This window comes from Uloborus diversus, chromosome 3 (assembly GCF_026930045.1).
Source record: "Uloborus diversus isolate 005 chromosome 3, Udiv.v.3.1, whole genome shotgun sequence".
Taxonomy (NCBI): domain Eukaryota; kingdom Metazoa; phylum Arthropoda; class Arachnida; order Araneae; family Uloboridae; genus Uloborus; species Uloborus diversus.
In genome coordinates this window covers 208,974,157-209,412,692 of record NC_072733.1, presented here as the reverse complement: position 1 = coordinate 209,412,692, position 438,536 = coordinate 208,974,157, and the positions used below count along the sequence as shown (strand labels likewise).

General features: G+C 35.8%; 5 protein-coding genes across 7 annotated transcripts; 3 read left to right on the top strand and 2 right to left on the bottom strand.

Moving 5' to 3' along the window:
* The first annotated feature begins 125,407 nt into the window (after positions 1 to 125,407).
* On the top strand, positions 125,408 to 128,638 carry LOC129219153 (uncharacterized). The gene has a single exon (XM_054853473.1). The coding sequence runs from the start codon at positions 125,408 to 125,410 to the stop codon at positions 128,636 to 128,638; it is 3,231 nt and encodes a 1,076-aa protein (XP_054709448.1).
* Positions 128,639 to 129,212: 574 nt separating this feature from the next.
* LOC129219152 (uncharacterized) lies at positions 129,213 to 130,511 on the top strand. The gene has a single exon (XM_054853472.1). It carries the CDS (start codon positions 129,213 to 129,215, stop codon positions 130,509 to 130,511), a length of 1,299 nt encoding a protein of 432 aa, XP_054709447.1.
* A 487-nt stretch (positions 130,512 to 130,998) lies between these two features.
* Positions 130,999 to 175,829, top strand: LOC129218550 (probable tRNA (uracil-O(2)-)-methyltransferase). The gene is made up of 12 exons (XM_054852854.1): positions 130,999 to 131,222; positions 137,739 to 138,130; positions 142,996 to 143,098; positions 146,754 to 146,970; positions 149,514 to 149,582; positions 150,725 to 150,832; positions 153,532 to 153,603; positions 157,897 to 158,003; positions 158,102 to 158,285; positions 163,497 to 163,839; positions 167,398 to 167,514; positions 175,623 to 175,829. The coding sequence occupies exons 1-12, from the start codon at positions 131,218 to 131,220 to the stop codon at positions 175,805 to 175,807; spliced, it is 1,902 nt and encodes a 633-aa protein (XP_054708829.1). The 5' UTR covers positions 130,999 to 131,217; the 3' UTR covers positions 175,808 to 175,829.
* Positions 175,830 to 177,185: 1,356 nt separating this feature from the next.
* On the bottom strand, positions 177,186 to 177,746 carry LOC129219151 (uncharacterized protein K02A2.6-like). The gene has a single exon (XM_054853471.1). It carries the CDS (start codon positions 177,744 to 177,746, stop codon positions 177,186 to 177,188), a length of 561 nt encoding a protein of 186 aa, XP_054709446.1.
* Positions 177,747 to 186,712: 8,966 nt separating this feature from the next.
* Positions 186,713 to 422,476, bottom strand: LOC129218549 (Kv channel-interacting protein 1-like). 3 transcript variants are annotated; one of them, XM_054852851.1, is made up of 8 exons: positions 422,359 to 422,476; positions 352,918 to 352,998; positions 342,320 to 342,397; positions 215,434 to 215,558; positions 207,079 to 207,222; positions 197,019 to 197,231; positions 191,825 to 191,887; positions 186,713 to 187,272 (listed from the first exon to the last, which is right to left on the bottom strand). In XM_054852851.1, exons 1-8 carry the CDS (start codon positions 422,459 to 422,461, stop codon positions 187,225 to 187,227), a joined length of 855 nt encoding a protein of 284 aa, XP_054708826.1. In that variant the 5' UTR covers positions 422,462 to 422,476; the 3' UTR covers positions 186,713 to 187,224. The 3 variants fall into 3 exon arrangements, with proteins under 3 accessions (XP_054708826.1, XP_054708828.1, XP_054708827.1); XM_054852853.1 differs by lacking the exon at positions 342,320 to 342,397 and having other exon boundaries at positions 186,715 to 187,272; XM_054852852.1 differs by lacking the exons at positions 342,320 to 342,397; positions 352,918 to 352,998; positions 422,359 to 422,476 and adding exons at positions 226,255 to 226,389; positions 243,400 to 243,481 and having other exon boundaries at positions 186,718 to 187,272.
* Positions 422,477 to 438,536: the final 16,060 nt, after the last annotated feature.

Sequence of the window (438,536 nt, the reverse complement as noted above, 5' to 3'; positions counted from 1 at the left end):
GAGCTGCCGGACACTCAGTACAGTTTACGGGTGGGTACCCAACGGTCAGTTGAGCTTACTGGCTGGTCACTTGAGCTGCCGGACTGTCAGTACAGCTTACGGGTGGGTACCCAACGGTCAATTGAGCTTACTGGCCATTCAAATGAGCTGCCGGACAGTCAGTACAGCTTACGGGTGGGTACCCAATGGTCAGTTGAGCTCACTGGCCGGTCACCTGAGCTGCCTTACAGTCAGTACAGCTTACTGGTGGGTACCCAACCATCAGTTGAGCTTACTGGCCGGTCACCTGAGCTGCCCGACAGTCAGTACAGCTTACGGGTGGTTACCCAATGGTCAGTTGAGCTCACTGTCCGGTCACCTGAGCTGCCGGACAGTCAGTACATCTTACGGTTAGGTACCCAACCGTCAGTTGAACTTACTGGCCGGTCACCTGAGCTGCCCGACAGTCAGTACGGCTTACGGGTGGGTACCCAATGGTCAGTTGAGCTTTCTGGCCAGTCACCTGAGCTGTCAGACAGTCAGTACAGCTTACGGGTGGGTACCCAACCGTCAGTTGAGCTTACTGGCCGGTCACCTGAGCTGCCGGACAGTCAAGACAGCTTACGGGTGGGTATCCAATGGTCAGTTGAGCTTACTGGCCGGTCACCTGAGCTGCCCGACAGTCAGTACAGCTTACGGGTGGGTACCCAACGGTCTGTTGAGCTTACTGGCCGTTCTCCTGAGCTGCCGGACAGTCAGTACAGCTTACGGGTGGGTACCCAACGGTCAGTTGAGCTTACTGACCGGTCACCTGAGCTTACTGGCCAGTCACCTGAGCTGCCGGACAGTCAGTACAGCTTACGGGTGGGTACGCAACGGTCAGTTGAGCTTACTGGCCAGTCACCTGAGCTGCCGGACTGTCAGTACAGCTTACGGGTGGGTACCCAACGGTCAGTTCAGCTTACTGGCCGTTCACCTGAGCTGCCGGACAGTCAGTACAGCTTACTGGTGGGTACCCAACCATCAGTTGAGCTTACTTGCCGGGTCACCTGAGCTGCCCGACAGGTCAGTACAGCTTACGGGTGGGTACCCAACGGTCAGTTGAGCTTACTGGCCAGTCACCTGAGCTGCCGGACAGTCAGTACAGCTCACGGGGTGGGTACCCAACGGTCAGTTGAGCTTACTGACCGGTCACCTGAGCTGCCGGACACTCAGTACAGTTTACGGGTGGGTACCCAACGGTTAGTTGAGCTTACTGGCTGGTCACCTGAGCTGCCGGACTGTAAGTACAGCTTACGGGGTGGGTACCCAACGGTCAATTGAGCTTACTGGCCATTCACATGAGCTGCTGGACAGTCAGTACAGCTTACGGGTGGGTACCCAATGGTCAGTTGAGCTCACTGGCCGGTCACCTGAGCTGCCTTACAGTCAGTACAGCTTACTGGTGGGTACCCAACCATCATTTGAGCTTACTGGCCGGTCACCTGAGCTGCCGGACAGTCCGTACAGCTTACGGGTGGGTACCCACTGGTCAGTTGAGCTTACTGGCCGGTCACCTGAGCTGCCCGACAGTCTGTGCAGCTTACGGGTGGGTACCCACTGGTCAGTTGTGCTTACTGGCCGTTCATCAGAGCTGCCCTGACAGTCAGTACAGCTTACGGGGTGGGTACCCAACGGTCAGTTGAGCTTACTGGCTGGTCACCTTAGCTGCCCGACAGTCAGTACAGCTTACGGGTGTGTACCCAACGGTCAGTTGAGCTTACTGGCCGGTCACCTGAGCTGCCAGGACACTCAGTACAGCTTACGGGTGGGTACCCAACGGTCAGTTGAGCTTACTGGCCAGTCACCTGAGCTGTCAGACAGTCAGTACAGCTTATGGGTGGGTACCCAACCGTCAGTTGAGCTTACTGGCCGGTCCACCTGAGCTGCCGGACAGTCAGTACAGCTTACGGGGTGGATACCCAACGGTCAGTTGAGCTTACTGGCTGGTCACCTGAGCTGCCCCGGTCACTGCAGCTTACGGGGTGGGTACCCACTGGTCAGTTGAGCTTACTGGCCGTTCACCTGAGCTGCCGGACAGTCAGTACAGCTTACGGGGTGGGTACCCAACGGTCAGTTGAGCTTACTGGCCGGTCCCCTTAGCTGCCCGACAGTCAGTATAGCTTACGGGTGTGTACCCAACGGTCAGTTGAGCTCACTGGCCGGTCACCTGAGCAGGACGACAGTCAGTACAGCTTATGGGTGGGTACCCAACGGTCAGTTGAGCTTACTGGCCGGTCACCTGAGCTGCCCGACAGTCAGTACAACTTAGGGGTGGGTACCCAACGGACAGTTGAGCTTACTGGCCGGTCACCTGAGCTGCCCGACAGTCAGTGCAGCTTACGGGTGGGTACCCAACGGTCAGTTGAGCTTACTGGCCGTTCACCTGAGCTGCCGGACAGTCAGTACAGCTTACGGGTGGGTACCCAACGGTCAGTTGAGCTTACTGGCGGGTCACCTGAGCTGCCCGACAGTCAGTACAGCTTACGGGTGGGTACCCAACGGTCAGTTGAGCTTACTGGCGGGTCACCTGAGCTGCCCAACAGTCAGTACAGCTTATGGGTGGGTACCCAATGGTCATTTGAGCTCACCGTCCGGTCACCTGAGCTGCCGGACAGTCAGTACAGCTTATGGTTGGGTACCCAACTGTCAGTTGAGCTTACTGGCCGGTCACCTGAGCTGCCCGACAGTCAGTACATCTTACGGTTAGGTACCCAACCGTCAGTTGAACTTACTGGCCGGTCACCTGAGCTGCCCGACAGTCAGTACGGCTTACGGGTGGGTACCCAACGGTCAGTTGAGCTAACTGGCCGGTCACCTGAGCTGCCAGACAGTCAGTACAGCTTACGGGAGGGTACCCAACCGTCAGTTGAGCTTACTGGCCGGTCACCTGAGCTGCCGGACAGTCAGTACAGCTCACGGGTGGGTAACCAACGGTCAGTTGAGCTTACTGACCGGTCACCTGAGCTGCCGGACACTCAGTACAGTTTACGGGTAGGTACCCAACGGTCAGTTGAGCTTACTGGCCGGTCACCTGAGCTGCCGGACTGTCAGTACAGCTTACGGGTGGGTACCCAACGGTTATCTGAGCTTACTGGCCATTCACATGAGCTGCCGGACAGTCAGTACAGCTTACGGGTGGGTACACAATGGTCAGTTGAGCTCACTGGCCGGTCACCTGAGCTGCCTTACAGTCAGTACAGCTTACTGGTGGGTACCCAACCATCATTTGAGCTTACTGGCCGGTCACCTGAGCTGCCGGACAGTCCGTACAGCTTACGGGTGGGTACCCACTGGTCAGTTGAGCTTACTGGCCGGTCGCCTGAGCTCCCGACAGTCGGTCCAGCTTACGGGTGGGTACCCAACGGTCAGTTGAGCTTACTGGCCGGTCACCTGAGCTGCCCGACAGTCTGTGCAGCTTACGGGTGGGTACCCACTGGTCAGTTGTGATTACTGGCCGTTCATCAGAGCTGCCTGACAGTCAGTACAGCTTACGGGTGGGTACCCAACGGTCAGTTGAGCTTACTGGCTGGTCACCTTAGCTGCCCGACAGTCAGTACAGCTTACGGGTGTGTACCCAACGGTCAGTTGAGCTCACTGGCTGGTCACCTGAGCAGGCCGACAGTCAGTACAACTTATGGGTGGGTACCCAACGGTCAGTTGAGCTTACTGGCCGGTCACCTGAGCTGCCGGACAGTCAGTACAGCTTACAGGTGTGTACCCAACGGTCAGTTGAGCTTACTGGCCGGTCACCTGAGCTGCCCGACAGTCAGTACAGCTTAGGGGTGGGTACCCAACGGACAGTTGAGCTTACTGGCGGGTCACCTGAGCTGCCCAACAGTCAGTACAGCTTACGGGTGGGTACCCAATGGTCATTTGAGCTCACCGTCCGGTCACCTGAGCTGCCGGACAGTCAGTACAGCTTACGGTTGGGTACCCAACCGTCAGTTGAGCTTACTGGCTGGTCACCTGAGCTGCCCGACAGTCAGTACGGCTTACGGGTTGGTACCCAATGGTCAGTTGAGCTTACTGGCCGTACACCTGAGCTGCCGGACAGTCAGTACAGCTTACGGGTGTGTACCCAACCGTCAGTTGAGCTTACTGGCCGGTCACCTGAGCTGCCGGACAGTCATTACAGCTTACGGGTATGTGACCAACTGTCAGTTGAGCTTACTGGCCGGTCACATGAGCTGCTGGACAGTCGGTACAGCTTACGGGTGGGTACCCAACGGTCAGTTGAGCTTACTGGCCGGTCACCTGAGCTGCCCGACAGTCAGTGCAGCTTACTGGTGGGTACCCAACCATCATTTGAGCTTACTGGCCGGTCACCTGAGCTGCCGGACAGTCCGTACAGCTTACGGGTGGGTACCCACTGGTCAGTTGAGCTTACTGGCCGGTCACCTGAGCTCCCGACAGTCGGTCCAGCTTACGGGTGGGTACCCAACGGTCAGTTGAGCTTACTGGCCGGTCACCTGAGCTGCCCGACAGTCTGTGCAGCTTACGGGTGGGTACCCACTGGTCAGTTGTGCTTACTGGCCGTTCATCAGAGCTGCCTGACAGTCAGTACAGCTTACGGGTGGGTACCCAACGGTCAGTTGAGCTTACTGGCTGGTCACCTTAGCTGCCCGACAGTCAGTACAGCTTACGGGTGTGTACCCAACGGTCAGTTGAGCTCACTGGCCGGTCACCTGAGCAGGCCGACAGTCAGTACAGCTTATGGGTGGGTACCCAACGGTCAGTTGAGCTTACTGGCCGGTCACCTGAGCTGCCGGACAGTCAGTACAGCTTACAGGTTTGTACCCAACGGTCAGTTGAGCTTACTGGCCGGTCACCTGAGCTTCCCGACAGTCAGTACAGCTTAGGGGTGGGTACCCAACGGACAGTTGAGCTTACTGGCCGGTCACCTGAGCTGCCCGACAGTCAGTGCAGCTTACGGGTGGGTACCCAACGGTCAGTTGAGCTTACTGGCCGTTCACCTGAGCTGCCGGACAGTCAGTACAGCTTACGGGTGGGTACCCAACGGTCAGTTGAGCTTACTGGTGGGTCACCTGAGCTGCCCGACAGTCAGTACAGCTTACGGGTGGGTACCCAACGATCAGTTGAGCTTACTGGCGGGTCACCTGAGCTGCCCAACAGTCAGTACAGCTTACGGGTGGGTACCCAATGGTCATTTGAGCTCACCGTCCGGTCACCTGAGCTGCCGGACAGTCAGTACAGCTTACGGTTGGGTACCCAACTGTCAGTTGAGCTTACTGGCTGGTCACCTGAGCTGCCCGACAGTCAGTACGGCTTACGGGTTGGTACCCAATGGTCAGTTGAGCTTACTGGCCGTACACCTGAGCTGCCGGACAGTCAGTACAGCTTACGGGTGTGTACCCAACCGTCAGTTGAGCTTACTGGCCGGTCACCTGAGCTGCCGGACAGTCAGTACAGCTTACGGGTATGTGACCAACTGTCAGTTGAGCTTACTGGCCGGTCACATGAGCTGCTGGACAGTCAGTGCAGCTTACGGGTGGGTACCCAACGGTCAGTTGAGCTTACTGGCCGTTCACCTGAGCTGCAGGACAGTCAGTACAGCTTACGGGTGGGTACCCAACGGTCAGTTGAGCTTACTGGTGGGTCACCTGAGCTGCCCGACAGTCAGTACAGCTTACGGGTGGGTACCCAACGGTCAGTTGAGCTTACTGGCCGGTCCCCTTAGCTGCCCGACAGTCAGTATAGCTTACGGGTGTGTACCCAACGGTCAGTTGAGCTCACTGGCCGGTCACCTGAGCAGGCCGACAGTCAGTACAGCTTATGGGTGGGTACCCAACGGTCAGTTGAGCTTACTGGCCGGTCACCTGAGCTGCCGGACAGTCAGTACAGCTTATGTTTGGGTACCCAACCGTCAGTTGAGCTTACTGGCCGGTCACCTGAGCTGCCCGACAGTCAGTACATCTTACGGTTAGGTACGCAACTGTCAGTTGAACTTACTGGACGGTCACCTGAGCTGCCCGACAGTCAGTACAGCTTACGGGTGGGTACCCACTGGTCAGTTGAGCTTACTGGCCGGTCACCTGAGCTCCCGACAGTCGGTCCAGCTTACGGGTGGGTACCCAACGGTCAGTTGAGCTTACTGGCCGGTCACCTGAGCTGCCCGACAGTCTGTGCAGCTTACGGGTGGGTACCCACTGGTCAGTTGTGCTTACTGGCCGTTCATCAGAGCTGCCTGACAGTCAGTACAGCTTACGGGTGGGTACCCAACGGTCAGTTGAGCTTACTGGCTGGTCACCTTAGCTGCCCGACAGTCAGTACAGCTTACGGGTGTGTACCCAACGGTCAGTTGAGCTCACTGGCCGGTCACCTGAGCAGGCCGACAGTCAGTACAGCTTAAGGGTGGGTACCCAACGGTCAGTTGAGCTTACTGGCCGGTCACCTGAGCTGCCGGACAGTCAGTACAGCTTACAGGTTTGTACCCAACGGTCAGTTGAGCTTACTGGCCGGTCACCTGAGCTTCCCGACAGTCAGTACAGCTTAGGGGTGGGTACCCAACGGACAGTTGAGCTTACTGGCCGGTCACCTGAGCTGCCCGACAGTCAGTGCAGCTTACGGGTGGGTACCCAACCGTCAGTTGAGCTTACTGGCCGGTCACCTGAGCTGCCGGACAGTCAGTACAGCTTACGGGTATGTGACCAACTGTCAGTTGAGCTTACTGGCCGGTCACATGAGCTGCTGGACAGTCAGTGCAGCTTACGGGTGGGTACCCAACGGTCAGTTGAGCTTACTGGCCGTTCACCTGAGCTGCCGGACAGTCAGAACAGCTTACGGGTGGGTACCCAACGGTCAGTTGAGCTTACTGGTAGGTCACCTGAGCTGCCCGACAGTCAGTACAGCTTACGGGTGGGTACCCAACGGTCAGTTGAGCTTACTGGCCGGTCCCCTTAGCTGCCCGACAGTCAGTATAGCTTACGGGTGTGTACCCAACGGTCAGTTGAGCTCACTGGCCGGTCACCTGAGCAGGCCGACAGTCAGTACAGCTTATGGGTGGGTACCCAACGGTCAGTTGAGCTTACTGGCCGGTCACCTGAGCTGCCGGACAGTCAGTACAGCTTATGTTTGGGTACCCAACCGTCAGTTGAGCTTACTGGCCGGTCACCTGAGCTGCCCGACAGTCAGTACATCTTACGGTTAGTTACGCAACTGTCAGTTGAACTTACTGGACGGTCACCTGAGCTGCCCGACAGTCAGTACAGCTTACGGGTGGGTACCCACTGGTCAGTTGAGCTTACTGGCCGGTCACCTGAGCTCCCGACAGTCGGTCCAGCTTACGGGTGGGTACCCAACGGTCAGTTGAGCTTACTGGCCGGTCACCTGAGCTGCCCGACAGTCTGTGCAGCTTACGGGTGGGTACCCACTGGTCAGTTGTGCTTACTGGCCGTTCATCAGAGCTGCCTGACAGTCAGTACAGCTTACGGGTGGGTACCCAACGGTCAGTTGAGCTTACTGGCTGGTCACCTTAGCTGCCCGACAGTCAGTACAGCTTACGGGTGTGTACCCAACGGTCAGTTGAGCTCACTGGCCGGTCACCTGAGCAGGCCGACAGTCAGTACAGCTTATGGGTGGGTACCCAACGGTCAGTTGAGCTTACTGGCCGGTCACCTGAGCTGCCGGACAGTCAGTACAGCTTACAGGTTTGTACCCAACGGTCAGTTGAGCTTACTGGCCGGTCACCTGAGCTTCCCGACAGTCAGTACAGCTTAGGGGTGGGTACCCAACGGACAGTTGAGCTTACTGGCCGGTCACCTGAGCTGCCCGACAGTCAGTGCAGCTTACGGGTGGGTACCCAACGGTCAGTTGAGCTTACTGGCCGTTCACCTGAGCTGCCGGACAGTCAGTACAGCTTACGGGTGGGTACCCAACGGTCAGTTGAGCTTACTGGTGGGTCACCTGAGCTGCCCGACAGTCAGTACAGCTTACGGGTGGGTACCCAACGATCAGTTGAGCTTACTGGCGGGTCACCTGAGCTGCCCAACAGTCAGTACAGCTTACGGGTGGGTACCCAATGGTCATTTGAGCTCACCGTCCGGTCACCTGAGCTGCCGGACAGTCAGTACAGCTTACGGTTGGGTACCCAACTGTCAGTTGAGCTTACTGGCTGGTCACCTGAGCTGCCCGACAGTCAGTACGGCTTACGGGTTGGTACCCAATGGTCAGTTGAGCTTACTGGCCGTACACCTGAGCTGCCGGACAGTCAGTACAGCTTACGGGTGTGTACCCAACCGTCAGTTGAGCTTACTGGCCGGTCACCTGAGCTGCCGGACAGTCAGTACAGCTTACGGGTATGTGACCAACTGTCAGTTGAGCTTACTGGCCGGTCACATGAGCTGCTGGACAGTCAGTGCAGCTTACGGGTGGGTACCCAACGGTCAGTTGAGCTTACTGGCCGTTCACCTGAGCTGCCGGACAGTCAGTACAGCTTACGGGTGGGTACCCAACGGTCAGTTGAGCTTACTGGTGGGTCACCTGAGCTGCCCGACAGTCAGTACAGCTTACGGGTGGGTACCCAACGGTCAGTTGAGCTTACTGGCCGGTCCCCTTAGCTGCCCGACAGTCAGTATAGCTTACGGGTGTGTACCCAACGGTCAGTTGAGCTCACTGGCCGGTCACCTGAGCAGGCCGACAGTCAGTACAGCTTATGGGTGGGTACCCAACGGTCAGTTGAGCTTACTGGCCGGTCACCTGAGCTGCCGGACAGTCAGTACAGCTTTTGTTTGGGTACCCAACCGTCAGTTGAGCTTACTGGCCGGTCACCTGAGCTGCCCGACAGTCAGTACATCTTACGGTTAGGTACGCAACTGTCAGTTGAACTTACTGGACGGTCACCTGAGCTGCCCGACAGTCAGTACGGCTTACGGGTGGGTACCCAACGGTCAGTTGAGCTAACTTGCCGGTCACCTGAGCTGCCGGACAGTCAGTACAGCTTACGGGAGGGTACCCAACCGTCAGTTGAGCTTACTGGCCGGTCACCTGAGCTGCCGGACAGTCAGTACAGCTCACGGGTGGGTACCCAACGGTCAGTTGAGCTTACTGACCGGTCACCTGAGCTGCCGGACACTCAGTACAGTTTACGGGTGGGTACCCAACGGTCAGTTGAGCTTACTGGCCGGTCACCTGAGCTGCCGGACTGTCAGTACAGCTTACGGGTGGGTACCCAACGGTCAATTGAGCTTACTGGCCATTCACATGAGCTGCCGGACAGTCAGTACAGCTTAGGGGTGGGTACCCAATGGTCAGTTGAGCTCACTGGCCGGTCACCTGAGCTGCCTTACAGTCAGTACAGCTTTTTGGTGGGTACCCAACCATCATTTGAGCTTACTGGCCGGTCACCTGAGCTGCCGGACAGTCCGTACAGCTTACGGGTGGGTACCCACTGGTCAGTTGAGCTTACTGGCCGGTCACCTGAGCTCCCGACAGTCGGTCCAGCTTACGGGTGGGTACCCAACGGTCAGTTGAGCTTACTGGCCGGTCACCTGAGCTGCCCGACAGTCTGTGCAGCTTACGGGTGGGTACCCACTGGTCAGTTGTGCTTACTGGCCGTTTATCAGAGCTGCTTGACAGTCAGTACAGCTTACGGGTGGGTACCCAACGGTCAGTTGAGCTTACTGGCTGGTCACCTTAGCTGCCCGACAGTCAGTACAGCTTACGGGTGTGTACCCAACGGTCAGTTGAGCTTACTGGCCGGTCACCTGAGCTGCCAGACACTCAGTACAGCTTACGGGTGGGTACCCAACGGTCAGTTGAGCTTACTGGCCAGTCACCTGAGCTGCCGGACTGTCAGTACAGCTTACTGGTGGGTACCCAATGGTCAGTGGAGCTTACTGGCCGGTCACCTGAGCTGCCAGACAGTCAGTACAGCTTAAGGGTGGGTACCCAACGGTCAGTTGAGCTTACTGGCCAGTCACCTGAGCTGTCAGACAGTCAGTACAGCTTATGGGTGGGTACCCAACCGTCAGTTGAGCTTACTGGCCGGTCACCTGAGCTGCCGGACAGTCAGTACAGCTTACGGGTGGATACCCAACGGTCAGTTGAGCTTACTGGCTGGTCACCTGAGCTGCCCCGGTCACTGCAGCTTACGGGTGGGTACCCACTGGTCAGTTGAGCTTACTGGCCGTTCACCTGAGCTGCCGGACAGTCAGTACAGCTTACGGGTGGGTACCCAACGGTCAGTTGAGCTTACTGGCCGGTCCCCTTAGCTGCCCGACAGTCAGTATAGCTTACGGGTGTGTACCCAACGGTCAGTTGAGCTCACTGGCTGGTCACCTGAGCAGGACGACAGTCAGTACAGCTTATGGGTGGGTACCCAACGGTCAGTTGAGCTTACTGGCCGGTCACCTGAGCTGCCCGACAGTCAGTACAACTTAGGGGTGGGTACCCAACGGACAGTTGAGCTTACTGGCCGGTCACCTGAGCTGCCCGACAGTCAGTGCAGCTTACGGGTGGGTACCCAACGGTCAGTTGAGCTTACTGGCCGTTCACCTGAGCTGCCGGACAGTCAGTACAGCTTACGGGTGGGTACCCAACGGTCAGTTGAGCTTACTGGCGGGTCACCTGAGCTGCCCGACAGTCAGTACAGCTTACAGGTGGGTACCCAACGGTCAGTTGAGCTTACTGGCGGGTCACCTGAGCTGCCCAACAGTCAGTACAGCTTATGGGTGGGTACCCAATGGTCATTTGAGCTCACCGTCCGGTCACCTGAGCTGCCGGACAGTCAGTACAGCTTATGGTTGGGTACCCAACCGTCAGTTGAGCTTACTGGCCGGTCACCTGAGCTGCCCGACAGTCAGTACATCTTACGGTTAGGTACCCAACCGTCAGTTGAACTTACTGGCCGGTCACCTGAGCTGCCCGACAGTCAGTACGGCTTACGGGTGGGTACCCAACGGTCAGTTGAGCTAACTGGCCGGTCACCTGAGCTGCCGGACAGTCAGTACAGCTTACGGGAGGGTACCCAACCGTCAGTTGAGCTTACTGGCCGGTCACCTGAGCTGCCGGACAGTCAGTACAGCTCACGGGTGGGTAACCAACGGTCAGTTGAGCTTACTGACCGGTCACCTGAGCTGCCGGACACTCAGTACAGTTTACGGGTGGGTACCCAACGGTCAGTTGAGCTTACTGGCCGGTCACCTGAGCTGCCGGACTGTCAGTACAGCTTACGGGTGGGTACCCAACGGTCAATTGAGCTTACTGGCCATTCACATGAGCTGCCGGACAGTCAGTACAGCTTACGGGTGGGTACCCAATGGTCAGTTGAGCTCACTGGCCGGTCACCTGAGCTGCCTTACAGTCAGTACAGCTTACTGGTGGGTACCCAACCATCATTTGAGCTTACTGGCCGGTCACCTGAGCTGCCGGACAGTCCGTACAGCTTACGGGTGGGTACCCACTGGTCAGTTGAGCTTACTGGCCGGTCGCCTGAGCTCCCGACAGTCGGTCCAGGTTACGGGTGGGTACCCAACGGTCAGTTGAGCTTACTGGCCGGTCACCTGAGCTGCCCGACAGTCTGTGCAGCTTACGGGTGGGTACCCACTGGTCAGTTGTGCTTACTGGCCGTTCATCAGAGCTGCCTGACAGTCAGTACAGCTTACGGGTGGGTACCCAACGGTCAGTTGAGCTTACTGGCTGGTCACCTTAGCTGCCCGACAGTCAGTACAGCTTACGGGTGTGTACCCAACGGTCAGTTGAGCTCACTGGCTGGTCACCTGAGCAGGCCGACAGTCAGTACAACTTATGGGTGGGTACCCAACGGTCAGTTGAGCTTACTGGCCGGTCACCTGAGCTGCCGGACAGTCAGTACAGCTTACAGGTGTGTACCCAACGGTCAGTTGAGCTTACTGGCCGGTCACCTGAGCTGTCCGACAGTCAGTACAGCTTAGGGGTGGGTACCCAACGGACAGTTGAGCTCACCGTCCGGTCACCTGAGCTGCCGGACAGTCAGTAGAGCTTACGGGTGGGTACCCAACGGTCAGTTGAGCTTACTGGTGGGTCACCTGAGCTGCCCGACAGTCAGTACAGCTTACGGGTGGGTACCCAACGATCAGTTGAGCTTACTGGCGGGTCACCTGAGCTGCCCAACAGTCAGTACAGCTTACGGGTGGGTACCCAATGGTCATTTGAGCTCACCGTCCGGTCAATTGAGCTGCCGGACAGTCAGTACAGCTTACGGTTGGGTACCCAACCGTCAGTTGAGCTTACTGGCTGGTCACCTGAGCTGCCCGACAGTCAGTACGGCTTACGGGTTGGTACCCAATGGTCAGTTGAGCTTACTGGCCGTACACCTGAGCTGCCGGACAGTCAGTACAGCTTACGGGTGTGTACCCAACCGTCAGTTGAGCTTACTGGCCGGTCACCTGAGCTGCCGGACAGTCATTACAGCTTACGGGTATGTGACCAACTGTCAGTTGAGCTTACTGGCCGGTCACATGAGCTGCTGGACAGTCGGTACAGCTTACGGGTGGGTACCCAACGGTCAGTTGAGCTTACTGGCCGGTCACCTGAGCTGCCCGACAGTCAGTGCAGCTTACTGGTGGGTACCCAACCATCATTTGAGCTTACTGGCCGGTCACCTGAGCTGCCGGACAGTCCGTACAGCTTACGGGTGGGTACCCACTGGTCAGTTGAGCTTACTGGCCGGTCACCTGAGCTCCCGACAGTCGGTCCAGCTTACGGGTGGGTACCCAACGGTCAGTTGAGCTTACTGGCCGGTCACCTGAGCTGCCCGACAGTCTGTGCAGCTTACGGGTGGGTACCCACTGGTCAGTTGTGCTTACTGGCCGTTCATCAGAGCTGCCTGACAGTCAGTACAGCTTACGGGTGGGTACCCAACGGTCAGTTGAGCTTACTGGCTGGTCACCTTAGCTGCCCGACAGTCAGTACAGCTTACGGGTGTGTACCCAACGGTCAGTTGAGCTCACTGGTCGGTCACCTGAGCAGGCCGACAGTCAGTACAGCTTATGGGTGGGTACCCAACGGTCAGTTGAGCTTACTGGCCGGTCACCTGAGCTGCCGGACAGTCAGTACAGCTTACAGGTTTGTACCCAACGGTCAGTTGAGCTTACTGGCCGGTCACCTGAGCTTCCCGACAGTCAGTACAGCTTAGGGGTGGGTACCCAACGGACAGTTGAGCTTACTGGCCGGTCACCTGAGCTGCCCGACAGTCAGTGCAGCTTACGGGTGGGTACCCAACGGTCAGTTGAGCTTACTGGCCGTTCACCTGAGCTGCCGGACAGTCAGTACAGCTTACGGGTGGGTACCCAACGATCAGTTGAGCTTACTGGCGGGTCACCTGAGCTGCCCAACAGTCAGTACAGCTTACGGGTGGGTACCCAATGGTCATTTGAGCTCACCGTCCGGTCACCTGAGCTGCCGGACAGTCAGTACAGCTTACGGTTGGGTACCCAACTGTCAGTTGAGCTTACTGGCTGGTCACCTGAGCTGCCCGACAGTCAGTACGGCTTACGGGTTGGTACCCAATGGTCAGTTGAGCTTACTGGCCGTACACCTGAGCTGCCGGACAGTCAGTACAGCTTACGGGTGTGTACCCAACCGTCAGTTGAGCTTACTGGCCGGTCACCTGAGCTGCCGGACAGTCAGTACAGCTTACGGGTATGTGACCAACTGTCAGTTGAGCTTACTGGCCGGTCACATGAGCTGCTGGACAGTCGGTACAGCTTACGGGTGGGTACCCAACGGTCAGTTGAGCTTACTGGCCGGTCACCTGAGCTGCCCGACAGTCGGTGCAGCTTACGGGTGGGTACCCAACGGTCAGTTGAGCTTACTGGCCGGTCACCTGAGCTGCCGGACACTCAGTACAGCTTACGGGTGGGTACCCAACGGTCAGTTGAGCTTACTGGCCAGTCACCTGAGCTGCCGGACTGTCAGTACAGCTTACTGGTGGGTACCCAATGGTCAGTGGAGCTTACTGGCCGGTCACCTGAGCTGCCAGACAGTCAGTACAGCTTAAGGGTGGGTACCCAACGGTCAGTTGAGCTTACTGGTGGGTCACCTGAGCTGCCCGACAGTCAGTACAGCTTACGGGTGGGTACCCAACGATCAGTTGAGCTTACTGGCGGGTCACCTGAGCTGCCCAACAGTCAGTACAGCTTACGGGTGGGTACCCAATGGTCATTTGAGCTCACCGTCCGGTCACCTGAGCTGCCGGACAGTCAGTACAGCTTACGGTTGGGTACCCAACTGTCAGTTGAGCTTACTGGCTGGTCACCTGAGCTGCCCGACAGTCAGTACGGCTTACGGGTTGGTACCCAATGGTCAGTTGAGCTTACTGGCCGTACACCTGAGCTGCCGGACAGTCAGTACAGCTTACGGGTGTGTACCCAACCGTCAGTTGAGCTTACTGGCCGGTCACCTGAGCTGCCGGACAGTCAGTACAGCTTACGGGTATGTGACCAACTGTCAGTTGAGCTTACTGGCCGGTCACATGAGCTGCTGGACAGTCGGTACAGCTTACGGGTGGGTACCCAACGGTCAGTTGAGCTTACTGGCCGGTCACCTGAGCTGCCCGACAGTCGGTGCAGCTTACGGGTGGGTACCCAACGGTCAGTTAAGCTTACTGGCCGGTCACCTGAGCTGCCGGACACTCAGTACAGCTTACGGGTGGGTACCCAACGGTCAGTTGAGCTTACTGGCCAGTCACCTGAGCTGCTGGACTGTCAGTACAGCTTACTGGTGGGTACCCAATGGTCAGTGGAGCTTACTGGCCGGTCACCTGAGCTGCCAGACAGTCAGTACAGCTTAAGGGTGGGTACCCAACGGTCAGTTGAGCTTACTGGCCAGTCACCTGAGCTGTCAGACAGTCAGTACAGCTTATGGGTGGGTACCCAACCGTCAGTTGAGCTTACTGGCCGGTCACCTGAGCTGCCGGACAGTCAGTACAGCTTACGGGTGGGTACCCCACGGTCAGTTGAGCTCACTGGCTGGTCACCTGAGCTGCCCGACAGTCAGTACAGCTTACGGGTGGGTACCCAGCGGTCAGTTGAGGTTACTGGCCGGTCACCTGAGCTGCCCGACAGTCAGTACAGCTTACGAGTGGTTACCCAACGGTCAGTTGAGCTTACTGGCCGGTCACCTGAGCTGCCCGACAGTCAGTGCAGCTTAGGGGTGGGTACCCACTGGTCAGTTGAGCTTACCGTCCGGTCACCTGAGCTGCCGGACAGTCAGTACAGCTTACGGTTGGGTACCCAACTGTCAGTTGAGCTTACTGGCTGGTCACCTGAGCTGCCCGACAGTCAGTACGGCTTACGGGTTGGTACCCAATGGTCAGTTGAGCTTACTGGCCGTACACCTGAGCTGCCGGACAGTCAGTACAGCTTACGGGTGTGTACCCAACCGTCAGTTGAGCTTACTGGCCGGTCACCTGAGCTGCCGGACAGTCAGTACAGCTTACGGGTATGTGACCAACTGTCAGTTGAGCTTACTGGCCGGTCACATGAGCTGCTGGACAGTCGGTACAGCTTACGGGTGGGTACCCAACGGTCAGTTGAGCTTACTGGCCGGTCACCTGAGCTGCCCGACAGTCGGTGCAGCTTACGGGTGGGTACCCAACGGTCAGTTGAGCTTACTGGCCGGTCACCTGAGCTGCCGGACACTCAGTACAGCTTACGGGTGGGTACCCAACGGTCAGTTGAGCTTACTGGCCAGTCACCTGAGCTGCCGGACAGTCAGTACAGCTTACGGGTGGGTACCCAATGGTCAGTGGAGCTTACTGGCCGGTCACCTGAGCTGCTGGACAGTCGGTACAGATTACGGGTGGGTACCCAACGGTCAGTTGAGCTTACTGGCCAGTCACCTGAGCTGCCCGACAGTCAGTGCAGCTTACGGGTGGGTACCCAACCGTCAGTTGAGCTTACTGGCCGTTCACCTGAGCTGCCGGACAGTCAGTACAGCTTACGGGTGGGTACCCAACGGTCAGTTGAGCTTACTGGCGGGTCACCTCAGCTGCCCGACAGTCAGTACAGCTTACGGGTGGGTACCCAACGGTCAGTTGAATTTACTGGCGGGTCACCTGAGCTGCCCAACAGTCAGTACAGCTTACGGGTGGGTACCCAACGCTCAGTTGAGCTCACTGTCCGGTCACCTGAGCTGCCGGAAAGTCAGTACAGCTTACGGTTGGGTACCCAACTGTCAGTTGAGCTTACTGGCTGGTCACCTGAGCTGCCCGACAGTCAGTACGGCTTACGGGTTGGTACCCAATGGTCAGTTGAGCTTACTGGCCGTACACCTGAGCTGCCGGACAGTCAGTACAGCTTACGGGTGTGTACCCAACCGTCAGTTGAGCTTACTGGCCGGTCACCTGAGCTGCCGGACAGTCAGTACAGCTTACGGGTATGTGACCAACTGTCAGTTGAGCTTACTGGCCGGTCACATGAGCTGCTGGACAGTCGGTACAGCTTACGGGTGGGTACCCAACGGTCAGTTGAGCTTACTGGCCGGTCACCTGAGCTGCCCGACAGTCAGTGCAGCTTACGGGTGGGTACCCAACGGTCAGTTGAGCTTACTGGCCGGTCACCTGAGCTGCCGGACACTCAGTACAGCTTACGGGTGGGTACCCAACGGTCAGTTGAGCTTACTGGCCAGTCACCTGAGCTGCCGGACTGTCAGTACAGCTTACTGGTGGGTACCCAATGGTCAGTGGAGCTTACTGGCCGGTCACCTGAGCTGCCAGACAGTCAGTACAGCTTAAGGGTGGGTACCCAACGGTCAGTTGAGCTTACTGGCCAGTCACCTGAGCTGTCAGACAGTCAGTACAGCTTATGGGTGGGTACCCAACCGTCAGTTGAGCTTACTGGCCGGTCACCTGAGCTGCCGGACAGTCAGTACAGCTTACGGGTGGGTACCCCACGGTCAGTTGAGCTCACTGGCTGGTCACCTGAGCTGCCCGACAGTCAGTACAGCTTACGGGTGGGTACCCAGCGGTCAGTTGAGGTTACTGGCCGGTCACCTGAGCTGCCCGACAGTCAGTACAGCTTACGAGTGGTTACCCAACGGTCAGTTGAGCTTACTGGCCGGTCACCTGAGCTGCCCGACAGTCAGTGCAGCTTAGGGGTGGGTACCCACTGGTCAGTTGAGCTTACTGGCCGTTCACCCGAGCTGCCGGACAGTCAGTACAGCTTACGGGTGGGTACCCAATGGTCAGTGGAGCTTACTGGCCGGTCACCTGAGCTGCCAGACAATCAGTACAGCTTAAGGGTGGGTACCCAACGGTCAGTTGAGCTTACTGGCCAGTCACCTGAGCTGTCAGACAGTCAGTACAGCTTATGGGTGGGTTCCCAACCGTCAGTTGAGCTTACTGGCCGGTCATCTGAGCTGCCGGACAGTCAGTACAGCTTACGGGTGGATACCCAACGGTCAGTTGAGCTTACTGGCCGGTCACATGAGCTGCCCGACAGTCAGTACAGCTTACGGGTGGGTACCCAACGGTCAGTTAATCTTACTGGCCAGTCACCTGAGCTGCTGGACAGTCGGTACAGATTACGGGTGGGTACCCAACGGTCAGTTGAGCTTACTGGCCAGTCACCTGAGCTGCCCGACAGTCAGTGCAGCTTACGGGTGGGTACCCAACCGTCAGTTGAGCTTACTGGCCGTTCACCTGAGCTGCCGGACAGTCAGTACAGCTTACGGGTGGGTACCCAACGGTCAGTTGAGCTTACTGGCGGGTCACCTCAGCTGCCCGACAGTCAGTACAGCTTACGGGTGGGTACCCAACGGTCAGTTGAATTTACTGGCGGGTCACCTGAGCTGCCCAACAGTCAGTACAGCTTACGGGTGGGTACCCAACGCTCAGTTGAGCTCACTGTCCGGTCACCTGAGCTGCCGGAAAGTCAGTACAGCTTACGGTTGGGTACCCAACCGTCAGTTGAGCTTACTGGCCGGTCACCTGAGCTGCCCGACAGTCAGTACGGCTTACGGGTTGGTACCCAATGGTCAGTTGAGCTTACTGGCCGTACACCTGAGCTGCCGGACAGTCAGTACAGCTTACGGGTGTGTACCCAACCGTCAGTTGAGCATACTGGCCGGTCACCTGAGCTGCCAGACAGTCAGTACAGCTTATGGGTGGGTACCCAACGGTCAGTTGAGCTTACTGGCCGGTCACCTGAGCTGCCGGACAGTCAATACAGCTTACGGGTGGGTACCCAACCGTCAGTTGAGCTTACTGGCCGGTCACCTTAGCTGCCGGACAGTCCGTACAGCTTACGGGAGGGTACCCAACTGTCAGTTGAGCTTACTGGCCGGTCACATGAGCTGCTCTACAGTCGGTACAGCTTACGGGTGGGTACCCAGCGGTCAGTTAATCTTACTGGCCAGTCACCTGAGCTACCGGACAGTCGGTACAGATTACGGGTGGGTACCCAACTGTCAGTTGAGCTTACTGGCAGGTCACCTGAGCTGCCCGACAGTCAGTACAGCTTACGGGTGGGTACCCAATGGTCAGTTGAGCTTACTGGCGGGTCACCTGAGCTGCCCAACAGTCAGTACAGTTTACCGGTGGGTACCCAACGCTCAGTTGAGCTGACTGTCCGGTCACCTGAGCTGCCGGACAGTCAGTGCAGCTTACGGTTGGGTACCCAACCGTCAGTTGAGCTTACTGGCCGGTCACCTGAGCTGCCCGACAGTCAGTACGGCTTACGGGTTGGTACCCAATGGTCAGTTGAGCTTACTGGCCGTACACCTGAGCTGCCGGACAGTCAGTACAGCTTACGGGTGTGTACCCAACCGTCAGTTGAGCATACTGGCCGGTGACCTGAGCTGTCAGACATTCAGTACAGCTTATGGGTGGGTACCCAACGGTCAGTTGAGCTTACTGGCCGGTCACCTGAGCTGCCGGACAGTCAGTACAGCCTACGGGTGGTTACCCAACCGTCAGTTGAGCTTACTGGCCGGTCACCTGAGCTGCCGGACAGTTAGTACAGCTTACGGGAGGGTACCCAACTGTCAGTTGAGCTTACTGGCCGGTCACATGAGCTGCTGGACAGTCGGTACAGCTTACGGGTGGGTACACAACGGTCAGTTGAGCTTACTGGCCGGTCACCTTAGCTGCCCGACAGTCAGTGCAGCTTACGGGTGGGTACCCAACGGTCAGTGGAGCTTACTGGCCGGTCACCTGAGCTGCCGGACACTCAGTACAGCTTACGGGTGGGTACCCCATGGTCAGTTGAGCTCACTGGCTGGTCACCTGAGCTGCGCGACAGTCAGTACAGCTTACGGGTGGGTACCCAGCGGTCAGTTGAGGTTACTGGCCGGTCACCTGAGCTGCCCGACAGTCAGTACAGCTTACGAGTGGGTACCCAACGGTCAGTTGAGCTTACTGGCCGGTCACCTGAGCTGCCCGACAGTCAGTGCAGCTTAGGGGTGGGTACCCACTGGTCAGTTGAGCTTACTGGCCGTTCACCTGAGCTGCCGGACAGTCAGTACTGCTTACGGGTGGGTACCCAACGGTCAGTTGAGCTTACTGGCTGGTCACCTTAGCTGCCCGACAGTCAGTACAGCTTACGGGTGTGTACCCAACGGTCAGTTGAGCTCACTGGCCGGTCACCTGAGCAGGAAGACAGTCAGTACAGCTTATGGGTGGATACCCAACGGTCAGTTGAGCTTACTGGCCGGTCACCTGAGCTGCCGGACAGTCAGTACAGCTTACGGGTGGATACCCAACGGTCAGTTGAGCTTACTGGCCGGTCACCTGAGCTGCCCGACAGTCAGTACAGCTTAGGGGTGGGTACCCAACGGACAGTTGAGCTTACTGGCCGGTCACCTGAGTGTCCCGACAGTCAGTACAGCTTACGGGTGGGTACCCAACGGTCAGTTAATCTTACTGGCCAGTCACCTGAGCTGCCGGACAGTCGGTACAGATTACAGGTGGGTACCCAACGATCAGTTGAGCTTACTGGCCGGTCACCTGAGCTGCCCTACAGTCAGTGCAGCTTACGGGTGGGTACCCAATGGTCAGTTGAGCTTACTGGCCGTTCACCTGAGCTGCCGGACAGTCAGTACAGCTTACGGGTGGGTACCCAACGGTCAGTTGAGCTTACTGGCGGGTCACCTGAGCTGCCCGACAGTCAGTACAGCTTACGGGTGGGTACCCAATGGTCAGTTGAGCTTACTGGCGGGTCACCTGAGCTGCCCAACAGTCAGTACAGCTTACGGGTGGGTACCCAATGGTCAGTTGAGCTCACTGTCCAGTCACCTGAGCTCCCGGACAGTCAGTACAGCTTACGGTTGGGTACCCAACTGTCAGTTGAGCTTACTGGCCGGTCACCTGAGCTGCCCGACAGTCAGTACGGCTTACGGGTTGGTACCCAATGGTCAGTTGAGCTTACTGGCTGTACACCTGAGCTGCCAGACAGTCAGTACAGCTTACGGGTGTGTACCCAACCATCAGTTGAGCATACTGGCCGGTCACCTGAGCTGTCAGACAGTCAGTACAGCTTACAGGTGGGTACCCAACCGTCAGTTGAGCTTACTGGCCGGTCACCTGAGCTGCCGGACACTCAGTACAGCTTACGGGTGGGTACCCAACGGTCAGTTGAGCTTACTGGCCAGTCACCTGAGCTGCCGGACTGTCAGTACAGCTTACTGGTGGGTACACAATGGTCAGTGGAGCTTACTGGCCGGTCACCTGAGCTGCCAGACAGTCAGTACAGCTTAAGGGTGGGTACCCAATGGTCAGTTGAGCTTACTGGCCAGTCACCTGAGCTGTCAGACAGTCAGTACAGCTTACGGGTAGGTACCCAACCGTCAGTTGAGCTTACTGGCCGGTCACCTGAGCTGCCGGACAGTCAGTACAGCTTACGGGTGGATACCCAACGGTCAGTTGAGCTTACTGGCTGGTCACCTGAGCTGCCAGACAGTCAGTACAACTTACGGGTGGGTACCCCACGGTCAGTTGAGCTCACTGGCCGGTCACCTGAGCTGCCCGACAGTCAGTACAGCTTACGGGTGGGTACCCAGCGGTCAGTTGAGGTTACTGGCCGGTCACCTGAGCTGCCCGACAGTCAGTACAGCTTACGAGTGGGTACCCAACGGTCAGTTGAGCTTACTGGCCGGTCACCTGAGCTGCCCGACAGTCAGTACAGCTTACGGGTGGGTACCCAACGGTCAGTTGAGCTTACTGGCCGGTCACCTGAGCTGCCGGACAGTCAGTACAGCTTACGGGTGGGTACCCAACGGTCAGTTGAGCTTACTGGCCGGTCACCTGAGCTGCCGGACAGTCAGTACAGCTCACGGGTGGGTACCCAACGGTCATTTGAGCTTATTGGCCGTTCACCTGAGCTGCCGGACAGTCAGTACAGCTGCAGGGTGGATACCCAACCGTCAGTTGAGCTTACTGGCCGGTCACCCGAGCTGCCGGACAGTCAGTACAGCATACGGGTGGGTACCCAACGGTCAGTTGAGCTTACTGGCCAGTCACCTGAGCTGTCAGACAGTCAGTACAGCTTATGGGTGGGTACCCAACCGTCAGTTGAGCTTACTGGCCGGTCACCTGAGCTGCCGGACAGTCAGTACAGCTTACGGGTGGGTACCCCACGGTCAGTTGAGCTCACTGGCTGGTCACCTGAGCTGCCCGACAGTCAGTACAGCTTACGGGTGGGTACCCAACTGTCAGTTGAGCTTACTGGCCGGTCACCTGAGCTGCCCGACAGTCAGTACGGCTTACGGGTTGGTACCCAATGGTCAGTTGAGCTTACTGGCTGTACACCTGAGCTGCCAGACAGTCAGTACAGCTTACGGGTGTGTACCCAACCATCAGTTGAGCATACTGGCCGGTCACCTGAGCTGTCAGACAGTCAGTACAGCTTACAGGTGGGTACCCAACCGTCAGTTGAGCTTACTGGCCGGTCACCTGAGCTGCCGGACACTCAGTACAGCTTACGGGTGGGTACCCAACGGTCAGTTGAGCTTACTGGCCAGTCACCTGAGCTGTCAGACAGTCAGTACAGCTTATGGGTGGGTTCCCAACCGTCAGTTGAGCTTACTGGCCGGTCATCTGAGCTGCCGGACAGTCAGTACAGCTTACGGGTGGATACCCAACGGTCAGTTGAGCTTACTGGCCGGTCACATGAGCTGCCCGACAGTCAGTACAGCTTACGGGTGGGTACCCAACGGTCAGTTAATCTTACTGGCCAGTCACCTGAGCTGCTGGACAGTCGGTACAGATTACGGGTGGGTACCCAACGGTCAGTTGAGCTTACTGGCCAGTCACCTGAGCTGCCCGACAGTCAGTGCAGCTTACGGGTGGGTACCCAACCGTCAGTTGAGCTTACTGGCCATTCACCTGAGCTGCCGGACAGTCAGTACAGCTTACGGGTGGGTACCCAACGGTCAGTTGAGCTTACTGGCGGGTCACCTCAGCTGCCCGACAGTCAGTACAGCTTACGGGTGGGTACCCAACGGTCAGTTGAATTTACTGGCGGGTCACCTGAGCTGCCCAACAGTCAGTACAGCTTACGGGTGGGTACCCAACGCTCAGTTGAGCTCACTGTCTGGTCACCTGAGCTGCCGGAAAGTCAGTACAGCTTACGGTTGGGTACCCAACCGTCAGTTGAGCTTACTGGCCGGTCACCTGAGCTGCCCGACAGTCAGTACGGCTTACGGGTTGGTACCCAATGGTCAGTTGAGCTTACTGGCCGTACACCTGAGCTGCCGGACAGGCAGTACAGCTTACGGGTGTGTACCCAACCGTCAGTTGAGCATACTGGCCGGTCACATGAGCTGCCAGACAGTCAGTACAGCTTATGGGTGGGTACCCAACGGTCAGTTGAGCTTACTGGCCGGTCACATGAGCTGCTCTACAGTCGGTACAGCTTACGGGTGGGTACCCAACGGTCAGTTGAGCTTAATGGCCGGTCACCTTAGCTGCCCGACAGTCAGTGCAGCTTACGGGTGGGTACCCAACTGTCAGTTGAGCTTACTGGCCGGTCACCTGAGCTGCCGGACAGTCAGTACAGCTTACGGGTGGATACCCAACGGTCAGTTGAGCTTACTGGCTGGTCACCTGAGCTGCCGGACAGTCAGTACAGCTTACGGGTGGGTACCCCACTGGTCAGTTGAGCTTACTGGCCGTTCACCTGAGCTGCCGGACAGTCAGTACTGCTTACGGGTGGGTACCCAACGGTCAGTTGAGCTTACTGGCTGGTCACCTTAGCTGCCCGACAGTCAGTACAGCTTACGGGTGTGTACCCAACGGTCAGTTGAGCTCACTGGCCGGTCACCTGAGCAGGAAGACAGTCAGTACAGCTTATGGGTGGATACCCAACGGTCAGTTGAGCTTACTGGCCGGTCACCTGAGCTGCCGGACAGTCAGTACAGCTTACGGGTGGATACCCAACGGTCAGTTGAGCTTACTGGCCGGTCACCTGAGCTGCCCGACAGTCAGTACAGCTTAGGGGTGGGTACCCAACGGACAGTTGAGCTTACTGGCCGGTCACCTGAGTGTCCCGACAGTCAGTACAGCTTACGGGTGGGTACCCAACGGTCAGTTAATCTTACTGGCCAGTCACCTGAGCTGCCGGACAGTCGGTACAGATTACAGGTGGGTACCCAACGATCAGTTGAGCTTACTGGCCGGTCACCTGAGCTGCCCTACAGTCAGTGCAGCTTACGGGTGGGTACCCAATGGTCAGTTGAGCTTACTGGCCGTTCACCTGAGCTGCCGGACAGTCAGTACAGCTTACGGGTGGGTACCCAACAGTCAGTTGAGCTTACTGGCGGGTCACCTGAGCTGCCCGACAGTCAGTACAGCTTACGGGTGGGTACCCAATGGTCAGTTGAGCTTACTGGCGGGTCACCTGAGCTGCCCAACAGTCAGTACAGCTTACGGGTGGGTACCCAATGGTCAGTTGAGCTCACTGTCCAGTCACCTGAGCTCCCGGACAGTCAGTACAGCTTACGGTTGGGTACCCAACCGTCAGTTGAGCTTACTGGCCGGTCACCTGAGCTGCCCGACAGTCAGTACGGCTTACGGGTTGGTACCCAATGGTCAGTTGAGCTTACTGGCTGTACACCTGAGCTGCCAGACAGTCAGTACAGCTTACGGGTGTGTACCCAACCATCAGTTGAGCATACTGGCCGGTCACCTGAGCTGTCAGACAGTCAGTACAGCTTACAGGTGGGTACCCAACCGTCAGTTGAGCTTACTGGCCGGTCACCTGAGCTGCCGGACACTCAGTACAGCTTACGGGTGGGTACCCAACGGTCAGTTGAGCTTACTGGCCAGTCACCTGAGCTGCCGGACTGTCAGTACAGCTTGCTGGTGGGTACACAATGGTCAGTGGAGCTTACTGGCCGGTCACCTGAGCTGCCAGACAGTCAGTACAGCTTAAGGGTGGGTACCCAATGGTCAGTTGAGCTTACTGGCCAGTCACCTGAGCTGTCAGACAGTCAGTACAGCTTACGGGTAGGTACCCAACCGTCAGTTGAGCTTACTGGCCGGTCACCTGAGCTGCCGGACAGTCAGTACAGCTTACGGGTGGATACCCAACGGTCAGTTGAGCTTACTGGCTGGTCACCTGAGCTGCCAGACAGTCAGTACAACTTACGGGTGGGTACCCCACGGTCAGTTGAGCTCACTGGCCGGTCACCTGAGCTGCCCGACAGTCAGTACAGCTTACGGGTGGGTACCCAGCGGTCAGTTGAGGTTACTGGCCGGTCACCTGAGCTGCCCGACAGTCAGTACAGCTTACGAGTGGGTACCCAACGGTCAGTTGAGCTTACTGGCCGGTCACCTGAGCTGCCCGACAGTCAGTACAGCTTACGGGTGGGTACCCAACGGTCAGTTGAGCTTACTGGCCGGTCACCTGAGCTGCCGGACAGTCAGTACAGCTTACGGGTGGGTACCCAACGGTCAGTTGAGCTTACTGGCCGGTCACCTGAGCTGCCGGACAGTCAGTACAGCTCACGGGTGGGTACGCAACGGTCATTTGAGCTTATTGGCCGTTCACCTGAGCTGCCGGACAGTCAGTACAGCTGCAGGGTGGATACCCAACCGTCAGTTGAGCTTACTGGCCGGTCACCCGAGCTGCCGGACAGTCAGTACAGCATACGGGTGGGTACCCAACGGTCAGTTGAGCTTACTGGCCAGTCACCTGAGCTGTCAGACAGTCAGTACAGCTTATGGGTGGGTACCCAACCGTCAGTTGAGCTTACTGGCCGGTCACCTGAGCTGCCGGACAGTCAGTACAGCTTACGGGTGGGTACCCCACGGTCAGTTGAGCTCACTGGCTGGTCACCTGAGCTGCCCGACAGTCAGTACAGCTTACGGGTGGGTACCCAGCGGTCAGTTGAGGTTACTGGCCGGTCACCTGAGCTGCCCGACAGTCAGTACAGCTTACGAGTGGTTACCCAACGGTCAGTTGAGCTTACTGGCCGGTCACCTGAGCTGCCCGACAGTCAGTGCAGCTTAGGGGTGGGTACCCACTGGTCAGTTGAGCTTACTGGCCGTTCACCCGAGCTGCCGGACAGTCAGTACAGCTTACGGGTGGGTACCCAATGGTCAGTGGAGCTTACTGGCCGGTCACCTGAGCTGCCAGACAATCAGTACAGCTTAAGGGTGGGTACCCAACGGTCAGTTGAGCTTACTGGCCAGTCACCTGAGCTGTCAGACAGTCAGTACAGCTTATGGGTGGGTTCCCAACCGTCAGTTGAGCTTACTGGCCGGTCATCTGAGCTGCCGGACAGTCAGTACAGCTTACGGGTGGATACCCAACGGTCAGTTGAGCTTACTGGCCGGTCACATGAGCTGCCCGACAGTCAGTACAGCTTACGGGTGGGTACCCAACGGTCAGTTAATCTTACTGGCCAGTCACCTGAGCTGCTGGACAGTCGGTACAGATTATGGGTGGGTACCCAACGGTCAGTTGAGCTTACTGGCCAGTCACCTGAGCTGCCCGACAGTCAGTGCAGCTTACGGGTGGGTACCCAACCGTCAGTTGAGCTTACTGGCCGTTCACCTGAGCTGCCGGACAGTCAGTACAGCTTACGGGTGGGTACCCAACGGTCAGTTGAGCTTACTGGCGGGTCACCTCAGCTGCCCGACAGTCAGTACAGCTTACGGGTGGGTACCCAACGGTCAGTTGAATTTACTGGCGGGTCACCTGAGCTGCCCAACAGTCAGTACAGCTTACGGGTGGGTACCCAACGCTCAGTTGAGCTCACTGTCTGGTCACCTGAGCTGCCGGAAAGTCAGTACAGCTTACGGTTGGGTACCCAACCGTCAGTTGAGCTTACTGGCCGGTCACCTGAGCTGCCCGACAGTCAGTACGGCTTACGGGTTGGTACCCAATGGTCAGTTGAGCTTACTGGCCGTACACCTGAGCTGCCGGACAGGCAGTACAGCTTACGGGTGTGTACCCAACCGTCAGTTGAGCATACTGGCCGGTCACCTGAGCTGCCAGACAGTCAGTACAGCTTATGGGTGGGTACCCAACGGTCAGTTGAGCTTACTGGCCGGTCACATGAGCTGCTCTACAGTCGGTACAGCTTACGGGTGGGTACCCAACGGTCAGTTGAGCTTAATGGCCGGTCACCTTAGCTGCCCGACAGTCAGTGCAGCTTACGGGTGGGTACCCAACTGTCAGTTGAGCTTACTGGCCGGTCACCTGAGCTGCCGGACAGTCAGTACAGCTTACGGGTGGATACCCAACGGTCAGTTGAGCTTACTGGCTGGTCACCTGAGCTGCCGGACAGTCAGTACAGCTTACGGGTGGGTACCCCACGGTCAGTTGAGCTCACTGGCCGGTCACCTGAGCTGCCCGACAGTCAGTTCAGCTTACGGGTGGGTACCCAACGGTCAGTTGAGCTTACTGGCCGGTCACCTGAGCTGTCGGACAGTCAGTACAGCTTACGGGTGGGTACCCAACGGTCAGTTGAGCTTACTGGCCAGTCACCCTAGCTGTCGGACAGTCAGTACAGCTTACGGGTGGGTACCCAACCGTCAGTTGAGCTTACTGGCCGGTCACCTGAGCTGCCGGACAGTCGGTACAGTTTACGGGTGGGTACCCAACGGTCAGTTGAGCTTACTGGCCGTTCACCTGAGCTGCCGGACAGTCAGTACAGCTTAGGGGTGTGTACCCAATGGTCAGTTGAGCTTACTGGCCGGTCACCTGAGCTGCTGGACACTCAGTACAGCTTACGGGTGGGTACCCAACGGTCAGTTGATCTTACTGGCTGTACACCTGAGCTGCCGGACAGTCAGTACAGCGTACGGGTGGGTACCCAACGGTCAGTTGAGCTTACTGGCCGGTCACCTGAGCAGGCCGACAGTCAGTACAGCTTATGGGTGGGTACCCAACGGTCAGTTGAGCTTACTTGCTGGTCACCTGAGCTGCCGGACAGTCAGTACAGCTTACGGGTGGGTACCCAACGGTCAGTTGAGCTTACTGGCCGGTCACCTGAGCTGCCCGACAGTCAGTACAGCTTAGGGGTGGGTACCCAACGGACAGTTGAGCTTACTGGCCGGTCACCTGAGTGTCCCGACAGTCAGTACAGCTTACGGGTGGGTACCCAACGGTCAGTTAATCTTACTGGCCAGTCACCTGGGCTGACGGACAGTTTGTACAGATTACAGGTGGGTACCCAACGATCAGTTGAGCTTACTGGCCGGTCACCTGAGCTGCCCGACAGTCAGTGCAGCTTACAGGTGGGTACCCAATGGTCAGTTCAGCTTACTGGCCGTTCACCTGAGCTGCCGGACAGTCAGTACAGCTTACGGGTGGGTACCCAACGGTCAGTTGAGCTTACTGGCGGGTCACCTGAGCTGCCCGACAGTCAGTACAGCTTACGGGTGGGTACCCAATGGTCAGTTGAGCTTACTGGCGGGTCACCTGAGCTGCCCGACAGTCAGTACAGCTTACAGGTGGGTACCCAATGGTCAGTTGAGCTCACTGTCCGGTCACCTGAGCTGCCGGACAGTCAGTACAGCTTACGGTTGGGTACCCAACCGTCAGTTGAGCTTACTGGCCGGTCACCTGAGCAGCCCGACAGTCAGTACGGCTTACGGGTTGGTACCCAATGGTCAGTTGAGATTACTGGCCGTACACCTGAGCTGCCGGACAGTCAGTACAGCTTACGGGTGTGTACCCAACCATCAGTTGAGCATACTGGCCGGTCACCTGAGCTGCCAGACAGTCAGTACAGCTTATGGGTGGGTACCCAATGGTCCTTTGAGCTTACTGGCCGGTCACCTGAGCTGCCGGACAGTCAGTACAGCTTACAGGTGGGTACCCAACCGTCAGTTGAGCTTACTGGCCGGTCACCTGAGCTGCCGGACAGTTAGTACAGCTTACGGGAGGGTACCCAACTGTCAGTTGAGCTTATTGGCCGGTCACATGAGCTGCTGGACAGTCGGTACAGCTTACGGGTGGGTACCCAACGGTCAGTTGAGCTTACTGGCCGGTCACCTGAGCTGCCCGACAGTCAGTGCAGCTTACGGGTGGGTACCCAACGGTCAGTTGAGCTTACTGGCCAGTCACCTGAGCTGCCGGACACTCAGTACAGCTTACGGGTGGGTACCCAACGGTCAGTTGAGCTTACTGGCCAGTCACCTGAGCTGCCGGACTGTCAGTACAGCTTACTGGTTGGTACACAATGGTCAGTGGAGCTTACTGGCCGGTCACCTGAGCTGCCAGACAGTCAGTACAGCTTAAGGGTGGGTACCCAACGGTCAGTTGAGCTTACTGGCCAGTCACCTGAGCTGTCAGACAGTCAGTACAGCTTACGGGTGGGTACCCAACCGTCAGTTGAGCTTACTGGCCGGTCACCTGAGCTGCCGGACAGTCAGTACAGCTTACGGGTGGATACCCAACGGTCAGTTGAGCTTACTGGCTGGTCACCTGAGCTGCCAGACAGTCAGTACAGCTTACGGGTGAGTACCCCACGGTCAGTTGAGCTCACTGGCCGGTCACCTGAGCTGCCCGACAGTCAGTACAGCTTACGGCTGGGTACACAACGGACAGTTGAGCTTACTGGCCGGTCACCTGAGTGTCCCGACAGTCAGTACAGCTTACTGGTGGGTACCCAACGGTCAGTTAATCTTACTGGCCAGTCACGTGAGCTGCCGGACAGACGGTACAGATTACGGGTGGGTACCCAACGATCAGTTGAGCTTACTGGCCGGTCAACTGAGCTGCCCGACCGTCAGTGCAGCTTACGGGTGGGTACCCAATGGTCAGTTGAGCTTACTGGCCGTTCACCTGAGCTGCCGGACAGTCACTACAGCTTACGGGTGGGTACCCAATGGTGAGTTGAGCTTACTGGCGGGTCACCTGAGCTGCCCAACAGTCAGTACAGCTTACGGGTGGGTACCCAATGTTCAGTTGAGCTCACTGTCCGGTCACCTGAGCTGCCGGACAGTCAGTACAACTTACGGTTGGGTACCCAACCGTCAGTTGAGCTTACTGGCCGGTCACCTGAGCTGCCCGACAGTCAGTACGGCTTACGGGTTGGTACCCAATGGTCAGTTGAGCTTACTGGCCGTACACCTGAGCTGCCGGACAGTCAGTACAGCTTACGGGTGTGTACCCAACCGTCAGTTGAGCATACTGGCCGGTCACCTGAGCTGCCAGACAGTCAGTACAGCTTATGGGTGGGTACCCAACGGTCAGTTGAGCTTACTGGCCGGTCACGTGAGCTGCCGGACAGTCAGTACAGCTTACAGGTGGGTACCCAACCGTCAGTTGAGCTTACTAGCCGGTCACCTGAGCTGCCGTACAGTTAGTACAGCTTACGGGAGGGTACCCAACTGTCAGTTGAGCTTACTGGCCGGTCACATGAGCTGCTGGACAGTCGGTACAGCTTACGGGTGGGTACCCAACGGTCAGTTGAGCTTACTGGCCGGTCACCTGAGCTGCCCGACAGTCAGTACAGCTTACGGGTGGGTACCCAGCGGTCAGTTGAGGTTACTGGCCGTTCACTGAGCTGCCGGACAGTCAGTACAGCTTACGGGTGGGTACCCAACGGACAGTTGAGCTTACTGGTCGGTCACCTGAGTGTCCCGACAGTCAGTACAGCTTACGGGTGGGTACCCAACGGTCAGTTAATCTTACTGGCCAGTCACCTGAGCTGCCGGACAGTCGGTACAGATTACGGGTGTTTACCCAACGATCAGTTGAGCTTACTGGCCGGTCACCTGAGGTGCCCGACAGTCAGTGCGCGCTCTGTCGGCCTGAAGTTCTTCGTTCCCTCCCCCGCTCTCTTACGACGGCGAGACCGCCTTAGCGTATTGGCCGTGGGCAGGAGTCCTTGAACTGACTCTCCGCCGCGCGGTAGCGGTCTGTTGTTTCGCCGTCGAGTGGAGGAAAGGATGGGTGAGATCGCGCCCCCGTATCGGGCGCATCCGAAACCCGCTTTGTAATTAAAAATCTTTTGAGCTTGACTCTACTCTGACTCTGTGAAGAGACATGAGAGGTGTAGTATAAGTGGGAGATCGCTCCGCGGTCGGCAGTGAAATACCACTACTTTCACGTGTTTTTACTGTCTCGGTGAAGCGGAGAGCGGTTTTAAGAAACCACGTTTCTGGCTCCAAGTAATACAGTTTGCCTCTCGGGACGATCCGCTTCGAGGACAGTGTCAGGCGGGGACATCTGTCAAAAGGTAACGCAGGTGTCCTAAGGTGAGCTTAGCGAGGACAGAAACCTCGCGTGGAGTAAAAGGGCAAAAGATGACTTAAACTTGATTTTCAGTACGAATGCAGGCTGTGAAAGCGGGGTCTATCGATCCTTTTGATTTTAAGAGTTTTATGCAAGAGGTGTCAGAAAAGTTACTACAGGGATAACTGGCTTGTGGCAGCCAAACTTTCATGGCGAAGTTGCTTTTCGATCCTTCGATGTCGGCTCTTTCTATCACTGCGAAGCAGAATTCGCCAAGCAATGGATTGTTTACCCACTAACAGGGAACGTGAGCTGGGTTTAGACCGTCGTGAGACAGGTTAGTTTTGCCCTACTGATGACCGTCGTTGCGATAGTAATCATGCTCAGTACAAGAATAGCTGAAGGTTCGGACACTTGGTACATGTGCTTGGTCGAGCGACCAATGGTGCGGAATTACCATCCGTGGGATTATGACTAAACGCCTCTAAGTCAGATTTTCGTCTAGTTACTGCAACTGATACTGTTCGTGCCTTGAGCGTCGGAGAACAAAGATGGTCAAGGCGTACATCTGGACCCGAGCGGGCCAGACTACTTCTTTGTTGAAGTAAGTCTCTTCGAGATGGAACACCCCTGGGACCATCGAGACTGTGTGGTCCCCGTTCCGTAATGCATACCTTCCATATCTAACGCGAGGGCAACAAATTCTCTGTAGACGCCCTAGGTGCGTAAGGGTGTCGTACGTAGTAGAGCAGATACCACACTGCCGTCTATTGAGACTCATCCTCTGACTGGGATATTTGTGTCTGCTCCGCAGTCCGAACGCTTCCCTGCTGAATTTCTCCCCTCTTCTCTGCCTCCAGCAGAGGAGAGGGAATTTTTTTTATTTCTCGACAGAGAGGTTCCCGTGTTCTGAACATCGGGAAAGGTTCTTTTTTTTTAATATCTAAGAGGTTTCAGTGTTCTGCACTTTTACAGCAGCCGACACATTTCTCTTTTTTTATTTAAAATAAATATCGGAGAGGTTTCCGTGTTTTGCACTTTTACAGCAACCAACAGATTTCGCTCTTTTTTTAGTAACCATCTTAGAGGTTTCCGTGTTCTGCACTTTGAAAACAACAGACAGATTTTTCTCTTTTCTTTTTAAAATAACTATCGGAGAGGTTTCCGTGTTCTGCACTTTGACAGCAACGGACAGATTTCGCTCCTATTTTATAACTATCGGAGAGGTTTCCGTGTTCTGCACTGCGACAGTAACCGACAGATTTCGCTCTTTTTTTATAACTAACGGAGAGTTCAAGCTTGTCACCGCGTGTTGAATCTATATACTTTTCTCCGCACACACCCCACCACTTAGCTGTAAGCTTCAGGTTTCGCACCAGCAGTACCCGCACGGCGATGCCCGTGCTAAGAAGTTAAAGGAAATCCGTTGAACAAAAAAAAAAAAAAAAAAAATCCCCCCCCACACACACACATTTTTCTAATGTGAAATGATCATTTTTCTTCAACTAAATTTCGTATACACCTTTTAAAAAGACCATTAAAGTCTCTTTTTGATTTATAACTATTCGGAAAAATACATAAGTTTATTTAAGCTAGGTTGGAATTTCAGTTAGACTGTGTTAAAAACGTAATAATAATTGAACTAGAGTATCAAAGTGTTTTCATTGTTTAAAGTGTATTTTGTTCGTTTATTGGTCAAGATTTGAGGGTTAGCCTCCAAGGTTCCATAAAAAGATCAAGTACAAAAATCGAGCAACTTAAAAAAAAAAAAAAAAAAAAAACGACAAAATAAAATGTTTGGAAATTTGAAATACATTCGCGGAAACTCGCAAGGCAGAGCGGAACCACAAGTATTAATAAATCTATATTAGAAATAAACTATCAATTAAATATCAAAAAGTATCAGTATATAAAAAAACATGAAAGTTAGATACTATTAAGTCCGAAAACACGTGGAAAAACGAATAAGTCCGAAAACACATGGAAAACGAATAAGTCCTAACACACATGGAAAAACGACTAAGTCTGAAAACAAATTCAAAAAGTCCGAAAACACATGTAAAAACGAATAAGTCCGAAAAAACATGGAAAAACGACAAAGTCCAATGTATGGAAATGTGAAAACACACGCGGAAACTCGCGAGGCAGAGTGGAACCACAAGTATTAATAAATCGATATTAGGAATAAACTATCAATTAAAAATCAAAAACTATCAGTATATAAAAAAAACATGAAAATTAGATACGACTAAGTCTGAAAACACATGGAGAAACTACTAAGTCCGAAAACACATGGAAAAACGATTAAGTCCGAAAATGGAAAAACGACAAAATCCGAAAACACATGGAAAAACGAAAATGGAAAAAAGGTAAAATCCGAAAACACATGAAAAACCAAAGTCCGAAAACACATGAAAAAACGAAAAATTCCGAAAACACATGGAAAAACGTTACAAAGTTCGAAAACACATGAAAAAAGGAATAAGTCCGAAAAAACATGGAAAAACGACAAAGTCCTAAATGGAAACACGACAAAGTCCGAGAATGGAAAAACCAAAAATTCTGAAAACACACGGAAAAACGACTAAGTCCGAAAACATATGGAAAAACGAAAATGGAAAAAAGACAAAATCCCAAAACATATGAAAAAACGACAAAGTCCGACTAACACACATGGAAAAACGACACATGGAAACAAATGGAAAAACGAAAAATTCCGAAAACACATGGAAAAACGTTACAAAATCCGAAAACACATGAAAAAACGAATAAGTCCGAAAAAACATGGAAAAACGCCAAAGTCCGAAAATGGAAAAACGACAAAGTCCGAAAACACATGAAAAAACGACAAAGTCTGAAAATGAAAAAACGACAAAGTCCGAAAACACATGAAAAAACGACTAAGTCCGAAAACAAAAGAAAAAACGTTACAAAGTCCGACGACGACTATAAACGACAAAGTCCAATGTATGGAAATATGAAAACACACGCGGAAACTCGCGAGGCAGAGTGGATCCACGATCGCCTACTGTTGACAAATGTGCCTCGACGAGAGAAAAACAGTCGCCCGTTTTCACCGAACCGTCGATGAGCGTGAGGGGGAACCCAACACAATTTCAATGAGATTCGCAGTTAATGTGGGCAGTGTCTGCTCGGAAGATTAGTTGACGAAGCATAGTTATGCGCTGGTTTATCAGCGCGTCGGCCGAAATCGACTAATCAGAGAGCGAGACGGTATTTCGCGGTGATCACGGTAGTATTCCGGTGCTTCGCCGCGTGTCTCCTGTCGACGACCACCCGGTGGGTTTGAGCGCCGGGATTCCCCACTGTTCAGTACTGCTTATCTGCTTGTGGCTCGGCGTTATGACCCCGTAGCTGCGCATGCAGAACCGTAGTTATGGAAGCGGATTTTCTGCGACTTCGTCCGAACGTGATTCCTCGATGATCCTCCCCCGTTTACCACGGGAGGTCGAGGTGCGCGCTCTGTCGGCCTGAAGTTCTTCGTTCCCTCCCCCGCTCTCTTACGACGGCGAGACCGCCTTAGCGTATTGGCCGTGGGCAGGAGTCCTTGAACTGACTCTCCGCCGCGCGGTAGCGGTCTGTTGTTTCGCCGTCGAGTGGAGGAAAGGATGGGTGAAATCGCGCCCCCGTATCGGGCGCTTCCGAAACCCGCTTTGTAATTAAAATCTTTTGAGCTTGACTCTACTCTGACTCTGTGAAGAGACATGAGAGGTGTAGTATAAGTGGGAGATCGCTCCGCGGTCGGCAGTGAAATACCACTACTTTCACGTGTTTTTACTGACTCGGTGAAGCGGAGAGCGGTTTTAAGAAACCACGTTTCTGGTTCCAAGTCCTACAGTTTGCCTCTCGGGACGATCCGCTTCGAGGACAGTGTCAGGCGGGGACATCTGTCAAAAGGTAACGCAGGTGTCCTAAGGTGAGCTTAGCGAGGACAGAAACCTCGCGTGGAGTAAAAGGGCAAAAGATGACTTAAACTTGATTTTCAGTACGAATGCAGGCTGTGAAAGCGGGGTCTATCGATCCTTTTGATTTTCAGAGTTTTATGCAAGAGGTGTCAGAAAAGTTACCACAGGGATAACTGGCTTGTGGCAGCCAAACTTTCATGGCGAAGTTGCTTTTCGATCCTTCGATGTCGGCTCTTTCTATCACTGCGAAGCAGAATTCGCCAAGCAATGGATTGTTTACCCACTAACAGGGAACGTGAGCTGGGTTTAGACCGTCGTGAGACAGGTTAGTTTTGCCCTACTGATGACCGTCGTTGCGATAGTAATCATGCTCAATGCAAGAATAGCCGAAGGTTCGGACACTTGGTACATGTGCTTGGTCGAGCGACCAATGGTGCGGAATTACCATCCGTGGGATTATGACTAAACGCCTCTAAGTCAGATTTTCGTCTAGTTACTGCAACGATACTGTTCGTGCCTTGAGCGTCGGAGAACAAAGATGGTCAAGGCGTACATCTGGACCCGAGCGGGCCAGACTACTTCTTTGTTGAAGTCTCTTCGAGATGGAACACCCCTGGGACCATCGAGACTGTGTGGTCCCCGTTCCGTAATGCATACCTTCCATATCTAACGCGAGGGCAACAAGTTCTCTGTAGACGCCCTAGGTGCGTAAGGGTGTCGTACGTAGTAGAGCAGATACCACACTGCCGTCTATTGAGACTCATCCTCTGACTGGGATATTTGTGTCTGCTCCGCAGACCGAACGCTTCCCTGCTGAATTTCTCCCCTCTTCTCTGCCTCCAGCAGAGGAGAGGGATTTTTTTTTATTTCTCGACAGAGAGGTTCCCGTGTTCTGGACATCGGGAAAGGTTCTTTTTTTTAACTGTCAAAGCGGTTTCCGTGTTCTGCACTTTTACAGCAGCCGACACATTTCTCTTTTTTTATTTAAAATAAATATCGGAGAGGTTTCCGTGTTCTGCACTTTTACAGCAACCAACAGATTTCGCTCTTTTTTTAGTAACCATCTTAGAGGTTTCCGTGTTCTGCACTTTGAAAACAACAGACAGATTTTTCTCTTTTCTTTTTAACCGACGAAAAAACGGAGGAGGTTCTCAATTCGACACGTATATATTTTTTTTTTTTTTTTTAATGTATGACCACGCATAACTTTTTACAGAACAGTCTGATTTTGATAATTCTTTTTTTATTGGAAAGGGTATACCCCGAAGGTGGTCCCATAAAAATTTTGAAAAAAAAATCTTACCCTAAGGGTGGGAAAAGGGGGTTGATTTGTTGTTCACTCACAGATTTTTAATGTATGACCACACATAACTTTTCACAAAATAGTCCGATTTTGATAATTCTTTTTTTATTGGAAAGGTTATACCCTGAAGTTGGTCTCATATAAATTTGAAGAAAAAATTCCTAACCTAAGGGTGGGAAAAGGGGGAGATTTGTTGTTCATTCACAAATTTTTTTATATATGACCACACATAACTTTTTACAGAATAGTCCGATTTAGAATATTCTTTTTTTTATTGGAAAGGGTATAGCCTGAAGTTGTTCCTATATAAATTTGAGGGAAAAAATCCTACCCTAAGGGTGGGGAAAGGGGGGCGATTAGTAGTTCACTCTAAGATTTTTTGATGCTGAATTGGGTATAACAAAAAAAAAACTCACGATGAATGAGATGCAGACTTGTATGTCTCTCGTGTGTACTGTCTTGAGCAGGTAAACGACAGTATCTGCAGAAATGAGTTTTCGAGATATTTGAAGAATTGTGCGCTGGATTCAGTACTATCAACTGGGAAATGTTGGAATTATATTTCTTTTAGCGGAAACCAAATAAGTTAGTTCGTACAACAAAGCTAACGTGCAAACAATGATGACAAAATGCAAAAAAAAAAAAAAAAAGATAAAATTGCAGTTATAGCCCTTTACCTGCACACGGCAGTGTAGACCTCTCAATCTCTGGTACTTGTGATTAGGGTTAGTTTTCAGTGCCAGTCGTCAAACATTTATATTCAGGATTTGTATGAAAAAATAGGGCGAAGTTTAGTGATGGTGACATACTATTTTTAACCGACGAAAAAACGGAGGAGGTTCTCAAGTCAACACGTATATATATTTTTTTTAATGTATGACCACACATAACGTTTTACAGAATAGTCCGATTTTGGATATTCTGTTTTTATTAGAAAGGGTATAGCCTGAAGTAATTCCCCTATAAGTTTGAGGGAAAAATTTCTACCCTAAGGGGGGGGTAGAGGGGGTGATTAGTTGTTCACTCCAAGATTTTTTGATTCTTAGTTGGGTATTACAAAAAAAAAAAAAGCTCACAATGAATGAGCTTCAGACCTGTATGTCTCTCGTGTGTACTGCCGTGGGCAGGTAAGCGGCAGTATCTGCAGAAATGAGTTTTCGAGATATTTGAAGAAATGTGTGTTGGATTCAGTAGTATTAACAATAAGGAAATGTTGGAGTTATATATTTTTTTCAGCGGAAACCAAATAAGTTAGTTTGTACAACAAAGCTAACGTACAATAGATGACAAAATCCAAAAAAAAAAAGAAAGAAAAAAAAAAAAAAGAAATGAAAAAAAAAAAAAATGCAGTTACTGCCTTTGACCTGCCCACGGCAGTGTAGACCTCTCAATCTCTGGTATTTGTAATTAGGATTAGTTTTTTAACCGACGAAAAAACGGAGGAGGTTCTCAAGTCGAACCGTATATATAAGTTTTTTTTTTTTCATGTATGACCAGGCATTACTTTTCACAGGTTCGTCCGATTTTGATAGTTCTTTTTTCATTGGAAAGAATTTTCCCAGAAGTTGTTCCCATATAAATTTGGAAAAAAATTTCTTATCCTAAAGGATGGAAAACAGGGGTGAGTTATTGTTCACTCAAAGGTTTTTTACTTTTTTTGTGTAAGACGACGCATAACTTTTACAGAATAGTCTGATTTCGATAGTTGTTTTTTTATTGGAAAGAGTATACCTAGAATTTGGTCCCATGTAAATTTGGAAAAATTCCTTATCTAAAGGTGAGATATTAGGAGTGATTTATTGTTCGCTCACAGATTTTTTATTACTGAGTTGTGTATTACAAAAAAAAAAAAAAAAACAACTCACGATGAATGAGCTTTAGATTTGTCAGTCTCTTGATTTAGAGCTCTCAGTCTCTGCATTTCTGCTAAAGCTCGTTCATCGTGAGGTTTGTGTAGTAACTTATTTGGCTCTAGATCAGATAAAGCAATACCCTCAAGTGTTTTTACTCTACTCAGTGCCACATATGCCTGTCCTTTAGCAAACACTTTCTTTCCGAGGTCTATTACAGCTTTATCAAGGGTCGTACCTTGCAATTTGTGTACCGTGACGGCCCAGCATAGAATTATTGGCAACATCCTGTGCTCAATGTCACCATAACCTTTCGTTCCTTGAAAAGTTGCAACCACTGGAGGTATGGCGACACAACCATCGCTATCTTTTAGTCTGCTTCCTATGCTTTCATCGTCAAACTTAACTAATATGCAGTCCGGTAATTCTCCTTCCTCTAGTTGATCCCTACGTATTGATGGCCATTTTATTTTTTTTTAAATACCCATTGCACCATTGACGAGGCCGTCAGATACTGATATGTTACGTCTCAACATCACACGAGATTCGGCAGCAAGTTTTACCTCTGATAAAAGTCCACCACAATTGTTCACATCTTTCGGGACAACATTATCTGGAGGTTTCTTTCCATAGGTAGCAATTTCACGAGACTCATCTATGGAACGGATTGTATAGACACGACGTCCTCAATTTCATTTGAAAGTCGCTCTCTTATCAGATCTAAACGATGAGCGCGTTGCTCTTCACTCTCATTTGAAAGTCGCTCTATTATATCTAAACGACGAGCGTGTTGCTCTTCACTCTCATTTGAAAGTCGCTCTCTTATATCTAAACGACGAGCGCGCTGCTTATCACCTTCTTGCAATAAACTATCGTTATTGTAGCTTCTCATTCTCGACAATCTTTCCTCGCGCTGACCTAAACTCTCCTGTGAACGTGTTAATGTAATTCTCTTTCTGTTTGTTTCCAACCTTTTTTCTTTCTCATTAATAGATTCTTCTAAACATCTTTTCCTCATCTGAGCAGCATTTTTTGTAGGCCTACCCATGTTAGTATATAAAGCCTGCTTTTTTAAAATTATTTATGTAACACAACAGATAATTGTTAAAATACGATTATATATATATATATATATATATATATATATATATATATATATATATATATATATATATATATATATATATATATATATATATATATATATATATATATATATATATATATATATATATATATATATATATATATATATATGTTCATAGCTAAAGTAAGGTAGGTAGCTATTTTAAAAGTAATCAAAAATATAAGCATACAGATTATAGCCACATTAGTAGCTTATAGCCACAAAAAATTATAAAATAAAAACTTTTTAACAAAAAAATTGAACCGCCGAAAAAACTGAAAAGCAAAAAATAATAAACCATTTTAATTAAACCTTAATAACTAAGTTCTTAAACTGATGTAAGTATACCTAAGTATATATTTTTGTAATAATTCAGAGTTTTTAATTAACCTTAATAACTCAGTTCTTAAATTAATGTAAGTATACCTAAGTAGTTTTGAGTCGGTGCCAAACAATAAATAAACAAAGATCCCTAAATTACCTAAATTTAAAGAAATAACCAAATAAAATTAGCAATGTAATGTGAAATGTCCGGCGATAAACATAAATGTTTCAAAAAATGCTCCCTCCACACGCCATCATTAAATCATGAATACTAGTAGATCGTATACAACGAAAAGTACCTCTCGTTGGAGCTTTGATACCTTTGGGACCTCGCACGAGAGAGGCAAACAACCAGTGAGAAAAATCTTCAGGATCATGTATGCAATTAACGGCTACAGTTGTTATGCCATACTTACGCTGAATAATACTATGACCCACAAAACCATTTATTTGAGCTTTTAACAAGATGAGAAATCCTTCTTCAGTATGATGAACAATGATATAAACATTTTGACTGTTGTATATGAGGCAAAAGCTCAGTAGCAGCCAAATACTCGACACGTGCTTCTTCGAGACCACTCGACGACGTTCGGGTTTAACTTCGTGAACGCTCGGCATTTTCCGGCGAAGGGGCGTGTCGCCATACGCCACCGCTGCGCCTCACGCTTTACAAAAATAATTAATTTGCTTGTTTGGCACCGACTCAAAACTACTTAGGTATACTTACATTAATTTAAGAACTGAGTTATTAAGGTTAATTAAAAACTCTGAATTATTACAAAAATATATACTTAGGTATACTTACATCAGTTTAAGAACTTAGTTATTAAGGTTTAATTAAAATGGTTTATTATTTTTTGCTTTTCAGTTTTTTCGGCGGTTCAATTTTTTTGTTAAAAAGTTTTTATTAAAATAACTATCGGAGAGGTTTCCGTGTTCTGCACTTTGACAGCAACGGACAGATTTCGCTCCTATTTTATAACTATCGGAGAGGTTTCCGTGTTCTGCACTGCGACAGTAACCGACAGATTTTGCTCTTTTTTTATAACTATCGGAGAGTTCAAGCTTGTCCCCGCGTGTTGAATCTATATACTTTTCTCCGCACACACCCCACCACTTAGCTGTAAGCTTCAGGTTTCGCACCAGCAGTACCCGCACGGCGATGCCCGTGCTAAGAAGTTAAAGGAAATCCGTTGAACAAAAAAAAAAAATCCCCCCCCCCCACACACATTTTTCTAATGTGAAATGATCATTTTTCTTCAACTAAATTTCGTATACACCTTTTAAAAAGACCATTAAAGTCTCTTTTTGATTTATAACTATTCGGAAAAATACATAAGTTTATTTAAGCTAGGTTGGAATTTCAGTTAGGCTGTGTTAAAAACGTAATAATAATTGAACTAGAGTATCAAAGTGTTTTCTTTGTTTAAAGTGTATTTTGTTCGTCTATTGGTCAAGATTTGAGGGTTAGCCTCCAAGGTTCCATAAAAAGATCAAGTACAAAAATCGAGCAACTTAAAAAAAAAAAAAAAAAAAAAAAAAACGACAAAATCCAATGTTTGGAAATTTGAAATACATACGCGGAAACTCGCAAAGCAGAGCAGAACCACAAGTATTAATAAATCGATATTAGAAATAAACTATCAATTAAATATCAAAAAGTATCAGTATATAAAAAAAACATGAAAGTTAGATACTATTAAGTCCGAAAACACGTGGAAAAACGAATAAGTCCGAAAACACATGGAAAAAGGAATTAGTCCGAAAAAACATGGGAAAACGATAAAGTCCGAAATGGAAAAACGACAAAGTCTGAAAATGGAAAAACGAAAAATTCTGAAAACACACGGAAAAACGACTAAGTCCGAAAACACATGAAAAACGAATAAGTCCTAACACACATGGAAAAACGACTAAGTCTGAAAACAAATTCAAAAAGTCCGAAAACACATGTAAAAACGAATAAGTCCGAAAAAACATGGAAAAACGACAAAGTCCAATGTATGGAAATGTGAAAACACACGCGGAAACTCGCGAGGCAGAGTGGAACCACAAGTATTAATAAATCGATATTAGGAATAAACTATCAATTAAATATCAAAAACTATCAGTATGTAAAAAAAACATGAAAATTAGATACGACTAAGTCCGAAAACACATGGAAAAACGATAAAGTCCGAAAATGGAAAAACGACAAAATAAGAAAACACATGGAAAAACGAAAATGGAAAAAAGGTAAAATCCGAAAACACATGAAAAACCAAAGTCCGAAAACACATGAAACGAGCTGATGTGTGAATCACATGACTTCCTTTTACTCCAATTTCATGTCATTTTCCCATTATTGGTAATTTTAATGTGATTTAATAGTTTACTCTGTAAATATTTCCTACAGTGGCCAAATTGAAACCAGCTTTAAAACTTAAAAAAAATCGCCAAATTTGTCACCAAGTTAGCGACAAAACTTGGTGATCAAAATACTGGCGATATATCGCCAAGTGTTCGCCAAATTATAACACCACTTGAGTTTACATCAAAATTATCAATGATTTCCCCCAAAAGGGGGCAAAAGACCCCCTTAAGAACATCTGAATGCAACCAAAAGGGGAGGTGCACAACTAGATCCCACTAGGAGTCTACGTACGAAATTTCAACTTTCTAGGACATACCGTTCTTGAGTTATGCGACATACATACGCACATACACACATCCGCACATACGTACATACGCACATACATACATACGTACGTACAGACGTCACGAAAAAATTCGTTGTAACTAACTCGGGAATCGTCAAAATGAATATTTCGGGTGTCTATACGTTCTTAGGCACTTATCCATGTGGTCGATTTGAAAAAAAAAAAAAACTCAACATTCATTCGGGGGTGAGCAAAATGGAAATTAAGGTTGATTTTTGAGTGAAAATTCTTTCGGGAAAATAATACTTAAGTAAAAAAAAAAAAGTAAGAAAAAAGAAATCGTTTGTTTTTCCCCTGTTGCCAAAAAATAATTTTGAAAATGAATTACTGTACTTTCAAAAATAAATAAAAATAATGTGATTCAATGATTAACTCTCTAAATATTTCCATCGGTGGCCAAGTTAATACCAAGTTATTTAAAAAAAAAAAAATCGTCGCCAAGTTGGCGAAAAAACTTGGCGACCAAAAGCTTGGCGATACGTCACCAAGTGTTTACCAAATTATAACACCACTTAAGTTTGCATTGATATTAACAATGATTTCCCCCCAAAAAGGTGCAAAAGACCCCCTTAGGAACATCCGAAAGCAACCAAAAGGGGAGGTGCACAACTAGACCCCACTACGAGTCTATGTACCAAATTTCAACTTTCTAGGACATACCATTTTTGAGTTATGCGAGATACATACGCACATACGCACATACGCACATACATACAGACGTCACGAGAAAAGTCGTTGTAATTACCTCGGTGATGGTCAAAATGGATATTTCGCGTGTCTATACATTCTTAGGCACTTTTCCGCATGTGGTCGAATCGAAAAAAAAACTCAACATTCATTTGGGGGTGAGCAAAATGGAAATTAAGGGCGATTTTTGAGTGAAAATTTTTTTGCGAATACAACACTTCCTTTTTTGTAAAAGGAAGTAAAAACGACAAAGTCCGAAAACACATGGAAAAACGAAAAATTCCGAAAATATATAAACGACAAAGTCCAATGTATGGAAATATGAAAACACACGCGGAAACTCGCGAGGCAGAGTGAAACCACGATCGCCTACTGTTGACAAATGTGCCTCGACGAGAGAAAAACAGTCGCCCGTTTTCACCGAACCGTCGATGAGCGTGAGGGGGAACCCAACACAATTTCAATGAGATTCGCAGTTAATGTGGGCAGTGTCTGCTCGGAAGATTAGATGACGAAGCATAGTTATGCGCTGGTTTATCAGCGCGTCGGCCGAAATCGACTAATCAGAGAGCGAGACGGTATTTCGCGGTGATCACGGTAGTATTCCGGTGCTTCGCCGCGTGTCTCCTGTCGACGACCACCCGGTGGGTTTGAGCGCCGGGATTCCCCACTGTTCAGTACTGCTTATCTGCTTGTGGCTCGGCGTTATGACCCCGTAGCTGCGCATGCAGAACCGTAGTTATGGAAGCGGATTTTCTGCGACTTCGTCCGAACGTGATTCCTCGATGATCCTCCCCCGTTTACCACGGGAGGTCGAGGTGCGCGCTCTGTCGGCCTGAAGTTCTTCGTTCCCGGTCTGTTGTTTCGCCGTCGAGTGGAGGAAAGGATGGGTGAGATCGCGCCCCCGTATCGGGCGCATCCGAAACCCGCTTTGTAATTAAAAATCTTTTGAGCTTGACTCTACTCTGACTCTGTGAAGAGACATGAGAGGTGTAGTATAAGTGGGAGATCGCTCCGCGGTCGGCAGTGAAATACCACTACTTTCACGTGTTTTTACTGACTCGGTGAAGCGGAGAGCGGTTTTAAGAAACCACGTTTCTGGCTCCAAGTCCTACAGTTTGCCTCTCGGGACGATCCGCTTCGAGGACAGTGTCAGGCGGGGACATCTGTCAAAAGGTAACGCAGGTGTCCTAAGCTGAGCTTAGCGAGGACAGAAACCTCGCGTGGAGTAAAAGGGCAAAAGATGACTTAAACTTGATTTTCAGTACGAATGCAGGCTGTGAAAGCGGGGTCTATCGATCCTTTTGATTTTAAGAGTTTTATGCAAGAAGTGTCAGTAAAGTTACCACAGGGATAACTGGCTTGTGGCAGCCAAACTCTCATAGCGAAGTTGCTTTTCGATCCTTCGATGTCGGCTCTTTCTATCACTGCGAAGCAGAATTCGCCAAGCAATGGATTGTTTACCCACTAACAGGGAACGTGAGCTGGGTTTAGACCGTCGTGAGACAGGTTAGTTTTGCCCTACTGATGACCGTCGTTGCGATAGTAATCATGCTCAGTACAAGTATAGCCGAAGGTTCGGACACTTGGTATATGTGCTTGGTCGAGCGACCAATGGTGCGGAATTACCATCCGTGGGATTATGACTAAACGCCTCTAAGTCAGATTTTCGTCTAGTTACTGCAACGATACTGTTCGTGCCTTGAGCGTCGGAGAACAAAGATGGTCAAGGCGTACATCTGGACCCGAGCGGGCCAGACTACTTCTTTGTTGAAGTCTCTTCGAGATGGAACACCCCTGGGACCATCGAGACTGTGTGGTCCCCGTTCCGTAATGCATACCTTCCATATCTAACGCGAGGGCAACAAATTCTCTGTAGACGCCCTAGGTGCGTAAGGGTGTCGTACGTAGTAGAGCAGATACCACACTGCCGTCTATTGAGACTCATCCTCTGACTGGGATATTTGTGTCTGCTCCGCAGACCGAACGCTTCCCTGCTGAATTTCTCCCCTCTTCTCTGCCTCCAGCAGAGGAGAGGGAATTTTTTTTATTTCTCGACAGAGAGGTTCCCGTGTTCTGAACATCGGGAAAGGTTCTTTTTTTTAATATCTAAGAGGTTTCCGTGTTCTGCACTTTTACAGCAGCCGACACATTTCTCTTTTTTTATTTAAAATAAATATCGGAGAGGTTTCCGTGTTCTGCTCTTTTACAGCAACCAACAGATTTCGCTCTTTTTTTAGTAACCATCTTAGAGGTTTCCGTGTTCTGCACTTTGAAAACAACCGACAGATTTTTCTCTTTTCTTTTTAAAATAACTATCGGAGAGGTTTCCGTGTTCTGCATTTTGACAGCAACGGACAGATTTCGCTCCTATTTTATAACTATCGGAGAGGTTTCCGTGTTCTGCACTGCGACAGTAACCGACATATTTCGTTCTTTTTTTATAACTATCGGAGAGTTCAAGCTTGTCACCGCGTGTTGAATCTATATACTTTTCTCCGCACACACCCCAATACTTAGCTGTAAGCTTCAGGTTTCGCACCAGCAGTACCCGCACGGCGATGCCCGGGCTAAGAAGTTAAAGGAAATCCGTTGAACAAAAAAAAAAAAAAAAAATCCCCCCCCCCCCCCCACACACATTTTTCTAATGTGAAATGATCATTTTTCTTCAACTAAATTTCGTATACACCTTTTAAAAAGACCCTTAAAGTCTCTTTCTGATTTATAACTATTCGGAAAAATACATAAGTTTTTTTTAAGCTAGGTTGGAATTTCAGTTAGGCTGTGTTAAAAACGTAATAATAATTGAACTAGAGTATTAAAGTGTTTTCATTGTTTAAAGTGTATTTTGTTCGTTTATTGGTCAAGATTTGAGGGTTAGCCTCCAAGGTTCCATAAAAAGATCAAGTACAAAAATCGAGCAACTTCAAAAAAAAAAAAAAAAACAAACGACAAAATCCAGTGTTTGGAAATTTGAAATACATACGCGGAAACTCGCAAAGCAGAGCGGAACCACAAGTATTAATAAATCGATATTAGAAATAAACTATCAGTTAAATATCAAAAAGTATCAGTACATTAAAAAAACATGAAAATTAGACACTACTAAGTCCGAAAACACGTGGAAAAACGAATAAGTCCGAAAACACATGGAAAAAGGAATTAGTCCGAAAAAACATGGGAAAACGATAAAGTCCGAAATGGAAAAACGACAAAGTCTGAAAATGGAAAAACGAAAAATTCTGAAAACACACGGAAAAACGACTAAGTCCGAAAACACATGAAAAACGAATAAGTCCTAACACACATGGAAAAACGACTAAGTCAGAAAACAAATGGAAAAAGTCCGAAAACACATGTAAAAACGAATAAGTCCGAAAAAACATGGAAAAACGACAAAGTCCAATGTATGGAAATGTGAAAACACACGCGGAAACTCGCGAGGCAGAGTGGAACCACAAGTATTAATAAATCGATATTAGGAATAAACTATCAATTAAATATCAAAAACTATCGGTATATAAAAAAAACATGAAAATTAGATACGACTAAGTCCGAAAACACATGGAAAAACTACTAAGTCCGAAAACACATGGAAAAACGACTAAGTTTGAAAACACATGGAAAAACTACTAACAAGGAGAGGTTACGGTCTCGGAAATTCAGATCGGGATGAGATTTGGCATATTAGTAGCATCCCTTAAGGGTACTCTCAGGGTAAAGTAATAAAGCGCACTAGCCATAAAATTCCGAGAAAACAGCCTTTAAAGATTTACGCGCAACTTATTAACTAGTAGAGATTGTTCGTAAACAAGCGCCCGGTGGTCATGTGGGCAGCGCGCTGGGGTTCCATGCGGTCAATCCGGGTTCAAATCCACTGCGAGTTTTTTCATTTTTGTTCATTTATAAAGTGACTATTACCGCTTTTTGCAGTTTGCAAAAGTCTATTTACTATTCTCACAAACAAGTGATTACACATTTTTAGATATTATAAACTTTGACGAAGTAAATGATTTTTGCAATAAAAACATAATCAGTTTCTTTGTGGATGAGTAAGAATGTTGTTTTATTGCATATCAGCAGGTAGTCAAATTTTAAAAAAACCTAACCGTACTTATCGAGCAATGGTTTTGCTCCTTGATTCTGTTATTTGTAAATTTATCGTCTGCTGTATTTTTCATTGAATATTCAACTCTTTATTTTCCATCTATTATTGTTTGCAATGTTCATATTTGTTTTCATCATTAAATTTATTTATCGTCTGTACTGTATATTAGACTGGAACATTCTATACCGTGAAAAAGGATTTCAGTTTTTAAAATATTGTGAATCGAAATGGTCGGTTATTGAAGTAATCCTGAAACAAATAAAATCTGTTGGCAAAATGGATCAAAATTCATTGCACAAGGAATTGTTGAAGCAGAGATTAAAAGATGCGGTCGTTTATTACGAGAGCTTGCTTACTGAAAACCATTTGATTGCAGCAGAATCATCAAGTTCAATTTCTCATGAAGCAGTGTTAATGGGCGAAGAAATTTATGAACGTACTATGGATATGCTGGTTGAAAAAATATTTGTAACTGATGACGAACTTGCTCATGAAAATGAAAACTGTGAGGAGGAACCTTTTGAGCAAGTCGAAATTCAAAGCTCATCAGCTGAATACGAACCAAAAGAGAAAAAAAGAAGAGAGGTAGAGCATCTTCCTTTGGATTACAAAATTAAAGTTGTGAACATAGCAACGGCTTACCCCTCATGGAATCTACAAACCTTACAAAAAAAAGGTTAAAAAAAATGAATATTTATCGCAATGGGAGAAAGAAATAAAAAATGGAGGAAATCTATTAGATCAATACGATGTAATCAATTCTTGCACATATGATCGTTTTCTAGAAGCTCGAGAGAATTATCAACAAGTTACTACTCGGAACTTGCAACAGTGGGCTTTAGTAGCAGCACGACAGTTTACAGATTTTGAATTTAAAACATCTGACAGTTGTGTAAAAAAATTTCAAAAGGAAGCATGCCATTCGTCAGCGAAAAGTCACAAAATTTGTTTCAAAAAGAGCAACTGCGACGATCGAAGAAACTTTGGCTTCTGCAGACACTTTTGTAATCCAGACGTTAAAGTTGATACCGAATTTCAAAAACGATTATGTTATCAATGCTGACCAAACTGGTAAGTAATTAAAAACTTATTTTACAATCTTCAGACCAAGGGCGGATCCAGCTTCTGGTTTAGGAGGAGGTCATTTTCGGAAAGGGAGGGGTAAAAGGGTAATTTTTGTGCGAAATGGGAATTTTTTTTTCAAAATATGTCCCAAAAATGCAATTTTATTCTATATTTGGTCATTTAAAAGATGGGTCATGACCCCCCCCCCCCACAACCCTCTCTCTGGATCCGCGCCTGATTTTGACAAAATATTTTAATTCCCATTTCCTTTTTCCAGGATGTCAGTATCAATCGGCGTACAACAGGACTTTGGCTCGAAAGGGAAGTAAAACTATTTTCGTCAAAAGGCACGACATGAATAGAGTAATGCATTCATATACAGCTCAATATTCTTTTACCCTGTCTGGAAAAGTTCTGCCCTTTGTATTTGTTTTTTTACAAAAAGCAACTGGTATTTTTGGCCAATTGATAAATACTAACAAAAATATAAAAATGTCATAATAACATCTTCGAAATCAGGAAAGGTAACGACAAGACTATACATCGAATTTTTAAACCGTTTGCTTGAAGTTTTATGTGGGAAAGGAAGAATTTCTATTGATTATCGACTCTTCGGGAGGACAAACAAAACCTGAACTATACGACCAAATTTTCCAGGATGATGAAAAATCTCCAACTTTTCAGTTAAAGGGATTCCACCAAAATGTACTCCACTTGTTCAACCTTGCGACGTCTATTTTTATAGACAGGTAAAGAATTTAATAAAAAATATACATAATTGCGCGTTTCTCGTTGAAAATAATAGAGAAATAAATGCCCGTGAAGACTGCATAAAAATACAATCAATTGTCCATCAACTGTCATCGGAAATTTTTGATAAAATGATTCGATATACCTGGTATACTTCTAAACATTCTGACAAAAGAGAAATTTTCCTGAATGTAAATGAAGTATGTTTTCCAACGACTCTTTCACAAAAAAGTTGATCCTGTAAGCAATCTTCCTTTATAAATTGTGCGAGATATCAAAACAGTTTTTGTTTTCCATGTTTTTATGATAAATATCATTCTGGTGTATGTATATAAATAACAACTATATTGTTAAAAATCATCTATAAATTAAGCTCCACAGTAATTTTGTAGCCGTTGTAATTCAAATTTTAACTTGTATCGATTTAATTTATCTCCATTTTCTCTATTCAAGTGCTTTACGTGTTTAAAAATTTCGCATTATCTTCAATTCAAATTGTACAAAGCTGTAACAGTTACTTTATAAATGAACAAAAAAAAAAAAACACTCGCAGTGGATTTGAACCCAGATCGACAGCATGGAAGCCCAGCGCGCTGCCCACATGACTGCCGGGCGCTTGTTTACGGACAATCTCTACTAGTTAATCAGTTGCGCGTAAATCTTTAAAGGCTGTTTTCTCGGAATTTTATGGCTAGTGCGCTTTATTACTTTACCCTGAGAGTACCCTTAAGGGATACTACTAATCTGCCAAATCTCATCCCGATCTGAATTTCCGAGACCGTAACCTCTCCTTGTAAGTCCGAAAACACAGGGAAAGACTACTAAGTCCGAAAATTTAAAAACAACAAGTCCAAAAACACATGGGAAAACGACAGATTACGAAAACACATGGAAAAACGACTAAGTTCGAAAACACATGGAAAAACGTTACAAAGTTCGAAAACACATGAAAAAACGAATAAGTCCGAAAAAACATGGAAAAACGACAAAGTCCGAAATGGAAATAAAACAAAGTCCGAGAATCAAAAAACCAAAAATTCTGAAAACACACGGAAAAACGACTAAGTCCGAAAACATATGGAAAAACGAAAATGGAAAAAAGACAAAATCCCAAAACATATGGAAAAACGACAAAGTCCGACTAACACACATGGAAAAACCACTAAGTCTGGAAACAAATGGAAAAACGAAAAATTCCGAAAACACATGGAAAAACGTTACAAAATCCGAAAACACATGAAAAAACGAATAAGTCCGAAAAAACATGAAAAAACGCCAAAGTCTGAAAATGGAAAAACGACAAAGTCTGAAAACAAATGAAAAAACGCTAAAGTACGAAAACACATGGAAAAAACGACAAAGTCCGAAAATGAAAAGATGACTAAGTCCGAAAACACATGAAAAAACGACAAAGTCTGAAAATGGAAAAGCGACAAAGTCCGAAAACACATGAAAAAACGACTAAGTCCGAAAACAAAAGGAAAAACGTTACAAAGTCCGAAAACACATGAAAAAACGAAAAAGTCCGAAAATATATAAACGACAAAGTCCAATGTATGGAAATATGAAAACACACGCGGAAACTCGCGAGGCAGAGTGAAACCACGATCGCCTACTGTTGACAAATGTGCCTCGACGAGAGAAAAACAGTCGCCCGTTTTCACCACGTCGATGAGCGTGAGAGGGAACCCAACACAATTTCAATGAGATTCGCAGTTAATGTGGGCAGTGTCTGCTCGGAAAATTAGTTGACGAAGTATAGTTATGCGCTGGTTTATCAGCGCGTCGGACGAAATCGACTAATCAGAGAGCGAAACGGTATTTCGCGGTGATCAGGGTAGTATTCCGGTGCTTCGCCGCGTGTCTCCTGTCGACGACCACCCGGTGGGTTTGAGCGCCGGGATTCCCCACTGTTCCGGTGCTTCGCCGCGTGTCTCCTGTCGACGACCACCCGGTGGGTTTGAGCGCCGGGATTCCCCACTGTTCAGTACTGCTTTTCTGCTTGTGGCTCGGCGTTATGACCCCGTAGCTGCGCATGCAGAACCGTAGTTATGGAAGCGGATTTTCTGCCACTTCGTCCGAACGTGATTCCTCGATGATCCTCCCCCGTTTACCACGGGAGGTCGAGGTGCGCGCTCTGTCGGCCTGAAGTTCTTCGTTCCCTCCCCCGCTCTCTTACGACGGCGAGACCGCCTTAGCGTATTGGCCGTGGGCAGGAGTCCTTGAACTGACTCTCCGCCGCGCAGTAGCGGTCTGTTGTTTCGCCGTCGAGTGGAGGAAAGGATGGGTGAGATCGCGCCCCCGTATCGGGCGCATCCGAAACCCGCTTTGTAATTAAAAGTCTTTTGAGCTTGACTCTACTCTGACTCTGTGAAGAGACATGAGAGGTGTAGTATAAGTGGGAGATCGCTCCGCGGACGGCAGTGAAATACCACTACTTTCACGTGTTTTTACTGACTCGGTGAAGCGGAGAGCGGTTTTAAGAAACCACGTTTCTGGCTCCAAGTCCTACAGTTTGCCTCTCGGGACGATCCGCTTCGAGGACAGTGTCAGGTGGGGACATCTGTCAAAAGGTAACGCAGGTGTCCTAAGGTGAGCTTAGCGAGGACAGAAACCTCGCGTGGAGTAAAAGGGCAAAAGATGACTTAAACTTGATTTTCAGTACGAATGCAGGCTGTGAAAGCGGGGTCTATCGATCCTTTTGATTTTAAGAGTTTTATGCAAGAGGTGTCAGAAAAGTTACCACAGGGATAACTGGCTTGTGGCAGCCAAACTTTCATAGCGAAGTTGCTTTTCGATCCTTCGATGTCGGCTCTTTCTATCACTGCGAAGCAGAATTCGCCAAGCAATGGATTGTTTACCCACTAACAGGGAACGTGAGCTGGGTTTAGACCGTCGTGAGACAGGTTAGTTTTGCCCTACTGATGACCGTCGTTGCGATAGTAATCATGCTCAGTACAAGTATAGCCGAAGGTTCGGACACTTGGTATATGTGCTTGGTCGAGCGACCAATGGTGCGGAATTACCATCCGTGGGATTATGACTAAACGCCTCTAAGTCACATTTTCGTCTAGTTACTGCAACGATACTGTTCGTGCCTTGAGCGTCGGAGAACAAAGATGGTCAAGGCGTACATCTGGACCCGAGCGGGCCAGACTACTTCTTTGTTGAAGTCTCTTCGAGATGGAACACCCCTTGGACCATCGAGACTGTGTGGTCCCCGTTCCGTAATGCATACCTTCCATATCTAACGCGAGGGCAACAAATTCTCTGTAGACGCCCTAGGTGCGTAAGGGTGTCGTACGTAGTAGAGCAGATACCACACTGCCGTCTATTGAGACTCATCCTCTGACTGGGATATTTGTGTCTGCTCCGCAGACCGAACGCTTCCCTGCTGAATTTCTCCCCTCTTCTCTGCCTCCAGCAGAGGAGAGGGAATTTTTTTTATTTCTCGACAGAGAGGTTCCCGTGTTCTGAACATCGGGAAAGGTTCTTTTTTTTTTAATATCTAAGAGGTTTCCGTGTTCTGCACTTTTACAGCAGCCGACACATTTCTCTTTTTTTATTTAAAATAAATATCGGAGAGGTTTCCGTGTTCTGCTCTTTTACAGCAACCAACAGATTTCGCTCTTTTTTTTAGTAACCATCTTAGAGGTTTCCGTGTTCTGCACTTTGAAAACAACCGACAGATTTTTCTCTTTTCTTTTTAAAATAACTATCGGAGAGGTTTCCGTGTTCTGCATTTTGACAGCAACGGACAGATTTCGCTCCTATTTTATAACTATCGGAGAGGTTTCCGTGTTCTGCACTGCGACAGTAACCGACAGATTTCGTTCTTTTTTTATAACTATCGGAGAGTTCAAGCTTGTCACCGCGTGTTGAATCTATATACTTTTCTCCGCACACACCCCAATACTTAGCTGTAAGCTTCAGGTTTCGCACCAGCAGTACCCGCACGGCGATGCCCGTGCTAAGAAGTTAAAGGAAATCCGTTGAAAAAAAAAAAAAAAAAAATCCTCCCCCCCACACATTTTTCTAATGTGAAATGATCATTTTTCTTCAACTAAATTTCGTATACACCTTTTAAAAAGACCCTTAAAGTCTCTTTCTGATTTATAACTATTCGGAAAAATACATAAGTTTTTTTTAAGCTAGGTTGGAATTTCAGTTAGGCTGTGTTAAAAACGTAATAATAATTGAACTAGAGTATCAAAGTGTTTTCATTGTTTAAAGTGTATTTTGTTCGTTTACTGGTCAAGATTTGAGGGTTAGCCTCCAAGGTTCCATAAAAAGATCAAGTACAAAAATCGAGCAACTTCAAAAAAAAAAAAAAAAAACGACAAAATCCAGTGTTTGGAAATTTGAAATACATACGCGGAAACTCGCAAAGCAGAGCGGAACCACAAGTATTAATAAATCGATATTAGAAATAAACTATCAATTAAATATCAAAAAGTATCAGTACATTAAAAAAACATGAAAATTAGACACTACTAAGTCCGAAAACACGTGGAAAAACGAATAAGTCCGAAAACACATGGAAAAAGGAATTAGTCCGAAAAAACATGGGAAAACGATAAAGTCCGAAATGGAAAAACGACAAAGTCTGAAAATGGAAAAACGAAAAATTCTGAAAACACACGGAAAAACGACTAAGTCCGAAAACACATGAAAAACGAATAAGTCCTAACACACATGGAAAAACGACTAAGTCAGAAAACAAATGGAAAAAGTCCGAAAACACATGTAAAAACGAATAAGTCCGAAAAAACATGGAAAAACGACAAAGTCCAATGTATGGAAATGTGAAAACACACGCGGAAACTCGCGAGGCAGAGTGGAACCACAAGTATTAATAAATCGATATTAGGAATAAACTATCAATTAAATATCAAAAACTATCGGTATATAAAAAAAACATGAAAATTAGATACGACTAAGTCCGAAAACACATGGAAAAACTACTAAGTCCGAAAACACATGGAAAGACTACTAAGTCCGAAAATTTAAAAACAACAAGTCCAAAAACACATGGGAAAACGACAGATTACGAAAACACATGGAAAAACGTTACAAAGTTCGAAAACACATGAAAAAACGAATAAGTCCGAAAAAACATGGAAAAACGACAAAGTCCGAAATGGAAACACGACAAAGTCCGAGAATCAAAAAACCAAAAATACTGAAAACACACGGAAAAACGACTAAGTCCGAAAACATACGGAAAAACGAAAATGGAAAAAAGACAAAATCCCAAAACATATGGAAAAACGACAAAGTCCGACTAACACACATGGAAAAACGACTAAGTCTGGAAACAAATGGAAAAACGAAAAATTCCGAAAACACATGGAAAAACGTTACAAAATCCGAAAACACATGAAAAAACGAATAAGTCCGAAAAAACATGGAAAAACGCCAAAGTCCGAAAATGGAAAAACGACAAAGTCTGAAAACAAATGGAAAAACGCTAAAGTCCGAAAACACATGAAAAAACGACAAAGTCTGAAAATGAAAAAACGACAAAGTCCGAAAACACATGAAAAAACGACTAAGTCCGAAAACAAAAGGAAAAACGTAACAAAGTCCGAAAACACATGAAAAAACGAAAAAGTCCGAAAATATATAAACGACAAAGTCCAATGTATGGAAATATGAAAACACACGCGGAAACTCGCGAGGCAGAGTGGAACCACGATCGCCTACTGTTGACAAATGTGCCTCGACGAGAGAAAAACAGTCGCCCGTTTTCACCGAACCGTCGATGAGCGTGAGGGGGAACCCAACACAATTTCAATGAGATTCGCAGTTAATGTGGGCAGTGTCTGCTCGGAACATTAGTTGACGAAGCATCGTTATGCGCTGGTTTATCAGCGCGTCGGCCGAAATCGACTAATCAGAGAGCGAGACGGTATTTCGCGGTGATCACGGTAGTATTCCGGTGCTTCGCCGCGTGTCTCCTGTCGACGACCACCCGGTGAGTTTGAGCGCCGGGATTCCCCACTGTTCAGTACTGCTTATCTGCTTGTGGCTCGGCGTTATGACCCCGTAGCTGCGCATGCAGAACCGTAGTTATGGAAGCGGATTTTCTGCGACTTCGTCCGAACGTGATTCCTCGATGATCCTCCCCCGTTTACCACGCGAGGTCGAGGTGCGCGCTCTGTCGGCCTGAAGTTCTTCGTTCCCTCCCCCGCTCTCTTACGACGGCGAGACCGCCTTAGCGTATTGGCCGTGGGCAGGAGTCCTTGAACTGACTCTCCGCCGCGCGGTAGCGGTCTGTTGTTTCGCCGTCGAGTGGAGGAAAGGATGGGTGAGATCGCGCCCCCGTATCGGGCGCATCCGAAACCCGCTTTGTAATTAAAAATCTTTTGAGCTTGACTCTACTCTGACTCTGTGAAGAGACATGAGAGGTGTAGTATAAGTGGGAGATCGCTCCGCGGTCGGCAGTGAAATACCACTACTTTCACGTGTTTTTACTGACTCGGTGAAGCGGAGAGCGGTTTTAAGAAACCACGTTTCTGGCTCCAAGTCCTACAGTTTGCCTCTCGGGACGATCCGCTTCGAGGACAGTGTCAGGCGGGGACATCTGTCAAAAGGTAACGCAGGTGTCCTAAGGTGAGCTTAGCGAGGACAGAAACCTCGCGTGGAGTAAAAGGGCAAAAGATGACTTAAACTTGATTTTCAGTACGAATGCAGGCTGTGAAAGCGGGGTCTATCGATCCTTTTGATTTTAAGTGTTTTATGCAAGAGGTGTCAGAAAAGTTACCACAGGGATAACTGGCTTGTGGCAGCCAAACTTTCATAGCGAAGTTGCTTTTCGATCCTTCGATGTCGGCTCTTTCTATCACTGCGAAGCAGAATTCGCCAAGCAATGGAATGTTTACCCACTAACAGGGAACGTGAGCTGGGTTTAGACCGTCGTGAGACAGGTTAGTTTTGCCCTACTGATGACCGTCGTTGCGATAGTAATCATGCTCAGTACAAGTATAGCCGAAGGTTCGGACACTTGGTATATGTGCTTGGTCGAGCGACCAATGGTGCGGAATTACCATCCGTGGGATTATGACTAAACGCCTCTAAGTCAGATTTTCGTCTAGTTACTGCAACGATACTGTTCGTGCCTTGAGCGTCGGAGAACAAAGATGGTCAAGGCGTACATCTGGACCCGAGCAGGCCAGACTACTTCTTTGTTGAAGTCTCTTCGAGATGGAACACCCCTGGGACCATCGAGACTGTGTGGTCCCCGTTCCGTAATGCATACCTTCCATATCTAACGCGAGGGCAACAAATTCTCTGTAGACGCCCTAGGTGCGTAAGGGTGTCGTACGTAGTAGAGCAGATACCACACTGCCGTCTATTGAGACTCATCCTCTGACTGGGATATTTGTGTCTGCTCCGCAGACCGAACGCTTCCCTGCTGAATTTCTCCCCTCTTCTCTGCCTCCAGCAGAGGAGAGGGAATTTTTTTTATTTCTCGACAGAGAGGTTCCCGTGTTCTGAACATCGGGAAAGGTTCTTTTTTTTTAATATCTAAGAGGTTTCCGTGTTCTGCACTTTTACAGCAGCCGACACATTTCTCTTTTTTTTATTTAAAATAAATATCGGAGAGGTTTCCGTGTTCTGCTCTTTTACAGCAACCAACAGATTTCGCTCTTTTTTTAGTAACCATCTTAGAGGTTTCCGTGTTCTGCACTTTGAAAACAACCGACAGATTTTTCTCTTTTCTTTTTAAAATAACTATCGGAGAGGTTTCCGTGTTCTGCATTTTGACAGCAACGGACAGATTTCGCTCCTATTTTATAACTATCGGAGAGGTTTCCGTGTTCTGCACTGCGACAGTAACCGACAGATTTCGTTCTTTTTTTATAACTATCGGAGAGTTCAAGCTTGTCACCGCGTGTTGAATCTATATACTTTTCTCCGCACACACCCCAATACTTAGCTGTAAGCTTCAGGTTTCGCACCAGCAGTACCCGCACGGCGATGCCCGTGCTAAGAAGTTAAAGGAAATCCGTTGAACAAAAAAAAAAAAAAATCCCCCCCCCCCCACACACATTTTTCTAATGTGAAATGATCATTTTTCTTCAACTAAATTTCGTATACACCTTTTAAAAAGACCCTTAAAGTCTCTTTCTGATTTATAACTATTCGGAAAAATACATAAGTTTTTTTTAAGCTAGGTTGGAATTTCAGTTAGGCTGTGTTAAAAACGTAATAATAATTGAACTAGAGTATCAAAGTGTTTTCATTGTTTAAAGTGTATTTTGATTTTGTTCGTTTATTGGTCAAGATTTGAGGGTTAGCCTCCAAGGTTCCATAAAAAGATCAAGTACAAAAATCGAGCAACTTCAAAAAAAAAAAAAAAAAAAAAAACGACAAAATCCAGTGTTTGGAAATTTGAAATACATACGCGGAAACTCGCAAAGCAGAGCGGAACCACAAGTATTAATAAATCGATATTAGAAATAAACTATCAATTAAATATCAAAAAGTATCAGTATATTAAAAAAACATGAAAATTAGACACTACTAAGTCCGAAAACACGTGGAAAAACGAATAAGTCCGAAAACACATGGAAAAAGGAATTAGTCCGAAAAAACATGGGAAAACGATAAAGTCCGAAATGGAAAAACGACAAAGTCTGAAAATGGAAAAACGAAAAATTCTGAAAACACACGGAAAAACGACTAAGTCCGAAAACACATGAAAAACGAATAAGTCCTAACACACATGGAAAAACGACTAAGTCAGAAAACAAATGGAAAAAGTCCGAAAACACATGTAAAAACGAATAAGTCCGAAAAAACATGGAAAAACGACAAAGTCCAATGTATGGAAATGTGAAAACACACGCGGAAACTCGCGAGGCAGAGTGGAACCACAAGTATTAATAAATCGATATTAGGAATAAACTATCAATTAAATATCAAAAACTATCGGTATATAAAAAAAACATGAAAATTAGATACGACTAAGTCCGAAAACACATGGAAAAACTACTAAGTCCGAAAACACATGGAAAAACGACTAAGTTTGAAAACACATGGAAAAACTACTAAGTCCGAAAACACAGGGAAAGACTACTAAGTCCGAAAATTTAAAAACAACAAGTCCAAAAACACATGGGAAAACGACAGATTACGAAAACACATGGAAAAACGACTAAGTTCGAAAACACATGGAAAAACGTTACAAAGTTCGAAAACACATGAAAAAACGAATAAGTCCGAAAAAACATGGAAAAACGACAAAGTCCGAAATGGAAATACGACAAAGTCCGAGAATCAAAAAACCAAAAATTCTGAAAACACACGGAAAAACGACTAAGTCCGAAAACATATGGAAAAACAAAAATGGAAAAAAGACAAAATCCCAAAACATATGGAAAAACGACAAAGTCCGACTAACACACATGGAAAAACCACTAAGTCTGGAAACAAATGGAAAAACGAAAAATTCCGAAAACACATGGAAAAACGTTACAAAATCCGAAAACACATGAAAAAACGAATAAGTCCGAAAAAACATGAAAAAACGCCAAAGTCTGAAAATGGAAACACGACAAAGTCTGAAAACAAATGAAAAAACGCTAAAGTCCGAAAACACATGAAAAAACGACAAAGTCTGAAAATGGAAAAGCGACAAAGTCCGAAAACACATGAAAAAACGACTAAGTCCGAAAACAAAAGGAAAAACGTTACAAAGTCCGAAAACACATGAAAAAACGAAAAAGTCCGAAAATATATAAACGACAAAGTCCAATGTATGGAAATATGAAAACACACGCGGAAACTCGCGAGGCAGAGTGAAACCACGATCGCCTACTGTTGACAAATGTGCCTCGACGAGAGAAAAACAGTCGCCCGTTTTCACCACGTCGATGAGCGTGAGAGGGAACCCAACACAATTTCAATGAGATTCGCAGTTAATGTGGGCAGTGTCTGCTCGGAAAATTAGTTGACGAAGTATAGTTATGCGCTGGTTTATCAGCGCGTCGGCCGAAATCGACTAATCAGAGAGCGAGACGGTATTTCGCGGTGATCAGGGTAGTATTCCGGTGCTTCGCCGCGTGTCTCCTGTTATAAAATTTGATTATGTAGCTTTATCGGTGGTTCCAAAAATCAACACTAATTTAAAAACTAACTTTTATTTAAAACTTAAAAGAGAATGAAGATAACGAGGCAGTGCTCGTTCTTGCCAGTATTATGAGGGCTGGCGGCTCCCTTCAACTGATGTAACATAACATCACACAACATAAGCTTAACATAACATAACATAACATAAGCCAAAAGATACAAGACAACTTGCTTAAATAGGTGAGGAACACGCCCTCTTACGGCAAATCGCAACACTCCCCACCTAAACTCTACTTAGAGTTTATAAACTTACCATATAGGACATCTAATGTTTTCATCTACATAAATGATAAACATAACATTTCTTCTAGGACTACCTTGTCAAAATATAAACAACAATTATTAACACAATACAGTTTTAAATACATTTAAACAAAAAATTTTAATATACTTACTAAAATTTTCAAATTTTGTGCACAAACTTAACAGTCTATTTGCTCAAGTGAGCTCTAAGTTATAAATTAGTTGAATAGGTCTTCTGATAATTCCTGTCTTAGTTTTGATCGAACAAGAACGCACTTTGTTATCCCTGCCATGAAAAATTTCAGTAATTTTCCCTAAAGACCACATATTTCTTGGGTAACGATCATCTTCGATTAAAACAACATCATTAGGCTAAAATTCCTTTTTTTTTGAAGTTTGCTGACACACATGAGCAGATCTTAACATTAATAGATAATTTTTTCGCCAGCGATTCCAAAAATGATTTAACACATTTTGCTGATGTTTAAATTTTGTAACTGTGGATTTTCTAGATCCTAATAAATCATCCTTTGAAATTCTCGTTGGAGGGAGGGATAACAATCGCTTACCTACTAAAAAATGTGCAGGAGTGAGGGGAGAGGGTTGTGAGGGATCATCATATACGTAAGTAATGGGTCGAGAATTAATTATTGCTTCAATCTCAATAAACACCGTTTCAAGTTCATTGAGAGAGAGCGATGAGCGGCCAACAATTTTTCTTAAGCTTGTTTTAATTGTTCTTACCATTCTCTCCCAGAATCCTCCCCACCATGCACCTCTTTCTACAATATATTTCCAATTTATATTGTAATGTGAAAATAAATCTTGAACAGAAGGATGACCAATGCATTTAAATACTTTTTTCAACTCAATATCTGCTCGTTTAAATGACTTTGCATTGTCAGAATAAATTGTATTACACAGTCCTCGTCGAGATATAAACCGCCGGAAGGCCAGTAAAAATGATTCAGTGTTCATGGAAGGTACCAGTTCTAAGTGGATCGCGCGAGTAACTGCACACGTAAATAAAAGCAAATAATGTTTTTCATTATTTTCTCTGCAATAAAAGGGTCCTGCGTAATCGAGTCCAGTTACTGCAAAGGGTGGTGACTCAATTATTCTATCTGCAGGGAGTGGAGCTACAACCTGAGCCCCTGGACGCGCGTTGAATCTTTTACAAATCAAACACTTGTGAAGAACCGTTTTAACTCTTTGTCGTGCTTTAATGATCCAGAACTTTTCACGGAGATGCGTTAGTGTGGCATCTACTCCAGAATGAAATACTCTTTCGTGTGCATCCATTATTAAAAGTTCCACGTATTTGCACTTTGATGGCAATATTAATGGGTGCTTTGCTGATTCTTGACAATCTGCGAACTGTATTCGCCCTTTTAAACGCAGAAGACCATTCTCATCAATTTCAGGATGCAACAAATATAGGCTGGAATTTTTGTCGATATTCTTTCCATCGGATAGGGTTTCAATTTCCTTTTTGAAGTGTTCCATTTGCGTGGTTTTACTCCAAAATATTTCTGCAGTCATAATTTCTTCTGCTGCAATTGGTCCACACAACTTCTCAGATTTTGGTTTGCAGTTATTGATGAATCTCATTATCCATGCGGTAATACGATACACTTTCTTCAAAGTGCCGAATTCATCTAAATCAAATAGTGAACTATCAGATTGCTTGGGTTCACTATTAGCGGAAATTTGTAGGACGTTTCGCGATTTTCTGCTTTCAATGGACATTTCTCCCTCGTTGAACTTTGCTATTTTCTTTGGCCATAACTCTTCGGATTCGGTAAGCCAACTAGGTCCATTTCGCCACAGTAGACTAGAAGCCATTGTTTCAGCTTGTTCTCCTCTTGTTAACATATCTGCTGGATTATTTCTTGAATCGCAGTAGAAAAACTGATTTGGACTGCAAATTGCCTGAATTTCTGCTACGCGATTGCTAACAAAGGGCTTCCACTCATTTGGAGATCTTCTTAGCCAGTGTAGTACAATTGTTGAATCGCTCCAACAATACAGATTTTCGGTTAAGTTCGGAAAAATGCCTTTTAAATATTTCGCTAATCGAGCACCTATAAGAGCTCCCATTAGCTCACATCTTGGCAAAGATAAAGTTTTCAAAGGTGCAACTCTACCCTTGGCCATTATGAAGGAAGTTTTAATCTCCCCGTAACTATTAGAGTATCTAAAATAAGCAACCGCTCCAAACGCTCTAGGAGAGGCGTCGCAAAAAATGTGAATGCTCAGTTTCGTGTAATCAGACTCACTGAAGAATTTCCTTGGGAAAGTCAGATTTTTTAAGAAGTCAAGTTCTGAGCACCAATTATTCCACCTTCCTTTTAAAGCACTAGGAAGACTTTCATCCCAGTTTAGACCTAACAGCCAAATATCTTGTAACAATATCTTCATCCGCACAGTAAAAGGTTGAAGAAATCCCACTGGATCGAATATTTTAGCTACAGTTCTTAAAACTGTCCTTTTTGTGTCGTTTAGTTTGCTTTTCACAGATTCAATTACAGCAGTTAGCTCTAAATTGATAGAATCATTAATGGGATTCCAATTCATGCCTAAAAATTTTGATTTTTTACTCAAATTTTCGTCCTGTTTAATATTATCCCTGAGCCACAAAGCATTAAGTTCATTTGAATTCGATTTCAATTTTCTCAAATTCATTCCCGCGTCACGGAAAATATTTACTGCATCTACAGACAATTTGTATGCATCTTCCACCGTTTTAGCACCATAAAACAAATCATCTACATAAATTGATGAATTAAGCATTTCAAATACATCAGGGTTTTTAATTTTATATTTTTTAATATGATATTTAATAGTAGCGGCTAGTATAAATGGGCTAATACTGGTACCGAACGGCGTGCGGCACATACGCAAAATTTTGAACTGTTCGTTTGATTCCCCAAACCAGAGAAATCTCAAAAAATCCCGATATTGTTTAGCTATCCCAATCATCAAAAACGCCTTTTCTAGGTCTCTACTAAATGCTATTTCATGCTCCCGAAACCTAAGAATAATATCAAGAACGGACGGATTCAAGTTAGGACCAATTTCTAAACATTCATTTAAGGATTTACAATTTTCAGATTTAGAAGATGCATCAAATACGATACGAACATTCGTCGTTTCGCTATTACGAATGACTGCTCTGTGGGGCATGTAATAATCTTTATCTTTGATTTCATTAGCGCATTTCTCAACTATATTTTCGTTTAACTGCTGTTCTATTATTTCCTTATACTTCGCTAATATTTCTGGAGTTTTATCCAGTTTTTGTTTTAAAGTTTCAAAGCGTCTTTTAGTTACCTCAAAATTATTTTCGAGACCGTCAGTTGTGGTTTTCCAAAGTAATTTACATTCGTATCTCCCGTCTACAAATCGCAAATCTGTTTCGAAGCGATGAATTAAATCTTCATCTTTTTTGGAATATTTACTAGATTCTTCAATTATACCCATAGAATCCAATTCCCAAAATATTCTTAAATCATTTAAAACAATTGCATTTCCTACCGATACATTTGAATGCTTCGAAAAGTTGGGTTGCTTAAACGTATTTCTGTCTAAACCCACTAAAAACCACCCAAATATAGAGTTAACGGCCTGAAGATCTCTATTTATGCGTTTTCTCGCTGTCAACACTACATCCCAAAATTTGTCGGCCCCAATTAATACCCCCAAATGTCGTAAATCGGAGACATTATCTACAATATCGGCCGGCTTTAGTCCCAAGCACTGCATTTTTTCGAGTGAGCGTAAACTTGGACCCGTCACAGGACATGAGGAAATTGTGTCGGTTACCAAACATTCTAATCTTATTTTGTTTTTCAACTCCCTGTCGCAAAGTTCAATTATTACCACAGGATAATTTTTAACGATGGGTTTTTCCGCTCCGAATGCGAAAACGGATAGTTTCTCAGTGCGTATGGGTTTTAAATTCAAAGATTTAACCAAAGTGTCTTTTATGAAAGAACGTTCACTACCTTGGTCCAAAATTGCACGCGTAGTTTTCGAGTCTGATTCTGTACAAATTACTACAGTACACGTTTGTAGCAATACATTTTTCGCGCTCAAAGCATTACTACAGTTCTGAGAAACAAAAGCGTTTGCATTTACGTTAGGAACTACAGATTCATTATTTTCCGAAGTTTTAAGTTGCTCTAAAGATTTACTTGAGTTAGAACGTTCGTCACTATTTCTGAAACAAATCGATTCATGATGATTTTTCCCATTACATTTGAAACAAACACTTTTATCATTACAAACCCTACTCAAATGAAATTTCTTAAAACATTTAAAACATCTGTTATTCGTTTTAAGCTGTTTTATTTTTTCCGTTGCACGAATGTTACACTTGTAGGAACTATGCGCATTTTGGCAGAAGATGCATACTTGATTTACGGAAGTATTCAATGCACTGGCTGTAGCAATATCTCTATCGTACTTTTTACTAACATTCTTTTGATTACTATAACCTCTAGAAATTGTCGAAGCTTTATTTTCATTACATGCTGCTAAAGTAATTTCCCGACATTCCACTTCTTTCTTTAAAAATGAAATGAATTCAGAAATTTCAATATCACCGTCCTCTCTCTGCCTATTAAATTGCAGTATTAAATCATGAGGTAGCTTTTTTTGCAAAATAGGCATTAATAAGAGTCCGAAGGATTTAGATTCTACATTCATTGCCTCTAAATTTCTAAAAGCGATTTCAATTTCGTCATGAATTCTCCGTAGCGCTTGAACATTGGAAGAGCTCTTAACCTCTTCTAAGTTAATTATTTTGTTCATAAAAGAGTTAATTATGATATCTCTTTTGCCAAATCTATTTTTTAGCATTTCTTTACAATTATCATAGTTTTCGCTTGAAAGATCGAATCCAGACACAACATTAGCTGCCTGACCGATTAAAAGGGCTTTTAAATACGCGAATTTTTCGACTTCTGAAATTGTTTCATTTTTGTCTATTGTGCTTTCAAAGCTGTTCCAAAAACTTTGCCAATGCTTTGGATCTCCTGAGAACTTTTCTATAACTAGCTTAGGTAATTTAACTGAACCTTGTCTAGAGTTTTCATTAATTCTAGCACTTGTACTTTGGCTGCTTGAAGAACTTAAATTTCGACTGCCTTTATTTTTATCTTCTAAATAACGCAATATTCTTTTAGAAAACTTTAGGCATTTAGCTTCGTATTCATCATTTAAAGTTACTTCTTTCTCTATTTGTTCGAGTTCAATAAATTCTAACATTTCGCTATCAAGCGCTGTCAATCCGTTAGACCTTGCAATTAAAAGTTCATAATCGTCGCGTAATTCTGCTTCATCAATTTCACCTACATGTTTTAACTTTTTCTCAATTTGATTGACTAATTGAGTAGTTAACCTTCGCAAAACAGTTCTCTTTGCTGTAAGTTTTTGAAACTTATCGCTTTCCAATTCTTGGATTGAAGTCATTTTTTAAAACTTATTTTCGTACAATTGAAACTTGAGATAAACTGAATAATGAAGTTTATGAGCCTACCTTAGTTTCTGTCGAAGCTTTAATTCACTGTACATTCTCTTTTACTCAAATTCATAGCAGCTCCATTCGTGGCCGTAATGCACCATATAAAATTTGATTATGTAGCTTTATCGGTGGTTCCAAAAATCAACACTAATTTAAAAACTAACTTTTATTTAAAACTTAAAAGAGAATGAAGATAACGAGGCAGTGCTCGTTCTTGCCAGTATTATGAGGGCTGGCGGCTCCCTTCAACTGATGTAACATAACATCACACAACATAAGCTTAACATAACATAACATAACATAAGCCAAAAGATACAAGACAACTTGCTTAAATAGGTGAGGAACACGCCCTCTTACGGCAAATCGCAACACCTGTCGACGACCACCCGGTGGGTTTGAGCGCCGGGATTCCCCACTGTTCAGTACTGCTTTTCTGCTTGTGGCTCGGCGTTATGACCCCGTAGCTGCGCATGCAGAACCGTAGTTATGGAAGCGGATTTTCTGCCACTTCGTCCGAACGTGATTCCTCGATGATCCTCCCCCGTTTACCACGGGAGGTCGAGGTGCGCGCTCTGTCGGCCTGAAGTTCTTCGTTCCCTCCCCCGCTCTCTTACGACGGCGAGACCGCCTTAGCGTATTGGCCGTGGGCAGGAGTCCTTGAACTGACTCTCCGCCGCGCAGTAGCGGTCTGTTGTTTCGCCGTCGAGTGGAGGAAAGGATGGGTGAGATCGCGCCCCCGTATCGGGCGCATCCGAAACCCGCTTTGTAATTAAAAGTCTTTTGAGCTTGACTCTACTCTGACTCTGTGAAGAGACATGAGAGGTGTAGTATAAGTGGGAGATCGCTCCGCGGACGGCAGTGAAATACCACTACTTTCACGTGTTTTTACTGACTCGGTGAAGCGGAGAGCGGTTTTAAGAAACCACGTTTCTGGCTCCAAGTCCTACAGTTTGCCTCTCGGGACGATCCGCTTCGAGGACAGTGTCAGGTGGGGACATCTGTCAAAAGGTAACGCAGGTGTCCTAAGGTGAGCTTAGCGAGGACAGAAACCTCGCGTGGAGTAAAAGGGCAAAAGATGACTTAAACTTGATTTTCAGTACGAATGCAGGCTGTGAAAGCGGGGTCTATCGATCCTTTTGATTTTAAGAGTTTTATGCAAGAGGTGTCAGAAAAGTTACCACAGGGATAACTGGCTTGTGGCAGCCAAACTTTCATAGCGAAGTTGCTTTTCGATCCTTCGATGTCGGCTCTTTCTATCACTGCGAAGCAGAATTCGCCAAGCAATGGATTGTTTACCCACTAACAGGGAACGTGAGCTGGGTTTAGACCGTCGTGAGACAGGTTAGTTTTGCCCTACTGATGACCGTCGTTGCGATAGTAATCATGCTCAGTACAAGTATAGCCGAAGGTTCGGACACTTGGTATATGTGCTTGGTCGAGCGACCAATGGTGCGGAATTACCATCCGTGGGATTATGACTAAACGCCTCTAAGTCAGATTTTTGTCTAGTTACTGCAACGATACTGTTCGTGCCTTGAGCGTCGGAGAACAAAGATGGTCAAGGCGTACATCTGGACCCGAGCGGGCCAGACTACTTCTTTGTTGAAGTCTCTTCGAGATGGAACACCCCTGGGACCATCGAGACTGTGTGGTCCCCGTTCCGTAATGCATACCTTCCATATCTAACGCGAGGGCAACAAATTCTCTGTAGACGCCCTAGGTGCGTAAGGGTGTCGTACGTAGTAGAGCAGATACCACACTGCCGTCTATTGAGACTCATCCTCTGACTGGGATATTTGTGTCTGCTCCGCAGACCGAACGCTTCCCTGCTGAATTTCTCCCCTCTTCTCTGCCTCCAACAGAGGAGAGGGAATTTTTTTTATTTCTCGACAGAGAGGTTCCCGTGTTCTGAACATCGGGAAAGGTTCTTTTTTTTTAATATCTAAGAGGTTTCCGTGTTCTGCACTTTTACAGCAGCCGACACATTTCTCTTTTTTTATTTAAAATAAATATCGGAGAGGTTTCCGTGTTCTGCTCTTTTACAGCAACCAACAGATTTCGCTCTTTTTTTAGTAACCATCTTAGAGGTTTCCGTGTTCTGCACTTTGAAAACAACCGACAGATTTTTCTCTTTTCTTTTTAAAATAACTATCGGAGAGGTTTCCGTGTTCTGCATTTTGACAGCAACGGACAGATTTCGCTCCTATTTTATAACTATCGGAGAGGTTTCCGTGTTCTGCACTGCGACAGTAACCGACAGATTTCGTTCTTTTTTTATAACTATCGGAGAGTTCAAGCTTGTCACCGCGTGTTGAATCTATATACTTTTCTCCGCACACACCCCAATACTTAGCTGTAAGCTTCAGGTTTCGCACCAGCAGTACCCGCACGGCGATGCCCGTGCTAAGAAGTTAAAGGAAATCCGTTGAACAAAAAAAAAAAAAAAAAAAAAAAAATCCCCCCCCCACACATTTTTCTAATGTGAAATGATCATTTTTCTTCAACTAAATTTCGTATACACCTTTTAAAAAGACCCTTAAAGTCTCTTTCTGATTTATAACTATTCGGAAAAATACATAAGTTTTTTTTAAGCTAGGTTGGAATTTCAGTTAGGCTGTGTTAAAAACGTAATAATAATTGAACTAGAGTATCAAAGTGTTTTCATTGTTTAAAGTGTATTTTGTTCGTTTATTGGTCAAGATTTGAGGGTTAGCCTCCAAGGTTCCATAAAAAGATCAAGTACAAAAATCGAGCAACTTCAAAAAAAAAAAAAAAAAACGACAAAATCCAGTGTTTGGAAATTTGAAATACATACGCGGAAACTCGCAAAGCAGAGCGGAACCACAAGTATTAATAAATCGATATTAGAAATAAACTATCAATTAAATATCAAAAAGTATCAGTATATTAAAAAAACATGAAAATTAGACACTACTAAGTCCGAAAACACGTGGAAAAACGAATAAGTCCGAAAACACATGGAAAAAGGAATTAGTCCGAATAAACATGGGAAAACGATAAAGTCCGAAATGGAAAAACGACAAAGTCTGAAAATGGAAAAACGAAAAATTCTGAAAACACACGGAAAAACGACTAAGTCCGAAAACACATGAAAAACGAATAAGTCCTAACACACATGGAAAAACGACTAAGTCAGAAAACAAATGGAAAAAGTCCGAAAACACATGTAAAAACGAATAAGTCCGAAAAAACATGGAAAAACGACAAAGTCCAATGTATGGAAATGTGAAAACACACGCGGAAACTCGCGAGGCAGAGTGGAACCACAAGTATTAATAAATCGATATTAGGAATAAACTATCAATTAAATATCAAAAACTATCCTTATATATTATTTCTGTAGCCTGTTTTTGGTTTCTACGCCAGATTTCCTTCAATTCTTGATCGATTTCTTTGATTTACGGCTAATTTTATAGCTTATGGTGCTGGCTACTGACGAAAAATGGACCCAAGGTCTAAAAATTGTTTCTTTTAGCCGAAAAACCGGTTTTAAAGAACCGGAATAAGGTTTTCGGTCAAACTTATAACTTTAATTTGCGCTATGACCGACAGAGCTGAGTAGCTTAATCGGCAGAGCGTTCTCTTCGTAACCAGGAGATTACGTGTTCGGGCCCACGTCCGGACAATCTGCAACAAAAAACATTAGACAAATATCGCGCATTACATGAACACTGAATTAAATGAATAACAACTATGAGGGAATAGAATAAATGAGAAGGAAATGCTCCTTGCTGATATGAAAACATTCAGTGATTTTGTGCTAAATTACTTCGAAATTGCACGTGTTTTTTTTTTCTGAAGCTTTGGCTCTGGAAAGAAAATTAAAGCATAATGTAAGCGAAAATATAAGTAACAGGTTTAAGATTTCAGACTACAATAGAATTGTTTTTTGTTCAGAAAAAAAAAATAATAAATCGTATATTGAAATATATATTCTTCTAATGAGTTTTTGACTCTTTGTACAAATAAATAAAATACTACCTCAATTTGAAGGGTAAAATATATATTTTTTCTTCTTTTTGCTAAAAAACAAATAGCTTATCACATTTTTACTACATTCGAAAAGCTACGCTTAAAAAAGAGCATAGTTCAATTTATTTTGTATTTTAACCGTGCTGTTAATGATGAACACGTGCTGCCATCTAAGTTATAACGGTTTAAGCAGCCTGCGATAACAAATTGTAAAAATTTTCAAAAATAAAAACATTTTTCTTCAATATCTTATCTTATATATTAATCCCCTCTCATTTTAAAACTTATCAGGCTGGCCAATGACGAAAAAAAGACTTACGGTCGAAAATTCAAGTTTTCGAAATCGCCTCTTGCTGTTTCAAATTTGTGTGTGTTCATATTTTAATAAAGCTTAACCGCACTGGACTTAGTTGTTCGGTTTAATTGATAAGTTTTTTTCGGTAGAGCGTTCGGCTATAAACTATCTGAACTTCGGGCAAGCTTTGGCTGTCCGACATAATATCAAATTTATATTAGTATTACGCATTACATGTGCTCATAACATACACACCTAATAAAATAAATGCAGTGGGAATGCTACTTGGTGTTTCGACTCCTTTTTTTCTCCTACAGTTATCATTCGGATAAGTTGACTGTTAATCGAACTGTGTTCTTTCACTACATCCAGACCACTCAACATAATGTAAGCATAAAAAAGTATTAGATTTACCTAAAGAAATCCTTTTTGTGCAGAAAAACATTTTTATTGTATGCTAAAATGTAGATGTTTCTAATAGCAGTGTTCGACCTTTTGTACAAATGAAAAAATACTACTCCCGATTAAAACTACGAGTTTCACTCAGTAAACCTTTAATTTTTTATTCGCGCGAATACGATATAAAGCATTAAAAGTATTATCAACTTCATTAGCAAGAAATTATTTTCTACTCCTCTGCTTTATGCTGAAAAAAAATACATTTTGTCTACGTTCGAAAAATTACACTTAATAATGGACTTAGTTCAACTGGTTTTGGTTTTGAATTTTAAGTGTTCGATTAAAAGAGAAACATGTGAGGGCATTTAAGCCGTAACGGTTAAAGCAACCTTCTATGTGAAATAGTTCAATATTCAAAGATAAAAACATTTATTTTCAATCAAATTTATTACTTCTCTAGAATGTTTTTTTCAATCGCTACGTGAGATCTTCGTCATTCTTTAATCAAATTCCATGCTTTGCGAATAATTTTAAATCGTATCATGCCAGTTAATGACAAAACACAGATGCATGATCTTATTATTATTATTATTTTTTTTTTTTTGGCAAAAAGCTTTTTTGCTGTTTTTTACAACGCATTCCTTCAATGAATAGCTTTCGAAAAGGAAGGCGCAATTGCTAGGTTTGTTGGGGTGTCGGGCTGTTAGTTAGAATGGCGCCAATTCGAATACGTGCCAATAAATATCTCTTTAATGTTTCTTTTTTTCCCGTCAGATGCTGACATGTGCAGGACTGTATTTGCCACAACCTGTTTTTTCACATGCACAATTATTGCTTTTTCACGAGTCACCACTCAGCCACACTTTTAATGACATTTATGTTTGCATTGAAAATATGTACGATTAAAAGGGGAGCTATGATCAAATTATCACAACGTTATATTTAACGAGGTTTTGTTACTGATGTCTTTAAATTACATGCCTTCTCTTCTGCGCTTACCTTTTTTTCGGTTCTTCTTCATAATGTTCTTCCTTTGAAATTCTTAAAGAGCGAAATGCCTCATGAAACGATTTGAAGCACAGTGCGGAGTTCCGCACGGGTCAACTAGTCGGTATATAAAAAAAAACATGAAAATTAGATACGACTAAGTCCGAAAACACATGGAAAAACTACTAAGTCCGAAAACACATGGAAAAACGACTAAGTTTGAAAACACATGGAAAAACTACTAAGTCCGAAAACACAGGGAAAGACTACTAAGTCCGAAAATTTAAAAACAACAAGTCCAAAAACACATGGGAAAACGACAGATTACGAAAACACATGGAAAAACGACTAAGTTCGAAAACACATGGAAAAACGTTACAAAGTTCGAAAACACATGAAAAAACGAATAAGTCCGAAAAAACATGGAAAAACGACAAAGTCCGAAATGGAAATACGACAAAGTCCGAGAATCAAAAAACCAAAAATTCTGAAAACACACGGAAAAACGACTAAGTCCGAAAACATATGGAAAAACGAAAATGGAAAAAAGACAAAATCCCAAAACATATGGAAAAACGACAAAGTCTGACTAACACACATGGAAAAACCACTAAGTCTGGAAACAAATGGAAAAACGAAAAATTCCGAAAACACATGGAAAAACGTTACAAAATCCGAAAACACATGAAAAAACGAATAAGTCCGAAAAAACATGAAAAAACGCCAAAGTCTGAAAATGGAAAAACGACAAAGTCTGAAAACAAATGAAAAAACGCTAAAGTACGAAAACACATGGAAAAAACGACAAAGTCCGAAAATGAAAAGATGACTAAGTCCGAAAACACATGAAAAAACGACAAAGTCTGAAAATGGAAAAGCGACAAAGTCCGAAAACACATGAAAAAACGACTAAGTCCGAAAACAAAAGGAAAAACGTTACAAAGTCCGAAAACACATGAAAAAACGAAAAAGTCCGAAAATATATAAACGACAAAGTCCAATGTATGGAAATATGAAAACACACGCGGAAACTCGCGAGGCAGAGTGAAACCACGATCGCCTACTGTTGACAAATGTGCCTCGACGAGAGAAAAACAGTCGCCCGTTTTCACCACGTCGATGAGCGTGAGAGGGAACCCAACACAATTTCAATGAGATTCGCAGTTAATGTGGGCAGTGTCTGCTCGGAAAATTAGTTGACGAAGTATAGTTATGCGCTGGTTTATCAGCGCGTCGGACGAAATCGACTAATCAGAGAGCGAGACGGTATTTCGCGGTGATCAGGGTAGTATTCCGGTGCTTCGCCGCGTGTCTCCTGTCGACGATCACCCGGTGGGTTTGAGCGCCGGGATTCCCCACTGTTCAGTACTGCTTTTCTGCTTGTGGCTCGGCGTTATGACCCCGTAGCTGCGCATGCAGAACCGTAGTTATGGAAGCGGATTTTCTGCCACTTCGTCCGAACGTGATTCCTCGATGATCCTCCCCCGTTTACCACGGGAGGTCGAGGTGCGCGCTCTGTCGGCCTGAAGTTCTTCGTTCCCTCCCCCGCTCTCTTACGACGGCGAGACCGCCTTAGCGTATTGGCCGTGGGCAGGAGTCCTTGAACTGACTCTCCGCCGCGCAGTAGCGGTCTGTTGTTTCGCCGTCGAGTGGAGGAAAGGATGGGTGAGATCGCGCCCCCGTATCGGGCGCATCCGAAACCCGCTTTGTAATTAAAAGTCTTTTGAGCTTGACTCTACTCTGACTCTGTGAAGAGACATGAGAGGTGTAGTATAAGTGGGAGATCGCTCCGCGGACGGCAGTGAAATACCACTACTTTCACGTGTTTTTACTGACTCGGTGAAGCGGAGAGCGGTTTTAAGAAACCACGTTTCTGGCTCCAAGTCCTACAGTTTGCCTCTCGGGACGATCCGCTTCGAGGACAGTGTCAGGTGGGGACATCTGTCAAAAGGTAACGCAGGTGTCCTAAGGTGAGCTTAGCGAGGACAGAAACCTCGCGTGGAGTAAAAGGGCAAAAGATGACTTAAACTTGATTTTCAGTACGAATGCAGGCTGTGAAAGCGGGGTCTATCGATCCTTTTGATTTTAAGAGTTTTATGCAAGAGGTGTCAGAAAAGTTACCACAGGGATAACTGGCTTGTGGCAGCCAAACTTTCATAGCGAAGTTGCTTTTCGATCCTTCGATGTCGGCTCTTTCTATCACTGCGAAGCAGAATTCGCCAAGCAATGGATTGTTTACCCACTAACAGGGAACGTGAGCTGGGTTTAGACCGTCGTGAGACAGGTTAGTTTTGCCCTACTGATGACCGTCGTTGCGATAGTAATCATGCTCAGTACAAGTATAGCCGAAGGTTCGGACACTTGGTATATGTGCTTGGTCGAGCGACCAATGGTGCGGAATTACCATCCGTGGGATTATGACTAAACGCCTCTAAGTCAGATTTTCGTCTAGTTACTGCAACGATACTGTTCGTGCCTTGAGCGTCGGAGAACAAAGATGGTCAAGGCGTACATCTGGACCCGAGCGGGCCAGACTACTTCTTTGTTGAAGTCTCTTCGAGATGGAACACCCCTGGGACCATCGAGACTGTGTGGTCCCCGTTCCGTAATGCATACCTTCCATATCTAACGCGAGGGCAACAAATTCTCTGTAGACGCCCTAGGTGCGTAAGGGTGTCGTACGTAGTAGAGCAGATACCACACTGCCGTCTATTGAGACTCATCCTCTGACTGGGATATTTGTGTCTGCTCCGCAGACCGAACGCTTCCCTGCTGAATTTCTCCCCTCTTCTCTGCCTCCAGCAGAGGAGAGAGATTTTTTTTATTTCTCGACAGAGAGGTTCCCGTGTTCTGAACATCGGGAAAGGTTCTTTTTTTTAACTGTCAAAGCGGTTTCCGTGTTCTGCACTTTTACAGCAACCAACAGATTTCGCTTTTTTTTTAATATCTAAGAGGTTTCCGTGTTCTGCACTTTTACAGCAGCCGACACATTTCTCTTTTTTATTTAAAATAAATATCGGAGAGGTTTCCGTGTTCTGCACTTTTACAGCAACCAACAGATTTCGCTCTTTTTTTAATAACTATCTAAGAGGTTTCCGTGTTCTGCAGTTTTACTGCAACCGATAGATTTCTCTTTTTTTATTTAAAATAAATATCGGTGAGGTTTCCGTGTTCTGCTCTTTTACAGCAACCAACAGATTTCGTTCTTTTTTAAGTAACCATCTTAGAGGTTTCCGTGTTCTGCACTTTGAAACAACCGACAGATTTTTCTCTTTTCTTTTTAAAATAACTATCGGAGAGGTTTCCGTGTTCTGCACTTTGACAGCAACGGACAGATTTCGCTCCTATTTTATAACTATCGGAGAGGTTTCCGTGTTCTGCACTGCGACAGTAACCGACAGATTTCGTTCTTTTTTTATAAATATCGGAGTGTTCAAGCTTGTCACCGCAAGTTGAATCTATATACTTTTCTCCGCACACACCCCAATACTTAGCTGTAAGCTTCAGGTTTCGCACCAGCAGTACCCGCACGGCAATGCCCGTGCTAAGAAGTTAAAGGAAATCCGTTGAACAAAAAAAGAAAAAAAAGAAAAAAAAATCCCCCCCCCACACATTTTTCTAATGTGAAATGATCATTTTTCTTCAACTAAATTTCGTATACACCTTTTAAAAAGACCATTAAAGTCTCTTTTTGATTTATAACTATTCGGAAAAATACATAAGTTTTTTTAAGCTAGGTTTGAATTTCAGTTAGGCTGTGTTAAAAACGTAATAATAATTGAACTAGAGTATCAAAGTGTTTTCATTGTTTAAAGTGTATTTTGTTCGTTTATTGGTCAAGATTTGAGGGTTAGCTTCCAAGGCTCCATAAAAAGATCAAGTACAAAAATCGAGCAACTTCAAAAAAAAAAAAAACGACAAAATCCAATTTTTTTGAAATTTGAAATACATACGCGGAAACTCGCAAAGCAGAGCGGAACCACAAGTATTAATAAACCGATAATAGAAATAAACTATCAATTAAATATCAAAAAGTATCAGTATATAAAACAACATGAAAATTAGATACTACTAAGTCCGAAAACACATGGAAAAACGACTAAGTTTGAAAACACATGGAAAAACTACTAAGTCCGAAAACACAGGGAAAGACTACTAAGTCCGAAAATTTAAAAACAACAGGTCCAAAAACACATGGGAAAACGACAGATTACGAAAACACATGGAAAAACGACTAAGTTCGAAAACACAAGGAAAAACCACAAAGTCCGAAAACACATGAAAAAACGACTAAGTCCGAAAACACACGGAAAAACGACGAAGTCCGAAAACACAGGGAAAGACTACTAAATCCGAAAATTTAAAAACAACAAGTCCAAAAACACATGGGAAAACGACATTACGAAAACACATGGAAAAACGACTAAGTCCGAAAACACATGAAAAAAACGACTAAGTCCGAAAACACATGGAAAAACGTCAAAGTTCGAAAATGGAGAAACGACAAAGTCCGAAAACACATGGAAAAACGACTAAGACCGAAAACACATGGAAAAACGACTAAGTCCGAAAACACATGGGAAAACGTCAAAGTCCGAAAACACATGAAAAAACGACAAAGTACGAAAACACATGGAAAAATGACGAAGTCCGAAAACACATGGAAAACGACTAAGTTCGAAAACTCTTGGAAAAACGACTAAGTCCGAAAACTCTTGGAAAAACGACTAAGTCCGAAAATGGAAAAACGTCTAAGTCCGAAAACACATGGGAAAACGTCAAAGTCCGAAAATGGAAAAACGACAAAGTCCGAAAACACATGAAAAGACTACTAAGTTCGAAACTGGAGAAACGACAAAGTCCGAAAACACACGGAAAAACGACTAAGTGCGAAAACACATGGGAAAACGTCAAAGTCCGAAAATGGAAAAACGACAATGTCCGAAAACACATGAAAAAACGACAAAGTACGAAAACATATGGAAAACGACTAAGTCCGAAAATGGAAAATCGACAAAGTCCGAAAACACATGAAAAAACGACAAAGTCCGAAAAAAAACATGAAAAAACGACTAAGTCCGAAATGTCGGAAATAATTCAAACTCCGACGAACGGAAAATCGAACAGATCCGCAGAAAGTTTGACGGCATGAACCGAAATGCGATCGCCGCTTCTTTCCGAAAACACTTCCACCGTCGGAAGACGGCTGCTAAGTGTAGCCGAATCACCGTCGAGTCCGGGGAAAAACGTGTGACTAACTGAACGGGAATTGCTATATATGTGTGGGAGTTGTGCGGTTGAGTGGGTTGAGCTCGAGCAGCGGGCGTTCATCGCGCACGCCCAGTCTTGTTGCAAACGCACCAGACGCGGCTCGTATTGCACTATGAAGACGGTCCGGTATTTATCCGGAATGTTCATGGTGGGACCTGTATTGTCCCGTGACGCCGGTAGTATTCCAGATGTTGCGGTGGTCCCCTCGTTTCCCGACGGTGGTGTGACGTCCTTTTGTTTTGAGCTCAGAAAGGTCGAGGGGTGGAAGTTACACAATTCCAATGAGTTTATCACTTATGGTGGGAAGTGTGCATGTCGTGAAAAATGTGGTAATCAGTGGTCTGTGAGGGTATTTTGCGTTGATTACGTTATTATTCCGAAACTTCGCCTCGGTACTTCGGAACGACCACAGGGTGGGTTGGAGTGACGGGATTTGCTGTAGTTTAACACTGCTTATGTGCAGGAATTGCCAGTAGACGATCTAAGTGCGTTAGGGTGTCGTACGTAGTAAGGGCAGCTACCATGTGACGATCTATCAAGAAACATCCTCTGACTGAGAGATTTTGTTTCGGCAATCCTTTTCCTCCATGTTCAGTAGAGGAGAGGGGTCAGTGATAGGGGGTAAGAGTACGAGGCAGAAGGCAGAAGGCAGAAGGCAGAAGGCAGAAGGCAGCATATAGCCATTTTAAATTTAAAAAAATTTCAAAACTCCCGCCTAAAGGGAAACTGCAGTCTCTGGGGATGAGATAAGGCATATTAATCGTATCCATTTTCGCTTTTTTCCGTAAATCTAGATCACTAAGTGGACTTATTTTTACATATTTTTGCACGTGAAGTGGCAACGATTAAGAAAATATAACCATATTTCAGTTTAAAAAATTTTTCGAATTTCCCGCCTTTTTACATTGTAGATATTTTATTTTTTTTCGGGCAAACTAAATTTCTTAGAGGGTTGCTTTTGAAATATTTTTTTACGCAATGCGGCAAGGATTAAGAATATATAGCCATTTTAAATTTAAAAAAATTTCAAAATTCCCGCCTAAAGGGAAACTGCAGTCTCTGGGGATGAGATAAGGCATATTAATCGTATCCATTTTCGCTTTTTTCCGTAAATCTAGATGACTAAGTGGACTTAGCCCAATGGTCGGTTGAAATTAGTGGACGGGCAGTTGAGCCAAAAATGGTCTGTTGAGCTTAGTGGGCGGGCAGTTGAGCCAATCAATGGTCGGTTGAGCTTAGTGGGCGGTCAGTGGAGCCAATCAATGGTCGGTTGAGCTTAGTGGGCGGACAGTTGAGCATAACAATGGTCGGTTGAGCTTAGTGGGCGGTCAGTTGAGCAAATCAATGGTCGATTGAGCTTAGTGGGCGGTCAGTTGTGCCAATCAATGGTCGGTTGAGCTTAGTGGGCGGTCAGTTCAGTCAATGAAAGGTCGGTTGAGCTTAGTGGGCGGGCAGTTGAGCCAGTCAATGGTCGGTTGAGCTTAGAGGGCGGGCAGTTGAGCCAATCAATGGTCGGTTGAGCTTAGTGGGCGGGCAGTTGAGCCAGTCAATGGTCGAATGAGCTTAGTGGACGGGCAGTTGAGTCAATCAATGGTCGGTTGAGCTTAGTGGGCGGTCAGTTGAGTCAATCAATGGTCGGTTGAGCTTAGTGGGCGGGCAGTTGAGCCAATCCAAGGTCGGTTGAGCTTAGTGGGCGGGCAGTTGAGACAATCATTGGACGGTTGAGCTTAGTGGGCGAGCAGTTGAGCCAATCAATGGTCGGTTGAGCTTAGTGAGCGGTCAGTTGAGCCAGGCAGAGGCAGAAGGCAGAAGGCAGAAGGCAGAAGGCAGAAGGCAGCATATAGCCATTTTAAATTTAAAAAAATTTCAAAACTCCCGCCTAAAGGGAAACTGCAGTCTCTGGGGATGAGATAAGGCATATTAATCGTATCCATTTTCGCTTTTTTCCGTAAATCTAGATGACTAAGTGGACTTAGCCCAATGGTCGGTTGAAATTAGTGGGCGGGCAGTTGAGCCAATCAAAAGTCGGTTGGCTTAGTGAACGGTCAGTTGAGCCAATCAATGGTCGGTTGAGCTTAGTGGGCGGACAGTTGAGCATAACAATGGTCGGTTGAGCTTAGTGGGCGGTCAGTTGAGCAAATCAATGGTCGATTGAGCTTAGTGGGCGGTCAGTTGTGCCAATCAATGGTCGGTTGAGCTTAGTGGGCGGTCAGTTCAGTCAATGAAAGGTCGGTTGAGCTTAGTGGGCGGGCAGTTGAGCCAGTCAATGGTCGGTTGAGCTTAGAGGGCGGGCAGTTGAGCCAATCAATGGTCGGTTGAGCTTAGTGGGCGGGCAGTTGAGCCAGTCAATGGTCGAATGAGCTTAGTGGACGGGCAGTTGAGTCAATCAATGGTCGGTTGAGCTTAGTGGGCGGTCAGTTGAGTCAATCAATGGTCGGTTGAGCTTAGTGGGCGGGCAGTTGAGCCAATCCAAGGTCGGTTGAGCTTAGTGGGCGGGCAGTTGAGACAATCATTGGACGGTTGAGCTTAGTGGGCGAGCAGTTGAGCCAATCAATGGTCGGTTGAGCTTAGTGAGCGGTCAGTTGAGCCAGGCAGAGGCAGAAGGCAGAAGGCAGAAGGCAGAAGGCAGAAGGCAGCATATAGCCATTTTAAATTTAAAAAAATTTCAAAACTCCCGCCTAAAGGGAAACTGCAGTCTCTGGGGATGAGATAAGGCATATTAATCGTATCCATTTTCGCTTTTTTCCGTAAATCTAGATGACTAAGTGGACTTAGCCCAATGGTCGGTTGAAATTAGTGGGCGGGCAGTTGAGCCAATCAAAAGTCGGTTGGCTTAGTGAACGGTCAGTTGAGCCAATCAATGGGCGGTTGAGATTAGTGGGCGGTCAGATGAGCCAATCAATGGTCGGTTGAGCTTCGTGGGCGGTCAGTTGAGCCAATCAATGGTCGGTTGAGCTTCGTGGGCGGTCAGTTGAGCCAATCAATGGTCGGTTGATTTTAGTGGGCGGTCAGTTGAGCCAATGAAAGGTCGGTTGAGCTTAGTGGGCGGTCAGTTGAGTCAATCAATGGTCGGTTGAGCTTAGTGGGCGGTCAGTTGAGTCAATCAATGGTCGGTTGAGCTTAGTGGGCGGGCAGTTGAGCCAATCCAAGGTCGGTTGAGCTTAGTGGGCGGTCAGTTGAGTCAATCAATGGTCGGTTGAGCTTAGTGGGCGGGTAGTTGAGCCAATCAATGGTCGGTTGAGCTTAGTGGACGGGCAGTTGAGCCAAAAATGGTCTGTTGAGCTTAGTGGGCGGGCAGTTGAGCCAATCAATGGTCGGTTGAGCTTAGTGGGCGGTCAGTGGAGCCAATCAATGGTCGGTTGAGCTTAGTGGGCGGACAGTTGAGCATAACAATGGTCGGTTGAGCTTAGTGGGCGGTCAGTTGAGCAAATCAATGGTCGATTGAGCTTAGTGGGCGGTCAGTTGTGCCAATCAATGGTCGGTTGAGCTTAGTGGGCGGTCAGTTCAGTCAATGAAAGGTCGGTTGAGCTTAGTGGGCGGGCAGTTGAGCCAGTCAATGGTCGGTTGAGCTTAGAGGGCGGGCAGTTGAGCCAATCAATGGTCGGTTGAGCTTAGTGGGCGGGCAGTTGAGCCAGTCAATGGTCGAATGAGCTTAGTGGACGGGCAGTTGAGTCAATCAATGGTCGGTTGAGCTTAGTGGGCGGTCAGTTGAGTCAATCAATGGTCGGTTGAGCTTAGTGGGCGGGCAGTTGAGCCAATCCAAGGTCGGTTGAGCTTAGTGGGCGGGCAGTTGAGACAATCATTGGACGGTTGAGCTTAGTGGGCGAGCAGTTGAGCCAATCAATGGTCGGTTGAGCTTAGTGAGCGGTCAGTTGAGCCAATCAATGTTCGGTTGAGCTTAGTGGGCGGGCAGTTGAGCCAATCCAACGTCGGTTGAGCTTAGTGGGCGAGCAGTTGAGCCACTCAATGGTCGGTTGAGCTTAGTGGGCGGGCAGTTGAGCCAATCAATGGTCGGTTGAGCTTAGTGGGCGGTCAGTGGAGCCAATCAATGGTCGGTGGAGCTAAGTGGGCGGGCATTTGAACATAACAATGGTCGGTTGAGCTTAGTGGGCGGTCAGTTGTGCCAATCAATGGTCGCTTGAGCTTTGTGGGCGGTCAGTTCAGCCAATGAAAGGTCGGTTGAGCTTAGTGGGCGGGCAGTTGAGCCAATCAAAAGTCGGTTGGCTTAGTGAACGGTCAGTTGAGCCAATCAATGGGCGGTTGAGATTAGTGGGCGGTCAGATAAGCCAATAAATGGTCGGTTGAGCTTAGTGGGCGGTCAGTTGAGCCAATCAATGGTCGGTTGAGCTTCGTGGGCGGTCAGTTGAGCCAATCAATGGTCGGTTGATTTTAGTGGGCGGTCAGTTGAGCCAATGAAAGGTCGGTTGAGCTTAGTGGACGGTCAGTTGAGCCAATCAATGGTCGGTTGAGCTTCGTGGACGGGCAGTTGAGCAAAGCAATGGTCGGTTGAAATTAGTGGGCGGGCAGTTAAGCCAATCAATGGTCGGTTGAGCTTAGTGGGCGGTCAGTTGAGTCAATCAATGGTCGGTTGAGCTTAGTGGGCGGGCAGTTGAGCCAATCCAAGGTCGGTTGAGCTTAGTGGGCGGGCAGTTGAGACAATCATTGGACGGTTGAGCTTAGTGGGCGAGCAGTTGAGCCAATCAATGGTCGGTTGAGCTTAGTGAGCGGTCAGTTGAGCCAATCAATGTTCGGTTGAGCTTAGTGGGCGGGCAGTTGAGCCAATCCAACGTCGGTTGAGCTTAGTGGGCGGGTAGTTGAGCCAATCAATGGTCGGTTGAGCTTAGTGGGCGGGCAGTTTAGCCAATCAATGGTCGGTTGAGCTTAGTGGACGGGCAGTTGAGCCAAAAATGGTCTGTTGAGCTTAGTGGGCGGGCAGTTGAGCCAATCAATGGTCGGTTGAGCTTAGTGGGCGGTCAGTGGAGCCAATCAATGGTCGGTTGAGCTTAGTGGGCGGACAGTTGAGCATAACAATGGTCGGTTGAGCTTAGTGGGCGGTCAGTTGAGCAAATCAATGGTCGATTGAGCTTAGTGGGCGGTCAGTTGTGCCAATCAATGGTCGGTTGAGCTTAGTGGGCGGTCAGTTCAGTCAATGAAAGGTCGGTTGAGCTTAGTGGGCGGGCAGTTGAGCCAGTCAATGGTCGGTTGAGCTTAGAGGGCGGGCAGTTGAGCCAATCAATGGTCGGTTGAGCTTAGTGGGCGGGCAGTTGAGCCAGTCAATGGTCGAATGAGCTTAGTGGACGGGCAGTTGAGTCAATCAATGGTCGGTTGAGCTTAGTGGGCGGTCAGTTGAGTCAATCAATGGTCGGTTGAGCTTAGTGGGCGGGCAGTTGAGCCAATCCAAGGTCGGTTGAGCTTAGTGGGCGGGCAGTTGAGACAATCATTGGACGGTTGAGCTTAGTGGGCGAGCAGTTGAGCCAATCAATGGTCGGTTGAGCTTAGTGAGCGGTCAGTTGAGCCAATCAATGTTCGGTTGAGCTTAGTGGGCGGGCAGTTGAGCCAATCCAACGTCGGTTGAGCTTAGTGGGCGGGTAGTTGAGCCAATCAATGGTCGGTTGAGCTTAGTGGGCGGGCAGTTTAGCCAATCAATGGTCGGTTGAGCTTAGTGGGCGGGCAGTTGAGCCAAAAATGGTCTGTTGAGCTTAGTGGGCGGGCAGTTGAGCCAATCAATGGTCGGTTGAGCTTAGTGGGCGGTCAGTGGAGCCAATCAATGGTCGGTTGAGCTTAGTGGGCGGACAGTTGAGCATAACAATGGTCGGTTGAGCTTAGTGGGCGGTCAGTTGAGCAAATCAATGGTCGATTGAGCTTAGTGGGCGGTCAGTTGTGCCAATCAATGGTCGGGTGAGCTTAGTGGGCGATCAGTTCAGTCAATGAAAGGTCGGTTGAGCTTAGTGGGTGGGCAGTTGAGCCAATCAATGGTCGGTTGAGCTTAGAGGGCGGGCAGTTGAGCCAATCAATGGTCGGTTGAGCTTAGTGGGCGGGCAGTTGAGCCAGTCAATGGTCGAATGAGCTTAGTGGGCGGGCAGTTGAGCCAGTCAATTGTCGGTTGAGCTTAGTGGGCGGGCAGTTGAGCCAATCAGTGGTTGGTTGATCTTAGTGGGCAGGCAGTTGAGCCAATCAATGGTCGGTTGAGCTTAGTGGGCGGGCAGTTGAGCCAATCAATGGTCGCTTGAGATTAGTGGGCGGGCAGTTGAGCCAATAAATGGTCGGTTGAGCTTAGTGGGCGGTCAGTGGAGCCAATCAATGGTCGGTTGAGCTTAGTGGGAGGGCAGTTGAACATAACAATGGTCGGTTGAGCTTAGTGGGCTGTCAGTTGAGCCAATCAATGTTCGGTTGAACTTAGTGGGCCGGTAGTTGAATCAATCAATGGTCAGTTGAGCTTCGTGGGCAGTCAGTTGAGCCAATCAAAGGTCGGTTGAGCTTAGTGGGCGATCAGTTGAGCAAATCAAAGGTCGGTTGAGCTTAGTGGGCGTGCAGTTGAGTCAATCAATATTTTTTTGACTTTAATTGGCGGGCAGTTGAGCCAATCAATGTTAGGTTGAGCTTAATGGGCGGGCAGTTGAGCCAATCAATGGTCGGTTGAGCTTAGTGGGCGTCCAGTTGAGCCAATCAATGGTCGGTTGAGCTTAGTGGGCGGGTAGTTGAGCCAACCAAAGGTCGGCTGAGCTTAGTGGGCGGACATTGGATCCAATCAATGGTCGGTTGAGCTTAGTGGGCGGGTAGTTAAGCCAATCAGTTGTCGGTTGAGCTTAGTGGGCGGTCAGTGGAGCCAATCAATGGTCGGTTGAGCTTAGTGGGCGGGCAGTTGAGCCAACCAAAGGTCGGCTGAGCTTAGTGGGCGGTCATTGGATCCAATCAATGGTCGGTTGAGCTTAGTGGGCGGGTAGTTGAGCGAATCAGTTGTCGGTTGAGCTTAGTGGGCGGTCAGTGGAGCCAATCAATGGTCGGTTGAGCTTAGTGGGCGGGCAGTTGAGCATAACAATGGTCGGTTGAGCTTAGTGGGCGGTCAGTTGAGCAAATCAATGGTCGGTTGAGCTTAGTGGGCGGTCAGTCGTGACAATCAATGGTCGGTTGAGCTTAGTGGGTGGTCAGTTCAGCCAATCAAAGGTCGGTTGAGATTAATGGGCGGGCAGTTGAGCCAATCAAAAGTCGGTTGGCTTAGTGAGCGGTGAGTTGAGCCAATCAATGGTCAGTTGAGCTTAGTGGGCGGTCAGTTGAGCCAATCAATGGTCGGTTGATTGGGCGGTTAGTGGGCGGTCAGTTGAGCCAATGAAAGGTCGGTTGAGCTTAGTGAACGGTCAGTTGAGCCAATCAATGGTCGGTTGAGCTTCGTGGACGGGCAGTTGAGCCAATCAATGGTCGGATTGAGTTTAGTGGGCGGTCAGTTGAGCCAATCAATGGTCGGTTGAGCTTCGAGGACGGGCAGTTGAGCCAATCAATGGCCGATTGAGCTTAGTGGCGGGCGGGCAGTTAAGCCAATCAATGGTCGGTTGAGCTTAGTGGGCGGTCAGTTGAGTCAATCAATGGTCGGTTGAGCTTAGTGTGCGGGCAGCTGAGCCAATCCAAGGTCGGTTGAGCTTAGTGGGCGGGCAGTTGAGTCGATCAATGGTCGGTTGAGCTTAGTGGGCGGGCAGTTGAGCCAATCAATGGTCGGTTGAGCTTAGTGGGCGGGCAGTTGAGCCAATCAATGATCTGTTGAGCTTAATGGGCGGGCTGTTGAGCCAATCAATGGTCGATTGAGCTCAGTGGGCGGGCAGTTGAGCCAATCAATGGTCGGTTGAGCTTAGTGGGCGGGCAGTTGAGCCAATCAATTGTCGGTTGAGCTTAGTGGCCGGGCAGTTGAGCCAATCAATGGTTGGTTGAGCTTAGTGGGCGGGCAGTTGAGCCAGTCAATTGTCGTTGAGCTTAGTGGGCGGGCAGTTGAGCCAATCAATGGTCGGTTGATCTTAGTGCGCAGGCAGTTGATCCAATCAAAGGTCGGTTGAGCTTAGTGGGCGGGTAGTTGAGTCAATCAATGGTTTTTTGACTTTAGTGGGCGGGCAGTTGAGCCGATCAATGTTTGGTTGAGCTTAGTGGGCGGGCAGTTGAGCCAATCAATGGTCGATTGAGCTTAGTGGGCGTCCAGTTGAGCCAATCAATGGTCGGTTGAGCTTAGTGGGCGGGCAGTTGAGCCAATCAATGGTCTCTTGAGCTTAGTGGGCGGGCTGTTGAGTCAATCAGTGGTCGGTTGAGCTTAGTGGGCGGTCGGTTGAGTCAATCAATGGTCGGTTGAGCTTAGTGGGCGGGCAGTTGAGCCAATCCAAGGTCGGTTGAGCTTAGTGGGCGGGCAGTTGAGACAATCATTGGACGGTTGAGCTTAGTGGGCGAGCAGTTGAGCCAATCAATGGTCGGTTGAGCTTAGTGGGCGGGCAGTTGAGCCAATCCAACGTCGGTTGAGCTTAGTGGGTGGGTAGTTGAGCCAATCAATGGTCGGTTGAGCTTAGTGGGCGGGCAGTTTAGCCAATCAATGGTCGGTTGAGCTTAGTGGGCGGGCAGTTGAGCCAAAAATGGTCTGTTGAGCTTAGTTGGCGGGCAGTTGAGCCAATCAATGGTCGGTTGAGCTTAGTGGGCGGTCAGTGGAGCCAATCAATGGTCGGTTGGGCTTAGTGGGCGGACAGTTGAGCATAACAATGGTCGGTTGAGCTTAGTGGGCGGTCAGTTGAGCAAATCAATGGTCGGTTGAGCTTAGTGGGCGGTCAGTTGTGCCAATCAATGGTCGGGTGAGCTTAGTGGGCGGTCAGTTCAGTCAATGAAAGGTCGGTTGAGCTTAGTGGGCGGGCAGTTGAGCCAATCAATGGTCGGTTGAGCTTAGAGGACGGGCAGTTGAGCCAATCAATGGTCGGTTGAGCTTAGTGGGCGGGCAGTTGAGCCAGTCAATGGTCGAATGAGCTTAGTGGGCGGGCAGTTGAGCCAGTCAATGGTCGGTTGAACTTAGTGGGCAGGCAGTTGAGCCAATCAATGGTCGGTTGAGCTTAGTGGGCGGGCAGTTGAGCCAATCAATGGTCGCTTGAGATTAGTGGGCGGGCAGTTGAGCCAATCAATGGTCGGTTGAGCTTAGTGGGCGGTCAGTGGAGCCAATCAATGGTCGGTTGAGCTTAGTGGGAGGGCAGTTGAACATAACAATGGTCGGTTGAGCTTAGTGGGCGGTCAGTTGAGCCAATCAATGGTCGGTTGAGCTTAGTGGGCCGGTAGTTGAATCAATCAATGGTCAGTTGAGCTTCGTGGGCAGTCAGTTGAGCCAATCAAAGGTCGGTTGAGCTTAGTGGGCGTGCAGTTGAGTCAATCAATATTTTTTTGACTTTAATTGGCGGGCAGTTGAGCCAATCAATGTTAGGTTGAGCTTAATGGGCGGGCAGTTGAGCCGATCAATGGTCGGTTGAGCTTAGTGGGCGTCCAGTTCAGCCAATCAATGGTCGGTTGAGCTTAGTGGGCGGGCAGTTGAGCCAACCAAAGGTCGGCTGAGCTTAGTGGGCGGTTATTGGATCCAATCAATGGTCGGTTGAGCTTAGTGGGCGGGTAGTTGAGCCAATCAGTTGTCGGTTGAGCTTAGTGGGCGGTCAGTGGAGCCAATCAATGGTCGGTTGAGCTTAGTGGGCGGGCAGTTGAGCCAACCAAAGGTCGGCTGAGCTTAGTGGGCGGTCATTGGATCCAATCAATGGTCGGTTGAGCTTAGTGGGCGGGTAGTTGAGCCAATCAGTTGTCGGTTGAGCTTAGTGGGCGGTCAGTGGAGCCAATCAATGGTCGGTTGAGCTTAGTGGACGGGCAGTTGAGCATAACAATGGTCGGTTGAGCTTAGTGGGCGGTCAGTTGAGCAAATCAATGGTCGGTTGAGCTTAGTGGGCGGTCAGTCGTGACAATCAATGGTCGGTTGAGCTTAGTGGGTGGTCAGTTCAGCCAATCAAAGGTCGGTTGAGCTTAATGGGCGGGCAGTTGAGCCAATCAAAAGTCGGTTGGCTTAGTGAGCGGTGAGTTGAGCCAATCAATGGTCAGTTGAGCTTAGTGGGCGGTTAGATGAGCCAATCAATGGTCGGATGAGTTTAGTGGGCGGTCAGTTGTGCCAATCAATGGTCGGTTGAGCTTAGTGGGCGGTCAGTTGAGCCAATCAATGGTCGGTTGATTTTAGTGGGCGGTCAGTTGAGCCAATGAAAGGTCGGTTGAGCTTAGTGAACGGTCAGTTGAGCCAATCAATGGTCGGTTGAGCTTCGTGGACGGGCAGTTGAGCCCAATGGTCGGTTGAAATTAGTGGGCGGGCAGTTAAGCCAATCAATGGTCGGTTGAGCTTAGTGGGCGGTCAGTTGAGTCAATCAACGGTCGGATGAGCTTAGTGGGCGGGCAGTTGAGCCAATCCAAGGTCGGTTGAGCTTAGTGGGCGGGCAGTTGAGCTAATCAATGGTCGGTTGAGCTTAGTGAGCGTTCAGTTGAGCCAATCAATGTTCGGTTGAGCTTAGATGGGCGGGCATTTGAGCCAATCAATGGTCGGCTAAGCTTAGATGGGCGGACATTTGAGCCTATCAGTGGTCGGTTGAGCTTAGTGGGCGGGCAGTTGAGTCAATCAATGGTCCGTTGAGCTTAGTGGGCGGTCAGTTGAGTCAATCAATGGTTTGTTGACCTTAGTGGGCGGGCAGTTGATCCAATCAATGGTCGGGTGAGCTTAGTGGGCGGTCAATGGAGCCAATCAATGGTCGGTGTAGCTCAGTGAGCGGGCAGTTGAGCCAATCAGTGGTCGGTTGTGCTTAGTGGGCGGTCAGTATAGCCAATCAATGGTCGGTTGAGCTTAGTGGGCGGTCAGTTCAACCAATCAAATGTCGGTTGAGTTTAGTGGGCGGGCAGTTGAGCCAATCAAAAGTCGGTTGGCTTAGTGGGCGGTCAGTTGAGCCAATCAATGGTCGGTTGAGCTTCGTGGACGGGCAGTTGAGCCAATCAATGGTCGGTTGAAATTAGTGGGCGGGCAGTTAAGTCAATCAATGGTCGGTTGAGATTAGTGGGCGGGCCGTTGAGCCAATCAATGGTCGGTTGAGCTTAGTGGGCGGGCCGTTGAGCCAATCAATGGTCGGTTGAGCTTAATGGTCGGGTAGTTGAGATAATGAATGGTCGGTTGAGCTTAATGGGCGGTCAGTTGAGCCAATCAATAGCCGGTTGAGCTTAGTGGGCGTCCACTTGAGCCAATCAAGAGTCGGTTGAGCTTTGTGGGCGGGCAGTTGAGCCAATCAATGGTCTGTTGAACTTATTGGGCGGGCTGTTGAGCCAATCAATGGTCGGTTGAGTTTAGTGGGCGGGCAGTTGAGCCAATCAAAAGTCGGTTGGTTTAGTGGGCGGTCAGTTGAGCCAATCAATGGTCGGTTGAGCTTAGTGGGCGGGCAGTTGTGCCAATCCAAGTTCGGTTGAGCTTAGTGGTCGGGCAGTTGAGCCAATCAATGGACGGTTGAGCTTAGTGGGCGCGCAGTTGAGCCAATGAATGGTCGGTTGAGCTTAGTGAGCGGTCAGTTAAGCCAATCAATATTCGGTTGAGCTTAGATGGGTGGGCATTTGAGCCAATCAATGGTCGTTTGAGCTTAGATGGGCAGGCATTTGAGCCTATCAGTGGTCGGTTGAGCTTAGTGGGCGGGCAGTTGAGTCAATCAATGGTCGGTTGAGCTTAGTGGGCGGGCAGTTGAGCCAATCCAAGGTCGGTTGAGCTAAGTGGGCATGCAATTGATCCAATCCATGGTCGGTTGATCTTAGTGGGCGGGCAGTTGAGTCAATCAATGGTCGGTTGAGCTTAGTGGGCGAGCAGTTGAGCCAATCAATGGTCGGTTGAGCTTAGTGGTCGGGTAGTTGAGATAATGAATGGTCGGTTGAGCTTAATGGGCGGTCAGTTGAGCCAATCAATAGTCGGTTGAGCTTAGTGGGCGTCCACTTGAGCCAATCGAGAGTCGGTTGAGCTTAGTGGACGGGCAGTTGAGCCAATCAATGGTCTGTTGAGCTTAATGGGCGGGCTGTTGAGCCAATCAATGGTCGGTTGAGCTTAGTGGGCGGGCAGTTGAGCCAATCAATGGTCGGTTGAGCTTAGTGGGCGGGCAGTTGAGCCAATCAATGGTCGGTTGAGCTTAGTGGGCGGGCAGTTGAGCCAGTCAATGGTCGGTTGAGCATCGTGGGCGGGCAGTTGAGCCAATCAATGGTCGGTTGATCGTAGTGGGCAGGCAGTTGAGCCAATCAATGGTCGGTTGGGCTTAGTGGGCGGGCAGTTGAGCCAATCAATGGTCGGTTGAGCTTAGTGGGCGGGCAGTTGAGCCAATCAATGGTCGGTTGAGCTTAGTGGTCGGGCTGCTGAGCCAATCAATGGTCGGTTGAGCTTAGTGGGCGGGTAGTTGTGCCAATCAATGGTCAGTTGAAATTAGTGGACGGGCGGTTAAGCCAATCAATGGTCAGTTGAGCTTAGTGGGCGATCAGTTGAGTCAATCAATGGTCCGTTGAGCTTAGTGGGCGGTCAGTTGAGTCAATCAATGGTTTGTTGACCTTAGTGGGCGGGCAGTTGATCCAATCAATGGTCGGGTGAGCTTAGTGGGCGGACAGTTGAGCCAACCAATGGTCGGTGGAGCTTAGTGGGTGTTCTTCCAATTCACTCAGAAAATCTCATAAATCAATAATTCTAAACTTCATTAATTCCAAAACGTATTTAAACAAAGGAAGATATTTTATTGAATATAACATAATACAGTTCTCCGCCGACGTAGGGCGAGAAAAAAACTATTCAACTACTACGTTGTTATTCACAAACTCCCACCTGTTCCGTTACAATTCTTCGCTGTTGCCATATATAAAAAGAAATATAAACCGCAGACGATAAACAGAAAAACTATTAAGCCGAACATTGCACGTAAAAGGAAGAAGCCGTAACATACTCCCACCCATCAAGAAACTATTCTTGATGTGTTGGAAGTTTGCACAATTTTACAATTGGCCGTTTAAAACTACCTTTTGCAGTTTTTAAAGTAACAACCCTTACCACACCATCCTTACCTGAATGGGTAGCAATTATTTTACCCAAAGGCCAAATAGAAGGAGGAACATTATCCTCTCTTATGAGGACTATATCCCCTACAACAAAATTAATGCCTTTAGTTTTCCATTTTTTTTTATTTTGGAGTGAACTCAAATAGTCCACACGCCATCTTTTCCAAAATCCAAGTTTCATTTTTTGAACAATATCCCATCCAGAGCGTAGTGACAACTTACTTTCCTGTACATACTCAGGAGGAGAAGAAATTACTTCACCTATCAAGAAATGGGAGGGTGTTAACATGCTCAACTGGCTCAAATCACTATCATCAAGTGCAATGAGAGGACGAGAATTAAGTAAAGCCTCGATTTGAGTCAGAAGAGTGGTTAGTTCTTCAAACGTTAAATTTGTATTCCCGATAACCCGTTTCATATGAAATTTTACTGATTTAACGCCTGCCTCCCATAATCCACCAAAGTGAGGACTTAGTGGCGGTATCATATGCCATTCAATATTCATTTGGGACAAGAAATAACTTATTTTTTCATCTTTATTAATAGAGGACACAAAGTTATATATAGTTGACAACTGTTTTTTAGCCCCGACAAAGGTAGTACCATTATCAGAATGGATGTGCTTTGGAGCTCCTCTTCGAGAACAAAATCTGCGCAAAGCAGCAATAAAAGTTTCAGATGTCATATCACTAACTAACTCTAAATGTAGAGCCTTGGTGGCAAAACAAACAAATAGCGCTATGTAACCTTTAGTAGTTTTGGCACCCCTACCTCTATGCTTCGAAATACTAACTGGGCCAGCATAATCTACCCCACACACTGAAAACGGTTTAGTAAGAGTAACTCTATCTACAGGAAGATTACCCATTATTTGTTTTGAAACAGAAAATCTATATCTACAACAAATAACGCAGTTATGAATACATTTTTTGATAATTTTTCTAGCACCTATAATCCAATACTGTTGGCGCAAAATACCTAGTAATAAAGTAGTACCAGCATGAAAATGTAACATATGAAATTGTTTAACTAATAATGAACTAATTTTATGCTGAGCTGGTAAAATAATTGGGTGTTTAGCACAAAAAGGCAGCTGCGAATTTTGCAACCTTCCTCCCACCCTAATCAAGCCATCTTTATCAATAAATGGGCATAAACTCAGCAATGAACTTTTACATGGTAGAGACTTGTCATTCTTGATGCAATTAGCTTCATCGCTAAAGTACGCAGATTGAATATAAGAAATTACCACTTTACCTGCCTGCTTTCTTACAGATGTAGTCAGTGGCAATGGCTTATCATTGCTCAAAATACCTGGTTTTCGCTTACGATTTCCCACTCTGCAATTTGAGATAAACCTAAAACAAAATGCTAATATATCAATAATTTTAGAAAATGAAGAAAATTTCTGAAATAAGTTATCAATGATACTACAATTAACAGAAGTATTGAAACTAAATTTAAAGTTCTTTTTCTCTTTCAAGACAGTTTCTGAATTTTCAGCTCTATGTAGTTGTTTAGGCCAGCTTTCTTCAGTTAATTTTAGCCACGATGGTCCTTTCCACCAAATTATGCAATCCGGAAGATATTTAGGAGCTAATCCTCTGGACGCAATGTCTGCCGGATTTTCCTTCGTTAAGACGAACGACCAACTTTTAACTGGTACTAAGTCTAAAATTTCAGAAGTTCTGTTAGAAACATAAGGTTTCCAATTACGAGGAGGAGACGACAGCCAGGTTAAAACGACTTGAGAATCTGTCCATGCATGGAATGAGATATCACAGTCTGAAAATATGCTCTTTGTCGAGGAATACAATCTTTCTAGTAACAGAGCACCATTTAATTCAAGTCTGGGAATTGAAACAGACTTCAGTGGAGCAACCTTGCTTTTAGATGTCAAAATAATTACTTCTGACTCCTCATCAGAACGAGGCTGCACTGCATAGATGACAGCAGCATAAGCACATTCTGAGGCGTCACAAAAACCATGAAGAATAATGTTCTTATTAGTTGTTTGAATCCATCTCGGAATGCGAATGTAGCACACTTGCTCAAAGTTCCTTTGAAAAGCTTCCCATTTGGTAGCAAGTTCTTGAGGCAGAGGACTATCCCAGTCCAATTTCAAAAGCCATAACTGCTGATAAAATATTTTGATAGAAATAGTGCATGGTGATAAAAACCCAAGAGGATCAGATAACTTAGCTGATTGCGATAAAAATGTTCGTTTTGTAATATTACCTTCAAATTTGAAATTAACTTTAAAAACAAAGCAGTCGTTTAAGGAGTCCCACGTGAGACCTAAAGCTTTAGAGCACTTATCTGGATGAATCTCTAAATTTTGAACTTCTTTGGGTGAAGTAGGCAAAGAATCAGACAGTACTTGTGGAGAATTAGAACGCCATTTTCTCAAATGAAATCCTCTAGCTTCCAAAACTTCAGAAAGTGTTTTGATTGTTGCAATAGCTTCTTCGTTCGAATTTGAACCTGACATTAAGTCATCAATGTAGAAAGAATTCTTAATTATAGATGATACAGTAGGATCTTCGTTTTCAATGTCTAAACCAATTTGATGCAACACTCGCGTCGCTAAAAATGGTGCTGCCGAAGTACCATAGGTAAGAGTACATAATCGAAATTCATTAATTGGAGAACTCTCCGACTCCCTCCAAACAATTCTCTGTAGATCTTGATCCGCAAAATCAACAAGAATTTGCCGATACATCTGTTGAATATCTGCTGAAAATGCTACTCTATTCATACGAAACCTCATGAGAATAGCAAATAAATCTGGTTGCACTGTTTGACCAACAGCCAAGATAGAATTCAAGGAATGTGAATCAGGTGGCTTACATGAACCATCGAAAACAACTCTGAGTTTTGTAGAAACACTATCATTCTTGATAACAGCATGATGAGGAAGAAAGTATGTATCAGAGTTTATAAAGTCAGGGCTTGTTTCAGCACGTGTCATGTGTCCCAATTTTTCATAATCAATCATAAAACTTTTACATTCATCTTCAAACTCTTTATCAGTTTTGAATTTTCTTTCCATTTCAAGTAATCTCGATGCAGCTAGTTTCTTAGAGTTTCTTAACTCTCTGGCGGTTTGACATACGAGCGGAATTTCACCTGGAAAAGGTCACCTTGGGAACAAGGCTATCTGCTCGAAATGGTCAATACTTTTTATCTTGAAATTCCCTCCCCCTTTCGGAAGGAGATAAAAAGCACTTAATCCCTTTTGAGCAGGACGTGCTGTCAAAGCTCAACCCCTTTCTTTTCAACGCGTGTCGCAGGGAAGAGTGGAACTCCTCCACACATGCTGCCAAGGTCCGTCCCGCCCATTTCTCCCTTCAACACGTGTAGCAAACGAGTTGAATTCCTTTCAGCCAGTCGTGTTTTACTAATCACAACTTTCTGTAACATTTATGAAGTAATAATCTAGATTTTAAATCTCTGGAATTGCTATCTCCTACTACTGCTCTAAATTACTATTCACATATTTTATTATTGAATTTAACTACTTATATTCAACATTTATAAAACAATATTTCGAACAAGTTATTTCAATATGAAATAGCTAAATGCATTTAGTTATGATTGTAATGTTTTGTATAACCTGAAATGATACGTAATAATAAAAAGCAATAAAGGAATTCCCTCCCCCCTTCCGCGCAACAGCAATTCGTTGTTTTTCTTTTAACGCTGGGGGAAAAAAGCACTGCAAATTTATACATCTATGCATACTTTTTACATACTATGTTTGTATATGTATATTTTTTTCTTTATTTGTGCATTTTTATGTTTCGAATCTCGCCATATTTAAGACTAAGTGATCGTAATAGCGGTATACCTAGACTTGCCTTATTTCCGAAATGTTCAACCCCCCCCCCCCCCCCCCCCCCACCGTGGGTATTTCAAAAGGTACACACCCCGGCTGGTTTTCAGAGTGTTTTAGAAGGTAGTTTATTCTCAATGCTATGGATAAATGATTACTAATTATCAGCCTAAACCAGGAATAATAAATGATACATGACGCAAGCAGATACATTTAAACAATTTATTTTGTAAACGTTAATCTTTTGAAGTTACTTCAGCAAGAAATGAGGAATTGAATTTTGAACAATATTTACTTGTTTATTGCATTGGCTAGGACTTTTTTAGAAAGTCTTTTTTGTTTTAAATCTTTTTGTAAAATTCCTTACAAGCAAATCCGATAGTAATTTTATAGCTCATAAATTACAAATCTGTACCTCAGAGCTAAACTAACGTGATTCACATACGCTACTTTACAGGAGAGAAAAAAATATGTCATGTGAGTGCAATTTTCGAAAATATGTAAAATATCCGATATTTTCAATCAACGCAAACTAATGTCTTCAAAATAGTAAATGCATCCTCAAATCACTCTTTATTTATTATTATAATGTGCAGACTTAAAATTAAGGTTTCTTTAATTATTCATATCTAATATTCCATTTTACATTTTAGTCAATTTTAATAGAGTTAATATAGCGTTAGCTGTTCTACTCATTTATCTTCTGTTAGCTACTTTTACACAGTTATATGATTCAGAAAAAAACAATATGCAACAGTCAGGGGCACAGTCATAAGACATTTTCTTTTGTTCCAACCAATGGTTAACATTTAATTAGGTACTTTTAATATGCATTAAAATTGTTACATTACTAATAATTTTATGAATAAAAAAAATACATTATTTTGTTATATTAATGTGTATTAATAATACATCATAAAACTAAAGTGCATAACTTTTTAGGTATTTTTAATAATAAATGAGCTATATTACTATGATTAATATAATTTTTATACTGAAAATACCGTAGTTGGAAAAATAAATATCAAAAATATCAAAATATCATGATATTTTCAGAACAAATATCGGATATATATCGGCGAACCCTAGCAGTAATAAACAGAAAATTCAAATTTTTGGACTTACGTCAGTCTGGCTACGAGGTACAGAAATGAAAAATTTATTATTTTAAATAATCCTTCACGGTTAATTATTTTTATATTTTTTTGGTCATCTGTAATGAAACTTATATTTTACCGAGACGTGAAGTAAACTGGCCGGGACACTGGATTTTTGAATGAAAATCGGGACTGTCTAGGATCCCGTTTGAAAATCGGAAAACAAATACTAAATCCAACATTCACTGAATTATGGCGTATTTAACAAAGCTATTATTAAAGAAACACTGACAATCACATGGGATCTAGTATGGGGCGCCTCGATGAGAGGCTCAGAAGGACAGTGTAACCTCCCCAAAAAATTCTCATTTGAAAAATGTGAAAACACTATTGCAACATTGAGATTCTTCTTTCAAATTTTAAAAATTGTTTTTAATGATGCATAATGTTGCTTCTCATTAGATGTTATGTAAGTATGATATAATGTGCATGCTCATGTTTATCATTTGGAAAAAGTAGAACTTCATTCGAAAATTTGAGAATCCACCTCTCCCCCCCCCCCCCCTCTCATTTTATTTCGGAGTGCCCCTGCTAGTAGTTAAGACCTAAGTGACCGAACTAGGTATCAAATCAAAGTTATGAAAACACAATTAAAGCAAAAAATAGTAAACAACGAAATACTTTTAAATTATAGTGGTAAAAAAAAAGTCGCAGCAAAAAAGTTGTTAAAATAATTTTACGAATTTTCATCCCCGTAAAAGGTTTATTAATTAGTATGAAGCATGAATTATGATTTTTCTATAAAAATCAAGGTTTTATAATTATTTTTGCTTAAGTTGTTCCAAGGAATTGAAAGATCATATGACTTGTATCAAGCAATCGCACAGATTAAATAGTGATTTGAGATAAATATCAGGCTTTGGGCAAATTGAGGTCAATGAAAATTCTGGATTTGTCGCTTAATAAAGTACAAATAGTTAAGCTCTGAAAAAACGGTTTAAACCTTTATTTATTTTTCTCTATTTATTATTATTCCTTTTTTTACATAAAAGAATAGTTATAAATTCTCACTTAACCATTTCCCCATTTCCATCTTCCTACAAAATACTGTAGATCTTAAGCAACTCCATAGAAATTTCCTTTACTAAGAGTCAGGTCCCATTCTTCTGAATTTCTTCCCCCTCTCAATGAAAAAAATTCCGAGGCTCTTTATTTTTTATTGAAAAGAAAAAGCTACAAACGATTCAATTTTTGATTTTTTTTTTTTTTTTTTTTGAAAACTATTCATTTTCATATACTTTTCCATTTTTAATAACAATAAAAAAATATTATTGTTCTTTGCTAACAACTGAAGTTTTTTTTTTTTTTTTTGTATAAATGTTAACACAATAGCTGCCTGGTGTTGTGCAAAATTTTTGCTCTTACTATATATTGTTTATTTAGTTTTTTTTTTACTTATACAGAATTGAAATTGTATGCTAAGAGATAAATGTTTGTTTGTCTTTGTGATTAAAATAATTATAAGCTGAAGTATTAGACAGAATCGGTGAATTTAAAATGTTTCTGATATTAATAATTGAAATTTGCGACCAAAACCCAAGGCCAATCAGTTAGAGTAAATAAATTTGAAAAAATATCCATTTTTTTATATTTTTTATAATGTGTTTTGAGTACAACATCTGCCTAAATGTGCGTAAAACGCGACGTAAGTGCACATAAAAGTTGAAAATTGAACTTTTACGTGTACTCTTTGGTTTTTTTTACAGCATTGTGATTTTATAACAGTTAAAGTTCCTAAATTATATGTTAGTAGCGAATAAAGCCGTAGCTATAAATTTATTTCCAAAAGGATACTTAGTTTGTTTTCGTTCAATTTGAAATCTCACGGCTTTTATTTATTAATTTATTTGAAATGTAATTGAATGTCATTGTCGTCGATTAAATTATGTTGCATCCATTTACAGCACAATCATTAATTAAATGTAAATTTTAAGCTTAGAAGAAAGAGAAGTGGATATTTCATTCTTGGAATCAAGTTTTGCTTTTAGCAGATGCTTACAATAGCAAGGAGATTTGCTTAGAAATCTTTGCGTTGATAAGAAGGATGCACTGAACCTTGAAACCCCAACCTGATGAAAGGGTATTGTTTGCATGTGTGAATACAGAAGGTGGGCCCCTGCGCTCCGGGGTGCTGCTCTCAGGAGAGGGGAAAGGAAACGCAGGATTCTACGCCTTGGACCGTTTGACAACGAAAATTTAGTGTCAGAAAAATACGTGTAAAACGCTAGCGACGTGATCTTGCTACGGCGTGATAAGACGTGCAAAACCGCCGGTAGGTTAACAATGATTTATCTTTGTAAATTGGCAACTTGACAACAAATCGACCCTGATCATTAATTTTAAAGGTAGTCTGAAAATGAGTTTCACAAAATTCCTCTTCTTCGGATAGCAGTCTCTTTTTCACGGGTAATTCTTCAGTTTGCCAAAATTTCTGAAGAATTGCATCTATATTTGTGTTTTCTTCGACATTAATAAAATGCGAATGAGCAATGGGAGACGAAATGTCACTACGAAGAATTCTTCCAGCAATAACCCATCCAAACATCGTATTTTGGGCAATGGGTTCATTCTTCGAACCAACAATTTTACCATTTCGCATTATCGTGAAAAAACAGTCGGAACCCAAAATAATGTCAATTGGTCGCGGACGCATGAATTCTTTGTCCGCAAGATTACTGATAGCTTTAATATAACCTAAGTCCTTTAAATCCAAAAATTCAAATGGTAACTGAGCAGTTAATTTATTCAAAATATATGCTTTAACTTCGATGCGCTCATTAGAAAATTTCGACCCAATGTCAAGCATTACGGAGCCTCGAGTTTGACCAGCGGACACTTCAGCGATCTCAGTCAAAGAAATTCTATCATTTTTTCTTCTTAATCGTAACACATTCATTAAATTCTCACTGATGAATGAGCACTCAGATCCTGAATCCAGCAAAGCCCTGAAAGTGTAAGATTTTCCAGAACTATCTTGAATTACAACTTGAGCAGTAGGAAGAAAAGAAACACTTCTAGTATTATTTACAGAAGTACTGGAAATAACACCCCGATTTACGTTGTTAGAGTCAAGTTCACAATCAGGTGAAAAACTCTCTCGTGGATTGTCATTTTCTTCTACGGTAGTTTGAAATCTTTTTTTCTCAACTAAATATTCAGAAACACTAGCAGTATTCCCCTTAATATTTTCATGCAATAATGTATTGTGCTTTGCTTGACACAGCCTACACTTTAAATGTGAATTCGGACAGTCTTTTACCCTGTGCAAATTTAAGCACAAATAACACAATTGGTTTCGTTTTACAAAATTCTTTCTCCCAGTAAAATCCATGCTTTTAAATTTCACGCATTTAAACAAGGGATGCACTCCATGACACTTAATGCATTTTTTAGTAATTCTGACATCTGAGCGATTTTTTATACCAACATTATTTTTCATTGGTTCTACTTTTTTTAACTCGTTGTTCATTATTAACTCAAGAGATGAACACCTTGTTTTCAAGAAATCAAAAAATGATTTCAAAGAAGGAAAGTCTACGTTAGCAGTCTCAGAAGACCAAAGCCTTCTACTTTCTGTATCAAGTTTTTGAAGCATTAAATAAATTAACCAAGGATCTCTACTTGATGCTTTCTCACCAAGAGCTTTCAATCCTCTAATAATTTCATCACTTGTATCCATAAAGTTCTTTAAATTTGTATCATTCGCCTGTGAGATACCTTTCTGTTCTAAAAATGTTCCTATCAAAGACTGTACAATTTTCTTCTTTTTATCATACCTATCCAATAGCTTTTCCCATGCTTCCAAATATGAAGCGTTAGATAAGGGAATATGCTTAATTAAAGACGCTGGCTCATCGGTGAGCAACCCTTTCAAATATTGAAATTTTTGTACATTAGATAATGAATCTTGATTATGAACTGTTACAAGGTAAAGATCTTTAAAATTTATCCAATCATTAAAATTGCCAGAGAAAGGCGTAATATTTAGCTTTGGCAATCGGAAATTACTTAAATTTGTCTCCGCATTTTGCGTTACAGTAGGACCACCACCATTAATTTGTACTTCTCTTATCTGAGACGGAACATGAAAGCTTTCTATTTTATTTTGATACTGAGCTTTTAATCTAAAATAATTTTCCTCAAATTCTGCTATTTCAGAATCTTTATCATCTAATAATACATCAAGTTTTTCAAATTCCGTAAATAAAGTATCTAACCTTTGAATACGTATCAAAACTTCATTTTTCGTATTTATATCATTAAATGTATTCTCAAGTTTTGTTACAGAAGCTTTAATTCTTCCTCTAGAAGCTATAATTTGAGTTCTATCTGCCCCTTCCATGATACTAAATCGAAAGTAATCGAATTAAAGTCCAAATTCTTAATTCAAATAAATTTATACATCTCGCATAAACCAATATCAAATCAGCATCAGTTCCAAAAAATTAAGAGTAATCCTCAATAAGAACTCATCAAAATATTAACCGTAAAATATTCTACAAATCAAATTAATACTTCAAATAATAATATTTTCATGAAACTTCGGAAAATGATCTTATGCAATAAATACAAGTAAATAAAATATCAGCTGTAAATCTTTTCAAGACGTCCAATTATCTTCTTAACAGATTTTATAAATAGAATAAAGAATTTTAGAATAAAGCACTTATCTTAGTATAAAGCACTTATCTCGCCGGGTGCCTCCAATATTTTATGTTCTTCCAATTCACTCAGAAAATCTCATAAATCAATAATTCTAAACTTCATTAATTCCAAAACGTATTTAAACAAAGGAAGATATTTTATTGAATATAACATAATACAGTTCTCCGCCGACGTAGGGCGAGAAAAAAACCATTCAACTACTACGTTGTTATTCACAAACTCCCACCTGTTCCGTTACAATTCTTCGCTGTTGCCATACATAAAAAGAAATATAAACCGCAGACGATAAACAGAAAAACTATTAAGCCGAACATTGCACGTAAAAGGAAGAAGCCGTAACAGTGGGCGACCAGTTGAGCCAATCAATGGCCGGTTCAGCTTAGTGGGCGGTCAGTTGAGCCAATCAATGGTAGGTTGAGCTTACTGGGCGGGCCGTTGAGCCAATCAATGGTCGGTTCAGCTTAGTGGGCGGTCAGTTGAGCCAATCAATGGTCGGTTGAGCTTAGTGGGCGGGCAGTTGAGCATAACAATGGTCGGTTGAGCTTAGTGGGCGGTCAGTTGAGCCAATCAATGGTCGGTTGGGCTTAGATGGGCGGGCATTTGAGCCTATTAGTGGTCGGTTGAGCTTAGTGGGCGGGCAGTTGAGTCAATCAATGGTCCATTGAGCTTAGTGGGCGGGCTGTTAAGTCAATCAATGGTCGGTTGAGCTTAGTGGTCGGGTAGTTGAGATAATGAATGGTCAGTTGAGCTTAGTGGGCGGGCAGTTCAGCCAATCAAAGGTCGGTTGAGTTTAGTGGGCGGGCAGTTGAGCCAATCAAAAAGTCGGTTGGCTTAGTGGACGGTCAGTTGAGCCAATCAATGGTCGGTTGAGCTTAGTGGGCGGGCAGTTGAGCCAATCCAAGGTCGGTTGAGCTTAGTGGGCGGGCAGTTGAGCCAATCAATGGACGGTTGAGCTTAGTGGGCGGGCAGTTGAGCCAATCAACGGTCGGTTGAGCTTAGTGAGCGGTCAGTTAAGATAATCAATGTTCGGTTGAGCTTAGATGGGTGGGCATTTGAGCCAATCAATGGTCGGTTGAGCTTAGATGGGCGGGCATTTAAATGTATCATTGATCGGTTGAGCTTAGGGGGCGGTCAGTTGAGCCAACCAATAGTCGGTTGAGCTTAATGGGCGGTCAGTCGAGCCAATCAATGGTCGGTTGAGCTTAGATGGGCGGGCATTTAAATGTATCATTGATCGGTTGAGCTTAGGGGGCGGTCAGTTGAGCCAACCAATAGTCGGTTGAGCTTAATGGGCGGTCAGTCGAGCCAATCAATGGTCGGTTGAGCTTAGTGGGCGGGCAGTTGAGCCAATCCAAGGTCGGTTGAGCTTAGTGGGCGGTCAGTTGAGCCAATCAATGGTCGGTTGAGTTTAGTGGGCGGTCAATTTAGTCAATCAATGGTCGGTTGAACTTAGTGGGCGGGTAGTTGAGTCAATCAATGGTCGGTTGAGCATAGTGGGCGGGTAGTTGAGCTTCGTGGGCGGGCTGTTGAGACAATCAATGGTCGGTTGAGCTTAGTGGGCGGGTAGTTGAGCCTATCAATGGTCGGTTGAGCTTAGTGAGCGGTCAGTTGAGCCAGTCAATGGTAGGTTGAGCTTACTGGGCGGGCCGTTGAGCCAATCAATGGTCGGTTGAGCTTCATGTGCGGTCAGTTGAGCCAATCAATGGTCGGTTGAGCTTAGTGGGCGGGCAGTTGAGCATAACAATGGTCGGTTGAGCTTAGTGGGCGGGCAGTTGAGCATAACAATGGTCGGTTGAGCTTAGATGGGCGGGCATTCGAGCCTATCAGTGGTCGGTTGAGCTTAGTGGGCGGGCAGTTGAGCCAATCAATGGTCGGTTGAGCATAATGGGCGGTCAGTTGAGCCAATCAATGGTCGGTTGAGCTTAGTGGGCGGGCAGTTGAACCAATCAATGGTCGGTTGAGCTTAGTGGGCGGGCAGTTGATCCAATCAATAGTCGGTTTAGCTTAGTGGACGGTCAGTTGAGCCAATCAATGGTCGGTTGAGTTTCGTGGGCGGGCAGTTCAGCCAATCAATGTTCGGTTGAGCTTAGTGGGCGGGTAGTTGAGCCAATCAATGGTCGGTTGAAATTAGTGGACGGGCGGTTAAGCCAATCAATGGTCGGTTGAGCTTAGTGGGCGATCAGTTGAGTCAATCAATGCTCGGTTGAGCTTAGTGGGGGGGTCAGTTGAGTCAATCAATGGTTTGTTGACCTTAGTGGGCGGGCAGTTGTGCCAATCAATGGTCGGTTGAGCTTAGTGGGCGGGCAGTTGAGCCAACCAATGGTCGGTTGAGCTTAGTGGGCGTCCAGTTGAGCTATTCAATGGTCGGTTGAGCTTAGTGGGCGGGTAGTTGAGCCAATCAATGGTCTGTTGAGCTTAGTGGGCGGGCTGTTGAGCCAATCAATGGTTGGTTGAGCTTAGTGGGCGTGTAGTTGAGCCAATCAATGGTAGGTTGAGCTTAATGGGCGGTCAGTTGAGCCAATAAATGGTAGGTTGAGCTTACTGGGCGGGCCGTTGAGCCAATCAATGGTCGGTTGAACTTAGTGGGCGGTCAGTGGAGCCAATCAATGGTCGGTTGAGCTTAGTGGGCGGACAGTTGAGCATAACAATGGTCGGTTGAGCTTAGTGGGCGGTCAGTTGAGCCAATCAATGGTCACTTGAGCTTAGTGGGTGGTCAGTTGAGCCAATCAATGGTCGGTTGAGCTTAGTGGGTGGTCAGTTGAGCCAATCAAAGGTCGGTCGAGCTTAGTGGGCGGGCAGTTGATCCAATCAATGGTCGGTTGAGCTTAGTGGGCGGGCAGTTGAGCCAATCAATGGCCGGTTGAGCTTAGTGGGCGTCCACTTGAGCCAATTAAGAGTCGTTTGAGTTTAGTGGGAATGCAGTTCAGCCAATCAATGGTCTGTTGAGCTTAGTGGGCGGGCTGTTGAGCCAATCAATGGTCGGTTGAGCTTAGTGGTCGGGTAGTTGAGATAATAAATGGTCGGTTGAGCTTAATGGGCGGTCAGTTGAGCCAATCAATAGTCGGTTGAGCTTAGTGGGCGGGCAGTTGAGCCAATCAAAGGTCGGGTGAGCTTAGTGGGCGGGCAGTTGAGCCAATCAAAGGTCGGTTGAGCTTAGTGGGCAGGCAGTTGAGCCAAACAAAGGCCGGTTGAGCTTAGTGGGCGGGCACTTGAGCCAATCAATGGTCTGTTGAGCTTAATGGGCGGGCTGTTGAGCCAATCAATGGTCGGTGTAGCTTAGTGGGCGGGTAGTTGAGCCAATCAATGGTCGGTGGAGCTTAATGGGCGGTGAGTTGAGCGAATCAATGGTCGGTTGAGCTTAGTGGGCGGGCAGTTCAGCTAATCCAATGTCGGTTGAGCTTAGTGGGCTTGCAGTTGAGCCAATCCAATGTTGGTTGAGCTTAGTGGGCGGGAAGTTGAGCCAATCAATGGTCGGTTGAGCTTAGTGGGCGGGCAGTTGAGCCAATCAATGGTCGGTTGAGCTTAGTGGGCGGGCAGTTGAGCCAGGCAATGGTCGGTTGAGCTTAGTGGGCGGGCAGTTGAGCCAATCAATGGTCGGTTGAGCTTAGTGTGCGGGTAGTTGAGCCAATCAATGGTCGGTTGAGCATAATGGACGGTCAGTTGAGCCAATCAATGGCCGGTTGAGCTTAGTGGGCGGGCAGTTGAACCAATTAATGGTCGGTTGAGCTTAGTGGGCGGGCAGTTGATCCAATCAATAGTCGGTTTAGCTTAATGGACGGTCAGTTGAGCCAATCAATGGTCGGTTGAGTTTCGTGGGCGGGCAGTTCAGCCAATCAATGTTCGGTTGAGCTTAGTGTCCGGGTAGTTGAGAAATCAATGGTCGGTTGAAATTAGTGGACGGGCGGTTAAGCCAATCAATGGTCGGTTGAGCTTAGTGGGCGATCAGTTGAGTCAATCAATGGTCGGTTGAGCTTAGTGGGCGGTCAGTTGAGTCAATCAATGGTTTGTAGGCCTTAGTGGGCGGGCAGTTGTGCCAATCAATGGTCGGGTGAGCTTAGTGGGCGGGCCGTTGAGCCAACCAATGGTCGGTTGAGCTTAGTGGGCGTCCAGTTGAGCCATTCAATGGTCGGTTGAGCTTAGTGGGCGGGTAGTTGAGCCAATCAATGGTCTGTTGAGCTTAGTGGGCGGGCTGTTGAGCCAATCAATGGTCGGTTGAGCTTAGTGGGCGTGTAGTTGAGCCAATCAATGGTCGTTTGAGCTTAATGGGCGGTCAGTTGAGCCAATAAATGGTAGGTTGAGCTTACTGGGCGGGCCGTTGAGCCAATCAGTGGTCGGTTGAACTTAGTGGGCGGTCAGTGGAGCCAATCAATGGTCGGTTGAGCTTAGTGGGCGGGCAGTTGAGCATAACAATGGTCGGTTGAGCTTAGTGGGCGGTCAGTTGAGCCAATCAATGGTCGGTTGAGCTTAGTGGGTGGTCAGTTGAGCCAATCAAAGGTCGGTCGAGCTTAGTGGGCGGGCAGTTGAGCCAATCAATGGTCGGTTGAGCTTAGTGGGCGGGCAGTTGAGCCAATCAATGGCCGGTTGAGCTTAGTGGGCGTCCACTTGAGCCAATCAAGAGTCGTTTGAGTTTAGTGGGAATGCAGTTGAGCCAATCAATGGTCTGTTGAGCTTAGTGGGCGGGCTGTTGAGCCAATCAATGGTCGGTTGAGCTTAGTGGTCGGGTAGTTGAGATAATGAATGGTCGGTTGAGCTTAATGGGAGGTCAGTTGAGCCAATCAATAGTCGGTTGAGCTTAGTGGGCGGGCAGTTGAGCCAATCAAAGGTCGGGTGAGCTTAGTGGGCGGGCAGTTGAGCCAATCAAAGGTCGGTTGAGCTTAGTGGGCAGGCAGTTGAGCCAAACAAAGGCCGGTTGAGCTTAGTGGGCGGGCAGTTGAGCCAATCAAAGGTCGGTTGAGCTTAGTGGGCGGGCAGTTGAGCCAATGAAAGGTCGGTTGAGCTTTATGGGCGGTCAATAGAGCCAATCAATGGTCGGTGTAGCTCAGTGAGCGGGCAGTTGAGCCAATCAGTGGTCGGTTGAGCTTAGTGGGCGGTCAGTGGAGCCAATTAATGGTCGGTTGAGCTTAGTGGGCGGGCAGTTGAGCATAACAATTGTCGGTTGAGCTTAGTGGACGGTCAGTTGAGCAAATCAATGGTCGTTGTAGCTTAGTGGGCTGTCAGTTGTGCCAATAAATGGTCGGTTGAGCTTAGTGGGCGGTCAGTTCAACCAATCAAATGTCGGTTGAGTTTAGTGGGCGGGCAGTTGAGCCAATCAAAAGTCGGTTGGCTTAGTGGGCGGTCAGTTGAGCCAATCAATGGTCGGTTGAGCTTCGTGGACGGGCAGTTGAGCCAATCAATGGTCGGTTGAAATTAGTGGGCGGGCAGTTAAGTCAATCAATGGTCGGTTGAGCTTAGTTGGCGGTCAGTTAAATCATTCCACGGTCGGTTGAGCTTAGCGGGCGGGCAGTTGAACCAAACCAAGGTCGGTTGAGCTTAGTGGGCGTCCACTTGAGCCAATCAAGAGTCGGTTGAGCTTAGTGGCCAGGCAGTTGAGACAATCAATGGTCTGTTGAGCTTAGTGGTCGGGCAGTTCAGCCAATCAATGTTCGGTTGAGCTTAGTGGGCGGGTAGTTGAGAAATCAATGGTCGGTTGAAATTAGTGGACGGGCGGTTAAGCCAATCAATGGTCGGTTGAGCTTAGTGGGCGATCAGTTGAGTCAATCAATGGTCGGTTGAGCTTAGTGGGCGGTCAGTTGAGTCAATCAATGGTTTGTAGGCCTTAGTGGGCGGGCAGTTGTGCCAATCAATGGTCGGGTGAGCTTAGTGGGCGGGCCGTTGAGCCAACCAATGGTCGGTTGAGCTTAGTGGGCGTCCAGTTGAGCCATTCAATGGTCGGTTGAGCTTAGTGGGCGGGTAGTTGAGCCAATCAATGGTCTGTTGAGCTTAGTGGGCGGGCTGTTGAGCCAATCAATGGTCGGTTGAGCTTAGTGGGCGTGTAGTTGAGCCAATCAATGGTCGTTTGAGCTTAATGGGCGGTCAGTTGAGCCAATAAATGGTAGGTTGAGCTTACTGGGCGGGCCGTTGAGCCAATCAGTGGTCGGTTGAACTTAGTGGGCGGTCAGTGGAGCCAATCAATGGTCGGTTGAGCTTAGTGGGCGGGCAGTTGAGAGTAACAATGGTCGGTTGAGATTAGTGGGCGGTCAGTTGAGCCAATCAATGGTCGGTTGAGCTTAGTGGGTGGTCAGTTGAGCCAATCAAAGGTCGGTCGAGCTTAGTGGGCGGGCAGTTGAGCCAATCAATGGTCGGTTGAGCTTAGTGGGCGGGCAGTTGAGCCAATCAATGGCCGGTTGAGCTTAGTGGGCGTCCACTTGAGCCAATCAAGAGTCGTTTGAGTTTAGTGGGAATGCAGTTGAGCCAATCAATGGTCTGTTGAGCTTAGTGGGCGGGCTGTTGAGCCAATCAATGGTCGGTTGAGCTTAGTGGTCGGGTAGTTGAGATAATGAATGGTCGGTTGAGCTTAATGGGAGGTCAGTTGAGCCAATCAATAGTCGGTTGAGCTTAGTGGGCGGGCAGTTGAGCCAATCAAAGGTCGGGTGAGCTTAGTGGGCGGGCAGTTGAGCCAATCAAAGGTCGGTTGAGCTTAGTGGGCAGGCAGTTGAGCCAAACAAAGGCCGGTTGAGCTTAGTGGGCGGGCAGTTGAGCCAATCAAAGGTCGGTTGAGCTTAGTGGGCGGGCAGTTGAGCCAATGAAAGGTCGGTTGAGCTTTATGGGCGGTCAATAGAGCCAATCAATGGTCGGTGTAGCTCAGTGAGCGGGCAGTTGAGCCAATCAGTGGTCGGTTGAGCTTAGTGGGCGGTCAGTGGAGCCAATTAATGGTCGGTTGAGCTTAGTGGGCGGGCAGTTGAGCATAACAATTGTCGGTTGAGCTTAGTGGACGGTCAGTTGAGCAAATCAATGGTCGTTGTAGCTTAGTGGGCTGTCAGTTGTGCCAATAAATGGTCGGTTGAGCTTAGTGGGCGGTCAGTTCAACCAATCAAATGTCGGTTGAGTTTAGTGGGCGGGCAGTTGAGCCAATCAAAAGTCGGTTGGCTTAGTGGGCGGTCAGTTGAGCCAATCAATGGTCGGTTGAGCTTCGTGGACGGGCAGTTGAGCCAATCAATGGTCGGTTGAAATTAGTGGGCGGGCAGTTAAGTCAATCAATGGTCGGTTGAGCTTAGTTGGCGGTCAGTTAAATCATTCCACGGTCGGTTGAGCTTAGCGGGCGGGCAGTTGAACCAAACCAAGGTCGGTTGAGCTTAGTGGGCGTCCACTTGAGCCAATCAAGAGTCGGTTGAGCTTAGTGGCCAGGCAGTTGAGACAATCAATGGTCTGTTGAGCTTAGTGGGCGGGCTGTTGAGCCAATCAATGGTCGGTTGAGCTTAGTGGTCGGGTAGTTGAGATAATGAATGGTCGGTTGAGCTTAATGGGCGGTCAGTTGAGCCAATCAATAGCCGGTTGAACTTAGTGGGCGTCCACTTGAGCCAATCAAGAGTCGGTTGAGCTTTGTGGGCGGGCAGTTGAGCCAATCAATGGTCTGTTGAACTTATTGGGCGGGCTGTTGAGCCAATCAATGGTCGGTTGAGCTTAGTGGTCGGGTAGTTGAGATAATGAATGGTCGGTTGAGCTTAGTGGGCGGGCAGTTCAGCAAATCAAAGGTCGGTTGAGTTTAGTTTGCGGGCAGTTGAGCCAATCAAAAGTCGGTTGGCTTAGTGGGCGGTCAGTTGAGCCAATCAATGGTCGGTTGAGCTTAGTGGGCGGGCAGTTGTGCCAATCCAAGTTCGGTTGAGCTTAGTGGTCGGGCAGTTGAGCCAATCAATGGACAATTGAGCTTAGTGGGCAAGCAGTTGAGCCAATGAATGGTCGGTTGAGCTTAGTGAGCGGTCAGTTAAGCCAATCAATGTTCGGTTGAGCTTAGATGGGTGGGCATTTGAGCCAATCAATGGTCGGTTGAGCTTAGATGGGCGGGCATTTGAGCCTATCAGTGGTCGGTTGAGCTTAGTGGGCGGGCAGTTGAGTCAATCAATGGTCAGTTGAGCTTAATGGGAGGTCAGTTGAGCTAATCAATGGTCGGTTGAGCTTAGTGGGCGGGCAGTTGAGTCAATCCAAGGTCGGTTGAGCTTAGTGGGCATACAATTGATCCAATCCAAGGTCGGTTGATCTTAGTGGGCATACAATTGATCCAATCCAAGGTCGGTTGATCTTAGTGGGCGGGCAGTTGAGTCAATCAGTGGTCGGTTGAGCTTAGTGGGCGAGCAGTTGAGCCAATCAATGGTCGGTTGAGCTTAGTGGTCGGGTAGTTGAGATAATGAATGGTCGGTTGAGCTTAATGGGCGGTCAGTTGAGCCAATCAATAGTCGGTTGAGCTTAGTGGGCGTCCACTTGAGCCAATCAAGAGTCGGTTGAGCTTAGTTGACGGGCAGTTGAGCCAATCAATGGTCTGTTGAGCTTAATGGGCGGGCTGTTGAGCCAATCAATGGTCGGGTGAGCTTAGTGGGCGGGCAGTTGATCCAATCAATGGTCGGTTGAGCTTAGTGGGCGGGCAGTTGAGCCAATCAATGGTCGCTTGAGCTTAGTGGGCGGGCAGTTGAGCCAATCAATGGTCGGTTGAGCATCGTGGGCGGGCAGTTGAGCCAATCAAAGGTCGGTTGATCGTAGTGGGCAGGCAGTTGAGCCAATCAATGGTCGGTTGGGCTTAGTGGGTGGGCAGTTGAGCCAATCAATGGTCGGTTGAGCTTAGTGGGAGGGCTGCTGAGCCAATCAATGGTCGGTTGAGCTTAATGGGCGGTCAGTTCAGCCAATCAATGGTCGGTTAAGCTCAGTGGGCGATCAGTTGAGTCAATCAATGGTCCGTTGAGCTTAGTGGGCGGTCAGTTGAGTCAATCAATGGTTTGTTGACCTTAGTGGGCGGGCAGTTGTGCCAATCAATGGTCGGTTGAGCTTAGTGGGCGGTCAGTTGAGCCAATCAATGGTCGGTTGAGCTTAGTGGGCGGGCAGTTGTGCATAACAATGGTCGGTTGAGCTTAGTGGACCGTCAGTTGAGCCAATCAATGGTCGGTTGGGCATAGATGGGCGGGCATTTGAGCCTATTAGTGGTCGGTTGAGCTTAGTGGGCGGGCAGTTGAGTCAATCAATGGTCCGTTGAGCTTAGTGGGCGGGCTTTTGAGTCAATCAATGGTCGGTTGAGCTTAGTGGTCGGGTAGTTGAGATAATGAATGGTGGGTTGAGATTAGTGGGCGGGCAGTTCAGCCAATCAAAGGTCGGTTGAGTTTAGTGGGCGGGCAGTTGAGCCAATCAAAAGTCGGTTGGCTTAGTGGACGGTCAGTTGAGCCAATCAATGGTCGGTTGAGCTTAGTGGGCGGGCAGTTGAGCCAATCAATGGACGGTTGAGCGTAGTGGGCGGGCAGTTGAGCCAATCAATGGTCGGTTGAGCTTAGTGAGCGGTCAGTTAAGATAATCAATGTTCGGTTGAGCTTAGATGGGTGGGCATTTGAGCCAATCAATGGTCGGTTGAGCTTAGATGGGCGGGCATTTGAGTGTATCATTGATCGGTTGAGCTTAGTGGGCGGTCAGTTGAGCCAACCAATGGTCGGTTGAGCTTAATGGGCGGTCAGTCGAGCCAATCAATGGTCGGTTGAGCTTAGTGGGCGAGCAGTTGAGCCAATCCAAGGTCGGTTGAGCTTAGTGGGCGGTCAGTTGAGCCAATCAATGGTTGGTTGAGTTTAGTGGGCGGTCAATTTAGTCAATCAATGGTCGGTTGAACTTAGTGGGCGGGTAGTTGAGCCAATCAATGGTCGGTTGAGCTTAGTGGGCGGGTAGTTGAGCCAATCAATGGTCTGTTGAGCTTAGTGGGCGGGCTGTTGAGCCAATCAATGTTCCGTTGAGCTTAGTGGGCGGGTAGTTGAGCCTATCAATGATCGGTTGAGCTTAGTGAGCGGTCAGTTGAGCCAATCAATGGTAGGTTGAGCTTTCTGGGCGGGCCGTTGAGCCAATCAATGGTCGGTTGAGCTTCATGTGCGGTCAGTTGAGCCAATCAATGGTCGGTTGAGCTTAGTGGGCGGGCAGTTGAGCATAACAATGGTCGGTTGAGCTTAGTGGGCGGGCAGTTGAGCATAACAATGGTCGGTTGAGCTTAGATGGGCGGGCATTCCAGCCTATCAGTGGTCGGTTGAGCTTAGTGGGCGGGCAGTTGAGTCAATCAATGGTCCGTTGAGCTTAGTGGGCGGGCAGTTGAGCCAATCAATGGTCGGTTGAACTTAGTGGGCGGGCAGTTGAGCCAATCAATGGTCTGTTGAGCTTAATGGGCGGGCTGTTGAGCCAATCAATGGTCGGTTGAGCATAGGGGTCGGGTAGTTGAGATAATGAGTGGTCGGTTGAGCTTAGTGGGCGGGCAGTTCAGCCAATCAAAGGTCGGTTGAGTTTAGTGGGTGGGCAGTTGAGCCAATCAAAAGTTGGTTGGCTTAGTGGGCGGTCAGTTGAGCCAATCAAGAGTCGGTTGAGCTTAGTGGGCGTCCACTTGAGCCAATCAAGAGTCGGTTGAGCTTAGTGGGCGGGCAGTTGAGCCAATCAATGGTCTGTTGAACTTAGTGGGCGGGCTGTTGAGTCAATCAATGGTCGGTTGAGCATAGTGGTCGGGTAGTTGAGATAATGAATGGTCGGTTGAGCTTAGTGGGCGGGCAGTTGAGCCAATCAAAAGTCGGTTGGCTTAGTGGGCGGGCAGTTGAGCCAATCAGTGGTCTGTTGAGCTTATTTTGACATATTTTTGTACGTGATGCGGCAGGGATTAAGAATATATAACTATATTTCAGTTTTAAAAAAATGTTCGAATTTCCCGCCAATTTACAATGTTTGAATTTCCCGCCTTTTTACATTGTAGATATTTGATTTTTTTCCTGGTAAACTAAATTTCTTAGCTGACTTATCTTGACACATTTTTGTACGTGTTGCGGCAAGGATTATGAATATATAACTATATTTCAGTTTTAAAAAAATGTTGGAATTTCCCGCCTATTTACAGTGTAGATATTTGATTTTTTCCAGTCAAAACTAAATTTCTTAGCTGGCTTATTTTGACATATTCTTCTACGTGATGCGGCAAGGATTAAGAATAAATAACTATATTTCATTTAAAAAAAATTTCGAATTTCCCGCCTGTTTACAACGTTTGAATTTCCCGCCTTTTTTGCATTGTAGATATTTGATTTTTTTCCTTGAAAACTAAATTTCTTAGCTGACTTACTTTGATATATTTTTGTACGTGATGCGGCAAGGATTAAGAATATATAACTATATTTCAGTTTTAAAAAAATGTTCGAATTTCCCGCTAATTTACAATGTTTGAATTTCCCGCCTTTTTACATTGTAGATATTTGATTTTTTTCCTTGAAAACTAAATTTCTTAGCTGAATTTTTTTTTCACAAAATTTTGTACTTGATGCGGCAAGGATTAAGAATATAATTAACTATATCTCAAGTTAAAAAAATGTTGGAATTACACGCCTTTTTACATTGTAGATATTTGATTTTTTTCCGGGAAAACTAAATTTCTTAGCTGATTTATTTTGACATATCTTTGTACGTGACGCAGAAATGATTAAGAATATATAAGTATTTTTCATTTTTAAAAAATATTGGAATTCCGCCTATTTACATTGTAGATATTTGTTTTTTCCCGTGAAAACTAAATTCCTTAGCTGACTTATTTTCATATATTTTTGTACGTGATGCGGCAAGGATTAAGAATTTATAACTATATTTCAGTTAAAAAAAATTTCGAATTTCCCGCCTGTTTACAATGTTTGAATTTCCCGCCTTTTTTGCATTGTAGATATTTGATGTTTTTCCTTGAAAACTAAATTTCTTAGCTGATTTACTTTGATATATTTTTGTACGTGATGCGGCAAGGATTAAGAATATATAACTGTATTTCAGTTTAAAAAAATGTTCGAATTTCACGCCAATTTACAATGTTTGAATTTCCCGCCTTTTTACATTGTATACATTTGATTTTTTTCCGGGCAAACTAAATTTCTTAGGTGACTTTTTTTACATATTTTTGTACGTGTGTCGGCAAGGATTATGAATATACAACTATATTTCAGTTTAAAAAAATGTTCGAATTTAACGCTAATTTACAATCTTTGATTTTCCTCTGCCTTTTTAACATTGTAGATAATTGATTTTTTTCCGGGAAAACTAATTTTCTTAGCTGACTTATTTTTACATATTTTTGTACGTGATGCGGCAAGGATAAAGAATATATAACTATATATCAGTTAAAAAAATGTTCGAATTTCCCGCCTAATTACAATGTTTGAATTTCCCGCCTTTTTTACATTGTAGATATTTGATTTTTTTCCGGGAAAACTAAATTTCTTAGTTGTATTTTTTTTTTGACATATTTTTGTACGTGATGCGGCAAGGACTAAGAATATATAAGTATATTTCAGTTTTAAAAAATATTGGAATTTCCCGCCAATTTACAATGTTTGAATTTCCCGCCTTTTTACATTGTAGATATTTGATTTTTTTCCTGGAAAACTAAATTTCTTAGTTGTATTTTTTTTGACATATTTTTGTACGTGTTGCGGCAAGGATTATGAATATATAATTATATTTCAATTTTAAAAAATATTGGAATTTCCCACCCATTTACAGTGTAGATGTTTGATTTTTTCCTGGGAAAATAAATTTCTTAGCTGGCTTGTTTTGACATATTTTAGTACGTGATGCGGCAGGAATTAAGAATATATAACTATATTTCAGTTTAAAAAAATGTTCGAATTTCCCGCCAATTTACAATGTTTGAATTTCCCGCCTTTTTACATTGTAGATATTTGATTTTTTTCCGGGCAAACTAAGTTTCTTAGGTGACTTTTTTTACATATTTTTGTACGTGTGTCGGCAAGGATTATGAATATACAACTATATTTCAGTTTAAAAAAATGTTCGAATTTAACGCTAATTTACAATCTTTGAATTTATTGCCTTTTTAACATTGTAGATATTTGATTTTTTTCCGGGAAAACTAAATTTCAGAGGTGACTTTTTTGACATATTTTTGTACCTGTGTCGGCAAGGATTATGATTATACAACTATATTTCAGTTTTAAAAAGTGTTGAAATTTCCCGCCTATTTACATTTTCGATATTTGGTTTTTTCCCGGGAAAACTAAATTTCTTAGCTGACTTATTTTGATATATTTTTGTACGTGATGCGGCAAGGATTAAGAATATATAACTATATTTCTGTTTAAAAAAATGTTCGAATTTAACGCTAATTTACAATCTTTGAATTTCCCGCCTTTTTAACATTGTAAATATTTGATTTTTTTCCGGGAAAACTAAATTTCTTAGCTGGCTTATTTTGACATATTTTTGTACGTGATGCGGCAAGGATTAAGAATATATAACTATATATCAGTTAAAAAAATGTTCGAATTTCCCGCCTATTTACAATGGTTGAATTTCCCGTCTTTTTTGCATTGTAGATATTTGATTTTTTTCCGGGAAAACTAAATTTCTTAGTTGACTTATTTTGACATATTTTTGTACTTGTTGCGGCAAGGATTATGAATATATAACTATATTTCAGTTTTAAAAAATGTTGGAATTTCTCGCCTATTTACAGTGTAGATATTTGATTTTTTCCAGAGAAAACTAAATTTCTTAGCTGGCTTATTTTGACATATTTTTCTACGTGATGCGGCAAGGATTAAGAATATATAACTATATTTCAGTTTAAAAAAATGTTCGAATTTCCCGCTAATTTACAATCTTCGAATTTCCCGCCTTTTTAACATTGTAGATATTTGATTTTTTTCCGGGAAAACTAAATTTCTTAGCTGTATTTTTTTGACATATTTTTGTACGTGATGCGGCAAGGATTAAGAATATATAACTATATCTGAATTTTAAAAAATGTTGGAATAAGCCGCCTATTTATATTGCAGATATTTGACTTTTTTCCGGGAAAACTAAATTTTTAGCTGACTTATTTTGACATATTTTTGTACGTGATGCGGCAAGGATTAAGAATATATAACTATATTTCAGTTTAAAAAAATTTCGAATTTCCCGCCTGTTTACAATGTTTGAATTTCCCGCATTTTTTGCATTGTAGATATTTGATTTTTTTCCGGGAAAACTAAATTTTTTAGCTGACTTACTTTGATATATTTTTGTACGTGATGCGGCAAGGATTAAGAATATATAACTATATTTCAGTTTTAAAAAAATGTTTGAATTTCCCGTCTTTTTTACGTTGTAGATATTTGATTTTTTTTTCCGGGAAAACTAAATGTCTTAGCTGAATTATTTTGACATATTTTTGTACGTGATGCGGCAAGGATTAAGAATATATTAGTATATTTCAGTTTTAAAAAATGTTGGAATTTCCCGCCTATTTACAATGTTTGAATTTCCCGCCTTTTTACATGGTATATATTTGATTTTTTTCCGGGAAAACTTAATTTCTTAGTTGACTTATTTTGACATATTTTTTGTACATGATGCGGCAAGGATTATGAATATATATATAACTATATTTCAGTTTTAAAAAATGTTGGAATTTCCCTCCTATTTACATTGTAGATATTTGATTTTTTCCCGGTAAAACTAAATTTCTTAGCTGACTTATTTTTACATATTTTTGTACGTGATGCGGCAAGGATTAAGAATATATAACTATATTTCAGTTAAAAAAATGTTCGATTTTCCCGCCCATTTAAAATGTTTGAATTTCCCGCCTATTTACATTGTAGATATTTGATTTTTTCCCAGACAAACTAAATTTCTTAGCTGGCTTATTTTGACATATTTTTGTACATGACGCGGCAAGGATTAAGAATATATAACTATATTTCAGTTTAAAAAAATTTCGAATTCCCCGCCTGTTTACAATGTTTGAATTTCCCGCATTTTTTGCATTGTAGATATTTGATTTTTTTCCGGGAAAACTACATTTCTTAGCTGACTTACTTTGATATATTTTTTAGGTGATGCGGAAAGGATTAAAAATATATAACTATATTTCAGTTTTAAAAAAAATGTTTGAATTTCCCGCCTTTTTACATTGTAGATATTTGATTTTTTTTCCGGGAAAACTAAATGTCTTAGCTGACTTATTTTGACATATTTTTGTACGTGATGCGGCAAGGATTAAGAATATATAACTATATTTCAGTTAAAAAAATTTTCGATTTTCCCGCCTATTTATAATGTTTGAATTTCCCGCCTATTTACATTGTAGATATTTGATTTTTTCCCGGAAAAATTAAATTTCTTAGCTGGTTTATTTTGACACATTTTTGTACATGATTTGTCAAGGATTAAGAATATATAACTATATTTCAGTTTAAAAAAATTTCGAATTTCCCGCCTGTTTACAATGTAGATATTTGATTTTTTTTCCGGGAAAACTAAATTTCTTAGCTGACTTACTTTGATATATTTTTGTAGGTGATGCGGCAAGGATTATGAATATATAATATGTTTCAGTTGTAAAAAAATGTTTGAATTTCCCGTCTTTTTACATTGTAGATATTTGATTTTTTTTCCGGGAAAACTAAATGTCTTAGCTGACTTATTTTGACATATTTTTGTACGTGATGCGGCAAGAATTAAGAATATATAAGTATATTTCAGTTTTAAAAAATGTTGGAATATCCCGCCTTTTTACATGGTAGATATTTGATTTTTTTTCCGGGAAAACTAAATTTCTTAGCTGACTTATTTTGACATATTTTTTGTACATGATGCGGCAAGGATTATGAATATATATATAACTATATTTCAGTTTTAAAAAATGTTGGAATTTCCCTCCTATTTACATTGTAGATATTTGATTTTTTCCCGGTAAAACTAAACTTCTGAGCTGACTTATTTATACATATTTTTGTACGTGATGCGGCAAGGATTAAGAATATATAACTATATTTCAGTTTAAAAAATGTTCGATTTTCCCGCCTATTTATAATGTTTGAAATTCCCGCCTATTTACATTGTAGATATTTGATTTTTTCTCGGAAAAACTTAATTTCTTAGCTGACTTATTTTGACATATTTTTGTACATGATGCGGCAAGGATTAAGAATATGTAACTATATTTCAGTTAAAAAAATTTCGAATTTCCCGCCTGTTTACAATGTTTGAATTTCCCGCATTTTTTGCATTGTAGATATTTGATTTTTTTCCAGGAAAACTAAATTTTTTAGCTGACTTATTTTGAGATATTTTTGTACGTGATGCGGCAAGGATTAAGAATATATAACTATATTTCAGTTTAAAAAAATGTTCGAATTCCCGCCAATTTACAGTGTTTGAATTTCCGCCTTTTTACATTGTAGATATTTGATTTTTCCCGGAAAAACTAAATTTCTTAGCTGACTTATTTTGACATATTTTAGTACGTGTTTTGGCTTGTTGATCGACGAACGATGACGTCATTTGCTAGTTGGATGGCCTTCCGACTCTAGTTGCCCCTAGAGTCCCTATATGAAAACGTAGTTTTCAGAGTTGCGACAACGCGGTATCATTTTCCTATTGGTCAAAGACCGCCTGAGGCAAGGTTTCTTCTTCTCCCGTAGGATTAACATGGAGCGTATGATAGTGCTGTAGAAAAACCCAGAATCTGAAAAATTAAAGGTGAGTCCAGGATTTTAATGCTCATATTACTGTTCTACAATGTTCAAATTATACGTGTGTACCTTTACTTGAGTGAGTCCATTCCTATTTCTTTAACTACCGCGTAATTATATCAAGAACATGTGTTCCGGTGTGCTAAAATTCCATCCTGACACTTTATTTGGGTCTTTTATAGTTATTTTTTCTGTTAAATCGATGATTCCAATCACAACATTATTGAAAAACAACAGTTTTAGATAAGGCAAAAGTCTAAATTGTGTAAATTAAATTTTTTTTAACGATAGATCTTTGTATTCGGCTTGGCGCGATCATTTTCGTGCTTGGCGACGAGTGGAAGTAAACAAAACATAAACTTGTGATGTGAAGAGATCTTAACTTGTGATTTGTATTATAAATGCTGTATGCTGCGGAAATTTTTATTTTAAATGAATGTGACTTGATATAAAACCCATTTTAATTTATGTTTTAATGTTAAGGTTTTTATTTTTCCTGATCATTTCTTAGACAAAAATTGGCTAATGTATCGTTTTTAATGTTCCTTCAAGCTATAAAACTTCATGTTAAATCTTCTCTTTATGCAACGTAAGTATTTACAGTGTTCAATTTTTGTTTTTTGAATGGAGATGCAGAGGAAATAAAATGCTTTTAAATTATAGGACTTTCAGTGCTTGCTGGCAGTATCTTTTAATAACATTTTGATTTATGGAAACGTTTTGTTATGATATTCTGCCAAATGTTTATTAGTTAAAATTTGTTAAAAAAATGTCATTTCAATTATGAAATTACAGTCATCCCTCGCTACTTCGCGCTTCAACTTTCGCGGCTTCACTACTTCGCAGTTTTTTTTTTTCAGTTTTTTTCAAATTTAGTAACTAGCCTTTTGCTCGTGTAAACTTTTTCCTACAAAAGAATAACCATGCATGTCTTTTTAAGTAAACTGAGCTCTTCTGAGGCGTGTAGTTTTACTAGTTGAGGGAGTGGAGGTATATAAAATCACCGAAGAAAGTGAAGGGAATCGCTATCTCATTTTAACTATTAAACACTGACTGGAAAGTATAAATCACTGTATTATTACTAGAGGATGTAAAAATGCATCTATAAATGGTGTTCAACAATGTAAAGTTGTATACGGTGTATACTTAATACCTTTAATGGGGATAAATGTAGAGAGGAAGAATGGGAGCTCATACGGTCACTAACTGGCAATTAATTCATCATCGAACTAGTTGAGCTATTTTCATAGATTAGTAGATAGATTGTAAGAACTTCATGTGTGTGTGTAGTTTGTTTCTCAATGATTAACAATGTGATATATATTTCGTCTAATTTTGTGCAATATATTAAGTAATACAAATGTAATGGTGGCAAATAATGCTGTTTCATGTCTAGGGGGCTCTATGTTAGAAACCTATTTAAGTTGTTGTAAAGTAAGTTTCATTTGCTCTAATTAAGAAAATATTCGGTTTATAAATACAGAATCCTACTTCGCGGAAATTCAGTTATTGCGGTAAGTCTGGAACGAATTAACCACGATAAACGAGGGTTAACTGTAATGTGACCACATGAATTTGCCAAAGCGTTTGATGGTAGCATTGGATATGAAGTACAACACTTGCTTGACACACAGTAGTTTTTATCGATTTTTTTAGGTTGAGCGAGCCAATTTAAAATGTACTATTTTATTAAAAATTTAATGAATTGTAGGTAGTTTTGGTTATTTTGGTAATTTACTCTTTTTTATTCAACAAGCATGCCAGTTGCTGTGTGTTCCATCATAAACAGAAAACTGAGGTGTTCTAAGTTCGGTTCAAGTAGTGTGTTGGTACATTTTATTATGCTCTAATTAGGGTTTACTAATTTTTAGGTTGCCTTGTTATTTCCTTTACCTGCTATTTCTTTATCATCTGAAGAATCAAGTGCACGCTATCACCCCGCTTCAGGTTCGTAAAAATTTCTATTTTTATTGAGAAAATGATTTTTAAATAATTATGCCATGATTGATACATAGTTAAGTTTTAACAGTGTTGAATTACCTTTGAGGTAAGGACTGTTATCATGGGTTTTTGAGATTGTAAAAGTCCTCCCAACCACAAAGTTCTTGTTTGTCAGAAATTAGATACATTTAAAGATTTGTGGGTTGAAATATCAATACTTTTATAATGAAATGCTAAATCAAAGATTTTTTAAGTGAAACTTTTTATGCAAGGGCTTTGAAGTTATATACAACCTTTTTGTGTGACGAAAAGTGGTGGGGATAAGCAATGTCTGTTAGAAGGAAAATAGTGGCTTGCTTGCCTTCTTGTATATCTTGCCTTCTGCCATATTGGAGAAAAGTGAGACCTTGCACTCTTCTTGCTTCCTTTCTCATTTTGTATGGTTGCATGTACTACGTTTAGGCAGCTCAGAGATCAATATGTACATTTGTAATTACTTACTTTAGTTATCGTAAACAGATCATTTCTCTTCTTAAGAAGGAAAAAGATGATCATTATCAGTGGACACATGTATATAATTTTATGTAAGAAAATGAATAAGAAATACAATCTATTCAAAAGTGTTTGATGAACAATTAACATGTTTCGCGTCTATCATGTGTCCTTATGACACAACCCCTTTCTTGGAATCAAACTTTAGAAGAATTCTACTCTTCTAGATCAGCAGAAAAATAGTACATGAAGCTCACACCCCACATCAAGTTCATAAAAATTTCGATATTTGGTGGGAAAATGATTTTTAAATAATCCTATCTCGATTAATGTCGAGTTAAATTTTAACTAGTGTGGAATTGCATTTTAAAATAAAGGCTGTCATAATGGGTTTTTGAATTATCTGTAAAGATCAGGGTTCGAAAATATCTGATATTTTGATATATATTGGATATTATGATATTTCTCCGATGTTTTCAACCAATGCATAATTAAGTCTTTAGTAACTGCTTCCTTAAATCAGTTATTTATTTTTCTTATATTATTATTATAATGCATCCACTTTAAAAGTAATGTTTCTTTCATTATTTATATTTCATTTATTACATGTTCGTGATTTTGCCTCACCCACTCAAAAAGTAATTCAATTGCATCTGAGTTCATTTCAACCACTCATAAAAATAAATGTATAAATAAATAAATATTCAATTTATCAGAGATTATCTTAATTTGTTGAAGACTTTAGAAAATCAATACTTTTGTCAGGAAATAAAACATTGAAATAAAGGGGAATTCAAATGCTCTAAAACAGTGGTGCCCAACATACGGCTTTCAAAACTGATTCATGTGGCCAGCTGAAATATCTGGTATAGATAAATGAATTTACTGAAAAATGTGGCTTTATTTTAAAGAATCTAAATTTAAGCATCAGTATATTGCATTCTCTATATTTTTACTTCACTTAAATTTATATGTTAAAGCCAAACAAGAACAGTTTATAATTAGTTTCTACAGTATGCACTGTAGAAACTAATTTTTTCAATCACAAGCACAAGTAAGCTCTTTGATGAGGTAGTTAGCATTCACGTAAAAGTTTAAGACAGGAGTTAAATTTTTTTTTCTCCCCAATCTTGACTAAAACCATTAAAAAAAATTAATTTATAGTTTTCTGAAAATTACTTAGGACTACTGAAATAACACTTTCTGGAAAAAAATTTGTTCAATATAACTGTGCCATGTGATTTCGTTATAGGATTTGTAGGACCATAGGAACTATTTGTTGGTCAGAAAATAAAATAAAAAATATTAATATTATTAAAATAATTGGGACCGGAACAACGTGCCCCACTGTCCAACATACCCCTCCTACCCCTACAATTTTGCTGAGGATATTCCTAAGTGAATTGCAGAAAAAACAAGCAAGTTTTCTCACGGTTCCTATAAAATTTGGAATAACGAACGTTCATCACTTATTTTAGTCATCATAAACTGATGATTTCTCTTCTTAAGAGCAAAGATGATGCATAGTAAAAAATATGTACATCATTTTATGTACAGAAATGAATGAAAAACACAATCTATGCTAGTCAAAAGAGATTGATGAATTAAAATATTCCCCCGTAATATGTGTTTTACTTTTTCATATGTTTTTAGAACACCCTGTTATTTGAAATTAAACTTTACAACAAACTTAATGCAAAGTAGTTGAAATGTGTACTAGTTCAATTAATGTGTGTTTATTTATTTTCCATTTATAATTTTATGAACTACTTTAAAAAACATTCCTGCCAATTCAAAACATCAGCCATATTGATGATTTAGCACATTGGAAGTTTTACTTCTGCTTTTAAATTTATTTGCCCTTAATGTTTTTTAAGTTTCTTCCAGATATTCTGAAACTTGAAGAAAGCACAATTACTAGCTTAATTATAGCCCTGATGCAGATGTTCTAGAAAACTCATGATAATATTGTACTTTTCGCTTAAAAAATTGTATAATAGAATGATCTCCAACATTAAGTTTACAAGGAAGTCCAGAAATCATTTTCCAAGTTTTCTTAGCTTGACAGTTTTATCAAAACTAATTTTAATGAAGTTGTTTAAAAAAATAATAAATTTCCATATATAATATGCCATTCATGTTTGTTATGTTGAAAACTTCAAGAAATTTTTTGCCGCAATGGTCTTTGGACTTTCAACAACGACCTACAAGCCAACGAAAATGTTGTGTTTAAATGCTAAATAGTGTAATTAAATGAAATTTTGATCTTCATACAGACAATGCTGTATTTCTGATTTGTTACGCTTATTATCAAATTTATTATTATTTATTATTCATTTGTATAATAATATTGAAATGTAAAGAGGTTAAACAAACAATACTTTTGCAACAGAAATTGAGAAATAGTAGCTGAAATTCTGTTTTGATTCTCTAAATTTGGAGTTTTGAATTTGTTTTGTAAAACAAGTGCTTTCTTAAGGTTTATGCTTGTTTGTCATGTAAAAATATTGTTTTCAATTCAGATTTATAACAAACTTTTTGGTATTTAAGGCAAGGCTAAAAAATTTAGGTATACATGAAATTATGAAGATGTATTTAGGTTTGTTTATTGTTATACCTTATTTCAGCATTAAATGAACAGTTCATTTCTGCTTATTCTGTTCCTGTAATTATCCAGAACCCCCCCCCTCTCAAAATGAGATTTTTCTCTCCACTTAAACTACAGGACAGAATTTGAATAACTGCAAATAGCTCCAATTTTGGAAGGGGTTGGTAGCAACTGTTATCTTAGTCCACTTCTGACTGTCAGTGCACCTGTTCTGTTTCTGACTGAGTTCTGCAAGCATTTTTCAGGATATTAGAACATACGTCGTGTTCATCCATCCATGATATGGGGTATTGAATGGAATAACAATCTATATGAAAAAATCTGAACAAAAAATTCAATTTATTTCAATCAAGGGAGTTTTTTTTTTTCATAAAAATTCACTTCACTAATAGTATAAGAGAAAATAAATTACAAGCATCAGTATATTTTGCCCTGTCTAATCGAAACCCCCTGATTGAGTAGATGGGAGTAAAGCCTATAACAAAATTTATTTTCTTCATGTTTATAAGTGACTGAAATTTTTGATTAAACTAATGTTTTTTCCATAATTATTAATTTTAGGAAATGATACTTTGGAGTAAGGAATTTTTAAAAATTTGGTAATAATAACCACATTTTGAACATCTAAATATTTTGACGTTACGTTGCATTTCAGAAAACACAAAGATTAATCTTAGCCTATTTTGTTACTTAAGCAGTTATTGATAATAATAGCTTGTCCCAAAATCTATAAAAACTACAAATTCTGTTTCGGTACCCTGAATTTGATTCTGATTGCCTAGTTGAGAAAAATGTCTTCGTTTCCTCTTTTTTTCTCGTGTAAAAATGTTCGAAATTCTGTGTTTGAAATAAAGTTTACATATGTAACAACACCAAAAAATTAATTGAACATTAGAGACTTTGGTTGTAATCTTTATGTGTTAATGACCTAAAGATTTAGTATGGAATGAATGAGTTTTCTTCATGCTAAGTTGTATTTAAAATCTCTGTCAAAATTAAATGTAAACATTGCTTTTCCACAAAAATTGAAAATAAGTACAAGTCCTCTACTGGTACTGTGAATGATTTTTTTTTCTTTGTAATATTGTTTTGATGTGAAAATATTGTTCAAAATTTAAGTAATAGATGTATGATGCAGAGAAATAAATAAATAACAATAGATACATTTGTTTCTTATTCATATGAGTTGAAAATAAGTAATGTTTAAAATTACACCCCTCAACTCCTCAATTTATTTCTGAAGATTTCTATCTACATCAAATTAAAGTAATAATTTTAAATTGTATTCAAGTTAATATTTTAACCATGAGTGCCTACTGAACCACTAAAATATTTAGAGGTTCTTGGTATTTTTTCTTTCTTTTTTCTGGAGGGGGGGGGGTTACCTCCTTTTAACCATCTACCTATTTCTAGTATTAAGCTTTCAAATTTTCCTTTGCATATTTATCTTTCAAATTTTTAATTTAATGTTTAACTTATTCACATTTAAATCAGAAAATTGTACAGGGTAAACTTAAACATGCAATTTTTTTTTAAATAGAAAACCATTTTTATTAGTAGTGTTGCCTTTTAGATGGTTACAGGAAATATTTTTAGATTTAAAACTCTTTATAAGGCTCGCCTTTCCAAAACAAAAACAAGCAATTTCTAATGTGCATTATCTGTCGTCCATTTATTTATTTTCATTTTCTTACCTTTTTTTATCTCTTCATTTATTTTGAATCAATTAAATTCTAATATATGGAGGTGAGAATTCACATGCTGCAACCCCCCCCCCCCCAAAAAAAATAAATAAAATAAATAAAAAAAAATTTTTACAAAAAAAAAAAAACTGTTGGCAGAGTTAAATGGATATATTTTTGCTGAAATTAAAAATTAATAAATTATTCCTTAGTTTTAACTGTAAAAGGCATGTGACAGCAAAGTTGCACTTTTTAAAGATTAGCCCTTTAGTAACAGAAGTTTTTAATTAAACTAATGTTTTGTTAACAGTTATGGGAAACAACACTTTGAAGTGAGATTTTTTGAACATTTTGTAATAATAAACACATTTTGTACATCAACTATTTTGAAGTTACATTTTATTTCAGAAAACATTAAGACTGTTTTGCCACGTAAATGTAATAGTCACGAACATTTAATTTTAAATCCTGTCTTGGTACTCTGGTTTTGATTGCTTAATTAAAAAATGCTTTTTTTTCCGGATGAAAATGCTGGAAATTATGTGTTTTGAATAAAGTTTATAGATACAATAACACCAGAAAATAAATTGAACAACAGAGATCTATGACAACAAGATTACAACAATAAGATCATGCTATTGATCTGCATGAAATAAATGAGTTTTCCTCATGCTAAATTGTTTTTAGTTTTTGCTTTCTCATAAAAATTCAAAATAAGTAAAAGTCCTTTTTTGGTGCTCTGAATTGTTTTAATTTTATTTCATTAAAAAAATGTCTACTACTTAACTACCTTTCATTCTAGTATTGTGTTTTGGTATAAAAATGTTGTTGAAACTTTTAAGTAATAGATAGTGTGCTTTCGAGAAATAAGTATAAAACAATGGAGACATCTGTTTCTTATATACGATTGTTGAAAAAATATAATGTGTCAAAATACATGTCCCCCCCCCCTTAGCTTCCCAATTTATTTCTAAATATTTCTATCTGCATCTATTTAATTAATATAATTTCAGTTTTCAACTTTATACAAATTAATCTTTTAACTAAGTAGGTGTGCCCACTAAACCATTGAAATATTCAGAGGTTCTTAATCTCTTTTTTGGAGTGGGGGGGGGGCGAGATAGGATCCCCCCCCCCGCAGTGTGGGGTGGCCCACGTCTTAGGGGGTCCAACAGCCTATGAAATTGAAGAAAAAAAAATTGAAAAAAACGTAGCACTAAGACTTATTTAACATTACAAACATACACTGATCACCTCTGGGGAGTGACCATACAGATTTTGTTGCAGGGAGGCCCAAAATGTATAGATCCAGGCCTGGATAGGGTACCTTGTTTTAAACTTTCTACATATGTCTAGTATTACTCTTTCAAACTTTCCTTTGCGTATACACGGGTGCCACACCCCTAACAGCACCCCCCCCCCCCTTAGGTGGCCATCCCAGGATTTTGATATCAATATAAGAAATATTTCTAAGTTCAAAAATCTTTATAAAGTAGCAAAAGTCTAATGTAGCAAAAACAAGCAATTTTTTTATATTCGTTATTTGTTGCCAATTTATTTATTTTCATTATCTTAATCAATTTTTATTCCTTCATTCACTTTGAATCAATTAAAACTAATATAATTTTCGTTGTCTCGGAATCTTTTGATTAAATTAAAATTAAAAGTATTAAAGAGAATAAGGTTTAAAAAAAAATCTGCTTTTAATTCTGCTAACACAGAGCCATTTTGTCTTTTTTTAATGTTTGAATCTAAGGCTGCGTTCGGAAACGATCCATCGGTTACACCGCGTGGTTAGTCCGGTGTGGTTATGACGTATTTGGAATTTCTCTAGGAATTCCGGTAGAACAGCTGTGTTTCCGAACGCTCGTGGTTAAACCGCGGTAGTTCTAGTTCAGCAGCAAACGACACTCCAATCAACGCGTAACTTTCATAATAGGCAAGTCACATGTGTTACGATCAAAACATGAAACACGACCGGATTGGCCAACACAGACTTTGTGACGTTTGTGATCTCGCTAACCGCTTCCAGACAGCGATGCCACAGGTTGCTACCAAGTCGACCGCCAGAAAACAACCGCAGTGTTTCCGAACGCGGTCAAGTGACGTCAGCGGTTCCACCGCAAGCGTTTCCGAACGCTTGCGGTTGCACCGAGGCGACCGATCCGCGTTTCCGAATGCACCCTAAATCGAGCGTTTCATTTTTTGACAGCATGCATTTTCGAATCAGCGTGCTTACATCCTTCAGAACCCGTTTCAGCCACTCTTCCCGCTCCGGCTCCCGCTTGTGACTATTTTTTTTTTAAAGGAAACACGAAAGCGAACAAGGAGCCAATCTTGCAGCTCGGCGGCAACCCTATCTTCCCGTTGAAACCGGTTGCGCTTTCCGAGCGTAGCTGTTGTCGCAACTCTGAAAACTGCGTTTTCATATAGGGACTCCAGTTGCCCCTACTGAAAAGAACCATTTTTTTTTTAAATATCTTAAGCGATATGACATTCTCTAGCAACTGGGCATTGTGATTGGTTCTGTCAATTTCATTTCTGGTGGAATACTTGCGTTCCTCAGTATCTTCTTGTTCTGTGTTTTGTTTATGTTTTTTATCATATTGTAGTTCCGTGAACTGTGTGACACGTCTCATATGACGTAAATTTATTAGATTTTAACTTCAAAAATTGAATGATATACATAGTAAGAACATAATTAATCTAATAATTGCCAAAGTCTTCTTTTCTTCTCTACTAATTAATTTTAAATTCATGAATGAAAATCATTCATGCTTGGATCTAAAACTGAAGAAAACTGACCTTTTTTCATAATGTTTAAAATAATTTTATTTAGTTGTGAAGTATATGTATATCTCAGTGTGTATTCTTGTGGGGGAAACTTTATTGCTTTGAAATGCTGCATTTAATTTGTTAATATGTCAAAACGTGGGACGAGCAGTATTTGAAAAGTTATTGCTGTGTATTTAGTATTGTTCAAAAAAGACTTGTCTTCAGTTGCCTGCTAGAGGGCGCTCGGAGCGAGTTTCAGGACAGAACTTCATATACGAACTGAGAAGTAGTGTAGTAGCAAGTAGCGCAACTGTGTGTACGCGTCTAGTCTGCTTGTGTATAAATGTATATTAGAATTTAGAATGTAGTATGTAGTTTTCAATATACATATTTAAAATCATTAAATTTGTTGAGTGAGTTTTTTCACCAGAGATAAGACGTGAATTGCAGCCACTTAGAATGTCTTGACGAAGCAAGCTCTCCCCGGGAAGAAACACGACAGAATGAGGTAGGAGTTTCAATTTTAGTATTGTTTATGACTACTTAATTCTGGAAATAGTAAAATAAATTTTTACATGGCATCCCTGCCGGGATCCGAGAGCTTGCTATATTAATGATATGATATATATGCATTATTAGAATATCATAACTTTAAATTTTGAGACATATGATTATATATGATATAATTGCATTACTGGAATATCATATTTTAAATGTTGAGATGAATGATTATATATGATATATTTTGCATAATAATTTGAATATTGTATTAAAATTGAAATTGATAAGCGGCTGCAATATGACTCAGAACGCGACACCAAAATCAATTGAGAACGCTCAACACATTGAATTACTGAAAAGAAAAAGAACTACATTACGATCTTCAGTTACTAAACTATTAAACAAGATTGAAATAGAAATTAAGAAAACCGAAGTAACGGAAGATAGCGAACTTGATCTTTTCTTAGAACAATTGAATGATAAATTTGAATCGCTTAAATTGGTGGATTCAGATCTAGAACAATTATGGTCTCCTACGGAAGTAGATAAGGAACTAGAATCAACAGAAGAATATCGGGAAAAAATAATAACCTGGAGATTCAAAGCAAAGAAATATATGAATTTAAATAAATCGACTGTTCAGTCTAAACACCTGAATACAGAATTTAACGAGAATTCAACTGCTAGCGTTAACATCCCAAAACCAGATTTAACTGTTTCGCCGACATATGTAAAACTTCCGCGGCTCACTATTGAAACCTTTGACGGTGATATTTGTAAGTGGCCAGAATTTTGGTCAAGGTTTAAAACTGCCGTTCATGAAAATTACAACCTATCGAATGTCGAGAAATTTTCCTATTTAAAGTCATATTTATGTAAAGATGCGGAATTGGCCATTTCTGGTTTATCAATAACGGAAGAAAATTATTCTAAATCTATTTCAATATTGGAATCGCGTTTCGGAAAGAAAGAATTGATTATCGACAGGCACATGGCGAATTTACTTAGTTTAGAAAGTTGTAGAAACTCTAGAAATGTTCTTGCTTTAAGAAGATTGTATGATAAATGTCAAGTTGAAATTAACGCATTAAAAAGTCTAGGAATTGAGCCAGATAGCTACGGAACATTATTATTTCCCATTTTAATTCGAAGTACTCCAGGCGATTTGGCCTTGGACTTTAACAAAAACCATGAGGCCCAAGAGAATAAAATTACCGACCTAATTAATTTTCTAAAGAGAGAAGTGGAATCTCGCGAACGCATGATACTCATAACTCAGCCAAATGAAACCAAAACTTTTCCCGAATCTTCACGGCCATGTGGTAATTCTTTCCCCCCGCGCGGAAATGAAGTCGTAAACAACAGGAGATCTTCGGAGAGTGGGGCAAGAAATAAAGCTCAAATCGAAAGAATAAAAAATCCTACTGCTAGTGAATTATGTGCATACGATAACAACTCAAAATCTAAATTATGCCTTTTTTGCCGGGAAGCATCGCATTCTAGCATTAATTGTGGTTTTGCAAAAAGCTTGCCTCTTGAAAAAAGGAAATCAATGCTGATTAAAAAGGGCTCTTGTTTTCGGTGTTTGGGCATCGGGCATTTGAGTGCTTCATGTAAGGCGAAAGTTAAATGTAATATTTGTGGGAAAAGACATCTTGACATTATGTGTTGGGATGAAAATAAACGCTCCGACATTAATGAAGATAAACCAAACAAACGTTCTGAAATAAATGAGAACACAACACTTGCGAATAACGAATGCTCTAGGGAAGTTTATCTTCAAACTTTAGTTGTGTACATTAAAGAAAATAATTTAAAACATTTTTTAAGACTAATTATCGATTTAGGATCCCAAAGGTCTTACATTTCAAAATTTGCTGCAAGAAAAATGAAATTAACTGGATTAGGAGAGGAATACGTGAGTCATGGGTTATTTGGGGGAATTACGCATGCGGAAACGCATCAACGATACTTCATTAATCTGTCAAATATTGAAGAAAACTATAACTTTGAATTAGAAGTTTTAGATCAAAAGAAAATTTGTGCTTCTCTGCCTAAAATGACTGATCCTCATTATTTAAAACGATTGAAGGATATGAATATTCAACTTAGTGATGCAGCGATAAATGAGGATTCCTGCTTGCATGAAAAGAATCCTAACGAAATTAATTTGCTTATTGGTGCTGATTACGCTGGTAAATTGTTAACAGGAAATATAAAACATATTTCAGGAAGCTTGGTTGCGGTAGAAACTCGACTAGGGTGGACTATCATGGGTAAATCTGATATAGAAACCACAGAAACAAATAGTTCAATGTTAGTATTGTCACTACATGTAAACAATGCGAAGATTACAGATCTCTGGAATTTAGACACCTTGGGAATTAAGGATGATTGTACGAAACGTACTCAAATAGAAACCCAAGAACTTGCATTAGAACATTTCAGAAAAACAGTTAGTAGGGACAGTACAGGAAGATACAAGGTTAATTTACCCTGGTTAGATCAACACCCTCCTTTACTTGACAACAAAGAGTTAGCTCGGAAAAGACTCAAGCATACAGTAAGGTCCCTAAAATCGAAGAATCGATTAACAGAGTATCAAGAGGTTTTTTACCAGTGGGAAAAAGAAGGCATCATTGAGGAAGTTGACCAAAAGAAAGCTGGTCCTGTGGGTCTGGGGACACATTATCTGCCTCATAGAGCAGTGTTTAAAGATAATTCCACCACTAAAGTGCGTCCTGTATTCGATGGATCCGCTAAGACAAGAAATTCCGTATCAATAAACGAATGTGTTGAGAAAGGTCCCAACCTTATTGAGCTGATCCCCGCTATTCTAAACCGATTTAGGTGGGGAAAAATCGGAGTTATTTCGGATATCAAGCAGGCTTTTTTACAAATAGCCTTAAATGATTCCGACAGAGACGTTCTACGATTCCTATGGTGGAAGGAAGGAGATCCCCAAAAAGAAGTCACCTATAGGCATTGCCGAGTCGTGTTCGGCATTTCAAGCTCCTCATTTTTACTCTTAGCAGTTTTGAATCATGTTTTAGATCAAGTAGAAGAGCCATTTAAGACTGTTGCAATGAAACTGAAAAATTCATTGTACGTTGATAATTGTGTTGCAAGCGTGGACTCGGTTGCTGAATTGGAACATTTTAGAACAGAAACTCAGAAAATTCTAAAACCAGCTAAATTTGATTTACGTGGATGGAAAAATACTTTTCTACCTGAAATAGAAGAACCGGTCAGTGATAGTTCTATTGCCGACGAAGAAAAGGAAGTACCAGTGTTAGGTTTAGCATGGGATAGAGAAAACGATAACTTATCCTGCCAACTGATCCAAACAGGGAACGAAGATGAACAAATTACAAAGAGGAAAATTCTGTCTGTAGCTCACCAAATATTCGATCCAATAGGATTCACTTGCCCAGTAACATTAATGCCAAAATTGCTCCTTCAAGAATGCTGGAAATTAGGAATCTCTTGGGATTCAAAATTACCAGAAGAAATAATTCAAAAATTTGAAAAATGGAAAAAGGGATTATCCGAACTGAAATATTTGAAAATTCCACGTAGACTATCTCATTTAGATCTAAATGAATCGAAAATGACTCTCCACACTTTCTGTGACGCGTCAAAATTGGCATATGCTGCGTGTGTATTTTTAAGAGTAGAAAACGATTGTGAAGTCACTTGCCAATTAATTCAAGCTCGATCTAGAGTTGCTCCATTGAAAAGGATATCCATTCCAAGGATGGAATTACTAGCATGCAATATTGGAGCTAGATTGGCAAATTCAGTGAAGACAGATTTGAGTTTGGAAGGAATTGAATCATTTTTCTGAAGTGATTCCATGGACGCTCTGTATTGGATTACGAAAGAAGGTCCTTGGATGATTTTTGTATCCAACAGAGTCAGCGAGATTAGAAGACTCTCAAAAACATCTGAATGGAATTTTGTTCCTGGAGCGCAAAATATTGCTGATCTACCCTCAAGAGGATGCTCGGTAAAAAACTTACTGAAGGAACAATGGCACGAAGGACCTGCATGGCTAAGAGACTCGAGAGATAAATGGCCAAATTTCGCACTTTCACCTGATGAAACTAACATAAGTGCTGAAAAGAAGAAGATTATAGTATCGTCTTTGAATCAGAAGAGTGACGAATTCTATAACAATATCTCTTCCTACAAGAAAATAATTAGAGTTACAGGTTGGATATATCGATTTTATGAAAATTCTAGAGGATTAAGAAAAAAATCGGGAAATTTGTCTAGCGAAGAAATTAAAAGATCGAGCTGAGCTAAAAATCTTGAGAAAAGTTCAACATGATGAATTGAGTGAGAAGACTCATCTTCTGAAACCTTTGGCAACATTTACGGACGATGATGGAATTTTAAGAGTTAAAACGAAGCTTACGATGAGTAAAGAAGATGACAATTTCAAAATTCCAATAGTTCTACCATCCGATCATCATGTTGTGAAGAGTCTTATTTTAGGCAAACATCAAGAGCTTGGACATCCAGGAGTACAATCTTTAATGGTGGCTCTTAGAGAAAATTATTGGATTCTTAAAAGCCGAAGAACTATCAAGAAGATAATCAGAACCTGTGTCGTTTGCCAAAGATTTAGTGTCAAACAACCCGACATTCCAGAAGGTACACTGCCAGAGGATCGAGTACGAGAGGCCTCGGTATTCGAAGTTATTGGGGTGGACGTTGCTGGTCCTTTGATTATCAAAGAAAATAAGAAAGTTTGGATCCTTATTTTTACTTGTGCTGTCTATCGCGCTGTTCATTTGGAACTACTAGCAGCTTTGTCAACAGACAATTTCATTTTAGCTCTGAGAAGATTTATAGCGAGAAGAGGTCGCCCCACCATTATATACTCGGATAATGGCACGAATTTCATCGGCGCGGACAACTCCTTAAAAAAGATCAACATTGAAAAATTGAAAATAGCATTTGCTCCCATAATCTGGAAATTCATTCCTCCAAGCGCGCCCTGGTGGGGTGGGTTCTGGGAGCGCTTGATAGGCATGCTAAAAAGAATCCTAAGAAAAGTCTTAGGTTGCTCTTCTTTGAACTACCAAGAAATGGAGACAGTACTCTGCGACTGCGAAAGTCAATTAAATTCTCGTCCTCTGACTTACATCAGTGACGATCCCGATGATCTGCATCCTTTAACGCCTGAACTGTTCATAAAAGACACTCGCAGTAGTCTCACAGTAGACTTAGACAATCTAAAATCAGACAAAAAGGAATTAAACAAACGACTCATCTATAGGAGAAGATTGATGTCGGATTTGCGCTTCAGATTTCGTAGTGAATACTTAAGTCAGTTGCGGCAGAGGCCATTTATGAAAAAAAAAATCTATCATCCTAAGATAGGTGATATCGTCTTGATATGGGATGAAAACCTAAAAAGAATATGTTGGCCTCTAGGTAGAATCTTGTCAATTTATCTCAGCAAAGATTCTATTGCGAGAACGGCTAAGATAAAAACGAAATCAGGAATACTGATTAGGCCTATTCGGAAGCTATGTCCCTTGGAACTCGATGAAGAAAAACTCCCCATCAACGACGAACCTAAAAAAAAAGATACTAAAAGTCAAGAAATTCCTGAAGCTTTTCCGGATGCACCTGAGACTCCTGGGCTTCCTCCAGTCACCACGAGATTTGGACGGTTAGTCCGATTGCCGGACAAATACAGACCATGATGTGCTATGTTGAGTTCCGTTTGAGCAAAACCCCGAAACTCAAGTGGGGAGTGTTCAAAAAAGACTTGTCTTCAGTTGCCTGCTAGAGGGCGCTCGGAGCGAGTTTCAGGACAGAACTTCATATACGAACTTGGGGCCGTGGTAGCCCGATCGGTAAGGCATTGGACTCGGGGCCGGAGGGCCTCGGGTTCGATCCTTGCTGGTCGAAGACCCACCGTCGTCATTAAAGGGGACTGGGCGACGTTAAATATGCTCGTGGTCTCAATGTCCTCCAAGTGAAACGATACCTCTGGGGGTGCTAGTACCAGGTAGCTATTAGCTCTTGGACTAGTTCTAAATTCTCATTAACTGCTCGATCCGGTGATGGTGCTGCCATCTATCGGTATATAAAAACAATGGAGGCAAGCCACTTAGTATGCAGTCCTCGACATAAATGCAGTTGAAGTCAGTTGTGACTCTTGAATAGAATAGAATATACGAACTGAGAAGTAGTGTAGTAGCAAGTAGCGCAACTGTGTGTACGCGTCTAGTCTGCTTGTGTATAAATGTAATATTAGAATTTAGAATGTAGTATGTAGTTTTCAATATACATATTTAAAATCATTAAATTTGTTGAGTGAGTTTTTTCACCAGAGATAAGACGTGAATTGCAGCCACTTAGAATGTCTTGACGAAGCAAGCTCTCCCCGGGAAGAAACACGACAGAATGAGGTAGGAGTTTCAATTTTAGTATTGTTTATGACTACTTAATTCTGGAAATAGTAAAATAAATTTTTACAAGTATATTAGTTTTCAATGCTTGTGTTAAAAAAAACTACTGAAAATGTTTCTTTGTGTCACAAAAAGATGTATTTAAAATATTTAACCTCCATTTTACCAGTTAAACTTGCTTATGTGAATGAATATATTTTATATAGTAAATGAATCGTCAAGCCATTAAAAGCCGCCTGTACTCTCTCACTTGTATATAGTAGGGAATGCTTTGGACACACACACAGAATCTATTTTTACAGACATGTTTGTTTTCCTCTAGTCCAAAGTTTTCCCATATCATCCGATTCACAGCCTCACCTTCTGAAAAATAAAAAAAAATTGAAAAAATAAATCATAGCACCCAATGCCAGCTCTTTTATTATTGGACTATGGCGAAGCCGAAAGGAAGGGTTATGATTTTAGCAGTCTATGTATGTTCGTATATAGGCATATTCCATCGTAATGGATAAAATATTCATCCAATTTCAATTAATAAGGTTGCAATCGATTTCTTATTATCGCCCAGGTAACATAGGCTACATTTTAACCAATTTCAACAATAGGTGGATTCGGTTTAACCTCGGAAATGCAGGTTTTAACCGATTTCATTGTTTTCTTCCCTTTTTTTATCGTGGGTTTTAAATAAATTTATAAAAAACTAAAACCTGATTATGGGAAAAAATAAAAAGGTAAGAAAGAAGTTAGGGGTTGATTACTTTTTTCGTCTCATTAAGTAAGATTTGCAATACTTTATGACTAACATTTTCCATCAGTTTTATATAATAACATTATAATTAACTTGCTATTTTTGTATAACCAGCTAAAATACTTGCTTGTTAAGTGTGAATTACTAAAGCTATTATCTAACTCGTGTTTTTGGTATCATCACAGGTAAAAGCAGAAAATATTAAAATTAAAAACTAAAACCCAACTATAACAAAAAATACTAAAAGGTAAGAAACAAGGTAGATTCTGTTTGATATCATCATCATATTGAATAAAACAAGTTATTTGATGTGTTAAATATTCCTATTTCTATTGAAAACTTCTGTTGCTACCACATTAAAAACATTATATAATTCAAATCAAATGCTGTAGTCGTGCATTGTCAACTTCAGAAAAAAAAAAGCTACAAATTAAAATGCTTGCTTTATGTAGTTGAAAACTCATGACTATGGCTCTGTCACTTCTACATTCATAAAGAATAATAACTTTATGAATGTAGAAGTGACAGAGGATTTTGATAAAACTAAATAAATTGGAATACCTAACATGTCAAAACACCTAATTAGATGATGATATCAATCAGCACCTACCCTTTTTTTCCTTATTTTTTATCCTTCCTTTTCCCTTTTATTGCTTCTTGCCGTTGTCAGGTTTCAGATTTTTAAACTTTTTGAAATTTCATAGCATCAATCATTCTCCGTTCAATCGAATACTTCATTACCTCTTTTTCTATTTGCTTATGGTTTTTGACTTCAGAAACCAGTCTTAAACTCAAATACAGCCATTATTGCAGTTTTTATAAACATATAAGATTCCTCATCCTGAAACATAATTTAATCATAATTTATATTTCTTATCAATTAAGTAAAACAAAAATTAAACTTAAAAATTTCAGTGAAATGAATTATTTATTCCTTTAAATTAATTTGTTATGTCGCAACCAAGGTGGATAAAAGAGAAGGGAGACTCCAAAAACCGCAAACATGCTGCATGCACTTCTTGCCATGGACAGAGGTGGATAGGGGAAGAAGAAGGGAAAAAGCCTACCAAAGAAAGCTGTAGTATCCAATGTGGAGCATTATGGAAAACGTTCAGAAAGAGAAGGAAATGTCTCGCGCTTCCATAATTTTCATTATCGGAGCATACAATATGCTTTGTTCATCACATACAACAATGTAAAAAGCTATATATTTAAGTGTATTATTTTTTCTTCTTTTTATTCGTTTTTATTTCTAGTGAATGCATTTTGGAATGTAGAGTAGTGATTCATTTCCTCCCGTTACCACACAAATTCAGAAGCTAAAATGCACTTAGTTAACAAAAAAGTTTCTAAAATAGGGTTTAGTTAGAATTAGGCGCAGTCTTCAAATACAAAAAACACGTAATATATAAATGAAAGTCGAGATTGCTCCCGCAGGGTATGACATACCCACTGACTCACTTTCAATTAAATCCCCCACCCCCGTTTTTTTTTTGAAAGTTAACAATTCCTTGAGTAGCTGACCCAAAGATCATAACCTTGAATTGGTAGAAGCAACGATGACATTCTAAAAATAATTTCTTTGGAGTTGTCTTCTATGGGTATGTCATAAACTGTACGAGTATTTCTGCTACAGTTCTGAACTAAAGCATATGCAATGCTACCAAGACACTTAAAATTAAAACTAGGGTTTAGTGTAGACATTGCACCCCCTGCTAAAAGAGCAAAATCAACATGTAAAAGGTGTACCAAATGCCCCAATAAAAAAGACAAAACAAACCAAATTTGCTTGTGAAAAATGACAAACACATTTTTATGGATCATATGGCATGCATTTTCAAAAAATGCTTAAATTGAATGTAAGTCTATTAAAAATATATTTTATAATTATACTCTTCTTTCTTATTGGCATTTTAAACATTTTTGAAAAAAAATTGAACTCAAAAATACGAAAAAACCTCCTTGAGTATTGAGCTACCCCGCGCTAGCAATCTCAGGTTAAGAATGGATTCTTTTTATTTTAAATTTTAAACACCGTTTTAAAGAACTACAGAATGCACAAAGTACTGAAATATATTTATTATGCACAATAAACGTGGACAGTAAAACAAATGTGTGACAAAAATTTTAAATTCTCAAAAAAAAAAAGGAAGAGAGAAAATAAAACCCTTAAAATAGCCAAAAATTAAAATATTTTTTCTATTACATTTTCTTTGTCAAGAGCTTGCTGCAACTACTTTTGTTCAAAAAAAAAAAAAAAATCTGCTGTTTAATTCAAGATTTATATATTGCTCTAGCTATTTGCACAAAAGAGGAATTTTTACGCACATATTTGCACTTTATTTCTGGAATTTCAAGGTTTGGTTTTTAATTGTAATATGTTGGGGAAAAAAAGAATTATTATCTATCAATTTAATTTTGTACGTAATTTAATTGAAACTTAAATCAAAGCAGACAGTTGAGACTTAACTAGGATTTTAATTTAATTTCAACTTATAATTAAAACAATTGAATATGATGCTAAGGGAAATAGTTAATGTTTTAAAACTTGCATATATTGTAATGCAATATTAAAAAAAAAAGTCCTGCTATTCATAACTCAATTAAATTGTAATGAGCTTGAACTATCTAAGAGTAATTTTCAAATATAAAAATATTATATATATTATGAGTCTTCTTTTTTTTTTTTTTTTGGTATTTGTATCTCACTTTAGAGAATCATAGTTTACCTCTTCTAATTTTACACTGATGGTATTGCAAAATTCACTATTCTACCAATAATTAACTAAAAGATAAGAATTTCTTATTTAATAGTTAGGACAATTTAATAGTTTAAACCAAAATCAGTGAGTTATTTATTGTAATTTACTCTCAAATTTCTTCTGTTCTGCCTTCAAAGTATTAATTAGAAAAGCATTTCAATAAAACAGTACAAACTAAACATGTGGATTACTGTGTCACTGATGCAATTTAATATTTTAGGCATTAGTAAGAAACATGAAAATTATTAGAATACAATTAAATTACTATAATATAAAACTAGTTACATCCAAACACCATAAATAAGGCACATCTAGTTTTGCCGCTTTGGCAAATATGGGCAAAAGCATTTTTGCCAAAACAGTTTTAAGCTTTTTTTTTTCACCTTTTTGGCAAAAGTGTGCCAAACGTAATTAAAAAAAAATATGTATATATATCCTTAGCTCAAATTTTATTATTAAAAGAGTTAGACTTAAAAAAATATTTACTACAGAGTATTGCACATGTTGTAGTAGAGATTTAAAAGAATTGCTTTTGTTACTAAATGCAAATTTTGCAATTTATAAATAAATATAATTGATAATAAAATTGATAATAGCTAAGATATTTGCCTTTTATTTACATCATTCCTACACCTTAATTAACAGGATGCAATTCAACTTTCTTTCTAATTCTGTTTTTGCCATTTTCTCCAATGACTTAGCAAAAATACCTTTTTTGCCAATAAAATGTCGGATGCTGTCTGTTACCCTCTATTGCCCTTTAAAGTGCAATAATTTTTAATACAATTATCTGAGTGATTTGCTGTTTTCCCCTTAATACTTAAACCTTACATTTCAATAATCTTTTTTTTTTACTGCCCTAATTAAATTGGTTGCATGATTTTTTAATGGACCTTGAACAAAACAATGACTAATTTTGAAATAAGGATGCATTTAAGTGAGCGCAATACCTTGGCTTCAGTCTCTAAAATCATACGTTTTTTAAGCAAAAATTTCCCTTCATTTGCTTAGATGTTTTCCCTCAAAACTGATTCTGTAGTTTCACAAATTTCTGAACACATCAATAGCTGAATGCACCAATCCACCTCTAGTTTTGGAGGAAATTAAAGACTTAACAAAATACGGGTTAGAGCAAATAACAGTATCAACATATAATAAATACTTTAAAGCCTGTGACAGCTTTCTGGAAACTAATCCTGCTGTATAATTCGCTATGTGTTCAGCAAATTTAGTCAAAAATCCAGGATCAAAAATATAATCATGAAAAGAGAAAATGAATAGAAAATATTCGCCACTGCAGGGTTGCCAACTGCTCCGCATTTTACGGAATTGCTCTGCAGAAGTAGAGAAACTCCGCATTTCCTATCCGCGTGTTTTCAAGCATAACATAGTATTTAAAGCTTTTTTGATTTTTATGCTAGTGCTTAAAATGATTTCTGAAGCTCAAAGACCTTTTCGGATAAGTGGTTTTAGATTTTTATTGAATTTCATGCAAAATACCGAGCTGCTCCGCAAAATTTCAAAATGCTCCTCCAAGTCACCACAGATGCTCCTCAAATTGTTTCTCCAAGGTTGGCAGTCCTGCCGCTAAACACATCATTGTACTACTATTTCTGAGCAAATACCTCTATTAAAGCCCTTTAAAGACAAATGTTTTTGGTTGACTTTTCTCCCGTGCCGGTTAAAAACTGGTTATGGTTTTGGCGACACATTTTCCTGCGTTGGGCATCTCCCCTTCCTTCTATCCTCCTTGGCTGCAACATGTTAGAAATGTTAAAACTTACATCCAGTTTTTAAAGTAGTTCTGTTTAAACTTTTTAATAACTAACAATTAGTTACAAGTAATTTTATCAATCTAAAAATCTTTCTATGTAATTATTTATTATGTAATATCCTTTTTCTTTTAAGTAAAAGCAAAACTAAATCAATTAGCAGTCAATAATTAATTATAAATCAGCTAAACATTTTGATGATTTTTTTCCTTTTGTAAATCGTAAAAGCAATAATCCTATGGAAGTGAGAAAAAATCTCTCACTAGTTGAAGAAAATGAATGTGTTTTATCAAAAGGTACAGGTCTTGGGACAAACACATTTTGTCTCGAGGAAAATTATATAAATGACTATGTACTAAAAACTTCTCTTAACACACATTTAAAAAAAAAAACAACCTCTACAACTTGCTAATTTTTTTTTTTAGCAATCATATCCCTTTTAATGTATATTGTTGAGCAGGATGAGTTTGTCAAGTAAATAAAGATGCTACATCTCGGACATAAATCTTCTTCTCGTAAAACTTTATCTGGCAGCCTTTTTAGATGAAATTACTAAAGTGTTTGAGACCGAAATGAAATTAGAACTTCAAGGAAAAGACTACGAAGACAGATAGAGCAATATCAATTATTGCTCTATCTATTATGCAGTAATGGCTACTTGTCTGCAAGTTGATGCAAAGTATTTTCTTGAAGCCCACTGATTGTGCGCTAGGTGATAATCTCTTGGTTGCCATGGCACCCTCTTTGAGAACTTTTACTCTAGTCCATAAGAAATCAAGTTTTGAAAGTAGTAGAGACTATGTTAATTTCAAGAAAAAAAAAACTTTTGTGTTTTCATGCTTCAAAATTCTTGCATTTGTTAATCTTCATTTACTCTTCATGGGCCCAGACCTGTGTACCTACAGTGTGTTGGCCCACGTCCTTATAGGGCCTAACTGTCCAAGAAATTGTAGATTTTTTTTTTTAAACTAGCACTAAGACTTATTAATGTTATAAATATACACTGCTATAATTGAATCACTTCTATTAATGAACAAACAAATCATTTTAATCACAATTTCAGAAAGTTGATGTAAGTTATTTATTGCATGTATATTTCTTAAGTCATAATTTTTGTTGTATCAACATTGATGAACACCTTTGTTTTATTTATTATTATTATTTTGTATTCCTGCATTATCTGCTCTTAATGAAAATATGACAGAATGATCGAGATTCTGATTTTCTTTTTCAGGTGTTCAAGCATGGAGAGTTCTTGGACAAAAATACATGCAGCTGTCGGCAATGAAGAAATAGCCAAATCTAGTTTCTATAGTGGAATAAAAGTGTGGATTGAACGACCTCACATTATCAATCGTAAATTATCAGCAGTTGAAATGTTAAGTTCATGGGTGCTTGAAAATTCAAGTTTAGATACAGTAAAAATTTTAGAAGATTTTTTTAAAAAAGGAAAATTTACTCATGAAGAAACTCTTACAATGTTAGAGTCTAGATTTTCACAGGAGAAAGTTGTATCTTATCAAAAGAATGAAAACTACGAGTTTAGTAGTGTTACTATAATTTTGAGAAGACTTCTTCCAAGAAATTTTGAAAAATTTACTGGTGTTTTTGAAGTTGTCATAATGGGTAATGTTGATTTGTGTGCTTTTTATAATAAGATATGTGTGAGTTTAGGAAAGGAAAAAATCCTTAAATATTTATTTAATGCAACAAAAGTAGTTCAGGAAAAACTAAGATTACTTTACTCCATTACTGTACAAAGTGAATAAATAAAATGTAATCAATGTTCCTCAATAGGGGAGTTATACTAAGTGGAGTGTGGAGTTAAAATTTTTTGATGTTCCAACTCCGCTCTTGGACAATAAGCTATGGCTCCAGCTCCAGATATGTTCTGGCATTGACAATGCACGCTTTTTGGTTTTTCATTTAAAATTTTTGCCATAAAAAGGAAAATTAAAAAAATAAGATAATAATGGATTCAAAGATTTTTTTTTCTAGTTTTTTTTTCATTTGATTCTACTAAATATATGTTTTTTTTTTTTTCTGAATTATATGAGCATACTCAATTTTTCTTTTACAAGAATTGATGTATGAAAAAACATTCTTTTTCAAATTTTGTAAAAATAGCATGCAATGAATGTAGCAACATATCCTGTATGTTAAACCTTTTTTTTTTTTCTGCACTCAGTGTTCAGCCCTGTGACTTAACATTGAAAAAAAGAAAGGATATTGATATATAGTGATTACAGTTAATAAAGAATTGGCTATTAAAATTAAAAATGTTTTCTGGCCATTGGCTACCCCCCCCCCCCCCCCCAAATTTTAATTTTTAGGTTATTTAAATGACTGAAAAAAAAAATCAAAATCAAAAAAGATTATTAAAAATCTAGAGTAGCTCTAGAGCAGGGGAAATTTATAGCTCCAGCTCCAGGGAAAGCAGCTCCTGCTCCATTTTTGAGTCCCTATATCTCAGCAATAGAGAATTCTTATTAACAAAATGAATTGCATTCTCAAAGTAATATTGACGATTTCTAAACAATATATGCTGTTACCAGTGGAATGTTAATTCTACTGGTGGTAAGACTAGGTCTACTCAGTTTTAAACTGAACTGCCTACCACCATGAGAGTTAGCAGCCCAAAGCATCAAGTGTTTCAGTTCTTAACTGTTGAGTATATGAGAAATTTGCATATTTTTTAGTTTCTCTATGTGTAATTTTTAAATTTAATTATTTTTCCTGTTTTATTCTATATTTTATAGTAATTAATCTGATAAAATAATAAGTTTGTAACTGATATTAACTAATAGAAGTATCATATTTGATGTGTTAAGATGTGAGAAAAAATTAATAGACAAGGCCATACTAAAAGTAAAACAAAATTGAAATTGAATTATGCACATCTGAACTGAGTTGTACAAGTGAATCTTTTACTTCTAAGATCATTCTTTTATTTAATACTAGCTGCATTGCCCGACCTTTGCATGATCTACTTCAAAAACAAAAGTTATGTCAAGTGAAGCAGGTTAAAAATCAGGCTTGAGAAAATCAAAATCTGTAAAATGTCCCAACATGTTGCGGAAATATAACCAAAAAGGAAAAATTTTAAATCTCCCGATTACAGGAAAAGCCTCAAAAGAAAAGCTAGAATTTTATTTGTTCATACCCAAGAAAAAAAAATGACAACAGATCTTTCTTCTCAATGATTTTCTTCTCACTACTAATTTTAATAAAAGAATTTTTCAACAATGAATTTTTTTAATTGAAGGCTTAACTTCATTGTAGCATGAAATTTGTTGAAAACAGTTATAATACACATTCTAATTACCTTGGAATATAGGAACAAATTTTATCTGATGCAGAAAAATCGGGTTTATATGGATATTTTATTCTAATTTTTTCAAGCAATTTTTCACCCTCATATTATAAAAAAAATGCATTTTTGGGTCCTAAAATTAAAATTCAAACAGTTCAGTTTCTTTTTGGCGTTCAAAAACCTCCCATGCGTTCCTTCTCAGGTGCTCAAGTACCTCTCTGCCAAGGTCCGGATCCAATGTAAACTGGATTTGTATAGATAATAAAATTTTTATCTAATTGTCCCTTTTTTAAAAAACTATACTGATGGATTGTGCAAAATAGTCAATTCTGTGTTCAACTTCTCTTTTTATTGTGATTTTAGTTAGCATTCAATTTAAAAAACACAAAATGAGGCAATCTGTAGCTTTCAGCTTATTTTTGATTCCAATTACTATGTTATTTACAATTATATCTAGATGCGTTGTCGTTGATAGATAACTCCTATAACTTATTAAATGCTCAAAGGTATTTTTAACCTATGCAACATCATTAAATGTGCTGTTTAGAAGCTGAAGTTTGTATTCAGAATTTAAACACAATAAAAAAGATTATTTTATTTTGTAAACAAATATTTGCTGATAAGCTGTTAGTTACCTCTCTCTGACATCCAAAGAGCTCAATTTTATCTTTATTAGGGACTCATCAGTGTCTATTATTCATCCCTGGGTTTTTCACCTTTATGTTGCTTATGGAAATCATTTAATAAGCCATCCAAAGGTTCATGTGAAGGTGTGACTCCATCTGAACTTTTATCCAAATGTCTATGTTTTATTTGATTAAAGCATTTAATGTTAATTCTTTGCATATTATACAGGGTGGTCACAAGTAGTGGACCCAATTTCAAAAAATCATTTTTGAAACTACTGCCCACATTACAAAAAGTAACCCATGAAGCTAAAAAGGAATATATAAATTTTTTTTCGAATAGAATTCAATTCCATGAATGTGCAATGTGCGATCACAGTGTGCAAAATGCTCATTTTCAAATGCTCAATTTTTGGAGCCTTTTATTTCACAACATCATCTATTCTATGATCCAGTTCGCTCCACACATTTTAGAGTTGCACACTGTTGATGGTTCGTAATACTGGCGCTAATGTGTTCTTGAAGTTTTGTAATGTTTTCAGCGTTGGAGGTTGATTAACAGTGCATTTTATGTTACCCCCATTTGACATAGCCATGTTATTTTACACTTATTCGACATACCCCTTATGAGTTTCATCCAGGATCAGTTTTAGGGCCTCGTTTATTTTTTCTTTTTATGAATGAGATTCATAAAACTATTTCTGGAAACTTGAATTGTTTTGAGGGTGATGTCAAAGTTATGGGGATTGTAGAAAATGAAGAACAAGTAAAACAGCTTCAAGAGGATTTAGATCATATTACTGAGTAGGCAGATAAGTGGGGTATGGCAGTTAATGTTGGGAAATGCCAAATGCTTCATTTAGGTCATTGAAACAAGTGGTCACTGGTCAAGTTATTTATTAGAGGGTTGTCATTAGTCAGGCAGAAAATGTTATTGATGTGGGGGTCTTAATAAATCAAGACTTCATGTTAGTCAACAGTGCAGCAATGCAAGTAATGCAGCCAACATAATGCTTGGGTTTATCAACCAATATATTTCAAACAAATCTAATAAGATTCTTCTGCCCTTATATAGAAGCTTAGTAAGACCTCATTTGGAATATGTTGCTCAGCTTTGATCTTCTTATCTCAAGAAAAATATTTCTTCATTGAAAAGGGTTCGAAGAAGGGCTACTAGGCTAGTGAGAGGACTTTCTAATTGTTGGATGTAAATGCTTTCTCTATTGGTTTGAAAGAACGAACTGTGCTTATTCCTTATTGGAAGAGACTTTTGCAGCTTTCCACGGAGTTAGCGAAATCTCTTCTTTAATCGCCCATCGGACTTAAAAGAAAGCTTATTGCTATTTGTAAAAGATCATTGGATGCTGAAAATCTGCCCTCTATTCTACTTAAAGAGCCACAGTCTTGTTTACCAGGTCTTCACTACTTTTCTCTATGACTTGCTGTATGTGTGTCCCCATGTTTTGTATTAAAAGTTTTTGTTTATGTTCAGCTGTCTGAATCTCTGCTTTACACAACCTTTCAACGCTAATTTAGATTATGATGCCAAACTTAGGTGATTTAATATGTATAGTGTGGAACAAAGGAGTGTAAAAGGGTACATAATTCAGTTGTTTAAATTTATCAAAATAAAAGATGTGCATGGGTAAAATTTTTGTATGTAAAGCAGGAGAAGGGGTCATTGTTTTAAGCTATTTAAATCTCAGGCTAATCTGGAAATGAGAAAACTATTACTTTAGTACGACTGTGGGCATTTGAAACAGCTGATCAGAAGAGGCTGTAATGAGTAAGGGGGTAGTTAGCTTTAAGAAGGTCATTGATTCTCATTGGAGCATAATGAAATGACTAGGACCAGCCTACCTGGGCCCGCAGCCTGTTGCTAGTCATTGCATTTGGTTGTATTGTATAAAAGGAAATCACATGACAAGTGGAAAAAACTAGATAACAGATTAGACCTTTGTCTTGTAACAAAAATCTCACACATTAAACTTTTGTAACTGAAAAAAAAATCATATATTTTTCTTAACATTCTTGTATCATATATATTTTTCTTAACATTCTGTAAACAACAGCACTTATTGCAACAAAATGTTGCAATAAGTGCTGTTGTTTTGAAATGTCCGTCATTTGTGCTCACCCTGTAATCTGCTGTTATAAAGAAATTTTGTTATAGACATGTAGTCTTTTAATCCTGTTTGTTTTTAGTCAATTGCTTAAACTTAATATAAATTTTAAATGATGTATTATTAAAAGTTGACTTACTCCAAATATTTAAAAAAAAAAATTTGAAGGTACAGTTGGCTCTCTGTTTAACGATGCTCTATTTAACACGTTTCTCTATTTAAAGACGGCTTTTCATGGTCCTGGATGTTCCACTCTAAGCATTCTATTTAAGGATGCATTCTACTTAAGGACGATATTTTATGGTCCCTTGAAAGTCGCTAAACAGAGAGTCAACTGTATTTATTCTTTAGAATAATCTAAAAAATTTAAATATACTTTTATACTCCAGAATTTATAGTTTTTTTCAAATATGAAATATCTTATTGTAGATGATAATCTTAACTGTGTCACCTTTTATCCAAGAAGAAAAGATGTGCTAAGCTCTAAAATAGCTGTCTCATTTCCATATAGATTCAAGCTTTCCCAAAACCAGTAAGTGTTTTTTTCTAATGTTGCCAATATATGCATTATGTGGGTTGTGGGTCATTCTTGCAGAAACATATCCTACATTACGAATGTTTTGGAGCTCATACATATCTAAGGACGTTGCAATGCTTATCCTTTAAATATATTTATTGTTGTAAAAGAAGTACATGAACATTAAAAACTAAGCAAAAGGCTACAAAAACATTAAAATTTTACACAGTAAAAAGGAACATTTGAAAAGTTCGCTGCCGGGCGATCCACGCTGCACGCAAGCTCCCCAGGAACAACCTCGCTTCGATGGAGCGCACATGTGTTATCTCTCCTGAGCTGAGTTGAGTAGCGTGCGCGTGTTCGTTGCTGATTGCTATGATCATATAGAGCTGTAAACCATAGACTAATAATAAGAGTAGACCGAGCTATGGCAACCCTTTTGCTGCTCATAAACCAAACCATGTGACTGGTGGATATCCTAGCAACAGCGGGCGTTGATGGTAGCAGACGATCAACGCCCGCAAGAAATAAAACAAATAGAATTGATGTAACACGGAACAATGAGCTTTTATGGAGTCCGATTTGTAAATTTGTTATTCTAAGTTGTAAATATTTTGTTAATATAGTGAGTTTTTCGTTTAGATCGTATTGTGTATTATCTTTAGTCAATTTCAATAACTCTGTTAGCAATTAAAGATGTAAGCGCCCAAAAAGAATCAACAAATGGTAAGATTTTTACCTAAAATTTCAATTTAAGATACCGATTAGTATATTTTTGCATTAACGCAAAACGTTTACGCCATTACATTCACGCCAACGCTGACGTAGCAGTTCCAAATGAAATAAAAGTTACTGAAAACTGATCAAAAACTAATGCCAAAATAATGCATAACTAAAAGAAAAACAGTTCAATCTCTGCACCTGGAAAAAAAATTATAATGAAAATACATTACGTCTTAAAATACATGTCGAGCGCTAAACTATAGATAATGTTGCCATCTAGCAACCATGCCGCCAAAGTTTTCGCCAAGCCTTCCACTAGTCACATAATGTATCCATGAACCAATTTTTTCATCAGCAAGTCTGGGAAAGCTCAGTCTACTCTTATTATTAGTCTATGCTGTAAACGGCTGAAGAGGAGTTTCGGAGTCCACTGACCTGGAGTCCCCACAGTACTCCCCCTCCAGTGACAACGATACGCTTCATAAATACTTATGGAACCAAACACGACGCCATGCTCGCCTGATGTAAAACTCCTCTGTGGTTTTCGATGGAGCACTAGCAGGTCGTTCCAAGGATGCAGGAGCCAAGATTTTTTGTGGAAAGCAAAAGAAGTAAAAAAAAACATTTCTTTTGATGCATTTGTTGAGGTTATTATTATCATTACTTGATATATAATTTTTATGTGAATTTTTTTTTAATAAAATTCACACTATACCAGTACATTGTTTGAAAATTGAAATAAATGTTAGATATACTTGCTTTTGCATCTTTTAGTTGTTTACCTAGTTCTTTGAATTCTCGTAATTTTGTATAAAACACAAAAAATGCTATTTTTCTAAATTTTGTTTTACGTTTGGAAATTGAAAACCAATTTGGAGTTTCTTCAAGCAAATAGCAGAAACACAGCTCTATAGTCTTGCAAAATTTTAAAGTTGTCTGAATTTTCCCTCATTTGAATTTTTGTGTCTATGTGAAGAGGAAAATCATCATTTTACGAAATGTCACTTAGTTTAAAACTGATTTTTAGGACAAAGGAGTTAAAATACAACTTCAAAGACTAGGTATTCCTTTTATGATACTTAGCACATTATTGGTTATTAGTTTCAGGTAAGCTAATGCATTCCTTAAAGATTGAGATTAAAAAATAAAATGCTTAATTATGAGAAAACTGAAATATTTTCAGTTTTTGAAACTCGGTTAAAAGTTTACTATAATACCTTTGAAAATTTTACTGATATCAGATGAATTATCCTACTCCATAGATTGCAACAACATATAACTTTTATGTGTTCACTAAATAGTTAATAAGATGTTAATGCCTTCAAAAATGCAACATTTAGCCTTTATGAGAATGCTGTTCAATTTGACCAATTTTCAATCGCATGTAACTATTAAAATAAAAAACATTAAGCAAAAATATTTTAGATATTTTTATATAGGCATAAAAGGAACCTGTTTATCAAATTTTATAAAAATCTGTTACCATGCGGCCACCACTTTTTTGTGAATTTTGCTCATTGTGTATGGAGTGACCCATTGACAATAAATTAAATCTGGAAGTAAGGGTAACACATTGAAGTAAGAAAGTAATTTATTGTATGATCAATGCAGTTCTTTACAATTTAATGTTGGAAGTTTTTGTGTCAAGTAAAATGGGCATGAAGCCAATGAGACAAAGAACAGAATATTTACATTAAGCTCCAATCAAATATCCAACATCAATCAATAAGGCTATAAGCTAAAGAGCATTTTGTTAGAAAGAAACACATGAAATTTTAAGACTTCGATAATTTATTGAATATATTACAATTTTTCATTTTGACCTAGAGGTTAGCTGGATTTTTAAAGTGTTTTTTAAAAAAATAAGTATTTAAAAATTTACATGTAGGGGAATGTGGGGCAAAGTGAAATGGTGAAATATTTACTCTGCTTTTAGTGCCACCTATCTGGTGATATTTCAACTATATAGTAGCACATGTATTCTATTCTAGTCACAAAAAAATGCCACCAAATATTAAAGCATGTGATAATACAAGCAATTTTCAAAAATTGATTACTAATATCGTAATGTTTTGTTGCAAGTCAAAAATTATTCTTGTTATTATAAAAATTATAAAATTCTTGTTATTAATATTTTAAATATTAATTGAGATCTTTTTTATACTCTATGAAATTTTAAACTTATTTGTGTTTTAAATATTTTCTACAATCAATTAAATACATACAGAGCAAAATGAAATAGTCTATTTTGTATACTCGCTCAACCATTTAGGACTAAAACACGTATTCTTTTATTAATTCATTCATTTACATTCCTTCATTTAGTAATTCACTTATTTATTCATTTGTTCATCTATTTTCTTATTCATTCACTCTTTTACTTGTTCATTTATTTATCTTCATATATTAATTAACAAATTTAATTTTCTGTTTATTGTTTCAGTATCCTTTCATTATTCATTTTACCTTTTATTTACTGATTCAGTTGATCAAAAATATTTTCTATAATTGAATAGAATATATTTCATTAAAAAAATATTTTATTTTTCACTTTGTCCCATGGAAAAAAAGTGAAAGTTTTCCATATTTTTTTTGAAGGCACAAATTTACTGCCAAAAATAAAATATACTGTTTCAATGCAAGCTTTATTGTAAATTAGAATGTTCTTTCTTGATGTACTGTAATATTCAAAATAAATTTCCAGTTTGTTCATTTTCAAAGAGCTCAGTCATCTTGACTGTTTCACTTTGCTCCACATTCCCCTACTATAGTGCAATGATTTTTTAAATTAAAAACAATGTAGTTTAATATGTTTTAAAAAACTTAAAAAGCAATTTGAATGAACAGTTAAAAACTTTTTGTCTAAGTGCACTAATGTTGATAAAAAATATTTACTTTAAAACAATGCAAGAAAAATCTATGAAGGGTTTTTTTTGCTTCTTTCTAGAATTGTTTTGGAGTCCTATAGCAACAGAACAGAAATTGATCAAGTTGATCTACTTTCAGAAGAGTGGTTGAAGTCTTTAGTTCTTCCAAAAATTCTAAGGTGGTCCTGTGATTACAACAAATCCAATACTGTTGCATCTCTAAAACTTATTTGCTCTAAATCCTATGCTGAAAAATATTTTTATTTAAAATCTAAATATGGGAAGTATTTTATTGAGGTAAGAAATCATAAAAGGTCGTTCACCATATTTAATCAACAAATTTGCCGTGCCTCACCATATTTGGTTTCGGTGAAATTTAGTACGTAATATGTACCAATATTCTGTACTCCCATACTCTTGTATTATTTCTTGGAAAATTTTTACTCTTGAAATATAGCTATTTTTTTCCACCACAGATGAGTAAAATTTGGCATTTTATCTTCCTTTTTCCAATAGTTCTGGTAAATTTAATTAAATTAGTGGTACGATCCGACAAAGGTAAGTGTAAAGCTGAAAGAATGAACTTTTGTTTGTGCTTAACAAGAAATTATTTAAGTTTAGCCTAACTAACAATTGTGGTTTGAAACATGTCGTTTTGTGTCATTTTGAGCATTAAAAAGTAGATGGGGGTTTATAGTAGATGAGGCTGTTTTTTTCCTTTTTAGTTATGCATACAGGTGCAAACTGATAGTTCTTCACTGAAAGGGGTTTGAAACAAGGTGATGCTCTCCCATGTCTTCTGTTCAACTTTGCTCTAGAAAAAGCAGTTCAAGACTCAGAGTTAAATGCTTGCAGAACCATTCTACAAAGCCCAGTCCAACTGCTTGCTTTTGCTGATGACATTGATATTATTTGAGCAAACTAAGAAATCCGTTGTCGACACTTTTTCTCTCACTTAAGAAGGCAGCAAGTGAGATGGGTCTAACCATCAATGAAAATAAAACTAAGTTCATGGTTGCAACAGACAGAGCCGTAGATACAGTTCCTCTAAAGGCAAATAACTACACCTTAGAATTTCAAGCAGTTTAAATGCCTGGACACAATGATCTCAAGCTGCTATGACCTAAAGATTGAAATTTAAAATAGGCTAACCATGGCTAATATGGGTTTCTATGGCTTTAAAAAACAATTGAAATACATCAGCATTAAAACTAAAATTAGTCTATGTAAAATATTGAGAAGACCTGTTGCCCTGTAAGGGAGTGAAGGCTGGGATCCCAACAGGGCAAAAGAAGACCTTTTATTGATTTTTGAGAGAGAAATTTTTGGACCAATGAAACAATACAACTATTGGAGAACAGCTTATAACCATGAAATGTGCATAAAGTATGGTGAACTAACATCTTAAAGGTTATAGAGTCGTCTCGCATTAGGTGGCTGGGCCTCATGTTTTGATATGAAGATGCGTTCTCCACAAAAAGAATCACCTTCTCCAATATTGAGCAAAAACGCTGAAGAGGAAGCCCCCCCCCCCAGCCAGATGGCGTAATGGGGTAAAAAGGGACTTAAAATTAATAGGAGTGAACCGATGGACAGCTATTGCATGGGATAGGGCTAGTTAAGAAAAACTAGGAGAGAGGGTCTTGGCCAGCAACAGGCTGTAGTACCAGCAAAGAAGAAGAAGGTAGTCCTTCATTATGAAAAAAATTGCTTGAACTTAAGAAATTACAAAAAACTTGCTTAAATGTAAGAAAATATGAAAAATGGACTTTTTCACTGCCCAAATATGATATGTGGTTTAAGTGATAAAAATTTGAAAATACTGGTCTTTAAAACGAAGCAAAAACTGTCTTGTTATTCTAAAGGTAGAAAAGATATAAGCCTTTGAAAAAGAAAAAATGTTTTGGGGGGAAAATATGTTTTTGTAAATATAGTTAATAAAAATTGAACGTTATTTGCCGTTTAAAATTGTTTTGGAAATTAATTGCAATGAAATTTAGTTAGATGGTATTTTATTAGGTATTTATCAAGTCTATTTAGCCTATTTTAAATAGTGTGTGAAAGTTATTATGGTATTACTTTAAGTCTTTTACGCCTTGACAGACGCCTTGACAAGACAGTCTTTGTTTCATTTCAAAGAGCAGCATAGCAGCCGATGCTGGGATCTTACCCTAGCGTTTTCGAATTTTTATCATTTAACTCTTAGGCTGTTAACTAATAAAAAAACTAATTTTTTCATAAGTTTTAGTAATTTTTCCAAAATAAGGGGCTTCCAGTATCAACTTTTTTTTTTTGCTGTACTTTTAGTATGCATAACTAACTGCAACAGAAAAAGAAATTAACCTAATACTTAAGTCCTTAATCAACCTTTTTTTGCTAGAAATGACAAAAACTGCACTTTTTTAACCCCAATTTGACCCAGGAAAATTTCTAGTTAGGCTTAACTGAAATCGTTTCTTTTTATGCGCTAATAAAAGTTATTCTTCCAGCTTTTCCCTAAGCTGTGTTTGATATTCCTATTAATTTAAATAAATTTACTAGAATTTTTAGGAAAAGGATAAACAATGCCGAATTTTACTCATCCTCAAAGCAAAAAAAATAGCTTTATCTGAGGAATAAAATCCCCCCCCCCCAAAAAAAAAACAGTTTGGGAGTACAGAATATGGATTCATATTACCTACCCAACTTCATCTGAGTTAAAAATGTTTTCCATACGAAAATTTTAGAAACTTTGTTGATATTATATGGAATGACCCAAAAAAAATACAACTCATGCATGAAATATACAACTGCATCTTTTATACTGAAATTAAAAAAACCTTTTATTTATAAAATTTTAGATATGGCCTGAATGTACAGATCCGAAAAAGTATGTGTATGAAGACATTGCTATTGCAGCTTATTTAATGGTAATAAAGTTTTTTTTTTGCTTCTTTTAAGATACTAGTAGCATTTAATAGTGTAACCTATGGTATGCTAACCTTGGTGGTTAGTTGAGTCACCTTAAATGAATTTATAGTATGTGTCAGTATTTTTTTGTGTATTTTTTCATTTCAGTTGCTTAAAAAACTGAATAGAAGTGCTATCGTGTCACTACAATTTAAGATAATAAAGAAAAGGAAAGGAATAGTAAAAAAAGAAAAACAGAAACAAAATCTGCATTCCAAGTGCTTTCAGATGAAGTCTTAAACTAGACTTCATTGATTAATTTCCCTTTGTAGTGCTAATGACTGTTGAAAGTAAACTTATAAAGTAGGTAGATTTTTTTTTTCCTAAAAATTTTATTTATTTATTTTTAATTTTTTTAGCAGCAGCGCTTGAATATACAGAAAAAAGTGCATTCGCGAAAGTGCATATTGCAGAAAAGCACACAAATGCATCAAGGGAAGTAAATAAGAATGTAAAGAAGTAAAATGCACAAGTCTCTGAGCAAAAGTAAAAATTGAGTTTGAAAGCATAGATTCACTATATCGTTGCCTCAAAGCAACTGTGGGATATCTTACCATTATTCCTGGGATTAGATGTCTTTTTGTTGCTCTGGGGACAATGATATGTCATGTAAAAAGCTATTAATCATTTAAATGACCTAAAAATAAAAAAAAATAAAACAATAGGAAGGGGTTTCTCTTATAAGTATTATTGTGATATGATATAATATTCCTTTAAAACATGTTTGTTTCATTAGAGTTGAAAAATTTAAATTGTGAACATATTTCCACTAATTAACAGACTTATGTGACTTTCAATCTTCAGAGTTATAACAAACATTCAGTTTTTTTTGTTTTTGTGAAATCAAGTGCATGATTTATTCAAACCCTTTCCATACTTCTTATAGCTGTTATTTATGTGCTTCCCAATATAGCTGCCACAATTATATACATAAAATTCCAATTCTGCACGAAATTTCAAAGTTTCTAGTAAAAGGTGCATTACTTTTATGCTTTTTTTTAAAAATTAGCTGTTACTCAGAATGTACTGCTTGTCTATTGATTTTTTTTTTTTTTTTTTTTTGTGGAAATTCTTAAATTTTACATTTCTTTTTATATTATAGACTTATTGGGAGAATGAAAGAAGTAAATTGAACATGTCTTCAATGCAAAGTTTCGTTGACATTGGTTGTGGCAATGGGCTGCTTGTTCATATTTTAAGATCAGAAGGGGTAAGCTATGTTTTTTGTGAGCTTTTTTGTAAAATAAAAATAATTTATAATTTTCCTTGGGACTTTTTACAAAGTTAGTGTCATCATAAGGGAAGGGATAACTTTATCACAATTATTTCAAAACAATCAACTTAAGAGTTTCATTTAATAAATTGATAATAATTTGACCCTTTTAACTAAATTCAGCTAACATATCTGCATGATTAACTAAGATAATGCTATACATGAAATGCACCACAAGCTCAGTCATTCCTTCCGAGGATTGCAGTTTCTTGCTTATTAGCACACATCAGCCTGGAATAGGAAGTGCTATTCTGGCACTTCCTATTATAATAGGCACTTCCTATTCCGGGCTGATGAGTGCTAATAAGCACGGAACTGCAGTCCTCGGATGGAATGACTGACCTGGCGGTGTATTTCATGTATTTCTGCCTTAACCCTGGCTATAGGATGGTAACTTACTGAAAATAAGATAATGCTAGCTTTCTTTTGCATTTTTCAGTACGTTAAATAGAGATAACAGCTATGGTTATTCCATGGGGTACACAAAAATATTTCAATCATAATAAGTAGATCAAAAAGTATGCAAAATGTTTATCTATAATGCTAGTATGTGTGACTTGACATTGAAACAAATATATTGCAGTACGTAAGTTAACTTCTTTAATGGTATTAAAAAAGAACCTAAAGAGCAGACATTGTTGTGAAGTACCTTCTAGGGTTGACAACAACTTATTTTCCAACAAGAGTTTTCCTTTTTAACTTGCCTGAAGATTCAGTATCAAAGCAAGTTAATGTTGAGAATGATTTTTGGCTGTATTTACCAAGCTGGAATCAAACGTAGAAAAGCTTTCTCAACAAAATCAGGCGTAATGTCCAGACTTATTATTTTCCAACCTCTTTTCAAAAAAAAATCTTTTTATTTAAATGGCTATTCAAGTGAAATTTCTTGTTTATAAGCTAAAATTTATTGTAGTTAAACTTGAAGTTTTTCAACATCAACTTGTATAACACAATTCAATTAAATGGATTTTTTTTGGAGGGGGGATGCATAGTTAATGATGCACAAAAAAAGGTATGTGGGTTTTGAATGTGAATTCCCAAGCTAAAATGTTTCATGTGTTTTTTTTTATCTGTCTCTGAACCAGGGTTTAAAATTAGGATGTAAAAGTAAGACATCATTGCACCTAGCTTTTTTGTTTCAGTTGCCAAAATCTTCTATGTAGGCCAAGTTAAAAAATAATTCACTTCGATTAAGCAGAGTTTTCTGCAAAACTATAAAGCAAGTAAAAGATGACAACTGGAAGCAAAATTGGTAAGTTCTTTAAGAAAAGAAAGGATTGAGACAGAGCTTTTATCACCAACTCCTAACCAGTTACTTAAGTGCTGGATGGCACTGCAGCTATCTGATAAGATCCATATGTCTGCAGAAGAAGTTACAGGAATGATGGCTTTAAGAGCCACATCAATAGCAATTATCTCCGATCTGAATACAGAGCAGAAATCAGGATTCCTAATCCTAATTTTGTTTGTAAAATCAGGAGCCTTTATCAGGATGCCTCTACCACAAGAATTTTGTTCATTTCTGCTGCCATCAGTATAAATTTGAATAGCAGATGCTGGAATTTCGTTGATGATCTCAAGAGCAAGTTGGCATAGATATTCAGGCAAGTCTTTGTTTTTATTAACCTGCATTTCAAGTTCAGATCTAAATAGGACTCTAGGTAATCCCTTCAGGGGATTAATGATTGACCTCAAGGAGTGCCCTTCAACATCCTGGTTCAAAAGGTTCATCGAATGAATACGAGAGAAAGGGCTATCTCTCTTTAGTCTCTGCCTATTTGTCCAGTTACAAAAATATGCAGCTGTGCGATTTGAATCACCATAACTGTAAAGCTTGTGGAAGTACTTTGCAAGTATCATGCTTCTTCTCAGTCTTAGAGGCTGAATATCGCTTTTGAATAAAACTGCGTGGGACAGGTATGTCTCATACCAGTAATAATTCAAACAGCGCTCGACTGAACTTGTTCAAGTTTATCCAGATTAGTAGGAGATGCAGTGAAATAAACTTGAGTACCATAGATCTGATTAAGAACGTGTAGGTTAATTTGAGAGCGTTAGAATTTGTACCCCAGTCCCTACCGGTAATATATTTCAATAGGTCCAGTCTCTTCCTGCCTTTATTTACCAGTGAGTCAATATGTTTGTTGATCAGGATCTTTGGATCAAGGGTGTAACCCAGATGTTTAGGGTCTTTTTCGTCAGGTAGGGATTTTCCATTCATTGTAATTTTAGTTTTATAGTTGTATAGCTGCCTGTTTGTTGTGAAGAAGCTGGTGACTGACTTTGATATATTAAAAACTCAGCTTGTGATCATCAGCATAAATCAGTACCTGAGAGAGTGTATTGTTAATAGTAGATTCAAAAAGATCAATATCAGAGTTGGAAAGCCAGAGGACAATATTGTCAGCAAATAGACCAACCTTAAATCCACTAGTAATGATTTTCTCGATACCTGCAATATATAGAGAAAAAAGAAGAGGGCTCAGAACAGAACCTGTGGGACACTGCTCACTGTATATCTTTTAAATTTTGCTGCTTTGTTATTATTAGTGTAATTAGAAATGTTGTTAAAATCAAACATATATGATGTCCTTATTGCGCTTGAAATGCAGTAAAATTTGATTTTTCTGTTACAGTATCCAGGAATTGGTATTGATGTTCGTAAAAGAAAAATTTGGGATTTGTATGACTGTAGCACATCTTTAGTCGTAAGTAGACATTCCTTTGAATTATCATAATTGGACTATATGTGTCTTTTTGGAGTTTTTTCATGTTAACTGAATAAAAATTGTTAAATCTCAGATACATTAAATATTATTAATAGCTACATTCTTTTGGTTACATAATAAAATGCAAGCAGCAAGAAAATATTAAAGTATGTCCTACTTATAAATATTAATTTCCAAGTCACTCTACAGTGCAAAGTGTATTTCTGATAGCTGGGTTTTTCTTCTAAAAACTTATGCTAAAGAAAACAGTAGTTGTGTTACCTCACAAAATTTTATTGAAACATCAATAACAAGTAAAATAATTATATATTAGATGAAATAAATGAGTATTTGAAAATATGATCTCTCAAACATTACTCATAGCTTTGAGTAGAGAGGAAAAAATAAGAAAGTTTCAAATGCCAGCAATTGATAAGAATAAAACCTATTTCTTCAAGCTTTGTCGTTCAACAATTTAATGGTTTAACTAATCTTCTTACGCCTCTCTGTTCCGTAATTCTGTTTGTTCCGTCGCTTCTAACTATGATAAGTTGAGCAAGCTTAAATTAAACTTCTTTGTAAAACCTGTAATAGCTTGCAATATTTCTTTTGCATTTTCACCAGCTGTTGCAAATGCATGATTGATGTATTTGCTAGCTAGTTTTTTTATCAGTGCTACATGATAATTTTTGATGTCGTTTGAGTGGTATCATCTTTATGGACACCGAAATACAAACTCTAAATAGGAACCCATTCAACTGCCCTTAAATTCTTTTCTCTTAGTACTCTCCTTTTATTCACGACTTCCCTCCTCACTTTGTTTTGATCCACTATACATTTTTAGTGTGCTCAGTAGAAACTAAATCAAAATAAGCGAGAACTGCTGTAGTAATTTTGGCCATTACTTTGCTTGAAGCACCAATCAAATCTGCAGCTAATAGTGTAAGAGGCAAAAAGAAAAAAGTTTTGTGTAGGATAAGTTTTATTTAATTCTGAGCATTTTTTTTTTAAATCAGTGAACAAATGTTGAGGGAAATTGATTGAGTTTTGTTTATATTCTAACAAACACATTAGGTAATATTTCCGGTGTATTTCAGTACTAAATTCAAAGCTACTTTGAAATTATTGTTTTTTTTTCTTTATATCTTCAGTTTCTCAATATTTTAGTGTAAAAAGGGCGCACCTAAATATTTGGCAAAATTTATAAAAGTTTTTGAGGGTTAACAACAAATTCTATGGCTAACATTTCTGCTGTATACCAGAACTAGCTTTGAATTTTTTTTGGAAACACTTAAAAAAGAAAAAAAAAAACATTTTAGCCTTTTATTCTATTCTTGAATCCCAAAGGGAAATGACTAAATATTAAAGAAAACTAGTGAAATTTTTTGAGGGTTTTAACAAATCTATGTAGCAACTTTTTTGCACTATCCAAACTCGGATTTCCAAAAATCGTTTTTCTGACCCACCTTAATGTACGTACTAGAGGTGGAATGAAGCTTTGGCCGTTCTGCCTGGCCAAATCATGAGCTGTGATTCATCCGCTTCCTCCTTAAACTATTTATGTTGAAAATTTTCTTTTACAATTAGTATTTATATAGGATATTGTCATTTAAATTCAAAATTGTACTTTATGATAAATGAACAGAAATGTGCATTTAATTTTAAAATTTGTGTGTATTGAACACTTGGAGCCAAAATTCATTCAACAATTAATAAAATGTTTATTAACTATTATTCTATTAAAAGTTACATTACGTTATATTGTTGCTTCAGAGCAACAGTAAGATACCTTAATATTATTTCTAGGATTAGTTATCTTACTGTTGCTCCAAGGCGACGATATTTAGTTCATAATTTTATTTAAAAACTTAAGTTTTAAAATGACACTATATAAATATACTGCATTAAACTTTCTTCCAATGTGTCTAGCTTTGAAACTTATAATAATAATGATGTTATTTATATATACTATAGGGTGGTGATACATATTAATTTTGGTGATGTTTATTAATTTTAAAAAACAAAGTAAGCTGAAAATGATGAAAAAAACAAGTGTAGTAAAGTATATGGAGAATTACATGATGCTACATGCATTTTTTGTGCATTTAATGCTAAAATTCAACATACAGAGCTGACAAAGCTCCGTCAATTAGTTGACCATAGCTTCGGTATTCAGAGCTTCAGACAAATTGCTCTTTGTGTCATGTCTAGTACATACACTTTGTATAACCACTTTATTTCATTAAATAGCATACTATTTTCCAAAATGGCACTTCATTGGTTGTCTTTGAAAATTCAAACTACCTATGGTCTTAATTAATTAGGATTTTTAATATTCTACTATAGTTGTGCGGTAGGCTGGTAAAGGCACTGCAAATTTTTCTTTTTCTTTCTTTTTTTTTCTGCACTTTTGTCATCTATTGTACGTCAGCTTTATTGTGCAAACTTGCTTATTTAATTTATGCTTAAAAAAAAGTCTAATTCCAGCATTTCCCTATTGTTTTTATTGATTCCAAAATGTTTTCTTCAAATATCTTGAAAATTCATTTTTGTAGATAGTGCAATTTACTAACCCATGGCCAAGTTACAATGATGGTCAGAATTATAAAGAAAACAGAAAATATCACTGAAGAAATTTATTTGTGAAGTAGTGTAGTGAAATGTATACATAAAGTGCTTTTATTATGTTAGAAATCATTATAGAGTACAGACTATTTGAAAATACGAAGAATAAACACTTAACCATAATTAATAAAAGAATCTCTTTGGGGAAAACTAGCCTAAATTGCAAGGGCAACAAATGTTTGGCCCTGAAACAGGCAAGTTATAAATAAATTTCTTCTTCTCAATATCTCTTATCAGTTTTGACATCATGGAGTTGGAAGAGCATTCTTGGAAATTTTTATCCAGACTTCCTTTTTTGTTTGGATTTTGAATACAATTTTTGACACTTTCTTTATCAAAGTGCTTCAAAAAGTGTCCATTGAATTTAGAAAGAGCCTTCTGACCAGCTAGTCAAGTAATCTCATGAAATTTGCATTAAACCATGGTTTCAAAGTTTAAGAAACATTCGATGAGCCATTATCCTGCTTTAGTAAATAGTGTTGACTAGTATTTAAATGTTTCTGGCAAAAGATTGTCGCCCAGTACATCAACATCACTTTTAAAATTTATTCTACCCTGCACAAAAACTTTTGGAGCAGTTTCTGTTCATTGTCAAACCTCCCCAGACACTAACTGAGCTGCCTTCAAATGTATGTATAGGAAAATTTTCTTTACAAGAGAGCTTTTTTATTCTATACAAAGGAGAAATTTCCTTTTCTTTACAGAGATCACAGCAGAAGCAACAAAAGAAATCTGGTTCATCCAAACTAAACTTTTCTCATTGGAAAAGATTATATCAACTCAGTTTATATTTATATTTTTTCAAAGTGTACCTTCTATTTCTGATGAACTGTTATGTGAGGCAGTGGAGACATTAATTTTCATAAAAGCTCTTTTTTTTCCTTTCTGTAAAACATGTGGAATTAGTTTTAGTACAAGTTTGATTCTTGTCTTCTTTCCACCAATGTTTGTTTTCGGAGCAAGCTCATTTCATAACCTTTCCTTCACACCCAGAAAATGGCCTGCCTATCTTGTATGTCTTCGATGTCCGTATCTGCAAGGTATTTTAAAGGAACTTAAGACTGAATGTTCTCTATCTGTTTAGATTCATTGCAGTTTGATGTGCATTAAGTCCTGAGGCTTTAAAAAAAAAAAAAAAACCTTTCCCTTTCTTAAATCTGAAAATTTAGTACCTAGTAGCATGACTGCAAAAATAGAATGTGTTATAGCCAATAATTAACTAAGCATTTACATCATCCTATAGTGCCTTGTGGAGAGCAAAGAACATGTCAATTTTTATTTTTAAAACACAAATATTGCAGGTCTTATAATTTTGTCCATTTCACTTGGCTGTCTAAATTCAAAAAGGAATATATAAATATGAAATTCCCACAAAAGCTAATTACAAAATGCTTTATTTACAATTGGTTTCCAGCCACAACATTTGCATAATTTTCTGGCCAAGATTAGGGCATTTTTTCTTTGTTCTTATAACTTTGACCACCACTTTCACATTAAGCCAGCCATAAAAAGCATAGTTCTTATAATATTAAAATAATTTGTGGACTCTCTGTTTGTTTCTTTTTGTCCACTTGCCCTATGCTCCTGTTTTTGCATTTTATAAGAGTTATATTTTCAATATATGAAATTATCTTTCACTTATAACAAGTGAACTTTCCAAATCTTTAGGAACAATCAATAAATGACCCATCTAACATGAGATTTCCGGAGTATGATTGGCTTATAGGAAATCATTCTGATGAACTTACCCCATGGATTCCTGTCATTGCAGCTAGGTAAAATATCAGTGTTCATGTCTTAAAGTGCTTTAAAAAGGAAAAATAAGGCCACATTGCTTTTAATATTTCACATGATTTTTTAAAAACATTTTTAGATCCAGTTATAATGCCAAAGTATTCCTATTGCCTTGCTGTTCTTTTACATTTAATGGAAAGTATGAACGCAGTTGTGCAAAAGTTCCACTCTACCAGTCTTATCTGCAATTTGTTTCTGATGTCTGCAAAGCTATGGGATTTGATGTTCAGCAGGATAAATTAAGAATACCCTCAACAAAAAGAGTAAGCTGTGCTTTTATAAGCTTTTCACAGCCATAGAAAAAAATTATAAGGACTCGAATCAACTGAAATCAAAATATAATTTACTACTTGTAAATAGCAAACATTAGAAATCTGTTTGTATGAAATAAATTACAATATAATTGTTAAATCACAAATGAACACAAATGTATTAGGTGAAACATGGGGAAAATTATAAGGACATTAACAAATACAGTAGAGTCCCAAAAATCTTGAGTCTCAAAAGTCCGAGGTTCCGCTTAATTTGAGGTGCTTTGTTGATATTTTTGAGGTATACTATTTATAGACAAAAAAATGTTTGTCTGGAAATTGAAATAAATTGCTATGTATAACTTCTCTAACACATACAATAAGGAAATAAAAAATATATTGAATTTTTATGTCAATTACACTAGCCATTATGCATGAAATATTCATTGACTGTTAGAGATGGATTAAGAGATGCCTTGGAGAAAGTAGGAAGTAGGTTGACACAAAAAATAACTTGAAATTGAAACATCGTTTTGTCTCAAAGAACAAACAAACAGAAGTTTTGGAATATCCAGTTGCAATTAAAAAGGGAAGTGCAAAACTTGATGCTGTATGAATCGTATATACAAAATTTATCCTTCTATGACTAAAGTTTTTGTATTATGTGAGGTACATACATACGCTCACACATCATAGATACAATAAATCACGATAAAGCTCATCGAAACTTATTTGAGCAAGATCAAAGGGCATTCTTTGGCCTGCAAGTTTGCACACAAGTATGTGCGGATATCAAGAAAAATACTAATCAACACTCCGTTAGAGTTAATTAAAACATTGATTTATGTTCATATTTGAGCGATAAATTTTTTGAGGAGACAATATATCCTTTTCACAGCATAAGAAAGTAGACAGCACATGTCCTTTTGTAGTCCACAGAATTTTTTTGGATAGTCCGAGTTTTTAGCAATCCGAGGTGGCACCAGTCCCAATTACCTCAGATTTTCAAGACTCTACTGTATGTTCCAAAAAAAAAAAAAATTTAATATTGTACTAAATCACTTTTTTTCTCTCTCATTTTCCCTCATCAATCATCCAAACCATTGACTCAGAGAGTACAGTTAAAGTTATTTTGAAATGTTTTTACACACTAATTCAATGGATGATGCCTGTTTGTCTTTATTTGCATTTGTGCTCCATCCTTAGACACTTTTCTCATTAAAATGCCCCACAGACTCTCTGTGAAGTTTAAATGGAGACCTCTTGTGAGTCAGTCCAGAATTTTAACTCAATTGGCCTCAGAAGGCACATGGCAACTTGCATTGTCTTGTTGAAACAAATAACCACCATCTGTGAAAGGGGTACTTCAGGTAATAAATTTTCAGCTAGTATTTCAAAATATGATTCTGAATTGAAAGGATCTCGATTGGACAAACTGGTGGTGTTCCATTAGCTTTAAAACCTACCCACACCCATCACAAAACCGCCTCCGAATTGTCGGTTGGGGAAAAAAAAAGGTTTAGTTTTGCAAATCATGTCAGCAATGGTGAAAATCTCCTGGTCTGCTGAAATAAATTTTTTTTTTATCAGAAAATGCAACATTTCCTTTAAGACACAAAAGAAACATGTTTCTTAGCGAATCTGAATCAAAGCTTCTTTTGAAGCTTTGTAAATGGTGAGTGTGACAGTAGTTTAACATATTGTAGCCTCAGAGCAACAGTAGGACATCTAATCCCAGGAATAACACTAAGATATCCTACTGTTGCTCTGAGGCAACGATATGTAACACTGGAATTCTCTTGCGAAACATTGAGCAACCTTCGACTAGTGCAAGGTACATTCATGTATCTGTTAATTTGAGTAGAACTCTTTTTTTTTTAAACAAGCTGCATGAACAATTGCTCATTTCTGGTGCTTAGTAAGAGTGAAGCTTGCCTATATGCTTTTTCTTACCATCCTCTTTTTGAATCTTCAAAAACTTAAAAATTACTATTTTAGATCTGTTTACCTTTCCTTCCAATTTCATGTTCACTCATTCTACTTTTTTTGTAAGCAACAATTTGTCGCTTTTCACACTCAGAGAGTTGTTGTGTGCTGTTCTGCCCGATGAAGAACGAGATAAAGTGAACAATCTTGTTTCGAAACAGTTTTGAGTTATTGTAAATAATCATATGATATGACTAAACATGCAAATTTTTTGTTCAAGCACGCAAAATAAATGTGTGTCCTTGGAATTTTTCTCAAGTGGCAAACAAGTAAACAATGTAAAAAATCATGCATTTTAATAATTTTCTGAAATTTTGAAGCTAATTTTGCTGTAAAATGTTCTATTTCAAATATTTTTATCATAGAAATATTTGCATGCTTTTTCAACCAAGTGACACCTAAAATTGGTGATCTTTTTGCATGTCCTTATGATTTTTTCCATGACTGTATAGTATATAGTAACATATTTGAAATGCTGTCTCCCTACTATGATTCTTTATGAAACTAATTTTTCTTTATCATGACTTTCTTATTAGATATATTTCTGGGTTATGGGCTGTATCCTTATGTGGGAAATGAATGATCAAAATTTATTAAATTTTGGCTCAAATATTTCTCTAAAATGCAAAATTTTCATGCAAATAAAATTAATTCTGCTTATCATAATATAAGATCTTTATAAAACATTATCACTAATACAATTTTCTCTAGTTCTAGACTTGATATTTTGGATTTTAGTCATTGGAACTTAAGTAAACTTGTACTGCTCTGATTATGCTAATATTCATTTTAATTATTATTTCCTTGTTTTAAGTTCATTTATAGAAGTAATGTACCGCATAATCCTAAATAATATACCACATAATCTTAATGTATGTATTTTCTGAAAGACAATTTTCTTTAATTTTAGTGAATATAGAAAATGAAGTTTAATTTATGCTATTATATTATATTCTTACTACATGTTGATTTGGAGCAGCACAGCTGTTACTGGAGCTTACTGAGCTTCCCTATGATCAAATCCTTTTGTAATGTTTCAAGAAATGTGAGGTTTGCAGTTATGCGGGCAGTGTAAGGATGACCTAGTATAAGGATGCGTTAGTGATTGAAATTCTATTGGTAATACCTGAATTGAGGCAGTGAGAAGCAAAGGGATGTAAGTGGACATTTTCAAGTTTTGAGTAAAACAAGTTTAAAGATAAGGTCCCAGGTTGGCTTTCATTTAAAAGTTTTTCTAAATCATGCTGTATAACAGCACCTACATGAGCTACTAGTACTATCTCTTGCCCCAAGACAGAGGAGATGTTCCCCTACCATTTGTACTGGTTAAATCCAACTTTTTAGTTTTGTCACTTACATCCATTTGCTTCTCACTGCATAAATTGATGATTATAAATGTTTTTTTTTTTTTTTCTAAATTCAGATGCATTTTTTGGGGTTAGTTGGACATTTTTTTGATAAAATTCATGCTAAAATCCATAAAAAAAAATGTGTAAGGTCTACCATATTTTGCTTTCTGTTCCTGTAAATCGTGAAACTGTCAAGAATGCAAAAGAACATCTGCCTCTGGCTCATGTGTTGATTATTACAGACTGATGAGTACATAACAAAGACAAAAGTGCAGTCTCTGGATGTCAAAGCTGGACTGTCTGTATATTACAGTAGTTCTGGCTTAAGAGTGGTAACTAACTGCTTTTCAATGCTAGATTTATTTGTTTGCTCTTCAATGTTTAATTAGCTTATGAATTATTTTTTTTTTTTAAATCAATGAGAGATCATTTACTTTTATTCTCAAAAAATGGCAAAATAAGTCTTTCTCAAGTTGAATTTAGTGTAACAAGGAATGGTAATGTTTTAATAGTCAGTTTTGTAAAGACAGTTTCTTTTTTACTTTATTGAGCACTCTTAACTATATTTTAACCATATTGTTTGAAACGTTTTCTCTGTCAGGCCACATGCCTCTGAGACAAAAATCTTTTCGTTTAGTAAAGATGCAATCTAATGCCTAGCGTCCAGAATCAAAGATCAAAAAAGAAAGAAAAATGCATTGCATTTTCATTTTATTTGGGTGTAAAACCTAATTCAAAATCTACCTAGAGTTTTGAAGCATAATTTTTAATATTGTTGGATGTTTTTTTTTCCCATTATGCTTCTCAGAAGTAATTTTTGAAAACATATTTCATTCATCTCCTATTATATTTGTTATACTTCTCCTTTTTAGTGGCTAAATAGTTTTATGGATAAGTTAATTTCTCATTTAATGGTCTACATAAATAAATTGCCATGAAAACATTTTCAATAAAAATTGCTGCATAAATGGCAAAAAATAATATAATGTCACAATTTTTTTCCTATATCAGGTAGACACCCTAAGATACATTTTATTTCTTTTACAAACTTGTTCTGGGGTATGAGTTATATTCAAGCCATTAAGGATGTTTTGAGATTAGACAGTAAATTTTAATTGGCTTTAATTTTCAAAGATCTTGTACAACTATTTCAGTAGTTTTTTCAGTAAGGTTACCGCCCTATAGCCAGGGCTAAGGCAGAAAGTCAGCGCTAATTCTATATTAGCTACCAGTTTGTTTGGCACTCTTGGCTTCCTTAAGAGGTTTTCCACCTCCAGCTCAGTCACTTCCTATTCCCAGCTGATGAGTGCTAATAAACATGAAACTGCAGTCCTCAGATTGAATGGCTGAGTGAGCTGTGTATTTCTGTTTAGCACTAGCTATAGGGTGGTAATTTACTGAAAATACCATGCCTTACCTTCAATCTTCGAGTTCAACCGAACCATTGCTTTGGTCACTTGTATGGTCAGTGCTAATTCTATATTTGTTACCAGTTTGATTGTCACTCTTGCCTTCCTTAAGAGGTTTTCCACCTCCAGCTCAGTCACTTCCTATTCCGGATTGATGAGTGCTAATAAGCACAAAACTGCAGTCCTCAGATGGAATGACTGAGCTGCCGGGGTATTTCATGTATTTCAGTAGTATTACCATTTACAAGTAAGCCATGCTATTATAAATTATAGACATTTCTTATATTACTTGTGTGTTAACATCCAGTGTTCACATAATAATTTTTATGAAAATTATTACAAATTGATGTGATAAATTTATTGCTAAGAGGTGTTAACTGGAGTTAATTTTGAACCATGTATTGCTTAACTTTTCTTCATTGTAAAAACAAATAAATGTTCAACTTGAACACCAATAAATAAACAAAACTTTCTTCTAGATTTGCTTTGTATGTTCATCTCGTAATTATAAAGAAGAAGAGGAAAAACAAATAGACAGTTTAAGAATTGCATTTATTGAATCAAAGTCCAAGAAAATGGTTCAGAAAAACTCTGCCAATAATGTAACTAAATGTCTGAAATTCATTTCTCATTCAGATGTAACTGCCTCGAATCCTGTGCCTGAATTTGTGCCTCGGAATCCTGTGGAAGCTGTTAGAAATTGTTCACAGTTGGATAAAGAATTTCTAGATAAAACTGTGATTACTGTTTTGAATATACTGTTGGAAACTAAGAACTATATTTCTATTGAAAATAAAAACTCTGTGCAATGGAATGCTGGAGGTAAGCTTACTTTTATAATTGTAGTTTATAAATATCTTTGTATTTCTTTATTTTTATTCTTTTTTTAAAAAAATCAAAATTTTCCTTTTGAAAGATTAATTGTTATTCAAGCATGTCAGTTTTTAACTATTGAGGTGTTGTTTCAACTGCATTGTGTAGAAATTAATGCCTCTGTCGTATGAAATCAAGGAGGGTAAATGACTAGTTATGGGCACTCAACTAGTAATGTGCAGGTTTATCTTGTATTGTCTATATCAAGCTTGTAATCACTATTTTAGGAACACCATCAGTGGATTCTTAAAATAGCCTCTTTTAAGAACACCCTACCACTTTTTTTCCCAAAGTTTTTTTCTATGCTTAGAAATAATGTTCAAAAAAAAAAAAAAAAAAAACAATTTCTTTGCATTTCAATTTTTAGAAGGTTTCTTTTTAAAGAACCTGTCATTGCTGTTTTTAATCAAATTCCTGTGTTATCATTCCTTAGTTTTTTCTCTCTCATGTAAGTTTATTTCTGCTATTAATTTAGATATTTAAAATCTTTTCAAGCTGCTGTGCTCATAACTAGTCAGGTAAAACTTAGTATTTTAGTTATGTAAACATATGACCAGTGTTCGTAAATAGCGACCTCCCCCCCCCCCCCTCCATACAAATTTAAAAAAAAATAAACAGTTTTAATGTTCTGTGTAAATGTAAAATTCAAACAATTATCAGAAACAACTACATTTGTGTTATAAAGGATTGACAATATGAACCTATTCTCTCTATGATGAGGGAGGTAGAAGGAGAAAGGAGGGGTCCAGGCAGGGTGGTAACACAACCTGGAAATCAGAGAATTCTCGGGGTCATTTTAAGTTCTGAAAAAAAATCAGGGTATATAAAAAATTTCTTAAAATATAAGGGAAAAATATAATGTTCAACAACCAAACCTCTGAAGTTTTCCTCATTTTGCAATGAAAGATTTTTTTTTTTTTTTTGCCAAACGAAACTTTATACATATCTTAAAATTGTTTTTGATTGCTGCAAACCAGCAGAGCCTCAAAATCAAACCCTACAAAAAATGATAGAAATTTGTAGAACTATCTCAAATCAGATATGCTTCTTTTCAATATTCTTTAATTTACTCAAAAGTTCTGATGATCATGTCAGTAATTATTAATACTATTTTAATATTTTTTTTTTTCATACAGCTGATGATCTCAATATTTTTGCATCTGTTTTTGGAACTGTATTTTTTTTTTAATTTTCGATTATTATTAAGCTTTGTTAGAAGTCTTGTAAATTAAATTTGTTTATTTTCATTAAAACCTTAATTCGTAAAGGTTTTATTGAAATTCTCTAGTCATTTTGAGTGTGAGTTTTCAAATGTTACAAGTTAAATTTAAAATTCAATTAAAAAAGCTTAGTCTTCAAGTATTTTAAATGTTAATCTTACTGTTTTATTTCTTGTTTTCTGATATAAAAATCTACTATTTTTCTTAATATTTTTATAACTAAAATCTACTGCTTGCCATGATTGCAAAATCAGGGAAATTTGGGAATTGGAGCTAAATCAGAGAATTATCAGCGAACTTTTATTCCCGGATTTCGTTATCATCGTGCTGGGGTTTCTCCCATGGAAAATGTTCAAATTTGTAGTCCTGAAAATGCATTTTCGATGAGCTTCATAATGTTAAGGGGAAAAGATGTTTGGAAGAGCTCTCACGTTCATTTTTCAAAATTGAAACATTAAAAACTCAAATGTTATACGCAAATATGTTTTAGGGGTATGTCCTCCAGGAAATTTTTCAAAAATTTAGTTCTTACAATGCAGTTTTAGACAAACTTTGGTGATGTTATGGGGATGAGAGGTTTGAGGATACACCCCCATAATTTTTTCTAATTTAGTGTTAAAAAGACATTATAGACTATCTTTGGTCTAGTGAATGTTAAGGGTTGAAGAGTTGCAAGGACACCCTGTGGGATATTTGAAATTAAACTCTTAAAGTGTCTGTAAGCCATCTTTTGGAACATTTAGACGACTGACAATTTTTCCAAATAGAAGCTATGAAATTGCACATCAAACACTCTTTAGAAAACCGTGACCTAAAAATGCTGTAACGAATAATGACTAATCTGTGAATCTCTGTTTAGAGTTTTAGAACGGTTGCTCAATAACCTTACTTAGTACAACTCCAGAAACTTAAGTTACATAACTTCAATATTATCCTACCATTTGCATCCCCAACTTGTAGTTAATTTCTTGAGTAGCACCAAGCTTTCTCGCATGCAATTCTAATAGAGTATTCTCAAGCAAAATTTTCAGTCAAGAAACATATTTGATCATAAACATGACTTTAAAATAATTAATTAAATTATCGGATGATATCAAACCATTGTAAAATAAAGAAAGGAAAAAAAATATGAGACGGTTAAAAAATACAGTTCAGAAGTAGGAAAACTTGAAACAACAAATTTAAAAAATGCTTGCCAGTTTTTTCTGTTTACCCAAGACACACAAAAATATTAGAATGAATTTCAGTCACTTCCATTCTAACTAATCTTACAGTATATGCTGGAGGCTTAAATTAAGTTTGAAATTAGGTCTTTACTCCTAATGAATTCAGTCCAGTGGGACTGAGTATATTGTGTCCCTTTCCTCACTTTTAATAAAAGTAAAATGGTTTCCTAACATTTTTTAAAAACAATTATCTCCCAATTCTAAATGATCAAAAAAATTAAGTGTAAAAAAATTAGCTTCAAACAATCCGACGCCGTCAACGGGCAGTGTTTTTGTCTAACAGATAAAAAATTTAATAAAAAAAGAAAAAGAAAAGATGATTTTTTATATTTTTTAATCTTTTTGTGCTGATGTGTGATTAACTTTTTTAAATTCTTGCTAGAGTAGATTCAACATAAAATATACTGATATCAGAGTATATTTTTCAGGTAACTCTTAAATGCATTTTGGGTGTCACTCTCTGAAGGGTTGTTACTGTAGTGAAGCTACTGCATTTGATAGATTAAGTATAATTTTGAATCAGGATTATCAGGATATATCAGGATTTCAATATTTATATTTTTCAGAAACTCTTAAATGTATTTTAGGTGTCACCTGCCAGAAGAATGTCAGCCGCTGCAAATGCCCCCTATCACCACAATTATGCTCTCTGTTTGGTAAATTGAATATATTTTAAAAGGTGGGAGAAAATTTTCAAAACTGAAGTATCTACATTTTTCATAAACTCTTAAATCTAATTTAGTATTATCTCCCCCCCCCCCACATGGTGATGCAACTGCATTTGGTAGAGTATATCTAATTTAAAATACTAGCAATTTTCTGAACTGAAAGGAAGGAACTTTTCTGAACTGAATTATTTCTGAAAAGGAAATTTCTGAACTGAAATATTTATATTTTTCAAAAATTTGCAATTTCACTTTGGGTTTCACTCCTACACCGGTGACTCCCCAGGCAGACCGACCCCTCTGCCCTCCCGTAGCAATTTTACTGATTTTGTAACATCATTTAGATATTTTTTTAACAATCCTTTTTAAGTGCTATTTTGTTTCTTTCACACATAGGGGAAATAACTATTCCAGATCTTGTTTTGTCACTGGGCTCAGAAGTTTCACAAAAAATGAAAAAACAATGTGGTGGTCTTCAGACATTTTTACGAAACTACAAAAATGTATTCCATGGTATGCTTTTCTTTCTTTCAAAATTTTATTTTTCATCAGTTTTTCAAAATATCTTTATATCCTGGCTCCCTCTGAAATTTGATTTGAATATATACTGTATATATTGGTGCGTAACATGCAATTTTAATACTAAAAATAGCCACCAGGGTGGCTCGTGAAACGCACCTGCGGTGCATTGGTGTACTTGGGAGCTTCATCCCCTCCTTGTCTCCCGCAAGGGAACAATAGTTAATAGACAGTATATTATTTTTCAGCGTGGCGTGCCTCTAACTTGACTCACTTTTACTGTGTTGGAAATTTTCTGATAGCTAAATTAAAGCCTGAAGTTCAAAGAATTCAAGCAAGCTCAACGAAAATTTGTCGAATGATCTGTCTAGAGAAAAGAATTCCCTGTTCATTTTTCAAAATAAAGAACAATCTATTAATAAAACGGTAAAATGTGTCAAGAGGAAAAATATATTTAACATGGATAAAAACAAATTTCATACATCCAAATAAGTTAGACTGTAAACCCCTGAAACATATTCCATACACCCAAATAAGTTAGACTGTAAACACCCCAAACATATTCCATTAAAATTTATCCCAGTTCATAAAAGTTAAAAAGTTCACCCTCTTGAAACATGCCACAATAGTGGAAAAAGTCCTGATAAAAAAAACAATGTTCATCATACCCAGGTATGTCCACACTTGGAAAAACTGGTATCACACAAATTGAAGACTCACAATTTTGAAAACACTACAAACATTGTCGACACTTTTAGTGGATGAACGAAAACAGGCTCCATCCATAGGCAATCCCAAGAACCATTTAAATGGCCATCTCATAAGGATTAGGCTCGGTTGGGTCTAGACAAAGTCTCCTGGCTTTGCATCAGCCTTGACAAATCCCAGTCGGACTCAGGAACGGCCAAGTCCCAACTTAAACAACTTCAACACGGGTGTCATTTACTACAAAGCCTAGCAAGCCGGCTGAAGACACATCAAAATAGGCATAACACCATCTTAAATTCCAATGGGGATTTAATGCTTTACTGAAGCACGTTGACAGAGTCCTCTAATAATTAGGGTAGAAAACTTTTATAAACATCTCTGTTCTTCTAGCAGGGGGAACTAAATTCTGAACTCATATTAAATTCCATCCACTTCCTCTTAGTATAAAAATAAATTAAGAGCCCATGGCTGGCTCACAGGTGCAAAATATCAGCACCAAAACAAACACCAACCTACTGCAGTGGCATTCAAGACCAAAAAGATAAAGAGTGAGTGAAACAGACCTTTTATGGTCTCTGTTAAAACCTACATAACTACACAATACACAGCTTATTTTGCGTGATCTGATTTAAATATACATCTCAACTCTCATAGATTCAACCGTGAAAACTTTTAAAACTATTTTTCACATCAGCAAGATGTTACTCAATACTTATGCTGTGACATCATACCGCTTCTGCTGGTAAAAATGTGAGTCACTGTTGGTTCTTTAAAGTATTAAGAAGTATTTAAAGGGGGTAAAAATTTACATATGCCGGCTCAGAAAAATGAAATAATTTACCAAGTTAAATACAAAAACAAGTTCCATCATTTTAAAAACTTTTAGCTTTTTAAGAATTTCTCCAAGAACTAAAATGGAAGCATTTTTCCAACATACTGGAGCCATTACAAAGTAAGCATGCCTTTAATTTCCCCCTAACAGAGCAGATGAGGCTCTGCAGTATAATTCCCTACACTCAACTCTATCCAAAACATCACTTTTGTGATGAACAAAACTTCTATCATCCCAAAAGACTAGATCCAAAACTGTAGCAGGCTTCCTTGAATTACAACTTTATCCTAGAAAGTTATGAAGCACTTTCAAAAATTCTTTTTTTCAGCCATTACTGAGGTAAAAAACTTTCTTATCATTATCTAGAAATTTGAAATCTGTATTTAGGATAACTAACCCCTTACTTGACAGGTATCTAAGCAATCAGGATCTTGAGTCTATTGTGACTTGAGACATATCTAGTATGGGTTTAGTCATCCTGATGACAGATGCTATTAGATACTTTACCCATATTTTAAAAATCTTCTAAATGAAAATCAGAACGACATTGTTACTTGAGGCTAGTAAAAATTCCCCCCCCCCCAAAATTTGTCTACTTTGAAGCCTCTGATTAACCTTTATGACATTCTTCGTACTGATACAGGAGAAACCTTACAGCTCAATCTTGCTTTAAAGAACTGCACATATTTACCTTTTTGGCATGCTGATTGAAGTTACCTCTCTGAACCACTCACTTATACAGCAATAGAACCACATAGACATCAGTCATAAAATTGTTTGCTTTGTCCAACTGACACTTCCAATTCTTAACACACTCATTCATGCTGAAATAAGTAGCATTAGCTCCCTCTCAGAGTGACTGAATCCCCCTTATTGAACATTCCCTCTTGTTCTGCTATCTTATTCACATCTTCTATCTGAACCCCTTTCAAAGAGCACCTAACCACCTTGTGCTTCACTCTTTCAATCCCATCATGTATCCCATGCACAATAGATTCTTCCAAATGATGTCCTTTGTTTTTAGGTCTTAACCCTTTGCGGTTTGACATCAGACTTGGTTGGACATTAAACATTAGTCGTTGCAGTTTTATGATGGGCAGTGTGTGACACATGTTTAAACTGCTACATAACTTTCCCAGAAAAAAAAAAGGCTTCTCTAAACATGATTCTAGTATACTTGCATGACTTGCAATACTTTCAAGTTACATTTTACAATCTCTTTGGAATTTGTTAAAAAACTTTTTTTATAAAATGGACTTAAAGGATTGAATTTTGACAAGTCCTCACCAGATTCTCCCCTTAAAATCTCAGAAGTATCTAAATTTTCTGCAACTAACACACAAGAACAATTTCCCTTGTCTCTTTTTGCAGTTTCTTCTTTGTTATCCCTTAAGGCTGATTGAGCTACAAAAATTTACCTCTTGGATTTTAAGTCTACTACTTCAGCACATTTTGTGCAAATATAGCTATTTTCAAAAGTGAAATCTGATCCCTGAACCTAGCTAAACATCTGGACAAACGTCGCAGAAGACTAGCCAATTTCCTTTGACATTTTCAATTTCTTTCGCAAAGCCTAGAGAGCTGATGAAACTAGTGGTTAAAACTTAACAATAGAAGTAAACTCTTCAAAATTAAAATAACAAATGTTGCTATAATAATAACTGAAATTATTAAAAATTACAAAGAAAGATGTAGAAAAAAAAGGACTAAAATCTTCCTTTTACACCAATTTAAAGTTATTTCTGCATTATTGGCAATTTTAATGTGATTCAATAGTTAACTCTCTAAATACCACCAACCATGGCCAAATTAAAATCAAATTTAAAAAAGCCCAATTTGTCTCCAACTTGGCAACAAAACTTGGCTACCAAAAGACTGATGATATTTCGCCAAGTGTCTGCCAAATTATAACACCACTTGAGTTTGCGTCGAAATTAACAATGATTTCCCCCCAAAAAGGGCATAAGACCTCTTTAAAAACCACCGAAAACAACCAAAAGTGGAGGTGCACAACTAGACCCCACTTGGAATCTGCATACCGAATTTCAACTTTCTAGGACATACCGGTCTTGAGTTTTGTGACATACATACGTTCATACAGACGTCATGAGAAAACTGATTGCAATTAACTCGGGAATAGTGAAAATGGTTATTTCGGGCGTCTATACGATCTTAGGTACACTATACGATCAAAAGTATTGAGACACTTTCAAAAATTCACATTTTTAAGAATTTCTCAAGAAATAAAAGACTAATTGCTTTGTAACTTTTGTCACATAACAGTTATGCTCCAGCTGTCAATTTTCAATAAAAATTATATCACCCTTGCATTTTGGGGGTCAGTGACAAGTTTTTGGTGGCCGATATCTACTACTGTACTTAACTTCGTGCCCCTAGCAAATTTTACTGGTGTCATCCCGTTCCCTAAATTACACATAAAGGGAATAATGCCAACAACATTAGCAATTCATTTAAAATTAAATATTGGCTCTTGAAGATAGAAAACATTTTTCATGTCTAACTGATTCATAATGTAGGTTTTTTTTTTAATTTGATTTAATCCATTAACAGATAGCATCAATAATCTAGGACAGCTTTACCTCAAGTCATTGAGAAGACACTCCTCCTTACACAAAAGGATTCTTTGTATCCCAAAACCCATGATTTTTAATGTTTTTGCTAATTTGCTTTGTAACATTATTTTTGAGCACTTAAGAATTTACACTCTATAATAAAATATCGACGCACCAAGAAGCTGTCATCCGATCGCCTTGAAATTTCGTATGCATGAGAGTTTTGACCAGATATGCAAATGATTAAAATTTAGTTTCCAATGAAGGAATAGTTTGGGTGAGAAAAGTTGTCCACTATCACTGAACAATTATATATGAAATTTCAAGTTGGTCAGATAAAATCTAAATGCTCCGCAAGGTGGTCAAAGTTCGCAAATTGAACCCAGAAAATGCATTTTTCTGCTTTACAAATACATTAATTTTTAATGACTTTTCAAATTAGTCAGGGTGGAAAAGGTACCCAATGGGGTGAAATGCTATGATGTTAAATTATATCACAGTCAAATAAAATTTTCATGCGCCGCTTGGCAAATTCACAAATTGAGCCCTAAAATAATATCTTTTAATCACGAATGAAAAAAAAACCTTAACTTTTGAAATGGACCACAGGTAGAAAAGTTGCTTCATACGATTAAAACAATTCATACCCAACCAAGGAAAAGTATTAATCTAGTGATTTGCTATTTATATATACCAATCTCAATTTGATTACAATGAGATATGTTAAGCCACAGTGATATTAATAAACAATCTTTATTACTCAATTAAAAAAGTATACAAAAGGGAATGAAACATTCAACAATAAAACAAAACAAAAAGTTACTCTTGCAGATGTATTTTTTTTTAATTTTATTTAAATACTCAAGAGTTCCCAACCACAGTTCAAATGATCCATTTGCAGTTCACAAGCTTCAGGTTTCTGAGCCCAGCTCTAGGGTACAGTTCAAAGTTTCATCCCGGGGATTTCTAACTATTGAAAAACATAATATTTCTGCTTTTGCAATTGTCAGAGTAATGTGCCTTTACACCATTTCATGGCAGGCCTTGATGTTTTTATGAGTACAAGAATGTCAGAATATTAAACATTTGGCTCATTACCTCAAAAGTTATTTGACAAGTAAACTCGAATTCTAGTCGAACACTGAGAATCTCAAATTTTAGTAAACAGCATATGGTCATTTTGACGTAAACTAAGGTGTTATGTATATGAGTTTCTAGTTACAAGTGAGCTTTGGAATACTATTAATCGATCGAGATATTTAAAGGAGGATTTGAAAAATGTTATCGACCCCGTCATACAAAGCAACAGCTTCTTTGCACATCAAGAAAATATTTTACTGGCAATGATTGGAGATGAAAGATGCCATGTACAGTAATTTGGCCTAAGAAGAATTATGGAAGCCAGAGAAGTAACAAAATCCTTACAATCTGTGGGAAAATTTGTTATTCCGGCCCTCAACTTTGATGCAAATGACTACACAAACCTTGTTAACCGGCAAGAAATTGAAAAATATGAGCCACCTATCACGAAAAACATTGCAGAATCCGAAATTTTAAATGCAATATCAGAGCAGACAAGCAGGCTCAATATTTCCATTCCTAACTTTCTATTTCATACTAAAGTGACAGAGCAATATGTTAAAACAGTAACAGAATCAGCAAGTAAAGTCTGTAAAGAGGAACAACGGTATGTGTTCATTTTAGCCATGATTCAGTCGTGAGAAAATATGAATAATTTCAATATGAAATCAATTCTCTCTTAATTTCATACAAATATTTTCTACTCTCCCTCTCTCTTCCTTTTTTTAAAATTTCATTTTACTGAACAGTAATTTTTTTTAGAAAATGTTCTTTACTAAAATACTGCAGAGAAATATTAATTTTTTTAGGTCTCTTACTACTTGTATTTATCTGAAATCTAAACATAACATGTCTAAATGTTACGTGTATCTTTTAGAATGTGACGTGTCTTACACTCCAAATTTTGCATATGTCTACCAAAAAAGAAATACTTGGTAAGATACTACGTGCTTTTAATCATTTTTTAGTTAAACGAAAGTATTTATTGGCAACTTTTCTGCCTGTGGTCAATTTAAATAGTTTCAAAAATGGATGTCTTTGAGATGAAAAAAACATCTCTCACTTTTTTGTTCAAAATGCAAAATTTGACTGCCAAGTGGCACACGAAGATTTTATCCGACTGTGATGTTATTTTATATCGATAGTATTTCACCCCATTGGGTACCTTTTCCACCCTAACTGATTTGAAAAGTTATGAAATATTAATGTATTCGTCAGGAAGAAAAAAATTGCATTTTTTTGAGCTCAATGTGGGAACTTTGACCACCTTGCGGAGCATGATGATCTTATCTGACTGAATTGAATTTGTTTAATCTTAGTGGGCAACTTTTCTCACCTTGGGTGATTTGAATTTCCGAAAAACAGGTTTTTCGATCCGCCCTACTGTGCATCCAGCAGCTGTATATAAGGGGCAGTTCTTCAACAGTTGTTAAATCTCTCAGTATGATTGCGATTCAGATTACTTTTCAACAATGTAAAAAATGCCTCACCACAAGGTTTATGCTCATTACGAGCAACTGTCAGAGAGTTTGAGAGAGGTTGTATCATTGGATTAAAATAGTCCGGTTGGACAAATCGAGGAATCGCTCGTCATTTGAGTCCAATTGATATGGCGATTTGAAGATGCTGGCAAGGATAGGTGGGAAATGGCAGAGTTCAGTGTCAGGATCTTAGCAGTTGACCTAGGGCCACAACAGATTGTGAGGACTGAGTGATTGTCCGATCAGCTGTCACAGTGCTTTCTTCATCTCTATCAACCAGTGTCCATCATGACCATTTACAGATGATTGAGACAACGTAATCTATGCTTGTGCCGACCGCTATGTCATCTGCCACTGGCGTCTGTACAGTGCCGAGCCAGTTTACAGTGGTGCATGGCTAAATCTGGTTGGCATGATGCCGACTAGGAATGCAGTCTTTATGAACGAATTCCGCTTCCAACTGAATCGGGACGATCATCGGAGACGTGTTTGGAAACACCCAGAGCAACCGAGGTATCCTACTTTCAGTATTTCACACCACGCTGACCCTCAACAAGGCATTGTGGTCTGGGGGTGGCATTTCCTTTGATAACCGGACCCCTTTAGTCATAATTACCGGTAGGTACACTTACTGCACAGTGGTATGTCAACGACATCCTAAGACCTGTTTTGCTACCATTCCTTTTGCAGTACCCTCGGCTGGTTTTCAACAGGACAATGTCAGACCACATATGGCAGGTGTTGCTATGAACTGTCTGCAAGCTTGTCAAACACTTCCCAGGCCTGTCAGATCGCTGAATCGCCTTTCCCGTCATAACATGTCTGGTATGACGGGAAAGGCGATTGCATCTGGCACAGACTCTTGATGACCTTGTTCGACAATTGCAGCGAATTTGGCAGGAAATACCCCAGGACACCATCTGAGGCCTATACTACACCATGCTTCAGCTTGTATCTGGGATAGAGGCTGGTCAACACCTTATTGAACTTGTTACTGTAACTCTGACATAAAGTATGCAATTGTTCTGAGATTTTAATCATTTACTATTCTGTACATTGTCTTCCTATCCACCAAGTTTTGTCTCAATCGGACAACTCCTTCTTGTTGCGTCAATTTTTTGTTATAGAGTGTATTTATTTCTTACTGATTGTTGTATAAAGTTTAAAATAATTTTTATTTTAATATGAAAATATTTCTTCATAAAACTTCATTAAAAGCATTGTGTCTATTACATAACTCCTGATGATCTTTCACTTGTCATGTCTCTACTGTGAATAGTGTCAAAATACCAACCAGTATTTTTTTGTTTTTTGCCAGAACTGTGCATATGAAAATGCATAATAGTAATATAATTTATGTATTCCATATGTACTTAATTCAATATTATGTGGGTTTTATTTTGTCTTAATTAGTATTTTGTTTTGTAGTAAGCAATGGTGTCGTCCGCTTAAGAATTCCTTCTGCTAACAATGATTGGATGCATTCCAAGAAGAAATGGAAAAAATTTCAAGTGGATATTTTACGCACAAAAAAATGTTATTTCCACTATCATCATCCTCAAGGATGCCCTATGTCTGAAGATCTCTGCAAATTTTCTCATGTAAAAATGTGATTTTAAATTTAAAAAAAAAAAGAAAAAAATTCTACTTTCAGAGAAACATTGGTCTTTTCTGTTCTTGTTTTTATGCATTTTAGGAATACATTCGATCTTTCAACGTGTAGGGATTTTTTTTCTGTTCTGAATAGAATATAACCAATAGTAAGAATTAAAATAGGTGGTCATTTCATGAAAAATCAACAAATGAACTGTGCTGCACCATTTTTGTTTTTGATGAAATTTGGTAGGTAAAGTGTAACAGTATTCTGTACTTCGTAACAGATATATTTTTTTTTCTTTGAAAAATTTTATTCTTGAGATATAACTATTTTTTGCTCTGCAGATGAGTAAAATTTGACATTTTTGATCTTTTTTATAAAAGCCTAAGTTAATTTCATTAAAATATTAGCAAAATCAAACACTGCTAATTGTAAAGCTGAAAGAATGAATTTTCTTTTGTGCCCAAAAATAAACGATTTAAGTTAAGTCTAATTAGAAGTTTTCAGTGGTCAAATCATGGCTAAAAAGTGCCATTTTCGTCATTTTACTTTGAAAAAACACATTTGTTTTGGAGGTTTTTTTTTTGAAATACAGTAAGCTCTCAATTATCCAAGGAATAGGGTGGCATGGTACTCGCGGATAAGCGAATTCGCTGGTGATCTGCAAAATAAGTAAAAACCATAATAGTGTATGCTATAATCGTAATAGCTAAAGAAGATCAATGGCACTCACATACATTTAAACTATAGCTGAAACGATTACAGTGTGTAAAAAATGCTCGTAAAAGCTAAAAACGGATCGCTCATTATTGCAAATGAATTACATGCATACTCGAGCAAATGGTACAGATTAACTGAAACAAATCAAACTAGGTTATACCAAAATCATGTAAGAGGGAGGAAATGATTTTTTTTTTCGGGGGGGGGGGGACTCGTAAGTAATGTACTATAATTTATTTTTGTATAATGTGTGTCAGTAACTCAGTCTGTCTGGTGCTTGTCGTATTCTATGAGGGTGCTTGTAAGCACCACTATTGTTGTTGATTTCCTGAGATGTCACGTTCTGATTTTCCTTACTATTTTCTTTAGGGTTTTCTTCTACTGTTCTAATATTTTCATTTTCTAGGTGCCCTTCGTTCGCTTCTTCTCTAGATCTGTCTATTTCTGGGATGTATGGCCAAATTTCTAGTGATTCCAACGTTTTGCTATCATGATTACTACGATAATTACTCTCGTCTTCCAATTCTTTTAACTTGATCATATCCTCATTATGACAGCTCCATATTTGATCAATATGCCTTTTCCTTACTACACCAGTCTCTTTTATTTTGCACAAATATACACTGTAACCTATTTTATCAAGTACCACTGCTTTAACCCATTTGTCATTTTTATCACGGTAGTTTCTGACCATAACGTTTTTCCCCAATCTCAAAACCTTTCCTAGATTTTCCTCTGTAATTCCTTTCTTGATCAGTTTCGTGGTTTTTCACTCGTTCTTCTAAACTAGGCCTTAAAAGATCTAATCGGGTACGTAAAGCTCTACCAAACATCAATTTTGCTGGAGTTTCGCCTGTAGTAGTATGAGGTGTATTCCTATAATCAAACAAGGATTTATGAATTATATCTAGAACAGAAAACTTATTAGTGTTCTGTCGTTCACATTTAGAAGCGACTGCTTTTACAATCCAGCTTTTCACAGTTTTCACTAAATTCTCTGCGGCACCATTACTCTGGGGGTGATATGGTGGAGTAGGAATATGCTTTACACCATTATTTTCTGTAAACTGCCTGAATTCTTCTGAATCAAAAGGTCGTCCATTATCCGAAACCAGAGTATGTGGTAATTCAAAACAAGCGAATATTCCTCGCAGTTTTTCTATAGTATTTTGTGCAGTCGTATTCAACATAGGAGCAACCTTAGCCCATTTGCTATGTGCGTCAATCAAAACCATGTACTTTTTCCCATACAAAGGTCCAAAAAAATCGACATGAATTCTTTCCCATGGTTTCTTTGGCTAATCCCAAGGTGTGAGCTTATTTCTGGGGGGCATAGTTTGTATCTTCGAGCAGCCATTGCAAGTTTTAACCGAAATCTCAATTTCTTGATCTAACAATGGCCACCAAAATATTGATCTTGCTCTAGATTTCATTTTAACTATGCCCATATGGCTGCCATGTAGTTCTTCTAATATCTTTCTTCTTAATTGAACCGGAATAACTACGTGGTAACCCCACAATAAACAACCTTGCTCACAAGTCAGTTCATTTCTACAATACCAATATGGTTTAATCTCATTCTCTACAGTTGATTCCTCTATCTTTGGCCATCCATGTAATACGTAGTGCAATACCCTACTTAAAATTTTAACTCGACGTGATTCAAGAGCCACTTGGTTAAAATAAACTGGTATTTCGCTATTCATTGCCATAAAATTACAAAATGACCATTCTCCTTCCACTGATTCAACCTTTAATGGTAACCTGGATAAGGCATCAGCATTAGCATTTTTTTCTGAATTAATGCACTTGATTTTAAAATCAAAACCTGATAAATGTAATGCCCAGCGTTGCAGCCTAGTTGCTGCCATTTGCGGTATGCCCTTTTTAGGACCAAATATTGAGACTAACGGTTTATGATCTGTAACTAAAATAAAATGTCTTGCTGTCAGGTATTGAGAAAATTTAGTTACTCCAAAAATTATGGCTAATGCCTCCTTATCTAATTGAGAGTAGTTTTTCTCACTCTTGGAGAGACAACACCATATTCAAAAGTACCAATTCATGGAATGCAGTCTTGTTGCCAATCGCTATTATAAAAAGTCCTGTTGCCGAAACGTGCTAATATATTACACTATGCACATTGGCCCATTGTAGCCGCCGGCGGCGATGGTTTTGCGTGAGAGGAATCCTGTATAAAGGAATTCTTGCGCCCAGCCCACGCTGCAGCAGGCGTCTCCGAATTGATGAAGCACACAATGAAACACCTGTCGCTGTTGATCACTGTGCTGCCAATTGTCTAGAAGAAGCTGTGCGGTCCGTCAGCGCCATACGCACTAGGTGTCTGTCAGCGCGAGCTGACGTCACATTTTGGGGTCCACTCCTGGATTTCCGAGCTGTCCGACCACTGCTTCCAAACACGCATGATTGTGCTGCTGTTACGCTGCACACAAGCGGCTACTGCACGATAAGACAATCCAGCTTCGCGAAGGCCGACGATTCTGCCCCGTTCACACTCTGAAATTTGCTCAAATTTCGCTTTCTTTCATTGAGGAGGCATAGTAAAGATTCAGTTAACGTTTTCTCTAGCATATAACCACCGATAATCATACACGCCTCGCTACAGCCATCTATTTATATTCGCTTCGATCCGCCGTTCAGAGGGCGCTGCTCAGCATACGCATGCGCTACGGGTCTGCAATTCTAATCATTTGCATAGCATGCCCTACTTTACATTTCCTGTAATTTTCAGCTCACTCGAGTAAGTCCTTCGTAGTGTTGCAATTTTCACAAACAGAAGTGTATATACATCTATACAGGTATATAATCGTGTTTACTGTAGGCATACGTATAATACTCATACTTCCATTATATATACACACGTGAGTCGACACGTACAAACACGCACTAGATGTATCCACGAATTAACTCGTGTATGCTCGTATATGTATGTACTGCGTATATAAGTCTACTATACACGTATATATTCAAGTATGTACGTTCATACTCGAGATACATGTGATATCTCATATGATATTCGTTTATACGCGTATCAGCACCCGACAGGTACATACACGTGACGCGTATATACTCGTGCAGACATGCATACACGCTTGTAGCTAATCACGTATACATGCTTATATGCTCGTGTATACATGCATATGCTTGAAAAGGCACGTGTATGCATGTATCTGATGTTTTCATGTATCTACTCATATGGAAACGTGTTTACAAGGTTTACACGGCACGTACATACTCGTGTATACATGCATGTACTCGTGCTACTGTATACTTGTAACTATAAAAACAACCGAAATATTCGATTATCAGGGTTATTTAAAAGTTTTGCATTTATTTTTAACTATGAACACTTTGCCCCACCCCATGAGGTAAAGTGGTCATAAAAACATAAGGAAAAGAAAGTGCTATAAAACCACTTAAATCAATATCTTTTTTCCTAGAATTCTTTGTACCGTGTTTTTCAATGATGCATTGAAAAATAACAACCAAAAACTTGAAGTGTTTAAAGAATTTATTGTATTAATTTATCTACCTATGTTGAAAATTTGCGATTTATTGACCACTTTACCCCACCAGACCCTATTTAATTTAACTTAGATTTAAAACATGCCACAAAATTATTTAACACATATTTGCCTCTCTTTTCTAATTTTCTCAGCTTCAGCCTTAGCGTTTGACAGTTGAAACCAGTATTTGGAAGTTTAAATGTCATTTGTTTACCTTTTTCATGTGAAAAACAAGATCTTGATTTCCACCCTGATCAGAAATATTAATTCCTGTCGATTTCAATTGCTTTCTTGCGAAAGAAAAATTAAGTTAAATTAAAGGAAATAGAAAAGCAATGTTCCAGCAAGGCCTAACTTATCTGCACTTTCAATAAAATGTGACATCTTGGAAATTTTATGAAAAAGATAAGAGCATATTTCTCAAATATAAAAACGAGGAAGGTAATTATTTTAGCTAATTCAATTAACATTTATTTATCAAGGCTTATAAAACGACTTTCATTCGCATACCTAAGTTAGGAAAATGAACGAAAGGAAGTTTCTTAGCATTTTTTTTTTTCATAATTATGACATTGGATTTTTGCAAATTTTAAATTAAAAATTTTGTAATGACAACGTTTTTTATTTTGAGAGGGATACTAGGAGCCTGTTTCGCTTAATTTTTCAAGCACCACCTTGTTTGAAGTTCATTCACTAAAGTATCCCATCAGAATACTTTACAGCTTCTTTTTCGATTTTTTTAAAGCTTGGTTAACAAAAGATGTGGGGTAAAGTATGGCCGTTTAAAAAGTAGCCAGACATGGGAACTCAGAGGCATGGCTAGAAGTTCCTGAAGGGTAGTGCCCAAGTTAAAATCATCCCCACTCTCTTACTTCAAAAAGTCAGATTTTAACTTGAATGTTACATAGACAGACATTTGTTTAATGTTGAGTAAACATTTTGCTGGTTTCAAAGTTTTCTAAGAGCCTATAGCATTGACGAAAAAGCTGGTTCTCTTTCAAACTTCCCTAAGGAAATCCCCTATGCTTTGGAAAAAAGGAAGATAGCACGTAGAATTTGCTACGTACTCCTTACCAATAGAAAAGCAGGTTAGCTCAAAGCGGTATTGGGTAGCTGCAGGTTGTTATGTATATGTTTGTTATTCGAAATCCTTTTTCCTGGCTTTAAGCTGGTTCATTGCATTTCTTTTGTAAATACATTACATGGGAAACAAGAGCAAAGCTGTGTCCCTTAGTAAAATGCAAATAAATTATTATAAATGCTGCAACTATTTATTGCTGGAGATAGTAAACGAAGGCAGGGTCTGAAATAAGTGCTCATTGGTTTTATTTTGCAGCTAAAAATTTTAGCTTAACGACCACGTTTTAACATTTTGTTGCCACACATTATAAAGAATAATTTGAGGATCATAATTTTACGTTCAGTGTTCATCTTTTACTAGCTATATATATATTATGCAAGTAGATTTCCATATTTCTTCAGAAAAATTATTTTAATATTGCGCCTAAGCAGAACATTTTGGTAACTAAAACAAGAAAAGCAAGGTGCCAAAGATGCCTAACTTTCCCATCCTAGTTTTGGAACTCCGACTGAAGGAATTATAACTTTTTAAATTTTATTTAACATTATTTATAATGATTTTGCATAGAATCCTCAAAGTTATCTTTAAAACAAAGGGTTCTGTTTGTAAACAACACATTGATGTTAATATATACAAACCAGAGTAGAATATGAATAAAAATGTGCGTCAGTTTTAAGAAAATGTCTTTTGGTATTTGCATTTATAATGTGCTATAGAAAGATTTTTATTTTTTAGTTCAATGCTAAAATTTCTTTGTTTTTTTTACTTTGTTTTCCAGCCTTATACTTTGGTGATCAAAGAAATGATTGTATTTAATGTTGAAGCAATCTGTAGAGCTTCATATGGAATGAAGTTGAAGAAAATCTACAAAATATGTTTATTTGAATTTTATTAGCTTTTAGTGAAAATTTGAATAATATTGAGTTAAGACAAAAATGACTTGAAAATAGTTTCCGATTTACAACAGACTCCGAACGTTATACTACAAGTAAATATATATATTTATATATATGTATATGTATTAGAATCTGGTATAACACCACACCTGGGTATTGTACAAGATATTAACAATTGTCAGAGCTATGAGTGTAGCATAGTTTCAATAATATTTATAGTAAAAGATATATCATTCTTGACAAAAAACGATATTCGTTTGTTTCTGAAAGGTAAGTATTCTGGCTCTTTTACCCATGCTCCTTCATATAACAAATACTTTAGTTAATATTCAAAAAGTAAAAGTTTGTGTAAGGAAGATTACTACATTTATGATAGCATTTTTTAATTCATATGCTAATTTAAGAGGTTGTATATCTTAAGTGAATGCTGGCCATATAAACTACGATGACATCTAGACAGCCATCTTTTTTCTATGAATGCTATTGATTTGAAAGGTTTTTCTTAAGAACGTGTAAATCAGTGTTCCAGATGGAAAGTTTTGAACTACAATGCAACATCATGGCTGGAGTTCGCTTGATGTTGAGGTCTTAATGAATTTTTTGCATACTTCTTAAGTTGTTATAATTTTGTTCAAATCTTTTTATAATTCAAACAGTTCGTTTGAAAAGTGACGAAAAAGAGTCAACCATTTTATATGAACAGATTTGCCATGCAGTTTAAATTTCTAATTACATTTTTCAACCATTTTTCTTAATCTAATACACATATATGTGTGGCTGAGCTTAGATAATTCATACTGTTCAATTTCATGTTATAAAAACATAAAACTCTTTTTTTTTTATTTTCTGAATAAATTTTTTAATTCCTCTTTTTGATAGTTATGTAAAACAAATTAACCAATGTTATTTAATACAATTAAGACTAAGTAGTCTACATTGCTTGATTTTAGAAATTAAAGCATACATAGAGTAATTGGGCACTTTTTAAAAGTAAATCTTATCTCCTATGATTAGGTTTTAATTTTTGCTGAAATTTGGATGAGTCGAAATGACATCTCATCGCAAATTTTAACCAAGTGATTGAGGTACTCATAGTTTTACTTGTTTTAGGATCGGTCTCATTTTAAAGAAACTTGATTTGAACAAGAAGCTAAGGTGCTCAAAGCTGTTTAGAATGTTTTCTTACAGTAAAGAAAGAATTTTTTTCTACATGATACCTACTTAATAAGAGATAAGCATGATCCTATCTTATGCTAAATTCGATAGACTTGAACCTACGTAAAATGATATATAAAATGATATTGTGTATATACAAAGGCACTTTTACGGTATTCGCTCTGTTGATTTGCATTTCATAATGTCATTTTAAATATGCATACTAAATGTTGAATTTGAAAAAAAATATGTCAAGTAGCATACTACTCAAAGTTAGTTTCTAAACAGGTACCAATCATGATATACTTCCACTGCCAGCTTAGTTTCTTAAAACTTCATGAATGCAATCCTTAAAATAAATTATGCAAAATACTGTTAATGAACGCAACCCTTAAAGCAACACTGCATTAAAAACATTTATAAATAATAATAAATAAATGAAACTACCATATCAAAAGAAACACTAGATCATAATTGCATGCGTATGTTTGTAAGTGCTATGGATATTTCTTGAACATATTTGCAAGATCATTACAAAAAATAAACTCATCATTTTTTAAAAAATTCTTTTCTTTCATTTCATAATACTGTGATATTCTCAAAAAAAAAAAAAGTGTCTCATTCTTTAATTTGTTGATAGTCTCGAGGGTCAAAACGAGGCACAACGTGACAAGTGATTATTATTTAGAAACATAAAATGGTTTTGATAAAATATATTTGAAAAATTAACATTGGATAGATATCGTTTAGCATTAAAAATTAAGGAATGATTTCTTATAATGTTACATTCTGTCACAATAAGAGTGAATATTTGCTCTAATTTTAAATACGAACATTGTTTCACAAAAATTGAAGTGTGCGATATTCCAGAGTGTAGTTTTTGAGTCTAGAAATTATTATGTTTCAATTCTTTATTGAAGTAATCCAAATTAATATTATAAATGAGAAAGCGAGTTTGTTTGTCGTATGATAGCTTGTTTGTAACGATCTACTCAACTGATAATCATTGAAGTTTGTATACACGTTGTCAAGGGTGTCGGGGTGAACATAGGGTACCTTTCGTTCACACAAAAATAGTATTCCATTTTTAAAGAACATCATAAATTTACAAGTATCTCATTGATTAAAAGTCATGTTATTTCGATTTTTGCAGCATGCTAAAGTACTTAAAAAGCTGCACAATGTGAACTTTACCCGAAGTTCGAGGGTTAATTGAAACAGTCCTTAATTCTATATTTTAAGTTGATTTAATATCCTAAAAATGAATATATTTCTCTATTTATAGTATCGTCTGCGGTTCCTGAATTGAAACGAAATAAAGTTGAATTTCTGATTCGTATCAGACGATATTTTTGTGAAGAAAAGTAATTAACATGCATGAAGAGAGTTTAAAAAAAAGACGGAAGGTAATTTCTCTTAATAAAATATCGTCTGTTTCATAATTATAATTATTTATGGAAAAATGTATTGAAACGTTTTGTTTATGCATTTGAAAAGAATAATGAGTTGAGTTTTCATGTTTTTTTTAAAAATATCGTCTGAGCTTTCTGCCAGTTTTAATAGCGTTCCACAATAGATATGCAAAATTCTGATAAGTTGATGCATGTTAGTTTGAGAAGTACTTTTATTTAAGTTTTTAAATATATTTCTGAAATTTTTAGAACTTAATTTATTAATACATCACGGAAAGATCTTGCCTGATGCTGGTTAATACAGTCAACTCTCAATATCTCAAAGTTCCAAGGGAGCAGCTAAAACCTTCGAGTTATCGGTAATTCGGGTCTTCCCAGCCTTCTCAAGAATAATTTTTATTTTCTTTTTCTGGAATAGTGATAGAGTCATATACTGTAACACTTACAATTTGAACAAAATTAACTATTAGTACTACATAAAAATAATTTTACAGATAATAAATTTTATATTAAGATACTTCCAAAAAGGAAGATATTTTCATTTTTAAGAGAGTACTTCCAAAAATGAAGTTATTTTTGAATCCTTTTATTTTTTAATCGCATCTTAAAACATCATGTTTGTTAACATAATTCAACCGATCAGCATTTTCGGAATTCTCCAGTTACTGCAGTGAAACATTTGCAAATCTAACCCTTGCTGATTAGTTGGAGATGGTAAAAATTATTCATCATTATCTTCATCAGCCTGTGAACAAGCATTCGATCCACGAAAAGCTTGCAAAATCGCTTCGTAAGATTCACACGTTGTTACATTTCCTCAGTATTCAAGCAATCTTTCATTGCACCTAGTCCACATCCACAAAGATTTCAAAATGAATCCCATTCGTCGGTCACTTTAACTTCGTTATAATTGCTGTTTATGAAACCACAACTCTTAAAGCAGTTTTTAAATACTGTTTCCGTCCAAAGGCCCAATTTCATTTCTCTTGACTTTAGATCTCATTGGTTTTAGTTCGCATTGCTTTTAATCGTCGTTTTTTCATAAAATACGATTATTTGAGTCATCCAGAAAATAAAGGCAATTTTTTTTCTTCCAATTTTTGCCGCAATTTTAAGTTTCTAAAACAATTAGCCAACAATGAAATTTTAGGTCGTCAGCTACGGCAAAACGCAGCCAAATCGGCTACTGTTCAGGTAGTCTTGCAACACTGTGAGCATTGAGGAGCATCAATGTGAAAAAATTATCTTCCTCATACAAGCTGATAAGGAAAGCAATGTGCTAAAGGAAAGAAAAAAAAAATTACAAACTTTGGCTGCATTTTTATGCATAAAATGAAAACAAAACTTTCGTAAAATCTTTGACTTAAAAGGAGTACATTCAAGATAGAGAAAACTTTGTATTGAAAACCCTAAATTATTTTGTAACCGAATGAAAACTTCGAGGAAAAGGATTTTTCAAGAAATAAGGCTTCAGGCTATCGAGAGTTGACTGTACATAAAAATGACTGAAATTTTGAGATTAAAAAAAATCCATAGAGATCTAAATTTATATTTTGAGTTATGAAAATAACTCTTTTCTACATACTGATGGGAAATTTTACTTTTGTTTTTGCTCTTTTTTTTCCTAGTACATTTCAGTTAGAGTTGTACAAACACATAAGCATTTACTAAGAACGTGGTGTATTAAAAACAATTGTGTAATTTTACTGTATATTTAGAACTGTTAAAGAATAAAGCACTGCATGTTTTAAACCTTAACTCTAAATGTTCTTCGTTCAAATTTCTTGCAATCTGTTTAAGAAAACAACACGTTGTTCTCTATCTCCAAAAATAAATGCTATTAATGCTTACTCACAGAATGCATTTTTAAAAATTCATATTATTACTTTTTTTTGTGCAGGCGATTGTCTAATTTTTTTGCAGTATCTTTAAAATATCATTTTCTTAAATTCCATTATTCAATTTAGCTTAAAGTAAGAAATATATATATATATATATATATATATATATATATATATATATATATATATATATATATATATATTATGTCGCTCGTGTACAATTCTTTGATTAGACATTTAGTTTAGAAGACAGGAGCTAGATTATAACCGAAAATAAAAAAAATAACTCAATAAATTAATTGAATCCTTACTTTGTTTTGCTGTTTAATGTAAGCATTTTCCTGATAATATGATTTATAAAATATATTTTTTATAAAATTACGTTTAACCATACTGCAAAAGCATCGAGTTGAAGATTATATGGAAGAATTAGTAATCAAAATATCGAACATCTGGTGTTTTCAGAAAACCGTTTGTAATCTTTGTAATAAAACCGTTTCAGAACTAAATCAAGTATATTCAATAGTGTTTGAACCTAAATAAAAAGGAGCAAGGGTGTAGCCATAATTCTGTTTCTTTCCGAAACGTAACTAAGAACAGTGTTTAGCAAATCTAAGGCACACTTTCAAATAAAGTCCTTGGTGTTCGATAGCAGTAAGCTTGGATGTTAAGTTTCATGGTCTAGATGTACTAGATGTAGATGTCAGAGCAAAAGAAGTTCAGTTCTGGAGACTGGGGGCAGCACAGTCACCAAAACAGTTCGGTGTCCTCGTCCTCGCTGTCGCTGCCCCCATCAATTTGTCACAACACCGTATTAAAAACTGTCATAGACTTTTTGATGTGTTCATCCTGCAACAAACATAATTATTAGCTTCATATAGAAAAATAATTTGGTAGAATTAAAGCAAAAAAAAAAAAAAAAAAAAAACTATCAAACGATCAACTTAAAATTGCTATTCTACTCCACCCTTCTCGGGTCAGCACGAGCTTTACGATTATTTTGCAATTTCAGGCGTAGAGATCAAAACTAAAAAAAAAAAAAAAATTAATTTGAATTTTGACATCTTGAATTCAAATTACGTTTTTCGCAATCACGAGTGTGTGTATGTAGGCGTGTGTGTTTGTGTGTGGGGTATGTGTATTTGTGTGTAGGGGTATGTGTATGTGTGTGTAGGGGGTATGTGTATGTGTGTGTAGGCATGTGTGTTTGTGTCTGTGTGCTGGCATAAGTTTGTGGGTAGTTGTGTGTATGAATGTGTGTGGGGGGGGGAGTGTGTGTAGGCATGTGTTTGTGTGTGTGTGCAGGCATGAATGTGTGGGTAGTTGTGTGTATGTGTAGGTGTCTGTGTATGCGTGTGTGTATAGGTGTATGTACGCGCGTGTGTGTGTGTAGGATATGGATGCAACCTGGAGACGGCTTTCGCTATAGGAGCAGCATCGTGAGGAGCCGGTCGACGGTGATGGTGGGAAAATAAAATGATAGGACGCCAAAAACAGTCAAATGAAAGCAATAAGCAATCGTGATTGCTCAAAAAAAAAAAAAAAAAAAAAAACGTATTTTCTACAACCATCTTCCAATTGGTATAAAGATTTGGAATTATCTTTCGGTGCAGGTCGTAGAGGAGGAACTTAAAATATTACTTTCTCCTCTATACTCTACCTGTTCATTAAGCCTTAGAATTATCTAACGATGAGGGCTGGCTTGCAAGATTATTATTAAAAGAGCAATTTAAATTAATTAAAAAGCAAGATTATTATTTAATTTGCAAGATTATTTTTTAAATCTATTTAAAAAGTATTTTTAATTCATTGCTTTTCTATATACGATGAAACAGAATGTCGAATATAAAGCATTTGTCTTCTAAAGCTGCACATGTAGTTTTAGCAAATCTACCTGAAGCTCTGGCCAACCCTAAGTAATACCACCGATCTGAATGATAAAAAGTATGGCATGCCGAGACTTCAAAACATTCCTCTAAAAAATTAAACAATTTAAAGTTCGCATAATTAACACTTAGTTATACAATTAACGATAACGACAATCAGTTGTATTTAAACATATAATTTTATGTTTTGGTAGTAGTGTAAAAGCTCATTTGTTCTTTAGCTAATTGTTTGGCCAGAAGATAAAAGTGGCGACTGACAAATTTGTTCCTACTGGCCACTGGCGATCAGAATTTTTTTTTTCAAACTTGCTCTTTAGTCTCAGAACTATTTTGCCCGAACTTACTTTAATACATTAACATTTATATAAAAATGAAAAAGAAGTACAGGAGTTTGTATTTACGTTTAGGTTATCCCCGGCAATTGCTTTCCGTAAAGATACTTTTATTGCGCATTTTTTTTTCACTGCACTTCAATTTGTAAATAAACACTGAAGATGTTATTTGTTTTATTTAATATTTTTTGATCCAAAACATATTTCTTTGCTATAAAGTCTGTAGTACACTGCTTGACAGTTGCTAAGGAAAAATTTAGTTTTTTGGAATAGTTAAGAATAGACAATGATTAAATAAACAGAACAAGTACATAGTTAGTAGGGAGGATGTGCCTTTATTATTAAGTGCCAAATAGTACAGATATTACTGCATCGATGAAGTAAAAACTTAAAAATAAAAAAAATCCTTCTTAGATGATTTTTAAACAACAACAAAACTGATCTAAATCAGAATGATGGAGACATGAATAGGGAAGGCTGGGGGACGTTTACGTGGATCTTTTTTTTCCAATGAAATTTCTAAATTTTATATTTTAACTTAGGAAATTTTAGACATTGTGGTTTTATGAGGCAGTTAATGGAATAAAAATTGATATATTCAGTTGTTGCTCAGTTTGGGTTTTTAACCGTTAAAAAATATTTTTGAGTCTAAGTCGGTTGCGTAAACTTGCCTCAAACACGGAGCACGTTTACGCATATTTATTTTGACACCTAACGTGGTTCTGTTAGTGTTTTGAACGTAATGTTTTACCACCGATAAAATAAAGCAAATTTATTGCGGACTGAATAGTGTATAAACTAAGAGCTGAACGGTCATGAAGACAGCACTACATGATTGCAAGCTATAAGATACGAATTTGTAACTCAATTAAAAATTAACTGTTGACTTTCAAAACTAAAGAGCCTGAAAATACTGAAAATTTTTGAGACAGTTCGGAGCGAAAAAAAGCGTCAGGGCACGTTTAGAAGTAAGACACAGTAAGCACGTGCGTAAAAGTGCTCAGACGTCAACGCGCAAACTTGCCCCGTCACCAAGTTTGGATTTATTTTTAACAAGCAAAAAAATTTAATAACATTTCAGTTCATACAAATACAATTATCAAAAAAGGATACAAATGTGCTAATTTTTATATATTTGTTCTTTCTTAACTAAGTATTATTTATTCACACTAAGCTTCAAAACGTTCAACTCAAAATTCACTCGACTTGGTAGAAAGCAGATTATTCCTTCCGTATTCTAGCCCGAAGCTTGACTGATGCTCGAAAACTTGTGAGGATATTTGCTAGAAAGCAGCTTCAATATTTTATGACGGTTGTCTCTCCAGTTATAATTCGTTTTGAAACAGGGGCAAACGTGCCCCGGTCTACCTTACTTTAGTGTGATGTGTGATTACCACGGACACTAATGCACATTTTGTATCTGTTTTCCATACTCCCCATTAAACTATTGAGGAATGCTTGTGGGATATTTTCCCACTTCTCTCTCAAGGAGGATTTGAGTTCTTGTACTATTCTGGGAGGGACGGTTCTTTTGAAAACAGGTCAGCTAAGAGCATCCCAGGCATGTTCAATTGGATTTATGCCGGGAAAGTAAGCAGGCCACTGCATACGGGGAATGTTCTCACTTTGCAGTGTGTCTGATACTTCAATGCTCCTGTGTGGCCGTGCATTGTCGCCTACAAAGAGAAAGCCTGAACCTACAGCCTCCATAAAAAGACGAACATGATCCAGTATAACTTCTCTGCAATACCTTTGCGCCATAACGCTTCCGTGTTCAAAAATGTGAAGCGGTATTCTGCCACTGTGCATGATGCCTGGCCACATCATCACGCCTAGGCCGTACCGATCACGTTCACAAACAAATTTTTATGCATAGCGTGTTCCACGATCTCTCCACGATAGTTGGTGACCAGAATAACTTGTCACACTGCAACGAGACTCGTTGAAGAACCAGACCAATTTTGACCAAACTCTAGACCAATTTTGACGATCCCAACCAACAAGTTCCTTACACCAGCGTAATCTCTCTCGACGATGGCGTGGTTGAAGTGCGATGCAACATACGGGTTTCCGTGCAAACAAACCAACATTATTTAATGAGATGGTTCTTGCAGAAACATGCGTACTGGTAGCGGCGATTGCAAGATTTGTAGCTATATGTCCAGGAGTGAAATTTCTGTTCCTTTTTACCACGAGGGCTACATACCGATCCTCTGAAGGTGTGGTGTTCTTACCACGAGCCCCTGCATGCTTTCGCAAAGCATTTCCACCTTCAGCGGCCTTCTTTAATCGCGAGATGGCACTTTTTGATACACCCGTTGAAGTAGCTACAGCGGTGACATTTCGACCTGCTTCCAGTCGTCCAACCGCTCTTCCACGATCGTAGGTACTCTAATGATGTCTTGCTGACATTTTACTCTTAAATATTTCAAGAACCAAACAGAAATCCAGAGAAAAAACTTTTTCAACGTCCAACACTTTTTTTTTGTTAAACACCAAACAGCGTGAATTTTCTTACGAATCTTGGGCTTGTGTGCACTGTCTTTCATACAAATAACGAGTCTTAATCTACCACGCCAGCTGAACTTGAATTTATTTTCATTGAACAGCTGTCAGAGGCACAAATTTGCATATATCACTTGTTCCTTAGCAATTGCCAAGCAGTGTATTACTGAGAACCTAATGAAAAATATTCCAGTTCCATGAAAGTGAATAAACAAGTGTGTATTAAAAAAAAAGCCTGCCTAAAATGCAAAAATAACATTATTAAGAATTGTTATCCAGCAAGTAATTTTTGGTATCTGAATTAATGCGAACTAAAAATCTTGTACAGAATTTTGAGTAGCATTATTTGAATGGGAAAATTATGCCAAAATCGAAATTTATTTTTATTTTTGATTTCTGTTTGACTTCTGTTTTGATTTCTGTTTGAATATAATGTAAGTTAATCTTGGAGGGTAAGGAATAAAAAAAAAACGCTTTTTGAAAACATTATTCAAAACGAAATTGTTGTGGCGTTAAGCTTTTTATAAAAATGAAAAAGCTTGTAAAACAGCTCAGTTTAGTAGAACTTAAAGCTAGTTGAAAAAAAATTTAAAACTATTTACAGAAAAGGGAAGGCATTTCTTATATCATCTAAGATGCATATTATTTCTAAAATAGTGAATTATTAAAGTGATGAACCTTAGAACAGGAATCCATAAATTCTTCAATTGTCACAACTCCATCCTTATTTTGATCCAGTTTCTGAAATACATTAATAAATAAGTAAAATAAAAAACATTGCAAAATCTATAAATTGAATTTCTATTTGTTTATATTATATAATAATTCTAATAATAATCCGTTAAGTCAACATACAGATAAGGATAAAGTATGTTCACTTTATCCTTAATGCTTACATCAGGGGTTCTCAACCTTTTAGGCCCCCTCAATACGAGGGCACACGCACAATTTGAAGCTGAAGCAATTTGGGATAGCTGAAGCAGGTTATTAAATAAAAATATTGATAATTTTGTAAACAAAAATTTAATATTACTACGCATGACTTTGTTTTGAGCATAGTCTCATAAGAACATAGGAAATTAAAGAACTGAATTCAAATAAATTTTAAGCGATCTAGGACCTAGATGAGGTTTATTATCAACCTCTAACAGTACTAACATTTACAAAGCTGAAAAACATGCAAAAGTCGTTTTTGTATAACCATTGAAAATCATTCAGCCATGCTGACGACAAACTGATAGCATGTTTCGAGTGGGTTAGAGATCCATTTCATAAGACTCCCGAAGGACTCTCCATTGATGAGGAGAAAAAATTCATAGACTTAGCGACAAGTGGTGAAGCCAAAAGACAATTTAATAATAAATCACTATTTGAATTTCGGTCAGGACTAGAGGATTCTTTTTCCGCACTTCAAACAAGGGCATTTCGGATTCTATTACCATTTTCAACATCCTACCTTTGTGAAACTGGATTTTCTGCTGTGGCTTCTTTGAAGGCAAAATATAGATCTCGGCTAATTATAGAAACATAACCGAGAGTGGTTATTTCTAATATTAAGTCTTTCTTCGAAAAACTTTGTTCTTAAAGACAGGCTCAAGGAAGTTACTGCTAATTACGAAATTTATATTTTAATTTGGTATGTTTTTATTTAGTAAGTTTACATTCAGCAGTTGTTTACTTAAAAAGATAATTATTAAATATGTTGAAATGCAATTTCTTTTCTATTTGTATGTCTGCTTTTCCTTTCAGTCAGTTAATCAAATATTTTAAATAATATTTTCTCTTGTATATTTTCGCGTCCTCAACACCCCTTTTAGTGTGCTCGTGCCTCCCTAGGGGGCGTACCCCACAGGTTGAAAATCACTAGTTTACATGGTACATGATTTGATAGGTAGAATGGTGTGCATTCATGATACATTGGATAGCATTTCATTATATAAATACTACATGGCCTAAGTTTTAGTTTAAAATTAAATTAGAATCCGGAAATAAGTGCTAAATACACTGGTTATCATAAATGAAGAAAAAAATCACAAAATGGTGAGATTCTCCAAAATCCTAACAATAGTATGAAGTAGTTAGAAGTAAAAGTCCCGTTGTTATTCCATTTTCATTAAAACAATAACTCATTTATTTTTTCCCTACAATTTTTTTTTTTGAATAACCAGAAAGTCACTGTTTTGACGTGTCCCCATCCGTTTCTCAAAGATAGTTAAATTTTTAAAATTTTGTATCAACATTCCACAAATATATATTGTAGTACTAAATTACGCATACTTAAAGGCGTAAAATGACATCCGTTAAATAAATTTAACTATTTAAATAATCAAGGCACATTATTTTACAGTTTGTCCCCACGTTTCATGTCATTCTCCTGTCCCAGGAATGAGTTCAACTATCATAGATTACAAAAAAGGAATTTTTGATTTTCTGTGCTACAACACTGTTTATTATCATCATTTTTTTTAGATTGCTTGAATATTAAATTAATATGATTTGTCTGCTGTTCTTACTAAAATCTTGAAGTTCAAAAATGGGTATGTAACATTTTCACAAATTTCTGTGTTAAATAAAAAAATAATAATTCTACTTATAGTGTGCAGTTGAATTAAGAGGTTAGAATCGAAAAAACCATTAGTTACTTTAATTATAATCTTGGGCTTACGCAACAGGTAAATTACAAGGAAAATGTCCTTCTCCTCTACCAAAAAAAATGTCATACTCCTGGGGCAAGAAAGAAGTCTCTTTAAAAGCATTATTTATAACGCAATACATTTAGTAGAATAGATTTTATTTCCAAAACAGTATTTAGAAATTAAGATTATGATTTAAAAAAAAAAACAAAAAAAAAAAAAAAAAAAAACTGAATTTGGCAAACGATAAATAAAACATGTAGCAGTAGAAAAATTCTATTTATTTAATCTTTTATTTCTTTTCTTGTTCAGACGAATCTTTCAAAGAGAGATTTCTCGGTTATACATTTTTTTAAAAATTTTAATGTTGCTCGAATAGGTAAATGAAGTTGCTTTAAATTTTTGACTTAGATAAATTAAAGCACTATTTTCTAGTATTAGGTGAACACTTTTCTGAACTAGAGAATTGAAAATAAAAAAAAAAACCTAAAACAATGGGAAAACGTAAACAATGGGAAAATTATGTATTTATTTGCTGGTTTAGAATTTCAGTCTAGCAATTAAGAAAAAAAAATATTTTGTTAAAATAACTGTCCATTATTCGGAGTGTAAGATATTCAGAGTGAATAATATGGAAAAACGTATATAAAGTGACCGGGACTCGAAGAAATATTCGTTATTAGGGAGTGTCCGTTAAGAGAGGTTTTACATAGTGTTTTGTCATGCAATAACATACTTTTTGGTTTAGGTTACAATTATTTCTTTATTAATATAATTAATTTTTGATAACCTTTCATGAAATTTACTGCTTGTCACTCTCCTGGTGTGTGAAAATTTGATCCCCTGTTTTGAGGGGTGTCTCATAGTTAAAGTGAATTCCCTCCATTTTACCTTTAATAAGTTCCTAAAAAAAAGTATAATTTTTTGCAGATTTTTTGAAACATTTTTATTTAAAAAAATACTTGTGATTGGAAAATGTCAGGTTTTTGGAGAATCACCCAAAAGTGACGATTACTCAAAAAGTTATACGTATGATTTTATGAAAGTTACCCTCAATATACAACACATAATCTTTACTAATAATAAAGCTGAAAGTCTCTATGTCTGGATCTCTGTATGACTGGATGTCTTTTACGCGCACAGCGCCAAGATCGTTCGGCCATTTTCATGAAATTTGGCACCACCTCGAAGCGATTTTTCGAAAATACGATTTTGCTCTTTTTCTACTCCAATTTTAAGAACATTTGTAACAATACGTTCTACGTTTCGTTGGTCAAATATTCTGACACCGAGAGTAACAAAATGTTGAAAAATAAGAAATTGAATATGAAGTCAGCCTCAAATACTTATATTATTTACGATTATTAAATACGATTGCTTTGCTAAACACCTGCATCGCATTGGCATATATAATAGTCCCAGCTGCATTTTATGTAATGAAAATATAGAAATGGAAAAAGATCATCTACTCAATTGTTCTTTGAACGAAGACAATATTTTCGACCGATATCGGCGTGCTAGGGAGATGATGCTGACATTTAGTGACTGAATTATTTGGTATTTCATGTAAATATATGTAACATATCCTTACTGTTCGTTGTTGATAATTTTACTGTTTTATACATTTTAATTGTTTTTTATCATGAATAGTTTCTTTAATTCAAATTTTAGCTACAATCTCATGCATCTGCGATACTAAAGTCCCACGATGTAAAATCAAGTGCTTTTGCAATAAAAGAAAAACAATCTTGTAGCTAAAATAGATTTACCACATTAACGCAGGGGCTGATCCAGACGATCCTCTTGGGAGAAGCGAATGACGGAGGGGGGGGGGGGGGGGGAGGAAAGACAAACTTAAATATTTATAAGAAGTTTAAAAACCGAAGCATGTCTTTTTTTGGTGCTTTTATTTTCAATAATATATGTGATTAAAAGAGTTTAGTTGAATGTTACGAGTGAAAAAAGAAATGAAGAAAAAAATTTAGTGTACTTAGCGCACGAAGTACACTACCTCAAAGGTGGCGTGGAAACGTGCGTATATTATGACGATTACATCTCTTTCAACTTTTTGAATTGTTGTATCTCAAAAACGGTGACTCTTAGGAAAAAAAATATTGAGACATTTTTTATAGATAATTATCTGATTTACAGTTTTTGTCTGGGCTGATTTTATGATAAAAATTACCGTTTCACTGAAAATCGTGAAAATCCCGTTTTTGTGACCTTTGGCCCCGATTAAATATTTTTCCTCGGGTCGGATCGATGAGGACTTTTTAGATTTCATTTATGATGGTGTTTTGAACAATCCTACCAATTTTCAGCTGGGTGCACATTTTTTTACCTCAAATGTCTAAAATTGACCGGACTACTCTTTGGATGGAAAAATTCCTATTAGTTCTATCTTTGTTTGACTGTTGAATGATTTAGTAAGGAGAAAGTATTTCTACATTAAACATTTTAATGTTTGTGTGAGCCCTTTATAGATTTCTTCAATTGCTGTAAAGCTCAAAAAATATGAAGAGGCAGTTCAAATTGGGTAGTTTTCGGTCCTGAACAAAACTGATTTTTTTTTTATAAACACTAAAGTGCTGGTTAATAGCCAATTTTCCAAGAAAAAGTATTCTAATAAGTGGATATTCCATTATCTGGGTTCATATTCACCTTTTACATCGGTTTGGTACATTGAAAGGTTATTATTACATTAAGGGGAATATTCTTTTAAACGATATTTCAATAAGCGGGCTTGACTGTACAAGGATTGTGCATAGTAATGTAGCTTTTTAAAATCAAAACGGCCTTTTTTGCTGTTTAGTAGCATTTTGCTTTGGAAACTTAAGCCCTCAGTGTACCCTAGCCCGCGGCATTATGATAACAAAAAGTGATCGATGCACTTTATCAATATGACTAAAATTTTCGATGCCGCTACTTCGCTTCCGTCACACGTGAAAATTTTACTTTTATGTCAAAAAAATTATAAATAAAAAAACACCCTGCCCCAAGTACTTAGATAGCCTTTTTTCATACCCTTTAATATGTTCAAAATAGATTTACTTTGGTGCATATAATGGAAACAATATCGTTTAATTTAAGAAATTAAATTTGGTATTATGTCACTGAATGCTTGTCTCTAACACTTGTTGAAACGAAATTCATAGAATACTTTGAATTAAAAACGGATTGACCTTTTGAGCTTCAAGAAACAGCTAGACATTCAAAAGTATATTACAATGGACAATTACCTGAAACACCCTATCAACGTGATCTCTTGTTGTGAATTCTTCCAAAGGCGGGTCCATCGTTTTGCCCATCATATCGTAAATTGCTGCCACAATCCGGCTCATTTCATCTTTAGTGATGTGACCGTCTCCGTTGATGTCATACAAGCTGAATACCCATCTAAGTTTCTCTTGCAGCGATCCCCGAGCTAGCACCGATAAACCAATCACGAAATCCTGCAATAGATTACATGTGTAGAGTAAATAATAGCAGCAACATTTGTAAAGCACTGGAAGTACTGATAAAGCATTGCAACGAGGAAAGATATTTTGTAATTGGAAAATGCCCTATTTTCCTCTAAATCAGTTGAAAAATTGAATTTAGTATCATACCAAATGCAAAATCATAAAATTGGAATGTATTTGAAGAAGCATCAAACTGCTGTAAATGAAATTCTTTCTTGATATAGAGTTTGGCATATTGATGTACCCATTTTCCACTAACCACCAGACGCGCCGAAGTTGCAGTTGACGTTTCAAGTCGCGTATCCGAGTGCTGTCAAGTGAAATGGCAACACTTGTGTTACTCAAGTGTAGTATCCCGGAGTAGCACAAGCTTTGCCATTTCATTTGCCTGCACTGTGTTTATCAATCGTGCGAATATACGTCAGATCAAATTCAAACTCGGCGATACTGTGACCATTGATAGCACCTTTCTACGATGATACATGTAGGCGAACCATTTTGAGGTGGTCCTTAAAGCAGCCCTATACAACTCAAATTCAAAATGTAATAGAATATCCGAACTGTTTAAACAATACTAGTCAATGAGTCGAGTAAAATGAACGCATGCAAATTAAACAAAGGAAAGCATGTTATTAATGACTGGATAAAACAATTTCGTCAACTTTACAGATACTATTTTAGCAATTTAAAGGTTTTTATCACATTTGAAAATTATGTTGATTTTTATATGGGTCAAAAACTTAGAATGATCAATTCATTCAATGTGAATTTGAAAAGCAGCGAAAATATTTTATCCATGTTAACCGATAGGTGGCGAAAAGTAAGTTTAGAACGTGGAAAGTTATTGGTTATTTTTTTTTCTTGATGAAATTGGGTCGTCATGTCATAAATTGGAGACAATGAAGTTGCTTGTTGTATCATTGTTTAAAAGAAACAAAAATCATCTTGAATCAAATGAACGTTTTACAACCTACTGTTTCGAATGTTTTAAAAGAATGTAAAAGGACCTCAAAAAGTAACCGAAGTAGATGAGCTAAAGAGCTTGTAACTGGCAGACATGAACGCAAATTAAAGTGAATCGTCCAAAATAATTGTTTTAAAAATTCCCTTTACACCCACAAGTGTAGGACAGAATCTGTAGTTATCGTATTCAAGCCAACTACACCTGGCTGATTGCACAAACTGCAGTTGAAATTAAGGGCTCTCAAAGCAAAACCAAAGATGAACATGAAGTAGAGACGTGCCCAACTCTCCTGGAGCAAAACAAAAGCTCATCTAGGTGTAATAAGACTGGGAAAGTATTTTATTCACAGTGATGAATATTTATTTGAAATATCTAATGATGAAAGAGGTGTTCAGTTTTGGCCTTTAAAAAGAAAAGTGCTTGAGAAATCTTCTCAAATTTGAGATATTCTTTATGATATGGGGATGCATGATAGTTAAAGGAACTGGGCAATTGTAACTATCTTTAAACAATGGGTGAATTCCGTTGTTTATGAAGATTTACGGGATTACTGCATGCTCCTCTTTTCTGAGGCATGTCAATGACACATTTAACTTTCTGCTTATTTAGTGACACATTTACTTTTCAGTAAGATTCTGCTTCGCGTCACTTCTCTATATCATAGGCTTTAAATAGAAAAGGGGATTTTGCTATTAAACTGGCCAAGCAACTGTACTGATCTCAATACGATCGACACTTTGTGGAAGCGCCAAGTCTAAAGAAAAAAGGTTCAAGACCTAGTGTTCCCGCCAACAAAATTGAACTCAGTGCCACATTGAAGAGGGTATGGAATCAGTAAAAGTTACCTTGAATATAAACAGCTCGTGAAATCCATTTCTGAAAGGATTAAGCTGTGATTCTAGTAAAAAATTAAGCGACAAAGTGTGGATACTGTGTCGTTTGAAAATGTTTTCCCCTCTTTCATTTTAATTTAATTATTTTTGAATTGAAAAGATCTTTAGGCGCGTTGAGCATTTTTGAGGTGGGAAGGATCCATTCATCTCGCGACACCGTCACCTCACCGACATTTGAAATACAGCGCATGCGCGGTTACCTTCGGTTCTTTTACTACGTTGCTTTCGTTGGGAACAGCGAAACTCAGTAGCGCTGTCAGCAGCGCGTGAGTCCCATAATCTGATTCCGGAGTAAGTAATCTCAAGAAGCGTGAGTTCGAACCTCACAGTGCATTTCTTCTCCAGAATAAAAAATTTTTTAGCTTACATAATATTTATGAAGTGAAAACTTCTTCAGGCGCGCTGGGTATTTTTGGAGATGAGTAAAAAGAAATATTTCTGACATCGGTGAGGCATTGTGTTTGCCGTTGTCACTCTGAAAATGGACAGCTAATTGCTGTTTGTATATTACCGCAGAATTCTTCAAGCGCAATACAAGAATTTCTGTATGAAAGTGAATTTATTTATTTATTCAAAAGTTGCTTTTGCATTACATCAAGATAAAATTGGGAAGAGCTTTGATGATTTGCAAATGATTTTGAGTGGGGATTTCAACATCAACTTTGCAGATGATAAAATTTTACCATTACTTGAATTTTTGAATGGATATTCTAATTTAACGATATCCAATGATTGCAATCTTAGCACAGCTAGATATAAACTACAATTAATGCAGTCTTTATAAGATATTTAATTCGATTCGAATCAAAATCGTTTAATTCCTATTTTAGTTCCCATAAACCTATAGTATCAGTTTTGGAATATAATGATAATGATCAAGGTGTGTGTGTGTAAAAAAAATCATGATTTTTTTGAAAAATTAGAAAAATAAATGGAATTTTTTTATTTAAATCAGATTAAAAAAAAATTCAAATCAGATATTTTTGCTTTTTAAAAAGGGTTTAGAAACTTTTGTAATAGATTAATTTATACTTTTAAATATAATTAAACTTAAAATCGATGTATAAAAAATTAAATATATTAAATTTCAAATAACACGTCGCGAAAAACGTTTTCACATCATCATGCAAAACCACCTTAATACAGCTGCATATGATTCAAATCAAACTTATAATAGATTGCATAATTGTACATTGCATATTGTGTAAAAACAGGGCACACAAATCGGCCTTTGGTCTATGCCAAATGTCTTTTCAACTACAAGCTCACTTTCTTTTTCTATTTTCTTTTTCGAAATGAACCCCGAATTAGTTATGGCATGCTTCAAAATTCGAATTTCCCGGTATGCTGGTCAATCTCACGGCATGTCGGCTTTCCTGCATTTGCATCAATATTTACTTTATAAACGAACTGAAATAGACCATACCAAATTGTATATGATTGATGCTCAGATTGCGGATAAACGTAAAAAAGTAGACTATATCTGATATTTACAATTTATAAAATTTTGATTTTGAGACTACAATTAATTTTAAATGAAAAACCAACCGCACACTATATACACACACATACGCACCAAATTTATACTGTAGTTTTAAGTTTTCATTTCCGTCAGCAGTCGCATGACTGCCAAATTTTTTTTTCTTTTTTTTCACTCAATGTAAGCCGTCATTACTATAAACTGTTGGATTGTTCTGATTCAACTATATGTAAAATGTAAATGAAATCAACTATATGTAAAATGAATCAACTATTTGTAAAATGTTTTATACTCTTTAGAGTCTAAGAAAAGCGATACGTTCATTTAAATACATACTTGGCATTTATAGGCCAGTGCCAATAATGTTTGAGACAAAAAACAGGATGAAAGCCATTGGAAAAGTAAGAAAATGTAGTAAAATTAATAGGAAAAATAATTTACGGGCGATATGGGTTCGGGAAGGTGGATGGAGGGTGTTTAAGGGGGGAACGGATTTTCACGATTTTCGGCAAAACTACGAGTCCTATCGAAAAAGAGTAAATGACAAAGTTGTTGGTAATAACAAGAACTACATATTTTGTATTAGCACTTTTTTCACAAAACCTCAAAATTTATGCGAAAAATTCAAAAATCCAACTTTTTCGTTTTTGATTTTTATCTCCCATAAAAAAAACGATTTTTTTTCACGAAACTTAGTGAAAAATTACCTTTTTTTTATGTCTCAAATACACTTCAATTTTTTTTTGTTTTAAAATATTTAATTTTTCTTCTATTTTTGATTTAGTAAAAAAAAAAAAAAAAGCATTGTAATTTTCAATCGAAAAATCTCAAGTCAAAATATCTGATTTTTTTTTTTAAATCGGAGCGTGTTTTCTTCGTAGGAATCTCTATTTGTATTGTTATTTTGAACCGATCGTATCTTTTCTTTTGAAATATTAAAAAAAAAAAAAAAAAAAAAAAAAAAAAACATGATATCGGAAATTAAATGTGAGAGTGTCTCTATTTATTTCTTTTATTTCCTTTGATTTTCTCTGTCTTGAAGTACGAAACGTAGCTATTGCAGTCTCATCATATATTGAGTTTGACAAGTTCGATGAATTAAAGCTGATGTTAAATCCTCAAATTTTTTGTGTTTATTGTCTACACTTCTCTTCATGGTAACGTCAGAGCATTAGTCGATCAGTGACATTCGCTATTCAATATGTGAGGATAACTTTTTACTTGAATGGATCTATAGAACATTGTAGCCTTCAGAAAATACACTCCTGTTTGTGAAAATTGCAACACCACGAAGGACGCGAGTGAGCTGAAAATTGTAGGAAATGTAAAGTAGGTATATGCAAATGATTAGAATTGCAGACCAGTAGCGCATGCGTGTGCCGAGCAGCGCCCTAGAAACGGCGGATCGAACCGAATATAAAGGGCTGTAGCAAGGCGTGTATGATTATCGGTGGTTATATGCTAGAGTAAAAGTTAACTGAATCTTTACTATGCCTCTTCGACGAAAGAAAACGAAATTTGAGCAAAATTTCGGAGTTTGAACGGTGCAGAATCGTCGGCCTTCGTGAAGCTGGATTGTCTTATCGTGCAGTAGCCCCTCGTGTGCAGCGTAACAGCAGCACAATCATGCGTGTTTGGAAGCAGTGGACGGACGAGGGCCGGACAGCTCGGAAATCCGGGAGTGGACCCCAAAATGTGACGTCAGTTCGCGATGACAGACACCTGTCGCGTATGGCGCTGACGGACCGCACAGCTTCTTCTAGACAAATGGTAGCACAGTGGTCAACAGTTACAGGTGTTTCATTGTGTGCTTCATCAATTCGGAGACGTCTGCTGCAGCGTGGGCTGCGCGCAAGGATTCCTTTATACAGGATTCCTCTCACGCAAAACCATCGCCGCCTGCGGCTACAATGGGCCAATGTGCATAGGAGCTGGTGTGCTGATTGGCAGCAGGTCGTCTTTTCTGACGAATCCCGCTTCAGTTTGTGGCACCATGATGGCCGAATTCGTGTCAGGCGCTATGCCGGTGAACGGCACAGTGGACGAACACCCGAAATTATGGTCTGGGGTGCCATAGCATATCATGGATAATCACAATTGCTACGAATTGTGGGCAATTTGAACAGTACCCGATACATAAACGAAGTTTTACAGCCCCAAGCTATTCATTTCCTGCAAGGATTGCCAGGGGCTGTATTCCAGCAGGATAATGCCCATCCACATTTCGCCAGGACTGTCAAATTCTACCTTGATTCGCAGCAGGTACAGCTACTTCCTTGGCCAGCAGATTTCCCGGATATGTCACCGATTGAACATGTGTGGGATTTCGTTGGGCGGCGTCTCGCTCGTGATCCTCGTCCTGTTGCTTCGACAGACGAATTTGGTTGCGCATACAAACAATATGGAATGCCCTTCCGCAGGCAGATATTCAAACTTTGCTTCTTTCATGCCGAATCGTGTAGCAGCTCTTATTGAGGCGCGTGGTGGCCACACAAAATACTAATTTCTTTCTCTTTTTATTGTTTGTTTGGTTTGAAAATGTAATCATTCATTTTTACCATTACCAGTCAAATGTGTATTAAATTCCATTCAACTATGATGCTTCCTTCATTGTGTTGCAATTTTCACAAACAGGAGTGCATTTCGTACAGAAGAGGCAAATGGTCTAGAAAGGTCTGGACCTTACTACCTGCTGATTATTTCGTAGCAGATGTTAAGATCGTTCGAGAAATGAATAACATCATTTATAAACATACACGTGCAGGTTAAGTTACTTAAAGTAAACCGTGACGAATTTACTTATTTAAAATAAACTTTTGGAATCTACATAGTAAGGTAACTACTACGTGTATATTAATTTGAATCAATGAGTTATAAAATAAAAGTATTATTTTCTTTTATAAATAGCATGCTTAACGTAAAATAACCTAAAGAAAAATTGAGTGCTACAGAAAAATGATCGGTTTTTAATCAAAAATTTCTTTTATACTTTTCCTTTTAATATACCCGATCATTAAATATGTGAAGTTATTCAAAATAACAATTCAAGAGATAACACAAAACAAATTACAGCATATTGAAAAATAAAATACACAGAATGATTTCGATAAAAATATTATAGTTTGTTTGAGAAATGTGCCTGATTTAGTTGCAGTAAAAGCGCATTATCATAATGCTTGTATGTCGATTTTTGTTAACTATTTTCGCGTTTTCTGCAATCTCTATATTCCATGGATTTTCAATTTTTAAATTTAGCTGTTCTTGTTAACTGGAAACTTACATTTTTTCAGTAATTAAAGCGTAAATTTTAATAAATAACTTAAAATTTTACGTTAGATTATTTTTTTTTTAAATTCGAACTTTTTCGTGATTTTTTATTTTCTGCGATTTTTTTCCATACTATTGGGTATATTTTTTATACCATCAGAAAGTAGAGATTCCAACGAAAAAAACACGCTCCGATTTTTAAAAAAATCAGATATTTTGACGTGAGATTTTTCGATTGAAAATTACAATCCTTTTTTTTTTTTTTGCTAAATCAAAAATAGAAGAAAAAATAAATATTTTAAAACAAAAAAAATTGCAGTGCATTTGAGACATAAAAACGTAACTTTTAACTAAGTTTCGTGAAAAAAATCGCTTTTTTTAATGGGAGATAAAAATAAAAAGCCAAAAAATTGGTTTTTCAAATTTTCATATAAATTTTAAGGTTTTGTGAAAAAAGTGCAAATACAAAAGTTGTAGTTCTTGTTATTACCAACAACTTTGTCGGCTACTGTTTTTCGATAGGACTCGTAGTTTTGCCGAAAATCGTGATAAACCGTCCCCCCCCCTCCCGAACTCAGATTGCCCGTAAATTATTTTTCCTATTAATTTTATTATATTTTCTTACTTTTCCAATGGGTTTCATCCTGTTCTAATTTTTTCCAACTTTTTACCATTTTCAAAGGTATCGGCACTGGCCTATTATATTTTCTTGGATTAAGTTTTCTCCCAAAAAGTGAAAATTGTCTTATATATTTTTTGAAATTTGGTTGTAATGCAAAAGCAAACAGTTGTTTCCCAGTAGCCAAAATGAAAGTGGGTGCGTTTTGATTCTAACGTAACAATCCATCCCGCCTCTCAATAGTGTTAAAAGACTATTTATTGCTTTTTCGAGAGTTAAAATACTATTTATTGCTTTTTTGACAGAGTTAAAATACTATTTATTGCTTTTTTGACAAAATATATTTAGTACAATCCTTTCTCGCCAAAAAACGCGATAGTTGAAAAAGCGCCCAAGTTAATCCATTAAATAACAATTACAAAAGCTCACCTATGAATTATTGCGCCAAGAGGACAGTGATGATATTCCATATGGCAATGAGGGGAATTAAAGGTCTTAGCGTCATTAGCAATGCGATTGCAGAAATACTATCTAGAAATGAAGGTCCGCAGCTTCACGTCATAACTACAAGAAGGCAACGTTAATGTATTTAAACCTCTGCCCGATAACCGAGCCCCCTGACTGAGCCAATAGCTTTCAACACCTGCCGCGTCATGTGAGTGAGCAGGTTGATGGTCTCAGTGTCTTGTGTAAGTTTAGAAGTATAGCGTTGGACTGTTTTTAAGATAAAAATATTTATCGTGTTTTCGGCAGCACAAGTAAATTTTGTGATCTGCATTGGAATTGTCATTGCCACTGAAGAAACTGATGTGTGAAAGTTTTCCTATCATTATTTAAATACCTATGTTATGAGCTGTTATTTTATATACTTCATTTGTTGATCCTGATAATGTTTCGGAAACTATGGAGTAAATTTCAAAATGGTGTAACACGGGGCAAGTTGTGACAAAGTCAAGGAGTCACGTTGTGACAGTATCACTACTTGCCCCGGTCCGTTATACATCAGAAATGAGAGCGTTGATGATAAAAATGATAGTGAAAATAATAAATATGAAGATGTTATCAAACCCAGCACTGCAGCAAAAATTTAGTCAATGATAGTAAGAATGCAGAGCAGTCTTTAGAAGTGAGAAATCTCATTGAATTAGATGAGGATCGTTGACATTAGCATTGTAACAACGGTACATTTTATAGAAAAAAACGGCCACCTAGAGCTGGAAATCGAAAGTGCAAGCACTTCGCTCGTAAATGTTTTAAAACCTGTCTTTCTAGCAATAGAAGATAAAGAGAGAATCAATAAAAAAAAAAACGATTTAAAAGTTACATTTAAAAAACGATTTAAAAGTTACTTTTAATTATGCAATTCATACGACAATGTGTTGGTTTTCTATGATTTTTTTAAATGTGTCAAAGACTCTTCGGACACCCTGTATAATTAAGCAGTGTGCATTTGCGTAGAGACTTACTTTTCAAATGGTTTTTCGATAGTAGCGACTCAACGAGCCTTTCGCACACACTTTAACATTGCACCCCCCCCCCCTCCCAGATCGTGTTCTGGTAGCAATCAATTGTGTCGTATGTTGGCACATTTCAGAAAACTGGGATCACATTTGACGGCACTATATGCCCAGCACTATATTGGAAAGAGTTGATCGAAACTTGAGAAATCGGGTGACTCAGTGTATCGCCAACAAGGGGTATTAGGGAAGCGGCACCAGTAACAGACAATCTAAGTTTGGATTTAAATAATAGATAATATAATAAGTATCTATTATTTTGAATATTTTAATAATTTAAATAATAGATAATATAATAAGTTTGGATTTGTTTTTTTAATAGGAATTTTAGGCGGGTAACACCGATGATGCTGCGACCCATGAATACGGCGCAACCATCTAGTGTTATCAAAGTGAATTATATGAGCCAGTTGGTATTTACAAGGAAATGGTGGAAGGTTATGAACAGTCACCACCAGGTCGGCCGGTGTTTCATGTTCAGTTGAATTTATTAAGGTTCTAGATCTAAAAATAAAGAACTTTTGCTTAATTTAAAGAGAAAAGGGAAATTATGTCCATTACACTTCCATTCCTCATCCTATCTGTTACTGAGCATCATCAGAATTGTTGGTGTCTGTTACTGGGGTACGGACCTTTTTTCGAAATGGAACACAAATAAAAATAGAATTAACTAATTCAGAGGATCCAGACAAACGTTAAATGAGATGTAGATGCGTGAGAGATAAATAGTTTTAGTCTAAATACATTAAAAGGCTCATAAAATTGAGTTAACCTGAGAGCGATGTCTTAATGCGTATGTCTAATAATGGTGCCGTTACACTACTTACTCGATACAAATTTAAAAACTGTCCAAGTAAATTTCTATGTTGTAACACATCGTGAATCTAGAACAGTTCGGAACCTTCAATGTCTTTTGTTCTAATGGCTCTTGAAATAAGCAATCTATGCTTCCGTAAACGACTTTCTATTCTTCTATTTACGACCCTACCATGCAGTATGCCTACATGAGCATCTTTTACGACTTTTTCTGATCATTTGGCATATCGGCCTAATAAAGCAGGTGGCATTTCTGGAGAAAGAAAATGTGAAATAACTTACCGTAAATGTAATAGCACCAGTGTGGTCTTGATCGAACGTATTGAACACATAATGAGCATATTGACTTGTGTCGGCGCCTTTTGGAAAGTACTGAGCGTATATGCCTTTGAAAGTTTCTTCACGAACCATGCCGGATGGACACTCCTGAAAAACATAGTTGTTTCTTTAATCAAGCTTTCTCTACTACCTGGGGTACTTCACTACTAACTATCAGTAAAACATCTACGTAAATCGACAACGATTGACTGTGAGAAAGGATGAAATAAAATAGTTAGTCTAGAAATTGTTTAAAGCATTTTAACAATTTTACATACTGTGATGTCTTGCTGACGTCAAAGAGTTTGTAATGGAACATGAAAACGACTCTGGAAAATTAATCAAGGGGTACAATTAACGATTAAGTTTTGGTGTCAAAACTTTAAGTTCATTTAGCTCAATGGCGTAATTTGTAGCATTTCCGCAAATATTTACTTTAACTACCCCCCCTTTAAGGTATTGCATTAGCATTGCGGGTTGATTGGATTCATGACATACGTGATAAATATCACGTATTTCCCCGACATTTCTAAAACTTTTTTTTTTTGGTGCTAAGAGGTGGTGGCTTTCTTGGTGAACCGTTTAGGATGACTGGCTCACCACTTTTCCTTTTCGATAGGAGAACACTAGAAAACTTTCATCAGCAACTTAACGAGGGTTCAACAAACGTTTCACAGCAAAATCTGAACTTTCTTGTTTCTCGCAGCAAAGATTTCGAAACAGAGATTCGAACTCAAAACTTTGAGGCTTCTAAGTCAATTCTGCTGCCGGTGAACTGCAAGTCAGGTAACAAAAGTTTCTTTCTTTTTGACAGCATTATTATATTACCAAGGGGGATTCATGAATGTGACAGGTATTATTTCCTTCCACTTCACATTGTATATATCGTCGCTTCAGAGCAACAGTAAGATATCTTAGTGTTATTTCTGGGGATTAGATATTTTACTGCTGCTCTCAGGCGACGATCTATTCTACATCAGATGATACTTTCACAGCAGAACTTGTGAGAACTGCAGTCTGAGAAGCTTTCTAGAAATGACAGAACTGCTTCGCATTTGCAATGTGTAGGAAAAATCCAGGAGAGTATCTATGAGGCAACTCGATAAGGATTAGACTTGACGTCTCAGAATAACTTCATCTCAATTTTCCCCCTCAAATTAACGAATGCGGTGTAGGAATTTAAGCCGTAACCTTCTGGTTCCATCTTGACAGCGACGGGTTTGACCGTAACTAGTGGCGTATCTAGCATAGGTGACACTCGGAGCGGTGATTTGTGCCCCCCCCCCCCGCCCTCCCGCCGCAAATGCAAAAAAAAAAAAAAAGGGAAAGGTTTTAGTGTTCTATGTTAACATCCAATCCATACAATGTTCAGAAACAACTACATACTTTTCGAACGAAATTTATAGTAGGCTAATGCACAAAAGACGGAAAAAAAACTATGAACATTTTTTTTATACAACTTGCGTCAGTAAGTAGATGTATGCAATTGATCGCTCCTCAATTATTTCAAACACAGGGAAAGATAATGGATTTTAGTTTTTTTATTTAAGAGGAAGTCACTACACTTACTGGTTGCAAGTATTGACAATGTAATTCTAGTGCTGAGTATAATAACTGATTGGAGGTCTCTCCCCCGAAACATTTTCGAATTTGAAGTCTTAAAATGCATTTTAGTTGAGCTTTGATAGTGTTTGGTTAACAAGAGGTTCGTCGTGATGATGCAACTACGTTTGATAGAGTAAATATAATTTAAAATATTGAGGGACATTTTCTGAATTGAAACATTTATATTGTTAAAAAACTTGCATTTCGACTTTCGGTGTCACTCCCCAAATGGGTAATACCCGGGACGGATTGCCCCTTCTGCCCTCGGTAGCGACGCCACTGCCGTAACCCACGTGACTAAAGGCCAAGATACTCCCCCCCCCCCCTGCTTCGTTACATCACCGTTAGTCGATAAACTGAAGAGCAGAAATTTTGAGAGTGATTTACCAGTTAACAGTGTTACTTGTGAACACAACAGGTAAGAACTGATTTGAACTGTCTCCATATCCTCTCCGTAATATAAATATTAGTAGTGGTTTATTATAAATGTTAAACATGATGTAAAGGTTTATAATTTATATTTTGCTAGTCAGTTTGTAAATTTATGATTTATTACGAAATTATTATAAATTAAGAGCAAGAATCTGAGAAACTGTGACGCCCAGCATTATGAGGTGATTCATGCCATCTCAGATTTCTCGTAAAAAATTACCAATTGTTATTCATCATATAAAAAGATCAAATCCAGAATTTTTCGTTGTTTCTATGGTACCTAAAGGCCTGTGTGCGGTAGCAAAAACTAAGTGGAATTTTGAAACATAGAAATTGGTATGAGACACAATTCTTTCCGAAAACAGTTTACCTCCGATTTTTTTTTTATGTATGAAATATAAAAACGTGTAACAAAAAATAATGAACGATTACTTTGTGGCTACTAGTTGTTCCAAGGTCAATGAAAGTCACAGGATGTGGCATTTTCGACGTTTTTTACCATTTTTGAACACACATTTCATCATTATTCATTTGATTGTTTTGAAAAATTATGTAGCTCTAATTGCTAAGAATAGTTTGAGGTCACGTTTTGTACTCATTTTGTTTTATTAAACGCAAAGAATAACAAGCAAATAAAAGTTCTTCCATTTTATGTTTATTTTAGTTGTAATTTAATACAACTTAGCATTGGAGTTACGATATTAGGGATATTAGAGCAACGCGCTTCGGAATACCGAAAATCGAATTGTTTTTTTTTTTTTTTTTTTCTAGAATTTGATTTTATACACGTTTTGCTTAACGATTCTTCAAAAAAATGTTTCTCATATAGTCAGATCTCCACTTTTCGCTTATAACTATCAGAGCTTCAGAGGCTGTTAATTCACTACGAGCTGATGATCGCGTGAGTATCATTTTATTTTATAACTCGTGTTCTAGGTTGATGGATGTATAAATTGAAAAGATGCTATGAAATGTTAAGAACAAAGCAAAATACTTGCATTTGCTCATACCAGCCAGCACCTAACCCAAAACCTTTTCTCTTGGCTCGTTTCTCAAAATAGGGGTCAGACATTAAGCCACCACAATTTTCATTTTGCTACTTTTTTCCTTGTCCATGGATGATTGCGATCTGCTCCTTTCCAGTTAAAATCCTTCAAAGACATAAGGGGCTTAAATTGAGAGTAGGCAAGACATTGAATTCCATCTTGTTGAACGCTAGTGCTTACGAGTACAAACATCTAGAAAGACGAACAAAAATCTTGGCCATGGGACACGATTAATTTTCTTGAATTATGTTTTCAGCTTCTGAGACTTTGAGCATCTTCACTGTTTTTGATATTTCTGGAGAGTATCGAATCAAACTTGCTGAATCGTCCTGAGTAAATTTAAGCGTTTGCATTTTTACAAAATGTTCGCAATTGGGAAAAAAAAAGCTACTAATAAATCTTCAATGAAGTGAAACAAGGACAAGTTCTATATTTTTCTCTTGAAACGATTTAATATACGTATTAATCTGTTAACCTACATTCTTTCCCTCCTTAGGGAAAAAAATAAATAAAAACAAAATATTATATATATATATATATATATATATATATATATATATACTATTATAATTATCATTTATTTATTTTTTCACTTGACCATCAAAACTTCTGCCAGCATTTATCAATATTGAATTAATGGGATGTAAAGTGAATATTTAGGAGAAAGATCTTTGGAATAAAGCCAACTCCGTAATTTAATGCAGACTCCGAAAATTAAGTTTACGTTGACCTAATTAGGTGTTGAGGTACCCTTAATTGAAAATATTCCAAAACACCATCAGATTATGCTTTTTTCCATTGCTTACATTAAACATTTCAGTAAATAGATTAAATTCCAGCGAGGCATTAGTTCTGACTTATGTTTCAACGGTGGGAAAAAGTCAAATAAAAGGATAGGAAACCCTACTTTCTCTTACTTATCTAACTCAGATTTTTATTCTTTTTCAGTAGTGAAATAAACGTATTGTGCAAAAATATTCTTTTTTTTTTCTTAAAGTTTTGTTTTGATACATCATTACTAGTCAATTTATCAATAAAAGAGCTCGAAGTAACATTGGTTCCCTAAGAAGTTTTCTGTTGGTTAATAAATGGGTCTTTCTAAGACGCAAAATTTTGAAGTAAAGTATTATTGTTTATTTCAATTTTAATTTCAATATTTTCGCGATGATTTGAATGAATGTTTACGAGTCATTGGATGGAATAGCTGCAACATACAAACCCTTAACCAGGGAAAGTCCTTACTCAACATTTCAGCTATTTAACTATTTGGATTGCATCTGTCGTAAGATTAACATCGGAAATGGCTGGTCCGTTGTACAATGTAAAAAAATTCCGTTTACTAGAAAATCTCTAGGAAACTGGGCTTTCATAAGGGTTTCTAAAAATTAAACAGTTTTTTTTTTCTTTAAGATGCGTTAGTTAAGAAGAAACTTTCATTACAACGTTACTTAAAAAAAAAGTTTAAAAAACTGAATCCCGACTTCGGCAAAAAACACTAAAAGGTAAGAAAAAAGGTAGGCGCTGTTTGATATCATCGTCTTATTAAGTAAAACATGTCATACACATGTTAGATATTCCTATTTATTAAATTCTATTGAAATCCTCTGTCACGTTCGCACTAATAACATTATAATTTAATTCAAATGCCGTAGTCGTGCGCTGTCAACTACAGTTGGTATAAGAAACTGTAGTTGACAACGCACTACTACGGCATTTGAACTGAAATTCGTCATTAATGGGAACGTGACCGAGGATTTTAATAGAACAAAATAAATAGGAATATCCAGCGTATCTTATGCTTATTTTGCTTAATAAGACGATGATATCAAACAGCACCTATCTTGTTTCTTAACTTTTAGTGTTTTTCGTCGTAGCCGGGTGTCAGTTTTTAATTTTTTTTTTCGTTTTAACCTGTGATCGGCAACAAAATAATGGCGTGAGTTACACACTCTGAACGAGCAAGAATTTTTGTTTAATATACAAGAGCGGTGAATTTAATTTGTTGCTATTACATGAAACTAATAGAAAATTTTAATTACAAAAGATTAATCGTACTTAATATGACTATAGTAGTAATCAACACCAAACTTGTTTCTTTACCTTTTGTTCCCTCAATGGAGTTGTTAATAAGTTTATATAAAATCCACGTTAAAAAAAAAAGCTGTTAAAATCGATACTGACAAGGTAAAATCGACTCCTACTATTTTTGAAGTCGGGTTCAAAGTATGTTACTTGGGTCATACTAATGAATCGGATTTAACCTTATTCCTAAAAGTCGGACACACAGTTTAGGCGCTAAGGTGGAACATACCTAAACCTAATTACAATAAAGACTGCTAAAGAAAAAACAAGCAGTCATGGGACTGCAGACAAAATTGAAATCTTAAAACTACAAAATAAATTTGGTGTGTTTGTACACCACACGTGTGTGTGTGTGTTTAATTTTCATTTAAAATTAATTTTAGTTCTCAAAATCAAAATTTTATAATTTGTAAATTCAAAATACCAACTACAGTCTAGTTTTGACGTTTATCAGCAATCTGGGTATCAATTACATACATTTTGGTATGGTCTATTTCAGTTTGTTCATAAAGTAAATATTGATGCAAATACAGGAAATATTTGAAAATAAATTCTTAGTTTGTGTTATTGCATAAAAACAATCAACAATACACATACTGGACTTTCCATGAAATCATTTTAACGTATGCCCCCCTCTTTAGAAGACATGCCGCGTGATTGACCTGCATGCCGGGAAATTCGAATTTTGAGGCATGTCAGATAATTCGGGGTTCATTTCGAAGAAAAAAGAGAGTTTGTGGATGTATAAAGACATTTGGCAAAAGCCAAATGCCGATTTGTTTGTCGTTTTTATATATTTATATGTACAATTATGCAATCTATTTTAAGTTTGATTTGAATCATTTGCAGCTGTATTAAACTGGTTTTGCTCGATGATATGAAAGCATTTTGGTGACGTGTTAGTTGAAATTTAATTGTTTTAAATCTTTAAAACAGCGATTTTAAGCTTAGTTATATTTAGAAGCATAAATTAATCAACTACGAAAGTTTATAAAGCCTTTTTTAAAAAAATAAAAAATAAATAAATCAGATTTAAATTTAAAAAATTCATTTTTTTTGTTATTTTTCAAAAATATCATGACTTTTTTGCGCCTTGATCATCATCATTATTATTATTACATACTGAAGAGACCTTTTTTGTCCAAAAAGAGGCTCTTTTGTCACTTATATTTAAGCCAATCCTATAAAAAACCCATATGTAATCGAGAAAAATACGTTACATATTTGACATCAGCACACCAAATAGTACATGTGCGGAACTAATTACCGTACAATTGCTTTTCATGACCCGAATTTAGCAGGTTGTGTAATTATCATAATTGGGTAATACCGAGTAAAATGGTTCAAGCCTTAAAAATGCATAATGATTTTATTTTGACTTTCATAGTTGCGCTGTTATTACACTGGTGGACGATTGCTAAGGACGGATGGCAATAGCAGCGTTAGCAAACATAAAATGGAAGGCAAGGAAATATGGAAATTAGCATAAGTCGTGTTGTAGGAAATTTTAGACTCACGACGTTACTGGTCACGTGATAGCGCTGATAAGCGATATAAAGGATAGGGCGAGTGATGACCATTATTGTTCAAATGCAAAGTTTGGCTTGAAAGAGTCAATTGACAAACTTGAATTTTTCGGTATGTCTTCCCGACATCTCTTAGATGATTTTATGGGTGGCCGTGTGGTTGGCAACATCGAAGAATGGCAGAAAAATTTAGATGTTGCCAGGGAGTTCGACGTCAGCCACAGGGTTGTTTCTAGAGTTTGGAAACCATTTCAAACAAATGGAATGCGTAGCAATGCCACGTGTGAGGTCGTGTACGCAATATGACGTCAGCAGAAGATTGGTACTTAGTGCTAGCAACGAAAAAGAACCAGCGCAACACAGCTACTGAGGTAGCAAAGCAGTTTCCTGCTGCTATTAGCAAGCAAATATCTCGAAAAACTGTAGTCAGACGTTTGAATGCAGTAAGACTATAAGCCCGTCAACTTGTTTTGTCCATCCCATTGTCTACAAGTCAGTGTTTTGCTCGTTTTTAATGACGTCTTCAGCATCGCATTTAGAAAGAAGTCGACTGGGCTTGTTTACTATTCTCAGAGGAAAGCAGGTTCAGTTTATCGTCTAATTGTGAACAAAAACTAACCTTGCTTGAGAGTGGTAAATCATACAAGCCGGCAAACATAAAAGAAAAGGACTAGTATCCTACAAGTTGTGTCATGGTATAGATAGGATTATGATCAGTTGCCGTACGTCGCTTGTGAGCTGCCAAACAAGACTATGACGGCTAGTGTTACATTGATGTTGTTCTACTGCTTCATGTTCACGTGTTCTGTGGTGCTGTGGGCGATAAATTCGTTTTCATGGATGGCAATGTAATATGTCATTAACAATCGTCGTGCAGGAGTGTTTATCTCACTCAAAATATTCAAAGCATCGGATGGCCAGCACGTTCTATAGATCTGAATCATATTGAAAATGTTTGGGATGCTTTGGAGAGCAGTGTTGCTGGTCGACAATGCCCTCCAATAAGCAAGGACACCCTTATCCGTGACTCACAGAAGAATGGGATAAATTACCCCAACAGCTGCTGGATAATATTGTGTGAAGCATCACATGACGTGTGGAAGCTTGCATTGCTATCAATATTAGCCATACCCCACATTAACATCTTACGCCGGAACGCCTGGGGCGCTAATTACATTTATTACCTTTTACGTATTCAGCCCAAAATGACCGTTTCGTAACATGAACACTTTTCAACGCCTTCTGGATTTCAAAGCACAATAAAGTATTGTCATTGCAATTTTCTAGAGTTCTGGCATTAGTTTATTTCACTTGGCATCGAATTACACGTACTTTTTTTACACGCTGCATTGCCCATTGAAATCCGTCCTTAGCAATTGTCCACCAGTGTATAATTTGAACCCTTTAATAAGTTGCTTTAAAAGCATTAAAGTTAATACCCGTAAAAAAAAAATCAAGAAACTATTGAAGGCAGTTGTCAGATTTCAAAGCGGGAGGCTTGAGACTACTGACATTCATTGGATAAAAAAGCAGCAATTTTATCGCCTGTCATTAATGTACGGAACATTTTGGAAGAAAAATAGCATTTAAATAATAAAAAGCATTGCGTAAGAGTTAAGTTTACTTACTTGCTTGAAACCCCTGTACATCAGCTGGAGTTCACGTTTGTTGAACTTGGTCAGTTGGCAGAGGGTATCTATCGCTTCTGGTTTGAACCTTGCCTGTGGTCCATCCATTTCGTCGAATTCGCTGTCTGCGTAGGAGAAAAATCACTAAATTTAGAAAATCTGAAGGATTTTCAAAAAATCCCAATTTTACATATTCATAACACATTCAAGAAAACAATGTTTTTTTTTAAATACTATTTATTTATTTTTATTTTACGGATAACAATATTTCAGAATTTTATTTTAAGTTAAGTGTGGTTCTTATGCGCCACCTAAGGGTTGGCGGTTTTTGAAGTCATCATTTTAATTTAAAAGGAAAATATTTTCAGTTAACTGTTTTCTTTATTGCCGTACTATCCCACTATCAGAAAAAATCAGTCCCTTTATACAATTTTTTTTCCATTATTCAGAAATTGAAACTTATGCCAGTAATTGACCTTTGGATATGTAATTGGTGAAGATTAGAAATATGGCTCTCTCTCGTTTTACAGACATAATAATAATTGACGAAGCTCGACAATTTTGCATATGTGATAAAAGAAAATGAATATCATAAATGCTAAAGTTTACAGATTAATTGTCAAATGTAGAGTAAAGGGGGGGGGGATTATGTGAACATTTTTCTCATTTTTTATGTTTAGAAAAATATTAATTTCAAAGCACAAAAATGTCCCCATGATTAAATAGTCATTTCTTTGTGTCATGGAATTTTGTACTTAATGGCACGTGTCAATGTGCCTCCCGCCCTCTCCGTGAGATCTCTCACATGTTTAGATAAAACAATGCCTGATATAGTCCGAAAATTTATCAATTATAAAAGAAACCCATTTTAAATATTTTCTATTCAAATGCTTCGATTTTTTTTGTTGTAAATTTTGATTTGCGCTTCCTCTAGATGATGGCAAAAAAAGGGTCATAACAGGGTTTAAAATGTTGAGTGCACGAAAAGACGATTTATCTAGCCGCCGAAGACGGCTAGTATGACATAAAAATACGTATATCATTCAAACCTTTATCAGTTCATACATCAGCTTATAAGTAGAATAAGCAGGCGGGAAGAGGCGTTTATACATTACAACACTACATGATTAATAGTAAACTTACCACTAACACGTAAAAAAAAAATTGGTTAGTATAGTAGTTATAATGGTAGAAAGAGATATACTGTATTAAGTGTGGATATAGTGTTAAGAATTCAACCAGTTGAAACATTGGCAAAACAATGCATGAAATTCAAATTGCAACTGATACCAAAAAACTTACTGTTAAATCCAACTGCGGGGATAAAAGTTTAATTGATAAAATGAAAACAGCAGAGGCTTGAGTACGAGAGAAATTAACACTTGCAAGAGAGTTGATATTAGCTTAAGTTACCCCAGGGTTAAAAAAAAAGCACGAACCAAGATGAGTATCCGGGACTTGAATGAAATTTTACATGAGCGATTGTGATTTTAATAGTAAACAACTACTGTTTCGAATTAGAAAGATGCTCCACTACGGAGAAAATCGCAGAAATAAATTTCTACTTTCTTACGTTAGTTTACTCTGCACATCTCATCCAACCAAGACAATCATTTTCAATTTTGAGTCTTTTTTTTTTGGGTGGGGGGGGGGGGGAGAAAATGTTTCATCTTTCTACTCAGCTTAAAATCATGTACAAAACGAGAATTCCGTTACCTTTCTATTCGTAAAGTTGTTTTAAAAAAAATGCATATATTGCAATAATTTATTTTACTGTGCTTAATCTAAACAGTAGAAACAATTTTTAAGATAAGACTAAATGAAATAAAAATGTTTTTAACTTGTCTGGAGTTCTCTCCTAGAATATTATACATTTTAATGCCATGCTTATCTTATTTCAAATTGACGCATCAAACAGTACGGAATTCACACAACGAACAAACATGTTTTAGGGTTTGTTTATACCCATTAATCAACCAATTTTCTAATTGTATTATGTCTATATAAATGTAATTACTACTTATTTGTTGACTCATTTTCCTGCATGCTAACGAGCTTCAGGAAAACGTTAAACTTATTATCTAATTTATGCAGCGTATAAATGGTATTTATGGAAAAGTACCATAAAATCATTTGTTACAACAAGGATTACTAAAACGACACTTGGAATTACAAAGAACATTATTTCTAAAACAAAAACATTTTTTGTTGACATACTGGGTTTTACACGTACATTTTTGGAAGTAGTTTGGGGTGGAATGTAAATGTATTTGTCGTGAAAGATATATGATATAGATTATTTTACACTTGAACGGGCTGCAGATCGTTATTCTATGAAATAACTAGTTAAACCATGAAATACAAGAGAGTTTTACACTTTAACGGACACAATCAGTTATTCCATGAAATAATTGGATATTCTACAAAATAACGGATTTCATACTTTGACGGTAACACATACAATAAATTCAAAATAAATAGAAATTTAAGATTGGATGAAAAGCATTTTAAACCTTTAAGCAGAAATAAAATTAAAAGTAGCACAAAGCCTTGAGCTTAAAAAGCTAGATATTTTTAAACTGACATTTCTCTTGGGTAGAGCTAATATGATAGCTTTTACAGAGCAATGCTCTTTCACGAACCTCGAAAAATTGGTCGGTCAGTCTTTCCAGTTTTCTCCACAGCTTTAATAAAATAGTAGAAAAAGAGTGAAAGGTAGCAGTTTTTTTATCTGAATTTTAAGCTCCATCGACTTTGGGAAAACCTTTTACTGCTTGGCTGAAGAGATTTTTTTTTTCTAGCATCGATTTCTGGAATTAAAAAAGAAACATATTTCTTTCCGGTTACATTTTGCTGTCGGAAAGAAACGTTTCCCGCGATTCGAGTTATATATGGGCTCTCTTAAAAAACGAAATTTATCGAAAAGATTTTATGACTCAAACTATGCTCGTTCAAGCAGTACACAGTTCCATTTCAGAATGCTTTGTCTTACTACTTGGTGGAAATGTCATGACTGGAAATACTGCACGAAGAAATCCAGTATTTTTGCTCGATTGTAATTCGGCAGGGGGTTCTGGAGGTTTTTTTTAAAAATCAAAACTGTCTTTACGTGTGTATAATCTACTGTATTAATAGGTTTGGCAATAATGTTATAAAAAAGGACTCTGGGGGTAATTTTACCTCTCAAACCCCCTTCGCTGCGCCCACTGGTAAGGAGAAATAGCGGATACTTTTTTTATAGAATTTTCGTCCTGATTCTTAGGAAAGCTGGATAGGTCAACTGCAGGTTGCAATGTAAACGTTGACCATCGTAATTTCCTACTCTCTGCGTTAAATCGGCTCATTTACTTCGTAAAAGCGTCTTGTAATCACACCTGTCGTAATCATACAATTGAATGACTTTTGAGCCAAGCCGTTTAATAATTGAACATAATCCATCAGTATGAAAAGTTCATTTTTCCAATACCATACGAAGTTCAATTGGTATTTCTCCTAATTCCATACTTTATATATATATATATATATATATATATATATATATATATATATATATATATATATATATATTCCTGCTGCAGCTTCTGAATTTAAAAAAAAGTATAACTCAAATATAACTCTTTATAACATGACTGCAAGTCGAACGATGATAGCTCTGGAATTTGCATGAATCTGTGACATTTAGAAATATTTCTGTATCGATGATGTAGCACTTTCATTGTAATGTAATACATGGAGAACTAGGAGTATCTGTTCGTCAAATTTCATGTTGGAATTTTTTTTACAGCTGCACTTTTCTTTTGTGAAGATATGACATAGAGCCCTTTGAATGACTAACAGATTTTACTAAAGTTTCATTATTTTAAAGAGGAGTAATGCAGCTGCTACTATAAACCTGGGACTTCAATACTTTAAATTTGTTTTACTCTTATTCTACTTCTTCACCTAATTTCTCTTTTTAGTTTTATTCTGAACTAACTTTGGTAATTATGCTAGGTTTTTTTTTTTAAATTATTTTATTTTTTTTATCATCCGCTGTTTTTAGCTTCTACTTTCTTTTACTTTTTGCAATTTTCATTTTTTCCTTTATTTATTAATTAATTAAACTCGCTTCTTTTTTTTTTGCCTTTCTGCAGCAGTCAATGCCATTTATGCAATTTGTTTGAGGTTTATTATCGAAAAGCGAAATGTGACTGATGTTACATATTTTATATGAGTTTTAAATATTTAAATTCAACTATTTCTAAATATTTAAGGGATTAATATTAGAGATATCATCATAAATGAAGAGAATATGACTTTTTATAAACTTGGTTTTGTTTTTATTTAAGCAATGCAAACTTTTATACAATTTTGAGACTGATGTTACATTAGAGTATGAGACCTAGTTTTTAAAAAAATGTTACAAGACAATTTTAACAGTTTAAACTTTCTTTGTTGGTCTACTATCTCCCTATGTAAACTAAATTCCAATAAAAAATAAGACTGTAGACATAACATTTTATTTCCCAAGTGAAAAAAAAATTAACTTTTAGAACCGATATTACAACGACACATGGGCACTGAGTAGTATTGTCAAAATTTGCCTATAAAACTTACAAAAATGTGTGTTTATAACTTTTTTCGCAAAAGTTTTATAAAATTTAATTCGCGTATTTAATTTCGCGTAGTCTTTTTTACCTCATATGAAAGAAAAAAAATACTGATACAATAAAGGATTTTTTTTTTACTGTGATGTCTCTAGTTTCATGGAATTGCCCACATGCATCTGATGCGATAAAATGGTGGTTTCACAGCAGAAATGCTATTTTTTTTTTCTCCTGATCTAAGGTTACAGAAATAATTTTGTGACGCACTGCTAGAAATATTTGCAAACTGAAATATACTGAAAGCAAACCAAAACAAAAACAATATATATATATATATATATATATATATATATATATATATATATATATATATATATATATATATATATATATATATATATATATATATATCTATATCTATATCTATATATATATATATATATATCTATATCTATATATATATATATATATAATTTTTAATCTCAATAATATCAGCTAAGAAAACTACTGCATCGCAGAACGGCCACAATCCTAAATGATTGGAATGTGGTTCTATAAACTGCACAACGTTTTGTTGGCCATCCCCCATTAAAGCGACTTCACATTCTAATGTTACATCCTTCTGACATGAAAAGTCTAATGAATAGTATTTCTTAACAAATAATAAAGCTGAAAGTTTGTCAGGATGTCTGGATCTCTGTGACGCGCATAGCGCCTAGACCGTGCTGCCGATTTTCATGAAATTTGGTTAAAAAAAGTTTGTAGCATGGGAGTGTGCACCTCGAAGCAATTTTTCGAAAATTTGATTTTGGTCTTTTTGAATTCCAATTTTAAGCCCATTTTCAAATAAATTTGTTAAGTATAGGGAATAAATTTTTTATTCACATTTTCAAGTTTTAGGTCATTCGAATGCTTGGAATTTTCTACTTAAGAAATATTGTTCGAAAGTCCAAGGCTTACCTTCAGCAAGCCAACGATTCTAAATGATTAAGATCGAGAATAGAATCAAAAATGAAAATTAAATGGAAATTATGTTCCAAACGGAAATTAAATTTTACATGTTACCATGGGGACGTTTTTTATTCGCTTTGTTTCACTGCATTTTTTTTTTTTTTTTTTTTGGATTTCATTTTTAGCATTTTTAAAAACTTAGTAATTTTTGCTATAAAAATTATTTTTTTTTATTGAAAAAGGTTTCAATTCAAATATCTTACCTGTTGAGAAAAGTTTTTCTTAGTTTTTATGGAATTATGCTCAGTAAATTATTAAAATATTAGTATTACAACGTTCTTTCTATAGTGTTTAATTTTTGGAAAATGTGTTGTTTTGCGTTTCAAGCAAGCAAGGGAAACTTCCTTCATCTTTTAAAATATGTCTATGGCTTTTGCTGGTTTCGGTTAAGCAACATGCTAAGTTTTCAAACCTGCAAAAAATAGGAAGGAAGAGATCTTGAAAAAAAAAATACTTATAGTAGACGTTAACTGTAAGTATACAGGTAAACCAAATTAACTTTTAATTTTCTACTACGGGCAAAGCCGTGCGGGTACTGCTAGTAGGGGAATAAACTGGAAATTTCGAAGTGCGAATATTTGAAATTGAAAATATTTCCTTTTAACTTTGTGCACACATGAAAAATTTATTTGACTCACAGTTAACGATTTTATTTTTCACAGTTAAAAAGTTTCACGACTAATGTTTTCATGTTTTGATTTCAAAGTACAGTTTCAATTGAAAACCGATTCTTTGCCAAAGAATTTTTTCAAAACATGTGTCACCGGTTCTTTGGTCAGTTTCGAGACACGATAAAAAATATTTTCATTAAAAATATGCTTCTTTACCCATTCAACTTCAACCCAAGTTAAAGCGTAAAAATTAGTACACTTAAAAAAATATATATGTTCAATGCATCAAAGAAGCCATACAAACTGTGAAGCGGAACTCCAATCCTATTGTAGTGTACAACTACCTAAACTAAACAAGATTTGAAAAATAGACGCTTCAGAAAGTAATGTGCTTTTTTTGTGGAAGGTATAGAAGTAGTAACTTCCAGTAAATTTGACGATGGAAAGTCATTTATCGATAGGAATATTTTGAACAGAGAATGGAAGAACTATCGTCCTACACTGTGGCATCATTCAAATTTGATTTACTTTTTGACTACTACAATTGCAGGTCCACTATTGGATAATCATTAAATTCACAACCGTAAATCAATATTTTTTTGACATGTCTAGTAGTTAGAAATCTGTTACTAATAGCTTATCCTTTATTGTCCCTTGTGTTAGCAAGATATTTATAGCGTTGCTGCCTCTTACGAAGAACTTGTTTTTGTAATTTACAACTGCATCTTCTAATGCGTGATGAAATATTCTGAATCTGACTGTAAAAACAAATTTTATGGAATATACGAAATAGAAAAATTAGAGGTAAGAAAAAAGTTTTCAAGCGTTGAAATAGAAAATGAATGCAATATAATTGATTAAGAATTTTTTTTACTATTTTTTTCCCTCCACCAAAATACTGTCGCTGCAACGCAGCTTGGAGGAAATCCAAAATTAACTTTTCATGTTTTCAAAACGTTTTAGTTTTGTTATTACTTCAGATTATTTCTTGTTTCTGGGCCAACTCTTGATTACGAAATTATCGCGAACGTATATTGATGTTTATATCGAGATCTTTAAAAAATATTTTTTTTTTTGTAAAAAGAATATTAAAACATTAGGTTATCGACTACACTTTGAAACAGTATATTAAGAAGACAGTGGAATTTAATGCGTACGATGAATGGCAAAAATAAGTAAATAAATAAATAAAAATAATGACAATAACAATGCAATATGCTTTTATGTATAAGAAAATTATATTTCGTCCTTGTAGCAAATAATGCTTTAAGCATTGATGTAAAATAAATATATTCACCAAGAGGTTCCACATAGCAAACATGCAAATGAAAGTAATACACTTCATTTGCATTTTACTCAAAATAAAATTTTAAATATTTTTAACCTTCAAAATGCCCCATGCGTCGCATTTATTGCTTAGAATATATGAACTTGGTTAGTTAGTGGTATATGTCACCCTGCAATAAAATTAAATATGGAATTTTGAAATTCGGGTTCGGAAAAATTCATGACACTCAGTTATAAAAAATATTAAGGATTCCTTAAAATTTCAACTCTCTCGAAATTTACTAGTCAATACCAATACAGTTTTACCATGGCTCATAAAAATATAATAGGGATAAAAATGCAAAATTAGAAACGTCAAATTCATGACGGTTGGAGCAATTATAGTTTTAAACTATTTTAACAGTATATATATATAAAATATTTAATGCGTATACGAGTATTGTATAATATATATGTTAATAATATACAGAGTCTTCCGTTTTAACCTGCAAGACTTTTATTTTCGCAACCGTTAGTCCTAGATGTATACTTTCAACTGCAAAAATTTTCAAAATCAGATGCAGAGTTAAGATTTTGAAAGTTTGAAGTAAAAATAAAAATTAGCCAAAAACAACAATATTTCACTTTTTATACGGGCCCCAGTTCCTCTTATATTTAGGGAAATAATCTCCATTAAAAAATAATTCCAACACAAAAAGTTTGAATCTAGTACGACCAATATTCACCGAGATATAAACGCAACGTTTTGTCACTTATACCACTTTTCACTCGCCGTCAATAACACCTTTTGGGAGAAAATATAGCGGTTAACAAGTGTTTAAAATTATATTTGTTCATAGAGTGTGGTTTTCAAATTCTTTGAGGTTTTGTAGTGTCTTTTTGCCTATCATGGAATAACTTTTGCATTTATTTTTGAATAGCAATGAAAAATATTAATGCTTGGCTTTTCTTTGACGACCTTTTATTCTTCCGAAAGGGCGATAAGTTCCAATCTCATCTTCTGTATGGTCCCTTAAAACTTTGAACTGGAATATCTCCTTGCGTTTTGGTCGCACAAATGTCAAGTTTTTTTTTGTGTCAATAATACTTTTAATGGAGATTATTTCTCTAAATATAAGTTAGGAGAACTAGGGCCCGTATAAAAAGTTAAATTTTGTATTTTTTGATTCATTTTTGCTTCAAACTTTTCATATCTTAACTCTGCATCTGATTTTGAAAATTTTTGCAACTGGAAGTATACATCTAGGACTAACGGTTGCAAAAATAAAGGTCTTGTAGGTTAAAACGGAACACCCTGTACATGCGTATGCGCGTAAAAGTACGGCGTGTCCCTGTTGAACCTGCAAGACTTCTGCTTTTGTCCTAGATATACACAATTTTAAGTCCTAGATACACATTTCTAGTTTACAAAAATGATCAAAATGGGTTTCAAAATTAAGGTATTGAAAGTTTGAAACAAAAATAGAATTTAGAGATAAGATACGAAATCTAACTTTTTTATGGTTTTTTGTCCCCCATATTTAGGGAAATCACAAACATAGAAAAACAATTCGAACGTAAAAAAAAAATGTCACATTAGTACGAGCACTATTCACCGAGATATTCAAGTTCAAAATTTTAAAGGACGTACTGAAAATGAGGTGGGATACCGGAAAAACACCGATTACAATAGTTGTTAATGAAAAAAACCAGTTTATATTTATACTTTTCGTTGCTATTGAAAAAAGGGGAATTTTATTTTATGATGTGTAAAAAAATACTAGAAAAGCTCTTACAATTTGAGGGAAAAAATCAATTTTACTAAGGCGCTATACAACCCCAGAACACCACGAGTGTAAAGTGGTTTAAGACACAAAATACTACATTTCATATCTCGGTGAACGCTGGTCGTACTGATGACATTTTGTTTGTGTTAGAATAGTTTCTTGATGCTTCTGATTTCCCTAAACATAAACGGGGGCAAAAGGACTGCAAAAAAAATTAGATTTCGCATTTTTTTGCTCTATTTTTTCCGCTTCAAAACTTTCCATATCTTACTTTGGATTTTTTGCGATAGAAAGTATGTATCTAGGTCTATTGGTTACGAAAATTGAGGTCTCGTAGGTTAAAGAGGGACAAAGGGTTGTGTATATAAACGATAAAACAAGCTGAAGTAAAGAAGTAAACGTTTACTTTGCTCAGGAAATAACAGTGCAAAAAACCAACGTAAATATTTATGCCAAATTCGCTGCATTCACCTGTGTCAAGGTTACAATGAGCCTTTTTAAGGTTGCGCAACGCATAGAAATGAGCTTGAAGTCGAGTTCTCATATCTTTACTTCAAGTAAAAACTCTTAAAAGTCATTTTTATCAAATAAATATAGTAGCAAATCTGTGATAAGAGGAGAAATATTTAGTTGACAGCACTGAATTTTTATACATGGAGATACTAATACAAAAAAGACAAACAAAAAGGGGGGGGGGGAGAAAAAATGTAATTATTAGTTAAAACATAGGTTGTATCAAAGATAGGCAAATCATGATGTATAATGTCTTGGGGAATGTAGTATTCCCCGGTTCGGCCACCGTTATTTGCTGTATCACGAAATATCCCATTATTAATGAGATTTCCTAGAAATGTTTTATGTTCAAAACTGGCTAATTTTCAGACGAGATAATTTTTCGTAGATTATATGAAACATGTTGCTCAATATTAAGCACCGAAGGTTTCATCCAGCGGACATTAGATTGGAATAACTTCACTATTTTACCACTAGTGCAGCTTCTGACAATTGCTTCAGTAATTCAGAAATGCACTTGTTTAATCAAGGTTTAATATCACTTCATTTAATGAGTCCTAAGCTTTTAGCTGAAACTCCGGATTGAATATTTTTTAGCTCGTGGATGAGGAAGCAAAATAATCAAACGTATGCGATGAATGTATCGAACTTCGGTATAACAATGCCCGGTTATTGATTCAAAATAACAATTAATATTTCTATACATTATGAATAAATAAACGGCTCATGTCCTTGATATAAAACATCTAAAATGGAGACATCCAGGGCGGTTTCTAAATCCATAGTGGATGATATCGGGCTGGAAATTATGAAGGAATAGAAGTAGTCAAGGATGCTAAATCAGATGGGAAAACAAAGAAATGACATTCATTGTGTTAGTAAAATATTGAAAATTTTTCACATGGCAACCAAAACGAACTATCAGTGGAAGGAGATGATTTGTTAAGTTGAACACATGTTTCTTGGAAGAGGTGATGGATTATTCCAGATGGAAGTAGATGGAGGACTTTGAGGGTATCATGCTAAAAAAGCCATTTTTTTCCCTACTTGCTGCTTCTTCCACTCTGTTGTTCTCTTGAGCTTGCTGTTGTTGAATCTTCTGTTTCATCCTTTCGAGCGAGGGTCGAAGACATGGTGATATATGAGTTGCTAAGAATTCCAGTACTGTTTCTCGTATAGTTTCTGAATCCAGAATCAAAAGACATTTGTAGTTAGACAAATTGCGTTAATGACTTCAGTTATAATAAAATACCCGAAAACGATGAAAAGCACAATGAAAAATGTTTAAGGCATAGAGAATGTGTTCAATACTTATTACGCTGCATGCAATCTAAGAATATCTATATTTGAAATTTCCGTAGGACACCTAATTTCCGTACTTTTATGAAAATTATCAAATTCAGCATTCATAGATCAAACTTTTTTTAAAGGCACATTGAAAAGAAAAATACATCTTGTTTTCTACGGAAAAAAGCTGAAGTAAAAGAGAACAATCGGCAGATTATGCCATATAAAATACTACATATGTATCTTAAAACTAATTAAATTTGGTGGGGGGGATTTTAATGAAATGTTAGAAAGTTTTACCTACTTCCCTCCACCCTCCAACCTCCCAAAAGTATAAAAGGGTAAGTATCAGTATGGTGCATACATTAGATGATGTACAAAATTTCAAATCAGATAATATTTAATGTAGTATTCGCTTGGTACTTTTAATGAGAGCAAAACATGTGCAACATGACCATTACTTTCCCCTACTATCTGGTCTAACGGAAAATTACTAAGAGAAAAACAAGAGACACACCACGAATCTTTTATATTTTCAAGTTCAAAAGAAGACATCTACAAAAATAACGTTGACCATTTTTACTAAAGAGAAAAACAGCTATTTTGTGAAAGAGGATCATTAAGCAAAATCGAAAACATATTGCGCGAAATGCGAGAAAAAAGTTCCAGTAGGATTACTTTGGAACTTCCTACCAATGGTCATATTTTAACTACACTCCTTTGCAAATGAAGTAAAACTTTGATATTGTAAAAATTTGAAGCAGGAAACGTTTTTTTTTCTAATGGTAACAGTAATAAAATTAAAACTGAAGTGATATTGTTATCTTCTTGATCCCGTTGTCCTATAGCTAGAGGACGAGATATCTTTCTTTCATAAAAATTTAAATACTTCAATTTTTTTTTCATTTAGCTTTAATATATTTTAGAAAATATTATTCTCAAATTTTAACAAAATAAATGATTTAAGATGTTAATTGTCAACAAAAAATAATTGAATCTAAATATCACATGAGCATTGGACTCCATGAACGAAACGCTCATAACGTAAGTATTATCAACACAAAACCTGTGCATCTATCAAAGAACAATCTGCTTGGTGAAGGTAAAAGCTGCTATGAACAGGTTTTCACAAAGGAACATTTTTGCATACTGGACATTAGAGTGTCCCCCCCCCCCCCAAAAAAAAATAGGAAAGTTGATTTTTGACGTCGATACCTCTCTTATATTTTTCCTTTTAGGTGTCAGAGAACAATTGTAAAAAAAAGTTTCATATAATTTGAACAACGGCAACCCGTGCCGACTTGCGCCTGAAAGTGTAAAACAGCTCTGTGCACCAGACCGAATCGAAAAATAAATTGTTTTTGGATGTTCGAAATTTCATGTTGATAAAACGCTGCCCCTGTAGCCCCCCCCCCCATCTCTCAAATTTAAAAAGATTTAGGTGCATAGCAAAAGGTCTAAAATTTGTAATTTTTTTCAAAAAAAATAATTTTTTCTATATATTTTTTAAAAATGTAAGGTAAATTTTAAGAAGTCATCAAACTGAAACATATAAACAGTAAAGTAGTTAATTAACATTAAGTAGAAATTTTCGATCTCTTGCAGTATTTAAGTCTCTCACATTGTACTCAAAATATGGATTTTTTTTCAAGTTCATGCTAAATTTTTCATTTTAAATACATTATTTTATTGTTATTCATTTGCAAATGTTGATTTGAAAATGTGTTCGCTAATAATTTTTGAACTTGATGTTAGTTTTAATGATAAATAGAAAAATCAATTTTTTGAAGATAAATTTTGAGATTTAGGCCACTTGAAGGACACCTAAATATTTTTTAATTTGGATTAATTATTTTGTGGTACATGTGGGGCTATTGGGCCAACGTTTTATCAACATAAAATTTCAAACTTCTTTTTTTTTTTTTTGATTCGGCCTAGTTCATGGGGCTGGTTTACGGGTTGCCGTTGTTAAAATTATATGAAACTTTTTCTACAATTGTTTTGTTCTAAGAGGAAAAATATAAAATGGTGTGCGACTAATGGACTGAGATCTGCAATGCTCAATCTTTGGTCCATGGGCCATCTGCGATAAGCCGAGCATTTGTTAGTGAGCCAGCAAAGTCAGTCTAGAAAGTTAAACTGAAAAACAAGCTTATTTTTCCCAAGAACACCCTAAAAAACAGGTTTTTGCTTTCTTTCCAGAAGGAATTTCAGCTTGGTTTGGCAGCGAAAAGGATGGCTAACTAGTTTAATTCAGAAACTTTAACTATGAAACGCATATTAATCTTCATCAAATTTCATGTTGCAGCAAGTGTGAAATAGTTGCCATGAATGCGCTGCCACTGAGGAGAAAACGTGGAGCAGAGTGATTAGACAACAGTTCTTAAACAGTTCGTAGTTTTAAAAAAAGTTTCAATAGTTATTTCCTTTAAATGCATTTGCAAGAGTAACGCTTTTCTGGGCAATTTCGAAAAGAAAAAGAGAAAAGGAAAGAAAAAGAAGGCAGGAAATAAAAGCTTTAAATAACCGATGAGAAACAAAAGTAACTTATATGTCAATGAAAATAAAAAATGAATAATAAGTTGCGAACACAATGTAAAAGATGAGTAGAAAATGAATACAGAATGTAAGGAAGGCTGTATAACATTTTGGTTTAAAGGGGGACAGGGGTGCACCCCTCCTCCACACGCACTAAGAGCAAATGCGCACACCCTAAATATCGCGAAGCACCCCTCAAAAAGGAAAGAATAACTCTTAACCCCCCTAAAAATTTCAATGGCGCAGTTTGCGCCATGTCCCCCCCCCCCTCCTCCTCTCGTAGGTGGGCATCCCTAGTTTAGAGCAAAAATCTCACATGTTCATCGAATAGAAAATTTTGTTTTTGTTCATTGGCTATAAGTTTCCTTCACAAGGTGGCTGTACAACTCTCCGATTTAAACTACCAAAAAACCTTATGCAGAACCATAAAAGTTCTAGGAGTATTTAAAAAAATATTAAGTATATCAATGAGCTGTTTTTACTGTCATTTACCAAATGCTACAGTTTCTAAGGATATTATGAATTTTTAAAAATGAAACTATGCGCATGCGTTCATTTATTGGTCAGACTCTCTGACCACTGTCCTAGATCTAAACTGCGGATAAGACCTTAGTGACTTGTTCAAAAAGTTGTTTATTTCAATGAACGATGGCCTTTTGAGAGATCTTTAAAAAAAATAGGCTGTTCTCAGACTTTATTATCGCCCCTCTTTTAAAAAGGTGTAAGATTTCTATGACTGTTTAGACTTTTTTTACCCCTTATTTTTGGGAAGAAAACTATTTTTAAAACCTACCCTCAAAGAATTGTATTGAATTCAAAATTTCATGTGAGGTATAAAATACGAACACACCATATCATAGAGATAACTAACCAGTAAACTCGACAATGCGTTTCGAATTTTACGGTCACTCGATTTCATGATGGAAAAAAAATGGAGGGGGGGGGGAATGCTCTAAGCAATAGGAATTATACAATGAAAACAATCTAATTATCTTTGTTTTTTTCCCCGCTGAATCAGTCTAACTCCACGCGGCTCTTACACTGCTTGGTGTTTTGCCAAGTTGCAAAAAGTTCGGAACCAGCAGACTTTCGATTACGCTAATGCAAAGCGAGAAGAAATGCGCAGAGAGAAATGAGTTTTCCGTATACGCTCATTCAGATGCGACTACATTAGGCTCAGTTGCCTTCATGCATTAAAGCTGTAAAAGATTCTTCGTTATCTGTCACTTGGATTCAAATTTACCAAAAAAGTTTTGGTTATTATCAGAGTGGGAGGAAATGTTTGGAAAACTTGACATTATTGCAATAAAAGAAAGTTGATCTGATTTGGCTGGTTAACACACGTTCCGCAATTTCGTCAACAACATTCATTTGTTATTCTTAAGAGTAAACAAAATAAAAAAAAAATGAACTGCCATTATTAGTGCATGGCATTTTGCTGCAGGGCTTTAAATGGCTCCATAAAATTCCATGAAAATGAAACTAAGTAGGGGAGTGTGGGGCAAAGTGAAATGGTTAAGATGACTGAGTTTTTTCAAAATGAACAAATCGGAAATTTGTTTTGAAAATTACAGTACTTAAAGAGCATTGTGATTTATAATAAAACTTGCGTTGGAACAGTATTTTTTATTTTTGGCAGCAAATTATAGTCTTTAAAAAAAGGTGGAAAATTTTCACTTTTTTTTCACGGGGCAAAGTGAAAAATAAAATATTTTTTCTAATTAAATATTTTTTATTTCATTATATAACTTATTTTTGATCAAAAGAATCAGTAAATAAAAGGTTGAATGAAGAAATTCAAAGATTATGAAACACGAATATATGAAGAAAAATAAATAAGCGAGTAAAGAATGAACGAATAAGAAAATAAGTGATTGAATCACTAAATAAGTGAATTACTAAATGAATGAATGTAAATGCATTAATTAAGAAATGAAAACGTAAGTGATTTACATTAAATGGTTGAAAGAGTCAATGAAACAAGCTATTTCACTTTTGCCCCATCCGCTTTGACCCGTATGTACTTGACTAGTTGTACAATTTATTTAAAATACAAGTAAGCTCAATATGTAACTTTTTTTTTGCATTGCTTATTAGAAGATCTCAATTAATATTTAAAATGTTAATAACAAGAACTTTATCATTTTATAGTAACAAAAATAATTCTTGACTTTCAACAAAATATGTAAGTCAAGAATTATTTTTGTTACATCCATACGTAACGGTATGACAAGACTGACACAAGAAATTAATTTTTTTCTCCACTCACTCAAGACAACCTGCATTCTCCAGTGGATCCCAGCTCATGTCGGAATCGAGGGAAATGAATGTGCAGATGCCCTTGCAAAGGAGGCACGTAACCAAGACCAACCACTAACAGCCACCTTCAAAGACATTAATGCTGTAGCCAGGCGAAGGATCTATGATCAGCTTTTCAGCAAGGCAACAATCCCTCACCTCCACTGCCCAAGAAACCTCTCCTCTACAACAGCTAGGCTACGTACTGGACATTTCAAGGGCATGAAGATTCTACCAAATAATATTAAATCCCATCCCATCTGCAAGCACTGTCCCTGTTCTCAACTAACCCCGGACCATGTCTTTAATTGCCAGGCCATTATTCGCTCCCTCCTCCAACTTGGAGCACCACCGCATGAAATCCTTTACAGTCATCGGGCTCCAGAATTAGCGGATCTTGTTTTCAAGACTTTTGGAGCCATTTAAACCTTTCGCACTCTGCTCTTCTTTGGACACGACAACCAACAACAACATCAGTATTATTTCTTTTAAAGTTGCCTGTATTATTAAATGCTTTAATTCTCAGCAGTACTTTTTTCCTGACTGGAAGAGACTACATATAGTAGCACTATATAGTTAAAATAATACCAGATAGGTGGAGCTAAAATCAGAGTAAATATTTCACCATTTCACTTTGCCCCGCTATTTCACTTAGCCCCATGTTCCCCTACATAAAAACATTAGGCGTGCTTTTTATGTTTCATTTGGACGCTTACTTCGGGCGAGAAAATGAAATAACGTTATTTATGTTTTAATATAACAGTTCGATTTTCGTCCCTGAAAGTATTATGGTAAATATTTTCTTATCGCTCAAAAAAGAACACTGAAAAAACAGATCAAAGCATCCCATCTTTCACGCTTTCTTCATCAAAACATTATAATCAATTTTCATCAAATTAGTTAAAATAAGTTAAACAGAAACACATAAAATAAAACATACGACTATAGTATTCTTCAAAGATCTTTTAAAAGCAAGGAAAACTCATACACACTTGATCGGATTGGACAATACTAAGTTATCTCACGAACCTGCTGAAACTTGAAATTTTCTGAAACATGCACATTTAAATAAATTATTTGTCAGAAATAAGCTCTTTCTTTCATTTGGATCTTAAAAATCGATCCAAATGTTTCGTTTCTTCTTTCATTGCAAAACGCACTAAAAAGATTAATATTAGAATTTTAATGGAAAGTAGAACTCTTGCATCTCAACAATCACTCACATCAGTTATTGTTTAAAAAAAAAAAAAAAAAAATCAGCGCTTTGAATTTCCTTTGAGTCAAACAATCAATCTTTAACTTGCATCAATGATTCGACGAGAAAACCTTATTTTCGATTTCTTGAACCATCTCGGCATTAATCGCGATATTTAAGCATCAAAGTTATTTGCAATCTAGTTTTTGCTTAAGATGAAGAGGTTTGAATTTCCACCGTAGGTGCAAATGTTAATTTTTTTGAGCAGGTCAAAAATTACGTTTGAAATAACAAATCTAAAAACCCTTTCATGAATATATTCTACGCCAAGCGGTCATTCATGGGTCATTCCATACGAAATGAGCAAATCAGCTGTGGCTGACACGTCACAGATTTCAATGAAAATTTTTATTTAGATAAACCATGCATATCTATGAGGGAATGCAAAGTATGGAAGTTTAAAAACTGTTTATTGCTTTGATATTGAAATTAGAAGTTGATGCTTACGCTAAGCCTAAATTTTCAGAGTTCATTGCTGCCAGTTTGTGACTCAATAACTCCATAAGTTATAAACGTACACTTAAAAGATAAATATTTCTGCATTCTATAAACAAATCTCTAATGGAAAAGAGCAAAGTAAAATTTATTCGGATCTTTTTTTGAATCTGAGATATTAACAAAGATTGAAATTTTGCCAATTTACTTCAGATTTCAACTCACTCTTCTAGCTCTTTTAAAGAAAAAAAAACAGTAAAAATGATTCAGATTGAAAAACTATCTATAACTAACTATCTGCTCTAATTTAGTAATTGTTTATGAATTTCTTGATGACGAAATCGTACTTTAAAAAATCGAAACTTTCCGAAAATTTCATTTTTTCCTCTATTTCAGATGTTTTTTTTTTTTGAAGATGAGGGAATGCTCTAAATTTACTCAAGTTTTTTTACGTAACATATTGAAGTGTCTTTTAGATATCCATATCTTTTAGATAGTCCCTCTTGGGTATTAATTTCATCAAAGCTAATACATTCCTTAAAGATTGAGATTAAAAAATAAAATGCTTAATTATGAGAAAATTGAAATATTTTCAGTTTTTGAAACTCGGTTAAAAGTTTACTATAATAACTTTGAAAATTTTACTGACATCAGATTAATTACCTTACTCCATAGATTGCAACAACATGTAACTTTTATGTTTTCATTCAATAATTAAGAAGATACAAGCCTTCAAAAATGCAACATTTAGCATTTATGAGAATGCTGTTCAATTTGACCAATTTTCAATCGCATGTAACTATTCAAATAAAAAAATTTTTAAGCAAAAATATTTTAGATATCTTTATATAGGCATAAAAGGAACCTGTATACCAAATTCCATAAAAATCTGTTACCATGCGGCCACCACTTTTTTGCGAATTTTGCTCATTTCGTATGGAATGACCCTCATATTAAGTTTATTCGAAGTATATCTGCCGTTTAATTAAAGTTCTATGTACAGTGTGATTCAAAACTCTTAGTAAATACTTTAGGACAGGAACACCCTGGGATGCCGTAGGGGGAGGCGAGGGGTGCCGCAAGGTGGCCATGATATGAATATTTGTGTATGTATCAGATAGAGTAGTTGGTTCGTAAAAGAAAATTATAATTCTTCAAAGGGTGCAGCAAATCGGGAAAGTTTTGGAACCCTTGCTTAAGGAGGTCATATAAGAGCTCATGTGGACCAGGGTGGGTCTAGTTTAATTTTGTTTAGAAATCGAAAACGCCTGTGGTGGGAAAAGTTGTGCATTGTAACAAATGTTTGTGGAAAAAAATTGTTTTGAAATCAAAATTTATTTTAACTAATAGCCTTTGAAGTTCCGCCAACTATGCAAAAAAAAAAAAAAAAAAAAAAAAAACAGCTTTTTTAATTTCGAAAGTTTAATTTCTATGATGGATTTTTTTAATCACTTGTAGCGAAAATAGTTGCACAGGAAGAAGGTTTGTTCATGAAAAATTCAATATTATGGTATCTTTTAATATTTAAGTCCTCCGCTGAACCGCAGGAATTCATATTATTTGCACAATTTCTACATTTTAATTCTTTGAATCAAAATTTTTACATAACATATTTCTTAAAAATAAAGTAATTTAAAATCTTTCTTTTAAAAAATATAATAACACCCCTAAATGGTTCTTCTGAACCAATTGTACCTTTTCTGTACTCATATGATGTACACAAAGCACTCTATTAGCAGCTTAATTTTTAAAAACACTCTAAATAATATTCCGGTTTAAGGGGTCAAAATATTCAAAATATCAAAATTGTGCCAACAATACCGAAATTCTCTGGTCCTGCAGAGTACTTAAATATTATACGATATCAGATTTTGTTCCTAAACAGATAAACTTACTGTGCAACTACGAGTATTTTTGGTACAGACAATTAAGGAAAAAAAATACATAAAAGTTTTTAAAATGAAAATTAAAATGCTATATTTCACATATTTGGCGAAAAAAGGCCTGGTGAGGGCTAAAATGTGATTCGGTGTTGGAATAAAAAATATTTTTTCTTATAGCGATTTAAAAATTCATCCATAAAAATGTTTAAAAAATAACAATAGTAATAAAAATCTAGTTTTCACATATTTGGCGACACTTCAAGGGCCTGGCAGGAAGTCTAAATATATTTTGATTTCAAAACAATTTTTTCACAAACATTTGATACCGATACACATTTTTTCCCACCACAAATCTAAAACAATCCTAATTTCTGGAGCGACTGAAAACTCTACACAAAATTAGAATGCTCAAAGCGCCTTTAATTTACAAAACTTGCAGAATCCTCAATCTATAGAAACTTTCAAAAAGAACAACAACCAGTAGTGGTACATGCGATTGAGCGTCACACGTTGTTGGAATAAGCACCCAGCAATTCTCGGACAACGTCGGTAGCGGACAGGAATTCTTACAAAAAGGCTTTTTTACAATTTTCTGGTGTTGTTTTAGACCATACTTTACATACGGCCCCATTGCGAGAGGAGAGCTCAGCCGATCAAGCCAGCCAAGTTATGGCACCAACCGAACCAATCCAACGCTTTAGGAAAATAGAATCTAAAGTTTCACGCAATTTTTGTCTTGTTAGTACCTCACGCAAGCTTTCATGGTCACGAAACATGTTGCAATAACTGTGGTAAAGATTCTTCGCTTGTAAAAATATGACAAATGTTCGGCTATCCAACCTAACTGATATGAACAGGTCAATCAAAAATCACCGGGGATTCAAGCTCAATGAAATTAGGACATTTATTAGTCTACCACCAATAACTTGAGAACAATTGGAGATAGATCAGTGCATCCATGTTATAAGTGCCTCACACTAATTCGTATACTATCAGCATTTTTTTTAATTTTTAGTGCTTTATGAAAAAAGAGCTGTCGGTTTCTTTTAAAGAGAGATAGTTACTCCCCCATAAACTATCAAAGGCAAAATATATTTTATTAAACGTATCTGCATATTTTCTACGATAAACATCAAAATTTATTTTAAGTTTAAGCTTGTCCAAACCAAACTCATCTGCTTAAGGCAGAGGCTTTCAGGATTGAATCTCTGTAAAGCTGATTGCTACTTTGTTTTAGATCTGGTCAAAACTGAAGTACAATTTTCGTAATTGAAACACGATCCTGAATTTGTCTCTTATAAAGATTTTTAGTGAAAAATACGTTTTTTAGACTCAGATAATCCTCTTAAATTTTGACAGGGGTTGAACGGTGCAGAAAACGTACACTCCGATATACATTTCATTTCTTAAAAGACGACAAAGTCTCTGTAGAATATTCCTTGAATTAATTTTGTGTTGAATTTATAGACTTTTTTGAAAAAAAAAAAAAAAAAGACGCAAACATCATAGAAGAGGCAAAAAAGTTTAATTTTTCATGAAGCTATCATTTAGACACAGATCGTTTATTTTTAACCTCTCAGTCTGTCTCTGTCTCTCCCTCCCTTTCCCCCCTCTCCCTCTTTCCCTCTCTCTCTCTAACACACATACACACTCACACAATCATATGATTTGAAAATGATCCAAAAATAAAAGATTAATTTTCCTTTATAGTTGGAAACTATACTAATTTTTGCCTTTTTCGGTTTTTACATTAGATTAGCCAACTATGAGCAAGAGTAGAACGTATTCATTGAAACTAATTTCCTTAAATGATGTTCTCCGTTTTTTCTTTTATTAGCAGATTGTTTCGCTGTAGCATGACAATAGATTTCCTATATTCTTTGTCATCGATCATTTTGATGTAAAATTTTTTCTAAGTTTATATGTCTAAATACTGAAGTGTTGTGTTTGAATATTACATATCTTCCTAAACATTTTACAAATTTAATCACTGATGTTTGCCACTTAACATAACAAATCAGGGGACAGAGTTCTTGAAATTCCCTTCCAATAGAAAACTTTAATCTTATAAAGTTTTCTTATTCATAAAATCTATCAATCAAAAATATCAATTTTAAGGGATATTGAACATATGGAGAACGAAGAGGCCTATGATAACTAACCACAAACATGAAAATTGTTAGCAACTACCTTATTAAAATTGCATATTAATTAAATCAGTCGATCGTAACCTTTAGCCCCGTATCTGTGGTATTAACCCTCTGTTACAGCATAAGGTGCACAATGTTGCAACATAAAAATAATAGAAAAATTAACAATAAGAGAAAAGTAAACATGTAACAATTATTAAATTTCTTCGTTATATTCTTTGGAAATGTAGAGACATCTGTCTGACGTTTGATCATTCTTGCTGTAACATTTACAATAGGAAGCACAAATTTAATATCCTGTTACGATAGCATCACCATATCGGGTTTAATAGGAAAATAGAAATGATTATCAACTTTGCCACTTCTACGTAAATAGCAAACGTCATATTTATTGTCCTCAATGTTTGTCAGTAATTTGTCAGTACAGTATCACACAGTGACCCGTAACACAGTGCCTGGAGAGGCCAAACAGATAGAAAATTTAAGTGAGCATTTTATATTACGTTTACAATAAACTACCCAACAGAAGTTTGTAACTATATATACAGAAAAAAAGAGAAAAAACCACATCACTTTCCTAAATATAATACGTTCAGAAAGAAATTAAAAATTAAAATATTTCTTTCGTCGTTTGATCACACAAAAACCTGATCTGTATGTTATTTTTTAAACGCGGTACAAGCTGCGGCGTTGACAACTGCTTAAAAATGGCTGCTTGTGAAGTTTACAAACATGTGTACCAACGTAACAAAAATGAGAGACGGAGACATGTGCACTGTAACAATGTGCCCCACTTTGACCTAAACAGTTCATTGTTACTGTTTCTCATTAAATTGCCGTTAGAAAAATCGGATTTTTAAATTACCGCTATCAAATGCGATGGCTTCGCGCGGGTCAGCTAGTTGGTGTGTATTAGGTTTGAAAGGCATGAACTTGATAAATATTGAATAACCGAATGGTTACAAACAAGAAATGTAAAGAAGGGGTTTTGGAATGATTTTTTTTAATACTGTTATAACGAAATTTCAAGTATTGTAACTTACAAGTTTATTTTTGTACTTTCAATTTAAAACGTATAAAAAGAATATATTTGATCATTTAATATATCTGAATAATTTAAAGCATCGAATAGTTAACTTGAAGTATAAGTGTGCTTATTATTGAAAATGAGTACTCGTTCAAGAAATGTAAGTATACAGAAAATTCTGATGTAACCTTAAGCATTGGTTTTCTAAGAGCGAACAAGCTTAGCGTCGGCGTCGCTCCTCGCCGAGGCGAAAACTTGATTCTTCTGCTCATGCGCGCTCGAGCTATTTCGACGTCGTGAATGGCCACGCCGGAATCCACTTGACTTGATTTCAGCGTCACGGCGATGAGTGACGTCGAAGATCGGCGATTCGCTCCTAGAAAGCCAAGGCTTTACGCAGAAATGAGTGAGACGTTACGCTATAGTTACATTACCATGGTGTAACCTTCCACATACGATGTGTAACTTTACACCAGTTATATCAGTTAAGGGGGTCCGGGACACAAAAATCGTCAAATTTTGCAATTTTTTTTTATCATGTAAAAAATTACTCAGTGTTTTTCTGCTTAAGGGGAGGTTTGAATCTTGCTTCTATCTTAAATAGAACGAAAGATATAATTATTTTTGTTGCATGCACCTAACTAATGTGTACTTAACTTTAAAACTTTAAACGCGTTTTTCTCCATGATGCAATTTTTCCCGATTTCTTGCATTCAAACTCTTATAAGTCAGGAACCGATAAAGTAATGAAACTTGGAGCATATCTTTTTCAAACAGTTTACTTTAAATTTTATTCGTCGAATTTGAAAAAAAAAACGTTTACTGCAAAAATTACGATTCTTTAAAAAAAAGTATCTTCGAATTTTTCTTCAAATATTTTTTATTTTTTATTGAATCAATATTTTTAAAATCGCCGAATAAAAATTAAAGCTTAGATATTTGTGCGTAATTCATTGAAAAAAAATTGAAAATTGTTTAAGAATATTTTGAGTTGTAGCAATTTAAAGCAACCCCATTTTTTATAAAAAAAACTAATTAAATTTAAATAAAAAATTTTCTTTTTTTCATATTTATGTTATGATTTTGCTTATTAAATAAATGGTGAATCAGTGCAAAAAATTTCAAAACTCTAAAGTATATAATAAAAAAAATTCAAAATGTGTCCCGGACCCCCTTAAGTTACTCCAGACCAGTGGAGGCAGATAAGCTGCTACCGATTTTATGGAGTAAAGTTACACAAAAATGTCTACAGTGTATGAAATGCTCTCATATGAAAACTTGTAGTTCTTATTTTTTCTTGCATATAGGGTCAGTTTGGGTAAAAGTAAAAATTGGATTTTTGAAGCTAAACTGATAGTGAGTGAGGACTAGGTAACATATAGAAGAGAGTCTGAGAGTTTTACTTGTTTCGAAACAATTGTGTGGGCGTCATCATTGCTTGAAGATGACGCTGTTAAAAAGGCTGTTTTTTCAAATTTAATGATCTAAGATTTTCCTACCCAGCAGGTCTATAAAAGTGAAGAAACTGATTTTTACAAAAAAGGTTATTAAAATCCTTTTTACCATGAGTTTTACCTTCCCATAGAGTTTTGGTGTGTATTTTAGCTGTTTCCATTGTTATTGTTATCTAAGCTGGCAATTTGGGGTGCACTACTTCAGTTTTCCAACAGAACCGTAATTCAGTGTGAAGTCCGAGTTCCACTGTACACACATGCCATAAGGCACAAAGAAAGGACAAGGACAGGCGAGAAAAAGTACATCCATTCCCGGGCTGGGATTCGAACCCGGGGCCTCCCCATCGCAGACTTCTCTGACTACTAGACAAGGCGGCCGGCAGGTGTTTCCATTTATTCCACAAATATTGCATTCTGGAGTAAATGGAATGAACTAAATTTTACATTCCTCCTATTTTTTGAAAGATTTGATTTTGATGTAAATTACCTTTTTTGTGCGTATTTTGCATACATTTAGCGAATAACTAAATTTTTTGTATGATTTTTCTTTTAAAATCATTTCAGATTACATCTGAAGGATTCAGCGGGTCGCATGCTACCCACGGGTCAGTTTGATAAAAATAGGTGCATATGTCCTTAAGCTTCTGAACTTATTGTGTGCAGTGTGATTACCTACCGACATCAACCTCATGGGGGAAGAAGAAGCGGCCGGCAGGTGTTTCCATTTACTCCACAAATATTGCATTCTGGAGTAAATGGAATAAACTAAATTTTACATTCCTCCTATTTTTTGAAAGATTTGATTTTGATGTAAATTACCTTTTTTGTGCGTATTTTACATACATTTAGCGAATAACTAAATTTTTTGTATGATTTTTCTTTTATAATCATTTCAGATTACATCTGAAGGATTCAGCGGGTCGCATGCTATCCACGGGTCAGTTTGATAAAAATAGGTGCATATGTCCTTAAGCTTCTGAACTTATTGTGTGCAGTGTGATTACCTACCGACATCAACCTCGTGGGGGAAGAAATAGGGCATTAGACCTCAAAGTTCTCATACGGCTAGTTTAGATATATGATCCGGGGGCAATATGAATGAAAGTGTAGTTTTTGGATGCCGCAACGCCATGTTGGGTGTTTGCTTGTAATATATCGTATATCTCTCCCTTTTGCAATTTTGATGAATTAGAACTGTATTTCCTATCTGAAAAACTACTAGTTTACAACCTGAGTAAACGTGGAAACGTTTAAAAAAAATATTTGACATTTTTTGATGTTTTGACATCAATGCGACAACACTTTTCTTCGCGCCGTTTATTTTTTATACTAAATCAAAAGTAATTTTGCTTTCAGAAAACTAAAACAAATAGTTATCTCCTATGAATTCCTCGATAGCTTAAATAGCATAAAGAAGTGAAATGAAATGTAATTACCTTTAGCCTCGTCCATTTTTAAAAAAAAATTACGTTTAAAAAAAATCTAAGATTTACACAAGTTCTTACTTGCCAAATGGGTCCATTATTTGAATATGCAGTAAATATTTAAAATACATTCGACTTCTAGAGATTTTTGTCTAGACAGAGTTTTTTTAGTATGTTTCATGCATGATAGAAAGCCGAGCTTAGTGAAAGGAGTTTGAATGAAAATCGATGATAGTCACCAAAACGCATTCATTGTTTAGTATCCCCGTTTTTCTGTAACGTCTGTCCGTCGACATTAAAATGAAAAATGACATAATGTACATTATCCGATTCGAAACGTAAACAAGCTCTATGATGAGTAGGTCGAAATGAACATGATCAACACTTTTTATATATAATCCCGTGCCTAGCGTTATGTTTCTTTTAATGTGTCAAAATATAATAAAGTCAAGTAGATAATAGCTACACTGTTAAAAATTCAGGAAGATTTTCTGGTAATTGTTACTGTAAAATGGCGGGCTAACGCATCGCCGATTTTTACGGTAATTTTTACCGGAGAAATAAGCGATCCCAGCGCCAATTGGTTGCTGCGGCCTACCAAGGAAACCGTAAAATTTTACAGTAACATTTGATTTTTACGGTAATAGTTACTGGCAACATGGATGCCAATAACAATTACCGTAAATTTTCCGGAAAATTTTTAACAGTGTAGTAAACAGCTATAAAACATTTGTTGTTTTATTTTTTCGTTTCTTTCTAGTGCAGGGGTTCCCAAAAGAAGAGGTGACAGTGTCGATCGTATCAATATAGTTTACGACCTAATTGGACCTAAATTGGCTTTTCATGACCTAATTGGTTAATGACTTCAATTGGCTTTCAATGACCGAAATTGTCGACTTTCACCTGTGATTCACCAGAAATATTCGGTCTTTCACCCTTTTTCGCAGCAACATACTATATACGTAATAGAGATGAACTAGGGTGACGTGAAAAAACTATTTCTTCAAAGTGCCCAGCGAACCGGAAAAGTTCGGATTTTGCCTTACAACATAAAAACAAAGAACGCAATTTGTAAAATTTACAGTATAAACCACTATGAAATGCTATTGATGATGTACTAGATCGAAATAAACATGATCAACATATTTGTTACTTAATACGGTGGTCAGTCTCGTTATGTGTTTTAACAAAAGACGTTAGGATGCAAATGGATGATAGATAGTAAACCTTCACAAAAAAAAATCATTGTTTTTTCCTTCTTTTCCCAAGTGCCTTTAGACCTAAGTTGGGGTGAGAAACTTCCTTGATATCTGATTAATTTGAAACTATTTAAATTAAATTAGTAATGTCAGAAAATCTTTCGCTTGTTACGAGTCACTTACACTTCTCCCCACATATGGATAAAAGAATAAAAAATGAGTGATTTTTCACAAAGAGCAGAAATGTAGCTTAACCGATATGAAATGAAAACTTTAAATTTTGTGGGGCAGCTCGAAATGAACATTTGTTACATAATGAAGATGTCAACATGATCTCTCTCATTATGTGACTTAACAAAAAGAGTTTGAAGCGTAAATTGAACAGGAAGTCAAATTTTATGAAACATTCACTGTTTCGCCTCCACTTTAACCCCATTGTAAATATATATATATATATATATATATACAGTGAACTCTCGATTATCTGCGGAATAGGCTGGCACGGTAACCGCGGATAAGCGAAAACCGCTGATAATCCGAATAATGGGTAAAAGACGATACTACTGTATGCAATAGCTATAAAATATGAATAACACTCATACATACATTTACATTATAGCTAAAAACATTGAAATAGTGTATCCACTAACCTTGAATGCAAAAAATACAAATCTGTAAAAAGCTGAAAACGAACATCAACACAATCATAAGTTTTAAAAACATTTAATGACTGTTGAAAAAAATTGTGAAAAGGCCCGCGGATAATCCGAACCGTCCACCGCTAATCGGGAGTTTACTATATATATATATATATATATATATATATATATATATATATATATATATATATATATATATATATATATATATATGTATATATATATACACAGTCGGATTTCGATAACTCTAACGTTATAAATCGAACACTCCTTAATCTCAAAGTTTTATCTGGTCCCAAACTCTCGAGACTGTTGTGGGAATTTCCCATAACTCGAACATTTTAGCCGGTCTCTTGGGACTTCGGGTTTTCGTGAGTGTACTGCATCTGTATATATATAGCATATATATATATAAAACTTGAAAATATTATGATCAAGATATTTTTTACATAATGGTCGTGGTCAATATTTTTCTTCTTAAATGTCTTAATGTAAAACAGTACGTACTAATTATTGACGCAATTTATATAGCTGATATATAACTATAGCTGACGTGAGTCCGAATATAACAGAGGCTACTTACTGCCGGGGAGATTGGCTCCCTTGCGGCGCTTTTTCTTGACGGGGCGGTCGCATGGTGTAGCTCGAGTCTGAATCCCTTGCATCTCGGGCCTCTTTTGAGTCACAGAGATCGAGACAAGCAGTCGTGCACCCTCTTTTGGCCCAGGGCCCAAAACTTCCTTATTTCTGTCTCTCTCCCCTCCCCTTCCCCTTTTTTTGTTTATTTTTTTTCACGAGCACCTTCCGAAAGATGCTTCATCCCGTAGAATCATTCATTAAAACTGGAAAAGCAATCAAACGGAAGAGACAAAATTATGCTTTACTCTTTCTGCTTAGGACCCGAAGAGATTGTTACGCATCCTTTTGTAGATATTCTTCTGCAATGAAGGAAATTTCAAAATGTAAAGCTACTGTCATTTGTCAAATAAATATTCCGTCGCTTGAACTCCTTAAACTTTATTTCAACTAAAACATTCAATTTTAAAGTTTTTTTTTCGTTGGCTTTGCTCCCATTTTCTTTCTATTCGATGTTTTGAATTCCATTCCATGCCAAAATGTCCTGTTTTGAGAAGCGCAATTACGCATTTTTATCGATGAATGATCGAAAGAAAAGAAGACATTTGGACCCCGAGCAAAACCAGTCATTGGATCTCCAACATTTGCATAAGTTGGGGTAAAAATGCTTATTTTCAGCAATATATCTTCAATCTATTATTATTTCCAGGAAACACATTTTCATTCAGGCGACGCTAAGGCGCGTAAACAAAGTGAGAAAACATTTCGTTTAATTACCTTTTTTTCTGCATAACAGTAAACTTTTTTGAGTATTGATTTACAGCAAACTACCGATTATCCGCGGAATTGGGTGACACAAGTGCCGAGGATAATAAAAATAGCGGATAAATCGCAAAAATGAGGACAAATAAGGTAAAAATTGTCCTTCCTCAAAAACTTAGGTGTATAATAGATGCAGAATACTTTCTTCAAACACTGAAAATATGTACAATACAGTAAAACAGTTAAAACGGTCATTCAATAGAATTTCCTTTGCTCATAATTTTACGAAGCCGTATAAAATAAACTCATTTAATAAATTTTATTACTTGATATTATGTTCATTTACTTGAAACCAACATTATCATATTATTAATATATAAAAATTAAAACATTTAAAAAAGTTTAAAAATTTTGTTCTGCCAATTTTCCGGCACCATTTCCGAGTTTAAATAATTTGTTAGTATTACTAGTTTACGAGCTCAAAAGAGTAGTTTTTGAGTTTTGGTATGGAGTAGTAAAAATTTTTCATTGTAAGATTAAATGCTGTTACGGTATTGAAAAATTAGGCGTTTATTAGAAACAATAAATACGAAAATTACGCTGGTACGTTTAAATATTATGAATTTAATTATATAATTTAAAATAATGTTTTTTAGAATCTCATTGAAGTTGTTTTTAAACTGTGGTGTTCGGATACTAATAATATTAAAAACTGTAACCATGCATCATTTTTTAAAAATATGATATATTTCTAGTACTTAAATTAAAAAGTTTATTGCTTCGTTCTAGCTACTCCATCAGTAACGCTTACTTAAAAAAACGCTGAAATATTTTACTTCAGGTTAGGCTAGATTCGGAAACAGGCACTGGTCGCACCGGTGCCACCGCAGGCCGTCGAAACGGTTGATTCCCAATATAAAAGGTATTGGAACTCTATCGTTTCCGAACGCTTGCTGTAGCACTGGCGCGACCGGTGCTTGTTTCCGAATGTAGCCTCAACAATCATTGCCAACGCTTACAGATAGAAGTTGTAATGCAAAACTTGTGTTCAAAACCTTTTTTTTTCCAGCTATAAAACATGTCTGTATAATATTTTTAAAAAAAAAGTTCTTTTCCCAGTAAAACTACTATTTACAAAAACATAGTTCTGAAACTGCGCAAAATGAACATAGCCTAAGAACAAAAGGTTTGGTTCGTTTACATTTTCATCGCTTCCTATTGGCTTGTCGCAAGGGAATTCTTTACAGGTTGGCACATAAAGGTCGGTATTTTATAGCATTTTTTTTTTTTTTTTAATATTTCGATTCAACTATTGAATGAAGAGCTTTTAGTAATGTAACCATCAAACACTTTCTCGCACACTTCTATTGCTTTTTTAATTGAGAAAGTTTCTGTTGTGGATAGAAATGATATGGCTGACTGCCCCACGGACTATAAACAAAACTCTAGAAGGAAAGAGCCCAGCAGTGTGTTAAGATAGCCATCGTGCTACATTTTAATAATGTTAAATTGTGACTTGTTTTTCTCTTTGACATTTTTTTAACGGACAAAGTGTCAACAGTAACGAAAGATACAGCAAAAAATGACATAATTTATTCGCCTATAAAGACAAGGCATTTTTAACGAAAGCTAAATTATCACGTTTACAATTTACTCACGTTCATAAATAATAACAGACATCTCTTACTCAAAACAATGCTTTTTCTATTCATTTCTCCTTTATAGTTCGACTATTTGAAGCCACCATTTGCATTAAGGGAGACCGGGTATAGTAGATACGATCTTTACATTTTGATTTTCTAACTTTATTACTAGTGTTACGCATCAAAATAAGACTTCATGTCACACTATTATTATTTATATATCAAATAATGATTTCAAAACCTTTTCTTGCATATTTTTTTTCACATTAAAAAAAATGTTTTTTCGAAATGAATCAACTTGACCTGAAGAGGGTTAAGTTGATATACAAATGAATCAACTGTTTTACTGACGTAAAGAAACGAAATTTTTAAGTGTTATTTTTAAAGAAGAGTCTCATAAAATGCCTGAAGTATGTATATATCCAAGTAAGAGGAGAAATGTAAATCTGATGAAGCATAAGTATGGATATCTTCTCTTATATGCTATCTTTCAATCACTTCAAGAGGAACTCCCTTTCTTCCATTTTTTTCGTCATTTTAAAGTGTTTCTGAAAAAAGCAAAAACATTTAAAAATTCGGGAGTTAAATTGTTAAACGTATCAGCTTGACCTTACTAGTCCAGTCATTATAGTAAATTCACCTCGGAATTCGAGATACCCTGCTGTAAGTCTGTAAATACTTGTACACTGTAAAAAAAAACTGTAAATTTTGAAGAAGTTATCCGTATTTTTTACAGAAAAAACTGTTCGTATTAAAACACAGGATTTCTCTGTTTTTTTGAATCTGTAACCGGTTATAAGCGTTAACTGTTACCATCGCCTCACCGCGTACTTTGTTTTTCTTCGAAATTTCGCCCGCCTGTTTGGATTTTGGTTCTCGTGCTCGAGTTTTTTGATCTTATATTTATTTAAAGCAATTAAGTCTTAAATCGTCTGCAACTTCCATTTCATTGCATCCTAATCAATATTTTATTATTAAGTTTTTTTGTCATCTGTTACAGAGGCATATTCGGAAATTTACCTTTGTATACATGTATTTCGTAGTAGTATAGTAAATATTGAAATGTATTTATAAAAGTATAGTTTCATTTTTTAATCATCATAAAATTATAAATCAGCTTGAATAAATAATAAAAATACGGAAGATTTCTGTAAAGTAAACGGAAGAAAACTGGCGTCCTGGCTGACAGTTTTTTTCCGTAAATTTTACAGATTTTTTTTTACAGTGTATATTGACACTCTAAACGTTGTCTCAAAACTTACATATGGTAGGGTGTACGCAACTATTAAATTTCAAGATCAAAGGTCACAAAAATCGCTTTTTTGCGCTTTTTTTTTTTTTGTAAATATCTCATTTCCTATGGGTTTTTTGCTATTTGTATTTATTATCAATATTGTAGAATACAAAATTCTCTACAAATTTTGTTTAAAATTTTTTTTTATATGGTGAACCGTTTTCGAGATAGAGGGCGGAGAGCGTGCGGTCACAGGATCACTTCAGGTCAACCGGTGCCTCCGGTCGAAAACGCGCCATATATAGTTGATGAACTATCGATAAATCAATGATTATAAATATTTGTCAATTTTTATTAACTATTATATTATATTTTATCATTGTTTTCCTAACCTATCCACTTTTTATTCAGTATGAATTTACTTAACAACACTTACCTGCCCATGTAATTGCAGAGTTGTTAATGAAAATATAGGAATTATATTTGAATTTTTACCTAATTAATATTAATAACTTCTTACATGATGAAAAAAAAACAAATAAACTATGAATTAATCTTTTTATTAAAAAATATCATTCAATACATTTATTTTTATTAAAAGTAAAAAAAAATGGAATAAAGGGTACAAAAACTATACAATTTATAGTTTTAATCTTCTTCGTCTTTATTGTCGTCTTCCGGCTGCTGGTAAATTTCAAACTGGTCTTCATTATCGTCTTCAACGACATTTGTCTCAAGTTCTTCCATGATTTCGGGGTCAAAGGTTCCATCTTCGTTAATGTCGCTCTGATATGGTAGAGCATTGAGACAAGCTTGCCCGTTACATTGGCCACAAGCTAAAGAGCATTGCAAGCCCGCTTTCCTGCATCCGCATCGCGAACCACAACCACTCTTGCAGTTGCAGAAAATTGTATTTAGCAAATCTTCTGGAGCAGGTGGTAAAATTGTCATGATAGGCTCCAGAAAATCGTTTCGCAATTGCCCAACCCCATACCTGGGGTTCCAAATCACGCCCTAACCAAGTTTGAACTTGATAATATACACGTTTGAAATGTTGATGAGCAGCTGCACTTGTTGGTGGAATATTTGAAAGCTGCACAGGTTTATAAAGTTTTGTAGACTTGACGTAATGCATATAACGAAGATGATCGAGACTTTTCACAGATTTCGGAGCATTATAGACTGCCAATAAAGTTTAAGTTCCACTTTCTAATAATCTCTGGGCCGAACAATTTTCTTCCTCAAATGCTGCAGCTAGTTCATCCAAATTTGTCAGTTTTTCAAAAACTTTTAAAAATGATTTTTTTCCCTTTTTAAAAAGCGCAGGGTATATATGGCGCGTTTTCAACAGGAGGCACCGGCTGACCTGAATGATCCTGTGACCGGCGCTCTCCGCCCTCTATCTCGAAAACGGTTCACCGTATAAAAATTTTTTTTAAACAAAATTCGTAGAGAATTTTGTATTCTACTATATTGATAATAAATAAAAATAGCAAAAAACCCATAGGAAATGAGATATTTACAAAAAAAAAAAAAAGCGCAAACCGATTTTTGTGACCTTTGACCTTGAAATTTAATAGTTGCGTACACCCTACCATATGTAGGTTTTGAGACAACTTTTAGGGTGTCAATATACAAGTATTTACAGACTTACAGCTGGGTACCTCGAATTCCGAGATTCTTACCTAATTTAAGCTTAAATGACTGGACTATTACCGCAATGTATCAACTTGATCCAAACAACGTCATTGCGATAACTCAATAACGGTGAAAAAGCAGCTGCAAATATAAATTATTTCTCTTAAGTAAAATCCTGCCTTTTAGTCAAGAAACGCAACAGTATCTTGTTAATATAATATAAATACTTAAACACCAAAACACCCTATACGACAAATGAAATTAAGCCAGGAAAATTGACTTTGGTGCACAAAAAACAATTTCTTAAGAATGATTCTCACACTCAAAAAAGCCTGGTTCTTCCGCGCACGTATGTCAAGTCAGCCTAAGTCTGTTACTTCCTAGTAAGAAATTCAATTCTGAGCACATATGCACTTGAGAATTTAAGCCCTTGTATCAACTGGACCCAATCTCCCATGCTCTTTACAAGCTATTATGCAACATTTGTGTCCCCTAAGTTAATTTTATAGATTATCTATATACATAAAAATGAATGTTTGTCTGTATGTCATCCATGAACTCAAAAACTACCCGGCAGATTTGGCTGAAACTTTCACCGTTTGTTATTTCTGGTACTGGGAATGTTTATAGACCAGTTTGAAAAAAAATCCGATCGATAGTTCCTTTTTTATTCCAATTTAAGTCACAATCCATTGGATAAATACGAATAAAATTATCGGCTGCAGAAATTAATTCGCGTGAAAGATCTCATTGATAAGAAGTTAGCTGTTGCCATTTTTCTTGAGTTTGAACAAATAAAATCTTTCTTTATTGTTTTATGGCTTTTCATGCAACGGGGGGATTTAAAACTTTTTCTATTTGATATTTTTAGCGATTGATTGATCTTGCAAACTGCGTGAGTACAAAATTTGAGTATAGTCACGGCTTCACTTGATACCTGGACCGATTATTATGAAAATTGCTATATATATGTATTTTTCCACGGAGAAGGTGCATAATATGCTCATTGAAGCCACTCGCCACCAGGTGGCACTGCAGAGTAGCAACTTCTGCCCCGTTCAACCGATTGTCATGAAAATCAGTATAATGATTTATTTTTTTGTTGGCGTAGCAACGCGCGTCGGGTACAGCTAGTCAAATATAAATAAGTCATAAGTTGTTATTTTTCATGTTATTGAGACATCAGAATTGGAACATTGGCAAAAAACAAGTTGTTTTAAAATATACCGATTTTTTTTTCTTCTTTGCAAACACCGTAAAGTTCAATATTCTATTCTAGAGATTATGTTCTTCTAAGCATTAACTCATTTATACGGGAAAGGGTTTCGATTCCTTTTTCCACAAGATCACTACTAAGCATCGAATACCCAAACGTCTGAAAACGCCTGAAAGCCAACTGATCTCAGTAGCGTAGCGAGAAATTTTTCTTTGGGATGGGAAGGGGGGGGGGGGGAATCATACGAAATTTTTTGAAATTAATGGCCAAAAATAGCATTTTTTGGCTGTTGCAAGTGTGTTCATACATAAAAAATTGTTTCATGGAAGGGGGGGAGGTTATGACCCCCCTCTCCCTTCTTGGCTAAGCCACTGGCTGATCCATCCCACTTTTGTGGCTTCCTATAGTTTTAAAACACAAATATTCCGAGAACTCCATGTGCAGTTCTCCCTCTTTTTTTCTTTCAGTTTTTATTGCTACAGGTGTTAGATCTTGTGTCAGGAATCATTCGCACGGGAGGAATGACTGCTCTTGCCAGTTCCGGATGCAATGAAATTTGCTCACTTCATTTAATTTCAGACATGTTTTTGTGAATCCTTGTAAGGGCAAGTCCTTATACAAAGGGTTAGTAGTTGAGCCCCGTTCTTAGTCGCTGTGACTGGCATGTAATTTATGTTTGTTATTCAGAATCCAAAAAGATTTGTTGAGCACTTCTTCCACTTTTAACCAATATTTGAAAGTAGATTTCGTTTGGTGCGATTCAGAGAACAATTTCAACATGGAATCGAAGTGTCAGATGGAGTGATATAGTAAATTTATTACAGTAATTGCAATATATGGTAAGCTCTTGGTCATCGGGGTTGAAACTCGATTTGTCTCAGCGCGTTTTGCCTGATTTGTTTACCCCCATACTATGAGTACTTAATTAGCAAAATTTGTTTCATTTTCGTTGCAATATATCATCAATTAATACATTTGAAAAAATATTATTAAACCAGGTGAGTAAATGAAAAGTGGCAATACAATGTGTCTTTTCCATTAATAAACTGTAATCAAAAGCTAACTTCATTAGTGTCGTACATCTCACCCAAAATTAATGTTGTATGTTTAATTTACGCCCTCATCAAATCTAAATATTTATTCAAAATTAAAATTCCTTAAAAAATATTCCAAAAAAAAAAAAAAAAAATCTGGAAATCATTACAGCAACGTAAAATATATTAACAAGCCGTCTACGACAAGCACTCACATCATGAGTAATCGGTATGAAAAATGAAATAGCTAAGATAAAAATAAATTCTTTAGTATCATTTTATTGCAGCTGTCATCATCTTAATGCAACTGGATTGGATGCACAAAACGGAAGAACTCACTAAGTGTCCTATACATGGGCGTAGTTAGACATTAGCTACAAAGGCAGGGCACTCCAAAAAAAATTTTAGAGGAAGATTTTCACGCATCATTATTCATGTCCCATGGCTGTCACAAAATTAAAACATAAAGTATGATTTTGACGATTTTTTTTTTTTTAAACGTATATATGCAGGAAGAGAGACAGAGCAGATCCAGCTTCTGATTTATTAGGAGGTCATTACTAAAATATGAGCTTACAAATCAGGAGTATGTATGTATCCCGGAGAGAAAAAATAAGAACTATGAACTCTCCCGTAAAGTTATATTTGCCCAAAACTATAGTATGGAGACTCATTCCCCCTCGGAAAATTATCGAAATTGTAGCTTTAAAAACGCAATTTTATACGATCTTTGGTGATGTAAGAGAAAGGAAAAGTTCAGCTGCATTTTTCCGGTAAACTTTCGAAATTAAAGCCTTAAATAGTCGACGTGCTGTTTATTTCTAGCAATATTAATGAATTTCGCCAGTTTCTTGTGAAAAATGTGTATTTTTGTGAGAAGTTCATCTTTATGATTACGAGTTTCGCCTGCAGTTTTGATAGAACCCGTCCTGATTGAATGAGCCTTAAACAAGGTCGAAATGCAGTCTTTGTATACTGCAGCTTAGCAGTAGTTGCAGGGAAACTAGTTGGTCGGTACTTATTGCAATTCTTCCTTTAGCTTTGGTCATGTTTTCTAAAATGCTTTAAGAGCCTTCCTGGTAAATTAGGAAAGTGATCAGCTATTCTTATAAAGATATTTAAGCTTTCTTACGAAACTTCCATTTCCTGGTTAATTTCAGGATCGCTACTGACTTTAGCAGGAGTTTTTTCTGTATTTTTCAGCAATGTTATTTGCAGAAATTAGGCACACTATATACCCATTGTATTTTCTAGGAACATTCCTGAATTTTTTACAGCTTCATAGAAAACTTTAGTTTGGATTCGGGGTTCTCCCCGCCCCGGAAAAATTGTATTCCATTTGTAATGAGGTTAGGGGGAGGGATGTGAATCGGAATCTCCCTCTTGAAATTTGAGAAATAGAAGTACCAAAAAAAAGAAAAAACTTTAAACTATCTTTGGTGATAAGATAAATAAATACCATTGTGTTGAAAAGTAGTATGAAATAACAACGTCAAGAAGTACAAACTGCAGATTACTGCAGACACGTGTTTCGGCGTTACAAAAGGAACGCCTTTTTCAATGCAAAAGAAATGAGCTTATGGATGTAAAGACTTCCAAGCCAAGAGCCAGAAAAGCAAACAGCTTAAAAGATAAAAATAGCGGATGAACCAAACAACCCATGAGAAAATTTGCGGTCTCTTTTCTTTATGGTGCATCATCTGTGTACAACACCGCTTCAGGATGGCATTTCTGATACCACATTGCAAAATGATTTCGTGTTGTCAGGATGTATACCAGGGGTGTCCACCACCTAAGAGCAAGGGCGTCCCCCTCAATATCGCGAAGACCCCCCAAAAGTGAAAAATACCCCTCAAAACACCATCTAAAAATTTCAATGGTGCAGTCTTCGCCCCCCCCCCCCAGGTGGGCACCCATGTGCCCCTACCTCTCTTAGCAGTTCTGAAACGTTTAACTGAAACACCCTATCCATTAAGAAATGCGACAGAATGGCTTAATCTTCTGCAGAGTTTGTTACGCATGAGAGCTCTGTTTCTGTTACTTCTGTTCAATTTTGTGTGTATCTTCACCAATGAGACAGAATTTAAGCTATTTACATATGAAAATAGGTTGCGAAGACTATGGGGTCCCGCGCACTTTTGATTGAGATTAAGCCGTGATCTTACGTGTAAAAAAATAAATAAATAAATAAATAATAAAAATAAATATAAATAAAAAAAATAAATAAAGGTTTGTTATGCTCTTTAACCGAGAATTATTATGTGGCGTAGGTTTCAGAAAACAATTAAGTTATGAGTTATTTCAAAATTTCAATAATGCATCTTTCTTTCAAAAGAATGAAACGCCCTCCATAAGAAAAGAAAGTTATAAGTAGCGTAATAGATAGGTTTTCTTAGCAGTAGATGGCGCCACGAAAGAATCCTGCCTGTCGTTCTTCTCTCCTCAGTCATCAAATGATAAAATAAAATCTGTGCTATCTGTCGGCTTTTCATCAGGGCGGATACAGAAATAATTTTTGGAGGGGGTCAGGAAATTGATAAACGCACCCCCTCTCCTCCCATACAATGTTTCCCCATAAAGTTTTCATGGCTTTATTTTTAAATGTGTTTCTTAGGCTCTTTTAAGTCAAATTAATCTAAATTACATAATTAGTATGCACTGAGATACAGTGTTAGCATAAAAGAATACTCGGTTCTAAAAATTTATGTTTCATAAACTTACCACTACACACCTAATATACTTACCACTATAAATTATACATAAAAATATAACTTAAAGTTTTGTTGAACGTACGTAACTACTAAACGTTCACGTTCCGCACTAGCGCAGCCAGAAGTTCCGTCTGGAGGGGTTTTTTTGGTTACAGCAGTGCCAACACTGACTCATACAGCAGTCCCAACACTGACTCATGAGAATTTTTTCCATGAAAAGGATATGAAGGGAAAATTTTATTCATATTATTGGTTGACCAGTCACACAACGGTATTTTGCAGTGGTTTTCAAGAAATTCAATGTGCACCTAAAAAGTAAAATTTGAAGATTTTGGAATTTTTTAGATTTTAACCTCCAGTTTTGAAGGAAAAGAATTTTAAAAGTGTACTGTTTTAATCACTTTTCTAGCTATCTATTGATATACAGTACTTTTATATAACTTTAATCTAAATTAGTAAAATTTAAAGGTAAACAAAAGCTAACTAGGGGAGCTTTGACCCAAGCTAACTAGGGAGATTTGACTCAAAGACTGATGTTTTTGTTTGATTTGATGCTTTCCCAATGATTTTTATTTTTGACTATATTAAATATTGTGATTTCGGCCCACTGATTTAGTTTTATTCGTACGTGATTTTTTTCCCTTAATGAATAACTTTTACATAATGTTGTGATCTAAAAAATGTTTTTTTTTTTTTTTTTTTTTGAAAAATAACTGAAATACTAATAATCTTGGAGTCCAATAAGTTGTTACTTAGTAAAATAACTGAAATATTGTTCAGGTCTGATCGGATAAAGTTTTGAATTCGACTTCTGCTCTCTTGCTGATATGGAGTAAGATGAATAATAAAAATTTACAAAAAGCAACACTTCACCTAAAAAGTGATCATTTTGTATTTTAACTGCGAGTATCACTTTCTAAAACAAAAAACACCATCAAACCTGCGTTTTTGATTCATTATCTATGAGTCTCTTTTCTGGTATGAAGATAGAAAAATATATGTATATTGTATATATAATACTTCACCTAAAGAGTGAACATTTATAATCACATCAAGTATCGCTTATTTAAACAAAAAGCACCATCACACCTACGTTTTTTATTTCAATATCTATGAGTCTTCTTACATTCATGAGGGGAGGGGGGTCATGTTTTCCTAGGTGATGGGTCAAGTCTCCCTAGTTCTAGGGACAGGGACGACCCATTTGCAGACTTGATGAATATATATATATATATATATATATATATATATATATATATTTGTATCATTTCTACTTAGAATTATGCTATTAATTTCGGCCACAATAATGCGCAAAATAGCAAAATATTTACGTATATTTTTTTTGTTTCTTTCTAACTATTCTACAAAAAAAAAAAAAAAAAAAAAAATAATGAAAATAAAAAAATAAATTAATTTGAATTTTAACATCTTGAATTCAAATTATGTTTTTCGCAATCACGAGTGTGTGTAGGCGTGTGTGTTTGTGTGTGGGGGTTATGTGTATGTGTGTAGGCATGTGTGTTTGTGTCTGTGGGGGGGGGGTATGTGTATGTGGGGTATATGTGTTTGTGTCTGTGTGCGGGTATGACTGTGTGGGTAGTTGTGCGTATGTGTGTGTGTTTTTGTGCGTGTATGTGTGGGTGTCTGTATGTATGCGTGTGTGTATGTGTTTGTATGTGTGTATGTGTTTGCGTATGTATGTGTTTATGCGTGTGTCCAATTGTGTATGTATGCGCGTGTGTGTAGGACATGAATGCAACCTGGAGGGCTTTCGCTAGAGGTGCAGCATCGTGAGGAGCCCGTCCACGGTGGTGCTGCAGAGGGTGGCGGTGGGAAAAATCAAAGGAACGTCAAAAACAGTCAAGTGAGAACAATAAGCAATCGTGATTGCTCAATAAAAAGAAAAACCAAAAGTTGGGTCAAGTCTCCTTAGTTTCCTCTATTAGCTACTGATTTAGGATTGGCAACAATGTTAAAATCAAGACCTCTGGGGGATATTTTTAATCACTTCGTTGCGCCACTGACGTTCCGCAACGCTGGATTTGTTATAAAGGTGATGATGATTCACCCCTAAATGCGTTGACCCGGCAGATCTTCAAACCTAACCCCATGTGAATTTTTCATTTTTATGGGGTCTCGTCAAAAAATCTTTATACACCACCATTGCCTACAACATTGCAAGAACGGAAAGATTGCATAAGTGTAGCATTGCAAAAAACTGACAGCAAAAGATATGTCACTCCAAAATATAGTTCATAAACCATACCGCTATAAATGATTCCTAAAATGAACGATAAACTATCCAAGTTTAATTTCATTCACAAATGTTTCATGTGTGCGCATTTCGTAACGCGACACACATGAAACATTTGTGAATGAAATTAAACTTGGACAGTTTATCGTTCTTTTTAGGAATCATTTATAGCGGTATGGTTTATGAACTATATTTTTAAAACTGGGCTATTCTTTTATGCTAACCTTTGTACTTAGAATGTGGACGTAAAATATCTAAACATTTCAAGACAATTAAATACTTACCCTAAGAGTTTTTATGGTGACTACGTACAAAAGTAGAATTTTAGTCGATCTTTTAGATGAATATAAGATTTTATTTTCTTGTGCTTTTTTTTTTAATTTCAAAACGTTCCTTACTTTCTGAACATTCCTCGTATATACAAGCCCATGTTTGACAAAAGTTTTTTTCGTCTTCAAAAACAAGTTAATTTATCCATTTATAGAGGCATAATGGTTAAGGGGGTCCGGGACACATTTTGAAAATTTTTTTATTATGTACTTTAGAGTTTTGAAATTTTTTGAACTGATTCATCATTTATTTAATAAGCAAAATCATAACATAAATATGAAAAAAAATTATTTTTGTATTTAAATTTAATTAGTTTTTTTCAAAAAAAATGGGGTTGCTTTAAATTGCTATAACTCAAAATATTGTTGGTCAATTTTCAATTTTTTTTCAAAAAAGTATGCACAAATATCTAAGCTTTAATTTTTACTCTGAGATTTTAAAAATATTGATTCAATAAAAAAGAAAAAATATTTGAAGAAAAATTTCGAAAAATTCGAAGATACTTTTTTTTAAAAAAATCATAATTTTTGAAGTAAACGTTTTTTTCAAATTCGCCGAAAAAAAATTAAAGTAAATTGCTTGAAAAAGATATGCTCCAAGTTTCATTACTTTATCTCTATCGGTTCCAGACTTATAAGAGTTTGAATGCAAGAAATCGGGAAAAATTGCATCATGGAGAAAAACGCGTTTAAAGTTTTAAAGTTATGTACACATTCGTTTGATGCATGCAACAAAAATAACTATAACTTTCGTTCTATTTAAGGTAGAAACAAGATTCAAACGTCCTCTTAAGCAGAAAAAAACGGAGCAATTTTTCAAATTATAAAAAAAAAATTGCAAAATTTGAGGATTTTTGTGTCCCGGACCCCCTTAAAGATATAATTTACGAATATCATCATCCCATTATTAGTTTAGTTAGACAAATACATAGCCACAGAACTCCTTTAGCTCCCGTTAACGTTAGTTAATGACTGAAAGCTTTTTTGGTTTTGTGAAAGCGAGATAAGTGTCGCATCTTTCTTTTTGTAATACACTGACAATTCCCATCAAATACTTTTCCTCACTTTTTAAGCCAGTTCTTAAAACTTCAATTTCTTCCGATCGAATTCTTACAAAGTTGAAAACAATTATTTTTACAAAAACAGTAGAAGGTTTATCAATGCATCAGTAAATTTGCCCTTTCACCTTCCGGCTGTTGAAAGGGTTATGAAACTGGTTAGTTAATATGCTGGTATTTATGAAAGAGAGAAGGTATGGATTTATATGAACAACTTTATACTCGCAATGATCACTGCTAAAACCGAGTCATAAATCCAACTTCAAACCTTGATTCAAACGTAGAAACGTGTTTAAAATTATATATTTATTGTAAACGTTATTTTTTTAAAAATGTAATACCACTCCTTCTTTGTTGAGTGGATGGAAAGTGCAGGGCGGAACGCAAAGTGCAATCAACCACTCGTGGTGATTTCTCGGTTGTTAATATAATAATATGTAACTGCATTTCCAACAAAAAATTGCATTGTGCACATTTATATCAAAAAAAAAAAATACTCGACTATAAAGGAATAAATTTTGTAATGTGCATAAAAAGCACTAAAAAGTCGGTTTTGGGTTAATTTCACGAAACTTTACAGTTTATGCGCGAACTAAAAATTGTTGGGTATTATAACAAAGGTTTTCAACAATTGGATTTTTATAAAAGCATTTTAAAATGGACTATTTGTTGCCGCTTTCTCAAAATTGGATTTCTCAATGTTTACGAAGCCAATAAAACTTAGTGTTTTTTATTATAAATTGCTTATATAAAAATATCATTTTTTTTGACCTACTTTCACATTGGATATCCGCAATGTTCGCTGCTACGAAAGCCCTTGAATCATTGTCAGTCGCTCCAGTAAAATAATAATAACTGCAAAAAGAAAATAACATTTGAGGGAGGGGGTGGCAGATCAATCTTCTCCCCTTTCCCAAATACGTCCTTTAAAGCTATTTCAAATCTCATTTTACCCATCCCCAAAAGTCTCACCGTTAAGCGATTTCGGCTCAAAGAATTTTTTTGTTGATTCAATAATAAGCAGTTAAAAAAAAGTAGAAAACTTTTTTTTTTTCACTTCTAAAAACATGAGACTATTTATCTGAAAGTTTAGAAAGTCGTGTATTATTTTACACGGCTTGAATTAAAAACATCAAAAATGGAAGACACAAAAATGAGCATAACTTATTCTGTCAAATGGACAGTAGGGTGGTTCAAAGAAACTTTTTTTCAGCTAGAGTCCGGGACACCCCTCCACTTTTTTTTAACCCTTACTAATAGTATTATGCTGTAAAAGTTTTAGCTTCTTACTCAAATTTTAAGACTGTGCTCAATGACCCCTTAATTTAACATCAACCGTATTATAGAAAATGCCACAAATTGAGAAATATTTAATTTCCCCAGCTGTTTTTTAATAAATAATCATTCTCTTGCAATGTATATGCATATTTCAAGTGTATATTATAATATGTAGCATTGTTTTTTCAGTTCGATGTATTTTTTTAACCCCTTCCCCATACTACTAAAGTTTGGAGGAGGGGGTTGAGCACCCTGTTTCAGTTGAAATCGGAAGCTAAAATTCTTCCGGTATATTACTATCCACAAGTTTAAAAATATTGAGGGGTGTCCTGCTATCTGGGAAAAACTGTTTTTTACATGTAGTTTTGAATCATCCTAATGGACAGGTTTTTTTCATCTCTACTAGAAATGCATATGTCGAGCTTTCTTTTTGTTAATAACATTACCGACTAATCTAACTCCAGGTAGCAGTAATTTTAATGAATTAAGTTAATTTACCCGAGGATAATCTACACAAAGATCTTGCGTCACTTTATGGGGGGAAAAAATCATTAGTTTCAGCATCACTGTCTTAAAGGGCGCAAATGGATAGATTACTCCTCCCTAACGCGGGGTGCAATTTGTAGGGGCAGGTATCTTGGATGTAAGTGTATATTAGTCCTTTAGGATTTTTAACTTTAGTTTCAATGATATGATCGCAATACAAATAGTTTAGCATCATTACCACTATAGTTAGTTATCACCTAAATAACTCTCAGAAAATCAGCGAATTTCAAATAATATGTCTGAATTGAAGAGCAATTCCACGCGTTAAAATTAAATTTATTTATGCATTTAATAACTTAAAATGAATCGTTTCAGCTATAATAGCATGTGCTTAAAATGGAGCTGGGCCTAAGTTTTGCATGGAGATTAGTTATTTTTCAGCAGATGATCAATTAGTGTACCTTAAATATAAGAAAATAAGGGTACCTTGGTTCACAGGCGAGGTCCGAGGTGCACTTAGGTACCTGGAGTTACTACGAAAATCCCCATGCCGCCTTATGTTATATCGGTTTTGTTATTTTTAGAGCAGGATAGGATTTGGGCTTCATGCTGTAAGCGAACTGTTTGGTATACGCTTGTAGTTCTTTTCAGAGTAGTAATTTACAGCTTATGCAAATTGAAAGTATTATTCTGGATGTTATGTATATTACTGACGATACAAATGAAGGTAAAATAAATTAGAAATATTTTAAACTTCCAAAAATTCCCAACACACGATCATGCTGATTAGGTTGTGGATAGGAATGATATGTAGAAATTTCCAGAAACAGTCTCGTCAGGTTGCCCTGACAAGCAATTCGAGAAACTCACATTCGGAGTTGACTTGTCCAACATCAATGTTGCTTTAAAAGATTATATTGCAAAATTTATTTACTATAAATATGGTAACGTGGGTCTTTATACTTATATCTGCAATAATTAAAGTTCATTTTCTAATTAAACTGTTCGACATAAATCAGTTGATTGTAGCTTGCGAAGAAATAACCTTGGGATCAAGGTACTGACCATTAGTGTATCTTCATCCTGTTCATTTTTCAACTCTGAATTATTATGTACTGAAATATTTTAATTAAAATTCCGAAAATAATCATGTTGTATGTGAAAGACTAATAAAATGAGGAAAACTCTTTAGTCATTTAATTTTCAGTAAATATAAACGTTAAAGGTAAAAAGAAAAAAAAAAGAAACGAAGTGCACCACTTTTTCTAAAATAATGTTATTTTTCTCCAAAGAGTAGATTCCGGGCTATTGGCAATCAATCTTGAATTTTGTTTTTCCATAGCAGAATATAGGAATTGATCAAAAACGTTTACAATCAAGAAGAAAGTATCACAATTAACAAACGAAGTATCTTAGAGCCGGAAGCATTGATTGTAATTGTGAATAACAAAGATGAATCGATTTTATTGACTTCATGAATTAAAGAAGGCACGCACTCTAGAAAACAGGAAGCACTTCATTTCGAAAATTCGGGACCTATGATATTATGCAGCAGGCCAGGTGTACTCTTGAGAGAGCACTGAGATTCCGAACCAATCAATCCAAAAGGAAGGGTCTGTCAAGAATAATGATCCTTAGATCAATCTTACGATTCAGATTAAGAATAAAATCTGAAAGTAGCATTGAGTGGAGGAATAATTGACTTTATATAAGTCCAGTTACTCAAAGAAATCAATGATTGTTGCAATAAAATCGCTCCAAAGCGAACTTCCGAAAGCGAACGAAGGAAAATGTTTTTCTGCTCCAGCAGCTCAAACAACCGACATTTGTTTGCATGGAGGACTTCACTTTCTCAGTTTATTTTTTTGCGAAGTAACAACGAAGACAAGTGAACGTTTACGCCTGGAAATGACTGGAAATAGCATTTATCAGCTAGATTTTCTCCTGGTGTGTGTAAAATAATTTTGCGAGTCGACGAGGATTTAATAAAATTTACTTACGATAATATTTAAAAAGGAAGATAAGTAGGGTCGGGTGGGATGAAAGGAAACATGGGATGAGTGAATAGAAACAATCTCTTTTTTTTACCCACTCGTTATTACCACAATTGTATAAATTTTGAAAAAGTGTCATCATTGTTTGAAGATGAAACTGTAAAAAAAAGTTGCTTTTACAGTTTAGTGATTTTAAATTTTCCTCTCCAGAAGGGTTGCAAATGCGATAGCTTCAACTAGTTTTTATTTTTATGTGAAAGTTATTAAAAAACATTTATTTGTGAATTTTACCTGTCTAGCTATTTTTGATGAGGAATTTAAGGGTCATTCCAGAGTGACTAACGTAACATTCGCAGCTGATTTTCTTACACTTTTTACATACCCCGGGAGTAAAAATAAATTCTTTTTGGTTTAATATGCAGATTTAAAATGTACAAGGTGACTGTTTTTCATTTATACCAAGAATTTGAAGCAAAATAAGCGCTAGCAGGTATTTTTTCAACAAAAAAGGCATCGCGGCTAACGTAACATTTTTGCAACCCTGAGAAACAATGCTTATGTTACGAGGCAAATTTTCTTGAAAGACTACGCAGGCATATAAAATTGGCCGATATCTGTAAAAGGTAAACAGTCTCTTATAAAAAATATACTACAGATTTATTACAGATGAATTTTTTTGGCCCTTAATGATACTTTTACGAAAAACTGTGGGTGACTAACGTAACCATCGAATAACAAGCAATAAATGCATATAAAAAAACTTTTTGCAATTAATCACTTGCTCTTATATTACTTTTACAGTTTTTAGGAACCTTTTTTATGTTGCATTATGGTTCTTTCTTCACTTTTTTCTATATTAGTGTAAGAAATAGAATGGAAAGTTTGAGTTCAATGAACTCAATTTGAATGTGCGGAAATAAAATAAAATAAATAAACTGCTTTTACTAACTGAATAACATCATTTTGGGGCTAATTAAATCCTAAATATTTCTTTTTTTTTTAGAAATTAACTTTATACAAGTTGATAGTTTCACCAAATTCCAGTATTCTGCCGAGATATTTGCTAATGTCATAAGAAACTCCGCAGTACTTTTCAACGGCACATTATTTTTTAAGGTTTACTGATTCATCGAACGAATAATATTGTGCATCCTAAATTAAAATGTAATATTGAAAAAAAAATATTTGAACATTTTTGCAGAATGCATTTTAATTCCAGATATCACTGCAAATGTTTAAATTTCTAAATGATCATTCATGCATTTTCTGAAATATGCTGCAACAGCGCTTATTGTCACTGTATCATGCAAGATCTTCAAATGTTTTCCAACGAGCTGTCATTACTTCATTTTAATAATAGGTGGAGATGTATTTTTTAAAAAATAGAGACTTTCTCCTTTGTTAAGACTGTCTTTCTATTTTCTTAGCTTGGATTCTTATGTCAGATGCTCATTTTGCTTTACTCCTTTTTTTTAAATAATAATTCTTTAAATTGGAAGTATATTTTTAAAGACCTTTAAAAAGTATTTTTCTAAGCAGACAGAAGGTCTACAATGTGATATAAATGGTATTTTTCACCCTAAATATTTTTAATCAATATAGAATGCCTACTTATTTAATTTAATGTACATTTTTATGAACAATTTTGAATAAGTTTTAAATATTAGCAGTCATTTTAAAAATGTTACGTTAGTCACAGCTCAAATGTTACGTTAGCCACACTAACTATTTTATATCTACTGATACTAAAATAAATATTTTGCACTTTTTAAGTAGATATGACACAGATGTAAGAAAATATTAAGTGCTGTTTGGGTCATTCATTTGGTTTAGTTTTTAAGCATAAAATAGTACATTTTCGATACTAACGTAACGTAAATATTCTCAGTGAAATAACCAAACTAATTAAAATACTTATCTTATAATGTATGCAAAAAGAACAATCAATTTTATTGGGGGCCAAAATCTAATCATTTAGAGTAAACATAGTTCTTTTGAAAATTTGCAAAACTTTATACATTACATAAGAAAACTTAGACGCATGTTTTTTGCGTATGCTAAGCCTTTTCTACAACCTCGCACGTTAGAGCCAGAAGAAAAACACCGAATGAAATTTTTGCTAACTGTTACTGAATTTATGTACCAGAAAGTATGCTGAATGAAATGATAGGTCACAATTAGGGCTTTGTGGGGAAAAAATTTCTGAGTTTGCGGTTGATATTTCTATGGAATGACCCTTAGGTATTTCAATTCACCCGATAAATACTGCGCTCTGGGGTAGTTGGAAACAACTACATTTCCCACTCTTCCTATTTTTTTGAAAGATTAGATTTTTATGTAAATGACACTTGTGTTAATTTTACATAAATTATTTACATATTAATATTTACATTTCAAATGTTAATTTTACTTTTTTTGTATAATTTGTCTTTTGAAATAATTCCTGATTACATTTGGACAATTCAGCGGATTGCATGTGACCTACGAGTCACAGACTGAGTAATGTTGGTGTAGAACTTCTTAAGCTTCTAAGCCGATTATGTATAGTGCAATTTTCGATCTACTTAAACCTCATGGGGATATAAATGTGGTGTTTTCGTCTACCCATATAGTCTCTGGGATAAAAGTAAATTAGATTTCAATCTCTTACAAAGAGTCATACAGTCCATTTTTTCATACCTAGATATTCTCAGAGCATGTAGTCTTGTGCAAAATGTTATACCTTAATTCAACCATAAAAAGAGAAGGATCTTAAACCATTGAAGTTCTGTTTCCCTTTACCCCAATTGATCCAATTTATGGCACGTGATTGACAATAAGTACTTATTGTATAGGTAAATAGACCTTTGGAGGGAAAATGACAGAAAATTATGAAATGTAACCAAAAAGGTAGAGGAAAAATATTCCGTTTTTGTTTGTTATTTTTTGAATATGGACATTTTTTACCGCTTCATTTTTGTTTTTGAAAGGTTTTATGTTATTATCATTGATATTGGAAGATAAGAAGAGGGAATGCTCTGCTACCTTTCTCGTCCAGTTTGAAACTCTATCTGCTTTAAAATAATTTTTATTATCCCTCAAGCTATCGCTTTCAGGACCTATGTACACGCCCTGCCATTCTTGAGGTTGCATGTATGGGCTAGAAAAAAAAAAAAGTCTTATCCCGCTAGTTAGAAATTACTACAATAAACTTTTTCAAACGTTGTCATTATTTTACTGAAGTATTTCAATAATAAACTAACTTATTCTTACTCTCATTTATGTAATATTTATAATGTTTCCACTCTTAAATCACGCCGTGAACTTTTGTGTCTTCTTTTTCTATAAGGTTCTACATAATTTAATTGACTGTTCCGATATCGTCAACTCGATACAACTTGCTGTCCCAAGTAGGACTCTCAGGAGTCATTCTTTTTTAAAATTTTCTTTACCGGACGGAACTATGTTGATAATTTTTGTCTTTTTGAATTTTATAAACTTTTTAACAATTATCGTCATGATTTTGATATTTTTAACTTGTCATTTTACAATTTTCATTCTTTATGTCTTAATATTTTAAATGTATAGTTTGTTTTAATTGCTTTTTTTTGTATTATTGCTGCTACTGGATTCTTTCTGTAGTGTGCGATACTTCAATTAATAATAATAATGATAAATAATAAGAGTAAAACCTATCTTGTCTGAGCAGCTCAAAATATGTCGTGGTAACCGGAATTTCACCATAAAACACTGACGTAAAATCCTGAGCCACTTAACATTATGAGCGATAAGTTCCGGGCCTTGAAATGGGACGTTATATCCGGAGTGTTGCGAAATCCGGGTGTCGCGATAACGAGGTTTGACCTGGATTTTGTTGGGATATTTGATAAAAATCATTTTATTTTCAACAAGTGAAATTTCATAACAAAAGTTAGAATATCTCTTTTTTTATATTTTGTTCATTTTTTCTTCTTTATTCATTTCGAAAGGAAATTTCGGAGGCTTATAAATATTTTAAAACAATATATCCGTGGCTTTCGTAAAAACGTTTTTATATAGCATAGTTCTGTTCATTAGAAACCCTGCGGCCCTTTACGAAACTAATACGTTTTTGACCTTTATTGCAGCAACTTTCAACTCTTGACATCGCGCAGTATCGGCGGACGTTATTTCTTTAGACAAACATGTCTTATTAAATTACAGCATGTTCTGAGTGTTAAAACAATTGTCTTTTCCCGGTTTCCACAGTTTTAGCCTAAGGCAAAGTGAAAATTGTCTATGTTTAAGTTTACGTACTGCCACTGCCAGTTGATAGAAATATACCGTAAAAAATGTTTAAAAGTTTATGTGATGAAAGAGTTAAAACGTTGGTTTTCTCTTGAATAATAAACAAAAGAAAAGAATAATAGCAACGAGGAACAAAAATTGTCATGCGATATTTAGAGGCATTTTTATATTGCGTTTAGAAAAGAAAACTTTGTTTTCTAACATAATAAGTGAACGAAAAACTTATAATTTTTGATCAATGTCACACTATCAATGTATTAGAAAAGGCAGTTTCATATTTTCAATTTTCATCCGCGGTTTTACCCAATACTATTAAGTTATTGTCCAAGACAAATGCTGTGTTGCAGCAGTTTTTCTTCCAAGCTGTCATTTCATTTATGCATCGTGCTCCCTCTTATTGCATTTGTTTTCCGTTTTGGTGCTTTGGAAATTGAATTTTCATTTTATTTTCATGCTCATCCAAATGGAAAGATCAGGAAAGACATAAAGGAAAAGCAAAATTCGGAACATAAAAAGTCAGAAAGTTGAACTTATTAAGGTGTAAATAAGCGATCTGAGCCGTTAACTGTGAAAACAGTAAGCGTTACAAGCAAATAGTTCAACTTTGTTGATGTAGACGGTGAAAAAGTCACAGCGTTTAATACAAAAGTAATGTTTTAAATCACATTATTAAACTTTAGAAAGTAAAACGGGGAAAATGAACAGCTTATATCCATCTGGGTTATATGGTGATAGTTGTTAACTTTTATTTTTAGACAAAACATTTAAGGACACAAATCAATGATCAGCGACGAAAAGAAAAGTAAAATTTTAACTACGGTTTAAAATTTAAATTGCAAGGAAAAATGTAATTTACGTTCCCTTACTTTAATACTATAAAATAATAGTTTAAAAAACTAAAAAAACACACTTTAGTAGCAAAGTGAACTAAAAAGTTAAAAATAATCTTTGGATGACAAGTATATAAAGTAATTGAATAAACACTTAAGTTTACTGTAATAGAAAAAAGCGTGGGGGGAGGGGCTGCCTATTTACATTTTTGCATGGATAACAAGTGGAAGAAATTTAAGACAACTGATAAGAAACCCCTCCACACTTTTTTTCTATTACAGTAAAATTAGGTGTTTGGTCAATTACTTTATATACTTGTTATCCAAAGATTATTTTCAACTTTTTAGTTCATTTTGCTACTAAAGCGTGTTTTTTTAGTTTTTTAAACTATTATTTTATTTTTTACTTTTTAGTCCATTTTGTTTCAAATAAGATTTAGATACTAAATATTGCTAACACTTGTAACTTTTAAATAAAATCTTTGTACGTGTGTTCGATTTTTATAATGGAATGTATCTTAGTATTCTATTGCATTATTTGCATCAGACATTTTGAATGCTTTCTGGTAAAATCTTGTGCAAACATTGTTACACTCCGCAACTCTGATTTGTACGTTGTAAGTAATTCTAATAAGCCACCGGCTATTTGTCCCAAGGAAAGTTGGACCCACAAATATACAAGTTAAGCTAATAAAAGCGTGTTAATTAGAATAAACTAATAACTTATCGTTAATATATTAATTTGGTTATAGAATATTGCATTGTCATCGGGTCTGAGGTTGCATTCCAAATTTTAAAAGAATCCGATCACAAAAAGTGGGCGAAAATTGAGTTGTAAGATTTCAAATTTAATTTCGGTGTAGACGGGATTCGAACGCACGCCCAATGATTCCCGGAAGTGGACGTCAGCGAAGACCCGCGCCTTAGACCGCTCGGCCACGAGCGCTCCTAAAGTAGTGGAATTTACAAACAGTAATAAGCCACTAGCTCTTAGTCCAAAGGAGAGTTACTCACAAACATACAAGTGAAGCTAATAAAAGCGTGTGAAAAATCAGAACTAGTACATCGCACTTCGCGATTTTAATGTCTAATATGTCTGGACTATATGAATAAAGTTATTATCTATAAAGGGTTTTAATATATATAGATTGGTTATAAGGAAAGAGATATTTTTTACAAATAACTTATAAAACATTTTATGAAAGGTAGGAGCTTTACGATGTTTTTTAAATTCGTTGCGATATTAATCAGTTTCAAGGTTTATATGGCGAAACTTTAAATACAGTTTGTTTTGAACATATACGGCGTGTAATCTATATATATAAAGAATGCTGTTATATGCTTTTACACCAAATTTTTACTTTATATGAAATTATCGCTTTTTTTTTTTTTGCAATAATGTTCAATAGGGTGGAGCGAAGAAAACGAATTTTATTTATTTTTATTTATTTATTTTTTTATTTTTTGCTAGTTGCTATAGCGCGGAAAAGTAGCGATTGCGCAGACTTGAAAAACAAAACGAAAAAAAAAATGAAATCTGATATTATCTTCCGATCGCGCAACGAGCCTGAAAATTCGGAAAAATGGAAAATTGTACGTTTTTTTACGGATTTTTTAAAATTTTTTTGAGTCAATGTTTTTTTTTAATGCTTTAAGTCGGAAAAATAGCGATTTGTGAAGCCTTGAGAAATTAAAAAGAAATACTGAAATAGAATAATACCTTCTGATTCACTGGAACAATCCGAAAAAAATCAAAAATTTCAGCTTTTTTTTTTTTTTTTTTGCGATTTGAAAAAAAAAAAAAAAGTCTAATTTTCTAACTGCAACATATTGACCAACTTTAGTTTATTTTTATTTCAAGGAGTTACAGCTTCTTTTTTCTCTTTACTTTAAGTGTAAATTTCAGATATTTTGATTTAACTGATGAAATATTAACTATCAAAGGACTCGATGCGTAATGCTTACAAATTAAAACAGTTTCACAATAAACGCTGGTCAGACCTCGTAAGCTTAACACTAATTTGCTTTACAACAACATTTTTTAAAATAAAGATCAAACAAAATCCAAATGTGAAATTAAAAACTCACATTATGCATTATTTTAAACCATTACTTAGCGAAAACACTTATACAAAAGTTCGAAGCTATCGTAAGAATGAAAGAGGAAAATAAATTTGTTAAACATACAATGAAAGAATTTCACAACATTGAAAATGCGGTTAACTTTTTGAAAAACATTTTTTTTTGCTGTTTTATTTTTGTCTATTTTATAAATTAAAGCTATTTTGGAACACTAATTATTTTAAACAACTAAAAATTCTTGATTGGAAAATTTTAATTTTACATAAAGAATAGTAATTAAGAGCCAGTTTTTATAAGAGTGAGGCAGGTCAGATACATGCCATTTTTTGATTTCGCTAAAAATTTTAGTGGTTTCTTCGAATTATTTTAGAAAAAAAGTATTATTTCTTTTCTTCCAGAAACATTTTTTGTGACTCAAAAAAATTTCGAAAGTTGGTCCCGACTTAAGGCTTTTCTCAAATCGACATTTTTTAATATTCAATTATCTCTGCGCATTGAACATCAGCGAAAGTAATCTTGTGATTACAACCTGATATTTAGTGCCTCAAATGATATGTATCGTAAATTTCATGGCTGACCTTCAGTTGACCCTGGCAGAGGTGGCTAAACTGTGACGAAGAAAGTGAAAATGTGGCATGTTTGAGGCCTCCTAGTTCCATGCACTGAGGCTCCACCATCTGTGTATCTGTTTTAAAAACTTGTAGTATGCATTGTAAAGAAAAAAAAAACAGCAGTGCTACTAGAAAACTTGAGGAAGCTGGGATTCCATAAACTACAGCTTCTTAAGTAACATTGATAGCGTTACTTAAGAAGTTGTATAAGAACTAGAAGCTTGATGGAAATCCATTTCCTAGAGATTTTCTAATGGTACAGCATTTTGTTTTTTACATTGAGGCACGTCATTGACTCACAGCCACTAGCCTGAAAATATTTTTTTCAGAAAATATCATAGATGACATTTCTGTACACCAATCCGTTATAGCTCGATCATTCCAAAATCCTTTCTATTAAATTCTAAATCCTTTTCCTGTAGTTACTTTTGAAATTTATTGGCTACCCATTGCCAATCCTTTTTTATCAAGGATGAAGTTAAATAATTTCTATTTCCAAAGTTTCAGTATAATTTTGACCGCAATGAATCACAGCTTATCATAATGCATGAAATGTTTATCGTTATTAAGTTTAAATTTAAAGCGTCGAAAACTATAAAGAAACGTTTCTCTTCACCCTACTTTATAGAATAAAAACGGCTTTTCCAAGTAAACAGGAAATGTGGCATTAAAAGATAATTTCCAAAGCGTTTTTGCGCCGTTTAAAGACCCGTGGCTCATATGAGAAAGTGATTTAGTTGGCATAAAAGGAAAAATGAGTTGCTCGTTTGGGCATTAAATAAGGAAAGGGATAAAAACGGCACTTACTTTTGACAGGCGATCGTGGGCGCGGGAGAGCATCTTCAACTACTTTTCGAAATTTGGAGGCCGTTAACGCAAAAGCGCTGTTTGCTATCATCGGTAGCCTTCTTTTATATCCACTGGTATTTACTAGCTCCGCCAATGAGCTGGATCGCAAGATAGCGATGTGATCACAGATTTGGGGAAGAAAGTAGGAATTCAGCTTATTGATCCTCACTCGCTTTCGTATGCATGCTCATATAGGATGTCGTGCTTTGCGCTGTGGCGGGCGTTAAAACACGCACGGCTTGACCGTGAAGCAACAAAAAAACAAAAAACAAAAAAAAAAAAAAAAAAAAAATCGCCTCACGTATCACGAAACAAAAAATAGTGTCGGAGATAAATCAGAAAAAAGATTGCAATTTTCTATCTAACTTTGGAAAATAAAAATCGCTGAATAAATACTGGTAACGCCCTGTAAAGTTATTTTCAATAGTTACGGAATTGTTTTATTTTCAACTAGCGTATTTATTTGTTTGAAGCATACTTGCGTGTGATGATTGTGTCTATTTTTACAAAATTATGTTTACTGGTTTCATTATTTCTGTTATTATATTTTTTTTACGCATTTAGATTCAAAATTTTATGTTGATAATTGCGCTTTAAAAATAGTTACAATATGCAGCCAAGCAATTAAAGAACTACTTTCTACACCAGGGGTTCCCAACCTGTGGGTCGCGAACCCCAAGATTAAGCTTACATTTAAAAATAAAACATTGCATAGTTAAAAAATTAAAATACGTAGGAGAAATATAGCATCAGAGTAGCATCACTACTTGAGCGCAATGGCGAATCCAGGAGAAGGGCTATGGGGCTACAGATCTATCCCCGCCCCCTCAGCCAAAGTAATTGATCTTCTAAAGTTCTCTAAGGTTATCTTAAGCTTTTGTTTAGGTACTTCAGTCTGTACGAATTTCCCTGAAATAGTGCCGAATTCACTCCCACTAATATCACCCTAAATCGCATAAAATTTCGCTTTTGGAACTTCAATTTCGAATAATTTCTGTGAGAAATTCTCTAACCTCCAACTCTTATCCTGAAAGGTGTCTTGTAGTTGCCTTTTAAAACTTAGTTTTGGAAATATTCCGGGGAAGTGCCCCAAACCCGCCCGTTAATTTCATCAAAAATAATCAAGAAATTTTAGTATTTTAATTTCGAAAAAAAATCCAGGGAAGTGCCCGCTCTGTCGCCCTTCATATAATTAAAGATGATTTAAAATTTCGTTTTTAGGGCGTTGAGGAGAAGTGGTTAAAGTGAGACACCAGCAATATATTCTCTGTTTAAATATTTTTAGCCAGGTAAAACTTTTGAAAATTCAGGAAAAGTGAACAACATTATAGAAAAAAAAAGGAATTCAAGTATCATGCAAAAAAAAAATCACTATATTTTCATTGTTTGAAACCATCAAATTAAAATGTTTCCTTTGTTTGTTGTACTGTTTCTGAACTGTTGGATAGACTTTACAAACTGGTGTTATTAATCTAATATTAGCTTATCAACTAACGTTCATTTTAGCAGTAGAATGATGTAGTCAATTTTCTTTGTCTGAGAATGGCAGCCATTGAGTTTTTACTTTGCAATGAGCGAACAGTGAGACAGGAACAGTGAAACACCGTTAATTCGTTGCTCACTGCTCCCATAGCACTTTTATATTAAAAGAGTTAAAATTATACATAAAATTAAATTTAAATAAAAGTTACCTGCTGATACAAATAATAATTATATAAGTTTGAAAGCCCTGCATCAATTAAATAAAGACTCGTAAATGGAATTACGGTTTTTATTGCTGTATAACATCAGATAAATATTTCCTCTACGTACTTATTCCATTAAAAAAAAATTTCTACAGTTTCATTGCAATATGCTAAATGTAATAACATTTATCTGCGGTTAAAAATTTCAACATACCTAGAAGAAAGGAACCCAGATAAGGCTATTTTGGAGATTTTCTGATATAGACTGGAAAGAAGCATTCCTTTCTTATCAAATGCTATATTTCAAAATGATACTTTATGATGTCACAGACACTTTAAGATGTCAAATGACAATTTTTACTAATACAGGATGATCTAAATCTTTCTTCCTCAGTCCCAAACAAATACGCGGTAAATGTCACTACTGCGTGTCAAGATGACATGAAATTTTCCTTTCCGACATATCGTACCAAAACCAAATGGCAACAATCATTCATATTTTTTTTCACGTAAATTTAGATTCTTTCAAAGTTTGCTAATCCAAAAAATGTGTTTCATTGTCCCTACTGACCAGGGAAACAGCGAGACAGAAGTGCATTTCGTTTTTTTTTTTTTTTCACGTTTGTGTGAATTCGTAGTCTTTTCAAGATCTACTTTCATAACACCTGTTTACAGTTATACAAATAGTGTACCATTTGAAAGAATTTAACTTATGTGCTTTTTAATGATAAAAAATGCAATTGAAATGTCATGTCTCACTGTACCTACTCTTTCTCGTAATTTCTCAGTGCGGGTCTCCGGACATTTCCCCTTGTCATTAAAGATAACCTACTATTCTGTTTTCTGGAGTTAAAGTTCGAAAAATTCTCTTGGGAGTATTCGAAATCCTCTTTCTTCCCACATCACTAAAACTGGTCTAAAATTTTGTTTTTCGAACTTTAATTCCGAAAAAATTCTTCAGAGATAGAGAGAGAGGAGAGAAAGAGAGAGACTCCGAATCCAAAACTTTTTAATAACGTTTACAAAGATGACCTATAATTGAGTTTTTAAAACCTCAAATTCAAGAATTTTCCCGGGAAAACTCGCCCCAAAACCATTTTCCCTAAACTTCAATAAATAAAGTCTACAACTGAGCTTATTTAGGACATATCATTTTCGAAAAATTAGAGATCATGTAAACTGCTATTTTAGAACTACAACTTCCGGGGGGGGGGACTATTGCGAATGTTACACTTACAACTGCAGATTCATATTGTTAATTCTCTTACTCCGATTCTATAACACAATTCTCATACTTTGATTGCTCATATGCTGGTAATGACACCTCCCCTCCCCCCTCCAAGCATAAATCAGGACTCTATCTTGCTATATATACGATTGAAAAAATAATTGAGGGTCTTCCAAAAGCTCCCCTCCCCCTCCCAATTATTTGACTTCGCGGCGGCCTTGTTGAAAGAAAATGCCTTCATTCACTTTATTGAGCGTTTGAGAAAACCAAATCCTGCATTCGCCACTGCTAGGACATAAGAAAATTGAAAGTGCTGAAAAATAGGTTAACATTATCGAGACTATCTTTTTTTTTTATTTCTGCAATCATTGTTAGAAATAAAAATGTAACCATTAAGCTTGAATAAAATATCTCAAGAATCTTGAATCATTATGTAAAATAGGCGCTTTATCTGAGTAAACACACATACATCGCGACGTGAAAAAGATTGGGAACCACAGTTCTACACGATGCAGCTCTAATATCAGTTCATGTTTTCGGAAATGTAAATTATTCATAGCTGCTATTTAAGAAAACTTTCAGACGAAAGACAGCATTTACTCTGCCAGTTAAAAAAAGAAAAACTCAGTGCTATCAGTTTTCCGAGCGGAGAAATGAACTATCATATTTAGTATAAGAAAACGAAATCGTGGGCTGTTTTCTTCCACCAGATATTACTTTTTTAATATAGGAACATTTAGTTCAACTATATTTCAAATAAGTTCAACTATATGCCTCTGTTTTGGTTCATGTTTCGGAAGTGCAAGTCATTCAGAATTACTTTTCAAGTGAAGACAGTACAAGGAAAAGTTGAAGTTAAAAATCCGACATTAACTGTCAATCATAAAATAAAGCTGAGTATTACGAGTTTTCTGAGAGGAAAAGTGTTATTTAAACTCTATTATATGAAAACACAATCGTGAACCTTACCCTAGAAATTCATTTTTCAATACAGATGCATTTAGTTCTTGAGTTGAAAATTTCTATAAACGCAAGCACAATTTTATCAACGTTGAATTTTGCTTGATTTCAATTCAATTAAGCAGAGCTCTAAGAAAATGAAGGCAGTTTTTCTCACGCGCATTAGAAGATATAGATTGAACATTTAAGCACGAACATATCTTCTTGAAAAAATGTATTGACAATTTACAGAGAGAATTTTTGAAAATAAAAATCTAGAAATTTTAGGTAGATTTATAGTATTAAAAAACTGCTTCAACCAACTAAAAGACTTTAATTGGTGGTTCAGGAGACTGACGAAGGTTCTATTCGGCAAGTGAATACAATCATAAGGTTTTTAAAAACAATGCTTTGCATAGTTAACATAAATAACTACAAGTTTAAATATTAATACAAATATATTCTCGTTTTTATTTTTGTGCTCAGGAAAATCAAAGCCGCAAGATTTGCGACGCTCCCGATAGATAAGAATGGATATGCATTAAAAAAACATTTTTGCTTTACAATTGAACTCTGGTGACTATTTTTATGCTATTTTTTATTCAAAGAAAAAAAAGGTGATTAATCCATATATATATATATATATATATATATATATTAAACGTGTGATTTACAACAAAGTCATTTTTATACATTGCACACATATACGCAACAAAAAATGCCATGCTTTCTACATTTGTTTAAAACACGTTCAGTAATTCAGAGTAAATGTATTGCCTCTAACAGAACAAGAGAAATATGGATGAAATCTTAACTATCTAGAATTTAGTTCAGAAAAAACCTTATTAATTAAAAAGAAAATTTAGTTTTGAATATGAACGAGATTCTTAATGAAGAAACAGTTGCTTTTGGAAAGTGAGAGTCCGAGATGAAAACAATGAAAACGCTTCCCAAAAAAGTGCTATATTTAGAGGAAAAACTATCGTCGGTCTAGGTTCTCATTTGTTGTTTTCTTTTTTTCTTCTAATTTGCTTTAGTCTAAATTTTAATTTCCGTAGAATATTTTTAAGAAACTTGTTACATTAACATAACTTTTTGAAACTTAGCAATAAAATAAGCAGAGTTGAAATCTGGCGATCGCCTAAAAAGGCAATAGAGGGAACGAGAGAGAAAAGGAGATAATTTAAAAGTATGAAAAAACAATTCAATTTTCTCAGCAATTTTTCTTCAGACATTGAAAAAGAAAAAAAAAAAAAAAATTGGAAAAGACAAAAATGTCACAAGAATTTCTAATTATCATAATATCTAAATATTCAATACAAGTTCAACGTCCCAAACGAAATTCATGATAGCGGCAGCTTGAGATACGCCGCTATCATGAATATGTAAGCAAAGCAATTACTTCCTCTGATGTGTCATTCTTAAAAGCATATTCCGTGAGCTATGAATAAGTGAGTTAATGAGAAGCAAAGGGATGTAAGTGCCAAAATTAAAAAATTGGATATAATCAGTAAAAAAAGTAGGAGAACCGCTCCTGTGTTTTGGGGCAAGAGATGATACTAGCAACCACAGTAGGGGGTGGATACCAGAGCTGTGGAGTCGGAGCGATTTTGGGGTAATGGAGTCGGAATCGGTCAAAAACATGCCATTTCCGAGTTTTTTTTTCTTTAATTTTCAATGACTCTCCTTGCATTTTTTAAACTACTTACCACCAATTAGTTTGATTACATGTATAAAGGCCTACTAATAAGAAAATAACTTTCATTGTGGCAACCAGCTGCTGGATTGTTTATAGAACTTTCTGCAACAGCTACATACGCTGTCCCCAATTTTGCTTGTTTTTTGACTTGATTTAACTGGATAGTATGTGTCAGCATACAGTTTTGTTGCATATCATTTTCTAAGTAATCACTTTCAAATTAAATATATATATATATATATATATATATATATATATATATATATATATATATATATATATATATATATATATATATATATATATATATATATATATATATATATATATATATATATATATATATATATATATATATATTTTTTTTTACCTCGATCTCAGTTATAAAATAGTAAAAGGAATGTATGTATCGCTTGAGCAAGTTGGGGAAACTTCTGAGGGTGCTTGGTGAATTCAAATAAGTGTTGGTACTAAAGTGTGAATCCAAAATATCCTATAACATATAGATGTTTTTTTTAATCTAAAGACTATATCTATAAGCTTGGTTCTCACTAAAAAGTACGAAATAAAATCAGTATATGATTAATTGGTTACAACACTCAATAATTGCAGTTAATCTTAAAACCTTCATATTTCAAGATTAATTCTAAAACTGCCAATAAAACTAAAATTAAAACTGGGCCAAGAAATGTAGGTATACGTAGTAAAAACTATTCGAACAAAGCTGTATACCGCCGCATTTTGTGTAAAATTTGCTCCAGACGTACATGTACCCGATCTCTCCCGCAATATAGTGCAATATTTTCGTTCAAATTTTTGAGATGAAATTTAAGATGTATTATTCGGGAATTTTTTTAGAATTAAAGTATTGATATTTTTATAAACTCTGAAACTAAGTTGAGGTGTAACCAACAAAATGGGTATCAACTGTCAGCAAAGTTCCCCCGGGAGGGGAACCGGGAGACCGACCCCTCTCAAGAAAAGGTTTCTGATTTACCAAAAGAGTTTTTTTTTCCTCTCTCAAGTTACAGCTTTAAAGAATGCTCAAGATTAGATCAGAATCTACTTGTTTAACATTAGAGGGGAGCAATTTAATCCTTTTCAAATGGGTTTTTAAGTACAATAAACCCTCGTTTTACACGGGTTTATTTTATGCGGTTTCGATTATACGCGGTTTAAGATTTGATACTTTTATTTTATACGGATGAATTTCGATTTCATGCAGATGCGGCATTGCAAACAGATAAAATTTTCCCCTCTTTCAGAATCCCAAACTTCTGAGATTGCAGATAACAAATCAAAACTGCATTTTGATGTGCTAACAAGCGAGATTGGGAAACTGGAGACTTTTTTTTGCGATTGGTTCCAGAGCTATTTCCAGAAATTATTAAGTGAAATTATTAAACTCACACAATTCAAAGTTCACGGGAAGAACTTTGAGAAGTGACTAAGGAAAACAAAACCAATGAGGATATCGGCATCCATGACACAAAACCAAAAACTTTCACCCTGAAAGTTTTGAGAGATTCCAAGACAATGGCAAATGATCTTTCTGATTTGTTAGTGAAGGAAGATGCCGTCATGGAAATTAACTGAGTGATCATGGAAGCATTAATGCCCCACAAAGAATGATAGAGAATTTTTTTTTGTATGGGGGCCAAAAGAATAACATAAACAGCTCTTTTTTTTTTTAACAAGCACTAAGTTAATTCATGTTTTCTTTATGCATTTTGTGCGTATGTATTGGAATAAGTACATATTAAACTTATTAAAAATATTTATCTATCACTAGAATGGATTTTCTTTTCATCTACGGAACTTAACCCCTATGTTAACACTATTATTAAGTCTCAATATTCGCGGTTTTGATTTACGCGGCATTTCCGTAGAACGTAACCCCTACGTAAAACGATGCTCTACTATAATCTCACTTTTAAAATTGCAACTATTGGATAGTTTGATTTTCAAATTAAATTTCTAACTTGTGTACATCTTAGGTTTAGAATAAAATACAACGCAAAAATTTCAGAAAAAGGAATTAATATTTCAATATCTGTTTAGGGGTTTTCCCCCTTCCCATGAGGGGGGAAGGATTTAAAAAAAAAAAAAAAATAAATAAGCCAGAGTAGGAGATGGAGTCGGCCATCTTTCTTCCGACTCCGCAGCCCTAGTGGATACACAGCACGATTTAGAAAAGGTTTCAAGGTTAGCCTACTTAGGATTTGAACTTTAAACGGGGTTTACTCGAAACTTTAAAAAGTTCACTTACATCCCTTTGCTTCTTAATTCCTCGATTCATAAGTTGAATCATTGTTTCACTTCTTGCATTAATTTTCTGTCGATATTGCAAGGCAACCGACATTTGATGTTGGTTTCCCTTGAATTTCGCGAGAAATGGTTGTTTTTTGGTTACGATGAGGGTGAAGTGCAATGTATTTCCCTTTATGAGTAATACACTTTTTTAAGTTATAATAATAAAATAAAAAAATGAGCAATTTTCTAGATTTATTTTAATCTAACGAATACAATTAGCATTAGACATCTTTTTGAAATGTTCCCTCTTCATAACCTACTTTTATAGGTTTTTTTTCTACTTTTTCACACAAGATTATTTTTAAAAAATAGGACATACCAGGCAAGTTCAAATAGGTGAAAGTTTTCATTTTGCTGACATTTCAGAATATGTTTTTTTTTTTATTTTAAATCATTGGACCGGTGTTTTTTTTATTATTTTTTATTTTGCTCAAATTTTTTTTCTTAAAGGTTTGGGAGATCAAAGACTTCTTTTTTTTTCTTGAAGAAAAGCGATTGAAAACTATAATACTGACAATTATTTTGTGCTCCATGTTGTGTTTGTACTACATCCAGAAACAGTTAGGGCTTAAATACCTAATGTTGGCTCTTGGGAAAAAAATAAGGACATTCAAAGATGTACGAAAAAAAGTTCGTTTCCTACTACTTTGACCGTCAATACTTTCTTTCGCCAACAGTAGACCCATACCAGTAGGTATTTCAGTAAATGCATATCGAAAAGAAATATCCAAAGATAGTACGATATGAGTGGTTGACTTTTGACGCATTGAAATATTTGAAAACGCATCATTTCTAAAAAAAAACTCTTACCTTTATAGACAAAAAATAAAAAAGTGGTTCACATTTTGACTATTTTTCGAAAAATTACACTAAAAACCAAATTTATTTTTGAATATCCGCTGTAGCTCGCGAATGCTTTGCACGGGTCAGCTAGTATATCTTACTGTTTATTGGGAAAACCTTAAAATTCACAAAAAGTGTTTTACGGAGTTTGAAATTCAAGATAAAAACTACGAATGACACCTCTATGAAGCACATTCAACGGATTTTAATTTTTTTTGATTTCCTTTGAACTCAGTGTAAAATTCCGATTGCAGTTATAATAGTTTACGCCAAAATAATTTCAAAACTAGCAGCTTTGTTATTTTTTTATTGAACATAGAGTTTTTCAGTTTTTGTTCCACTTAAATAATATTTTTTTCCTTAATTGATTAATGCCTTTGTTTCTAAACATTTCGAGTTATTTTTATCCCCTTACCTCACAATGCCTATTTTATTTTCAGCACAGAAAGCTCTAAGCAAACACACATTTTTAGTTCATTGGATAAATTCACTTTTCTCATTCAAACGTAGAGTAAGTTAGGATTTTCACCATCACGTATTTTGATCAAAAAGTTGAAAATGTGTGAAGCAACCGTACGATAAAGGATGTTTTATTATAAATCATCGTAGAGCGTTGCTTTCACATTAAATAATAGCGATAAGGAGTAGGACACAAGAAGTCTTCTTAAAACCAATTTTGGAGATTCCTTTTTAAACGTAGATTTCCATTTTCTCCCCATTCTCCAATAAAAAGTAATCGGCATGAGTGCTCACTTTTTTTTCATTTATTTCAAAGGAAAATAGATAAATTTTGTAAGAAACGCGATAAGAATACAGGCGTCTTTCTTTGCCTTATTGCCTTTTATAGATTAGTTAGTCCAGAGTCATGGAAAGCAGGAACGTTTTGAAAAATTCTTCGCCGAGTTTTCTGCGGGCTTGTGTTAGTGAAAGGAGATAACAAGTGCCCCAACCATTCTTAAACGTATTTAAGCTTAAAACAATAACTTGTAATTTTCAACTATATGTACAAGACACAGAATGCGGCTTATGCAACTTAGACCTGTAGGGGAGGCTGAGTACAGTTGACAAAGGGTTAAGTAAATACAAGAGCTTTAATTTTCGCATGCCTATTCTGTCCCCATAACCGAGAGTCTTATGAAGAAGCCGTCAACTTATACTGATTTGATCTACGTACGCAGGGGATTCTGTCTTTTGCTAGAGTGGTATTTGTAACACATCGTTTTTTGAACAAAAAAGTAATTTTTTATGATTTTCATTCAATTGACGCCCTGAATGTTTAAGTGATTATATAATACAGTAAAACCTGTGTAAGTTGACCATTTACGGTGCACTACTTCAGTGGTCAACTTAAACAGACAGTCAACTTACAGAGGTTGATTTATATGGTAATGGCTAATTCCGTGCCCGATAAAAGCGGTCAACTTAGACAGGTGGTCAACTTACAAATGTGGTCAACTTCACAGGTTTTACTGTATTAAACAAAGCACTACTGTGTTCTCTGAGACGAAGGCATGGTTTTACTTGATAAATGCTGCTTTTATACGGAGCTTTTTTTTCACCGTTTTTGAGCTACCGTAATGGTGTTGTTCGGGTCAAGCTGATATATCGCGCTTGAGTCAAGTTAAAACCACGTGAAAGTTCAACTCATCAGTTTTGCGTGTTTTCTCTTTCCTCATAAACGCTTTGAAGTAAGAAAAAAAAAACCCCTTAAAGGAATGATATTCCTTTTGAAATATTTGAAACAGAGTAGTTCGAAGAAGATAGCCATATGTATGTTTGTGCAAATTGTAAATCAGTTTTACTTTTATCATCTAACTAGGATTGAAAATTTAAACATTCTATAATCTTTTCTTTCCTCAAATATCTCCTTTGGTCTGAATTTCTTCAAAATTGGCAGGAACTCTAGTACACTGCAAAAACTGATCGGAGAACTCATGATTTCCTTCGAAAAGTTAAGCTAAAACCACGCTGCAAACAACAGATAGAAGTACAATTTTCAGTGCACACGGACCATTTCCTTCGTATCTACACCGATTCAAGATAATTAGCTCACCATTAAGTGCTTGCAGTCAACCTGGAACTCCTGAAACATTACACATTTAACTGTCCTCTAACCAGCGCTTTCCATTGCACTTACAATTCCAACCTTTATTTTTCCAAAAATATTACAACCACTCTATCTCATTCAGTTTCACACAAGAATATACAATAATGTCCTTACTCATATCACAAGCAAAAGACTTTACATATCCGGCCTAATAACTTTCAAGGAACTTTTATTGCAGTTTAGATAGTATTTACCAGCCATCCCAGACTCATATAACTTCATTTTCACTTTTATACACATTTGTTTATTTTAATGTTTTTATGCTTTTGTATTTGTTTCTGTAAATGTCAAAATTATTCCAGCGTGTGCTGGGTCGCTCGTGAACTGTTCTGTTCCCCCCAATCACCACATCCGGTTAAACCCTCACCAGGGTTGGTACGGTAATGATTGGCGGAGTCTAAGCAAATAAAGCAATCTATAAGTCTTCGTTAAAAACAACTTTTATAAACTTTCTTTTGTTGCATATGTCATCATAACAGTTTAATAATTTTTATATCAACTTTCCCCACGCTGAATGTAGTAGAAACACTTAAAAAATGAACTTACTTTATATTAAAAGTTGTCAGTAAAAGTATTCAAATCCTTAATTGATGGCAAAACATCAATAGCATTGCAAGAAAGTTTATTTTGGTATGTAACGCTAGTAACAAAAATTAGAAAAATCAAGTTTAAAAATTTTTTATACACCCTTTCTCCCCTACCGTAAGCTCTATATACAACGGCAGAATCAGCGAAGGAGGAATTTTAAACTTTGACTGTAGTTTGAAAGCTGAAAAATCACTCACTCCATTCAAATGAAGGAGATGGAAATGCACTGGTGTGCAAAAATTAAGGACGAAGTCGAAAAATTAGCATATCAGCTGAACGAAGAGGCAGAGCGGACAGAAAGACCAATCAGGAGATTAAGTAAGGTGATGTAGCACATGCGCAGATATGCAGGCAGACGTAATGGGGGAGTGTCTGAGTAGTATGAAGCATGTTGTCGGTGTAAGATCAGTATTTCTGGCAAAGAGATTGCACGCCGTACAGCAGTTAAAATCACACCGAGTTGCTGCCTCAGCGAGAAATGGCGAATAATCAATCTGTTAGACGACATCTGGATGCTTTTACCCGAGGTCGAATCATTGGGAAGTTGGAGAAAGGCCGCAGTGCGACAAGTGTGACTGCAGAGTTCGGAATTGTGTGTGCTCACAAAAATCGTTTCACGACTATGGAGACAACTTTAAACTACAGGAACAGCTATCCGGGGGTTCAGTAGTGGTCGTCCACGAGGAACCACACCTGCAGATGACCGGTATATTGTCTTACAGGCCAGAAGAAACAAGAGGCAGACAGCGGGAGAAATAGCTAGACACAGGCGACTGGACGACCGATATCGCGTTTTACCGTGGCCAGAAGACTGCACGGTGGTGGTCTGTTTTCACGACGCCCTATACGGTGTGTACCTCCAACGCCTGCCCATCGGAGAAGGCATTCTCTGTGGTTCCGAGAACACCGGAATTGGAGAGACAATGAATGGGGACGAGTACTCATTACAGATGAGAGCAGATTCAGTCTGAGTAGCGATTCTCATCGCATACTCATCTGGAGAGAGCGGGGAAGCCGCAATCATCCCTCGAACATCATTAAAAGGGACAGGTAAGGAGGTTGCGGTGTTCTCGTTTGGGGAGGCATCATGCTTGGTAGTCGTACAGACCTTCACATCTTCGATGCAGGTTCAGTCAACGGGACCCGTTATTGTAACGAGATTCTTCTTCCATATGTGCGTCTTTTTAGAGGCGCTATGGGTCCGCAGTTCCTTTTCATGGACGACAATGCACCATGTATTCGCACAGTAGCTGCCGAACAGCTCTTAGAGAGTCAAGATATTGAACGTATGGATTGGCCGGCACGATCTCCGGATCTCAATTCCATCGAGCATGTACGGGATTTTCTAGGCAGACGCTTGGCAGCTCGTACCTTACCACCAGTAACTATTCGGGAGCTTCGATTGGCGCTGCAAGACGAATGGGCAGCAATGTCTCAACAACTCATTGACACCCTCATTCTCAGCATGGGCAGACGCTGTGAAACCTGCCTAGCAGTCGGGGGAGTTCATATCCCCTACCGGATGTTTCTTGCTAGACACCCATCACAGGGATGTTTCGGCCTTCAGTCGCATTGCGCTCCATGCTACTTTTTCAATAAAGCTTCTTTTTATCCCTCTGATTTCTCTTTTAGTAAGTGTTGCTTACATTACACATGTCCTTACGTATTGGGGATCTTACGGTATTAAATGTGTTGATTTGGAAAGCTTTTGTACAAAGTTATATTGAAAAAACTGTCTCGTCCTTAATTTTTGCACACCAGTGTATGTATAATGCACAGAGACAGTAGAAAACATGGTTCATGCACAAACTTTTGACTTTCACTCATGCCGGTATAATAGTGCCAAAACGAAATCAAATGAATTAATTGTGTGCAGACAAGTATTCTGTAAAAATCCCTGTGTATCACTGTAAAATAAAAGATTAGTTCCTGGAATTAATTGTCAGCTAATTTTCCACTAAAGTTTGTAGCAGTAACATTCACGAAATTTATCCGAAATTTTCGGAAAAATTCAGAAACATTTTCAATCAAATATAATCATATTTCTGGAATAACTCAGGAACCCTCAGTGAAAACTTATTATATGCACATAGTAATAGCTCGGTATCTTCCCGATTTGCCGATTTTTCAACCTTTTTTTTTTTTTTTTTTTTTGACGGTACAAACTTACAGCCAAAAATAAAGATTTTCAAAATAAATTTCTAATTTGTTAATTTTAAAAACAGAACTTTGAAAGAAAAATGATCAAATAATCTTTGTGCTACAATATGATTAAATTGAAAAAAAAAACAATGTAAATAAAGCACAAATTCTCACGAAAATACAGCATTCGTGAGACTTTGCTTTATTTACGTTGTTTCTTCAAATTAATCATATTTTTTTCCCCACATTTCCCTACTTCATCATTTTCGAGATCTATACGTAATTTCAGAATACTGATTTTGTTATGCTGAGGCGAAGTTTGAAACATATTATTTCATTCAGTGTTGTTAAAATAAACAAGAACGTTCTACTCGAGATTGGAAATGTAAAATCAATGTGTAAAAAATCGAAATCAATGATACAATAAAAACGCTCATATGTTTAATGCATAGTCAGTGCAGCCCGAGACCATTTCATACGTATAATTATGAAAATCAAATTATTTTTGTTTAAGAGTTCTAAAATGCGCTTTTTTCAATTGTGCTGCTTTTATTGAAAATAAATAAACGTTACATAAAAATATGGGAATCATTTTCTTCTGTATCGTGAAAGTCATTTTTATGGATTCATTAAAAGTCTGCAGTGTACAGTATAAAATCGAAACTGTTTTCTTATAACGCGGAGAATTCGTCAATCTCTTTCTTATAGGGGCCGACTTTGTTATCGTGACCTCCTTTCTGTTCATAAAATCCGAACTACAAACAGAGTGAATTCACAATGCACGGACGTCGGGTAAGACGGATATTTGTTTGTTTTAAAGTTCAAACTCAGTTTCCACTCCGTTCATACAATTCAGAGTTACAATTTTCCTCAAGTCAAAGAAGAAATCCTTTGATTCAATGTTTTTTTTTTTTTTTTTTTTTTCAGGAATTGGGAAAAAGGTGTTTTCAGTTGCAATTCGGCAGAACACAGATAGCATAAACGAATCTATATTCTTTTATTTTAGAACGTAAATATTTCGTTGAAGAATCACATAAAAAGGGAAACACTCACAAATGTTTCCTGTTAAGGCCTTGATAGCCTTTTCAAGCAGACGTTGAAAAGGGTATTAATATAGATTATCTAAGTATTAAGTATGTTTCTATTTGGATTGAGTAATGCTGAAAAAGGAAAAATAATCTAGCTGTTTCCTTTTAGCCAACTTCCTAGTAAAAATTGGGGAAAAGAAGAAAAAAAAAATCATGAAAGAAGGCTTGATGTGCCGTGAAAAGATTTCAATTTCCATTTCCTCAGCTACAGCTGAACAAATATGAAGGGCAATTCTCTAGAAAGGAGCGTTTTCTTGTCCCAGGTTCCCTTGATTTTAAATGCACTTTCAAACAAACTGTCTTAAGAATAAATTTATATTTTGTGTAATAATTAATGAATTACATTTTTAAAGATAGCTTCTTAAATACACATAATTTTGTCAGTCGCACAGTTTGACTTTGCAGTGAGAGAGCTGGATGGTTATGTGTTACTTCATTTAGCGAAAAGTTATTTATGTATAATTCCTTCTCCGAACAACAATTTCCATTATTTTAACTTATGCTCACAACAACTTAGCGTATTCTGTCGTGTTCAGGTAAACGGCAGTATCTGCAAAAATGAGTTTTCGAGATATTTGAAGAAATGTGTGGTGGATTCAATATTAACAATAGAAAAATCTTGGAATTAGACGGTTTTTTCGCGGCTTTTTTTTCAGCGGAAACCAAATAAGTGAGCTTGTACAATAAAGATTACGAGCAATAGATGACATAAATGCAAAAAAAAAAAAAAAAAAAAAAAAAAAGAGAAGACGTTGCAGTTACTGCTTTTTACCTGCACCAGGTAGTATTGTGTGTTTTACTTTGATGAAAACATAAGTGCACAAGAGCAGAGTCGATCTCAAGAACAATGCTATTTCTAATTTTTTTCTTATACGGAGAAGAAACGTCCAAAAAGTCTCTTGCAGCGCGAATGAATTTGAATTGGTTAGCCCCCCCTCCTCTCCCCCATAGCTACAGAGAAATTTGCTACTCTTCTCTAATGCAAGCAATGAAAAATACTTCACCCGAATACTTCTCTCAAGGAAAAGCGTATTCGTAACATTAAAAGTGAAGAAAAGAACGATGGTGTCATTATCACAAAATCAAGTCTGGCTCCCTTAAAAGCAATCTGCTCATTGTACTTTAATTCTTCTATCGAGAAGACGAGTTCGATTATTAGATCCTGTTAAAACTTTGCTACGTCGTCAAGTTGTATAGAAGGGGTTCAGTGCATCTATTGTTTTAGTAAGTCACTTCCTATGATACATCGAGAGATTTGAAGCATCTTAGAAAATCATAAGGATGAAAGCATTTTAGTTTCACTTCAGTAAAAAAAAAAGTATATTTATTTATTACCTTTATTTTTCGAAGCTGTCGAAGAGGATTTACGTGAATATGTCTTTGGATTGAAAATATTATCTGTTGACTTATGCCTTGAATGTAATGACTAAACTCATTACTATTTATGGACGTAATTAGAAATTTAGCTCCAAACATACTTTGACGCCGTAATTTATTTATGAGATTGTTGCGTGATTTTTATGTTAGTCAAAAAATTAAAACATATCGAGTTTTTATAAAATTTAATGGATTTTTGCTAGTGGATTTATTTTAATAAAGGTTGTTGCTACTTACGTTAAAACCTGAAGTTTATTATTACTACAAGAAAATCACCCGTCATTGTTTGACTAGTGAAAAATGATTCTACATTTGGACGAAGCAATTGCCTGTTTGGTGATATTTTGATAGTTGAAATTTTAACCCTAAATCCAGTGGATTAACCCTTAACTTCAGTAAATAGCGTTCATTATTGACCACTTTTTCGTTTCTGCATTCTCCTAATATAGGTCTTACCAGTAAAACAGTTAAGTTACCGGATTTAGTTCAGCCTTGTATAAATAAAGCATTTTCCTGCATGTCAAACATTACTAAAAATATTATCAATTTATCACGCTATGGCACGAGATTCCTTGTTGATGACGTCAGAAGCGTTACTCGATCAGTGAATTGGCTATTATATATATGAGGATGTTTTTTTAGTTTTATTTCCTACGTAAAACTTAGCTTAAGAAATTTCCACTTTAATCGGCACCCAAGCTATTAGATTGGCTAATGAATAAATAAAAAAAAAAGGATATGGGAAAGGCTAGCCTTGTTTAGCATGGGGAGTGGGGCTTGTTTCTACTCTCAGTTCGAAATTTATAGGTTTTAAGCAGAAAAAAAAACAGATTTTAACAAAACACATGCAGCGTCAGATGGGGTAAAAATAAACATGGCCTAAATAGGAACAAACTCAATTAACACACTTGTATTAAGTTTTGAAATTAAACTGTCTGTTAGTAAAGGCTAGGGAGCATCAAGAAGACATTCTGAAGATAAGGTAATTGATTATGATGACACTGTGAAAAAAGTTCAAAATATAGTGTTTTTTTTTCCTATCCAACAGGCCTACAAAGGTGATGTAACTGGTTTGAACTAGTTTTAGGTGTTATGCGGAAAGGCTACTGAAACATGTATTATGCTTTTTACCTTTCCAACTATTATTGATGTGCAGTTGATTTTTTTCTATATGCTTACATAACCACTTTGCGGTAGATGAAAATTAAGATTTTCATTTTTCCTAGTTTTTTTTCGGAAGATTAAAACGATGAAGTTGACTTTTGTCTTTATTTTAGAAAAAATCTGCGTAGAGTTTAATTTTTTTGCATGAAATTTCCTTCTTAAAAGATTTCAGATCACATTTTAAGGATTCAGCGGATCGTATGTGATCTACCCGCCACATATTGGGTATTGTTGTTGTAGAACGTCTTAAGCTTGTAAACTTATTGTGTATACTACGATTATCTGCCTGCGTCTACGTCATCCTGATGTATATAATAGCTAAAAACACTGGTCGAGTAACGCTCTGAAGTCACCAACAATGAAGATCACCATAAAATTGATGTATTTATGTCCATTTATCTTCACATTAATACGAAATCATAGGTTATAAATGATTAGCTTGGGAGCATTATTTCATTGTTGGAGCACCTAAAATTCAGTAATTTCATCTTAAAAAGATAGCATCCCTGAAAGCTAATACAGGGTGCGGCAGGGAAACTTGCCGATTTGAAAAGTCAATAAAAGAAAAAGTGCAACATATATCTATTTATTTTTATACAATATTGTATACACTATGAATTTTTATTTTAACTAGATTCAAAAATTACGTAGGGCAAATGACGGCCCCCATTTGCCCTATATAATTTTTAAGTCTAGTTAAAATAAAAATTCATAGTGTATACAATATTGTACAAAAATAAATAGATATATGTTGCACTTTTTCTTTTATTGACTTTTCAAATCGGCAAGTTTCCCTGCCGAACATTGTAGATGCGCCCATTTCCGCCTGCAAACTGGCTGTGAGCCTTTCCATCTCATTGGCGGTCAGACTGTATGAGTAGGTCCTATTTCGCATTAAGCCAGAACAACGTAATATGTAAAAAGATAAAAAGAAAATTAATTTGAATTCTGAAATTTTGAATTCAAATTATGTTTTTCGCAATCACGAACTGAGACAGGACCCTACTCATTGGAGTTATTGTTTCTAGAAACGACTCCTGTCCCCCCCCCCCAAGTCTAACTCTCTTCCTGGGCGGTTACTTGTGCATAGTTGTGTGTGTGCGTAGACCTGTGTGTATGCACGTAGGCATGTGTGAGTGTATGTGAGTGAAGTCGTGTGTGTGTATATGTGTGAACGTGCGTGTGTGTAGGACATGGTCGCCTCCGACCAGGAGAAGCGGATAGCTCAAAACCGGAGCAGCCGCGCCGCCAGCAGAGGACGGTGGGCGGTGGTGCTGCAGATTCTTCTGGTTCAAGTTGAAAAAGACACGGACACCAAAAACGGTCAAATGAGAACAATAAGCAATCGTGATTGCTCAAAAGAACCTTAATATTCATTGACCAGTTTTATGAGAGAGCGAGCCCCAACCTTTGTATGCAATAAACAGACGTTTTTACGCTCTCCTGAAAAGTAGTAAAAATGTGATTTACATTGAGAGTCTTTGAGATGCAGATATTTATTGGAACGCGTCAAATTCGAAGGCCATTATCTCAGATTAAATTGGTAATTTGCATCCGTCATTCTAAGACGGGTTATTTTTTAGAGAGGAAATAAATGGGTTGCTTCCTTTTATTTCCTAGTGTCTGAGGTAAAAGGAAATACGATTTTATAGTCATAGTCATAACGAGAAATTTTTCATATTCAGTTCCTCCCAGAAAGAGTTGTCTTGAACACAATGCACGAAATTTGGTTTCTCAATTTATCAAAATGAAACAGAAGGATCTAAAAAATTTAAAATTCTGTTTCCCTACTATCCCTAATTAAAATATGGAAAATATTAAAGATAGAAGAAAAGTTTGAAAAAAAAAGATACGAATCAAACGGGGTAGAAGATGAATTAAGAACCAAAAACAAAATGAGCTAAAAGTGAAGGAAACGAGTAAAGAACAAAGTTCTATTAAAATCAAATCATGTAAAACTGGAAATGAAGCATAGTGAGTATTCAAGATTCCCCTTTACTGCGTTGGAGTTGAAATTACAACTGAATTAGACACATACAAGTATATTTCTCATTGCGCAAATAATTTAGGCAGAGTAAAATGAATAATATTGACTTAACACAAGACTGACGGTGAAACTAAATTAACAGATGCCAAAGTTATGTTTCTAGCCAAGATATTGATCCGAGTGCAAATTAACAATCATTAACTCATAATGAATATGCTTCTGAGCAAAAACATGAAATTGCTGGTCGCAGCGGCATTTCATAAAGAAAACATCTTAAACCACGTTTCATAAAAAAAAGTCATAAACAATGATGATAGTTTGATCATGCTGAGTTTACATGCACATTTTATGTCCCAAAAGTGAATAAGTCTATGACGGCAATTTCTTATTATTACCACTTTGACGCAACTTATTTGTCATTAAAAAAGCATTAACTGTAAGTAGAGCTTTCTTTACGAAGTAAAAAAGAGAAATAAAGCATTTTACCTTTTTTTTGTTTTTGTCTAAGATGAAGTTTCAGTGAAATACATTGTTTATTGTAGTGTATTATTATGTATTATTTTGTAGTATTATTAGTATTGTATACGTAGCATTTCTACTTTCGTGTGTAAACAATTTATCATAACTGCAAATGCTATTTTAAAAACAATAACATATACAAGGCGCTATAAGGACCAAAAATGCAATGTACCGGTGTTCAATATTTTTACTGCCTTTTTCGAAGTAAAGGAAGTATTGTATTCGGGAAAAAGTTTTCACCCAAAAATCGGCATTAGTTTCCATTTTGCTCGCCCCCGAATGAATATTGATTTTTTTTTTCAACCCGACCACTCGTGTATATATGCTTAAGAACGTATAGACACCCAAAATATCCATTTTGACGATTCCCGAAATTAATTACAACGAATTTTCCCGTGACGTCCGTATATATGTGCGTATGTATCTCGCATAACTTAAAAACGGTATGTCCTAGAAAGTCGAAATTTAGTACGTAGATTCCTAGTGGGGTCTAGTTGTGCACCTCCCTTTTTGGTTGCAATCGGATGTTCCAAAAGGGTTTGTTTTGCACCTTTTTTTGGGGGGTGGAATCATTGTTAATTTCAATGCAAACTCAAGTATTGTTATAATTTGGCAAACAACTGGATAGCACCAAGCTTTTGGTCGCCGTTTTTTCGCCAACTTGGCAACAAATTTGGCCTTTTTTTTCTAATCAGGTTCTATTTTGGCGATATTTAGAGAGATAACCATTGAATCACACCAAAATGTCCAATATTGGGGAAACTAATTTGTATAATTTTTTTTTTTTTTTTTTTTTTTTGTTTCAATTTGCAACAAACTTTGGGTAAAAATATTTGAAGTGTTTCTTCGCTTACTCCAAGGCACTATGAACATTCAATTGGCGTAAAAGAAAGTCACGTGATGCACATATCAGCTCGTTTGAAACGTGATATCGGAATATCGGAATACCGATATTGAAAAGCTCTCAAAATATATTCGAAACATATTGTTTCGTTGCCGTATTGCATCGTTTTGTGCAAAAATTTCATTATTATGAAAACGTATTGTGAACAATTATAAAATAAAGAAACAAAATCGTTAGTAATGATAGTAGTAGGAAACATAATGCATCTCTTGAAATGTCTCTGTGCCTGGAACTCATTTTAATGCACACATTTCCTGCAGTTGAAAACACATTCTGAAACTACACAAGTTGGTGGTACTGTTAACAATTTTGAAGGGTTTTTTTTTGCCACACAGTGTATATAGGTATTAAATATAATATGTATTATAGGTATTAAATGCATTTTTATTTTCATATTACCTACTCCACTTCAAAATCACAGGTAATCATAAGACGATAATTTTCTCTGAAAAGTTCTATTATTCTTCCTTTAAGAGTTGATTCTATGATAGTCAAGTTGAAATTGTTGCCACAAATTCCACTTGCTTAAAATGTATCATTTAAGTGAAATATTTGTTTCTACGATGTTAACTACTTTGAACGTTATTTTGTTTGATACATAAAACAACCCTCTTAAAAATGCTAAGTATTAAAAGCAATATTTTTTCAAAACATTAAGCAGAGTAATAATGCAGAAATTAATGAGGTGTTTAGCCAGGGAGTGGAAGCGGTTCAAACACATGGTCTCAAAAGCAACAAGGCGTACAAATCGCAAAATATGCTAAACAACCTCATGTAGAAACTCAACGGAAACCTTGTAACAGATGATTGCTCTTATTCGAGTCTGTTTTTTATTCGTGTTAATTCAACGAACAGTAATGAATTTTCGTAAACTGTATTCGTTTTTAAACAGCATGTTGTCTAAGTTACACGTGTCATTGCTAAGCTTGGTCAATATTTGATGTCTGATATCGAATATTAAATATTAGTTTTTCCTCTGCTGAGTGTTATCCGATTGATATCTGAAAGTGACAAATTTTTTTAATCAGTTTTCTTGAATAAAACACAATCAAAAGGAAATACATGTTTGAAATGGAAAAACAAACAAACTTTACATTTTCCTGCTATGAAAGAAGATAATTTTAAAGAAAGTTAACGTTTCTTTAGTTTGTATCTCTCAAATACAATTAATCATCACTTCCATCCACTAAAACGAAGTTTTTGATCAAAGTAGAATGCTTCTCAAATTGATTGAATTGAATAAATATCAAGTTCCAGAGAATATACGAGAAAAAAAACTGCCTTTAGTGGAAATATTAGTTTTTTTACAGATGGCTATTCGAATTTGAGATCATTATTTAAACACCCACTAATACTTTTCGAAACCTTAGAACATAGTATCTCCAGTTTTGAAAAAGTCGACAGTAAACGGGAATTATTTAAATAAAAAGAACTCATTCGAAAAAAGAAAGTGGAATAAAAGGACAGTTTATGATTTAACAGATCCTTTATAACTTGAGAGGTGAAACAAAGTAATGAAGTCATTTCCGTTTTGCCTTTGTTTTTCATTTTCCTTCCTTAATGACACTAAGGTGATTTCAAACGAGATATTTCTTTCTTAATGGTGGTTTCTCCTTAAGAGAGTCTCATTTAAAGTAGCGGCAAACGAATTCAGTAAATGTTGCTAATTTAGTTTTAAAAAGTCCACCAAACGAGGTTCAAAAAATGTTGATGGAATTTAAAATAAAAAGCTGCTTTTCACTTTAAATTATCTCGGCTAATATTTTTATATACACTTAGGACTCTATTAAAAAGGTTTTCAATAATTAATTGTAACAATTTTGCTTATTTTTAGAAACACTCGAAAATTGTAAGACTTTAAAAATTCTGAGTTACATTCTTTCTTTTTTATAACGTTTTAAGTACTGATTGCACTCACTTTTCCACAAGAAAGTTATTTTACTTTTTCATCATTACCAACCAATAATACTAGAACATTTAAAATTTAAAACGGAAGCAAAAAAGATATATCTCATGAATTATTTTAACAAACTGTTTGCAGCTATTTCCATTGTAATAAAAACTAAAGCACTTTAAACCAACTGAATCAATCGACCTTTGTCTACGGAAACATTTTATTATTAACGTAGCGGTTTATTAACTTTTTTAATTTCTTGAAACAAAAAACTAAAAGTTTGAGTTGTAATTTTTCTGGTATTTTGTCTACTAAAAATATTTTAGTTTCGTCCGCAGATGCATGTTAAAATTTCTAGCTATTGAAGAAAAAAAGCCCTTTTAAATTATTACATCAAAATAGTGTATATATATATTATTTAATAACATATATATATATATATATATATATATATATATATATATATATATATATATATATATATATATATATATATATATATATATATATATATATATATATATATATTCTACATTAAGAGTTCTTTCAAATAAAGATTGTTTGTAGCTAGCTTGAATTTAGTACATATTTGAAGTTCATTTCAAATATGTCTGAAACCGCTGCTGTGAATATTTTTTAAAATATTCTAACGTGATTAAAAATCTTGAAATTAATATCTAAAAAACATAGGAGTGCGGTAAAAAGATTATCATTTTTCTAAAAATATTTTTATCTAATTGGATTATTCTCTCAAAAATCATTAAGGGCCAAACAGGCAGAGGGACAGACAAAACAACTATCTCCTTTTAGTTCTCTCATCTTATAACGTCTCTTACAAAAATATACCTTTAAATATATTTGTTGAACTAACTCTTTATTTTCCCAAACTTAATTCAGGTTTTTTTTGCTATCTTTTTTAAAAATATTAAACCTTTACTGAAGCTTTTGTTCATTTTTATATTCATGACAAGTTAAGCTATGAAACAAATAATCCTCCGAGAAGTTCCTACGAAACTAAACGGACCTTCTTTTCTGTATAACGTTTTTTAGCATCAGCAAAATCTTCCAACCAGTTTGGACGCAAGATTTTCTTGGCATGATGTCCTAATCAGCTGTTTTAGGGTATGAAAATTGCTGTTTTAAGCTTTTGTTGCTTTTTAAGGTATGAAAATTTAAATTATACCCATAATTCAGTAAGTTACCGCCCTATAGCCAGGGCTAAGGCAGAAATACATGAAATACACCGCCAGCTCAGTCATATCCTCGACTGGAATTGACTGAGCTGGCGGTATATTTCATGTATACCCATGTTTTTATTTCGAATATACTGAGCAAAAAGAAAATGATTAAGGATAGTCAGTACCCTGTATACCGTCAATGTTAATTTGCACAGGTTCATGTACCTTTTTCTGAAAATCTATTAAAGATACAAGTATGAATTTTTTTCTGTACCTCAAGTAGACTCTGTTCTCTATACTGAAGTAAAATTTTACAGAAAGGAAGTAACTTTTGTAAAAAATTGTAATGTGTAAGTCATTGTATTTGTTTCAAAAAATACAATTTTGCCACACAAAATCAGCTCTATAAAAAAATAATTTTCGAATATGAGAAAAAGTTTACTTCAGTATATGCAGTTAGATGTATGGAATAGGTGGTAAAAATTTCAAAGCCTAACACAATTTAGTTTCTGAGAAAAAGGAACATTAATTTAAAAAATACCATTTCGAGATATTGCAATTTAAAGGGGAAAATCATACCTCATCAAAATAGGTTTTACATTTTTTAAAGGTTATTTTAACTTACTTCTAATATGAGCACGTTCAAGATGTTTGTATCGTTAAAAAGGTATTGAAATGGAGTTTCAAAATATATAAAAATCAAAAAATCGAATTTTTGAAAGTATTTAGGGTACTGACTATCCTTAAGTCCTTACTGCTTCATTTCTAATTGTATGAATTTCCGCATATGGACATTAGGTAAATTCCAGGAAGAAGGAGACATGACACTTGAATTTTAAAAATTAATATTCTGTCATTTGTCATATACCATTCTCTTCAGAACTAAATGAATTTCTTGAATCTTAAACTGTTTATCCCAAATAGTTTGATGACTTTTAGAAAATCAAGTGCAAAATCAAGTTCTCTTTGCGTTTTTTTAGAGCAAAAAATATCTTTTTTGTTACAGACTGTAATTTCAATAAACTTGTTGTCAGCGTATAATATTTAAATTAACTTTTATCTTTTGAATGTCTAGTTAAACTTTTTGGTAAGTAATTTAAAGTTTCTTTTTTTCAACCAAGAAATAGGTTGATTACTAAGGCGACACTTTAATGTCCTTCCGTTACCAAAATACTACACCTCAGTTAGTTTACCAAGACCCTATTAGGTATTGAGACTGTTTTTTTTTTAATTCAAAGCAGAATTATGTCCCTTGTCAAAGAGGCATAGTCATAATTTTAATATATATTTAATTTACACGGTTTTTAATGGTAAAGGAAGGACAAAAAAAAAAAAAAACGGTAATGGAAGGACATTTATCTATAAGCTGATACAGGGTAAAAGTTTGGAATGCTAGTAGAAAACAAACTAATGTTTTAAGTTAGTAGTCTGTTGTACACTACTGTACACTGCTGTGTGTATACAGCAGACTGATGTTTTAGTTGAATAAATGCTTGTAAGTTGAAATTTTCCAAGTTTAATTGTTTTTGATTTCTTGTTCTTCCATTACCCTTAAAAAAAACATAATTTACATGCTTAAAATAATTATTTTTTAAAATTAGAGGTGAAACTGTGGTGATTGAACACGCACCCTTATGTGCACTGATTTTTGTTGAATTTTCCCTTTTATAGTTGAGTTGAACTTTTGGGGAGAACATGATAGTGTAAAAATCATGTCCCAAAAATGTCCTTTTTAAGTTACTAACAAAAAAGTCTTTGTCTTTTTTAGCAACTTACTATGATGTGTCTAAAATTCTATGCATCAGTTTTTGAAAAAATATGTATTTTGCTATGCTCACAGACAGAAATGCATCATTTTTTTGTACAAACAGTCCATGCGCTGGAATTCACCATATAAAAGCAAAAGAAAACTGAAAATTCAGCAATTTCTTAAAACTGTATAAGGCGTAAATTAATCGACGTTATACAAGTTTCTAGACTGCTGAGCAAAAATAATAAGAGAAACAATAATCCTATCAGAAAACCAAGTGTGAGTGTTAATAAGGGAAATTTGTGCAGTCTGAATTCTAAACAATTTTTGAACTTCTTTCAGTAAAACTATAAATTCTCATTCGTAGCAATAAATGATATTAATGCTTATTTGATTATAAAACAAAGTTAAAACAACTGATTTAACGGCTCGTCTCTCTCACGAGTCTAAATGAGCCTAAGGATCAGAATAACATTGAACTAGATTAATAATTCATTTTGAATGGTTTTTACAAACACTACTTTTTTAATTTATGGTTCAAATACAATTCTTTAGAAGTTTGTTGCTAATTTTATGCCACTAAATACAATAAAACGAATAAAATATTTGCTGTTAAAAATAGAAGAACTGAGTATCATAATTATGCCAAATGACTGAACTTTCATAGTTAATTTAATCTGAAGTAAAGCTTTATTTTATTTACACGTCTCTCTTGTCTTACGTGTCTCTTTTGGCCAGTCCCTCTTGACAATGAATAATCGAGATATATTTCTGCAATTTAATAAAACTGAAACTAAACTCCATCGCTTAAAAAAAAAACTTTGGTTGTTTTAAATAGAAAGTGACTATCTTTGATATCTACCTCATTTCTTCAATAGAATTTGCCTACTTTGATTTTATCATCCTGCAGAAAACTGAACAAATAAATGTAAACGGATCAGGTAAACATGCCATAAATAATTGATGATAGGAAAATCATGGATGACCCGTAAGGAGAGGGCGTCCTCCTCCTAAACTGCGTCTCGAAGCACCTCCAAAATGAGATCAAAAATTCCTATCAAATTACCCCCACTCCCCTCATGATCACCACTGAAAAAGTGAATTAAAAAATTCAAAGATAAATGTTTTATGTAAAATAATTGTGATTTTTTAGTTCAGTTCTACCGTCCCGTCGGGAAGGACAGAAAAATCAATAAGGTTTGACAGCAAAAACGAGATTAATCGATAAAGATATCGATAGCTTTTCCTCACTAATTGGTTCATGAAGTTCAAATTCAGTTTTGTACATCAACTAGAATGTACAGGTAGTTATCAAAATAATGGAAGCACCTGAGAATAAAAGTGACATTTTGAATGCGCTTTGTAAGTAATAATGAATAGAATTAGGTATTTGGATTTTTTTAAATAGCAAGGTACATATTCTGGTATTATTTGGTGGTTTAACGGAAGTTCTGGAAGTCTTGGATTTTTTTCTAGCACGTGAAATGTCGGACCTCTCAAATTTTTAAAGAGGCCGAATTGTCGGAGCGCGTCTAGCTGAAGTAAGTGTAATTGAAACATTTCAACTTTTTGAAGCATCTAAAAGTACAGTATCTAAAGTCATGACAGCATACACTCAGCACGGTAAGACAAGCTCGGCAAAGCAAAATAGTGTGCGGAAAAAGAAGTTCAGTGAAAAAAACCGACTGGAATTGAAGTGGATTGTAATGTCTAAAAAGCGAACAACAGCAGCAAAAGTAACCACAGAACTCAATCACCATATAGAGTCATCAGTGTGAGCGATTAAAGTTAAAAAAAAAAAAAAAAGAAGGGCATCTTTATAAACATATAATTTACGGCAGAGTAGCGATTCCCAAAAATGTTTTCCCAAGTAGTGTTTCCGTTATTTTGAAAACTTCCTGTATATCCAGTAGAAACTCTGGATGCCACTACAGTTGAAAATTTTTTGGCAAAAAAGTTAGAAAATAATTATTAATGTACTTAACTTACGATATTTTTATACATAATACGAAAGTAAAAATAATATGGTAGATTAATTTTTGTGGTGTCTGTTTTTGGAGAGATATTGGTACATGATACACACTCGATGCCTCGTATTCGAACAGAGACGGAGAAGAGACCTTTTATTCTGATCGACTACAGAAAAATAGAAAATACATTGTTAGAAGTCTGAATAATACATTTGAAGTACAACGCGCGCACTACATCATCTTAAGGGAGAAAAACATTGGACTTTTTTTTTCTCTTCTTCCGTTTTAATATTCGAGTGCTTTGTATACGCTCATCTAAATTATTCACGAACTTTCTGAAAACAACTTTTAAATTCAGGAAGGGTTTCCTTCCTCTGCCAATGCATATTAACGTGCTATTTATTTTGCGTTTGTATAAAAAGAAAGACGATTACGAAAAGTATCGGTCGAATTTTCTACTTCATGACTTGCATTTCGGGTTTATATATGCAGTTAGACTCGCGACAAATTCTGGTCAATTGAGGTTTGTTTTAAATAACGTATTTTGCATAATTTTTTCGATGCCTACTTATGTTTGCTGAATATTGTATACTTCATTCTATTTTGTTTGTACATTTGTTCAATGAAAAACATTTGTAAGCGTAAAAATAATCGGATTTTTTTAGAAAACTCGTTCAACCCAAAATTTAAACTACATTGAACTAAATTTGCTTAGCATTGTTTCAAAAATAAGAAAAATAGGTTTGTGGCTGTGGGGCAGAAATATTCAACTTTCACTTTTATCAAATATGAAAATAACCGTTTTTAGTAAAATTTTTTATTTATTTCTAAAAAACAGACGATGATTGGTGTGTTATATATATATGTACACACATAGTGAATATTTAAATACACTCATTTTCTAGTTAGGTACTTATAAGATTTCGAAAGCCGCAAGTGTTTGAAAAGCTGTTGATTGCATGCCATGCATTTTATAGGAGTATAAACAAGGTATATGAGCCTAATAAGGCCAACTCCCCACCCACCCCTTTTTTTATGTACAATAACAATCATCCGCTAGATTATGATTTTATCTTTAACAGACAGCCTAACTGATGATAATGCGTTATTAATCAGCATCTTGTTATTAACAGGCAAAAATGAAGCAACTGTTATTTTGAAATAGGCATGTCAATGTAGCCTGCTCTTATTTTACAGTAAATTTCGTTTCTGCATAGTTAGCTGTAGTTTACTAGTATAACAAATGTTGTTTATTGTTCTATAAAACTTATTTACGTAGTTGAAGAATTCAAAAAGAAAATTGTCATTGTGTACCGTTTTTTTTTCCTGTGATTTGATAACCGTAGAAAAATAGATTGAAGCTCAAAAAGGCAATGCTTGGACTTATTAGGACTCCAGCGTCCTTATTAAGACACCAAAGAAGCGAGTGGAGGATATGATCCTGTGCTGCCCATGCTGTAAAAACTGTGCACAGAAGTGACCAAAACACAGAAAATAACGACTTATCAGTGCCCCGAATGTGACGATTCATCTTTCTTCTTTCCATTAAGATAAATATGGATTTTTGGAAAATGTTTTTGAGTTTATCAAGTGTGGTTTATTAAGCTTTTATCTTTATAAGAATGTTTTTCAACTTTTTTTCAGGTGAATATTACTATGTGGCGGTATTTTATAGTGTTGGCCTTATTGGGGATCGGTATCGTAATAAGAGCAAATCACTTTGCGATGTTAAAACCGCTGAAAAACATACTTGAAACATAAATGTTCGTATATAACTATTTTGTTCTTTTTTATGAATCATGTGATGAGGGTGTAAGATTAGGAGGCAAATTGAGTTATAAATCAGCGATATACTAGGCCATGAACCTTAGGGTGTTCTTATTTGGCCCACTTACATCATAAACAAACTAATTTTACTAAGAGGTTTCACTGCAGTATAGAAAAAGTACGATTCTTTTTTCTGCCTTACCATGCATTCAAAATAAGGGTAGTAAATTCGCAATGAAAACTTATAAATATTTATTTGCAGAAATCATGCTTACCACCAAAGAGAGGGATGATTTAAAAAAAAATCTTTGTTTTTTGCATATTCATTTGTACGAAATAAATGAATATTAATACTACATTGACTATATAGGTCTAAAAAATATTTTAAATAATTCTCACAAGTAAATAATGATTTTTTTTACAGGATTACAAACACTATTTACGCACTAAATGAAATAATGTTTAAAACAATTTTGTGTATTTTTCTCAGACGAGACACATCACTTTAAGTTATTATATATTACTCATGTAGAAATTCTTCTATAACAAAAGTCAAATGACAAACGAAAGGCAAATATCATTGTTGAATTTTTTGAAAGTCTTCAACTTAAATTTCTAACTTGCTACCAGAAATTTGTAATGTCTCTTCACTAAAATACCTACAGATACTGTATATGTCATAAATAGATGACGGACGTCGAAGAATAATGCTTCTGTATATAAATTAAGTCCTCTTGAAAATAAACGACATGCTGTACCGGATTTTCTTAGAAATATCCAGCAAAAATGTCTCGGGAAACAGCTATGAAAGATGATGAATCGGCTCGTGAAAATACCGAGAATATTACACACATTCCATTTTTGCTCTCTATTTTCTTTTCCTCCCATCGATCTGCCTTTTAGTTATGCATGTAGCCGTAATATTGTAAAAGAATTGATACACAACTTTTCTTAACATTTTAAGTGTTTTTTACTGGTATAAAATGTTTTTTTTAAGCTTGTTTTAGATGAATCCCGCTTCAACAAAACACAAGATACTTCAATTAAAGCAAAACTTTTTTTTAAGGGGCTCCGGAACATATTTTTTTAAAAAAATAAGCAGTTTAGAGATTGAAATTTTTTGCACTGATTCACCATCTATTTAATAAGTAAAATCATAACATAAATATTTAAAAGAAAACATTTATTTAAATTTAATTCGTTTAAAAGCAAATGGGGTTGCTTTAAGTCGCAAAAACTCAAAATATTCTTGGTCAACTTTCAATTTTTTTCAAAAAACTACGCCCAAATATCTAAGCTTTTATTTTCAATCTGTGATTTAAAAAATATTAGTTCAATAAAAAATAAACATTTGAAGAAAAATTTCAAAAAATTCGAAGATACTTTTTTTAATTATATTTTTAAAGTAAACGTGTTTTTTTTTTTTTCAAATTTGCTGAAAACAAATTAAACTGTTTGAAAAAAAAATGCTCAAAATTTCATTACTTTATCGGTTCTTTACTTATAAGAGTTTGAATGCAAAATTGCATCATGGAGAAAAAAGCGTTTTAAATTTTTAAAGTTATATATAATATTAGTTAAATGCATGCAACAAAAAATAATAATATCTTTTGTTCTCTTTAAGATAGAATCAAGATTCAGACGTCTGTTTAAGCAGAAACAAACCAGGGAATGTTTTTGTATGATAAAAAAATTGCAAAATTTGACGATGTGCCCCGGGCTCCCATTTAAAAAAAAAAAATTGTGAAACTTCGCCGAGTCGTGGATCATTTACTAGAGCTGCGACATCGATGTCGTTGTTTTCACAACATCGATGTTTTTGTTAAAACATTGATGTTTTTACCATCGATGTTTGAGGATCGATATTTTTTCCCACATCGATGTTTCGTCTAACTTCGATGTTTTGCGTTCGATGTTTTGTCTAACATCGATGTATTGCTTTCGATGCTTTTTTGATGTCATTGTTTAATATTAGAACAAGATATCCTTAAAAATGTGAACATGTTTACAGTTTACAGTTACAATGAAAACGTTAATTTTAATTAGTTATAGCAACATTTATCGCCTCGAAAAGAGAGGATTTCGAGAAGAAATTTCTGTTGTTAATTGTCTACAGAAGTAAACTTATATTACAGAAAATTAAACAATCCTTTTTTCTAGGGCACTGTTAAAAGTAATATTTGGTGTTTATAAAGTTTTCTCCAAACATAAGTATGAGTTTTTTTTTTTTCTAGTTTTCTTACAAGATACATATGAACCAATATTACTGTTACCTTCTCTCAGTATGTAGTTAAATTGAAAAACTATAATTTTTCTTGAAATATGTACTTAGTATGCGTTTCAAATCATTACAAATATAATCTTTGAATATAATTTAAGTTATAAATATAACTTGTACAATTCTTCCATGTAATTCCATTGAAGGAATGTGACTAGAACAATCATTTATTTTCGATTATATTTCCTTTTCTATTATTTACTTTCTTTCCCATTTTTTTCTTTTTGGGTGAGCATATTAGCGACTTTAAAAAAAACTAAATCTTTTCTAACTGATTTGCATTATTCATTAAATAACTTATTTTCAGTTTTTGTAATATTCAAGTGCAAAACTTAATGATGTTACGAATTTTTTTTCCAATTAATTTTTACTAGTGTTTTAATTTTTTGTATTTTAAATGTATCAGTTACTTATTCCTTTGCATAACGTAATGTGGAATGTTCTGAACTAATAATCATCACCATTATTAGCTTTCCTTTGACAGTTCACAAGAATTAATAAATTGTTTGCTGTGAATTTATTTCTAAATTTGAAACATTTTTTGAAAACACGACTTGAAATAGTTAAGATAATTTACCTTTTCCAAAAATAACAAATGACGTTTACTTTAAAAATTACAGTACATACAGAAATAACGAATTGCTTTATTGTAGAACTTGGTTTTATAGAATTTTTAATTTTTGGCAGTATATTTGTACCTTACAAAAAGAGGAAAATTTATAATTTGCCGTATAAATAGGGCAAAGAGAGAAATAAAAATCAAATTCTAGTAAAATATTTTGTATTTAATTATTAAAAATATTTTTATCAAATGAATGAACAAAGAAACGAAGGAATGAATAAACGAAGGAATGAATAAATAATTGCGGCATAATAAACGGATAAATAATTTAATTAATCCAAATTCGAAAAAAGTAAAAGAATAAGTAAAAAATAACTGTATTAATGATAAGCGAATTACTAAAGAAGGGCGTGAAATGATATTGTTAGGAAATGAATAATTAAGTTATTTAATAAAGGAATGAATAAGCAAACGAAATAAAGTAGTTCACTTTGCCCTGCGTACACTTATTAAATTGCATTTAACATTTAAAATGCAGACATGCCTATTAACTAAATACACTACACTCTACTATGTATACAGATTTTAATTCTTAAACGGTTGGTTACAAAAACTTTTCATTTTGTAAAAAAAAAAAAATACTTTTGATTAACCACGAAGTATTAAAAAATGTGTAAAAGTCTTGAAGGATAATTCTTTAGGCTCATACTTTTTTACGTGCCATTTTTAGTTTGCTTTATAGCCGTTTTTCGACCAAAAGCAAGATTTACATAAATGCATTGAACTCAGTTAATTTTAAAGCAATTAAAACGAAACAGGCGGTCAAATACATTGAGACACTGGGTTTGACACAATTTGAAAATGTTTGTTGCTATCAACATTAAAACTTTCCTAGGCATAAATTCCTTAAAATTTATAGCTTTATTACCAAATGATTATTTGTGAGTTAATTTTCTTAGATTTTAGAAATTTCAAAAAATTTCTTGGCAAGTCACCATCTTTCTCAGGAGTGTTACCATTATGAAACATTCATTCTATTATTTCTTTTCTAAAAATAAATAATCTGACAAATCCTGATGAAACTATCTTAAATACTCAGTGATAAGTTAAAATGTTATAAAAGTTTATTTATTTAAGAAGTTTTAAGCATTTGTATACCTGTTTTTCTCATGAGTGTTACCATAAATAGCTAAAAAATTCAATATTGAAAGTAATTTTTAAAGATTAAAGAAAAAGTTTATTAATACAAATACTGAATTTTGGCTATAGTAACACTCATGAGAGACGGTAACAATCATGAGAGAAGGATTAATGAAAAAAAAATATTGTTCAGTTTTGGTTGCTATTCCTCTAACATATGTTTTTATTTGAATACCACATATTAAGAACTAGAGTTTTTTTTTCTAAACAATGCACACAAATTTCAGTTTTGCAAGCATTAGCTTTGTGTCAGTGTTCATTTTTCCATTTTGTATAAATGTGAAATTATTATATATATTTATGTTAAAAAATATATCTCTTTGATGAAGGTATGAGTTAAAGGTAATACAATATCTATAACTATGAATCTACTCAATATTTGGGTCTCTTTTATCATGGGTGTCATGAATGTTACCGCTTAACAGTCACACTCATGAGCGGTAACACTCATGAGATTTATAAAAGAATTCTTCGCTGGAATGAATTCTATCGGTGTTTTTGAAAATTTAATTAGGTCTCTTGTTTACTTAACAAAAAATACATTACTGCCTAATTGTATATTTCTATAGGGTTGGTTGGGGTACTGGGACCCCTTTTGAGAACAGTTCGTTTTTAAAACATTATACGAAAGTTTTTTTTTTTTTTTTTCAAAAGAAATTACACTTATTGTCTTATTTTATCTTGGACATTATTTATGAACTTTTGTTCATCGTTATTTTCTAGAAGAATGCTTTAAATATTCTTAACGATTGTATTCTACAAAAAATCAGATGGGTGCCCCACTTCTCCCATAATAAGGGGTAAGTGGGTCACCTCCCTTTTATTTAAATTTAAGTCAAGCAAAGCTAAAAAGGGGTAAGGAGGTTTTACTGGATAAAGTATGTAAATTTTTAGTATGAATTATTTTTTTAACGCATCTATTTACGAGATATTTACTGTCTTTTAAATGTGTATGACAGAAAATTTTTAAACAATAAACAATTACATCTGTGAAATTTATTGAAAGCCTATAGGTACATATTTTACTTTTAAGATATAAAGTTGAGTTCAATAAACGTAATACAGTTGATTAAGGTCGGTTTCGTCTATCATCATCTAAGAACTATCATCATACTTGACTTCATTCTCAATAACAATTCCAACATCCTGCCAATAAAAATTCACCATTTCTATTCGTTCTTACAACAGTACTTTTTTGATTTACTTTGATGTACGTTTAATTACATAATCAATAGCTTTAGCAATTTTTGTAGCTGAATTATCAATTCCTACTTGGCCATCATAATTATTTTGTATTTCACTAATACAAATATTTAATCAGAGTTGCTTTTGAAATCCCCATTATTATAGGAGGACCCTTTTACTTCATAGTAAGGGGACCCACTTACTCCTTAAAGCAAAAATTTACGAGGTAAGTGGGACCCCTCCTCTTAAAGACTTTTTAATCATATTTTATATTAAAAAAAAAGCTTGTTGCTGTATGAACTTTAAGCTAAACGAAAAGTCAAAACTAATTATCATAAAAAATAATAAAAACTAACCTGGAAACACTTTTTGAAAAAATGTTGCTTGAACTCAAGAAAAAACATATTTTTCATAATTTTTGTTTTTGTTCGAATAAATGTTATGACGTAGGAAAAATTCCACAAAACCAAAATAAGCACTTTGGTGAAATTTAACATGATCAGCCCAAAAACATTTGAAAACGTTATCCATATTTCAGTTTCGGGGGGTGACCCACTTCCCCCAACCAACCCTACTTAAAAAAATATTACAAAATAAATGGGTAACACTCACGAGAGATAATTAAAGTACTCTTCACATTGAAATATACTTTCCAATAGACAACATATAAGGAAGATATATTTCCGCATTTAGACTCACACATTCTGAGAAGAAACAAATATCGCTTTCCTAATACTATCGCTAACTACGATAAAAAATATTTTGCACATAAAAAATATTTAATTTCCTGGGGTAACAATCGTGTGTTGCTCTTAAGGACACAAACTGTATTGAAATTTTAAAATGTTAGACGAGTTATTCCGTAAAGTCAATTTCGGATGTGTTTCTGTTTAACTAACAAATATTCCTCCTTCATTTAATGAACAAACAATAAAAAAGCTGCTTGAAAGGGTACAAAAAAGATAAAAAACTATGCACACTTTCTAGTCAGTACAAGGAAATTTCCATTGCTAGCTAAATAAAGTATTAAAAAAGGCTTATTGGTTTACAAACCATGAAAAAAGGCACTGATAGCAATGAATTTAATGTTTCGAAAATCACCCAATAAACTCCAGTATCATCAGAATGAGGCCCTAAAAAATTCACAACTAGAAATTGAGTAATAGCATAAAAACGAGTTTCAGAGCTGAGAAACTGTTAAAAAAAGGGGGACTCACCTCTAGTTTTTTTTTTCTTGCATAGATAGGGTCAAGTGGGGTGGAATGGGTAGTTTATTAATCTTTTGAGTTACAGAAACGAAAAATAATTTAAAAAAATAAAAACACTCATGTTATTTACAATAGTTTTACTTTATTTTGGTTCAAGAAAAAACTGAATGGAAACAGTTTAGTGGCAGCCTTCTTGTAAGTTATATTGTAAAAGTCGAAACCAACTGATATCGTTGAAACTTTGTTTTCAGGATTTTGTTTGAATTTAGATAGCATTCTATTACTGTTATTTTTCTAAAAAGATTCCTTTCCCTCCTCTTCCTTTGTCAACTAAAAAAATTAGAAAAGAAAAATTCCATAGATTTTAAGAAATATAATATTTTTTTTTAAAGTGGAGTGTAATGGGTATAATATTAGGCTTAATGACATAGGCTGTGGAATTAACATTTTTTTCTCATTAAAAGTTATTCTCTGAAGTAAATCGTTCATTTTATCAAAAGTTTTATACATTCTGAAATCCTTATGTTATGAAGTTGCTCATGGTTGCACTAAATCTAGTTGGATTTAAGACAATCTTAAAACAAATGATTCAAACTTTTCGCAAGGCATCTAAAAAGACATGCAAGCCAGCTGTCTTATGAAACTGTAAAGCATGCTATCGATAGTAAAATTATCAATTGCCTACCATGCAGCCACTAGATAACGTCAGAGGTGACTAAATAAATTAAAAATCCGTCTGATCAAACTCCCACTTCACTGAGCTTATGTTCAAGTATCTACAGGATAGTAGGTGCTAGTTGAATATTGTTAAGAAATTTAAAAAGTATTTTATTGCTCAAGTTCTAGAATATTTATATACTTGTACTTATGTTTTTAAAATTCTCAAGAAGTCTTTGATGGGAAATTTCTTCACCTCCCCCAATAATGCGAAAATGGAGATTGAAGAACAGATCATCAAAACTGAAGTCAGCCAACCCTCATTAATCGTAGACATTATACTTTTAATTGCAGTGAAATTATAGACTACATTTTTCAATAAATTTTTACCCTTATATTAATATATTTTTATAAAATAATTAATAAATTCATGTTTTCATTCTGAAATTTAATTTAAAACAACACTACCCATTTCGCCCCACCCCATGGGGTAGAATGGGTATAAAAACAGACTTTGAAATAATAGTTTTTTCACAAAATAATAAAATTATTTCAGTAATAATAACTATGGATATGTGAAGTGTGTTGTTGAAATGTAAAACTCAGTTAAGGTTTTTTAATTGTTGGTTATCAAATTTGAATATTTTGATAATCAGTTCAAAAATACCTGTTTTTATACCTATTCTACTCCACCTGACCCTAATATATAGGACTGCTTGTTGTGAAAATTTTAAGCTTGAGATGCTTGTCTTTTTTTTTTTTTTTTTTGTATAATATATATTTCAAACATGTCAAACATCGTACTTTGGCAAAATTAAAAGTGAAATATCTCAAAATTGACTGAGTGAAAAATTTTGAAATTAATTCAGATAACGCCTTTTTATGTTAAAGAGCAATGAACGCACAAATGAACAAAACATCATAGCTACATTCTCAACATCATGTTGTCACACAAATCTGCCTTCTTCCTACAACTCTCAAATGAGGGTTTCTTATACCAAAGAACAAAGTTAAATTTTTGACATTTCATTGTATTGTCTTGTACTGTATATGTTTGTATATTGTACTTGTAATTGTATTCCTATTTCTTTTACTGTGTACGTTTTACTGTATTTAACTGTCCAAGGTGTCCCATCTGCTCAGCTTGACTGAACATTTAAAATAACTTTATGTGATGAGGTCCCCCGCACCTACCGTTTGCACGGTAGGCGCGGGGGACCTCAGGGGGAAAGTAAAAAATAAATAATTATTTTTTATTCCAATCTTGTGGAGTACTGTTGATTCAAGTTTTGTGCATTTCAAGTTAAAATGGGTCTCAATAGCTGTTATTTCCTTTCTGAGTAAACAAATGGCAGAGTTGTGTATAAAGTTTTATGTCTGTCTTCCTTGACTGTGATTCAAAAGCATTTTTATATTTTTCTTGTAAAATGTCAACCAGTGAATTTCGATTACTAGATGCAAAGTTATAAGGAAGATAACCCCTAAGAATCTAAGAACAGTTTCAGGCAGAACGCACAAATAACAAATTTCAACATTTTCAATACTTTGAGAAGATTATAAATTTATCATACTAACTGATGTGAAATTTACACATATTACAATTTTGTAACACATTCAGTTACAATAAAATAAAGTTACAATGTGGATTCTTACCAGTATTTAGTGTTAAATTTTGAGTACGGTGTATTGCAATATTTGGCCAATTTTGATGCAATATGGCACTGGTACCAGTTGAGTCTCAGTCACCAAATTATTATCACAGGCTCATATTATATAAAAAAAGGTGTTATCTGTATTAAATTCATAATTTTTCACTCAGTCTCTTTTGAGATATTTCACTTTAAATTTTGGCAAAATACCAATTTTTGCCATGTTAAAAAAATCGAACAAAAAACTAGATTTTAAAGCTTATAATTTCTACAAGTAGTCATCTATTATATCTACACAAGAAAAATACTAGAGGTGATTCTCTCTTTTTTAAATAGTTCTGCAGCTGTGAAACTCGTATTTTACGATATGCTTCAATATTTATTTGTGAATTTCTAAGGGCATCATTCCAATTATGCTGGATTTCATTTTGTCTTAAATGCTTTAAAATTAACTGAGTTATATGCAGCTATGTAAAACTTGATTTTGGTTGAAAAAACGGATGCAAAGCAAACTGAAAATGGTTCGTAAAGAAATATGAGACTTAAAAAATTTCTTTCAATACTTTTGCACTCAACTAGTAGTTGAAAATAACTGGTAAAAAAATAGGAAAAAAAAAATGTTGAGCAATTCGGCTTGGGTGATTTCTAGTGGATTGACCCATCACTATTTAAAAAATGATTTCAAGTTAAATTATCTTAAAGTTAAAATAAATGCTTTGTCATTCACAAGATGAAGGACTATGAGTGGATTTCTAACTCACATTTAAAAAAAACACGAACTATTTAACTAGCCTCATTGCACGGCGTTACACGGGCTACCTAAATACTGAAAGAGACGTCAAGTTTATGTTTTTGCAATACTCTGACATCAGTTTCTAATGCGCTAAGGAGATAATAAATGCATGTAATGCAGGATTTGCAAAACAACAGTAAAACATGATGACGATACGGGGCAAGATGAAGAATATCGTAGTTAAATTTTTAGACAATAGCAATATTCATGGATTGGTAAGTAAACAAGTGTAAGGCTGTCGATCAAGTGTTAGTTTGATGAAGCAGTGAATTTAGTTTTTGTCCATGGTATGATATGATCTCATTAGTTCAAAGTAAGTCACTTTATTTTTGTTAATTGTTTTTAAATAATATTTAACATAGCTTATTTGTACAACGTAACGCATAACGGAGTTCAATCTAACTAAAAAAAAAGACAGTTGGTAAAAAATTGACACGTAGGGCAATATGATGAACTCGGCATCAATATTAGAGAGAATTATATTGCCATGGTAATGTTTCCAGAGCGCATCACTCATCAATTGCAAGCACTGGACTTTGCACTTTTCGGACCATTTAAAATTTGTATGCATCAAAACGTTCGTCATTCCTTCATTCATTTAAAACTACTTCCCCGTCATGCTGTCGATAATGCTCCTTTTAAGAAAAAACATTTTTCTCAGCTCTTTAGCATTATTTACTACTATGTTTTTATATAAGATATTACGCAAAATGCTATATATCTTTTTCATATTGTTTTAAACAAAGTCGTCATCTTGCCCCGTAGTAGGAGCAACATGACGAATCATTTTATTTTTCAAAAATGACTCGATATGTCATGAAACTTTAAAATCATTTTCATGCTTATCGCATAGTTTTAAGAAGTAAGATTCGTTTAATGAATTTCAGATAACAAATGATCAGTTGACATTTTCTTACGCTTGTTAAAAAAAAAAAAAAAACTGTTAATGTCGTTATCTTGTTTCGTGTTTCCCTGCGAAAGACTAACTACATGAAAGAAATTTAACAAGTATATGAAAAATACGAGGTGAATAAAAAAGTTGAAATAACAACATATGTTAAAATAAGATCGAAACACGTAGAGTTCTTCAAAGTTACTTCCACGCTTTTCAGTATCATTATAAAATTACTGGACGCTCCTAATGTAACTTTTTTTTCTAACATCCCCTTTTTATTAATTGTTTTTCAGAATGGCCCTTTTCTGACTCAGTTGTTCAATCCTAGTTATTTTTTATATATTTTTATGTTTTGCGTTCATATTTTCGCTATTTCGAAAATGAAAAAAGTTACAGCAATACCGCTAATGGGCTCATTTTGAGACGTAATGATTAATATACTTTGTTAGTTCGAATATTTTCTGACTAAGTTGTTTCGGCATAATCATTTTGCTTACTCTTATATTTTCTGATGAAAGAAAAGTTATGCATTCGGAAATAAAAATTGTAAAACACAACCGCCGATAGATTTTATCATGAGACGTAATGGCTAGAATTTATTTAGCAAAATAAAATTCTTCGAAAAATTTAATTCTATAAAAAAGTATTCTGTAAAAGACAATTGCAATAAAAACTAATATGCGTTTTGGATCTTTAACGCAAGATTTTTCTAAATTCTTATATTGTAGCCCACAAATGTTATTAGAATTTTTTTTTAATTTTTTTCTTTCACTTATTTTTTATTAATTAAAAGAAAACAGCTAATCCGTTGGTTGACTTAGTTCTTAGTCTTTAATTTCACCATTAGAACTCTAAGAGATGATTTCCTAAATATAGCATCAATTGCTTTGTTTTTGGCTGTATTTAGACTATTAGCCATTATAGTTCATAAGAGAATTGTTTCCAGAAATAATGAATATTATAAAGTCATAAATTCATGTCACTGACCAATCTGACCCTTAAGAGATTCAAACAACATTTAGCGCGAATGAAAGCGTCAAGCTAAACGTTTCAATTTGCTCTGGTTGCATAGCTTTAAAAGTTTGTCCGGGATGACTATTGAGCAGAAAAATAAATAAAGCAAAATGGAATTTTTACCATAAATACATTAGAATGCTCACATTACCATTGGCACAGTATCAAAAGACAAAGAAATGTAACCAGCATCTCAATTGTGATTTTACAAGTCTGCATGAAAAATGAAGCTAATAGTCTATTTAATGTGGCTTAGGGGAAAAAGGACCGCAAGATTATAAATAAAGAGTTACTATTATTGAAACACTTTCCGTAAAATAATGGAAAACTGAATAGTTACAAATTTTCTGGACGTACTCGAATGAAAAATTACTGTACTACACAAATTGAATAATTGTCTCCTTTTCAGTCATAATGTTCTGTTTTTTTTTTTTTTTTTTCTAACAAAAGTTTTTCTTATAATTTTTATACTTCATTTGATAGCTAACGATTTTGTGGGATTTTATCCAAGCTTTTTAAAAATACTTACTTTTATTAAAATAATTAAATATGAAGTAATATAGTTCCACATTCTTATTCTTATTCTTACTATAATTTATTGATTCGGATTGAGAAAAAACTTAAATCCAGATCCCTTTCAGAACGTAAATGTTAAAGATTCGAGAGGAATTCATCCATTTCTTTTACCTGTCTAGTTATTTATTAACACGTCATGTGATGGACACGGTAATAAATTACTAGACATATTAGTAAAAAACTTTCAAAATTTTATACGATTTTTTTTTGACTTAATAAAACAACGAATTTTAAAAAAGTTACACCCAAATCTGTTTTTATGCGGTCAATTTTTTATGCATTTTTCGAGCGTTTTTTTTTTTTTTTTTGTGCTTTTTTTTAATGTGCGGTATATCAACATTTAAATCAGATTGGGGTTCAATTGCCGAAATTACTTTTTTAAAACGAGTGCGAGGTAGTATCTTCAAGTGACGACATAGGAAACCCAATGGGAAGTCATTGTGACCTTCCAAAAATTTCCTTATTCTGGAAATTTGGTCCAGCTGTTCGGCAAAAATTATCATCAATTGGTTTATTTTGATTTCTTTCAATATTAAAATTTTGTAATTTTTTGGGTTATTTTCTATGTGAAACTATTTTTATGCAGTTCCAATATACAGCATAAAAAATATATTTTTAACTGTGATGCGAAAACAAATTTTTTAAGCTACTTTTGAACAATTTTTTATACGATTTTTTATGCAATCCTTATCCACCGCATAAAAACAGGTTTGGGTGTACTTATAGTATTTTTACAAAATCTCCGATTACTGATAATAAAAGCTATCGTAATAATTGTGTTCATTAATTCTGCGGTGGGCAAGTGAAGAACAGTAACTGCGAGTTTTTCATTTTTCACTTTTTTTGCATTTTTATCCTCTATTGTACGCAAGCTTTATTGTGCAATCGTTCTTATTTGTTTTCCGCTGAATAAAACGCGTAAAAAACAAACGTTAATTTCCAACCTTTCCTTATTGCTAGCATTTAATTCAAAACGCGTTTCTACAAATATCTCGATAACGCACTTCAAATACTGCTGTTTACCTGCCCATTGCAGAATTATCCCGAAAGTATGTTTACTTACCAACTCCTAGCCATAAATGAATAGTGAAAAAACAATGCTTTGCATTTACTACTGGTTCTTCTATTATTCCACTTCATAAACTTCATGAAATGTAAAGACTTTTAAAGTCTCTAAGTCTGTTTCTTAGTTATCTTGATATTCTCCTTCAGTTATGTACAAAAGCCATGCGTAAATATTTAACTCTAATGCAATAACAGAAAAGGTTCGAAGACAATAGGTAATTTTTCCCTTGTTAGTAAATGAGTGGCTTAAGGTTAAGTCAAAAGTAATAAAATAAGAGAATTAAAGTTATCAAACCAATTTTGTTCACCATTCAGTGTTTTTTACTTTAAATTGCATGAAGCATTAAAATTTTAAAGCACTGTTCTTAAAGTCCTTAAAACAATATTCTTTATTAATGTTAACAATTCTAATAATGTGAGCATAATTGCTTTGCAATGATCATTTGCATCTTCCGATTTTTAAGGAGGATCATTTCCTCTAAGGTAAATTGCCAAATTTTACGTTTTGTTATGTACCCAAGCGACAAACACTTAATGGTTGGATCACCTTAATTCACGTTTTCCATCGTGACTTTCTAGGTCGAGTTTCGTAGATACACGTTTTTGTTTGTATTTTTAGTATGCTGCCATTAATTTTGCTACCATTATTTATAGTACTATTTGTCATCTACAGACAATTGAATAGATGACTAGACCTGTAAGTAACTAACTTTAACATATTGCAAAACAAAATTTGATTTAATGACACAATTAACTTTTTAAAACTATTCATACATGTTTATTGAATTATGAAAATGCTTAGAAACAGAGAAGGGGGGAGCAGATACAACCCGTCCGATTCAAGTACTATTTCAAGTAGCATTTATTCAGTAGAAAAAAAATCGTAGGATTTTTTTAAAACACAAATTGACTTCAACGTTCACCTCCAACTGACAACGTGTTCTCTTCAATTTCGAAAGAAAAAAAAAATTACCGCAAATAACTACTTCACATTGTTTGAAACAAATTGATTTTAAAAACAAATCTAGTTTTTTCGATGGTTTAAATTGTTTATTTCGAGGTTTAAATATCTTACTCGTGAACGAAACGAATTCGTCTTAAATTGTTGCGCTTTCTTTTTCTTAATTAACTCACCACTCTAAGTTTTTAATTTCTCAATGCTAACACGTAAATAACAGCAGCAGAAACTGTTATTAACGAAATATAGAAATTTTTAATGACAATTTACCGTGAAAAAGCTTTTTGATAAAAAAAAATCTTATACGAAAACTTTTACTAAGCAGTAAAATGCATTCCGTCAATATCCGATGGTACCCATAGTTTTTAATGATAAAAATCATCACTTTGAATTTTGACTTAATCCCATGCAGTTTGAAGGAACTAAAAATTAAATTCAACTTTAAAAATATGATTTTGTTTATTTAAAAGAACATATTTAGAGACTAAAATAACACATGAAAATGGCAGTGTTCGATTGTTAGTTTTTTTAGGTCCTGCCTATTTATAAAAAAGAAATACGGAACATATCTAGCACGCTATTAATTAAATACAAAGAAGCTAGTGAATTTTCATTTTTACTTTCATAATGGGAACTCCGTGTGACATGATACATAAGAAAATTAGCATAAAATTCATTATTGACACAATTATTTAAAGCTTCTTCTACTTTAAATTTTTTTAAAAAACAATGTTTTTTTTTAAATTTAAATGCTTCGGTTCGTTTTATTTCATTTTCAAGTGTGTTTTGATTTCTCAAATCTTACTGAAAAATCTAAAGTACATCAGGGAAAACGAATAAATGCGACTTCATGAAGTACGGTGATTACAGGGTTTAAGAGCAAGCGAGTTCGCTTTGACAAATCATTTAAGTCACTTTAATGACACGTTCCGAATAGAAATTGAAGTAGAATGCTTTATAAAACACATTTTTGACATCCTAAATGAGTTATTAATAGACAAAAGTTTGTACCGCGCCTATTCATTTGTCTCTATTGCTTAGTTTTTAGTTCAATGAAAGAAAAAATTAAAATTGAAGCTTTCATCTCACTATCAGTTTGAATTATCGAAGATGGAGAAAAATGTGCAAAACTCGAAAACTAAACAAAAACAACGTGAGCACTGCAGACATTTATTTATGCAATCACCTACAATCGCTTTGAATTGCATTAGTTTTTTTAATTTTTGCAGACGTCTAAAAGTGGAAGTTTTTTTTTTTTTTTTTGAGAAATCGGATCTACTTAATTTTAGCTAACTTTTAATTTTCTAGTAATGGTACATGGAAATGTTTTTCTTCGTAAGAATGGGGTTCAAAATAAAGCATTCATTTAGATCATCACAGTAAAATGACCATAGTGTTAATATACTTCCTTCTTCTTTGGTACAATTTAATCAAGTAGAAGTGGAAAATGTTATATTAGGACCCTGAAATATTGATACATTTCGTCTTTCTGTAGGCTTACTGAAAAAACTTCCTTCAAGTTTATAAAATACAAAACTAATGATGAATACTCTTGTTTTATGTCAGACCCGCTTAGTGAGAATTTGAAATATGTAAAAGACTATAGAAATATCACAGTTTCTAAAATTACCAAGTTATGTGTGACTCAGTCATGTGTTTAGTGTTACTGATGGAAAAAATCATGTCTTACCGTATTGATCCGTGATTCCGTACCAGGCGTTTTTCAGATAGGCTAAAATTCTTTGACAGAGATTCCTTGGAGGTTTTTTCACAGATGTCGACTGTTCCCTCGTCTGTGAGACGAACCCTTTCGATCTGATGCGGGTCCGAGCGCCCGAATGCGACGACACCATCCCATACATAGTCCTCGCTACTTCGAATCACGTAGACCTTTCTCCCGAACAAATGTTTCTCAAGACATATTTGATGGATATGAAGCGAAAGAAATGGATATGTTTGCGGAAAATGGATGAGAAGATCGAAATACGTTTGAATTTCATGAGTAAATATTAGTAGGTAGAAAGAATAGAGAGAAACAGGACGAATGTACACTGGGTGTTAGCTACTATGTCCGTACTTTGATCAACGAAGTTTTAGTGGATTTTCATTTCTATCCGTAGATGAGTGTTCTGTTAACGAGTGATTCTCATACATTAGATATGTAGTAACTGGAAACTTTATTCTTCTTCGGTATGGATATTCCATTAAAAACAACTTTCGGAAAACGAGATAACCAAGAAAAGAGTCAGACTTTGCCTCAAAGATCCGATATTAGGCACGGAAAAAAGCTCATAAAAGAACCATGTACGAAGAAAAAACTATCACAGAAATTTTCCAAAATGAATTCAAAAAACCAATTCATTTTCAGAATGCGATTTCGTTTTGCAGAGTGTGAAGTAATGCACAAATATCACAGATACCGTTGGACAGTGAGCGTGTGGAGGAAGCGATGAAATGCTATTCGAGGCGAGTAGAAAAGAGAGCTCGTGAAAGCGATCATTCTCGCTAAAGGTAATAAAAAGACTCGTTGTTTGATATTACTAGAAGGTCCGGCGTGCTTTCTTCCCCACTATCCCGTCGGTGCATGGTTCGTGCGCTGCACTGGGGGGAGTGAGAGAGACAGAGTGCTGTGCTGCATCCCTTGATGAGGATGCTGTGATCCGGATGCGGAGATGCTGAGGGGCTGTGTGAAAGAGGGTGCGGGCGATGAGAGTGAGGGAAGATGTGCTGCTGCCTGTTGCGCCCTCGCTTCTCTGGCGGATAGAGATGGGACTCCGCAGAGCCCCTTTCAACCCAGGGGGCGCTCGCTCAACAGGGCCTGCGCCTGAAGGGGGAGGATACAATGTCTCTCCCAACTTCCAAGAACGGCCCGTTGAGATTAACTGCTCTCTAAATGCTTCAATTCTACTTAAGTATGCTCTCAATCTTCAATTAGGCACATTTCACCGAAATACGTTTTGGACTCGTTTGCAAAATGCATTTTATTTCAATTTTTAGCAATCATTTTTCATGTATTATTGAAATTGCGATGTTACTTTAATTAGAATATACGTTTCCGACTAGTCTGCAAAATGCATTTTATTTAAACCTTTAGCAAGCATTTTTCATGTATGATTAAAATTGTGATATTACTTTAATTATAGAATTAAATCATCGCTTCTAGTGGTGTTTGTTTAGTTTGTAAAACTTTTCTGAACGTTTCACAACATCTGAACAAAACTGAAAATTATAGCCCTTTTCCTTATCTTTGCGCTTCGAAATTTTTTTATTTACTGCTCGGAGATCGTGATATATATGTCCTATTAGTATTAATAGGAAAACTTCGGAAGAATAGTCCCGTTCAAATGAGCAACAATTATTATTGCGTGACAGTTGCTAAAGAAAAACAAAATGTGCTTCGTAAAGATGTGAGATTTGCAAGCAAGCAATTATGTTAAACGGTATAAACTAAATATTTCAAAACGTTTTTAACTTCAGATATAAAAGGAATGGATTGAATTTTTATTACTTGAATCTAAAATAAGTCTTTAATACCTATGTACCAAACCACGACCACATGTTAAATAAGTAGTAATTCAATTTTCCAGTTACTTCTAACAGAAGATGCTATTTTGATCAGCTTTCTAAAAGCCTAGTTTTGCGGCACTGACCCAACCAGTAACTTAGCAACTCATACTTAATGCAATTTATTTAATTAAAGAGATGCATTTCGTAAATTTCGTTTCAGAAATACCGTACATTTGAAAATGACTCAGAATTAAATAATTATTTTTTGAAAATATATTTTCTCAAGGACAGTAATAATATAAAGGAGAAATATGAAGAGTAAGAATTAGCAGAGTAAATATGATTTTCGAGGAGAGATACCGGAGCTTTTACTCACTCCGAAGTCCCCCGTACCAACACTAACTACAAGGAAGTCATATCACTGCAAATCTAAAGGTCCTCATAATCACCTAAACGTATCAGCTAAGTCAAAATCGTTACTTGATTACTTAGCGCTCTCAACAATCGCCAACGCGTGCGCCAATCTCAGTCTCAGAGTAAGTTTCGATTCCTAGCCATTTTTTTTCACTAATGCTACTGCATTTGATTACTTTTTGTTGTAGACAATGACGTATGGTTTTTTATAATTTTCAAGTATATCTTCATTTTTATGCAGAACAAATTTCATGTTCTGTGCTACTTTTTTAGAATCCTTCATTGTGGTAGCCATTGCGTTACAAAATACCTGAACTCTTTTACGTTCTACGATAATGGATGGTAAAATTTTAGCGAAACTATTTAAATTAGGGTTTCGTATTTAAATATGAGTTTACGGTAGTTAAAACTTAAATTCATCATTTATTTATGCTTCGTTTAAATTTTGATACTCCTAGCCCCCCGAACCAATTTTACCTTATAAACTCGTATATTGTTCAAGGTAATTAGTCGACGCTTACTTTATGTTCAAAACAATATATTTTTTAATTTTTGAATGTTTTTATTGTCCACTATAATATTAAAATCTGTTCGCGTCCGTTTGTCTGTCTGTCTGTCTGAAGATCGATCTTCTCGAGAACCGCTGCGAATCGAGAGTCAAACGAGATACCGATCAATTCGGAATTTTCCAAAGAAAACAATAGGACCAATCTCGTAATTGTGCGACTTTAATTAGCGGAGATATTAATTAAAACGTTAATTAACATAACGCTATTCAGGAATTTTTATTTCTTTCCTGTTGCCATTTTGCATATGCGTGAGCGAGTAAAATTCTACTAATTGTTTTAAAAGAGATTTTTTTGGCTGCTGTCCAAATCTTAAAACAACGTTTCCATTTAGAATTTCATTTTAAATTAGTTTAAAATTGGTTGCCCTATTCGGACAACCTTTTATTTTATCGTCTGTCCTTTTTTTATTTTTTACATTCAACGTTCTTAACTCTTTTCAGCATATGAAAGTTGTTTCTTTAGCTATGTATATTGATTGTAGTGTAAGTTTATCATTCACCGGCCTCATATTTTGGTACACATAGGATGTGCGACTAATTATGTTTATTTTGTTGGACTTTTTCCCGTCACATGGGTGAGTTTTCGAATTGTAATAACTCTCTTTTTCCTTCCTGTTTCTATTTTTAAAATACATTTTATATCGTTAAAAGAACATGCTAAATTAAGATTGTTTGGATTTTTTTGTGAAACTGATTTGAACAAAGATTGTTTTTAAGGATTTTAACCAAAGCTAAATTGGAATCCGATGACTTGGTATTAAATTAATACTTATTGGTAGTTATTTATTCTTGGTGCTTTAGTATCACGTTATCAACCAAAAAGTGTGTGTCATTTTATGTAAAAGGCTGATTGTAATTGCACATAAATATTTCAGATATAGTCTATCAGATGTAATTCATTTTAACGTGAGCACAGATTATAGTTGATAATGCATATATTTTCATCTTTTGTGCTAATTAAAAATACTCATAACTTGCATTATTGATAACTATGATTAACGTTAAAGAGATTTTTGCCAAAAATATGCTCTACTGGTGTTTTGCAAACCTTGCATTACGCGTATTTATTTACTCCTTAGCGCTTTAGAAACTGATGTCAGAGTAATACAAAAACATCAATTGGACATCTCTTTCATTTTTTAAGTAGCCCGTGCAACGCCGGGCACGCAGTTAGTAAGATATTATTTTTTTATTCCAACAAGACGTTTCTAAACCAAGTTTATATGATACAATGTATTGAAAATTTTGGTTAAAGTAATCTTGTTATTCTATACGTTTTTGTTCATTTTAGATGTATATTTAACAAAAATAAAATATTCTCAAAGCATGTTACGCTTCAGATAATTTTATCATTTTTTTAGATCAAAGTAAGGTTAATTGTTCATCTTAAAATAAATTTGAAGAATGATAGATTGAGAATGTAATTTATAATAAAGTGCTTAAGAAATAAAAATTGTTATCTGTGTTTTTTTTTAAGGAAAAGAAAATACACCTCTTTTTTTTTTTTTCTTGAAATCTGTTTACATGTTTATATTATTTACCAGCATAATTGTTCGCCGACAAGTGTATCTTTCGGAGGAAAAGAAAGAGAACTAAAGAGCCCCAACTTGAATAAATTTAATATTCTGAACCTCCCTTGACCTGTATTCATATGTTTAATATGGTTGGTGAACTACCGTTCTCCAAATAATAGCTTTCGTCCTTAAAGAGACATAACTTAAAGCGATTTCATCGTGAAATTTCCTCTCCATGAGCCTTTTGCTGTCACGCGACGGAACCAGTAAGAAAGCTTCCTTGTAGGAAGTGATGCCCGTACCCGTACTTCCCAGTATAGGTGGTTTAGCCTGTTGGATGGAGCGTTTGCTCAAACACATTTTTTGCCTTTCATTCAGTTGTACAGTTTTTGCTAAATAAATAACTAATAATATCAATCTATTTCAACCAATCATAGTGCAAAAAATGTTGTGCAAAATGTAGTGCAAAAAGTGTTGTTCTTTATTAGATGAATCAAAGATATGAGGATGATCGTGTGACATATTTATTGAAAATTATTTACTCGACACTTGAGAATACAACTTACAACATGGTGCTTTTGCTGACAAGATTCGAGTAGTTACGTGGTACTGTTGAAGCATGAAAAATGCATAAAAACTCCCCTAATGCTTCATAAAACATTTAAACGTTTTAGCATGTATACTATTGTTAGGGGAATTGAAATTCTAATGTCTGTTTGAAGATTTAGTCTACTGTTCTGCCTGTTTATGCAGGTTGACGTTTGCAGTTAAGTTGGTTGGTCGCTCCTTCTGGGAAGCCATGTTTCTAAAACACTGAATAATAAAACTTGTTAGTTGAGGGTGTTGGTGGCTGTGGATCATTCTGTAAGTGTCAACTGAAGAGCTGGAAAAAGTAGCTTCAGGATCAACAAGTGAACTCTTTTGGACATAGAGACATAGGACCATGAGATTTGAATCAAAAAGAAATCTGAAAAGGTAATTAGCAATTTTTCAAACTTGATATGATGCACATTAATCTAAATGTCGTTTAACCACATATTCGTCCGATTAATATCACGCAGTAGAATAATCCCAGTTTCTCAACAACGATGTCTTATATTCACACTGAAGACTGTGTATGACGTTTTGACAGGACAATACTCTTGTTTATTTATGAAGTCAGAAAATTGTTTCGATTTCCTTCTGATAATAAACAGGTTTGATGATGTCAATTTTGACAAACACGTTGGAGCTCAGGAAAAGTATAAGGGTCTTTTCATTTAAAAGAAGTGCTATTCTGTATATGACGATTTTTTTACGTAATTTTCCATTTACTGGACGAAACTTCATGCATTTGAGTTTTGTTTACAAAGCTGGAATGTAGGGGAACATGGGACAAAGTGAAATGGCGGGGCAAAGTGAAATGGTGAAATATTTACTCTAATTTTAGTTCCGCTTATCTGGTATTATTTTAACTATATAGTACAATATGTAGTCTACTCCAGTGAGGAAAAAAATAACGCCGAAGATTAAAGCATTTGGTAATATTTAAAAAATCTTAAAAAATTGACTCTTATTATAATATTTTGTTGTAAGTCAAAAATTATTTTGTTACTGTAATATTATAAAGTTCTTGTTATAAACATTTTAAATAGCAATCGAAACCTCCTAATATTCAATGCAGTACTAATTTAGTTAATATTAAGTTTATTTGTATTTTAAATAAATTGTACAATTAGTTTAGTACACAAGGGGCAAAGTGGATGGGGCAAAGTGAAATAGTTTAATATAAATCACTTACGTTTTCATTCATTAATTAATTCATTTACATTCCTTCATTTACTAATTAACTTATATCTATTCATTCATTCACTTATTTTTTTATTCATTCACACGCTCATTTATTTTTCTACACATATAAATCGATTTTTTCATTTAATTGTTCGTTTATTGCTTCATTATCCTTTCATTTATTCATTCTACCTTTTATATACTGATTCTTTTGATCAAAAGTGTGTTTTATAATCGAATAGAAAATATTTCATTAGAAAAAGTTTATTTTTTACTTTGCCTTATGAAAAAGAATGAAGCATTTCCACTTTTTTTTTGAAGACTCAAATTTACTGCAAAAAAAAAAAAAAAAAAAATACTATTTCAAAACAAGTTTTAGTGTAAAATACTATGTTCTTTATGTACTGTATTTTCAAAACAAATTACCGATTTTTTCATTTAGAAAAAAACTCAGTCATCTTAACCATTTCACTCTGACTCTCATTCCCCTACTATTGTATGATTATTATACATTTGAGTGTTATCTAACACTAAAGCGTTGTTGAGTTACAAGATGCTGAGTCAGCTGTTGAGTTGCACGAGTTTGAGATTATCTCTAAACAAGAGTCTCTCCTAGGTTATGGTAGGATCAGATGTACTCCCATAAATAACGCCAAAATTATTTTTTTTTCCACTTGTGGATCGAAATCTGTTTTTGACTTCTCTTTGGCTTGAAGGTTTCAGTTGAACTCAAATTAAAAGGCAAAAGGGTTTCTGGTCGGGAGGGGAGTGGGGTCAGGGGAGGGCTAAATTTCCTTAGATTAAAACCGTAGCTCAACGTTAAGTTGCTTCTAATCCTAGCTGCATATGGGGAACAGTTCACTTCGCGAGTACATTAGCACGGAGGTGGCAAACAAGAGCCGGAGTCTCTTAGTCAGATAAGGAAATGACTCTTCGGGTGGAGAATTTATTTTTTGAAAGAAATTTTATTGTATTTTTGAAAGAAAAATCTAAGAGCTAAATGTTTTTTATTGTGTTTCTTTTGACTTAAAATAACATTAAAAGAAAACTAAAACAATTTCTAGTTTTTTTTTTTTTTATTTCGTCTCTCCGGAAGTTTTTTAGTAGTTTTAGTAGGAATTCGTTTAAAACATGTATGATCACTTACTATTATTACAAACTTTCACAGGAATAACAAAACATTTGCTTTAGTAGATGTCCCTTTTCATTACCAAATTTATTAATTTTAAAAGAATTTATCTTAAAATACCAAATTTATTCTTTAGGAACCATAACATAACTAAGAAAAAAAATCCAAGCAGAGAAACTCATTTTTACGCCATATAAAATACTCGATTGAAGAGAAAAGGGAAAAACATTACGACTTTTTTTTCAAAGGCGGCATCATTCTCCCATTCCGTTGCTGGAATAGTTTCTCTCGCTGGAATTTTCATTCCCAAAGTTTGGCAGAAACACTGAGGCTTTTGTCAATAGAAAACAATTTCGAATAGAATAAAAGAAGTGATGATAAAAGTATGTGCTGTGTGTTGGATCAGATTTAATACTGAAGAAGCGTTGAAGAGTTGCAACTAAAGAATACCTTCAAAAAATATTTTTGCCGTCTTCAGTGAGGATAATGGAAAGTTAGGTTTCTCCAAACTTTAAAAAAATCAACTAATTTCTTCCTCACATCCCTAATTAGTGTATTCCTATGCCGTTCCTTTTACAAGGTATGCAAATTAGAGGTTCAAAAAGGAAGTAGGTCAGAGAAAGAGTTCGTCGCTAGTCCAGAGTAAAAGAGGAAGCAATTGTTCATTTATCGGTAAACATCCCCCCCCCCCTTTACTTCCTTTTACAAAAAATGAAGTATTGCATTCGCGAAAAAAAATTCACTTAAAAATCGGCCTAAATTTCCATTTTTCTCACCCCCGAATGAATGTTGAGGGTTTTTTTTCGACCCGATCACACGTGGATATATGCCTAGGAACGTACAGACATCCGAAACATCCATTTTGACGACCCCCGAGTTAATTACAACGAATTTTCTCGTGACGTCCGTATGTACGTATGTGCGTATGTATCTCGCATAGCTCAAAAACGGTATGTCCTAGAAAGTTGAAATTTAGTACGTAGACTCCTAGTGGGGTCTAGTTGTGCACCTTTTTCTTTTGGTTGCATTAGGATGTTCCTAAGGGGGTCTTTTGCCCCTTTTTGGGGGGAAATCATTGTTAATTTCGATGTAAACTCTAGTTGTGTTATAATTTGTTGGACACTTGGCGATATATCGCCAGTCTTTCGGTCCCCAAGTTTTTCACACACTTGGCGACAAATTTGGCGATTTTTTTTAAAATTTGGTTTCAATTTGTCCACTATTGGTGATATTTAGACAGTAAACAATTGAATCACCTTAAAATTGCCAATAATGAGGAAATGACACTAAATTGGAATAAAAGGAAGTCATGTGATGACTTCAGCTCGTTTTTTGTTCCAGTTCACAATTGACGAAAATTGAAAATATGCTTAGTTAATTGAATTAGTGAGAACAAAACTAACACTCACATAAAATAATGTTTTAAATTTCCTTGTAACAGCAGAGTAAATCAAAGCACACTTGAGGCAGTGAGAAGCAAAGGGATATAAGTGCCAAAAATAAAAATTTGGAGATAACCAGTACAAATGGCAGGTGAACCTGTCCTTTGTCTTGGAGCACAATATAGTTCTAGTAGCCCTAGTAAGTGCTACAATCCAGTATGATTTAGAAAAAATTCTCAATGAAAGCCTACCTAGGACCGCAACTCTAAATACTTTTTACTCGAAATTTGAAAATGTCCTCTTGCATCCCTTTGCTTCTCACTGCCTCAGTTATGAATTTATAAACAGCATTTACATTCGTTATCGCGGATTTCCCGACACTCCGGATGTCATATCACATTTTTCAAAGTCCCTAACTTACGCTAAATAATCTAAACGCTGAGTGGCTCCATAACGCTCCGCTGAGTGACTGAGTAACGCTCAGTGGTTTTACAACTGTGTTAGTGAAAATTTGTTTGCACGACACTTTGGGACATTTAGAAAGGATTGAATTTGCCTTCACAATTAAAATATTTTCAGTCAAAATAAACAGAAATATCTGGAATTGTTGCAGGAGCATCTGAAGCAATAAAACCCTTATGATACTGTAACGGATTCGGTGCGACTTCCACTTTCTTGAAATGAAGACACAGTTCTTGATAAAAAACACAGGAGCTTTATTTACACTATGTACAGGAGAAATCGTTAACAACTGCTAAATTAATCATCAGCAATCAAGCAAATATCACTCAACACCGTAAACTTAACGGTTACACACGTATTTACTTTCAAATACGAAAACAACACAGCGAAATGCCTCGCTATAATCGCAGAGCAAATACACTCTCAGAACAAATTCTCAATCGAAACTCAACTCTTTATCCAGCGTAACGGTTTATATACACACCGAAAGAAATCTCTCAAATATTCCAAACGCTTCTAGAAAATAGTAGACCGTTATCAAATTTTATCAATGAACAAAAAAAGAAATAGGGGGTTGGTATACTTTAGCCATATGTTAAGGGGTTGTATATTCATTACGGGAAACTATTTACAGGTTACGTTACTACAATAATTACTATTTACAGGATTTGTAACAATACCGTGCACGTAACATAAGTCCGTGCACGTCACTTCGATAGTTAGCATCGAAGTGACGTGCACGGTCTGTACATAAGTTCTGAATACGGCAGGTGATATAATTTGAAATGAGATATTATAGAAAGGAATGTGAAGCTTAGCAATAGTTTAAATTGAAATACTTAGATTTAGATGGGCATGAGAGTGTCAAAATGTTTCCCTTGTATTACTCGCACAAGGGATGTCATATCGTCACCTCACAGCAACAGTAAGACATCTAATCCACTAAGACACTAAGATATCCTACTGTTGCTCTGAGGCGACGATATGGATTGTGAAACGGAACGACGGAAGTAGCAGAAAAAGAGAAAGGCCATAGCTACTCAGCTGTAGTTAGAAGTATTCTACCATGAGTGAAAGAGATGGGGTTAAACTTCTTAAATTGATAAGGAACAAATAACAAAAAATGCAGAAAATATATAATTAGAATACGTACTTTAATATTCCAAAAGTGGTAATTAGCTGTTAAGGTCGTCACGTTATGGACAAAAGAGAGGAATTGTTCAATTAGTCTGTTCCCCACTGATAATGTGCACTTTTTTTTCAATTAAAAACTAACTTCGTAGAAAATAGTATTGTTTAAATTGCTTAAGAAGTAAGTAAACCCTTATGTTAAAGTATTTTGTCGTGAAAAAAAGATATGTTTTCCCTTTGATTTTAGCTTTGTCTGCCATATATTGAAAATTACATTAATTGTATCGAATTAAAAACATCAAAATATTAATACACTTATTAAAGCTTTAATTTTGTTATTAAAAATTAAAATTAAGTATGTTTTATTAATATATACAAAATATACATATAAATATTACAGAATGGCTTAATAATAATAATATAATTATGTGTTTTGTATAATTATAGTATTATTATAAACAATTCTGTATTTTGGACCAATGTTGGTTAATAAGTCACTCTGGGTGACGTGATTACGAGGTTTAAGTATTTATAAACGTTATTCAAAGTTAAGAACAAACGTATACGTGAATAAATTCAAAACAATATACTTCCGTGAAGCATTCTCGACATTTTACACTGAGCAGGAGTGCTGCATTAAATACAAAATGTTTGGAGAAAGAGTCAGAAATTGCTATCAGATTCGAATTACTTGATTTTTAGTCAGTTGAAGCTGATCAGTATCGAACATATGATTGCAAATCATGTTACATTGAAGTTTTCATTCACTGTTGGTGGTACGTTAAGAGAAAATGCTCTAAATGTTATATCAAAATTAAGTAAAGAGTTAAAGTGTTTCGACGCGAAAATATTTAGATAAATCTATCTAGATGACGCTACTTGTGTAACATTCCGTTTGCACCTTTCAACTTGTTGTATTTAATTTAACGACAGATGGAAAGGTATGCATAAGGAACGTATTTTCTTTGATGTGCGGAAAAGATTTAAAAAAAAATGACTTATACGTCACATAAACATCCCTCTCAAAAAAGTTCATGCTGATCTTCGCTCCTATTCATGCATATTGCTTGGAGGCGGTTTTTTTTTTTTAACCAGTGTGCGAACAGTGACTTGAAATAAGCAGCAATTGAAAAAGCATATTAAAACTTTTTTGACGCATATATCATCTGCTCCCGTCTCCCCGTTCTCAAAGTATAAGGTCTTAAAGTTGGTCGATATTTTAAGAGAAATAGCTAAATTTAGCGATAAATGAAAGGTTCTGGAAACTCTTGGCGATATCTTAGAATGTTTACCAGGCTGTCCGTTTTCCACAAGAAGGCACCTGATTCGTCCTTCATCACGTGGTATCCGATGATTCTATTTCGCTGTTTTCGGAAAAATGTATATTCGGAGAATAGCATTTTGTTGCAAAAGCAGCAGTTTTCGAAACGTAAGAATAACTGAAATGAAAACAAGTGAAGCAAGTGATATAAAGGACACTAAGACTTTTTTGCACATTAAAATGCACGCCCAAATTAAGGATGTCTGGTTGTCTCATTTAGAAGCGCGTGGATTGCTTACCGATCACCCCCGCGTAAAATGGAACTTTGCGTTCGAGGAGGCGTATCGAAGTGCCTTCTCGTGAAAAACGGACAATACAACGACTGATAAAGGGTCCATTTCTCACTAAGTTGAAGAACGTTTTTAAAAATGTCACCAAACTTTACGACCGTAATATCTCTATAACGGGGTTACGATGGTACGTTATTAATGGGTCAGAGAACATGTTCCACTATGTTTTTTTTTTTTAAATTGCAACTTAGTTTAATTTTTTTAAATTATGACACGAACAAATGGTTTCCTGGTTAGAGTAATCACATTAGCTCCTCGTCTTCAACGTGTGAGAATATTACAGTAGCTCCTTGTGTTAAGGCACAGCAGATTGAGGAGCTTTAAATCTCAATCTTAACAAAATTCAAAGAGGGTTTTCGATTTTCAGTTTTTGGTTTTGTACGTTATCCTTTTCCAAAAGTGTATCAAATAATAATCTATATTAATAAAAATGCTTTTATAAATAGCTATATAAGGGAAATACACTTAATGAACCTGACACATTCGTTTGACCAAATAGCAGCTCAACAAATAAACCACAACACCCAAAATGTCTATTTTCTTTATGTATACTTATGAACAAAATATGTGTTATAAGTAATTTATTGGCACATGCTTAAGTATGTATTTACAAAATTTCAAATGTTATTGCTACCCCTTTAACCATTATAAATATGTTTGATAACATAAAATGCAATACAGATTGAAATTTGAACTCGTAATAAATGTAGAGTAATTAAGCAGTAGATATTTTTTCATTGGAACTTTATGATGTTTAACTGTTGTTTATGTCAAAGACGCAAATTGAACAAAATGTGAATCTATAATTACACTAAAAGACTCAATTATAAGTAAGCCGTTTAATATGATATCCATACTGTTTAAAATGTTTTGACGGCATATTATGCAGCAACAATGAATGCTATGAAAAACACAAATAAGTCAACTTGAACCTCTATCAAAATTTTCTCAAAATGTTTTGCATAATTTTTGTGAAACTCGAGCCAAAGATATGCTGACTAATAAAATTCGTGTTCTTTAAAGCGAGTAGTCTTCAAAAGCGTTCAAGCGAATAAATATATCTTGAAAACTAATTTCGAAAAAGGTTTAGAAAATGAAAAAGATAAATAAAACCATGGACAAAATGACCGCAGCAATGGATAAATTTCAACAGTCAGCATTTTTCTGAAAGCCTAGTTTACGATATAAGTTTCTTAATGACTTGTTTTTCTAGTAAAAGGAAAGGAAAATAACTTAAAAGAATGAAACTCTTTGACACTGCATTGAATTGTGTTCTAAGGAGCTTTTTAGAGGGACTGTTGAAAAGAAAATTGTCGAAGAAATGATAACTAGATTCAAAATTAAAGTTATGTAAATCTGATTTATTTTACATAGAAAATTTTCCTCTGGCTCAATTTTGGATTAATATGATAAAGCTTAACGCAGAAAACGTTAGAGAAATAATTGATTTCAGTTGTGGCCTCATAAGTACCCATAGAAAATTAAAGTGCATACACCTTGTGACGCGACAAAAATGAGAAATGTTGGATCAAATTAATTATATTTCCTGGCTGTAAATTGTAGTACATAGAATATTCAAACGAAAAGTGTAATTTTTTTTATATAAAGCAATAAAGATCTTCAAACTGGTCGTAACAAAAACGTACAATAAAATGCAATTTTTATTTTCGATTAAATTACAGTAAGGCGCAGTTAACTGCCTGCTTTGATATTGAAAACATTTCAATTCCAATCATCCAATGTAAGATGACTTTAAAAAAACAAGATAAATTAATAAAATTTCCCTCTTCAAATTATAAACTGTGTATGATATTAAAAGTGATGGATTAGGCCAGTCCTTATTGGCAGGCATAGGTTCAGACGACTTTTTTATTTGGAATGTATACTAATAATATAAAGCAGTAGAGTTTGTTTGAACGCACTTATCTCAGTAACTACTTGTTCGAATTGAAAAATTATTTTTTGTTGAATAGCTCATTCATTGAGGAAGGTTATATAACATCACGCTATGACTAATAGGAGTGGAGAAGCAAGAGAAAATATTATGAAAACGGGAAAATTAATATTTTAATATAAAATGCTTAGAACGCAAAACATACGCAGCCACGGTGGCTCGAACTGAAAGTGCGGGCTTCGTGATCCAATGAGTGTAGGTTTGAGTCAGCCTTGAGACAAATCTTGAGGATACTTTTTAGATAACATCCTAAAAAATCCTAAAAATGATTCGTAAAAAAAATATGACGTAGCATCGTCTTATTTTCTTATCAATTATTTAATTAAAAAGGCTGAACAGTTTATTTGAACGCACTCATTTTAGAAACTGCTGGATCAAACTGATTTTTTTTTTTTTTGTGTTGAATAGTCCATTCGTTGAGGAAGGCTATAGGCTACATAACATTACGCTATGACTATTAGGAGTGCAGCAACAATAAAAAAAATGTCATGAAAACGGGAAAATTTATTTCTATACTTATAATATACTAGTCGACCCGTGCGGAACTCCGCACTGTACTTCGAATCGTTTCATAAGGCATTTAGCTCTTTAAAAATTTCAAAGAAAGAATATTATGAAGAAAAACTGAAAAAAGTAAACGGAAAAAAGTAAGCGCACAAGAGAAGGCATGTAATTTGAAGACATCAGTAACAAAACCTCGTTAAATACAACGTTGTGATAATTTGATCATCGCTCCCCTTTTGGTTGTACGTATTTTCAATGCAAATATAAATATCATTAAAAGTGTGGCTGAGTGACACGTGAAAAATCAGTAATTTTGCATGTGAAAAAACAGGTTGTGGCAAATACAGTTCTGCCCATGTGAGCATCTGACGGAAAAAAAAGAAACATTAAAGAGATATTTAGTGGCACGGATTCGAACTGGCGCCATTCTGATTAACAGTTCGACGCTCCAACAAACCTAGCAACTGTGCCTTCCTTTTCGAATGCTATTCATTGAAGGAATGCGTTATAAAACCATAGATCTTTAAAAGGGATAGATAGGCCTTTCCTCTACAGAGCAGCGTATTTCGCCCGGAGAAAGTGGGGTTATCATGATTCTTCCGAGAATCACGTGATCAAGGGACATCGTGTTGTCTCCCTCTTCTCGGGCAGCAGTGATATAACGATATAACAATGCGAAGCGTCGTTAAAAGTCCAGGAATGTCTGAAGATTTTCATTATACTTATGTGAGAAATCTCTATATGTGTGAATCTGAGATTTTCTAGCGAAAGAGGGTTTGATGAATTTTATTAAAAAATAAAGACATAGTGAGTAAGAGAAATATTTCTTTCTGCGAAAGGCAAAAAAAGTCCCCATGCAGAGTTGAAATTAAGAATATTTTAGGCAATTTACTTTAATTAGATGCCGAGCATTATATTAAATCACTAAAAACAAGGGATGGAAAATTAGTTATAGTATGTCCGCGAAAAACTGGATTTTTAGGTTTTTCTAATTTCTATGAAAAGTGTGCTGGGAACATATGAAAAGTATATAGGTGCTTGAATTCCAATTCTAAACTGCGTAATGACTTATAAGCTTACTCAGGATCACCTTGAAACTTTTTTCAGTGCAATCAGGTTATGAGGGGGGATTCAACAATAATCGTCGGACAATTTCGAAGTGCAAAAAAAAAGATGATTCATTTATACGGAAATTTTAAAGAGTCCAGTTCTTCAAATTGCCTGATTTTGAAAACCTTCAAATGCTAAGATTAAATTTGAAGCGTAACAAAAATGCTTTGAAAGAAAGCCTTTTCTTCCGATTCCTTTGACGACGATTTGGAAAATTCAGAAATCATCTCAATTAACATGACACAGTTAATTAATGATGTTTCTGACTACGCTGGATTTTTTGTCCGGCAAGTGCACTCTGTTGTGAACTGCGACGACTGCAGCGCAGTCTTAACTACAACAAATAAAAAAATAGACCTAATAAAATTTAAGAATTTTGGGACACATTCATGTATGATAACTTATTGCAAGATTGCAGCCATTGAAATATGTACATTTGTGAAGAAAAACTGAGCGAGAATGTGAAAAAGTTTTGGGAGTAAAACACAAAAATATAATGTTACTCATGAGACGACAAGAGTTATGAGAAAAATTTCGAATTCCGTTTTTCTAAGTTTAAATAAGCATTTGTTGGAAACAGAAGCAGCAGATTTTCTCGTTAAAAAGTTTATAAAATTAATCGTTACTAAATATTTAAGCGTTAGAATGTATCGCGCAGTCAATTCAAACAATGAAAATAATTCACAAAGACCAATAAGTAGAAAAGTAACAAAATTAATATTGTTAAGGGACAATAATCACTAGTTTTCTTCAACCTCGAGTTTAAATTCTCAAAATTATCATATTCTGTGGACGAAAAATAAAGAAGAAAAGAAAAATTGGGGAGGGGGCGGAAGTCAAATGACCATTCATGTAGTTTATAATTGCAAATGAATTTATTTTCTGAGTACTTAAAAAAAAAAACACTGAAGTTGCTTAAAAATTAGGAACAAACCAAAGGTATTGGTTTGGCTAATTTAGTGTCTTTGCGAAACGCATGCGAATATTAGAATTTTATTTAATTGAGTTGATATTCGATACTACTTACATTTGTATTTCTAATTGGTTTATGGTTTTAGATAGGGTTTTATGTTAAATTGTTGCACTGGCTTCAAAAGTTGTGGGAAAAAGCACGCATTGAAACTATTTATCTGTATTTGAAAAATTTGATTGAAATAAAAGAAAATTTATAAGGTCAATTTTTGTTTAAGATTTTTGAAGACGTCTATTTCTACTCAGTATTTAAAGCACTTGAAAAACTGTTTAAATAGCTTGTGCGCCTGCTTCAAAAGTTATGATGGGAAAATATTTAATGAACCATTCCATGAAAAAGCTGTCATTTTGTTCCGCATTTCATTAAAAAGTAATAACTTAAAAAGGTAACAAAGAACATTTTTTGCAAAAGTACAACAAATACATTTGCGATATCTTAATGAAAAAAAAATTGTTACTTTTTTAATTATTACTCTTAGTGAAAAATATGAGGTGTTACGTGAGGGACAGAGTGTTCCCTTTTTCTTTAATATTGGGTAAAATGCTTTAATTTAACCCATGCTTAAAGGGGGGTTTAACCCTAAAAGCATTTAACCCATGGATTAAATGCTTTAATTTCCCTTAATTGCGCAAATGATCGCGACGCAAAGGAATTCTCTTCGATAAGGGAAACAGTTTCTTGTGAGGGGTGTCCCTTGATCACGTGATGTCCAACGGGGGATGTTGACGCGCGCTCTGAGGAGAAAAGTGGGGAGAAGGCACATCTATTCTATTTTAAGATCTATGTATAAAACACGGTAAAAAAGTTTTTCGCCGAAAAAAATATAATAAGATCATGCGTCTATGTTTTGTCATTAGCCAGCATGATACGATTTAAAATTATTCGTAAAATATGGAATTTGATTAAACAATGAGGAAGATCTCACGTAGCGATTGAAACAAACATTCTAGAGAAGTAATAAATTCGGTTGAAGAAATAAGTGTTTTTATCTTTGAATATTCAACAATTTCCCATAGCAGGCTTGTTTAACCTGTACGGCTTAAAAGCTCGCACTTGTTTTTTTTTTAATAGAACACTTAAAATTCAAAACCAAAACCAGTTGAACTGAGTCCGTTTTTTAAGTGTAATTTTTCTAACGTAGACAAAATGTTTTTTTTTTTTCAGCGAAAGCAGAGGAGTAGAAAATGATTTCTTACAAATGAAGTTGATAATAATTTTAATGTTTTATATCGTATTCGAATAAATAATTAAATGTTTACTGGGTGAATCTCGTAATTTCAATTTGGCGTAGTATTTTTTTCATTTGTACAAAAGGTCGAACACTTCTATTAGAAAAATCTACATTTCAGCATGCAATGAAAATGTTTTTCTGCACAAAAAGGATTTCTTTGAGGTAAATCTAATACTTTTTTATGCTTTAAATTATGCTTACTGGTCTGGACGGAGTCAAAGCTTTTTTTTAAAAAAAAAGGAAAAACACCCTTCGATTAACAGTCAACGTATCTGAATGATAACTGTAGCCTGCATAAAGGAGTCGAAACACCAAATAGCATTCCCACTGCATTTATTTTATTACGTCTGTTATATGTTATGAGTACATGTAATGCGTAATATTACTGTAAATTTGCTATTATGTCGGACAGCCCGAACTGGCCCGAAGTTCAAACAGTTTATAGCCGAACGCTCTACCGAAAAAAAAAAAACCCACAGGTAATTTGAAATTTTTTTTCTTGCCGAGAAGTGTTTTTATTCTAGAAATTTTTTTTTAAATTTGTTATCGCAGGCTGTTTGAACCGTTATGACTTAGATGGCAGCACGTGTTCATCATTTAACAGCACGGTTAAAATACAAAATAATTTGAACTAAGTTCCTTTTTAAGCGAAGCTTTTCAAATGTAGTAAAAATGTGATACGCTGTTTTTTTTTTTGCAAAAAGAAGAAAAATATATATATTACCCTTTAAATTGAGGTAGTATTTTTTTATTTGTACAAAGAGACAAAAACTCATTAGAAGAATCTATATTTCAACATACGATTTATTATATTTTACTGAACAAAAAACAATTCAAATGTAGTCTGAAATCTTAAACCTGATACTTATATTTTCGCTTACATTATGCTTTAATTTTCTTCCCGGAGCAAAAGCTTAAAAAAAAAAAACCTTACAATTGAGTAACAATTTAGCTCCGTGTTGTATCAAGTTTTCATAACAGCTACGAGCGTTTCTACCTCTTGTATTCCCTCATTTTCGTTATTCATTGTTCATGTAATACGTGATAGTTTTCTAATTTTTTGATGCAGATTGTCCGGACGTGGGCCCGAACACGCATTCTCCTGGTTACCAGTCGTACGCTCTGCGGATCAAGCTATCAAGCTCTGTCGGTAGCAGTGCAAGTTAAAGTTATAAATTTACCGAAAACCTCATTCTGGTTCTTTAAAACAGGTTTTTTGCCCGAAAAAAAACAATTTTTAGACCGTGGGTCTATTTTTCGTCAGTAGCCTGCACGATAAACTTTAAAATAAGGTGTAAATCGGAAAAATCGATCAAGAATTGAGGAAAATCTCGCGTAGAAACCAAAAACAGGCTACAGAAATAATATATAAGGATAGCTGAAGAGTTTGTTTGAATGTGCTAATCTCGGGAACTGCTGGTACGAATTGAAAAAATTCTTTTTGTGTTGAATAGCCCATTTATTGAGAAAGGCTATAGGATATTTTTTAAAACCAGACTGACCGAATTATTTGTTATTGCAAATTAAATGTTTTATTTATTGTTTAATTCTATGAATTCCTAATAGTAGATGGTCTGGTAAGTTAACTCTTCGAGAGGGCGTTGGCCGACAGTGTCGACAGCTGCGAGGAACCATGCCCATGCTACACTGTTGTGATCAGCGAACAGATTTTTGAACGCCTTTTTTTTCGATGTTCAATTACATAATTTGTTTTTGTAGGATTATTCTATTGGATTTTGTTTTCCTTATCTCTTCAATGTTTTTTTTTTGTTCTTATAGTTGAAGATAGTTACATAGCTAAGTAAATAATTCTATAAGTCGTAATATTCAATTGTGATTGTTCTTTATAACATTTTTCTTTAGGGGCACTGTTTATGTGGCGAAACACTTGAAATTGCAGGAAAAAAACCGCTTCACTCTCTTAAGGGCAAGGTTACCGTAGCGCGGTTGCTTGGCACGTTAAGCGATGAACTATGTAGTTGAAGGATTATTTTGAGTTTTAAAGCATTTGTTAATCTTTTCATGTGTTTTGACGAATAGTTTTAAATTCCAGAGAGACTTTAATAGGTCGTTTGAAAAGGTGTGTACGCATTTTAGTTGAAGAAAAATGATCATTTAACAACATAAGGGGGTGGGGGAGCGTGGATTTTTTTGTTCAACGGACTTCCTTTAACTTCTTAGCACGCGCACCGCCGTGCGGGTACTGCTAGTAATCCATATGCAGATAACTTTTGCTCTACAACGTCTCATGAGAACTACGGTAATCTCCATTTGAACTTCTAGTTGGCTATTTTATATTTATCTTTCAACTGAAAGAATCATTTCAAAGCAAAAGAAATATTTAGTGCCTTAACATCCTCGAGCGTTCAAATTCATTTATCTCTGCTATACTTTTTAAAAAGTCGTCAAATTTAGCGAGTTTCGGGGAGCGGCGTTAGATATATTTCACACGCTTTGCAGATGGATGAATTGCCACCTGCAGATGGGGAAATATCGTGGTTCCTTTAATGCCCTGCCAAGTACTTAAACTTCATGCATTTTTTAAAAATTTTGCAAACTTTAGAATCTTATATCTGAAAAAAAAGGGGACTAGGGCAAATAACATTTGTGTCAAATATAATGTCTGAATATTCTCTTTCGATTGCTATCTGTTCAAGGTTTTTTCATTTTTACACTATTCGTGTGGTTCTCTGATGAGTAGTGCCAAAAGACAGCTCGTAAAGCTTCTGCTTTCTTTGACGCAGCAATTGCTTGCAAACCTTAATACAGTACATGGAAATGAAACTAAATACCGAGCCACATGCTCCACTGTCATTGTTGAATCTCCCTTTTAGTTTCTTTTGGCGATAAAATATCTCGCCAGTTTTACAGCAAACCTAAGTTTAAGTTTAAATTGAAAGATTGCTTTAGGATTTGTGATTTTGATTGATGTGGATTTACGAAGGGAGCCGCTGGCCCTTGAAATACCAGCATGAACCATTCCTATGGTTACAATTTTATTTGTTTTATAAAATGTTGTATTTGTTTAATAAATGTTAGTTTTGTTTTAGTTGATGGTGGTAATGTTGTTACTTGTCTAACATTTTGACCAAATGAACAGATTTACGAACAATTTTTAAACCTACAAAAATTGGAACTGCTGAGTTCTTTTAGTCATTGCTTGAAAAAAAAACTTTCAGAGAGCTTTTCTAAAGCTTCTGAGAACGATTTTTATTGCTCGTGACGAAAGAAATTCGAGAAAGCTAATTCATTGCGGAAAAAACCGTGCCTTTGGTAATAAATATATTTTCGTCTGCTTTTCCGCATAAAAATTAGTGTATATTTTTCTTTCTTTTTTGGCATTATTTTCTTTTTTTGAGCAATCACATTGCTTATTTTTCTCATTTGACTGTTTTGATGTTCCTATGATTTTATTTCCCTCCGCCTCTGCAGCACCACCGTCGACCGGCCCCTCCCGATGCTGCCCCTCTAACGAAACCCGTCTCCAGGTTGCATCCATATCCTACTCATACACGCATACATACACACCTAAACGCACATACACCTACACACATACATACACACACCCATACCCACACACTCATGCCTGCACACAAACACAAATGCCTACATACACACACACTCGTGATTGCGAAAAACATAATTTAAATTCCAGATACCAAAATTCAATTTTTTTTTCTTTTCTTTTTTTGGCATTATTTTCTAATGTGCTTTTGCATGTAAATTAATTCTGTACATTTTTGGAACATCATTTTACCTTAATCATGGTATTTATGAATGAAGATTACTTACATCATGCTTAACTTAAGAATTTCTAATACCAAGCATGTGTTAAAAGATATTCATTTAAAATATATTTTGCATACTTACAGGGTCACAAGAAAAACTTGGAAACACCTGATGCATTGTAATTTTAATGAAAATACTACGACCAAACTTCAAAACAAATATTACAAATACAACTATACTTCAAAACATTATTTCATATCATAACCATCAAAAACATTATTCTTCTTATATATTTACGAATTTTCAAAGAGCTACCTTTAGCCTTAAAAAAAAAGCTTACATCGCGTCTCAAAACTTTTGGATATGAGCTTCAAATTGCTTTCTGATATTTTACCCCATTTCTAGCAAAATTATTTCTTTAGGGATTCCAAAGTTTTAAAATGTTAAGCCATAGACTAATAATAAGAGTAGACCGAGCTTTCCCAGACTTCTTGATGAAAAAATTGGTTCATGGATACATCATGTGACTAGTGGAAGGCTTGGCGAAAACTTTGGCAGCATGGTTGCTAGATGGCAACATTATCTATAGTTTGGCACTCGTCATGTATTTTAAGACGTAATGTGTTTTCATTATAATTTTTTTCCAGGTAATTTTTTTCTTTTAGTTATGCATTATTTTGACATTAGTAATTAGTTTTTGATCACAGTTTTCAGTAACTTTTATTTCATTTGGAATTGCTACGTCAGCGTTGGCGTGAACGTAATGGCGTTAACGTTTTGCGTTAACGCAAAAATGTACTAATCGGTATCTTAAATTGAAATTGTAGGTAAAAATCTTACCGTTTGCAGATTCTTTTTGGGCGCTTGCATCTTTAATTGCTTAGAGAGTTATTGAAATTGATTAAAGAAAACGCACAGTACTATCTAAACGAAAAACTCACTATATTAACAAAATATTTACAACTTAGAATAACAAATTTACAAATCGGACTCCATAAAAGATCATTCTTCCGTATTCCATCAATTTTATTCATCGCGGGCGTTGATCGTCTGCTACAATCAACGCCCGCTGTTGCTAGGATATCCACCAGTCACATGGTTTGGTTTATGAGTAGCAAAAGGGTTGCCATAGCTCGGTCTATTCTTATTTTTAGTCTATGGGTTTAGCACACATCCATGTCTTGAATAGCTTCTTGCATTGTTGAAAGGCGTCAACGAACCCAATCTGTCATGGTTTGGGGTGTGAATGGGCAAGTGGGAAAGCACCACTTGTTTTTGTTGATCAAGAGATCAATATTAATCAAGACACATATCCCAAATCATTTTAGAGGATGTTGTCCTAACCTTGGTCGTAAAAGTTCTTTGGAAACAAAACATGGACCTTCCAACGGGATTTCGCACCTGCACAGAGAGCTAAAAGCATTCACGATTGTTGCAAGACACATTTTACGGACTTCATTGGAGCTCAAGAATGACTTCCGTATTCCCCAGATTTAAACCCGATGGATTTTTCTGTTTGGTCCATCTTAGAGACAAGGGTGTGTGTTAAACCTCATAAAACTTTGACATCCCTAAAGAAATCGTTATGTAAGGAATTGGATAAGATATAAGTAAATGAGTTGCGGCCCATGACCGAAAATTTTGGGACACGTTTACAGCTCTGTATTAAGGCCAAAGGGTCTCCACTTTGAAAATTTGTAAATATATTAAAAAAAAAAAAAAAATATTTAAAGTAAACCCCCGATTATCGGCGGTCGGATTATCCGCGGCTCGGACTGTCCGAGGGTCCTTTCACATTTTCTTTTTCTTTTTGAGACATGATTGTGTTGTTGTTCGCTTTTAGATCTTACATATTTTTTGCATTCAATGTTAGTAAATGCAATGTAGTAATGTTTTTAGTTTTAATTTAAATGAATGTGTGAGTGTCATTAATATTTTTTATCTATTGCATACACTAGATATCGTTTTTTACCTATTATTCGGATTATCCGCGGTTTTCGTTTATCCGCGGTTATCGTGCCAATCTATTCCGCGGATAATCGGTAGTTTACTGTATATTTATTTTGAAATTTAGTCGTAATATTATCAGTAGCATTAAAATTATAATGTATCATGTGTGTCCAAGTTAATTCTTGTCACCTTGTATTTCATCTGTTTCAAAATCAATGCGTTTATTTTTACACTACATTTTTTTACTGCATAGATACTTTCAGTTTTCAAAGATATCTTCATATATTATAGTTTAATTAAAAAAGTATTACGATTTAGTAGCTTTCTTTTTGTTATAGACAGGAAGCAATAAACTTATTGAGCATAGAGAAATTAGAAAAACAAAATCCGTTTTAAACAGTTTCAAATCTTAGTTTTTGCAATCAAGTATTGCAGCCACTTTGCAAAAAACAAAGTCGATATTTTTTCAATTTCTTCTGCAAGCTGTAAAAGTATCATTCGAATACATTACTCTCCCCCCCCCCTTTTTTGTTTTGCATTTTTTTGCATTTGTTACTTTTTAAAAGCAGTGAAAAAGGCAATCATTGAAATTTTTCGCTTCGAAAAAATGTCTTACAAGAAGTAATATTTTGGAAGAAATACTTAGACTTTAGTCCTTTCTTATTTATTCCATACTGTATAAATTTTCTGAAGTAACAGAAAGCTATTATTGAAGGAAGTTTTCCAAGAGCTTCATCTGATTATTACTGGATGAAGAAATATTATCTCACAAGTACAACAAAAATATTATTTTTCCTAGGAATAAAAAAATACGCGTATAAGAAGCAAATCGCACTTTTCACAGGATTAATTTACCAATGGCACTGTGCGAAAAAATCTTACAAATTTAACGATTTCTGTCAGTTAAAACGCTTAGTTCTGTATAGAATTTAACTGCAAATAACACTTGAATACTTCTGTTTACAGAAATTTTAAATACACTCAATATCACCCCCCCCCCAAAAAAAAATACGATGCGCCAAGAAGGAGTTGTCATAATGAAACAAAATTTTGCATACATGAGGGCAACACTGATGTAAGAAAGTGATTACAAAGTGAAAGCAAAGTGATCATTTATGACTGGGAAAATAACAAATGAATGGAGCTTTTAGTACCCTATTGAGCAACCTAAGTTGAGCATTGAGACACAGCAGTATTATACAATATCCAATGACATCTCATATCCCAAAAAATGTGAACGTAACTCTATTAGCTTTTAGTACCCTATTGAGCAACCTAAGTTGAGCATTGAGACACAGCAGTATTATACAATATCCAATGACATCTCATACCCCAAATCAGGTGAACGTGCCTCTATTAGCTTTTAGTACCCTATTGAGCAACCTAAGTTGAGCATTGAGACACAGCAGTATTATACAACATCCAACGACATCTCATACCCCAAATACTGTGAACGTGCCTCTAATTCGATTATTTTCAGATTCTATCGAACTTACCGACTCAAGTGATTCTTGATATGCTTAATTTGTGACAAATTACGGTAAGTACGAAGGACAGAGGAAGGGATAATGTTGAAGAGAAAGTCCTCTGACAGCATTGCCGTGTATGACTGAGCATTGTCCTGGTAAAAATAGTTCCTGGAAGCCCCTGAGTGCAATGAGTCTGCATTCATGAAACTTGGCGTAATTTAGAAAATGTTTTAAAAAAAATACTTAATTTTCAATGGAAATTGGTGAAAACCTGTGAAACCTTGAAATGTTCCATGGAAATTACCAGTAGCGTTTCGGAATTCTTTTACAGTACATATATTCAAGTGTAGTCATATTTAAAAGGAATTCATTTGAAGTTTGATCATAGAATCATTGGTGTTCGATTTTCTTTTGCAAAATATGACGCACACCAGTGAAAAATAAATTTCATAGTTTTCGTAAATCCAGTAAATTTTTCGGCATATCAGTTTTCACTTTTAAAATACATACCATACATAAAATGCATACATACCTTAATTAAAAAGAAATCAACCAGCATTTCAAAATTTTAATCAATGTCGCAAATAGATTTTTTTTTGCCAGTGTAGTATCGCTTAGCTCTAGATAATTCTTACGTCTTTTGCTGTGCATATTTTTTTCCTCCAATTTTGGCTACTGCATATATCCTTTATTATCAGACACTTCTTTTCCATTACAATTCAATTCAAATAAAACAAAAGAAAAAAGGAAAGGAAAACACACATTTTTGGAAGTAAAATGCTGCAGAGCAAGTGATGAAAGTAAAATATTACAGTTCAGAAAATAGAATGCACGAAATATAAGAAAAATTAGATAGCAGTTAGAAAACGCATTTGGAGAACAAAAGGGTGCTCGGAAATATTTGACTTTCGGTTCAAAAGAAACATGCTAGGCAGCAAAAGCTCCAGGAGAAAGACAGAGAAGGAGAATGCCAGATATCGAGATTAAAGAATGTAAGCAGAGATTTTGGAGACACAAAATATTACAAAGTTGAAATGAAAGAAATGGCACGAGTAGAGAGGGGAAAAAAAAGCAATATCTTAAAAAATGGAAGCTTCTCGATCTCATAAATCCATTAGTACAATATTTTGCTGTAGCATGCAGAAATATTGCTAAATCAGGGTTGCTAAGCTTAAAAAGAGAAAAACAATGCATTGTTTTAACTTTTTTTATCAGCTGTTTTCGGTGTGAGACAAAATAGCAGGATTTTGAGCAGTGATTAGTTTTTCATTCCTGAAAATTACTTGGAATGTTTAGTACTATAATTGACAATTAGGACAGTTTTGTTGAGGCATAAAAATGTTTAAATCAATGCATCATTTTGACAGCGGTTTTTTTTTAAACATAAAAAAATAAAATAATAATAATGGAGTACAAGATGCCATGCAAAGTATCAAACACATTATTTTGCTACTATACTGATTTTCAGAAAACAATTTAGTCATGCAGGCTACATCGATCTATAGTGTTTAGAACATATCAGTATAATTTTTAAGAAAATGTATAAATGAAAATATACTAACAGAAAAATAAAAACATATCATTTACAAAAATGTTACAAACTAAAACGAAAAATCTAAGAGAAATGCCAACCGCATATACTATTTTACATAAAGCTTAAAACGCTTGTAAAATGGCTCAAAATGTATGTCAAGAGGGTCAATAAAAATCTATTAAGTATTTAAGAACAGATTTTTTTAAATCTTGTTTATTTTTCAAACTTAATTTGCAGGCATACGTTTTTACTTTTATTAGATCAATAACTTTTTTTTTCAATCAAAGTAGAGTTAAAACAACAACACGACAAGTGTAGCAAAATAGATAACAATACTTTAACAGATTAGATTTAGATATTAAAAAGTAAGTATGAACTTATTTTTCAATGTATCGGAAATCCCAATAAAATTTTAATGAATTCAGTTTCCAATTCAGAAGTAACTGATTCATGACCGTTACACTTTTTCAGCTTTTAGAAATGAAATTGTTAGTTTATATAATTATTTACTTATTTTAAACAACAGATTCTAGAAAAACCATTTTGATTACATAAAGCTTTATATGAAATAGCCACTTTTAAATCTGTTTTCTTTTTTTCTTGTAAAATACGTCACTTACACCTGAAATCTGTAAACATGTGCCTTAAAAGAACTTTACTTTTGCGCCAAACTGGTAAATTTCTTAAAATGAACATATTTTTAATGAAATTAAATCACTATATGAGTTCAGTTTATGAAAAATCTACTTTTCATAAACTTCAATTCAAAATAAAAGAAAAACCGCTTTTTTCTTAATGACAACGAAAGTGTTTTCAAAAGTTCATCTAATTTTTTAGTATTGTTGCAGGTTTTTTGGGTAGTTTGATTAAAACTGTGTTTCTGGTTCTTTTTCCGATTCAAAAATTAAGGGTCTATGCTGTCGCACACATCTTTAAGCGTGCATTAAAAGATTGCTATACTTTGAAACACTGGTAAATGTCCTACTCCAAACGTAATAAAAGTAAGACGATGAAAATTCAGTTTAAAAACCAGTTTTAATGAACTTTACTCTAAGATTTAAAAAAAAATGTTTGTAAATGTCGCAATTTTATTTAGTAATGAAGTAAATTTTATTGCCGTTGTTAAAATATTTACCTAGGTAGCTTTAGTATTATTAACTTTAAGAAAACTTTACTAATTAGAAAAAAACATTAGTAGGATAAACTCAGTGCAACTGGCATTTCTGAAGTTCTAGACGAAAAATAATCAAACCTTTTTTTTTCTAAGATAAAAATACTGCTTTTCTAAAAGTATTTTCATAGCTAGATATTTGCTGTTGAAAGACATGCAATTTAAGTAGCAAAATATTTACTTAGAAGATCTGAAGTTCAACTTGAAATAAATACTGAAACAACAAACATAAAAGTCTCCAAACGATTTCAAACTGAACCTGACGAAAGGACATTATGGTTCATTGTACTCCAAAGAAAAATAGTAGAAAATTACCTCCGTGACAGTAAAGAAGAAATTTCACGAAAAAGAACATACCTAAGGATGAGAAAAGAGAACCAAAACTGTTTTTTCTCTGCTTTGGTGAAACAGCTAAACTTCTAAAGGCGTAAGAGACTGAAAAGGAAAACTTTCTTTTAGAACAAAATCACACACTGTTACAACTGTACATTAACTTTTGTTCAGGGAGTGCAATCAGATATCTTTTCGTAAGCGAAATACTCCAGAAAAGAAACTCTCCATACTTTGTTTCACTCTGAAAATTCTTAAATGAAAAGTAAATGAAAGAAAAACTAAATTAAAGAATCCAGTGATTGTCAGGGAATAGAAACGCACAACAATTGCAGTTCTTATGAATAATAAGAGATAATTCCTCGAGTATAGTTCTCTTGAATGAAACTGGGAACGGGGGGGGGGATTAACTCGGCAACGGAAACTATCGAAATACTTACTTTGGCAAAAGCTTTAACGCTTAATATTGTAAGTGTATATATTACAATGTTGACTAAGAAGCACTACTGACGTTTCACTTCATTTGACAAAGACATTCCTTCGATTTTTTAACATACCAGCAGTGTAAAAAAAAAAGTCTCATAATATTCTAGTCCAAAGGTGGAGTGAAGATAGTTGTGAGGGAATTAGTAATAAAATTACAAAAAAAAAAAAAAAACTGCCCTTAAAAATAATAAGATACAAATTATGAGATTAACAAATATTAAGCTATATGCATTACTTTCTAGGAATTCTTGCTTAGTAAAAACTTTTTGTTCATACATTGCTTTTTTATACGGACTTACAGTCTCGGGGAATAGGTTTTCTACGAAGGTGATATTAGAATCGGTTTTTATTCCACTAGTGGGATTATTTCCTCTTAAGTCCGTTCTTGATAATCAACAGAATAATAATCTCTTTCTATGTCATCTCACTACAACGATACGATCTTTTCAAATCCAAACTGAAAAGCATGGATGTAATGCTAGAAAAGTCATGCAAACCAATATTTTATCAAACAAACCGTTTACGCCATCATTGCTAGCTTATGGGATTAACTCGAACAGTTCTGGGTTTTCACTGCTCTCCTGGGGGCAATGCCATTTTAACAGACGTATCAATTGTAGCACGAAGCACACTTCAAAGACTGTGTTTGATACTTTTTGACAAGGCATAAACTAAAAAGTGTAATTACATTTTGAATGTTTTCATTAACAAAATTTAACTAATACATTTTGGCCCAGTAACAAACGCATCGGATGAGTCAATGATTATTAATACAGAAATATTTGAAGATGTATTTTCCAAAGAAAATACAAATTCTAGCCACTGTGAATGAAAGAGGAGAAAAACGTGTTGGTTGAATCATAGGATTCCAATTTTTACCCGAATAAAACCATTTTTATACAATGACAGCACCACAGTTTATGTTTTGCGTCTTCATTCTGAAATTTGAACAGATAGAAGGAGCGGATTTTATTTTGAAGGTCAGTTTTTACCATAGATAATATAATATTCTGACATGATCATTCGCTACCAAACGCAAATTCTAGCATTGTCTCTGATATAACATTGCGACAAAAACTAAAACATCTGTCAAATAGTCAAACTTACTGCCAAAATATATATTTATGATAGTTACCCAGTGTTTCTATGGTAGACAACCCCCAAGAAGTAGATATAATTTTGTTGTTTTTTTAATCATTAAACGGCGATACTACGTTGTAAAACATGTATCTGCAGTGATAAAATGGCTGAATTTGAAGGGATTGCCTTGCTGTGTCGCCATTGTATACAGTGACTTCACTTTTAAGGATGAATAATTCTTATTTCCAGGTAAAATATATTTTAAATTACAAGTGTTTAAACTCTAAGAATTTTGAGTTAACATACATTTTCCAAATGATTATTTCTTTCCCTTTAAACGCATTCACTTTAATGCACAAACAAACACTTTAATGCATTAACAGATTAGACAAATTAATAATTTTACGTCATGCCAATGGTGACCATATCCTCACCTTAGAGATAAAGTATGACATCTTAATGTTATTTTCATGTCTAAAATATGTAACCTATTGCAGTAAGAAAATTTATGGTGCTTCACTACATTATGTTACTTTTTAACATTATAATTTTTCAAAGTTTACATTTTTTTCAAATTTTTTCATTAAAAAAAGTAACGAGATCAAGTGAAGCCACGGCGGCGTTAGATCAACAAACTGTCCATTATAATTTTTTCCATGCCATTTCTTTGTAACTAAATTTTTTCTTAGTATTTAACGTTGTATTAATCTTCTAGAAGAAAAATGTTTTCCATATATGAGGCAATGAGAAGCAAAGGGATGTAAGTGGACATTTTCAAGTTTTGAGTAAAACGCTTTTAAAGATAACATCCTAAGTAGGCTTTCATTGAAATTTTTTTCATAAACCATGCTGTATAGCAGCAACTTCCAGGGCTACTGTACCATCTCTTGCCTCAAGACAGAGGAGAGGTTCACCTACCATGTGTAATGGTTATCTCCAAATTTTTAATTTTGCACTTACATCCCTTTGCTTCTCACTGCCTCATATGTGAGGCCCCTAGTTTCAAAACCGGATACTTGTAGGAGCGGACAAACGCTCAACTTGTAAAAAGTCCGGTTTTGAAACTGAGGCAGACCTTCCCGCCCCATTTCAAGGGGGGAAAGAAGCGGTTTTTGAACCTAATATTGAGCAGGCAAATGGGCCTTATGATTCTCTACAAGATTAACAAAAAAAAAAGAAAATCGAATTTTTTGCAAGTATCCGGTTTTGAAACTAGGGGCCTCGTGTGTTTTAAATTTACAAGTGAAACATTGAGAAGCAAAGGACTGTCAGTGGCAAAATTAAAAATTTGGAGATAACCAGTACACATGGTAGGTGAACCTCGCTTCTGTCTTCGAGCAAGAGATATTACTTGTAGCTCCGGTAGGTACTGTTTACGGAGCATGATTTTGAAAAACTTTTCAATAAAGGACCAAGGACCTACCAAAGACCGGAACTTAAAACACGTTTTACTCAAAACTTTATGCATCTTTTTGCTTCTCACTGCCTCAGGTGATTTCAACATATAGGTCGCTTTTGTACTCCATGCTCCAAAAGTAGCCCACAAGTTACAATTTTGAATTTGTATTATAAAAATGTATAAATTTTATTTTACAAAAAAAAAAAAAAAATCACCAAATATGTGTTACAGAAAACTGAAAGTGTCATAAAAAATTTAGTGAAATGCACTTAACCAGAAAATTATGAAAAATCATCAAAGCGTAGTTAAGGTCACCATTGACTCGTTTATGTTATATTTACTCTTATCTTGAAATGAATAATCATTTTGGGTTTTTCTCCCAAATTCATAGCATTTGGACACAATCGACAATGCTCTTGTTTAGGGGCTGAACCCTTTAAAGATCATAATGGGACTGAGACATAGGGTTTGACTACCAAGTTCAAGGTCTTAATTAACGAATAAAAATATTTTGAAAATTGTATTTTTTTCATGTTTTTGAGGAATAAAAATCTTATTGACAAAAAAATAAATAAATAAAATAAAGATGTGTTGGAAAATTATACTAACTGTTTTTTTTTTTTTGGTTTATGTGAAATCTTCGCATATTTCAATGTTATACTGAATAGCTTATGCTCCTTTAAAGGGTTAAAAGCTGCTAAAAAAGTTATTTTATAAGTAATATAAAATATATAAATAAGTTTAGACGAAAAAACCACAAATATTAAAAATAATCACGTATAAAATAAAATTCAGTAAATATGGTAAGGCATTTTTAATTTTTTGATGATATTAAACAAATAACATTTAAAGAATGGAAGAAGATAAAATAAAAGAAAATTTGCTAAAAATATTTTTAACTAAATTTTTGTTTATCTGAAACATTTTACAAGATTCTAAGAAAGCTTAACAGCTTAACTCTTATTATTATTTATTTATTTTTGTTAAAGTACTTAGACTTAGAGGTGGATTAACAAGCCCTACGTTTGTGAAACATGTTTAATTCAGTCTTAGTAATACTGACAACCTATTTATACTGACACAATATGGGCATTAGTATCAATATAAAGCAAGGGTTCCCAAACTTATCCGATTCGCGATACCCTTTGAAGAATTAGAATTTTCTCACGGCACCGTAGCTTATCTCTATTATTTCATTTTATATTGATACAACAAACACTTATCGACACCCGTACCTTCTCCCTGCGGCACCCACTTTCAGAACCTCTGATATAAGGTTCTTTCTTCCACATTTAGCTATTATATTATACAAAAAGGTCACTTATTTTTTTCATAAATGTACTTTTGTGGAATATTTGTTTTGCGATCATCTCATTCTAATATTCTTTACATTTTTCTGTCATTCAAAAATAATTATCAGCTTGGCATTTTATAACAAAGCAATAATAACAAAATAAAAATAAATAAAAAAGTATATGAAAAATGAAAATTTAAAGTCTACTACCTTAAACTTAAAATAATTTTTGCATTAATTTTTTCTTTACTAACTTTGAAATCAATGAAAAAAATTGTTAACAGGTGAAAAACATGACTCATTGAGGTCGATATAACTTCTATAGTAGAAGCTACTAATAAAAGTTTTCCAAAAACCAAAAAAATGCATGAATATTAAACAAATAAATAAAAAAAAGAACAGTAAAAAAAACTGCCAATCATTTTCGTTATCTTTAAAAACGCACTTTATGTTTTGCTAGTAAACATTTAAAGTTTGTTTTGAATGTACGAGTTGCTATCACAACAAAAAAAGACTTTTCTGATAGGGAAAAAATCACGCAAGTAGATGACCCAACGTCGTCTGCAACATAAAGGGGATTGGAAAGAAAATCCATTCAATTTCGTTTCAAGGTTGCTTTTGTTTGCTGATTGGACGTCGAAATATGAAGTTACTTTTTTCTGTTGACATGTATTCAGTGAAGCCATTTTAACTCGCATTCGTGCTCTTTTATTAATGAAGTACGTTACTTTTAAAATGGAAACAAATTTGACGCACCTCGCTCAACAAGACAATGTTTTTGAAGGTTAACTGCAGAAGTATAAAAAATTGTTTTTCTTTTTTTCTCTAGAACTTTTACTTTGCCTTTTATCTCTCATTTTAAGTGTCTGATTTTTTTTCTACTGCTGTAAATTTTCAGCAATTTCTGACAAACAAAGTAAAATATCAGTTTTCACAGTTTGAGGAGAAGAAAAGGAAAATCATCTCGTTTTTATTACTCTTTTTTTTTCTTTTTGCACATTTTTACTGCTACGTGTTTTACGTTGGGTTTAAGAAGTAGGTAGAATTTATCAAAATGTGGTTACCTTTATGAAAAAACACGTTTCTTATACAGATTTAAAGTTTTCAAGTATATTTTAAAGCTTAAATCTCTTCAACCGACAAAATATCTTTATTTTTTTTTTTTTGCCCATTAAATATTACAAATATTTTACATATCTTACAAAAAATATTCACCCTTATTTCAAAAACATTTCAATTCTTCTCTTATTTATTGCCTATCTGCGTTTCTCGGTGTTTCAAGGTCTGCCTCGAAAATTAAAGTTGTGTCAAGAGACGCAAGTTCAATAATCAGATTCAAATTTTAAAAAAAAAATGTTACATTTCCCGTTAACGTAAAGAAAAGAGCAATTTTATGACTTAAAATTTTAACTTGTACCTCTTTAGATTTCCCAAAAATCCAAAATCCCCCCCCCCCCATGTAAATTTCTAAACTTCAAAGAACTATGTGCCAAATTTGGAAACGATCTGACGTGAACAGCGGATTTGTATGAGGAACATACACACCCATTTACCTACATACATCCAATATTTCTATAGAAAGATTAAAGATGTTAGTTAAAAGCAGTATTCTTTATTAAAAAAATCCTAATTTCATTTTACATGGAGATTGGCATGTTTTTCTCATACGACAAAGAAACCGAATATTTGTTTGTGTATAAAAACCCCTTCAGTCTGTAAAAAAATATCGAACAGCTCAGTTATAGCATCCTGGGACTGTAGTTTTGCTCCTGCTTTGAACTCACAGGTCTGAAATAACAGTACCGAACTGCACGCAAATAACCTCATATAAAAGCTGAGTATATTTTTAGTCGCAGTTGAAAATATTTCACCACACCAGCGAGAGGTTCACAAACAAGGTAAGGCTCTACTTGGAAAAATTAAATATAAAAGCTTTAGTCTCTGGGTACTGTATCTGAGTTCTCGGTATTTGCTTGCAATTCTGTTATGGCTCCGACAATGGATTGGTATATTGCAGCTTTATACCTTTAACTGCAATTAAATTACTCTAAATCAACATAATCATGAAGCTTTACTTATTCCAAATAAATATATGCTTAATCACATTACTTTCAATTATAATTTTATGAATAAAAGCATTCATCATGACTGAAATAGCTACTGATAGTGAATTGACAAGTAACTTCCAACTATATTTCCTGAGTGAACTGAATTCATTTGAATTCAATTGATTGAATGCGGCTTGGATTGTCAAATATTTATTATACTTTTTGGTGGGTCAAAGTGATTAATTGGCCGGGATTTTAAACATTAAATCTCCAAAACAAACCGTTTCCCGAAGCGATCAAATATTGAGAACAAAGTGGCTGAAGGTCACGACAAAATGTCTTTTGAAAAAGAATTTCAGTAACATTTATCAGTTTTTAGGAAAAGGAACTGAGATCAGGAAGGGTACGCGTATACTATAGGAGGAATAAAAGTTAATTTATATTTCGTTTTAATATGTGGGAAAATATTACCGTTTTTTGATGATTTTCTTTTGAATAACTATCGCTGATTAGCTAAAATTTCCAGCAATACGAGTCTCGGAATGCCGTACGTAACATTAATTAAATAAATGAGAATAATCAATGCTTTAACAAACCCTCCCACTTTTTTTTCCCGTAAGATTACAGTCGAATGCGTTTTGTAAACCAAAACATTAATTCATCACTTTAATAAATGAACTCCTGAAAAACAGTTTTATTTTTACCGTAACGATTTTCTTTTCTTTTCTTGGCGTTGAAGTTCATCAGCATTTGTGTTTGAAAATCGTCTTTTTGTAGCAGAAAAAATACTGCATATTAAATGGTACTTAACTTTTTCAAAGCAAAGTTTCAAAAGTAGAATAACCGAGTCCTTCACTTACGACTGATCAAACATTAGTGCTTCAGACAAAATACGCTGGTTGAAAAATTACTGGAATGAACAATTATACATACTTTCAAGCATTATTTGAATTGACGAGCCTTGAAGAAAAACATGTTATGTAACAAAAGTAGTGAATATGAGAAAATCCGTCTTATTTTTGTTTTCTTTTCGTTGATTTCTTGGAATCAGGACACTTTTTATTGCAGTTTTGTAGTGTTCGAACTCGAAACTTGACGTTCTGAATTTTTCTAAAACTATTTGGAATATTTCAGTATGTATTTACGTCAGTAGCTTTGTTTTTCTCCCTCGTTCTTTCTCTCATGCCTTTAAAAGCGAACATAGATCTTTCCCTTTAAATATTTCTTAGCGCGGAACTGCATTAGATTCTATGTATGAAAAAAATTAAGGGTACTTTTCTTTTATTGCAAACAAAACAATCTTACTGCATATGAAAAGGTAGTTTTCTTTTGAACAAGCAAAATACTACTCCCCTAAGTAAAGTAATGACTCTTTCTGAGCTATTTGTGGCTAGTCAAACATGCTGTAAGGCATAAGGAGTGCTTTAGACGATATATCCAGCATTTAACATTAACAGAATAAATAGTTTTATTCACTGTGAAAAGGTTAATTGATGACTTTAACGAAAGAAATGGTTATGCAAAAAAAAAAAAAAAAAAACATGAGAAAATTGGTTTTAACTGTGTCTTTTTCTTTTATTTTCTTTTTTTTTTTTTTTTTTTGCTTTTCTCAAACAGAGCTTTTTTAATGCTAATTTGTAGTGACGAAATAAAGTAGTTGGCATTAGTAGAATGAGTAATGATATCCATTTTTAAACATTACTGGTATTGAAGAGCTTAATAGAAGAACATGTTATGTAACAACGAGTCTGAGAAAAATCAAATTAATGTTTCTTTCGTGGTTGCTTTTTGTTAACAGAAATATTTTATTTGAAGTGATAAAATAAGGAAGTTATCGTAAATTTCGATTTTTTTTGTTTTTACTTTTTTCCCTCTATAACTCAACTGACGTAATTTGGAGAAGAATGCCATAGACTTGAGAAAAACTTTATTTGAAGGGATTGCGAACATTCTTAACAAAAAATATTGAATGGAGTATTAATGTGCTTTAAAAATATTAATGTGCTTGAAAATGTTGATAATGTGACCTCCCACTCAGCTGTAAAGTTCTGGAATCCAGGATAAAGTTGAACATATGGCTCATGTATACACCCTAAATTGTGGAAATTGATCAAAATATCAATTTGTTTAAAAACTGTTGCACGAGTGTTTAAACTCATTTTAAATTCAAATGACAAAGATATTGAAACACCCGGCGAATTTCGCTAATTGCATGAATTTTTCTTCAGGTACCGTCAACCGGGGTGTATAAGAGGTAAATTTGTCCACTTTTCAAATGTTAGTTTGAATCATTCCTGAAGCTTGGCAACTTTTCTTTTTCGAGTCGATAGAAGAAGTGCATTGACTGAAGGGCTAAATCCCGAAAATGAGTTGGTAGCCTAAAACCTTTAAAAAAATATTTAAATCAAGAGTTTTCAACCGACACCAAATTCATTTTTGTTTGTAGGATTTGAAAAAAATCTCGATTTAAATTTTTGTGGGGCAGAAATGAATTAAAATGTACGCACAATTTTACTTTCAAACACGGTTTTCTCAAAACGCCAATTTAAAAATCTCATGTTCCTTTCTCTAGAAAGCTACTATACTCAATTACTTTAAAATGCCTCACCCCACTTTAACTCATATCTTCATAATTATACCCAAATTGAATTTTTTTCTTTAGAACTCGCAATTTTTCCTAAACAACTACTTTTGAAATAAAAGTCGGTCCTTTTTCATTTTAAAAGAGGCTGTTGGTTAAAATATAATAAATTATGAGACAAACAACATTGCGATGAAATTTCACTTTAGTTGACTGTTAGATATTTCTCCAAAACCTTGACAATTGCAAGTTTCAATCGCTAAAATGTTTTAAGAAAAAGATACAGGGTCATTCCACGGAAAAGTCAACCCTTTGTCCCACAAGTGATGGTTCATATATTTGATTAAAAAGTAACAATTTTAAAAGGCAGTGACGAAATTTTTTGCTTAAGAAATCACACATAAGTTTGTAAATTTGTTAAGCAGAAAAAACTGTTCATTAATATTTTGAAGTATTATTTTTAATGAAATATATGTGGCGTCACGTGCTGGACAAAATGACCGTTTTCCGTGGAATGGCCAACATAAAGCTTAAATAAAAAAAAAATGACGCTTATACTAGGTACTGACTCCCCTTGAACTTGTTGAGAGCTTCAGAAATTATACAAACTAACATTGAAATGTGGGCAAATTCACCCCGCAAAGGTAAATTCATCGCTGTTGACGGCACATAAAAAACTCTGCTCCCAAATCTTTAACGACAATATCTAAATTATCATATTTCTATAATGTATCACTTTATTCAAACAGTGATTACGAAACCAATTTGTTTTAAACAATGATTATAGTAATATATAATGTACCACAACATTCTGGGAATGATTTGGCTTTTCATTTAAGAAAAGCTCTTTTCAACTTCTTTTTCTCCAAAGCATCCAGATTTTGGTTCCTTTTTTGTGAAACAATGTTAAAAACTAATTTGTTCAAAAAACCAAACAAAAAAACCACAGCAACAAGACATAGTACTGCTGCTGTTAATTACCTAATATTGTATCAGAAAACTCATTAGAAAAGACAGAAAAATTTTCAAAACAGTTCTAAATAGCGGCCTCTATCATATCCAATTAATTAATCAACGAAAAAAGTGTTCGCTAAGAGTTTGTTTAAGCATTGATTAATTACCAACGAATATTTCTACTTAAAAGTTTTGAAGCTAAAATATACATTTAAAAAAATCGAATACACATATGAGGTAGTGAGAAGGAAAGGGATGGAAGTGGCAAAATTAAAAATTTGGAGATAACCAGTACAAATGGTAGCCGAACTCCTCCTCTGTCTTGGGGCAAGAGATAGTACTATTAGCCCTGGTAGGTGCTGCTGTATAGCATGATTTAGAAAAAAAAATCAATGAAAGCCTACCTAGGAACTTATCTTTAAACGTATTTTACTAAAAACTTGAAAATATCACTTATATCCCTTTGCTTCTTACTGCCTCATAATTCTTAAGCTCAATTTAAGTAAATTACTTTGTGTACCGAGGCTATAAAAACATACAATGACGCAACGCAAGCATAGCATCTAGCGATATTTGAGCTCGGGATTCTCAAGGAAAGAAAAATCGACCAAAAAGTAGTATTTTTCAACGATGAGAAACATTACTCACTCGTGATAAAGATGTATCGATCCTTGCGGGAACTATATTTAATGATGGGAAGGCATGTCAGTTTTAATATTTATACATGGTTGTATAAAATGCATGAAAAAAGGTTTGATTCCAGAGTAAGAAATGTTTACTCACTTTTTTCCGCCCAATATTTCACACTTTTTGTTTCTTGAGTGTCTTCCTCGAGTTTTCCGAGTTCTTTTAAACCATCTTCCACTAAGAAATAAGATGAAAACGTTAAGAAAGTTTGCTTTTATCGATCAATTTGCATTTGTCAACGAACACAAATTATATAAATCAGAAATTAACTTGTTATAACAATCGTTTTTTTAATCTATTTAGATATTTTTATGCTATATTAAAACTACATCAAGAGCTACATAATTCTACATATATTTAAAATATTTCTAAAAGGACAAAGTTTAACAAAAATTGTAAAAGTGAGACTAATTATTTGAATGCATTGGTATAAATGGAGTCCTGATTTTTGCAGCGCTAGTTGATTAAGCAAAAACAGGTTTTTATATCAGCTATGACTGTTTTCGTTTTAGTCAAGACAATTAAGTTAAAGCTATTTTTTCCGTAACGCCAATATTTGAAATTTTCTGTAATATTAAATTGTTTCAGAGCAATTTTTGCAGACATAATTGGATCTGCTTTTGATAATTACTTTACAATTAGGATGATCATGTTTCAGATTGAAAAATGATTTTTGGTGTACACAAGTCATGTTATTAACTCGTGAATACACATAAAAATAAAAGGGAATGATACAATCGTTTTTATGTCGGATCCAGTGGATAAATATATATGCACTAGCAGTACCCGCACGGTGATGCCCGTGCTAAGAATTTAAAGCTCATCCGTTGAGTAAAAATAAATCCATACCCCCCTTCTGATGTTAAATTATCATTTTTCTTTAACTAAAATTTGAAAATTTTCAGAAATCTTAGAGTATGCTTGGAATTTTAAACTATTCGCCAAAACACATAAAAAGATAGTACATACAGAGTTCAAATAAATAAATATCTCCTATTTACACTCAAAATTAATACCGTATTTGTTCCCGCGCAATTCCTAGTGTTTAACGGTAGTATTTAAAGAGTTTCTCTGCTTGAAATCTAATAGCTGCTTTAATGTTCTATGGACCATCCCATGTTACGTGTCAACGTATTTCTCAGTTGATGTTATAAAATGATAATATAAAAAGAAACTTAGTCAAGAAGGATCCAAGCTAGATTACTTAGGAGTTATTTATTGCAGTGAGGGAGTGTTTCATTTATAACAGATGCGTATGAGTCCAGATGTCTTAAAGTCCCAAATATCAGTTCTAACTCTGTACATTCGTTTTAATTACATTCATGATCTTTCAAGACTTTACATCATTTAAATGACATCACTTTTATTATGAAGTAGATATAAACTGAAGCATACCGCTCTCAAACTCACCAGGATAAAATGCGTGAACAAATAGTATTGTTAAAGTGAATAATCAACATAAATGAAGAATAAATTTCGAAGAAAATGCAGCATATAGCATTTCAAGGCTACAATGGAACCTCTTCATCAGTGCAAAAAGCTCACCAACACAACCGAAAGTCACGAGAGAACCTCTCTCATGGCTTTCGGTTGTGTTGGTGAGCTTTTTGCACTGATAAAGAGGCTCCATTGTAGCCTTGAAATGCTATGTGCTGTATCAAAATTTGCGCTTTATTTACGTAGGTTTTTCACTTTAATCATATTGTAGCACAAAGCTTATATGATAATTAAAATAGTATTGTGCAGTAAAATTTCATTACTAAGTACAATCGGATTCTTTTTTCATTTTAAGCAAGTAGAATAAGACTACTTGTGTTTCTCAGTCGCTAAGAGTTATTAGTACAGTGAATAGCAATTATTTTTGAAAGTGAAAATTTAATTGCAGATGGATAAAGCATGCACCCACGGAAATTTGAAGATTTTTATCATAAAACCAGTTATTTATAAGCATGTAAATAGTATTCCATATTCTCCTCTTCTTAACTATAGATGCAGTAATATTGCTTTTGTCGCTGATATCGGAACATGGAGCTTTTTTTTTTTTTTGTATTCTTTTCCGACCAACAGTAAGGTTTCTCCGTCCCCGCTACATACTCGAAGGATAAATATCAATACCAAAAACGAATTGATATCTCTTAATATATTTGCTTGCTCTATTAAATCTAATAGCGCTGTTCAGAAGTAAGAACTGAGCCTATTTTAGTTTTTCTTTCTTATACTTTCACATTTGTCCTTTCTTGAATGAGGTAATGTTTCAGTTTCAATGCATCTCCATAGAAGGCAATAAAAGCGCGGTTTTTGACTAAAAACATCGGAAGTAATATTTTTTATAGCTTTTCATAAATGACTGTTAAGTACGACTAGCTGATAAATGCAAAGCATTCGCGCTCAATTGTTTTTTTTTTTTTTTTTGATGCCTTATTAGTTCTACTCAAAATGCTTACCTTAATAACGCGAACTCCGAAACTTATTTGCTTGACAGCCGAACACTGTACCGACGGAGCTACTCAGCTCTCCCCTCTCAACAGCGCAAGCAAAAAATTCGCAAATTAACCGAACGAATCTATCCAAATTTTTTTAAGTTAATTTTTTTCAAAAACAATTTGAATGTAAATTGTTTGTTTTTTTTCGTGGGCATGGAAATAAATCTTCGAAATCGCACCTTACTTATGAAGTTTGATAACGTGTTCAGAAAGTAACGGCATCCCCCCCCCCCCCAAAAAAAAAACAATTTTGTAAAATAATATATGTGCGTATCTTTTCCTCTTCTCAGCGAAACAAAATGAAGAATTGTTCAATTCTTCTAGCTCTTTGTCTTAACCAATTCTAAGCAGTCAAAAATGACACCCAGACAACATTAAGGCATACAACTAATTAAAGGGACTTGCTGGAACTAGGTGGCATCAACTCAAATGTCAATGAATAACTTTGTATAACTAATATGCAAAGTACAGTAAAACTCTATGCAACAAATTATAGAATGCTTGTGATGCTATGAAATTAACAAAAGGGGGTGGGTCTTGAACATTGAAAAATTTTATCTGGTGCAAAGCTGCACTATTTTTTTAAAAATTATCAATTTTAGATCACATTTCTCACTTGTTGAAAAAAGTCGTTAGTGATAGGATAACTTTGGACCAAGGTAATAATTCATTTTGAGCAGTTTTTTGGTTAACCTAATGCTTTTGGATTTTTTCTTCAATTTTAAGCTAATCGATGCAATAACTTTCATTATTAAAAATTAGTGAGGTAAGACACATTGTGGACCAAAGTTATCCTGAATGACCGTCGCTTCCTTTAAAGCAATTTGTAAGTCATGATGAATAAATTTCAAAAGGTTAAGTGATGCAAATTGTTTTAAAGTTCGCAATCAAAAATGACGTCAATGAGAAAGAGAATGATTAAGTTTGATGCCTTGTACGCACATCTCGAAAAGTTCAGATTCTACTTTTATTATTTCGTTGCGTCAAACTCATTTTCTTAAATTAAATCTTGTGCAAGAAAAATTTCCGATAACCGTTTCATCAATCTTCTACTACCGTTTTATTTTATTAATGCTTACATCGCTGAAATTCATTAATTCTAAAACGGCAGCAACTCTTTACCTGAAAAAATATTCTCATTTTCATTTTATAAAAATAACTGATACTAAACGAAAAGTCGCTATTTTTTGCTCTCGCAAGATGAATTCAACAAAATCGATACTAACGAATTTCGTCTTGAAAGTATTCGGTTAAAAACAAACGCCACCATTCGGAGCAAATAACAACAGACAAAATTAAACATCGGAATGGATTTAAAAAAAAATGTTTTAAATGATATAAGTGGCGAATCGGAGTGGATTAGCAATTTTTATTACCTTGACAAGGAGGCTCCGCCCTCTGTCGCTTAGCTCACCAACTCCCGTTCGCGGTGACTTAATGGTGACAACTGATGATTTAAATGCGTAGACCCCTGAACAATTGAAGATTTTGATTCGTATGAAAATTGATAATTTTAATGCATACACCTGAACAATTAAAGATTTTAATGCGTTTGATAATTGATAATTTTGATGCGTACCCCTGGATGTTCCAAAAAAATCTTAGGACATCCCTAAATATCCTCAAGAGATCCAGGAAAAAAGGACATCCTGAGGACTTGATGTCCACCCCCTTACTTTTGTCCCCGTAATGTTTAGAGGAGTGAGACAGGGTGGAATAGCTTTTCTCGGATGACATGCATAAACTTCAAAAACAATTCAGAAACGTTCCTGGAAAATAATGGGCAGCTAATACGCCCAATTTCTGCAAGTAACATATCTTGCAAAACAAGACCTTCCTAAAGTTATTCTGAATTTTTTCTGAACAATTCATAAAAAGCTCCGGTTAAAGCCAGGTGTGTCTCGGGAACCTTCAGAGAAAATTTTGGTAGGTTTACTACAGCTCATACTCAAAATTTTAGAACTCTGACATTGTTTGTTGAAATTAAAAGTATTGTTTACTAATGCAATATCTGTTAACGCAAATATGCAAACGAAAATTTTATTAAGGTCTTATACTTGATTAAACTTATTCGATATCTTAAAATTGATATCATACTTGAAAAGATTAATAAAAAAAAGCATTTTGAAAAGTCAAAAAACTAGAATATTCAAGTGGCTCAAAATGTTAGAATATTTCACATTAATGTTTCCTTACTTATCACAATTCATAACTAGTGGCATCATTGATTAAATATAGACGATTTTCGTTAAAATTAGTATTCTTAGTATTCTCTTTGCAGATTGTTTTCGCACAGAAAATGAAAAGATGAAGGAATTAAGTTTCTATATCGACAACATTACGACGTCTTCATAATTATAAGTTTGAATCTCGTGTACCGAAAACAAAACTTTCCATGACTGCAAAACGAAAACGTATAAGATTAAATTAGTGTAAATCAAGACATTAATTATGATCCTGAAGCAAAGACAATTGGAAAAAAATATTGTTTAGTGATGAAAGTATGTTTTGTGTTGTATATGGTAATCAAAGTATTCCAGTTTGAAGAATGAAACAAGACGCATTTGATAACGATTACCTTAATCGTTCCCTAAAATTTGCTGCTAGTGTCATGGTATGAGGCTGCACGAGCGCAAAAGGACCTGGAAAGCTATTTATCGTCTACGAAGGGTTATAACTCTCAGATATATCAAGAAATATTAGAATATTACATTAACTCCATCTTCAGAAGATTTATTTGAAAATGATTTCATCTTTGAAAACGACTTCGCGTCACTGCATACCTCGATGTCAACTAAGAAATTGTTCTCCCAAATCAGCATAAAGTTTCTTCTTTGGCCTCCAAACCCACCAGATATTAATCCCATCGGAAACTTACTGCATATAATGAAGAAAAAACTTTGAGAAAATCTTCCTTCAAGTAAAACTGAAATCCTGGCACGTATAAAGTCTATTTGGGCTAATATTGATCGAATTGTTTGCAAACATCTTGTATAGAGTACAGGGTGTATTCTGGAAGTAGTAGGACTCATTAAAAAACATTTATTCATGAGAATAGTACAAGTGATTAGAATTATTCTAAGTAGTACCCTTCCGCAAATATGCACTGCTGCCTACGAGTTTTCCACTTTTAAAACGCCTCCAGGAATGTTTGGATCGAAATGCTAGTTTAGCTGCCTCGTCACGACCTGTTGAACCGTCTCTACCAAGCCGTAATGCTTCCCCTTGAGTATGTCATAGTAGCCTTTTGCTCATTTGACAACACTTCTGGAACAAACTTCGTGCACACTTTCCTCATAGCTTGTTTTCTGTAACAATCTCAAACACTTGGGTATGAGGAATTCTCAATTCATCAGCAATCATTCTGATTCACACTGTTAAAAATTTTCCGGAAAATTTACGGTAATTGTTACTGCCATCCATGTTGCCAGTAACTATCACCGTAAAAATCAAATGTTACTGTAAAATTTTACGGTTTCCTCGGTAGGCCATAGCAACCAATTGGCGCTGGGATCGCTTATTTCTCCGGTATGAATTACCGTAAAAATCAGCGATGCGTTAGCGATGCCATTTTACAGTAACAATTACCAGAAAATCTTCCTGAATTTTTAACAGTGCATTCTACAAACACTGTTCAGTAAATTTTTCACTCATGACACATTCTTGTTGGTCTTGCTGGTAGAAGGGCATCCAGAGTGGTCGAGATGTTGAAAATTTATTAGAGGATATAGAGCAAATACACTTTCGAAAATGTGTTATTTTCTATGGTAAATAAAATTTGGCGTCAAGATTGGTTTTTGTGTCCATGATTCACGTTGCTAAGTATTTAGAGGTGCAGAGTATCAAAGCTTTAAAAAAATCTTTCTAAAACGTGTTTTTTTTTTTGGTCAATCTTCTAAAACATGGTTTTCATCAAAATGGACTCTTTTCATTTGTGATACGTATATTTAAATTTAGAAATTATTCAAATGAAAATTAATGGTACAAAATATGTATTTTATATGTAAGTTACATTTCTTTAGTTACGTCAATAAATTTTTAAATCGTGCCAAATTCAGTAATAGTTTTGGAAAATAGTTTACTAGATGTCACATTTTCTTTTTGAAAGTTCAGTGAATATGGGACATGTTTGAATCGAAATCGAGTCAATATCAGAAATAAATTTTCTCTTTACAGAATTTTCACATCGAGTTTTATTGAAACTTTAAGAAAATTTACAGAAAATGCTGATCATAAGATTAACTTGCTTCAATATGCAGCATTAAAGTTTGCAATATTTTGCTAGCAAAGATTGTTCTTTTACACAAATGCTCATTGTTTCGGTTATCATTTCCTAACAATGCTTGCAATTGAGGTACAGTAGAAGACCGTTATAACGCACACCTTGGGACCACAGCTTTTGCGTTATATAGATCATTTCACAAATTTTGAATCTAACATTCAGAATGTATCTAGATATTAGCACTTCAGAATGAATTTTATCTGCAATGAATATTAAAGCACCAATATTACAATTAGTTATTCACAAATAAATATGTTTCACAATCAAAAGAAAGTGCATTATCCTGCACTTCTGCTAGCTTCATGGTTTGCATAACAGCTGTCTTTTCAAGAGCCATCTGGTATTTTCTGTTTATGTCTCCTAATTTTAAATTTAAAAGTTTTGAATTAAGATGGAAAGATGGAAAACTTTAAAAATTTACTTTGCCTAACAATTTTTATGTTTGCAAAGCAAAACAGAGGGATTTTTTAAGCTTCAAAACCTATTGTTTACTTCTGAAAAGTTGTGCGGTTTATAGAGAATTGCGTTATATAGGTCGGCGTTATAATGATCCTCTACTGTATATCTGTGTAGAAAATCATGCAATTTGTACGTAAGAATGGTAATAACTCTTCAACAAGTTTATTTCAAATGCCAAAAAAGAGAAAGCTAGTAATAAAATGTATAAACCTTATATTGAAGATATTCTTTTTCTGCTTTAAATGAAAATAAATGTGTAATAAATTCATTTATAGACCCCTCTCTTTTTTTAAAAATCTTCTGCTTCATGACTTTGAACTCTCTTTGGTTCTATAAATTTGATCTCTTACATTCGTCGATATTTAGTGTACAGAAAATTAATTCCGGTCTTTATTGCTAATGTTATTTTTTTTTCTTTTATTCTGACACAAAATTAAATATCTGAACAGCGTTTCTGCAACTTGATTTTGATGATGAATCTCTGAGCTTCTATTTTAAGTTCTATGAAGTTTTTCCACTGCTAAAAAAAAGCTAAAACAATTAAATAAAACTTTTTTTTGGACGAAAACTCTTCTTACTAAAATTAGTTAGAAGATACTCCATGTGTTAAAAAAGATTTTAAATGCATTTAAGCTACATAATGAGCCTGGAGCTCTCTTTATGGATTGAAATTAATCGAAATTGATCTTCAAATAAAAAATAGGCATAAAATGAAGGTTCCTAGCCAAGTTCTTTCAAACAAAAAGGTTTGTTAGAGCTGGACAAAGGAAAAAAGGTTTTGGGTACAGATTAGAGAGACTTCTCTTTCTACAGAAAGGTTTTTCGCATTTCATAACCCAACTAACAATTTTTTGCTCTTTGTGGGCAAAATACTAAAACCTCTTTCATGTAGTTTATTTGCTTGTATTTACAGAAAACTAGGCTTAGAAGTATTTAAGTTGTAGTCAATTTTCATGTTTAAGTTCGAAACTATCTTTAGCAAAATAGGAACATTAAAGGCGACTATCCTAAATGTCATTAGTGACGACGATGATTTTTTTTTTTTTTTTTGCCTGAAGCCTTCAGACATATTTTTTCTGTTTTGAAAGAATATGCTTTTTATTTATCTTTTTAGGCAGTTTCTATTTATATTTTATTATTATTATTGAACTGTTTAGGTCGACTAAAGGTTCCCTCACTGCTTCAGTTATCACTACTACTACAACTACAAATCCTCAACAATATCTGAATAAGAGACTGATTGTGTTCAAAGGGTACATTATGCGTTTGGAAAGTCTGAATAAAATGTTTATAGGAATTAAGTAGTTAAAGGCATAAAGAGTTAAAATACAGAACTTAGTTTTGTTAGTACTTTTTCTAACTCGACTTACATTATTTCATGAGCAGTTGCAAGTTTAAATGCTAATTAACTTTGAAGTTACTCACATAATTCAGAAGCCATATAAATATATAATATTTTGATTTGAAGAAATTAACGCATTGTGAAGTGTTTTCATTTAGATTTAAAACGAAGACATAAAATTAATGCATTCTTGAAGTATTATCTTTCTGTAATATAATTACTTTAGTCCAGTTTTATAGCGTCTAGTTGTACTCGGGAAAGAAGTTTCGAGCAAGAAGCCGTCGTTTTTTTGTTATTTGGTTTCAAAATTTCAAGCATTTTTTCCCGTAATTGTTAATTTTAGTAAATTTTCATACAGTAGTCTGCCCATTAAATATACACTTCAGCATAATTTAATGGTCAGAAAAGCATCATAACGTTAACAAGTGTATCATTTTGTGCAGGACATTAGACGTCATTTTATGGATGTGTGAAAAAATTGTAAAACAGTCTTCTATGGCTCTGCTTCAAGTTTTTTTGGTGTTTTCTAACTGAGAGATGGTTTCTAAATCCGTCTTACCAGTACAAAAATAACGAAAAAAAGTAGTTTCATCTTTAGAAATAGTACGTTAAGGCCATTAATCTAAGAAAAAAATGTAAACCTTTTAAATTGCGAACCGAATGAACACTGGGGTGTGTTCATTTATTAGACGGACTGCCCTACCGCGACAAGTTCATTAAATGGCAGTTTTCTGGTTATTAATGCATCATATGCAGAATTCTATTCTGCATTGAGCCATAAAGACGTAATTCTATCAAAGAATTCACTTCATAATTATTTACCAGCGTTCTAAGAGCGCGATTTAAAAATCTTCTATACACCAGAAAAACATTTTTACGCTCTCCTGCAAAGTAGTAATAGTGTGACTTAGTGTGAAGTTAGTATTGCCATGAGGTACAGTAACGATGGACCCAAACAGTTGAACAATGAACAGTTAAACAGTTTGAACAATGCGCTCTCACTGCAGATGTGTAATTGAACTTAATTGAAAAAAAAAAAAAAACTTTTTTTATGTACAGTAGTTTCAAAAATATTAATGTTTGAAATCGGGTCCCTCATTTGTGCCAACAACCAATATATTACAATTTTGTTTCAAAATTAACAAAATAAACTTTGATTAAAAAAAAGTGTGTTTTTTCAAAAGACGAGTATAAACTCGAATTCATCTACAACCCTACAAATGGTTAACCAAAATTTTTACAATTCGAGAGATTTGATGCTTCTTTTTGAGCATAATTCGTTTATGCACAAGAATTGTTTTAAGTACTGAATTTCACCGAAACATAACCAACACATGGTAGCCTACACCCCTTTGAGCGTCGGCAGTTTAATTACATCCAGCCTTTATGTATTCATGCGTAAACTAATGAATTTTGTCAGCACGCCTTCTTAATTAGTTCGTTATTCAATAACATGTACTTTGCTTTGTATCAAGATTGCTGTGTCAGTCCTCTGCGCTCGGTAAATATATCAAATTTATGATCTAGATTAAAATTCAATATAGACGCTCTCATTTTGCATCGAAATACAAATAAATCACAAATCAAATATTTGTTGTGCAGCAACGATACGCTGTAAATATCGAATTTAAGCACAGGTCGGATCTCATTAAAAGAATTGAAAGGGAAATAATCATTTCAGAGAGTGGAAAAGCAAACAAATTTAAAGCTACATTTAATACTGAATCCATACTATTATTTGCAGATTTGGATAGTTCAAAGGCTGCATTCAATGATACGTGTACTTAGCTAATTGTTTGGAAAGTTATTTTTATGTTAATGTTTAGAAAATTTAAAAGCAAAGTGTTTCCGTTTGTAGATTTTAGAATGTATCGTGAAATTAACTTCTTATAGTTTATATCGAAAATAGGAAATAAATATAAATAAATAATATAAATAATCGAGTAAAAAATGTTTTTGATAAATGAAAAAGTCTTTGCAATCAGAGTACACAACCAGGTTTTGATTTTTTATCCTTAAAATGTTTTTTTTTCTTTTATTGAAATGATCTATTGTTCATTGCTCAGTGTTTCGATATATTAAGCTATCTGACTGTGTTAGAAGACATTAAAAAAATAAAATAGCTTGGACATTTTTTAAATGTTATCTTTTAGCTGCATATATTTTAAAACTATGAAAAAAATGTAAAAACAAGCTTTCAGTATATATATATATATATATATATATATATATATATATATATAATATCGCCCGTCAAGGTATGACGGGTGAAAATTGCTTCTACATTTGAAGAAAGCAATAGCCTGTTTGGTGATATTTTGAAAGTTGAAATTTAAACACTAAATTTCAACCATCAAAATATCTTGATCAACTATCCAAATATCTTCAGTAGATTAACCCTTAACTGCAGTAGATAGCATTCATTGTTGACCACTTTTTCGTTTCTTCATTCTAATAAAATGAGAGTCTTACCAGTAAAAAGTTAAGGTACCGAATCCAGTTCAGCCTCGACAAAATAAAGCATTTCCCAGCCTGTCAAACTTTACCCCAAAAAATATCATCACATTATCATGCCGTAGATGCGAATTTCATTGTTGATGACGTCGGGAGCGTTACTGGATCATTCGCTGCTATATATATGAGGATATATTTTTAAATTGGACATATTTGAAAAAAAAGTAGCGACAACACGTACCTTACGCTAACAGCTATGGACAAAATGAGTTACAATCCCACATAAATACTTGTAGGAATACATTTTTATGACACGTAAGTGTCTTTTGCTGTAAAAGATTTCGTGTAAATATAGCTAAAAAATGTATCTACACTAGTATTTTTTTTAAAGCTTTTGTTTAACTTATGCACATAAAACGTTGACAGTCTTCATTTACAGGAAAATTAGGTCAGTTGACGTGGAATGACTTATATTGAATATAATAATTTGATTATAACTGCTTACTTGTATTTGATTTGAATTAAAATAAAAATAGTAATGACCAATAGGGGGGAGGGGAGAATGAGAGGCTTGTTTGATGTAAAGACGGAATTTTTAATAAATACTACGCACATACTTAAGAATATTGTATTGACTCTCAACATATGTACAGAAAACTTAAGGGAACTGGGACGTTTTATACGTTCAAAAAATAGATTTTTCAATTTTAGCTGCATAAAATAAGGGACACTTCCCCAATTCCAAAAATGTATGCATTGTGTGGGTATCAAATTCTGAAAGCTAATTAATTTACTATTTAAAATGTAAACAAAAAAGCCACGCCCCTTTTAAAGGGACGGTATCTGAATTGAATGTCGACACAAACCACTGTTTTCTTTCATCAAACATTTCATGATTCATTTACGTGATTCAGTTACTACTCTTTTTTTCTATTTACATAACGTAAACTTAGAAAATGCCTCGGCGTAAGCAGTTTGGGTAGCGTATCGCATGCTTACCAGCCTTGTCAAGGTCAACACGTTTTCCCGTTTTTCAGAAAACACATTTTTTTGAACTTTAGGTACGCTTAGGTAAAATTCATATAAATGTATGATTATGAAACTTTCTACTATAACATATACGAGCATTTTGCATGTGTTAAAGATATTTTTACTTTTGTTTAGGTACTATTGCATTTTTAGGAGGCTAATTTTAGTGAAAAATATCGTACTTTTTCGGGATTTTGTGAAATACTATATTTTAACATTTTTTGTGGCTTATTAATATAATGGTAACTGAAAACTTATAGGCTCACTGTAATTTGGGACCTTTTGCCTGTATAGTATTGAAGTTTAGAGTGATTTAATTCAGAATTGTCTTTGCTAAGCGTACCTATTTGCAGTCATGAATTTTCAAATTATTGTGCAACTATATATTTTCTATTTACTATTCAAAAATATATTCTTTAAGGAAAAAAAAATATTTTTACTGGTTTATGATGAGAAGATTATATTCTTTCCGGACACAATAGTTTTTAAGTCACACTTAATTTTAAAACGAATAAACACCTTGCGATTTGCAACTAAAAATTCGACTCTTTTCGTTGTCGAGAACGTCCCGGTTCCCTTAACTAAAATAGTAAAGCATAAAGTAAAAACCCTCTTGGTTTTATGAATAACCTGCGACATGCAGAGGAACGGACGAGCGTCCGAATTTCGTGTAGTAGTACATAATGAAGTGCTGAGCGTCATAAGGTGAGAAGCCACCCGTTCTCATGGAGCTTAAATTTTTCACACAGTAAAACCTGTAAAATTGACTACCCTCGTAAGTTGACCACCTGTCTAAGTTGACTACTATTTTCAGGCACGGAATTAGATCTTATCATATAAATCAACCTCTATAAGTTGACCACCTGCTTAAGTTGACCACTAAAGTAGCGCACCGCAAATGGTCAATTTACACAGATTTCACTGTATTTCCATTCAGCTGTGCTGTCCGCAAAAAAGCAGCGCATTTGCAGATTCGCGGAAACAAGTCAAATAAAATGACAAAAATTAAATAAACCAAATCGCTTCCAATCATAAATAGAACTAGTATGAGCTTATACTTGATAAGCCTTTAACACCATTAATAATACCTTCAGACGAAAAGAAGTAAAATAAATTTAAACTCATTAACACTATTTGTCAATTCGCAAAAGAGTTCTCTCGCTAACGTCATAAAATTTTTCGAAAATTGTGATTATTCAAAACCTACTACCTCGGTCAACTTTAATCGCAGGGGAGTGGGTTTTTTAGTTCAATATATTAGCTGGGCAGGAATATTTTACTAAATATGATATCCAAGAAACCAGGAGCAGTACAAAAAGATAGATTTCGGAATTTTTACAAAATCAGATTTTTTGATCTTAACTTCAAAAATTATAGTTTCATTCGAAATTTAAAGATTACCAATTGAAACTGTACGCCTATCTCTCACGGTTTAGAAATTAGTTGTGAGAGGTCGCTTAGCAGAAAAAGTTTTTTTTTTTTTTTTTTTTGCTGATTTTATAAAATGCATATCCATTAGAACTTTTTATTCTGCAATTTCAGATAAATTAGATTGCTATACTAAATTGAATAACTGATACAAAATGTTTGATTGAATGGTCCGAACAAAAAAAATCGTAATTTTCATTGATAAAATAATTTTATAAATAAAGTTAGTCGCTAACCAATGTTAGACTTTTAATTTGCTCGGAATTTCGTTTCACTGAGAAGACACTATTAATGCAGAAGAAGCTCATTTACAGAGAAAATAAAGCATAGCAGAAAACGTTATTGATAAGACCGGAATGATAAACGGGATTGACGATGCCTTAGCCTTTCATTCAGGGGTTTTATGGACGCTTAACAGTAGATCTTTTGGATAATTACAATAGTGGTAGTGTTTAGTGTATATATATATATATATATATATATATATATATATATATATATATACTCCTGATATCACGAAGTAGGTCGAAGGGACGGTAAAAATATCGAGGTAACAAGGTCATAATCATAATAAAATAATACTCTAAAAATTAGTCACGACAGTTAAAAATAAGCGAAAACATTCAATGAAAGTTGAAAAAAACTCTTAATACAATAACAAAAATTTTAATTTTTAAAATTAACCAAAAAGTAATTGAGAACAAAGAATAAAAAAGAACGCTATAGTGAAGTATCAAAGTGTAGTGATTTACCTCGACTAAACTTAAAGATTTGGATTATTAAAGTTGCAGAACGGTTTTAAACGAGTTTCGATCGCGCCGGAACAAAAGAAGTTGGACAAAGGATTGCACTATTATCTGTGTTTCTAAAGGAGTTTTCCGTTCATCCATATTTTACGGAATTGGAAATACAGTCAGAAGGTCCAACGAAATGAGAAGGGGGCGAAAAGTTTTAGGTAAGTTTTTTGAGCTTCCAGCACTAACATTTTCATACAACCCCGGGCTCTAGAATGAAAATGACATAGATTAACTTCTCCGAATCATTCCTATTCTAAACCCTGAGAGAAGTAATGAAGGAAGTGAGGAATTTTTGTAAACATTCCCCGAGTTGCTTCGCGACATTAAACTGCGTTTTTCCGGAAAAATTATACTTGACTTCAAAAAAATATTCGACATAACAAAATTTTGATTAAAATTTCTTCGACATAAGAATGAAATATAACAAGATAAATACGTAAAATCAAGGGGGAAAATAATTCATATTAAGGTTTTCGAGATATCGAAAATCAAAAGATCGAGATTATAATATAAATATATATGTTTCTATAGTCTTTGATTAGTCAGCTTTCTTCACGAGTTCTCGTCATGTGAGTAACATTTTAAATTATCAACAAATTTTCTGCACGCTTTGATTTCATAATTTAAAAAGAACCGTTTCAAAATGTTTCTGCAAATAAAATATAAATAAAGACTAGGAGTTTCGCTTGTGCTTGCTTTGCTTGCTAACCCCGCCACTTGCGGTGGCTCAATGTCCCCTGCGGCGGGTGAAAATTTATGATTCTAGTGCTTTCCCCCCTGGATATCCTGCAGACATTTTATCAATACATGTATCCGGCCGATTAAAGTTTAGAGGGGGGAGTCGGAGTGGCTTAATGGCTTCTCCTGAATGTCTTGTATCCAACTTTATCATTATTGAACTGACAGACATTGACAGTGTGGAGGAAAAAGGGTAAGAGATTGTTATGCATACTGTCAAAAGAATAATAAGAATTTAGAAAAGGAAATTCCCTGCATTTTGGAGCGATGATATTTGCAGCATGTTAGCGATATGACCATTGACCATACTGTGATCGTGTTAGGACTTTCCAATCAGGCAATACGCAAGAATGCGTTTCATGCAGAAACTGGAAAGTCCAAGCATTTATACAATGGATAGTGCAGTTTTGATGGCATTTATAGTAAAACTTTCTTGCTAAGGTTTTCATAGAAATAGAAGAACCTCTTATTGATTTTTCTCTTAAAGCAATTTATTAAATTAAGTATTAATGTTTTATTAATTAATTTAAACACTAAATACTCTTAACCATTGATGAGTAAAAATTCCGTACGATTTTTATTCTGACGATGTTGAGAAATGTTAAAAAATATTTGTAGTTCGTAAAACCGCATGTAATTTATTTAACAAAGTCGAAAAAGTGAGTCTTGTTAACAATTGACGAAATGTTTTCTGCTCCTAACAAGCTGATATTACTAAGTAGAAGTGGGCTTAATTATTTTTTCCAGATACATAAGAAACATTGGGCAGTAATTGGAATTGCACAGTTCATAGAACAATATTTTCCTTTACCAGGAAAATCGATTGCACGCTCAATTAAGGATTTCGCTCGAAAGAAAAATACTAGTTAAGGCGGTAAAGAAAAACAAGATTTTTCATAAGAAACACGTGGTCGTTTTTTGCTTCCCAGGTATGAAATACTGTATTCCTGATCATATTTTACACATGCCCGTACGTTACCAAACTTGGAATAATCTATTAGTCTCTGTAAAGTTGTATTTCATGTTTTTTTTTTCTTGTTTATGTAGTATATCAATAACCTTGAAGGTCATTATGATGTTTATCAAAATACAATTGAGCCCGCTTAATGTCATGGTCAATTTTCCACGAAAAATTATTCTAATAAGCGGGATATTCCATTAAACGGAATTAAAATAACAGTTATCATCAGTTTAGTACATTGAAACTGTTTTACATTAAGTGTATTCTTTAACCAATATTCTAATAAGCGGGCTTGACTGTACGAGGGATCTGATTTTGAACTATACTGAGCGATGCTCTTCAGTGGCAAGTTTTTGAATGATTTCAACCGATGTCGTAAAAGCTATAATGAAGTACCGAAATGAAAGTATACTTGTGACAATGAATGTTTTCAAGTTGAAGACATGTAGGTCAATAGGTACAAATAAAAGTACATTCATGAAGGAAATCGGTTTCGAAAGTGATCACTTTTTTCGTTCACGCTTCGGACATGTTTACGCAGTGCCCTTTTTCGAAAACGAGATATAATTGAAACGCCAATAGTCATACCAGATTGATGCTGCTCCGTAGCAAATATTCTCACAACTATTTGAGCACCAGTTGAGCTTTGGTTTAGCATGCGGATAGGAAAATCTGTTTTCTACCAAGTTGAGTAAATTTTGTGTTGAACGTTTTGAAGCTTATTGTGAATAAATAATGCTTAGTTAGTAACAAATAAATATATAAAAACAAGCAGAATTTTACCATTTTCTGTGAATTATATTTGTGTGGGCAGAAAAGCTATTAAATTTTGTTGCACATTAAAAATAAATCAAAACTTGCTGACGGGGCAAGTTTACGCATTTTCATCGGACACATTTACGCACGTTTTTAATGTGTGTCTTACTACTCTGTCTTATTTCTAAACAGGCCTCGGACGCTTTTTTTTGCTCTGTACTGCTTCAAACCTTTAGTATTTTCAGGTTATTTAATTTTAGAAATAACCATTCATTTTAAATTAAGTAAAATATTCGTATCTTATAGCTTACAATCATAGAATGATGTATTCATGCTTGTTCAGCTTTAACTTTATACCCTATTCAGCATCTGATACATTTTCTTTATTTTAAAGATGGTAGGACATTATGTTCAAACATAAACACGTTAGATGTCAAAACAATGAAAAGGCTTATCAATAATACAAGTATTTATCCTATTAAGCCTTCCACATCATCACATATGGACTATCCCAACTGAGACCATTTGAAAAAGTAGGACCAAAGTTTAGGAACCAGGAAAGGAAAAAAAGAGGATGTTCACAATCCTAACTGATACTCCGATTAAAGAAGCCCTCAGACAAGAGCAGTTAGAAGCTACAAAGAAAAGAAACAAAATGGAAAACAAACTAAAAGGAGACATTACTTTAAAATTTACAAGTTTCTATTGAAGCAGAAATAGAAGATATCAAAGAAAAAGTATAAAACCGAAACCTGCGGCAGAGAATAATTAGTACACTCTGTAAAAAGGAAATTCGTGATCGATTCTGTTTACAAAGTAGAGAATTGCGCTTGCATCTATTGTTTGTAAACACACAACCAATCGAAAAAAGAACAAGACAGGGTTTAACGTCTTAGATGTCAAAACGAAGTCCCGTGACGAGTATGCGAAAAGAAATACTTGATTTTTGTTAGTAAAATCTAACAGTGATGAAGAAGATGACTAAATAGTTTGTTTTTAATTAGCTATAAGTCCTATGATTTTAGTTTAGTCTATAAAATGATCTTTAATTATTTGTAATTTTCTAATTTTTTAAAGTGTTTTAAGAGAAATAAAATATTTAAATTTGGTTAAATATCTATTTTACTTACTATTTTTTATCATTTTTAATATGCGTGAACGTGCTCTACTCGATGCGTAAACTTGGCCCGTATTCGGGGCAAGTTTACGCAACCAACTTGGACTTAAAAAAACATTTTTTTACGGTTAAAACACAAGCTGGGCAACAACTGAATATACAAATCTCGACTTCATTAACTGCTTCATAAAACCACAATGTCTAAAATTTCTTAAGTTCAAACATAAAAATTAGAAAATTCATTGAAAAAAATCCTCGTAAACGTGCCCCGGTCTACCCTATAGGAGAAAATATCGTCTGACGGCAATTTAAGCCCTGGAGTCGGAATCTCTTGAATCAAGATTAGCAGCTGAACTAGCGAAAATGTCATATTGGGGAGTCAGTACCCTAAATTTTTTCAAAAATTCGATTTTTTGATTTTTATATATTTTGAAACTCCATTTCAATACCTTTTTAACGATACAAACATCTTGAACGTGCTCATATTAGAAGTAAGTTAAAATTAACCTTAAAAAATGTAAAACCTATTTTGATGAGGTATGATTTTCCCCTTTAAATTGCAATATCTCGAAATGATATTTTTTAAACTGACTGTTCCTTTTTCTCAGAAACTAAATTGTGTTAGGCTTTGAAATTTTTACCACCTATTCCATACATCTAACTGCATATACTGAAGTAAACTTTTTCTCATACTCGAAAATTATTTTTTTTTATAGAGATGATTTTGTGTGGCAAAATGGTATTTTTTGAAACAAATACAGTGACTTACACATCAGAATTTTTTACAAAAAAACTAAGCTTTCTTTCTGTAAAATTTTACTTCAGTATAGAGAACAGAGTCTACTTGAGGTACAGAAAAAAATTCATACTTGTATCTTTAATAAATTTTCAGAAAAAGGTACATGAACCTGTGCAAATTAACATTGACGGTATAGGGGGTACTGACTCCCTTTAATACTTTTCAGAATAGCTGGAGATATGCAGAACTGGAAAAATAGATATAGCAAAAATTCATATGAAAGTGAAAAATCCCACTTCTGATGGTGCAAGATCGATATAAAAGTTTTGCATCGAAAAATCTTTTACTATTATAAATTCCTCATGCCTCTGACGTGTGACGTAGCATGAAATTGACATGTTAAAGCAGTTCTGGGAACGAAATTCGTCTTTTGATTGAGCACCCTACCAATCAAGTATTCTAAAGCATAAAACAAGTCAAAACATTAATATGTAACGTGTTATCGCGTATGTTGGTACAGCTATCAACACTTAACAGATAAATTTTAAAATTACTTGAAGGAAACTCTGGCAAATCATTGCAATAGCTTGTATGTCAATAGCACGGAAAAGACCTATCATTGAAAGTTTTTTCAAAGCACTTAGATGGGCAAGCAAGTGGTCCGCGTGGATTTCCTGGACGAGTCGGCAAAAACATGTCCAAATATACGAGATTTTATGAGGTTAAATTTACCTGAATTTGCGGAAAGCTATCCTAGCACAGATAAGAGTTATTTGCATCAGCTATATAACGATTATTATGCAAATACAAAAGTGACGACCAGCAACAGGCTCTGGGCCCAGCTAGACTGGTTCTAGTCAATTTACACTCCCCAGTGAAGATCAATGGCCCTCTTGAAACTATCTACTCCCTTGCTCATTACCACCTCTTCCGGTAAGCTGTTCCAAGGTTCCACTACCCTGCTAAAATAATAATTTTTCCTAATATCCATGTTAGCCTGAGATTTAAATAGCTTAAAACAATGACTCCTTGTCCTGTTTTCAGTGGTAAACTTCAGCCCCGTAACATCTTTCATTTTAATAAACTTAAACAACTGAATCATGTCCCCTCGGTCTCTTCTTTGCTCAAGACTGTACATTTTTAGCCTTCTAAGCCTGGAATCATAATCTAAGTGGGAAAGTCCATTTATTAGCCTTGTAGCCCGCCTTTGAACCCTTTCCAATACTCAAATGTTCTGAACGCTTGGCATTTCGAGATCCTAAAAATATAATTCACTACAGATGGCGAAACAACCACGACTGCTTCGATTATCTAACAACTTAGTTGCCTCTCGAAAATCTTGAAACCTTTTTTCAAATGTGAAACGGTAACGTATGTCCCAGTTCAGTTTATTATAAAACTCTTCTTGCAGAGGTGGCACTAGGAATTTAGTGGAATTAGTAAGATTGTCGCGATGACTTACAGACCTGCAATGTCCAGTCGCACAACGTAATGTATATTTTGGTCAATTTTTGTAAATTATTTTCAAGATAAAATTACAACAAAGATCAAATTTTAATGTTCAATGCTTTCAAATTCCTCCTAGATTTAGTATAATGGCGCAATGAGATGATATATAGAATCACTCATGACACTTAATTTGTCGAAATAAAGAAATATGGGAAAGATGAATTAAGCATTGCATTTCCGAAATTTCTCAGCTGCACACCAGACGTAGAGCAATACGTTGAAATGGTCGCTGAAGCTTTTTCACTAGCTTGCAGTCCCAAGCATGTGCAGATACAGAGTTTTGCTACGGTTTTAGTTACCTTTCGGAAAATTTTTTGTTTAAATTGGAAAAAAAAAGTGAAGTTGTACTTCGTTATCAACGTGACTTTTAATCATACTTTACCCTCGAGAAGACGAGAGGGGATAAACCCCCATTGTCTTTTACTGTATAGCCTCCTGGTTTTATGTTGAGAGATGACTGACCGTCTAACGAAATGCAATCTCGAAAAGTAATTCTGAAAGAAATCGCACTATGTAGCACAATCAATAAACTAGGTAAGCACAACCCCTTCATTATGCAGTATGCACTCACATCCAAAAAAATAAGGACGGAGAGGTAAAATACGAAAAAAATGGATAAGTACTGCTTTGATTGACAATAAATATCGGAGGAAAGTACAACTATGTTTATTCAATAAACAAAGGAAAGAATTACCAACAGAGTTTTTAACAATACTAAGTTTTCATAAATTATAAGATGGTGTCATATTGGAGTCATTTACAAAACAGTTTGAATTCAAACAAACAACAAAAAGTGACATTAATAGGGTATGTGAGCACTCCTCATCTGCACACAATTTTACAGCGTGTAACCACGCATTTTATGAGGTGATCAATCATCGTACACTAAAAAAATTGTGTAAGGTTACCAGTATTAATATGTTCAACGTTACACGAATTCTGAAGTGCGTAGTTTCATTGTTTTAAAAAACTCAAATAGTTGGAGGAACCTGGCACTATGGTTTGTGTAGAATTCAAAACGCATGCGTTAAAACTCTGGTCGGCGCAAAGCTGGTAATTTCTTATTAGCGAAACGAAAACAGGCCTTAGTGGGCGAGCGGTAAAAACACTTGCTTTGCGACTTGTCTGTGAGATTCGCGTTGCGGGTTCTGGCACCGGGTGTTATTTCCTCTCTTACTGCAATTAGAATGCATTGTTTGTGTATTGAAATAAATAAATAATTGGTGTATATTTGTTGTGAAAAAGCATGAACTTGATAAATCTTAAATAAACGAATGATTGAAAGCAAAAGCTGTAAAAATAAAGACAAAGGGGTTTTGATGATCTTTTTTAACATACTTGTATAAAGGAAATTTCAAGTATTGCAACCTACTAATTTATTTTTATCCTTTCAATTTCAAATGTATAGAAAAAAATATTACTTGGTCATTTAAATATCTGGATAATTTACACTACCGAACAGTAAACTAGAAGTATGCCTACTTACAGTTAAAAAAATGAGTACTCATTCAAGAAAGTCAGATGAAAGCTTAATTTTTGCTAATGTGTAATCTTTCAAGCAATTTCTTTTTAAGCATACAAAAAATTCTGGTGTAACTTAATGCAGAAATGAGTGAGACTTTACGTTATAGTTACATTACCATGGTGCAACCTTCCACAAGCGATGTGTAACTGTGCACTAGTTGAATCAGTTAAGTTACTCCAGATTAGTAGAGGCAGCTAATCTGCCACCAATTATATGGAGTAAGGTTAGACACATTTTTTTGCAATGCAGAGTCGAGAAATCGCCATTCCTCATGGACAGCAGTTTCCAACTCTGTGAGAGTGGCTACGAGTGAGAAACGTGTACACACAGTACTGCCGAGAGCATCCTAACACTTTCAATGGGATTAAGGGGGTCCGGGACACATTTTGAAATTTTTTTCATTATGTACTTTAGGGTTTTGAAATTTTTTGAACTGATTCATCATTTATATAATAAGCAAAATCATAACATAAATATGAAAAAAAATATTTTTTTATTTGAATTTAATTAGTTTCTTTCAAAAAAATGGGGTTGCTATAACTCAAAATATTGTTGGTCAATTTTCAATTTTTTTTTCAAAAAAGTATGCACAAATATCTAAGCTTTAATTTTTATTCGGCGATTTTAAAAATATTGATTCAATAAAAAATATAAAATATTTGAAGAAAAATTTCGAAAAATTCGAAGATACTTTAAAAAAAAAAAAAATCATAATTTTTGCAGTAAACGTTTTTTTCAAATTCGCCGAATAAAAATTAAAGTAAATTGCTTGAAAAAGATATGCTCCAAGTTTCATTACTTTATCCCTATCGGTTCCTGACTTATAAGAGTTTGAATGCAAGAAATCGGGAAAAATTGCATCATGGAGAAAAACGCGTTTAAAGTTTTAAAGTTATGTACACATTCGTTAGATACATGCAGCAAAAATAACTATAACTTTCGTTCTATTTAAGGTAGAAACAAGATTCAAGCGTCCTCTTAAGCAGAAAAAAACGGTTCAATTTTTCAAATTATAAAAAAAAAATTGCAAAATTTGAGGATTTTTGTGTCCCGGACCCCCTTAATATCGGACGACAATGCCGGCCATTCCATACGTGCCATACCCTCACTCCTTAGGTAGTCGTCACTGATGGCAGCTGTATGGAGACGCAAATTATCGGTCATTAAAACAAAAGCAGAACCCACTGTTACAGCGTACAAACTCACATCGGAGCCTAGGACTTCATTCCGATACCGTACAGATGTCACAAATCCCCGTCTGCAGTGTGCAGGTTGATGCGATACCAAAACGAGATCCCTGCCCAGATCAAGATACTTCCACCTCAGAATGCATGATGTTTGGTGATGTTCTGGGGCAGATTACGTGTGCCTTGTTTTCTCCAGACCCTTACACGCTTGTCATCGGGTTGCAGAGCGAATCGTGACTCATTTGTGAACATAACTTTGCCTCAACCAAACAGTCCAACTCACATGTTGTCAGCACCACTTTAACCGCGTTCCTCTCGATTGTACGAAGAGAAGAACACAACTTCGTGGTACCCAGTCATACAGCCCATTCATGTGTAGCCTTCGGCGCAGAGTAGTGGCAGATATCGGCCTATCAATGGCCACTGCGACCATAGATGCCACATGTGTGGAGGTCACTCTTCGGTTCCGTTTGGCTGCTACAGCAATATATCGGCTGCGGGGTTCGTAATCCTTGGGCCACCGGTCACAGGTCTTTGGACATTTGTTTGGCTCGTTAGAAATTGTTTCCATAATCGTGAAGTGACAGAGTAATGAATGCCAAAGAAAAGAGCAACATTTGTGGTAGATTGTCCCAGCTTCAATACGTCCGGCAGCAGATTGCTCAGAATATTCTATTCGTTTTTTGGAATTCATACAAACACGCCTTTCTTGAAAACAAATCGTACGAAAGTTCTAAAGACATTTTATCGGCACTTACAAGCAACTCCTGTAACCCTTCACAATGCTACTATCTTATACGACTGATTTTTTTTTTTAACATACTTTTCGACACGATACCGTGGTTGGCTGTTATCTAACTTATTTGCATACTTCTATCTACCTCTGCAGTGAAGTGCAGCCTCCCAAATTCGGATTGGCTTCCAGAAATTTACATTTTCCTCTCCGTGCTTATATTTTGGCAGTGAGAGTAGCCTAAAATCTCAGAGATGTATCGAAGGTGGGCGAGTTTGTTTCACCCCCTCACAAATAATAAACTGTAGCATTCTGCGTTGTTTTGCTATAAAAGTTATGGAAAATATATATTTATAACAAATAACGCAAGTGTTCCACATGTAACATTCGGGAAAGTACAAAACTTAAAGTATCGTGGACTAGTGGAATGTGTTATTTACGGTTAGTTGGAGCAAAAGGAAAGAATATTTCAATGTTTAAACTTTGGGTCCTTTTTTATTTGAATGAATTTGAGATTTTTTTTTTAATTTTTAAATTTGTCTTAAGGGTAACCGGTTTTGAAAAAATTGACATAGCTGTTTTTTAGCAAATTAAATCGTGTTTTTTATCCCAGCGTGTTTACACGCACAGATTTTAATGGTATTTATAAATGCATTCAGAATCTCTACAATTTTCTGTTTTTCGGTATTAAAAAGTAGTTTCTAATGTTGACGGTTTTTTAGATAAAAAAATGGGAACTTTTTTAGTAGGTGCTAGTGTTAAAAATGTCAAAATCTTTTTTAAAAAGGTCGACATTTTTTAGACGTTCTTGTAAACCAAGCTGTTTTTAATAAATTTTGTTCAAAAAAATCCATTTCTAGCATGTTTAAACTACGGTAAAAATGTTTTGTAGCGGACGGAACATTTAAAAATATCATATTTTGGCCCATATACGATTGAAATTTTCCCGCAGGAGCGTATGTTAAACGGTTTAGAACTGTTCCAAACTGAGCAAAAAATGTTAAAAAAGAAAACAAAGAAAAATCTTAAGGAATGAAATAATTGCGGGGGCATGGGGGGAGGGGGGGCAGGGTGGAAAGACAGACAAACGCAAATATTTTCCCATCTTAACGTTTTCCTCATCTTTTTAAATATATTTATTTAATTATTTGGAACACCTTTTCTTTTGAGTTTTTGCTTTGTCTTCAACATACATTAAACCTTTTTTTGGACCTTTTTTTTTTTCCTACTCTTATAGTATAGGAGAATAAAAATTACCAAAACGTGCTTTACGCTAAATTAAACAGGAGAAAGTCAAACAGGTTTAAAAAAATCAAATAAAACGTGAGTAAAGTCCAAACTGTCACGAAAATGTTGCAAATAGCTGTTATGAAGGTACGTGAAGCTCCTTCATCAAAATCACAAACATTTCGTGAGTGAATTAACGATTTAATATCCCGTTGAGTACTTTTTTAATTATAAAGAGGATCTGTTGTGGCCTTAAAATAGGTAACATTTTCTTCAAAATATGCTGTACTCGTACTCACATTTTTCTCTTTTTCCCCTTTTATCAGTTCTTTTTTTATCAATTTTGTATTATTTATCCATTCTCGAAAATTTATCTATTGTAGCAGATTATTTCAGCTACTTAATGAAAGAATAAAAATGCAGGGTCGTTTTCAAAGTAAAAACAATTCAGATTTTCTAAAGTACATAAGCATGTCTTCCAACTTTCAAAATCGAAGTTTAGCCTCACATTTTAAACGTAACACCTCAATGCTAATAGCACTTAATTCCGAATATGTTATTTTCATACTAGCATTAGTTCTAGTACGATGACCACGTGACGTTGCCAAGTTACCTTGGCATCAGTTTGTTGACTCAAACTACGATAACCTTAATTTACCTTTTAAACCGGATTTTAGCTTTGAAGGAAGGCTTTGAACTGTTGCTTCTTTTCCCGAAATAACTGTTCTTTCAAGAATGTGAGCTTCTTTTCGAAAATATGATTATACAAACGTTTGCGTAGCGCATTTATTTGATATATTTTCACGAAACGTTCCTTCATTTTTACTTCCTTTTACAAAAAAGGAAGTATTGTATTCGCGAAAAAATTTTCACTCAAAAATCGCCCTTAATTTCCATTTTGCTCACCCCCAAATGAATGTTGAGTTTTTTTTTCGATTCGACCACATGCGGAAAACGGCTAAGAATGTATAGACACGCGAAATATCCATTTTGACCATCACCGAGGTAATTACAACGACTTTTCTCGTGACGTCTGTATGTATGTGCGTATGTGCGTATGTATCTCGCATAACTCAAAAATGGTATGTCCTAGAAAGTTGAAATTTGGTACATAGACTCGTAGTGGGGGTCTAGTTGTGCACCTCCCCCTTTTGGTTGCTTTCGGATGTTCCTAAGGGGGTCTTTTGCACCTTTTTGGGGGGAAATCATTGTTAATTTCGATGTAAACTCAAGTGGCGTTATAATTTGTCGGACACTTGGCGATATATCGCCAGTCTTTTGGTCGCCAAGTTTTGTCGCCAACTTGGCGACAAATTTGGCGGAGTTTTTTTTTTTTTTTTGGTTTCAATTTGGCCATTGTTGGTGATATTTAGAGAATAAATATTGAATCACATTAAAATAGCGAATAATGGGGAAATGACATTAAATTGGAGTAAAAGGAAGTCATGTGATGCACACATCAGCTCGTTTGCTGAGAAGGTAATGCAAACAAATTATCTTAGTTGCAAGGGGAACACTTTTAGAGACGAATAAAAACCCTTTCGAGTTTTAAAAAAATCGTGCAGTAAACTCCTGATTCTCTGTAAGGTCGCGTTAACCTCGGATAAGTGAATTTCGCCAATAATCTGCGAAATGAGTAAAAAACAATACTGTATACAATCTGTAAAAAAAAAACTACTCACACTCACAAACTGACTGAAAACATGCACTGGCTAAAAACAATAGCAGTTTATGTAAAAAATGTATGTAAATGCATTTTTAATTCATTTTCCTACATTATGTGAGTTATCTCCGCAAAAAAAAAATGATTTTCTACGTGTGAAATATCGCGGATATAACCGCAAAGCGGATAATCGGGAGTTTACTCCATTGGTAGATAAACTTTCGAATTAAAAGTATCTACCGACAAGACTAAATCGTAGAATTCAAGCCACCTGACCTTTTAGAGCAGATGTTCAATAAGACTGATACATACATGCTCTTTAAACCGATCAGTTTTCAGGAAAAAATGACAAAATATTTTCCCTAGATATTAGACAAAATGTCTAAAATTAAGCTAATCTGTCTTTTATGGCAGTATAATGCATTGCTGCTTGAGAAACGTATCTCCAGTTTCGGGTCGTGATCAAATTAAGCTTTTCTAGTAACACACTACTTCGTCATGTGAATTAAATTCTCATATCATTTTCCAACAATGATAGGATAAAACACTCTTGTACATGGATAGCTCACAGATGCTCAGTTGATGTTTCGACCTTCGACTAATCGCTCGCATAACATTGAACTTCTCACCTTTTGAGCATCATCAATCTTGACTCGTCGTGAAAATGTACCTATTCATAATATCTCGCAAAATCAGACTAGATTTCTGGAAGAGCCACACTTTAAAAATCAAACTCGCTTCGTCCAAGAAAACTAAGTTTTGAAATGAAAATTTAAACGCAAAGATATTTGCTTTTCCCGAAGCAAGTTGTTTTCAAAGGTCTGCAACAAGCATGCAAGATTTTTAATATATTTCCCAAATCAAATTCATGTTTTTAATTACAAAATAAAGCAATAACTTTGTGCTGAAAATAAATCCAAACAGAGTTCGTGAAGCATACAAATTGCGAATTATTGCTGAGGAAATTTGGTTATACTTATGGTTAGACATCCAGTAATGGGTAGGTAGATTTTTTTTTTATCAATATTAGTTTGTAATCAATTCTTTAGGAACAACATCAAAGGATACTAAAAATAGATTCACTTAAGATTACCCACGCCTAGTGATGTAAAATTTCCAGAAATTTTGAAGTGGTGTAAAAAAACCGTTTTTTCCGGTTTTTTTCTGAAAAAATAGGAAAAAAATGAAAAATTTGATTTTTTATGAATAAAAACAGGGTTTCTTAATTTTTCTTGGAACATATAAAGGGTTAAGCATTAAAAAACATATGCAATTCAGGCATCTTTTTCTGCTTGACAGAAATAAATATAAAGGTAAGTTTCATTAGAAAAAAAATAAACCGAGATCTTTCTTGGTTAAACATCAGAAATAAGTCAAGTCGTGGTTAAACCAATAATATTGGGTAAGGTATGTCTACTAATAACAATAAGGTTTTCTATTTTAGATTGCCTTTGAAACTTAAAATAATTGACATTCAAACATGACTGATATTGTTTGAAAGAAAAATAAGTATGATTTCCCTCCCTTGCTTCTAACTTTACTGTCTAAAAATGAAAGCTTTTGAGTTTTGATTTTTTCCAATCCAGTCTAAGTCCAAATAAAAACTAAATTGGTTTTTCTTTATCTTTCTAACAGAAACCCCAAACCAAAACTGCGTAATGGTTTCTAAAGATGAGCCAAAACTCACGCTAGAGTTTCAGTTAACTATACGGCCGTGGTAAACAGAGTAGTAAAAGTAGTCATACCTGCACTTTTGAACAAAACTGAGTTATTGTAACAAAGTTTTTCTTTGTTTCGCATTTTGCTTAATAAATAAAATGTTTTAGAATCATTTTATCTGAAACTAATTGTTAGAAAAATTCTGAAAAAAAAAAAAAAGACATCTGAATCACATATCTGCAAGAGCCAAACTTTAAAACGCATTATCTCAGTTTGAGTTCAACTGCAGATTCCACTTCTGTTCTTAGCACGGCAGAGTATGCAGAAATTTTTTTAAAACAGGTGTTTGATTTACCGTTATGTGAATTTATAATAATTATACTCTGTATTTTTTCAAAACTTTTCTTAAAGTTTAAGTTTTATTCTGTGTTATGTAAAAGTAAGTTGGGTTTTGTTCAATGAAATGTAAAAGTTAAAAATGAAATAGATATTAGGGTGTCCGTAAACCCTTCCCCTAAAAAAATGAAAATATTAAGGCATCTAGTAGGCCTAAAATTTGTAATTTTCTTCAAAAAATTGATTTAATTTCTCTATATATTTTTAAAAATGTAAGGTAAATTTTAAGACGTTATCAAGAAACAAAGTATAAACAATATAGTCGATAACTGCGTTAAATAGCAATTTTTGCTCTCTTGCAATATTTAAATATGGATCTCGTATGGTACTCAAAATATGGATCTTTTCAATTTTTAGTTAAGTTTTTCATTCTAAATACATTATTTTTTTATTAATTTGCAAATGTTGATTTGAAAAAATGTTCGCTAATAACTTTTGAACTTGATCTTTTGTTTTTGAAATGTAGGGGAAAAGGGGGCACATATGAGCACGGGGCACATATGAACATGGTTTGTTTCACTAGGATAATGTCCAGCAAAAAATCTTAAAAAGTTCACAAGTAATGGCAGTACCAGCCCTACTTCTTAACCAAACGTTCAGAGCAAGGAGCCAGTTTATGCTCCTGTAGTGACAGGAACACTCACGTAAATTTATGTCAATCCTTACATTTTGTAATTAAATTTAAAATTCTTTATTTTTGAAAATTAGTTGTAAGGTAGATGCCGGGACACTTATGAAGGGCACATGTGAACAGCTCCCATATCCTCTCCGCAAATATAAATATTAGTGTAGGCTTATTATAAGTGTTTAAAGAGATGTAGAGATCTATAATTATTATTTTGTTGCAATCAGTTTGTAAGTTTATTGTTAATTATTACTACATAAAAAATAATAAATTAAATAGTAATTATTTTTTTAATTCGTTAATTACTAAATAGTTGGCTAAATATTTAGTGGTATATAATATTTGCACGAAAAGAAAGAAAAAATATTTTCCTTTAACTAAAAACTGAAGTTTAGAAATGTTTTAAAATTCATCATCATATTCTGTATGAAGCTGAAACGCACTATATAACAAGAATATACTTTACATAATAAGATATTCTTTGTATTGTTTAGTCTTATAAGATTTTTTTCTTGTCGATCCATTGATTAGAACATGCTATGAAACTTAAAAATTTGACAGTTGGCAGAGCTCCATCATTCAGAAAAAAAAAACATCTTAATGACAGATACTGTGCAATTCAAACTGACACAGTATAAAAGTTACAAACCTATGAATGTAATTAGTATGTAAGCATATGCTTCTTTAAAACGAGATTTTCGTTGAAATATGATGCTCGTCCTGCATTTTTCAATCGTGTTCACATGTGCCCCGAGCTTGTTCACATCTGCCCCCTCCCCCCCTATAGGGGCACATGTGAACAATTGAAGACATTTTTTAAAAAATCCATAAAGTATAGAAATATTTTTTTAAAAAATTCCATGGCACAAAGAAAAGACTATTCAATCATGGAGACCTTTTTTCTGTGAAAAATTGAAAATATTTTCTGAAAAATAAAGAAATGAAAAAAAATGTTCACATGTGCCCCCTTTTCCCCTCTGTAATTTTCTTAAAGGTGAATCGAAAAAAAATCAATTTTTTGAAGAAAATTATAAATTTTAGGCCTCTGCTGATGGACACCTAAATATAAATTTTGATAAATATTTTTGTGGTACATGTGGCAACGTTTTTTTTTATCAACATGAGATTTCGAACTTCCAAAAAAAAAAAAAAATCGTATTCGGCCTTGTACACAGGGCTGGTTTGCACTTTCAGACGCAGGTCGCGGCACGCGCGGGTAGCCGTTGTTTAAATTATATGAAACTTTTTTGCAGTTTTGTTCTAAAAGGAAACATAAGAGTATGTGATTTGAAAAACCGACTTTCATTTTTTAAGACACTAATAAATAAATATATAATTGATATTATTGAGATAGTTTTGTGGAAAACATTTCATTTTTTGAGCAAGAAGTATTAAATGTTTTTTGATCCATATATAAAAATTTTGTTATCATACAACAACATGTATTATCTAAGTTAGACAGTATTTTAACATAGAAGGAGTGGGTGGGGGGAGAAGGAAATAGCATTACAATTTAAGTATGAGATCTACTAATTTTATCACTTTTTGCTGAAAATTTCAGTTAAAATTTCCTGAAAAACTGAAAAAAATCAATTTTTCAAAATCGGAAAAAAAAGTTTTTTCCCGTTTTTCCCAAAATTTTCCGTTTTTTTTCGGACTGTTTTCATCTCTACCCACACCACATATTTTGCAAGCATAATTTCATATCGACAGGATGATTTATAATCATAATCCTATTCAGTTACCAGTAGTGATTTTTCTTTGCATTTAAATTCTTGAAGGGTTTATTTTTTTATAGAACGGACATTGTTATTTAAAAAAAAATCAGATCCCAGTTTTATTGATGCATACTCTTTTTCTATCAATGAAGTATATTTTTTCCATAAACTTAAATATTTAAAATTATTTTCAGTTAATAGGCCCATAACTAGTCCACTAAAAGAAAGTATAAATTATGTGCGCACATGATCATAATTAGTTTTTTTAGTCATTCTAATTTTTAATTATTAAATTACTAGTTTTCTTTTTGTTTAAATCTGTTGCTTTAGTGTTAAAATTTTACAGTTAATAATAATTTTGGTCATGGGTGCGTACTTTTTAACAAATGATGTATGAAGTAACTAGTTTTTGCTCAATCAATATTTATATTACTGGTAGGGCCACTTAGTAATGACATAAGTATGTTTAAAAGTGCATATAAAATGAAATATAAATATTATTAAAATTGTTGAGTACAGTTTATTGGGCATTTCGCGTAGATAATTGAATTCAGCTAGCATGATCACTTCGCGTTTTTAATATGACTATAAATAAGCGTTAGGGACCATAACTAATTGAACCAGTGTATTTCAATTGATCTCTAACATTATTTATAAATCATAACTTAAAACATAATAAAAAATATTACAGCTGTAAAGTGCAATTTCTAAGTTTTAACACCGGTAGAATTATGTTTTCCTTGAACCAGAACTGCAACATTTATATCCAAATTCACCAAAAACCCTTAACCATGCCTATTAACTTGGCATTTACCGTAAACATGCTTTGTGGTAATGGGAACTAAAGACTGAGGATCATAGCGCCGTCGGTGCCTTGAAATGGCTTGAGGTATTATTTTAAGTGTTCTTGGTCTGTTCATTTGCAAGTTCTCAACCTGAGGGAGGGGAGTGCTCCTTAGCGCATAAGGCGGGATGTTATTTCTTGGTGGGATAGACAACACACTTATAAAATTTCCCATTTTTAATGCAAGAGATAAGAAATGAAGATCTGAAAGTTTTTTCTGGTTCATTCGTATATAAGCTCACGTTGTTCTATTGCAACGAGCTGATGTGTGCATCACATGACTTCCTTTTACTCCAATTTAATATCATTTCCCCATAACTGGCAATTTTAATGTGATTCAATAGTCTACTCTCTAAATATCACCAACAGTGGTCAAATTAAAACATTTTTTAAAAAAATCGCCAAATTTGTCGCCAAGTTGGCGACAAAACTTGGCGACCAAAAGACTGGCGATATATCGCCAAGTGTCCGCCAAATTATAACACCACTTGAGTTTACATCGAAATTAACAATGATTTCCCCTCATAAAGGGGTAAAAGACCCCTTTAGAAACACTCGAATGCAACCAAAAAGGGAGGTGCACAACTAGAACTCACTAGGAGTCTACGTACCAAATTTCAACTTTCTAGGACATTAAGTTCTTGAGTTATGTGACATACATACGTACATACGTACATACAGACGTCACGAGAAAATTCATTGTAATTAACTCAGGAATCATCATTATGGATATTTCGCGTGTCTATACGTTCTTAGGCACTTATCCAACGTGTGGTCGAGTGGAAAAAGAACTCAATATTCATTCAGGGGTGAGTAAAAGGGAAATTAAGGTCGATTTTTGAGTGAAATTTTTTTCGCAAATACAATACTTCCTTTTTTGTAAAAGGAAGTAATAAAGGATTCCGTGTAACTGCGAAACAACGGCATGTAGTAATTTAAAATCGTTGTGGATCATCAACGTTGTTTTTTAATCTACATACACAATGCTCTAGTTAAATATTTTTGCATTAAGTCACATAAACTGAGGAGTCATATTTTTAAAGAAATGCTTATTAAATTAAAAATTAATTTTAATACTCTTGCCTTGTTTTTCGAATCGAATAAAAGCAATTGCTTTGTTTATCCAAGATTTTTTTGTAAGGAAACGTCTTAGTCTGAACAAGTTTTTAAAATGTTTTAGCTTGTGTTCAGCGTATTATCGCATATCAGATTTTTATATTTTTCGAATTTTAAAAATTTCAAGAAATGTTTTGAAAAAATGTACGTATCAAACGTATCTTATTCAGAGATACTCCCATCGTCAAAATTTCTGTGCACTTCTGCAAAGAAAAAATATGAGGACAAGAAATTTGAATCTAGTGTTATCAAAGTACATTTTGCGAGTCAGTTGGTATTTACAAGGCAGTGGTGGAAGGTTATGAACAGCTACCACGAGTCTGCCGGTGTTTCATGTTCATTTGAATTTAATGAGGTTTTATGTCTAAAGACGAGCTGATGTGTGCATCACATGACTTCCTTTTACTCCAATTTAATGTCATTTCTCATTTTTGGCAATTTTAATGTGATTCAATAGTTTACTCTCTAAATATGACCAACAGTAGCCAAATTAAATCCAAATTAAAAAAAAAAAATTAAAAAACTAAAAAATTGCCAAATGTGTCGCCAAGTTGGCGACAAAACTTGGCGACCAAAAGACTGGTGATATATCGCCAAATGTCCTCAAAATTATAACTCCACTTGTATTTACATCGAAATTAACAATGATTTCCCCCCAAAAAGGGGCAAAAGACCCCTTTAGAAATACCCGAATGCAACCAAAAGGGGAGGTGCACAACTAGACCCCAGTAGGAGTCTAAGTACCAAATTTCAACTTTCTAGGACATTCCGTTCTTGAGTTATGCGACATACATACATACACACATACGCACATACATACGTCACGAGAAAACTCGTCGTAATTAACTCGGGGATTGTCAAAATGGATATTTCGGGTGTCTGTACGTGCCTAGGTATATATCCACGTGTGGTCGGGTTGAAAAATAAACTTAATATTCATTTGGGGGTGAGCAAAATGGAAATTGATTTTCGATTTTTGAGTGAAAATTTTTTTGCGAATACAATACTTCCTTTTTTGTAAAAGGAATTAACCAAGAACTTTTGCACATTTTGACGAGAAAATGCGAATTCTGTCCATTACTCATCCTTTCCTCATCCTATCTGTTACTGGGAATCCTCAGAATTGCCGGTGTCGGTTACTGGGGGGTTAGACCTTTTTCCGAAATTGGGCGAATAAAAATAGAATTAACTAATTCGGAGGATCCAGAAGAAGCTAAACGTTAGATGAGATATAGTTGCATGAAACAAAAACTGTTTCTAAAGTAGAATCTTATCCAGCAACGGAAATTAAGAAATGAAGTATTAAGATGTTTCCAAAACATAGATAAATACTATTTTGAAATTTGATAGAAACTTATAGTGGGGGTAAATGGAGCGGTTTTGGCTGAGCTCTTATTTTTAGATTCTACCAGTCCACTTTGCTAAAATTTTATAGTAATTGTTCAGAAAATGAAGTTGAATTGCTATAAGAATGCGATGAACTCTCCCCTCAATTCGGAGCTATTCTTAGCGAGCAAGCTATATTTTTTTCGTCAGTAGCACAAAGCGTCATTCGAGTGTCGAGTAAAATATAACATGACATATACTAGTAAACCAGTTCCATTATCGATTGATAAATGTAGCTGATTGAACCATGATGAATGTGATTTTTTGTCGTCGTTGCCAAATAACGTGTAATAGGGGAGTGATGAAGGTAAAATCGAGAAGTGCTATTTTATACACTTAATAGAAGTATATAAATATATTACTAGAGATCTGAGTACCTAATTCTAGATAGAATTCGCTTTCTTAAGGTCTACATTATTTTTAAAGGGAGAAAAAACATGGGTCATTCCAAAAAAATGTGTGTCAATGCCTTGCACGAGTCGGAAATTTCACACGTTAAAATTTTAGCTCTTTATTATAAAGGATAAAATAATGATGCCATCATACCAATGTATGAACTATAAAACATGTATATTTTATAAAGTTTTCTAATAAGATGTTGCCATGAAAGCATTGCGTCCAATATGGTCGTAGCTGTAGCGTCACTACTAGGAGAAACTAGGTAGACTTAACCCAATTTTTGGTTTTTAATTTTAAACTTTTTTTTGTAGAATAGTTGGAACGAAATAAAAAATAAACATAAATAGTTTGCAATTTTGCGCATTATCATGGCTAAAAATAATAGCATAATTCCAATGAGAAATGGTACAAAAAAATTATATTCATCCAGTCTGCAAATGGGTCAAGTGTCTCTAGAGTTAGGGAGACTTGACCCAATACCTAGGAAAACATGACCCCAACTCCCCTCATTTTTTTTTTCTTAATTTGTGTTGTGTTGCAAATAGTTTCCCATATTGGTTACTGTCATAACATTTTCCTTTGCTTAAACGATGCTACCAACAAAACAGAAACCGCGCTAAACAGAGCCTGAAAACATAAAAACAATGTCCTTAAAGGCCAAACAAGCAAAAAAAGCATATACATGTTTCGGAGTCATACAGAACTTGTTTATCAATTCATAAAATTGTGAACTTAAAGCTCCGGACAAAAAATAATATTTTGTCTGAAAAAAAAAGTTTGAAATGATCACACCTTAAAAAATGTTTATATATTTACACACCTTAAAAAATGTTTTCCTCCAAAAAGAAAAAAAAAAACAAGCCGGTCTTGATATTGAATAAAAATACTTTACAGTCGAGCGAAAAACTCTAAAAAGTGGAATTTTTTTCTTATAAAGTTTTAACTCTTTCCACGTTTTAGCTTACACTATCTATTGTATTCTTTTTAATAAATAAATATGTTTAAAAACATGAACCACATGAACCATTGACTAAATAAATAAACAAAGCAAATTCTTCCCCTCATTGTTCAGAGCTAAAGAACGTACAAAATGTCATTTCTCAACCTGACAAATACATTTTTTCTGTTTACTCATTACTTGGTTACAGATACTCAAACTATTTCGTCACTTTTAATCCCGACACAACCGCTACACAAAATCCAGTTTGCAATATATTTTATCTCTGCAAAATTTGTTGTTAATTCTAATAATACTCGCATGCGTCGTGTTAACATGTTATGAACCACAGCAACGTTCAAACTGACAGCGGGACGAAAGATGAAATATGCTACCATGTTTGCAAAAACTAATCATTTGTCACCAAAGTAAAATGAGTAAGACATCCCAGAAACTTAATACTTTAGACATACTACGCTAACGCCATTAATCATCCTTAAAGTCCAAAATCAATAACTGTCCGTAGTGGCAAATCTTCCTCGTTTTTGAAGGTGACGCGAATTCAATAGCTACACTTTCAATATACTATGGCAGGTGGAAGCTATTATCTAGCTTTTAGCCAAAGTCTGATAAGAAGGATTTTATAGAATTTAGTTAAAAAGTGAATTTTGAATCTATGATCTGTAAAAGTAATGCTACATTGGCCTAGTAACTTTTAACTCAACGTCTTTCGATAACGTTTATAGCAAGTTGAAAGATATGAATTAAAAATTGCTTATGGTGCCTGGGATGTAAAACTTGCTATATTCATGTGCCTTTTCCTTACAAGGAATAACAAACCCATCAACTGTAAAATTTATTACGTTTCAACAGCTTGTTTTTCTACTTAACCATGCCCTTTTCTTTTGACTAATTGTTTACGGTTTTTTACTTTGAAATTACGCATTATTTTTTTTTAAAGAAAAAAAAACCCCAAAATAACTTGGGAAAGCGAATAACAGGCAAGTGCGAACAAAACAACATTTTTATTTACGAGTCGAAATAGAGTGGATAACTTATTATTGGTAAAGACTAAAAAGAAATATTGACAGCGGATAGAACCTGAGAATTAGAAAAAGGGAAATTTTAGATTCTCTCTTGAGATTATTTTTTTATAGTTTTTCTTCGATATTTTTTATGCTACATGACGGAAAAATTGTGATTCGTGTTGATTTAAAAAAAATCATACAGAGTGTCCGAAAAGTTCTCGACTCAATTTAAAAATTCATAGAAAAGCAACAAACTGTCGTATGAATAATGCTATTTGCGCAATAATACAAGTTCACGAATTTTTGTAACATCGTGAAAAAACAATGGAAAACAAAAGGATAGTAAGAAAAAGGAAAGTCAAAATCACTCTTATGATCATAGTAAGAAAAACATACTTCATGTGAGGTGTTTATTCATCTTATTAAATAACTAGAAAATAGCCCGTCTAGGTATGACGGGTGAAAGTTGCTTTTACGTTTGAACGAAGCAATTGCCTGTTTATTGGTATTTTTATACTCGACATTTTAACCCTAATTCCAGTGGATTAACCCTAAACTCCAGTATATATCGTTCATTGTTGACCACTTTTTCGTTTCTTCATTCTCCTAAAATGAGTCTTACCAGTAAAACAGTTAAGATACCGGATTCAGTTCAGACTTGTCAAAATACAGCATTTACCTGCATGTAAAATATTACCAAAAAATATTATCAAATTATCATGTCGTGGAGCGAGTTTCATTGTTGATGATATCAGGAGCGTTACTCGATCATTCGCTATTATACACTATATGACCAAAAGTATTGGGACACTTTCAAAAATTCACTATTTTACGGATTTCTCGAGAAATAAAAGACCAATTGCTCTGTATTATTTTTTTTTTTCACATAAAAGGTATACTCCAGCCGCCATTTTCCAACAAATATTAAGTCTAATAGTAATTTAGGGGACGAACAACAAAATGAGTGAACAAAAGAAGGTTTTTGATGAATTTTCATTGTAAATAGCTGGGAATAAGCTATAAATTTCAGAGATAAGTTAAAACCCCTATCTAGAATTTATTTTTATATTTTCATGAAGGTATCTCTTATACCCACGGAGATATAAGCATTTCTCTCAAAATTGCATTTTTTTAAGGTTTTCAGCTCATATCACGCAGAGGTTTCCTTCAAACGTTACTAAACGTTCAGAATATTTGACAGCATATTAGAGAAACATAATAAAATTTGAAGTTAAAATATTAAGAATTTAATGAAATAATGAACGTTTGAAGCAATTAATTTTTCACTGCTCATGCGTGAAAGATAGCAATTTATAACGCTTATAAACCAAAGCTCAGATATATCCTACTACTCGTAAAAAATTCCACCTCAGTATCTTTAAAATCTAAAAAGTTATCAGCGATCTAATGAGCCGAATTTTAATAATTCTTGGATAGACGACGAATCGTGAGGGATCGTCTGCAAATAATTCGTTCTTATCAAGAACCACTCTGCAACGATAGCAGGAAAGTGTTGCCAGTATACTGAAGGCTTTGAAAACTGTAGGAAGACACGTTTTTTGCTACTTCTTAGTTTTGAATATTTATCTTTTCAAAATATAGCAAACCATCTGCCAAATGTTAAAGTGAAGAAGTTGCTATCTTGAAATGCATTTTCTTATGTTTACATTCGCCACCATGCAAAAGAATTTGAAAAAAAAAAAATCTTTACATTTTATTTACTTAATGAACTTTTAAAGTCTTTTGAATTAATATCAAGGAATAGTTTTTAATATTTGCTTTTCTGTGAACAATGTCTAACTTTATTCTTCTGCCCTTTTACTAGAACGCTACACTTTTGTACCAAAATTTTTTCATTTGCTTTACTTTCAATTATTCTAAATTGCTTCAAAAAAAAAATCAAAGTCATAGAGCAGATACTACAATATCTATTTTCCAAGTAAAAAGACACAATGTGACTAGTTTGATGTCCAAAGTCGATGCATATAGTAATTGAGACAGCGTTTATGATTAAGAAATGATTTAAAAAAAAAAAACTTTATCGAATTGAATGCCATTTATTGATATAGGAATTGGGATCACATGCATAGCTTATAATATCCTAAGAATAGCAAAAGAAGCATGAACGATACCCTAGTACAGAAAAATTACAAGTACAAGAAAAGGAAGACCAATCTTTGCACAAACACAAAAAGATAATAATAATCCGCAACGTCAGATTAGAAGGGGAATGTCATACAATCGGCAGAAGAAATAAATAAGATAGACATCGATTACACAACTGGTGGGGAAAGCTTCTGATATTTTGTGTCACATGGGATAGAATGCTCATGCAGTAATTGTTTTGCCAAGCATCATTATAAAACGTATCAACAAAATGCTTTCAAACGGTATTAGCAAATGTTTTTTTTTTTTTTTTTTTTATGAGTATGCATATTCTCTCTTCAAGTTTAAATGATTAAAAATCCTTAAAATGTAGCAGGTGCAGAGAGGAAAAAACTAACTATAAAAAAAGGGTACGAATGTCATTTTATAGTTACGTTAACTTTGATGTGACTTAAACATAATTTCAAGTATTTTTAATGAATTAATATGTTTAAATTAAGTTGGGCGCTATTGTGGATTGATTAAAATTTACAAACCCAAACACTAAATTTCGACTGAATATAATTTACATCAAAAAAAAATTAACTCACCGCCCATAGTAACATAATTCATGCAAAAGTAGGAATTAAAAACGAAATATGTTTTATGAACTGCTGATCTATTCATCATAGCAGAAAGGCGTAAAGGGGAAAAATGTACAGTTTTTGACCACCAGAGCCATAAGGCAACGACTTCTTGGTGAAAAATAGGATTCAATCCAAAAAAAATGTAGCACAGGATGTAATTTTATTTTACTCTTCTTAAAAAAAAAACCTAATTTTTTTTACGGATTTGAATACTGCATAAAGTCTCGGTGTCAGGAGATGGCACTTGGCCGTGCCTTGTTTCAGAAGTTCCCATTTTCACGAAAGGACGATACGCTGAGGAATATTGAAGAACAGAATATTCGAAAGTAGAGTTCCAAAAAAAAAAAGTATATATATATATTCTTATATTTTTTCTTAAATTCAACTGATTCTAAGAATCTTAAGCCTTAATCATCAAAAGTACGCCCGTCATTTTTAATAGTAAAAGTAAACATCAACAAATAAACTCATAAAAGAAAAGTAGCAGACGGTAAACTTCAAATAGTTTGCCACCATGTTGCTTCTTTTTTTTTTTTTGTCCTCATACAGTCATTTCGTCATATAGCCGGAAAATAAAAAAACTCATAAATATAACAAGCGCCCTCTTTATTTCACCCTCGCGATGATTTTTTTTTCTTTTTTGATTGTCCAACATGACAGAGGTAAAATTGAATCGATGAATATTAAAACTGGTCATCTAGATGGTTTTTTCTTCTTTTAAAAAACATTTTGAAAAAACAAAATGTATGTCGCCAAAATATAGTTAAACTCGTAAACGTGGTACACATGCTTTGTTTCTTGTTTGCCCAATTTCAGGAATGGCCTCGTCACTAAATTGATTCCCTGGTTCCCCCAATCCAGTGGTTTTTCTCTTTTTTTTTGTTCAGAAATCATTTTTATCCTTTTTTGTTACGTACAAAGAATAATAAAGTATTGTTTTGGTTTTGTTTAATGATGGTAAAAGAAAAAAAAATCGACGGTTTTGACCAAAAATTTCCACAAGAAAGCTTTTATCCAGTTCATTAATTTCTCACAATACAAAATATCAAGTTTCCGATTTTTTCTGAATTAATTTTTAAAATACCAAATTCATTAAGAACAAATGCTACGAAATTTCTGGTTTATATTCAAACATTTCAAGTTGTTACTCATGTTAATATTTTGAAGCCTAACAAATATTTTTAATGGAATTTTGTAGGAAACTATTCCTAACAAAGTGAAATATTTCACAGGTTTCCAGATTGTTCATGATACTAGAGATACATATAATTAATGCATCCATTTAGAATTACATTTAAAAAAGGGAGATTTATCTAGAACTCTGAACGGTTCACTGGCGGGTAAAAACCGTAAAGGATTGAGCCAATGGAAATCTACCAATATTGGCATTCGTATATCTGTGCGTGCCGTTTCATAGCAACAGGCAAAACAATCGTTTCCTAAACATATCTTCTTACGAACCCTTTAATTCGAACTCTCTTCATTTGCAGTAATCCAAATATTTCTTTATGCTAACATCCTTAGAATTTCTCTTCCCGACAACACATCTGAAAATCGATCTCTGCCAGGATTTTCACTCCGTCTAGGAAACGAACCGCGAGGAAAATAACATTCTTAAAATGGGTATCGACACCAATAATGTGGTAGCGAGGCTACTATGATGGTTTCTAATGAATATGCTGCATTAGCTAATGCAGTTATCAGCAGTAATTATTTCTGGAGTTTAAATGGTTTGACACCTGTTGATACCTCCTTTTTTATATCAATAATTTCTACAGCTAAATAATCGCGTACGGGCTCCTTAAAATGAATTTTATGTATAAGCGCATGAAATCAGATATTAAATTTATTGGTGTTAATGAAAATAACAGTGAAAAGTTTAATTGTTAAGTTCCAAAGTTTTCAGAAAAATGAAAATGACTTTACGCTTAAGCTTTCTGTCATTAGCCCGTGGAATAAGTTTTCCACGTACCCGTTCATTAAATTTTCCTGCTGTTTTAAGGGCGAAAACAAGAAACAAACATATCTTTGATGTTTCAACACTACTGAATCATTTAATGGTCATATTATACATGGTGTTTCTGAACTCCTGGGTAAACTTAAAGTGGCGATAGTACACATCAGGATAAACAAGATAAAGTCAAAAAGAAAATAGCCCCAAACATCTTCCGAAGGAGATAAAAGAGTCCAATATTTCAAATGGTCATAAAAGAGGAAAAATTGGTCGATTCTTTTGCGGTTTTCAATCAAATTAGTACTTTTATCACTAATTTCCTGAAAATAAATTTTGAAGATGAAGTTTAAAAAATTCTGTTAGAGAGCGCTTTAGACTTTGGAGTAACGAGCAGTTATTTTTTACCGCTATTTTTCAATCTCATTAAATGTTTTTTAATGCTTCGAATTTTTTTTTTTTTTTTTTAGCTTAAAATCTGAATTGTTGGGAGTGATTAAGTAGTGAAAACTGAATTGTCTTCAAAAGGTTGAAATACACTTTGTCGCAAAAAAAATGTATGCATCAAGAATAAATTGAGCTGCAACCAAGAAACTCTGCAGGAAAGTAGTTTGCTAAGAGATGATTTAAATTTTATCGCCAGTGAGGAAAGGGTAAGCGTGCTATGCGCATTCAAGATGAGCAGATAGGCACGATTGAAAGTTGGAAAGCGTGTGTCAATGGGCACTTCAAACGCAACTGTGGAGTAGTAAGGACGCTATTGTGACTAGGACGACCTTTTAGAGGAAAATGAACACTTGTTGCACTTTTTAAAGCGACGTACAGTAAGTCTCAGAGAAGCAGGTTGGTTGTACGGGCGTATCTGCTGCCACCTCGATCGGAGCAATATGGTAGTAGTAGCTTAGGGTAGGCTATCATTTCCCAACCGATGCACAGACGGGTATTTGAGCTAAAAAGCTGGTCAATAATCGAAATTGTCAACTTTACTGGTTATTGTCGGTCCTAAGTATCAAAACAGGTAAATAAACGTGGTAGGATGCGAAAGTTCTTTTTTCATGTAAACTAACCATAAAATGTACCAGCAGTCGGAACTTAACACTTTTATGATTCAGTTGTCCTTTTGTTTGGGACCATTCAAGTTTTTCAAAAAACCTTCATTGTTTTATTTTTCACATTAAAAGTGATATTAGACGAAACATTTATTATGGAAGGGCTCGAGCCAGGTTAGTACTCTATTATTCATCAATTTATATGCATATATATTTATCTTTTTCTTTTAATACCTTTCTGCAATTCTCACAGAAAAAAAAAACATCCTCTCTTTTCTTCTTGTAAGACCATGTTTTTAAATATTTTGCTCTCATTTGTACTACTTCCAAGTTTTCCTATAATACTGTTTATTTTGACAATCTGCAGCAAAAGTTTGCACGAGTTGGCACAGAAAGAAAAAATTATTAAATAAAAACAAAAAAATCCGACTGCGTAAAAACCAAAAAAAAAACTAAAAAGGAAAATGTAGGCCCATTCAAATTTTACGGGGTTCCTTGAATCAGAAAAGAATGGGCCTCGACTGTTGATCCTTCTATTATGCTTTTGTATTTATGATTTGTCTTATCTGTGTACAGTTATAAAACTATTTCAAAGGTGTAGTTATTCAGTTGTACTTAATACATTCTAAACTACTGGGCTTATACATTTTCCTTTTTAGTTTTTTTGGTTTTTACGCAGTCGGGTTTTTTGTTTTTATTTAATATTTTTTTATTTTACACTTTTTAGTTAACTTTCATTGACTTAGTTATTATGATTATAAGACGGTACATTTCGCAACCTTGTCATTTCATTGAGACAGTTTGTATCGTGAGGTTTATTAAGTAACTTGCAGTGGTCTAAACTACTGATAATTAGTCCCTCTAGGGACCTAACTTGGCTTAATGCTACATGTGCTTGACCTTCGGCAAAAATACGCGAACTTAAGTCAACCACAGCACAGCTATATAAACGGAAACGTCCGTCAGTCAAATCTTGCTCGCAAAACTAAAAAAGCCTCTCAAGAAAGTACACGTCGCGAAACTCAGTCCCTTGAATCAAAGCAAAAACAAATGCAACATGTTAGAGATGATAATCGAATGAGTAGGCTTTCTTTCTTTTGGTGCTTATTGCACGGGTTTTGTTGATGATTACTAAAATCTGAGTGTCTTGCTACGCATGATATATTTTTTTATTACAGTACAGAATACATATGAAGAACACTTGAAAGAAATTACATCAGAAAGAGGGGAAAGTACATCCGGAACGAAGGTGTCTTGACGCACCGCCTGAAGTGGGAGAAACAATGGCTTAGACCACTAGGCCACTGAGACCTTAATTAGTAGATTTAGTAAACAAAAAAAAATCAGGCAGCGAAAACTACCTGCATTTGTCGCACGCAGGTAGCGTGCGACACAGTGTGCAACACCCAACGTGCGCCGATACCGAACTGACAAAATGGCAACTGGTTTTTGAAATGGTTCTTTTGATTACTGTCATGTGTTTTGTGACACTCCCAAGGTTAAGACAAATCGATTGACGTAAGAATTACCAGAATTGGCCAAGGCGTTTAGCCTATAGAACGAAACATAGGAACGGACATACATTAGACTGATAAACACATTACCCTCCTTTGCTTCGCGCATGCGCAGTCGGGTAATAATAAAGCTATAAATAGAGTAGACTATTAATTTCATAAATTTGTCTTTTTCTGTTATTTTCGATGCACAGGTTTCTGTCTGGTGCCCCAATTGAAAAAAAACTACAGGACATTATAAATTAGTCGATCGAAAGACAATTTGCTGCTACTGACTGACTTCAAATTCAGAAATAAAACAGGGTGATATTTTTCAATTTCGATATTTTCAAGAGAAACCCATAATTTCAGCTAGTTCCATTTCTATTTGCTTGAACTTTGCATCAAATTGCCTTTATGTGCTGTCTTTTATAATACTGTGTCGTTGATTTTAAGTCGAACTCATAACTGAAGCCATAGAACCTAAAAGTAATCAAAAAAGCTGAAAATTATGAAAACAATAATGCTTTCTATTTATAGCTTCATTATTTTTTCGGGTAAACTCGGGCAAATTTTTGCTGTAGATTATCAAAGTAGGAATTCTAAAGTAACATAGCGTATAACTTAGAAGTAGTATAAATAAGTACACAGCGTTTAAAAACATTAATTTACATTAAAAAATCCAAAAACTGGATGATATTTTAGTGAGGCTTCAGGAATTGCATTAAAAAATACAGTCTTAAAAAGTGAAAATTGATAAATAATAGAAGACAAACCTTTCCCAAGCCCATCAATAATAAATTTTTCTCATAATATAATTTTAACGCGAAAAATAAAACGTTGAAGGTTTATTGAAAAACTCAAATGTTGTCAACAAAGGCAACCGAATCAAACTGCTAAGTTCCCACTGCTGGCAAATTTTTTACGGAGAGTTTCAACGAAAAAAGAACACTGCTACATAATGACATGGTTATTCAGCTGTTTTGAGACTTAAGGCTGACACCATTCCGCAGAGTTCATATTTCAACTTTTGGCCAGCTTTTTGGCTCAAATACCCCTCTGTGCGGTGGTTCGCGAACCCTTAGGAGTTCGCGAGAGGTACAAAGGGAGTTAGCGAAAATACCATTATGGCGGCAAATTAATGGGGTATTCTAGTCTGGGCTAAATTTTAAGGTGATTTTACAGGAGTAATAGAAAAAAAAAAAAACAGCAGCTATTTTCACTATCCATTTTTTTTAGTTTTTTATTAATGCTTTAAAAGTATAAAAATGCATAATAGTTGAAAACAAATTTAAAATTGTATTTGGAGGAGGCTGGCAAAGTTGGGACTCTAAATAAGGGGGTCTCCTGGTTGACGTGATTCCAATCCTCCAGGTGATCTGAAACAGGGTCATTCCATGCGAAATGAGCAAATCAGCTGTTGCTGACATGTCACAGATTTCAATGAAAATTTTTATTTAGGTAAACCATACATATTTATGAGGGAATGCAAAGTATGAAAGTTTAAAAACGGTTTGTTGCCTTGTTATTGAAATTAGAAGTTGATGCTTACGCTAAGCCTAAATTTTCAGAATCCATTGCTACCAGTTTGTGACTCAATAACTCCATAAGTTATATACGTACACTTAAAAAATAAATATTTCCGCATTCCATAAACAATTCTGTATTGAGAAAGAGCAAAGTAAAATTTATTCGTATCTTTTTTTGAATCTGAGATATTAACAAAGATTGAAATTTTGCCAATTTACTTCAGATTTTAAATCACTCTTCTAGCTCTTTTAATGAAAAAATAACAGTAAAAATGATTCAGATTGAAAAACTATCTGTAACTAACTATCTGCTCTAATTTAGTAACTGTTTATGAACTTCTTGATAACGAAATTGTACTTTAAAAAATCGAAAATTTCCAAAAATTTCAATTTTTCCTCTGTTTCAGATGTTGTTTTGAAAATGAGGGAATGCTCTAAATTTACTCAATTTTTTTTACGTAACATATTGAAGTGTCTTTTAGATGCTACTAAATTTTAATCATTGGTATCAGCGTATTTTTGGTACTAGAGTAACTTGAACTAAGGTAAAATTTCATTAGTTACTTCTTTTTATTTTGTAAGTTTAGTAAATCTAACTATTTCTTTCGTGTTTCATTTTCTCAAAAGCATGTTTATGAAGTACAGTCTGAAATGTACATTTTTTTAATTGAAATAAATATTATTTTTACTTGCTTTTGCATCATTTAGTCGTTTATCTAATTCTTTGAATTCTCGTAATTTCACATAAGGGTCAATCCATACAGGTTCCACACAGTATAAACTACTCATTCATGTTCAAGTATTTCTAAGTATTTAAATTAAAATAATTATTTTGAAAATTACAATATGTTTTTTCAGTATAATGTATTATATAGGGCACAATATACGTAATTTAAGAAGGTGCCATGACGTTTTCACACTTTTTATTTCTGTTTTAGTGTGTGAATTGACTAGCAAAATTGCTTAATTTTAAAGACCTGTATCTTTTTTACAAACCAAATACTAAAAACAATATGTATAACATGTATAGTACTTGAACGGCATATTGAATTGGCCAAGAAATTTTATTTTCAATTCCATCCCCTTTTGGTTTATAGGGGTCTAAAAATATCATTTTCGTCATTTTTTCGATTTTTGTCGTCATTTTTCCGATTTTTGAGGGGCTATAATCTATAAAGGGTGCACAAATACACAGCAACAGTTACATATTCTTTTTAGCATGGTGCCAGTGATTAGTTTTTGTCGCATTTCATTTTGTGTTTTCGTCCCCTACGTGAGTTATCCCCCTTTGAAATGAGTAAAATTTTTACATTTGGTCTTGAACTTTAACCTGCTGCCATTATTTTAATTATTAAATTACAACTACGTTATTCAGCATGTAAGACTATAAACTTATGCACTTCAACATCAAAGCGTTAAATTAACTGTCATAAATGTAATTCAAATAGATTTTGGCCAAAATGCAAAGGTCTAAAAGTCCCATTTTTGACTACGAAAATCACTTTTGATGACCTCTAAAAAATCAAAGGTCCAGTTGAGAGAAAAAAATAAAAGTGGTTTTAAACATCTTTCATATGCAACTTTTAGGAATATGAATTTCAAAAAAAAAAAAAAAATTAAAAATGGTCGAGCGCACCCATCCGTCGAACCTGTATGGATTGAATCACAAAACAAAAAAAAAGCTATTTTTCTGAATTTTATTTTACGTTTGAAAATCAAAAACCAATTTCGATTTTCTTCAAGCAAATAGTAGAAACACAGCTCTATATTCTTGTCAAATTTTAAAGTTGTCTGAATTTTCCCTCATTTGAATCTTTGTGCGTATGTGAAAGGGAAAATCAACATTTTACAAAATGTCACTAAGTTTAAAAGTGATTTTGAAGACAAAGGAGTTAAAATACAACTTCAAAAGTAAGGTATTTCTTTTATGATACTTAGCACATTATTGGGTATTAATTTCATCAAAGCTAATACATTCCTTAAAGATTGAGATTAAAAAATAAAATGCTTAATTGTGAGAAAATTGAAATATTTTCGGTTTTTGAAACTCGGTTAAAAGTTAACTATAATAATTTTGAAAATTTTACTGACATCAGATTAATTACCCTACTTTATAAATTGCAACAACATATAACTTTTATGTTTTCATTAAATAGTTAATAAGATACATGCCTTCAAAAGTGCAACATTTAGCATTTATGAGAATGCTGTTCAGTTTGACCAATTTTCAATCGCATGTAACTATTCAAATAAAAAAATTTAAGCAAAAATATTTTAGATATTTTCATATAGGCATAAAAGGAACCTGTATATCAAATTTCATAAAAATCTGTTACCATGCGGCCACCACTTTTTTTGCGAATTTTGCTCATTTCGTATGGAATGACCCAACATTAAGTCAAGGTTAATTCTTAAAACACAATGATGTAGAATTGTCTGGACGTAGCCGGTTTGAACTTTTTTTTCACCAAATGGCATCTTTTTGAAAAAAAGTTAATTTTTTGACTCTTTTTTTGAAATTAGGTAACTTTTTTAAAAATAATAAAAATCAAAAATTTCAAAAAACCCTATGTGGGGACAATTTTGATAGTACTAAGAAAGTCTGTACCAAATTTCAAGTAAATCGGTGTATCAGAACTTGAGATATCTTTAACCGTATCGAAAAAACTTGTTTCGAGAAAAATGCTTTTAAGTTTGCAGTCTCATTTCAGCAAAAGAGTTTATTTCAACAAAATTAACTGTAACTCAAAAAATAGTTTGAATCTACATAAATCCTCTTAGAAACTAATTCTTTAAGGTCTAAATTCTGAGAATATGAAGGGGAAAAAATCGATTTTTTTTAATTTCTAGACTAGAATGCCCCCTTATCATATTTGAGATGAAGTGTCAAATTCAAGCTTTTTTTTTGTTCATCATTTATTCATTTGTCTCTTGCACGTTCGAAAACTCGATTGAGCTTGATGAAAACGTTATATTAAGCATATGAGAGCGTTTGAAACATCTTTACTTAATTTTCTATGTTTAGTTTATTTACCATTTGAGTGCGATGAAGAGCTACCGCGCTTCTCTTCTGCTTCGCCTAAAATGCGAGTGACACAATAAGTGCAATGGCGCTTTTGTTGCTACAGTGAAGTACTTCGTAAAAAAAGTTATGGAATTAAAAAATGAAAATTTGCGGTTTATGTAGAAAAGGAAGTCATGAAGTCTGCTCAGAAAAACTCTAGTACTAAGAGAGCATAAAAATATTTTTGTTCGTAAAATTTACCGTTTATGAATTAATTCGAGTTAATTGCAGACGTTTCTATTATTTTGTAAAAATGAAATAAAATTAAAAATGTCTACGCATTTTATTCCGCATAAGGAAAAGAAAATTCTTCAGACCTGAAACGATTAACTTCACAGTGTATCCTTATGAAACAACTAGATTCACAGTCATTTCCAAGAATATGTAAATTAAAAGAACCATCAAGTTTTACTAGAAGAAAATATATCATTTACTTAATCTGGTACATTTTCTCTAAAAGATATTTTGAAAGATCATTTTTTAATTGAATGATTTAGCGTTAGGAATAAATGTATAGTTGTGACAGAAAAAGACATTTTTAATTTCATTAACCCTTTTGGACAAAGTTTTTATGGGAAAAATGAATTTTAGCATACAGAAATAAATGCAGAAGGAAAATAAATGCTGAACTTAATGTAAGACTGAAACTATCATCCAAGACTTTTAAGCCAAACTATGAAGTTCCTTGTTCCACAACTACCCCAGTAAAAATTTATTCAGAGTGGGCAGAAACTCAAAATATTTTCACTGGTTTTGGTCCGCTGAATTTGTTTTTAGTAAATTTTACCTATAACTTGTAGCAATGTTTGTACTTCTATATTTCGAAATTATTATTTCTGTGTGTGTGTGTTTCTCCAAAAGAAAAAAAAATTACTGTGCGTGTATGGTGGCGGGGGTGCTTGTCACTTAGTACATAGTGCACGAGGAGTTCTCAAAATTCGTTCAGATTTCCGAAGGGGTTTGCAAATTAAAAAAGATTGAAAAACCGCTGGTGTAGGCCAACATAAAGGAAATACTCCATTGCGGTCGGTTCAGGCATTCTAGAAACAGAAATAAGCGCAAAGATCGCACATAATAAGAGCAGCCACTACCGTATATACAAGGTCGCTAACATTAGTTCCATGCCGTTTAACACCTTCCAAGAAACTGATGGTATCAAGAAAAACAATCCGGAGTAGACTGGAAGAAGCCGGTGTCTCGAATCGGCGTCCATTGCGATGGATTGGATTTCCGTTCATTGGATTTTCGCTGCACTTGATTAGCTGGGTTGCGACAGACAGGAGGCATGTTGTCTTCAACGAGGAATCCCGATTTAGTCCCAGTGGTGGTCATAGATAACCTATTTCACTTCATGCCACGCCGTGTTTGGTCTTGTATAGCTACTAGAGAAGGCTATATTACTTACTGTTTTGTAAGCTTTATTGTACCATAACTTCTTAATAAAACAGTCTTTTGTTCCGAATTTGTAATCGTTTCCTTATCTTTTCATAAGCCACATGCCTTTTTGTTTCTTGAAGATCGCTCGTTTCCTTATGGGTGAATGTATTTTTTTTTTCCTGACTAAGTGTGTTTGAACTTCTGAACACAGTTCAGTTTGCGCCACTTAATCACTCTTGAAGACTAATTTTGAGCTGAAAGTTTAAGATCGAGCATTCGAAAGCATTTAATGATAGTCAAAATCAGCAGTAAAAAATAGTTTTTCGTTACTCCAAAGTCTAAAGCGCCCTCCTGTCAGCATTTTTAAAACTATATCTTTCAAATTTATTTTCATGAAAATGCTGATGAACTCCAAACGAACCGACCAATTTTTCTGTTTTTTTTTATCATTTTAAATTTTGGACTTGAAAATTTAATGGCACTCACTTCCTTCGGAAGACGTTTAGGAACCTTATTTTTGAAATTGTTTTGATGTGTACAATCACCATATAAAGTTTTGCCCAAAAGTTCAGAAACACCCTATAAACATGGACAGGGCATACTGCGCCCTCTACAGTTGAATTAAAACTTACTAAAATTCACATAATGAAACTTTCAAAGTAAATTCGTTATTTTTATGTTTGTAAAAAGCATTGCAACACAGAGGGGGTAAAAATTAAAAAAAAAAATCCGCATCAATTAAGAGTCAAATATGATGAGAGTTTGATACTATAAGGGTCATTCCACGGAAAAAAGTACATTTTGCCCCATTCATAACAGCTAATATATTTCATTAAAGATAATTTGAAAAAGCAATGAACAAAACTTTATTAAGAAATCAAAACGTATGTGTGATTTGTAAAGCAAAAAGTGTGTTCACTTTTTTCTATATCTTCAGATTAGAATAACTAGAAATTAACGTTTTTATTATTGACACGTTTTTGCTAGCGGTACTAAAAGCCAATTAAGAACATAATCTCATTAAGAGCTTTATTATTTTGCGTTGTCAATAGCGACCAGCATTTTCACGCTCCGATTTATGCTCTCGCACTACCTTTGTAACTGCCCATTTGCCATAACATATTTACATGAGCAACATATTTCGTCCGAAACTAAGTGTATGAGTCTGTTGAATCTACGAAGGCTGCCCTCAAAGTCAACTCTAATTTAAAAAAAAAAAAACCCAAGGAAACACTTTTTGAAAAGAAATTTAGTTTTTAAGAAATATCATTTCATAACATTTTTTTATACGTAGTTTCCACCGTTGTCATTGCGGAAAACCAACATTTCCATGTCCTCTTCATAGAATGATGACAGTCTCTGTCAGCACTAGAATTGCGGCGGTCTTTGGATGCCTAGAAATACGGAGAGGGTCATTTTGATCCCTGAGAAAAAATTTGCAGAGTTCCCTACATAATGATGTATGTTTGTAAAAAAAAGTTTAAAATAAACATATTTATGATAAATGCAGTTTATTTAAAGGATGCAGACATTTTAAGGACATATAGTGAAGTATTTAAAAACGTTTAGAATACCCTTAATGTAACTAGCGCCGTTTAAATTGCGCTTCAGAAATTAGCGGCTAATGCTCCCTTTAATGTATAAAAATATTACAAATGCTTAATATTTTTTCAATGATATGTTCTAAGAGGCCTTCTTGAGTTTTTGCTCTGTTTCAGCATAAGTAAATGTATTTGCATTTCTTTTTTCCTCAAAAGTGTCAAAATGACACCTTCCGACACTTTTAGGTATAGCCCTTTCGTTTGGGTTTTAAAAAAAGTACAATTTTCTTGAAAACTTCGTGTTCTCCATATCTTCCATAATTCTTGTGTTAGAACACAGATTTTTGCATCGTTATCGCTGACAAAGCAACCCTGTCCGAAGTTATGTTTTAAGCTCAAGAATAAATGGAAATCAGAAGATAGGAGATCGAAGCTGTAAGGCGAACATTAAAATGGCTCCAAATCGAATTTTTGAATCAAGTTTTGATTGACAATAGCAAATTCAAACCTTCTAACAGACACTTCTTCCCTTAAACAAAAAAAAAAAAAAAAAAGATTCGTCGCTGTAAAACGGATGTGTGTCTTTCCATACAAGCCGTGGTCAGACAGTAACTTGAATTCTGAAATTTTGAATTCAAATTATGTTTTTCGCAATCACGAGTTGTGACAGGACCTGCTCATTGGAGGCTATTGTTTCTAGAAACGGTTCATGTCCCCCCAAGCCTGCCCCTCCTCCTGGGCGGTTACATGTGTATAGTTGTGTGTGTAGCCGTGCACTTGTAGGCTTGTGTGTGTGTAGAACTGTGTGTATGCACGTAGGCATGGGTGTGTGAGCGTGGGTGTGTGTAGGACATGGATGCCACCGACCAGGAGAAACCGATTCCAGGAGGAGCCGCGCCTGCATTGGATGGTGCTGCTGCAGAGGCCCCTGGTCCAAGCTGAAAAAGGAACCAAACGCCAAGGACGGTCAAGTGAGAACAATAAGCAATCGTGATTGCTCAAAAAATCCGAATCGCCACTGATTATTTTCATGGAATGTTTCTGGATTTCACAGGTTTTCACCCATATCCTGAGAGTATTAAGTATTTTGGTCAAAATGTTTACTGCACGAAAATTGCAGACTTCAAACTGTTGTGAAAAATAGTTTTAGCTCCCATTTTGAAGATTAACAGAGTGCATTTAAAAAGGGCATCGGAAGCATTTGAAGCTCCCTTGGTAAGTCAGAAAGGCGCCAAGCTATTACTTAAAACCTACATAGGTTTTCTCTGAAGGTTCTAGAAACATGACTGTCTTTAACCGGGGAGATTTTTGTATTATTTCGAAAGATTCAACTGCAACATCAGGAAGGTTACTGACTTTTGGCGTAAAACGTTCCTGCTTTTTGCAAGATATGTTGCTGTCAGAAATTGGGCACATTAGCTGCCCATTATTCTCCAGGAGCGTTTCTGAATTGTTTCCACACTGTTGTTGAGGTTGAAACATTGGATTAAGTCCTTATGGTAGCAATTGTAAAGCAACCCCCCCCCCCCCGCAACAAAAAGTGTTCAACAGTGGTTGCTTCATTGGCGGCATCCTTCTTTGAAGCAGAGATACAGAAGTTGATTTTCCGCTACGAAAAGTATTTGACTGTGACAACTACACTATAGCACCAAAAGTATTAGGACACTTTCAAAAATTCACTATTTTTTCCAATTTCTCAAAAAATAGCAGAGTAATTGTTCTAACTTTGGTTATAGAGAAAAAATGCTTCAGATTACACCTTCAAGTAAATATTTAGTCACTCTGTGCTTAGAGGACTGAAAACTATTTGATGAAAAGCAAAAAGATTGTTGTTCACCCGGCACCGTAAAACGATGGGAATTCGCAGAGACTTTCTTATATTAGTTTACTTACTATGTACAAATGTAAATGTGTTCTATTGATTTTCATAAATATATATTTTATATCTATGAAGATATGAGCATTTTTTTTTTTCAAAAATACCAATTTTCTTCCTTAAATACCAATTTTCTTCCTAAGACTTTGGCTCTTAAACACTCAAAGTTTTAAATCAAACCTTGCAAACTTTCAGCAAACTTGACAGCTTACAAAGGATCAACTATACTGAAATTTGATATAAAATATTGAATATTTGATAAGATATGAAAATTATAAGCAATTATTTTTTTCACTTCGCGAAAGTTAGAATTTTGAAACTTTTATTATCACACATGTACTTATATTTGAGAACTCACGAAAGAAAAAGTTTCAGTTGAATATCATAAAAATTGAAAAAGATAACAGCGATCCAGTGAGCTATATTTCAATGATTCTCAGTCAATAAATGAATGGTAAGGGCCTGTCCACAAATTGTTATTCTTAAATTAACGGTTATCACTCTGATGCAAGTTCAACCAGAGTTGCGAATTTAGCGTTTTAAATGCTGGAATTAGCACTAATATTCAGCATTTTGAATGTTAGATTCAGCATTTATATTTGAGATTTAGCATTAACGATTAGTTTCTAGTATTTGGCAGGATAATTAGCATTCGAATAAAATTATCTGACACCATTCTTTTAGTTTGATTAACTAACACTCAAGGATTGGCATTAGCACTTTAAATTTGCAACAGCGAATTAATACCTGTATTATGCATCCCCCCCCCCTCGAAACCCAAAAACTACTAAACTTAGTAGGGCAGACCGGAGCACGTTTACGCGGATTTTTTCCAATGAATTTTCTAATTTTTATGTTTAACTTAGGAAATTTTAGACATGGCCAGTTGCAGCTCAGTTTGTGTTTTTAACTGTAATAAAAATTATTTTCGAGTCCAAGTCGGTTGCGTAAACTTGCCCCGGACACGGGGCACATTTACGCATATTTATTTTGACACCTAACGTGGTTCTAGCATTTTAGTGTTTCGAACATAACGACTTATCATTAAAATCTATTACAGACTGAATACTGTATAAAGTGAAAGCTGAATGGGAATGAAGACAACCCTACATGATTGTAACCTATCAGATGCGAATCTGTAATTCAATTAAAAAATAAATGCTGATTTTCAAAACTAAATAGCCTGAAAATACTAATAAGGTTTGAGACAGTTCTGAGCGAAAAAAGCGTCAGGGCACTTTTGGAAGTTAGACACCGTAAGACCGTGCGTAAAGGTGCTCCTACGTCAACGCGTAAATTTGCCCCGTCGCAAGTTTGGATTTATTTTTAACGTGAAAAAAAAATTAATAACATTTCCGTTCGCGCAAGTAAAATCCTCAAAAAAAGATAAAATTCTGTTAATTTTTATGTATTTGTTCTTTCTTAACGAAGTATTATTTATTCACAATAAGCTTCAAAACGTTCAACACTAAACTTACTCAACTTGGTAAAAAACAGATTATTTCTGCATGCTAGACCGATGCTCGACTAATGCTCAATAACTTACGCGAACATGTGCTAGAGAGCAGCATCAATCTGTTATGACTATTGGCTCTCGTTTTGAAAAAAGGGCACTTCGTAAACGTGCCCCATGCGTAAACGTGCTCCGATCTACATTACGATTCTAAGAATCAGCTGTTATTCATACACATTTGAGAAAGACTAAAAACTAATGGGTAGCACACAAATTTCACTCTGCATTTTAGATGAATTGCCCGTTATTTGAATTTGTTATTGCCTGTAAAATGTTTTAACTGGCAGAGTTTATAGATATTCAGCATATTTGAGGATATTTTTCAGTGAAGTATATTTTCAGAATTTTTCTCGCAAAATTGAAATAAAATTTCATTCTTGTCTAACAGATCGTAAACAATATTTTTTAAATTATTTTCTTTATTTGGAAACTAAGATAAAAGGTGTGTTGTAGTTTTCTTTTGCATTTGTCGTTGTACCTGTAGTTAGAGGGATAACGTGGCCTCTAAAACATAACCCAACTTTTGTTATTTAATCCACTAAATTTGTCAGTTACGAGTGCAGTTTTTATTTTTGTACTTTAATTAAAACTCAATTGATCTATGCCGTATTAATCAATACAAATTAACATTTTGTGGAAGGTCCCTTGCCACAAGCCATCGATTACACGAGAATCATTGAAACACAGTTCACAAGCTGACTGCTGTATCTTTCTCAATTTTTATGAAATTCAACTGGAATTTTACTATAAGCTGCCAAATAGACATAAAGACGCACTTATAGAAGTTATAAAATTTAAACTTGCGGCAAAAATATAATTGCTTTAAAGGGTCATATCTTATCAAATACTCAATATTTTTACTTCAAATTTCAGTACAGTTTATCTATCGTATGCTGTCAAGCTTTCTGAAAGTTTTGTATAGTTTGATTATGAATTTCACGTGTTATGAGCCAAAATCTTTTGAAGAAAATTGGACTTTTTGAAAAAAATGCTCATATCTTCGTAGATATAAAATATACTTTCATGAAAATCTATAGAATACATGTGCATAGTAAGAAAACTAATGTAGAAAATTTACAGCATATTCAGTTTTTTACGATGCAGAGTGATGAACAATTTTTGTTGATATGTTTGATGTATTTTAAAAATATTTTTCTTCACTTTTGCAATATTTTGCACCTATAGTGTTAAGTTCATCCATCTGTTCCATCCTCTATAAGTTTTTTTTTATGGTATAAAAACGCCCTTTTTCTAGCATTTCATTCAATACTATGTTGACAGGGGATAGATAGATCGGATAAACAAATTTAAAAAAAAAATTGCTAGTAAAAGCATTGATATTCAATGCAGAAGGGGTAAAGGGGAATCGTTGTCATGACAAAGTAGCCATATTCCTCAATTGCTACAATATATGTATTTTTTTACCTCTCATCACACAAAACCCATTTCAGCCCAAGAAGAGGAATGTCTATTTTAAAGTTCAGATCTCTCAGATTTACGAGCGGTGAACAAGCCTTAATAAACCAATCACTCAATCACTTGCAATGTTTCTTTTTTCTTTTATAAGTTCGTTGTTATAAGAGTTCTTTGAATACGCGGGGATGAGTTCAGAAAACATACCCATCGGTGGATGCATCATAGCCTAACTAAAGCTCAACTCCGTTAAAATGGAGCCAATTGTAAGAATTTGTTTCTTCTTGTGAAGTTCACTCAGAGAAAGATTATTGGCAATGCGTTGATCTGGTTATTGTCTCTAGATCCTTCCAATGGCGAAATAACTGAGAACAGGGTAAATAATTTATTTTTATTCCAATTTTGAAGAAAATCATGAATTTGAAAGTATATCATCGAAAAAGCCTCGTATTTGTTAGGTTTTTTTTTCACCATGTTAGATCCCTTTAAAAGTTGCACAGTGTGAACTTCACCTGAAGTTCGAGAGAAAATTAGAGCATTCTCATTTCTCATTTTTAGTTAATTTCATATACCAAAACGAAGCTTATCTTCATTTTTAAAGTCGTCTGCATTTTCTAGTGGCGGAATTGCCGTGAGCTCAGTTTTAATTGGCGTAAGTAAAATCGAGAAGAATGATCTGTTGGCATTTTTTCTCGAGAGTAAACAAATAAAATTCTTGCTTTTACTTTTCGCAGTTCCTGTATTTAGGAGTTAAAAAATTTGTTCTCATTACGGTTATTTTTCGGGGTTTTATAAATTTTTTTGTAATGCCGGCAGAATATAATGAAAGATTTTAGTAGCAATAAAAATGGAAACTTACTATTTACTTTGTTAAAACTAGGACTTCCAATCGCCGTTAACGTTGTTTTAGAACTATTAATGCTGATATGGTTTTTGAGGACTTACCATCGTTATTCTAATCGAGACTTTTAAAGAATTGTTTCAAAGGGGAAATTTTTTGAAACAATTTTTACAATTCTGATGGTGATTAAAAGAGACAACATTAATGCTATTTTGATTTTCTCTTTAATCTGACAGGGGTCTTTTAAACTATTTTCCGTATCCAAATATGTTTAATGGAACTGTTGATATCATTTGAAAACTGTTACCCTTGTTCTAACACGGATTTTTTGAAACAGATGCCCTTATCATCATAGGTAATTTTAGGGAATGTTTTTTTTCTACTGAAGAGTTGTTGTTTTTTTGGTAGGGGGGGGGCAACTAATGAGAAATTTAAGGGGCTGGTGTCTTTACTGTGATAGGGAACGTTGAGGACTACTGTCACCAGTCAATAAATGACTTATAGGGACGAATGTCAAGATTGTACTGGGGTTTTGAGTGACTTTCGTCGCAATTCTAATGAGGAGTCAAAGGATCTCTTGATGCTATTGTGGGATTGTTGCCTTTATTCTAATGAACTTTTTATCTATATTTCTCCTCATTCAGTCCAGTATTTTCATTTTTACGGGAGTGTAAACTTCATTTACGAAGTTCTTTCTTTTAAGTGGGAATTTTTAGTAACTAAGGTTTAAGAGTTAACGGAGATTTTTAGGAACTTTCGACATTATTCCGAGTTATGGCAACATTTCATTATTTATTTTCTTTTATTTAACACTCGTTGCTGAACGTGTCATTTGTCATGACTTTTTACTCCGAGGTAGACCGTGTAACGCAGAGCAACGCAGCTGGTTAATAATACATGTAAAACGAGCTGATGTGTGCATCACATGACTTCCTTTTGCTCCAATTTAATGTCTTTTCCCATTGTTGGCAATTTTAATGTGATTCAATAGTTTACCCTCTAAATATAATCAACAGTGGCCAAATTGAAACCAGATTTAAAAAAAAAAATGCCAAATTTGTCGCCAACTTCGTTTTGTCTCCAAGGTGGCGACAAAACTTGGCGACCAAAAGACTTGCGATAAATCGCCAAGTGTCCGCCAAATTGTAACACCACTTGAATTTATATCGAAATTAACAATGATTTCCCCCTAAAAAGGGCAAACGACCCCTTTAGAAACACTCGAATGCAACCAAAAGGGGAGGTGCACAACTAGACACCACTAGGAGTCTACGTACCAAATTTAAACTTTCTAGGACATACCGTTCTTGAGTTATGTGACATACATACGTACATACAGATGTCACAAGAAAACTAGTTGTAATTAACTCGGGAATCGTCAAAATGGATATTTCTTGTGTCTATACGTTCTTAGGCACTTATCTACGTGTGGTCGAGTCGGAAAAAAAACTCAACATTCATTCGGGGGTGCGCAAAATGGAAATTAAGGTCGATTTTTGAGTGAAAATTTTTTCGCGAATACATTACTTCCTTTTTTGTAAAAGGAAGTAAAATAGTTTTCACTGGACAGATGGAAATATTTGCCAGACGTCATGTTTATGACTAAATAAATCGTTCTTTTGAACGGTCAAAACGTAGGCAGAAAATAAATAAGAGCGATGCTATTTGCTTATAAAACTGTCAAATTCAAATTGAATCAAAGAATAAGTACTTAAATTACATGAAGCACCGATACTTTTACCGAAAATATAAAGTCGTTGTTTTGTGTATCGTTTTAGTGTTCCTTGATTTCACTCCGTCGATTTTTTTCTTTAAATTGAAGCAGCTTTAACGGATATGCCCAATTTCTTCGAGCACAAGTCCCACTTAGGTTTTTCCATATTATTCTAACACTAATTCAACTACACACTATGAGTAGAATTATTATTTTTCTTTTATGTAACACAGAAATGTTGTCCAGGAGAAAGACAGCAAAAATGTTACATACCCATTTTTAACTTTGAAATTTTAGTAAGAACAGCAGACAATCATATGAACTTAATACTTAAGGAATCTGACAAAATGGTGATAATAAACACTGTTGTAGCACAGCAAATCAAAAATTCCATTTTTTTAATCTATAATAATTGAACACATTCCTAGGACAGGAGAATGACATGAAATATGGGGACAAAGTTCAAAACGATGTACCTTTATTATTTAAATAATTTAATTTATTTAAAGAAAGTTTTTTTATACCTTTAAGAACCAGTTTTTATAAGAACCGGGCAGAAATGGGGTGTTCAAATATACACCTTTTTTATTTTGCTAATATATTTAAGGTGGATTCTTTTAAAGATTTTAGAAGACACGTATTTTTCTTTTCCTCCAAAAAAATTTTTGGGGACCTGTAAAAATTCGTAAAGTGGAGCCCAACGTAAAGGTTTTTCCAAATCAGAGTTTTTAAAAATTCGTTTATTTCTGTGTATTGGGCATCCGCCAAAAAAATTCTTGTTTTGAAAATATGACACTTAGTACCTAAATTGAAATATATCGTAAATTTTGTGGTGTGACCTCTTGGGGGGGGGGGGTTAAACTGAGCCGAAGAAAGTGTCATATTTGAGACCTGATTCCATGCATTGAGGTTCCACCATGGTTTTTGTACTTAAATTGTGCAATAATATATATAAATTATTCAATACCCTCATTAGTTGCTTGGCACACCCTCTGCGCTGTCGAAAATTGGCGGTTTTCCTATGGAAAAATGCTAAAAAATTATTAAATAAAAACAAAAAACTCGACTGCGTAAAAACCAAAAAAACTAAAAAGAATAATGTATAAGACCTGTAGTTCATTATGTTATTAAGTACAACTGAGTAACTACACCGTTGAAATAGTTTTATAATTGTACACATATAAGACAAATCATTAATTTAAAAGCAGAATAAAAGGATCAACAGTCGGGGCCCATTCAAATTTTACGGGGTTCCTTGATTAAGTGACACTCCCAAGGTTAAAACAAATCGATTGACGTAAGAATTACCAAAATTGGTCAAGGCGTTTAGCCTGTAGAACGCCACATATGAACAGACATACATACATAGACTGATAAACACATTACCCTCCTTTGCGTCGCGCAGTCGGGTAAAAAGTGAAGTTTCCACAAGCCTTTTTCTCAGTTGCTCTAAGGTTCGGTTTAAAACTGGATACCTAGATTTCAAACCCTCAAATCAAAAAGTGTGTATATATTTTTACAAACAATTGACAGAACTGTAGGAAAATTCTTTTCAAGAACACAACACGTATTTCAAAACAGTAAAATGAACTATTCAGTTTTCAGTTCAATCAACATATCCGAGTTTAAACTTTCCCCCAGGGACTTGTTATTGCGGTAAAAACGTAAGGTTTTTTGTAACACTCTTCCGAAGGTGTTTTAGGCATATTTTAAAAAATTTAATTAAGATAGCTTTTTTCCGTTTGATAATTACTTATTTTCTACCATTTTAGGCTGTACATTATAGTGACAAAAATTATTTTTCTGCACTAAACTACCATGATGGCAAACAATTTTTAAAGATATTTTATTACTTATGATAAAAGCATTATTATGACATTATAAAATAAGGGTACAATTGCCAAACTGATTAATGGGACAGTGAAAAAATGTAAGACAAAGCATATAACTTGAGTACAACTAACCAGATGCGTCGTTAACTCATATGCAAATTCCTCATCTTGAAGTGCATTTTATGAGCCTGCAGAACTATTGCTCACAGCTCTGTATCTTGTTTGTGAAAATACACATACTCTAATTTGAAATGCAGGTATCCAGCTCTACACTGACCCTCAGTGCACTGAGATAAAGGCTTACGAAAACTGCACTTTTTAGCAATTTTCGATACAAAAACCGCCATTTTTTGGCAGCGCGGAAGGTCTGCCATGCAACTAATGAGGGTATTAAATAATTTATACATATTATTACACAAATTACGTACAAAAACTATGGTAGAGCCTCAGTGCATTAAACCAGGAGGCCTCAAACATACATTTTCACTTTCTTTGGACCAGATTAGCCACCCCTGCCGGGGTCCACTGTAGATTAGCTATAAAATTTAAGATATATTTCATTTGAGGCACTAAATGCCATGTTGTAATCACAAAGATTACTTTTGCTGATGCTCAATGCGCAGAGATAATTGAATATTAAAAAATGTCGATTTGAGAAAAACTCTAAGTCGGAACCAACTTTCGGAATTCTTGCGGGTCACAATTTTTTTTTTTTTTTTGGAAGAAAAGAAAAAATATGTGTTTTAAAATCATTCGAAGAATCCACTATAAAATTTTTAGCGAATTTAAAAATGGCATGTACCTGACCTGCATGACTCTTATAAAAACTGGCTCTTAAGTATGCTTAGTTTTGTATTACAAATTGAATTTGTAGAATGTTGATATAAAATTTTTAAATAATTTAAGTCTATTTTAAAAACGGATAGGGATACGCCAAAAGTGTGACTTTCTGGTTATTTCTGAGTTAAACAATTTTTGTGTTAGGCTACTTGGACATAACACTGTTAGGATTTTGGGAATCACCCAAATGGTTAATTAAAGAACATTTTATAGGCTAAACTAAAATCATAAGGCTTTCTGCTAATTAAAAGCAAACAATTTAATCATCTTCATCACTGTTAGATTTTACTAACAAAAATAAAGTATTTCTTTTTGCATATTTGTCATGGGACTACGTTTTGACACCTAAGACATTGAACCCTGTCTTATCCTTTTTTCAATTGGTTGTGTGCTTTCAAACAATAGATGCAAGCACAATTTTCTACTTCATAAACAGAATCGTTCACCAATTTCTTTCTATTAAATTTTAAAGTAATTTCTCCTTTTTGTTTTGTTCTGCTCATTATGTTTCTTTTCTTTGTAGCTTATAACTGCTCTTGTCTGAGGGCTTCTTTAATCGTAGTATCAGTTAGTACTTGAGCATCCTCTTTTTCTTCTTTCTTGGTTCCTAAGCTTTGGTCCTACTTTTTCAAATGGTATCAGTTCCGGTAATCCATATGTGACGAAGTGGAAGGCCTACTGCGAGAAATACTTGGATTATCGATAAGTCTTTTCATTATTTTGACGTGTACCGTGGTACTGTTAGTGTTTTGAACGTAATTTTTTTTGCCATCTTTAAAATAAGGAAAATGTATTACATTCTAAATAGTGTATAAAGTTAAAGCTGAACAGGCATGAAGACAACACTATATGATTGTAAGCTATAAGATACGCACATGTCACTTAATTAAAAACGAATGGTGATTTTCAAAACGAAATAACCTGATAATACTAATGGTTAAAGACAGTACAGAACGAAAAAAGCGTCCGGGTTCTGTTTAGAAGCAAGACAGAGTCGTAAGACATATTAAGAACGTGCGTAAATGTGCCCCTATGAAAATGCGTAAACGTGCTCCATCAGCATGTTTGGATTTATTTTTAACGTGCAAAAAAATTCAGTAACTTTTCTGCTCATACAAATAAAATTCTCAAAAATGGATAATATTCTGCTATTTTGTATAGATTTATTTGTTCCTAACAAAGTAGTACTTATTCACAACAAGCTTCTAAACGTTCAACGCAAAATTTACTCAACTTGGGAGAAAACAGATTTTTCTATCCGCATACTAAGCCGAAGCATGACTGGTGCTCAAAAGCTTTTGAGAATATTTGCTAGGGAGCAGCATCAAAATCTGGTACAGTGAAACCTGTGTAAGTTGACCACCTGCGGTGCAGTACTTTGGTGGTCAACTTACACAGGTGGCCAACTTATAAAGGGTGGTACTGAATTTTTTTCTTTTGCATCATGCATTTTGACTAATTCACACTTACTTTTTCTGTTCAACTCACTTTCATTGTTTAACATTACTTTGAAACAATACTTGAAAATGTTATTCAAATATTTTTGTTTTTTTACTATATTAGACACTGTAGTTTTAGAAATTCCATATGTGTGAGTCAATTTTCTCCTGCTCTCCCCCTTTTCAATTAACTTTAATATTTCATACTTTTTATAAATCTCAAGTTCATCTAATTTTCTTTTTGAAGCCATTTTATGTAAAACTTATAACACAAAGAGCAACAAGCTGGACTCTCCTAGTTCAATACAGCAGTTGAAAATGAAAATGTTCTATCTAATCCCTTGTACCAGAAATAAATAACTTTACTCTTCAGCACAATTCCAGTGTTGCCACAAAATATTGCAACTGGAAGAAAAGACTTTGTACTTTTCTACTGACACCTGTTTTCATTGAACAGAGAGTACAAAAGGTAATCTCAAATAGAACAACAGAAGAAAAACAGTTTTAAACACTATGCCATGCTTGAAAACGCTCGACTGGGAAATGCGAAGCAAGATAACTTTTTTGCGGAACTGCGAAGTGTAGCTATTTTTGCGGAGTAACTCCGCGAGGTGCGGAGCAGCTGGCAACCGTGCATCAAAACATTACAATTATTCATAGAAAGCTATAAAAAATAATAACAAAGTTAAAAAAAAATGCTTGATTAAGTTTTAAAAAATAAACCAAATGGTCAACTTAAAAAGGGTTTTTTATGTTACTCCAAACCAAATTTGGTGTACATTAGTGGTCAAGATAGACAGGTGGTGAAGATAGAGAGGTGGTCAAGTTACAAAGGTTTTCCTTCATTATATAAGATAGGACTAATTCCGTTCCCGACAAAAGCGGTCAACATAGGCAGGTGGTCAACTTACAAGGGTGGTCAACTTTACAGGTTTTACTGTATGACTGCTGGCTCTCCAGGTTATAACTCGTTTTGGAAAAAGTTCACTGCGTAAACGTGCTCCGGTCTACTCAATGGAATACCTGCGATTTAAATGTTTGTAGCATTCAACTAGATAATGAAATATATTTACTAATCGTTTTTATTCATTTGTATTATTGGTGTAATTTTTATCTTTCGGATACGTGTACTTAAATTTGCATTCTTATGTGTGCTGCTGTTAGTTATCTCGAATAATATTGTGTTTTTAGTATTATTAGGTGCCATTTTTTAAATCGGGCAACTCAGACACGTATAGATAGTTGGCATATTTGAATTTGCTGAAATTTGAAGGGTGTGTTCTCTGTATTAAACATTTAGACACTTTTTTTTTCGTTTTTTTTTAAACTTATTTTTTGTCTTCTTTATTTTTGGGAGGTCAAAGTTGAACTTGTGCTTCACAGTAACTGTTGGGGAATAAATAATTATAGTTGATTCTTGGCGTAAAGATCAAAACTGAACGAAAAAAAAGTTTTTCCTGAAATTATGACCGTCGAATATTTCTTGCGCCATCAGTGAACCACACTAGTATATATTTCAGCAAATACACAACAAAGAGTAATACTCAAAAAGAGTAAGATGCTGGTTAGTGACTTTTGCCGCACTGAAAATTTTAACTAAGAAAGTGAAGAATTTTTAAACTACATGACTTCCAAGGCTGTTAAATGCTTGCTCCAAGAGTGACTTGGTATGAAACTAGCTGAAAAACTAGCCACTACTATGTAAGAAACACAGTGAGCTAAACAAACAATGGCAACCTTTTCGGGGCGATTAAAGTTCTCCAAAAATAATTTTCAATTTTATCTCAACTATATGCTATCGTCAGATGTAAATATAGTAAGGAAAATAAAGTTAATTTTATTAATAATAGTAATAAATATCGAAATAAAAATAACTAGCATTTTTAACAAGTTCAAGAAAACAATTGTGGATCAGTTAAAAGCCGTTTTATATAAAAGCTGTTAAGTTTGAAGTAGGCTTTACCGACATAATATAATCAAACACTTTTGAGAAAATCTTCGCGTAATGCCCACATTCCAGAAGAGAATGAACACGAAATAGTTTTGACTGGTCATAGCCTTATTAAAAGTTTTCGGATTAGTTTTCTAATTTTTTTTACCTGGCATTTTTATAGGGACCTAAGCCTCAAGCAGTAGAGGTATTTCGTAAATATTTTAGAATGCTACTAATTTCAGTCCTCCTGGGTGGTCATTCCAAGCTCGTCAGCTTGCGAGATCGAGATTCTCGCTCACGTGATCGGTTGTGACGTAGAAATGTCGCAAAGTAGCATTCTAATCTACTCGAACGTAGCCGCAAGACAAGTTCGAGTAGATCAGAATGCTTCTTTGCGACATTTCTACGTCACAACTGATCACGTGAGCGATAATCTCGATCTCGCAAGCTGACGAGCTTGGAATGACCGCCCTGTATATGATCCGAAGTTCAGATGCCTCTTTCAAACTCATATTTTGTATTGTTGATTTTTCAGCGAATTCATCCAACATAAATTTCTCGGTAACATCTACCATTGTAAGAAAGGCTTCAAAAACTTTCCTGCTGATTCAAAGGCGTAAATAAGTTTAGATATTTTGGAATATTGTTCTACGAAGAATGATGTTAACACATTAGGGACTGTGATCAAGAGATTTTTGTTATTTTCTCGTTTTCACAAATGACAGTGTACGAGCATCACTTCATGCCACTGTGCAATGTACACTGGTGATTGTCCCGCCCTCTGTTATATTTTTGTTAATTTCTTATAGGCTTCGTAACCCATTCACTAAAAACAACTTCAAGTGTGTTAAATCAGGAGCACCCATTCATATTTTGCTGCTCCATAATACATTAAACATCTTAAGTCGATAAAAGATTTTTAAACTCAGTCTAAACTTGCAAAAATATTTTTAGATTTCAAAAAACCCTGCTCCAGTGTGTTTCAAAATCTAAAATAATTTACAATCTATTCCAAATTTTCTAGAAGATGTTCTCGTAAGCATTCATTTTAATGATCATTTTTAAAAAAGTTATTTAGATCATGTTCTTTTAACGTGTGCCCCCCCCCCCTTCTTCATAACTATTCTTTCCGAATTCATCATTTTATACACAGACATCTTCCCATTCTATTTTTCTATTTAACAATTTCTTTCTCTTTCTTTTTATTTTATTTAATTCATTATTTTTGTTCAAAACTTTGAGAACTCCAAATGTCAGCCCATGGAAAAAACACCGGGATAGTGATTTACGATAACTGGCCTTTGCACTTGAATCATCAGATTGCATCCGTCAGTTCCAATGAATACCACATAAAGGTCTAAAGAAATCACATTGCACTAATTTTGTTATAAAAATTGTAACAACGTTTACGGTTGATGCATCCCTTTGCACGTCCCGATCCAGCTTTATGCAACTTAAAATGCGTACATAACGTCTCCCCACTAAAAATTCCATTCGTCAAATGATGCAGAAGCTTCATTGAAGACTGTTTTAATGACTCATGAAAAATGTTAATTTATGAACAAACAGAAAGTCATTATGACTCAAAGCGACAGTAACTTTTACACAAATTTCAGAAATGGTTAGAAGATATTGTTTATGTACAGGAACGTTTTACCATACATAGATTAAAAAAAAAAAAAAACCTGTCTTGTACCAAGGGTGAGAAAATTCTGTTTTTAGACAAAGACATAAAATACTGTACGTAGATCATCTGTGCACAACTTGTGGAATGCGCTCTCTTAGGGTCGCAGTTTTTAGATCAAATAAAAATAAACCACGATGCTGGACTATTTATTAAAATGAAAAGGAAATTATGTTCTACAGTAATAAAATGTGAAACAAATTTTAACACTGATACAATGTACGTATGAAAAGACTTGTACCAGCGCATTTTTAAAAATAATTTCCTTACCTAATCAATATCAATCGATTTTGCAGTATTTTTTGTTTCAAGCGTAAATTTTTGACGCTTCATCAATTGAATTCAAATTGCTTTTTTCCTTAAAGGATAAAAATTGAGCTTTAGTGATAAGTGTTCTCCAACGTAAAATTATTGTCACAAAATATAACATTATAACTGTTTAGTGGCAACTAATCAAGTAAAAATATCACACTTATGGTGTCAGGAAGCACATTATACCCTCCGCCCTCCATTTCCCTAACGCTAAACCACCGACGTTTATCCTAACCAAATTGTTATGGGAAACATTTCGGGGGAAACAAAACAAGGGGCGTATAATGTTTTCCCGAATCTTTTGACAGAGGCATTTTAATGTTAATTGCACATTAGGGTAGTAAAATGTGTACACACTCGTCCTACTTCGGTAATTCTTATTTTTTAACTTAATATTCCAAATTATATTTCGTAGAAAATGTTGATGATCAAAATGCCTGTTGATCTCTCGGTAGGAAAAAACTTGCAGATTACTAAATCAAAAGCAAACTGCGCTTAGTTTGGAACTTGTTGCATAGCGAGTGTCAAGTGTAAAAAAAAAAAATGTATATTCAAACCTCATTTGGATTAGTCATGAATTAGAATTAATTCGTTGGGAGTTTAAAAAATTTACCCTTTAAGTCGAAAAAAAAAAGGATCAAAAATGATAAATATTTGACTTACTAGATTCTGTCTGTTAATCGACGACATTTTCATAACTACGATATTTGCTTTTAGTTGAAATCCATCTAGGGTAGGGGGAACTTGCCTATTCTTGAATACAGATTTATTATCATTAACAATTGTTTGAAGTGGAAGCTATTCACAATTTCGTTAGATTTTCCTAATGCTTTTCAGATAAAAAATTCCTTCATCCCCGTATATCGGCGTTGAAACAAAAATTACCAAATCATCAAAACTCATGAATAAGTAGTTCAGTAATTTTAAATTTGATTTTTTTTTTAAATTTTACCCATTTTTAGTTAAAGAGCTGTATCGGTAAACCTACAGTAGTAATTTAAAGGGATATAACCTTAAGACTAGATTTAATGTAGTGACTCCACATTAAAGTCAACGATTTGTACATTCTGTACTTTAAGCACATCAAAAATAACTAAATAATACTCAGTCGCTCACAATGATTCTTCTGTCAGCAAATTACAAAAGTACTTCAAGATCAACATTTTAAGTTATTCAATGTCAGAAATTGTTTTTGAATTTTTATTCAATGAATGTCTTTCAAAAATAACAAAAGAAACAAAGAATAGTATGACTGAGATCGAACCCAGTTTGTATTCAATTGCATAAGTATGACAATGATAAGTAAGTTTAGTCTGTGTAGGTAAGTGTAGCATTAAAAGGTTTTAAGCACAATATGTGAAATATTTTTAGTCATTAGTTTGTTTCGAACAAATAACATAAGTCACGTAACTTTGTGCAGCAAACTCAAGACAGATTTTACACAGTCGATTACATGACATACATTATCAAGCTATGTTAAAGGCGAAATCAAAGAAAAAAGACAATCTAGATTCGGTTTTTCATCTGATGGGGAAAATAGATTAATGAAACAATTCCGTCGAAGTTTCAGTGAGCGAAGTCCGGTTTTAAGCAAATTGGATATAAATATATATCTAATCGATATATCGGCAAAAAAAAGGAAAATAATAATAAGAATGATCCCCTAATTATTTCTCTGGAAGTTTTAAAAGTACGAGGAAAAAGAGATACACTAGAATTGAAATCCCGTCCGAGTTTGCAGTTTAGGGTCACAACTTGAACGATTCTATTTTTTCCCTTTTAATGTAGGACTAAATTGTATTGCAGTTTTTTAAAAAGAATTTGAAACCATTCAGAGAAAAAACGGTGCTGCTCTATGTATAATCATACCTTATACAGAAGAATATTTACGCTTCTTTTCTTCTAAAATATACATCGTTTCCGTTTATCCAACCGAATAACACAAGAAAAAATAGTGTAAAACATTAGCGAGGCAGTTGTACTCAATTTAAAATAAACGCCAATAATAGATAAATAAGTTCGTTTTAATTTCATAAGACTTCAAACTGAGAAATAGGAAAGACGTTACCTGCAGAGATTCGTTCTACAAACGGAATGTTCGAGCAATGTTCGAAGACGAATAACTATTCTTTTTAAAATTTAATTTATACATACTTGAACCTAGCACGAATAACGGACTTTTTGTGAATTTTAAGAGATTTAATCTACGCTAGTGTGATTTTGATGCACACCCTCCGCGCTCAATGGATTGCCATTTCATATGTGCTTTCTTTCCTTTCGTTTTCTATCTCTGTCTCTCTCTTTTTTTTTTAATTTGATCGGCTGAAATTATTGAAGTCTATTTATATATTAGCTCACTTTCAGTATGTATAAAATGCCAATAGGGTAATTTTTTTGCAGGAAACTTTTTCTTCAATTTTTTAAAGGTTTTATCAAACAGCACTTATTTTGCTTTTATTTATTCGTGTTTCAAATTTTGAAACTCAACTATTTTTGCTCACTCAGATTTCATTTCAAGTCGGGAAAATATGACAACGAATTATTTCAGAGCTGATTTCGGGAAGAACGGTATTTGCTAAACAAATGAATGACGGATACTGTTAGCACGTGGTTAATTGAGGATGCAGGCAAGCAAGGCTAACTGTCGCAAGATGGAGTAAATACTCCTGTTTCTCTTTGGCTATCAGTTGCTGATAAAAGTTTTGACAGGTTGAAGAAAGCTGTTGGAATTTTTTTAAGTGAAATTAAGATAAATGAAGTTTTTTATAAGTGTAAAGAAACACTTTTAGGGATTTAACCATGCTGGCTGCAAACGCTGAAAGCGTGTTGGATTGCTTCAATTTATAAATATAAAATAGTGGACTCACCCTCGGCTTCACACCGGTTCTCAGGGTGTATAGCTACTGTGAACCTCTTCACCCTCGTGACTCCGCCACTGGATTCGCCACTATCTCTCTCCATATTGCTCATTTGAGCTTCATGTCTCCCCGCGCTTCAACGAGGCAATCGCAAAAGACGCTCTTTCATTTGCGAGAAACGATTCCTCGTGCATTTCCCCCCATTCGCACGCGCTTCTCCCACTACTACACACCTGAGGTTAAGAGTTAGTCGCCAAAGCAAAGCGCCAAACACTGTCGAACCTGCCAAGTCGATAACGTAAGCCGTAAGGAAAACAAAACTTTCCACGATTGTCGGAAAGTGAAATAGAAACGGTTTTTTCACCTCTTTTCCACCGAATCCGTTTCGCCTTAGGTAATCGTATATGAAATATTCGCGTCTCCGAACAGAACTCGTCACCGAAAAAAAAAAACAATTAATTGCTTAAATGATTATTTCTAAATGAAAGGAAGGTAATAAACTAAAATTTTTTTGTTGCATTTTGAAAGGAATTTCTTACTAAGTTGTTAGCTTTCTCCTCTGTGTTTGATTTATTACATTCTTTCGTTAGGGTGTAAAACAATTTGTAGCTAGTTGTCAAAACATACACAAATCAATATTCTTCCTTTTTTCAGTTGCCTGGACAGTTGGTTTTTAGTTAATTACACTTGATAGACAAGGTTATTTTTCCGTACGGGAATTTCGTTTTATTTCATTTTCTTGCTCTCAACTGAATATAATAACGACAATTCTTGAATTTAGTTATTCTTTCAAGATTGATTAGAAGCTTTTCAACTTATATTGGTTGTAATTTAGCCCTTTCAAGACTATGAGTACTTTTTGCGCAAAATGAATTTTCCGAGATTTCGAGTAAGATATCTGGGATCAGGAACCATAAATGTGATTCTTAAATTAAATTCAAAATTTTCTTTTTAAAGAGGGTACTTTTTATTGCGACAGCACTAAATATCTATGAATTCATCTCGCCTATAACCTCAACTTTGAAGATTCACGGCAGCTCTTAAAATGGTTGAATGTAGAGTAAGATACGTTGGACAGGTTCAATTCCATTAATGCAAGTCATTCTTACATACGTATTATCCAATTTTCTATAATTAGAGAGAAATCATTGTGAGCAACTTAGATTTGGGGCCGATGGGTATTCACTAAAAATTCAGTAAACCTGTGAGTATTATGAGTATTTATCAAAAATCTAAGTAAAACATAGGGATTATTATCTTATAATAAACGTGTTTTTTTTTTTTTGAATTAACGTGACTCTCACAATCTCCTTTTTGAAGAAAAATACCGGTACGGATATGCAAGCAAATTTTACTTTAACTTGATGGTGAACTTACAGTTATTTAGTTTAATTCACAGATAATTAGGGTTTAATTACTGTATTTTTCAACCGACTTCAAAAAGGAGGTGGTTATCAGTTCATACCGTATGTATTTTTTTTTTGTTTGTCCACTCATAGCGTCTCACCTAGTGAACCGATTTTGATGATTCTTTTTTTAATGGATAAGGGATGGCTCAACTTAGGTCCCATTACTTTGTTTGACCGTATTTGTTCCTTAGAAAAAAAGTTATGGGCAAAAAACAGTAAATTTTATGCAATTTCCCTATTAAATGATTAAAATCATATTGTAGCGAAGTTCGCACTTTTCATCCGTGGATAACTGTGGCTCAGTGGTAGAATTCTTGTCTCCCACACGAGCGACCCGGGTTCAAATCCCGACTAGGACATGGTGAATTTTGCTAAAATTTCGTTTCTACTGTTTCCCGTATTTTCTCGAATGTTCTATTAATTTCTGTATCTTTCCAAGTCTGGAAAGTTCCAGCACTTTCTCAAGTTGTGAGGAGATGTAACGTTCATTCGTGGTTCTGAATAATGATCTCGAGTTGAGCCTAACGAGTATTCGCTTCATTTGGCTTTCACATTGTCTTCGCTATCTTCAGAAAACGCGACAATATGAAACTCATTGTTATAAAAGTTCGGTGCCATATAACAGTAACATTAATTGTAATGATAATTTTGAATAAAGGCTTTTCTAAAGCAATACAGTGATATAGAGACTCACTTCTTACTATGTAACTTCTTACTTTTACTGAAATATCTACATTTACACAAAAAAGAATGAAATAAAAAAATTTTGAAAAAAAAAATAGAACCGACTTCAAAATTGCTCTAAAAAGTGAAAAATAATTCTATTCTTTAAACACCATCGATAATACTTTTAAACATAATTTTTGAAGTTGGCGCAAAAACAAAAAGTAAAATCCATTGTAACCATGCTTCGTTCATATTTTTATCAAAAAATCATCCAAAGTTAGGAACGAAACATTTATATCGTTACTCAAATATGCTGTCATCAATGCGTAATGCATGTGGTAGTGAAGAAACTGGACCTGGTTAAATTTATACTTGTAGTTGAGTTATGACTGTGAATGGTTTTATCGATCGTTTTTGCGCCAACTTCAAAAATTATGTTTAAAAGTATTATCGATGGTGTTTAAAGAATAAAATTATTTTTCACTTTTTAGAGCAATTTTGAAGTCGGTTCTTTTTTTTTTTTTTTTTTTTTCAAAATTTTCTTTTACAGTTTCAAATTGACCTTGATTGTACCAGAAAAGCTTAATCGGTCCAGTTCAGGTGGTATCCCTTTGGATGATTATTAAATCTATGCACTATTTATAAGATTAGTACCGTAAAAGTTTCAATTAGTATCGCATATTTACACTTTTCTCATGAAAATCACTTTTAATGCTAGAGTAATTGAAAGCTTTTGTATTATTATTCTGTTAAAGTTCCAAATTAAGGAGTATAACTTGGTATCAGTTTTGACTATTGTGTGGATTCAAACCATTCAATAATCAAAACTAAATTATGCATAAAAGATAAACAATCAAAACCTATTTTTATTATTTTTGCGAATGTAAAATTCAGCGTAAATAAAATATAGTATTGGGGAATGTAGGGAAAAGTGAAATAGTTAAGGTTTCCAAGTGAAAAAATTGGAAATTCGCTTTGAAAATTGCGGCATATAAAGAAAGAACAATATTTTATAATGACACTTGCATTAAAATACTTTTTGTTTTGACAGTAAATCTGTAACTTAAAAAAAAGGAACATGTTCACTTCTCTGGGGATATTTTTACATCGGCGGAAAGTAAAAATAAAATATGTCTTTATTGAAATATAATCTCTTTCATTGCTAACAATATTTTGCAGCAAATGAATAAAGAAAGAAACAATAAGCAAATAAATAAATTAGTATATGCGAGAGTGGAAAAAAAAATGAAACTAATATTAACTACATAAAAAAATAAGCGAGTGGGTGAATTTAATAAGTGAATTAATAAATAAGTAATTGCAGGTATATAAATAAATGACTGAATTATGTAAACTAAATAAATTATTTCATTTTGCTTCGAGTGCACTCAAAAAATTGCATTAAATATTTAAAATCAAAGCATGCATTATGTTAATTTAATAAACACTTCAATTTACATCAATAGATCAACTACTCTTTAAAACGGTGATTGCAAAAAAAAAAAAAGTATCATTTTATAAGTACAATTTTTTTTTTCATGAACCACAAAAATATTACAAATATTTACAATACAAATTTTGAAACTGACGTTTATTATTACTTTTTTTGAACTGTAGAGCTGTTTATTTTTTGAAGTGGAATCGACTAAATGTTTAAGAGCACAGTTAAAACTTTACTAGATAGATGGTGCTGAAAAAAATTTACTATTTCACTTTACTCTGCTATTTCGCTTTACCCCACCTACCCCTATATTATGAGTAACTTAAGTGAAAATTTTGAAAAATGATTCGACTTTTGAAACATGCTTTTTGCAATACAATCGCCCCAAATAATCATATATATTATTTCTCAATGGTGATTTTTGTGGGTGCGTCATGACTTCCCTGAATACTTAACCATTTTTAAGATTTTTTTCACCGCAATCGGCAACAAATTGGTCAGTAATTCACTTTTTGGCTGCTTTTCGGAGGATAGACCCAGGCTGCCACGTACTGAAGAGCAATAACTATAAAATCCATTTCTCTACGGAGAAGCTTATCAATTTTGTTTTGAAAGAAATGGTGTAAATATGATGAATTTTTAAGCTGATGAATGCACTTATTTAGTGGATTCATCAGCTTAAAAATTCTCACTGTACGCTTTTGTAATCTCTACATCTGATTAGATTTAGATCGATCACGCGCTTACTCCAAGTACACAATGCCTACTTGCAAGAAGGGTGTGTTAAGGTTAGAATGCTTTGCATGCATCAGCTAGTTACCACCTATAAAAAATTAATTTAACCAACTTCTATGTCAAAATCCATCCACATTCTCCCCCCCCCCCCCGCAGCTATGCTATCCAAGTGTTGAGCATATATTTTGGCCAAGATTAAATGCATGGGCTAATATATATATATATATATATATATATATATATATATATATATATATATATATATATATATATACCAAACCACGCTGAAGTTTTCCGTTGCGGAGGGGGCATCAAAAATTTTACTATGGTTTGGCTCTGTTGCTTATTGGTTGATTCATGTTCTCCGTTTGAGATTTACTTCCGAGTTGTTTTTTTCTGCCTTAAACTTTGGCAACTTTTTCTCTTGATCCTATAATTTCGATGACTGAACTTGGCTAGTGATGTTGATACTTTTAAACTTTATTAATGAATTATTCCATTTATTAACACAATATCAATTCTTATTTCTCAGCAGCTAATCTCATTGATTTTTTTTTTTTTAAGGAAAATTTTGTTCTTTCGGTGGTTTCTTTTGCAATGCATTGTTCTCACCTACACTACACAATATCACATATTCCAGGGTCACCAAGGGCTCCCACTATACGTAGTTCAACCGGTTGGATGGGGCACTGAAATTTTTTTTCCCCGACTAGGAGTCAATAAACCCCTTAACTAGAACCCCTTGAGGTAATGATTTAGAATAGGACCTTGGATGACTTTCTGACCACGAACATGTTCAACGTGTCCAGCTACCATGAACGAATACTGAAGATCTGTGACCGGTTGACATCGAACCCGGGACCCTAAAGTTACGAGGCCGACGCTTAACCGGTTAAGAACCTCTGCCGGACTAAAGCCCTGCGAGGAGAAGTAATTTTAAAAGTTTCTGGAATTTGTAGAACAAACAGTTGTTTTTAATGTCAATCACTGTACACTTTAATCCCTCTATTTCTGATTAGGTGGTAACTTTTTTACATACAATAAAAATATAAGTACACTCGGATTGCTACGGTAAAGATTGTAATTGCTGTATTTTAGTTGAGACAATTGCCCTCGATGCTGACAGCCTTGATTTAAAGATAGAAACACCAGAAATCAATGTTTACCTTAGAGTTACTTAACATGCCGGAATTTTGCCCGCCATTGAAGTGCTTTTAATAAGTGAATTCCTAACACACAGAAAAAGAATAAGTAAATATTTTAAGATTTAGACGTATAATTTCAATCCCAATGTCGTAATATTGTGAAGTAAAATTGTACCTGAATAAAAGAGAAGTCCTTGAAGAAAATTTAAACATTCATACCTGAAGACTCCAAAATCTGGTATCGGCAACGAACTGGCATCAATCTGTAATGCGGAATAACCCCATGTAAATTTAACAGCACTCTTATTAAAAACAAAAACTATGAATAGAATGTGGGCACACCTGCAATTACTTTCATGCAATGTTTTCATGTACTAATTAAGGGTTAACATCTAAATACCAAATACTTTTCGTTTTTATTTTCCTTCCAAGTAAACAGCTTTCAGAGCACTCAGTTTTCGTTTTAATAGTCTTTTTTAGCATTCAGCATGTACTGAAACAAAATGCATTTTTTATCGATGAACTACAGCAGTAGTTCTTAACCTGGGTCCGCACCCCCTATGGAGGCGTAGTAAAATTTCAAGGGAGCTTGAAGGCTTTTTAAAAATAAAATAATGGGATTAACTATAATTTGCTCTTTTTTTGTGGTCACATGTAAATATTTCCGACATTATGGCTTTTTTGAGACTTTTAGTGTAGTTTTCATCCACATTTTCATCCCCACTCTGGAGTTTTAGCATAAGCATGTACATTAAGTTAAAATTTTGAGCAAGGCATTGAAAGTAACCTGCTTCCTCATTGATACTACGAAAGTCACTCGTATTACATGCCATCATGACCTAGATCCTAGATTACCTCAAGTTAATTTGCATATAGTTCTTTGATTGCTTCGTTTCAGGTATATCAATATCCTTTAAAAAATAAAGGAGAAAAACTAAATTTTGTTTTGGAACCTATCTATATACTTACATTAAATATAAATTTCAGTTTCAAAATCCAACTACTTGCATTTGGTCCCATATCGTAAAGGGGAGCGCAGAACCTGAAAGATTAAAAACCACAGGAAAGAGTTGTGTGTGGGGAGTTGTGTTAAGAACCACTGATGAAAGTTTTGTTTGTTTCGAACTCCTAACTCGCAATGTTATTAGCAACTTCCCAGAAAAAAATACTTAATCGATCTCGAACAAAGTTGTTATAATTTAGAAATCAATTTTAACGTATGTCAAACTATAGAATGCATTTTACATTATTTTTGCCGTAAAAGCAAAGATCACCTTTTTCTTCTCTCTTACAAAGACGATGGAAATTCATTAGGCATGCGGGAGTGTCTTCACTCAGACTTTAGTTGGAAAATTTCCGTTTAAAAAAAAAAAAAAAAAAACGTCAATATTACACGTGTTGCACTTCATATAACTGCAGTGCAAGTTCCATTTCAGTAAAAGTTAGGTTCTTTTAAGGATAATTTACAGCCACTAAATTTAGAATAAAACAAAGAGAGTTTAAAGATCAAAAATAATTAAAATATTTCGATGGTATGTCTTCACTTTAGTGTGTTACGTTTCTGACGTTCCTCCTGTTACGTCTATGGAGTAAAAATTTGGCCAATATTTTACTTAAACAGTTATCTCTCTGGAGCAAATGCAAAACTATTTTTTTCCTGCTCTTTGGAGAGATACTAATTTTATAATCATTTATTGTTTTTTTTAATTAAAATAAGTGTTATAGCAACTGAAAACTGACACTAATGAAACACGACATTTCGGCCCCATTATTTTTTGAAAGAGTTTTGAAAGTTTGGATGTTTCTTCAAACTTAAAACAATGTTTTTGCTACGCCTGTGTACCAGAGGTTAGCGTATCTGAGAGATACACAAAGCGGTAATTTTTTATTACAGCTTTACGCCAGATAGTGCTACAAACGTTTGACCTTGAGCTATTGTTCCCATTTCCCCTACATCTATATTTTTGTCATTATCGGAACTTGTTTAGCGTCAAGAGCAGTCTGCACATCTATGTAATATCTGAGAGATACGCGCGACTGTTTTTTATTCCTTCGATTTCCCATTAATTTTATTATTTTAGGTTTAAATAGAATCATTTTGGGGGGGAGGGGGGAGGCCCTTAGAAATACGTTGAAACGGTGCTCCACTGTAAAGAAAACTATATTAAAGCATTAAATATCGTGTGTAACAACGAAATTACTTAAACACTCCCGCGTATATCTCAGAAAAACTACTACTATTCTAACACCAAAAGGAGCGCAACATAAAATTTACCTCAAGTAATAATTCAAAAAGGCAAGTACACTAGATTAATGAGATTTAACTTCAAGATATGCCAAAAAAATTTTAATGTATGTAATATTGTATTTAAGAAATACGTGCAGTTTTCAAGTTCGTAAGGGAGAATGATACTAGTATGCAAAGAGTTAGGTGTGAGATTGTTAAATCATTTTCTTGCGTCAAGTCTGAGTGAGCTGTCACGTGACCACGTAGCTGCCTCGTCATGTAACAAATGACGTATTCTTCGGATTATTTTATTAAGATATTTTCAAACAATGTAACTTGATTTCAATACGGCGAGTTGGGATTAGAAAGCGTATTTTTGGGGTACAAGTATTAGAAATGCACCAATTAATCGGCAGTACGAATTGATCGGCCACTTTGCCGATTATTTATGATCGGCCAGATTTTGCCGATTAATCAGCGGAAAAAAGTATTTTTCAAAATAATTTTTTTTTTAAGCATACCTTCAACAAAAAGCTATGACGATTACATTTATGAACAATAAATAAACGTAATTTGCTGCAAACATTATTTTATAATATGAAAGTGTGCTGAGTAAAAACAAATAGTTTAGAAAGTGCGTAAAACTGAATGAAATATTAAACATAGCTGAAATTCACATGGTACTACAAAGAATAATTAACAAATGCCAGGACTTTTAAATTGGAATGCGAAAAAGATTTATCCCCCACCCCTAGTTTCCCCCCTCCCCTACACTTTTCATAATACCTGCCTTACAGCTTTTTTTTTTAATGTTATTAATGTTATTTCTGTTTCTGTTTTGAAGTAGAGAAATGTATAACAAAAATAAAAAAACTTGTTTATGTCCCCACAGGAACCTCCCCTTAACTCTCTCCAACGGAAAAGAAAAAAAAAAAAAAACTCCCAAATGTTTTTGTTTTCTTTTTTAAAGAAAACCAGGATCATTTTCTAATGTTAACAATGATACCCTGACCCCAGATTTTGGTGACACAACCTGATTATTTTTTTAGTTATTTTGTTCCTCGAAACTGTACATATGATTACATCATACAACAAACAATTTAAATTTAATTTTTCATGCAACAAAAAAAAAAGTATTTTTTAAAAATATTATTTGATGTAAAAAAAGTACATACTTTACTATTATTATTTTTTTTTTTACAAACTGATGTTTGAAGTGATAGAAGTAATATTATTTTTATTTGTTTATTTTTTTGAACAAATATACAAATATATACAATGATCCATCATATTTCATAAGTCGATACTTTTCCTCAAAGGCGGTGATTGGGACTGAAAAGTGCGGGGGGGGGGCAAAAACCTGACAACTAAAAGCCATTGCATTTTTAACATCAGCAAAATAATGAATGGTAAAAAAGGGGGGGGGGGAGAACAAAATTTTTCTAAGCCTGGTTTTGGGAACATATGAGTGGTAATTAATGAAAATCTAACAGCTTAACTCATGTTTTTCTTAAGATTTTGATGAATTATATACATAAGAAATTTCTCCGAAGAAATACTTAAACATGAATTAGATTTACATTCTTTTCTTCAAAGTATTTTGAGAAGTCACAAACACTTAGTAATGATTTCATTAAGCAAGTATGGCTTTTGTAAGTAAAACAATTGATTTACTAATGTCTAAACAATGAATACATAAGATAAAAGAGACTGCTCGTAATAAATAATGCTTCGCAAACAGATATATTATGTAATAAAACAAATAGCTATTTTCTGAAAATTTCGACATTTCTGCTTTTTTTTAATAATTTCTAGTTTCGGTTTCTAAATTGGAAAATAAAATAAATAAATGAACCATAAAAAGCCCCCCCCCCCTCTCGAATCGCCGCCACTGCTTTTCCCCTTTAGGTTAGCGCTTTTAGATAACCTTGTATTTTTTATAATAAATAAAATCTTGAATTAAATGGCTACTAATAATTCAAAGATAAATTTAAATTAAAAGGGTGCCTAAATTTGCCCGCTGACTACAGGCTGGCCCTAATATTTTAAAACTTTCATGTCTAGTTAACATTATGTCATTTTATTAACATTAATGTGAAAATTTGAGGAAAGAAATTGCTTGAAATTTTGAAATTATTTTTAGAAAATTAAGAAAGAGGAGAAAAATAGTCTATCAGAAATTAACTGTTAACTATTTCCAAAGTCAAAGAAAGAAAAGAGTGACGGAGGAATTGGTAGCATGAAAATAATCATTATTATCATTAATCTTCCAGAGCCGATTAAAATGCAGATTGTCAGCAGCCAATTAATCGGTAATCCGTAATCGGCCAATTTGCTTATCGGTGCATCCCTAGTAAGTATGCGAATTCGCATACTTGCGCCAAGTCAAGTTTTTAGAGTTCAAACGTTAAAGAACTGAAACGTTAATTCTTTAAAATGTCAATTAAAAAATATAATTGCTATTAGTTACAATACTCTTGAGCTTATCATTCATTATATACATACCTATACAACAGTCTACGTGCGTCCTCTTCTTCCAAAAAATGAGAAACTACAAGAGAAAAACAAACAACGGGAAAACCCTACCAGGTACAATGTTGCATGTATGGTGCATACCTCAGCATGTGGATGACGCAGGGAAAACAGAATAGGTGTCTGTAAAAGAAAATGAAATAGCAACTACTCTCTATGCGACCACACTGTAGCCACAAGTTACAGCCTCTTGATAAAAGTGTATGTGGACCATTGGAAAAAGTGTTAATTCGCTTGCGATTCTTGAATGGTGCATAATCCAGGAAAAACAGCGACGATGTACGACGTACCAACGATGGTAATGGTTACTTTACCACATGCAGCAAGTCCCGTAAACACTGTTAATGGTTTCAATGGAACTGAAGTGTTTCCCTTGAATCTAAGCATCATGCCAAATTATACCACTGATCGGCTTCACTTCTTATCTCCTGGATCTATGAGGGAATCTGTTAGTCCCAGCAGCAACCCAATGTTAAAAGAGAGTATTAGAACTGAATATACCAGTCCAAGAACATATTTCGTTGCTGCTCCATTCAATAATTCCGATTTAGAGTTTCCTGAAGATCGCGCTATGCCTCAGCTAAACCCACATACGTCTTTGACAATTACTCGAGATTATATACGACCTTGGTGAGCGATAGAAAGATTTAAAAAAAAGGAAGAGGATTTTTGTGTGAAGGAGGTTTTTTATTTTAGAATCTTTTTTTACCCCCCGTTTAAATTAAAATTTAATCTTTATGTCAACTATTTTTTTTTTACTGAGGGTTGGAAAGCTACGAAACTCAAAAATAGAAGCTCTTAAAAAAAATCATGCATTCAATGACTAACTATAGCAAAATCAGGTTCAAAATTAATCAAAAGAAAATGGAAAACAAGTAAAATTATGTGCTAGAACGCCGCTTATTATCCTAAACATTTTGTGACATATATGAAATGCATTAAATAAGTTGATTGAAGTGGAAGAAATGTTTTCCGTAAATTCAAGATTATGTATTAACCACTAAAATACCAAAATAAAAATCTATTTCTTTTCTGCTAAAGATTAGTTTTTCTGAAAATTGAATACTGCCCGAGAAAAAAAAATACATTTTTTCTTTTCGCTGGAGGCGGAAAAAAATCTGAAAACAAATCCCAGGAGGCCTGTTAGAATAGAATCTCCGAGGATAATTTTCAGGAAGTCCGCAGTATGATTATAATGGATCTGTTACATAACGCAAAAAAAATAAAATAATTAAAATATATATATATATATATTACTACAACAACTACTACTACAACTACTAGTACCTACTACAACTAACACAACAACCACAACAACAGCCACAACTACAACTGCAACTGCAACAACTACAGCAACTAACTACAACTACTAAAACAATCACAATAGCAACCAGAACAACTAAAACTTCAACGCCATTTTCAACGCCAACTTCAACTCCAATGCATTAAATAAGTTGATTGAATTAGAAGAAATGTTTTCCGTAAATTCAAAATTATGTATGAATAAACATCTATTTCTTTTCTGCTAAAGATTAGTTTTTCTGAAAATTGCCAGAGAAAAAAAACACATTTTTTTCTTTTTGCTGGAGGGGGAAAGAAATCTGAAAAAAAATCCCAGGAGGCCTGTTAGAAAAGAATCTGCGAGGATAGTTTTCAGAAAGTCCGCAGTTTGATTATAATGGTTCTGTTACATAACGCCAAAAATATATATACATAAAATTTAAAAAAAATATTACTACCAAAAAAAAAAAAAATACTACCAAAAAATAAAAAAAAATATTACTACAACAACTACTACTACAACTACAACAATAATAATAATAATAATAATAATAATAATAACGTGAAGATGCAGAACTACTATATGCAATGCAGAGCAAAAAGAGCTAAATTGTAATTGTGCTTAAAACTATTGGTTGGCTGCCATTCTTCGCAGCAAACATTTAAAACATCAAATGCGAAATTAAGTCAAAATATCCGCTCTATTATCGCAGTACTTCGAGTTCCATAATCAACCCCCCCCCCCCCACTTAATGAGCGTCTTTTGAATATGTATATATTTTTTGCTCTCAATGAAATGACAAAATATCAGTTAAGAGATAAATCTCTACAAATAGATAAATCTCATAAGTATATTATTAAGTATCTATCTCCTAGTTTAACGTAATGAAGATTTACTACCATTCAGTGATTCCAGGTATGTAAAGCTGTAATGTATACAAAAGGTCAAACATTTTACAAATGTTGGATTATTTACAGTTAAAATACAGTCGATAGTTTCAAAACTGTCAAAAAAGGTTAAATCTTTAGATTCTTAATGTCAGTAGTTATACATTACCAAGATTTATAAATGACACATAATTGAAGATAATGTACATTGTTTTCTAAACAGAATCAGAGTTTCTATAATTATAAACTTCAATTTTAGGAGAAAACAATTGCACCGATTTATTTCTTGCAATTTTATTTATAGCAATAAAATTATTTTTCTTCTGAAGTTTCTCAATGTTACTCTTCAAAACAAATATTTTTATAAGGAGTTCTAATTTTTTTTTTTTTTTTTTTAACCGGAAGGATAGGAACAGTAAAAAAATCCAATTTATAGATTTTAGGATTTAAGCAATAGGTCAAATACATTCAAAAAATTGCTTGTTCGCAGAATTGATAGTAGAGGTCATTTACTCAACATTTTTGAAGCTCAAAATAGTTATTGTATGTAACATTTAACAAAAGAAAAAAAAATTAATGAAAATCTAAAAATAATGCAACTAAATGGAAAGAAAATGCATTCAATGAAGAATTTGTGTCTAAAAAATTCAAACATCAAATATTTTAAGAGTCTTTTCATTATGGTTCATAATTTGAAAAAAAAAAAAAAAAAAATCATCACGCGCTCTTAACTGGCTTTACAGCGAAAGTGTAAATACAAAATAGTAACACTTTCCGGATTTAAAAATCTTGCGGCATTTGTGTTATGCTCAGATAAATTGTTGTAGTCGTGAGCAACTAAAGCCAACTACATTTCACCATGACTCATGGGCGCCCATAGCAAGTGGGGGTTCAAGCCCCCCCCCCCCATTGAAAATAGATTTTTCTTGCTTTTAGTACATTTTTAAAAATATGAAAACATTTCTTCCCCATCAATTAATGAATAAGTTATTTAAAATGTCAAATTTTACAACTGTAATATGTACTGAAATCGGTTTCTATGGGGAAAATATCATGCTGAAGCATGGGGAAAGTATCTGAGCTCCCCTCCCCCTTCCCCTTAAAATTTTGCATATGAGCGCCCATGCCAAGATTCAGTACTTGGATGTTCTGAATCCTCTCAGTAATTCGGTTTTCTGTCGCACATTTTTGAAAGCTAAAAAAGTATTAGATTTTCACTCGGTTGTCAGCAGTAACACAGGTTGTACCCATAACAACGTTTTATCGCCATCTAAGTTCCAATTCACCTCATTCCTACATAGTCCAAAACGCCATCATAAGCCATGTCATTAAGAATCCACAGCAGTTTTCTTTCTTGATAATATTTTTCTAACATTATTTTATGAACCATGTAACCCGTTTATCCAATTCTCCTATGAAGCTTATCCTTTGAAATATTCATCTGTGGTGCTTATGCTATTTCACGGCTCAACATTTTTTAAATTTTCCTATCTTTTACTAGTAGGACATAATCTTCCTAAATGATGTTATACCGCACATTTTATGCTTTATTTTTCCCTTGGTGAATAGTGTATGCTGAAATAGGTAAAGCAATTTTCTTTTGCGGTTTTGCCTTCGAATTTTATCCTAAAGATTTATTAACCACATACAATGATAATTGTGCCAGTTTCAGCATCACATTTTAACGGAATGTAAACCTGTTGTGTTAAATTGCAAAGTTTAAGTAAAGCACTTATTTTGAGTGTCAACTCATGCAGGAATTTAAAATTTGCACAAGATGTAGACCATATAGGCTGTTGAGGTTTTCTTTAAAAACATCTTTCTTTAAGAAATGGAAAGATATTTACGATTAGTATTATTAAAAAAAAGCATTTTAGATTTTTCTCGCTGAAATCTCAAAATTGAACAATTTTCTATCTATGTACAGTTAGACCTCGATATATGGTCACCCGCTTAGAAGGTCACCCCGCATATAAGGTCACTTTTCTAAAGTCCCTGCTCGCTGAATAGGAATTCTATGTTATGTATTATCGGATATATGGTCAGGTCATAATACATTAATCGCTTATAAGGTCAAATTTTGTCTGACTTCTTTAAATGATTTGATTGCCTAATCGATTCACTTCCAAGAGTTTTACGCGATATACGATCCATTAAAAGTGAAAAGTCATTTTCTCTATCAACGTAGTAAATTAACAGTAGAAAGTGAGTGTTACGACAGTGATACTAAAATATGAAGCAGTAATGTGAGCATTCAGTATGTACATATCGCAATTTTTTCCAGTCATTAGAAACCGAAGAAAATTTTCAGAAGATACTTAGAAACCATTGTGCTTAAACTAAAGAAAAAACGCGTCAGTCATGTATTAATGTAATTTTAAGCGAGGTAAGTTGCACATCAGTTCTTTACTCAGGCATATTTGAATGCAGTTTTATTCTAAATGGAAGTTTTAAAAATAGCATTTCCAAATTTCTTATTAATTCCAAAAATTTCAATTGGTTCAAATCAATTCAACTATTATAATTTAATTAACTGATGTTTTTGGACGTATTAAATTTTGAAAAGAATTAATGTATACATCCTTGTAAATACATCCTTATTTATCAAATTATATATGAATCGGTTATAAGGTCACCCCGCTTATAAGGTCAGTTTTGTGAAGTCCCGTGGAGTGACCTTATATCGAGGTCTGACTGTATTTTGTTTTATAAACTTTCATATTCTAAACATCTTAACTTTTGAGACGAATTTTAGTTCATTTTATTTTACTCAGTTTTTTAAAAAGCTAAACTGATTTTCTATATTGACACATGAATTGGTGATTTTTTTTTCTGTCTAGAAGCCCATAGCCCATGTTATTTCTTATGTAGCTGACTGTATATTCATCATTTAATGTTGCTTCATTTGAACCCGTGATACAAAAAACTTTCAGCACGTATGTTATGCAGTAGTTTAGAATAAAATCGACTTAAACGGCACCTAATTATATGAATGGGCTCTTAGGTATTCAAAAGCCCTGCAATGGTTATTAAAACATTTAAAAATAAAGGCATTACAGTGTTAAGATTTTCAACCGTTTCGTAATTAGATTTTCATTACTTAATTAAGATTTATCCCAAAATTTGCAATCTCGAACAAACTTTTACAGCGATAATACCATCAACAATGTAGAAAAGAAAACGAATAAGAGTTTTAGGTTTGAGTGTTTACTTGTTACACCCACACACTCTACTTTATTGATACGGATTTTCACATATTTAAGACATTGAAAACTTGTCTGTCTTCCACTTTGATGTCAAAACATCTGATATCGAAGTTTGCAAGTTTAAGGGGGTCCGGGACACATTTTGAATTTTTTTTTATTATATACTTTAGAGTTTTGAAATTTTTTGCACTGATTTACCATTTATTTAATAAGCAAAATCATAACATAAATATGAAAAAAAATTTTTTTATTTAAATTTAGTTTTTTTTTTAAAATGGGGTTGCTTTAAATTGCTATAACTCAAAATATTGTTGATCAATTTTCAATTTTTTTTAAATAAATTACGCACAAATATCTAAGCTTTAATTTTTATTCGGCGATTTTAAAAATATTGATTCAATAAAAAATATTTGAAGAAAAATTTCGAAAAATTCGAAGATACTTTTTTTAAAAAAATCATAATTTTTGCTGTAAACGTTTTTTTTTTTTTTTTTTTTTTTTTTAAATTCGCTGATTAAAAATTAAAGTAAACTGTTTGAAAAAGATATGCTCCAAGTTTCATTACTTTATATTAGTTCCTGACTTATAAGAGTGAATGCAAGAAATCGGGAAACATTGCATCGCGGAGAAAAACGCGTTTAAAGTTTTAAAGTTAAG

Excerpts from the sequence above, each read along its gene's own strand:
- LOC129219152 (XM_054853472.1), top strand. The coding sequence starts at position 129,213 with ATGAGTAAAGAAGATGACAATTTCAAAATTCCAATAGTTCTACCATCC.
- LOC129218550 (XM_054852854.1), top strand. Across the intron at positions 138,131-142,995 it reads TTTTGAAGTTGTCATAATGG|ATGATAATCTTAACTGTGTC; the intron begins GTAATGTTGATT and ends ATCTTATTGTAG. Across the intron at positions 143,099-146,753 it reads TTCAAGCTTTCCCAAAACCA|AATTGTTTTGGAGTCCTATA; the intron begins GTAAGTGTTTTT and ends GCTTCTTTCTAG.
- LOC129219153 (XM_054853473.1), top strand. The coding sequence starts at position 125,408 with ATGAATTTAAATAAATCGACTGTTCAGTCTAAACACCTGAATACAGAA.
- LOC129218549 (XM_054852851.1), bottom strand. The coding sequence starts at position 422,461 with ATGAGCAATATGGAGAGAGATAGTGGCGAATCCAGTGGCGGAGTCACG. Across the intron at positions 207,223-215,433 it reads TGTACAGGGGTTTCAAGCAA|GAGTGTCCATCCGGCATGGT; the intron begins GTAAGTAAACTT and ends TATGTTTTTCAG. Across the intron at positions 197,232-207,078 it reads CTGGTGCTATTACATTTACG|GATTTCGTGATTGGTTTATC; the intron begins GTAAGTTATTTC and ends AATCTATTGCAG.
- LOC129219151 (XM_054853471.1), bottom strand. The coding sequence starts at position 177,746 with ATGGTTTTGATTGACGCACATAGCAAATGGGCTAAGGTTGCTCCTATG.